The following is a 494812-nucleotide window of genomic DNA, read 5'->3' on the forward strand; positions in this document are numbered from 1 at the left end:
AGATAATGAAGTGGAACATTTGAAACATATCGTCGTTAAAACCCGAAAAATGTGTAACTCCCAATTTAATCAAAAAAGAGATTTTGATGCCATCCCTTAGCGGTTTTCAACATCTACATGCTCAGAAATTTGTGTAGTTTCATCGAACAGTTAAATATTTTTCCCGCGCAAAATAGGATAATGTGTATCTCCGAGCTTGAAATAGTTTAAAAGAAATACGTGTACCTCCCTTACACTAGCACGGCGTCAGTGCATATATCCACATCACATCAGTGGATAACATAAGAAGTAGTGGAAAAATAGCGCTGCTTTGCTGTGAAAACAAAGGTAAATATTAAGGGAGTACGGGTCATAATAAAAAGTTTTTTGCCTCTCCTGTCAAATCAGCTAAAATGGAGTTACACATTTTTCGGGTTTTAACGACGATATTGAAATTGTATTGAAGGAATTAGAAGAGGCAGGATTAAAAATTAATTTGGAAAAATGTAAATTTTATCAAGAGCAAATCACATATTTAGGATATAAAGTAGATCAAGAGGGTCTGGAAATGGACGATGACAAGATAAAAGCAATTCAAGAATATAAGACACCCAAGAATTTGAAAACGTTAAGGGGATTTTTAGGAATGATTAATTATTTCAAAAGATTGGTTCCAGATTTAAGTCAGAAGGAAATAAAATTGATAGAACTTTTAAAGAAAGGTGTAAAATGGAAATGGAATGATGAAAGAAACATGGCATTTGAAGAATTAAAAAAAACATTAACTCAAAAATTGAAAGTATTTCATCCAAATTATGACTATCCTTTTATATTGAAAACGGATGCATCAAAAGAAAAATTTGCAGGTGTGTTATTTCAAAAATATCAAGATAAGGAGGTTCCAATATGTTTTATTTCAAGAATCACAAAACCATATGAGAAAAATTATAGTGTATTCGAATTAGAATTAGCAAGTATCATATTTTGTATAAAAAAATTGAGATTTTATTTACTGGGTGATAAATTCTATATAGAAACAGATCATTCAGCACTCACAAACATATTGAAGAATAGATTTGGAAATAGCAGAATACATAGATGGGCTCTTTTACTACAAGAGTATGATTTTGAAATTCAACATATACCAGGAAAATCAAATGTGATTCCAGATATATTATCAATAGAAGGAAACCAGAAAAAGGTTAATCAAAAATATATAGGGATTAATGTAATGAAAGATGCAGATGGAATTGTTTCTTCAGATATAATTATTGAGTCTGTAGGAATATTTTAGTTGGCGATTGCCTTTATGTTGGCAACTCTGTCACCCTCTTCGATGTGTCTATGTTCCGCTCTTCAAGCGAGAATGACAGTCCAAGTTTAGTCATTCACGTCATGTCGTTGTCACTATTACTGTATGATAAATTATAATGAATAAACTACCATCTTGATAAAAACTCGTGTTAAATCATTAAATCCATCAGGTTATGGGCCCAGTTCTATCGCCTCCGTAGTGTACGCGAGTTTATAAGTGAAAATCCGTGATCGAGTTCGCGAAGCTAACCAAACCCGTCCGCCATGTCCTTTCAGAATCCGCCGGTGGAACGGTTGAAAGGCCGGGAAAATTTTGACTCATGGCAGTTTGGTATGAAGGCTTTTTTGGAAGATCTCGAGTTGTGGGATTGTGTACTGGGAACCGAAGAGGACCCCAAGAAGGACATAAAGTGCAAATCAAAAATAACACTGAACCGCTCAACTACGTCCATATTCAGTCCGCTAAAACAGCGAAGGAAGCATGGAACAACCTCAGGGCAGCGTTTGAGGATTCTGGATTGACGCGAGGTGTAGGCCTTCTCCGAGTTTTAATTTCAACAACCCTTGAAAAAAGTGGTTCAGTGGAAAATTACGTGAACACTATCGTCACAACTGCGCATAAATTGAACGGAATCGGTCTCGTCGTGAGTGATGAATGGATTGGAACTATTCTCCTAGCTGGTTTACCGGTCAAATATGAACCTATGATTATGGGAATAGAGAGCTCTGGCATCAAAGTTACCGCGGACTCTATCAAAACAAAGTTACTGCAGGACATTTCGATCGCCGGATCGTCAAACTCGGTCGAAAACATAGCGATGTATGGAACGGGCTCCGGTAACAGTTCATCTCGACGTTCCAAGAACGGGAACAAGAACTTTGAAAAAGTGCGTTGTTACGAGTGTAACGGCTACGGTCATATTTCGAAAAGTCTGTGACTAGAGTCCCGACTCGGGATCTGTGTCCAGTCCCGACTGACGAACTCAAATGACTCAAACAAGTCTCTTGGACTTACTGGGGATCCTTGTCCAGTCCCGACATTGTAAAAGAGTTTTGAGGTTATGTTCGGGAATCGTATAATATTATTTATGAATAGTGGCGACAAAATTCAAGGATTGGTTCTTTATCAAAAAATAGTGTGGGCGTTTTCTGAATTAAGATAGAAAAGACAGGAGAAAATACTATCTTGGAATTTGAGAATGGAAGGAGCAGCGAAGTATGCAATTCCAACTGGTGAGAAAGTTGGGAATTGCTTAGTGTTAATTGATCCAGAGGAATTGTCAGACGTAATTTCTGATTCAGAAGTGAACCTCTACTTTATATCCATTCTTGACTAAAAAATTGTGATCGAGAAAGGAAGCTGACAAATATATTTGTGAAATGTATGATATTTTATACGAAATAACGATACAATGCTGCGGCGTCTCAATAAAATGTATTTTTATTTGAAGTGAAAATTTAGCTAAAAAGGTAAAGAGGTAGTGGTTCTGTTCAAAATGTTCGCCATAGATGTTTCATTTCAAGATTTTGCTCTTGTTCCTCTTTATAAATGTGATGACTTGAAAATAAAATATACTTATAACGACATATTTATCTTTAACAAATCATATCTACATGCACGATAGAAATATGAATCATTGTTTCTATTGGAATGGGTATAGGCTTATGATTTGAACTGAAAATTAAGTTTTTCGCTACTCTTTTCACTGCTTAATAATTTCAAAGTATCAGTGCAGTGCAACGTTGAATTCGGGACCGAATATCAGTCCCTAATTTAATGACGGCACTCGGGACTGGACACGAGTCCCGAGTCGGGACTCTAGTCATGGCCTTTCGAAAAACTGTCCGAAGAAAAAGAACCGTAATCAAGGTAACACTGATAAAACGTCGAATCAGAGTGCAGACAAAAACAAACATTCGCTTTTCACCGCGTATTCCGTACTAAATAATACCGACGAATGGTTTATTGACTCGGGTGCATCGGAACATTTGACAAATTGTGAAGTGATGAACAGTACTCAGAAATCATCGCCGATTATCATTTCTACTGCTAACGATGGAAAGATGAGTACGACGACTGTGGGCACAGTTGACCTTTCGATTGCCATGGATGGTCATAAGTCCGATATTGAAGTTAAAAACGTCTATTACGTTCCAGATTTGAAAGTAAATTTACTGTCTGTGAGTCAAATCGTCCGTAAAGGAAATACAGTGATATTTACAAATGATAGTGGAAAAATCATCGATGAGAATGGGACTCTTGTTGCTACAGCCAGTCATATGAACAATCTATTCAGGTTAGATGTATCTCCTAAAAATGGCTCCGTGTTTTCAACTCAATGTGATCAAAATCTCTGGCATAGTAGAATGGCACACCTGAATTTCAACAGCTTATCTGAATTGAAAAATGGACTTGTTCATGGAATTGAGTTTTCATCATCTAGACAACCCAATGTCTGTGAAGTATGTGTTGTTGGAAAAAGCCACCGTGCACCATTTGAGTTAAGTACATCTATCTCAAACAATATTTTGGAATTAGTACATTCAGATTTAATCGGTCCTGTGGAAGTGGATTCTATGGCTGGATCCCGATATATTCTCACTTTTTTGGATGATTTTAGCCGAAAATGTTTTGTGTATTTCCTGAAATCAAAAAGTGAAGTAGCTGAAACATTTGAGTTCTTCAAACAATTTGCTGAAACACAAACAGGAAAGAAACTCAAAGTCATCCGTACTGATAATGGAAAAGAATTTTGCAACCACAGATTTGATAATTTTTGCAAAAAGGACGGAATCATCCACCAAACAAGTTGTCCATACACCCCCCAGCAAAACGGACGTGCAGAGCGTTTAGGACGAACCATTATGGACCGTGCTCGTTGCCTACTTATACAGGCTGAGCTTCCAAAAATTTTTTGGGCAGAAGCTGTATACGCAGCTGTCTACATTATGAATCGTTCTCCGGTGAAATCGCAGAAAAAGACACCTGAAGAGATGTGGAGTGGAATCAAGCCAACTGTTGCTCATTTACGAATTTTTGGATGTAAAGCATTCGGCCATGTTCCTGTCGAAAAGCGCAAAAAGCTTGACCGTCGAGCCATTCCATGTATCTTTGTAGGGTACAGCCTTGAATCTAAGGCATACAGACTATATGATCCGTGTAAGAAGAGTATTTTAGTTTCCAGAGATGTCACATTTGCAGAGGACGAAAAGGGATGCTCATTGTTGAAGAAACGTCGTGAGCCGCAAGAAGGATCTTTTTATCAGTGCGATGATCTGGCAGAAATTGAAGACCCAGCTCATGATGATCCTGCGCCGTCTACTCCAGAGAGTATACAAGCTGAAACTACTGAACCAGATTCAGATCAAGAGGTCTCTGGAAGTCTCCAATCTTCAACCATATCGATTGACAATAGTGATTTCATCGAGGATGATTCACCAGGCATGGATCAAGCGGATGACCCTAATTTTGTGCCACCAATCCACATTGAAAATCCAGCTCCAGATGATTTATCTCGACCGCAACGGAATCGAAACCCTCCAACATATCTGAAAGACTTTGAAACCTACAGCTGTATCAGTGGAGAACCTGACGACCCAACCACTGTTCATGAAGCAATGGAACGTGCAGACTGGACTCAGTGGAAGAAAGCCATGGACCAGGAGTATCAAAGCCAAATGGAAAATCACACTTGGACTCTGACCGACTTACCTCCTGGAAAGAAGGCATTGAACTGTAAATGGGTTTTTCGGACCAAAAGAGATGCTTCAGGAAGAATAGTGAAACAGAAGGCACGCCTTGTTGTCAAAGGTTGCGCTCAGAAAAAGGGTGTAAATTATGATGAAACCTTTTTACCTGTCGTCCGCTACAGCTCTATTAGATATCTTTTAGCTCTAGCAGTTGAACGTGATCTTGACATAGATCAAATGGATGCAGTCAGCGCATTCCTGCAAGGCGATCTAAAAGACGAAGTGTACATGCTTCAACCTGAAGGATACAATTCTGGCAATAAAGTTTGCAAATTGCTGAAAAGCATTTATGGTCTGAAACAGGCTAGTAGAATTTGGAACCAAAAACTGGATGAAGTTCTGAAAAACATTGGACTGAAGCAGTCAAGTTTTGACCCTTGTGTTTACTACAAAATAACCAAGAGCAGTACATTGATTGTGGCCATATCGGTGGATGACATTCTGATATTCTCTGATAAAAACAGAGATAAATGCCATCTAAAGCATCAGCTGTCAAATAAATTCAAAATGGTCGATCTAGGTGAAGCTAGAAATGTACTTGGCTTCCAAATCACTAGAAACAGGGAGGACAAAAAATTGTGGATTTCTCAGGAGTCATATTTGAACCAAATTTTAGAAAAATTTAATATGAACACCTGCTGCCCGGTTGCAACTCCGTCAACTCCAGGAGAAAAAGTGCAGAAATCACCACCAGGAAATGAAGAAATTACAAGAAATTGGCCTTATCAGGAAGTTGTGGGAAGCCTGCTGTTTGCCTCTCAAGTTTCACGTCCTGATATTGCCCATGCCGTCAGCAATGTGAGCCGCTTCAATTCAAACCCAGCCCCTGAACATTGGACTGCCGTCAAGAGAATTCTGCGTTACATCAAGGGAACCACATCTGCCAAATTGGAATATGATGGAAAGAAACCTTCTCCAATTCTAGGCTACTGCGATGCTGATTGGGCAAATGATCTTGAAGACAGGAGGTCCACTACAGGATACATCTTCATGAAATGTGGACCAATATCTTGGGCAACAAAGAAGCAACCAACTGTTGCATTGTCGACGACAGAGGCAGAATACATGTCTGCATCAGCTGCCACTCAAGAGGCATTATGGCTCAGAGGACTTGCTCAAGAAATGCAGTCATCAGATGCCAATGGTCCGACAACAATTTTCATGGACAACCAAGGAGCCTTGAATCTAGCTCTGAATGGTGCTTATCAAGCCCGAACCAAGCACATCGATATCCGCCACCACTTTCTGCGTGAGAAAGTCCGACTTAACCAGTTGATTTTCAGGTACATACCCACTAAGGATATGGTTGCCGACTCTCTAACGAAGGCCCTGGACCGCGAGAAATTTCATCGCTGTATAAGTCAGCAAGGACTGAAGGAAATCGCCAAATAGGGAGGATGTAGGAATATTTTAGTTGGCGATTGCCTTTATGTTGGCAACTCTGTCACCCTCTTCGATGTGTCTATGTTCCGCTCTTCAAGCGAGAATGACAGTCCAAGTTTAGTCATTCACGTCATGTCGTTGTCACTATTACTGTATGATAAATTATAATGAATAAACTACCATCTTGATAAAAACTCGTGTTAAATCATTAAATCCATCAGAGTCACAGCAACAATTAGAAGATAAAGAAAAACAAAAATGCCAATTGAAAAATGAAATATATTTGAAAAAAGCACAAAATAAATTTTATGTTATTACAGAAGATTTATGCAGAAGAATTTTAAAATATCTACATGAGGAATATGGACATATTGGATCAAGGAAGTTATGGTTGTTATTCAGAGAAAATTACATCACAAAGCATGACCAAAGATTAGCAAAGGAAATAACATCTACATGTAGAATATGTCAATTAAGCAAGAATAAAAATAGAACAAATACTAATCAAACAAAAACAATAACAGCAAATAATCCATTAGATTTAGTAGCAATTGATTTTCTGAGTGATCTGATACCAAGCAAAAGTGGAAATAGACATATTTTAGTGATTTTGGATATTTTTTCAAAGTACGTTAAATTGTATCCATGTAAAAGAACAAATTGTGAAGAAATAAAAAGAAAATTCAGACAATATATGGACGAGTTGGGAGCAGTTAAGGCTTGTATACTTGATAATGCCACATATTTCAGAAATGAAAGATTTGAAAGGTTTTGCAGTGAAAATGAAATACAATTAAGATTTACAAGTATTCGACATCCAGCTGCTAATCCAGCAGAGAGATATATACGAGAAGTAATAAAATTTTTGAGAATTATAAATCCTGATGACCACACAGAATGGGAAAATAATTTACATGAAGTGGAGAAACTCATGAATTGTGTGCCGAATACGAATACTGAAGAATGCCCAATAGTATTGATGAAAAATGAATTACCTGAAAGGAAATGGGAATTTGAAAACAACAGACAATATCAAGAGATTGTGAATGAAGTCAATAGAAGAATGGAAATGAATGCAACTAAATTTTTGAAGAAAATGAAAAAAAGAAATAAAAAGAAAACAAAATTCAAAAAAGGAGATTTAGTAATAGTTAAAACATTGAGGGTATCGAACAGAAGAGAAGATAGATGTACTAAATTCTTATTTCCATTTGATGGACCATATAGAGTTGAAACAGAACATCCTGTGAACAGTTATCTATTGAAAGATTTGAATACTGGAGCAATTAAAGGAATATATAATATAGAAAGCATTTTTGAATATAAAAGGATATGAATCAGGAAGGTTCATAAAATTAGTTTCTATTTGCATAATTTTAATTTATTCAAATATCAGCAAATTTTAGGGGAATTGTTATGGTTCAAAGTATTACGTTCAATATAAAATTCCAAATCACATTTGAAAAGGATACATTATGATATATTACTTATATATTCAAGTTGAAGTACATATTTTTATACTGATATTCAAAATTCATATCCAATATCTATTGAGGCCAATAACTGAAAATGAAAAATTTAGATTATAAAATTTGTGAATAGTGTCTATGAATAGATAAGTTGAAAATTAGGAAATCAAGAGTGTAGGAAAGTGAGGGGAGGGAAACCAGGAAACGAGAAAAAAAAGAAGGGAGATATGAAGATCGAGACTAGAAAGAAGCATTGCAGAAATTGTAAAAGGTACAAATCGTTTGAATAATTGAAAATTGAAGCCAAAAACTCAGTTGAAGTAGAAACAGAAGGTATTACCATATCAAGACGATAATATTTATAAATTTGGAAGCATACTACTGGCTGTTGAATTACTTTCATAAAAGTAACATTCATTGTGATCCTGAGCAACCAATTCAACGGTGGAAGGACCTAGGAATAATAGCTGAACGCAACATATCCAAACAACAAGAAGCCAAGGAGCATTTTGGTGTGAAATAAACTTGAAAGACAAACATAACCTACATTCGAATTCGTGGATATTGGACCATAGATCAGTCAGTAACATAGATGTAAGTGTAGTTTTCCTTTTCATATAGAATTAGATTCAATTAATTATAGGAATTTAATTAGAATATTTCGAGATTTTGAATTGAGATTATTTTTAATGGCATTAAATGTTATATTAATATATATAAATTTTTCATTTTTCTTGAATCCTCAATAGTGATAGAGCCTACCGGGAATTTCAAAATTTAATTTTATCATTTATTTGATTCTAAAATTCATTCTCATTTCTAACGAAAGAACAAATAAAAGGAATCATAACAATTTATATATACAGTCCCTGGCCAGTTTATTAGACGCACTGAGAATTTTTTTTATATTTACTGGTATTGCCCGAGGAAAAAGCAGAATATTTAAATTTCATGTCCACAGAATGTCAGTTTTATCTACGACTCTCATTAAATTGTTCTATTTGGCATTTATTTTTGATGTTGTAGTATTAATACTTAAGTATGAATCAGTACTATGTCTTCCAGTGGACGTCTTGCATTCTTCAGGTTCCTACGTTATTTCGATAATCCACATATGAAATCATTATCTTCGAATGCAGCAAACCGAACAATTCTGCTTTGATAGTATGAAGCTCTCATAGCTACACAGGGTGGCTCAGCAAAATATTAGAATTTCATGTTTAATCATCAATAAATCAATATTTTTTATCCAATATGATATATTATATGTGAAAATCATTTACAGATGAAGTATATGTAACATATACATTCAATTTAATAATTCAATATTGAGATTTTGCATCGAATCAGTGCGTCTAATAATATGGCCAGGGACTGTATGTATATGTATCCTACATTTCGGGGACGAAAAAATCCGAGGATATATATATATATAATTTATTATATAAATTATATTATTTAAATAATATAATTATTTAAAATGAATTGAGACTCAATTGCGTTTCTCTGCAAAAATAGAGGGCATCTTTATTAACAATAACAAAACTCACAATATTATATTCTAATTCAACCTTCTTCAATATAATTGTTAAACTGAAACTTTTTATTATGACACTTGGAAAAAACTTCAGAATTTATTATTAAGTGTCAGTTCGGCCATTCCAGGTAACGCGAATATAATATTTAAGAAAAGCTCTGCGATTTTAATGCTTTTCTTTACATCTCCCCCCCTCAAACTAGAAAGGACGTACTCGTTCATTCACTAACAAACACTGGACACAATTTCGTTATGTGAAAAAGATTTGATTCTGCTCTTCTGTGTCCAGTATCAACTTGATAGATTGAATCGGAGATCTTCTTCAGAATTTCGAATGGTCCAATCCTCAATTCTTCCATTTTCTTCCTATTGAGCCGATTTCCATTTTCTACATAGACTAGGTTTCCCTCTTTGAATTTATAATCTTTCCTGTGTGAGTCGAATAATTTTTCATTATATTCATGTGATCTCACTGAATTTTGAAATGCTATTTTCCTATCTCTATCTAAAATTTCTCTGGTACATCATACAAACTGGAGGGGTCGACCTGGGGAGCTGACGCCTCCACACTACGCACGTCCGCACTCAGCCTGGTCTTTTCTACTGCCGAATATTGCGCGTCGGTTTGGCTAAACAGCCCTTACGGTAGTAAAGTGGATACCGTTCTCAATCAAACAATGAGAATTATTTCGGGGTCTATTAAGTCCACACCTATCGAATGGCTACCCGTATTGTGTCATATCGAACCACCGAAAATCCGTAGACAGCAGATATTGGTTCGTGAGTTTAAGAAGGTCAGCGAAAACCTAGACCTACCGATCCATCAAGACATCATTAGATTCAACCGACTAAAATCAAGAAATCCAACTGTTAAAACAGCCCAACAGCTTGTAACCAACAACTTTAACGGATATGAAGAGTGGATAGCAAGCTGGCAGAGCAGGGTTGATCCAGCCTGGCACCCCTTACTAGATCCAAAAAATCCACCACAGGGTTTCAATCTGCCCCGTAAAATTTGGGTTCGATTAAACAGGATCCGGACTGGCCATGGAATAAGTGGATCGGCCTTGTTCAAATGGGGGATGAGAATGAGTCCGGAATGCGATTGCGGTGCTACTTCTCAAACAATGCATCACATTGCCTATGAATGTCCGACTAGGAGATTTTCTGGCACAACTTCTGACTTTTTGCATGCAACAGCGCGGTCCATCCAATGGCTTAACCAACTTGATATCGAGCTGTGATGCTACACATAATTTTGTCTGTACACTGTATTTTTTTTTTCTTACAATATTTCTATATTTTCTTGTGTTTGTGCATTCAACTTCTGTGGATGTTTGTATACGCCATAAGCTAAATAAATAAATAAAATCTGGTACATCTTGATTTTAATTCATTTGGTAGAATGTTAATATTTTCGCCTTCCAAAAGATATTTTGGAGCAAACTTCGTGACTGTGTGTGTTCCGTTTCATTATATTTTTCTACACATTTCTGTGCAATAGAAGACCATGCAGTTTTTTCATCACTTTCATTAATTTTACATCTAATTTTATTTACCAAAGTTTGATTTAGTCTTTCATTAAGACCATTTGAAAATGGTGCATCCACAGCAGTGGAAACCAATTTTATATTCTCTATCATGACGAATTGTTTGAATTCTTTCGAATTTATACCAGGATATTGGTCCGTCAATACCATATCAATATTGTAAGCTGATGTCACTTTTTTCAACAGTTTTATGAAATCACCAGAGCTTTGATTTCTCAATGTTGATATGTGGGCGTATCTCGTAAAATGATCCACAAGAAGATGTAAGTATTTTTTTGTAGACCGCAATCCTCCAAATCCTCCAATGGTATCAATAGACACAATTTCAAAGGGTCGTGTTGCTGGACCTAATTGTGACATTAACCCAAATTTTGGTTTTCTCCTTGATTTATTCCTAATGCAAATTTCACATTCATCACAAATTTTTTCAATGTTTCTGTTGATATTTTCTGCCATATAAAACGGTGTTATTTTATTTTTCATCTGGGTCTGTCCAATGTGGCAGTAGAGATCATGGACATTTTTAATTAAAGTTTTGCTGAATTTTTCCGACAGCATAATTTTTTTCCTGTCTTATTCCGTTTGTAATAGATTCCATTTTCTAATATAAGTCTTCCATTTTCTAAGTTTAAATTGTTGTTTTGGTCATTTTTAATATCTTCAAGGTTTATCAAATTAACTACTTTTAAAAAATCGTCATTATTTTCATAAGATTCTAAAACTGGATTCCTACTCAGACAGTCAGCTTCTTGATTTGATTTTCCTGGGTTATATTTTATTTTTAAATTGTATTGGGATAAATAATATATTAAATCTCCTAGTTCCTCGTCAGTTCTAGCCTTAATATTCATATTTTCTAATGGTTTATGATCTGAGTAGATTACGAATTATTTTCCCATCAGCCAATGTTGCCAATATTTCACAGCTTCTTTTATTGCTAGACATTCTAGATATATTGCCTTCTTCTTTTTTTGCGCTTCATTTAATTTTTTTGAAAAATAAGCTACCGGTCTGCTGTCCCCGTTTTCATCTTCTTGTTTCAGCACCGCCCCCACTCCTTTGATACTAGCATCTGTATAAATGCTTATTGGTAATTCAGGATCGAAAATTTTCAGGAATGGTTCAGAACATAGCAATGATTTAATTTTATTGAAAGATTCTTGACATTCTCTAGACCATATGAATTTAACATCTTTCCGCAATAAATTATGTAATGGATCCAGAATGACTACTTTTTGGAACAAACTAATGGTAAAAATTTATTTTTCCTAAGAATTGACGTATATTTTTTTTGTAACAGGTATTGGAAATTTTTTTACAGCTGTTAAATTATCTTTCAGAGGTCTAATTGAATTGTTTTCTATTATATGACCTAAATATTTGGCATGATTATTCGCAAAATTACATTTCGAAAATTTTAATCTAAAACCTTCTCTATGAATTGCTTCCAACAATCTCGATAGATGTGATAAATGTTCTTCAAAACTTTTCGAAAAAATCAATATGTCGTCTATAAAATTAACTGCAAAATCACATAGTTTGTATTTTCTTAAAATGTTACTCAATATCCTTTGAAAAATAGCTGGAGCAGTCCTCAATCCAAATGGCAGACATGTCCATTGAAAATGACCTTCTTGTGTTACAAATGCAGTTTTATATCTATCTAGAATTTTTAAAGGAATTGACCAGAATGCGGTATTAACGTCAAAAGTAGAGAAATATTTACAATTCACTGTTTTAATCATTAAATCCTCAATCAAAGGAAAGGGTTGTGATTGAGGGACGACAATTTTGTTCAGTTCTCTGAAATTTATACATAACCTTGTTTTTCTGCCGTCTTCTTTTTTATAAGCCAGAGTTACAGGAGCAGCAAATGGACTATAAGATTCTTCAATCAAATTTTTTTCTAATAATTGTGATACTTGATTCTCTATTTCTTTTCTGTCTTCATTTGAACATCTATATGGACGTTTGTAACAGTATTTATCTACCATTAAGTCGATATGAGCTTCATAATATCTTACAGCTCCAACATCATATTTATCTTTCGCAAATACTGATTTATATTTTTCTATCAATTTATTTATTTCAGATTCTTTGTATATATCTAAATGATTCACAACTATCTCAAATTCATCTGTATTTATATGCTCATTGAAATTTATCTCATATCTATTCACATTTTCATGTTCATCAGAATTTGAAAAATAATTCTCTTCATTCTTTTCACCTTGTACATTAGGAATATCTAAAATTTTTGAATTCAGAGAATTGTTTTCAACAAAGTTTCTTAAGATCATATTCTTTTGTTCCAGATCATCAAATTGTGTGATCTTCAAGTCTTGATCTTGTACTAATTTGAAATTTTTAATGCAATCCAAACCAATTAAAAAATCATAACTGAAATTTTCATTGTCTACTACATAAATGTCCATAATTTTTTCTATATTGAAGATTTTGATTTTAAGGGTTACCATACCTTTTGTTTTTCCATCACCATTAATAGTCCTCAAGTTCACTATCTGTATGTTACTAGCAATTTTTGTTGACTGTATCTTCAATAATTTTGCATTAATCAACGATACATTCGAACCTGAATCATATACTCCAAAAACTTCTAGAATATCATTCAATAGTAACCTGACCTTTATTAATGGTGGTACATCTAGTTTTTTGGATTTTTTTCATTCAATTCAATCTCCAATGCAGTGTTATTCACGGTCTTCAAAACTCCCCCATGGTTTTCCTTTTTGAACCAGCAATTCTTCTCAGGATGATAACGTTTACCTTTTTCTTCACTAATACAAATTTGGCATGGTTTTTTTTCATCATTTCGTTTAGGTTTTTCCTCAGGATTCATAGTTTTTCTTTTGTCGTATTTATTACTATTATTCTTTGCAACCAAATGTTCAAGTTTTCCAATTTCATTATAAAGATCTTCAGTTTCTCGTAAAATTTCTCTATCAATTTTATCTGCAACATAATTAGGTAGACCAAACGCTATTAGGTCTATAAGTGTCCCAGTATCGATTGACTTCCTCACTTCTAATAATAATTTCTCTTTTTTCAAAGCATACTCAAGCAATGAACCTGCTTGATATTTGAAGGCTAAAGCATGTCTGGCTGGTGACCATCCTTTGTTCGCGAAGGTATCACAAAAATTTCTCTCCCATATATTCCATTCTGCTTCTATCGAATATTTAATCATCATACAGCTGTACCACTCTGCTCCGGAAAATTGCAAGAAATGTTTTAAAATTTCAATTTTCTTTTTGTCCTCATTTACTTGGAAACGTTCACATTCTTTATTAAAATTTTCAATCCATTGGTTTGATTTCAAATTTCTGCCAGTGAATTTCTCTATCATGAAATCATTCGCAACTTGTCCTAAATTCTGTGATTGGAATTGTGTTGGCTTATAGTTAATTAACTTCTCTAAAAAATTTTCCAAGATTTTTTCTGAGTCAGTTGGGATAGATTTATCAGTATTTGTTTCTGCCTTGATTTCTTCCAAGTAAATATCATCAAACTGTACATTTTTCTCTTCGTCCAAATAAGTTTTCGGTATATCTTCCGTAAGTTTTATCCATATTCTTCTTTTTTGATATCTTTTTGTTAATGATTTTTTTACTTTCACATAGTTTGGAGTGTTAATAAGTTGTTGGTGCAAATTAACTGGTTGGTATTCATCTGGTAATTCAAAAACCTCTCCATCAGTTGTTGCTATTGAAGTTACACATATAATGTTTGATTTTCCATCCGCTGTTGGTTTTACGGTGAAATCAAATCTCAGTTTATCCATGATTTGTGGAATAGATGCAGAAAATGTTGTTTTATAATGAATAGAGACTCAATTGCGTTTCTCCGAAACAATAGAGGGAATCTTTATTAACAATATCAAAACTCACAATATAACAAACCTGAAACAATAGAGGGAAACAACATTTAAAGCCTCTAATTCAATCTTCTGAAAGTATTTATTATGACGCTTCGAAAAACTTCAAAATTTATTTTAAAGTGTCAGTTCGGCCATTCCAGGTAACACGAATATAATATTTAAGAAAAGCTTCACGATTATAACGCTTTTCTTTACATATATTTGTCAGCTTCCTTTCTCTATAACATTTTTTTAGTCAAGAATGGCCTTAAGGAAGAGGTTCACTTCTGAATCAAAAATTACGTCTGGCAATTCCTTTGGATCAATTTACACTAACCAATTCCCAACTTTCTCACTATTTGGAATTGCATACTTGCTCCTTCCATTCTCGAATTAAAAGATAGTATTTTTTCCTGCCTTTTCAATCTTGAGTTAGTAAAAGCCCACATTATTTTTTGATAAGGTATCACTCCTTGAATTTTGTCGCAACTATTCATAAATAACATTATAAGATTCGCGAACATAACCTCAAAACCCTTACAATGTCGGGACTGGACAAGGGTCCCGAGTAAGGACAAGCGACCTGTTTGGTAATTGAGTCATTTGATTTCGTCAGTCGGGATTGGACACGGATCCCGAGTCGGGACTCTAGTCACAGCCTAAAAGAAAATGTAAAGGTATCATTCGAAAACTAGGGATAGCCCATATATATCTTCTTCTTGTCCCTTTAACTATGTCCATGGCTGCTTAGGCCATTCAGACAAATTTCCAGATCAACCGAAAGGGCCTGCTGCTAAGCAGATATGCTAATCCCAATATACTCAATCGGATTTTATATATAAATTTTATAAAGAGAACTGGAAGGACAGAATCATAGGAAAAAAAAATTTCAAGAAAGGAATTAAGTCAACTTGCTATATCAATTTCTTAATTCGATGTTTGAAATTGAAATAAAAACATTGAAAACTTTAATATTGGAAATTTCATTACGAATATATCAATTTAACTCCCAATATATCGTACAATTAGAATATATATATATATATATATATATATATATATATTTGTCCAATAGACGTTTCCAGTCCCGATACGTTTCTAAGGCGACCTGAGACCCACATGATCCGAATGTTTTCTTCGAGTATATATGATGAAATAACGTTAATGAGAATTATAACTCCTTAGGCACACTTAGAGGGGAAAAGAATTCCTTCATTTAAAAAAGTAGCATAATCGATAATATTTTCCAAACCCGAGACATTGCACCAACTTTACAATCCCACATATACTCCAGCGGTAAATATGGCCAACGTTCACGATCCCGGCGCTGTTGCCAGTCTGACGGGACTGGAGCCGACAATTTCGATGTATAAAATGACGTGAAAAAGTAGGTGTTACGGTAGAAATTCATATATGTGTGAGTTTGTTGAGAAAGAAGTATTGTCTCAATATTCTCATGAAGCAAATTCCTTTTTAACAGATTCTTCCCAAATTTTGATCCATTAATAACATAACCTTGAGAGGCTGTATACATAAAATGATTGTAATAAAATATGAAAAATTAATTTTTAGCTTCCTTCTGAAATCTATAAGGGGGTTCCTGAAATTCGTGCAAGTACTCCAACTATCATAAAAATGAGACAAAAATCAACAAAATTTATTGAAACACTATTTACAAAAATTGAGATCTAGAGAGCGAAATATGAATTATTTTAATATTCCAGAGCCAGACTCATCACACCTAATTCAACGTGTTCAGTTTCATCATATCATCCTGTATGTCGAATTGAAAATAATTGTTTCACTTTCCAAGAAGTCCGTGCCAAGCCCAGAATTCCTCCTCTAATGTATTTTCCAAATTGAAATAAAAAACAGAAAAGTCTAATTCATTCCTATAAATATCGCGTCAATGAATAGGTATGAGATGTGAAATATTCCAAAACAAACTTTAAAACCAGAATAATCGTAATAGCTTTCCTCGATAGGTACAATCATTCATTAATGCGAAAGACTGAAATGAAATAACACAAACAAAAATGAGAAAATTGTTATAGATTACATACATGCATACATAAACTGTGTGGATAAACGAAAATGAAAGCGAAAAATACAAAACTGAAATATCATATACAAAAAAGAAAACAAAATTAGATATAACACCACAGTTCCTCACAGAGAGGACTTCTACCTGTCATAACTGTTTTTGAAACCGTTTACCGAGGTCGATCGCACTACGCATTCAGGGAGACGGTTCCAGTTGTGAAATATACGGTTAACATATGAATATAATGGCTAACAAGATAACAACGAAAAACTCGACACATTCCAAACCTTAATTTGATTGAATGATTGAATATTAAAATTATTCACATGGAAATCATGAATTTATCTGCAAAATCAAATAACCCAAATGAATAAACTAAATTTTAATTATATAGATTTTATGAAAACATGTAAAGAAAACAAATTACTACTAGTACTTATACTCGAAATAATTGCTCGAAATGCCACCGCCTTGTTCAATACATTTTATACATCATTTTTGTAGTGAATCTGCAACCCTGCGAAGTTTCTGACGCATTTCAGCATAACACAATGTTATTCTTTCGATCAGGACCTCTCGAGTCTGAACGCTAAGTTAATAAACTTTTCCTTTCAAGGTGTTCCAGGCATAAAAATCCAAAGGCGTAAGGTCGGAGCCTCTTTGTGGCCATCTTATGTTGACCCTCAACTCATGTTGAAAATGAGAAACCATGGTCGCATGGGAGTTTTCTCTTTTCCATACATGAGTTGAGGGTCAACGTGTGGTTGGCAGTCATGAGAAATGAACTTTTCGGACGAGTAATATTTCCCGATCCGATTGATCCAAAGCATCTTGACAGACATATTGGAGAAAATGTCTGGTTTCAAATAAATGGCTGCCCAGCTCATAATAGCCGGAATGTACGGGAATGAATATTTTGGGGTGCAATGGATAGGAAGGTACAGTCCGGTAAGATGGCCAACAAGAAGCCCCGACCTTACGCTTTTGGATTTTTATGTCTGAAACACCTTGAAAGAAAAAGTTATCACAATATTTTGAATAGAATATGAGTGGTGTTATTGAATTCTTTTCGTATGCAAATTAGATTATCACACGTCCGCAAAACTATAAATGTCCGATGAAGTCAGGATCTTCGCCAAAAAAAAAAAAAATAATTTTAACTTTACCCTACTCTACCCTCTGCCGTCAATAGTCAAACGTTCCTCGCAAATTCCTTTTAAATCGTCTCAGTCGTCACTGAAGGTATTTGATTTCAGTTTATCGCAACAGTTGCGAAATAATTTACTAGTTACGAGAAGTAAAAATTTCAAGACATAGATGAGTTCCAGAAAATGTCAATTCAAATGTCAAAATTTGAAAAATCACTATGGTCTTTTCCAGAATTATTGACATCCCAGTAGGTTTTTAAAGTCCAGAGGCTCATAACAGCGTTTCTGGTATTGGAACCTGAAGATGGAATGCGATTAGTCATACCGAAACCGGTAGTTCTTGTAGAATAAACTGGTGAGAGACAGTTTTTAGGTGTTTTTATTTATTTTGGTATATTATATCATCTGTTCATTTCAGCTCAAGCTAATTCAAATATCTATATTAAACTTATATTACGTATCACATCACTCTGTAAATTAACTTGTACCTATAGGCGAAAACCAATCGTGTAACTGAAAGTACTCTGAATTGATAATAATTATTATGTGTATTTTTATAAATGATTAAATGGAAAGTTTGACTGAGGAATACCCTTCCACCTCCTGAACTGAAAATTTCCAATTGTTAGTTCGGGATACTCGAGTAATTTCCAATATTTCATCTCTATGATTCAAACAAAAATGAAGTTGCTGAAGAATACCAGAGATAGAGTTTTCAAGAATATAAGGACTTCATACTGAAAAAAACCTTTTTATCACTGTGGTAGGAGTACAAAATCTCCATTGCTTTTGTATATTGATCTTCTGAAAAATTTCTGCAAAAGAGCTCCTGTCAAGTCAACCAAATATAACTACAATGATGTTCAGGAAATTCGTAAATTCGTAAACACGACAGAGGGTCAAGTAGGGTGTGGTGAAAATACAATTTTTGTGCATAGGATCCTAAACGTGCCAGTGCTCCTGAAATTAGGTCGCCTCACTTCACTTAATCGGGCTTGTATAAGTTTCCATACGTGTGCTATTATAGTTCGTATACGAAAAGAATCCAATAACACCACTTCAATTCAATTCAAAATATCGTCATTGAATATTTCTCATGACGACAGTTCATCATACCGGGATCGTATAAGTTTTCTTATAGTACATTTGAGGTGTATAAATCGAAAAGATGACAAAATAAATTCTCAAGCTCTTCAACTGCAGCGTTGCCAAATTTTCGGACTAGATGCGTCGGTCAACTATGCGGATTATATACATCAAGTTCATGTCGCTCGAAGCGCCCTCGCACTGGCCAAACCCTGAAGTTTTCTGTATATAATAACGAGTATAACCGACTTTTCAGACCCACCTGAAAATTCACCCCTAGCATCCCCTAACCCCCCTTATAACGATTCTATGGTCGAACGTTACCAGACCCGGAGCCGGGTCTGACAACGTCACTTTTGGACTGAAAAGTCGGTCGAGTATACCGTTTTGGGTCTGTATATGCGGTCGAACAAATCTATATATATATATATATATATATATATATATATATATATATATATATATATATATATATATATATATATATATATATATATATATATATATATATATATATATATATATATATATATATATATATTGCCCAAAGGAGCCGAATCAGAAGATCCAAAAAACTACAGACCAGTTACATGCTTGCCCACCATTTACAAACTTCTCACAGGAGTACTTACCCGGCACATCAACAACCACGTGAGAAGCCACAACATCTTGGCAACTGAACAAAACGGATGCAAATCCAAAGCCATGGGTGCCAAGGAACTGTTGATAACAGATGTTATCATCACAAAACACGCAAGAAAAAAGCTACGTAACATCTCGGTAGCGTGGGTGGACTACAAAAAGGCGTTTGACTCGGTACCCCACACTTGGCTGCTCAAGGTTCTAAGTATGTACTGAGTATGTGGCTCAGTAATAAATCTGTTAAAACACCTAATGAGCGAATGGCGAACCTCGCTGATTCTGAGAACTGGAGCTACTATTATTAAAACTGCTGACATCGCAATCAGACGAGGTCTATTTCAGGGGGACACACTTAGCCCCTTATGGTTTTGCCTGGCACTGAATCCCCTCAGCATGCTCGTCAATAAACAGAAATACGGATACATCCTAGACAAAAACAGAAAGGTCAAAATAACCCATCAACTATTTATTGATGATCTCAAGTTATATGCGTCCAATGAAGAACAACTTGAAAAAATGTTAGAGATCGTGGCAACATTTAGTGAGACCATAAAAATGGAGATGGGGCTGGACAAGTGCGCAAGGCTAACAGTCAGAAGGGGAAAAATAATTGAGAATAATTCCAATATCTTGAATCCAAATGCCATTCAGAACCTCGGCCGGGATGAAACCTATAAGTATCTAGGTATACAGCAAGCTCTAGAAATTAAAAACGCTGAAATGAAGGAAGCCTTTAGTAGGAAACTTTTTTATCGGGTGAACCAAGTGCTCAAGTCCAAATTAAATTCAAAATCTTTGTTTCTAGCCTTGAACACATGGGCATTGCCCATAATGACGTACACCTTCGGGATACTTACATGGTCGGCTACAGAACTGCAGGATTGGACACGAAGATCCGCACCATTTTGACGAAATACGGAGTACATCACCCTCACTCATCCGTGGCAAGACTCTATCTCCAAAGACATCTAGGGGGAAGAGGAATGCTTAACCTAGAAACAACACATGACAAATCCGTATTAAAAAGTCAGGACACGAATACCAGTGATGAATTAAAACTAAGGGAATACTTCATGAAGCAGAACTTACCTTTTGTCAGGACCCTTCGTTCAGTTGATGTAGGATGCTCCCCATTGCGGCTATCGGATTCCGAATTCACACAACCGATTCGCACTCAGCAAAACCTGCAGGAGGAATGGAAAGCTAAGGTATTGCATGGTAGATACCCTAATAATTTAGAAAACAACAATGTGAATAAAAAAGAATCCTTAACTTACCTTAAGGCGGGCTACCTGTTTCCTGAAACCGAAGGCCGGCTGCTTGCAATACAGGATCAGGTGGTTCCTACCAGGTCTTACCTCAAAAACATAGCGGGACAACAACTTACCTCTGATCTATGTAGAAAATGCAAGCAGGGACGTGAACACATCCAACATGTTACGTCTGGTTGCTCAATCCTTGCGCCGAGAGAATACACGGATAGACACAACCAAATGGCAAAAGTTTACCATCAGGCCATGGCACTGAAGTTAAAATTAATTAAAACAAAGAGAAAAAATCATCTTTACTTACCTGAGAATGTCCTCGAGAACAAAGAATTTAAACTGTATTGGGACACCACGATGGTGACAGACAGACCAGTTGCAAATAACCGACCGGATATCGTCTTACTAAATAAAAGAGAAAAAAGCTGTGTGATCATCGATATAACGGTTCCTTCAGACGACAATATTTCAAAGGCCTACACTGAAAAACTAACAAAATACTTCGATCTGTCGTTCGAACTAAAGGAGATGTATAAGCTCAAGAAAATATCTATTATCCCACTGGTGATGTCGGTCAACGGACTCGTAGAAGTACATCTTGTTGATAATACAAAGCTGTTGGAACTTGACAGCTATGTTGTCTCGAGTGCCCAGAAGGAAGTCATACTGGGCACTACACGTATCGTAAGACGCTTCCTTCATAGCTCTTGATTCCACTTTGGCTCCCAGAGCCCGGTGGTATTTCGTAATTCCCTGAAAGGTGATTGACAAAAAAAAAAAAAAATATATATATATCTCAACGTGTTTGACTTTATTTGTTGGGTGTCTAGGTTATAGTTGAAAAACGTGAAATAATTTATTCGTACAAACGTTTCGGCGCATCCGTTTGTACGAATAAATTATTTCACGTTTTTCAACTATAACCTAGACACCCAACAAATAAAGTCAAACACGTTGATATATAAATAACTAGGTAAAAATGAATTCAAATATATATATATATATATATATATATATATATATAGTAATTGATCGTTTGCCAGAGAAAACAGGGAAAAATAGCTAATTTGGGTATTCAGCAATTATTGGCTGGGCAATTATCAACAATCAGGTGTCATAACATCTATATTTCGAACCTCTATATATTGGCCTATATATTGGCCTATATATTGGCCAAACTTCTCAATGCCTAAAAAAGCGTATTGCCATCCACAAAAGTGATGCCAAGCTACGACCAGACAGATGCGCATTGGCTAACCACGCATCATCATTGGGCCACAAATTCAAATTCGATGAAGCCGAAATATTGTGTCTCAACTCAGACTACAATAAAAGAACATTTTTGGAAATGTGTTTTATCAATGAAAACGAAAACAACATCAACAGGAAGACTGATCTCGGAAACCTCAGCGCGATATATAGTTACATATTATCCTTGGACAAACGTCCAGCCGATGACCATACTGTCGATGTCATTACTTGATTGTTTATGTTCTGTGTTTTACTGTGTTCTGTGATATTAACCTACAATTGCAATTTTGCTTCAAACCAACTTGCTTTATTATTTTATTCAAACAACCTGCTTTATAAATTTAAGCTTAAATTAATCATATATATAATGTTTCTCCAAAAATCTCTCTGTAAATTTAAACAATAATCTTGTCGGACGTAAGTAATTGTTAGAAGTTTGTTTTTATGTGTATCCACTTATTATATTATTTTAGCATCCTGAAGAAGAACCACAAGAGGTTCGAAATATAGATGTTATGACACCTGATTGTTGATAATTGCCCAGCCAATAATTGCTGAATACCCAAATTAGCTATTTTTCCCTATATATATATATATATTTTTTTTTTTTTTTCACACTAGTAGTGGTGTTTACATCTATGATGGCCCGAGCTGTATCAACTAAGAGCCAGCAGAGTTTTCACTGCGGAAAGACAATTTGCCTAATAATTGCCACAGTTCCCAACACTACAGCCTTCTGCATCCATTGTAATGTGTTGTCTGGAAGTTGGAGCTCGGCCAGGTGTTTCGTGGTGTTAACGTGCACGAGTCCATTACCGCTGATGACCAGAGGAAGTATCCTCACCTGCCTCTCAAGTTTCCACAATGTTTTGAGTTCTCTTGCTAATTCTGTGTATTTGACGATTTTGCTGTCATAAGCTTGTGCTATGTTGTGGTCGAGTGGCACTGAGAAGTCTACTATAACAGCCATCCCCTCCCGTTTCATCCATAGTACAAGATCTGGACGGTTGTGTTTTAGAGGTCTGTCCGTCACGAAGGGAAAGTCCCAGAAGATTTTGGCCTGTTCATTTTCTGCTACCGCTACCGGTGTGTATTTATACTGGGGTGTGAAGTTCCCAATTAATCCCCATCGCAATCCGAGCAACTGGTGGACCACCTTGCCCATATTGTTGTGCCTCCCTAAGTATTTGGTGGATGCAAGTGGTGTACAACCCCCCGACAAGTGCTGTACGGTTTCCTCCACTTGGTTGCAGATCCTACATTTCGTGTTTTCTACTTGCTGTTTCATAATGTATTTTGAGTAGTTCCTAGTTGTAACTACTTTATCTTGAATGGCGTGTAGTGCTGCTTCAGTGCTTGCGTATAGGTAACCAGCAACGAGGTAAGTATGAGACCGTGTTTTATCCACTTCTGGCTGATTAATGCTAGCGTGAAATCTCCCATGAAGTACTTTGCTACGCCATCTTTCTCTCATATTTCCTAGTGGATCTACATCTGTTTCAGGTTCTGCTGGGCTGGCTAAATTGAGGGCAGTATATTTTTTGTCCCATAACACCACTCTTTTGTGAACCGGTAAGTTGCTCGAGAGGAAGTAGTTTCTTAGGGATTTAATTTCTTTCTCGGTTGCAGCTTCCAAGCTGGACAATCCACGACCTCCCTCCGATCGAGGGAGATATAATCGCTCGATTGCTGAATTGGGATGCAGTATGCCATGCCTCGTGAAACTGACGCGAACCCACTGATCCAATCGGCGCAGTTCCGTAGCTGACCAGGTAAGTATTCCGGAGGTGTATGTTAAAACCGGTATTGCCCACATGTTTATGGCAGTAATCTTGTTCTTAGCATTGAGCTCAGTTTTGAGAACTTTGTTGATTCGTTTTTTGAATTCCTCTTCAGCTACCTCCATACTGCGTTTCTGTCTGATCTCAAATGACTGTTGAATTCCTAGGTATTTGTAGGTGTTCTCCAGACCCAGACTACGTATGCTTGTACCGTTAATCAGTTCCATGTCACCCTCCTCCGCCATTTTCCCTCTCTTCACGTGCACAACCGAGCATTTCTCGAGGCCAAACTTCATTTTTATATCCGCGCTGAAATTTCTCACCAGTTCAAGTTCACCTTGTAGTTGTGCAGTTCCTCTAGCATAGAGCTTCAAGTCGTCCACATAAAACAGGTGAGTGAGCTTAGCATAATCGTCTATTCTGTATCCATAATTGCTGCGATTGAGTATGTTACTTAGTGGGTTTAGTGCAAGACAAAACCACTCCGTGCTCCAGTTGTCTCCCTGGAAGATGCCTCGTTTTATACTTATCTCCTTCGTTCGATATGACTTCGTTCCTTTTACTGACAGGGTGGTTCGCCAGGTTCCCATGAGATGTTCCCAAAGGTGTATTATGTCAGGACTGATTTTGTATATGCGAAGAATCTCAACAAGCCAGGAGTGCGGCACGGAGTCATAAGCTTTCTGGTAGTCAATCCAGCACATCGATATATTTTTGAGTCTTCTTCTGGCCTGCTTCGTGACAACATTATCAATCACCAATAGTTCTTTACAACCTCGGGCTTTCTTCTTGCAGCCATTCTGCTCCCAGGCTAAAATTCTGTTATTACGAATATGAGTGCTTATTTTAAACCCGATTACGGAGGTCAGGATCTTGTATACAGACGGCAGGCACGTGATAGGTCTATAATTCTGTGGTTGAGTTAAATCACCTTTCTTGGGCAGCATGTAAGTTATGCCCATTGTAAAATATTTTGGTGCTTTTTCAGGATTTTGGATGATTTCCTGTATATGTAGTGCCAATTGATTATGAGCTGTTGACATAGCCTTCCACCAGTAATTGCAAATTCCATCAACGCCAGGGGCAGTCCAGTTTCTAAGGCGTTTAACCGTTTCGTCTATGTCTCCTCTTGTGATGGACACATCGGGCATCTGTGTTCTATTTTCAAAACTTTCTTTTTCAGTGTTTATCCAGTAGGCTTGGCTATTATGTTGTACCTCCTGAGACCATATGTTTGACCAAAATTCCGTCATCTGCTGTTCTGTTGGTGGTTGTTTGGGTGTTTCTCTGTCGCTTCCGATATTGCTATAGAATAGTCTTTGGTTGGTGGAAAAGAGTCGATTTTGTTGGAATCTAAGTATTCTCTTATGATATCTGCGGAGTCGGTTGCCAAGGGCTGCAATTTTTTGTTTTAAAATTTCGACATGTTTTTTGAGGTCCTGTTTATTAGTTGTCTCTGAAATTATGATCTTTGCTTTTCTGGCGTAGGCTTTTGCTTTCTTTTCTGCCTTTTTACTAAGTGTTCCACCATTTAGGTAATTCTCAAGTACTCCAATTTCTTTTCTGAAACTTGTTATTTTAGCTTGCCAGTCTTGTTTCCCATGGGGGCTTTCCTTCGTGCATTTTGGGTTCTGAGGGTGTTCTCCTACAATAAATGCTGCTGATCAAGGTCGCTGCGCAGTATATCTTATGACAGAGGTCTTCTAAATCTTCAGAACATTCAAATTCTGTTGCCAGAGTGCTGTTGACAACTTCTACAGTGTCTCTTACCTCTTTGAACAGCCTTATTCTGGATATCATAGGCCTTGCATACATTGCTGTTCCCTTATATTGGAAGTCCAGTTCTCGAAACGATGCTTTTATTTCCTCTTTTAGTTCTTGCTGTTCGGTATCTTCTTGAGATGCTTCTGGATGTGGAATGCTGTTTCTAGTATTTATCGATCTACGAATTGCGGTTAACCTTCTTGAATTACTTGTTCGTGTATATATATATATATATATATATATATATATATATATATATATATATATATATATATATATATATATATATAGATTTGTTCGACCGCATATACAGACCCAAAACGGTATACTCGACCGACTTTTCAGTCCAAAAGTGACGTTGTCAGACCCGGCTCCGGGTCTGGTAACGTTCGACCATAGAATCGTTATAAGGGGGGTTAGGGGATGCTAGGGGTGAATTTTCAGGTGGGTCTGAAAAGTCGGTTATACTCGTTATTATATACAGAAAACTTCAGGGTTTGGCCAGTGCGAGGGCGCTTCGAGCGACATGAACTTGATGTATATAATCCGAATAGTTGACCGACGCATCTAGTCCGAAAATTTGGCAACGCTGCAGTTGAAGAGCTTGAGAATTTATTTTGTCATCTTTTCGATTTATACACCTCAAATGTACTATAAGATAGCTTATACGATCCCTGTATGATGAACAGTCGTCATGAGAAATATTCAATGACAATATTTTGAATTGAATTGAAGTGGTGTTATTGGATTCTTTTCGTATACGAACTATAATAGCACACGTATGGAAACTTATACAAGCCCGATTAAGTGAAGTGAGTCGACCTAATTTCAGGAGCACTGGTACGTTTAGGATCTTATGCACAAAAATTGTATTTTCACCACACCCTACTTGACCCTCTGTCGTGTTTACGAATTTACGAATTTCCTGAACATCATATAGTTATATTTGGTTGACTTGACAGGAGCTCTTTTCCAGAAATTTTTCAGAAGATCAATATACAAAAGCAATGAAGATTTTTTACTCCTACCACAGTGATAAAAAGTTTTTTTCAATATGAAGTCCTTATATTCTTGAAAACTCTATCTCTGGTACAAGTATTCTTCAGCAACTTCATTTTTGTTTGAATCATAGAGATGAAATATTGGAAATTACCCGAGTATACCGAACTAACAATTGGAAATTTTCAGTTCAGGAGGTGGAAGGGTATTCCTCAGTCAAACTTTCAATTTAATCATTTATAAAAATACACATAAAAATCATTATCAAATCAGAGGACTTTCAGTTACACGATTGGTTTTCGCCTATAGGTACAAGTTAATTTACAGAGTGATGTGCATGATACCTAATATAAGTTTAATATAGATATTTGAATTAGCTTGAGCTGAAATGAACAGATGATATAATATACCAAAATAAATAAAAACACCTAAAAACTGTCTCTCACCAATTTATTCTACAAGAACTACCGGTTTCGGGATGATTACTCGCATCTCATCTTCAGGTTCCAACACCAGAAACGCTGTTATGAGCCTCTGGACTTTAAAAACCTACTGGGATGTCAATAATTCTGGAAAAGACCATAGGGATTTTTCAAATTTTGACATTCAAATTGACATTTTCTGGAACTCATCTATGTCTTGAAATTTTTACTTCTCGTAACTAGTAAATTATTTCGCAACTGTTGCGATAAACTGAAATTAAATACCTTCAGTGACGACTGAGACGATTTACAAGGAATCTTCGAGGAACGTTTGACTATTGACGGCAGAGGGTAGAGTAGGGTAAAGTTAAAATTAATTTTTTTTTTGGCGAAGATCCTGACTTCATCGGACGTTTATAGTTTTGCGGACGTGTGATAATCTAGTTTGCATACGAAAAGAATTCAATAACACCACTCAGATTCTATTCAAATATTGTGATAACTTTTTCTTTCAAGGTGTTCCAGACATAAAAATCCAAAAGCGTAAGGTCGGCCATCTTACCGGACTGTACCTTCCAATCCATTGCACCCTTAAATATTGATTTATTTAGTCCCGTACATTCTGGCTATTATGAGCTGGGCAGCCATTCATTTGAAACCAGACATTTTCTCCAATATGTCTGTCAAGATGCTTTGGATTAATCGCATCGGGAAATATTACTCGTCCGAAAAGTTCACCTCTCATGACTGCCAACCACACGTTGACCCTCAACCCATGTATGGAAAAGAGAAAACTCCCATGCGACCATGGTTTCTCATTTTCAACATGAGTTGAGGGTCAACGTAAGATGGCCACAAAGAGGTTCCGACCTTACGCCTTTGGATTTTTATGCCTGGAACACCTTGAAAGAAAAAGTTTATTAAATTAGCGTTCAGACTCGAGAGGTCCTGATCGAAAGAATAACATTGTGTTATGCTGAAATGCGTCAGAAACTTCGCAGGGTTGCAGATTCACTACAAAAACGATCTATAAAATGTATTGAACAAGGCGGTGGCATTTCGAGCAATTATTACGAGTATAAGTACTAGTAGTAATTTGTTTCCTTTACATGTTTTCATAAAATCTATATCAGTAAAATTTAGTTTATTCATTTGGGTTATTTGATTTTGCAGATAAATTCATGATTTCCACGTGATAAATTTTAATATTCAATCATTCAATCAAATTAAGGTTTAGAATGTGTCGAGTTTTCAGTTGTTATCTTGTTAGCCATTATATTCATATGTTAACACTTTCTCGTTAACCGTATATTTCACAACTGGAACCGTCTCCCTGAATGCGTAAAGCGATCGACCTCGGTAAACGGTTTCAAAAACGGTCATGACAGGTAGAAGTCCGCTCTGTGAGGAACTGTGGTGTTATATCTAATTTTTTTCCTTTTTTGTATATGATATTTCAGTTTTGTATTTTTCGCTTTTATTTTCGTTTATCCACACAGTTTATGTATGCATGTATGTAATCTATAACCTTCGAGTTTATAGGCTTGTCCTCTACTGGAAACAATTATGTAATAAATAAATATAATGGAAGAAGACTAGCAGCAAGAATAAAAGCTTATATGTGATTCGGAAGCAATCTAAATGGGGTCTTTTTTGTTGAAAAGAAAACATATCCATAATTAATAATTTTTCGTTGATAAAACCATTGGAAAAATAGGCTTAGTTTTGTTCACTTCAGAATCGTGATATTCATCCCACCCCCTTACCAAGCCCGCAATAAGAAATTTTTTTGTACACACAAATTCTCATAATGTAGCAGATTTATTGCTGTTTCCAGATATGTGGTCAAATTTAATTAGGCTACGAGATAACTGTAGTGTGATTGACACCATTAGAAAAACTTTGAATATTTCGTGAAATCAACGAAAGGTTATATTAAAGAATAACCGATAACATTTCAATTATGTGTTCTATGACATTTTTCGTTCCAAATCACTTGTATGATCTCATCATGAAGTTTGGCCCTTTTGAAAGTGGACACGCTGTATAAACCAATAATCAATTAGATTTCAACCTTGACAGTCGAAAATTAATTTTTCAACAGTATTCAATTGCAAAGCGCAGTATACAAGAGTTTCCTCTCCACATGCAGTATGTAGAATGTTTAGAACTTGGAGATAATATTCAACCTTGAATTTTTCAAATTGTATGGCCAATCACAAACCTTTTTTTGTATATGAGAATCTGCGGTGATGATGATGCTCAGTTCACCGAATATCATGCGTTTAATACTCCGGAGATCGAATAGTATCATCGTGTGAAACCATAAGAAATACTACCGGGTTATTCGAAAGAATACGAAAGTCTACGAGACAGAGAGTTGATACATATATTTCAGCGAGAGGTACTCATTTTGAACATTTATTATAGTTTTGCGTTATTGTATCTGAAATAAAATGAAAAGTACTGTTGTCAATTATGCTTATTAATCGAAAGAAATTTTGATTTTTTAAATTAAAATATTACGGATATAATTTTCTTCCGGAAATTAGTAATTTAACCTTCAGAAAGATTCATAGAACATCTTTATCTCCCGTCATAGACATACAATATCTCAGAATATTCATTCTATGGAACACTTTTACGACGAAATGGAATGAACAGTAATCAGAACTGATTGAAACATTATATCTTCCGAGAAAGTATCGACTGTATCGAAACTTTGCAGGCGATTTTTTTCTCCCGAATCGAATAGAAATCCATAAGAGAATTTTGGTTTTTGAATATCTATCCCACGAAAACAATTTTTGAAGGAAAATCATAAAGGGTTGTTATATTCAACCCTTTATAATGAAGTTTTGAAATCTAAAAAATTGTGTGAGTAATAATATATACTTAGTGCTTCATATTATGTATAGTTTATGACTCAGTGTTTTTTAGAACCCGTATAAAAATCAAAAACTATAAACTCGGCATCGCCTTCCAAAGGCTGTATCTTTGATGGGAGGTCCATTTCCAAAAAAATTTATAGGAACTACCCCTGCTTATTTTCATCGAGGAATCATCTCCCCTAGTCCTTCGCAATTGTATAATATTAACATCCCACAAAATATTTCTCCTGGCATGCCACAGGGCATAAAAATCGGAGAAATACATTTTCAAAGTAAGGAATGGCCTGGACAATACCTATCCAATTTAATGAATTGGTCCAGGATGCCCAACTGGGAACCATGACCTTATAGATTACCAGATCTGAACCTTCTATACAATACTTTGTGGGTAAAATTGAAGGAGGTTTATGAGGAGGATATCCAGACGACGAGAAACCAATTGAATGATGAATTTTTGTGATCTATTAAGAAACAATGGCAAAATGGATCGGAAGGCTTTATCTCATCGTAGAATTCAACGTGACAGATGTGTTTCGGTTCTCATTTCGCAAAACTTTCAAAATAATATTAACGGAATTTGAACGTCAGTAATCAATTTTCTCATTTTTGTTTGTGTTATTTCATTTCAGTCTTTCGCATTAATGAATGATTGTACCTATCGAGGAAAGCTATTACGGTTATTCTGGTCGTTTTAAAGTTTGTTTTGGAATATTTCACATCTCATACCTATTCATTGACGCGATATTCATAGGAATGAATTAGATTTTTCTGTTTTTTATTGCAATTTGGAAAATACATTAGAGGAGGAATTCTGGGCTTGTCACGGACTTCTTGGAAAGTGAAACAATTATTTTCAATTCGACATACAGGATGATATGATGAAACTGAACACGTTGAATTAGGTGTGATGAGTCTGGCTCTGGAATATTAAAATAATTCATATTTCGCTCTTTAGATCTCAATTTTTGTTAACAGTGTTTCAATAAATTTTGTTGATTTTTGTTCCATTTTTATGATAGTTGGAGTACTTGAAAGAATTTCAGGAACCCCCTTGTAGATTTCAGAAGGAAGCTAAAAATTAATTTTTCATATTTTATTAAAATCATTTTATGTATACAGCCTCTCAAGGTGATGTTATTAATGGATCAAAATTTGAAAAGAATCTGTTAAAAAGGAATTTGCTTCATGAGAATATTGAGACAATACTTCTTTCTGAACAAAATCACACATATATGAATTTCTACCGTAACACCTACTTTTTCGCGTCATTGTATACATCGAAATTGTCGGCTCCAGTCCCGTCAAACTGGCAACAGCGCCGGGATCGTGAACGTTGGCCATATTTACCGCTGGAGTATATGTGGGATTGTAAAGTTGGTGCAATGTCTCGGGTTTGAAAAATATTATCGATTATGCTACTTTTTTAAATGAAGGAATTCTTTTCCCCTCTAAGTGTGCCTAAGGAGTTATAATTCTCATTAACGTTATTTCATCATATATACTCGAAGAAAACATTCGGATCATGTGGGTCTCAGGTCGCCTTAGAAACGTATCGGGACTGGAAACGTCTAGTGGACAAATATATATATATATATATATATATATATATATATATATATGAACCCGTAGTGCGCTGCTACCTCCGTTAAGTTCATTGGGCGACCTGACCTCCGGGTGAAGCAGTTATATAATTGGAATAATTTTTGTTTATATATGTAGAGGGGAAGGTAAATAACAGGGGTACCTAAAGAGGGGAAAAGATTTTTATCGACAAATTTTTCTTCAAACGAATCAGACCTTACTACCTCCGCATATATTTCTTATTAGTAGTGCGCTCTCACCTCCCGCTACGTTGCCAGATTTTAGGAGGACAGAAAGTAAGACAGCTCGAATTCTACTCATATACAGGGTGTGGCGTAATGAATGGATAATATTGAGCCTGGGGGTAGAGGACTCTATGGCGGTTCAGAAAAATATATTTTACGTTTAGTAAAAGTGCCTTGGTTTTCGAGATATTGGAGATTTTCGAAAATTCAAGCGAATTACACCCTTCGCCACTCGTTTTGCAGGCAAGACTCCAAATGAAGGAATTTTTTCAAACTGTTTTTTGGATAGTATTCCTGGATAGATGACCTATCGAATGTAATTCATTATTTTTGAGGCGCATGAATGGTTCTTCATGAAAAAAAGATCTAACTCAACTTTTCCGTTTTGCTAATTTTTTTTCATAAGTTCAACCTAGCGCGGTGTAAAAAATAATATGGTTACCTGAGAGCCAATGCAAGAAAAAACATGCCAGTTTCATTGAGATTCCGAAATGGTATAACTCTCTGAATTCTCAGCATTTAATACAAAATAAATTCCTATTGCAATCAGTTGAGGCCTAGTTTAATGTAAACAGTGTTTCTGAAATTTTTATCAGCTAAAATGAGAAATGCAAGCAGAATGAAACAATCGTCCATGAGAAGGTATAGAGCATTTACTGAAGCTCATGGTGGCCTCTTAGAGAATCTTATGTAATATTTAATTCAATGAAACGATACTCATTTTAAAATGATATCTATGCAATAAAGCTATGATTCATTAGAAAGTGTAGACTATAGAGCATGTATCAGAACTCATGGTGGCCAATTTAAGCATCATTTGTGATTTGTGAAACTTTATTTAATGAAACGATATTTTAAAATTGATATTTTTTCTCGTTTTCTTTTATTATTGAACCCCAACGTTGTGAAATCAATATTTTCAAGTTAATTTCAAGTTATGCATTAAATTTCAGGATTTTTGTAACAAGGGTCTGGACTCAATGTAATAAAAATAACCTTATTTTCAGCTTTTTTTCTCAATTAACAAAAGTGCTAAAATTCACTTCGTTACTTGAAATTCGCTTAACAACTATTAACTTTATAACTATAGGGCTTAATAATGAAAGAATACGGGGGAAAAAACCAATTTTAAAATATTGTTTAATTGAATCGAGTTTTACAAAAAGTGTTCAAAGTGTGCATCAGGAGCTGTACTAGATGCTCTACAACTTCTTATGAATAATTGCTTTATTCTGCTTGCAAGTCTCATTTCAGTTGCTAAAAATTAAAGAAAAAGGCTTACGTCAAACTCTGCCTTGACTCATTGTAATAGAAATTTATTTTGTATTTAATGCTGAAAATAGAGTGAGTTATACCATTTCAGAATCTCAGTGAAACAGGCATGTTTTCTCTTGCTTTGGCACTCAGGTAACCATATTATTTTTCACACCACGCTGGGTTGAACTTGGGAAAAAAAAATAAGCAAAACGGAAAATTTGAGTTAATTCTTTTATTCATGAAAAACTATTCATGCGCCTCAAAAATAATAATTTACATTCGATAGCGCATCTATCCAGGAATACTATCCAAAAAACAGTTTGAAAAAATTCCTTCATTTGGAGTCTCGCCTGCAAAAAGAGTGGCGAAGGGTGTGATTTTCTTGAATTTTCGAAAATCTCGAATATCTCGAAAACCAAGGCACTTTTACAAAACGTAAAATATATTTTTCTGAACCGCCATAGAGTCCTCTACCTGCAGGCTCCATATTATCCATTCATTACGCCACACCCTGTATAGAATACAGCTGCTCTTCCGATTCATTCACACATATTGAAACCTGTAAATAGTTCGAGAACGATACTAATATTGATAAACTTCATACGCTGATAATTGATTGATAAGGTTCGTGATCTCGGTGTGAATGAATTTGGACAGTTTTGAATAAATATGCTTATGTCTACGATACTTCGTCCGATAGGGGAGTTTATTACCATATAGGTCCCAAAATGAATGATGCATGAAAATGAAATTTTTCGTGACATATAAGATTAATTCAAAAGACAATTTTACCGAATTTGTTCTGGTATGAAATAGTAGTCTAATTTTTGGGCATTATATTCACGACATCAGGAACTCCATATAAATGTTTTTCCCGAATGAATCGATAAAGATATACGTTTTACTTTCAGCTTCTATACTTCATTCCCTTTCATTTTAGCACTGGATTGGTCATGAAAATTGGATACCTTTCACTCTGTATGATACGAAAATGTTGGGTTAAGACGCTTGTCGAAACATATTTGAGTTTTAAATCAGTGCTACGTAGTCCGTTCTACGTGAGTCTCTCAGTAATTACGTATTTCATCACAATGTCAAATCACTTCGGAAAATATGGAGTCGAAAATATGTAACGAACATAATTGACGTTCATACAAACTGATTGAAGACATACCAAATCTATTTATTTATATGGAAAATACAAGTGATCAGTAGCTTGAGGAGAGTTACTGTTGTTTATCTTCTTTGGCTGGAGGTTGAAGACGTTACATCAGTTGTAGAATTCAAAAAAATCAACCCGAAGATGAAATGCATTTGATGCAGTGTTAGCATTAAGTTGAATAATCAAAGGTGGTAGGGAATGGGTATCTCTTGAAGAAATGAACGGATAATTACAAGAATGTTGAATTCTTCAACAAAAATCATCTTGCGTGAATGGTAGTCAAAATAATTAGAAGAAGTTTGAAGCAAGAGGAGCTTCACCTCACAAAACAACTGGCTCGTATTCATGTCTGTTTATTTTCAATACATTGATATAATGATAATAATTATACAGGGTGTGGCGTAATGAATGGATAATATGGATCCTGGGGGTAGAGGACTCTATGGCGCTTCAGATAAATATATTTTTCGTTTGGTAAAAGTGCCTTGGTTTTCGAGATATAATTATATAAATAATAATAATAACTGGATATTGACATTTTTCATCATAGCGCATCAAAAGAAACTCCTTGATTTAATGGCATTTCTTAATTGCTCGAGGAGTCTTTTGCGATTTTTCAGTACACAGGGTGTTTCACAAGTAAACGGACAAACGAAAACCGTGAATAGAGGGCATTGAGCTGAGTTCAAAAACACCTCATATGTGTGTCTTGGGCATTCCGTTTCCGATATACAGAGGAGTTTATTCAAATTTCCCGAATTTTCGTTCAGCTATAACTCCAAATAATTTAGTTGTATTCGGCTAAAAACTCATTATCCGCTTAAGCTTGTAAGTTTCAATAAAACAGAACATTAAAAGTTGACGAACACAGCACCGGACTCATTGAGGCTATATTCAAACTTAAACTCATGCAAAACACTCTGTTTGTAGTTTTTTTCGTCATAATTTTCAATTTTTCAGGTATCTGCATTTATTTTCTCAAAATCAATGAAAGTTTGGTATGCTTTATCAGTGGATAATTTTTAATGAATAATTGTTTGGTGGTGAAATGCCTCTAGAAAAAACCAGCGCAGCATATTGACTTTTACTTCACAATAATTAATGGTATGAATATGATCGCCAATCAGATGTGGAAATCTAAAAATGGAATTGGAAATGTTCAACTGAATTTTTTCGTTTTTGATATTTTAGCATATCTGGTTATTCAGATAAATCATTCACAGTGATAATAAGCTTTATTATTGATAATGAACAAAAATAGCAATAAAAAACTACGCTATCATGAAAATAATAATTATAACTTGATATCTTCCGAATGAATCGCTTTTTATGGACAACGTGGACCTGAAGTAATTTTCCGAATTGATTTTCACCTCATTTGGTCTTTTAGTGAAGGTAATGATTGGCACTTCGAATAAGTATGATAAATGCACTTTCGAGTTCTTCATTTATTCCGTTATATTCATTATTGGATCTATGGAAATCTATGGATTGGTCTGGTCTTATTACAATTTGTTATTGAAACATTGATGATATTCATGCACTAGCAAAAGTATTTATCAGTATTTCAGGTCATTTCATTAGAAGGGTAGGACCCCAACATTGGACTGCTAGATCTCCAGATCTGACACCCCGCGATTTCTTTCTTTGTTTTCATTCACACAACTAGTTGTCCAAAGAAAAATAGATTAATTCTGAAGATCAAGTTTTAATATTTAGTTTGAAGATAGCGTAGTTTTTCCATCCATATTTGTGCATTATCAATTTTGAAACATTTTATCATTGTGAATGACTATTTTGAAGACCGAATATGGTATAATTGTTGAACACATTCATTTCATTTCTTTGAAAAAAAAATCAATTAAGAATTTCTATTTTTCATGAAGTGCTCTATTCCTTGAAGGCGTCTGACCAAAACAATTACTTCTAAAACATGATCAACAGGTGGCGCAACCCAAAAATCAATTCATTTTGAGACAATAATAATGCAGATAACAAAAAAGTTTAAATTATGATTAAAAAACTACATACACGTTGTTTTTATGAGTTTGAAGTTAAGTAAAGCCTCACTGAGCCCGGTCCTGATTTTTGTCGAATTTAAATGCTCTGTTTCAATGAAATTAACAACTCAAGGCTAAATATAAATTTTCAGTCGACTTGATAGAGAATTTCAGCCCAGCAAACATTTTTAACTCGGCCCAACGTTGGGTTAGTGCTGCGATGTTAGAGTCGGTATACTGCAAATAGTGTCACATCGGCCGACAGCCGCCCGACGGACTATGAGCCGACATGTAGCAGAGTCTGCACACCGCAGATCCGGTGACGATTCGACTGTGCAAAAACACATCGGTTTAGCGTCTAGACTATGCTTCAAATACGCTCCTCAAATTAATCGTTACGACGTCGGTTCAGCTTCTACAAAATTTTGGAAGAATGCTTTTACAATTGATCGGCACCACGTCGGCTTAACGTCTAGACAATGCTGGGAATACGCTGTTCCAATTGATCGGTACAACGTCGGTATAATATATACATACCTGCAATACTAATGCTCGTTCTCTCCAACGATCCCTAAATTTTAAGGGACACCTAAGCATATTTAAGTGACATTTCTTACTACTCATGTACGATTTCTGTCTCATCAACTTTTAGGAGACACTTAATACCAACTTAAAATTGCTGAAATTGAATTCGTACTAGAGTTAGAAAGAAATGCCAAGTAAATATGCTAAGGTGTCCCTGAAAATTTGAGAATCGTTGGTAGAAATTGGCAAATCCAAAAAAAATTAAATATGAATTATTTGATCAATAATTTTTGATCTTTGAACGTTTCTTATGAAATCACGGAATCATTTCTCATGTTGAAGGAGATCTATTTTTTCTTCAAATATTTTTTGAAACCGTGCAACACTTATATTGTGATTAGGGCAAGACAATTTATACAGCCAATTGAAAAGAACCTTCATATATTCAAACAACTAAAATATAACGCTCATATAATAATATACATATATAAATACTTTGCAGGTTGAAAAAACACATGAAAACGACTAGCTTACTTGAAAAAAAAAGTATATATTTATTCACTGCTCATTTTTGCCTGCTTCTTTTTCCTCCGCTCTTTTCAATCTGCCCCCTGCTCTGTCACGGCATTGCGAAGCCAATTCATTACATGATTCATTTCCACATCAGTGGCACTTTTTGTAATAGGATTTATCCTTACAGATCCTGGATAATAGAATTTCATAATTTGTATAAAATAAATTATTGAATTTCATATAGAATATTATCTTATATGTGTTTAAATTAATTAAATATATGTCAACATGCAAAATATGTATTCAATTTAAGTAACTTCCTTACATTCAAAAATGTCAACATTTTCGACCAATACAACATGAAAACTCACCATGATTAAGCTCAACAATATTCGCCATCGCTTCTAATCCATTTTTATTATTAATTCCTACCCGACCAATTCAGGGAGATTCCTGATTCATGGCTTATTATGAGTTAGATTATTTTGCGTGTTGTCTCTGCTACGTCCTTACCCCCGTTTAGGCCAAATTTGAACAACTGAAAAATATTTGTATATATAGATTTTTCTGTCTTTCAAATTGTAGAATTTTTTCTCTAGAATAAAAAAGACCAAAACCAAATAATGAAAGCATATTCCAAAAGAGTAGATACATAATATTCTAGATCATATATAAGTATATCAGCATCGAATTTCTTCAATTCTTCGTACCTTTTTATTTTGATGGTGTTCTTATCCATTTCTATCTCTGCATTTTTTTTTATCTCTATGCAATCTCAAAAGATCGTTGAAGTACTCGGTTCTAATGATGGTGATGATGTATTACTTGGACCTAATTTTTCGAGAACTCTCTGTTTCACGTGATGATATTCCTGACGCCTACTCCGACGTTTATTAGAAATAGAAATACCATTTTATTTTGATTTCTTGTACTCACCTGCCCTGGGACATCACTGTTACTATGTTAATACAACACAACACAACAAGGAAGTTTTCAGAAAGAAAAATTTCGTCAAATAGCCTAATCTTGAAAACTCTTTCATCTTCGAAACACGTGCACGCGTACGCCGTCTGAATGGAATAAAGCTTCGATACGGAATTACGGAAATTAGATTGTCTGGAAGCTCTTATGCAAAATCCCGCGAAAATTAAATAGTATAGCTTGACCTTATGTTAAGGATAAAACGCGCTGAAGATGCATCTAACCGCAACCGATCCGATGAATATAAACCGCCAAGAAGTTGCTCATCTAACAGCAGCGTTTTGCCGACGCTGGCTAGATGCTCATGTTTCGACACATCTTCAGCAGCGTAAACCATGTCCTCGGATCTTCAAAGGTCCGATGATGTGTAACAGCAGTACGCACTTCGCCAGCAGTAACAGCACACAGCCGACGATTTACCGACGATAAATGTTTGTTGGGAGGACTTATAGCCGAACGGAAATTCGAGAAATTTCAAAAAACACTGAAGAAACCTATATATAGGGTGCCCCAAAACTATTGAAACAAACGTCACACCACGATAGAGTAGATCAAATACTATCGAATGACACCAACATTAGTTGAGCGAAAATGTACGGTTTCTGAGAAAACCTAACCTAACGTTGCCGATTTTCGAACTATTTTTTCAATCACAAGGCAAATTTGTGATTAAGGATAGCGTTTTTACCCCATATTATCACCCCTGTTTAATCTGAGTATTGAAAATCATGTAGAAAAAACAATTGTTTCAATTAACATCAACTTAGGTCGAGACTTAGGTTATGGTTATGAAATAAAACACCCCTTACCTGGAATCAATGGAAGAGCGGCTTTCCACTGAACAAGGGGTGATTATTTTTAAGATGTTAACTACACAAAATTGAAGGCCCCCTTAAGGGCAAAAATGGTGGATTCGGCCCGTCGCGCGAAGGACAGGTCTTTGATGTTTTTCCATATTTTCTGGGGAGAAAATTTAAATGAAAATCTGTTAAATTTAACGAATAAATCTATTGCAGAAATTTGAATACAAGCACGTATTTGGTCGATAACGACCACAATAAAAATCTCAATTTCTTTCACACATGCAAAGTGCGCAAAGCAATAATCATTAAAATTTCATCGATAAAAATCTTGGATTAAAAAATTCTCTTTTCTCAATTTCACAACAACAATAAAAATATGATCAAAAATCAGATGAATTTTAGAGGAGCTTTCAGGACTCTGGACAAACAAAAATTGGAACCTTCTACCTTTTTCTGCGACCAGCGACCGTCGTTCGCCTGGGGTTGCTGGTGAACTTTTCGATCACCAGACTTTCCTCGCACAGTACGGCGAATTCTTTACACTCAACCGCACTTCCCGCACTTTTCCGTCGTCAACGATTAACGCTATTCGTTTCGACTCTATCCAAAATTCCTAAAATCCTATATCCGATCTATATCACAAATAAAAGCAATTATTACGCCCTGACTGACTTTAACCACGGTACTAAATCTCTTACACTATTCCCCGAATAGCTTGTACCCGTCTCCCTTTTTGAGACCTAACTCCGAAAAAAAAATACTTCTAAATTTCTCGGACTGCCGAACTTACTTTCGGACTTCCAAATCTACTCTATTAGAATCCCGGATTCTACTTCCGTCTTCCCGACGTATATTTTCTTCGACCAACTTCCCACTGACTCCCTTCCCTATTTTGGTTCCTTTTTATCATTCCCCTTCTTAGACCAAAAACCCAAATTTCCTCTCCACCTCTCGTGGGTGTATCCAGAATTATTCTACGACGCGCTAACCTTGCATTTTTCTGAACTAATTGAATTAGCCGGTTAAAACTCAAGAGCCTGCTAATTCTTACAACGCCGAATCAATTATCTTCGAATATTGAATTGATATATAAGCTCTTATGGGCGAGTTATTATCTAAACTAAACCGTTTTCCTTTTAACTTAAAATCAGCCTCAAGTCCGACATGAAACTCTACTTCTTCGATACTTATCTTCTTACTGGAAAAATATCATTCATACGCTTGTCATCGAAACCTTTATTTTCAATTATCTTGAACGTTGAGAGCCCGAGAAAGAATTTCCTAGCCCAATATTCTACCAGCATATATATCTCTTCAATATTCCTATTTATTACAGTTATCGATTAACTACTTAAAATAATTTCAATTAGGGGAGATAAAACAATAATCTTAATTCAATATAATTTAGAATCGATATCCTTCTTCACAAACTGGCCCTGTTATTAAGAAAAATAGTTCGAAAATCGGGAACTTTAGGTGTTTTAATAAAATTCTGATTATTTTGGAAACGGTACGTTTTCGTTGAACTAATGTTGGTGTCATTCGATAATATTTGGTTTACTCTATCGTGGTGTGACGTTTGATTCACTAGTTTTGGGACACCCTGTATATGGGGTGATTTTGAACTCCGCGCAATGCCCTCAATTCACGGTTTTCATTTGTCTGTTTACTCGTGAAACACCCTGTATACTCCTTGTACTCTGAAAATTTTGAAACAAATGCCTCACCCTCATATGAAAATTCAAATTCTTCTTGTTGTGAGAAACGTTCATCCAGAGACTCTGGTTCATCCCCCCGACCCTGGTTACATTGCCCGTTGAAAATGAAATCGGCATCTGTTTACTGCAAAACACGTGTTAATGCTGATACGAAGGGTTCAAACTTCTCTACCTGATTCGAGCTTTTTAGGAACGAATTGCTCAAGATGAGTTCGAGTAACATTTCGTTTTGCGTGTTATATTGGATAAAATTGAATTTATGCCATGGACGATTCGAGAATTATTGATGTCCAGAATGCTCTAGAATGATGAAAATTTTCAGATTTCATTGAAACTCTTGCGAAAACTGTCTCGTATATTGTCAAGTTTAGATTTTAATTCATTCAGAACTTTGAAGTTCGACAAATAACGATGTAAATAATTCAATATTATATTTGCCTCAAGACTCGAAACTTTTCGAGAAACGATTTATTTAATTATTTGATGACGAATAAATCAATTATGTGTGTTGATATTATATTTTCATTCATTGAAGAATATTTAGAATAATGAAGTTCAACAAATGATACGAACAAGATACTTATTCAATTAACCTCATGATCCGAAACATTTCAGAATTTATTTCGTGTTTAGATAATCCGCTGCATATCGTTGTTCACAATACGACTGTCAATTTAAGACCAATTATAGAACGATTTAATTAATAGATCAATAGCTTTCGAAAATTTTGGTCAGTCTATGACTGACAACTCATTTTGTCAAATGACGGATTTCAGTATCAGACTGCTATATTAGTATGATGAGAGTTCAAAAAAATTTGTATGGACTACAGAATTCAGATGGTTGATATTCCGTGTCGCTAACAGTCAATCACATTTCCTTCAGCGTAGTTGTTGTTTTGAAGAAAAAGTAGTAGATTCTCGCAAAATCCGAAACTCTACATGTATAGCAGTTGTTCAGTTCGGGATTAAAGTTTGTCCTAGATTGATTTTGACATTTCAGTTCAGTTCTGTCAGATCAATCTAGGATCATCTTAAATCTCGGCCTAATCCTGAAGTGATCAACCGGGCCTTATAGTAATAGCAACGTAGCATTCATTAAGTCGGTATATTATTGGAATAATACTAATTTTTTATAGTGGAGAATAGTGGATTCTCCTCGGTAGTTATTCACGAAATTCATTTTATTATGTTTTTTTAAGGTGAATCGGCCCGAAATCTTGGATCCCCCCGACCTGCTAGTTTCGTATACTTCTATTACAATAGCATAAAAACTCAAATTTCAACATTTTCACAGAAATTTTTGAATTTAAGGGAGAGACACATTGAAAAAATCGATAGCAATTTACCGCCTAAACTACGAGCTTGCCGAAGTTGAAACTGGTAACAATCTACTCAGTGCTTCTGTAAAAAAAATTAAAACCTGTGAACTCGTCATCGCCTTCCAAAGGCTGTATTTTAGAAGGGCTGTCGATTTGGAAAAAAATTTATAGGAACTACCCCCGCTTATTTTCATTAAGGAATCATCTCCCTTAGTTCTTCGCATTTGTTCACAGATATCCTGTATATAGATATATTTTATCTATGTACCTACTTATTTTGGATAGTAGAAGTTTAGTTTCGAAGACCAAAACAAAAATGTCAATTGCACCTGATTTGTTGATTATAAGAATCATTTATTTTGAATAATAAAACAGCATGCGAAAATACTTAAATTAACTTTTGTCTTTCTCCTTTCATCATGCCTCCATCATAGTGTCCGCTGTTCATCATAGCTTTTGGGAATTTACCAACCAATCATCTGTATATCAATCATATGTATCCGAGTATGTATTTATATTATTAACTTCATTTTGTAGATTCATCATGTCTTGACAAAAACATGGTTGCAATTTCAAAATATGTTGACTCGAGGCCTTCTAAAGACTTCAATTTTGTTTAATTTTTCCCTTACATCCTTTATGATCTATCGAAAAATGAAATCTGTTTTGAATAATTCTTCATAAAATCTCACTTGTTTCGATATAATTGGTAATTTTCTTTATGATACATCACTAAAAAATTCAAACCAGAGAGATGGTACAAGTTCTTTAAATTTTCGGGAAAATCCAATATTTAAACATAATCTATAATAAAATAGATGCTTCTGAGCAAAGGATTCCTCAAAATCATTTAGCAATCCGATTCAAGAAAAATATATAGAGCGTTCCATTTGAAATAATACACAATGGTCCAACATTGGGTTCAGCCGACGTTCATTTCTTTTATATTGTAAAATTTATCGCATTTTTTCTCTCGATTCTGAAATAATTTGAATTAATCTGAAAATGTTCGGAATCGCTTATTCTCATTGAATATTCATCACTATCTATTACGGTAGTGCCGATCCTAGCAGGTATGCAGCGCTTGTCCGGCACGCGGTCGCCCAAATAAAAGGGATGGCCTCAGACAGCCACCTTCATTTGTCAGTCAGTGTCAATTATTGAGTATTACTTTCTAACTCCAATTATCCAAATTTTGAATGAGACGACGAAAAATATTAAATGAAACTGAATTTTTCAATCTTGTCAAATCGAATATTCCTTGTTCCCTTTCACCGAAAAAAAGAAAAACAAAAGAATGCTTGCTTCAGAAGAACGTGATGTAAAGATCGAACAAACCACCATCTGAGAGCAATTATCGTTATCGATAGGGACTCGAGATAGGAATGTCTAGGGTTTGTAAAAATTACCAGATTTTGAAATAGAATCGCGTGGTCGTAAAAACAAAAACGGCTAGGGTTCAATTATGATGCTTCCTACAGTTACTGCATGCGTGTACTTAAAAATGTAAATTGCATTTTTATTGTGTAGATTAGATAACATAAAAATCTGTAGAGAAGATGTCGGAGGGCAGGGACATCATCATCCAAATGGGAGATTATAGATTCTCATTTACAGGGTGTTTTTAAAGTTTGAGTGGAGTGGAAATTAAAACAACTCTATCTCCTGAACGGAATCGCCTATTCATCCGAAATTTGGAATGGAGATAGTTTCCATGAGGTTCCAGAAAACTGCAATCAATATCATTCTATTTGCAGGACAGTAAATTTGGACAGTCGTTGTCGTTAAAATTTCGCGAAATCACCCAATGAATTTCATGATTTCTCGATATCTGCGTAAACTATAAAATTTATTTATTCAATTTCTTGATAGTGACAATAAGTTTTTTCTCGTGTTGATATTTAACATTCTATTCTTCTCATACCGAAATGAATTTTGAATCTTTACGAATTTAATCAATTAAATATACATTATTGATTGTTTATTCCAATTTTCATTTGATCCAATACAAAAAAAAATCAAAGGTGCGGTGCGTTCTATAAAATAACATCAAATAAAATCATCTCTGCAACCAAAGATGTAGGAACAATTAATTCTTTAATGCAATTCATTAAGATATAAAATTCACTTCATCATGGGATGAAAACGATCACTTTATATTTTATTTTCACCAATTAAATTACTTAAAAATAAATAATTGTTGAAGAACCATCCTCGAGTTACTCTTCAGAAAACTGATCTAAGTAGTCGATCAAATGAAAACTAAAATTAACATTCAATAGTGATTCAATTGATTAAATCCATAAAAATTCAAAATTCACTTCGTTATGAGATCAATAGGATGTTGAATATCGACACGATAGAAAAAATTATTGTCGCTATCAAGACGAAAAATCTGTTTCTGGAACCTCATAGAAGCTATCTTCATATCAAATTTCGGATGAATATCTCCGTTCAGGAGATAGAGTGGTTTCAATTTCCATTTAAATTTGAAAAACACCCTGTAAATCAGAATCTAGAACTCTTAGATACTACATGTGGGGGTTCTTCGTAATCCTCGAGGTGTTCTCTATCTCACATTAAAATGTTTTTCATCTTATCTGGGACACCGTATATATGTAAAAAAAAGTATATTTTTTGTCTTTGGAGCGGGCGGAGCGGCACATAAGGAATTCGGCACGCCTTAGGATCGGCCTGTACTTCTGAATATTCTTTTCCAAAAAGTATTCTCCTTTCTCTGAACAGCTCATTTTTTTATATGCAATGTAACATTTCTGATTATTCGTTATTCTAATAGGAAGTATTATCTATATAAATAATTTTCATAGAAAGAATCAATATTATTATGGTTTTATTTCAGGTAGGTAATGAATTATTTCGCCAAATTCAGAATTATAGAGATATATTGAATTGATGTGACTGATACTGGATGAAGATCCACAATTGAACTCAAAATAGATAATACGATTTGACAAAATTAGTTTTGAACCACGACACAATAACATCTTCAGGTGGGTGAAGGTAAGCTCAGTTTACCCAGTAGTGGAATTAATAGTATTCCAAATCTTGCTTATGACCATGAAGGTCTTTCGACTAGGTTCGGCCTTCCAAGTGAAGATTCTTCTGTTCTTCAGTTGTTTGAGGAACCCTCATGTTGGGGAATCATCTCCCATAGATATATCAGTGGTTATTCATTAGAAAATAGGAAAAAGAAATTCAAAAATTTCTCACACTTCATTGAAAATTCGTCAATATTTCCTATCAGTGGTTATCAAACCGGCCGAAACAAGGCAACATTTGGCCCGATAAAATCATGCAGAAACCAGAGACGGAATAGCTTGAAATATCTCAATTGTACAAATTCGTGATTCGTGTTGGCGTAGATTCAGGGTTTTTAGCCCAATAAGTATTTTAACAAGTGTTTGAAACAATGAATAATTTTTCTCCTGTTGTGTTATCTTGCAGGTAGTTGTACATTCTTAACAAAAACCTATCTGGTATCATCCATTTAAGCCGTTTCCCTACATAGAGCATTACGCTCTTGTGAGTGATACACTTTTTGTAGTGCTATCGATGTTGATATAAATGAATATCGAAAGTTCGAGCTGAAAGAAAGTTCTTCATAGTATATATAGATATATTTTACCTCTAGGTGTACGTAGAAAAGCTCCTTCCTGTTATTCTATGTTCTAAGAACATTACTGATTTATTCGTTATTCTAATGAGTGGTATTATCTATATAGATCATTTTCATAAAAAGAATCACTATTATGTACGAGATTCAAATCGATTTGTTTTCAAGTAAGTAATTAAATCGCCAAATTCAGAATTATGGTGTTAGCTTGAGATGAAAGAAGTTCAACGGATGCATAGATACACACGATGAAATGTATACAGTCATAATCCCATTCGAGAGAGCTAAGATTGGTTTTCTTTCACGTGATTCTTTCCCCTACAAAAGAATGCGATAACAATTGTTGAGATATGCCGCCTGGATTGCAATTATGGAGGAGATAGCGCGCTGCGCCTCTATTTACTTAATTCCTCCGTATACTGATATTCCGCCTGTCTACATCTGCTTGTACGGTACAACGTTGCCATTTTCGGAGGTGCTAACCAGCAAAGAGTCCCGCAGAGCAATTCTTCTATATACAGCTCGGCACACTAGCGCCAGTGATATACACTCGAACTAAAAGATTGTTCAGTACATAAACGGGGTGCGTTGTGACCTCAAAACGATTTTTTGATATGTTGATCCCTGAAGCCTCCTGAATCTAACAAGTTAAAAAACAAGGCAAAACGATGTCACCTCCGAAATCGGAGGTGACATCGATATATATGAGGTGAGAGCGTTAAACGAGTTACTATTTTGGAGGTGGTATTAACACTTTATAACTATATATATATATATATATATATATATATATATATATATATATATATATATATATATATATATATATATAGTTATAAAGTGTTAATACCACCTCCAAAATAGTAACTCGTTTAACGCTCTTACCTCATATATATCGATGTCACCTCCGAAATCGGAGGTGACATCGTTTTGCCTTGTTTTTTAGCTTGTTAGATTCAGGAGGCTTCAGGGATCAACATATCAAAAAATCGTTTTGAGGTCACATCGCACCCCGTTTATGTACTGAACAATCTTTTAGTTCGAGTGTATATCACTGGCGCTAGTGTGCCGAGCTGTATATAGAAGAATTGCTCTGCGGGACTCTTTGCTGGTTAGCACCTCCGAAAATGGCAACGTTGTACCGTACAAGCAGATGTAGACAGGCGGAATATCAGTATACGGAGGAATTAAGTAAACAGAGGCGCAGCGCGCTATCTCCTCCATAATTGCAATCCAGGCGGCATATCTCAACAATTTTTATCGCATTCTTTTGTAGGGGAAAGAATCACGTGAAAGAAAACCAATCTTAGCTCTCTCGAATGGGATTATGACTGTATACATTTCATCGTGTGTATCTATGCATCCGTTGAACTTCTTTCATCTCATGCTAACACCATAATTCTGAATTTGGCGATTTAATTACTTACTTGAAAACAAATCGATTTGAATCTTGTACATAATAGTGATTCTTTCTATGAAAATGATCTATATAGATAAGACCACTCATTAGAATAACGAATAAATCAGTAATGTTCTTAGAACATAGAATAACAGGAAGGAGCTTTTCTAGGTACACCTAGAGGTAAAATATATCTATATATACTATGAAGAACTTTCTTTCAGCTCGAACTTTCGATATTCATTTATATCAACATCGATAGCACTACAAAAAGTGTATCACTCACAAGAGCGTAATGCTCTATGTAGGGAAACGGCTTAAATGGATGATACCAGATAGTTTTTTGTTAAGAATGTACAACTACCTGCAAGATAACACAACAGGAGAAAAATTATTCATTGTTTCAAACACTTGTTAAAATACATATCGGGCTAAAAACCCTGAATCTACGCCAACACGAATCACGAATTTGTACAATTGGAGATATTTCAAGCTATTCCGTCTCTGGTTTCTGCATGATTTTATCGGGCCAAATGTTGCCTTGTTTCGGCCGGTTTGATAACCACTGATAGGAAATATTGACGAATTTTCAATGAAGTGTGAGAAATTTTTGAATTTCTTTTTCCTATTTTCTAATGAATAACCACTGATATATCTATGGGAGATGATTCCCCAACATGAGGGTTTCTCAAACAACTGAAGAACAGAAGAATCTTCACTTGGAAGGCCGAACCTAGTCGAAAGACCTTCATGGTCATAAGATTTGGAATACTATTAATTCCACTACTGGGTAAACTGAGCTTACCTTCACCCACCTGAAGATGTTATTGTGTCGTGGTTCAAAACTAATTTTGTAAGATCGTATTATCTATTTTGAGTTCAATTGTGGATCTTCATCCAGTATCAGTCACATCAATTCAATATATCTCTATAATTCTGAATTTGGCGAAATAATTCATTACCTACCTGGGCCTTCAGCTGAGCTATGTTATTTTTGTTGTTTCATTATTGTGCATTATTTCTCGTTATCATGTAAAATGGTTGTACCGTTTAAATAAATAAATTCTTTCTATGAAAATTATTTATATAGATAATACTTCCTATTAGAATAACGAATAATCAGAAATGTTACATTGCATATAAAAAAATGAGCTGTTCAGAGAAAGGAGAATACTTTTTGGAAAAGAATATTCAGAAGTACAGGCCGATCCTTAGGCGTGCCGAATTCCTTATGTGCCGCTCCGCCCGCTCCAAAGACAAAAAATATACTTTTTTTTACATATATACGGTGTCCCAGATAAGATGAAAAACATTTTAATGTGAGATAGAGAACACCTCGAGGATTACGAAGAACCCCCACATGTAGTATCTAAGAGTTCTAGATTCTGATTTACAGGGTGTTTTTCAAATTTAAATGGAAATTGAAACCACTCTATCTCCTGAACGGAGATATTCATCCGAAATTTGATATGAAGATAGCTTCTATGAGGTTCCAGAAACTGATTTTTCGTCTTGATAGCGACAATAATTTTTTCTATCGTGTCGATATTCAACATCCTATTGATCTCATAACGAAGTGAATTTTGAATTTTTATGGATTTAATCAATTGAATCACTATTGAATGTTAATTTTAGTTTTCATTTGATCGACTACTTAGATCAGTTTTCTGAAGAGTAACTCGAGGATGGTTCTTCAACAATTATTTATTTTTAAGTAATTTAATTGGTAAAAATAAAATATAAAGTGATCGTTTTCATCCCATGATGAAGTGAATTTTATATCTTAATGAATTGCATTAAAGAATTAATTGTTCCTACATCTTTGGTTGCAGAGATGATTTTATTTGATGTTATTTTATAGAACGCACCGCACCTTTGATTTTTTCTTGTATTGGATCAAATGAAAATTGGAATAAACATTCAATAATGTATATTTAATTGATTAAATTCGTAAAGATTCAAAATTCACTTCGGTATGAGAAGAATAGAATGTTAAATATCAACACGAGAAAAAACTTATTGTCACTATCAAGAAATTGAATAAATAAAATTTACAGTTTACGCAGATATCGAGAAATCATGAAATTCATTGGGTGATTTCGCGAAATTTTAACGACAACGACTGTCCAAATTTACTGTCCTGCAAATAGAATGATATTGATTGCAGTTTTCTGGAACCTCATGGAAACTATCTCCATTCCAAATTTCGGATGAATAGGCGATTCCGTTCAGGAGATAGAGTTGTTTTAATTTCCACTCCACTCAAACTTTAAAAACACCCTGTAAATGAGAATCTATAATCTCCCATTTGGATGATGATGTCCCTGCCCTCCGACATCTTCTCTACAGATTTTTATGTTATCTAATCTACACAATAAAAATGCAATTTACATTTTTAAGTACACGCATGCAGTAACTTTAGGAAGCATCATAATTGAACCCTAGCCGTTTTTGTTTTTACGACCACGCGATTCTATTTCAAAATCTGGTAATTTTTACAAACCCTAGACATTCCTATTTCGAGTCCCTATCGATAACGATAATTGCTCTCAGATGGTGGTTTGTTCGATCTTTACATCACGTTCTTCTGAAGCAAGCATTCTTTTGTTTTTCTTTTTTTCGGTGAAAGGGAACAAGGAATATTCGATTTGACAAGATTGAAAAATTCAGTTTCATTTAATATTTTTCGTCGTCTCATTCAAAATTTGGATAATTGGAGTTAGAAAGTAATACTCAATAATTGACACTGACTGACAAATGAAGGTGGCTGTCTGAGGCCATCCCTTTTATTTGGGCGACCGCGTGCCGGACAAGCGCTGCATACCTGCTAGGATCGGCACTACCGTAATAGATAGTGATGAATATTCAATGAGAATAAGCGATTCCGAACATTTTCAGATTAATTCAAATTATTTCAGAATCGAGAGAAAAAATGCGATAAATTTTACAATATAAAAGAAATGAACGTCGGCTGAACCCAATGTTGGTCATTGATGTGTTATTCCAGATCGAACGCTCTGTATATTTTCTTTGAATCGGATTGCTCAATGATTTTGAGGAATACTTTGCTCGGAAACATCTCTCATATTATCGATTATGTTTGAAATATTGGATTTTCCCGAAAATTTAAAAAACCCGTACCATCTCTCTGGTTTGAATTTTTTAGTGATGTATCATAAAGAAAATTACCAATTATATCGAAACAAGTGAGATTTTATGAAGAATTATTCAAAACAGATTTCATTTTTCGATAGATCATAAAGGATGTAAGGGAAAAATTAAACAAAATTGAAGTCTTTAGAAGGCCTCGAGTCAACATATTTTGAAATTGCAACCATGTTCTTGTCAAGACATGATGAATCTACAAAATGAATTTAATAATATAGATACATACTCGGATACATATGATTGATTGGTAAATTCCCAAAAGCTATGATGAACAGCGGACACTATGATGGAGGCATGATGAAAGGAGAAAGACAAAAGTTAATTTAAGTATTTTCGCATGCTGTTTTATTATTCAAAATAAATGATTCTTATAATCAACAAATCAGGTGCAATTGACATTTTTGTTTTGGTCTTCGAAACTAAACTTCTACTATCCAAAATAAGTAGGTACATAGATAAAATATATCTATATACAGGATATCTATGAACAAATGCGAAGAACTAAGGGAGATGATTCCTTAATGAAAATAAGCGGGGGTAGTTCCTATAAATTTTCTTCCAAATCGACAGCCCTTCCAAAATACAGCCTTTGGAAGGCGATGACGAGTTCACAGGTTTTAATTTTTTTTACAGAAGCACTGAGTAGATTGTTACCAGTTTCAACTTCGGCAAGCTCGTAGTTTAGGCGGTAAATTGCTATCGATTTTTTCAATGTGTCTCTCCCTTAAATTCAAAAATTTCTGTGAAAATGTTGAAATTTGAGTTTTTATGCTATTGTCATAGAAGTATACGAAACTAGAAGGTCGGGGGGATCCAAGATTTCGGGCCGATTCACCCTAAAAAAACATAATAAAATGAATTTCGTGAATAACTACCGAGGAGAATCCACTATTCTCCACTATAAAAAATTAGTATTATAACAATAATGTACCGACTTAATTAATGCTACGTTGCTATTACTATAAGGCCCGGTTGATCACTTCAGGATTAGGCCGAGATTTAAGATGATCCTAGATTGATCTGACAGAACTGAACTGAAATGTCAAAATCAATCTAGGACAAACTTTAATCCCGAACTGAACAACTGCTATACATGTAGAGTTTCGGATTTTGCGAGAATCTACTACTTTTTCTTCAAAACAACAACTACGCTGAAGGAAATGTGATTGACTGTTAGCGACACGGAATATCAACCATCTGAATTCTGTAGTCCATACAAATTTTTTTGAACTCTCATCATACTAATATAGCAGTCTGATACTGAAATCCGTCATTTGACAAAATGAGTTGTCAGTCATAGACTGACCAACATTTTCGAAAGCTATTGATCTATTAATTAAATCGTTCTATAATTGGTCCTAAATTGACAGTCGTATTGTGAACAACGATATGCAGCGGATTATCTAAACACGAAATAAATTCTAAAATGTTTCGGATCATGAGGTTAATTGAATAAGTATCTTGTTCGTATCATTTGTTGAACTTCATTATTCTAAATATTCTTCAATGAATGAAAATATAATATCAACACACATAATTGATTTATTCGTCATCAAATAATTAAATAAATCGTTTCTCGAAAAGTTTCGAGTCTTGAGGCAAATATAATATTGAATTATTTACATCATTATTTGTCGAACTTCAAAGTTCTGAATGAATTAAAATCTAAACTTGACAATATACGAGACAGTTTCCGCAAGAGTTTCAATGAAATCTGAAAATTTTCATCATTCTAGAGCATTCTGGACATCAATAATTCTCGAATCGTCCATGGCATAAATTCAATTTTATCCAATATAACACGCAAAACGAAATGTTACTCGAACTCATCTTGAGCCATTCGTTCCTAAAAAGCTCGAATCAGGTAGAGAAGTTTGAACCCTTCGTATCAGCATTAACACGTGTTTTGCAGTAAACAGATGCCGATTTCATTTTCAACGGGCAATGTAACCAGGGTCGGGGGGATGAACCAGAGTCTCTCGATGAACGTTTCTCACAACAAGAAGAATTTGAATTTTCATATGAGGGTGAGGCATTTGTTTCAAAATTTTCAGAGTACAAGGAGTATACAGGGTGTTTCACGAGTAAACAGACAAATGAAAACCGTGAATTGAGGGCATTGCGCGGAGTTCAAAATCACCCCATATACAGGGTGTCCCAAAACTAGTGAATCAAACGTCACACCACGATAGAGTAAACCAAATATTATCGAATGACACCAACATAAGTTCAACGAAAACGTACCGTTTCAAAATAATCAGAATTTTATTAAAACACCTAAAGTTCCCGATTTTCGAACTATTTTTCTTAATAACAGGGCCAGTTTGTGAAGAAGGATATCGATTCTAAATTATATTGAACTAAGATTATTGTTTTATCTCCCCTAATTGAAATTATTTTAAGTAGTTAATCGATAACCATAACCTAAGTCTCGACCTAAGTTGATGTTAATTGAAACAATTGTTTTTTCTACATGATTTTCAATACTCAGATTAAACAGGGGTGATAATATGGGGTAAAAACGCTATCCTTAATCACAAATTTGCCTTGTGATTGAAAAAATAGTTCGAAAATCGGCAACTTTAGGTTAGGTTTTCTCAGAAACCGTACATTTTCGCTCAACTAATGTTGGTGTCATTCGATAGTATTTGATCTACTCTATCGTGGTATGACGTTTGTTTCAATAGTTTTGGGGCACCCTATATATAGGTTTCTTCAGTGTTTTTTGAAATTTCTCGAATTTCCGTTCGGCTATAAGTCCTGAAATTCTCTATCAAGTCGACTGAAAATTTATATTTAGCCTTGAGTTGTTAATTTCATTGAAACAGAGCATTTAAATTCGACAAAAATCAGGACCGGGCTCAGTGAGGCTTTACTTAACTTCAAACTCATAAAAACAACGTGTATGTAGTTTTTTAATCATAATTTAAACTTTTTTGTTATCTGCATCATTATTGTCTCAAAATGAATTGATTTTTGGGTTGCGCCACCTGTTGATCATGTTTTAGAAGTAATTGTTTTGGTCAGACGCTTTCAAGGAATAGAGCACTTCATGAAAAATAGAAATTCTTAATTTTTTTTTCAAAGAAATGAAATGAATGTGTTCAACAATTATACCATTTTCGGTCTTCAAAATAGTCATTCACAATGATAAAATGTTTCAAAATTGATAATGCACAAATATGGATGGAAAAACTACGCTATCTTCAAACTAAATATTAAAACTTGATCTTCAGAATTAATCTATTTTTCTTTGGACAACTAGTTGTGTGAATGAAAACAAAGAATGAAATCGCGGGGTGTCAGATCTGGAGATCTAGCAGTCCAATGTTGGGGTCCTACCCTTCTAATGAAATGACCTGAAATACTGATAAATACTTTTGCTAGTGCATGAATATCATCAATGTTTCAATAACAAATTGTAATAAGACCAGACCAATCCATAGATTTCCATAGATCCAATAATGAATATAACGGAATAAGTGAAGAACTCGAAAGTGCATTTATCATACTTATTCGAAGTGCCAATCATTACCTTCACTAAAAGACCAAATGAGGTGAAAATCAATTCGGAAAATTACTTCAGGTCCACGTTGTCCATAAAAAGCGATTCATTCGGAAGATATCAAGTTATAATTATTATTTTCATGATAGCGTAGTTTTTTATTGCTATTTTTGTTCATTATCAATAATAAAGCTTATTATCACTGTGAATGATTTATCTGAATAACCAGATATGCTATAAATATCAAAAACAAATGCAAGACATATTTTGAGAAAGAAAGAATTCATTTGAACATTTCCAATTCCATTTTTAGATTTCCACATTTGATTGGCGATCATATTCATCAATGATGTGAAAATCAATTCGAAAAATTACTTCAGGTCCACGTTGTCCATAAAAAGCGATTCATTCGGAAGATATCAAGTTATTTCCACTTCTGATTGGCGATCATATTCATACCAATAATTATTATGAAGTAAAAGTCAATATGCTGCGCTGGTTTTTTCTAGAGGCATTTCACCACCAAACAATTATTCATTAAAAATTATCCACTGATAAAGCATACCAAACTGTCATTGATTTGGAGAAAATAAATGCAGATACCTGAAAAATTGAAAATTATGACGAAAAAAACTACAAACAGAGTGTTTTGCATGAGTTTAAGTTCGAATATGGCCTCAATGAGTCCGGTGCTGTGTTCGTCAACTTTTAATGTTCTGTTTTATTGAAACTTACAAGCTTAAGCGGATAATGAGTTTTTAGCCGAATACAACTAAATTATTTGGAGTTATAGCTGAACGAAAATTCGGGAAATTTGAATAAACTCCTCTGTATATCGGAAACGGAATGCCCAAGACACACATATGAGGTGTTTTTGAACTCAGCTCAATGCCCTCTATTCACGGTTTTCGTTTGTCCGTTTACTTGTGAAACACCCTGTGTACTGAAAAATCGCAAAAGACTCCTCGAGCAATTAAGAAATGCCATTAAATCAAGGAGTTTCTTTTGATGCGCTATGATGAAAAATGTCAATATCCAGTTATTATTATTATTTATATAATTATATCTCGAAAACCAAGGCACTTTTACCAAACGTAAAATATATTTATCTGAAGCGCCATAGAGTCCTCTACCCGCAGGATCCATATTATCCATTCATTACGCCACACCCTGTATAATTATTATCATTATATCAATGTATTGAAAATAAACAGACATGAATACGAGCCAGTTGTTTTGTGAGGTGAAGCTCCTCTTGCTTCAAACTTCTTCTAATTATTTTGACTACCATTCACGCAAGATGATTTTTGTTGAAGAATTCAACATTCTTGTAATTATCCGTTCATTTCTTCAAGAGATACCCATTCCCTACCACCTTTGATTATTCAACTCAATGCTAACACTGCATCAAATGCATTTCATCTTCGGGTTGATTTTTTTGAATTCTACAACTGATGTAACGTCTTCAACCTCCAGCCAAAGAAGATAAACAACAGTAACTCTCCTCAAGCTACTGATCACTTGTATTTTCCATATAAATAAATAGATTTGGTATGTCTTCAATCAGTTTGTATAAACGTCAATTATGTTCGTTACATATTTTCGACTTGATATTTTCCGAAGTGATTTAACATTGTCATGAAATACGTAATTACTGAGAGTCTCACGTAGAACGGACTACGTAGCACTGATTTAAAACTCAAGAATGTTTTGACAAGCGTCTTAACCCAACATTTTCGTATCATACAGAGTGAAAGGTATCCAATTTTCATGGCCAATCCAGTGCTAAAATGAAAGTGAATGAAGTATAGAAGCTGAAAGTAAAACGTATATCTTTATCGATTCATTCGGGAAAAACATTTATATGGAGTTCCTGATGTCGTTAATATAATGCCCAAAAATTAGACTACTATTTCATACCAGAACAAATTCGGTAAAATTGTCTTTTGAATTAATCTTATATGTCACGAAAAATTTCATTTTCATGCATCATTCATTTTGGGACCTATATGGTATTAAACTCCCCTATCGGACGAAGTATCGTAGACATAAGCATATTTATTCAAAACTGTCCAAATTCATTCACACCGAGATCACGAACCTTATCAATCAATTATCAGCGTATGAAGTTTATTAATATTAGTATCGTTCTCGAACTATTTACAGGTTTCAATATGTGTGAATGAATCGGAAGAGCAGCTGTATTCTATATATGAGTAGAATTCGAGCTGTCTTACTTTCTGTCCTCCTAAAATCTGGCAACGTTGCGGGAGGTGAGAGCGCACTACTAATAAGAAATATATGCGGAGGTAGTAAGGTCTGATTCGTTTGAAGAAAAATTTGTCGATGAAAATCTTTTCCCCTCTTTAGGTACCCCTGTTATTTACCTTCCCCTCTACATATATAAACAAAAATTATTCCAATTATATAACTGCTTCACCCGGAGGTCAGGTCGCCCAATGAACTTAACGGAGGTAGCAGCGCACTACGGGTTCATATATATATATATATATATATATATATATTCTTTTGAAAAAGAGTGTTACAAACTTTTACAATCTGAAAATAACAATGAAGCGGGTGTAAAGAAATGGAACAAGAGACAGATCCTAAAAACCTGTTCCTCGTTCCAGATCTCAGTGTAAGCAGAGGAAAAATGTCAACGGGGTACCATACATATCTTCGTATGATACATGAAAAAAACAGAGATAAAAACCTCAGAAAAAACTCTCTGTTTGCCCGTATAAGTGTAATGATGATGTATTTGTGTAAAGAATAAGCTGAAAATAATTGAAATTGAAGGACATCTTCTTCATATGACAAAATCCAAAAACTTCTTCCCATTCTTTCTACTATGATGGTTGACGAAGAATAATCTGAAAACAAAAAAGAAAGAAAAAAACGAGAGGGGTGTATTGAATTTTATATTACTCATTAAATAATTTTGAAATTAGTAACCCAACTCAAAAAAGAATCGGTAACCGAATGAATCCCTTCGAAACCACCCTGAAAACGATATATTCTACAACTCTTTACCAAGTGGTCTATAGTTTCTTCTTCTGCACCACACTCACATCTTGGACTATCAACAGCATTCCACCTAAAGAGCATGCTATTACATCGAATTAACATGACTGAAAAGCCACAGTCGCAAATTGAACGCAAGGGGGTGGTGAGGAACAAGAATTAATGGTCAATATCAGAGGGTTTCTACAAAAATTTACCGGAATTGCGTCGCTTGAGCTCAGGCATAGCGCATAGTAACTATATTTTAATGGACCCGGTATAGGTAGTTCTAGAAAAATATTCAATTCAACTTAACATGCATCTTGAATCGTCAACGTCTGGGAACGGTCGTTTTTCGACTCTCTGATGCATTTTTGATATCTCGAATGTGTCAGTCCATTTTTGCATAGTGATAATTCTTCATTTGCGGAGTTTTCAACGTATTATCTGACCTACCATAGTCATTTTCATATTTGTGACGTTGTTTTGTGGAATTTTCATCTGAAAAGAACCAAGAAAAAGTGTAAACACCGAAAGCAAGTAAGTGTTCATCGGATATTGCCCATTCACAATAAACCACTCACAAGTAGCATCCTAAACTACTAACTGTTCATCGGATATAACCTCCGTGATATGGATTTGGTGGCACAATTTCGTAAACTTGAGGAGCATTTTAATAACTCTATCGAGAGTTTCAATTCAAGGCTGCTGGCGGCTATGAACACCTCCGATAGATCAGCATCATTGGATTTTTTGCTGAATGAGTTCGCCACATTTAAGAGCACAGTGTCGTCCTCACTCTCCCATATTAAAGATCTATTCACTAATATCGACCATCGTATTGATTCGATGGAAAATGAATCGAGAAAAAGCTCCATCCTCATCCACGGAATCAAGGAGAGGGACGGTGAGGATTCAGCATTGTTGGTGAACGAGGTCCTGGATATGTTGGATCTTGATATAAGACTTCCATCTGAGGAATACATTGAGGACGTATATCGTTTGGGTAGGCTGAAGGATGATAATGGAAGTAAACCAAGGCCACTTCTAGTAAAATTCACTAGATTCAAATATAAAAACTCAGTCTGGCTTGCTAAGAAAAAGCTCAAGGGCAAGAAAATATTAATAACTGAGTTCCTCACCAGAAATAGACAGGAAATATATCAGAAATGTAGGCTGGCTTTCGGAGCCGGAAAGACTTGGACATCCAATGGTGACATATACGTTTTACTCAGAAACAAAAAAGTTCTTGTTTCATCATTATCACAAATCCCAGCTCTAAAACTATCCCCGGAGAATACCTCGGCATCCCAGAGCACTCAACAATCACGCTACATCCAAACTAGAAGCAAAGTCGCAGGCAGATAATAATCAATGTGGAAACATCACAGCACTGTTCTGCAAATTGAAGTCCGTATCTTTTTCAATATTCTCTTGTTTTTTGTTTTGCTTTCATTCGTTGTTGTTGTTTGAATTTAATGTTTAGTTCTGGTGTTTCTGCTCCCCCTGTTCATCCTTCCTCTCCTCTGTCATCATACCTTCCCTTTGAAGATCTCGAGGATGAGATTATTAACTTGATCAATACGGACGATACTTCCTATGCTTTTGAGGACATCGAGAATGATAATTTTGAGAGCCTATCGCCCCACTGCTTACTCATGTGCCATATTAATGCTCAGAGCCTAATTGCCCACTACGATGATCTGATTCAAACTTTCTCCCATAACAAATATCACGTCATACTAATAAGTGAGTCGTGGCTCAAGAAATCCATCAGGTCATCTTTTGTCAGGCTACCCGGGTATAAGCTCCTAAGAAATGATAGAGACTGTCGTCGTGGGGGTGGGGTTGCAATGTATGTCAGAGACAATATCCCATGTAAGATAGTTAAACAATCTATAACGAGTGAAACTCAAAAACTTGAATATCTTTTCGTTGAAATCAATTTCCACAAAAAATTTCTGTGTGGTGTTCTATATTCTCCACCTGCTTACAGTTATTTCGAGGAGTTTGGTTCGGTCCTAGAGGACGTGGTCTCAAATTATTCTGAGGTCGTTATGATGGGAGATCTGAACAATTGCATGATTAAGATAAACCCTCGCTCCAAGATGATGAATGAACTGTTGGACTCTTTCAATCTTAAACTAATTAATAAGAAGCCTACCCATCATCTTCCTGCATCTAATTCCCTGCTGGACCTTCTAATTACCTCTATTCCGAATAAAATAATTCTTAGTGGACAACAAAATGCCTTTCAGTTTTCTCATCACGATCTCATTTACGCTGCATTCAAGTTCAAATGCCCCAAACCTAAGCCACGTGTTATAAAACATAGAAATTTAAAAAATGTGGATGGCACATTGTTAATTGATGCATGCAAGAACATGAGCTGGGAATCGGTATACCATGCAGTTTCTGTGGATGATAAAGTTGCCCATTTTAATGATAAAATCATGGAGATATACGACAAAATCGCCCCGGTGAAATCTATCAGAGTAAAAAATCCCCCGAGTCCCTGGATCAACAATGAAACCAAAGAATTGATGAAAGAGCGTGATAGAATGAAGGCTAGATATGTAAAGAATCCGACGGAGGATAATAGAGAGGCATACAGATCAATGAGAAACAGATGCAATCATTTATGCAGGAGGGAGAAGAGGAGGTACTTCGACAAGAATTTGACCGACGTCCCGCCCAAAAGAGTTTGGCAAACCTTGAGATCTGTAGGTGTAGGAAGGGAGTTAAATTCGCAATCTATAAGTTTGGATCCCACCCCTCTTGCTCGGTATTTTTCTGCCCCACACTCTGTCGTGGATGACAACATCAAGAAAACAATATTGGAATCATCCAGATCAGCTCCGCAACTGGAAAGACCTAGATTTGATTTCGGGCACATTACTGAGGAGGAAATTAAAACGGTATTGAGTGGTATAACTTCCAAGTCCATTGGGTGTGATGGAATAGGCATAGAATTGTTGAAACCTATAATTGATGAGATTCTGCCTATTTTAGCGCATATCTTCAATTCTTCACTGCAGGCTGGTGATTTTCCAAAAGTTTGGAAACGTGCTACAATTATTCCTATCGCGAAAAAAGAACAAGCTGACCTTCCCCAAGATTTCAGACCTATATCTATACTTCCCACATTATCAAAAATCTTCGAGAAAATCATTCACTCTCAAATCTTGAGCTACTTCAACAGCCACTCTTTACATGACAGTTTTCAGTCCGGGTTCCGTCAGGGACATAGCACTACCACCGCTCTTACTAAAATTACGGATGATATAGGCCAAGCTATGGACAAAAAAATGCTCACAGTACTTGTACTTTTAGACTTTAGTAAGGCATTTGATTCCATTGATTTTGACATACTTTTGGGCAGGTTGCGTGTGTTGGGTTTTTCTGAGCATTCCGTAGGTTTTTTCAACTCTTATCTCAGGGGACGCGAAATCTCGGTAACTGTGAACGGGAACTGCTCTGAGTGGATGGGAACGGTGGCTGGGGTTCCTCAGGGCAGCGTTCTGGGCCCACTACTGTTCTCCCTTTATATCTCCTCCCTAACTCATCATATAAAATGTAACTATCACCTATTCGCGGACGATCTTCAAGTATATATTCATGCCAGGGTTGAGGAATTTGCTCAGTGCGTTCGACTTCTAAACGAGAATCTTTCAACCATTGCGACGGCTGCCTCCTGTATGGGTCTCGTGTTAAACACATCCAAAACACAATCCATCATCATTGGTACTAAAAGACATCTGAACATGGTTAATAGAAACGACAACGAGATTATTCTCTGTGGAGAGAAGATTCCATACTCTTCGGAGGTTAGGAGTCTGGGTTTGATTATTGATGAGACGCTTTCTTGGGATCCTCAAATCACCAGTATGAGTAAACGGTTTTATCAGTGCCTCCATCAGCTTCGACTTTTGAGGAACTTCCTACCTTTCCAGACGAGAAAGACCCTTTTCTTCTCTCTGTTGCTCCCCATACTGGACTATGCTGATGTGGCCTTCATGGGTCTTACTGTGGGCCAGTTGGGCAAACTCGATCGCTTGCAGAACGCTGGTATAAAATTTGTTTATAACTTGAGAAAATTTGACCACGTTAGCCGGTCCAGAGATGCTCTTAATCTGCTGCCCATTAGTCAGCGTCGTATCTGGCATATGCTGCTTCTTGGCCATAGGGTGTTAAAAAGTCGTATACCATCTTATTTACACAACAATATCCGGCCCCTCGGAGGTGAAGATCATCATACGAGAGCCATTCCAAATCTCACCTTGAGAATAAACGCCCATTCCACCAATTTTGCTCGTAACTGTTTTTCTGTCAGATTTCCTCAGCATTGGAATCGTGTACCTGTGGAGATATCACGTAAGCCCACTTTCAGGTCATTCAAGTTGAGTCTCAAAAGACACTTGTTGCAGTCCGTTTCTTCTTCTTAGGTATGTCGTTCCTTCGGATACCTTTTCCCATTTCTCCTTCCTCGACCCTTCCGTCCTATGTCCCAGCAGGAGCACCATTGTATTATTGTATTATTGAATTATTGTGTTCATTTTCTCAAATCACGAACTCCTACATGTAGTCTTGAGTTAGGAGGGTTGGCAGGAAGACATCGCACTTGGCGATATGTCCACCCATTGCACATGTTTATTTACACACTTTTGTAAATATTATTACAGCAATAAAGAGTTCATAATAATAATAATAATAATAATAACATGAAAAGATAGCGCCCGAGCGACGTTCTACAGATGATTGTACGATATGCACTTAAAACGAGTGAACAAAACGAAATATCGCAACATGAAATATAAGATAGGAGATTTTCTCGACTCTCCTCAACGTAGATGTCTCCTCCAAGAAGACGGCCTCCACCAGTTCTAGGACTTCCACAAAGTCAAGGGCTTCCAGGGCCTCAAAAATTTCGAAAAATTGTAAATAAAGAAAAGAATTGGTTTAAACGAACATTCAAAGAAATGGTTTTTATCAAGATAATAAAAGATTCTGTGAATACACGAACCGATATTGGTAGTTTAAGTTCGGTGTATTTTAACTTAATTAGTAAGTTTAATGTAGATAATTTTATTGCGCGGTAGTTCGTATTTCGTTTTGAATCGGGTGTTTAATATGTCTCACACATTTTAACGCAGTCTGTCTTGCCGAATGCTTTTGTTTATACTGATACGTCTTGTTTGATGTGTTTTTAATGCTATCCTGAGAATACCATTTTATTGTATGAACATTTATTTGATGATTTCGATGTATTCGAATGATTTATAACCATTATTCATGGGGTGAGATCGCTTTTTCTTGTAGTAATCTTATTGTTTCCTTGGCCGACCTGGCGTGAATTGTTTATGTTGTTTTGCTTTTTATTTGTATTCATTGTTTTTTTGTCATCTAGTTCATATTTCATATTTATTATTGTATAGTGACGTCATTTTATCTATTTTTTATCTTTATTGCTACACCAATTGTATGATCCATGCCGTTCTTTATAAATTGGTTTCTGTTTTTAGCCTGAAGAAGGAGCTTGATGCTCAGAAACGTTGCCATTGAATAAATTGTATACAACTGTTCCTTGTGACTGATATTCCTTACCATCGAAAAAAAAATCTCGAAAGCTTCTATGGCCTTCACAAACTCGAGGGGCTTCAACAAGGGCTCCAAAGGGCCTCCACGAGTTCAAGAGCTCGAAAGAGCCTCCACAAGTTCCCTAACGATAAAAAGTGTTTATCAGGTTTCAATCTTCCACCCATAAGAAAGAATTTTTTTCTTCTCTTTCTAACAAAGGCACAACATAAGACGAGAGCTGATATTATACATACCCATTTGTTCGGGGGACTTCTGACAACTATTCCTTCAGTACTCCAATGATCCTTCTAGACCTCGTAATTCTCAGGTGCAATCAGATCAGGACAGTTTCCACCCTAATAGCACACAACGTCCATGGGACATACAATTCATGTCCATTTAATGTCGGAACGTCCATGGACTTGATTTGTATGTCCTTTGGACGTCCGTTTCCGGACAGTTTTAGGACGTCCACGATAGATATCCATTGTTAGTCCGATTTATGTACAATGTCCGTATCGGATATCTATCGGATGCCCGTGTTGGACATAATACGGACTATATGACATACGTCCGTATCATATAGCTCCAAAATAGTCCCTGACCGACTTAATACAGGCAATGTCAAAAATATGTCCTCACTGGATATCCATTCCATTGTCATTCCGTTGCGAGATGGCAATCGAGTAAGACACATGTTCGCTGTCTCCCTGATAAATATACCTAATTATTCAAATATTAAAACTTGGGATATATTTGGAGGCCAGATCTAATTACAAGTATTGTTGCAAGTTTTTGAATAGAGGGTGTTCTTTACTGTGCATAATGGGACTAACAAAGACAGATTTGGAAGAAATAGCCACTATAGTTGAAATGAAGACAAGAACCCTTTTCAGAGAAGAATTCCTGCAACTCTTCGTGGATAAAGCAACCAGTGCAATATCAAAAAAGTATGACGGCATCTTGGAGCAACAGAAGAGTGAAATTTTGAATCTCCAAAGTGGGATTAATGTACTCAAATCAAGTCTAATATCATCAATTGACAAAATTGATTCAATGGAACAATCTTCCAGAAATAAAAATATTCGTATTTTCGGCATTCCTGAGGATGATGGAGAAAATTTGGAGAAAACTATTCTGGAGTTATTTAAAGGAACTCTTAGAATGCCCTTCATAAAAAATAATAGTATAAAAAGATGTCACAGAATCCCACAAAAAATCGCTACGGATAATTCCCATCCTCCAGCTGTTTTGATTAGATTCAATGACCTTTCAGTGAGAGATTCCGTGTTGAAAAACAGAAAATATCTGAAGTCAACAGGTATTTCCGTGCAAGAAGATTTAACACAATTGAGACCCAATCTTATTAAGAGTGCAATCAAGGAATTTGATAAGAAATCAGTGTGGTCTTTTCGTGGTAATGTTTATATAAAGTGTAATAACAAGGTGCACCGAATACGAAATAATGAGGATATTAACATGATCAAAGCGAATGAGTGAGGTGAAAATAACTGTCTTCATTTTGTAAATTTCCATTTAGTTTATATTCTGAGTACTGATGATGCTGCTGCATTGTTGTATTTCAGGTTTTCTTTTCACACAATTGATTTATTTTGAGCTGAAATGAGGGGTCTTTTTAGGAGTTAAGAGTATATTATAACTTCTGTCTACATTGTGCATATATTTAACTAGTAGATTATACTTGCTGCTAATTTTTCTATGATACTGTTTTTGTATGAGTTTACTACACTTCGACTTACAGGGTGTTCCTAAATTGAACGTACAAACGAAAAGGGGAGATTCCTTAAGTGAGTTTAAGAAAAAAAAGTCCCATAAACATGGGGTCGCAAACGTTTCGTTTTCGAGATACAGAGTGTTGAAGTTTGAATTTTTTTCAAGTTTTTTTCTCATAGTATCTACACTTCACAAGATATTCAACTGAAATTTGGCATAGATATTACAGTAGTATTAGAGTAGGAAGCAGTGCTCTCCTTGGATCACTGACAATATTAAATACCTACTTACAGAAATTGCGGGATAATGCTTTCCGTAAATGTTAATCTAGGGACACTCCAGAAAAATGGGCATATAACAGGAAACTACGAAATTATACGAACACAGCTATAAAAGCAGAAAAGAAAACCTATTTGAGGAGTAAATTCGTCACTTGTTCGGTCAAGGAGAAGTGGAATGAGTTGAGAAAATTGAATGTGTCAAAGTCGAGACCCACCGCACTGCCTACAACTTTAGCTAATGTTGATGGAATCAATACATATTTTACGAGTTTCTCTGAGTCTCAGATTCATCCTAGGGATGACATACTCAATTTTTACCAAAATAATACATATAAAACCTTTAACGAACCCTTTTCATTTTCCGTTGTTACTGACGAAGTTGTTTCTAATATTGTTCTCAAAATAAAATCCAACGCAACTGGATCCGACAATGTGAACATAAAAATAATTCATCTTTTTTGTCCATTCATAATACCGTTTATAACACATATGTTGTATAAAGAGTGTATTCAGAAATCATATTTTCCAAAATCCTGGAAGTTTGCTGACGTTATTCCTCTTCCTAAAATCAGTCATCCAAATGAGCTGAGTCATTTGAGATCTATTAGTATCTTACCTACTTTTTCAAAGGTTCTTGAAAAAATGATGGAGACACAGATTAGAAGGCACTTGTCTGAATATAATTTATTTCCATCAAAGCAATCGGGATTTCGGCAGGGTTACAGTTGCACATCAGTTCTCTCAGATATTGTTGATGATTTGTTGAAGGCACGTGAAGAGGGTGAGATAGCTGTGTTGATTTTGCTGGATTATACCAAGGCCTTTGATATGATCGATCATGAAATACTAGTAGCAATTTCTCATTTTGTGGGTTTTGCGGTGGATGCGTCTGCGTTCCTGAAGTCATATCTTTCAGATAGGTTTCAGCGGGTTCGACTGGATGGGGAGGTTTCATCTAGAAGAAGAATATATTCTGGTGTTCCTCAGAGAGTATCCTGGGCCCACTTCTTTATATAATATATACGATGAGATTTCGGAATTCCCTCAGATTTTGCGACTATCACTTTTACGCTGATGATACACAGCTGTACTTCTCCTTCAAGCTCGAAGAACTTGTGCATATAATCCGTTTAGTCAACAATGATTTACTGCGCCTATTGGCAACCTCTAGCGACCATCTCTTAGAAATGAACCCTAGTAAATCCAAAGCCCTGCTATTTTGCGAGGAGTCACTACGCCAGACTTGCTTAGATTCGATCGCACTTAAAGTAGGTGAAGATCTTATACCCTTTGTGGATGAAGGCAAAAGTCTTGGCTTGACTATAGATTACAGTTTGAGGTTCAAGAGTCATGTTACGAAAAAATTACAATCAGCATATTCTGCCATAAAGGTGATTTATGCACATAGACACTCATTAGATATTAAAACTAAAATAATGTTATGCGATTCCCTTGTACTGTCCCAGTTTGATCATTGTGATAGTGTTTATGGTCCCTGTTTGGGCAATTTAGATAAAGGGTGGATACAGAGAGTGCAGAACTCTTGCTTACGTATGATTTATGGCATCAAAAGGGGCCTGAGAGTGTCTTACAAGCTTAAGGACTGTAACTGGCTTAACATGTACAATCGCCGACAATTGCATATGGCTTGTTTCTATTTTGAAATAATCAAATTTAAATCTCCGGCTTATTTACATGATAGGTTAAGGTATCGAACTGATATACACACTTTGAATATCCGCAGAAAGGTTTTACTTACCATTCCGTCCCATAAGAGAGAGGTCTACAAGAGATCTTTCTCTTACAATATTGCGATTGTAATGAATGATGTTGGAGCTGAGACTGTTGGATATTGGTGCAAGTCCGAGTGCGTTCAAGAGAATATTGAAAAGACATTGATTAAGGACGAGTATAAAATCATGTCATATTCCTTTCAACCCTTCCTCTATCCCATCCCTTCCCGTTCTCTCTTTTTTTTTCTCTTCCGTTTTGATTTGTGGTTCACTATAACTTGAGATTTTCGCCGGATCGCTCAAATTCTTCAAGTAATTTTGTGGCATTGGTGGTAGAGCAGACCCGTAGTCTCCAAGGTGTCTGAACCAAGTGCCAATTGTTCATCTGTTACTTTCCAAAATGTTATTTTTACAAATGTATTCTTGATGAACAATAAACTGATTTATGACTTTAGCCTTGCGGCTTCCACACTCCTCTCCAGAGGAAAATTCACTTATCCCAGATATCTCAGATATCAAAAGGATTGAGCTCTGTTGGAGCCCTTTCCAGGTTTTCGGGCTCGTGGTGGTGGTCGGGTCCGGGTCGCTCCTAGCCTCCCTGCTGTAGGTTGGATTCCTGCTCCACCCGTACTTCCTGTCGGCGCAGACGGTGATCCTCTGCATTCCCCATGTACTTGCGTACAGTTCTCGCCGTTCCCAGCAGTACCGCCTTCTGCATGACTCTATAGATATTTTCGTCCAATTGAAGTTTCCTCAAGTTCTCCAGTAGTTTCTTCGGTATCACGCCTGTAGATGAAATGACAATATAGGGATGGTCTTCATATCTTTCAGCTTCCACTGTCTTCTGGTTTGTTCCTCGAGATCTCTGTATTTTGAAATTTTTTCAGTGTGCCTATCTAGAAGATTGTTATTATTTGGAATCGCCACATCGATGAATAGTGCTCTGTCCTCATCCTTATTGAGCAATATGAGGTCTGGTCTATTGTGGGTTATTTTCCGGTCTGTCAGAACCGTGCTATCCCAGTAGAGCTTGTGATGTTCATTTTCCAACACAGCATCCGGATGGTAATTGTAAGAAGGAACCTTTCTCGAACTTAGAAGTTGGTGTTTTAGTGCCAATTCTTGGTGAAGAATCTTGGCAACAGCATCATGTCTATTTTTGTACTCCGGACAGTATTGATAGTTTGATTTCAATTGCTAATGAAGTAGCCGATGAGCAGCTGATGAACAGAATCACGGAGTTTAACATGAAAAATCAAATCATACTCTACCATAAAATCTGCAAATTGAATGTAAGTAATGCACATATTTCCCAGAAAACATTGCAATCTGAAAAGACCGAATGGCATCGGATTCGAGAGATCCATAAATTAGCGTTCGAAGATGTATGCAGCTTCATTACTGACAATATTATTAAAAAAAAGAATTCTTACTTTTTGAGATATTTACATGATCTTTTTGCTGAGTCCATTGCTAATATCGTTTCCACTAAAACAACGCAAAAAGAGGCATATGATTTAGAAAACAGGTTATTGAAAAAATTTCCAAAAATGATAGCCGTGGTTACAATAAATTCAAAAAAAATAGTTAAACCCTATGTTGGAGTTATAATCAAAGAAGATATGAATGCTTTGGAAGAAGAAGATGTTTTGGACCGAGCTGTGTTAATTTTGAGGAAATGTATTCGTAACATCAAACCTAAACGATTGCCGAACGATTTAACAACTGATAGTTTGATTAATGGAGAATGCGATGTCCCAGAACAACTCATCAACTTTTATAGTCGAATTATACCTTCGAAAGATCCTGCAAAACGTACTAGAATCGCTAAATCATTTTCCGAGGATTTAATATATGCTGTCAGTAGTGTAAATATCAAAACTCTCGGAATGGCTATGAAAAGTTTGACTAATAGCACGAAAATAGTCAATATTCTTAATGAATACGGACACTGTTGCAGCTACACTGTTTTGGAGGAATTAGAAACTGAAGCAACATTCGCTGCTACTCGTCGTTCAATGCTTTGTCCAGACGATATAATGCCATATCGTAATTTAGGCACTGGATTAGCATTTAATAATTTTGATCGATTCGTAGATACTGCGACAGGTAAAGATACATTGCATGACACCGTGGGAATTATGTACCAGAATATTGTCTCTTGTCTACCGAGTGTCCCAAGACCCATTTCGGAGAATCCAGATGAGAATGAACCATCAACCAGTGCAAAGAAGAGACGTCGAACTTTTGATGAGGTAACGTTTGACCTGCAGTCGTATAATAAAAAACCAAAAATACGTGAAACACTAACATCCACTGACAGTCCTTTAAACGCATGTGATGTTGATATTATTCAATTTGAATATATTGATCTTGCTTGGGCAGTGTCCCATTATTTGAAACTATCCAATATACCAGCTTGGATTGGATATAATAGTAGAATACATGAAGACAACAGTGTCAAACAAAAAATATCTTACCTCACCACCATTAATGCTTCTCCCACAAATATATCTGTTATTTTGGAAACAATGCGGCAAGCTCAACAAATAGCTGAGGAATGTGATGAAGATTACATGGAGGTGACTTATGATGTCGCTATCGCGAAAGTTGCTCTTCAACTGCAAAGCACAGAAAAACCGAAATTCGACAATTTATTCGTTCACCTTGGATCATTTCACATTATGATGGCGTATTTTAAAGCAGTGGGAAAATTCGTTGATAATTGTGGACTGACAAACATTATGGAAAACGCCGATATATTAGCAAGTGGTTCTGTAAATTGTTTTATTAATGGTAAACATTTCAACAGATGCAAGCGCCTTCATCCTCTCTTGTACTTAGCACTTGAGAATTTACATTTTGAAAGTTTTGTTGAGCGATGTAACATACAAGTGACCGATGATATCAAAAATTATTTATTTGAATTCAGTAATGAAAAATCTACGAATCCAACAATTGCACATGATGATATGATAGCATTTTTCGAAAAATATGCCGAATATAAAAGACAAACATTAATTGGCGAACATGGCAAAACTCCTCAATTCTATATGATCTATATGAATTTAATTAGCCATTATTTCATGCTATGACGAAGTATACGCACTAGGAACGTCGAACTCTTCAAACTCATATTACCTAATATTGCAAATGTCTTCTTCGCATTTAATCAGCCTAATTATGCACGTTATACCGTAATATACAATGACAAATTAATGAAAGTACATGAAACACATCCAGGATTATATTTGCGATTAAGTAGTGGATCAATGGGAATCAAACGCACTGACAAACCATTCTCTCGACAGCCCATAGACTTGACATTGGAACAAACCATAAATGCAGATGCTGCCAATAAATTGACAGGAATCAGTCACACTACCAATTCAATCAAGGCTCGCCAGCGATGGTGTAAAAGTCACAGCATACGTTCAAAAATTATTGCCCACGTTATGGAGGAAACCGACCTTCGGCCTGACCAAGACATAACAGCTGATCTTGAGAAGAGCAGAATAAAGAGACATTCCTTACAGTTGGAGAATTGTATAAATCATATAAAACAAAATATGAACCCTTTTTCGAAAGACGTAGACAAAAATTCATTATACAATATTTCAACAGGGCAAGCCGTTACAAAGGACATCGAAAATTTTTTGCTGAATGTGGAGACACTTGGGAATGAACAACGGAAACAATTTATATCAGAATGTTCGGCAGATCAGGAAAGATTTGAGAAAGTCATCAAGAGAAATAAGATCCTGAATTTCGCAGCGGCTGCACCGAAGCAAAAAATGTTAGTTGCTGGAAGATCCCATTCCATTCAAATGCAACGTGATTTATTTGGACAACTATTTGCACTGTCCTTGAAACAAACTCTAAATATCGATAAAGTTCTAGCATATCCCTTAACACCTGTCCCCCTAGCTTTGTGTCACCTAGATGGGACGATTTGCAAAACCGATAAATCGCTATTGTTGAAAACTCTTCAGAAGGATCTCGGCAGCATCCCACCAAATCAGTGCGACGTAATTATTTATGACGGTTTTTTCATTATGCATTCAATCAGAGATGTGCCATCATCATTTAGTAAGATATCACAAAAGCTGATGCAAGTATTTACATCAAATAGTGCCGATACAGTGATAATTGCTTTTGACCGATACGTATTTCCATCTATTAAGGACAACGAGCATGCATTAAGAAATAGGGTCAGAGGGCAGCGGTTTCAAATAAATGGACCCGATCAAATACGTCCATCAAATTTCTCAGATGCATTGAAAAATATTTATTTCAAAGAAGCGCTCGTTGAATTTTTAATAGACGACTGGTCAAATGATCACATGGCATCGTGGATTGGTAATAAAACAGTTTTTGTGAACTATATAGAATGCCACAAATATGAAGTTGAAGAAGGTAAAGTTCAACGATCATCCGATCCATCGTTAAAGTGTCCAGGTCACGAAGAAGCAGACACAAAGATGGTTTTCCATGTCTGTCACTTAAAGTCTGATGTTCATGTAACAATGCGATGTTCTGATACAGATATCTTGATCATCATGTTGGGAAATATGAATTTCATCGAGAAGAACGTGCAAATCTCGATGCATGTTGGGACCGGCAATAATCAGACATTTATTGATGTCAACAAATTGTTTGTATCATTGGGGCCAAATTTGTGCTGTGCATTGCCAGGATATCATGCCTTTACTGGATGCGATTTCAATTCAGCATTTTACTGTAAAGGAAAAAAAACCGTTTGAAATTCTCCGGAAGTCTCCAACGTATATCCAGGCACTGAGTGGCATTTCACAAATCCCCAATTGTGACATCGATCAATTGTTCACATACTTGGAAAGCTATGTTTGCAGAATATATGGATTTGCAGGAGTTGATGATGTTAACACTGCTCGTGTGTTAACATTCAACAGAGCATACGGCAATAAAGATGACTGCAATCCAATAAATTTGGAAAAAAAGATTGACGGATCTTTATTCCCGCCCTGTAAGGCTGAACTGAACCAGCATTTCATCCGGACGGCATACATCGCCCACCTTTGGAGCAATGCACATCTCCCTGTCCCTACTAACTTATTACCATCCGACTATGGATGGGAGAAAATTGAAGACAAATATTTTTTTAAATGGTTTGTGGGAGACCAACTGCCACCATCTATTACTAGCATCAGTAATATGGACTTGAACATTGAAGGTATGAAAAAATTTTTTCGTTTATTTATATATGCCAAAAAAAGCATAAAACAACATGATTTTATTAATTGATTGGTTTTTTTATTTCAGAAGAAAACGACACAGAAACGGATGGAGTGTGCGATATAACAATCGATAATTCGGACGAAAGTGAAGGTTCGGATGAAGAGGAAAATTTGTAAATACTAAATTAAAATTTCTGTCATGTAAATAAATGAATAAATAAATAAATCGATATTTGAATGTTGATAACTAGTTAATAAAAATATGAATTACCTATTGCATATAATTAAGTATATCATATGATGTTGCTGCTTTACCTACATGTATCATGGATAAATCGTAACGAAGCGGTCTGATATCAATAAAAATCATATTTTTGATAAATATAAATGTTAAAATATTCGTAGACTGATCAACTAATGAGAAAAAAGTCATCAGTCAGACCACTGAAAATTTCGCGCGCCGTATAAATGCATGAGCGCGCTCATACATTTTTGCTCTGACTGACGGTCTTTCCCCCGCTAGACACGCAGCTGACGGTCATTTTTATATTTCCATATATGTAAGAAATCATATACCTCAAATTGACTCTATCTTAGACAAACTCGGTAACAAAAAATATTTCACAACCTTAGATTTAGCATCCGGATTTCATCAAATAGAGTTGGATGAAAATTCGATTGAAAAAACTCCTTTTACTGTCGAAAACGGACATTATGAGTTTTTAAGAATGCCTTTCGGTCTTAAGAATGCGCCAGCAACTTTTCAGAGATTAATGAACGAAGTTTTGAAAAATTTTATTGGAAAAATATGCTATATTTATATGGATGATATAATTATATTTTCAGAAACTATTGAACAGCATTTAGCTGATATCCATAATATTCTAGAAACACTTGCATCAGAAAATCTGAAAACTCAGTTAGATAAATGTCATTTCTTTAAAACAGAAATTGAATTTCTTGGTCATGTGATTACTCCTGAAGGAATCAAACCAAATCCAAATAAATTAGAAGCTATTCAAAATTATCCTATTCCTAAAACACAGAAGGAAATTAAATCTTTCCTTGGTCTTATAGGATACTACAGAAAATTCATTCCCAATTTTGCAAAAATTACCAAACCATTGACAATGTGTTTGAAGAAGAATGCAAAAATTAATATTGATAATTCTGATTACATTGAATCCTTTGAATTATGCAAAAATAATTTATTGAATCATCCAATACTCCGATATCCCGATTTTAATGCGCCCTTTGTTTTGACAACTGATGCGTCAGGTTTCGCGATAGGTTCAGTTTTATCTCAAGGAGAACCACCTGATGATTTTCCGATCGCCTACGCAAGTCGTACTCTAAATCCCGCTGAAACTCGATATATCACAATAGAAAAAGAATTATTATCAATTGTAATGTAAGCATGTAAGCATTTTCGACCATACCTCTACGGAAGGAAATTCACGATCTACACAGATCATAAACCATTAATTTGGCTATTTTCGTTAAAAGAACCGAATTCAAGATTAATGCGCTGGAGAATCAAGTTAGAAGAATACGATTATGAAATCAAGTATAGAAAAGGATCGATGAATAATGCCGATGCATTGAGTAGAATTATATGGAAATCTGACAATGAGAAAACGTATGAAAACTTTTTGAAATTAAATGAAAATAATGATATTCCAGAACCAAATAATGTTAAAGTAAAAAAAGGTAATTTATTTGAAGCTCCAAAAAAGTATTCATTCGCACACTGTGTATCTAGAGATCTAGAAATGAGTAAAGGAATCGCGTCAATTTTTAAAAATAAATACGGAAATGTAGATGAATTAAAGCTTCAAAATAAGGGTATTGGTGAAGTCGCGTCTATCAGAAAAGACAACAAGAATATTTATTATTTAATAACAAAATAATTTTATTTTAATAAACCTAATTATGAAAATGTTTTTGAATGTTTAATCAAGCTTAAAGAATTGTGTGAATATAATAATGACAAATATTTAGCATTACCGCGATTAGCAAGTGGTCTAGATAGATTGGAATGGTCATGCATTTTCAATATGATCAAATATATTTTCAACGAATCAAAAATCAATGTAGTTATTTATTATTTATCAAGATCAAAAAATGAGTATATTGAAGAGTTTAATGGAATCGAAGATGACGAAATTTCTCTGATTAATCACATATCAGATGATGAACTAGACGAATGCGTTGATCTTTTAACTAACCCTAACGAGGAATTACCAGTTTTAGAAAATGAAGATTTAAGTGAATTACAAACAGGAAATCTTATTATACACAGCGATGTCACAGTTCACAATGGTATTGAAAACCCCATTTTAGAAATTCCTTACACTGAAAGAAGCGTAAATGCCTATCCGTTACAAATTATTTTCAAAGCAGCATCGAATTTCAATGTTACAAAAATTAAATTATTTGGAGATAAACTCAGATTTAGAGTGTCCATTAATTCAATTGATAAAGATATTTTTCAGTTCATTAAAGAATTAGTACAACCTAAAAAGTCATACACAATATATTTTGCGTCTCAGGAATTAGAAAAACCTTTTATAAACATTTTACAGAATAAATTCGATTATAAAACCTTCAAATATTTTACTAGAAGATATAGAAGATAAAGAAGAACAACTTTTAAGAATTCAGCAATATCATGAAACCAAGACTATTCATCGTGGCTTAAGAGAAAATTTGATAAGTTTGAGAAAAAAGTATTATTGGCCGAATATGAATAGAGATGTTCAAAATTATATTAATGCATGTGAAATTTGTCAAAAGAATAAGTACGAAAGAACACCCATTGAATTACAGTTTAAACCAAACCCTGTAATAAATAGGAATATTGACGAGATATATATGCTTATTGAATTTTGGGAAGCGAAATTCTTTCTCGGGATCTCAGCATACTAGATGATTAATTGCATGAGAATAAAGGTTTTGATGACGAGTGTATGAATGATATTTTTCCAGTTAGAAGATAAGTGTCGAAGAAGTAGAGTTTCATGTTGGACATGAGGCCAATTTTAAGTTAAAAGGAAAACGGTTTAGTTTAGATAATAACTCGCCCATAAGAGCTTATATATCAATTCAATATTCGAAGATAATTGATTCGGCGTTGTAAGAATTAGCAGGCTCTTGAGTTTTAACCGGCTAATTCAATTAGTTCAGAAAAATGCAAGGTTAGAGCGTCGTGGAATAATCGGGGAAACACCCACGAGAGGTGGAGAAGGAATTTGGGTTTTTGATCTAAGAAGGGGAATAATAAAAGGAACCAAAAAAGGGAAGGGAGGCTGTTGGTCGAAGAAAATACACGTCGGGAAAGCGGAAGTAGAATCCGGGATTCTAATAGAGTAGATTTGGAAGTCCGAAAGTAAGTTCGGCAGTCCGAGAAATTTAGAAGTATTTTTTTCGGAGTTAGGTCTCAAAAAGGGAGACGGGTACAAGCTATTCGGGGAATAGTGTAAGAGATTTAGTACCGTGGTTAAAGTCAGTCAGCGCGTAATAATTGCTTTTATTTGTGATATAGATCGGATATAGGATTTTAGGAATTTTGGATAGAGTCGAAACGAATAGCGTTAATCGTTGACGACGGAAAAGTGCGGGAAGTGCGGTTGAGTGTAAAGAATTCGCCGTACTGTGCGAGGAAAGTCTGGTGATCGAAAAGTTCACCAGCAACCCCAGGCGAACGACGGTCGCTGGTCGCAGAAAAAGGTAGAAGGTTCCAATTTTTGTTTGTCCAGAGTCCTGAAAGCTCCTCTAAAATTCATCTGATTTTTGATCATATTCTTATTGTTGTTGTGAAATTGAGAAAAGAGAATTTTTAATCCAAGATTTTTATTGATGAAATTTTAATGATTATTGCTTTGCGCACTTTGCATGTGTGAAAGAAATTGAGATTATATTGTGGTCGTTATCGACCAAATACGTGCTTGTATTCGAATTTCTGCAATAGATTTATTCGTTAAATTTAACAGATTTTCATTTAAATTTTCTCCCCAGAAAATATAGAAAAACATCAAAGACCTGTCCTTCGCGCGACGGGCCGAATCCACCATTTTTGCCCTTAAAAGGGCCTTCAATTTTGTGTAGTTATAGCTATTATTACAACTAGGGAAATATGAACAGTATATTTCCTGAGGTTGTCAAAGTTACATCCCGAGGGCGGAGCCCGAGGGATGTATAGACAACCGAGGGAAATATATTCATATTTCCCGTGGTGTAATCAATAGTTTTTTTCTGATTGAAATAATCTGTTATGGAGAAATCATTGTTAGATTGTATATTTTTGTAATAATTAAATTTTTAACGTTGCTATGGGCCATGTTTCTGAAAATCATGGTTGACTGGTTTCATTTTGACGTCTTGTCAGAAATAAAATTATTGAAATAATGTCGAACTACGTCGAAACTCAATCGGCAAAAGCCCGTGAATCTTTGGTTCCGGCCAAATCTCAAGCTGCCTACAGTAGAGAGTACGATTGCTTTCAGGAGTGGAAAAGAAAAAATTTGGTGGACGGTGTGAGCGATAATATTTTGTTAGCATATTTCCAAGATTTGGTATGTTGCTCTGATTCTTGTTATTCTTGATGTATGATTAATTCATTCGATCCCCAGTCGCAGAAATATTCACCAAACACGTTATGGTCGAAACTATCGATGTTAAGATCAATGCTACATTTGAAGGAAAAAACTGATGTCAAATTATTCGATGAAGTCGAAGCATTTGTTAAGAACAAAAATAAAGGATACGTTCCTAAAAAATCAGCAGTGTTGTCCCGGGAGCAGCTCAAGACATTCTTGAGTGAAGCTCCTAATGACGTTTTTTTGATGTATAAGGTAAAAGTTTCATTTTGATTTCCTCTGTTGATAAGATTTTTACATTCACAATTTTGAAGGTTGTTTTAATAATGAAAAAAAGATGTTTTTTTCTGATCGAACCAATATTGAGCTATATCGCCTTAGTTACCATGTGTCATAACACACTCATATTTCCCTAGGGAAATATGGAATGTCAGTTCATATTTCCCTAGGGAAATATGAAACGTCAAATCATATTTCTTTCAAAACGTCAAATCATATTTAATTTCTTTATTTAGTAACAAAATGGAAACTGCAATTGTTGAAATTTCCACTGAAAGTTTTTCCACCAGATACAAAGGAAGAAGAAATATCTTGTTCATAATTATTCGTCGACGAGACTACAGTTTTCTTGAGAACATTCCGTGCAGCAGCAGTCTCGGACGATTCTCCCAAAACGGTCTTCAAAGACTGTGATGCTGCAGATGGCTCTCCCTCCACACCTGCTATCATCTTCGCTACCTTATTTTTCTGCAGCATACTGTCAGCCAGATAGCCTTCTGCAACAGATGAACTTTTCCAACCACCATGTCTCTTGAGTGTTGTCATTGAGGCTCCCGCATCGGCAACCAAAGTCGCGGATGTTCGTCTTCCACAATGGCCTGTATACATTTTCGGATTATCTAATCCCAACCATTCAGCAACCTTACTCGGAATTTTTTCGAAGGTATTTTTGCCGACAGGCTGAAGAGTACACTTCTTATCTCTATAAGCTACGAAGAACCTAAGAACGCCTTGCGGACGCAACGCCGAATACTCCCGCACCAAACGAGCAGCACTCAGATCTTCTTCATCAATTAGAGTGAATATTCTGTTTATATCATTCTTAGTTTTTGAGACTTTAATTATGATTACCGACCCACGATCTTCGATATCTGAAGATAGCATATTCACCAGCTCTTGTGTTCTGCAGGCGCCAAAGATTTCCATTATTAAAACAACCTTCAAAATTGTGAATGTAAAAATCTTATCAACAGAGGAAATCAAAATGAAACTTTTACCTTATACATCAAAAAAACGTCATTAGGAGCTTCACTCAAGAATGTCTTGAGCTGCTCCCGGGACAACACTGCTGATTTTTTAGGAACGTATCCTTTATTTTTGTTCTTAACAAATGCTTCGACTTCATCGAATAATTTGACATCAGTTTTTTCCTTCAAATGTAGCATTGATCTTAACATCGATAGTTTCGGCCATAACGTGTTTGGTGAATATTTCTGCGACTGGGGATCGAATGAATTAATCATACATCAAGAATAACAAGAATCAGAGCAACATACCAAATCTTGGAAATATGCTAACAAAATATTATCGCTCACACCGTCCACCAAATTTTTTCTTTTCCACTCCTGAAAGCAATCGTACTCTCTACTGTAGGCAGCTTGAGACTTGGCCGGAACCAAAGATTCACGGGCTTTTGCCGATTGAGTTTCGACGTAGTTCGACATTATTTCAATAATTTTATTTCTGACAAGACGTCAAAATGAAACCAGTCAACCATGATTTTCAGAAACATGGCCCATAGCAACGTTAAAAATTTAATTATTACAAAAATATACAATCTAACAATGATTTCTCCATAACAGATTATTTCAATCAGAAAAAAACTATTGATTACACCACGGGAAATATGAATATATTTCCCTCGGTTGTCTATACATCCCTCGGGCTCCGCCCTCGGGATGTAACTTTGACAACCTCAGGAAATATACTGTTCATATTTCCCTAGTTGTAATAATAGCTATTTTTTCTGATCGAACCAATATTGAGCTATATCGCCTTAGTTACCATGTGTCATAACACACTCATATTTCCCTAGGGAAATATGGAATGTCAGTTCATATTTCCCTAGGGAAATATGAAACGTCAAATCATATTTCTTTCAAAACGTCAAATCATATTTAATTTCTTTATTTAGTAACAAAATGGAAACTGCAATTGTTGAAATTTCCACTGAAAGTTTTTCCACCAGATACAAAGGAAGAAGAAATATCTTGTTCATAATTATTCGTCGACGAGACTACAGTTTTCTTGAGAACATTCCGTGCAGCAGCAGTCTCGGACGATTCTCCCAAAACGGTCTTCAAAGACTGTGATGCTGCAGATGGCTCTCCCTCCACACCTGCTATCATCTTCGCTACCTTATTTTTCTGCAGCATACTGTCAGCCAGATAGCCTTCTGCAACAGATGAACTTTTCCAACCACCATGTCTCTTGAGTGTTGTCATTGAGGCTCCCGCATCGGCAACCAAAGTCGCGGATGTTCGTCTTCCACAATGGCCTGTATACATTTTCGGATTATCTAATCCCAACCATTCAGCAACCTTACTCGGAATTTTTTCGAAGGTATTTTTGCCGACAGGCTGAAGAGTACACTTCTTATCTCTATAAGCTACGAAGAACCTAAGAACGCCTTGCGGACGCAACGCCGAATACTCCCGCACCAAACGAGCAGCACTCAGATCTTCTTCATCAATTAGAGTGAATATTCTGTTTATATCATTCTTAGTTTTTGAGACTTTAATTATGATTACCGACCCACGATCTTCGATATCTGAAGATAGCATATTCACCAGCTCTTGTGTTCTGCAGGCGCCAAAGATTTCCATTATTAAAACAACCTTCAAAATTGTGAATGTAAAAATCTTATCAACAGAGGAAATCAAAATGAAACTTTTACCTTATACATCAAAAAAACGTCATTAGGAGCTTCACTCAAGAATGTCTTGAGCTGCTCCCGGGACAACACTGCTGATTTTTTAGGAACGTATCCTTTATTTTTGTTCTTAACAAATGCTTCGACTTCATCGAATAATTTGACATCAGTTTTTTCCTTCAAATGTAGCATTGATCTTAACATCGATAGTTTCGACCATAACGTGTTTGGTGAATATTTCTGCGACTGGGGATCGAATGAATTAATCATACATCAAGAATAACAAGAATCAGAGCAACATACCAAATCTTGGAAATATGCTAACAAAATATTATCGCTCACACCGTCCACCAAATTTTTTCTTTTCCACTCCTGAAAGCAATCGTACTCTCTACTGTAGGCAGCTTGAGATTTGGCCGGAACCAAAGATTCACGGGCTTTTGCCGATTGAGTTTCGACGTAGTTCGACATTATTTCAATAATTTTATTTCTGACAAGACGTCAAAATGAAACCAGTCAACCATGATTTTCAGAAACATGGCCCATAGCAACGTTAAAAATTTAATTATTACAAAAATATACAATCTAACAATGATTTCTCCATAACAGATTATTTCAATCAGAAAAAAACTATTGATTACACCACGGGAAATATGAATATATTTCCCTCGGTTGTCTATACATCCCTCGGGCTCCGCCCTCGGGATGTAACTTTGACAACCTCAGGAAATATACTGTTCATATTTCCCTAGTTGTAATAATAGCTATTTTTTCTGATCGAACCAATATTGAGCTATATCGCCTTAGTTACCATGTGTCATAACACACTCATATTTCCCTAGGGAAATATGGAATGTCAGTTCATATTTCCCTAGGGAAATATGAAACGTCAAATCATATTTCTTTCAATACGTCAAATCATATTTAATTTCTTTATTTAGTAACAAAATGGAAACTGCAATTGTTGAAATTTCCACTGAAAGTTTTTCCACCAGATACAAAGGAAGAAGAAATATCTTGTTCATAATTATTCGTCGACGAGACTACAGTTTTCTTGAGAACATTCCGTGCAGCAGCAGTCTCGGACGATTCTCCCAAAACGGTCTTCAAAGACTGTGATGCTGCAGATGGCTCTCCCTCCACACCTGCTATCATCTTCGCTACCTTATTTTTCTGCAGCATACTGTCAGCCAGATAGCCTTCTGCAACAGATGAACTTTTCCAACCACCATGTCTCTTGAGTGTTGTCATTGAGGCTCCCGCATCGGCAACCAAAGTCGCGGATGTTCGTCTTCCACAATGGCCTGTATACATTTTCGGATTATCTAATCCCAACCATTCAGCAACCTTACTCGGAATTTTTTCGAAGGTATTTTTGCCGACAGGCTGAAGAGTACACTTCTTATCTCTATAAGCTACGAAGAACCTAAGAACGCCTTGCGGACGCAACGCCGAATACTCCCGCACCAAACGAGCAGCACTCAGATCTTCTTCATCAATTAGAGTGAATATTCTGTTTATATCATTCTTAGTTTTTGAGACTTTAATTATGATTACCGACCCACGATCTTCGATATCTGAAGATAGCATATTCACCAGCTCTTGTGTTCTGCAGGCGCCAAAGATTTCCATTATTAAAACAACCTTCAAAATTGTGAATGTAAAAATCTTATCAACAGAGGAAATCAAAATGAAACTTTTACCTTATACATCAAAAAAACGTCATTAGGAGCTTCACTCAAGAATGTCTTGAGCTGCTCCCGGGACAACACTGCTGATTTTTTAGGAACGTATCCTTTATTTTTGTTCTTAACAAATGCTTCGACTTCATCGAATAATTTGACATCAGTTTTTTCCTTCAAATGTAGCATTGATCTTAACATCGATAGTTTCGGCCATAACGTGATTGGTGAATATTTCTGCGACTGGGGATCGAATGAATTAATCATACATCAAGAATAACAAGAATCAGAGCAACATACCAAATCTTGGAAATATGCTAACAAAATATTATCGCTCACACCGTCCACCAAATTTTTTCTTTTCCACTCCTGAAAGCAATCGTACTCTCTACTGTAGGCAGCTTGAGACTTGGCCGGAACCAAAGATTCACGGGCTTTTGCCGATTGAGTTTCGACGTAGTTCGACATTATTTCAATAATTTTATTTCTGACAAGACGTCAAAATGAAACCAGTCAACCATGATTTTCAGAAACATGGCCCATAGCAACGTTAAAAATTTAATTATTACAAAAATATACAATCTAACAATGATTTCTCCATAACAGATTATTTCAATCAGAAAAAAACTATTGATTACACCACGGGAAATATGAATATATTTCCCTCGGTTGTCTATACATCCCTCGGGCTCCGCCCTCGGGATGTAACTTTGACAACCTCAGGAAATATACTGTTCATATTTCCCTAGTTGTAATAATAGCTATAAAAATAATCACCCCTTGTTCAGTGGAAAGCCGCTCTTCCATTGACTCCAGGTAAGGGGTGTTTTATTTCAACCCGATAGGATCAAAACCCTTCACACATATTTATTGTGATACTATAAGATTTGGACAAAATTATTTTTTGAGCATTGTAGACTCATTTTCAAGGTTGGGTCAGTGTTACTCTTTACTTCAGAAAACGGGAACAGAAATTGTGGATAAATTAATAATGTTTTTCAGTCATTATGGCATTCCTATAAAAATAACCTGTGACAATGGACTTGAATTTAAAAATAGCGTAGTACAAGATTTTTGCAGAGTCCATCAAATAGAAATTCATTATATTACTAATTATAATCCTAATTCAAATGCTTTAGTAGAAAGATTCCATTCAACCCTGATCGAACAAATGAGAACTATTGAATCTAACAACTCCACATTCCAAAGTAAATTGGCACAAGCTTTGTTAAGTTATAATAATTCAAATCATTCCAGCCTAGAATTAACACCCATGCAAATAATAAAAGCAGATCTAAATTATTCTTTACCAATCGAACAAACTCACAATGAGAAAATTCAAAATTACGTTGAGAATTATATTGAGAATTTAAATGATATAACGAAACACTTGGAGAAAAATCAAAAGAGGGCAACCGAAAAGTTAGATAAATTAAATAAAAAACGTTCAGCAAAAAGTACTCATGAATTAAATGAAAACCCCACTTTTATCAAAAATCCAATAACGCGTAAACTTGATCCCGTATACAAAAAAGTAGACGTTCGCGAAATCGATACACATAGAATTCAGGATAATAAAAACAAACACATTTACCATAAGAAAATTTTAAAACAAAGAAAAAAGTAGTTAAATATTTTGTTTCAGATCAAGATGAAATACGTCACATTTATTTTCATAATACTCGAGGCAGTAGAATTAATAACGAACCTCACAATTATTCCCTTAGAAAATAATATTCTTCCAATTTTATTAGGAAAAGCCTACATTACAAAAATCCTCTTCAAGGATGAAGAGATTCCAGATATCCAGCTAGAAGAAATTGAAAATTGGAAATGGAATTCATCGATATCAACATTTATGATTATTTTGATTCTTATAATAATTTTAACAATTATTTGGGTAATTTGTAAAGTTTTTCATAATTTTAAAGCTACACCTTAAAGAGGTGATACCTTTATCCAAAGGGGGGAGGAATTATGTAATCGCACCCCATATTAATTCAATGTTACTTATCCAGATTAACCATAAGTATTGTATATGACTATGTTGCAGCCTGCAAAGTCAGCAGTGAACACCTGCAGTGCTGAGTCACATCCTATAGATAAGATATTTGTATAAAAGCATCTTCTTCCTTGCCTTCAATGAAGAAATAGATCTAGAGCCTTAGTCGATAGTCATAGTTTACACAGAATATTCAAATATTCTCTATTGTAAATAAAGTGTTTTTTAAAAACCAAGTCTTCATCCCAAAATTCATAATTATATATATATACTTCATTCAAATTTATTTTAGCAGTCGGTTGGCCATGAAATAATTTTCTCAAGTTTTTGTAACTAGAACAATGTTAGGTTGGCACTCATAAAATGTCGTTAATGTCATAACGCCGTTGCCACAACTAATATAAATTTTTATTACGAAAATGCCGAAAGTGATTGAAAAAAGAGACAGGGTTTCAGGAAGTGCTATTTAGAATTCAGGTCCGCTCATTCAAATAGTTATACCCTGATATTCTAAAATCCACAATACGTCAGACGGTAGCGAACATATTCAATGTAAGAGAATTTATATAATTATTATTATAACATCAATGTATTAAGATGAATAGCCACAAATACGCGCAAGTTGCCCTGTTACTTGTTTATTCATGTGAAATTTTTGTTCAAAGGTGAAGTTCATCTTAACTTGAAACTTCCTTCAATTCCTTTTACTTATATTGATGCAAGATGATTTTTGTTGAAGAATTTAACATTCTTGTAATTATCTGTTAATTCCTTCGGGAGAAACCCATTCCCAACCACTGCATCATATGCTTTTCATCTTCGGGTTAATATTTTTGAAATCTACAAATGATGTAAGCCAAAGAAGATAACGAACATTAACTCTCCTCAAGTTAGTGCATATTATGATATTATACTGATCTCTTGTATTTTCCATGCAAATAACTGGATTTGGTATGCCTTCAATCAGTTTGTATAAACTTCAATTATGTTCGTCACATATTTTCCGAAGAGATTTGACATTTTGATAAAGTACGTGATAACAGAAACTTTTACGTAGAACGGGCAACATAGCGTTGATTTAAAACCCAAAAATGTTTTGACAAGCTTCATAACCCCACATTTTCGTACTATACAGAGTGAAATGTGTCAAATTTCCATGGCCAACCGACTGCTAAAATAAAAGTGAATGTAGTATATATATTTGATTAACATGCTTTTTCAAAGTTATCTTGAATTTGGGAAATGTCAAAATTTTATCGCCTCAAGACTAACTTGCTATGGAATCTTTTTCAGTAAAAAAGAAATGAATGGTATAGTTATAGATCTTCCAATAGTCCTGATCTGAGTTTGGAGCTCGGGGTTCGCATGATAAGATGTTATGTTACATAGGTCACATTATGAGAGGCAACAAGTATGAACCGCTGAGACTAATAATTGAAGGAAAGATTCAGGAAAAAAGATATGTTGATAGGCGTCAGAACTCCTGGTTGAAAGACCTCAAAAGCTGGTTTGGCATCACTCCCATTGAAATCTTCCGAGCTGCTGTATCCAGAACAGTGGTAGCCATGTGGATCGCCAACTTTCGAAATGAGAGCGAGTAGTAAAAAGAAGAAGAATATTGAAATCAGATATGGTAAATCCTACACAGTGCTGAAATTTTTCAGCACTTTCTTAGTACCTGACTTTTAACCTAACTTAGTACCTAGCTAAGTACTTGCCTAAGGCTATGTCCTAGTTGGTAAACGATCGCGTTGGTCGGTCGTATCGCATCTTGATCGCTCGATGAAAAATGGGTGTTCTAATTCATTCGAGCGAATAGATGTGGTCGGTCTGATCAACTCACTATCGCGCGATCACCTCACACTGTGCAGTTACTGTTTTTCAAGTTAAAATGCTGAATTTTTGCTAGGAAATATGTACTTTTCGCTACTTCTCGCAAAAGCGGCTCCTCCAAATAAAAGGAAGAAAACTAATGAAATTAGCCCTTTACCGCATGAATTTTTATTTTGCGATGAAAAAATTGATTTGCGAAGAACTTGATCTTTGTTTGCACGTAAAAATATTTAAAAAAATCTATACTGAAAATTTTAAAATTTATTTCGAAAAAACAGGTTTGTGTCCCATTTGGGCATCATTCAGCATAAAAATAATAAAGCATATCGAAAACATTTATTCGGTATGAAAACGTAAAAGCAGTTCTTGTCTTTGTTAAGACATTGAATTTAATATATTATTTCAAGCAAATTATATCAGATAGTTTCGTATCTAGAAGGGGCATGTTGAATTTCCCATCTCTTCTAGCTAGCAACCAGCTATTCACCACAGTCATATCGGTGAAATGATTGTGTTTCTTTCTTTATGTTGTTCTGTTAGTAGAATAGAGAGTCGAATTTCATCATCTGAGGAGTCAAAATTATACTATAATGTCTTCACCATAATTTTTGACTACTTTAGGCTCCTCAAGTTCGTGAGATTCCTATGCGATTGTTGCTTCTGGAAGTGTGTCATCCTCATCCGATAAATCAGATTCTTCAATGTCAAAATCAGGAATCCTTACGGCGTTCATTTTTGCATAAAATAGCTTTGGATCCATATCTAAAACAAATATGCTATATTAGATACTTAGATTCAGATGCTAACACTGCATGATATTCCTTATATGGGACAATCTGTCTTGTGATGAAATTGCTGAAGGAAAAGTATTCTTTGTTTTTGTTCCTTGACCGACACCATCAATTTCATCATAGTTTTTTGGAACGATACTAAAGGTTATCTATCATCTTGGTTTTTGGTCTAGTTTTTGGATATGGGTTTCTACAGGGATGTATTGATGCTATTTGGTCTCAGTGTGGTTATGCACATAAAGAGGTGGGCAACTGATAGGTTGGCAAGAGCAGTTAATAATAGAATTTTCTATCTGAGATGTAGAAGAAATGGAGTTTTCCTTAAGCATATTGTGACGGAAGTAAAATGTGTACACTCGCTGTTTCAACGTCGACATCCGTTCAGTCATAAGCCTGAAGAAAGCCTGATAATGGAGCAGAAACGTTGCTGAAGGAAAAGTATTCTTTGTTTTTGTTCCTTGACCTATACCATCAATTTCATCATAGTTTTTTGAAACGATACTAAAGGTTATCATCTTGGTTTTTGGTCTATATTTTGGATATGGGTTTCTACCGGGATGTATTGATGCAATTTGGTCTCTGTGTGGTTATGCACTTCAAGAGGTGGACAGCTGACAATGATAGGTTGGCGAGAGTAGTTAATAATAGAATTTTCCTTCTGAGATGTAGAAGAAATGGGGTTGTCCCTAAGCATATTCTGAATGAAGTAAAATGTGTACAGGGTGGGGAAAACTACAACTTTTTAACCCAACGAGATAGAGGAAAATGAATTTACGATGCATGTCGTCTTTTCTTGAGAAACTAATAATGCCATCAACTGCATTCCTTTATCTTCTTTTGTTTTCTGAGTTAGAAGCCGAAATTTAAATTTGGGCGATTTCAACTTTGGTCATTATCTCCGTTGTGTGTGTTTGTGCTAGGGTATTGAAATGAAAACATTAAACATTATATAGGCACTTTTTTGATAGCAATCCAGTGGCGTACTATGATTTTTTCCTACAGGTTTATTTGCGGAGCTATAACATGGCTTAAAAGAATCGCCTTTTTTTTACCGTTTCAGAAATATATCATACATCGGCCTAAGTCTTTCTACGTCATTTTAAACAACTCTTTTCATAAGAAAAATACATCTCTATGTTATAGCTCAGCAAATATACCTGTTGGAAAAAATCATGGTACGCCACTAGATTGCTATTAAAAAAGTGTCTCTATAATGTTTTCATTTCATTATCCCAGCTCAAACAGAAACGGAGATAATGACCAAAGTTGAAGTTTTAATTTTGAGCTATAACTCGAAAATAAAAGAAGATAGAGGAATGCAGTTGATGGCCTTATTAGTTTCTAGAAAAAAGACGACCGTAATGTGCCATGCGTTTTTCTTTTCATGAGAAGTTGGCGCCGACTTTTTCGAAAACTACAATTTTTTTTGGAGTTCTGGGTAGATTTGAAAGAGTTCTGCAGTTCCTGATAAAAATTTTGAATAGTTCCGGCTAATAGTGGATTCTAATGATAAAAAAACAAATTGGTGGCGCTAACTTCACGCGGCGCCGTCTTTTTAGAAAACATGAGTTCTGATGCGGTTTTTCGTTGAAGAAGAAAGAGTTCTAGAGTTCTTGATTGTTTTTAGAAAGAGTTCTGCGACAATCAAAAAAAAAATTAGAACACAGGTTTTGACTCTCGAACAAAATCATTTTGAGAAAAAAAATTGGAGATATTTCAGTTCTGATCAGAGTTCTGAATTTCGCTCAAAGAGTTCTACAAAATATGTCAAGTGACTTTTATCGAAAAAACAAATCTTTTCAATTTATCAGCAAAAATAAGGTCCGAAAATTGAAAACCAATATTTCCTATGTTGGCAATAATTGATTGCAGAAGAGTTCTGATGACAGTTCTGAATAGCGCTCGAAGATTTCTACAAAATGTGTCAAGTGACTTATCATTCATCTTCTTGGATGTTGAGATCCAGGATTCACGCCATCTTTTAGGTGGTCTACCCATTGGTCTCCTGGTTTCCGGGATTCCATTCCGTGCGATTCTCGCTATCCTGTTCGGTGCCATTCTTCCCACGTGCTCGTTCAATGTTCAAAGCTCTTCTACGCTTTCGTCCCCATCTCACTATATCGCTTACTCCGTGTTCCCTGCGTATTGTCGAATTACGAATACGATCTCTCAGTGTATATCCCGATATTCTTCTGAGTACTCTCATTTAAATAAATAAATAAATAATAACTTTATTTCAAGGAATCTTCGTACAAAGATCAAATGAAATCGATGTCACAAAAATACATCTACCAACGCTTTGCAGCTAAAAAGTATTCGCTCAGTGAATATGACTCAATATCAATAAGACAGTTTTTCAGTCTTTTTTTGAAAACATTTATGTTATTTAAAATTCTTATATTATTTGGAAGTGCATTGAATAATTTTATGCACATGTACGAAGGATGTTTTTCCGTTATGGATAATCTGTGAATGGGATAGTGTAGGTTTTCTGATCTTCCCAGGTGACCATATCTCATAACAGTTATGAAGCAGAAATGTATCCCACGCTCCTTGTTTTATAACAGATATATCACACTAAGAGTACAAATACAGAGCGCTTATGTAGCAGCTATGCTCCTATGTCCGCCTCAAACAAGGAACACATCTCCTTTCTGAAAGGAGCATAAATGGTTCAAACATGAATCATGCAAATATTTGTTTCATGGGAGATCTATATATATTACGTTCATGTGCTATGTTTATTATGTTTCATTTGTTATTGAAGATGCTTTCAAAAAAAGCATTAAAAATTATGGAAATTAATATAAACTATTGCAATATTGCGTATTTTGATTTTTCAAATAGTGTGTATTTATCGATCATTTTTGAAAATGAAATTGATTATTGTTCTCCAAGAAAAATTAGGGCATGTCTTTCTGGTCTTTGCACTTTCCTGCATTCCATAAAAAAAATAATCAACAGTTCATTAATGCAGGAAAGTGCAAAGACCAGAAAGACATGCCCTAATTTTTCTTGGAGAACAATAATCAAGTTTATTTTCAAAAATGATCGATAAATACACACTATTTGAAAAATAAAAATACGAGTTCAATATTGCAATAGTTTATATTAATTTCCATAATTTTTCATGCTTGAAAAGAATACTATACGCATATTTCATATCTTTCTGAAGAAAATTTTTAATATAAGTATATGATTTATTCATTTGTGCAACACGTGAGGAAATAACTTATATCGAAATTTACACCAAACAGGACATTATTTATTCAAATATAATTTTTATATGCTGGATATAATAAAAACATAGACTATTATGTGTTATAGGACTGCTATGAAAATACGAGAAATGATTTATTGACCTACAGTTCGATATCCATATCACTTTAATTCTTTTCAGTAATTCACCATTTCACTGGAAAATCACTATGATACACAAATAACTTATCAAACGTTCAATATCTGCACTTATTAACTTTGAGTAATCCACTATTCAACTGACAAAACGTCTAAATGATAATAAATACATATCGAAACGACAGCAGTATCAATAGCATTTCTCACAATCCTCCATATTTGTTTACGTTTTACAGCGCCCTCGACGGTAGTTAAAACGCTTATGGTGTCATGCTATGTTCATGATCTCAAAATGATACATGGCAAATAAAGAACAATGTTACAAATATGTTACGTGGATATCAGGGAGCGGGAACATGAAATTTACAAAATGTGGATATAATTTCGATACAGCACAGGTACATCTCAAATATCGCATCAGACACGTAATGGTTACAGAAAAATAACACATAACAAAGTTCCCCATTCGATATCCCAAGAAAACATAACAGATATGTTACTGGTCACTTGGGTTGTGTTATAATCATGCTGAGTAGTATATACCTCAAACTTTTCTCTGTGCTTGAAAAAAAAATATCAAACAATCAAATATATATAAGGCATACAGAGTTAAAATTCTATTATTCCTGAAAACTCCTCTACAAAACTCTCTAAAGGATAAATGACACATAATTCTTACAATTTTTTTTAACTTTGAAAATTACATCTCCCGCTGAACTACTTCCCCAGAAAATTATACCATACCTCATAATTGACTCAGCGTTCGCGAAATAGACTATCCTCAATGCTTTCTCACTTATGTATAATACTTTGACAATGTTCTTATGCCAAAACTGATTTTACTTAGTTTAATAGATAAGTATTCAATGTGATCGTACCATTTCAAAAATCTATCAACATATGGACCCAGAAACTTTACAGAATCTTTCACTGGTACACTTCTATTTCCGAGCTGCAAGATGTCATTCAGATCTCGGCGCGATTTATCAGTACTGAAAATTAATGCTGCAGTTTTGTCCTCATTTATTATAAGTTTATTGGAGTATAGCCAATTTTTGATTATTGTGAAAGTTTCATCAGCTTTATCACCGAGTTTAATAGATAAGTATTCAATGTGGTCGTACCATTTCAAAAATCTATCAACATATAGACCCAGAAACTTTACAGAATCTTTCACTGGTACACTTCTATTTCCGAGCTGCAAGATGTCATTCAGATCTCGGTGCGATTTATCAGTACTGAAAATTAATGCTGCAGTTTTGTCCCCATTTATTATGAGTTTATTGGAGTATAGCCAATTTTTGATTATTGTGAAAGTTTCATCAGCTTTATCACCGAGAATTGAAAAATTTTGACCTTCTAATAATATGTTTGTATCATCTACAAAACAAGTAATAGTAATTAAAAGGCATTTGATTAATATACACAGATCATTTACATACAGAATGAATAATATCGGGCCTAGTACACTACCCTGAGGTACTCCTGTTTCAATCTTTTTAAACTCTGATTCAGACAACACATCCTCTACTCTAACTCTAACCATCAGAAAGTTGCTGTTGGAGTCTAACAGCAACTTTCTGATGGCGACCTCCGAGGTAGGACTCAAACCACCCTTTTACCTCATTACGAACGCCCATTTTTTCAAGTTTTTTGAGTAGATAACCATGATTGAGGCAATCATATGCTCTTGTTTGATCAATAAATAAGCCTAAACCGCGTCCATCTCTTTCCAGTATTTTTATTATTTCATGAGTGAATTGAAAAATGGCTGTGATCGGAGACCTACCCCCAAGGTATCCATGTTGTGAGTCACTAAATATTTTATTTCTCATGCAAAATTCTACAAGCCTTGAAGACATCGCTTTTTCAAATATCCGTGAAAAACTAGGAAGAAGACTTATAGGCCTATAGTTTTCAAGTGCATTTTTATTTCCTCTTCTGTAAATAGGTTTTATTAATGAATATTTCAGCTGATTAGGGAATATTCCAAATTTGAAAGAATTATTGACAATATATGAAATCACAGTACTCAGTTCATCGCTACATGATTTGATTAGTGATAGAGGTATCTCATCATATCCACTGCAATGTTTATTTTTGAAACTTTTAATTATTTGAACAATTTCTTCGGGTGAAACTTGTGAGAGGGTGAATGTTTCCTTTATATCTGGAGAATAATCAACAAAGGGAAGATCAATAATGTCTTTAGACAACTTCTGAATGAGTGATTCAAAAAACGTGGAAAAACTGTTTGACATCTCGGATGGTGACCCTTCAACATAACATTCATTGTTAAGAGTTTTCCCTGTTATATCATTTACTATAGACCACATCATTTTTGATTTGTTATCTGAACCTTGAATTTTTTTTTCATAGTATTATATGAAGCTTTTGATTTCAATAGAAGAGACTCATAGTTTTTCTTCTCAATTTTATAAAGATCGTCATATACTTTGTGGTGAGTTCTGAGTAACAAAAGATTATCTATTTATTTTTACATTCTAGAATTTCCTGAGTCACAAACCTCTTTGTGGAATCCACTTTTTTAACATGAACCAGTTTTTTAGGGAATTTCTCAAAAAAGATCAATAAAAATATTTCAACAAAGTTTTCCCATTGAGAATTCACGTCATATTCTGCTGCTTCAAATACAGACGCCCAGTCCTGTTCCCTCAGATCACTCCTGAAAGCCTCGATAGCCTCAGAAGTGAAAAATCTTCTGAATATTGGTTTGTTGGTGTTTATTTTATGGAATTTAAAAGAAATCTTTTGACCAAAGTGATCTGATATTACAGTTCTGAGCACCTGAGATTCACATTCAGAGCTATGAAAAGTGGTGAAAATATTATCTAAGCAACTACTACTGTTAGGTGTTATTCTGGTAGCTTCATGAATTGTTTGAGATAGTTCAAATGAACTCATCAGGGATAGAAATTCAATTTTTTCACCAACATTCGTTGACTGCAAAAGGTTAATATTGAAATCACCAGATACGATAATATCTGGGCCCACGCCAATGGAAGCAAGCACCATTTCCATCCTCTCAAAAAAAAACAGCTACATCACCACCACTGGGTCTGTAGACCGATAGAACTATCAACTTGGCTTCATTGATACAGCACTCCACAGCCGCACACTCAAACTGGCCAATGACCGAGAAAACACTCAAGTTTTTCTTTCTTTGCACTTCACTGATTTTCTTGTGTAGATTGCTGCTCCTCCATGTTTTCCACTTTCGCGTCAAACAGAGGAAATCAATATAAAGTCGTCAAAATAACTGTTCAGTTCCTCTTTGGCCTTCCAGTGCTCAGTAATGCACAGTATTTGGCAATCTTTATGGTATAAGAGGAGATCTTAGAATGTCGGCAGTTCTAAGAATTGACTTCGTTTTACTATGATCAGCTCTCGTCTCAATGGCATACGTCATGATCGGTCGAATACAGGTCTTGTAAACTCTTATTATGATACGTCCGTGAATTAAGTTCTTCCAAGGTTGGTAACTTCACAGGACGCAGCAAACTGATGTTTCTTTTCGTTTTCCATTCTTCTTCCAAAGGGATTAGTTGGATTGAAGAGAATTCTTCGTAGTTTTGGACCGGATAGATTTTCTTCAAACCATTAGAAATTACACAGTTCGATCGTAGTCAGTTGTGATGTGGGGATTGAATGTCGTACACTTCCATCATCATATTTTTCTTCCACTATTGGGTTTTGGATAGACAAAATTGTACCTGGTTTAGTATGTTGGTATTTTGGTGAGGAAAATTATGAAGGTGGGATATTTCATAGCTCAATTTTCGAAAGATAAGAATAGTTGCGACGAATGATAATTATAGTAGGGGAGGTAGCGTACTATTTTTTTTAGTGATTTGATACCGCATGAAATTCATTTTGAGGGTAGATTGATCTTCAAGTATCATGAAAGTGAACGTCAGTCGCCGCGCCAATGGTAGGGCTAATGGTAGCGACGTGTTAATGTTGCCGAAAAAGAAAATTTTCAAGTGATTTGCTACCGCACCAAAATCCGTAATATGATTGTTAGGAGCATTCTGAATGGGAAAATAACAGTCATCTGCATAAACGATGGAGGATTATACGTCAGCCGCGTGTATAAACTAGACCAAATTTAAGAAAAAAAAAGTCATTTGATACCGCATGAATTTGACAGAACTGACTGTTTATACCTCAAAACGAATGAAAATCATTGTCAGCTGCATCTTCAACTGTGGAAAGGCCGTCAGCCAGCGTCCTAAACATGCGCGCGTTGTGCAACGCGTCTTATAATTGATACTGAATATGAACTCACATTTGTCAGTGTTCATAGGAGACACACAAAAACTGATTGGGTATTCCTTTTATAATTGATAAAGAATTTTTGTAATAATTCCTTTTTCCACATACATTAAAATATACTTCAGTATTTGTATGATGCATTTATTGAATAATATCACGGAGAGACCATAGATTAACAAAACTAAATAAATAAAATGTCGAAGGCTGCTTTCTTCAGAAATGGAAAAAAAGTCTTTCAATATTATAAGTTGATGAGAATCTTATGAAGGAGCCTTTACAGACTTCTAAAAGGTTCGAAAGTGGAATATTAGGCAACTTAAGTAAATAATAATTGCAGAAATTGTGCGAAGAATATACGGCGGGTCCCGGATAAGATGGAAAACATTTTAATGGGAGAATCCTAGAGGGACATGAAAAAACCTCATATGTAGTATCTATTTGGCGTTTTTGCTTAAATATACTTGAGGTTCAAGAAAACTATAGCAAATAAGCGCACCACTTTTGATAGCTACCGGAGAGAGAATGGACCCTTTTCGCATAGGCGTTCGAAATAGGAGAAAGTATCACAGTGGTTGGCAATAAATTTAGGATAAACTCAACTGGGCTAAGAAATGTCCTTATCTTTAGCTCTATCAACTCCTTCGTAGCTGAGAGACCTTTGACGATGACGTGGAGGGCCCTCCGAATATAGAAGACTCGAACTGGCGTTGCACTGTACTCCCCAAGAAGGCACAGGTTGTTCAAATTCACAATTCAAAATCGGCGATTTTTGAATTCACAAAAATAATCAAAATTATGGCGTGGTAAACAATAGATATCTCTCTTGCAGAGCGTTAAACGTGAATGTTCCAGGTGTGGAACATATGTGGTTGGGCGTTTCTTTTCATTGCCCACTTCTTCATTCAATAATGGAAATAAATTTTTTTTATAATTTCTCCTCAATAAACAAAATATTTTATGAATTTTGAACATATTCCCCCCCCCAAGGCACGCTAGGGCGTGGCTTTAATAAAAAAGCAGAAAAATAAACAAAAATAAATGTACCTATCTGAAAACAATCGAAAAAAAATTAAAAAATTATCAATTACAAAAAAATTCCACCACTTATATTCTCAAGCTAGTCCAATGGTAGGGGACATAATTTATTGAGAAACCTTTTAAAAACACCTGTTTTAACCTTCACCGTTGCAACCCGTGTAACCTTATCATAACCAGGGTGAACCTCTACAATGCGACCATTGCGACCCATTTGCTCTTGCAAGCGGGGATGTTTGTCGTTCTTGAGGAGAACTAAAGTACCAATCGTAGGATTGGCAGACGAAATCATCCACTTATTGCGCTGTTGCAGCGTATGTGAATATTCATTTTTTTGATTCCGTCTGTGAAGTTTGGGTAGGTTGTATACGTGTATGTGTTATCGGAATTTTAATTCGTTAAAAAAGTTGGTGTTCATCTGCGGAGTCCAGGTTCGATCGATGGTTCTGCAGAAAACATCAGGTGAGCTTATTTTTCGTATATTTTTCCTGATTTTTCTCATAGCGCAGAAAATTTTTGATGAGTCGTTTTGTTTTTATGCATGAGATATATTTTTCTTCTTGTTCTTGAAAAATTTCATTTCAAATTGCTTTGAAAAGTATAGTAATGGATTCCGTAATAGAAGGAGACGCGTTAGAAATCGCTAATGTCGTGTCCGAACACGATATTTTGAGAGAAGAGAAGGCAAGTTTAAAAGCGGGGGTGAATGAGCTAGATAGATGCGTATCTTGTTTAGTGGCTGAGATAAAAATCTCAGGGAGAGGCTCGAGTTGCAGGAGGGAAATAAGGAATGTCCTTTCTATAAAGCACTCAAACAGAACATTGTTTCGAGAAGTGACCTTACCGGTTCAAAAACAGAAGATGGAGGTGGTCAAAACCACTCAAAACAAAATTTCCCCACCCGCCAAAAGAGTGAGAAAGGATAGCTCCTCGTCCAATGAAGACTAGAACAAAAAAAGAGTCTTGGAAACCCCAGCCCCACAGAAACCCACTCCAGTGGAGGAGAGGAAAGAAAAAATCCTCCTAGTCACCCTGAGAGGTACGTCAGAATGGACGTCAATTTCAAACGCGTTAATGCGAAACGGCATTAACTATAGCGGAGCGACAACTGTGAAGGACGGAATTAGGTTCGTCCCACAAACTCCACAAGATTACCGAAGGATGAATGAATTCCTCCAAAAATCAACAGAGAGTTTTACACTCTCCAACAAGAGGAGGAGAAGAAAATTTACCCGGTAGTGAGATACCTACCGATAGATTCAAATATTTCTACGATCCTTGAGGAACTCAAGGACCAAGGATTCGTTGATGCCGAGGTCATAAGGATGACCTCGAACATTACTAAGAAGCCAATGCCCTTACTACTGGTGAAAACCCAGAATAAGGGCATCTTCGAAATCAAAAGGCTGTACAACATGAATTGTGTTGTCGAACCAAAAAGAAGGACAGCAGGTCCTGGACAGTACTATCGTTGTCAACGGTATGGACATGCCCAGAGCAAATGCACATTCCCATGGAGGTGCGTGAAATGCTCCGGTAATCACAGCTCCAAGGAGTGTACGCTTATAACGGAGAATGACGAACGTAATGCTTCTTGCGTCCTTTGTGGAAAACAAGGTCATCCAGCCAGCTACAAGGGATGTAGCGAATGGAAATTGGTCACAAAAAAGAACAAGAGATCGCCAAGATCGAACCAAACCAGCTCGAGGCCAACACAAAATACTCCGAAGCCAGCCCAAAACTCTTCGGAAGTGAAGAAACATCAGGAAACTGCAACCAAAGCAGTCAACGAGACGAAGAAACCAGAGAAAAAGACGGAAAAGGCAAAAACCGACAAAAAAACCGAAACCAGGAAAGGAATTTCTGGAATCACTGAGGAACTGGATGAGTTCACGAAAAGCCTCCTCAGCACGATGATGCAGATTCTGGAGAGAGAGATTGGAAAGAAGATGCAGCAAATTATTAAGAATATTTAATGGCTGATACGACGATGAAGAACAATCTCATAATCGTCTCTTGGAACGTCGAAGGATTGAGAGCCCGCAGATCAGAATTCGAAGAACTGATTGAAAAGAAGAGACTAGATGTCATAGCTCTCCAAGAAACTAGACAACCCCAACGTTCGGATAGCATTTCCCAATTACGATATCTACAGAAATGATAGACCTAACAGCACAGGTGGCGTCGTTATACTAGCTAGAAGGAATATGGATCACCAATTCGACCAAATATTCAATGGTCAAGAAGTAGAAGCAATATCGATTATTGTGAATAACAATCGAGGACAAGTGAAGATTATTTCGAATTATAAATCACCGGATAAGGACATGCTGGAAGAGGATCTAAAAATGCTACTAGTAGGAATACACCCGAAAATCGTAATTTGTGATCTTAACTGCAAATCGCAGGAATGGAACAGTAGGGTGGAAAATACCAACGGGAGAAGACTGTAGATATATGCTGAAAAACTTTATGCAATTGTGATAGGACCTGATATACCAACCTACATACCACGAGTAAATGGACTACCCGATGTACTGGACATTGTCGTAATGAAAGACATCATTGAATAAATCAGCATCGATACAATAGAAGACGGAACTTCAGACCACAATCCCATAGAATTCATAGTGGGACATGGCCCAAGAAACGAAGAAGAGACACAAACCAAGGATCGCACAGACTGGGAGAAATATAAGAATTTACTTCAGGAGAAAATCACGGAAATTCCCCAAATAAACACCCGGGATGAATTAGATGAAGCAGTTGGAAAATTGGAAAATCAAATAAAAGAAGCCTATGAAGAAAGCACCAAGAGAATAAGGAAACCAATTCCGAAACATTCACATGGAGATACGCCAAGGGATATAAAGGAACTTATAAAAAAGAATAGAAGACTCAGAAAAATCTGCAAAACAACAAAAAGAGAAGACAAGAAGAAACTGAATAAGCACAGTCAGATATTGAAAAATGCTTTAACAGAACTGCGTAATAACAGATGGCACCAGAGATTAAGTGAACTGAATACAATAGATCACTCGGCTTGGAAAATGCAAAAACGCTTACGACGAGAACGGACAGTTATACCTCCACTGCATGGAGCAAACGGAATGGTATATACGAGACTTGAAAAAGCCGAAGCACTTGCCTACTCAATTGAGAGAGAAGCCAGAATAAACTACAGAAATAATGTTGACAATGGAGATCTAGAAGAAGAAGTGGAGGAAAACGAAGAACTGATGATGGAACCAACGGAAACCGAAATCATTCCAAAACCGGCTTCACCAACAGAGATCAAAGAGATCATAATGAAATTGAAAAACAGGAAAGCGCCGGGAGAAGATAGGATAACGAATTATATGTTGAAGAAATTGCCTAGAAAAGGAATAGCAGCCTTGACGAATATTACAAACGGAGTGATGAGGACCGAATACTACCCAAAGAGATGGACAGATGCACAAATGATAGTTTTCAACAAGCCTGGAAAAGAACGGGAATTTCCTCAAAATTATAGACCAATCAGCCTACTATCAGCATTAGGGAAAGTCGTCGAGAGGGTTATCGCTAATAGGCTGAATAAGGAAACAGAAATGTTGAAGATAATTCCACCCGAACAATTTGGATTTCGACGAGAACATTCGACTGAACTCCAATTGCTACGGCTCATAGAATACGTCACCGAAGGAATGCAGACCAATGCAGGCCACATGATTAGTTCTGATGGATATCGAGAGAGCTCTTGATAGAGTATGGCACGAAGGCCTAATCTGCAAGATGAAAAAAGCAGGATATTTGACCAAGCTATGCAAGAATATAAGGAACTATCTGAGGAACAGAAACTTTTATTTGAAGATAGATGGAGCAACCTCTCAAACCAGAATTGGAAGCGGGAGTGCCTCAAGGATCGGTACTTGGACCTCTGCTCTACGTAATATACGTTTATGATATCCCGAAGAATGCTAGAAATATGCTCACCTTGTACGCAGATGACACAGGAATAGCGTTCAGACATCGACGCACAGAGATCATACACCAGAGACTGCAGGAAGCCATAGATGAATTACTCAAATGGTGCATCAAATGGAAAATCCAAATCAATGGAAGAAAGACTCAAGCAATATTACTGCAAAAGAGAAGATTGAGGATGGAAGAAAACCTTGAAGTTGACGGAGAAGAGGTTGAATGGAAAAATGAAGCAACATACCTAGGAGTGAAGCTTGACAGAGGACTTACATGGAAAAACCACATCAAATGTGCAGTGGATAAAACAAAAGCCGCAATGAATAGACTTTATCCACTCATAGGCAGAAGTAGTCATATGAATAAGAACATCAAGTTGACGATGATTAAAACTATCGCGCGACCACAACTCACTTATGGATCGGCGGCATGGGGCTTCGCAGCCAAGACCCACATCAAAGAATACAGGCCACTGAGAATTAACTCCTTAGAATGGCGATGGATGTACCCTGGTTTGTTAGGAACAAACAAATCTACAAGGACTTGGAATGGGAACCAGTTACAGAATTTATGAAGGGAAAGGCGGAAAGGATATTCGACAAAGCCAAACAACATCCAAATGAGGAACTATGAAGATTAGTCGACTTCGATCCAACGGAAGAAGCTAGAAGGTCAAGAACCTACCACCGAAGACCGAGAGATCAGTTGAGGATTTTAAGTAACCAAAGAAGAGCTTAACCTATAAAAGCTTTAGGCAGTATACAACTATTAACACGACTATGATCGTGTGAGAGTCCAGAAACCATAAGAGTCAACTGGTTAATAGGCAAAATGCCCGGAACCTATGAAGAAGCAGTTAAGGGTTTTTAGTGGGTCTCGAGCTCAAGAGAGTGAGAATCCCCACACTGTTCCCCCTCAGGAGAGGGTGTGTTCGTCTGTCTTGCAGATTTTCCCCCTGCTACACCAAAAAAAAAATGCGCCAAAAATCCTGTTGAAGGCGCTGAACTATTTGCCATCGGGAAAGTCGTGATAAGGGAATGTCAGTTAGATCGAAATCTGGAACGGCGTTGAGTGGCTCGAGCGTCAAAGCATCAGGACTTAGTGGAGTTAAGGGGCGTGAATTTAAAAGGGCTTCAATTTGCGTTTTTTTTTATAGCAGGGGAAATCTGCGACCGTGAAAAACACGGGGCTCTATCTCTCGCCCAGAGGAACCCATTTCTAGGGAACACTGTGGGGTTACTCACTCTTCCGAGTTTGCGACCCACTAAACCTAACCTGCTTTTTTTGGTTCCGGGCATTTGCCTATAAACCATTTATCCCTTGATCGGTTAATTTCTTCTTGCACATTGTCGTGCTAGGGTTTTCATGTTCGTCCATTTCGGATATCTCTTCTTAGTATAGTTTCAATAAGTTTCCGTTTTCATTTTAATCTCTCCTCAATTGATCTCGCGGTCTCCTTTTGTAAATTCCCATTCTTCCTCCGGATCGTAGTCCACTAGTCTCCTGAGTTCTTCGTTTGGATGTTCCTTCGCTGTTTCGAATAACTTTTCAGCTTTCCTCTTCATAAACTCGGTGATGGTTTCCCACTTCATATCTCCATCTCGGAGTCGTGGCTTCACCCTGGTGTCGCTGATGCATCCGTGTCAATTCCTGGTTACTCCATCTTTCGTAGAGACAGCGTAACAACGATTGGTCGTGCAGGAGTTTGTATCTACTGCAGCGATGATATAAGCGGAGATTTCACTCTGAATTCTTTCTCTTTTTGTTACCCTAGTATAGACAATGTTTTCATTAAAATTTCCGATAAAAACTCCGCTGTGTTGACAATTGGTTGCATTTATGAATTCTCTTGCTGAACTCTCCTCACCGGAGGCGAATGTCTTTTTTTGTGGTGATTTCAACTTACCCTACGTACAGTGGCCATTATCAGGTGGAAGACAGTGTAACTCGTCCTCAAGGCCCTACGTTGATTTGATACGCGACGCCAATTTCACTCAGTTAGTCACCGAGCCCACCAGATTTCGGACAAATCAAAATCCATCGCTCCTCGATCTCGTTCTCGTCAACAGTAAAGACCTGGTATCCCAGCTTCACTACTTGCCTCCGTTCGGTAGGTCAGATCATGTCACCCTCTCATCAAAGATTCACCTGTCACTGGGTTCATCAAGTACTAGACATACAAAAACGATCAAGTCAATAAACTTTGACCTCCTTGCTGAGGCTCTTGATGTGGATTGGGGGAGGATTCTCTCGCCTTGTGCCAACGTTGATGAAATGTGGAACATCTTTCTGGACACAACTAAGGCCTTGATTGATAGTTGCTCCGAGTCCAAGACAGTTGTTTGTGTTCCTACCAAACCCTGGATCAATAACACCATCCTCAAGATGATCAGACATAAGAAAGCGAGACTATTCCAAACATCTCTCAGACGTAATTAAAAGAGCTAAGTCTGCATTTGAATCTAAATTGGTCTCTTCGAGGGATCGTAAGAGAATGTTCAGATACCTGAGGTCATCCTTGAAAACAAAAGTCACCATTCCACTAGTCAGAGATAAACATGGCAATGTCACCTCTTCACCTATGCAGTCCGCAGAGAAGTTGGCGGACGTCTTCGAGTCTGTCTTTTCTTTGGAGCCTCCTAGCTTGCCGAAGCTGTCGACTGGGGACCCGGGTGCCGTATTAAATGATGTTGAATTTACTCCTGACATCGTATTGAAGCATCTCCAACAGTTGAACATCTCTTCTTCTCCTGGGGCGGATGGAATTTCTGCGAAGGTTCTCAAGTGCTGCGCATCTTTCCTGGCTGAACCTTTATCCATTTTATTCAACAAATCTTTTTCCTCCCACTCACTACCTGCCTGTTGGAAGGGGGCGCTTATAACACCTATATTCAAATCAGGTGATAAATTGGATGCTGAAAACTACCGTCCCATCAGCTTGGTTCCCATAGCTGCAAAGGTATGTGAAAGGATAATACTGGAGAGAGTCGTTCAGTTCGCGCTCGACAACAACTTGATTCCAGAGGAACAGCATGGTTTCTTACCTGGCCGTTCTGTGTTGACCAATCTCTTGATGGGTGTGGATGAATGGACGAGGATGCTGGACAACAGTTTTCCTGTAGATGTAGTCTACCTCGATTATTCTCGTGCATTCGATCGCGTTCCACACAATCGCTTACTTTCTAAACTTGAGGGTTTGGGCATTCAGGGTGCCCTCCTTCAGTGGATCAGGGTGTCAATTCTCGGGATCACTCGTTCGTTGAACGTATATGTGACGTCATGAGCGTAGATTTTTGGAAATTGCAATTCTCGGGGAACTAGTCTATGAACTATTCGTTTAAAATCATCGTTCAAACATTAGTTCGACAACGAGTGATTTTTATCATACGCTCGATGACTTAAGCACATATATTTTGACGTTCGTGTATTAGTTATTCATTGATATTTGTGATTTCTTGAAAAATGAATTTAGAGGATCTTGTTTTAGAAAATATTCATAATATTATGAGTGAAGCCGAAAGATTTGTGCAAGAAGGTCGGGAGAGACATTATTATGACCAATCTAGAAAAAATCCATTCGATCATTTATCGGATAATATGTTTATACGTTTATTCCGTTTGAACAAACAATTAGTTCGAGAGTTGCTAGAAAAGTTGAATCCTTTTCTTACACCTCCTAGGAGAATTCATGATTTGGATAAGGAAACGAAGGTGAGAGTTCTTTTTTCATGAGCGATATTATATAGGTATTTTTATCGATATCATAGGTACTAGTGGCACTGAAATTTTTTGCGTCTGGAAGCTATCAAATGGATATTGGAGCAAATGTTTGGGTAGGAGTCAGTCAATCTTCTGTTAGCAGATCGATTGAAGAGGTTTCTGCTGCTCTCAATTCCAATGAAATTTTCAATGAATATGTCAAATTTCCTTCTACAATCAGAGAGTGTGAAATTCTTCGTGAAAAGTAAGTTCATCGTAAGTTGATACAAAGCATTCTATTTTCATACATATATATATATTATAGTTTCACCATATCATTTTGTAGATTCCCGAAAAAATTTATCGATAATTATTATTTTACAGTTTCAATCAAAAATTTGAGTTTCCTGGGGTGATAGGAGTAATTGATTGTACCCATGTAGCTATAGTACCCCCGTCTGGGGATAGAGAAGAATACCTGTATGTGAACAGGAAAAAATACCATTCCTTGAACGTACAACTGGTAAATATTTTCATCCTGTGTGATATTATTTTTAGAGAATTATTTCCGTTTTCAGATATGCAGCAGTAATTTAAGGATATTGAACGTGATTGCCCGTTATCCCGGGGCAACTCATGATTCATTCATTTGGAATCAATCTAGGTGTCAGTATATCCTTCGTAATCTTTATTTGCGAACAAGAAGATCTTTCTACTTACTAGGTGAAACAGAAAACACCACCGTCATGAGTTTTTTTTTATAATTGTGTTTGTTTACTTCATTCAAAATTATTTTTAAGGTGACTCTGGATATCCATTGAGACCCTGGCTTTTGACTCCATTTGATGGTAATCCTGAACCAGGTACTCCCCAATATGAATTTAATCAACACCTGAAGAAAACTCGCTGTTTGATTGAGAGGTGTAATGGGGTACTAAAGATGCGCTTCAGATGCTTATTGAAACACAGGGTGCTGCATTATACACCGGAAAAGGCAGGAAAACTAATCAATGCCTGTGTTGTACTACACAACATATGTGTTGAAAACAATATGCCAGAACCAGATCCAGAAATAGAGGATGATCTTTTAGATCTAGATTATGGAATATATGCTATTGGCAATGAAAATGACACGGGGGGAGCAGGCGGCATGGCAAGAGTCAACCCTGAATTAGTAGAGGGGAGAAGAATTAGGAATATAGTTATGAATTATTTTCAAAATGTGAATTAACAAGAATAAATACCTTATTATAATTTTGATATTTTCATTTAAACGAAAACTAAGAGTAAGTAACATATATTAATAATGAAATATAGAACAACATTCAAGGACACAGATGAAAAACTATTCTGGGGTTATTTATTGGACATTTTTTCCAAAAGTATCCCTTTCATTTCACTTAGTTCAGCTGCTATTTTTTCTTTTGCTGCGACATCTCGTTCCATAATCAGAAGTTTTTTTTTGAAATATTCTTCTTTAATTCGAATTTTTTGTTTCAGTAGATCTATTGTTTGAGTATTCTGTTCCACAGCTTTATCCAAACGCTGCGAAGCAAAATTTCTCTTTTTTCAATTTTTTTTCCAGCGTGAGCTTCAACATTTCCTAGATTATCACTAGAAAGAATGTCTTTCTTCAGAGGTGCATTATGAGGGTTGGTGTCCTTTTGTTTTTGTTCACTCTCCACTTTTTCATCATGTTCCAACACAAGTTCCTGCGCCTGTGGTTCTACTACTCCCAATAAGCCTCTTATGGCAGTATCCCCAATGATGCTTACAATTCTTTCATCTGCCTCTGAAAGATCTACCATTGCAGGTCCACCACCCGTTTTCGAGGAATGGGCATTAATCTGCGCCTTTTTAGTTTTCGCCCTTGACTGAATGTCGTGCCAACTCTAAAAGAATTGCATTAAGATTATATAAAAATAGTCAGCAAGGATGTATCTTATATACCTTCCTCCACTCTTTCCAGTCTTTTTTTGCACCTGGAGTTCCATTCAATATATTTGTAAGTTCTTTCCACAAAGCTATGGAGTCTTGTCTAGAGAAAGTGGATGAGAATTTCTGCTTCATTTCAGGATGGGAGCATATAAACTCTATTAATATATCTTTTTGTTCGACCGACATTGGTTTGTTTCTCTTTTCCATATTCAAACAAGAAAAGAAAATCTTTATTCACTACAAAACTGATGTTCTAATCAAACAAAACCAACTCTGAAGAGTTTGATTTGACGTATTTTCAAAATTCAAATTCTGTGAATTCGACCATAAATAAGTACAGAATTATCAAAAGCATAGACTTATTAATATGAGTTTATGATTAAACGCTGATTATTCGATGAATTTTGCTACGATGCCAAGTTTATTCTCCGTTCGTAATGAACGTACACTTTCGTCGGAACGAGTAGTTGGAGATATGCTCGAGAATTGACTCGGTTCGAACGATACGTTCGATTTCACTCGTTCATGGACGTATTCGTTCAACGAACGAGTGATCCCGAGAATTGACCCCCAGGTCATTCCTCTCTGATCGTAGTTTTCGCGTTCGCGTGGGAGATTCTCTATCGACCTCTAGACCAGTTCTTAGTGGGGTCCCCCAGGGATCAGTGCTGGATCCAATTCTTTTTCTCCTCTATACGTCGGATTTGTCAAGAACCATTCGATCCCATTGTGCACTTTTTGCCGACGATGCTAAGATCTTTGGTAATCCCCTCGGTAATCCTGGTGTCATTCAGCAGGATCTTGACACCCTCTACAACTGGTCTGTGAAATGGTCTTCACCCTTAAATCTGCTTAAATGTTGTGTGGTCCACATGGAAAAGAATAATCCTGGTTTCCAATATCTTCTTGGTGGCCACGCCATTACTCCCGTGAGCTCTCATCGTGACCTTGGAGTGGTGATTTCACACGACCTCTCCTGGTCTGATCACATCTTGCAGACAGTTAACAGGGCGAAAAGAGTCCTCTATCTGCTGGGTAGATCATTTTTCCCGTTGCGACCCGGCCACCTGCAGAATTCTATACACAACTTATGTGTGCAGCGGCCTAGCTATCCTGTACGGCTTTCTATTATGAATATTCCCCTGTTCTCTGAAAGACGGACTAGAGGGGACCTCATTATCACATATAGAGCCCTCAACGGCCTTTTTAATGTAGATCTCGGTGGAATTTTCTCTCTTAACAACGATGAACGTTTGCGTGGCCACAGATATAAATTGCGGAGGGAAAATTTCAAGACATCTCAGAGGGAACATTTCCTTCCCAACAGAGTGTTTCATTTTTGGAATCAATTACCATCTGCCGTCGTGGATGCCACCTCTGTGAACAATTTTAATAACAGATACGATGGATGGATGCAGGGTCGCCAATCTTGAGGATGTTACATTGTCTCATCTGTTTTATTCATAATTTTTCAATATTTATAATTTTTCAATCTTCAAATTGTAACTCATTCAAGTTTTGTTTTTTCTTTTTCTCTCGGGATATGCATTACTTTTATTTTGTATTCTTTGAGTTTATAGAATTGTTTCTTAACACTTATCAAATAAATAATAATAATAATAATAGTATCTGTTTGTTCCTGACAAACCAAGGCGCATCTATGGCACATCGTACTAGCTTGTTTTCTGTTGACTGAATTCTTTGTATATGGCTATTTGCCGCGAATCCCCAAGCACCTGATCCATAAGTCAGTTGCGGTCTAGCAACGGCTTTGATTATTTTCAATTTTATCTCATTTGACATGTGGCTCTTTCTACCTATCAGCGGGTAGAGCATATTTATCGCTGCCTTGGTTTTGTCAACGGCTTGTTTGATATGGCTTCTCCAAGTTAGACCTTTGTCTAGGGTGATACCTGAATATTTCGTTTTTCCATTCGATTTCTTCTCCATCTACCTCTAGATTTGTTGTAGTTCTCAGTCTCCTCTTTTGCAGTAATATCGCTTGGCTCTTTTGTCCGTTGAGCTTTATTTTCCATTAAATACACCAGTCATTTATTTCATCTATAGCTTCTTGTAGTATTCCTTCTATGATTTCTGGCTTGCGATGTCGCATTCCGATTCCCGTGTCGTCGGCGTATAGTGTCAGCATAGTCCTTGGAGATTTTGATATATCGTGAATATATATGTTATACAGTAACGGCCCAAGTACGGACCCTTGAGGCACCCCTGCTTCAATATATCTGGTTGTGGAGTTTTCTCCTTCCACTTTCACGTAGAATCTTCTGTACCTAAAATAATTCCTAATCAACTTGCACAGTTTGATTGAATATCCAGCATATCTCATTTTGTAAATCAATCCTTCATGCCATACTCTGTCGAATGCTCTGGCGACATCTAGTAGTACAAGACCAGTTGCTTGTTTATTTGGAATCCTTCTGTTATGTATTCTGTGTGTCTCAGTAATTGTTGTTCTGTTGAGTGATCTCTTCTGAGTCCGAATTGCTCTGCTGGAATGAGATTCAGATTTTCAGTTTCTTCTGCAAGCCTCCTAGCGATTACTCTTTCTACTACTTTTCCTAGGGTGGACAATAAACTTATTGGCCTGTAGTTTTGGGGGAATTTTTTATCTTTGCCTGGTTTGTTGAACACTATGATTTCTGCAGTTTTCCACTTTTTCGGATAGTGTTCAGTCCTCATTATACCGTTTGCAATATTTGTGAGAGCAGCTATACCTTTTCTAGGTAATTTCTTCAACATAACATTCGTTATTTTATCACTTCCGGCAGCTTTTCTATTTTTCAAGCTTCTGATTATCTCCTTTATTTCGAATGGAGATGTTGGTTTTTCTATTTTGTCGTCTACTGGTGGTTCGTCCATTTCTTCTTCGTTGTTCTCAACTAGTTCTTCCAGATCATCATCATCGTCATCAGGTCTGTAATTTATTCTCGATTCTCTTTCGATCGAGTCCGCCAGTCCTTCTGCTTTATCGATATTAGTATATGCCATTCCTCTTTCTCCGTGGAGAGGTGGTATTTTAGTATTTTCTCCTCTCAGACATTTTTGCATTTTCCATGCAGAATGATCGATAGTATTTAGTTCTTGAACTCTTTTGTTCCATCTATTTGTTCTCATGTCCTTCAGGGCCTTTTTTAGAACTTGGCTGTGTCGATTTAGATTTCTCTTATTTATATCTGTTTTGTTGAGCCTGTATATTTTTCTTAGTCTCCGATTTTCCCTGATGAAATCTTTGATTTCTCTGGGTGTATCACCGTGTGGATGTATCGGTGCTGGTCTCGTTATTTTCTTTGTGTTTTTTTTGTAGGCATCTAGTATTAGTCCAAGAGCCAGAGCCAAAAAAACTCTCTGAGTTTCTTAAGCCTGGTTTTTTCTCAGGTGATTACAATCATAATATACAATAAAATGCCGCGGTCAGTCAAGTGGATGTTAGAACATGTGCCTCTGGTGCGCGGTCAAACATGTCGTGATTACCGACGTAATAAAATCAGTTTCTTAAGGCTGAAACTTTATAAACTTTTGTCTTTTGGTATCTAAATCAAAATTATGTTAGTCAGTCAACGTCCAATCGGGACATAGCTGGTCAGTCAGCATTAATGTGCGTAGATAGAAATTGGGACTAGGAATCATCAAAGGATGATTAATATCCGTAGAATGCATCAAAAATTGTGAAATTCTGTTTGCAATGCTCTTCCTGGACTGCATGCTCTAATTGAAAGAGATTTTAATCCAGCTTTTTATGAGAAAGGTAAAAAAAAACCTCTGCAGATAATGAAGCAGAGCGAAGATTTTCAAAAAACATTCGTTGACCTTGGACTTGCAGATGAAAGCAACCAGAATAATATGTTAAATAGGGTTCAAGGATTTGTTTTCCATTTGTATGTCTTGAAAAAAATTAAATCAATTGACGAGGCAAGATTCGTTTTATTTTAGAAGACGTATAAATGTCTTAGTACGACAAACGATCGTTTTAAAATCAAAATAATCAATGTAGATGCGTCGAGTATGCCACCATGCCAATCAGAATTGATGCAGCAGTTCTTAAGAGCGAGATTAATTACAAATATTTGGCGTAATGCTCACCGTCAAATTCCAACGGAGCTATCTTCTACTGATTACGGCTGGAAATTGGTGGATGAGAAATATGAGTGTCATTGGTTCAAAGGCGATCAATTACCAGAACTTGTACAGGATGATATTATTCAACCTTTACAAGAAAATACAGGTATAGAAATATCTTTATTTGAATTAAACAATCACAAATTTATTTACTTTTTAGATTCTGCAACACCTGAGCTTGACGTGTCAGATCACGATAGTGAGAATAATGATATTTATGAAAGATTCAGATGATGAATTATGTGATGATTATTTATAGCTTGTTATCTCTAATGAATTAAATGAATATTAGTTAAAAATGTTTGAAAATCAAGGAGTTCTTACCTGTGCGTATACCTGCGTTAGTTGAGTACACTGTTGATTTCGAACGAATTTTATTTCTGAGATTTTAAGGCACAATTGCGACATGGAAGTGCCTTATTAAAATAAATGTGTTACTTTGAATGATTATGATGTAATATCTATAGAGAGCGAAAAAAATTTAATTTTTTATCCACTGACTGACGGGCGTTGTTCTACGGAATGGCTGACTGACCATTTTATTCATTAATAATATAGTCAGTAGTAGTTACAAAAAATTTTCACGCTTGATAAACGAATTGCACCCTTCTAAACGACGCTACGCCTCGCGCTACGCACATTAAAGCTGACTGACCAGCTGTGTCCCGATTGGACGTTGACTGACTATCATAATTTTGATTTACATACCAAAATACAAAAGTTTATAAAGTTTCAGCCTTAAGAAATTGATTTTATTATGTCGGTGATCACGACTTGTTTGATCGCGCACCAGAGGCACATGTTCTAACATCCACTTGACTGACCGCAGCATTTTATTGTATATTATGATTGTAATCACCTGAGAAAAAACCAGGCTTAAGAAACTCAGAGACTTTTTTTGGCTCTGGCTCTCCGTCTATATATTCTTTCTAGTTTATCAACTGCTCTTTCTAGGTCTTCTGGTGTGTTGATTGTTGGTATTTCTGTAACCTCCGATTGTATCAGATGGCTATATTTAGTCCAATCGGTGTATTCTCTTGTTTGCATTAGTTCTCTTCTTGGCCCTTCTCCTATTGTTAATTCGATGGGGTTATGGTTAGAGGTTCCGTCCCACAAGGTCTCTATCGAGAATTCTCTAGTGATATTTTTCATAATTGCGATATCAATTATATCTGGTAATCCATTTCCGAATGCTAGGTATGTTGGTTCTTCAGGTCCAATAACGATAGCTCCATGTTCTTAAGCGAGATCTTTCAGTTTTCTTCCATTTCTGTTTTCCATCCTGCTGTTCCATTCTGGAGATTTGCAATTAAAATCTCCGATGCAGATTTTCGGGTTTGTTCCATCTAGTAAGTTGTTGATTTCTTCTTCCAATAAGTTATTTGGGGGTCTTTTATATGACGATGTGACTTCCACTCTTTGTCGATTTATTTCAGCAACAATCGTCACTGTTTCTATTTGTGACTCGTCAGATCTTCCTTTAAACTAGGGTTTCAGATCTCGTCTAACCAGTAAGGCAACACCTCCTCCAGTGTTTGTGATTCTGTCACATCTATATATCTCATAATTCATGATGTTCAATCGCGTATTTGGTTTTATTCTTGTTTCCTGTAAGGCTATAATATCAGGTTTTCTCTCCGATATTATTTCTTCTATATCGGATTTTCGAGTTCTGACCCCGTTTATGTTCCTGGAGACTATTTTAAGGGAATTTTTCCTAGTTGCATGTTCCATTATTTCAGTTTACTGAACATTCCTTGGAGTTTTTTCTCCATCTCTCTTTCAATTTTCAACATGATTTTGTTGAAAATATTTTCAGTTAAAGTGTCTAAATCGTCGGCGGATTCAGAGACTTTTCTGTTATCTTTTGTTTTGTTGATCGTAGGTTTAGCTTGGGGTATTTTCTGTTGCTCCTTCTTCTGTATTGGTTTAGGTACTTCTTTTTTCTTGTCGTCTACTTTGGAGAGGGTGGGCTTCTTTTTCTCCTGGACTTTTTGCGGAATCGTGCTCTGCTGAGCCGATTTCTGGCCTGTTTTCCTCTTCCTTGTCACTAATTTGAATTCGCTACATCCTTTGTAGCTTGCAGGATGGCCTTCTTCGCCGCACGGAACGCAAGTGGCATTTCTCTCCTCACCTTTTCTGGTAAGTTCGCAATCTATTGTGCAATGATTGCCCAAACATTTAACGCATCTGTATGGAAAATAGCACTTGTTTTGGACATGTCCATACTTCTGGCATCTGAAGCGTTGACTTAGATTTTCTGCCTTCTTTTTGATTCCACTACAATGCAGAGATTGTAGAGGCGTCTTATTTCGAAAATCTCTTTTCTCTGAGTTTTGACCAGGTATAAGGGTATAAACTTTTTGGTTTTATTGGATGTCATTCTGGACACCTCGGCGTCATGGATTCCTTGGACTTTTAGATCATTTTATTATATCTAGGTCAGCATCTATTAGGAGATGCCTTATGACTGCGTAGATCTTTTTCTGTTCCTCCATCTGGTAGGTGAAGTACTCCTTACCAATCTGGTCAAAATATTTCGTAATGTTTCTGTAGTCGTCCACAGTCGAGGCTACGATCCTAATTCCGTCTTTTACGACGGTTGCTCTGTTGTAGCTGAATTTCTTCATGTAGAGAGCTTGTGAGATCTCTACCCAATCGGCGGTACCTATCGTCGTGATGGGTGGAATTTTATCTTTTTTAGGTAACTCACTTGCTTTTTTTGCGGTCTCTTCGTCTGAAGATGAACTTTCTTTACGCGCGCGTTTTGTGGGCGGCGGCTTGTAGGTTTTTGCAACTTGAGTTGCAAAATTTTTCTTCTTTTCTGGTTCTAGAGCTACTTCCTGTTTGGAGGAATTTTTGGAGACCGCTACCGGCTTTGCAATTTCTGCAAATGTGGGGGATTTCTGTGCCATAATATGTTTTGCAATTTCAGCAAAACTAGGGGATTGAGTTGCTTTATTCTCATTAACTTCCTCTCTCAAGAGGCGTATCTCCCCGACCAACTGACCCACGGTTTCAGTTAGTTTATTTTCAAGAGTTCTATAGTATTTATACTCAACTCGGTATCTTTTATAATAGTAATAGTAATTTATTTGAGCCTACAACTGCCCATTCCCTTCTTTGAGCCTTACAAGCTCCTCGTGTTCGCCGTCGCTGAATTCTTCCGCATCGGTCGCTTCCATATAGGAACCCTCATTATCTGAGGTTTCCGACATGGTTTTATACTCAGATTTCTCAAAATATCAAACAATTTGAAAATAATATAATATTCAGGAATCTTCACTGAAATAGTCTTATATAAAACTATGGTATAAAGCCGAAAAATTTCTATGAGAAAAATCAGAAAAAAGATACGAAAAATAAGCTCACCTGATGTTTGCTGCAGTACCAACGATAAAAAAAAATCTGGAAACTGGGGATGAACATCAACTTTGAAAATTTTAACGAATTAAAATTCCGATAACAAATATAGAACCTACACAAACTCCACAGACGGAATCAAATATTCCGTAGCTTTGTTAGTGAGCACTTTCACTTTGACTTTCTCTTCCGCTTTCTCTTTTATAGCACTAGGAGCACTATAGCACGTCTTCTTTTGTCGAGATTCCACTCGAGACTGATAATTTTTTTTTTTGCGTCAATACGGTAATGAACTCCTCATAAGTGAGGATTTGCTCGCCAATTACCCTTCTTAAATGCGTTTTTACCGATTTAATACCCGATTCCCATAATCCCCCCATATGTGGTGCGTTTCCAGGAAGAAAATGATACTCTATGCTTTCTGTATTCGCTGTGGCTTCCAACATATTTCTAATTTCGTTAGAGGAGCCTTCGAAATTTGTACCTCGATCGGAATAGAGATGAGTGCATCTGCCCCGACGTGAGACGAACCTCCGTAAGTAGGCAAGAAAAGCGTCACTACTTAAATCTGATGCCAATTCTAAATGAATGGCCTTCGTGGCCATGCAGACAAATAGACATATGTAGGCCTTACATGTTTTAGCGCCTCGGTAGCTACTCATAAATATCGAAAAAGGACCCCCATAATCTACTCCCGAGCGGAGAAAAGGTTTTACCTGAGAAATGCGTGGTAAAGGCAGATTACCCATCATAGGTTGAAAGGGAGTAGGATTTACCTTCCAACATTTGAGGCATTTCGAAAGTACGGATCTTACAGCCCGACGTGCCGATAGAATCCAGAATTTCTGCGAAATAGTGAATTGAGTCATTTGCATGAAGCATTTTTTTATGATAATGTTCTATAAAAAGTTCAACGAGACGACCTTTTCTTGTGAGCAAGATAAGGTGTTTTCTATCGTAATTCAGAATAAGTTAACCTACCACCGACTCGTAGGATCTGATCGTGATCAAAGAAAGCGTTAAGTTTACGAAGAGGCTTTGAAAATCTTTTAGACGAAATTTCCGACTGAAATTAACTAGTTTGCGTGTGCTTTACGAGCAAATTCAAGGAATTATTCAATTCAAGCGAGGTTATGAACCCGGAACGTTTCTTATCTGTATTTCTACTGTTGTGAATGAATCGTAAGATGAAGCCCAAAACCCGCTTCAAATCATCTAACAAGTTCGATTCGGCCGTAACTAATAGAACGTTTTTGCGATCCTCTTCATCGGTATCAAACTCAACTTCCTCCGGTTTTCAGACTGGACTTAAAATCAAAAATTCAGGACCGTGAAACCAAACATTATTATTATCTAAGAACTCGGATGGGAACAAACCGCAAGAAGCCGCGTCGGCAGGATTCGAAGTCGATCGCACATATCTCCAATGTTATGCATCGAGACTCTCTTGAACAAATGCTACTCGATTTGCCACAAAAGTCTTCCAACGATTTGGATTAGCGTTCAGCCATGCTAAAACTATCTGTGAATCGGTATAAGCATAAATATCCCTTATTGACATTTTCTTCACCAAAATCACATGAACCCATTTGACCACCTTTGTCAATAAAACCGCTGCTAAAGTTCCATTCTAGCTATGGAAATTCTTTTAGAACAAGAAGCTACCTTAGATTTGGCGCATATGAGATTGGATTGTACGTATTCCCCTCTTACAGTTCTCAAATATATACCTAGCCGTACCATAACCCCGTTCAGACGCGTCAGAAAATGCGTGAATCTCTATGATATCATTAATATCCCAATCAAAATAACGAGGTATACGGACTGTTGACAATAGGTTAAATTCATTATTATATTTCAACCAAACTCTTAAGATTTCCTGATTGAGTGCATTATCCCAGCCTAAGCCCAAGAGCCACCATTTCTGAATAAGACATTTACAAAGAAATGATACTGGCGTTAAGAATCCCAAAGGATCAAAAATTCTAGCTAATTCCGAAAGTAGATTTCTTTTCGTTATGGGGCGTTCTACAGGATTGACCTTGAAGAAAAAGCAATCTGTGCTCGAATCCCAAAAGAGACCCAAAATCTTAATGGTAGTATATGTACCTGATTCGAATGACAGGGGATCAGGAGAAATGTATTCTCGAGGAAGATCCTCCAAAAATTCTGGCTTATTGCTAGCCCATTTGCGTAGCTCGAAACCACCTCTAGACAAAATTTGAATGATTTCATTACGCAGATTCTTTACTTCAGATAACGAATCACCTCCGCTACACACATCATCAATATATGTATGGTCTTACAACACCGCCGATGCTTTCGGAAAAGCTTCTTTCTCGTCGATAGAAAGTGGACGCATAGTCCGCAAAGCAAGGAAAGGTGCGCAATTAAAACCGAACGTTAAAGTCAGCAAACGAAGATCCATCAAAGGATCAAGAGGAGAAGATTGGAATACTAGGCGCTGATAATCTCTAAATTCCGGTGATATTAAAATTTGGCGATACATCTGTTTAATATCGGCAGTGAAACAAACTTTGTTGAGTCGAAAATTTACCAGAATGGTGGAAATATCCTTCTGCAATTTAGGATGTGTAAACAATCATTCAAAGTCCGGATTTTTCAGTGAACGACGTTCAAGTGAATAAAAACGTTGAATGGCTAAATCACGGCTCTGCGGAAATAAAGGACACGATTCCTTGAATGGAAGTGGTACAATGTAACGTCCCTCAGCGGTTCTATAAAAGTTCTTCACAAAAATATCCTCACAAACAATTTCAAGTTGAGACGTCGAAGCGAGTAGACGTGTTGAATGATACTAGTGCTATACGTCATTTTTCAAAGAGAAAGTGGAAGAGGAAGTCGAAGTGACAGTTTACACTAGCGAAGCTACGGAATTTTTGATTCCGTCTGTGAAGTTTGTGTAGGTTGTATACGCGTGTGTGTGTTATCGAAATTTTAATTCGTTAAAATTTTCGAAGTTGGTGTTCATCTCCAGAGTCCAGATCGGTCTAGATCGTTGGTTGTGCAGAAAGTATCAGGTGAGCTTATTTTTCGTATCTTTTTCCTGATTTTTCTCTTCGTAGAAAATTTTTGATGAGTCGTTTTTTTTTTATGCATGAGATATATTTTTTTTGTCTTGTCTTTATTTCAAATCGCTTTGAGTAGCATAGTAATTATTAATTAGATTTTAAAATGTCTGACCATTCGGACTGTGATTCCGTAATGGAAGAAGAAGCTCTAGGAATCGCTAATGTCGTGTCCGAACACGATATTTTGAGAGAGGAGAACGCAAGTTTGAAAGCGAGGGTGAATGAGCTAGATATATGCGTATCTAGCTTAGTGGCTGAGATTAAAAATCTCAGGGAGAGGCTCGAGTTACAGGAGGGAAATAAGGAAAGTCCTTACTCCAAAGCACTCAAACAGAACATTGTTTTGAAAAATGTCCAAGAAGTGACCTTACCGGTTCAAAAACAGAAGATATAGGTGGTCAAAACCCCTCAAAACAAAATTTCCCCACCAGCCAAAAGAGTGAGAAAGGATAGCTCCTCGTCCAATGAAGACTCGAACAGAAAATAGTCTTGGAAACCCCACCCCAACAGAAAATCAGGAGGAGAGGAAAGAAAAAATCCCCCCAGTCACCCTGAGAGGTACGTCAGAATGGACGTCAATTTCCAACGCGTTAATGCGAAACGGCATTAACTATAGCAGAGCGACAACTGTGAAGCACGGAATTAGGGTCGTCGCACAAACCGCTGAAGACCACAGAAGGATGACGGACTTGCTTCATAAAATAAATAGGGAGTTTTACACTCTTCAACAGGAGGAAGAGAAGAAAATCTACGCGGTAGTAAGATATCTACCGCTGGATGCAGATATTTCGACGATCCTTGACGACCTCAAGGATCAAGGGATCGTCAATGCTAAGGTCATAAGGATATATAACAGAGAGGCTGATGCCTTTATTGCTGTTTAAAACCCAGAAAAAGGGTATCTTCGAGGTAAGAAGGCTCTACAACATGAACTGTGTTGTTGAACCTAAGAGAAGGACGACTGGGCCTGGACAATGTTATCGCTGTCAGCGATATGGACATGCCCAAAGTAAGTGCACTTTTCCATGGAGGTGCATGAAATGCTCCGGTAATCACAGCTCCAAGGAGTGTACGCTTACCAGGGAGAACGAGGAACGAAATGCTTTTTGTGTTCTCTGTGGAGAGCAAGGACATCCGGCCAGCTACAAGGGATATAGCGAATGCAAATTGGTCACTAAAAAGACCAAGAGATCGCCAAGATCGAACCAAACCAGCTCGAGGCCAACACAAAATACTCCGAAGCCAGCCCAAAACTCTTCGGAAGTGAAGAAACCCCAGGAAACTGCTAACAAAGCAGTCAAAAAGACGAAGAAACCAGAGAAAAAGACGGAAAAGGCAAAAACCGCCAAAAAAGCCGAAATCAGGAAAGGAATTTCTGAAATCACTGAGGAACTGGATAAGTTCACGAAAAACCACCTCAGCACGATGATGCAGAATCTGGAGAAAAAGATTGAGAAGAAGATGCAGCAAATTATTAAGAATATTTAATGGCTGATACGACGATAAAGAACAATCTCATAATCGTCTCTTGGAACGTCGAAGGATTGAGAGCCCGCAGACCCGAATTCGAAGAACTGATTGAAGACAAGAGACCGGATGTCATAGCTCTCCAAGAAACAACACTTAACCCCAACGTTCGGATAGCATTTCCCAATTACGATATCTACAGAAATGATAGACCTAACAGCACAGGTGGCATTGCTAAACTGGCTAGAAGGAATATGGATCACTATTTCGTCCAAATATTCAATGGTCAAGAAGAAGAAGAAGCAATATCGATTATTGTGAATACCAATCGAGGACAAGTGAAGAATATTTCAACTTATAAATCACCGGATAAGGACATGCTGGAAGAGGATCTAAAAATGCCACTAGAAGGATGACACCCTAAAATCATAATTGGTGATCTTAACTGCAAATCGCAGGAATGGAATAGTAGAGTGGAAAATACCAACGGGAGAAGACTGAAGATTTATGCTGAAAAACTTAATGCAGTTGTGATAGGACCTGATATACCGACCTACATACCAAGAGTAAATGAACTACCCGATGTACTGGACATTGTCGTAATGAAAGACATCACTGAAGAAATCAGCATTGATACAATAGAAGACGGAACTTCAGACCTCAATCCCATAGAATTTATAGTGGGACATGGCCCAAGAAACGAAGAAGAGACACACACCAAGGATAGCACAGACTGGGAGAAATATAAGAATTAACTTCAGGAGAAAATCAAATAAAAGAAGCCTATGAAGAACGCACCAAGAGAATAAGGAAACCAATTTCGAAACATTCACATGGATATACGCCAAGGGATATAAAGGAACTTATAAAAAGGAACAGAAGACTCAGAAAAATCTACAGAACAACAAAAAGAGAAGAAGACAAGAAGAAACTGAATAAGCATAGTCAGATATTGAAAAATGCTTCAACAGAACTGCGTAATAACAGATGGCACCAGAGATTAAGTGAACTGAATACAATAGATCACTCGGCTTGGAAAATGCAAAAACGCTTACGATGAGAACGGACAATTATACCTCCAATGCATGGAGCAAACGGAATGGTATTTACGAGACTTGAAAAAGCCGAAGCACTTGCCGACTCAATTGAGAGAGAAGCCAGAATAAGCTACAGAAATGATGATGACAATGAAGATCTAGAAGAAGAAGTGGAGGAAAACGAAGAACTGATGATGGAACCACCGGAAACCGAAATCATTCCAAAACCGGCTTCACCAACAGAGATCAAAGAGATCATAATGAAATTGAAAAACAGGAAAGCGCCGGAAGAAGATAGGATAACGAATTATATGTTGAAGAAATTGCCTAGAAAAGGAATAGCAGCCTTGACGAATATTACAAACGCAGTGATGAGGACCGAATACTACCCAAAGAGATGGAAAACTGCAGAAATGATAGTTTTCAACAAGCCTGGAAAGGAACGGAAATTTCCTCAAAATTATAGACCAATCAGCCTACTATCTACTATCAGCGCGGCTATCTATCGGATGTATGTCCGACCCATCCTCGAGTTTGGCGGCCCCGTTTGGAGTCCGGTTCTGGGCCGTGACTTGGCGCTGCTCGAGGGTCTACAGCGTCGCGCGACTCGTATTCCTTAAGCTACATTCACAATCAATTCACGGGCCGAAGTGCACTTCGGCACGGAAGCTTAGCAGATGGCGTTCTCCGTTACCATTCACAATGAAATTCAAGACAAAATTTCTTGCAAGTTGCAAACTATCACTTCGGCAAGGAATTTCGTACCGGCTATAGATGATGCTGATGCTTATGTTTTGATCAGTTACATTTTTGATTCATTTGAGAATTTGGTTCCAAGATTATTGCGAATGGTAAATTTCGTGCCGAAGTGCACTTCGGCCCGCGAATTGATTGTGAATTCAGCTTTCCGGTGTTTCGCGTCCTTCCTACAGTGAGAGACTGGAAATAATGAACTTACCTACGTTCGCAGACCGAAGGACTCGTGGCGACCTTATAGTTACCTTTCGCGCTCTACATGACTTTTTTGGTGTTAATCTGTGTAGCTTGTTCATGATCAATTCAGACGATCGTTTGCGTGGTCATTCCCTTAAACTCAAGAAGGAAAACTTTAAAACTGTGCAAAGACAACATTTTCTTTTCAACCGTGTGTTCAGTGCGTGGAATGCTTTACCTTCTACCGTAGTGGATTCAGTGTCGGTTAACGCCTTCAAGAACAGCTACGACAACTGGCTTCGCCGTGGGTGAAAGAATGTTATTTTAGTTTATTTCTGTTCTTCGAGCTCCTTTTATTTCTTTAACGTTCTTTTCGATTGAATTTGGTTTTTTTTTTTTGAGTTTATAGGCACTGCCTAAACTCTCATCTTTTTTATAATGATAATAATAATAATACTATCAGCACTAGGGAAAATCGTCGAGAAGGTTATCGCTAAAAGGCTGAATGAGGAAACAGAAATGTTGAAGATAATTCCACCCGAACAATTTGGATTTCGACGAGAACATTCGACTGAACTCCAATTGCTACGGCTCATAGAATACGTCACCGAAGGAATGCAGTCCAAACAGGCCACGAGATTAGTTCTGATGGATATCGAGAGAGCTTTTGATAGAGTTACCCAAATATCCACTACAGTTGTATGTAGGATGAGCCGCATTACAAAACGCACATTTCGGATGTTTGGATTTACTTTGTGCTATGAAAGTATTCCTTTTACGGTTTTCGATCGCGTGCGTAGATTTAGATGGCGAAGCTTTAGCGTGAATACTAGTGTTTGAATTGATCAGTCCGTTGCAATGTTCTTCAAAAAAATCGAAAACGGTTTGATAAGAGGGTATAGCAGTCGATCCATGTTCTCTTTCAAAAGCACGAGACGTATCTGGATCCAACCGGGAAAGCAACATATGCGTTGAAACGAAATCACAACCAACAGCGACATTCATATTCTTCAGGCTTTCCAAATTTATAGCAAAAGTATCTAACAATTTTCCTAATTGTAAAGGATTTTCTGTTTTGATAACAGGACAATTTTTGATTTCTAACCAATGGGCTCGAGCCTGAGCGCGAGGTTTAGTATATCGCTTCACAAGCGTATCGTAGGCAATTTAATAATTTTCAGCCGTAGCATTCAATCTCTTAATTATATCTAAGGGGGTACTTTCAAGCGATGAGCGCAAATAGTTGAATTTTTCAACGGGTTGAAGACTATTATTGTTATGAACAACCGCATCGAACATTTTTTTTTATTATTTTTTTTATTTTTTTTTATTTTTTTTTTAATATTTCACACTGAATCGTGGTTTCCATGTTACCCGGGCGCGAACGCCAAGAGCAATTCCGTGTGCTAGTAGGGATAAATTATTTTCCGTATGATGTTGACGGTTCCCAAAATAACAGCTTTCTGCATCCACATGATAGTATTCCTTGGTAGGTCTAGTTCTTGCAGGTGTTGGATGGTCTTTTTATGAACGAGACCATTAACGCTTATTATCAAGGGCATTATAGTGACAGTTTTTACTCTCCACATGTCTTTCATTTGCTGTGCCAGCGCCTCGTACTTTGTTATTTTCTCGGCATAGCTTTTGGCTAGGTTGTTATCGTGAGGCACAGCGAAGTCAACAATCAAGGCAGTCTTTCGCTGCTTGTCCCACACTACCATGTCCGGTCTATTGTGTTCCACACCTCTATCGGTCACGATTGTGAGGTCCCAGTAGATTTTGTAATAAGTATGTAGTTAATGACCTCTGTTGATTAATAGAATTGATGATGGGCTTAAAGGTCTAGAAGGATTTAAAGAAAACCAACTCAATAAAATGCCGACAGTTTCGGTCTATATTTATACCATCTTCAGGGCTCTGGAACGAACAATACAGAATATCACAAACATAGAGCGTGACTTAAAATTACGTGACATACAGTACGTACATAAAAACAATTTTCTAGAACTTACATTATTTTCTGGTTTTCCGTGTTTTCACTTTCAAATTCGAAGAAGAACACAGTGCGGTGGAATTGAACATACCAGCAGTAGGAGAGCATCGATCACGACTGAAAACATGTAAATAAACGGTCGGTGATAGGAATTCCCCATGTGTTGGGAATAAAAAGGTTAAAGAAGATTGGTGGCATGTCACAGTGTGGAAATAATATAAACTCCTCCGTGATGACTATGAAACTAACAAAGCTGTCTGAATTTCCATATTTCAATGTCCCAACTTTTGCATTTTGTCGATCAGGCCGAAGTAGCATGAATTGAGATTGTCGATGTCGGACCTTTTGTTGATGGAGTTTTTGTTTCCTTTGATGCATATCATCTCGTGTAGTCTTTTCTTAAGGATTTTTTGATATCCTGTTATCGTGGGGTTTTCGAAATCGAACCGGTGTAGTTTTTCGAGTACGTGGTCGGCCAGAGCTGTGTTGTTCTCTTTTCGTTTTAGGGTATTCAAAATATTTTTTGCATCTCTCATGTGTTCGGAGATTCTCGTTTTAAGATATCTTCCTGTCTGGCCAATGTAAATGCCATTACAATCTGGACAAGATATCTTGTAAATTATATTAGACAATTGATCCTTGGGGGTGGACGATTTAAGTTTGGAAAAAAACGCCTTATTTGTATTTTCCGGTCTCATTGCGATGGATATGTTATCTTTGTTCTTTTTCAGAACCTGACTTACTCTCTCGGAGAGAGAATTGATGTAGGTAATCTTATAGTGTTTTATTTCTTCAGTGTAAGGTTTATATTCCGTTGTTGGGTTTGGTTCGAAAATTCTCTTGATCATCGATTTTGGGTAGTTATTTTCCATTAGAATATTGTTGATCTTTTTTAGTACCTACGTTGCTGTGGAAACTTTCGTGAGAGAGTTGAAGGGCTCTACTTTTCATATTGTTTATAATGTTCACTTTGTGGGAGAAAGGATGGTGAGAGTAAAAGTTAAGTACTCTTCCGGAGAAAGTTGGTTTGTTATACCATCGGGTTATAAGAGAGACCCCGTCCCTAATTACTTCCACGTCCAGGAAAGCCAAGCTCCCATTAGATTCTATTTCCACGGTGAATTGCAATCTTGGATGGAAGTTATTGAATACTCCCACGGTATCATTTATTTTGTCATGGGGTAAAATTGTAAATATATCATCGACATATCTTTTAAAGAGAGGGACACGGAAAGATAACCCACTTAGTGCTTGTTCTTGTAATTCGGACATAACGATTTCAGCTACTATTGATGCCAGGCAGTTGCCCATGCCTAAACCAAAGATCTGCTTAAAATACTCATTTTTAAAATGATTTTGTAATGTTCGTTCTCCACTATTGTCTGTGGTGAGTAAATGTGGTGAGGCACGAAATGTTGAGCAAGTTGTTTTTGAAGGCACAGCAGTTGATGGACGACCTTAACCATATTGTTATGCCTGATGAGATATCTGGTTCCCGCTATTGCCGAACATCCTGAGGAAAGGTGCTGGATTGTTTCCTCGGCGGCATGGCACATCCTACATTCGGTAGTATCAACTTGTTGTTGCATTATGTGTTTCACATATGTTCTGGTTGGAATAACTTGGTCCTGGATTGCCAGGACTGTTCCTTCGATTTCGGGGAAGAGATAGCCTTGTACCAGGTAAGCATGAGAGCTCTGGTGATCTACCTCTGGCTGATTTAAGCTGGTGAAAAACCTGCCATGTAAGGGTGTGGATCTCCATCTTTGTTTTAATTTTTCAGGTAGATCTTCTCCTGTGTCGTTCTCATCGATTATTTCGTTGTACTGGGCAGAAATCCATTGGTGTACAGGTAAGTTATTTTTCCTGAAGTATTCTTTCATTTTTCTGTCTTCTCTTTGGCAGATCTGCTTCAGGTTACCGAGTCCACGTCCGCCATCTTTACGTGGTAAGTATAGCCTTTCTATTGCCGATTTCGGGTGCAGCATACCGCGTTGAGTAAATGATGTTCGTATTCTTCTATCGAGTTTTTCTAAATCCGTTTTGGACCAATTGAGAATTCCAGCAGTGTAAGCGAACGTGAGGATCGCCCAGATGTTTATGGCTGTGATTTTATTTTTCGCTGACAGTTGCGAAATGATTATTTTCTTAACTCTCCTGATGAGTTCCTGTTCCGCATTATTTTTGTTTTCTTTCTGCTTTATCTCGTATGTTTGTTGTATCCCCAAATATTTATACCGTATACTGTATACTGTATACTGTATATATTTATATACAGGAAACTGAAGACATTAAATTTGCGGATGGAAGAGATATAGCAGGGCTGAGGAGAGAAGAATCGTATAAATATTTGGGGATACAACAAACATACGAGATAAAGCAGAAAGAAAACAAAAATAATGTGGAACAGGAACTCATCAGGAGAAAAATTATCAGTATCAGAAGAACGATAGGCACGATACATACTTACCTGAATAACAGCCAACCGACAAAGAAAATATGCAAGAAAGTATTGCGCATAGCCTCAGAACATCACATAAAGGGCCGCAAGGAGAATCTATGGCAGCATCTTGTAATACTAAGCGATACTCTGAAACAGAAAATTAAGGCATTAGGAAATCGCATAAGGCGATATGACGAACGGGTTAGGAGATACCGAAATAACCAACTCTACTACAAGAATACCAAGCAATTGTACCGCACACTGGATGGGACAACAACGGACAATAAAACTAACCCAACGCCAGAAAGAATGCATGCAACATGGAAAGAGATATGGGGCCATGCAGGAGATCACGATGACGAGGCCTTTTGGATCAGGGAAGCGGAAACTGAATCGCATAAATATACCATGGAACAAGTTATCATAACTAAGGAAGACATAAAAACAGTACTCAAAAAAACAAACAACTGGTCTGCACCAGGAACAGATGGTATACATAACTACTGGTGGAAGTATTTTAACTCGACACACGACAGCCTGGCGAAGCTTTTTCAGGAAGCCCTAAAGAACCCATCAATTATACCTGATTCCTGCACACTTGGCGTCACCTACATGCTCCCCAAAGGAACTGATAATGGAGACCCTAGAAACTACCGACCAATAACGTGCCGACGATATACAAAATACTAACAGGAGTTCTCACTCAAAAACTGTGGCAGCATGTGGGAAAATACAACATCATGGCACGAGAACAAAACGGATGTCGACGAGATGCAAAAGGGTGTAAAGACCTATTAATCGCTGACACAATTATAACAAAGCAGGCGAGAAAAAAACAGCGTAACTTGTCCATGGCGTGGATTGATTACAAGAAAGCATACGACTCCATACCACACTCGTGGCTTAAAAAAGTTCTAAAATTATATGGCGTATCGGAAACAGTAATCAATCTACTCGAACATCTGATGCAATCATGGAGAACTAAACTAATTGTGGATACGAACAAAGGGAACTATACAGCGGAAGAAATCAGGATCCAAAGAGGAATATTCCAGGGGGACAAATTGAGCACCTTATGGTTCTGCCTCTCTATAAATCTCCTAAGTAAGCTGCTGAACCAATCCAAATATGGCTACGTAATAGAGAGAAGAAACAACACCAAAATCAACCACCATCTATACATCGACGATCTCAAACTGTATGCTGCCAACGAAGATCAACTGACAAGAGAACTGAAAATAGTGGCATCCTTCACTGACGCCATTAAAATGGAGATGGGACTAGATAAGTGCGCTGTGGTACACATGAGGCAGTCTTTTCTTTAGGATTTTTTGATATCCTGTTATCGTGGGGTTTTCGAAATCGAACCGGTGGAGTTTTTCGAGTACGTGGTTGGCCAGAGCTGTGTTGTTCTGTTTTCGTTTTAGGGGATTCAAAATATTTAATTGAATTGATGATGGGCTTAAAGGTCTAGAAGGATTTAAAGAAAACCAACTCAATAAAATGCCGACAGTTTCGGTCTATATTTAGACCATCTTCAGGGCTCTGGAACGAACGCCCTGAAGATGGTCTAAATATAGACAAGTCGGCATTTTATTGAGTTGGATTTCTTTAAATCCTTCTAGACCTTTAAGCCCATCATCAATTCAATTAATACATTTTTAGTTATCAAACAATATAGTATATGTATGAGTTTTAGCAAAGGTTAGTGTAACGGGGTACCATACAATTTGGAGTATGATACAAGAGCTTGGGGAAAAACCTCAGTAAAAGAACCCTGTCTCCCTGTGAGTAGTGTAGTGATGTCAAATTTGTTTACAGAATAAGCTTTTAATACTGAAGGGCTTCTTTTCCATTGATATGAAAACTTCTTTATCCTCTTCCTATTTCGAAATAATATCTGAAACAAAGAAACAGGGCAGAAAACGAGAAAAGAGTGAATAATAGAGCTTTCATCAAGACTTATTGTTAAATGTGTTCAATAACTCAAAATTTAATTAATTATATGACCGGAGAGAAAATATGGACTCGGGCCACTCGTCCTACAAACAACGAGGAAATGTCAGCGACACCTTTCACAGAGTGAAAAATAAAGGGAAAAATGTGAATTAATAACCCGAATTTAAAGCAAGCCACCAACGCATTGCACCTTACCTTATGGATTGAGATGATGGAGTCTGGAAGGGCCCTTCTTATCTGCATCCGCAGCTTACTCTTGAAGAACACACAAACCAAAACCGCACCAACACCTTCTGCGCGTTTCAATCTATCAAAACTATAGTTATTTAGCGTTCACAGCGAAATATTTGTGATTTTATCACGTATTTTATCCACTTTCGGAAAATTGCGTATCATGCGGAACACAGCGATTGAAAATTGTTAGTACATCTGTTCGACCGTTCAATTTCGTCTTCAAAAAAAACGTCACAGGCGAGCACCGCGCATATACGTGCACGCTTCCCTCCGGCGCAAGACGTTGGCCAGCAGAAAAGTGAAAACAACAAAAAGGAAACTCGAAAAGAAACAAAACAACTGTGAAAGGTCTCTAAAGCCAAATTTTAAATTAAGAATTCCGTGGTTACGGAACACTTATTCTCTTATTCTCAAGACTTGATGATGACTGAAGAAAAAAATAAATAATCATAGGTACATAACATGTCCTTCAATTGCACTGGGAGGAATATCATATCTGCGAAAAGAATCTTCTGCTGATCTTGATGGAGGATCACCCTCGTCGTCAGAAATGCCTTCAGTACTCAAATTAATAATAGTCACATCTTGCTTTTCACTGGGAGGGTCTTTCGACCAGGTCCAATCTTCCAAGTTATGATTCTTCTGTTCTTCAGTTGTTCGAGGAACGCTACAGGACCCTTATATTGGGGAATCATCTCCCATGGATACACCAGTGGTTATTCAGTAGAAAAATTGAAAAAACGAGAAAGAAATTCAAAAAACTTCTGACACTTCATTGACAATTCGTCAATGTGGGTGGCTTGAGAAAAGAAGTGTGATAAGGATGCCTTTCACCCAGACTGGAAGTGAATAATAAATTCGATTGTTTGAATTTTAAAAATTTTTGTCCGCCGACCTCTTAAGAATAGCAGTGTTTAACGTACACGAAATTTGCTTATAATGAACCTTTTTATTGGTTAATTTTCTATTAATGCATTATTGTCATGGAAAATCGAACATAGAAGTATTCAGCAGCTTCCCAAATAATTATTTTATTTTTATGTCGCATTGATTTTCGTAGTACCTAGCAGGTGAATTGAGAGGAGATGAATTGTGGAGGTTGCAGAAAAATTCTGATGGTTAGAGAGTAATCAATATATCTATGTGCTACAATTCCAGCTTCCAACAGCTCCGCACATTCTTTAACAGATATTATAGGGAACGATATCAATGTGATTTATTCAAAATGTCACAACTCGAATATGCCCTCTATGGACTTCTCAATTTGTCCGATCGGCCGCATAAAATATCAGCATTCCGATATGAACATAGAAAATTTATAACGTGTCAAATTTGACTAGGTATCGATAGAAAATTTTTGCAATCAAGAATTCACATTCAATTCAAAATGTGGTCGACGGAAAAATCTTGTAATCAACTCGTTTATTAATTGAGCGATTAATGATCTCGAACATTAACGTGCTCGCTTCGCTCGCACGTTAAAATATCTCAATCATTGATCGCTTTCATTAATAACCATCATAGCATACATGTTCCGGTTACTTACATATGTAGGTATTATTTAAAGAATTTTCAGAACCACGCTTAAAAAAAAACCTTACAGACATATGCAAGACCTGTATGTCAGTATAGTTTCTTGGTGCTTTTTTTATGATTTCCTTATGATATGGTCTCTTCATGACACAATATACAAATTGAATGAACAAAACACTCACAGCAGGTTTCATAAAACTTTGACTTCCTAAACAACAATTTGACAGTCACTCGGTTCCCAAATGGAAATCAATAAAACCTCTGCATTTCTGAATATATTGAAAGAGTAGCCATAGAGAATCATTGAATGGACCTATAAAGATCATCATTTCCCCTTAATAGGCCGTTCATGCCAGGGATGCTTTCTGCATACAACAATTTACGTCGATGAACAGTTCTCAATTGACCTGCAGTAAAATGTTCATTGCACATGGTGTAGTCAGTAGTGTTTGCTGAATTAATTGTCTTCCAGCTCTGAGAATTTAATCCACTTCGGAGCACTGAAAATTAGAATCAATGAATGACCTATTCACATATGTTACGAGATTTAATACTTACGCTTCCATTTTCCTTAGTTGAGTGAAAAACTTGATGTCGGAAAATCCATTTTATTATTTGATGCACAGTTCTTCATCATTCAATCATTTTCGAACAATATTTTGGTGTTTTCACCAAGAAATAAGACAAAACAATTCATTGATCAGCAACTAGAACGAGCTAGATAAACAAAATGCGGAACGAGAATCAAAACATTCAAAACCTCTTTGATCAAAATGGACGTCTGAAATCTTAGAAAATTTCATATGTTTCTGCAAATGGCACTCAAATTAATATTTTCACCAGTCCTAGCGTCTTAAAAACACGCGTGACACACAGATGGCTCTCAAATCGCTTTAGTCGCTTCGTTTCCCATCTTTCTACTCTATAATCTTTGGTTAGGAGCATTATGAATGGGAAAATAACCGTCAGCTGCATAAACGATGGTGGATTACAAGGAGATATAGGAAAGGAGGCGCAGGTCACCAGTTCGTTGGGAAAATTATGACGTCATTGGACGCTTATGTCAAGCTAAATTGACAGAACTGGTGTCTTTAGCAGTGGCGTAGCTTAATGACGTAAATTATTCAGAATAATCGTTAGGAAAGATTAACTTCGTCATTAGTGAGTGCTGAGAAGACTTTTAAAAGTTATTGGTACACTATAAATAAGTTTGTTTAGAAAATGCTGCACATTTGAAATGCGAGTGCGTTACTTCGAAAACTTAAATTTGAATGTTCAGTCTATAATTAATAATTATTCAATTCATTTTGCAGATCCTTATTCGAAATTCGCTTGATAGAATTCAAAATCACGTGCAATATTTTTCAGGTCTACAATATTCATCTGAGTGAGAATCCCATTTTGACAGTCGTGAAAACATAGAAGTTATTGAAAAAAATATTCGCGCTTCCTAGCGCAAATTCGGTGTTTTATAAGGAAAGGGTCGAAATAGGATAGTCTGCAAGCGTTGCAAAAAAAGTTTTTCACGGATTATGAATCCTGAATGGTCAACCATCATCTGAGTGGAAATCTCGTTTTGACAGTCGTAAAAACATAGGAATTATGGGGAAAAATATTCGCGCTTCCTAGCGCAAATTCGGTGTTTTATACGGAAAAGGGTCGAAAAAGGATAGTCTGCAAGCGGTGCAAAAAAAGTTTTCACGGATTATGAATCCTGAATAGTCAGCCATGATCTGAGTGAAAATCTCGTTTTGACAGTCGTGAAAACGTAGAAGGTGTGAAGAAAAATATTCGCGCTTCATAGCGGCAAATCGGTATTTCATAAGGAAAAGGGTCAAAAAAGGGTAGTCTGCAAGGGGTGCGAGAAAAGTTTTTTACGGAATATTAATCCTGAATAGTGAACCATAATCTAAGTGGAAATTTCATTTTGACAGTCGTAAAAACATAGAAGGTGTGAAGAAAAATATTCGCGCTTCTTAGCGCAAATTCGGTGTTTTATACGGAAAAGGGTCGAAAACTAGTAGTCTGCAAGGGGTGCAAGAAAAGTTTTTCACGGATTATGATCCTGAATAGTCAACCATCATCTGAGTGAAAATCTCGTTTCAACAGTCGTAAAAACGTACAAGATGTGAAGAAATATATTCGCGCTTCATAGCGGCAAATCGGTGTTTTATACGGATAAGGGTCAAAAAAGGGTAGTCTTCAAAGGGTTCAAGAAAAGTTTTTCACGGATTATGAATCCTGAATAGTCAGCCATGATCTGAGTGAAAATCTCGTTTTGACAGTCGTAAAAACATAGAAGTTGTGAAGAAAAGTATTCGCGCTTTATAGCGGCAAAACGGTGTTTTATACGGAAAAGGGTCAAAAATAGCAACCTGCACAGGGTGCAAGAAAAGTTTTTCACGAATTATGAATCCTGAATAGTCAGCAATCATCTGAGTGGAAATCTCGTTTTGACAGTCGTAAAAACATAGAAGTTGTGAAGAAAAGTATTCGCACTTCATAGCGGCAAAACGGTGTTTTATACGGAAAAGGGTCAAAAAAGGTTAGTCTGCACGGGATTCAAGAAAAGTTGTTCACGGATTATGATCCTGAATAGTCAACCATCATCTGCGTGAAAATCGCATTTTGACAGTCGTGAAAACATAGAAGTTATAAGGAAAAATATTCGCGCTTCCTAGCGCAAATTCGGTGTTTTATACGGAATAGGGTCAAAAAAGGGTCGTCTGCAAGGGGTGCAAGAAAAGTTTTTTGCGGAATATCAATACTGAATAGTCAACCATCATCTGAGTGAAAATCTCATACTGACAGTCGTGAAACCATTGAAGTAATTGAGAAAAATATTCGCGCTTCCTAGCGCTAATTCGGTGTAATATACGGAATAGGGTCAAAAAAGGGTCGTCTGCAAGGGGTGCAAGAAAAGTTTTTCACGGATTATGAATCTTGAATAGTCAACCATCATCTGAGTGAAAATCTCATTCTGACAGTCGTAAAAACATTAAAGTAATTGAGAAAAATATTCGCGCTTCCTAGCGCTAATTCGGTGTTTTATACGGAATAGGGTCAAAACAGGGTCGTCTGCAAGGGGTGCGAGAAAAGTTTTTTGAGAATATCAATCCTGAATAGTTAGCCATCATCTGAGTGAAAATCTCATTCTGACAGTCGTAAAAACATTGAAATAATTGAGAAAAATATTCGCGCATCCTAGCGCAAATTCGGTGTTTTATACGGAAAAGGGTCGAAAAAGGGTAGTCTGCAAGGGGTGCAAGAAAAGTTTTTCACGGATTATGAATCCTGAATAGTCAATCATCATCTGAGTGAAAATCTCATTTTGACAGTCGTGAAAACATAAAAGTTATAAGGAAAAATATTCGCGCTTCCTAGCGCAAATTCGGTGTTTTTTACGGAAAAGGGTCGAAAAATAGTAGTCTGCAAGGGGTGCAAGAAAAGTTTTTTACGGATTATGAATCCTTAATGGTCCATCATCATCTGAGTGAAAATCTCATTTTGACAGTCGTAAAAACGTAGAAGATGTGAAGAAAAATATTCGCGCTTCATAGCGGCAAATCGGTGTTTTTTACGGAAAAAGGTCAAAAAATAGTAGTCTGCAAGGGGTGCAAGAAAAGTTTTTTGAGGAATATCTATCCTGAATAGTGAACCATCATCTGAGTGGGAATCCCATTTTGACAGTCGTGAAAACATAGAAGTTATTGAGAAAAATATTCGTGCTTCCTAGCGCAAATTCGGTGTTTTATATGGAAAGGGTCGAAATAGGATAGTCTGCAAGCGTTGCAAAAAAAGTTTTTCACGGATTATGAATCCTGAATGGTCAACCATCATCTGAGTGGAAATCTCGTTTTGACAGTCGTAAAAACATAGGAATTATGGAGAAAAATATTCGCGCTTCCTAACGCAAATTCGGTGTTTTATACGGAAAAGGGTCGAAAAAGAATATTCTGCAAGCGGTGCAAAAAAAGTTTTTCACGGATTATGAATCCTGAATAGTCAGCCATGATCTGAGTGAAAATCTCGTTTTGACAGTCGTAAAAACGTAGAAGGTGTGAAGAAAAATATTCGCGCTTCTTAGCGGCAAAACGGTGTTTTATACGGAAAAGGGTCAAAAAAGGGTAGTCTGCACGGGGTTCAAAAAACGTTGTTTACGGATTATGATCCTGAATAGTCAACCATCATCTGAGTGAAAATCTCGTTTTGACAGACGTGAAAACATAGAAGTAATGGAGAAAAATATTCGCGCTTCCTAGCGAAAATTCGGTGTTTTATACGGAAAAGGGTCGAAAAAGGATAGTCTGCAAGCGGTGCAAGAAGAGTTTTTCACGGATTATGAATCCTGAATAGATAACCATCATCTTAGTGAAAATCTCATTTTGACAGTCGTGAAAACGTAGAAGGTGTGAAGAAAAATATTCGCGCTTCCTAGCGCAAATTCGGTGTTTTATACGGAAAAGGGTCGAAAAAGGATAGTCTGCAAGCGGTGCAAAAAAAGTTTCTCACGGATTATGAATCCTGAATAAACAACCATCATCTGAGTTAAAATCTCTTTTTGACAGTCCCAAAAATATAGAAGTTATGGAGGAAATCATTCGCGCTTCCTAGCTCAAATTCGGTGTTTTATACGCAAAAGGGTCAAAAAAGGGTCGTCTGCAAGGAGTGCAAGAAAAGTTTTTTACGGATTATATATCCTGAATGGTGAGCTATCATCTGAGTGAAAATCTCATATTGACAGTCGTAAAAACATAGAAGGTGTGAAGAAAAGTATTCGCGCTTCATAGCGGCAAATCGGTATTTTATAAGGAAAAGGGTCAAAAAAGGGTAGTCTGCAAGGGGTAGGAGAAAAGTTTTCTACGGAATATCAATCCTGAATAGTGAACCATAATCTAAGTGAAAAATCTCATTTTGACAGTCGTGAAAACATAGAAGGTGTGAAGAAAAATATTCGCGCTTCTAAGCGCAAATTCGGTGTTTATACGGAAAAGTGTCGAAAAATATCAACCTGCAAAGGGTGCAAGAAAAGTTTTTCACGGATTATGATCCTGAATAGTCAACCATCATCTGAGTGAAAATCTCGTTTCAACAGTCGTAAAAACGTACAAGATGTGAAGAAATATATTCGCGCTTCAAAGCGGCAAATCGGTGTTTTATACGCAAAAAGTTCAAAAAAGGGTAGTGTGCAAGGAGTGCAAGAAAAGTTTTTAACGGATTATGAATCCTGAATGGTGAGCTATCATCTGAGTGAAAATCTCGTTTTGACAGTCGTAAAAACGTAGAAGGTGTGAAGAAAAATATTCGCGCTTCCTAGCGCAAATTCGGTGTTTTATACGGAAAAGGGTCGAAAAAGTGTATCTTGATCAATGGAAGAGCGATTTTCCACTGGTCATGGGGGTGATTATTTTTAAGATGATAAACACACAATTGAATGCCCTCGAAAGGGGAAAAATGTGGATTCGGCCCGTCGCACGAAGGACAGGTCTTGAAGTTGATATTAATTCTGGGGAGAAAGTTTAAATGAAACTCATGAAAAACTTTAACAAATAAATCTATTGGAAAATAAAATTAGAACTTCTCTACAAACACGTTCTCGGTCGAAGACGACCAACAAAAAAAAATCTTCAGTTTCTAAACACATGCAAAGGAGCACGAAACAATAAACCATATTTTTCATAACAAAATCTTGGATTAAAATTCAACTCCCCAACTTAGCGCGCAATAATAATACTTAATCAATGAACTATAGAGGAGCTTTCAGGACTCTGGACAAACAAAAATTGGAACTTTCTACCTTTTTCTGCGACTGCTATTTGTATGACGCTGCCGATGAAGAACTTTTCGACACCAGACTTTACCCGCACAAATCGGCGGTCAGATAAAACTGACTTTAGCTCCAAATTATTTCCGTTCTCTTTAACTACCTATTTCCCGATATTCCGTTTCTACTTGAACAAAACCAACAAAAACAAAGGAATGGACTTTTCTTTATACGCAACTTTTCCAAATTTATGAGCCGACCGAGTCTCCGATTCTACTCCGTGATCTACCTATACTTTTCTCTTACTTTGTGCAAACCTATTTATTCTAAGTCCCTTTTCTCTTTCTTTAATGACTGACTCTACAAAATACTTATAATTTTTCTACTATTCTGTACCAACTCGAAGGGGTATATTTTTTCGATATTTTACAGATCACGTCCCCGGACCGAATTAAAGGGGTGTTCTTTATTGATCACTTTCCTCGGACCGACTGACTAACTTTTCCGAGGTACTTTTGCCCCCGGTCTTTCTCTCCCACGCTATGGGTGTTACCAATACAACCCAAAATCGAAATCATTGAACGATCATTTTTGCTGAGTTGAAAAATCAGCGTTCCCAAGCTCGGCGGTTACAAGAAAATTTCGGCTACTTCGAATTCTGCGAACTGATTTCCTCTCAGGGTCTCCAGACTAATAAATCTCCTTAATCAACATTGCTGACCATTTTCGCTTGTTCCGAAGTCCCTATCACCGGATATTGAAATCAATTACAGATCTCCTTACTGAGTGTCATGAAAAACATTTTCAACTCTTATCGGTCAGGTTATTATTTGAATTCCCGCTACTTAATACTGTCTGATCTTAAGCGCCTCAAAGTATCATATTTCCGGATAATAAACGCCTTTGCAACTCTGCTGCAACAATGTATGAAAGTTCTAGCTATACAACCTTGTTTTAAACTGATTTAATATCAACCCTTTGTTTTTCTTTTTAATTCCCGCTTCTTCGTCTGGCGATGCTCCGCCCAAATCTTCCCGAAGTAATTCTGCGCCTAAAATCCGCAGCCTAGTACAAAATGATGAAACATATTCATCATGTCGCCGGATGAGTACGGAAACATATTAAAACTATACTAAGAAGAGATATCCGAAATGAACGAACATGAAAACCCTAGCACGACAATGTGCAAGAAAAAAAACCGATCAAGGGATAAATGGTTTATAGGCAATGCCCGGAACCAATGTAAAGCAAGTTAGGTTTAGTGGGTCGCGAACTCAGGAGAGTGAGTAACCCCACAGTGCTCCCTAGAAATGGGTTCCTCTGGGCGAGAGATAGAGCCCCCCTGCTATACAAAAAAAAAAAATCATGTCGCTGGAAACAACGACTTAAATACCACTGATTCTCCCCTGGAATTTTTATGGTGTAAATTTTGAAATTAATCGCTGTTTCAATTCAGAATATTTCAATTTATCATACACCTCATCAGACTTAAAATATTCGTACGCCGCGCCTATCAGTTTTAATTTCAATAGAGTAAGGGTTTCTTCCTCACTCCATCCGTCCAATTTCGACCTCAACTCTAATTTGTCGAAGTACCGCTTCGCGTCTTTTCCCGAAAAACTATCAAGGGTTGTCGCAATGATCCCCAACGAATACATAAACGGAAACCTCATAACATCTTTTCCCGCCACAGCAGGGGTGGTAGTACTAGCACTAGCCGCCGGCAACATTTTCAAAACTTTCTGAATAACCTCAATAACAATTAAATCCGAAAACTATCTTCAATCTCCGAAAATAAGACGAGAAAAACAAAACAAGGGTTTACGATATTTCAAAGTATGAATCAAGTATCCCTATTTCAAAAATCCAAAATACGCTGCGCACACACGATAGATTTAATCAAACTATAAACGCCGAATACTCTCCCTATTCAAATTATATCAACCTTATATGGAAACGTCCTGAAAGAAAAATTATATCACAAAAAAAAATACTATTCTGAACGCAACTGTTATTCCAAAAATAAATAACGCTCTGAAAAAAAGTATATATCTCAACAGCAAAAATAAAATTCAATAAACAATGCCCTGAAAAAAAAACCTGCAACTTTATCTTGACCTAACTTTCCGAATTATTCAGTAAATCAAACCAATCCAAAAATTACATCCAACTGACTTAAAATTCCGAAATATTCTGACGTTCACTTGATCAAAACACTTAACTTGAAATTACCAAAATTCCAAATTTTACTTAATTGAAACAATTAAATTCAAATGACCGAAATTCAAAATTATTTTATCCTCCAAATTGATAAAAAAAATAATTCAAATGATTTCACCCTTAAATCCGTGTTCAAATTCTGATAAAACAACATTAACAAACGTCTTAGTTTTCCTTATCTGCTTTCCCTAAATTGATTTCAATTTCGCAAAAAAAAAATACTTGAATGAAACTAACTAATTCATAAATCCACTTTTTTTTGTAACGAAATAGCCGGCCATTCAACTAGTCATCAATAAACACAAAATGAATTACTATCCTCGCAAGAACTAATACTTCATTGGCGACTTTTCTTCTGAAATTTTCGATAAACTGCAAGTCCAAATTCAATAATCCGCGCACTCAACATTGCGTTCAAAATCCTACGTAATTGATACTCAACAAAAAAAATTTCAAAAATGATTCACTTCTAAACCATCAAATTCCTACAAGGTCAAAATTTTCAAAAACACACAGTAATATACACTTAAAAAAAAATAATTCACCTGAAAACAATAAAAGAAAAAAAAAATATTTCACCAGCAGCCAAGAATGCACCCTCAAAACAATAAAATTATCGCGAAAAATTAAATTCAAATCTTCAATACTGACCAACTACTTTATTAATTTTTCTTAACGTTTCCATCAATCGATTAATTAAATCAATATATTGAACACCAATATTCTTCACAAATAAAATTTTTCAACTATCTCCCGATTAAAACTTGATAACTTATCCGATATTCCAATTCTACTCAGCTTTCTCTAATATCACGGCAGCTAGACTTTAACGAAAACAAAAATTTCTGTTCACAACTCTACTTACCACTTTTCACAAAATAACTCGATTATTCTCTTGAAATAAACAAAAATCGACTCAAAATGAAATTATTCTTGGCAATAGAAATAACTCAAGAGTTCCTTCATCCGAAAGTCCTCAAATTCATTGATATAATCTCAACTGAATCCATCAATGAACCCTTAATCAACCACAAAATTCTTAAACACAATTCTCTCAATACTTTTCACTTCTACAATGATGCCTGTTAAATTATTGGATTTCTTATCTCAACTCGCTCCAGAAACAACTAAAACTTTAAAAATCAAACTTCTCAAATAAAACAATTTAGTATTCTACCCCAGAAAAATCAACCCCGTATCTTGATCAATGGAAGAGCGGCTTTCCACTGGTCATGGGGTGATTATTTTTAAGATGTTAAATACACAAAAATTGAAGGCCCTCGAAAGGGAAAAAAAAGTGTATCCGGGCCGTCGCACGAAGGACAGGTCTTGAAGTTGATATTAATTCTGGGGAGAAAGTTTGAATGAAACTCATGAAAAACTTTAACAAATAAATTTTTATTTATTTATTTATTTATTTATTCAAATTATAACTAGGATTGAGGTAAAACCTATAAATCCAAAAAATTTAAAACTACAATTCTGTAACAAACAATCGTGAGAGAAGAATTCTAACTTATAAAACAACACAAAATCAGAGCAAAATGCGCATTTCATCCAACCTGTTTTTGAAGGCGTTCACCGAGGCAGCCTCCACAACTGTAGTCGGCAGACGATTCCATTGATTGAACACTCTGTTGAAAAGGATCCTCTGTCTAATCGATGTTTTGAATGGTTCCTTCTGTAGCTTGAAGCGATGACCTCTCAAACTATTAGTGTTAAGGTGATACATGTTTTCGAGTTCCTCTCCAAAGTGGCCATGTACAGCACGAAATGTGAAAATGAAATCACCAGGTCTATGTCTCCAGCCCCCCCAAATTTGAGTTTTTGAATTTTTTGACACTAAAGTTTTGTACTAGTTTTGTACCGAAATGTACCGTTGAAAAAAAGTTTTGTACCCCTAATTAAAATGATGAAAATACGGTTTTAAGTTTGGGGGAGTCGTAGACATGCTCACCCCCCACTTCCGAAATTGCAAATTTTTTTTATCTCAAAGTTTTGTACTAGTTTTGTACCGAAATGTACTGTCAAGAAAAAGTTTTGTACCCTAAGTTTAAGGGGTCTTAGGAGGGTTTCAAATTGGGGGGGCTGGAGACATGTTTTCGAAATAATGAGATTTCGGTTTCTGAAATAAGCTAAAACATGTGTACTAGTTTTGTACCGAAATGTACCGTCACAAAAACGGCACAATTCTCTACCCCGGGGGTGTACCTGTGCTCCATATAAAGTACTGAGGCTTCAGGGGTGTTTTTTTTTACACCAAGGAATATGGGATATTGGTTTTGTACTTTTTCGATACTGAAATGTACCTTCGATAAAAAAATTTGTAGCCCCAAATAGAATGAGTGAATTATCATTTTCAACAAGGGGCTATAGGCAAGTACACCCCACCTTTGAAAAAGCAAATTTTCTCTATGTAAAAATTTCGTACTGGTTTTGTATCGTCAATAAAAGTTTTGTACTCTAAGATTTGTGGGTCTTAGGAGAATTCCAGGGATGGAGACATCTTTTCGAAGTTATAAGATTTTGGTTTTCGAAACAAACTGAAACATGTGTACTAGTTTGGTACCGACATGTACCTTTCTGAAAACGAAATTAATTGTGAGACTAATTCAATTTTTTTCTCAACATCCTCCGCCCTTGATTTATCTCCCTTTTGCACACATCATAAAGTTCTTCTTGATAAAGTCAAATTTGATTAACCTAATTGGGAACTTCTGCGTAGATGCCAGCGCCACGGTGGTAAAAGTTTGAACTAGTCTAAGTTAGTACAACAAACAGCTGTTTATCATTGATTAATCTTTCCTCAGTGTTTATTTGTGTTAATTCGTGCAAATACCAGTGAAAGCTTTTAAAGATCCTACAGATTCGTGTATTTCTTAGTTATAATAAATTATTTAAAAAATACTTTGAAACATCTTATATCAGATCAGATCAGGTACGTAGAAACTTTTAGTTTAGATCCTTCCTGAGCAATAATTTTTATATTATTTTCAGTTCTTGTGTTAAAATGAACAATAGGTTGAGTTTGCTTGAGCTTTGGTAAAACTTTGTGTGGTAAAACGAGTAGCAGCCTCAACACTTTAGACATATGTGCCCTTTGTCTGCAATCAAGTGCGCTCAACCCAGAACCCCACCAAATTTCAGGATCTTTCATGCTTGAAAATGATGCGGTTAAAATTAAAAAAATGATTTGTTCCTGTAAAGCAGGAGCAGGAGGGAAATGCAAACATATTACTGCAGTTTTAATAAAACTATCTAGGTGTATAATGTTTCTATTTCTAGAAGGCGGAATCGTGCCAAATTAATTGAACTGAATATAATCAACAAAACTTATAGTCCCTTTCTTTTTTCTGCTTGGTTTTTTCTTTTTTTAGGGAACAGCTGTCTGAACTTGAGGTCGTTTCAAAAACCGATTTGAAGTGTGTATGGAACACTCAGAGACCCAGCATCAGAGAACGGTACAAAGCAGTTCCTATAAAGGATATGCCTTGCTTAAAGGAAAAAATTATATCATCTCCTCTGTCCGTAGATGAAATGGAAGTATTAAACTACTTCATTCAAGCTTTACCAGATTCAGCTATAGCTAAACATAGGTTTGTTCAATAATATCGATTTCATGTTGATATACATTTATATCATTTGAATTGTAGGAAAGGCAGAAATTCAAATATTATTCCAGTAGACAGTGGAAAAAACTGTAGTACATCTGAAATATTGGATAATATTTTAGTAAATTGTGCGCAATCGGTTGTGATGATGGAATTAGCATCGGTGAATAATGCTAACTCCCTTGATTGTTGTTCAAAAATTTTAGAGAATTTTTCCAATGACAATCTATATGAAGCGATAGAATTACAACAGAACTCTAGCAGCTGGCACAATTTACGTAAATATAGGATAACAGGTTCTAGATGTTACGAAATATATACATATGGAGGGGGAGATTGGTCAAACAAATCTACCAAATATTTTTGGCCAAAATCATTGACCAACAAATATGTAAGACATGGCCTTAAATTTGAGGAGAATGCCATCAGTGCATTCAAATTAAAGACAAATTTGAATGTGCAAAGGTGTGGTATTATTATACCTCATAATAATCCATGGCTGGCATATTCTCCAGACGGAATTATAGTAGATCATAATCAGAAACCGACGGCATTGTTGGAAGTTAAATGTTTGTATGATGGCATGAGAGTAAACTATAACCGGAAGTAGAAATCGTGTATTTTATCTTTTGATATTTCAGGTGCGTCCAGTTCTATTGAAGACATTTTGAATCAATGCAAATTCATATCAAGGGAAGAAGGTCAATATGCATTGAAAAAAAGGCATAAATATTATGGCCAAATCCAGATGGGAATGGCAGTTCTCAATCTGGAGAAATGTTTTTTTGTGCTCTACGCATCTTATGATGATAGCATGAAAATAATAGAAGTTTCCTACGACTATGTGTTTGTTAAAGAAATGTTGGAAAAAATTAAATTTAACTTTATTAATAAAATGGTTCATGTAATATGCGAGAATAATATAGAGTAATATATGTGTTTAGATCTCATTTATTTATTTGTATACCTACCTGCTACCTATCTTAAGCATTTAGCAATAAACGAGTTCAAATATAAAATGGAGCAATTAATGAATATTAATATTTATTTACTCAGAGACTACAAAAGTCATTATATTTACATATTATGAGAAGATAATTACAAAAGGATTTGTAATATACAAGAACTTTATTTTGTAAATCAAAATAAAACAATAAATTCAGATGACAATGATTCAAATTCTTATTTTATTCAGAAAAGGATGGCGTGGCAATTATAAATGGAAAATGATATCTTATAAATGTCCACCACAACCATGGTTACAGCGGTGTTGAATTGCATGATCTAGCTAGCCATTTAACGGCTGAATTTCGTGAAATTATGCGATCAGGAAATTTGATTTGCAATAAATCCATTGTTTTGGTAGATGTGTGACTCGTGGCACCGTATGTTGAAACCACATATTTGTGATATCCATTTCTTCAACAATAGGCCGAAATTTAGTTGTTAACATCTCTCGATTATGTTGACTGATCACAATCTGTAAAACTTTTACAGATCCACCATTTTCATAGTGAATTTTAATTATTTTAAAACAATTTTTGAGTGAAATGGAATTCATTGTAACAATTGCCCAAGTTTCTACTATAGATATGTCAAAAACCAAATGTCAAAACTTTCATGTAGTTCCGGTGGGGCCATAGTGAAAAACAATGTTCTTGTTGAAAAACCCTATACATTAAAATCTTTCATCTGACAGAATGGGATTCGATAAGTTTGTAATTGCACAGGCAATTGTAAATATTCCATGGACTTTAGGTATCAACCTCCATTCAATTTTTCCACTCAATATTTTGAAAATTTTTAATCTTTGATTCGCTCTCTCAATATGAACGCGAGCCGATGCAATTTTCTGATTTTTCAGAGATTCTTCTGGTGATAATTGATTTTTCTTCTTCAAAAATGGAGGTCGAATGATTTCTATACCATGCATTCTACAAAAATCCTCTATGAGAAAGCCTTTATCAACCATTACAGCATCTCTGTTTGGTATTAGTTTGTCAATGAGACCACTTTCTTCAAATATGGTTTTGTCAGAGGCTCTACCACCATATGGCTCGCTGATAAAAGTTATAATTCCACCTGGAGATACACCAGTCATAAATTTAACGGTGGTACTACTTTTATACTGAGAATAGAATTTTATTCTACAGCATAAGCAAGAAGGTTTCTGGGTGTATATCTCAGTACAGTCAAGTACAACCCTTGTATTTTCAAAGCCAGTGAAACATATTGGCATATTTCTCTGTATTTCTTCTACAGATGGAAAATACACTGTTGGTTTCAAAATCACATACAAAACAGTCAATGTTTCATAAAAATATGTTTTGCAGACCTGTTGGGAAATACCGAAGAGTATTGACAAAGTAACATATGCCAAATCCAATTTCATTTTTGTGAATGTCAAAATTATTCTTTGTCGGATATTCAACCGATGCTGCCTTGTATCCTTGGACACTTTACTGAATAATTTCTCTATAGAATCGAGGATTTGGAAATTAATACCGGTGAAGCATTTCAGAGACTTGTCATCCTTCAGAAGATCCGTCAATGTTGAAATGCTAGAGGTGTCTACCTGTACATTAAAATCACGGGTATGTTGGGGTACAATCACTTCATATGCCAGGTCTTCACTCATTTCAGTTCCTGAGTTCAAAAGATCCAACAATGCCGTGGCAGCTTGCATATCCTCTTCAGATCGAACATCTGCACAACAGGAATCACCAACACAGTCTTTTCTTTCTACCCTAGAATTGTACCTCTTTGTCCGACTGGACAAACCGGCTTCAGGATGAGTAGTTTCTTGGGAAGAGGAGCAAGAAGCTGGACAATCATAATCCACTGAAGTAGTTGCTAAGTTCTTTGAAGGAACTGAAGTGGTTGGTAGGTTCCTTGAAGGAACTGCAGTTTGCTTTAATTTTGACCTTTTCTTTTCACCTAAAAAGATCAATACAAACATGAAGTATATATTCTCTAATGAATTATCCATTGATATTTACCTTTATTAAAATAATCATCTTCTGAAAAATGTAGAGAACAGACTTTCATGTATTCTGTGACTCGTTTTCCAATCTTCAATTTCAAGATCCAGGCCTTCGTTCTATCAACGAGTTCCCTACCAAATGCTGTTTCCAAGTAAACTTTGCTTTTATTTTCCTTCGGAAACAGGTGAAAACTCAAAGCAGTTTGTAATCCTTTCTTCCTTGACCATGAGTTACATTGAGGGACACAACAATAGTCATTACGTGAGGACGCCATTTGATAACAGCAAATATTATTATCTTCGAATAAAGTTAAATATAATTCGAAATGAGCCGAAGGAGCGTTCAAACTCTAAAGCACTGAACCAAAAATGAATAATGAATATCACCAAAACTTAACTCAAAAGACAGCACAAAACTCCGCGAATAAACTTACAAACAAATTTACTTTCACAGTCCACGTTTATAACGGAAAACTACTAACTTAGACTAGTTCACATTTCGATCACCAGAGGGCGCATCGCTTATCAGAAGTTCCGAATATCAGAAAGAAATACATGATGACGCGACGTTGAAAAAAGTCATCAATTTTGCACTTGTTTAACGCTAAAGTTCTGTACCGAAATGTACCTTTGAAAAAAGTAATTGAAATGACGAAAATACGTATTTCAGTTCGGAGGGGATGTTCACATACTCACCCCCCACTATGGAAAATTAAAATTTTTTCTCTTTCGAAGTTTTGTACCGAAATGTACAAAAGCAAAAAGCTTTTATAATTGAATCCTACTCCAGAAATGGTCAAATGACAGAAGGGAAATCTGAAACATTCTGTTGATAAATTTAGTACCCCAATATTGCTGAAGATTATCAATCTTTCGAAAGAACCTATATACTGTTTCGCCATGTGTTAGCGTTTTCTGTGAATCAGAAAGTCTTAAAAGACAAAGAGTTTGTGAGTTTACCAAAGAAGAGCATACCATAGTATCAACAATGTTGATAGTATGTTGATTGTTCGTGTTTTATCTCTAGTGGTTGGAGTCTGTGTAAGAATATGCTACACAATTTTGAAAAAAAAAGACGTCAATGTGTTTTCATATTATTAGTATAGATTCAACTGTTATCAGAAAATTTAAGATTTTCAGTTTTCTCGTAGAATGGCCTATGACCTCTCAATCTTAGATTACAAAACTTTTTCTTGACGGTACATTTCGGTACAAAACTTTGAAATGAAAAAAATTGGGGGTGAGCATGTCTACAGTTTCCCCAAACTGAATTCCGTATTTTCCTCATTTTAATAAAGGTACACAATTTTTTTCAACGGTACATTTCGGTACAAAACTTTGAAATGAAAAAAATTGGGGGTGAGCATGTCTACAGTTTCCCCAAACTGAATTCCGTATTTTCCTCATTTTAATAAGGCTACAAAATTTTATTCAACGGTACATTTCGGTACAAAACTAATACACATGTTTCAGGTTGTTTAGGAAACCAAAATCTCATTATTTCGAAATTATGTCTCCAGGCCCCCAATTTGAAACCCTCCTAAGACCCCTTAATCTTAGGGAACAAAAATTTTTCTTTTGGGTACATTTCGGTACAAAACTAGTCGTTGGAAGAAAAAAAAATTGCAATTTCGAAAGGGGGAGGGGGTGAGCATGTCAATTGTTACCGCGAACTGAACTCCGTATTTTCTTCATTTTAATTACGGAACAAAACTTTTTTCAACGGTACATTTCGGTACAGAACTAGTACACATGTTTCAACTTGTTTCCGAAACCGAAACTTCATTATTTCAAAAAACATGTCTTCAGACCCCCTAATTTGAAACCCTCCTAAGACCTCTTAATCTTAGGGAACAAAACTTTTTCTCCACGGTACATTTCGGTACAAAACTAGTACAAAACTTTAGCATCAAAAAAAGGTGAAAATTCAAATTTGGGGGGGCTGGAGACATGGACCTGAGATCACCCCTGGCCCGACGCTCTGCAAAACTGGACAGACCAAATATAAGGAGGCGATCCTCATAGGACGGTCACTGATATATCTATTGGAAAATAAAATTAGAACTTCTCTACAAACACGTACTCGGTCGAAGACGATCAACAAAAAACATCTTCAGTTTCTTAAACACATGCAAAGGAGCACGAAACAATAAACCATATTTTTCATAACAAAATCTTGGATTAAAATTCAACTCCCCAACTTAGCGAGCGAAAATAATACTCAATCAATGAATTATAGAGGAGCTTTCAGGACTCTGGACAAACAAAAATTGGAACTTTCTACCTTTTTCTGCGACTGCTATTTGTATGACGCTGCCGATGAAGAACTTTTCGACACCAGACTTTACCCGCACAAATCGGCGAATTCTTTAAGCAGGCCCTTCATATACAGTTTTTCTTGAATCCCGATGCGACGCTCCTTCGCTCCATTCCAAAATTCGAACGTGAAGGGTATGTTCACTCCTGGATCGTCTCGCATCTGACTCGGCGCGAGACGTTCCAACCAGTCTAAATTCCTGGAGCGAATGGACTCCAGGAGCCATTAAAAACCGAACGTGAAGGGACGACTCTAGCGCCGCTCCAATTCGAGCGAGGATAGTCATATCGTAAAACATCGAAAGAAACAAGGATAGAATTGCTTTCGTGGTTTTTTCAATACAACCCAAAATCGAAATCATTGAACGATCATTTTTGCTGAGTTGAAAAATCAGCCTTCTCAAGCTCGGCGGTTACAAGAAAATTTCGGCTACTTCGAATTCTGCGAACTGATTACCTCTCAGGGTCTCCAGACTAATGAATCTCCTTAATCAACATTGCTGACCATTTTCGCTTGTTCCGAAGTCCCTATCACCGGATATTGAAATCCATTACAGATCTCCTTACTGAGTGTCATGAAAAACATTTTCAACTCTAATCGGTCAGGATATTATTTAAATTCTCGCGACTTAATACTGTCTGATCTCAAGCGTCTCAAAGTATCATATTTCCGGATAATAAACGCCTTTGCAGCTTTGCTGCAACAATGTATGAAGCTTCTAGCTATACACCGTTAAAATTATCTCAAATTAATTCGGAATCTCGTATTCCGATTTATTACAAAAGGATAGTCTGCAAGGGGTGCAAGAGAAGTTTTTTACGGATTATGAATCCATCAGCTGAGTGAAAATCTTGACAGTCGTAAAAACATAGAAGGTGTGAAGAAAAATATTCGCGCTTCTTAGCGCACTCGGTGTTTTATACGGAAAAGGGTCGAAAGTTGATAGTCTGCAAGGGGTGCAAAAAAAGTTTTTTACAGATTATGAATCTTGAATAGTCAACCATCATCTGAGTGAAAATCTCGTTTTGACAGTCGTGAAAACATAGAAGTTATGGAGGAAAATATTCGCGCTTCCTAGCGCAAATTCTGTGTTTTATACGGAAAGGGTTCGAAAAAGGATAGTCTGCAAGGGGTGCAAGAAAAGTTTATATATATATACATGTATATATATATTTAGAGGGAAATATTTGTCGGCTATGTAAGTAGAGTCTTGGTATTTATTGGGAAAGCGACAATGGTAAGTAAAACTCTTTTTCCTTCAGCTTACTTACTTACCATTGTCGCTTTCCCAATAAATACCAAGACTCTACTTACATAGCCGACAAATATTTCCCTCTAAATCTAACTACAGAATGGGTTTCTTTGAAGACATGAGGAATATCCACGGCCAACAGCCAGTAGTGAACCTAAAGGAATATAACAACAACCTACACAAAATTTCTAATTTGAAAAACAGGAGGATCTTTCTTTTACGCTGCAGAGAACAGATGATCACCCCCACACACCTACAAGGTTGCATCAAAAGACTGGACTCTATGATAGAATTCAAGGATGCCCGAACCGGACAACAGGTCAAAGAATTCAACAACAAGTTAGGACGTAAAATACTCACATTTCAGATCGATATTACTATAAAAAACTTGAGATTCTTGGATAGTAGACAATCTATACTGGATAATTCAATTTCAGACATTTTATCTGAGCATACTTGGAACGAATTCAAGAGAAAAACCACTAGTAAAGTTAATAGAGCATTCCACCGCAAAAAGGAAGCCAACAGGAGAAAATTTGAAAGCCTAGAAAGTACACAGAGAAAGACCATTGTGACACAAGATAAATGGCTGAAGAATCTCACCGGACTCCAACTACCCAGTGAAGTAAAAACCTTTTTGTCTTTGGGTCCGAAGTTCTCACTTGTACCAGAAATCAGGGACATACCAATTATCGAACTTTTAGCAACAGTAGAAACCTACAACACCAGCAGGAACAATAACGAGTGCAACATCATAAGAGCCAAGGTAACCAACGTTATCACAAACCACCTACAACAATCGAAATCCACAGGATTACCCTACATTACTCGATTGGAAAATTCAACAAAACGCTTTCTTAGAGAACACCCAGACATCATAGTCACTCAATCAGACAAGGGTGGAGTTACCGTACTGATGGAGAAAGAAAAATACATAAACCTAGCAAACCAACAACTCGGAGACCAAGAGTACTACCAGCAAATTTCTAAAGATCCTACGAGTACAATCGAACAAAAATTAAACAAGAAAGTCAGCGAGTTGAAACAAAAGAACTACATCACCCCTGAAGAAGCAAAAGAGTTGATGACCTACGACGGCTTATGCCCGAAATATTATGGCTTAGTCAAAATTCACAAACCTGAGCTATCCCTGAGACCAATTATTTCATCGATTGGCAGCCCAACAACCAGGATATCACAATTCCTGAAAGATATTCTCTATAGAGCATACAATTTCAACAATACATACTACATTAAGGACTCATTCGACTTCACACAGTCTATTAACAATTTCAAAGTACCACCAGGTTATAGGATTGTAAGCCTAGACGTCGTATCACTTTTCACCAATATTACTATCGAAACAACAAAAAAAGCCATCGAATATAACTGGCAAAGAATAGAACAACAGTGTCAAATTCCAAAGAAAGAATTTATGGAGCTGATCGAGTTGGTGTTTAGTTCAATATATTTTGCATTTGATGGAAAATTCTACAGGCAGTGCATAGGTACACCAATGGGCTCAAAGTTATCACAAATAATAGCTGACTATGTCATAGATGAACTTCCAGATGAGTGTATACCCCAGTTGACGTTCATAATACCTTTTTGCAAAAAATACGTCGACGACCTCATCCTCATGATACCCGAAGGAAAACAAGATGAGATCCTTAATGTTTTCAACAGTTTCCATCCAAAGATTCAATTTACCATTGAAGAAGAATCCAATAACTGTGTTCCATTCTTGGACACAAAAGTGATCAGAGAAGATGAAACAATTAAAACTGATTGGCACAGAAAGACAACAGCTTCAGGCAGATATATACATTACACCTCATACCACCCGATGAAAATGAAGATTAACCTTATCCTAAACCTGAAGACCAGGATCACAACGATCTCACACCCGACATACCTTGACAAAAACCTGAAGACCTTAGCAGAGTTGATGAAACAGAATGGTTACCCCAGATCCTTGGTAAGAAGATTAGACTTCAACACCCCCAACCATCATATGCATGAACAACAAATGGAAAATACAAATAACGAGCGACCACCAAGAGAACCACCAAGAGAAGAAAATCAAAACAGAAAAAAGATAATAATACTACCCCATATAGAAGGATTAACACACAAGATAACAAAGCTATTGAGTGACGACAATACCTTCATAGCAAAATACAATGTGAAAACATCTAAATACCTGTACAGTAAACTCAAAGATACAACACCCAAAGAGAGAAGACCCAACGTTGTATACACCGTTGTATACCGTGCAACAATTGTAGCGGAGTATACATCGGAGAAACGAAGAGAACGATGAATAAAAGGATCACATCACACAAGAGTGATTCTAGAAGGAACATCCAAGCCTGCGCACTAGCTCAACACGAAAACACGACTGGACACCACATGAAATTTTCGGACTTAGAGATCCTAGATACAGAAACTAACAGTTGGAAGAGAAAATTTATAGAGATGATCAGGATAACCCAAGAACCTAACGCAATCAACCACAAAAAAGACATTGATAACCTCAGCGCAATTTATGCGAACCTAGTCGAGATAGACAAAATGTCTAGAAACAGAAACCCCATACAGATAGATACAGATACAGATACGGATAGAAGACCCTAGTAGTTTCCCCACGGCCTTTTAATATACCTGTTGTCACCTAAAAATAAAAAATAAAAATAAAATCAAAAAATGCTCTGAACTAATTCTAACAAAAAGAGAACAAAAAATCCACTCAGATTGTTATTTGCCATTGTTTAATGTAAGACATTTCTAACAACTACCTAACACAAAGAAGAAGAGTCGACTTGTCATCAAGTCACCAATGATTTCTCTGTACGTCTGTGGTCTCATGTCACTCATAACCTATCGAATCTAAGATCTAACCTCTAATGAAACACCGACGTTCAAGGATTTCTTACCTGAATTCTATCAATTTTAAGATATAACATGCAATTATGATCATCCTGATTTGTAATTATAATGAAAACAACCCAGGTACAACCTCAAATCCTGTAAGTAATTACATTTTTCAAATACTATAGCCTACAAATACTAACTCCTCTATGTTTTATAGTGCTTCTGAAGAAGAGATAAATAAAGTCTCGAAAGCTTAAGCTGAAGGAAAAAGAGTTTTACTTACCAGAAGCCAGAAAAAATACAATAAATATTTTATCTTATACAGCTAGTTGCCGTCTGCTCAATCCCTTCCTCCAAGCGTTTCTGTCCTGTGTGATTCCCTCATCTAGGCCTCGTTCCTCCATAGCTTTCCTGACGCCCTCATGCCATGATCTTCTCGGCCTTCCTCGTTTTCTCTTTCCTGGTGGTTTCCAGTTGAAAAGTGTCTTAGGCCATCTCTCTTCAGGCATTCTCATAAGATGTCCACACCAGCGTAGACTTCGTTCTTCGATTCTTTCCACAATTGTTTTTTCGGCATTCATTTGTCTTCGGATGACATCATTGGGAATATGCTGTAGCTTAGATATTCTGGCTCCACGTCTTACATAATCCATTTCTACCGCCAGCACCCTACGCCTCATTTCAGCATTGAGTGTCCACACTTCACTTCCATAACAGAGAACAGATTCCACCATTGTTTCGCCAATTCTCTTTTTGACGCGTTTAGAGATGTTCTTATCCCGCCATAACGAATTGTGGCATCCAATAATTCTCCTGCTTTTCTGGATTCTGTTCTTTATTTCCTTCTCTCCTATTCCACTCTGATCCACAATAACTCCAAGATATTTGAACTCTTTTACTTGATTTATTGTTATTTCTTCAGTGAGAAGCACTTCAAACTGTGCGTCAGTATTAACCGCTAGGTATTCAGTTTTCTGTAAACTTACTTGTAGCCCCCATTTTTGATATTCTTTATACAGTCTTCTCAACATAAATTCCAGGTCGTACGAGTCTTGTGCCAACACTACTTGGTCATCTGCGAAGTTAAGTGTGATGAGGTAAGTTTCAAATACTGGTATGCCCATCCCGATACAGCTCTTTTTCCATTCCCGCAAAACTACTTCCAGATACAAATTGAATAGAATGGGCGACAAACTGCATCCCTGGCGAAGCCCTTTTGTTACCTTGGCGATGTACTTCATGTAATTTCTTGTTGGAATCACCTGATCCTGGATGGCGAGCATGAAGCCCTCTGTCTCAGGAGAAAACCTTCCGGAAGACAACCAGTAGTTCGACGCAGATATGTCGACGTAATCATGGTTGACCTCGTTCTGGTGCCTCCCATGCAAAGGTTTGCCAATCAGTTTCTGCATTTTACTTTCTGCAGAGTGTTCGACGGTTTCCAAGTGATCCTGTTGTAGCTTTAATGGTGTAGAAGTATCAGCAACACAAACTACTCGATGGAGTTCTGACGAAGCTGCCTTACTCAAGAAATATTTCCGAAGTCCTTCAATTTCCTGGGACATAGGGTTGGACAAATCAACAATTCCTCTACCCCCAAGATGTCGTGGCAGCTCTGTCCGTTCTATTGAGCTCTTGGGGTGATGTTTATTGTGTTTAATCAGCATCGTCCTCATTTTTCTCTGTAAAGCTGCTAAATCGGTTGTCGTCCAAGAGATAATACCAAATGAATAGCTCAGCGCCGAGCAAGCGTAGGTGTTAATCGCTTTTATCAGATTCTTGCTGTTAAGACCAGTTCTCATCATCCTCCTCAATCTTCGAGTGAACTCCTCCGTTAATTCTTTCTTCATCTGGGTCTGATTAATTTTTCTTGCTTGTTTTATGCCTAGATACTTGTATGTGTCTCCTTCCTTTAATGCTTCAATTTCTGCACCTTCCCTGAGTTTCAACGTACCATCTTCTATTTTCCCTCTCGTTATGTTAAGCAGTCGACATTTTTCTAGTCCAAACTTCATTTTGATGTCTTCCGAGAATCCTTCCACCATTTTCAGCATCAGTTGCATTTGTTTTTTGGTAGATGCGAAAAGTTTCAAGTCGTCCATGTAAAGGAGATGATTCAGTTTCATCATAGTTCTACTGCCGCTCTTGATGGAAAATCCGTAGTCCGTTGAATTCAATCTATGAGACAAGGGATTCAGGGCCATGCAGAACCACAAAGGGCTCAGCGAGTCTCCTTGGAAAATTCCGCGTCTTATTGGAATAGGTCCTGTTGTAATGGAGCAATCTGCTGCTTTCATTTGAAGACTAGTACGCCAGGTTGACATGGCGTTTTTCAGGAACTTAACAATATTGGGATCCACCTTGTAAATCTTCAAGATCGTCAAGAGCCATTCGTGAGGTATAGAATTTGAAATGCACGATGTGATTAATTTGTACATCGTTGGAAGACATGTGATCGGTCGGTACTTGGATGGGTCTTCTGTATTCTTTTGGTCTTTAGGTAACAAGTATGTTGTGCCATGTGTAAGGAATACTGGCATTCTTTCAGGATTTTAAATGACATCATTTATTGCGGAGGTCAATTTGTCATCCATGATCCAAAGTTTCTTGATCCAGAAGTTCTGTAATCCATCAGGCCCAGGTGGTTTCCAGTTGTGCAGTCCTCTGATAGCTGATTTTACTTCTTCAATTGTGATCATGTCATGCTGCATCGGCTCATATTTTATAGCTTCAGATTTTTCATCTTCAATCCATCCGGTATCTCCATTGAAGTGAGGTTTCGTTGATAATTGTTCGGTCCAGAATTGTTCAATGGCTTCCTTTGGTGGTAACTTTCCATTTTCTCCATCCGACGATGTGAGTGACCGGTAGAAAGATTCTTCCGACTTTTCGAATGAACTATTGTCTCTTTTCCAGCTATAATTGCTTTTATATCTCCTCAGGCGTTCTGCATACAGACTTAATTTTTGCTTCAGAGTGTCGAGGCAATGGTGAGCTGTAGCATTCTCCGTCTCTCGTTCTGTGTGTATCCTGTTTCTATCCATGATCTCTTTGGCAGCTTTCACGACCTTTCTTCCTCGATTCCCGTTCAAGTACTCCGTCAGTCGTCCAATGTCTCTTCTTAGCCTTTCTGTTTTGTGTTGAAGACGTTTCTGCCATGCTGGCGCGTGTAATTTGTGTAATTTTGGACTATCATTGTTCGTTTGGCGAATTTTTGCCCCCATGGTTTTCGCTGTCGTTAGCGCTGCACAGTGAAAAATTAGATGCAGATATTCCAATGAACTTCCGTTCTGTAGGTATTCAGGTAATTCAGGTATTATTATTATTATTATTATTAGCGCAAATTCGGTGTTTTATACGGAAAAGGGTCGAAAAATAGTAGTCTGCAAGGAGTGCAAGAAAAGTTTTTTACGGATTATGAATCCTGAATAGTCAGCCATCATCTGTGTGAAAACTTCATTTTGACAGTCGTAAAAACATAGAAGGTGTGAAGAAAAGTATTCGCGTTTCATAGCTGCAAATCGGTGTTTTATAAGGAAAAGGGTCGAATGATAGTAGTCTGCAAGGGGTGCAAGAAAAGTTTTTCACAGATTATGATCCTGAATATTCAGACCTCATCTGAGTGAATATCTCGTTTTGACAGTCGTAAAAACGTAGAAGATGTGAAGGAAATTATTCGCGCTTCATAGCGGCAAATCGGTGTTTTATACGGAAAAGGGTCGAAAAATGGTAGTCTGCAATGGGTGCAAGAAAAGTGTTTCGCGTATGATGATTCTGAATAGTCAAACATCATCTGAGTGGAAATCTCGTTTTGACAGTCGAAAAACGTAGAAGATGTGAAGAAAAATATTCGCGCTTCATAGCGGCAAATCGGTGTTTTTTACGGAAAAGGGTCGAAAAATAGTAGTCTGCAAGGGGTGCAAGAAAATTTTTTTACGGATTATGATCCTGAATAGTCAAACATCATCTGAATTACTGCAAGGTGTGCAAGAAAAGTTTTTCACGGATTATGATCCTGAATAGTCAAAAATCATCTGAGTGAAAATCTCGTTTTGACAGTCGTGAAAACGTAGAAGATGTGAAGAAAAATATTCGCGCTTGTTAGCGCAAATTCGGTGTTTTATACGGAAAAGGGTCGAAAAATAGTAGTCTGCAAGGGGTGCAAGAAAAGTTTTTTACGGATTATGAATCCTGAATAGTCAACCATCATCTGGGTGAAAATCTCATTTCGACAGTCGTGAAAACATATGAGGTTTGAAGAAAAATATTCGCGCTTCTTAGCGCAAATTCGGTGTTTTATACGGAAAAGGGTCGAAAAATAGTAGTCTGCAAGGGGTGCAAGAAAAGTTTTTTACGGATTATGATCCTGAATAGTCAAACATCATCTGAGTGAAAATCTCATTTTGACAGTCGTAAAAACGTAGAAGATGTGAAGAAAAATATTCGCGCTTCATAGCGGCAAATCGGTGTTTTGTACGGAAAAGGGTCGAAAAATAGTATTCTGCAAGGGGTGCAAGAAAAGTTTTTTACGGATTATGAATCCTGAATAGTCAAACATCATCTGGTGAAAATCTCATTTCGACAGTCGTGAAAACATATGAGGTTTGAAGAAAAATATTCGCGCTTCTTAGCGGCAAATTCGGTGTTTTTTACGGAAAAGGGTCGAAAAATAGTAGTCTGCAAGGGGTGCAAGAAAAGTTTTTTACGGATTATGATCCTGAATAGTCAAACATCATCTGCATTACTGCAAGGTGTGCAAGAAAAGTTTTTCACGGATTATGATCCTGAATAGTCAAAAATCATCTGAGTGAAAATCTCGTTTTGACAGTCGTGAAAACGTAGAAGATGTGAAGAAAAATATTCGCGCTTCATAGCGGCAAATCGGTGTTTTGTACGGAAAAGGGTCGAAAAATAGTATTCTGCAAGGGGTGCAAGAGAAGTTTTTTACGGATTATGATCCTGAATAGTCAAAAATCATCTGAGTGAAAATCTCGTTTTGACAGTCGTGAAAACGTAGAAGATGTGAAGAAAAATATTCGCGCTTCATAGCGGCAAATCGGTGTTTTGTACGGAAAAGGGTCGAAAAATAGTATTCTGCAAGGGGTGCAAGAAAAGTTTTTTACGGATTATGAATCCTGAATAGTCAACCATCATCTGGGTGAAAATCTCATTTCGACAGTCGTGAAAACATATGAGGTTTGAAGAAAAATATTCGCGCTTCTTAGCGCAAATTCGGTGTTTTATACGGAAAAGGGTCGAAAAATAGTAGTCTGCAAGGGGTGCAAGAAAAGTTTTTTACGGATTATGATCCTGAATAGTCAAACATCATCTGAGTGAAAATCTCGTTTTGACAGTCGTGAAAACGTAGAAGATGTGAAGAAAAATATTCGCGCTTGTTAGCGCAAATTCGGTGTTTTATACGGAAAAGGGTCGAAAAATAGTAGTCTGCAAGGGGTGCAAGAAAAGTTTTTTACGGATTATGATCCTGAATAGTCAAACATCATCTGCATTACTGCAAGGTGTGCAAGAAAAGTTTTTCACGGATTATGATCCTGAATAGTCAAAAATCATCTGAGTGAAAATCTCGTTTTGACAGTCGTGAAAACGTAGAAGATGTGAAGAAAAATATTCGCGCTTGTTAGCGCAAATTCGGTGTTTTATACGGAAAAGGGTCGAAAAATAGTAGTCTGCAAGGGGTGCAAGAAAAGTTTTTTACGGATTATGAATCCTGAATAGTCAACCATCATCTGGGTGAAAATCTCATTTCGACAGTCGTGAAAACATATGAGGTTTGAAGAAAAATATTCGCGCTTCTTAGCGCAAATTCGGTGTTTTATACGGAAAAGGGTCGAAAAATAGTAGTCTGCAAGGGGTGCAAGAAGTGTTTTTTACGGATTATGATCCTGAATAGTCAAACATCATCTGCATTACTGCAAGGTGTGCAAGAAAAGTTTTTCACGGATTATGATCCTGAATAGTCAAAAATCATCTGAGTGAAAATCTCGTTTTGACAGTCGTGAAAACGTAGAAGATGTGAAGAAAAATATTCGCGCTTGTTAGCGCAAATTCGGTGTTTTATACGGAAAAGGGTCGAAAAATAGTAGTCTGCAAGGGGTGCAAGAAAAGTTTTTTACGGATTATGAATCCTGAATAGTCAGCCATCATCTGGGTGAAAATCTCATTTCGACAGTCGTGAAAACATATGAGGTTTGAAGAAAAATATTCGCGCTTCTTAGCGCAAATTCGGTGTTTTATACGGAAAAGGGTCGAAAAATAGTAGTCTGCAAGGGGTGCAAGAAAAGTTTTTTACGGATTATGATCCTGAATAGTCAAACATCATCTGAGTGAAAATCTCGTTTTGACAGTCGTGAAAACGTAGAAGATGTGAAGAAAAATATTCGCGCTTCATAGCGGCAAATCGGTGTTTTGTACGGAAAAGGGTCGAAAAATAGTATTCTGCAAGGGGTGCAAGAAAAGTTTTTTACGGATTATGAATCCTGAATGGTCCATCATCATCTGAGTGAAAATCTCGTTTCGACAGTCGTAAAAACGTAGAAGATGTGAAGAAAAATATTCGCGCTTGTTAGCGCAAATTCGGTGTTTTATACGGAAAAGGGTCGAAAAATAGTTGTAAAGACCGTCTGTTATTTAGATTTTTTATAATTTCAGGAGGAAAAGTTTTCGTGTCTGGACAAGAGTTTTATTTTTTGACAATTAATCTTTTTTTTAATATACACACTCGATTCTAACATAAATCATAGCAACAAATAACTTATTTACAATGAAATTGAAAGTTCGTAGTAACACTCCCTCCCAGTGATGAGCTATCATTACTTCTTTTCATAATTTCCTTCCAGATCAAGTAAACATAATTTGGTGAGAGGTCGTCTGTAGGTTCCAATAGTTGTTTTAACATCGACCACTCTAATGTTTCCATCTGCACCGGGATATACTGCAGTGACAATACCTTTAGGCCATGTGTTTCTCGAAAATTGCGAGTCGATAATGATGACTACATCGCCAATACCAATTTTTCTTTTAGAAGATGAGAACCACTTCGTTCTTTTTGTCAGGACAGGAAGATATTCCTTGATCCAGCGTCGCCAAAAATGATCAGCCAAAAGTTGTGATTTTCTCCACTGTTTTCTTGTGACTAAATCATTCTCGTCAAATTTTCCTGGGATCTGAGCTGCGCTGGAAGTACCTATCAAAAAATGGTTCGGTGTGAGTGCTTCACTATCTGCATTGTCCAGTGAAACGTGAACTAAAGGCCGACTATTCACTAAACTTTCCGCTTCAATCAATAAAGTTTGTAAAACTTCTTCTTGTGGAGATTTATCTTTTAAGATAATACTCAGTGTTATCTTTATCGATTTAACTAAACGCTCCCAGCTGCCACCCATGTGAGGAGCAGAAGGAGGTATGAAGTTAAATTCAATATTATTTGTTGTCATGCTTGATGTCATTCTGTTTTGGTCAAAATTTTCTATTGCATTTTTCAGCTCTCTTTCTGCTCCTCGTAGATTTGTGCCATTATCTGAAAATATTCTCTTGGGGCATCCTCTTCGACCGATTAATCTTCTGATTGCCATTATCGCCGAATCTGTGGTCAAAGAATGAGCTATTTCCAGATGAACTGCACGGGTGCTCATGCAAGTGAAGAGTACCCCATATCTCTTTTCACGTCTACGGCCAATTGAAACTTGCATAGGTCCAAAATAGTCCATACCGGTCGTAGTGAAAGGTCTTACGAACGAACCTAGTCGGGATTCTGGCAGTGGGGCCATCTCTGGAATTTCAGGTTTTGCTCTTCTGTTTTTGCAAAACTGACATTCTGTCCAAGAATTTCTGACCGCTGACCTCATATTCAGAATCCAATATCGTTGGCGTAGTTCGTTGGCGACAAATTCTTGTCCACTATGTGCTGATTTGTTGTGATAATAACGAATTAGTAATTTTGTGAAATAATTTTTTGGCTCGAGTATGATGGGAAATTTTGCATCATCCGTTAAATCGTTGGAATATATTATTCTGCTCCGGACCCGTATAATATCTTCGTGATCTAAAATTGGAGACAATTTGGACAATTTGCTGTATGATTCAACCATTCCACTTGACTTAAGAGACTGGAATTCTTCTGAAAAATCTTCACTCTGAACACATCTTATCCATAGTTTTTCGGCTATTTCCACTTTGCTCATCGTCAGTTCTCCATCTATGGGTGATTTCTTCTTGACTTGTTGTAAAAATCTCAACATCCAAGCTGTTGTACGAATGAGTTTTAACCACCTTGAGAATCTGGTAATTTTTGGCAATGCTTCTGTTATATTCACCTTAACGGTTACACCTACAAAACATTTTTTATTTTCCGAAGTATCAAAATCGGGAATCTGATATTGGGGCCATTCTTCAGTTTTATTCTTAAGGAAAGGAGGCCCTTCCAACCATCTGCCACCAGTTTTCCATTCATTTTGATAATTTTCCCTCGTGGCATCATCGGCAACATTTTCTTTTGTCGATATCCAATTCCATTCTCTAGCATCGGTATTTTCTACAATTTCAGACACTCGATGGGCAACAAATGGCTTGAAAATAGTTGGATTAGCTTTTATCCATCCAGCTACTGTTTTGGAATCAGTCCAATAGAAACATTTGTGGATATTCAAACTATGGTTCTCTTTTATAGTCACTGCTAATCTGCTACCCAAAACTGCAGCCTGAAGTTCAAGTCTAGGAATCGAAACGATGTTCTTGATAGGTGAAACTCTTGATTTTGCCATTACGAAAGAAGTTTCTATCGAATTTTTTTTTGTGATTCGAAAGTATGCAACTGCGGCATAAGCCTGGGCACTCGCATCGCAAAAAATGTGGAGTTGAATTTCTTGTGCTTCAAATAAATTCAGAACGTAGCACCTTGGAATACTCAGATTAGTCAGTCTTTCGATATTTCGTACCCATTTTTTCCATTTAAGTTCCAACTCTGAAGTTAACTCGTCATCCCAGCCAATTTTCGAGAGCCAAATTTGTTGCAGTAAGATTCTAGCTGTGATGGTAAAATTACTCAAAAATCCGAATGGATCAAAAATACTCATAACTGCCTTCAAAACTTCTCTTTTTGTGACACTCTTCTGTGTCAAAGTCCTAATCTCCTCGTTGCTCCATTTAATTGAAAAGGAGAATGTATCTTCGTTAGGGTTCCAGAAAAGACCTAAAATTCTTTCGGTTGGTAGAACTGCTTCTTTTTCGAGATTCATATTTTATTGATGGTTACTTCTGTATTCCTCCGGAATATTTCTCAGAACTTCTTTGGAATTACTCGCCCAGTTTCTGATTGTGAAGCCACCTCGTCTTTGAACCTCGATTACATCCGATGTCACCTCCTTTGCCTCCTCGATGGTATCGAAGCTATCCAGGTAATCATCAACATAATGTCTTTCAGTAATGGCTTTGAATGCTTTCGGATAGGATTGTTTAAATTCTGCAGCGTTCTTCCTCATGACGAATTGAGCTGAGGTTGGTGATGAAACCGCACCGAATATCATGGCCACCATTTCGTACACATCAGGATTTCTTTCATACGTTCCTCTACCTTTCCAAAGGAAAAGTTGTGCATTTCTGTCTTCTGGTCTGATAAAAACTCTATGAAACATTTCTTGAATATCTGCTGTTACTGCAATGTTTCTTTGTCTGAATTTAAAAATTACTCCAAGCAGGGAGTTCAACAGATCGGGACCTTTCAGAAGAACGTCGTTTAGACTAACACCATTTGTTTTCGCCGCAGCATCGAAAACGAATCGTATTTTGCCTGGTTTGTTTTTATTTGTCACGGCAAAATGTGGTAGAAACCACCTACGTCCGCTTCTTTGTTGGACTTCACTATAGGACAATTTTCTAGCATAACCTTTCTCAACATACTCTTCAATTTTCTTTTCATATTCGATTCCAAATGCTTCATTTATAACCATCTTTCTTTCGATAGACTTGAGCCTAGTCAAAGCAGTGAATTTATTGTTCGGTAATTCGACATCATCGTTTTTCCACAAAAGGCCAGTTTCCCATTTGTTTGGACCAATTCTTCTCGTGGTTTTTTCTAGAATTGCTTCAGCTCGAAGTACGTCCGGATTTTGTTCTTTATTATAATATTTCACTCCTAAACAGTCAATTTTGAATGAATTTTTCACAAGTTCTTCCAATTCTTCATATTGATGCATAACAAAGAAGGAAAATTCTTCGTCTACTCGCCCCAAATAATTTTTGCCGATATTTCCGTGTAAAACCCATCCTAATTTTGACTTTGATAGAACTGGATCATTTTTTCCTCCTTCGTGAACTTCTCTGGCAATAATTAGGTCTATATTATCCTGTCCAATAAGAATTCTTGGTTGTGCATTGACTAAAGATGATAATTTCCAGTTCTGCAGGTATCGGAATTTTTGTGACATACTTTTCATATCAACTGACTGAACCGGAAGACATAGATTTTTGACTGTTCTGACATTGTTCAGAAGATAATTAGTTTCTTCATTTTTTCCGCGTATCTGCATATTGACCCTTTTCGAATCTGTCTCCTCAGAGGTCATACTGTTTGTCCATTTTATCTTCAGTGCTTCACAAGGTCCGGTCGCACCAATTTCATCTGCTAACTTGGCGTCGATCATAGTAATGGTGGAAGCTTCGTCGAAAAGTGCATATGTTAGAACTTTTCCTTTAGGACCAGTGAGTTCAACGGGGGCTATCCTTAAAAGAACTTCGTTCTTCTCTCTTCCCTTGATGTGGTGATTGACTCGCTCTTCCAAATAAGAATTTCTTTCTGGTTCTTTATGAAGTAAAGGATTGTGTTTGAACAGACAACCATTCACGTCGCACTTCTTTTTACTTTTACAGAATTTTGTATGATGGGAGGACGAAAGGCAGGTAAAACATACTTTGTTTTCTCTGGCCCAATTCCAACGATTATCGATTTCAATTTTCCTGAAGGAATTGCATTTTTCAACCTTATGTCCGTCTTTCTTGCAATATTTACATTTATAAACTGTTTTCTCCTGTTGGATAGATGTAGAACACACATATTTCTTCCTTTTCTCTTGATCATGTTCTGGTACAACATACATGACAGCTTCGCTAGTTTCAGCTAACCATTGAGAGAACTCCATTATAGAAACCTTCTTGAGTTCTTTTTTTAGCTCCACAACTTTCCTCCCCCATTCCAATTTCAGGTTCGGACTTAGTTTTCTCACGACATCGCACAGTAACTGGGGATTTGAGGAGTACTCCTCGCAGTTGAGGCTTTGGATAGTTACTGTTAAATTTTGAACTTTATTTGAGAAATCCAAAACAGTGTCTAATTTTTCTTCTTTCATATCAGGAATTTTTCTAACAGAGTCAATGAGATCTTGAATAATAACTTCTGGTCTACCATATCTCATCTCAAGGGTCTCAATTATTCTGTCTACTTCTTGTGTGAATGTTAGTAAAGCACTTACAAATTCTTTAGCCTTACCTTTGAGGCTTTTTTGTAACCGTACCATGTTTTCTGCTGTTGAAAATCCGCAAATCTTAGTAGTTTCTCTGAATTGATGAATGAAGTTCATCCACTCCCCTGGTTCTCCGGAAAATACTGGAAGTTCTTTGCTGAAAGATTGTCGAGCCATAAATTGTTTTATCGTCAGCTCTTCCGCCATATTTTCAGGATTATTAGAATATTTAGGTTCTTGAGAATTAACTACATATTTGTATTCTGGATTGGGATCGTACGTATTCACCCATTTTTCTACAAAAGACGACTTGCTGACCACAGATTTTATTTCTTCGTCGTATGAGAGATGGCTAGAATTTCCATATTTCAGTTGTGCCATTTTGAATTCAGTTTCTTTATCCAATAATTTCTTTTCGATTTCTGCCAATTTCCGTTCTCTTTCGAGTTCTATTTCTAATAGCTGACATCTTTGGGATTTGCTACTCGAAACTTTGCTGCTTTTCCGGGTTGTGACTGACTTGTTTTGGGAGGTCTCATCCATTTCTTTTTCGGACCTTATGAAAACTCCTTGTTCATTTTCATTTCTCCTGACGTTGTCAAAGTCAGATTTTTCATATCCATATCTACTTGGAGGTCTACCTTTATTATTTCGTTGGCTTCTTCTTACAGGTAAGGACTTTGCAGATTTGTTCTCCATAAAGCCGTTCTTTTTGCTCGAAGGACCACTAATGTAAAGACCGTCTGTTATTTAGATTTTTTATAATTTCAGGAGGAAAAGTTTTCGTGTCTGGACAAGAGTTTTATTTTTTGACAATTAATCTTTTTTTTAATATACACACTCGATTCTAACATAAATCATAGCAACAAATAACTTATTTACAATGAAATTGAAAGTTCGTAGTAACAATAGTAGTCTGCAAGGGGTGCAAGAAGTGTTTTTTACGGATTATGATCCTGAATAGTCAAACATCATCTGCATTACTGCAAGGTGTGCAAGAAAAGTTTTTCACGGATTATGATCCTGAATAGTCAAAAATCATCTGAGTGAAAATCTCGTTTTGACAGTCGTGAAAACGTAGAAGATGTGAAGAAAAATATTCGCGCTTGTTAGCGCAAATTCGGTGTTTTATACGGAAAAGGGTCGAAAAATAGTAGTCTGCAAGGGGTGCAAGAAAAGTTTTTTACGGATTATGAATCCTGAATAGTCAGCCATCATCTGGGTGAAAATCTCATTTCGACAGTCGTGAAAACATATGAGGTTTGAAGAAAAATATTCGCGCTTCTTAGCGCAAATTCGGTGTTTTATACGGAAAAGGGTCGAAAAATAGTAGTCTGCAAGGGGTGCAAGAAAAGTTTTTTACGGATTATGATCCTGAATAGTCAAACATCATCTGAGTGAAAATCTCGTTTTGACAGTCGTGAAAACGTAGAAGATGTGAAGAAAAATATTCGCGCTTGTTAGCGCAAATTCGGTGTTTTATACGGAAAAGGGTCGAAAAATAGTAGTCTGCAAGGGGTGCAAGAAAAGTTTTTTACGGATTATGATCCTGAATAGTCAAACATCATCTGCATTACTGCAAGGTGTGCAAGAAAAATTTTTCACGGATTATGATCCTGAATAGTCAAAAATCATCTGAGTGAAAATCTCGTTTTGACAGTCGTGAAAACGTAGAAGATGTGAAGAAAAATATTCGCGCTTGTTAGCGCAAATTCGGTGTTTTATACGGAAAAGGGTCGAAAAATAGTAGTCTGCAAGGGGTGCAAGAAAAGTTTTTTACGGATTATGAATCCTGAATAGTCAACCATCATCTGGGTGAAAATCTCATTTCGACAGTCGTGAAAACATATGAGGTTTGAAGAAAAATATTCGCGCTTCTTAGCGCAAATTCGGTGTTTTATACGGAAAAGGGTCGAAAAATAGTAGTCTGCAAGGGGTGCAAGAAGTGTTTTTTACGGATTATGATCCTGAATAGTCAAACATCATCTGCATTACTGCAAGGTGTGCAAGAAAAGTTTTTCACGAATTATGATCCTGAATAGTCAAAAATCATCTGAGTGAAAATCTCGTTTTGACAGTCGTGAAAACGTAGAAGATGTGAAGAAAAATATTCGCGCTTGTTAGCGCAAATTCGGTGTTTTATACGGAAAAGGGTCGAAAAATAGTAGTCTGCAAGGGGTGCAAGAAAAGTTTTTTACGGATTATGAATCCTGAATAGTCAGCCATCATCTGGGTGAAAATCTCATTTCGACAGTCGTGAAAACATATGAGGTTTGAAGAAAAATATTCGCGCTTCTTAGCGCAAATTCGGTGTTTTATACGGAAAAGGGTCGAAAAATAGTAGTCTGCAAGGGGTGCAAGAAGTGTTTTTTACGGATTATGATCCTGAATAGTCAAACATCATCTGCATTACTGCAAGGTGTGCAAGAAAAGTTTTTCACGGATTATGATCCTGAATAGTCAAAAATCATCTGAGTGAAAATCTCGTTTTGACAGTCGTGAAAACGTAGAAGATGTGAAGAAAAATATTCGCGCTTGTTAGCGCAAATTCGGTGTTTTATACGGAAAAGGGTCGAAAAATAGTAGTCTGCAAGGGGTGCAAGAAAAGTTTTTTACGGATTATGAATCCTGAATAGTCAGCCATCATCTGGGTGAAAATCTCATTTCGACAGTCGTGAAAACATATGAGGTTTGAAGAAAAATATTCGCGCTTCTTAGCGCAAATTCGGTGTTTTATACGGAAAAGGGTCGAAAAATAGTAGTCTGCAAGGGGTGCAAGAAGTGTTTTTTACGGATTATGATCCTGAATAGTCAAACATCATCTGCATTACTGCAAGGTGTGCAAGAAAAGTTTTTCACGGATTATGATCCTGAATAGTCAAAAATCATCTGAGTGAAAATCTCGTTTTGACAGTCGTGAAAACGTAGAAGATGTGAAGAAAAATATTCGCGCTTGTTAGCGCAAATTCGGTGTTTTATACGGAAAAGGGTCGAAAAATAGTAGTCTGCAAGGGGTGCAAGAAAAGTTTTTTACGGATTATGAATCCTGAATAGTCAGCCATCATCTGGGTGAAAATCTCATTTCGACAGTCGTGAAAACATATGAGGTTTGAAGAAAAATATTCGCGCTTCTTAGCGCAAATTCGGTGTTTTATACGGAAAAGGGTCGAAAAATAGTAGTCTGCAAGGGGTGCAAGAAGTGTTTTTTACGGATTATGATCCTGAATAGTCAAACATCATCTGCATTACTGCAAGGTGTGCAAGAAAAGTTTTTCACGGATTATGATCCTGAATAGTCAAAAATCATCTGAGTGAAAATCTCGTTTTGACAGTCGTGAAAACGTAGAAGATGTGAAGAAAAATATTCGCGCTTGTTAGCGCAAATTCGGTGTTTTATACGGAAAAGGGTCGAAAAATAGTAGTCTGCAAGGGGTGCAAGAAAAGTTTTTTACGGATTATGAATCCTGAATAGTCAGCCATCATCTGGGTGAAAATCTCATTTCGACAGTCGTGAAAACATATGAGGTTTGAAGAAAAATATTCGCGCTTCTTAGCGCAAATTCGGTGTTTTATACGGAAAAGGGTCGAAAAATAGTAGTCTGCAAGGGGTGCAAGAAAAGTTTTTTACGGATTATGATCCTGAATAGTCAAACATCATCTGCATTACTGCAAGGTGTGCAAGAAAAGTTTTTCACGGATTATGATCCTGAATAGTCAAAAATCATCTGAGTGAAAATTTCGTTTTGACAGTCGTGAAAACGTAGAAGATGTGAAGAAAAATATTCGCGCTTCATAGCGGCAAATCGGTGTTTTGTACGGAAAAGGGTCGAAAAATAGTATTCTGCAAGGGGTGCAAGAAAAGTTTTTTACGGATTATGAATCCTGAATGGTCCATCATCATCTGAGTGAAAATCTCGTTTCGACAGTCGTAAAAACGTAGAAGATGTGAAGAAAAATATTCGCGCTTGTTAGCGCAAATTCGGTGTTTTATACGGAAAAGGGTCGAAAAATGGTAGTCTGCAAGGGGTGCAAGAAAAGTTTTTTACGGATTATGATCCTGAATAGTCAAACATCATCTGAGTGAAAATCTCGTTTCGACAGTCGTAAAAACGTAGAAGATGTGAAGAAAAATATTCGCGCTTGTTAGCGCAAATTCGGTGTTTTATACGGAAAAGGGTCGAAAAATAGTAGTCTGCAAGGGGTGCAAGAAAAGTTTTTTACGGATTATGAATCCTGAATAGTCAACCATCATCTGGTGAAAATCTCATTTCGACAGTCGTGAAAACATATGAGGTTTGAAGAAAAATATTCGCGCTTCTTAGCGCAAATTCGGTGTTTTATACGGAAAAGGGTCGAAAAATGGGAGTCTATTTAATAGAAAAGTTTTTCACGGATTATGATCCTGAATATTCAAACATAATCTGAGTGAAAATCTCGTTTTGACACTCGTGAAAACGTAGAAGATGTGAAGAAAAATATTCGCGCTTCATAGCGGCAAATCGGTGTTTCATACGGAAAAGGGTCAAAAAAGGGTAGTCTGCAAGGGGTGCTAGAAAAGTTTTTTACGGGTTATGAATCCTGAATGGTCCATCATCATCTGAGTGAAAATCTCTTTTTGACAGTCGTAAAAACGTAGAAGGTATGAAGAAAAATATTCGCGCTTCTTAGCGCAAATTCGGTGTTTTATACGGAAAAGGGTCGAAAAATAGTAGTCTTCAAGGGGTGCAAGAAAAGTTTTTCACGGATTATGAATCCTGAAGAGTCAACCATCATCTGAGTGAAAATCTCATTTTGTCGTCGTCGTAAAAAAATAGAAGTTATGGACAAAAACATTCGCGCTTCCTAGCGCAAATTCTGTGTTTTATACGGAAAAGGGTCGAAAAAGGATAGTCTGCAAGGGGTGCAAGAAAAGTTTTTCAGGGATTATATATCCTGAATAGTCAACCATCATCTGAGTGAAAATCCCATTTTGACAGTCGTGAAAACATAGAAGTTATATAAAAAAAAATTCGCGCCTAGACGATTTCAGTTCAATTTATCGAAAAATTATATCGAACAAATTTATTTTTCCAACGAATTGTTCGAATTATCAAATTTATATATGCCGAACATCAAATATTTATATTCTTTCAACTGCTAATCTCATTCCGTATTGCAGAAGCGATTTTTTGGCGAAAATATGAGTAGGGTACGCCACTGGCGGCCATCGCCGCTTCGGGTATCTTCGGGACTCTGTCAGCTGGATATTGTCAGCCAACTTCCCACCGCTGAAGTTGAGTAGAATAGCTATTATCACTTCATGTGTTTTGTTCACTTTTGCACTTGCAAGTAGATATACATAGTTTAAACTTCTGCTTCCAAAGACGCCAATTGTCAGCAACATTACCACTAGTGAAGTTAAATGCTTCAGGTGCTCTTCCGTTTTCTGCCATGTTTTTTTTTTTTGGATAACAACGAAGTCTAACAGACACAACTAGAATGTCCTAGTTCTTGTTTTTCACTATAGTACTAAAAAATACCAATGGTTTCTTCCTACTAGCTTTTATACGCAGTCGTTCAGAATTAGGTCAATTCTTCAACTTCAAGCGCACATTTACCAAACTGCCACCACGTTATGTATGGATCTTAATATGAAGGTAGTATTTAATAAGAGGCTGATTAACTTGAAGCTTTTTAATTACGTTCCACATTAGATGATTATTTATTGACAACTGTAATTTCTGATCTTAACAGCAAAGATTATAGAGTAGAAAGATGGGAAACGAGCGACGAAAGCGATTTGAGCGCCATGTGTGTGTCAAGCGTGTTTTTAAGACGCTAGGACTGGTTAAAATATTAATTTGAGTGCCATTTGCAGAAACATGAAATTTTTTAAGTTTTCAGACGTCAATTTTGATCAAAGAGGTTTTGAATGTTTGGATTCTCGTACCGCTTTTTGTTTATCTAGCTGGTTCTAGTTGCGCTTATTATTGAATTTTTTGTCTTATTTCTTGATGAAAACACCAAAATATTGTTCGAATGGTTAAGAACTGTGGATCAAATAATAAAATGAATTTTTCGAGATTAAGTTTTTCACTCAACTAAAGAAAATGGAAGTGTAAGTATTAAAACTCGTAACAAGTGAATCGGTCATTCATTGATTCCAATTTTCAGTGCTCCGTCATTGTATAAAGACCAGTGGTCTTTATACAATGGCTCCGTTGTGGATAAAATTCTCAAGGCGTTAAGACAATGACTTCAGCAAACACTACTGACTACACCATGTGCAGTGAACATTTTACTGAACTGTTCCTCCACGTAAATTGTTGTATGCAGAAAACATCCCTTGCATGGAAGGCCTAATGAAGGGAAATTATGACCTTTATAGATCCCTTCAATGATTCTCAATTGCTACTCTTTCAATATATTCAGAAATGCAGAGGTTTTATTGATTTCAATTTGGAAACCGAGTGACTGTCAAATTGTGCTGTGAGTGTTTTGTTCATTCATTAATCAGTTTGTATATTGTTTCATAAAGAGATCATATCATAAGGAAATCATAAAAAAAGCATCAAGAAACTATACTGACAAACAGGTCTTGTATATCTCTGTAAGGTTTTTTTTTTTAAGTGTGGTTCTGAAAAATCTGTAAATAATACCTACATATGTAAGTAACTGGAATGTGTATGCTATGATGGTATATTGAATATTGGTTCATATTAATTTTTGATATATGTATATTTTACCAATTCAACTAAGTTTATTAATTCAAAACAATCTATTCCAAAGAAATAATACCTTCGACGTATAGCAGATCACCATATACTTTTGTGTCCTAGTAAAAGCTTCATTTATTGTCCATAATTTCAATTTTTGTAAATTTTTATAAATTACAATTGGAAATATAAGACATCCAACAGCGTTTTTCATTGATATCAATTATTTCCAAACAATATTGAGATGAAAACTAACATCCTGATCACAAAACAAAACCATACTTTTGTAAATTGAAATTTAATACAAGGAATAGAATTCGAATTTCCCCCCCCCCCCAATTAAAAAACAGAAAACTTCATTAAAAAGTTTTTCTGTATTGACAGTGCGTTTTCAGCGCCATCTCATTGTCAAGCGTGTTTTCACTGACCAAAATTTAGTCGGTTTTTAGTACTAGAGATATGAGGGCGGTTCCTATTTTTCTACTCTATAATCTTTGCTTAACAGGTTTGATCCAAATATGAATACGTTACAATTACCTTTTGGAATTCTTTGATTTTGAGACACTTAGCACATTTAGGCAGATGATCATAGAGTTTGATACACTGATAAGTAGGCGAATATTCAAATTTAATCGTATTGTGTTTGGGGATATATGAAGTGTATCCTCATTTCTTGTACTATATCTATGAAAACTTGAGAGTTTAGTGAATTTGCTTTCGTCCTCATTAACATATATCAAGCACTTGAAGATATAAATGGAAGCCACTATTAAAATACCATTTTCTTTGAAAGTGAGACGACAAGAGGACATTGAAGCAATATTGAAGATCATCCGCAAGATTCTCTTCTAAAACAAAAACTCTCTGGCAACATAAGACGAATTCCCCCAGAGCATGATAGGATAGGTGACTATAGACTGGACTATGGTATATATTAATAATAGATCTTGAAGATAGTGAGTTCTTGACTCTACTTATTGCATAGTGTTAGGGTTGGCAACACTGATATTTCTAATGCGTTGACCAACGACATAGGTTTAGGACAAGGGAAGTCATAGAATAGGTATAAAATTTTCTATGCTAGAGTTGGACACGTGTAATAAAAAGTGAAGGTCTTAAATAAACGAGTAATATTCAGATATATCGGCCTACATCTATTAAATCAGTAGAACCTAGCATAACATGGCGAAGTCGGTATTGTATTAAATTAATATACAGTACAAATAACTACATATTTTTGGGAAGATATAACTCCAAACTAAAATGGGCGATAGTCGGGGTATCACACCGCTATCTACCAGAGGAAATCTCGCAGAAAACTGGAAACTGTGGAGAGCAAGGTTCGAAAATTATTTAATTGCAACTGAAATTAATAAGAAGTCCCAAGCAACACAGTGTGCACAATTACTACACTACATTGGAGAGGATGAGTTCAAAATATACTCCACATTCAAATTCACAGAGGACGAAAAAGACAACGTGAAAATATTAATGAATAAATTCGAAGAACACTTCATAGGTAAGGAAAATATTGCCTATGAGAGATAAAAATTCTTTTCTTATCGTCAAGAAGATGGCCAATCTACAGACCAGTTCATAGTTGAATTGAAAAAGAGGGCCAGTAGATGCAAATTAGAAACACTACAGGATAGTTTAGTCGTCACAATGATTACATGTGGAATCAAGAATTCCATAGTGCGAGAGAGATTATTGCAGGACGAACAGTCTATCACTCGACAAAGCAGAAAATTTGAGAGAAGTCTGTAAATAGGAGAAATTAATGAACCTGTGCCCATAAATGCTCTCCGGCGAACAGCTGCCGTACGCTTAGTGTCAAGTTTGAATTCACCATAAAAAAAAATACCATTTTTGTGAATTTTACGTGACACAAATTTGGCGCCCAACGTGGGGCAGCCTGAATTGAATTTTTAGATTTTTCTTAGATTGGTTGAAACAGTTTATTTTCTTGTTTTTTTTTTGAAACATTTTCTGATGACTTATGAATAAACTATTAAGATTGTGATTTTCTTAAATTTGTAATTCAACTCAGTATTCAGGTTGTATTTTCTCAGCGAAAACATGTTCTTGAGATTGTCGGGTTTAGCGTATCACATTTTTTATGTAGTACCTCAGTGTTATTATCGAAACCGATAACACATGTATTGAACTTTTTATCATCATTTCTTTGATTCGCTTATTGTTTATAGTATGTTCTGTGTTTGAAATCATGAATCCCACACATCTTTTAACTAACGAATTAGATTATGAACTAAGAATAAGAGGAATCAAATCCAATAGATCAATAGACGATAGAAGGAAAATTTTAAGGGGGTTGTTGGCAAGAGAAAGCATTGAAGATTTTTCAGAATTACGTGATCCGGAATTCAATTTTGATGTTGAGGTGAGGGAAGTAAACACAACCCTTGAATCGATTACTTTACTTATAATTGATTTTGAAGGATCTAGTTCCGATTCAGTATTTAAGAGAGTAAAATCACGCCTTGCTCATATAACGGATCGTATAAACCGTTTGCCTTTGCTTGAGGATGATAAAGAAAAGGATTATGCACCTCGTAAAGAATTCAAGAACGAGTCTTATGCAACATGCTTAACTTTAGAGGCAGATATTTATGATAAAATTAAGGAACCTATTGATCCATCCATTTCTGGTAATTTTCAATCCACGAGCAGTGCACCAAATAATAATTTTGTGAACCACAACAGTGCTTCTCAGTTTATCTCAAATCATTCCGGTACTAAATCTGTTCCTGTTTATAAATGGGGAGAAACTTTTGATGGTGATAAAAATAAATTAATGATATTGCTCGAAAATGTTGAAGAACTCAGAAAGGCACGGCACGTCACGAAAACCGAATTATTTGAATCGGCTAGGGACTTATTTGTAGGTGATGCTCTTTGTTGGTTCCGCCAGGTAGTTAACGAAACTAAAGATTGGGACTCTTTGGTAGAATTGTTAAAGAAAAATTTTCAATCACCGTATCATGACGACGAACTATGGGAAACTATTATATAAGAAGTCGACAACAATTAGAAACGGAAAGCGTTACAGTTTATTTTGCTAAAATTAACGAGTTGTTTAATCGCTTGACACGACCTCCTGCGGAACAGACGAAATTAAAATATTTGCGAAAAAATTTACTACCACCTTACCGAAAAGCAATTGCAACTATTGAGACTTCTACAATTTCTGAACTTCATGGGTTAATAAAACGTTTGGAGGATGATGATTTTCTGGATATCGAAGTCAATGACAGAAATCGCGATCAGACGGGTTCAAATCTCAAATCGGTTTCCGGTGGGAATGTCGGGAACCGAAACCTCCCACCCAGAAGGTTTACGGTTAATTCATTTCAAGTTTCTTCAGGATCTCCGAAACGTGTCGATACCGAAATTAAAGGTAATAAAAGTGTTCAAGAATGTTGGAACTGCCATAAAGCGGGTCATTTTTACAGTCAATGTAGATCGAAGCGATCCAAGTTTTGCTACCGTTGTGGTTCGCCGAATGTTACAGTTCATACATGTAATCATTGTTCAAAAAACTGAGTAAAGGGATGCTCTCTCAGGCCCGTCGCCCATCCCACTCAAACTTATCAAGGGCCCATAAAATAAATTTTGACAATCGCGAAGAGCTCGATTTTGACAGATGTAAACTAAAAACTGAAAATTCACCGGATGTCTCATGTCAAAACTATTGCACCTCCGAGCTGTTCAGTGAACGCGAATTCGATAATAGACCTTTTATAAAAGTTAATATATTGGATTATCCTGTAATTGGTTTGCTAGATTCTGGCTCTAATGCTACTATCGTGGGTAAAGGTGGTATGAAACTATTGTCCCGTTTAAATTTGAAAATTTTTCCGGCTCACGTGAATTTTGTACATACAGCGAATGATCAAAGACAGCGAATAACCGGTCTCGTGCATTTACCTATCGTCATCGACGATGAATGTCATTTCCTGGAAGCCCTAGTAGTTTCAAGTCTTGCTCACGACGTAATTTTCGGAAGTGATTTTTGTAGAAAATTTGCTCTTAGGATAGACTATCTTGAAGGTAGCTGGAACGTTCAGAAAAATAATATTTCCTTACTAACCTCGGATTCAAATAAAAATTTACAATGCGAAACGTGCGAATTAGATTGTTTAAATTCAAAACAACGTCTTATTGTTGATGACTTTTTGCGATCTTTCGAGGGGATTAGCAGTGAAAGTCGATTAGGTAGAACAGATAAAATTCATCTTACTATCGACACCGGGGATGCAAAACCCATTCGTGTGAGACAATATCCGTTGTCGCCGTATATGATGAAACTCCTTAATGATGAATTGGATGAAATGTTGAGGTTGGGAGTTGTAGAACCGTCGAACTCTCCGTGGTGTAGTCAGTCCTTTTGATCAAGAAAAAAAACGGCGAATATAGGTTTTGTTTTGACGGGCGTAAATTGAACGAAGTCACTAAACACGATTCCTACCCATTGCCTCGTATCGATCGTATTCTTAGCGGACTTACTGGGGCAAAATTCATAAGCAGCATTGACTTGGGGAAATCATTTTGGGAGATTCCACTGGATCCGGCTTCTAAGGAAAAAACCGCTTTTAGCATTCCTGGAAGGGGTTTAAATCAGTTCGTTGTTGTACCTTTTGGATTGAGAAATAGCGCCCAGACTCAACAACGGTTCGTTGATAGTCTTTTCGGCCCTGAATTCGACGGTAAAATTTTTGTCTACATTGATGATATCATAATAATTTCGTCCACTTTCGAAGAACATGTTGCCCTACTTACGGAAGTCCTCCAACGGTTAAAACTAGCTAACGTGACTGTCAACCTGAAAAAGTGCGAATTTTTTCGGAGCTGCCTTAAATACCTAGGTTATGTTGTTGACGGAAACGGTTTGAAAACGGATCCAGAGAAGGTTTCCTGTATGGTAAATTTTCCACGCCCGAATACAACTACACAAATGAAGAGGTTCGTGGGGATGTGCTCTTCGAACCGAGCTTTTATTAAAGATTTTTCAACTTTACTGTCGCCCATTAATGACTTACTGAAAGGTAAAAAAGGCATCAAAGCATCGTTTGGACTCCTCAAGCTGAGGAGGCATTCTTAAAAGTTAAAGAAGCCTTGGTGGCCTCTCCCATACTCACCTCTCCCAATTTTGACTTGCCGTTCACTATACAGAGTGATGCATCCGCTACTGGCATAGGTGGGGTTCTCACACAATGTCATGATGGCACAGAGAAGGTAATTGCATATGCAAGCCGATCTCTATCTCGCGCGGAAAGGAATTATACGGTGACGGAGCGAGAACTTTTGGCATTACTATTTTGTTTGGAAAAATTCAGAGCTTACGTAGAAGGTGTTAAATTTAAAGTCATATTAGACCATTACTCCCTCCTATGGCTGAACAAACTATCGAATCCAACAGGTAGACTAGCGCGTTGGTCAGTACGATTAAGGCAATTTGATTTCGATTTAATACATCGAAAAGGCAAAGATAATGTTGTGCCAGATTTTCTTTCGCGTATTTATGAAATGAATGAGGTTAGCGTTTTGACCATTGTGGAAGATGACTTGGATGGATGGTACCGTGATATGCGAGATAAAGTTCGTAACAACCCTGGTATGTATCCACAGTGGAAACTAGAAAATGAAACTCTTTATAAGCTCATTCCGTCGAACAATCCAATCCAAACAAATACTTCCGAGTGGAAGATTCTTGTGCCGAAAAGAAAACGCAATCAAATCATTAGAGATTTACACGAACCTCCGACTTGCGGTCACCTTGGTTGTTTTAAAACAATTGCACGAGTGAGTGAATTATACTATTGGCCTAAAATGAGGGCAGATGTTGTCAAGTTCATCCGTCGGTGTAAAACTTGTGGGGCACAGAAAATTTTTAATAAACCAGGTTTGGGTTTAATGGGAAAGGAGAAGAATGTCGCTTTTCCTTGGCAAATAATTGCCTTAGACTCAATGGGACCTTTTCCCAGATCTAAGCGTGGAAATAATTTTCTCTTAGTCGTATCAGACTGGTTTACGAAATACGTTGTGCTACAGCCTCTGAGAAAAGCCACGGCGGAATATATTGTCAAATTTTTAGAAACTGACATATTCTTGAAATTTGGAGTTCCGCAGTTCATCATTGCTGACAACGGTGCCCAATTTGCAGGTCGCGCCATGAAGAAATTGGCCGAATCATACAAAGTTCAGAAAATTTGGTTCACAGCAGTATATTCACCACAATGTGATTTTGTAGAGAGGACAAACCAAACGGTAGGGACAACTATCCGATGCTACATTGAGGGGCTAAATCATTGTGACTGAGATAAGGAATTACAAAAAATTGCGTTTGCATTGAACACGGCTAAACACGAGGTGACGGGCTATTCGCCAGTTTTTTTTTTAATTTCGGTAGAAATGTACCAATTAGTGGCGATTATTATGGTGAAGTAGAATCTACCGACGGTATTCAGTTACTGCCTGAAAAAAGGGATACTCACGTGGAAAAGATTGAACCGTTGGTGACTATTTTTCATGATGTTCGGAAGAAACATAGAGCATACGAAAAGAACTCTCGAACTTACAATTTACGTAGGAGAAACTACAATTTTGATGTGGGTGAGAGGTGTGGCGTCGATATAAGGTACTTTCCGATTCCGTTAAGAAATTTTCGTCAAAGCTTGCGCCAAAATATGTTTTGCGCAAAGTACGTCAGAAATCTTCTGGATTGTGTTACCATCTAGATTTAATCTAGATGGTAACACATGTGTTACCATCTAGAAGATTTGGATGGATCTGTAGACGGAAAGTGGCATGTTAAAGATTTAAAACCGTACTTTGGTTCCAACTCTGATATTTCCGTATCGTAATAATATAATTTGCTGTTCATTTCTCGTTTCTGTTGACATCAAATTGTAAATTTCGTCGATTTGGTGAAGTTTCTGGTCACAACCAGGATTTGCTCATTTTCGTGTTCATTTAATGTTTATACAGTAGAACGAGGTTAAAATAGGAGTAGGTTGAAATAGAAATAGGTTAAAATAGAAATAGGTCAAAATAGGAATAGGTTAAAATAGGAATAGGTCAAAATAGGAATAGGTTAAAATAGGAATAGGTTAAAATAGGAATAGGTTAAAATAGGAATAGGTTAAAATAGGAATAGATTAAGATAGAAATAGGGTGTGTTAGAAAAAGGTTGCATAGAGTATGTGGGCAGTGGCCTCAATTGGATTAGTAAGATAGAGTTAGATTAAGGTTTAGACGTCAGAATAGGTTAAGCGCAAGAATCAAGGGAACAGTTTTTTTACTGTCGAATTCAGAGCTTCAAGTTAATCCTTTTGACATATTGTGGATTCTCACATTACTTCATCAGTTTTTTCTTAATGTTTCTCATTACCTTTGGGGAAATTCCATTCTTTTGTTCGGAGGGGGGTGGTGTAAAGTTCGGAGAATACTTCAAGAGAATAAATTAGTATAAATGCTACCGTCTCTTGATCTGTTGGAAAATTATGAATTAATAAATTATCAATTCGATAAATGTACCATCTATTGTTGGACTTTGTAATTTCATGAACGTTATGCACCTTTGTTAATAGATATCTGTTTAAAATAATTTTCGGTGGTGGTGTCTTGAAGTGGGTGTCGCGCACATTCGACGCGTTGGACAATATGTTTGTCGCGAGGGAAATCATTCCGACTCTGAGATTGATTGAATGCAAAACTAAGCCGATTTCTTCTCGATAGAGGATTTGATAAATTCGACATAAACGTGTTATCAACGGAATTTCATACTTTTTTTTATCAAGAATCCCTTTCTAGAAGGTGAGTTCAAACTAATCATTCGGATTTTTGCTAATAATTCGTATACACTTACAGGGATTCATTCAGTCATTATAAATTAGTCGATTACATTTGGAATTTTCTCGTTCCCGTGAGGGGAATTATCGTTCGACATTGACTTCTCGTCGTCCACATCGATTGCCGATACCATATCTTCCAAGACAACCACTCTGGCCATCATCACCGAACTACTCTAAGAACTAACCCCTTTGAAAAGTGAGTACGTAGCTGCTGAAGCTGAGAAAGTGTCCTGAATAAAGTGTTTTTGTACCCTGAAGTGAAATTACTGCTCGAATTTTGTACACCATTTTCCCATATATTACATTCGTATATTTATTAGTTTGGTTTACGAATAGCACTTTTATGTTTATTTTTCCCAAACTACTTGGCGCCCAAATTTTTAAATTTAAATTCAGAGAATTTGAGAGAAGTCTGTAAATAGGAGAAATTAATGAACCTGTGCCCATAAATGCTCTCCGGCGAACAGCTGCCGTACGCTTAGTGTCAAGTTTGAATTCACCATAAAAAAAAAATACCATTTTTGTGAATTTTACGTGACAATATGTCTAGATCCTCGCGATTTAAATCAGGTAATTAAGAGAGAATTCTATAAAATTCCAATCCTTGATCAGATCACGAGTAAATTAGCAAATGCAAAATTTTTCAGCACATTAGATGCTGCCCAAGGGTTCTATCAAATACAGCTTGACGAAGAAAGCCCAAAATTGTGTACATTTGGTACTCCTTATGGAAGATACAGATTTCTTCGTCTTCCATATGGAATCAACTCAGCACCCGAGGTTTTCCAAAAAAGGTTCAGAGAAATTTTCGATATAGACGGTGTAGAAACATATATTGATGATTTACTAATATGAGGCCGTACAAAAGAGGAACACGATGAAATGTTAATGAAAATTTTAGAATCGGCTAAAATAAATAATGTTAAATTCAATTTGTAAAAATGTAAATTTGGACAGAGACAAATCAAATACATGGGACATATGATAAGTAGCTCAGGTGTCAGTCCAGACACATCGAAAATAAAAGCCATTGAAGAAATGCCCAGACCTGAGAATAAAGAAGGTGTTCAAAGGCTGCTTGGTGTTCTGACATATGTCAGTAAATTTATAAACATTTTTTCAGATAAAACACTCCCTCTGAGACAATTGTTGCGTAGGGAAAATGAATTTGTATGGGAGTCAGAGCATCAGCAGGCATTTGACCAAGTGAAGAAAATACTACTGAGCAAACCAGTGTTACATTATTATGATGTAAACTTGGAAACTGTAGTTTCGGTGGATGCATCGAAAAGTGGATGTGGGGCAGTGCTTTTGCAAAATAATTTACCATGTGCTTATGCATCCTTAGCATTCACTGAAACACAGACAAGATATGCACAAATAGAGAAAGAACTTCTGGCAATTGTGGTGGGTTTAGATAAATTTCATCAATTTGTTTTTTGGAAAAAGAGTAATAGTTGAAACTGATCATTCACCACTGATTAATATTTTCAAGAAACCTTTAAACAAATGCCCAGCCCGATTGCAGAGGATGCTTCTGCAAATTCAGAAATATGATATTGATGTGCGGTATAAAAAAGGCAAAGAATTGATAATAGCTGATGCCCTGTCACGTGCTTACATTCAAGACAAAGAAAATGTGGCATATGACAGAGACATCACAGATCATGTTTGTATGATCATATCAGAAATAAATATAACTAAAGAGAAATTGAAAATTTTCCAACCGCATACAGATGCTGACACAGAACTTCAGTTGTTAAAAAAGATAATCTTTGAAGGGTGGTCAAAATATGATAAGAATCTTCCAGACTTAATTAAAAAATATTCGAAGTTTAAACATGATCTAACAGTTATGAATGATCTGATATTTAAAGAAAATGCACTCGTAGTTCCAAAAACTTTACAAAAGGAAGTATACAATAGAATACACTACAACCATTTAGGCATTAACAAATGTTAATCATTTGCTAAAGGATCTGTTTTTTGGATTGGTATGAGTAATGATATAAAACAAAAAATTTCGAATTGCCCTATCTGTGTAAAATATTCAAAATCTCAACAAGCAGAACCCATAATTCAACATACCATACCTAAGTTACCTTGGAACAAGGTAGGCTGTGATTTATTTGATTTAAACGGTAAAAAATATTTACTGGTTGTTGATTATTATTCAAAATATATTGAGTTGGCAGATATAACTAAAGACAGCACAAGCCTCAATATAATTGACTGTTTGAAGAATATTTTTGCTAGACACGGTATACCATTGACTGTTGTGTCGGATGGAGGACCTCAATTCAGCTCATGCGAGTTTGCTAAGTTTGCTAAAGAGTGGGAGTTTGACCATGTAATAAGCTCTCCAACTTACGCATAGTCTAATGGTATGGCCGAAAGAAGTGTGCAGACTGCGAAAAACATTATGAAGAAAACCATAGAACAAAATAAGGAGATTAACATGTCAATGTTGATATATAATAATATGAAAATAGATGGTAAATTATCACCCGCTGAAATTTTGATGTCACGAAAATTAAGAACACTGCTACCAGAGCACAGCAGCAACCTCAGACCTTTTAAAGTCAATTTATCAGATTACAATGAGTTTCTGAATAGGAGGGAACAAAAAACGGAAGGGTATTATAATAGAAATGTCAAATTTCTGAAACCTTTGAAAAAGGGGAGGAAGGTGTATGTACAATTGAAACCCAAAGGGTTGTGGTTGCCAGCTGTTGTTCTGGAAGAATTTAGAAATAGAGCATACAAAATTAAACTGACTGATGGTAGAATTTTTGTAAGAAACAGAAGATTCTTGAAAGCTGTTAGTCAATCAAATATTGTAAACACTAAGAACAATGTACCTACTGAACAAAAAAATAATGTTAACACTAAGAACAATGTACCTATTAAACAAGAAAATAATGTTAAGTACTATTTAGACATAAGTGATACTGAAGATACAGACACGTTTAATGAGGATAGTGTAGGTGATAGTGAAGTGTTAAGTGAAACAGAAACACGTCCGGTAGAAACTTCAAAAGAAGTGGATGTAGAAACCCACTTCATTAATAAGCACAAGATAAATTCATCGGGAAGATACTGTAAACCTCCGAAAAGGCTAGATCTTTAAGAAAGGGGATGTTAGGGTTGGCAACACTGATATTTGTGTAATGGGTGTAAGGCTAGTTCGCGTCCGTAGTAGAATACTACACGTGCACCCTGGGTAACGCTAAATGAACTAGCAAAACTGGGAGTCAGATAATCTTAGGATCTCCTGACCATAAGACACATTTTACATTTTACATCTTTAACATTTTACTGTACATTCTACATTACCTTCAAAAGCAAATATGCTATCAGACAAAACTAACGGCCCTTCTCAGGACCTGTTGACTAGAAAACTCGGACGTTCCGTTCGAATTTGTCACTTAAATGTAGAAAGTATAAGTTATTCAAAAAGCCAGTACCTGTCAAAACTCTTAAAAGATAACAACATCGACCTAGTCGCTGTACAGGAAACTCATTGTGAAACAGAAAAGCAACTACAAAAAAGAGGAAAAATACCGGGTTATGATCTGTTGGGAGCTACGTACAGCCCATCATATGGCGTAGCAACCTACGTTAAACAAGATATAGAAAACGCTTCTCTTATTTCCACGTCCACTGACGACGAAATCCATAACGTTGTCATAAAAATAGGAAGCATCACCGTCTCCAACATTTACAAGCCGCCAGCTGTATCCTGGCCAGCCCAAGTCATCCAAACACACCCCCATCCTGCTATATACGTGGGGGATTAGAATAGTCATCACGAGCAATGGAAGTACATAAAATGCGACCCAAATGGCAACACAATAGTAAAATGGGCAGAAGATGAACATCTCACCCTTGTGTTTGATGCTAAAGACCGATTGACATTTAGATCAGCAGCGTGGCAACGTGAATACAATCCTGATCTATGTTTTGTCTCGACTGACAACAGAGGCCAACCAATAGAGACCACACGGAGCCAGCATCCTCCAGTCATAATAGAGGTAGGAATACAAATCCCCCTAATTACCTCTTTCCCTCGCCCAAGGTGGAATTTCAAAAAGGCCAACTGGACAAAGTCCACCACGGAACTAGACAAATGTTTGGGTTGGATTCCCCCTACCAGCAGAAACTACAACAGATTTGTTGGTGCCGTAATAAGTAGTGCCAAAAAGTGTATTCCAAGAGGATACCGCAAAGAATACATTCCCGTATGGTCCCAAAACAGTGACGAGCTGTACCAAAATTTTTTTGAAACCGGTGATCAAGAGATAGCAGACGAGCTACTTCATAGTCTAGATGCGGCGAGGCGAGAAAGGTGGACGGAAACTGTGGAAAGCTTGAACTTACAGACATCGAGCAGACAAGCGTGGGCACTACTAAGGAAACTAGGAAGCGGAACCACCACACGAAGACAAAATACAACTGTCAGCTCAAACGCTGTTGCTTCACACATAGTAGCGACATCAAGAGCACCCAAGTATAAAGAACACACAGTTAAGATCAAACGAGAACTTAAAGCCTTAAAAGCTGAAGCCACAGAATCAGAACATTCTCACCCTTACACATGCGAAGAAGTTTCGAACGCTCTCAAAGATGTCAAGCTATGAAAGTCTCCAGGGTTTGACAATATCCACCCTGAATTCTTAGTAAACTGTGGCAAGTACGCAAAAGTCTGGATGGCTCATCTCTTTACGGATATTATACAAACCGGCAATATTCCGAGAGAATTTAAGCGATCAAAAATAATTGCCATATTTAAACCAGGCAAACCAGCTGACAACCCCAAGAGTTACAGACCAATAGCTCTACTGTCTGTGACCTATAAGCTACTAGAACGGCTAATTTATAACAGAATCAGCGAAAGAATACTTGAAGCGATTCCGGTCGAACAGGCAGGCTTTCGGCCTAAACGAAGCTGCGCAGATCAAGTCCTGTCACTCACCACCTATATTGAGGCAGGATTTCAAAGAAAACTCAACACTGCAGCTGTATTTATCGACCTATCGGCGGCTTACGACACAGTGTGGAGAGAGGGCTTAATACACAAGCTCCTACGCGTAATTCCCTGCAAACTAACAGCCCGACTGATAGACAGCATGCTAAACGACCGAGTGTTTCAAGTGGTTATGGGATCCGACATCAGCTCCCCAAGGAAACTGAAGAACGGGCTACCACAGGGCTCAGTCCTTGCGCCGCTCCTCTTTAGCCTGTATATTGCCGATATGCCAGAAACAAGATCTAGAAAGTTTGGCTACGCTGATGACTGGGTACTTGCGACAAGGTGCAGTTCTATTGAACAGTCAGAGGAGACCCTAACAACAGATCTGGAAGTAGTGGGAAAGTACCTTCGCAAGTGGAGGCTTCAACCTAATGCCACCAGAACAGAAGTCACCTGCTTCCATCTAAATAACAAACTTGCCAGAAGAGAACTCAACATACAATTTGAAAACACCTTACTTACCCACAATAAAACACCTAAATTTCTAGGCATAACCCTTGATAGAACACTATCTTTCGGAGAGCATCTATCGAGAACTGCTGAGAAGTTGAAGACAAGAAACAACATAATTCAAAAACTATGTGGCACAACTTGGAGAGCATCGGCTTCCACTCTGCGTTCCTCTGCGCTGGGTCTTGTCTTTTCAACTGCTGAATACTGCGCTCCAGTCTGGTTAAACAGCCCACATGTACATAAAATAGACGCGCAGCTAAATAACACTATGAGAATGATCGCTGGTGTCATTAAATCAACTCCCACTCAATGGCTTCCAGTCCTAAGCCACATTCCGCCCCCCCAACTACGACGAATAAACGCTCTTGCGAACGAGTATAAAAAGATCGTGGATAACACGAACTTACAGTCGATTCCAAGTCATTCGCTTGACAAAAGAAGACGTGCTACAGTGCTCCTAGTGCTATAAAAGAGAAAGCGGAAGAGAAAGTCGAAGTGAAAGTTTACACTAGCGAAGCTACGGAATTTTTGATTCCGTCTGTGAAGTTTGTGTAGGTTGTATACGTGTGTGTGTTATCGAAATTTTAATTCGTTAAAATTTTCGAAGTTGGTGTTCATCTTCAGAGTCCAGATCGGTCCAGATCGTTGGTTCTGCAGAAAGCATCAGGTGAGCTTATTTTTCGTTATTTTTCTTGATTTTTCTCATAGCGTAGAGAATTTTTGATGAGTCGTTTTGTTTTTATGCATGAGATATATTTTTCTTTTTTGTCTTGAAAAATTTTTATTTCAAATTGCTTTGAGTAGCAAAGTAATTATTAATTAGATTTTAAAATGTCTGACCATTCGGACTGCGATTCCGTAATGGAAGAAGACGCGCTAGGAATCGCTAATGTCGTGTCCGAACACGTTATTTTTAGAGAGGAGAACGCAAGTTTGAAAGCGAGGATGAATGAGCTAGATAGATGCGTATCTAGCTTAGTTGCTGAGATTAAAAATCTCAGGGAGAGGCTCGAGTTGCAGGAGGGAAATAAGGAAAGTTCTTACTCCAAAGCACTCAAAAAGAACATTGTTTTGAAAAATGTCCAAGAAGTGACCTAACCGGTTCAAAAACAGAAGATGGAGGTGGTCAAAACCCCTCAAAACAAAATTTCCTCACCCGCCAAAAGAGTGAGGAAGGATAGCTCCTCGTCCAATGAAGACTCGAACAGAAGAAGAGTCTTGGAAACCCCAGCCCAACAGAAAACCACTCCAGTGGAGGAGAGGAAAGAAACAATCGCCCCAGTCACCCTGAGAGGTACGTCCGAATGGACTTCAATTTCAAACGCCTCGATGCGGAACGGTATTAAATACCAAAGAGCGACGACAGTAAAGGACGGTATAAGGATCGTCCCACAAACCGCCGATGATCACAGAAGGATGATGGACTTCCTTCATAAAATAAATAGGGAGTTTTACACTCTTCAACGGGAGGAGGAAAAGAAAATCTACGCGGTAGTGAGATATCTACCGCTGGATGCAGATATCCCGACGATCCTTGACGACCTCAAGGATCAAGGGATCGTCGATGCTGAGGTCATAAGGATGACCTCAAATATAACAAAGAGGCCGATGCCCTTATTGCTGGTTGAAACCCAGAATAAGGGTATCTTCGAGGTGAGAAGACTCTACAACATGAACTGTGTTGTTGTACCTAAGAGAAGGATGACCGGGCCTGGACAATGTTATCGCTGACAGCGATATGGACACTCCCAAAGTAAGTGCACTTTTCCATGGAGGTGCGTGAAATGCTCCGGTAATCACAGCTCCAAGGAGTGTACGCTTACCAGGGAGAACGAGGAACGAAATGCTTCTTGTGTTCTCTGTGGAGAGCAAGGACATCCAGCCAACTACAAGGGATGTAGCGAATGGAAATTGGTCACTAAAAAGACCAAGAGATCGCCAAGATCGAACCAAACCAGCTCGAGGCCAACACAAAATACTCCGAAGCCAGCCCAAAACTTTTCGGAAGTGAAGAAACCCCAGGAAACTGCAACCAAAGTAGTCAAAGAGACGAAGAAACCAGAGAAAAAGACCGAAAAGGCAAAAACCGTCAAAAAAGCCGAAACCAGGAAAGGAATTTCTGGAATCACTGAGGAACTGGATAAGTTCACGAAAAACCTCCTCAGCACGATGATGCAGAATCTTGAGAAAGAGATTGAGAAGAAGATGCAGCAAATTATTAAGAATATTTAATGGCTGATACGACGATAAAGAACAATCTCATATTCGTCTCTTGGAACGTCGAAGGATTGAGAGCCCGCAGACCAGAATTCGAAGAACTGATTGAAGAGAAGAGACCGGATGTCATAGCTCTCCAAGAAACAAGACTTAACCCCAACGTTCGGATAGCATTTCCCAATTACGATATCTACAGAAATGATAGACCTAACAGCACAGGTGGCGTTGCTATACTGGCTAGAAGGAATATGGATCACCATTTCGACCAAATATTCAATGGTCATGAAGTAAAAGCAATATCGATTATTGTGAATACCAATCGAGGATAAGTGAAGATTATTTCAACTTATAAATCACCGGATAAGGACATGCTGGAAAAGGATCTAAAAATGCTACTAGAAGGAAGACACCCTAAAATCATAATTGGTGATCTTAACTGCAAATCGCAGGAATGGAATAGTAGAGTGGAAAATACCAACGGGAGAAGACTGAAGATTTATGCTGAAAAACTTAATGCAGTTGTGATAGGACCTGATACCACGAGTAAATGGACTACCCGATGTACTGGACATTGTCGTAATGAAAGACATCACTGAAGAAATCAGCATTGATACAATAGAAGACGGAACTTCAGACCACAATCCCATAGAATTCGTAGTGGGACATGGCCCAAGAAACGAAGAAGAGACACAAACCAAGGATCGCACAGACTGGGAGAAATATAAGAATTTACTTCAGGAGAAAATCACGGAAATTCCCCAAATAAACACCCGGGATGAATTAGATAAAGCAGTTGAAAAATTGGAAAATCAAATAAAAGAAGCCTATGAAGAAAGCACCAAGACAATAAGGAAACCAATTCCGAAACATTCACATGGAGATACGCCAAGAGATATAAAGGAACTTATAAAAAAGAACAGAAGACTCAGAAAAATCTACAGAACAACAAAAACAGAAGAAGACAAGAAGAAACTGAATAAGCATAGTCAGATATTGAAAAATGCTTTAACAGAACTGCGTAATAACAGATGGCACCAGAGATTAAGGGAACTGAATACAATAGATCACTCGGCTTGGAAAATGCAAAAACGCTCACGACGAGAACAGACAGTTATACCTCCACTGCATGGAGCAAACGGAATGGTATATACGAGACTTGAAAAAGCCGAAGCACTTGCCGACTCAATTGAGAGAGAAGCCAGAATAAATTACAGAAATGGTGATGACAATGAAGATCTAGAGGAAGAAGTGGAGGCAAACGAAGAACTGATGATAGAACCACCGGAAACCGAAATCATTCCAAAACCGGCTTCACCAACAGAAATCAAAGAGATCATAATGAAACTGAAAAACCGGAAAGCACCGGGAGAAGATAGGATAACGAATTATATGTTGAAGAAATCGCCTAGAAAGGAATAGCAGCCTTGACGAATATAACAAACGGAGTGATGAGGACCGAATACTACCCAAAGAGATGGAAAACTGCAGAAATGATAGTTTTCAACAAGCCTGGAAAGGAACGGAAATTTCCTCAAAATTATAGACCAATCAGCCTACTATCAGCACAAGGAAAAATCGTCGAGAGGGTTATCGCCAAAAGGCTGAATGAGGAAACAGAAATGTTGAAGACAATTCCACCCGAACAATTTGGATTTCGACGAGAACATTCGACTGAACTCCAATTATTACGGCTCATAGAATACGTCACCGAAGGAATGCAGACCAAACAGGCCACAGGAAGTTCTGATGTATATCGAGAGAGCTTTTGATAGAGTATGGCACGAAGGCCTAATCTACAAGACGAAAAAAGCAGGATATTCGACCAAGCTATGCAAGATTATAAGGAACTATCTGAGGAATAGAAACTTTTATGTGAAGATAGATGGAGCAACCTCTCAAACCAGACAATTGGAAGCGGGAGTGCCTCAAGGATCGGTACTTGGACCTCTGCTTTACGTAATATACGTTTATGATATCCCGAAAAATGCTAGAAATATGCTCACCTTGTACGCAGATGACACAGGAATAGCGTTCAGGCATCGACGCCCAGAGATCATACACCGGAGACTGCAGGAAGCCATAGATGAATTACTCAAATGGTGCATCAAATGGAAAATCCAAATCAATGGAAGAAAGACTCAAGCAATATTACTGCAAAAGAGAAGATTGAGGATGGAAGAAAACCTTGAAGTTGATGGAGAAGAGGTTGAATGGAAAAATGAAGCAACATACCTAGGAGTGACGCTTGACAGAAGACTTACATGGAAAAACCACATCAAATGTGCTGTTGATAAAACAAAAGCCGCAATGAGTAAACTTTATCCACTCATAGGCAGAAGAAGTCATATATGAATAAGAACATCAAGTTGACGATGATTAAAACTATTGCGCGACCACAACTCACATATGGATCGGCGGCATGGGGCTTCGCAGCCAAGACCCACATCAAGAGAATACAGGCCACTGAGAATAAATTCCTTAGAATGGCGATGGACGTACCCTGGTTTGTTAGGAACAAACAAATCTACAAGGACTTGGAATGGGAACCAGTTACAGAATTTATGAAGAGAAAGGCGGAAAGGATATTCGACAAATCCAAACAACATCCAAATGAGGAACTACGAAGATTAGTCGACTACGATCCAACGGAAGAAGCTAGAAGGTCAAGGACCTACCACCGAAGACCGAGAGATCAGTTAAGGATTTAAATGTAACCAAAGAAGAGCTTAACCTATAAAAGCTATAGGCAGCAAACAACTATCAACACGACTATGATCGTGTGAGAGTCCAGAAACCATAAGAGTCAACTGGTTAATAGGCAAAATGCCCGGAACCTATGAAGAAGCAGTTAAGGGTTTTTAGTGGGTCTCGAGCTCAGAGAGTGAGAATCCCCACACTGTTTCCCCTCAGGAGAGGGTGTGTTCGTCTGTTTTGCAGATTTTCCCCCTGCTACACCAAAAAAAAAAAGAACTTACCCATCCACCAAGATATCGAAGATCATACCCGACTTCGGTCTAGACGACCACCAACAAGAACGGCAAGGACTCAAGAATGGACCGCACAAGAAAACAATAACATGCCGTGTATCAACCAAAAGCCACCTGGTTTTGATTTACCACGTAAAACATGGTCCATTCTTAACAGAATCAGAACCCAACATGGCAGATGTGCATACTCTCTACACAAATGGGGCAAGCAACCATCACCTCTCTGTGACTGCGGAGAAATCCAAACGATCAGAGATATTACAGAAGAATGACAGACCTGAGGACTTCCTGATAGCGACCCCAGAGTCGATAGATTACGTAAATAGTCTAGATGTTCGTTTGTAACCTCCTAAAGTATGTTTTATACTATAATATATCCTGTTTTGTATTGTACCTTGTATTCTATACTTCATTCAAATTTATTTTAGCAGTCGGTTGGCCATGAAATAATTTTCTCAAGTTTTTGTAACTAGAACGAAGTAAGGTTGGCACTAATGAAATGTCGTTAATGTCATAAGGCCGTTGCCACAACTAATATCAATTTTTATTACAAAAATGCCATAAGTGCTATTTAGAATTCAGGTCCGCTCATTCAAATAGTAACCCTGATATTCTAAAATCCACAATAAGTCAATGTAAGAATTTATATAATATTTCATCTGAATCTAAACGACTTACATTTCACCTGAATATTTCCACAATCAGAGAGATTGTGAATGAAGAGGATTACAAAGAATTTCCTTCTATTGGGAGACCCAAAAAAGTGGTGGCATTTGAGAATTTTATTTGAGTGAATTAATGCGAAAAGTTTACTACAGGATTTTCGATGAATGTCATCGGAGAATGAGTTCCCGAAAATTGATTTTTCTATTTTACATTTGACTTGTCCTATACATTGTAAATGTCGTGAGGTACCAATAAAAACCTATTTATTATTATTATATCAATAATATATTAAGATGAACAGCAACAAATACGCGCAAGTTGCCCTGTTACTTCTTTATTCATGTGAAATTTTTGTTCAAAGGTGAAGTTCATCTTGACTTGAAACTTTAATTCCTGTTACTTATTGATGCAAGATGATTTTTGTTGAAAAATTTAACATCCTTGTAATTATATGTTAATTTCTTCGGGAGATACCCATTCCCAACCATTGCATCATATGCATTTCATCTTCGGGTTAATATTTTTGAAATCTACAAATGATGTAAGCCAAAGAAGATAACGAACATTATCTCTCCTCAAGCTAGTGCATATTATGATATTATACTGATCTCTCGTATTATCCATGCGAAGAACTGGATTTGGTATGCCTTCAATCAGTTTGTGTAAACTTCAATTATGTTCGTCACATATTTTCCGAAGAGATTCGACATTGTGATAAAATACGTAATAACAGAAGCTTTTAAGTAGAACGGGCAACATAGCGTTGATTTAAAACCCAAAAATGTTTTGACAAGCTTCATAACCCCACATTTTCGTACTATACAGAGTGAAATGTGTCAAATTTCCATGGCCAACCGACTGCTAAAATAAAAGTGAAGGAAGTTGTAATGAAGTCCAGTTTTCTGAGGAAAATTGGAGTTCATCTTAGTGCATTTCTTTCGTTTTAAATTTCCGTCTTTGAAAATATTCTAATTCTCGAATATTCCGTACGTTCATTCCGATAGGCAGAGTAAATGTAAAAAACCGCTTATCTGTATTTCACGTTGTTTTTCTTACATGCCGCTGAAGATTTCGACGTTTTTCATCTGTTGATATGCGATAAACCGGAGCTGACGACGTTTTTCATTCTTGTCGCATTCTGGAATTTTCAGATTTTTACCGTGAGAGGGGATATGCCTATAAAAGCAAATTTTCCCCCCGCGACGGTCACTTTTCGACTGTTACTTCAGTTCTTCGGCTGACTTTTGACTTTCACTTCAGTTCTTTCACTTCGCTTCAGTATTTTCGATTTTTCGCTTTCTAACGTGGTGACTTCTGTTATAGATTCAGTTAACTTTCGGTATTTCTTTCGCCGTTGAAGAATAATCATTTTGTGTTTGCATCAGTGCTTAAAGTTAATTTTTTAGTTTTTCTTTTAAATCCTTTGAGTTTCGAGTGCTTGAAACAAAGGAGGTAGGTCCCCGTCTGTACCGTTCAGTTTCTTTGTTAGACCTACGCCGTTACTTCCTTAACTTTGACACTGCTGTACTGTATCGGTTTCTGTTGTATTTTTATCGTTCTTTACCCTGTTTCGCGAGTCTGACTTTTCCCTTCGCTATCAGTCATGGCGTGTTAACCCTTGGGGTACTGAAGGGAAAGTTTCGTCAACCCCCCTGTCCGCGTTCCGCGTCATAAGTGTTAAATACGAAATCTCTTCTTTTCTGTCAGTCATGGCGTGTTAACCCTTGGGGCAGAGAATAAGAGATACCGCACGTAGTCAGTGAAATCCCGTAGTTGCACTAAAAATAGACATTTTCTTCGCTGTCAGTCATGGCGTGAGTTACATATCCCACATATTCCAGCACGTGGCAAGGATGCTGACCAAGCACCTACGGAGCATCCGTCCATGGAATCTTTCCGTTATCGAATTATTTTTCATTGTCATTATAAATAAGATTCAGGGCCACTAATTGATCAGTCTTGACTTAGTCTTCGCGATTTATTGTACGAATCATTCGTCACAATTATCATACATTGTAATATTTGAAATAAAATAATTTTTTCTAATTACAGTCTCTTCCACAAAACTTAACTGGCGCAGTCGACGGAGTTTTTGTGACGTTCTATCCAGAAACCTGCAAAAATTCGAACCTATCATCCATTGGGTCCATCCAGGAAACCGCATGGAATTAGCATTGTTTACTAAGTGGTGAGTTATACTGATATAGTGATTCTTTTGCATTTTATGTCAGACTCCTCTAAAACACGGTCCGATTCAATCATTGAAGACGATTCTGATTTAGAGCAAGATTTATTAAACTCTTTCAAAAATCTTAGTATAAAACCAATTTCTATTAATTTAAATACAAAGAAGATGGCTACTGTTCCGAATTTTGATTCGAAAGATTTGAGCATTATTCCCGATTTCGATGGAAATCCTAACAAACTTCATAGATTTATTGCGGCCTCGGAAGCTTTATTAGGTCATTATTTTGATGTAAATAACACCAATAACTTTCAAAATTTGCTTTTATTAAATGGCATTCTTAATAAATTGCATGGTCGAGCTGAAGAAATAGTAGCTATTTATGGGGCTACCAACAACTGGATTGAAATTAAAAACGCTCTTATTCAAAATTTTAGTGATCAAAGAGATGAGAACAGCTTAAACCAAGATTTAGTTAATTCTAGGCAAAATTTCAATGAATCCCCTCAAGAATTTTATGAAAGAATTTTACATTTATTGAACACTATTTGCAATTATATTGACCTTCGGTGCAGAGCCGAAGATCAAGAAAGTAAAAGAGTATTTTTCAAAAATCAAGCTTTAAAGACCTTCCTGGCAGGATTAAGAGATCCTTTAGGCCCTATTATAAGAGCTATGCGGCCAGATTCATTAGCACAGGCACTTCAATTCATCCTTGAGGAAGACAATATCAAACACCTTCAAAAATTTAATAATTTTACTGTTCCTAAACGACCAAACCAAAATAGAGCTAACTTTAAAACATCTTTCAACATGAATTCACGATTTCCCTCTCCCCATTTTTCGTCACCTCATTTTCCAAGACCTAATCAATTTTCCAGTACACAAAATGCACAAAGATTTCCAAGTAGACCAATAAATTTACAACGAAACCCAAATTATACTCCTTCCAGATTTCCAACCCATTCTCAAGTATTCAAAAGACCGGCCCAAAACTTTCCGACTCCAATGAGTATTTCTACGAATAATACTGCTTCCAAGTTCCGTCAAAATTACTCTACTTCACGCGATTTTCCAAACAGATCTCGTAATCCAGATTTTATCAGCGAGGAATTATTCAACACAGAAAATTTGAATTACGAAAGTATCGAATCGGAACATACCAACAAAAAACCCATCGAGTTGATAGAGTATCATGTTTCCAATAAACGAGAACTGCCTTTCATATCTATTCAAAATCCTCCTTTGAAACTACTTATAGATACAGGTTCCACCAAATCTTTTATTAATCCTAATCTCGCAAAGCAGTTTTATTCCCACTTCATTTTCCGGAAACCATTCATTGTATCCACTGTCCATCAAACTTCACACCATGAATTTTGTGCTAATATACCAATTTTTCCTGAATTTAACCAACGTGGCGATTTCGAATTTTACTTTTTCAAATTTCACACCTTTTATGATGGCCTTATAGGTTTAGATAACATAAAACTTTTAAATGCAACTCTGGATTTTCAAAATTCTAAGTTAATTACACCATCTTCTCTCGTAGCGATTCATTATCATGAAACCGCTGCGAAACTTCCTTTCAAAATTAAAGTTGATTCCAATTCAACAATTATCACTAAATTCCCTGTGAAACCATTATCAGGTGAAACCATGGTTCCCAACCAAATTATACAAAATTGTGAAATACCTGAAATTTTAACTTTTTCATGCAATGGATTGGCCAACGTAGAAATTTCGAATAAAACTGATGAAGATATAATATTAATTTTGAATAATCCAATAGACTCTTTTCCTTTTATTACTGATGATTTCGAAATATATCAAATAGATACCAACATTTGCTCAGATAATAGTGACATAGAAAAACTTATTAGAACTGAACATATGAACGAGGAAGAAAAATTTCATATTCTTAAATTATGCAAGAAATATTCCGATATTTTCCACAGAGAAAATCCAACACTTTCATTTTCGAATAAAATTAAACATTGCATCAGAACCAAAGATGATATCCCTGCTTATACGAAATCTTACAGATACCCGTACGTTCATAAAGAAGAAGTAAAGAACCAGATAAATTTGATGTTGAAACAAGGAATCATTAGGCCTAGTCAGTCTTCGTGGTCATCTCCTATTTGGGTAGTCCCTAAAAAGACAGATGCTTCTGGAAAGAAAAAATGGAGAATTGTTGTCGATTTTCGGAAAGTCAATGAAAAAACGATAGACGACAAATATCCTATCCCTAATATTAATGACGTTTTAGATAAACTTGGAAAGTGTCAATATTTCACTACATTAGATTTGGCAAGTGGTTTTCACCAAATAGAAATGAATCCGGAAGATATTTCCAAAACAGCTTTCAATGTGGAAAATGGACATTACGAATTCTTGCGAATGCCCTTTGGCTTAAAAAATGCTCCTTCCACTTTTCAACGTGTTATGGACCACGTTCTTAGAGGTTTAGACAATTGTTTGGTCTATGTTGATGATATAATAATATTCTCAACTTCTTTACAAGAACACCTTGTCAATCTTAATAATGTTTTTCAACGACTTAAAGAGGCAAATTTCAAAATCCAATTAGATAAATCCGAATTTTTAAAGAGGGAGGTAGCATATCTAGGGCACATAGTCACCCCGGAGGGAGTGAAACCGAATCCCGACAAAATTATTGCTATTCAAAAGTATCCCCTACCGTGTACAACTAAAGAAATTAAAGGTTTTTTAGGTTTAGTTGGTTATTACAGGAAATTCATTCGAGATTTTGCTAAAATTACCAAACCGTTAACCTCATGTCTGAAAAAGGGTGCCAAAATTGAGCATACTCCTGAATTCATCAACTGTTTTGAATATTGTAAGAAACTTTTAACGAATGAACCTATTCTTCAATATCCTGATTTTTCCAAAGAATTTATTTTAACTACAGACGCGAGTAATTTTGCTCTTGGTGCCGTTTTATCTCAAGGTAGTATAGGATCCGACAAACCAATTGCTTACGCCTCTCGAACATTGAATGATAATGAACAAAATTATAGCACTATTGAAAAAGAATTATTATCCATCGTTTGGGCAACCAAGTATTTCAGACCCTATCTTTTTGGCAGGAAATTTAAGATTATTACTGATCATAAACCTCTTCAATGGTTAATGTCGCTGAAAGAACCAAATAGTAAACTTTTACGATGGAGATTGAAATTGGAAGAATTTGATTTTGAAATCATTTACAAAAAAGGTAGTTGTAATACTAATGCAGACGCACTTTCTAGAATTGAAATTCACAACAAAGATTTTTTTGAATATATGGAAAAATTTAACGAGGAATTTTCCAAATTGAATCCAAGTACTGATAATGAATCTATGATTGTAAATTCCGACGACTCGGAAATTCATGAACAGGATGAATATCAAAGTTTATCATTTGAAAATTTTCTGAAACTCCTTGATTCCAATAACATTATACTTTCACCTCACATAGTGGAAAGAGAGGGTGATTTATTTACGGCACCAGAAGCTTATTCGTTGGCTCATTGTGTATCCCAAGATTTTCATATGAGTAGGGGTATTGCACTTTCATTCAAAGAAAAGTTTGGTAAAGTGGAGGAACTGAAATCCCAAAATAAAAGAATTGGCGAAGTAGCCCAAATTGAAAGCAATAATCGTCGAATTTATTACCTTGTAACAAAGGAATGTTATCATCACAAACCCAGGTATGAAGATGTTTTTCGAGCTCTTTTGAATCTTAAAATATTATGTGAACAAAATAGCGAAATATATCTTGCTTTACCAAGAATTTCCTGTGGATTAGATAAATTGGAATGGACAAAAATTTTTAAGATGATACCTTATGTTTTCATGAATTCAGAAATCCAAATTGTTATTTATCAGTTTTCTCCGGAAGAAACAATCATTGTTGAAGAACCCATTAACCAATCTGAAAGTAATACGATACACTCAAATTGTGAAAATCCAATTCAAGAAATTCCTATTTCCGAAAAGGTATTGAACATATTTGACAATCAGGTAGTTTTAGATTTTGTTTTGCATTCCCCAGCTGAGGTGAAACTAGAAAGAATTTTTCCAAACAAGCAAAGAATTTTTGTCCAGCTTGCAACTGATGATTTAAGTAAAGCTGTTATTGAATTTTTCAAGAAATACATACGACCAAAAATTCTCTATGCCCTTCATTTCAAAAAAGAAAATTATTATTCCGAAGTTTGTGAAATCCTAAGAAAAACATTTAACCATTCTGCTTTTAAGCTAGTGAAATGCAATGATATATTAGAAGATGTAACGGAAAAAGATCTACAAATTCAAACTATCCAACTAATGCATGAGGGCAAAACCAGTCACAGAGGAATAACCTAAACAGTTACTAGAATCAGAAGGACATATTATTGGCCTAGCATTCAAAATGACGTTACTGAATATATTAATAATTGTGAAATATGTCAGATTAACAAATACGATCGAGATCCTCCTTGTCAAAAGCTTATGCTCACACCAACACCTTCAAAGCCATTCGAAATAATTCATATCGATACCTTCCAGGCTCAAAATAAAAAGTTTCTCACAATTGTTGATGCTTTTTCCAAATATGCTCAGGCTTATCCATTGATTTCTTTAACAGGTATTGAGATCGTTCGCTCACTTTTAATATTTATGACCCATCATGGTTCACCTACAACAATAATTATGGATAACGGAACAGAACTTAAAAATGGTGTAGTTACGGAATTCTTGAAAGTCCATCGGATCACTCCACATTACATAACTCCTAATAATCCTCAATCGAATGGATTGATCGAAAGATTTCATTCGACATTAATAGAACACTTGAGAATAGTGAAAATCCAAGAAAAAGAAATTACTAACATTGAAAATTTAATGCCTTATGCTATTTTCGGTTACAATAATTCCATCCATTCTTCCACTAAACAGAAGCCCATTGATGTTATAAACGGCCATCTTGATACTAAAGATCCCCTCGATATAGATATTAATGAAAAATTGATAAATAATTATATTGAAAATCATAGAGAAAGGACTAAGGAGATTTATAAAAAATTAAATGAAGACTTGAAAAATAGAAAACAACACATCAAAGACAAACATAACGAAAAAAGGCAAGAACCCCTCAATTATGAGCCAGATTCTGTTGTATATCGTAAAGTTAAGTCAAATATTAGAAACAAGCTTACTCCCAAATTCGCGAAGGAAAAGGTCTTGAGTAGCAGTAAGATTAAAATACAAAGTGATTCTAAAATAATTCACAAGCAAAATTTGAAAAAACCAAGAATTAAAACCAAAATAATTTTACAGGATGCTCCTAGTGCATCTAGTAGCAGCTCAGGAGATAGAAATAGTGAACCTCCAAGAGAATCCAGGGATTCTTCCGATATACCTGGGCCAAGCTACAATTAAGGCAAAATTTCACGATTTCATACATTATTACGATATCAAACCTATCCTCGAGGAACTTAATTACCTTCCAAATCAATATTTGGCTGTGAAAGATGTCCTTCTTAATCAACCCAAAAGTATATTTTACACCGAATTGGAAAATGAAGGAAATATTTTCGAATATCAATTTAATGTTGCTAAACAAAAATTGGATAGCTTAATACCAAAGGGAAGAAGGAAGAGAGGTCTTGTTAATGGATTAGGTACAATCATTAAAAGTATAACTGGAAATTTGGACGCTGACGATGCAGTTTATTATGAAAATGCTCTCAGAAATCTCCAAGATAAACAGAAAGAAGTTATAACTAAATTAAATTCTGATATTTCTTTATCGGGAGAAATAATTGAGAATTTTAATAAAACTTTTTCGATACTTCAACAGAATCAAAAAATTATCACTTCTCAGTTCGAAAAAATCTCTATAAAATTCAAAAATCTTGAAGATAATTTTTCTGGATTCATGAGAATCAAAGATATTATGGATCAAATTGGAACATCAGTCAATATCGTTATGACAATGATCGATGAAATTGAAAACGCTATTAGTTTCTCTAAATTAGGAGTTTTACATCATAGCATCATCAAATTTTCTGAATTGAAATCGATCATTGCGAAAATAACGAAAAAATACTCTCAGGATAGTTTAATCTTCAAGAATGAAGATGAATATCATAGTTTTTATGAACTGATCAAAGTAGATGCATACCATGCCCAATTCAGAATTGTTTTCATTCTGCACTTTCCAATTATCCTCCCTCAATTATTCTCCCACTATCATCTTTATTCTATTCCGACAATCAATAATACCATAATTCTACCTAAAAACACTTATCTGACAATGAATGAAAAGTTTTATCAGTATACCTCTTCATTTTGTGTAAAATTGCAAAAACAATTCTATTGCGATGAGAACCACCTGGTTAAGGGTTCCAAAGTGGAAGACTGTATTTTTCAACTGATGCAGTTGAAGAAACCAATTGTAAACTGCCAACATCATTCAGTAACAGCCAATCAAAATTTCATTCAGAGGATAGACAATTCAAAATTCATCGCAATAATCCCTGAAGAAACCAAAATTCAAACGTCGTGCAAAAATCAAGACTTTACCACTCTCAAGGGAAACTATCTGATTTCAATTCCAAAAGGATGCTACTTCGAAACTGAAGAAAGAAAATACTTCAACGACAAGGAAGTAACTGCCACACAACCGATGCTACTCCCAAAAATAACAACCAATTGGACTTCGCCAAAAATGAATGATCTCAAAATTCAATTGAAAAATGTTCCATTAGACCGAATCCATAAACTTAAGAAAAAACAAGAGGAAATTCAGCCACTGGTATTTAACCACGAGACCTCACGATCATCCCATGGAACATTCATCACAATACTCTATTTTATTCTGATATTAATTATTCTCTCTTTCTGTTCCAAAAAAATGAGACAATGGCTGAAGGACCGAAATCCAGTAAACCAGGTCGAAGCCCAAACAATACGTTCAGAAAACCAGGCAGAAGCCCCAACATCTCAACCAAGAGTTCCATTCTTCACCCCATAATGGAAGTACTGAGGAGGGAGGAGTTACATATCCCACATATTCCAGCACGTGGCAAGGATGCTGACCAAGCACCTACGGAGCATCCGTCCATGGAATCTTTCCGTTATCGAATTATTTTTCATTGTCATTATAAATAAGATTCAGGGCCACTAATTGATTAGTCTTGACTTAGTCTTCGCGATTTATTGTACGAATCATTCGTCACAATTATCATACATTGTAATATTTGAAATAAAATAATTTTTTCTAATTACAGTCTCTTCCACAAAACTTAACTCGTGTTAACCCTTGGGGCAGCGAATAAAAGTCTCGAACAGATCCGCCCTAGCCCTTGGGGTACTGAAGGGAAAGTTCCGTCAACCCCCCTGTCCGCGTTCCGCGTCATAAGTGTTAAATCCGAAATCTTCTTCTCTGTCAGTCATGGCGTGTTATAACCCTTGGGGCAGAGAATAAGAGATACCGCACGTAGTCAGTGAAATCCCGTAGTTGCGCTAAAAATAGACATTTTCTTCGCTGTCAGTCATGGCGTGTTATAACCCTTGGGGCAGCGAATAAAAGTCTCGAACAGATCCGCCCTTATTGTGTTTCATTTCCGGAGAAATACAACTACATACCGATACCGTATAGCAAGTCCTTAGCATTCGTTCCGTCAGTTCTGGTTGGCGCATTTTTTATTGAACCGTTAATTTTTCACTACCCCCGGTATAAATTTCATAAAGTGCTCGTGACCGGATAGGATTTCCCGAATGTATTTTCACTTATAGAATCACTCATATTTTATATCACACATATCTCCCTTGTACATATAATTAGTTTCCGAAGGTGTGAATAAACTTTTACATGGTTCGATTTTGACTTCTTCGTTGTCGCTACCACCCTAGACAACATCGAGCTCTGTCTCCGGCTAGTAGCTACTCTGGTAGGTTTGCTATTCTTCCTATTGAAAAGAATAGCTGGCGCTCGAGATTAGGTTTCTCCGAGTAACCCACGTTACAAAAATGTAATTGTTAAAATTTCTATTTTTAATGTGTCAAGGCCGATAAATAAATACTGATATTTGTAATGCGTTGACCAACGACATAGGTTTAGGTTGAGTGAAGTCATAGAATAGGTATAAAATATTCTAGGCTAGAGTTAGACACGTGTAATAAAAAGTGAAGGTCTTAAATAAACGAATAATATTCAGATATATCGGCATACATCTATTAAATCAGTAGAACCTAACATAACACATAGTAAGAACTATTAAGTTTCTTACATATGGAGTCTATATGTGTGGTCCATCGTAAAATGGAATCCACGTAGATTCCGAGAAATCTAGAGTGGTCTACCGACGAAATTATGTCACTCCCATGGCGAATTACCAGTCCCCTATCGTCACTTCTCAAAGTGAAGTAAACACACTGGGTCTTCTCGATGTTTATCATGAGAGAATTTGCACCACACCAATCTACGAAACACAGCACCAACTGCTGACATAGCTCCTGCAACTCTTCAAGAGTCCGAGCAGTAATATAGAGGTATCACCCGAAAACAGAAGTATCCTTATTAACTTGATTAAAAACAAGGGATCAAGAAAATTTGCCAAATTAGCCATCTTCCTTCTCAAATTAACCGGTAAGTCATTGATGAAGAGCAGGAACAGAAGAGGTCCAAGAACAAAGCCCTGATGGGGGACTCCAAGGTTCAAATCGCGTTCATCAGATATAAAGTCATCTATTCTGACTGACATTGTTCTACCCCCAAGATAGCTAGAGAGCCAACTTAAAAACACACCCCTGAAACCCAAATTATAACATTTGTCAATAAGAAATTGAAAAGAGAAGCTGTCAAATGCTCGTGATAGGTCGAAGAACAATCTCGCAACGAATTGACCATTATGAAGACACTCATACACGATATTTTTTTATAGATCGGAAGAACGAGAGCCTTCTTTAGGATATGAGGAAAAACACCAGAACTTACTGAAAAATCAATAACATGTGCAAAGTGAGAAGCGATATCAACACTAATCAGTTTCAAGATGCTGGAAGAAATAGAATCCATTCCACTACTCTTTGTATTCTCAAGTGATCTTATTGTATTTAATACTTCATACTCTAAAACAGGACAGAAAAAAAATTTGAGCTCAGTATACCTAATGAGGTACATGAGGAAGAGAATAAATTTCCATAATAAGCACTGAGTTTTCTTTCAGCGATCGTTGAAAAATAGTCTGCAAAAATCGTGGCCATATCTTTGGCCTCAGTATACACAATATCACCAACAAGTAGCTCAACAGGTCGATCAACCTTTCTTTCCCGGCCAGTGAGAGCATTGACCAAAGTCCATACAGTTTCATTTTTATTGTCTGAATTTTGTATCAGTTGACTATTATGTTTCAATCTCGAGTTCTTAATCAATAAACTGTATGAGCTTTTGGCTCGCTTATACAAATGATAGGTCGACTGACGACGAATATGAGAAGATCGCCGTTTGGGAACCACACTAAGTGTAGTATCCGTTGTCAATGTTCCAACTGGAGGCTTGTTGCTTCTTTTAGGCAATAATAGTGCTTTCGGAGGTGGAATAGTCGATACCTTGGAGTTTACGGGTATCTTGTTTATTTTATTGTGTTTTATGTTATTAGAAACAACTTTCCAAGAATAGGATTCCCGGTCATCCGAAGGTAGATCTCTTTCTGATTTGCCGGTCTGATTCGGAGAATCCATACAAGAATCACCTGGGGTATCGGAAACATGCAATAACATTGATGCGGGCGGTGCGGCAGATGGAGATGAATCACCGGGATTTCCTCTTTTTTTAGATTTCTTGTCGTGCTTATCGACTGGTTCCATGTCAAGGTTTTTAACATTCTTCATGGAACGCATTTCTTTAGTGAGTTCTTCAATGAGTTATTCATTCTGTGAAATAATGATAGCATTAGACAGGTCACAGTGGAGGTCTTTGGTACACAGTTACAAAGGAGAATCGAGAAGGATACAGCGGCGGCCAGATCTGGTTGGTGACTATCCATGCCTTGAGTGTGGAAGGATCTGCAGGTCACGGTTGGGTCTCTTTAGTCACAAGAGGGCGCACAGTCGCAACTAGCCCTAAGAAATTGCAATTTTTTTTCTTCTTTTTGTAGATTTATTCTTTTGTAGATTTATTCCCGGTAACGGGATACAGCAATGGAATGGAATGGAATGGATAGTTCTCATGTAGTTGTTGTATAATGTAAAAAATTAATTATTAGAAAACAAAAGTAAATTGTTTACAAGGAAGAGATATAGTGTATGACTAATAGTTGTATAATATCACGATGATAAATGAACACGTAATCGTCGTTATCACACTGCGTCGGGAGTCTGGAGAGAGATCTCTTGGTGGACGAGTGTGGATACGAACACGGCTGCTATTCTCGAGCGTTCGCAATATATGAGATCGTACGCATCGAAAACTTTGTGATTGTTTTTAACATTAAATAGCAGAGTTGCTATTGTATGTTACATGTATATCAGAGTTTCACCAAAGTATTGTGTGCTTTCATAAGGACTAAGCACAATGCTTTGGCGAAACTCTGAGCAACTCTGCCATTTACTGTTAAAAACAATCACAACGTTTTTCGATGCGCACGATCGCATATATTGCGAATGCTCGGGAATAGCAGACCATATTGTTTCATTACTCCTTTCCTTATCAGTAGTGGATAGTAAATACTACAATTCCCTGTATATTTATATATATATATATATATAAAATATTCTTCAAAAAGATTGATAAGGGGTGTGGGTAATTGATAGGTGTTATAAAATAACTCTTCTTTATTTCATCTAGTCGACGTTTCAATGCCGATGGAGACCTTCTTCAGGACTCTAAAAAACATATAAAATCAACAGTAGGAAACAGCGTGACAGATGTAGCATGCTTCGAACAAGAGTGCTAACCGAAATACAGAGTTTCAAGTTATAACTGCAAAACACCAAACCAATAAGCAGGTAAATTAATGATGGCATTTAAGACAGGAAGGCATACATAAAAATCGTTATCTCAACAAGAAAAGACAAGTCAATTCCACAGTCCTTAAAGTTCTTAAAATACGACACAAGGTTATAATCAGGGAGACACAGAAAAGAACTGTCATGTAAACCACAGAGCTAAATTGTTTCACTTTGGTCTCAGCAATTCACTCTCACTGAATTATTTCGACATTTTAGAAACAACAATATATATAAAGGTGAACCATGACACATCAAAATCTTAAAATTAAATTTATTTATTCATTTCAATTCAGTCAATTTCACTCTCACCAAAATCGACACATCTCCAAAACTGTACCGGAGGCTTCCCCACGCAATCCAACCAGTTCTCTCTCAGTGAACTGATCATAATGAATTAGGAAGGAATATATTGAACTTAAGTTATTGACGTCTCTCCTGTGATTCATGGAGTTCGATAGGCGTTTGATGTGGAACATCTCCATGAAACATCTTTTGTTGGTATTCCTCTCCAATTCAAGAACCCTGGTGGAACCGTAGTCAACAGGATGATCGGTCTTCCGGAAATGTTCAGCCAGGGCACAAGTCTTGCTTGGAATTCTAGCATCACTTCTGTGTTGTGCAATTCTTCGTTCGAGAAGCTGGGAAGTCTGGCCCACCTCCGAGCAACCACCACAAGGTATGCTATACACAACTCCACTCATATTTTCAACCGTCAATTTGTCCTTTGTAAGGCTGTACAATTTATCAATTTTAAATTCAGATCTGGGGATCATCCTTATTGTTGAGGTACTCAAGATATTAACCAGGGCATTCGTCCCACTCTTTATTTGAGGAATAGAGGCATAGATGATCCTACCTGTATGTTCGGCCTCTACTATGGTGGATGCGGCAATCCCTCCATCTGTCGGTCGTACCAAGGAAGCAGCACAATGCAACAAACTCGACAACAATCTTCTGGGGTAACCATTTGTCTCCATCAAACCCGCCAACAACCTTAGATTCTGCAATCTAAGACTTGGATGAGCGATCCTCTCAATGCGACTCTTCAAACCCAAAATCATATTCACCTTCTGTCTGTATGGAAACTTTTTTTTTTTTGATGGCGGTTTTTTCATGCAGATACTTGGTTTCCCCATGGGTTCCAATGTCAGTCCACCCATTGCAGAGGCAGTAATGGATTTCTTGCTTGATTGCATTCTTGCACACATCCCGTTTTACATCCCATTAATTAAGAATTATGTGGATGATATTATATGTGTTGTCCCTAGAGACCAGGTTAATTTTGTATTGGACATTTTCAACCAAGAACACCACAGTATCCAGTTCACGTTGGAGGAAGAAACGAACAACAGTGTCCCGTTTTTCGACACAAGAGTTATTCGAACACCTGAAAACAAATTGATGGTGGATTGGTACCGAAAGCCCTCCAGCTCAGGGAGATACCTTCATTATCTCTCTAATCATCCATACAGACAGAAGGTGAATATGATTTTGGGTTTGGTTTGGAGCTCGGAGATGTACGTGGGCCAGACTTCCCAGCTTCTCAAATGAAGAATTGCACAACACAGAAGTGATGCTAGAATTCCAAGCAAGACTTGCGCCCTGGCTGAACATTTCCGGAAGACCGATCATCCTGTTGACTACGGTTCCACCAGGGTTCTTGAATTAGAGAAGAATACCAACAAAAGATGTTTCATGGAGATGTTCCATATCAAACGCCTATCGAACTCCATGAATCACAGGAGAGACGTCAATAACTTAAGTTCAATATATTCCTATCTAATTCATTATGATCAGTTCACTGAGAGAGAACTGGTTGGATTGCGTGGGGAAGGCTCCGGTACAGTTTAGGAGATGTGTCGATTTTGGTGAGAGTGAAATTGACTGAATAGAAATGAATAAATAAATTTAATTTTAAGATTTTGATGTGTCATGGTTCACCTTTATATATATTGTTGTTTCTAAAATGTCGAAATAATTCAGTGAGAGTGAATTGCTGAGACCAAAGTGAAACAATTTAGCTCTGTGGTTTACATGACAGTTCTTTTCTGTGTCTCCCTGATTATAACTATTATATATGTACATTGTATATTCATATTGGGAGTCATTTCATAGAAAATTGAAGTACACAAATTGATTTATTGCGCACATGCTTATCTGCAGTTTCTGCATATGTTAATACCGATTGTACATTCAGTCTTAAATAAATCATCAGCTAGAGCATTTGTCTATTTCCTTCGAATTCTATTTCAATTTCAAGTCGAGAAATCTAACAATTGGCGACGAGCATTTAACAAGTTGTGTTAATATCGCGTATTTTGTTGTGACGATCAATTGATCAAGAATATGACAGAAACAGACGCGAAGAATCCACGAATGACCACGTTGATCGGACATCTGCGAGAATTCGACGTTCACAACAACGAATGGTCCATTTTCAAGCCACGTTTGCATAATTTTTTCGAGGCGAACACAATTGTGGACGAAGGAAAGAAGAGATCAGTTTTTCTGAACATATTATCAGAAGATTCATACAGACTTCTCTTCAACCTGTGCCTACCGAAAAAACCAGAATCCCTGTCATTCAAGGACCTTATTGAAATTTTCAATAAACATTTCGGAAGTCAAATATGTGTTTTCGCAGAAAGATTCAAATTCTACAATGCTGTGAAATCACCGCAAGAACGTTTGAAAGATTGGGCAGCTCGCATTCGCAGTTTAGCCGTCCATTGCAATTTCTCCGAGGAACTTCAAATGGTGCTACGCGATCGATTCATTATGGGTTTAGAAAAAGGACCAATCCGAGATCGTCTCTTCGAGGAAGCAGAATCCATAACTTTCGAAGATGCCATAAGGATTGCAGTCAGTAAGGAAGCTTCAAGTATGAAGAAAGAAGGTTCAAATCCGCCATTTTCACCCAAGCAGGAAGGTCAAATTTTCCAACTGCGCAAAGGAAATGGGCAGAAATTTCCGACGTCATCGAAGAAGCCGACGTCACGAGACCAGCGTACTCCTTGCGAAGTATGTGGAAGGAAGAACCATTCAACTGCGCAATGCCGCTACATTAATTGTAATTGTCACGTATGTAACAAAAAGGGCCATATAGCACCAATGTGTCCATCAAAAAAGAATAAGAATAGTAAGAAGTATAATCAACAAAATTTTCTCGACGATAATTTTGATACTATATTTGCACTCAACGAACGGACTAGCGTCAAACCATTTACTGTTGATATTTGCATTGAAGGAAAACATTTTTCATTTGTATTAGATACTGGTGCGAGTATTTCAGCAATTTCAAAAATTTATTATAAAAAAAATTTTTCACATTACCAATTGATTGACTGTGATATAGTTTTACATGTTTATAACGGCGATAAAGTGAAACCTTTAGGTTATATTGAACCTGTAATTTCATTCAAAAATTTGAAGAAAAAGGTCAAACTAGTTGTAGTTGACAATGGTGGTCCTCCAATTTTGGGAAGGAATTTTCTTGCAATTTTGAACATTGACGTAAACAACTTCATATTTAACATTGACAATATTGAATCTCACCTAATTGAATTATATCCAAAATTATTTGAACCAGGCTTAGGCACTTTCAATAAGTCTAAGGCAAAGCTCACTTTGAAAGATCCAGAAAATGTACAACCTAAGTATTTCAGACCATGGCCAGTACCATATGCACTCAGAGAAAAAGTTGAATCTGAATTAGAGCGTTTACAAAATCTAGGAATAATTGCTCCTGTTGATTATTCTGACTGGGCAACTCCAATTGTCCCAATCATAAAAAAAGATGGAAATATTAGGTTATGTGGAAATTTCAAAATAACTATCAATCCATTCTTAGAAAAGGATGAATATCCTTTGCCAATCGCTCAAGAACTTTTCGATAAGCTCGGTGGAGGTCAGGAATTTTCAAAAATTGATCTTTCTAATGCATACTTGCAACTTCTATTAGATGAAGAATCAACTAAGTTAGTAGTCGTTTCTACTCATAAAGGTTTATTCAAATTTCTCAGGCTACCATTCGGTGTATCACCAGCATCTAAAATTTTTCAGAGGAAGATCGAATCTTTATTGACCGGTATCGAAGGTGTTGTCGTTTTGCAGGATGATATAGCGATAACGGGTAAAAATAAAGGAGAACACTTATATCGATTGAAACAAGTTCTTTCAATTCTTGAAATTTCAGGTCTGAAAATTGCTAAAGAAAAATGTAAGTTTTTTGAAAAATCTATCGAATATTTAGGTCATATTATTGACGGCAACGGAATTCGACCATGTCGTTCGAAAATTGAAGCAATTGAAAGATTTACAGTTCCAGATAATATAACGAAACTGAAATCATTTTTGGGTTTAGTGAATTATTATTGTAGATTCGTTCGAAATTTGTCTTCAATTTTATTTCCCCTCTATTCACTTTTAAAAAAACAGGTGAAATTCAAATGGAGTAAAGAATGTCAGATCGTATTCGACAAAGTTAAAACACTTCTCACCACTGATGAAGTATTAATTGCTTATAATCCTTCATTACCTCTTAAATTAGCTGTCGATGCATCAGAATACGGAATAGGTGCTGTTTTGAGTCACATTATTGAAGACAAAAGTGAAAAACCAATTGCATACGCTTCACGTTTACTAATGCAATCAGAAAGAAAATATTCACAATTCGAAAAAGAAGGATTAGCTATTATATTCGGACTCAGCAAATTTAATCAATATCTCAATGGTAATAAATTTACATTAGTTAGTGACCATAAGCCACTTGTTCATATTTTTAGTCCACAAAGAAATTTACCTCAATACGCTGCAAATAGAATACGCAGATGGGCAGCAATTTTATCGAATTACGATTATAAAATAGAATATGTCAAAACTAATAAAAATCCAGCTGATTGTTTGTCACGTTTACCTATACCAGATGAAATAGTTCATACAAATTCAGACTTTGACGTTATCGGATTTGTAGAAAATTCTAATTCAAGTATAAGTTTCAATAAAATTAGAGATTGCATCAAACGCGATAAGTTTCTACAAGAAATTAAAAAATTTGTCGAAACCAATCGGTGGCCAACCAGAGTCCATAAAGATAAAAGATACAAACCATTTTTATGTAAAAGATTTGAAATATCTATCGAGTCAGGATGTTTAATATGGAATAATCGTGTGATCATACCTGAAGAATTACAAAGAGAGATTTTAAATCAAATACATTCGACACATTTAGGAATAGCGAAATTGAAGGGAATAGCGAGATCATATTTTTGGTTCCCGAACATAGACAAAGAAATAGAACGTTTAGTCAAGACATGCGAAAGTTGTAAAATCAATAGTCAAAATCCACAAAAATCCGAGTTAAATCCTTGGCCTTACCCAGAAAAGGCATGGGAACGTTTACACATAGATTTTTTCGGTCCATTTAAAAATAAATATTTTCTTATAATTGTAGATGCGTATACAAAATGGTTAGAGGTATTTCCGATAAATAATATTACGGCAGAAACAACAATAAAAATCTTGAGATCAACATTTGCACGATTTGGATTACCAAGATTAATTGTTACAGATCAAGGTAGACAATTAGAATCAATAAAATTTAAAGAATTCATGACTAAAAATAACATAGAACATATAGATTCTCCGGCTTACCATCAATCTTCAAATGGTCAAGCAGAGTCATCCGTCAAAATTGTAAAAAATTATTTAAAAAAGGTTTTAGATTCTCCTTATAACGATTTGGAAACAGTATTGTCTAGATTTTTATTTGATTATAGAAATTCAATCCACACAACAACGGGTATGAAGCCATCAGAATTAATGTTCAGACATAAAATCAATGACAGATTCAGTTCAATATTACCATCCACTAGTTTACAAGATAAGGTCGAAAGAAATCAACTTAAACAAATAAAATACTATAAAGGTAATCGAAAATTAGAATTTGTCAATGGCGACAAGGTTTTAGTAAAGTCTTATAAGGATAACAAAGAATACTGGGAAAAGGGTGTGATTAAAAGAAAATTTGGTAAAGTTGTTTATTTAGTTTATTTAGATCGAAATAAATGTCTTGTAAAGAAACATTTGGATCAGTTAAAACTTGATCACTCATCTAATATCTCAATACCCTTATCAGACGAAAAAGAACAATCACCAGACAAAAATAAACGATTAAGTTTACCTTTAGCTTTAAGAAGAGAGAAAAGATATGTAAAACCTATTGATAGATTAAATTATGAATGAATAATGTTCGTTAGTTCTTAGTAAAGTTGTAAGTAGTGGCATTTTGAAAACTTTGAATTGTAAATAGATACTATGTATTTAGTTATATAAGATTTTTTTTTAAGGGTGAAGATATTATATATGTACATTGTATATTCATATTGGGAGTCATTTCATAGAAAATTGAAGTACACAAATTGATTTATTGCGCACATGCTTATCTGCAGTTTCTGCATATGTTAATACCGATTGTACATTCAGTCTTAAATAAATCATCAGCTAGAGCATTTGTCTATTTCCTTCGAATTCTATTTCAATTTCAAGTCGAGAAATCTAACAATAACCTTGTGTCGTATTTTAAGAACTTTAAGGACTGTGGAATTGACTTGTCTTTTCTTGTTGAGATAACGATTTTTATGTATGCCTTCCTGTCTTAAATGCCATCATTAATTTACCTGCTTATTGGTTTGGTGTTTTGCAGTTATAACTTGAAACTCTGTATTTCGGTTAGCACTCTTGTTCGAAGCATGCTACATCTGTCACGCTGTTTCCTACTGTTGATTTCATATGTTTTTTAGAGTCCTGAAGAAGGTCCCCATCGGCATTGAAACGTCGACTAGATGAAATAAAGAAGAGTTATTTTATAACACCTATCAATTACCCACACCCCTTATCAATCTTTTTGTTTAATACACTTTGGGAATTAAAAGCGACTATCTATAATATTCTTTATTCTCACTTGAAACTTTTAACAGATTTTAACCTAAAGTAAAGAAGAACATGTCATTAGAAACATTAAAAATTATGGAAAATCATATTGAATACATACCTAAAGTAAAATCGGTTGTGAAAGTCAGAAACCCAAGTGAAATAAGATTAGCAATATGACAATATTCTCAATAGGTTATTATGAATAATTATTATGAAAAACAAAACTTAAAACTAGAACTATGGTAACGATACTGCCTAAAATGCCTGAAAATGTGCCAAATTTCCTAATAGCCAACACCAACACATCAGTATCATCTCCACTCGCGCCAGGCAGATTGTAGAAAATATCTCGTAGCGCGGTACCATCCACAACTTATAATGTTGCCCTCTTTTTAGATGCATTCGTGATATAGGCAGCTTCAAAATAAATTAGCGAAGATCTTTTCCAGCTTTCCCATGATAAAGCGACTGACTAATTGTCCCCTTCAAGATTAAGTTTTTCTGGCGGAGGTAGGTTGTATGCCATAATGAGTTGAAGTTGAGTTACCTGAAAAGACATCCAATTGAATAGAATACAACAGCCCCTTTATTAATAACAGTCGAATCATATCCATTACAATTTGATAAGACCACCGTTCATTAACTAGCAACATCTGCAATATAACGGAAATCAATATTGTTGATCTATTGAACAGTCAATATACAAGATGGGCCAAAAGAAGTCATCCGATGTTGTTTGGCTGAATGAATTCTGTTTCTGTTTTTGGATTATGTTGATTTGAACCTTTAGAATTTTATTGCCCAAAACGAGAAGATGATATCTGCCAAATTGGCGCCGTCACAATTGATTGCATTGCAGGCTCGTTTTATTTAGGTATTTATTTTTCATCACTTCGGCGAGAACTTCAGGCGGCAGATTCTCGCACTCGTGTTGAATGTTGTCCTTAAGGGTTTCCGGATCTCGGGCTTGTTCACGTAAACACGAGACTTCAAAAAACTACGTAAAACATGTCTGGAACGGTTAAATCGGGCGATCTTGCGGAACAGTGCAAATCGCCAAAACGAGAGATGGCGCGCCATGATTGAGTTTTTTCTGCCGCAATTGGATGAATTAGAACTGGAGGACTTGTGGTTCCAACAGGACGGAGCAACGGCAACTACGCGAGCCACAACCGATATTCTGAAGGCGGCGTTCCCCGGTCGCTTCATCTCTCGTTTAGGCGATTTGCACTGTCCCGCAAGATCGCCCGATTTAACCGTTCCAGATATATTTTATGGGGTTTTTTGAAGTCCCGTGTTTACGTGAACAAGCCCGAGACCCTGGAAGCCCTCAAGGACAACATTCCACGCGAGTGCGAGAATCTGTCGCCCGAAGTTCTCGCCGAAGTGATGAAAAGTGCCATAAAACGAGCCTGTAATGCTATCAATTGTGACGGCGCTCATTTGGCCGATATCATATTCTCAATTTGATCAATGAAATTCTAAAGGTTCACATAAACATAATCGAAAAACAAAATCTTTTCAATCAGAAAAAAAATAAGAGCCAAAAAACATCGGATGACTTCTTTTGGCCCAACTTGTAGTTACCGCCAAGTTAATGACAACCACCTTCAATTTAATGAAAGTCAATTTATTTATCGTTATTTTAGGCCCGGTACTTTCACGTGCGAATAAATAAATTTATTCGATAGATAAGTCTAATTCATGGAATAAGTAAAAATGCTGTCTTTTCAGTTCCAGATAGTGTTATTCATCGACTAAATCTGTCATTGAAACTTAATAATTTATTTATTTATTTATTTATTTATTGAATATAAACGGCAAAGCCAATTTACAATTACTATAAAATTTTTCAAGCTCAAAGAAAGAACAAACAAAAATAATCTAAACTTAACAGAATTATTGCTTTTCAAATAGAAACGAGATTGTAATAACACCTTTATGTATCTTCAAAATATCTCTTTAGGCTGAAAATAGATATCTGAAACAAATCAACCTCTATTGAATTTGCCTCCTTTATGGCTCGTTCAATAGGATTGTTCATTCCATAATTTGTCAGGGAGAAATCTATAACAAACACCTCTCTCCATCTTAAAATTACATTAGTGGTTTTTAACCTTATCTTCGACAATAAATATTTACAGTCAATGAAATTATGAAGCAATTTGTAAGCAAACATTACATCAAAATTTTTTCTTCTAATGGCCAGTGTTCTCATTGATAGGGAATTATATAAAAAATCATAATTTATGGATTCTTTACAGATGCCCATTTTGTAGGCAATCCATTTTAAAAACTTACTCTGAACACGTTCAATAGTGTTCTCGTGTACTTCATAATGGGGTGACCAAACTATAGATGAATATTCCAAAATGCTCCGGACATTTGTGAAATAAACTGTTCTAATAGCTGAGATACTGTGAAAATCTTCAAGTTTTCTTTTAATAAATCCTAACATTTTTAGAGCTTTCTGGGTAATAATAAAGATATGTTGAGTAAAATCCAACTTATGATCAATGTGTATACCTAAATCTTTTACTAGTAAACTTGAACTTAATTTGACGTCAAATAATGAATAATTATATTGTATGGGAGAATTTATCCTGAAAAATCTCATCACATTGCATTTATCGATATTAAAATTCATTTCATAGTCAGTACACCATCTAGCAATATTGTTGAGATCCTCTTGCAATAAGAAACAATCATTTATGGTCTTTATAATCTTAAACAACTTCAGATCGTCTGCAAACAATAAAAAGTAGCAATTCCTAATGCATTTTCCTATATCATTTATGAAACATAAAAACAGTAGAATTGATAGTGGAGAGTCCTGACCAACCCCGGAAAGGACCGTAGTCAACCCGGAGATAATATTATCTCCAAGTTTGACCCTAAAATTACACTCAAGCAATCGATCCGCTAGCCAATCCAATAACGGAGGGCCTACACCTAAGCCTTTTAATTTTTCAATTAATAGCCAGTGAGGTACTACATCAAAAGCTTTTTTGAAATCAGTATAGATGCTATCGACTTGAAATTTTTCCAACATTGCTTTTGATATTATATCAATGTATGAAACCAAGTTTGTTGTAACAGATCTCTTGCTGATGAAACCATGCTGCTCTGCTATGAAGACAATCGAAAAATGAGGCGAAATCTTGAGATATAATAACCTGTCAAATAATTTCGGAATATAGGAGCACTTCAAAATAGGCCTATAATTTTTCACATTTTTCACATCGCCAGATTTATGTATGGGGATGACAAAATTGTTCTTCCAGACTTTTGGATAAATTCCTTTACGCAGCGAAATATTGAACAAGTTGCATAAAGGTTCAGACAATACACCAGCACAACGTTTTAAAAATATTGAAGCTTTATTGTCCATGCCTGAGTCATTTGACTCCCGCAATGTCATTAACTCAAGTAATACTTCGCCCTGTGAAAATAAAATATTGCCTATGTCGACTTGATGATCTGGAGTTATATTAACAAAGTTTCTTGGCTTGCTTACCCTGTATACTTCAGAGAAGAAAGATCCAAAAAATTCAGCTATTTTTTTTTGGATCATCTTAAATTTCACTTTCAAAATACATAGTATTGGAAAAACCCTTGTTTACCTTAGAATCATTGACAAATCTCCAAAAGAACTTAGGATCGCTCTCAATAGAATCTTCGATTGAACTTATGTACTCACGATAACAACTCTCAGATTCAATCTTACATTGGTTTCTTAGTTCAGCGAATTCAAGGTAATCAATTCTGCTATTAGACTTCTTGAATAATTTGTGTGCAGCTTTTTTGTAATAAATGAGACCTTTTAGACGTGGCGAGAACCAATTTGGGAAGTTTTATTTCTTTGTTATTCTTCTAGGAACATATAATTCAATTCCTGAATTTAGAACCGAGTAGAAGTTTGAAACGGATTTCTGAACATCATCATCGAGAATAATTTCGTTCCAATTTACTCTCGACAAATAATCCAACAGATCATTATAATTGGCTTTTTTAAAGTCTAGAAATGAGTAACTTTGATCGATCATTTTCAAGTTACCGGAGTCGATGTGAAAACATAGTGCGGGATGGTGTCCATCGCATGGAACTAATATGTCAGTCGCTAATGAAACAACCATGTTCTGATGTGAGGAAAATACAAGATCCAGTAACACATTGTTCATATTTGGAATTTCGTTAAATTGTACCATATTCAGTAAAGCGGTAGATTGCGCGATAATCGTTTGAGTTTTTGTTATTTTCATCGGGTTTTATCTGGCTCACTTTTCCAACACATTTCCGGCAAATTAAAGTCTCCATAGCATACCAGATCTGCATGAGAATAACGATCGGATAGATCTTCTAAGTTTTCACAGTATTTCTCATAACATGATATGTCCCTTTTTGGAGGAAAATATACATTAGATAATATGATATGTTTGGTACCAATATGAAGCAACACAAAAACAGCCTCTATATCATCGCATGCGGTCAAAAGAAGTCTTGAAGACAAAGTACTCCTTACTGCTATCAGCACGCCCCCGCCTCTGGATGCGAAACTTGTTGATGCATCTCTGTCCTTACGGTATATATCAAAATCATTCATACCCAATTCTAAATTTAAGATATCCGCAGATAGCCAAGTTTCAGTGAAAAATAAAATATCATAATCTGAACTCATTATAGCCAATGAAAGACTCGTCAACTTCGTACGCAAGCCTCTTACATTTTGGTAATAGCAATTTAAATGATTGTTGAGCAGTGAGGTCGAATCAGTATCATCGCAAGTATACAAACCGTCATAAAGGCAAACATCACACTCAACGTCACAGTCCAGATCCAAGTCAACACCACTCGAGGAATCCCCAGAACTTCCTCTAATATGAGACCCGAAATGGTCTCAGTAATATCCTCTCAGGCCGAGCTTCTGGATCAAGTAACCTTTCCTTTTCTATGTTTCTGCTTCCCACCTTGAAAGATCTCTTGCTGCCTCTCGACTTCAAATCGAAACAAAGAAGGTCACTGTTTGGCCATCTCTGCTCCGCATATGAGAGAACATTGGATGTCAAGTCTCCCCAGAAAGTCCTCCGATCCAAATCCAATTTCTTGCTGATGGTGCAGGTTTGATGTGGAGATCAGGTTTTCCCCTACCATGAATTGCCGGAACCTGTACAGTTGTCCTCCTCGGATGGGTTCAGACCGCTTCATCACTTCCACGGTTTGAGCTGAGTTGACCACCCTGAATTTCTCGGATTGCTCAGAACGACCAGCATCTTGAGCTGAGTCGACCACCCTTAATTTCTCAGATGGACCAGGCTGGCCAGCGTCTCGTTTCTCATCACATGTTTTAGACTTAGTTTTTCTGCAAATTGGTGGAGGAAGTTTGGTTTCATTATTCGGAATTCCCTTTGATCTTTGAAACTCCGGTTTACTAAATTCGTCAGATGACATTAAACGAATAAGATCTTTATTGCTGTCCTTTAATGTGGTAACTTCATTTTTGAGAACGTTGAACTTAACTTGCAAATCATCTATTAAACGTTCGGTATGTTTCTTTATTAACGCCTCAAGGAAATCGTTATCAGGTCTTGCGTTTTCCTACTCCTCAGGTTTGCTATTCAATTTGGCCTTCACTCCATCCAAACATCCATCACAGTAGAAGCAAAAATTTCTACACTCAGAGAAGACCTTTAATGCTGAATCCTTTACTTGAACGCACCTCGTATGGAAATCACGAGTACAGGCACTGCATTTTATTAATTTCGTGTTGACAATTAAGTTATCACTACATACTTCACAGATACTTGACATAGTTAGTCGGATGTGTATGTTTTCCCTTAGGTCAAATTTATTAACAGTTCTTGAAACGAACTATCTCAACTCGTAACTGCAATAGATCAACTCAACTAACATATAATAATGTTATATCAAATATAATCTACTTATTTTTCTAATTTTTGACAAAATTCTGGGAGATCTAAACGCGTGTGTCTACGCCACAGCAGACAGATGAATGAGAGTTAATATAAAAAAATAAGAGGTTATTTGTCATAGATCCAATGTCGGTAGGTACGTCATTATTGGTTGACTTTTTTAGATTCGTGATATATGGTTATTTTTTGTGTGATTTCAACGAAATATTTGCTTTCTAGTTGGAATTATGACAATTCTTACAATGCGGTGTCTTATTCTACATTAATCAGTGAAAAGTGGTATACCGTGTTTTCATAGAATTGTTATTCGTCAAATAATTTCATCTGAAAGCATCGAAATAATGTATCCTTCAGATAGGAAATTTATTGACCGATACTTATTGACAGTGAAAGTACCGGGCCTAAGTGACAATCAACACATTCAATTTAATGAGAGTCAATTTAGTTATCGTCAATTTGATGATAATCAACACATTCAACTTGATATGAATTCAGTCATCGTCAATTTAATGACAATCAACACATTGAATTCAATGAAAGTCAATTCAGTTATCGTCATTTTACTGACAAACAAGACATTCATTTTAATGGAAGTCAATTCAGTTATCGTCAATTCAATGATAATCGACACATCCACATAAATATACCACAACATTAATGACATTGCAAATGAAGATTTTAAATGTAAGTATATTGTTTCATGCATTGAAATGACAATAAAATAAACGTAAGATAAGAATGTAAGGCGAAGCATATCCACAGTTCGTTATATTTATGCTATCACCATTTGTAGAAACTTAGGTCTATCAAGTTAGCCCGGAAGTTGTGGCATTTCGAAAAGAAAATTTTTCCAATGAAAATGCTAGCAAAGTGCTGGCTAATGCTGAAGAAAAAATTGAAAAATCTCATATAGATTTGAAAAAATTGGAAATTTAATTTTCCGGGCCAACTTATGTGCAGCCCCGAAAACCCAGCATTTTTAATCGATATTTCGAAAATAGAAAATGCTAGCGAAATGCTGGCGAATACTGAAGAAAAAACTGAAAAATCTCATTTAGATTTGGAAAAATTGACGTTTGAATTTTCCGGGCCAACTTATGTGCAGCCCGGAAAACCCAGCATTTCTCATCGATATTTCGAATATAGTAAATGCTAGCCAAATACTGGCAAATGCTGGAGAAAAAACTGAAAAATCTCATATAGATTTGTGAAAAATGGACATTGAATTTTCCGGTCCAACCAATATATGTAGCCCAGAAAAGCCAGCATTTTCCATCGATATTTTGAAAAAATGAAATGCTAGCGAAGAAAAAAAGTGAGTCAAGTGCTGAAGAAAAAACTGTAAAATTTCATAAAGGTTTGGAAAAATTGGAAATTGAATTTTCTTGGCCCCCTTATGTGCACCACGTGAAACTCAGCCTTTTTCATTTCAGTACCACTAGAAAAATAGGGTGATTAAATCGGTCAGGGCACTTTGTTCGAAAAAAAAAACCATTTTGATGAACAGCTTTATTCTTCCAGCAGTAAGACCATCCCTCCTTTAGTTATTAGTTGGCCGTGACTAAACGAAATGATTTATTCATTCTTCCGCTATTGATGTTAACTCCAAAATATGACATTTTTAGTCATCGAACAAAATATAGCATATGTATGAGTTCTAACAGATGTTAGTGTAACAGGGTACCATACAATTGGGCGTATGATACAAGAGCTTAGGGAACAACCTCCGTAAAAAACCCTTTCTCCCCGTGAATAGTGTAGTGTAGTAATTTCAATACTCTTTTTCATATTAAGCTAAACATGTTACTTATTTTAGAATAATATTTGTGACGTTTGTAGAAAAAATTTTGTTTGCATCTCATGCGCGAAATACTTTGGTGATCTCGACTATTTTTTTAACGAGGCGCAGCCGACCAAAGTAGCATTTCGCGCACTAGATACAAAAATAACTATTTTCTAACATAGGTAGGTCCACTACAAAACCTTTTTTACGTTCAAATTAAAAAAACAAATGAACTGAATAAACGAAGCAGAAAATGATTATGACAAATCATAATCTTTCTGCCAAACTGGTTTATGCTTATTGCGAACTGGACGTGACGAAGCTGCTGCAGGTGGTGAACCTTGTCCACTTTTGATCGCTTCAGGTAATGTATCCTCTCTTAACTTCTCAGTTGGACGATGATCATACCATTCCACTTGATTCTTATGACGTTGAATTGAACGCGTTGGTGTATTAACCGAGACCAATGGACCATCGACTGATGTAACTGTTCCTGTATCCCCTTCAAACTTGGAATCGGATTTAAGATGACTAAAAGGTCTTTTCACCAAAACTTCGTCTCCAACTTCAAATGCTTTGTCAGGAACTGAGTCATATTTGAATCTTTCTGATGACAACGCCTTTTGGTATGCATCACGTTCTCGAACACCTGGAACTTCGATCCGTTCTCTCGTCGTTGGAATTTTGTCTCGAAGTTTGCGATTGAACATGAGTTCTGCCGGACTAATACCAGTTACAGAATGAGGAGTTGAATGATACATCAGAAGATAATTGTTTAACTCCCGCTTGTAGTTTTTATCTTTCAGCATAGCAATTTTGATAATCTTGTTAATACTGCGATTTTGCCTTTCTACCTCTCCATTGGCTTGAGCCCAATAAGGTGGAGTGGTGTAATGAATGATACCTAACTCTTTACAGAAATTTGAAAACTCTTCTGAATTGAAAGGAGGACCATTGTCGGATGTTATTGAATAGCAATAGCCAAACCTCGCAAAAACTTCTTGCAGGAATGCCGTCGTAGCTTCAGCTGTGGTCTTCTTCATGACCTTGCACTCGATGAATTTGCTGAAGTAATCTACTACAACACATAAGTGTTTGTTTGATGGCAATCATTTAAAATCAATGGCTAAGTCCTGCCAAGGTCCATCAGGGAGAGTACGACGAGACATCTCTTGCAAAGTGATTGTTTTACCAACCTTCTGACACTCGTCGCAGGTGCGAACAAATGTAATTGCTTCCCTATCAATCCCAGGCCACCACACCTTGCTTCTGAGGCGTTCCTTCTTCTTTATAGTACCTGGATGACCTTCATGTGTATTCTCTAATACCTGTCTCCGTAGTAATGCTGGAATGACAATGCGGGAACCCCGTAGAAGAATGTTGTTGACAATGCATAATTCTTCGACTAATGCAGAATATGGCTTCTCAGTGACTCGTCGATTTGAACGAAGGCTTTCACAATCAGACTTTAAAGTTTCATCTGCTCCTAATGCAGTACGAATCTCTTTCAAGGTAATAGCTCTTGGAACTAAACTGTGTACAACCATTACTAAATTCTTCTCGTACATATCATTTTATGTTACGATATTTGTAGGTGGATCTAAGCGTTACAATGGATCCGCAATATTGTTCTTGCCTGGTACATGTATAATTCTGTATTTGTAACCTTGAATTCGCAAAAGCCACCGTTCTAGTCTTGCACACGATTTTGACCTCGAACCAAAAATGGTTTGTAACGGTTTATGATCCGTAACCAGGTCGAATTCACGACCAACTAAATACATTTTTAACCTTTCCACTGCAAATACCAGAGCTAAAGCTTCTTTCTCCGTTTGGGAGTACCGTCGTTCAATTGGAGAAAGAGAACGGCTGACATAACATATCACTCGAAATTGATCATTCTTTCTTTGTAGCAGCACTGCGCCAAGACCTACTGGACTTGCATCCGCCATAACAATTGTTGGCAATTCAGGATAGAACAAACTGAGATAAGTAACTTCAGAAAGCAAAGATTGTACGTGAATGAATGTTTGATCCGCTTCTGCTGTCCACTTGAACGGATTATGACGAGCTACTTTCTGTAGTACATCAAATTCTGTGGAGAAGTGAGGAATAAAACGGCCCAGGTAGGACACCATCCCTATGAAACTTCGCAGTTTGTCTGCTGTTCGTGGTGCACGGAACTCCTTAATTGCAAGTACCTTGTCAAGCATTGGACGAATAGAATTATTGCTGATGATGTGTCCAAGGAAAATTACTTCATTTCTTCGAAACTGGCATTTTCCAGGGTTGATTACGAAACCAACATCTGATAAGCGTTGAAGGACTGCTTTCAGATTAGTATCGTGTTCTTCCAGTGTGCGTCCAAAAATGAGAAGATCGTCTAAGTAATTGAAGACACCTTTCAGGCCTGATAAGATAGTCTCTAAAAAGCGTTGAAACATCTCGGGAGCACATTTTTAACCAAACATTAGTCGCTTATAACGAAACAGCCCCAAATGTGTACCAAAAGTTGTAATTTTTCTTGATTCGGGTGCTAACTCGATCTGATGATACGCTTGCTTAAGATCAACCTTACTGAAGACAGTAGCATCCTTCAACAACGGTGCAACATCATCGATTACTGGAATTGGATGTTTTTCATGTAGTACAGCTTCATTTGCACGACGCATATCAACGCAAAGACGAATTTCATTTGGTCCTCTTGGAACCGGAACAATAGGAGAAACCCAAGGATATGCACCTTCGACGCGCTCAATGATATTCAATCGAAGCAACTCATTAATTTGCTCTTCTATACGGGTGCGTAATGCGAAAGGCATCCTTCGAAAGGGCTGGATAACTGGAGGAACGGATTTGTCGATTGGAATCTGGAGCTGAAACTCCTTCAATTTGGATAAGGGCTCTTTTATTGGTGTCGAAACTACTCGAACGTAAAGGTCCTTGGTTGCATTCAGACCAACTCGAAGAACTCCGAGGGCCTTAGCATCGACACGGCCAAAAAGTGTTTGGATATGTTCTTTGACAACGATTATTTCTGCTGTCTGGATATTTTCACCAATCTGCAGTTCTATATGGACCGTTTGAAGCACTGCATATTTCACTCGATCAGAAGCATCGAAGAAATTGACATCTGGGTTTGGGACGTAACTCAAGAATCGAACACCCTTACGATACAACATGTTCCATGTTTTTTTTGACATCATTGTCCACTTTGTTCCAGAGTCAATGAAGGTTTCAGTAGGAACTCCACCGAAGTGACAAGTAACCAATTCGTCATTTGGCTCAATAAGATTTCGTACGCAAAAAACGTTTTCATCACAAACTACTTTGACGGAGGATGAAGATGGCTGTGCCTCCTTTGCTTTCGACTAATTAAGCTGGGAACGAGACTTGCAAACTTTTGCGAAGTGACCTTTCTTCTTGCACTTGTTGCAGATCACACTTCGAGCCGGGCATTGAGGATCCCGTGACCGATGTCCTTCATTTCCACAATAAAAACAAGTAAACCTTGTGGACGAACCGAAAGACTGCGAATTATCAGACTCCGTCTTACCCCTCTTCTTTTGTGAATTTGTATGAGGAGAGCGGCAAACTGAGGAAGAATTTTTAGATGGAGAGACAGAATGTCCTGTTATAGCATTGGACTGCTGAGTAACACTTTCCAAGGTTCTGGCTAGCTTTTCGACTTGATCTAGCGTCATATCCTCCTTTTCTAGTAAACGGTTACGAAGTTCCATAGAAAGGCAACCTTCAATAATCTGCATGTGAATGGCTTCATCGAGAGCCGAGGAATATCGGAACGAACAATTCTTTGCTTGCTTACGAACCCGTGTTACGAGGGTAGTAATGGACTCGCCATTTTCTTGACGAATATGGTTCAATATGTGGCGTTCATACCATTTGGTACTCTTTGGCTTAATCTTGGCTTCAAGTCATTCCACTGTGTAAGAATATGCATCATAGTTTTCTGGATATTCAGTCACCGTTGGCAACGAAAAAAATAAATCCTGAATTTCTGGACCACCTAGCAACAGTAATTTTGCTTGTTTTACTTTGGCATCAGTAATTTTCTCGGCCGTGAAGTAGAACTCCAGAGTTTGCCTCCAACGATCCCAGTCATTTACAGAAGTTGCATTTCGCACGGATAATGGAGAAAACGGAGACTTATAACTCTCCATGGCTTGAAAACTCTTGTGCGTTCTCAGTACAATCTATTGGAAGAAACTGCCACCTTTCCACAATTTAACACCACGTTTTTTTCACCTCGTCGCCATTTGTAATGTTCTCTACTCTTCGAAGGAAAACTCTTATCTATTTTTTATCAAACTTTATTCCGTCCGTCACAATCGACGCTAAATTAATATATTATCATCTCCATGGAAAATAGAACAATCACCATAATATCTACATGCATTAGTGCTCTGTGATAATAGCTCAATAATATTCTTTTTCTAACATAGGTAGGTCCACTACACCATCTTTTTCTGAAACAAGGCGGGTGCGCTTGATATTCCAAAAGCTAATCTATTAAAAACATAAAGCCCTTTATGGGTACTAGTCGTTGTCAACAACTTAGATTCCTCATCTAATTCTATTTGTTTATTGTTTATTGTTGTTTATTGTTTATTGTTGTTAATCAGGACACATACAGGTAATTAAATACCCAAAAAATGGTCACGATTTAGATTTAAAAAAAAAACGATAGAAGTACCTTACAAAAAATGCTGGAGAATTAAAATTACGTATTCAATATAAAAAAAAACACCACAGCTGTACACATCATTTATGTGGGCCGAAAGTCAGAATACCGCGATAAGTGGTAAGATGTGATGAAATAACTCTTAAGTCTTGACTTGGCAGAAATTGTGCTAAGAAAAAATGGGTCAATTACTTCTTTAAAGCTGTTACATTAACTGAGCATTCTATGAACAAGAAAGTTCATAGCGCTATTGGTTTGTCTCTTCGTTATGTGAAAGATGTCAAATTGCCTAATCCTCCTTATTGGAGCGTAAATATTCAGTCTGGAGGTGATGAAAATGCTTTCCAGGTACCCATTCATCAATTTCCGAAGAAATATGATGTCACCAATACATCTGCGATCCTCAAGTTTGATCATATTAAAATATCGCAATCTTCTATTGTCATTTTCAGGATCCCCCCGGCTCAAATTCATATTACACTTAAATCCTAAAAATCTCAAGAATCTACGTTGAACCTTTTCAAGACGATTAATATACACCAAATAACATGGATTCCATACAATAGATGCAAAGTTCAATTTATTGAAAACATAAGCAAAATAAAGACAGATTATTGCTCTACAGTTAGAGAAGCATCTACTCTGCCTCAGTATAAATCCTAGCATTCTATTGCATGAAGTGACAACACAATCAACATGTATATCAAATTTCAACTTTGAGTCAAATGTTACTCCCAGATCCCTCACGTGTGATGACCGCTTCAAGATGACATCATGCAACATGTACTGATAAGAAAAGGTATTTAAATTCCTAGTATAGGAAATTACCTGACATTTTGCTAGGTTCAAATAGAGACCCCCTGTCTCACAAAAACGCATGAAAGCATTTAAATCATCCTGCAGAACTGGCAGTCGTGCTCACTTCTGATTCGGAAGAATATTTTTAGATCGTCAGCAAAAAGTAAGATTTGACAGGTTTTAAAACAGTTAATTATGTTATTAATGTAAATGACGAAGAGTAGGGGACCTAATTGGGAACCCTGAGGAACACCAGAAGTTGACATGAAATACCTGGATTTAAAACCTTCTATAGAGACGTACTGTGACCGATTAAGTAAATATGATTCAAACCATCGAAGAAGCGGGCCGCAAACCCCAACCGCCAACAGTCTGGAAAACAATTTTTGAGTACTTATCCTATCAAAGGCTTTGCTTAAATCAGTATAGGTATATGCAGTCCACCTGAATTCCACAATCCAGGTTTTCCTGCAAATACTCAACGAAAGATACTAAATTTGTTTCTATTGAACGACCCTTAACAAAACCATGCTGTTCAGGAATGATCTGAGTTTTACCAAATGAAACAAATGGGGATAAATCAATGTTTCGAATATCTTCTCGAAGATACACAGCTTGCTAATTGGTCTGTAGTTCTCAATCTGATCTCTACTGCCGGATTTAAATATGGGGGTAATGGAGGCTACCTTCCATCGGTTCGGGAAAATTCCACTTTCCAGCGATTTGTTAAAAATGATTGTCAAAGGATACGATAATTGTACACTGCAAGCTTGAACAAAGCAACCAGGAATTAAATCCGGCCCTGAACCTTTCTGAACATTCAATCCTCTGAGCGCAGCCTCCACATCATCTCTTGCTAAAGTAATATGACTTAGATTACATGTACTGAATTGACTGTACCTGTCGTTATCATCATCAATATTGCTGTTCGTTTGTACATAAACACTTTCGAAAAATTTAGCAAAGAGATTACTTACTTCCTGAGCTCCAGTTGCGGTTTCATCATTCAACGACATACAGTTAGGATAGGTGGAAAAGGAAAACTTATTCTTAGAAGAGACAAAATCAAAGAATTTTTTTGGATTATTCAACAAATCAGACTCAATTGAATCTTTATAGTTTTCGAAATCTTGTTTGATTGAATATTTGCATCTATAGCGTAGAGTCCCAAATTCAAGCTGATCGGATATATTATGATATATTTTCCACTTTTTATGGAATTTCCTCTCACGTTTTTTCAATTCAATAGTCTCATAGGAGAAGTATGATGGAAATCTTCTATTCTTTCTGACCTTCGGCACACAAAGCTGAACAACATCATAAAGAATTTCGTAAAGAATATCAACATCAATATTTACATCTTCATTACACAACAAATGTTTCCACGCAATATCACCAAGAGAGTGCCTTATGAGGCATAGTCTGCGCGTCTATAGTTATGAACATAGAAAACCCCAACATTTTTTACGCATGTTAAATTTTTAATGTCGAATGAAAATTCAATTGATGGATGAAATCTATCTTCAGGAATCAGAGGAACGTTGATATGCTTGTGACAAATCAATCTTTGAATATTCCTCTCCCCCTTGCAATTTGAAAAATAAATCTTCAATACGTGGCAGAGGGTATTTATCAACTTTCGATTATTGGTGACGTCCATATTATAAACATTAAAATAATTTTCGCAGGAATTTGGACAAATTTTTATTCATTATCCTTTTAATACATCGCCAACGTTTCGAATCGGTTGTGATTCTTTCTCAAGGCTGGAATGTCAAAATAAAACCAGAAACAGATAAAAAGGACCTAGAGACGATCTGCCACTCACCTCGTATTTCATCGGATTGAATATCGTCAATTTTATTAAAATAATTGTCTAATAAGTATCTCGTATTAATTTTCATTTAATCTTCAAGTGGTTCATGTGTTGTTAAAACGACATGGGTAAACAGAATCGCCTCCCGGTACGTTCCACAAATCACAATGAGTAACATGGAGATGACATTCAACTCTCCCATAAAACATTATATATGTTTGTTACAATATCACATCTCGGGTAAAATACAACAAGGTAAAAACAACAATGGTAATACACAACTTAACAAACTAAATCAAAACATTTTGTTTTTGGTGGATGCACCTTAGATACATTCAAATGACTTTCACCATAAAACACCAAAATGAACAAACAACACAAACATCGAGGCTCCGAAAGCTCTCAGTTATATCCATCATTAAGGGCCTGTTCCGATATTGCTGGTTTTACTGGCCCGCAATCGAATAACAATAGAACTCGAACGACTGGGCCAATAGGCATCGTCTCTGAAATACTGACAATACTGTTCAGGAATATCGGAACAGACGGTATGAACCACCATTTTGAGTCACTGAAACCCCAGCATTGCCCAATATAAGACTATCATACACCAAACTGAGATGTTGGACGTCTTCCCTATAGTTTACTGTGTTGTTGGGCCTTATGTGAACCATTTCACTAATTAGCCGTCTACTGTAGATAGGTTCGTAATCCAGAACTGTGACCTCCGAGAAGTTGAATCTATGTCCTTCAGCATGAACGTGTGCAGCGAGAGCAGTTCCCTGTGTTATGTGAGATTTTTCTGCATCATTTTTATGTTGTCTTATCCTCTCCTGTAGTAGTTGCTTTGTCTGGCCTATGTAGCATTTTGTGCAGTTATTGCATTCTATTTTATAAACAATTTCTGATTGCTGTAAAATTGGTGTTCTTTCTTTTAGTTTCGTGTAAAATTTCATCTTATTATTGAGAACATTATAGAATGCTGCAGCACCATTGTATTCGCGGAAAATTTTTTCAATCTTATATGACAATGTAGGATAAAATACTAGTTTGAAATATTTTTTTGTTGTTATATGTTGTGATGTTAATGTGCTTTGTGTGCTTAATGTGCTTGTTGTATTTTACCCGAGATGTGATATTGTAACGAACATATATAATGTTTTATGGGAGAGTTGAATGTCATCTCCATGTTACTCATTGTGATTTGTGGAACGTACCGGGAGGCGATTCTGTTTACCCATGTCGTTTTAACAACACATGAACCACTTGAATATTAAATGAAAATTAATACGAGATACTTAGACAATTATTTTAATAAAATTGACGATATTCAATCCGATGAAATACGAGGTGAGTGGCAGATCGTCTCTAGGTCCTTTATATCTGTTTCTGGTTTTATTTTGACATTCCAGCCCTGAGAAAGAATCACAACCGATTCGAAACGTTGGAGATGTATTAAAAGGATAATGAATAAAAATTTGTCCAAATTCCTGCGAAAATTATTTTAATGTTTATAATATGGACGTCACCAATAATCGAAAGTTGATAAATACCCTCTGCCACGTATTGAAGATTTATTTTTCAAATTGCAAGGGGGAGAGGAATATTCAAAGATTGATTTGTCACAAGCATATCAACGTTCCTCTGATTCCTGAAGATAGATTTTATCCATCAATTGAATTTTCATTCGACATTAAAAATTCAACATGCGTAAAAAATGTTGGGGTTTTCTATGTTCATAACTATAGACGCGCAGACTATGCCTCATAAGGAACTCTCTTGGTTATGGAGAGTAGAGAGAAGGAGAACGATCGCTGCTTTGAGACCACAGATTTTTTGTCCCCTAAAATATGTACCAATAGTAGTAGTTCATGCTTTTGCCAACAGTCGCGCTGGCCATCACGAGAGTGCGAAATTTTGTTTACACAAATCAAATTGTAGTTGGCTCGTTGGCTGAGTGAACTGTTTCCCTGGTGACAGATGATAGGAATATTATTATTGTCGATTTTTGATAAGAGAACAACATATGACCATGGTGAAATGTTGAAGCGTGCGCTAGTATAAGAGTGTTTTGTCATCGGAAAGAAAAGGAGAAGAGATAAAATTTCCGAGAGCATTTTTGAGAGAAAATTGGAAAAAACCTTATCTCAAGAATCAACTCCCAATCAATTTGTGTGTCAAGAGCACTTCTGCAATGAAGATATCAAAAAGATGATGGATTCATTATAAACGAAATCGAAATTATCATCCCTCGTGAGAAGTTGACTCTTCTGAATAAGAATATTTAACCAATAAAACTACATGGTTCAGAAGTAAATATTCTTGAAGATTTTTGTTGGCATAACATAATATATGGTTTATATCGGTTCTCAGCTGAGTATTGGCAAAAGAATCTACTCTAATACCTAAGTGATAAATCTGAGACTGCTACCTTTTGTTGTCTTGATGTGTACTACTCCTCACTACGGATTTATATAATTTTGAAGATTAGTAAACCAACTAACATAGCTGCTTTCAATAAACAATGATAAACAAAAGTAGGTACAATTTTTTTGATCAGTGATTTCTTTTGAATTTCATTGATTTCGACTTGCATTTTATTGCATATAATTCAGAGAACTCATATTCAATATAGATTTGAAGAAAGTTATTTGAAAAATCATCAGAAAAACCACGATGACACATAACCTTAAATAAAATGAAGGCTGTTCATTTCAAATTGACGCTTGAATCCCCACTCCTTATCGATACCCGCTGTAATCGCAGCGACACCTATTTTCCCCGTTTTTGGAGACACATTTTTAGTACGGCGATCGTTCTCCTTCTCTCTACTCTCCATACTCTTGGTGATATTGCGTGAAAACATTTGTTGTGTAATGAAGATGTAAATATTGATGTTGATATTCTTTACGAAATTCTTTATGATGTTATTCAGCTTTGTGTGCCGAAGGTCAGAAAGAATAGAAGATTTCCATCATACTTCTCCTATGAGACTATTGAATTGATAAAACGTAAGAGGAAATTCCATAAAAAGTGGAAAATATATCATAATATATCCGATCAGCTTGAATTTAGGACTCTACGCTCTAGATGCAAATATTCAATCAAACAAGATTTCGAAAACTATAAAGATTCAATTGAGTCTGATTTGTTGAATAATCCAAAAAAATTCTTTGATTTTGTCTCTTCTAAGAATAAGTTTTCCACCTATCCTAACTGTATGTCGTTGAATGATGAAACCGCAACTGGAGCTCAGGAAGTAAGTAATCTCTTTGCTAAATTTTTCGAAAGTGTTTATGTACAAACGAACAGCAATATTGATGATGATAACGACAGGTACAGTCAATTCAGTACATGTAATCTAAGTCATATTACTTTAGCAAGAGATGATGTGGAGGCTGCGCTCAGAGGATTGAATGTTCAGAAAGGTTCAGGGCCGGATTTAATTCCTGGTTGCTTTGTTCAAGCTTGCAGTGTACAATTATCGTATCCTTTGACAATCATTTTTAACAAATCGCTGGAAAGTGGAATTTTCCCGAACCGATGGAAGGTAGCCTCCATTACCCCCATATTTAAATCCGGCAGTAGAGATCAGATTGAGAACTACAGACCAATTAGCAAGCTGTGTATCTTCGAGAAGATATTCGAAACATTGATTTATCCCCATTTGTTTCATTTGGTAAAACTCAGATCATTCCTGAACAGCATGGTTTTGTTAAGGGTCGTTCAATAGAAACAAATTTAGTATCTTTCGTTGAGTATTTGCAGGAAAACCTGGATTGTGGAATTCAGGTGGACTGCATATACCTATACTGATTTGAGCAAAGCCTTTGATAGGATAAGTACTCAAAAATTGTTTTCCAGACTGTTGGCGGTTGGGGTTTGCGGCCCGCTTCTTCGATGGTTTGAATCATATTTACTTAATCGGTCACAGTACGTCTCTATAGAAGGTTTTAAATCCAGGTATTTCATGTCAACTTCTGGTGTTCCTCAGGGTTCCCAATTAGGTCCCCTACTCTTCGTCATTTACATTAATAACATAATTAACTGTTTTAAAACCTGTCAAATCTTACTTTTTGCTGACGATCTAAAAATATTCTTCCGAATCAGAAGTGAGCACGACTGCCAGTTCTGCAGGATGATTTAAATGCTTTCATGCGTTTTTGTGAGACAGGGGGTCTCTATTTGAACCTAGCAAAATGTCAGGTAATTTCCTATACTAGGAATTTAAATACCTTTTCTTATCAGTACATGTTGCATGATGTCATCTTGAAGCGGTCATCACACGTGAGGGATCTGGGAGTAACATTTGACTCAAAGTTGAAATTTGATATACATGTTGATTGTGTTGTCACTTCATGCAATAGAATGCTAGGATTTATACTGAGGCAGAGTAGATGCTTCTCTAACTGTAGAGCAATAATCTGTCTTTATTTTGCTTATGTTTTCAATAAATTGAACTTTGCATCTATTGTATGGAATCCATGTTATTTGGTGTATATTAATCGTCTTGAAAAGGTTCAACGTAGATTCTTGAGATTTTTAGGATTTAAGTGTAATATGAATTTGAGCCGGGGGGGTCCTGAAAATGACAATAGAAGATTGCGATATTTTAATATGATCAAACTTGAGGATCGCAGATGTATTGGTGACATCATATTTCTTCAAAAATTGATGAATGGGTACCTGGAAAGCATTTTCATCACCTCCAGACTGAATATTTACGCTCCAATAAGGAAGATTAGGCAATTTGACATCTTTCACATAACGAAGAGACAAACCAATAGCGCTATGAACTTTCTTGTTCATAGAATGCTCAGTTAATGTAGCAGCTTTAAAGAAGTAATTGACCCATTTTTTCCTAGCACAATTTCTGCCAAGTCAAGACTTAAGAGTTATTTCATCACATCTTACCACTTATCGCGGTATTCTGACTTTCGGCCCACATAAATGATGTGTACAGCTGTGGTGTTTTTTTTTATATTGAATACGTAATTTTAATTCTCCAGCATTTTTTGTAAGGTACTTCTATCGTTTTTTTTTTAAATCTAAATCGTGACCATTTTTTGGGTATTTAATTACCTGTATGTGTCCTGATTAACAACAATAAACAATAAACAACAATAAACAATAAACAAATAGAATTAGATGAGGAATCTAAGTTGTTGACAACGACTAGTACCCATAAAGGGCTTTATGTTTTTAATAGATTAGCTTTTGGAATATCAAGCGCACCCGCCTTGTTTCAGAAAAAGATGGTGTAGTGGACCTACCTATGTTAGACAAAGAATATTATTGAGCTATTATCACAGAGCACTAATGCATGTAGATATTATGGTGATTGTTCTATTTTCCATGGAGATGATAATATATTAATTTAGCGTCGATTGTGACGGACGGAATAAAGTTTGATAAAAAATAGATAAGAGTTTTCCTTCGAAGAGTAGAGAACATTACAAATGGCGACGAGGTGAAAAAAACGTGGTGTTAAATTGTGGAAAGGTGGCAGTTTCTTCCAATAGATTGTACTGAGAACGCACAAGAGTTTTCAAGCCATGGAGAGTTATAAGTCTCCGTTTTCTCCATTATCCGTGCGAAATGCAACTTCTGTAAATGACTGGGATCGTTGGAGGCAAACTCTGGAGTTCTACTTCACGGCCGAGAAAATTACTGATGCCAAAGTAAAACAAGCAAAATTACTGTTGCTAGGTGGTCCAGAAATTCAGGATTTATTTTTTTCGTTGCCAACGGTGACTGAATATCCAGAAAACTATGATGCATATTCTTACACAGTGGAATGACTTGAAGCCAAGATTAAGCCAAACAGTACCAAATGGTATGAACGCCACATATTGAACCATATTCGTCAAGAAAATGGCGAGTCCATTACTACCCTCGTAACACGGATTCGTAAGCAAGCAAAGAATTGTTCGTTCCGATATTCCTCGGCTCTCGATGAAGCCATTCACATGCAGATTATTGAAGGTTGCCTTTCTATGGAACTTCGTAACCGTTTACTAGAAAAGGAGGATATGACGCTAGATCAAGTCGAAAAGCTAGCCAGAACCTTGGAAAGTGTTACTCAGCAGTCCAATGCTATAACAGGACATTCTGTCTCTCCATCTCAAAATTCTTCCTCAGTTTGCCGCTCTCCTCATACAAATTCACAAAAGAAGAGGGGTAAGACGGAGTCTGATAATTCGCAGTCTTTCGGTTCGTCCACAAGGTTTACTTGTTTTTATTGTGGAAATGAAGGACATCGGTCACGGGATCCTCAATGCCCGGCTCGAAGTGTGATCTGCAACAAGTGCAAGAAGAAAGGTCACTTCGCAAAAGTTTGCAAGTCTCGTTCCCAGCTTAATTAGTCGAAAGCAAAGGAGGCACAGCCATCTTCATCCTCCGTCAAAGTAGTTTGTGATGAAAACGTTTTTTGCGTACGAAATCTTATTGAGCCAAATGACGAATTGGTTACTTGTCACTTCGGTGGAGTTCCTACTGAAACCTTCATTGACTCTGGAACAAAGTGGACAATGATGTCAAAAAAAACATGGAACATGTTGTATCGTAAGGGTGTTCGATTCTTGAGTTACGTCCCAAACCCAGATGTCAATTTCTTCGATGCTTCTGATCGAGTGAAATATGCAGTGCTTCAAACGGTCCATATAGAACTGCAGATTGGTGAAAATATCCAGACAGCAGAAATAATCGTTGTCAAAGAACATATCCAAACACTTTTTGGCCGTGTCGATGCTAAGGCCCTCGGAGTTCTTCGAGTTGGTCTGAATGCAACCAAGGACCTTTACGTTCGAGTAGTTTCGACACCAATAAAAGAGCCCTTATCCAAATTGAAGGAGTTTCAGCTCCAGATTCCAATCGACAAATCCGTTCCTCCAGTTATCCAGCCCTTTCGAAGGATGCCTTTCGCATTACGCACCCGTATAGAAGAGCAAATTAATGAGTTGCTTCGATTGAATATCATTGAGCGCGTCGAAGGTGCATATCCTTGGGTTTCTCCTATTGTTCCGGTTCCAAGAGGACCAAATGAAATTCGTCTTTGCGTTGACATGCGTCGTGCAAATGAAGCTGTACTACATGAAAAACATCCAATTCCAGTAATCGATGATGTTGCACCGTTGTTGAAGGATGCTACTGTCTTCAGTAAGGTTGATCTTAAGCAAGCGTATCATCAGATCGAGTTAGCACCCGAATCAAGAAAAATTACAACTTTTGGTACACATTTGGGGCTGTTTCGTTATAAGCGACTAATGTTTGGTTAAAAATGTGCTCGCGAGATGTTTCAACGCTTTTTAGAGACTATCTTATCAGGCCTGAAAGGTGTCTTTAATTACTTAGACGATCTTCTCATTTTTGGACGCACACTGGAAGAACACGATACTAATCTGAAAGCAGTCCTTCAACGCTTATCAGATGTTGGTTTCGTAATCAACCCTGGAAAATGCCAGTTTCGAAGAAATGAAGTAATTTTCCTTGGACACATCATCAGCAATAATTCTATTCGTCCAATGCTTGACAAGGTACTTGCAATTAAGGAGTTCCGTCCCAGTCAACCAGTTTCAGTCACAGGGAAGTTGTTGGGAATTACCACTGTGGAAATGCGACTTCACAATGTTGATTTAAAAAAAAGGCCACCAGTACTTACTGGAGAGTGCTTAATGTCCGCAACATCGCATATCGCGGGTAATTACCCAGTACATCACATAGTAGGTGTAAAAAAAGCACCCTAGACAGCAACTTTGCGACTTCTCATTTTGGAGGTTTTTGGAACGATTATTTTGACAGAATAAACTACCAAAGTGTATCCTCTATTGAAGTTATATTCATGTTCAATTTGATAATTACCATCGTGGCAATCAATTTGCACTCTATATTCGAGGCGTTCCGAGGAAAAGTGACCCAAGCTACAATTTTTCTGAAATTGAATTAACAGTAAGAACTGCCTGAAAATGAATCAAAATTTTATATACTCGTAAACTCAATTTCAGAAAAAATGTAGCTTGGGCCTCTTCAGCTCTGAACGCCTCATTTGTACCCTGTGTTTACTCTTTACTCTTACCTACATATATTTCGCATTCTGCTCTCATCCTCAAAAGGGAAATTGAACAACTATATGAATTACTGATATCTTTTTATTCAAGATTAATATGTTTCATACAAATCCAAATATATAAAATAAAGAACATATATCTTGTTATAAATCTTCATTCCACTTCAGGAACGGCATGGTCCAGCTGAAGAAGAAAAACTCTGAGCTGTATTGATAGTAATAAATTGAGTGTCATGAAAAATCTAACAACAGTAGAAGGTGATTTTTTCCAGCACAGTATCTTAAATAATAATTTGAAGTTCTCTCGATGATTCAAATCAATTCCAAGTTTGATTTTGAAGGTTGTGAATGTTACTTATCACCTAAATTCATATATGAGGTATGCTGAAAGTTGAACGTTACAAAGGTGCAAAAATGGGGAGGATAAGAGGGCCAAGAAGTGATCATGATGTAGTCATTATTTCAATAGGTTATAACTACTCACCTTTTACTGCACGTTTATTAATCAATCAACGTCAAGTAACACTTAACTAAAACGAAATTTAATAATAGAACAGCTCGGTTAACAAAATTATTCTAAAAATTCATTCATGAAGATTTTGTTTGTTCATTCTCTCAACACAAAGCAGTCACAGAACGAAACACGTCACACCACGTTTTGCATAGCGGGATTTAGGTTATGAGTTAACCTCGAGACCACGTGATAAATAGAACATTTCAGACAGTTACTGAAGGTTTTTCTTAGAGAAGTCGCTGGGTAGAGTTCATCGAAATTTATTCACAACACATCATTTCATGTTCTAAAAATATCACAGATTCAATATTTCAAAAATATCAACAGAGAGAAGTCGCATAATAGTAGCTATGTTCACTTCATCGGAACATCTCGATATGATGTTACATGCAACCACTAGGGATCTAAAGTTGAGGAATTCGCAAACTTAACAATATGCGGACGTTAATGTCCTCAATGTGAAATCTTAAGTACATCCATGAAACTTCTCAAAGAAGCGCTTCAATGCGATATTTTTGGGTACTCCCTGCGACTTACTGTTACATTTCTGGTTGACTGGGGTGCACCACGAACAGCAGACAAACTGCGAAGTTTCATAGGGATGGTGTTCTACCTGGGCCGTTTTATTCCTCACTTCTCCACAGAATTTGATGTACTTCAGAAAGTAGCTCGTCATAATCCGTTCAAGTGGACAGCAGAAGCGGATCAAACATTCATTCACGTACAATCTTTGCTTTCTGAAGATACTTATCTCAGTTTGTTCTATCCTGAATTGCCAACAATTGTTATGGCGGATGCAAGTCTTGGCGCAGTGCTGCTACAAAGAAAGAATGATCAATTTCGAGTGATATGTTATGTCAGCCGTTCTCTTTCTCCAATTGAACGACGGTACTCCCAAACGGAGAAAGAAGCTTTAGCTCTGGTATTTGCAGTGGAAAGGTTAAAAATGTATTTAGTTGGTCGTGAATTCGACCTGGTTACGGATCATAAACCGTTACAAACCATTTTTGGTTCGAGGTCAAAATCGTGTGCAAGACTAGAACGGTGGCTTTTGCGAATTCAAGGTTACAAATACAGAATTATACATGTACCAGGCAAGAACAATATTGCGGATCCATTGTAACGCTTAGATCCACCTACAAATATCGTAACAGAAAATGATATGTACGAGAAGAATTTAGTAATGGTTGTACACAGTTTAGTTCCAAGAGCTATTACCTTGAAAGAGATTCGTACTGCATTAGGAGCAGATGAAACTTTAAAAGTCTGTTTGTGAAAGCCTTTCTTCTTCTTCTACGGGGTTCCCGCATTACTACGGAGACAGGTATTAGAGAATGCACATGAAGGTCATCCAGGTACTATAAAGATGAAGGAACGCCTCAGAAGCAAGGTGTGGTGGCCTGGGATTGATAGGGAAGCAATTACATTTATTCGCACCTGCGACGAGTGTCAGAAGGTTGGTAAGTCAATCACTTTGCAAGAGATGTCTCGTCGTACTCTCCCTGATGGACCTTGGCAGGACTTAGCCATTGATTTTAAATCATTGCCATCAAACAAACACTTATGTGTTGTAGTAGATTACTTCAGCAAATTCATCGAGTGCAAGGTCATGAAGAAGACCACAGCTGAAGCTACGACGGCATTCCTGCAAGAAGTTTTTGCGAGGTTTGGCTATTGCTATTCAATAACATCCGACAATGGTCCTCCTTTCAATTCTGAAGAGTTTTCAAATTTCTGTAAAGAGGTAGGTATCATTCATTACACCACTTCACCTTATTGGGCTCAAGCCAATGGAGAGGTAGAAAGGCAAAATCGCAGTATTAACAAGATTATCAAAATTGCTATACTGAAAGATAAAAACTACAAGCGGGAGTTAAACAATTATCTTCTGATGTATCATTCAACTCCTCATTCTGTAACTGGTATTAGTCCGGCAGAACTCATGTTCAATCGCAAACTTCGAGACAAAATTCCAACGACGAGAGAACGGATCGAAGTTCCAGGTGTTCGAGAACGTGATGCATACCAAAAGGCGTTGTCATCAGAAAGATTCAAATATGACTCAGTTCCTGACAAAGCATTTGAAGTTGGAGACGAAGTTTTGGTGAAAAGACCTTTTAGTCATCTTAAATCCGATTCCAAGTTTGAAGGGGATACAGGAACAGTTACATAAGTCGATGGTCCATTGGTCTCGGTTAATACACCAACGCGTTCAATTCAACGTCATAAGAATCAAGTGGAATAGTATGATCATCGTCCAACTGAGAAGTTGAGAGAGGATACATTACCTGAAGCGATCAAAAGTGGACAAGGTTCACCACCTGCAGCAGCTTCGTCACGTCCAGTTCGCAATAAGCATAAACCAGTTTGGCAGAAAGATTATGATTTGTCATAATCATTTTCTGCTTCGTTTATTCAGTTCATTTGTTTTTTTTAATTTGAACGTAAAAAAGGTTTTGTAGTGGACCTACCTATGTTAGAAAATAGTTATTTTTGTATCTAGTGCGCGAAATGCTACTTTGGTCGGCTGCGCCTCGTTAAAAAAATAGTCGAGATCACCAAAGTATTTCGTGCATGAGATGCAAACAAAATTTTTTCTACATACGTCAAAAATATTATTCTAAAATAAGTAACATGTTTAGCTTAATATGAAAAAGAGTATTGAAATTTCAGGATCAAGTGCTGTCACCTCTACGGCAGTTGCTTGCAAATCAAAAATGGATAGTCTTATCGAACTCCCGAATATACGATATCACGACCTGAATCTGAGTTATCTGGTTTAGGAATACCTAATTTTTGGTTCGGGCACTGGCTGCACCATTAATGTTAACATTGTGAATAATAAATAAAATTAGGTAGTGTTAAATTTTCTCACAATTTGAAAGCCTTAATTATTGTTATACATTAATAAATGAATGATTTCTTGGATTTTTGCTTGATTGAGGAACATAAAGGTTATGATATAAAAATCCCATATAGTTTACATGCAGTGTGCGAAGTAAGTATTTCGCACACTACTTCGGGCACGGTGTCATGGTAACGAAGGAAAATGAAAAAAAAGGGTCACTTCGCATATTGTTGTCAGTGCGCGAACCTTGTCATTTTCTGACGTTTATAGAAAAAGAATATTATTGAGCTATTATTTATCACAGAGCACTAATACATGTAGATATTATGGTGATTGTTCTATTTTCCATGGAGATGATAATATATTAATTTAGCGTCGATTGTGACGGACGGAATAAAGTTTGATAAAAAATAGATAAGAGTTTTCCTTCGAAGAGTAGAGAACATTACAGATGGAACAAGTTTTAGTGAATTTAGAAGGGGTGGCTGTATTTCTTGACGAGATTTTAATAACTGGTAAAGATAAGGCGGAACATATGAATAGAGTTGACATGGTATTAGAAAGATTAGAAACTTGTGGTTTAACGATTTCCTTGAATAAATGTCAGTTTTTTGAAAAATCAGTTACATATTTGGGTTATTTTATCAATAGGGAAGGCATGCAGACTTGTGCCGATAAAGTAAAGGCTATTGAAAATGCACCAGCTCCAGAAAATTGTACACAACTAAAATCTTTCCTAGGGTTAGTTAATTTTTACAATAGATTCATTCCTAATGCTGCAACTGTACTTCAACCATTATACAATTTATTACGCAAAAATGTAAAGTTTGTATGGTCAGATTCCTGTGCACAAGCATTTAAAAATATTAAACAAATTCTGAGTTCGAATGATGTTTTGGCTCACTACAATCAAGATCTACCATTAATATTGACAGTTGATGGTTCTTTTTATGGTATTGGTGCAGTTATATCACATCAGTACAAAGACAAATCTGAACGTCGTATGCTTCGCAAATATTAACAAAGGCTCAACAAAATTATTCACAAGTGGAGAAGGAGGCATTAGCCATTATGTTTGGAATAAGAAAACTTTATTAATATAAATACGGTAGAAAATTCATTTTGAGAACTGAAAATGTTTAGTGGCCTTGTTTGGCCCAAAAAATGCAGTTCCTGTGTTAACTGCTCATAGATTGCAAAGATGGGCCTTAATTTTATCAAATTACTCATATGATATCGAATATGTTAATACCAAAGAAAATGTTGCTGATTGCTTGTCTCGGTTGCCCATAAATGAAGTGGTAGAAGATTTAGAATTGTCAACTTCTTATTTCAATTTTATCGCGGGAAACCAAGATTTCACAATAGATTGTGATATTATCAAATTAGAGACAGATAATGATAAAATCCTACTAGAATTGAAAACATATATACAGAGTGGTTGGCCTAACAAAATTCCTAGTTATATGAAAGGTTATTCTATGTATAAAATTCAATTTTCGATTGAAAATGGGTGTATTTTGTCAGGGCACAAAGTTGTCATTCCTAAAGTGCTAAAAAATAAGGTTCTGTCTGTTAGAGAATATGACCAAATCCTGTGATTATTGTTTACTGACACGTAGTACTCCACCAAAATCTGAATTAACTCCTTGGGAATTTCCAAAATGCCCATGGGAATAGAATAGAATAGAAAACATCTTTATTCCTAATCACTACATACAAAGAGCAAAGAGAATATAGTGTCAAAACAGAAATGAATTACAACTTACTATAAAATTCATCTAAATCATAAGGCTCCAATGATATTAACATTTCATATATTGTCTTTTTAAATTTTTTTACATTTGTTTCCCTTCTAATGTAATTCGGCAATCGGTTAAACAAATTCAAGCAAGAATAGTGACAACCTTTCTCAGTCATTGTGAGGTGATGCTTAGAATATATTTAGTGTGGGTCTCTTCTCTCATAATTGCTTTGGCCCAAATCATTTTCGAAAAGGTGCTTATTCTGAAGAACAAAATTTAGGCATTCTTGGATGTAAACTGCATAGACTGTGAGAATCTTATTCTCCCTGAATAGACCTCTACAAGATTCTCTATACTTGAGCCCAAAAATAATCCTCAGAACCTTTTTCTGTATTACAAAGATATTATTGATATTTCTATTCGATCCATAAAAAATTGTTCCGTACCTCATCTTTGATTCAAAGTTAGAGAATGCAAATATGTGTACTTTCTCCTCCAGTGCTTCCAAAACTTTCTCAATGATCTGATATATGGCAGTTTTTGTAGACCTGCCCATGATGAATCCATGTTGGCTGTTACTTAGTATATTGCTACTTATCAAAAAGTTTATTAATCTTGACCCCATCACTAATTCGAACATTTTTGAAAAGGATGACAGGAGACTTATTGGCCTATAATTTCCAAGAACGCCTCTGTCCCCTTTCTTGAAAATAGGTTTAACTAAAAAAAGATTTAGGCTTTCAGGGAATATACCATGCTTTATTGAATTATTTATTATTTTATATGTCATAGGTTCTGCTATTTCATCCATCGAGGCGTTCACTATGCTTATTGGGACATCATCACCGCTGGTATTCTTATTTTTGAGCTTTTTCATCAATTCTTTAAGTTCGCTAGGGTTTATTGGGTTGCTGAACATGGATTTGCTGTTGCGTATTGTGGACAATGATTCTCCAGTTAGAGGGGCACCCTGAGTATTCTGTACTGCATTTATGAAATATTCATTGAAATCATTCGCTAGTTTGAATGGATTTCCTGATGTTGGTGGTTCTTTTGGGGTTTTTCCTTTGATAGAATTTATAATACCCCAAACAGTTCTGTTCTTGTTATCAGAGTTAGAAATCATTGTTTCAAATTTATTTCTTTTATGTTTATTCAGAATTTCATCATATTGTTTTTTTGTTTGATTATACTGTATTTTGAATTTATTATCTTTCAGACTTGAAAGATTGAGAAGGTCCAATTTGGATTTTATACGCACAATTTCAGTGTGATCTTTATTGATGAAGGTTTTCCTTTTTCTTCTTGATTTTTTCCTTGGAAATGTCTCATCAAACAAATGAAGGAACTTACAGTAAAACTCCATCCACTGACTGTTGACGTCTTCCTCTTCTACCTCATATATTGAACTCCAACAGCAGTCTTCTAATTTTTCTCTGAATAGTTGCTTGTTTTCCGGTGTGTATGATCTTCTGTACGTATAGTGTTGGCATTCTTCATTTTTCCATATATCAACTTTTGAGCAGTGTGGTCTGAAAGTTTCGTATCAATAACCCGTACTTTATAATTATGATTATTACAATTTGTGAAGATATTTTCGATACATGACTGGGTTGTAGATGTTATTCTAGTGTTTTGGAAAGTTGTTTGATGGAGGTTATAGGATATTAGTAAATTTGTAAATTCTGCTTGATTCTTATTAGGTGTTAAAAGGTCGATATTAAAATCTCCAAGAAGAAATACCGTTTCTCTTTCAGGTAGATTACTGGGAACTTTGTCAATTTTCTCGAGAAAAATATCACCTTTTGGAGGCCTATATACTGTGACTATGATGATCTTATTATTATCTACCCTACATTGAACTGCAGCATTCTATATGGCCTGACTCCGATATTTTCCCTAAGTTTTTCTTATTATGGAAATTGTTCGAGGGTTCAGCTACATATATAGCGTTTATTTTCACCTCTACAATGCTTAAAAGGTTGAAATTGGGTATTGAGTAATTATTCAGTTGGTCTTCAGTTTTCCAATGTTCACTCAAACAAAGTATCTTGCAGTCCTTATGGTCTTGAAGAAGAATTTCTAACTGATCAACTGCATTGCCTATAGATTGAATATTTTGGTGGATGATTCCAAATGATGTTTTTGATGGTTTCTGAGTTGTTGTTACCTTATATCATATCATGTTGTAACTCCTATATCATATTTATGTTGGTTTCCTATAAAAAAGTATTGTTCGGACATCTTTTTTTATATAGTTGTATATTGAATCTTCCTATACCCACATTCTCAGGTCAGAAATTTGGATTGTACAGTTCATTTTTTCTTTCATCAAAGCGACGCGTCATTTTTAGAGTTTCTAGAATGTCACTTATGTACTTTTCATAATCTGGAAAACCTTCTATTACGGTTGCATACATTCTTTGCTCGCATATGGGTTATTGTGTTGGGGGAATAGTTCAGGGGTGAATAGAGTGTTCATAATGCAAAAGAGAATCTTGAGGAGTATGCTTAATCGGTACATCATGTAGAGAATACTTTAAACAACATAGGATACTAACACTTCATTCGATGTATATTCTGGAGGCTGTGACTAAATTTATCCAAATATAGAAGATTTGGTGATGTAAATGCTTATCAAACTAGAAATAAAAACATATTATATGTGCCCTTATATAGGCTCACACAAACAAAAAATGGACCGGATGTTAATTTCATTAAACTTTATAATAGCTTGCCCCAAGCATATAAAAATATTGTGAACCTAAAGAAGTTCAAGAGTTCTGTCAGAGTGATGTTAGTGAATAATTGTTTTTATACGTACAAAGAGTATAATGATTTTTGTTTGTCTGTACTCTGATTGTTGTATGATGATAATGATATATTTAGGATTTTCACCAAAAAACTTTTGAGATTTCCTTTTTTTCTTCAAACCATAATTCTTTCACTTCTACTCTCACCTTTTCAAATCTAGGTTTTTGTTTGATGTAGTGCTCAATACAATTTGCAGTTACATGTTTCTTGACTCGATCTATGAAAAACCATGCGTTCCTCTCTTGACCACTAAAGTTTTTGTCATGATTGGTAACTTTGCAAGTTCCTCAAAGAGTTTCTTTCGGTTTTCTAGGTCTTTTTTTTTGTATAAGGTTCCATCCTTCATTTTCCGCTTTCATTGGTTTCCCACTTTTATTTGTATTTATTCCAATTTCTTCACCCATGTTAACTTCATCAAGTTTTCCGAGATCTATAATTTCTGCCATTTTCTTCTTTGGATTTGCTCATATTCCTTGTATTTGCTTAACATCGTTTCTTTGGGATGGTTAGTTACAGTATTTTCAATGGAAATTCCCATTTCTTTCCTTTGTTTATTTAATTCGACTTGATTCCCTGCTGCCGCAGTCACGTATTTCATCTGTTTACTAGATGTTTTTTCAGTGTGTTTTCTGTTATTTTCATTCTCTGATATGCCTTTCTCCAGAAAGATTGCATCTGGATTATTTAGGTCCAATTTTTGGAAAATACTATGTTTTAATTATAGTGGATTCTTATTCTAAGTGGATCAAAGCTGTAGTAACTAATAATGTAAAATCTAAAACTACTATTGAAATTCTTAGAGATATATTTTCCAGATTTGGTCTACATGATGTGGTTGTAACGGATAATGCAACTAAATTTGTGTCAGATGAATTTCGTACATTTTTGAGTAAAAATAAAATTAGATTTAAAACATCCCCTCCATTTTTCCCTGCCACTCGTGCTCGTCAAAAGTTGAAACCATAGAAATATTGAGAAAAAGGGTTTTTGACCGTTTTCTATTATTTATATTGATACAAACCATATGATGTTATATATTTTTGAAATCAGTAAAAATTAAGCTTTCAAAAAATTGCACAGAGAACTAGTGTTCCCATTTAAAAAAACATAACTTTGGGTAATAGCTTCGTAATTAAAAATCCTACTAAAAAGGCGATCACGCCACTGGATTCTACGTAAAAAAGTGCCTGTATAATGTTTCAATTTCAGAGTTCTATCATCAGTATTAGCGGAGATATAAATTTATTTCGATATCGCCATTTTTCCAATTTTTGCTTATAACTCGAAAACAAAAGAAAGTGGCCAAAAATCACTACTACTATTGTAAGTTTCTCAGAAAAAGAGAACGAGAATGGGGTATCAGATTTTGTCTATCTCCTCTGGTTTAAAAGCTGTAGTGCTAAAACATCGAAATTTGCCCACCCTGTACATTCATATATGACTACAAAGTTGAATTTCTTTAAAAAAATCTAAAGTTGCTTCGGCTGTTTCATGAGAGTTTAGGTTGTTCTTGAGATTATCCTTTAGACCATATTTGAGGCGAGCATCTCTGTAACGAGTACAGTCGAGTATTATGTGCTGTACTGTTAGGCGTGTAGAACAGTACTCGCAATTTGGGGGATCATTATTTGTCATCAGATGAGAGTGGGTCAGTTTCGTATTTCCTATTCTGAGCCTTCGATTTATGGTTTTTCTTTTCTTTCAAGTCTATTCATTTTTGGCGGGTCGTCTACTCTGGGCTGGATGTCGCGTAGTTTCTGGTTGCATGCGTCCCATCGTGTTTGCCATTATCGAACAGATTGCTTCTTGAAGGTGGCTTTGAGGTCTCTATGTGAAAGGATGTCAGATGTAGGGAGTTCGGAGACTCTTGCTGAATTCGCAGCTCGGTCAGCTTGTTCGTTACCGCTTATGCCCAAGTGGGACGGAGTCCAGATTATGGTGATGGAAATGTTTTTGTGGGCCTTCAGTTCATGAGATCTCTCTAGAATTCGTTGGGAAAATGCATTTTGTGTGTAGATGTTAGCTAAAGTCTGGATAGCAGAAAGAGAGTCAGTAACAATTGCAATCTTCTGACCTAGGGACATTTCGATGTGGAGGGACTTATATATAGCGAACAGTTCCCCTGTATATATACTGCAAATAGGGGAAAGTTTATATGATATTGGAGAATTTGGGTTGCCGATGATTGAACATGCCAGTCTTTGTGAATCCTTTGAAGCGTCTGTATAGATTTGTTTGTCATATTTTTCTTCGTCCAGCACCAGCTCTACGTGCAAACTCCTACAAAACAGCCTTGATGACATCATCGAATATGCGAAATGTTCACGCCAAGTGAACACGAGAGAAATCTAAATTGAATTTCTACAATTTTCAGTCAATTATTTTAAAATCTCAAATTTATTTCAGTTGAATAGCAACCGAATAAATATTGGTAACAGCTGTGATACTTGTTGCCCCCCTTGCCTCTCCTAATGAAGATTAAAACCGCACGCATGTTTTAATTTCGATATAATTCAGTATCAATCTTTGCGTAAAGAACGAAAGATATCTGTTTCCATTATAGATTACTTTTTACGAAATCGTCAATTCCTCGACTTCGAAAAATTTGCTTTTTGCTTCCATTCGTAATTCCATTTCAAAGTGAAATTGAATTAGTCAAAGAACATTATTTTAATTTGTTATTAAACATTGAACTTGAGTCAAACCATTGTGTGGAGTTTTTTTTTCGCCTTCGTCAGTGACGTGAAGGGTGAATACCACAAGGACAATTGAAGTTTCATTAACTAGTTGCAGCATCATTTCAACCGAAGGATCTTGCACCTCCGTTCAGTTTGTTGAGCTCGATAAATCTGCTTCTGGAGCGTGAGTACAGTTAAAAGGTCCATTTCTTCAAGTTCATCCACCTAAAGGTAAGAAAATCATTATAGTTAATGATAATCTCATTTGTCCTCTATTCGTGAAATGTTGGGATTCTTTTGTTTCCTTTAAGTTTAGAATACAGTCCATTATTTCCACTAATTTGAAAGAAAATCGTAACAGTAGTTTTTCAATAAGGTTGAACCACTTCAGTTCTTCCAACTGAATTTTCCCCAACATAATTTTGGTCCTTCGAGCCGGATATTTAGTGCCCTTTGTGCATTTCATTAAAAATTTTCGGTTTTTTTTTTACAGGATATTTGTGTCCACCATTTTGATTCGAATCATAGAGTTTCAGCGCAGGCCGGTAATATTTATCACAGCTGATATCAAGTCATATGTTTCCATAAAACAAACATATTTTTATTGGTTATTGTCGTTACTTCATTTAGTGTTGAATTCGTACAATCCGATCTTATAAATGCCTCCCAAAACCGATACAGGCAGTAATATAATGAATAAATTGATCGATAAAAGATCTAATGTCTTCTCCATTGTAACTGGAATTTGGAATAGAGTAAAGACTTATGATGTTTCCAAGTTATTTGAATTACAAGCTTATCAAGAAAAGATTCCTGAGTATGAATCCAAATTTCAAGCTATACAGGAGCAAATAATGGATCTAAACTCTGAACTGCCAAAGGAAGAACGCTTAGATACGGCGCGAGCAGAGTTAGCATTTACGGAAGTAGTAACAAATATAAGAGCCCTATTCTTACTTTTGGAAAGACAAGAAGTAAATTCTAATAATCAACAGAACTCAAATTCACAATTTGATTCACCTATGCTGCTTCCTAAAATAAATATACGTAACTTTTCTGGTGATAGTGCCGAATGGCCGGAGTTTTTCCAATTATATAATTCATTGGTTCATGAAAACAATAATTTAGCTCCCGTTCAAAAGTTTCAATTACTGAAATCATATACCTACGAAATGACGCTCTTGCTGTTATATCAGGTTTTCAATTATCAAGTGATAATTATTTTCTAGCATATGATGCTCTCAAATCTCGTTTCCAAAATCCGCGACTTTTAGCTACTATGTACTTGAATAATATTTTCCATTACAAAGCTCTCCCGAATAATTCAGCCTCCAACCTCAAAGAATTTTTGAATTGTCATCAAGTCTCTATTAATGCAATAAAGGCTTTGAAAATAGATAATTTGGAAGATTTCTTATTTTTCTCACTCGCACTTCGTAATCTTGATTCTTATACAAGAGAGGCCTTCGAAAGCCAGTTGGGATCATCGGAAATTCCAGAATACAAAACATTAATAGATTTTGTAACTCAACAATTAAAAGCGCAAGAATATTGTGAACAGAACTCGTCAAAAGCGGCCGTTTCAAATCGCCCAGTAAGTTCTAATAAAAATAAGAGTCAAAATATACTGATCGCCAATAATGCATTCAGTTCAAAAATCCAAAATCTCAATGCTCAAGCAAAGTTCAGGAATTTTCGCTGTCCAAAGTGCCATGATTCACACCCCTTGTTCGTTTGTCCTTCCTATACGGCACTGTCTAGAAAGGATAAATTTGAGTTTTTGAGAAGTTCCAAACGGTGCTTCAATTGCCTTGGTCTTCATGAATTCAAAGATTGCGCTTCCAAAAAGTTATGCAAAATGTGTAAGTCAAATCGACATCACACCAGTCTACATCCAGAAAACGAATCTCATAATAATAATTCCGGCTCTGAAAACATTCAGAATGGTAATGAGTCGAATAGTTCTGAAGCCCAGGAAAATAACAATCCTGTTAACAATCCCCAATTAACCCTTCACAATGGTACTTTGAGTTCCTATCACGTCAATAAGAAATTTGAATCCATTGGTCAGGTACTATTGGGTACGGTACAAGCGAGAATAAAAGGTGCTGATGGTTCCATGATTTCCATCAGAGCTGTGCTGGACCCAGGGTCACAGATTTCAGTAGTCAGTCTTCACTTAGTTAAATGGTTAGGATTGAAAATTGATCCAGTCAATGTCTCAATTTCTGGCATTGGTCAAACAAATGCTAAACCATTAGGGCTAGTCACCTGTAGGTTATACCCAAAATCAGGACAAAATTCTTTTCAAGTGCAATGCACAGTGCTACCACACATCACCAATAATTTACCCTCTGTTTCCTTATCTGAAGAAATTCTCAAATCCTATAAAGAGTTAAACTTAGCCGATGAAACTTTTCATATTTCACAACCAATAGATGTGCTGCTGGGGGCAGACACTTATTCAGTCGTTTTCGACCGTGAAGGCCGTAGAAGCTACTCTGGATCTCCCGTTGCCGTTAATACCTTTTTTGGTTGGACAATCATTGGTCCCATCAATGATGCATTTTCTTTGAACAAATCAATCTTATTCACGCAGTCGGCTTTGAGTGATCAGATACAAAACTTTTGGGCGTTGGAGGAGATTTCGGATACTCCTATTCTCAATCCGGTGGATGAATATGTAGAGAGTCATTTTTTGTCCACTCATTCACGTGACAGAAGCGGTCGTTACATTGTTTCCTTGCCATTCAAAGTGGAAAATACTTCTCCAGAGCTATTTCACAATTCAAGTCGCGCTCTAAAATCATTTTTGTCCTTAGAAAAACGATTATTAAAAGATTGTGATTCATACAATTCATATCTTAAATTCATGTCCGAATATTTAGAGTTGGGACATATGTCTCCTTCCAAAATTTCAAATAAATACGTAATTCCGCATCATGTAGTGCGTAAGGAGTCCAGTTCATCAACTAAACTTCGTGTTGTCTTCAACGCATCTGATACGGATTTATCGGGTCAATCACTTAATGATAGATTACTCAGTGGTCCTAAATTACAAAATGACATTACAATCATTATCCTGCGTTTCCGAATGTATCCCATAGCTATTTGCGCCGATATAGAAAAAATGTATAGGCAAATCCTTCTAAGTAAAAGTGATCGCATACATCAACACATATTCTGGCGTTCATCTCCCAATGAACCTGTAATAGAATACGAGCTAAATACGGTTACATATGGTTTGAAACCTTCGGCTTATTTGGCTATCCGTGTATTGAAACAACTTGTGTATGATGAGGGTAGCAACTACTCCAGAGCATCTCAGGTTGTTTTGAACGATATTTATGTCGATGACATTATCACAGGGGCGTTTGAGTTGGACAAAGCAAAGGAATTGCGAGGTGAACTTCAGGAGTTGTTAAAGCAAGGATGCTTCTCATTGAAAAAGTGGTCTAGCAACCGCTCGGAGGTTTTAACGGGGTTGCCTGTCGACCATATTGAATCACAGGTTACTTTCAATGACGATTCCGTGGGAATCAAAATTTTAGGATTGGGGTGGACACCCAAAACTGACTCATTTTTCTTCAGTGTTGATAAATTTGGTGATACGTCCACCAAAAGATCGGTTCTGTCTTATATAGCCCGCATTTTTGATCCGGTTGGTTTTTTGGCTCCCGTTGTAGTTTCTATGAAACTTGTGATGCAAAAAATGTGGATGGAAAAACTAGGTTGGGATGAATCTATGTCCATTACTTGTAGTGGTGAGTGGTCGAGAATAGTGGATAGCATTCACTTATTGTCGAATCTAACAATTCCTCGTTGCATTATTTCCTCAGCTCATTGTGAAGTAGTTTTAGCTGGTTTTTGCGATGCATCAGAGAAAGCTTACGCAGCCACTGTGTATCTTTCAGTATTTATAGATGGTTGCATCTCATCACACTTATGGGCTGCTAAAACTAAGGTAGCTCCACTGAAAACGATGTCCGTTCCTCGCTTGGAATTGGCAAGTGCAGTTTTATTGTCGAAACTGGTCAAAAATATTTTGTTTCACAAATTTCCGTCGCAATCAATGAGGTTCGGTTGTTTTCCGATTCACGGGTTGTTCTTTCATGGATATCCACGCCTTCACATCAACTTAAAACTTTTGTCGCGAATCGTGTTGTCACGATAAACGATTCTGTTCCCAATGCTTCCTGGTGCCATATTCCAACAAAGTCAAATCCTGCTGATTTACCTTCACGGGGTCTAACACCTCAACAATTTTCAGTCCGTGAAACTCAAGAATTTTGGATGAATGGTCCTGAATTCCTGAGTACCCCTCTTACTAATTGGCCTGCTTCCTTTTCTAATTTTAACAAAATTACGCCCCTACCCGAACTTAAATCTCATATTAACATTACAACAACAAAACAACAAACTGAAAATCCTTTATTGGAGTTAATAGAAGGTTTTTCCAGTTTGACCAAAATGAAACGAGTATTTGCTCATTTTCAGAGATTCATTTTCAATTGTCGTTCCAAATTTAAATCGCGGTTGCGTTTATCTGGTCCCATTTCACAGGATGAATTAACCAATGCTCTTCACGCAATCACACTAATCACTCAAAATCATTACTTTTCAGAGTTGCGCAAAAACTTGAAAAACCATGGCTCTATCGAAAAGGGTTTGAGAACTTTAAATCCTTTCGTTGATAACCTAGGATTAATCAGGGTGGGCGGGAGATTACAGTTTTCTTCTTTGCCGCAATCAGCTAAGCATCCAATTTTACTGCCGAAAAAAGCTCATCTATCTCGATTAATTTGTAGTCACTTTCATTTGGTTGCACTTCATTCTGGGCCCAACACCACAATGAGTTTAATCCGGCAAAGCTTCTGGATACTTTCTCTCAGAAGTTTGGTTAGGGCAAATATTAGAAAATGTCTAACCTGTATCAGATTTAGAGGTAGAACATTTCAGCCTCTGATGGCGCCGATGCCTGCTTCCAGGGTGAATATTTCACGTCCTTTCAGTAAAGTAGGCGTGGACTTTGCAGGGCCATTTTTATATCGTTCCAATAACTCTCGGAAACCGACAATTTTGAAAGCATACCTTGCATTATTCATTTGCCTGGCCACCAAAGCAGTACACTTGGAAGTAGTTTCCTCTCTTACCGTTCAGGCTTTTATATCAACCTTAGAACGCTTTATTTCTAGAAGAGGTCTGCCAAAGGAAATTTGGTCAGACAATGGCCGTAACTTTGTCGGTGCTGCACGATATTTCACTGAGGTTTCTCAATTTTTGGAGAAAAATAATCATGAAATCTACCAAACTTTATCGAACAAACTCATTACATGGAAATTTATTCCCCCATATTCACCACATTTCGGAGGCATATGGGAAGCAGGCGTTAAATCTGCTAAACGATTACTCAACAAAATGTTGTGCTCGACCGCTTGCACTTTCGAGGAGCTTTCCACTCTTTTTGCTCGAATTGAGGCAGTATTGAACAGCCGACCCATGTGCCCACTATCTTCAGATCCCTCTGAATCCGTGGACTGTCTAACACCCGGACATTTTTTGATAGGTGCACCTCTAATATCTATAACGGAAATTGTATATGGGGATGAGAAAACACATCTTAAACGGTGGGAGCATCATCGCAGAATGTTCCAACAATTTTGGACAAGGTGGTCCAGAGAATATTTACATACTCTCATGCAACGTGGAAAATGGCAAAATGACAAGCCATGTCCGACAGTGGGAGATGAAGTCTTAATAAAAGATTTGAATTCAAACCCTGCCACTTGGCCTATCGGGCGAATTGATAAATTATTTCCCGGACCTGATGGTATTGTTCGAGTTGCTTCCGTCAGGACTTCAACAGGTCAATATACCAGATCATTAACAAAGTTGGTGCCTCTCAACGATTAATATAATCAAATTTTAGATTTTAAGGTTTAGTCTTAAGCGTTTATAGTTAGATTTCCATAAAATTACATTAATTTTAGGTGGGCGGTTTTGTTCACGCCAAGTGAACACGAGAGAAATCTAAATTGAATTTCTACAATTTTCAGTCAATTATTTCAAAATCTCAAATTTATTTCAGTTGAATAGCAACCGAATAAATATTGGTAACAGCTGTGATACTTGTTGCCCCCCTTGCCTCTCCTAATGAAGATTAAAACCGCACGCATGTTTTAATTTCGATATAATTCAGTATCAATCTTTGCGTAAAGAACGAAAGATATCTGTTTCCATTATCGATTACTTTTTACGAAATCGTCAATTCCTCGACTTCGAAAAATTTGCTTTTTGCTTCCATTCGTAATTCCATTTCAAAGTGAAATTGAATTAGTCAAAGAACATTATTTTAATTTGTTATTAAACATTGAACTTGAGTCAAACCATTGTGTGGAGTTTTTTTTTCGCCTTCGTCAGTGACGTGAAGGGTGAATACCACAAGGACAATTGAAGTTTCATTAACTAGTTGCACCATCATTTCAACCGAAGGATCTTGCACCTCCGTTCAGTTTGTTGAGCTCGATAAATCTGCTTCTGGAGCGTGAGTACAGTTAAAAGGTCCATTTCTTCAAGTTCATCCACCTAAAGGTAAGAAAATCATTATAGTTAATGATAATCTCATTTGTCCTTTATTCGTGAAATGTTGGGATTCTTTTGTTTCCTTTAAGTTTAGAATACAGTCCATTATTTCCACTAATTTGAAAGAAAATCGTAACAGTAGTTTTTCAATAAGGTTGAACCACTTCAGTTCTTCCAACTGAATTTTCCCCAACACGAAACATATCGGATTTCTATTCTCACACAGAAATTCAAAAGTCATACGTTTCACCAGATGACGTATGCTAATCCTATTTAACCTTGAACACCTACCCCTTACAAATAGTTGATAACCTAGAATATCTTGGTGTGACCCTTGATCAGCGACTCACTTGGACTCCTTGTATAAGAAGACTCAAAGGAGAATGCCTAAAGAACATGAATATCCTCAGAACGATATCACACCACCACTGGGGTTGCGATGAAGAAATCTTGTTGAAACTGTACAGATCCCTCATTCGCTCCAAATTAGATTACGCTAGCATAATCTAGTCCACGTCGAGCAGAACCAACCTTGAGTCTTTGAACACTGTACCGAACATAGCCCTTCGAATCATCTTGGCGCTTTCCGATCCAGTCCATCTGAGAGTTTCACGAAGAAGCTCATGAACTCCCCCTGTGCTTTGGCAGACAACAAAACATACTATCGTATGCTTGTAAAATATCTGCCATCCCAAACCACCCATCACACAACATCATCATGGAACCCGCGAGATCAGCTACTATTATACAAACTCTAGGATTCTACCTTCAGTGCCTGAAATTCTTCAGCAATTTCCAGAATCGACAAAATTGAGGTCTGTTACGCCAATTACCCTGCCCAAACACGCTCCCTGGACAAGATTTCAGCCTACAATCAACACCACTTTGAATAAATACGACAAAAGAACAACTACCACTATATTAAAAAACTGCTTCCTCGAATTACTGGACGAAGATTTCATAGTTGAATTCGGTGAATTTCTAATTTCTTCAAAAGGGTCAAAATTCTTATAGAGTATCCCTACAAGTGTGTTAACCCTCAATAATTCGGTCCTTCGTGATGAAACATAGCCCGTTCCCGGACCTCGAAAAGGTTCCGTTCGTTCGGAGAGTTTCAGAACGTTAGGCACATCTCGCCGTCGACGACAAAAATCGTCAAAATTGAACTTTTTAGGAAATTATTTTAGACATTTTTAGACGACGTCCCAGGCTTCGATCTCGACGTTTTATACCTTGATGGAAAGGGCGTTTCATGGACTCGGAGCCCTTCGGTCTCATTTAGAGCGTTTTACTACCTCTTATTTTCACCATCTATGTTCCATTTCTATTATATTTAGTATATTGACTATGGATTTGTAATGGGTTATAGGTTATAGGTAAAAGGGAACCCGTAAAAAGAAGAATCTCCTCATGGTTGCCAAACCTGAGAACTTGGTTTGGGAAATGCTCATCAGAACTATTTAGAAATGCTACCGACAAAATCATGATTGCCAATATGATTAACAGCATGCGAAGCGGATACATGAATAATAATTTCAGCGTTCACGTGTTCAAAATAAGAGACAACCCTGATGTTTTTGAAAGGTTTCGGTAATACATGAGGAGAAGACTCTTGTATCCTTTCTGAGTAAAGCCATGTTCAACGATGGTCGTAATCTGATAAGGTTTTTGACGTTATAAAATTTATTGTTTGATTGCTCTACTCGATATTTTTAATGACTAACAAACGGTTTTGAATTTTTCGTGGAAAACCATGTTCGAAATTGAATAAGAATTGTAAAAATGAATTCAATTCTGGAAGAAGGAACTGACTTACCAATTTTTTTCCTTCCAAAATATGGGGGTCAGTATACCTACATTCTGAAATCAACTTAATGATGCTTCTATTTTCAACAAAGCTCGTTCGAATATTTCAAGCCGTTTAAAAAATACAAATACACACCGGCAGCAGTAACAGAGAATGAACTAGCCAAGATCTTCTGGGATTTTCCCTTTGTAACGGATAGGTCCCTAGAACAAGACTGCCCAGATTTGGTACTGTGGATGAAACGGGAGAAAACAGCTGTCATAATAGACTTTTCAGTGCCGCTTGATCACAACATCGCACACGCTTTAAACAGCAAGATCGTTAAATACGCAGGTGAGGATATTTCCGCTTATCATCAGCAGTAATGGACTCGTACACGTAAATACCACGAAACACTTGGCCGAGCTCCAACTGGCAGACAATACATTATTAAGGATGCAGAAGGCTGTGGTGTTGGGAACGGTGGCCAACAAAGTCATCTTAGCTGAACAGACCGTTTTAAGAAATAATCCTGAAACACGTCGATTTTTGATTCAAATTTACCGTATTTTTAACCAATTGCCGCTAGACAATAAGTATTTTTGATAATATTGTTAATTGACTAATAAAGAATGTTACACGTTACTTTATGAGCACACACAAAACTATTGTATTGTATTGTCCACCCTGTACCAATTCGAATCAGCATGTGATACATTTTTGCAATCAGCTCAGCTAGAGTAATCCGAAAATTGACACAAAATAGGGGTGTTCGATTTAAAAAATTACGCAATAATTATGCGAAATAGCCTTATGAAGAAAACTCACCTAAAATTATATCATTTTCAATCTCCATCAAATCTGGCATCGACAAGAGCACTTCCTTCTCTTCGATTTCACTGGTGGAACATTTTCCCATTTTGTTGGGTTTCGTAAGAGGATTTGATGTGGTATCATTAGAGTTTAAAATGTAATTATTAAGCCCCAGACCCATTTCTTCACTTTTTCTGAGTAAAATATTATCGATTACTTGAATATGTTTCCTTCCTAATTCATCCATGTCTTCATCAGTAATCAAATCGATATTATCCTGTGTGTCTGTCGTTAGATCCAAGCCACCACCTAAGAACTGAAGAGCATCTTTTCCTGATGCCCCTTTTTCCACCATTTCTTGTGAAACACTGTTTACTAACGAATGTTTATTACGTATATGTCTCAAAAGAGAACTACTCAATTTCATTCGTTTTCCACAATATTTACATTGATGTAATAATTTACCATCAGGAACGCTTCCATTTTTCTGATGAATTTTACTATGTCTCGTTAGATTTGATTTCGTCTGAAAGGAGGATCTGCAATTGTTGCAGTTGTGTTTGATTTTCTTATGAGTCTTCTTGTGATGCAATAAATATTTCTTACACTTGAAATTTTTGCTACATAAATCACATTTGAATACCTGAAAATTCAGAAAATTACTTTTCAAGATTTCCACCGTTATTCGAAAAGTTTGGTGGATTCAAATTGGTAGTTAGGCTGGTTTCGAAAAACTTTCATAAGGAGAAAAAAGTCCCATCGAATCTATTAGACTAGGATTAGTGGTACTATCAATGAAAACAGAATGCCACAAATTCAGTAAGTCAGATTTATGTTATCATTGGAAAGCTTGCAACAAAAATCGGTAAGAGTTTTGTAATGGCTTATAATTCAATATTATTTAGTATCGAGGGTGTTGTAATAATGCACCCCGTATCTTGATCAATGGAAGAGCGGCTTTCCACTGGTCATGGGGTGATTATTTTTAAGATGTTAAATACACACAGAATTGAAGGCCCTCGAAACGGGAAAAAATGTGGATTCGGCCCGTCGCGCGAAGGACAGGTCTTGAAGTTGATATTATTTCTTGGGGAGAAAGTTTAAATGAAACTCATGAAAAACTTCAACAAATAAATCTATTGGCAAAATAAAATTAGAACTTTTCTACAAACACGTACTCGGTCGAAGACGACCAACAAAAAAAAGTCTTCAATTTATTAAACACATGCAAAGGAGTGCAAAACTATAAACCATATTTTTCGTGACAAAATCTTGGGTTAAAATTCAACTTCCCAACTTAGCGCACAATAACAATCAATACTTAATCAATGAATTATAGAGGAGCTTTCAGGACTCCGGACAAACAAGAATTGGAACCTTTTTCTGCGACTGCTGTTTGTCTGACGCTGCCGATGAAGCACTTTTCGACACCAGACTTTACCCGCACAAATCGGCGAATTCGTTACACTCAACAAAACTTCCCGCACTTTTCCGTCGCAAACGTTTAACGCTTTACGTTTACCTATCCAAAATTCCAACACAATTTTATATCTGGTCTTACTCCAAATCAAAATAAACGATCACTTCTCGTACAGTACTTTACTGATTCCGGATAAAACTGACTTTAACGTCTTTAACTCCAATTTACTTACTTCCGTTCAATTCGACTACCTATTTCCCGATACGCCGTTTCTACTTGAACAAAACCAACAAAAACAAAGGACTGGACTTTTCTGCATTCGCAACTTTTCCAATATTTATGAGCTGACCGAGTTTCCTATCCTATTCCTCGATCTACCTATATTTTTCTCTAACTTCGGAAAAACCTATTTATTCTACTTTCCTATATTCTTTCTTTACTGACGACTGACTACAAAAACTCATATTTTTTCTACTGTTCTGTACCGACTCGAAGGGTATATTTTTTCAGATATTTTACAGATCACTTCCCCGGACCGACTGCCTTTTCCGAGGTACTTCTTCCCCGGGTCTTTCTCTCCCACGCTATGGGTAGTACCAAAACGTCCCGAAATCGAAGTCATTGGACGATCATTTTTGCTGAGTTGAAAAATCAGCCTTCCCAAGCTCGGTGGTTACAAGAAAATTTCGGCTACTTCGAATTCTGAGAACTGTTTTCCTCTCAGGGTCTCCAGACTAATCAATCTTCCTTAATCTACATGACTGACCGTTTTCACCCGTTCTGAAGTCTTTATCACCGTATATTGGAATCAATTACATAGGCCGGCGATCGTCGGTTTCTCGCCGATACGTACATTGTATCAATATCTGCATATTATCTGACTGAGTGACACTAACTCTTTCAACTCTTAGGGAGATCGGCCACCGAATGCGAAGTTGCGCGAAGCTGAGCATTTTCAGTACTAATATAACTGACACGAATATAATGACTACGAATCGAGTGACGTAGCTCGTGATTTAGCATTGAAAAAGCTCAGCTTCGCTCAACTTCGCATTCGGTGGCCGGTCCGCCTTAGGGTAATGTCAGACGCGGCGGTTTTGCCCGAGACGTTTCTCGAGAGTAGAACCGTATCGGAGAGTCGTCAATGGGTTTCAAATGGACCATGTCAGACGTAGCGGTATGAATCGCCAGGCGATTTTAAAACCGACTCGAAGGGTCGTCGGGACCACTATCCGTCTCGGTTTTTATGAGCCTTTCGTACAGTCATCAGTGGTATGCATATGGAACATGTCAGACGCGGCGGTTTTATCGTTCTATTCACGACCTCACATCGCCTTGTATTTTGGATATAAACCGACGCGATTAAATCGACGCGTGTGACATCGAACAGGCGATCGCTAGCGGGAACCGTCTCGGTCAAAACCGCCGCGTCTGACATTACCCTTATCGAGCTGGTCATTATTTAAATTCCCGCGACTTGATATCGCCTGATCAAACGCCTCAAAGTATCATATTTCCACCTAATAATCGCCTCTACAGCACGGCTGCAACAATGTATAAAAATTCTAGCGATACATCTTTCGAATTATGCCAAATTCATTCGGAATATCGTATTTCGATTTATTACAGTGAACAGGGTGTCCGCCAGAAAAAGTACATATAATTTATAAGCGAATCTATAAGAGCTACCGAGAAAACTTCCAAATAAAATTTATTCTGCATAAATCAGTCTTCAATAATTCGCTAATAAAATACGACCAACTAATTTGTGTACAGAGTGCCAATACTAAGTTGCCCTTTGAATAGAACACCCTATATTTCATCCGACATTTGAATAGAACTAGAAGGCGACATCAAATGCATATATGTAAAGAATTTTATGGGTCTCGGATTGCCCGTTTCGGATTTACTAATAATTTTCAGCAAAACTGCTCCAGTATTCGAAATACTATAAGAAAATTATCTGTATAACTAACGAATTAAGAGTTTTAGCCAAAAAAAAAAAAATGGAGAATATTTAACTTCACAGATTATAACTCAGATTAAGGATTCAGATCGAATCGGCAATTGCATGATACAATTCAATAATGAATGAATACTGAATGAATTCCCTTAGCCAAATGATGTAACTGATTTGAAAAAAAAATCTCTCACTGGCAATAAATGGCTACAAAGTAAATGATCAGTTCTTTATTTCGCCTAAATTAAATTATATACAAGAAGAATAATAGTATACTCTGATCGGAACTGGTCGGTAGGGCGGTCGAGGAAATAAAGCTACTTGAATACGGTTAATAAAAATAAAGTTAGGAAAAATATAAACCAAATGAAAATGAACGGAATTAAGTCAAGTCAAAATTTAAAAGCCTGGCAAGCAACTTCACCTCTCGGCGGAAATGGGTAAGGTAGTACACCAGTCCAGCTGCAGTACGTCCTCTATATCTGTTTGTTTCCATTCCGTCTCTCTCTCGGTGGTTTCAAGATGGCTGACTGTCGAACAGCGACCACAATGTCCGGCGTTGACGGTGGTTGACGGCTACAGAATCACAACTTTATGGTCGGCTAACCTAACCTATAATTCAAACGATTGGAAATCGGGACAAAATAATGAAATAGACAAGTATCGCTAAGAGGGGCCCAACGACTTCCTGGAACACAAATACCACCCTACGGTAACAAAAATCAGCAATCTACACATCAGAGAAAGACTAGAGTAGGTTTAAACGGTTAGTTAAGATTTTCAGCCAACCAAAAAGTCTAGAGGGAATATTACTTCAAAAGGGTGCAATACAGAAGAAATAAATGTCACAAGTTACTTGCCTTGTACTTTCAAAATTCGTAAAATGGAAAAAACTATTTTGAACGGTAATCGCTCACTTACTTCGATCTCTATTCCCTTCGCTCTTGACCTTCAGCGCCGGGCCGGGCCGGATAAACTCAAATTGTTAGGTTAATTAATTGGCTCAGAAAGAGACAGAAATAAATGAATAGAAGAAAAAACGGAAAGACCTTTTTCGAGTCAGAAAAGGTACGGTTGAACGGAAAGAATTATAAAATATGTATATGAATTATGAAAACATAAGCGATATACGGTTTCTGCTACAAACATGGGCCTGTTCGGTGAAAAACAATGACACGATATAAATTGGTAAAGCCCTCCTATGCAAAGATTATAGAGTAGAAAGCTAGGAAACGCCCTCATATCGCTAGTACTAAAAACCGACTACATTTTGGCCAGTGAAAACACGCGTGACAATGAGATGGCGCTGAAAACGTATTCTGTTTTATAAGCACTATCAATACAGGAAAACTTTTTGATAACAGTTTTCTGTTTTTTGATTGAGGGGCGCGAAATTCGAATTCTCTTTCTCGTATTGCATTCCAATATTGACTTTGTTTCTATCAGAAAACAAACATCCTGAGCGACAAAACAAAAGTATGGTTTTGCTTTGTGATCAGGATGTTAGTTTTCATCTAAACATTGTTTGGAATCAATTGAAATCAACGAAAAACGCTGTTAGATGTGCTATATGTTTATTTGCAATTCATAAAAAATTTACAAAAATTGAAATAGTGGGCAATAAATGAAGCTTTAACTAGGACACTAAAGTATATGGTGATCTGCTATACGTCGAAGGTGTTGTTTCTGTACAATAGGTTGTTCTGAATTCATGAACTTAGTTGAATTTGTAAAATATACATACAAATATCAAAAATTAATATGAACCAATATTCAATATACCATCATAGCATACTTCCAGTTACTTACATATGTAGGTATTATTTAAAGAATTTTCAGAACAACACTCAAAAAAAAACTTACAGACATATGCAAGACCTGTATGTCAATATAGTTTCTTGGTGTTTTTTTTATGATTTCCTTATGATATGTTCTCTTCATGACACAATATACAAATTGATTAATGAATGAATAAAACACTCACAGCAGGATTCATAAAACTTTGACTTTCCAAACAACTATTTGACAGTCACTCGGTTCCCAAATGAAAATCAATAAAACCTCTGCATTTCTGATTATATTGAAAGAATAGCAATTGAGAATCATTGAATGGACCTATAAAGATCATAATTTCCCCTTAATAGGCCGTTCATGCAAGGGATGCTTTCTGCATACAACAATTTACGTCAATGAACAGTTCTCAATTGACCTACAGTAAAATGTTCATTGCACATGGTGTAGTTATTAGTAGTGTTTGCCGAAGTAATTGTCTTCAAGCCCTGAGAATTTTATCCACTTCGGAGCACTGAAAATTAGAATCAATGAATGACCGATTCACATGTTACGACTTTCAATACTTACGCTTCCATTTTCCTTGGTTGAGTGAAAAATTTAATCACGTAAAATGTTTTCACCAAGAAATAAGGCAAAAAAATTCAAAAATCAGCAACTAGAACGAGCTAGATAAACAAAAAGCGGTACGAGAATCAAAACATTCAAAACCTCTTTGATCGAAATTGACGTCTGAAATCTTAAAAAATTTCATATATTTCTGCAAATGGCACTCAAATTAATATTTTAACCAGTCCTAGCGTCTTAAAAACACGCGTGACACACAGATGGCGCTCAAATCGCTTTAGTCGCCTCGTTTCCCATCTTTCTACTCTATAATCTTTGCTCCTATGGTTTTCTTCGAAAATATTTCGGTTGTCAGGTATTATTATGCAAGTATCGGTGAGAGAATTTCTTTTCAAACGAAGCAAAAATTTGTCTCGTTACAAAGGATACTCTCGCAACTTTTTTTGTCGAACCGGATATTCGGTTGTGGTTTAGTCGGTGCCAGTGAACTCATTTAAAAACAATTATGTTAGTTGGCATTCAAGTGATTTGAACATGTTTATGTAATTTTTTTTTGGCTTTGTTTTTTTTTGTTCCTCAGATAATCTTTGTTTTTATTTTCTTCCGCTCTTTACGCTATTGTTTTGGTTTTTTTTTCTGAATTTTGTATTTTTTTCTTTTTTTTTCTGTGAGTTCATAGGCAATGCCTAAACTCTGAAAAAAATTGATAATAATAATAACTTTTATTCGAAATAAGATAAGTATTGCCCATGATATGAGAGAACTAGGCACTGTTATTTTATTTTTATTTTTTATTTTACAAAGAAAAACGCTAATAGGTGTGAACACCCAAAAGAAGCGCCCACTAATAATATAAAATAGACAATGCTAACAATCAGAAATAAATGAAACAATGCTCACGAACAATGTAAAGAACTACCCAAATATCCTCTTAACAGTTTTTTTGAGAGAACTTAAACTACCCCCCGAAAATAAATCAACGCTATGTACATAAGAATTGCATAGATCTAACATTCTCGATATAGGTGAATACTTTGCACTGTTGGTTCTATAGGTGGTCAAGTAAAATACAGGAGGTCTCCTCAGATGTCTAACAGGAACATAAAAATCAATTGAATCTGAATTTGAGGACAATCAATTTTATTCGATAGTATTTTATAGATGAAAATTAAATCATTCATTATTCTTCTGTCCTTGAAGCTATTAATTCGAAAATGTTCTACCAAAACATATATGTCTAATATATGTTTTGGTAGAACAGTGCCAGGAGTCGAATTAGTTCGAAAATTATATAACCAATATCAACTTATGTAAATTCTTGAAACAAATAATAAGCGAAATAACGCTCTAAAATGATAACTTCGTAACGTCTATGTCAGACTCCTTCATCAGACGAAACGTTACGAAGTTATCATTTTATAGTTCCATTTTTCGTTCATTGTCAGGCAACAATTTTTCTATCTGATTTGCTTCTGACAAATTAGTGCAAGAATTCATGCAGGAGAAAATTAATAATTTCAATTTTTTAATTGATTTTGTTTCAGATACTGGTATTGAAAACCCTAAAGAGTTTCATATGCATAAGTCGGCCTTATCACAAAAGTTGTTAACAGCTGAAACTGTCATAGAGCTAAGGTCAAAAATGTGGAAATGCGTAGTCCCTTTGTCAGTTGTATCTATGTCAAAACTCTACGTGGCAGCCATAGAAATTATAACTTACAATGGAAGCGGTAAAGGAAAGAGAAACGTGTTTCCTAGAGAAAGATAGAGCTAGTAGTAGAGAAAGATAGAGCTAGTAGTGGCAAAAAGCTCGCTAAAAGCGTTGTTTACGAGTGTTTAGTTTGCTGTTGTAGTGCTTTTTGTGCGATTTTCCCGAGTGTTTTGAAATGAAAGTGTTTAAATAACATTAATACATAATGGTTAAATCTTGTGCAGCCATAAACTTTACAAACTGGCGGTATAAAGAAAAATTTCATTACCATTGAGGAGGACTATTTTCTGTTCATGGCAATAAAAATTTAAAAGTAGGATCAGTGCCGTCAGTATTTAACTTCCCTGGTAAAACCCAAAACAAAACTTTTAAAACCGCACAGCTCACGTTTGAGGTCCTATGTTTATATGAACTTTTTGCCTAAAAATTCACAAGGGAATAAACCCCTAAACTTATTGTATTGAATTTTGAAACACTCTGTATTCATTTAAATTCATTGAATAAACCATTACTGCGATCGCAATAGGATTCATATTTCTCTTTCCGCGAAGTTCCTTGAATTTTCATATTCATGAATTTTTGTAGCTATAAAAACAAATAATCATTCAGGCAATGCATGCGCCCAATATTTTCATGTTTGCTCCTAGTATTGTCATGAAAAACGCACAAATAACAGAATTTCCATACTCAGTCAATGCTTTTTAAATGGAAATTGCGGGCTTTTTGCCACTACTAGCTCTATCTCTCTCGGCAACACATTCTTCCATAGCTCGAATATGGGAGGGCTCATCCATGTTAGGTTAGTATATCTATGGTGCCAACTGATAGCCCTAACCTCGCTCCCTTTCATCCTCAAACCACGTGTAAACAACAAACTTTTGTAAGATTATCATATTATCATAACAGCCCAAGCAATCAGTGAAGTGTATAAATAAAGCAAGAGAACACACTGGTGTAGTTTTTGTTATCTACAACTGGGGACAACCGCAACATATGGTCCTTCGAACCCGACGAGAAAATCAGCAGCAAACAGTGCCATTTTCATCTCGCAGAAGTAACATAATCAACGTAGACGTAGACGAACAATTCAAAGGCGTACACGTGGAACACATAAGAGGATTCATAATCTAAGAGGAGGAGCAGGTCCAGACTCCACGAGATCGAACTTCAAAAAATTCAATGGATTCCAAACAATTTGTAATTTAAAAGTCAGGTTAGTCTTGAAACGAGTAAGCTTCATTTTGATTTGTGCGAAACAATAAATTTTTTTCAAAAAACATCACGAGTGATTTTGAGAATTTCGTTATAGCCAAAGAAACCCTGACAGGTGAATTAGACAGATTCAAACAGTTTTTAGAAGAATTATTCAAGGACCACACTTTAATCAATCAACAAACAACAAATGAGGTCAGACAAAATTAAAAGCCTCTTGAATGATTACAATAAGGTTCATATCAAATTAGTTGCATCAAATACAGACAATAAGGAAGTTTAGAATACAGAGTTAGTGGAATTTGAAGGATTATATTTCCGAGTCTGTGTTCTACAGCATGTGAGTTGATAGAAAGAGCAACTCGAACTCAAGTACCAGAAGAACAAGTTATGTATGAAAATTCATTATCTTATGCCATTAATTTGCCTCAAATTGATCTGATTTGCAGGAGATACCAATCAGTGGTTGGAATTTAACGATATATTTACTTCATTTGATTAATTGATAACAATGAAAGCCTGAGTAATGTACAAAAATTTTATTATTTAAAATCGTGTCTCAAAAAGGACACTGAAGCAGTAATCCATTCCTCGAAAGTGTCCAACGATAATTATTCAATTTCATGGAAACTACTTGAGGAAAGGTATCAAAATGACAAATTAATCATTAACAGCCATATTAGGGCACTTTTTGATCTGCCAACAATTCCGAAAGAATCTTTTGCAGCTTTAAGAATGTTACTAGACGATGTTTAGCGATTTTGAGTGTTCTAGAAAGTTTCAAACAACCAGTTGAGAAATGAGATTTGTTGCTCATATATTTGATAGGCGGTAAATTAGATTTTCAAACACGCAAGGCATGGGAATCGGCAAACATAACGTCTAAGTTGCCAACTATGCCAGAATTCTTTAATTTTTTAAAAGAAAAGTGTTCATTACTAGAAACACTGAGTGAAACCTCAAATAATAAAACGGACAAGTCCAACAGTAAGACCAATTATAACAAACAAAAACAACAAGAATTGTCAATTTCACAATGAAAGAGCATTTATTATTTTACTGTAAAAAGTTTCTAGATGTATCGGTGAACTCTAGAAGACATGAGGTGAAACGTTTAGGGTTATATTTCACCTGTTTGAGGCCTAACTTTAGATTCTTGCACTTCAGTGAATTGCAAAAATTGCGGTCTAAAGCACAAAACTCTTCTTCATATAAATCAGCAAGAGCAAAAGAAGAAAGATACACAAGAGAGGGATGTCCAAAGCAGCTTGAAACGCTGCTGTGGAGACTAGTCAGTGATGGCCTCATCAACATCCAATGATGTGATTTTGGCAACAGCAATCGTTGATGTTGTCAATTTCAGAGGAAATTGCATTCAAGCCAGAGCATTGCTGGATTCAGAATTACAAAGCAATGTAATCACCAAAGGATTTGATTAACAAGCTAGGATTACAAACCCAAAAGGCCCAAAAGGTAAATGTGCCAGTAGTAGGCATCAATCAAGAATGCAAGGTTGATATGCTGTTGGGAGCTTCAATATTCTACGAACTCATGTGCATCGGTCAAATAAAAGGTGAGAAGAATCGTCCAACCTTGCAAAAAACCAAATTAGGTTGGATTTTAGCAGGCAACACAACCTCGAATACAATTCATGTCAATAGAAGGTGCAATTTGGTAAGGGACGTAAACTTCCACTAAGAAAGGTTTTGGGAAATGGAGGAATGTTCAAAGGAGAATTCCATAAATCGAGAACCTGACGAGCAAGAGTGCGAAAGAGAATTCAATGAAAACACAAAAGGGATGAGTCAGGCAGTTTCATTGTCCCTCTTCTATTCAAAGGAGATATTGAAGACATAAGGGACACATTTGAGACAGCCTTGAAGAGGCTCGAACACATGGAGAAAAAATTCATTAAAAACTATGAGCTGAAGGTTCATTACAGAAACTTAATGGAGGGATATGAACACCTGGGTCATATGACCTTGGTTAAGGAACAAACATCAGTGGAAAAACAAGTCAATTATTTACCCCATCACGGAATTTGGAAGGAAGACAGTTCAACGAGTAAGTTGAGAGTTGTCTTTGATGGTTCATGTGCTTCCAGCACAGGAATGTCATTGAATGACCGGTTGAAGGTCGGTCCAACCATTCAGCAGGATTTGTTTTCTATTCTAATCAGGTTCAGGCAACACAATGTTGTGTTAACCGCTGACAAGTTCTTGTTCCAGAAGAGCATCAACACTTACAAAGAATCCTCTGGAGGTCAAATCCTGAAGATGAGGTCAACCATTATAGATTGGGGACTGTAACATATGGCACATCGATAGCTTCATATCTGGCAATACATTGTCTACATCTAGTTGGAATAGAAGCAATGGAAGTAGACCCAGTAGCTGCAGATTTCTATATCGATGATTTATTGAATGGGGCCAACTCAGTCGAAGAAGCAAGAAAGATCCAGGTGAGACTGAAGGAAGTATTAGGGAAGGCTCACTTCAACCTCCGTAAGTGGTCATCAAATGTCCCTAAAATAATAAACAACACTAATGATGATCCAAGCAAGTACTTGATTCCAGTTGATGGTCTAAAAAAAACATTGGGCTTGTCGTGGAATTCAACATTTTAAATTTTGTTATTGAAACATCCCTAATCGAGAGAAGAGTCACCTTGTCAACCTTATAGAAAACATTTGATCCTCTTGGATTGGTGGGGCCTTGCACAATTAGGGCCAAATTGATCGTGCAGGTATTGTGGAAATTGAATCTATCCTAGGATGAGTCAGTTCCAGCTGATGTTCATTCAGAATGGCTGAAATTCCACGGAAATTTTCTTCAATTGAAAAACATAAGACTTCCACGACAGATAATTATAATTATAATAAATAATAATAATAATCAGTCCAGCATCAGTGGAGGTACAAAGCCATGGATACTCGGATGCATCAGAACAAGCCTATGGTGCTTGTGTCTATGCACGTTCCACTGCCTCAGACCGACCTCATGCTATACAATTAATATGTGCAAAATCAAGGGATTCTCCTCTCAAATCCATTTCACTACCCAAATTAGAATTGTGTGGTGCCTTACTATTGGCTCGGTTAGTCCATTCAACAGTGAGAGCATTGGAACTCAAGATCAGCCACATAACCTATTGGTGTGATTCCGAGATAGCATGGATAGCAGGAGAGCCATACAGAATGAAAACCTTCGTTGCCAACAGGGTATCGGAGATACAAGAACTGACAAAGCAGATATCCAGCAGATATCATCTCAAGAGGACTTGAACCTGATGAGTTGGAAAATTCAGATCTGTGGTGGAAAGCTTCATCATGGCTATCCAAAGATGAAGAATTTTGGTCAGAAGGTTCATCGATAGCACCCAATGAAATCCCTGAGGTGAAACAAATTATAGTTAATTTAGTGAAGTCCGATCAAAATTTAGACACCTTCAATAAATGTTGTTGAAACTGCAAATAATTATCGCATACATTTTTAGATTCACCGAAAACTGCAAGGTTAAAGTCGAAGAGCTCAACAGAGCTATGAAGTATTTAGTCAAAACCGCTCAAATGGAATTATTCCCTGAAGAGATAAATACCTTATTGAAAGGAAATCACATTTCCAATCAAAACAAAATATTAGCTCTCAATCCATTTATAGATGATGATAAGATTCTAAGGGTTGATGGCAGATTAAAGAATACCACTGATATGCAATTTGCTCAGAAGTTTCCCATCATTCTGCCACAAAATCATAGACTAACAGAAATGATCATCAGTCTTTTCACTATAAAAATTTGCATGCTGGTCCATTGGCACTTTTATCTATAATGCGACAAAAATATTGGCCAATATCAGGCAAAAGTAAAATAAAATCGGTGTTGAGAAAATGCATAATTTGTTTTAGGGTTGAACCTTTCACAATGCAACAATTAATGGGAAATCGACCAAAGGAACGAATAACTGCGTCTCGTCCTTTTCTTTTCTGCGGAACAGATTTTGCTGGTCCATTCAACATCAAGGCCAACAAATTGAGAAACACTAAAATTATAGAAGTGTACACACTTATGCATTTTTGTGTGCTTCACCACCAAGGCTACTCGTCTAGAATTAGTCAGCGATATGAGCTCAGATGCTCTCCTCAATTGTTTAAAAAGATTTATCGGTAGAAGAGGTAAACCTGTCAAAATATTTTCTGATAATGGTTCAAATTTCATTGGCGCAAACTCTGCATTGAAAGATTTCTTAAAAATCTTGAGTATAGAACAGCATACAATTGGAAATTATTTAGCATCAGAGTCAATAAAAAGGAGTTTAATTCCAAGCAGGTCACCTCATCAAGGTGGCATATGGGAATCCGCTGTGAAGGAAGCGAAATTTCATCTTTATAGTGTCCTTAATGTAAATTTTACACCAACATTTTAAATGTTGCACACATTAGTTTTTCAAATAGAAGCTTGCCTCAATTCGAGACCTTTGACTCCCCTTTCTTCCGACCCACAAGATTTGCAAGCTCTCACACCAGGGCACTTTCTTATTGGAGCACCCTTATCAGCGATACCAGAGCCTGATTTGGAACAAACCAAGGCCTGTCGTTTAACGCAATACCAACAGGTAACTGAAGCGCAACGATTTTGGTCCAGATGGTCAGTGGAGTACATTTCTATACTACAGCAACGAAATAAATGGAAAACAGCAAACAAGGATGTGCTTAAACTCGGATCACTGGTCATACTAAAAGAAGAAAACCTCCTCCCGATGAAGTGGAAATTGGACAGAGTGTTGAAAATATTTCCATTTTCTCATACGAGTGGTAGCGGTGAAGACACATAGTTATCGATTGAAATTTATTCTGGGAGGATTCTGCATCTCTTCATAAACTTTTTAGGGTTTTCACTCCCAATCTCTGAAATAAGAAAACGCGAACATAAAAATAATATTAAAAATAGAGAAATTAATCGATCACAAATCGCAGATCACATTTGTTCTAATACGGGAGACCACATGATGGATTGGGACAACACTAAAATTTTAATGACGGAACCAGACCATTTTAAACGAAAAATTAAAGAGTCTACGTGTACTCTATTAGGTCAAGATAATATTTTGGCAAATTGTTCGGTAGGAATAGATCATATTTGGATCAATTTACTAAAGAAGGAACTGTCATCCGGTAATTTCAAAATTAAAACCATATTTTGGCGATTAACGTCCGGTTTCATAATCAAATTTAAAGTCACTTTAAGCTTAAAGTTTCCTTTAGTGTCATTTTTAGTAGGGTTAAAGGAAGCTTTAAAATTAAAGCCACTTTAGGTTTGATTATGAAATCGGCCGTAAGCGTCTTAATCGATGTCTTAAAGCGTCTTTAAGCGTGACGTCATTAATTTTGTTGTCGCAAAAATAGAATATCGCTGATGATTGAGTCATCTGTCGTTGTCATTAGACAGCGAATCGAATTGTGAATTTTTCAATTTCTGTTCTTTGGCTATTATTTGAAAAATATTTATTTATTCTAAATGAGAATGCAGAAACTGCATTATTGGCAATAAAAGCACTCTTCCCTAGTAGGAATTCAAATCAAATTCGATATAAACAACATATTCTCTTTCCGCTCAAGACGACACAGGCCAGAGACAAGATGACTCTATGACACAGGCGCTCTCCACAGACCGCCAGGTTCCGCTTAAAGCGTCTTAAAGACTGACGTCATGACTTATTTGCTAGAATAGCACCGCTTAAAGACGCTTCACGCGTCTTAATCGCGAAAATATGGCTTAAATGAATCAACGTTTCTATGCAGTCTCTGTTTCTGTGTGTTGACAATTAATGTCAAACAAAAGCCACAATTCAGAAGATTTTCAAAAAGAGATTTTTCGTCTGATGAAGGAGTCTGATATAGACTCCGAAACGTTACAACTTAGAATTATTTCACCGTTATTTATTTCGAGTTCATTGTCAGGCAACAATTTTTTCTAGTTAATTTGCTCCTGACAAATTAGTGCAAGAATTTACGCAGGAGCAAATCGTTGATTTCATTTTTAATTGATTTTGTTTCAGAGATTGGGAGTGAAAACCCTAAAAAGTTTATGAAAAGACACATAGTGGTCAAGTTACTCACTCGTTCTGCGCAGAAGATTTGTGTGCTTCCAATTGAAGACAATTTGTAGTAATAGTTAATTACTAGTTAACCGACTTGCTCATTTGTATATATGTATTTCAATTTCTTAATTTATTGAAACCATGAGGTTTCAAGGTGGGCGGAATGTTAATAGCTGAAACTGTCTTAGAGGTAAGGCCAAAAATGTGGAAAAGAGTATTTCTTTTGTCAGTTGTACTTAATGTCAAAACTCTACGTGCCAACTGACAGCCCTAACCTCGCTCTTTTTCATCCTCAAACCTTCACGTGTAAACAGCAAACTTTTGTACGATTATCATATTATCATAACAGCCCAAGCAATCAGTGAAGTGTATAAATAAAGCAAGAAAACACACCAGTGTAGTTTTTGTTATATGAAACTGGGGACAACCCCAACAAAGGTATCGATATAACACACCTCCTCAATGAGATATTCATTCAACTTTGAGAAAGGCAACAATCGTAATAATTACATATACAATATATTTACTGGATAATGCTTCTTGTTGCCAGGAAAACTCCGAAAACTAAATTCAAAATGTAACAAAGCAAATTTTCAATTAGTTTTGTTTCCGAATTATTTATTTTCATATTTCCGTAACATGAATTGATTAAGTCGACCGGTTTCAGGCCGCGCGGATCCATGTGTTCCTGGATCGCGATGTCTTCAACGTGAGGTCAAGGGGGGATATCGTATACCGAATTTGTTTAATTGCGCATTTGACAATTGTACAAAAAAGGGCCGTGCCGGGTATAAATTCGAGCGATTTCGTAAATTCAGTCAATGAAGCCAGAGTGTTCCGACCGTCCGAGAAGTATACCAGATACTAAGTACATTCAAGGGCTACACATGGGCAAGGTCTCAGGTATGATTATTTTAATTACTCTTTTGGTTAATTTGCCGGTTTATTTCTTTTCCCACATACCCTTCTTTCCGCCGTGGAGTTGTGTAGTAGCTTCAAATGGCCTACACTACTCCATGGACAAATGGCGCGTACATGCTTTCGTGTCATCCTTCCACCGTACCGCCCGGGTCCTGGAGGCCATGCATTAGCTTGAAACGGCCTGCACATCTCCTGGTATCCGAAAAGTACAGGGGTGTACGATGTTAGCTTCAAACGGCCCATCCTACACTCTTGTCAGGTACGTTCCGCCGTCTCTCTAGCTCAGCCCACCCTTACCGTACCGCCTGAGTTCCTAGAGGTGATGTATTAGCTTCAAACGGCCTGCATCTCTCTTGGGATTCCGAGTGTGCGGGAGTGTACGATGTTAGCTTCAAACGGCCCATCCTACACACCTGCCAGGTATGTTCCTTTGTTACCCCTTTTTTTTACCCCGCCTTTCCCTAACCGTACCGCCCGAGTTCTTGAAGATTATGCATTAGCTTCAAACGGCCTGCATCGCTCCTGGAATTCCGAGTGTACAGAGGTGTACGATGTCCTACACAACTGTCCGGTATGATCCCCTTCGAACTAGGCCACCCACCGGGGTTACGGGGGTGGGTACAGCCCCCGTGATTTCGGAACACCTTGGATTCCGAGGGCACCCTTGCGGGTGTGTTCGTCGTCCTTGTTCCGTGGTTTAGTTTTTCCCTCGGTTCACCAAAGTATACCGGCAAACCGCCGTCCGTCTTAACATCAGTCTCGCTTATAATAACCGACTTTGCCCATGTTACTACCCGCCGCTTGTACGCAACGTAGAGTTAACTTGCACTATTTCACTTACGCTCTTGCTTCATTCTAACTCCGACCGCTTCATCCCGCATTCTTACTTTGCTCACTCATCATGCTTCGACATTAAAAGCACGTTACATCCCGCTTCTGCTTCTGCACCGCTTATTCACCCTATACCCTGTACGACATCATTATGTATATAGAAGATATTGAATAGAAGTTTCATGGTTATTGTGTGTTTTATTTTTCTCCCGAATAAAGTTTCTAAGATATTTCAGAGATAGGGGACTGTCCGAACTTCATGAACATCTGACCCCTGGACATAACTTTCTCTGACTGTAGCTCCTGGTCACCTGTGGGATACCGCCTACAGGTTCCGAGTGTCCTCAACACTTTAAACTAGAGGTGGCGCCCGAGGTTTCTATCTTCGGAGAAGAAGACGGCAACAGATGGAGACAGGAGGTCGTCACAAGGCATTTAAAATAATAAATAATCAAACGAACAAAAAACCTAGCTTTATGACTGTGATAGTAATAATATATAAACGCGGATTGGACGAAACCATCTATAGAGTCATGCCGAAAACGGTACTGCTGGGGACGGCGAGAGCAGTACGCAAGTTCCTGGGAAATTTAGAACATGAAGGAGAACACCATTCAATTCGACAAGAGATGCGAAGAGATCAGGAACCCAACGAACACCAGGGACAAAAAGAGGCAGAAGTCCCCGATCGACATCAGGAGACTGAGAAGCTGCCCGGACCCGATCACCACCATGAGCCCGAAAACCGAGAAAGGGCTCCAACAGAGCTTAATCCTTTAGATGTCAGAGATAACTAGGATAAGTGAATGTTCCTCTGGAGAGGAGTGTGGAAACCGAGGCTAAAGTCATAATAATATAATAGTCTGGATTGCCTGGCAACTATCTGGTGGATGGTTTGCCAGGTAGCCACCGTAACGACGTAGACGGTGCAGCCAGCCACGCCTGTTTTCCGCAGCCCATTCTTTTTTCTCTTTCTGCTCTCATTTCTCTACTCCTCGCCTAAACCGAGAAAGGGGAGTACAAAATCCTAATAATAGTGTCGCTCTTCAGCGATTCCATCGGTATGAGTTTTGGGTGGACCCAAGTGTGCGACCCTGGAAGTGAGACGAGGAAAGAGTTAAAACAAAACACAAGCCTTGGAACTACATTAATGAATCAGACTACCATAACATCCCTGCATGTGGATGATTTGCACAAATATCTCGGATTAAAACAGGCTATATATATTAAAACATCAGAGATAAAAGAACTGTATCGTGAGAAATTACTTAGAAGAGTCAACATGATGATGATCATATCGGTGAATGACTCGGTGGAGACCCACCTACTGGAGAACACTAAGAGCAAGGAGATATGAGAAAGGAGGCGCAAGTGGAGATCGGTAATACTTGGCTGCGCCCAATGACATCACACTAGCGCGCATTGGCGTAGATTAGAAATTTCACGTCACTGAACTGAGGTGTAAACAAACAGACGAGGTTAGATGTACATTTTTAAGCAGAATGATGTGTCCCGCAGGGAAAACGTTGGTTTTTAACATATTGGATCAGAAACTTCTAGATCCAGAGTTATGAAATCGAATTTATCACAATAATATGAATGATATCCCTTATAGCACACAACGTCCATGGGACGTACAATTCATATACATTTAACGTCGGAACGTCCATGGACTTCATTTGTATGTCCTTTGGACGTCCGTTTCCGGACACTTTTAGGACGTCCACGATATATATCCATTGTTAGTCCGATTTATGTACAATGTCCGCCTAGTGGATATCCGGTAGGGACATCTTTTGAATGTCCTCACCGGATATTCACTAGGAGTCTGTAATGGACGTAATATGGACCAAATAACATGTATATATTACATGGTCCGTATAACGTCCATCACGGACACCTAGTGGATATCCGGTAGGGACATCTTTTGAATCTCCATACCGGATATTCACAAGGAGTCCGTAATGGACGTAATATGGACCAAATTACATACACACATTACATGGTCCGTATAACGTCCATCTCGGATACCTAGTGGATATCCGGTTGGGACATCTTTTGAATGTCCATACAGGATATTCACTAGGAGTCCGTAATATGGACCAAATAATACATACATGTATATCAATGAACACCAAAATTTAATATTATTTTTCACTAAACTCCATTTTTTCGCTTTGCAGTATATGAATATCTTATGAATATTATATAACGTTATGATGAACGAAGACTAAATACTTGAGTAATTACTATTATAAAATAATCTATGTTTAAGTTTTGAGACTTTAGTTTTTATTATATGGTATTTCTGTATTAATCGACTACTATTCCATAAATCAGTTAACAATATAATGAATATGTTCCTACAAGCATATCGTTAGTCTCGGTAGCTAGGACGGTTGCAGCGAAGACTCAGTAATGCGAAGTCCCCAGGTACTCGCGAGTTCTAATCCGGGCCAAGTGTAAAAACTTTCCAGTAAGTATGGATGGAAATAAGAACAACACAGAAAATAACATCTGCGTCTGAGTGTAAGACATTGGGTTCTAGGACATTAAAATTCTAATGGATAAGATAGATAACGTCGTGTTAAATTTTTGTACCGTTGAGATAGCTAATGATGGTCCCAACGGGATATCCATTGGACGTCTGCGATGGACGTCCGAATTCGGTTCAAAGTTGTGACATTTGTGCGTCTCTCCGATGTCCATAGAACGTCCATTGTACCAGAAATGGACGTCCCATGGATGTCCGAAGAAAACGTCCTATGGATGTCTATAGGACTACTTTGTGCTATTAGGGATACAAGTATACGAGAACAGTTAGTGCAGACGTTTAGAATTTGAAGTACACCAACAGCAATATAGTTCTGAAGTACAGTACTGAAGGCATATGAGCTAAATGAAAAGAAGAAAAAATGTCGCTATATGATTATCTGACCTAAATATACCTGTGGAAATGAATGAAGCATGACAACGGAAACTGCCTGATAATATAAAAGTTGACTTGAGTATCATGATTTAGGAAAGACAATGACTAAAGATGAACTTTTAGGAAATATATGAGAAAACCGTATAAGTATAAACTATGTCTAATTGATGAACAAATACGATAGTGGAAAGCAATTCAGTTTATCGTGATACATTCAGCAAGAATAATATTTCAAAAAGTACCTACAAATTTGTCGGAAATGTACTGAAAACCAATCTATTATTTCAATTTTCAACTCAGAAAGGCTGGGTATATAAAATAATTTTCCATTATTACATGTACTTCCCATTGAAATGTTAAACACACATACCGAGGAAAATTTAGCAAAAGAAAATACGTAGTTGGTGTATATGTCAACAATTAACTTGAGGCACATCAAATACCTTCATGTACTTTGTAAAAAAAGGAGACTATAGGAAAGGAGACAATCCTAGTATGCAAGGTTCATCAACATAAGTCCAGTCTTTCCTCTTGTTAAAGTTTTTCAAGGATGTTTTCTCATTGTTAAAATAACGCAGTCATATTGGTCCTTGGTTTTTAGGTATTTTGTTTCCGGATAAGGGGTTTAATTCCAGGTACTGCAGGAAAAAACTATCCTATAATAGCTAACTGCTATCGGAACTTCCAAAAGAAGTGTCTCGACTAGAAGTTTAGTAGAAAAGTACCATTAATGAACTTGGTGAAAGAAATAAAATAGTGCAGTCATCATTTGAATCAATATGGATATGTTGAGTAGTAAAAAATTATCATATGGCTCAAGGACGATCTTTCACAGTTCTATAAGTTGGTCTGGTAGAGTGAAACCAATGTCGTAATGAGCACCTAAAGAAAAAAACTGTAGTAGCTTAGATAATGATTTCTGACAACACAGAAGCTTATCATTAAATGGGTTAATTAAGAAAGATAACTGAAATGAATGTGAACCAATGTAACCATAATATCCCAATTGTAGCTTCTCATTAATGATCTATAACTGTATCTTTTCATACATGTTCTGTGAGTAATCAGCAGTCCCGTGTTTCAATATTGCCTTAAAATGTGCTGTCATAATATAGGCCAAAATATTTAAAATGTAGTATTATTTTTTGGTATATACCTTAAACTAATATATAAAATATTATATCTTGTACCGAGGTGAATGAGAAATACTCAACAATCATCCCATATCATTCAAATAGGAATGATTAGCTCACTAATAAAAAATGTTTTGATATAGGTAATGAAATTGAATACGGAATGTATAGCCTAAGCAGATAGGACAAACTTCAATATTTGAGAATAGATAATCGTTATAAATCAAAATGAAAAATATGCGTATATGCGTATGTGGGATCCATAGGAAAAATTTATTTTTGTATGGAAGCAAAAACAGGAAATTAATTATTTTGTGCGTATTGTTGCCAATTTGTAGGTGCAAAGAGAGATCCCTTTTATGCTTCTCTCCCTTTGACTTTTTAAGTAGCATATTAAAGTATTTGACACGAATAACTTTTCTCAGATTCACAAAACAACTCGGTAAATCTTTCGGACAGTCAATATTATTGTAAATTTTTGTCACTAGGCCTTTTTGATATTTTTCACCTTGTCGATACTACTATCAATAGGGATTTTTTTTTCAAAATATCTAAATCATCCTTCGAATCCTGGCATTTTCTTGTATTGTAGACCTGGAAAATATTGCACATCATTTTGAATTGCATCGAGCGAATTTCGAATAAGGATCTGCAAAATTAATTGAATAATTATTAACCCTCTAATACCCAAGTCCGCCTTGAGACTGGTTGCATATAAGTGGATACAAAATTATTCTGCCCATGTCCGCCTTCAGTATAGGTTCATTTTGTGAGTATACAGGTGTTAATGTAAATTAGTTAACTATTTGCGAAAAAAAGATGTAGATTACATAAGCTAATTTGAAACTATACGGAAATAATTTTAAAAAAGAAAAAAAAACTTGGGCATTAGAGGGTTAATTATAGACTGAACATTCAAATTTCAGTTTTCGAAATAAAGCACTCGCGTTTCAATTATGCAACATTTTCTACATTGATAAACTTATTTATAAAGTACCAATAACTTTTAAAAGTCTTCTCAGCACACACTAACGACGAAGTTTCTTTCGTAACGATTAATCTAAACAATTTACGTCCAGATAATCTACGCCACTGCTAACGACACCAGTTCTGTCAATTTAGCTTGACATATGCGTCCAATGACGTCATCATTTTCCCGAAGATCTGGTGACCTGCGCCTACTTTCCTATATCTCCTTGACTAAGAGATGTGCTTCGGCGTCACACGCTAGCAGCCCTGATCATCCCTTCGATTTTGAAAATTGTGAAATACTGAATACATGCTCACTAGAGCATGTTTTTTATTAAAAAACAAACGTTTGTTTCTGGAAATGTGCCGAATAGTGAACACGGACAACAGCATTAACAAAAGGACGGACATTAGTGGTATTAGTAGTATATATAAGGTGTACCAAGTTCGAGGGTCTTTTAGACGTTTCTGGAGAACTGGACTTCTTGAAATCTGAAAATTTGGATCATATTGTTCGACATTATCAACTGAGCTGAAATCGAGGCTAAAATATTCTTGAAGCCTAAGCCCTTTCAGTTATACAGGGAATGAACGTAAATTTTTCAAAAAAAGTTTTTTTTTATTTTATCTTTCCTGATATGATTTGAACAGAAATATATTCGAAATTGAATACTCTATCATATCTTCGTCGAGTTCATCATTGATAAATGTTATAACATTGGTTTCAGTGGCATATGTCTAACATGGCTTCGAAGTTATCTAGTAAGTAGAATCATACTTGTCAAGGTTAACAAATCTTTTTCGCAAGAAGAGAATATTAATTTAGGTGTACCACAGGGATCAGTACTCGGACCACTTCTTTTTTTGTTATTTATTAATGATTTACCTGTAAATTTGAAGAACATGCTATTTTTGTTATCAGGTTATACAGATTTTAATTCATTCCTGAACAAGATTGGTCTTGTTTGCCGATGACAGCTCAGTTGTGATCAGTGCCAAGACGTTCGAAGAATTACAGACTTTATGTCAACTGTGGCTGCAGTGTTTTGTAGACTGGTGCCGTAAAAATAATATAATAATTAATAATAAGGATAAATTCAGATGCATACCACCCGACGATATGAATATCGACAAGTGTTACGAACGCCATTTAGGCGTTATCATTCTTTCATTATAATAATTAATATCAGCAAAACTGAATGCATCCACTTCCAAAATAGAACTGATGGTCCCCAAGTGACCAGTAACATATCTGTTATGTTTTCTTGGGAGATCGAATGGGGAACTTTGTTATGTGTTATTTTTCTGTAACCATTACGTGTCTGATGCGATATTTGAGATGTACCTGTGCTGTATCGAAATTATATCCACATTTTGTAAATTTCATGTTCCCGCTCCCTGATATCCACGTAACATATTTGTAATATTGTTCTTTATTTGCCATGTATCATTTTGAGATCATGAACATAGCATGACACCATAAGCGTTTTAACTACCGTCGAGGGCGCTGTAAAACGTAAACAAATATGGAGGATTGTGAGAAATGCTATTGATACTGATGTCGTTTCGATATGTATTTATTATCAATTAGACGTTTTGTCAGTTGTATAGTGGATTACTCAAAGTTAATAAGTGCAGATATTGAACATTTGATAAGTTATTTGTGTATCATAGTGATTTTTCAGTGAAATGGTGAATTACTGAAAAGAATTAAAGTGATATGGATATCGAACTGTAGGTCAATAAATCATTTCTCGTATTTTCATAGCAGTCCTATAACACATAATAGGCTATGTTTTTATTATATCCAGCATATAAAAATTATATTTGAATAAATAATGTCCTGTTTGGTGTAAATTTCGATTTAAGTTATTTCCTCACGTGTTGCATGTACCTCATACGTAGAAATAAATGAAGGAGATGTGTTCCTTGTTTGAGGCGGACATAGGAGCATAGCTGCTACATAAGCGCTCTGTATTTGTACTCTTAGTGTGATATATCTGTTATAAAACAAGGAGCGTGGGATACATTTCTGCTTCATAACTGTTATGAGATATGGTCACCTGGGTCTCAATAAATTAACTTTACGGTTTTCGGATTATGTGATAGAAGCTAAACAAAGTGCAAGATTTCTGGGAGTCTATCGTGATCAGAACTTGAAGTGGTGCTCGCATGTACATTCTGTTTGCAAAAAAACTGAATAGCTCCTTTTATGCTGTGAGTAGAGTTAGAAACTGAATTCCCCTACAGTCTTTGATGAATGTATACTACAGCCTTGTGTACAGTCACATTTCTTACAATATAATGTTATGAGGCAACTCATCTGATGTTTGTAGAGTGTTCATAGCCCAAAAACGGATTCTGCGCATGATGATTAATATTCCACCTCGAACTTCATGCAGACCTTACTTTAAGGATAACAATATTTTGACTGTTGCATCTATAAATAACAATCTTATTATAAGCATTAATAAATGCTTAGTAGATCCGATTTTATGCAACTTAACTTTCTTTCATAATATGATATATGTATGACCTCGAAATTTTCATAAAGATTAGAATTGAATTTATGTTGTCCATATATTGCAAAATCCACGAGCGGATTTCCATGTGGATTTATATTGTTTGTTCAGAATTTGAGCAGAAAATTTATATTGACTTGTTTTTTGTATTTTGTTACATTCTCTGAATAAATATTATGACTTTAGCCTTGCGGCTTTCACACTCCTCTCCAGAGGAAAATTCACTTATCCCAGATATCTCAGATATCAAAAGGATTAAGCTCTGTTGGAGCCCTTTCCAGGTTTTAGGGCTCGTGGTGGTGGTCGAGTCCGGGTCGCTCCCTGGTGTAGGTTGGATTCCTGCTTCACCCGCACTCCCTGTCGGAGCAGACGGTGTTCCTCTGCATTCCCCATATACTTGCGTACAGTTCTCGCCGTTCCGAGAAGTACCGCCTTCTGCATGACTTTATAAATATTTTCGTCCAACTGAAGTTTTCTCAAGTTCTCTAGTAGTTTCTTCGGTATCAGGCCTGTAGATGAAATGACAATAGGGATGGTCTTTATATCTTTCAGCTTCCACCGTCTTCTGGTTTGTTCCTCGAGATCTCTGTATTTTGAAATTTTTTCAGTGTGTCTATCTAGAAGATTGTTATTATTTGGAATTGCCACGTCGATGAATAGTGCTGTGTCCTCATCCTTATTGAGCAATATGAGGTCTGGTCTATTGTGGGTTATTTTCCGGTCTGTGAGAACAGTGCGATATGACTTGAGCCTTGCGGCTTTCACACTCCTCTCCAGAGGAAAATTCACTTATCCCAGATATCTCAGATATCAAAAGGATTAAGCTCTGTTGGAGCCCTTTCCAGGTTGTCGGGCTCGTGGTGGTGGTCGGGTCCGGGTCGCTCCTCGCCTCCCTGCTGTAGGCTGGATTCCTGCTCCACCCGCACTTCCTGTCGGAGCAGACGGTGTTCCTCTGCATTCCCCATGTACTTGCGTACAGTTCTCGCCGTTCCGAGCAGTACCGCCTTCTGCATGACTCTATAGATATTTTCGTCCAACTGAAGTTTCCTCAAGTTCTCTAGTAGTTTCTTCGGTATCAGGCCTGTAGATGAAATTCATCACTGGTATTCGTGTCCTGACTTTTTAAATAATCAACCATGTAGTGGCAAAGAGGACAGGGGAAAATAAAAATCCTCAATGAGATGCCGACGTTTCGACCTTTATTTCTGGTCTTTTTCAAGGCTGGAAACAGAACGACATTGAAAATATGGGGCGCAACATAGTGCCATAATATAAAAACAGTTTAATCTAGTAGGTGTAGAAATAAAATACAATATACAATACCACACAATACAATATACAATAGAGTAATATAAAAAAAATACTTAAAAACACATACCTATTCATATGGATTATCCCTCATAATATTCTGAGGTGGACATAAAACTGTGTCGTCAATTCTTTTAAAAAATCAATATAAAGGTCCATTTGTCAATAGATAAAAATTATTCAAAATCTTTCATTTCCTACAATAAACAACTGAACCAGACTCCGTATTATCTGACATATACAGAGCATCGAGCGTCATATGGTAATCTAATATCACAGTAGCAGGTATGTTCCTGAAATTCTTCAAGAACGAATCATCCGTTTATACCTCTCTAAAATATTGTGATATATTGTGCTCAAATTCTGTACATCAGTCCTCAAATTCACCGTCTCGTTCAAAGAAATATGAATCATCTCACCGATACATCTCCTTTTATAATTTTTTTCCTTTTCTAAGATGGTGACGTTCTCGAAATCGAAATTGTGGTTTTCGTTGAAGTGATGGGCAGCTAGAGCGGTTTTTTTATTTTTATCTTTGTTAATGGGTATACAATCATATCTGTGCTGGTAGACTCTATTTTTAAGATACTGTTTGGTCATACCTATGTAGCATCTGCTGCAGTCTTTACAAGGGATTTTGTATATTAATTCCGACTGTAAATCATCTGGAGTCTTATCTTTGATTTTCGAGAAGAGGGAGCTGACGCATTTCAGTGGATAGAAAGCCAGTCTTGTAGAAGGGTTAGTTTGTTGTAATGCTCTACTCATGTTTTCAGATAAACCCTGTATATAAGGAAAACGGTAATATCTGGTTCGTTCATCACCTCTCGAGCCTGCATTGTCAGTGAGCACTTTCCTTTTATATTGATTAAGAACACGTTTGACCAAGGTTGTTGGGTAATTATTTTTTGTTAGTAATTCAGTTATTTTTAGTTCATTTTCTCTGTGGAATCTTTCATCACTCAAATGAATAGCACGGAACATCAAGTTTGTTATCGTTGCTATCTTTTGGGATGTGGGGTGTTGTGATCGGTAGTTCAACATTCTACCAGACGAGGTGGGTTTGGTATACCAATTGGTGCTTATAGTTCCATCTTCGTTCCGAATCAACAGTATATCCAAAAATGGTATTGTTGCCTCGGACTCCCGTTCAATGATGAATTGCAATTTATGATGAACGTTATTGAATTTGAGGAGTAATTCGTCAGATTTCCCTTTCGGTATTGAGAAAATAGTGTCATCTACATATAATTTAATTATATAATTAATTAATTATATAATTTCAACGAAAACCACAATTTCGATTTCGAGAACGTCACCATCTTAGAAAAGGAAAAAAATTATAAAAGGAGATGTATCGGTGAGATGATTCATATTTCTTTGAACGAGACGGTGAATTTGAGGACTGATGTACAGAATTTGAGCACAATATATCACAATATTTTAGAGAGGTATAAACGGATGATTCGTTCTTGAAGAATTTCAGGAACATACCTGCTACTGTGATATTAGATTACCATATGACGCTCGATGCTCTGTATATGTCAGATAATACGGAGTCTGGTTCAGTTGTTTATTGTAGGAAATGAAAGATTTTGAATAATTTTTATCTATTGACAAATGGACCTTTATATTGATTTTTTAAAAGAATTGACGACACAGTTTTATGTCCACCTCAGAATATTATGAGGGATAATCCATATGAATAGGTATGTGTTTTTAAGTATGTTTTTTATATTACTCTATTGTATATTGTATTGTGTGGTATTGTATATTGTATTTTATTTCTACACCTACTAGATTAAACTGTTTTTATATTATGGCACTATGTTGCGCCCCATATTTTCAATGTCGTTCTGTTTCCAGCCTTGAAAAAGACCAGAAATAAAGGTCGAAACGTCGGCATCTCATTAAGGATTTTTATTTTCCCCTGTCCTCTTTGCCACTACATGGTTGTAGATGAAATGACAATAGGGATGGTCTTGATATCTTTCAGCTTCCACTGTCTTCTGGTCTGTTCCTCGAGATCTCTGTATTTTGAAATTTTTTCAATGTGCCTATCTAGAAGATTGTTATTATTTGGAATTGTCACGTCGATGAATAGTGCTCTGTCCTCATCCTTATTGAGCAATATGAGGTCTGGTCTATTGTGGGTTATTTTTCGGTCTGTGAGAACCGTGCGATCCCAGTAGAGCTTGTGATGGTCGTTTTCCAGCACAGCATCTGAATGGTAATTGTAATAAGGAACCTTTTTCGAAGTTAGAAGTTGGTGTTTTAGTGCCAATTCTTGGTGAAGAATCTTGGCAACAGCATCATGTCTATTTTTGTACTCCGTGCCCGCGAACTTCTGACATCCCCCGGTGATGTGCTGGATAGTTTCATGTGTCTCACAGCCATAACGACAGCTATCGTCCGCCACTGAGGCATCCTTGGCGATGTACTTCATGTAATTCCTTGTTGGAATCACCTGATCCTGGATGGCGAGCATGAAGCCCTCTGTTTCAGGAAACAACCTTCCGGAAGTCAACCAGTAGTTCGACGCAGATATGTCGACGTAATCATGGTTGACCTCGTTCTGGTGCCTCCCATGCAAAGGTTTGCCAATCAGTTTCTGCATTTTACTTTCTGCAGAGTGTTCGACGGTTTCCAAGTGATCCTGTTGTAGCTTTAATGGTGTAGAACTATCAGCAACACAAACTACTCGATGGAGTTCTGACGAAGCTACCTTGCTCAAGAAATAGTTTCGAAGTCCTTCAATTTCCTGGGACATACGGTTGGACAAATCAACAATTCCTCTACCCCCAAGATGTCGTGGCAGCTCGGTCCGTTCTATTGAGCTTTTGGGGTGATGTTTATTGTGTTGAGTCAGCATCGTCCTTATTCTTCTCTGTAAAGCTGCTAAATCGGTGGTCGTCCAAGAGATAATACCAAATGAATAGCTCAGCGCCGAGCAAGCGTAGGTGTTAATCGCTTTTATCAGGTTCTTGCTGTTAAGACCAGTTCTCATTATCCTCCTCAATCTTCGGGTGAACTCCTCCGCTAATTCTTTCTTCATCTGGGTGTGATTGATTTTTCTTGCCTGTTTTATGCCTAGATACTTGTATGTGTCTCCTTCCTTTAATGCTTCAATTTCTGCACCTTCCTTGAGTTTGAACGAACCATCTTCTATTTTCCCTCTCGTTATGTTAAGCAGTCGACATTTTTCAAGTCCAAACTTCATTTTGATGTCTTCCGAGAATCCTTCCACCATTTTCAGCATCAGTTGCATTTGTTTTTTGGTAGATGCGAAGAGTTTCAAGTCGTCCATGTAAAGGAGATGATTCAGTTTCATCATAGTTCTACTGCCGCTCTTGATGGAAAATCCGTAGTCCGTAGAATTCAATCTATGAGACAAGGGATTCAGGGCCATGCAGAACCACAGAGGTCACAGCGAGTCTCCTTGGAAAATTCCGCGTCTTATTGGAATAGGTCCTGTTGTAATGGAGCAATCTGCTGCTTTCATTTGAAGACTAGTACGCCAGGTTGACATGGCGTTTTTCAGGAACTTAACAATATTGGGATCCACCTTGTAAATCTTCAAGATCGTCAAGAGCCATTCGTGAGGTATAGAATCGAATGCTTTTTCGTAGTCTATGTACGCAGCGTAAAGATTCCTTCGCTTGGAGAACGCTTGATTGCAGATAACTGAATCTATTATTAGTTGTTCTTTGCATCCTCGGCTGTCTTTGGTGCATCCTTTCTGTTGCATGGCGATGATGTTATTCCTTTCGCAGTGGTTGTGAATTCGGTTTGAAATGCACGGTGTGATTAATTTGTACATCGTTGGAAGACATGGTCGGTACTTGGATGGGTCTTCTGTATTCCTTTGGTCTTTAGGTAACAAGTATGTTGTGCCATGTGTAAAGAATACTGGCATTCTTGCAGGATTTTCAATGACATCATTTATTGCGGAGGTCAATTTGTCATGCATGATCCATAGTTTCTTGATCCAGAAGTTCTGTAATCCATCAGGCCCAGGTGCTTTCCAGTTGTGCAGTCCTCTGATAGCTGATTTTACTTCTTCAATTGTGATCATGTCATGCTGCATCGGCTCATATTTTATAGCATCCATCCGGTATCTCCATTGAAGTGAAGTTTCGTTGATAATTGTTCGGTCCAGAATTGTTCAATGGCTTCCTTTGGTGGTAACTTTCCATTTTCTCCATCCGACGATGTGAGTGACCTGTAGAAAGATTCTTCCGACTTTTCGAATGAATTATTGTCTCTTTTCCGGCTATAGGGGAGACTGGGGAGGGTTGATACGTTTTTTGGAATTTTTATTCTGGAAACGGAATTATATGAAGAAGCAGGACTTTTCTTATATTATATAATTCTTCAATTAATCGTTCAACAAAATAAATATAGAAGTCGCAAAACATAAACATCTTATTCTGTACAGAACGTTGAACACAAAAAACATGCAAACTGTCTCAAGCCTCCCCACATATGGGAGGATTGATACGATGTACTGGGAGAGTAATCGAGAGGATTATTCAGCTCAGTAGGTAGGTCAGCAATGATACTGGCTTGCTTTGGTCCTATAGGTGTAGAAAAATCAGGAAATTGTCAGTTAGTCACTTCCACACAGAAAAAGTCGGCCTCGTTAAATACATGGGGATTGTACGGTTTTTAAAAATCCCTTTGATATGTTGGATGGTGAAGACGCCTTCATGTAGGCCTATCCAACTAGCTACGGAATATCTTTTGAAGATTATACATGTATCAGGCCTCCCCACGACAAATGTCTCAAACCTCCCTGAAAGCAATTTTTAAAGTGATTTATGTTTTCATCTTATACCCATATATTTTGAAAAGCGAATAAAACTGTAAATTGAGTAGTTTTATGCATATTTCCCAGTGAAATGTTTGTTTATGCCGAAGAATTAATGCATGATCATAAAACCCTTAGGTAACTTGAGTAAAAACTTACAATTTCTCACCTTGAAACACTCTTCGTTGAATATTTCACAAACAAACTACTGTTAGCCTTACATATTAACGTCACGCAATGCCCTCTGCCAAAGAATAGTGTTCACTAGTATAATACTTTTGAAAACGGCTACAGATCGCGGATATAAGCCTGTATCAAGCCTCCCCATGTATCAATGCTCCCTAGTCTCCCCTAATTGCTTTTATATCTCCTCAGGCGTTCTGCATACAGACTTAATTTTTGCTTCAGAGTGTCGAGGCAATGGTGAGCTGTAGCATTCTCCGTCTCTCGTTCTGTGTGTGTCCTGTTTCCATCCATGATCTCTTTGGCAGCTTTCACAACCTTTCTTCCTCGATTCCCGTTCAAGTACTCCGTCAGTCGTCCAATGTCTCTTCTTAGCCTTTTTGTTTTATGACTTTAGCCTTGCGGCTTTCACACTCCTCTCCAGAGGAAAATTCACTTATCCCAGATATCTCAGATATCAAAAGGATTAAGCTCTGTTGGAGCCCTTTCCAGGTTTTCGGGCTCGTGGTGGTGGTCGGGTCCGGGTCGCTCCTCGTGTAATAAATCGGAATACGAGATTCCGAATAAATTTGGCATAATTCGAAAAAGGTATCGCTAGAATTTTTTATACATTGTTGCAGCCGTGCTGCAGAGGCGATTTTTAGTTGGAAATACGATACTTCGAGGTGCTTGAGATCAGACGGTATTAAATCTTGGGAATTTCAATAATAACCAGCTCGATAATAGTTGAAAGAGTTAGTGTCGCTCAGTCAGAAAATCAGCAGTTATTAATACCCTACGTTTTCAGAGAGCAACCGGTGATCGGCGGCCTATGTAATTGATCCCAATATCCGGTGATAGGGACTTCGGAACAAGCGAAAATGGTTAGTCATGTAGATTAAGAAAGATTTATTAGTCTGGAGACCCTGAGAAGAAAACAATTCTCAGAATGCGGAGTAGTCGAAATTTTCTTGTAACCGTCCAGCTTGGGAACGCTGATTTTTCAACTCAGCAATAATGATCGTCCAATGATTTCGATTTTGGGACGTTTTGGTACCACCCATAGCGTGGGAGAGAAAGACCGGGGAAAAATTACATCGGAAAAAGTTAGTCAGTCGGTCCGGGGACGTGATCTGAAAAATATCGAAAATATACCCCTTCGAGTCGGTACGGATAAGTAGAGAATTATAAGTCTTTGTAGAGTCAGTCATTCAAGATAGAGAAAAGGGACTTAGAATAAATAGGTTTTCACGAAGTAAGAGAAAAGTATAGGTAGATCACGGAATAGAATCGGAGACTCGGTCGGCTCATAAATATTTGGAAAAGTTCAGTATAAAGAAAAGTCCAGTCCTTTGTTTTTGTTGATTTTGTTCAAGTAGAACCGGAATATCAGGAATTAGGTAGTTTAAGAAATTTGGAAATAATTTGAAGTTAAAGTTTATCGGAAGTCAGTAAAGTAACATTCGAGGAGTGATCGTTAATTTTCTTGATTCGTAGTAAGACCAGATATAAACTTGTGTTAGAATTTTAGATAGGGAAACTTAAAGCGAAAAACGTTTGCGACGGAAAAGTGCGGGAAGTTCGGTTGAGTGTAAAGAATTCGCCGATAAGTGCGGGTAAAGTCTGGTGTCGAAAAGTTTTCATCGGCAGCGTCAGACAAACAGCAGTCGCAGAAAAAGGTAGAAAGTTCCAATTTTTTTTATTCGTCCAGAGTCTTGAAAGCTCCTCTAAAATTCATTGATAAAATATTGATTTATTATTGAGCGCTAAGTTGGGAAGTTGAATTTTAACCCAAGATTTTGGTTATGAAAGTATGTTTTATTGTTTTGCGCTTATTTGCATGTGTTTAAGAAATTGAAGATTTTTGTTGGTCGTCTTCGACCGAGTACGTATTTGTAGAGGAGTTCCAATTTTATTTTGCCAATAGATTCATTTGTTAAAGTTTTTCATGAGTTTCATTTAAACATCTCCCCAGAAATAATAATATTCAACTTCAAGACCTGTCCTTCGTGCGACGGGCCGGATCCTCATTATTTTTCCCCTTTCGAAGGCCTTCAATTTTTGTGTATTTAACATCTAAAAAATAATCACCCCATGATCAGTGGAAAGCCGCTCTTCTACTGATCGAGATACCGGGGTGAATTATTACACTCGCCTCCCTGCTGTAGGTTGGATTCCTGCTCCACCCGCACTTCCTGTCGGAGCAGACGGTGTTCCTCTGAATTTTCCATGTACTTGCGTACAGTTCTCGCCGTTCCCAGCAGTACCGCCTTCTGCATGACTTTATAGATATTTTCGTCCAACTGAAGCTTCCTCAAGTTCTCTAGCAGTTTCTTCGGTATCAGGCCTGTAGATGATATGACAATAGGGATGGTCTTGATATCTTTCAGCTTCCACTGTCTCCTGGTTTGTTCCTCGAGATCTCTGTACTTTGAAATTTTTTCAGTGTGCCTATCTAGAAGATTGTTATTATTTGGAATCGCCACATCGATGAATAGTGCTCTGTCCTCATCCTTATTGAGCAATATGAGGTCTGGTCTATTGTGGGTTATTTTCCGGTCTGTGAGAACCGTGCGATCCCAGTAGAGCTTGTGATGTTCATTTTCTAATACAGCATCTGGATGGTAATTGTAATAAGGAACCTTTTTCGAACTCAGAAGTTGGTGTTTCAGTGCCAATTCTTGGTGAAGAATCTTGGCAACGGCATCATGTCTATTTTTGTACTCCGTGCCCGCGAACTTCTGACATCCCCCGGTGATGTGCTGGATAGTTTCATGTGTCGCACAGCCATAACGACAGCTATCGTCCGCCACTGAGGCATCCTTGGCGATGTATTTCATGTAATTTCTTGTTGGAATCACCTGATCCTGGATGGCGAGCATGAAGCCCTCTGTCTCAGGAAACAACCTTCCGGAAGTCAACCAGTAGTTCGACGCAGATATGTCGACGTAATCATGGTTGACTTCATTCTGGTGCCTCCCATGCAGAGGTTTGCCAATCAGTTTCTGCATTTTACTTTCTGCAGAGTGTTCGACGGTTTCCAAGTGATCCTGGTGTAGCTTTAACGGTGTGGAACTATCAGCAACACAAACTACTCGATGGAGTTCTGACGAAGCTGCCTTGCTCAAGAAATAGTTTCGAAGTCCTTCAATTTCCTGGGACATACGGTTGGACAAATCAACAATTCCTCCACCCCCAAGATGTCGTGGCAGCTCTGTCCGTTCTATTGAGCTTTTGGGGTGATGTTTATTGTGTTTAGTCAGCATCGTCCGTATTTTTCTCTGTAAAGCTGCTAAATCGGTGGTCGTCCAAGAGATTATACCAAATGAATAGCTCAGCGCCGAGCAAGCGTAGGTGTTAATCGCTTTTATCAGGTTCTTGCTGTTAAGACCAGTTCTCATTATCCTCCTCAATCTTCGGGTGAACTCCTCCGTTAATTCTTTCTTCATCTGAGTCTGATTGATTTTTCTTGCCTGTTTTATGCCTAGATACTTGTATGTGTCTCCTTCCTTTAATGCTTCAATTTCTGCACCTTCCTTGAGTTTGAACGTACCATCTTCTATTTTCCCTCTCGTTATGTTTAGCAGTCGACATTTTTCTAGTCCAAACTTCATTTTGATGTCTTCCGAGAATCCTTCCACCATTTTCAGCATCAGTTGCATTTGTTTTTTGGTAGATGCGAAGAGTTTCAAATCGTCCATGTAAAGGAGATGATTCAGTTTCATCATAGTTCTACTGCCGCTCTTGATGGAGAATCCGTAGTCCGTAGAATTCAATCTATGAGACAAGGGATTCAGGGCCATGCAGAACCACAGAGGGCTCAGCGAGTCTCCTTGGAAAATTCCGCGTCTAATTGGAATAGGTCCTGTTGTAATGGAGCAATCTGCTGCTTTCATTTGAAGACTAGTACGCCAGGTTGACATGGCGTTTTTAAGGAACTTAACAATATTGGGATCCACCTTGTAAATCTTCAAGATCGTCAAGAGCCATTCGTGAGGTATAGAATCGAATGCTTTTTTGTAGTCTATGTACGCAGCGTAAAGATTCCTTCGCTTGGAGAACGCTTGATTGCAGATAACTGAATCTATTATTAGTTGTTCTTTGCACTCTCGGCTGTCTTTGGTGCATCCTTTCTGTTGCATGGCGATGATGTTATTCCTTTCGCAATGGTTGTAAATTCGGTTCGAAATGCACGATGTGATTAATTTGTACATCGTTGGAAGACATGTGATTGGTCGGTACTTGGATGGGTCTTCTGTATTCCTTTGGTCTTTAGGTAACAGGTATGTTGTGCCATATGTAAGAAATACTGGCATTCTTTCAGGATTTTCAATGACATCATTTATTGCGGAGGTCAATTTGTCATGCATGATCCAAAGTTTCTTGATCCAGAAGTTCTGTAATCCATCAGGCCCAGGTGCTTTCCAGTTGTGCAGTTATTATTATTATTATTATTATTAACATTTGAATAAGAGGGGAGGCAAGGGCCAATAATCCCTCAAGAAAAAAAAAATCATGCACCCACATGTGATACAACAGTAAAAAAAAACATCAAAAACAATTAACAGAAATTACAATCAACACCTCAGTCCATCCAGGCGGTTCTTGAAGGCATTCACACTTGGCGCACTAACGACGCGACTCGGAAGGGAATTCCACCTGTCAAAGATCCTGTTACAGAGGAAATGCTGTCTCTGCGAAGTCCGATACTTCTCATGTTACAACTTCAACGAATTGCCTCGCAAATTGCCGGTGTTGAAAGTGAAAAGATGTTGCAAGTCGCATCCGAAGAGGCCGTGCAAGGCCCTATAAGTTATGATAAGGTCACCTCGCTCACGACGGTCCATAAAAGACCGGAGACCAAATAGACGGAGCCTATCATCATAACAGGGACGCACCCTACCGTACGGCAAACGCGTCGCACTTCTCTGAACCAACTTAAGTCGCTCCCGATCTCTCACCAACGAAGGCGTCCATACCGGACCAGCAAACTCCATAAGAGGGCGAACGTAAGTGGTGTAAAGGATTTTAGCCATCTCAACGGTACATCGAGGAAACGACCTCCGGATCAAATAGACCAAACGTCGAGCTCTTCCCACGACACTATCTATATGCGCCGACCACGATAAATCAGACGTCATAATCACGCCCAGGTCACTATGTTGATCGACCGACCGGAGCGGAACACCACCGATATTATAACATCGCCGAGGGTTATTTTTACCAAGATGAAGCACAGCACATTTTTCGACATTCAGAGGAAGTAACCATTGTTCACACCATTCGCATATACTGTCCAAATCACTCTGAAGTGTAGATGTAAAAGCATCAGAAAATAATTTGAAGTCATCCGCGTACGCAGCGCACCTGTTATTATTATTATTATTATTATTATATCAATATACCAATTTTCAGATTTCAAATAGGTCCAGTTCTCCAGAAACGAAAATGAAACGAAAACGAAATAGGCACAGGTACCTCCTGTATTTAGATATAATATATAATTTAATTGGCCAGCACAATTGAAGTAATTAACCAACTCTATATTTTGTTGATGTCACTGTTTTTTCTGTGCTTCATAACCTGGAGATTCGGCTGGCTTTCTTTTGATTGTGTGTTTTTTTTTTTAATGTAATAATGATCAATTTGTTATGTCATGGTTGAATTGGATTTTCTGTTACGTCATTATTGTCCTCTTAGATCAATGATCGGTTTATGTACCTTGCTCTTGCAATTCTGAAATGTCAACTGAGATATATATTTATATTTTTTTTTACCACCGTTGTAGGGTATGGATCGTCCTGAGCATGCCGGGTCAGGCAGACCAAGGCATGCTCATTTACTGGTTAAGAACCCTCGTACTATTCGTTGTCCATAAGATGACCTCCCGTTGCGCGTCTCTGATCAATCGTTCTTCCAGTCCAAGGCGGGCAGTATTCTCAATTAAGTGCTCCTCGACACGTCCGTTTGTAGTGATCACAAGTGGAAGTATCAACGTACTGGTGAGTTTATGTATCTCTTTCAGTTCAAATGCTAGGTCGTGATATTTTGTTATTTTTCCAGTGTATATATGTTAGCAAATGTTAATTTTGACCCCCTTTATAATATAATGATAATGTCCGATGATGAATGTCAAAGGAAGAATAAGAGTATAGAACCCATGCTCTGTGCACCCTGTGCTTCTATGCAACCTGCTTTCTCTATGCATAGGTCTAAGACAGAATTACCCGACCTTCCTTGCCGAGTGTAGTGTTACGCTTTTTTACCTGATCCTTGGTTAGAGCACCGCCACGTGCGAGATAACCGTCCGCCATTTTACTTTGTAAATAAAAGATTCCGCCCACGATACAAATTGAGTTTTTATTTCTTACATCAGAAGTGCGATTAAATTTCTTCTTTCGAAAGAAGAAATTGAGGACCCTATTGTCAAAATCTCAACAACGCTCCCCAAGAAAGTGAAGCCATTTCGGTAATGCGGATAATGGAGAACCAGGCCCAACTTCAAATGAAGATGATGGAGCTGCTAGCCAACATGTCTAGTTCAAGGAACGACACTGACCACGTGGTGACCGCACAATTGTCGTTAGCCCAGTTTGACCCCGACGATACACCCTTTTCTACCAAGGAGTGGATTGAGGAAGTAGATCGAATTAAACTCGAAACAGGTATGTCTGATACTGTTGTAGTATTGAAAGCTGGACAAGCCCTGAAAGGCCGTGCAGCAAAATTTTATCAAAATTGGAAACCGATTCTTAGAAATTGGTCAACATTTTCTAGGGATTTAGAGATAGCGTTCCCTGAGAAAGGAACTCCGGCTACGAGGCTTACAGAGAGCATGTTGATAAGTAGCGCAAATTTCAGTTCATTAGTAGAGTATGCTCATGTCAAGTTGAATTCGATCAGGAAATTTTATAATAAGTTTCCGTGGGAAATAGTGTTGAGCTTGATAGCACATGATATCACTAATGTAGAAGTTAAGAATAGAGTATTATTGCAAGAACCTAAGAATAAAAGGCAGCAGCTGAAATTGCCTTCTTCATAGGATTCCGACGCTCCATATTAGTCTCAGATAATAGTAGAAAACTAGTAAAATGAAGCAGCTACTGAAACCAGAATCAGACAAAACCTTTCATGGGAATTGTAGGAACTGTGGAAAATTTGGGCATAAAAAGTTTGGTTGTGAGGAAACGTTGTTTTAATTCTGATCCAGAAAAAAAACAGTTTTGAATGTAATTTCTGTAATAGAAAGAGACAAACAGAAGATTTTTATTTTGTTAAGAGAAAGAAAGAAACAAATTCAGTCAAACTTTAGTTACCCAGTGTTCGTAAAAATCAATTAGCACATTGGATCTGAATCTAGACTTGTCAGGATTGGACGAGCGATTAGTAAAGTATTGAATAAATCGAATATTGTGAAATAACAAAAATTTTCAAGCATGTCGACTAACTTAGTCGGAACATACCTAGTGAAAATAAGATACTGGCGCTTTGTTATGTTTCAGGAAAATCAAAACCAATTGCAAATGTTTGATGTGTTTTGTACGTAAATTCTTATGAATATTCACACAAGACAAGCGCTGTCAAGAATGTGAAATGTTCCCGTTGAGCAATCCAGGAGTAGAGTATAACGTTGGCAGGTCTCGAACATCAGGCTAGGTTAACGATTGATGTTAATCAGAAAATTTCCATGGAGGTGACATCTATCGAATGAAGGAAAATTGAAGCAAAAATTTATTGGACCTTTTGAAATCAAGGCTGTCTTACCGAATGATCGATATGTACTGAAAAGGATAGGCGGCCAGAATAGAACGACCACGGCAGGCCAGGAACAATTAAGAATTTGGCCTGAAGATCCTTGTGAATTGTGAAATTTTCAATGTGACAGTGTATCTAACAGAAACTGTGAAAATGTTAATGTTTGTATCTATCATTGCACTACAAAATCTAATACTGTTTTATACGATTTAAGTTGAATTAATATGCTCCGAACTTGATAGCCTTGAGATATTAGCTTCTTTGAATGGTTTTAATGTCATTGCGAAGACCAGGGAGGTTCGCTTATTTTTGTTTTCTGGTGTAACAGGTGTTACAGTTTATTGTTTTTAGTTTTGCTTTTATTTTATCTGAACCGTAGTATTGACACGCATGCCCGTGACTTAGGCGAAGTCCTGTGTGGTATACCTCTGAGCAATGCTATGGTAGATCATGATTATTTACACTTTATTGTTTTTGGTTTCGCTTTTATTTTATCTGAACTGTAGTATTGACACGCATGCCCGTGACTTAGGCGAAGTCCTGTGTGGTATACCTCTGAGCAATGCTATAGTCTGATAAGAGTTTCTTTTGGTTAGCAAGGTTTGATTTTCTTTCATTCTTGGCTATTCAGTTCTAATTTACATTCAACTTATGAGCATGTAAGCGGTGGTGGTTTTTTTCTCGCTTGGCTCTTTTTTCCACCTATAATAATGCCGCAGCGCGAGCCAGCGCATCAAACAGAGCCATGTACACAAGATTAAACTGTTTTATGTTTACAAGTTCTCTTTAACAGTGTTGTTTGTTATTAAGATAAGTGAAACGAGGACGTTTCAATGGTCAGTATGGCCGTGTTAGCAAATGTTAATTTTGACCCCCTTTATAATATAATGATAATGTCCGATGATGAATGTCAAAGGAAGAATAAGAGTATAGAACCCATGCTCTGTGCACCCTGTGCTTCTATGCAACCTGCTTTCTCTATGCATAGGTCTAAGACAGAATTACCCGACCTTCCTTGCCGAGTGTAGTGTTACGCTTTTTTACCTGATCCTTGGTTAGAGCACCGCCACGTGCGAGATAACCGTCCGCCATTTTACTTTGTAAATAAAAGCTTTCGCCCACGATACAAATTGAGTTTTTATTTCTTACATATATGTTAGCAAATGTTAATTTTGACCCCCTTTATAATATAATGATAATGTCCGATGATGAATGTCAAAGGAAGAATAAGAGTATAGAACCCATGCTCTGTGCACCCTGTGCTTCTATGTAACCTGCTTTCTCTACGCATAGGTCTAAGACAGAATTACCCGAGCTTCCTTGCCAAGTGGTAAGCTTTCTACCTGATCCTTTGTTAGAGCACCGCCACGTGCGAGATAACCGTCCGCCATTTTACTTTGTAAATAAAAGCTTTCGCCCACGATACAAATTGAGTTTTTATTTCTTACATCAGAAGTGCGATTAAATTTCTTCTTTCGAAAGAAGAAATTGAGGACCCTATTGTGTGAGTGAAAATCGTTTGGGTTTTGTGAGAATCTACAAGAGTAAGCCAAAATGGATTAGCAAAATCTCAACAACGCTCCCCAAGAAAGTGAAGCCATTTCGGTAATGCGGATAATGGAGAACCAGGCCCAACTTCAAATGAAGATGATGGAGCTGCTAGCCAACATGTCTAGTTCAAGGAACGACACTGACCACGTGGTGACCGCACAATTGTCGTTAGCCCAGTTTGACCCCGACGATACACCCTTTTCTACCAGAAGTGGATTGAGGAAGTAGATCGAATTAAACTCGAAACAGGTATGTCTGATACTGTTGTAGTATTGAAAGCTGGGCAAGCCCTGAAAGGCCGTGCAGCCAAATTTTATCAAAATTGGAAACCGATTCTTAGAAATTGGTCAACATTTTCTAGGGATTTAGAGATAGCGTTCCCTGAGAAAGGAACTCCGGCTTCGAGGCTTAAAGAGAGCATGTTGATAAGTAGCGCAAATTTTAGTTCATTAGTAGAGTATGCTCATGTCAAGTTGAATTCGATCAGGAAATTTTATAATAAGTTTCCCTGGGAAATATTATAGTTTTGAGCTTGGTAACACATGATATTACTAATACCGAAGTAAAGAATAGAGTAGTATTACAAGAACCTAAGGACGAGATGGAGCTGCTGAAATTGCTTTCTTCATATGATTCCGACGCTCCACTAGTCTCAGATAATAGTAGAAAAAGATCAAATCAAATGAAAGTAGAGACAGAAAGTAGATTCAATGGTCAATGTAGAAAATGTGGTTATTTAGGACACAAAGCAGTTGACTGCAGATCGACAAAAAGACGTGCACAAAACCCTCCTTATGAGAGACAAGTTTTACTTTGTAATTTTTGCAAAAGAAAAGGACATCTTGAAAAATTTTGTTTCGCTAAACGAGAAAATGCGAATTCGCCTAACAAAACGTTGATCGCTAAAAGTTCTTCAAAGATTTGCCAATATCCAGAAGGGGAACTCAAACATAACGATAATTTCGTACAAATCTCATATTTAATAGATACTGGCTCAGATATAAGTCTGGTCAAAGAAAGTATTGCTAAGAAATTGAATTGCGACATCGTTCTCAAACAGAAATTCATCTCAGGAATAGGAAATGTTTTATGTAAAACTATAGGAACAACTTACATTCTATTTTACAAACGCGGACTTGCCATAGAAATTGAATTTAATGTTGTTAGTGATCACATAATCCCTCACACAAATATTGATGCGTTAATAGGAATGGATATTCTCAGAGAAAAAGATATTCAACTAAAGGTTGATAAAAACTGCGTCGACTTTGAAACTACATTCAGACCCTTCAAAGTCCTCTCAATCGATAGTAAAGCCGAGTCAAGAATAGATTTGTCAGGATTGGACGAACAACTTAAGATTAAAATCATGAAAATTATAAACGAGTCAGTTCAATCAAAACCTGAAGCAGTCACCACAGGTAGATTGAAAATTCAATTGAAGGATGATAATCCTATTGCTTTTCGTGCTAGAAATTTATCCTATCAGGAACGACTGAAAGTTAAAGAAATAATCAAAAAACAACTAGAATCTGGCATCATTAGGCCTAGCGAATCAAATTATGCAAGTCCCATTGTTCTAGTTAGGAAACGTAATGGTGAGATACGATTGTGCGTAGACTATAGAGAATTGAACAAAAAGGTCCTTCGAATTAATTATCCTTTGCCGAGAATTCAAAATCAAATAGACCTATTAGCAAACGCCAAATATTATTCGAAGCTCGATATGAAGTCAGGTTTCCACCAAATTGAAATCGAAGAAAGTTCAAAACACATCACAGCCTTCATAACCCCTGATGGACTTTATGAGTATAATAGAATGCCCTTTGGTTTTATTAATTCGCCACCATGTTACCAATCAGCTATTGATAAAGCTCTAGGGGACTATAAAGACATAATTGCTTTAGTTTATGTCGATGATGTTCTTTGCCCCTGTGAAAATATTGAAGAAGGTCTCGACAATCTGAAGAAAATTATAACTCGATTATCTCAATGCGGATTTACTTTAAATTATGAAAAATGTGAATTCTTCAAAACATCGATAGAATTTCTAGGCGTAGTAAAGGAACTGTAAAACCTAGTCCGAGTAAAATAGAATCTCTCAAAAATACCCCTCAACCAGTAGATGTGAAAGGTGTACGACAATTTTTGGGTCTTGCTAGTTATTTTAGAAGGTTTATAAAAAATTTTGCCACACTCACCGCTCCAATTTCTTCTCTACTAAGAAAAAGCTCTGAGTTTAAATGGACTGAGCAATGTGAAAATATCCGCTCAGAAGTTATAACACGACTCACGCAAAAACCAATACTTAGGATCTTCAATCCCGATTGGGAAACTGAACTTCATACAGATGCTAGCGCCGTTGGAATTGGAGGAATTTTAATGCAAACAGATTCGGAGAAAAAAACACATCCAGTAGCCTATTTTAGTCGAAAAACCACTCTTGTAGAATCTAAGTATCACTCGTATGATCTTGAAACGCTGGCCATTGTAGAGGCCACTAGCTATTTTCGAAATTACTTGTATGGCATTAAATTTAAAATTTTTACCGATTGTAATTCCGTAAGAGCCACAGCCTTAAAGAAGGAATTGCTTCCAAGAGTAGCTCGTTGGTGGATTCGGTTGCAGGACTTTGATTTTGAGATAGAATATCGTCCTGGTGAAAAAATGAAGCATGTTGATTATCTTAGTAGAAATCTTCCCTATGAGAACAACATACTGGCGCTCTGTAATGTTACAGGTTCTCCGCAATCTATCAGAGAATGGCAAAAGGCAGACCCCTTCTGCATAGGACTACTAGATGGAAGTTTACATGAAGAGGGATTCTCAGTACAAGACGGAACCGTTTATTGGAGGGCAAGGAGAACTGATCCAGCTAGATGTTTTGTTCCAAAGTTGGCGAGACTGGAGATCATGAAGCTGTACCATGACGAGTCTTCCCATATAGGATTTGAGAAGATGATTGCCAAAATGAAAGAAGATTTGATTTGGCCAGGACTGAGTAAGACCGTTCGCAAATATGTACAAAGCTGCCGGTCCTGCACAGTTGGCAAATCTCATACTGGCAAAAGAGCTGCCTTTTGTCAACTTACTGATGTCCCAATTGAAAGATTGGATACGTGGCACATAGATCACGCAGGACCATTAGTGAAATCTTTTGGATGCACCCAGATCTTAGTGATTGTCGATGGTTTCACACGATTCATCAAACTATGCCCGTTGAAGCAGAGAACTACAGAAGAAAGTATAAAAGGTCTACAGAAGGCATTTGCAGAATTGGGAAAACCGAAGAGAATAATAGCAGACAGAGGAACTGCATTCATATCATCCAAATTCAAGCAATTTCTTGAGACAGAAGGTGTAAAATTGCATTTCATCGCCACAGGACTACCACGAGGAAACGGAAAAGTCGAACGAGTTATGAGAACTGTTTTCAATGCATTGAGGTGCATTCTTAACGAAAAGGAAGAGAAATTATGGTTCCAAGCCCTACCGAAAGTCGAAGATGACTTGAATAATACAGTTAATAAATCGACAGGGTATGCCCCAGCTGTTTTGATGAAAAACGCGAATAAACGATTAACAGCTACCATAAACCTATTAAGCGATATAGTAGTAAAGCCAATAGAAGTCAATAAAGGAGCTCTTAGGGAGAAGCTCAATGTTGCAACCAAGCATACAAAGAAGAAATTCGATGAAACCCGAAAAGCTAGTTACCCGTTTGAAGTTAACCAAAAAGTTGTAATGGAAGTGACACAACTATCTAATGGAGGAAAGTTGAAGCCAAAATTCATTGGCCCTTTTGAAATCAAGGCTGTCTTACCGAATGATCGATATGTACTGAAAAGGATAGGCGGCCAGAATAGAACGACCACGGCAGGCCAGGAACAATTAAGAATTTGGCCTGAAGATCCTTGTGAATTGTGAAATTTTCAATGTGACAGTGTATCTAACAGAAACTGTGAAAATGTTAACTGTTTAATGTTTGTATCTATCATTGCACTACAAAATCTAATACTGTTTTATACGATTTGAGTTGAATTAATATGCTCCGAACTTGATAGCCTTGAAATATTAGCTTCTTTGAATGGTTCTAATGTCATTGCGAAGACCAGGGAGGTTCGCTTATTTTTGTTTTCTGGTGTAACAGGTGTTACAGTTTATTGTTTTTAGTTTTGCTTTTATTTTATCTGAACCGTAGTATTGACACGCATGCCCGTGACTTAGGCGAAGTCCTGTGTGGTATACCTCTGAGCAATGCTATGGTAGATCATGATAATTTACACTTTATTGTTTTTGGTTTCGCTTTTATTTTATCTGAACTGTAGTATTGACACGCATGCCCGTGACTTAGGCGAAGTCCTGTGTGGTATACCTCTGAGCAATGCTATAGTCTGATAATAGTTTCTTTTGGTTAGCAAGGTTTGATTTTCTTTTATTCTTGGCTATTCAGTTCTAATTTACATTCAACTTATGAGCATGTAAGCGGTGGTGGTTTTTTTCTCGCTTGGCTCTTTTTTCCACCTATAATAATGCCGCAGCGCGAGCCAGCGCATCAAACAGAGCCATGTACACAAGATTAAACTGTTTTATGTTTACAAGTTCTCTTTAACAATGTTGTTTGTTATTAAGATAAGTGAAACGAGGACGTTTCAATGGTCAGTATGGCCGTGTTAGCAAATGTTAATTTTGACCCCCTTTATAATATAATGATAATGTCCGATGATGAATGTCAAAGGAAGAATAAGAGTATAGAACCCATGCTCTGTGCACCCTGTGCTTCTATGTAACCTGCTTTCTCTACGCATAGGTCTAAGACAGAATTACCCGAGCTTCCTTGCCAAGTGGTAAGCTTTCTACCTGATCCTTTGTTAGAGCACCGCCACGTGCGAGATAACCGTCCGCCATTTTACTATATAAATAAAAGCTTTCGCCCACGATACAAATTGAGTTTTTATTTCTTACATATATATATTTTTTTTTTCTCCCACCACTCAGGGTTCCTTCAAAGGGACCGGGTCCATTCGACCAAGGTCACTCTAGCCTGCTGTCAAGAACATTCTAACGATCCTTGTGGTCCAGAGTATCACCAAAGAGGAACAAGAGATTTCACTCTACTATTATGACGCTGCGTGTTACTGTGACCTTGAGCAGAAATGGGCGGAGTCCCTTACGTCAAATTCGAAATTTTCAAACATAACCTAGCAGACGGAACAGATTATTATTTTCTGAATTTTAAATTATCACGAAATATCCTCTGGAAACATTGATATTGTCAATATGATTGTCTGTTGAATTATGAAGAAAATGATTGAAACTCTTACGAATCGAAGCCATTCCAACCTTCTAACCTCACAAAAATTGTGGACGACAAAAAACGCGCCATTGCAAGTGAAATTCCTCACTCGAAGAATTTAATGCTAATTCAATGTACGTATATTAACTAAAAGTACAATAATATTCCTAATTATATGATTTATATGTTTTATTTACGTACACAACACCTGTTAATCCTCCACAATTCTATTTTGATATCTATCTGACAGCGGGTTGGGGTGGCCTATTTATCGATATTATTCATAAAAAGATGACTTATTCTTTATTCTAATGAAAAAATTGGATTACGAAAACACTTTTAACCAAGGATTATTTGCTTTCAATTTGACAATCAAAACACGAGACCAGCTGATTCTGTTCGACTGAATCTTCAATCTGATTGGCCATTCGAAATTCCTGCGATCTGATTGGCTCCCTCGCAACTAGAAGACAAGTGGGAAATTGGTTAGAGGCAAAGCATTGCGGAGGTCGCCCCACCATTGACGTAGACTCGGGAACTAAATTAGAGGAGTGAAATCTCTTGTTCCTCTTTGGTATCACCTCCTTCTGGGCCTCGCTGATCAAGTTCTCCTCCAACTCAAGCAGTCTGGTGTTTTCTGCCAGGTGGCTCTCAACTAATCCATTAGTAGTGATTATCCGTGGCAAGATCGTGATCATATTGAGCTTATAGATCTCTTTCATCTCGAAGCCAAGTCGTGGTACTTGGTTAGTTTTTCAGCGTACGCCCGACTTATATTGTCATCTGCCGGAACAGTTACGTCAATGATGGTGACCCTGTTCTTGGTTTTATCAAAGACCACGATGTCCGGTCTGTTGTGTGGTACTGTGCGATCCGTAATGATCGGGATATCCCAGTAAAGTTTGAAGCTGGTGTTTTCGAGTAAAGGCTTTGGTAAGTATTCGTGTACTCTTCTCGAGGTAAGTATAAGACCTGTTTTAATCGCAATAGCCTGATGGTACACTTTTGCCATAGCATTATGCCGCTGAGTGTACTCTCTGGGTGCCAAGATGGAGCATGAGGACGTCACGTGTTGTATGGTTTCAAGGGCTTGCGAGCACTTTCGGCATTTGTCTGTTGCAATGTTCTTCTTTGCAATATGCTTCATATAAGCTCGTGTTGGGACAACCTGGTCTTGAACAGCTATAAGTCGTCCTTCGGTCTCAGGAAATAGATATCCGGATTTAAGGTAAGTGAGTGATAATTCCTTATTAACCTTCTAGTTTTTCAGTGCCTCTGGATATCTTCCATGAAGAGCTTTTCTATACCATTCTTCCAGAAGCCTATCATCTGATTGTGCCTGAGGTATGTCATCTCTGCAGGCCAAGTTAAGTGCCGTGATGTTCTGGTCCTGTTGGCATATTGCCCGGATGAATGGTGAGTTCTTAGAATTAAAATATTCTCTCAATACTTTTACCGCCTTGAAGTGGGTATTCTCAACACTTTGTAGCCCCCTGCCTCCATGATTTCTGGGTATATATAGTCTATTCACAGATGGTGCATTCCATATTTCGAGAGAAGTACTCGCACCTGTGTGTCAATTGCTTTAAGGTCGGTGTTTGACCATTTTATCACGCCAAAGGAGTAGGCTATGCTCGGTATCGCCCATGTGTTGACTGCCGTGAACAATGCTTTCGAGTTAAGCTTACTTCTGAGGATTTTTCTTATTCGGCTGAAGAACTTGGTCTTGAAAGCTTCTTTTTGATCTGAGGTTTTTATCTCTAATGCTTGTTGTGTACCCAAGTATTTGTAGGTTTCCTCAGAGCATAGCTGTTTTAGTGGCATCTCATCTTGAATAAGCATTTCTCCTCCCCGAGTCAACTTTCCTCTCTTGACATGTATCACGGCGCATTTGTCCAGACCCATTTCCATTCGAATAGTCTGTGTAAAGGATTCTACGATCTTCAATAGTCTTCTTAGTTGTTCTTCGTTTTAGATCGTAGAGATTATGGTTCAATCTGATATTCGATCTCGAGTCTACAAGATATCCATAACTATTGTTGTTCAAAAGACTACTCAGGAAGTTCAAAGCTAAACAGAACCACAGGGTACTGAGCCTATCACCCTGAAAAATGCCTGTCAATATCCTAATTTCAGGTGTTGAGTTGTCGCCGAATACTAAGTTTGTTCTCCAAGTCATCATCATATCCTTAAGTAGTTTGATAATGTTCTCAGACACACCATAGAGCTTCAGTACTTTGAGGAGCCAGGAGTGCGGGACCGAGTCAAAGGCTTTTTTGTAATCGATCCACGCGACCGAGATGTTTCTCATTTTCTTTCTTGCGAGTGTTGTTATAAGATGGTCTATGCTAAGTATCTCTTTGCAGCCTTGGGCATCCTTTCTGCAGCCATTCTGTTGTCTTGCAAGGATATTGTAATTGCTCACATGATTCCATAGATGTTTTGTTATTATTCCAGTCAAAGATTATAGAGTAGAAAGATAGGAAACGCCCTCATATCGCTAGTACTAAAAACCGACTACATTTTGGCCAGTGAAAACACGCGTGACAATGAGATGGCGCTAAAAACGCACTGTCAAAACAGGAAAACTTTTTGATAACAGTTTTCTGTTTTTTAATTGAGGGGCGCGAAATTCGAATTCTATTTCTCGTATTGCACTCCAATATTGACTTTGTTTCTATCAGAAAACAAACATCCTGAGCGACAAAACAAAAGTATGGTTTGTGATCAGGATGTTAGTTTTCATCTAAACATTGTTTGGAATCAATTGATAGCAACGAAAAACGCTGTTGGATGTGCTATATGTTTATTTGCAATTTACAAAAATTGAAATAGTGGGCAGTAAATGAAGCTTTAACTAGGTCACTAAAGTATATGGTGATCTGCTATAGGTCGAAGGTGTTGTTTCTGTACAATAGGTTGTTCTGAATTAATGAACTTAGTTGAATTTGTAAAATATACATACATATATCAGAAATTAATATGAACCAATATTCAACATACCATCATAGCATACATATTCCAGTTACTTACAGAATTTTCAGAACAACACTTAAAAAAAATCTTACAGACATATGCAAGACCTGTATGTCAGTATAGTTTCTTGGTGCTTTTTTTATGATTTCCTTATGATATGGTCTCTTCATGACACAATATACAAATTGATTAATAAATGAAAAAATCACTCAAGGCAGGTTTCATAAAACTTTGACTTTCTAAACAACAATTTGACAGTCACTCGGTTCCCAAATGGAAATCAATAAAACCTCTGCATTTCTGAATATATTGAAAGAGTAGCAATTGAGAATCATTGAATGGACCTATAAAGATCATCATTTCCCTAATAGGCCGTTCATGCAAGGGATGCTTTCTGCATACAACAATTTACGTCGATGAACAGTTCTCAATTGACCTGCAGTAAAATGTTCATTGCACATGGTGTAGTGAGTAGTGTTTGCTGAATTAATTGTCTTCAAGCTCTGAGAATTTTATCCACTCCGGAGCACTGAAAATTAGATTCAATGAATGACCGATTCACATGTTACGACTTTTAATACTTACGCTTCCATTTTCCTTAGTTGAGTGGAAAACTTAATAACGTAAAATACATTTTATTATTTGATCCACCGTTCTTTACCATTCAATGATTTTCGAACAATATTTTGATGTTTTCACCAATAAATAAGACAAAAAAATTCAAAAATCAGCAACTAGAACGAGCCAGATAAACAAAAAGCGGAATGAGAATCAAAACATTCAAAACCTCTTCGATCAAAATTGACGTCTGAAATCTTGAAAAATTTCATATATTTCTGCAAATGGCACTCAAATTAATATTTTAACCAGTCCTAGCGTCTTAAAAACACGCGTGACACACAGATGGCGCTCAAATCGCTTTAGTCGCCTCGTTTCCCATCTTTCTACTCTATAATCTTTGATTCCAGTGAGTATCTTATATATAGTCGGAAGGCAAGTGATAGGTCTGTATGACCTTGGGTCAGGACAGATATCTCCTTTGGGCAGCATATGAGTGACACCCAGGGTTAAAAATTCCGGTATGGTGGAGGGCTCAGATAACGATTCCTGGAAAAATTTGGCCAGTTGTTGATGTGAGGACTGAAAGTTCTTCCACCAATAATGGGGTATTTTCCTAAATTTCAAAACATATGTCATTAAAATCCTTATAACTCAAATATATCGAAATATATTTTTTTCGAATTTTCACATATTGCATTTTGTCTGTATTCACTTTCGAAAATTCTGATTTCAGAAGTGCTCTTTTATGAATATTCTACGTCATTTTCACAATCCGGCAACGCCCATCGAGTCAATAATGGTCATGAAAGTTTTCTGATCAACATAGACGTAATAAATATCAAGTTTTGTGATCACATTTGACAAGAAAAACAAACAATGACACAAAATGTCATCGGTTTTGAGAAAGTATAGACACTGATTACAGAAACAATTTTATGTAATCTGTGGATATCTTCTTGATCGGTTCCACTGTTGTCGAATTAACAAAAATTACTAGACTTTAGTAAAGGCTTTCTACGTCACAAGATTTCACATATTCGAATGTTTACAAGTTTCGAAGGGTGTATTTCTGAAATTTCTGAATTTTGAAGCGAATCTGTCAGGTGTTGGATAACTAATGGAAAAGGGTTTCCATAAATAATCTCAAATTCGTTTTTGGAGTTTTAGGAAACTTGCCCATTGTGGAGCCCGTCTGAGCCCGGAGCAGCCCAGTTGTTTGTATTTTTCAGAGCAGATTTTATGTCCTCAGGTGTGATCTCTAGGCTTTCCATCGTGTATTTGGTGGATTCTTTTTCCGCGTCTTTTATCCAGAAGGCCTCATCGTCATGAGTCACATTGCGCTCCCAGATCTCCTTCCATACCCCATACATCTCCCTTTCACCAGGATACGCTCCTCTTTTGATCTCCGTATATTCAAGGGTTCGGAAAAATTCTTTTTGGTTTTTGTAATAGAGCTGGTTATTTCTATACCTCTTTACTCTTTCATTAAAGCGTTTTAGACGGTTCCCTAACGCTTTTATTTTTTGTTTCAGCATAACGGATACCACAGTGAGCTTCTCTCTCAGATGTAGGTTCGAACCGCTTGTTCTTATATGTGACTCCGATGCGATCTGCTTTATGCTCTTCATTATTTTTCTGTTGTGGGATTCTTCATTGAGGTAAGTATGTAAGATGCCAATTCTTTTCCTGATTAGTTTGATTTTTTTTTCCAGCCTCAATTTCCATGGTGGTGCTGATTTTGGATGCTGAGTCATATAAGTATCACCAATCTTAATGCCCAGCTCTTCACAAACCGTAACTGCTCCAGCAAACACACAATCGACCACATCTCTTAGTGTTACAGATGCTTCAAGATATCTCTTCATGGTCTTTCATCCATTTTATCCATTAACTTAACCTTAATCGAATATGTAAAATTCCACCGATGAAGACAATCTAGACCCGATGAAGAGAAATACCACCGATAATGACATAGAAAATAATAATTATGTTTTTTGGATTAGGATTAAGAGTAGATAAGATCGATTGTTTAGTTTAGTTTTATAAATTGAAGTTTTTCTAGAGTTTATTTGTACTTTTGAACCAATAAACTTCATTATATTATATATATATTAACCTTTAACTCTGGTCAATAAATATTATAATACCCACTATAAAAATCTTTTATGAGGTATCATTAGAAACAGAAGAGATCTAACCTATAGTTACTAGTTATTATTATCGCTCAACGGTATATATCGGCAAACACGACGATTTACTCGAAAACCCACACAGGAATACCAAAAAGGCTTTGCTACTGACAGAATAAGTTTAAAAGAGTCAGGGCATAATCTCAGTAATAACTACCAGATCCGTAGTTTCAGACTAAATCTTTTGGAATCGCTCTAAAGTAATAACAGGTATTACTCAAACAAAATTCTTTCGAATGAACGAACTAATGTTCATCAGATCATCAGATTTTCCTTGTTGAACCTCTTTATGAAAGTTTTTGGAAATTCCAGCGGCTTGCTCCATTATACATATTTTACATTGCCAATGTCCGATGTTATTTAAGAACTACATATTTCTTTTTTGGAAAAACAAAAAGAATTGAACCTAAAAAAACTGCAATGTCATGCAGCATCTTCAGATTCATATTGTTGTGCACTTTCAAAAAATGAAATGTTTCATTCTAGATATCAGGTAATAGGTAATGGGCAAGAAGACTGGGGAAATGAAATATTTTATGAGATGCCGACGTTCCGACCTTTATCACTGGTCTTTATCAAGGCTAAAAATAGAATATACAGTTTTAAAACATAGGACGTAACACAATGCCATAATATACCTTACAATAAAGAACAATATAACACAATACAGAAAGTAAATGACAAACGACAAATTTTAGACAGCAGGCGATATACCTAAGAACACGTACATATTCATATGGAGTATCCCTTATACTCTCCAGAAACATACATGAAACTGTGTCGTCAAGTTTTGGAATCTTAACATGGTCATTTGTCATTAAATAAAATCACCACGGAATCCCTCATCAGAGCTGTTCACCCAGTAAAAAGATATCTCTCACAATCTCTCACAATGGCATCAAGTCGATGCCATATATACTGACTTCAGTAAGGCATTTGATAAAATTAGTATTGAAAGGCTCGTATCGGCTCTTGCTGGTGTCGGTGTGTGTGGTGTCGTGTTGCGATGGTTCAAATCCTATCTGACGAAGAGACGACAGTTTGTGTCAGTTAGTGGTTATTCCTCTGGAGTTTTCGAAACCAATTCTGGGGTTCCTCAAGGTTCCCATCTTGGGCCACTTCTTTTTTTGATTTATATAAACAATATATCAAAATGCTTCGATAGTTGCAAAATTTTTACTTTTTGCTGACGACCTTAAGTTGTTTATGAGGGTGAGGAGCCTTGAGGACTGTGTTCAGCTCCAGCGTGAGCTTAATAACCTAATACGTTTTTGTCGTGAAAATTATCTGGTCTTAAATATTTCAAAATGTCAGGTTATTACATTTACAAGAAATAAGTACCCTATAAAATACCCGTACTGTCTTGGTGGTGAAGAACTGTGTAGAGTTAGCCAAGTTAGAGATCTTGGAGTAATTTTCGACTCTAAACTGATTTTTGACGCTCAGGTGGAGGCAGTAGTCAATTCCTCTAATAGACTGCTTGGGTGCTTGATTCGTCAATGTCGCCCATTTAGTGATTTGACTACTCTAAGAACTCTTTACTACTCCTTCATTTTCTCCAAATTAAACTCCGCTTCAACTGTATGGTGCCCCCAGTATTTGACATACATTAATCGCATTGAAAATGTTCAGAAAAGGTTTCTCAGATTTCTAAGCTTTAAATGTACTTTTCGCCTTGTTCCTGGAAATACTGAAAATTATAATATCAGGCTCAAATTTTTCAACATGATCAGTCTTGAGGATCGCAGGAAGGTTAATGACATCTTATTCTTCGTCAAACTCCTTAACTTCGAGCTTCATGATAGTAACCTTTTGCGTCAAATTGATATTAATGTACCCGATAGGAGACTCAGACGTTCAGATATTTTCCATCTCAAGTTTCGAAATACCAGATGCGCACAGAATTCGCCACTTCAGAGAATGACTCATTTGTGTAACGGTGTGAATGATCATTTCAATTTATTTTCCAATAAATCTAAACAGTTAAAGAAATCCTTGAAAAATCATTATTCATTATAATAGTTCGATGAATGTATCGTTTCTTGTTTTCTTTAATTATATATATGTTTTTTTTGTACTATGCTATTTTTTTTTCTTCTCTCTCTTTCTTGATGTTTCATTTTTGGATTGAGTTCAATTGAGTTGTTTTTCTTTTATTCACTATTATATGATGTTATATATATATATATTCTTTTGAAAAAGAGTGTTACAAACTTTTACAATCTGAAAATAACAATGAAGCGGGTGTAAAGGAATGGAACAAGAAACAGATCCTAAAAACCTGTTCCAGGTTCCAGATCTCAGTGTAAGCAGAGGAAAAATGTCAACGGGGTACCATACATATCTTCGTATGATACATGAAAAAACAGAGATAAAAACCTCAGAAAAAACTCTCTGTTTGCCCCAATTTATGTACATGTGGATACAGTAGTGGACTTTAAATAGTCCGTTGTATTCCTTATTTCTAATAAATAAATAAATAAATAAATAAACAATGAAACTCGTTTCTGCACCAATTGACACATATGAGTCGCAGTCATATGGCGATCTAATATCACCGAAAACAGGTATGTTCCTGTAATTTCATCAAGAACGAAGAACGTTTATGTCTCTCCAAAATTGTAATGAAGGGGTATTTTTCTGGCAAAAATACGACCTCATTTTAAAATAATCTTTTAGTTTCATTTCAGCAATTTTATTTTTCCGCGCCGTTTTTATTCCGTTTTCAGTTCTGAAAAACGATGTCGCACCGTATAAATCATCCTGAATTGGAAGATAACCGAGTTTTTTGTTCACTAGCACAGATAAGTCCAAATTGAGACGTCTTCATCGACGCAAATTTTACCGAATTTCGACAGCCGGGGCACATTTGATTTCCCCTTCTCCCCCTGTGGGTATATAACCAGGTGTCCCCCCGCAGGTCACTTCACTTACGATTAACTGCCCCGAATACGAACGTGTTCCATTTGCTTTTACCGCCGATTAAAAAAGTTTGAGTTTTCGTTTCATTTATTTTTACAATCCAGAATATAATTTGCTTTTTTTTTCTTTTGTTATTTGGGTAATTTTTAAATTTCCGAGTGCAAGTGCCCGTACCGAAACCATAGGTAAGATTACACTCCGTTTTCTTACGTTGTTGGAACTTCAGCCTCCCTTTCCACCCTTCCTATACCACAGTTTAAGCTCCACTCCTACTGCTAGTGAAGCACCCCGCTGGAGTGGATACTTAGGGGGTGCAGAACACACCTAGGGGTGAGCTGTCGTGAATCTATGCTGTTTTATTTCATCCCCTAACCTGGCTGAGGTCCAATACTTGTCCGTTAAGTGTGGGTCTTAGGTTCTGGCTGGCGAACAGGTCTGTGAATCCCGTATCACGTTTGAGATCGTATCCCCTGTTTCATTCCGTCCGTTTTGCGTTGTAAATTCACTAATATTGTCATTTGTATCTGATTCCGAGATAAACCTGTTTCAAGTGTATAAAGTAGACTGTTTCCGTTCAACCCATTATATCGAGTCTTCCACTGTGCGGATTTTGTATTAGTGCCATTTGTGTTTCCTCTTACGAATCGACAAATATAATTTGTATACGTTGATTTTGACTTTCACTGGTTGTCGCTAACACCCCAGACACCGCGGAACCTTGTCTTCGGCTCGTAGCTACCAGTGTAGGTCTACCATTTTCCCTCAAAGAATAGCTGGCGCTCAGTGGCGGCTTGTCCTATGAGGCAGGTGAGGTAGTGCCTCACCAAATAAATGCTGGAGATTACACGTATTAATCGAATATTTTATTAATCCATTTCATCATATTTTCAGTCCAATTTTCGAATTTTCCCATCATACCGTACGGCACTCTGTTTTCAATAATAATCCTGCTCAATCTTACGATTCTTCTATATTCATCCCACTTCCTCTTTGAGAAGTAAGAGGTTTGAGGCATGCCTACGCGCATCCTTGTCTAGCGCGTGATCTACATCGATGCGACGCGAATATATCCACACGCCTTTGAAAGCGGCTTCTGCTTCTAATGATCATTTTGAGGCATGCCTCGGCTCTCGTACAGCGTACTTTCCATGTCCTCGGCAAACTGTAATTATTCTGCACTGTTCGGGAAGCGGGAGATAGCGCTTGGATATACCAAGAATACGTGAAGTTTAAAAGAATTATCAGGCAAAGAATTATATTCCTCTGTGTAGATATGTATACAGGGTGTTTCCGAAGGTGAGTTTTTTTTTTCAACGGAATAGAAGTGGTTAAAATGAAGCGTTTCACCAAGAATAAAATATCCGAAACTCTTAAAATGAAAAAGTTGAAAAAAAAATCGAAAATTATTACTGAAATAGATCCTAATACACCTTAGACCGTTTGTTAGGTGAATTATCGCAAAGCAGTGAGAAAATACTTATCTCCTGATTCGACCATGTGTTTTCGTTTAGGATGTTGGCTCGTTCGATATTTACGTGGTAATGAAAATGGAAACTTAGGATTGCCGAATTGTTCTCATTATTTTTTACTAACTTTAGCCCGTTTGCAACAGCCGAGAATTCTCTAGAGAATTTACTCGAGAATTCATGCGCCGTGAATTCTTTACCGTTACATACCCACTTTCGGTAGAATTCACTGTTCAGTTGCATACAAAATAATCTCTGCTCTTTTCATACCAAAATTTGGTAGAGAATTCTCCAGAGAATACTCAAAATCTCACCAATAAAATTGGTTTCAATTATTCACGATTTTTTCCACAATGGGCATCACAATCTTCTTGTTCGAACATTCCAACAATCGTCCTGAAAATGAGATGAAATGGGAAAATATCATAGCACTTTTTCAACATAACTACCATAGCACTTTCAAGAAACTGCCTCGATTTTCTAATTTTTTTTTTTCATCCTGAATTGAACGATATACCAATTATGATTATCTCAAAAGTGACCTGATGCATCTAATCCGATGAACTTGGTACTGAACCATTCATTGTCCAGCCATATGTTTATATGTTGTGTTTCGTTTTTGCGATGACGGAGTCATCTTCCACAGTACCGTACTTGAAATTTAATGAAATTTCGTCGAACTTCTAGGAGTTGTATCTCAGCCATCTTGGATATTTTATGTAGACAATTTTTGGTGAAACGACTTATTTGATGAGTTCCAAAAAAAAGCCTTACCTTTGAAGACACCCTGTATACAGTAGTGTTCGCTTACAACGGCTCCGTTTTCAGCGAACTTTCGCATATAACGAACCAATTTTTAGAGAATAAAAATAATAGTTAATTCCTGATAGCTATTTACATTTATCCTTTATTGCGAACTTTGCTTTTAGCAAACCGTTTTTGGCGATCCCTTGAGGTTCGTGTTTTTTTCTGATATGCCTCACCATCTCATAGTGTCACGGGCCGCCACTGCTGGCGCTCGAGTACCCCGAGAAAAAGGCGTAACAAAATGTGGTATGTTGAGCTTAAATTGTGTACATTGTGAACGTACCAGATATTACCGTTTTCCTTATATACAGGATTTATCCGAAAATATGGATAGAGCTTTACAACAAGCCAACCCTTCCACAAGATTGGCTTTTTATCTACCTAAGTGCGTCAGTTCCCTTTTCTCTAAACTCAAGGATAAAATTCCAGACTGTTTGCAGTCCGAACTAATATACAAAATCCCTTGTTTAGACTGTAGCAAATGTTACATAGGAATGACAAGACAATATCTTAAAAATAGAATATACCAACATAAATATCAAATATGATTGCAGAAGCATCAACAGAGATATGAATGAAAAAATCGCCCTAGCTGCTCACCACTTCGATGAGGACCATAATTTCGATTGAGAGAACGTGTCTATTTCAGAATAGGAAAAAACTAATAAAAAGAGATGTATCGATGAGATGGTGCATATTTCTCTAAATGAGACAGTGAATTTGAGAACTGATGTACACGATTTAAGCTCAATATACCACAACATTTTGGAGAGATATAAACGAATTATTCGTTCTTGATGAAATTTCAGGAACATACCTGTTTCCGGTGATATTAGATCGCCATATGATTCTCGACCCTCTGTATGTGTCAATTGGTACGGAAACGAGTTTCTATAGGGACTTTCCAGTCATTAGCGTACCGCTCCGAATTTTAACCGTTCCAGTACGCAGGGCGTGTTTATTTTGACAGTCACGGCCTTGACACTTCCTTACCCCCACCCCAAATACGGTTTTTAGTTCTGCAATCAAACGCTATGTGGCACTGCATACGAAAATATATATCATATTCTCCACAGATTACTGTATTCTGACATATTGGATTTGTGAACGCCAACAGTGTCAATGTCAATATGTTTTAATGCAAATTCTTGTTTACAAACGAGATCTTATACGAGAGTAAATTAAAAATACCCATTTATTGAACTCGACAGTTTTATCAGGAAATCGATTTTCTTGTAAGAAATGTTTGATTTAAAGAACCACGTAATTATAACATTAATCGTTTATACTTAAACCAATCCAACCAAACCCTTTAGAAATTGTGTTAATGGAAATGAAAGTCAAACTGTGTAGTCAGGTATTAAGCCACTCCGTGGGGTCAATGATGAAGCTCATTTCTCAATGGGGTAAGTATTTTTTTCAAACATAATAATACAAAAATTTACTATTTTCCTTTTTAGAAATCAAGCATCCGCTTCAGCTTTCCAGAGAGGCTATCGACACTGCTGACTTTATACTATTCTTGGATGAGTTATTTGATTCGTTAAATGTATCCAGAGCTTGGACATCCACTGCGAAACTCTTAAAGAAGACGGTTAGTATTCAAACAGAACACAATGTTTGTTAGTGACAACATTGAAAGCATTCCTTTACCTTAGGCAAAAACTGTTCAATGATTATCACTTTAAGGACCGGTACTTTCAGGTGCGAATAACTAAATTTATTCGATAAATAAGTCTTATTCTTAGGATAAGTAAAAATGCAGTCTTTTCACTTTCAGATAATGTTATTCATCGAATAAATCTGTCATTGAAACTCGTTAATAAAATTTTATTTGTCATAGATCGAATGTCGGTACGTCATTATTGGTTGAATTTTTAAGATTCTGGATGTATGGTTATTTTTTGTGTGATTTTCACGGAATATTTGCTTTCTAGTTGGAATTATGACACTTTCTACAATGCGGTCTCTTATTTTACATTAATCAGTGAAAAGTAGTATACCGTGTTTTCACAGAATTGTTATTCGTCAAATAATTTCATCTGAAAGCACCGAAATAAGGTATCCTTCAGATAGGAAATTATTCGACAGATACTTATTGACAGTGAATAAAATTTATTCGAAGGTGAAAGTACCGGGCCTAAATATATTCTCAATGGGGCTTTCAATCAAGATTGTTTAGAAAACCTTTTTGGGTACATTAGAGCACATGGAGTAAGTAATACTAGCCCAAATGTTGAACACTTTATTTCATCATTCAAAACTTTAGTTATTAATAATTTCATGTCGGTGCACTCCTGGGGATCTAACTGTGAGGAAGATAAAACAGGGAGTCGTTGTTTAGAGACTTTGAAATCTTTCCCGCAGGAAAATATAAAATCCACATAGGTCTTTGGGCAACTAATTTTTTCTTTTCCAAATTATTCATGCATTCTAAGCTTTGGCATGCTGTTTTTGATTTCTATTGCCGACTCCCAACAAACATTGTGTCCTTTTTGGGTAATGTTGAAGATTTCTGAACATATAATAATTTCAACCTCATTTGCTATGAACAATATTATTTCTGTTTATTATAATTATTGTCTTACGAAGATATGTGACCTTATTGATATTTTACCTCTGCTCATATATTCATTGCCATAATTATAGCTTATGTATTTCCATATTTTTTTTTCCTGTGCTGGAAATATCAATATATGTATATTTTTCATGAGAAGTTTTATTTCTCCTTAAAATTCGCCCTAATAATCCATATTATTCTATCGACATCTAAAACACCAGTGAATGGGCTAATTTAAATTTTGCGCCTTGCAATTGCAGTTTCCTGTTATACCGACATTACTCCCGGTTAGTTGGGTGGCAACCGCATGGGGGCGCTGAGGGCGGGATAAACTGTATTTTTCACCGTAGAACGTGAGTGTCAGATCTACTCTACTCTGTAATCTGTGTTGACAGTTAATATTAGTTTGAGTTCCTGTCAAAGCAAGAGCATGAAGTTCCAGTGCGTCAAGCCCCGGGGTTTCGCGCACCTTACTGGAAAGCAGCCATTGTTTATTGTGGGAAACTTGACGACACAGTTTCATGTATGTTTCTGGAGATTATAAGGGATACTCCATATTAATAGGTACATGTTCTTAGGTATATCGCCTCCTGCCTAAAATTTGTCGTTCGTCATTTACTTTCTGTATTGTGTTATATTGTTCTTTATTGTAAAGTCTTTTATGGCATTGTGTTACGCCCTATGTTTTAAAACTGTATATTTTATTTTTAGCCTTGATAAAAGTCGAAACGTCGGCATCTCATAAAGGATTTTATTTTCCCAGTCCTCTTAGCCACTACCTATTACTGGATATCTTGAAAAGTTAGGACACGCATAAGAGTGATGATTTTTCATTCTATTGTACACCACCAAATAATGAAATTTTTTATTTTGATGAATTGACAATCAATTTCCATCAAGTAAGGACCAACTCAATCGAATATTTGGAACGGATTATACAGTATGAAGAAGAAAATCACGTACCTGATTAATGTGAACATTCACTTTATGTTCCTTGAAAATATCCTTACGATGACATTCCTTTTGGCATATTTCACATTTGAACTGCGGTTTTTTATGAGTTTGGGCATGTAGTTCATAGGACACTTTTGTAGTATACTGTTTTGAACAGACCTCACAGATAAAAATTCTGTTATTCTCATGTTTTCTTGAAACATGTTTTCTCAAGTATCGTTGCTGTGAGAATACTTTTTTGCAGATTCCACAAGAGTACATTTGACATTGATTTAATCGCAGCTTGCAGTTGTGTAAGTCCAATTCAAATTTGTTGGCATAGTTCTTATGACAATTGTGACATTTGAATTTATAATTATGTACTGTGTCTATGTGCCTCTGATAATATTTTTTCTGTGAAAAAGAACGGGAACAAGATTCACAGTGGAAGATCAAATTCACATTGCAAGAATGATGGGTTAAATTCTCTTTTCTGCTGAAAACCTGAAACAGAAGTAATTTGTTAGTACAAGTAAAGAAATTCTTTCCAATTCAGTTCAGTTACAGCTTCTAAAATTTCATTCCTTTGCATCGTCCCGTTTCAAATCATCGGTGTCGAGTCTAATCGTCAAAATGTTTTGCCCGCACCGACCCAGCAGTTATTATGGAGTCTTTCTCAGATTCGAAGGTCATGAAGACAAAACTTCTATTGGCGGAGGAGGCTGCGGTTGTTGTAAGAAACGCAGTTATTGCAAGAGTATAATATAAACCCTTTTGTTATAAAGTGGGCGTAACTTCAAACTGCGTCAATGAAAAACAACTGCCGATTCTGAATGGGGGGATTTACCCCCACCAGTACACAACTCAAACAACGATTTTTTAAATTGTTACTTAAAATGTTTTTCATTTCTGGGGAAGTCACGTCCCCAATAATCCCCCTTCCGTTACGCATAGGCTCTCGGCTCGGAACAACAGCCGAACCGTCACGTCGTTTCACAAAACAAGCCTTGACAGATATTTTAACCCATGGTTCGACACGACTGTTCACATTTCATTCTCACATTTTTTTGACACAGCATAACGAACAGTTTATTTGACGAAGTAGTAGGTAATCAATAGAAATTCTATAATTCAATAAATTTTTTAAGAAGCTATGGCAATAATTGCGACAAAATTTAAGGGGTAATTCCTTGTCAAAAAATAGTGTGGATTTTCTATACAAAACTTTTGCTTCGGATTTAAAAGTTAGTTGGGGTCGCAGTCAAAATAAAAAATAGCTATTATTACAACTGGGGAAATATGAATAGTTTATTTTCCGAGAAAATGTATTCGTATTTGTTGTTCAGTTGTGTTGGAATCAGTAGTTTTTTTCTGATTGAAACAATAATGTTCTGAAAATGGGAAAATTAATATAGGATTGTAAATTTTTTAATTCAGTGGGTTTTTAACGTTGCTATGAATGGGTCGTGTTTGTGAGAATCGTGGTTGACTGGTTTGATTTCCGAGTCTTGTCAGAATTTTTTTTTATTTTATTGAATTTATAGAGATTTACAATCTACTTCCAAAAGTATTAAGTAAATGTGTTGTGTGTAGAGACTAAGAGAATGTATTGAACATCAATTCACAGTTAAGATTACCCAGTTAGGTCGTTTGGCCAGGTTCTTTTCAACCTTCGTGAGTTGAACGGATTTTCTGTCAGTTGGTCGATCAGTTGGTTGGCATGTCCTTCTAGCTTCTGATGGTATTTTCTCGAGTAATTTTCTATTTCTGTGGTGACGTATGGGACTCTTAAATCCTCATGGATGGTGTGGTTGGAGATATACCAAGGGGCATTAACCACTGAACGTAGTATTTTAGATTGGAGTCTTTGGATGATTTGAATATTTGATGGTTTAGCGTAACCCCAGAATTGGATGCCGTACGTCCATATTGGCTTGATGATTGCCTTGTAAATAAGTAATTTATTTTGAAGGTTCAATTTGGACGTCCTGCTTATAAGCCAATACATTTTTCGGATTTTTAAATTTATTTCATTTTTCTTAGCATTGATGTGTTGTCTCCAGTTGAGGCGCTGGTCTAGATGTATGCCGAGGTACTTTGCTTTGGTGTCGACTGGTATTTCCTTTTCGAATATTTTGACAGGGGGACATGTATTTCTTCTTGTTGTAAATGTTACATGTACTGATTTAGCCTCATTGATGTTGAGTCGCCATTTTCGATGCCACTGTCCAAGGTTATCCAAGTGTTCTTGTAGATGTTTAGAAGCTGTTTCGGCGTCTTCATGAGATGAATTTCTTGTCAGAAATAAAATTGATAAAATGTCAAACTACATGGAAACTCAAGTCGCAAAAGCCAGTGAATCTTTGGTTCCGGCGGAATCTAAAGTTGCTTATAGTAAAGCCTATGAAGATTTTCAGGATTGGAGAATACAAAATTTGGTGAATGGTGTCGTTGTATTTTGTTGGCATATTTTGAAGATTTGGTATGTTGCTGTGATTGTTATTTTTGATGTAAGACTAATTTATTCGATCCCCAGTCTCAGAAATATTCACCAAATACACTATGGTCAAAATTATCAATGCTAAGATCAATGTTGTATCTGAAGGAAAAGACTGAAGTCAAAATTTTCGATGAAGTGAAAGCATTCATAAAGAACAAAAATAAAGGATACGTTCCTAAAAAATCAGAAATTTTGTCCCGAGAGCAGATCAAAAAATTCTTGAGAGAAGCTCCAAATGACTACACTTTAGCCGAAGTCGATTTTTTGTACAGGACGATTCCTATCTTATGTATTTTGATGAGACGAGTTCAATAAAAGCTGTTTCAACGTTAGGAAGCCGTTGCGTTGGTTCAAAAGTTGTGCCATTTTGAAGTTCCAATGTTAAGTCTATTCTAGTGGCTGTTTTATGTTCAGGAGGTTTCCTATCTTGTGTGATTTGACGAGACGAGTAAAAGTGATTTCAACATCAGGAAACCATTTGTTCAAAAGTTACGCCACTTTGAAGTTTCAATTTTAAGAGTATTCTGGTTCATCTGTTTATTATACTCTAATTTTATGTTTGTCAGTAAGCATAGAATGAAAAATATTAGTTGACTAAGACCCGGTACTTTCACCTTCGAATAAATTTTATTCAATGTCAATAAGTATCTGTCAAATAATTTCCTATCTGAAGGATACCTTATTTCGGTGCTTTCAGATGAAATTACGAGTGAAATTATTTAACGAATAACAATTCTATGAAAACACGGTATACTACTTTTCACTGATCAATGTAAAATAAGACACCGCATTGTAGAAATTGTCATAATTCCAACTTAAAAGCAAATATTTCGTGAAAATCACACAAAGAATAATCATACATCCAGAATCTAAAGAATTCAACCAATAATGACGTACCGACATTCGATCTATGAAAAATAAAATCTTATTAACGAGTTTCAATGACAGATTTATTCGATGAATAACACTATCTGAAAGTGAAAAGACTGCATTTTTACGTATCCTAAGAATAATACTATCGAATAAATTTAGTTATTCTGCTTTCATCTGTAAGCCAATCTGTAACTTTTCATAAGCTTACAGGAAAATTGCAATTCTGGACGGTTTTTAGTGGTCAGTAGCTTACAGGAATCCGTAACTATTTACGATAAGTAGTTCAAAAGTGACACTGTCAATGAGATAGTGACAGAAACATTTCCAGAATTCGATTTTTTACGAATCTGTCAATCTGAAACTTACAGATCGATCGTACGCATAGACCTAATAAAATATGGACAGGCCCTGAGAGAGAGAGAGGTCACGAGTAGTACGTTAGAAAGAGATGGACATATGGTAGAAAACGTCAAAATCATATGTTTATTGTTTACTGTTCAGCTACTGTGTTTTCAATCGATATTTCATTCTCCTCACAAGCAATTTAGCAGAAAACTAGGTTTTTAGAATCGACTGCTACATGCTAATAAAGCGAAAGAGATTTATTTTTGGAAATAATAGACCAATAAAGGAGTTCCTTTGATATTTCATGTACATATAAGACATAATTTACAAACAATCACAAGGAATATACCTAATCTACTTCCTATATTTCATAAGACCACAGCAAGAATTTGTAGAGGTGACTTGAATTTCAAGATAGTATATATTATTGAATATTATAAAGAATGTTGTTCTAAACGAAGTAGTTACATATCTACCATCACATTCTATTTCAAAGCATGTCCAAAGAAAATACTAAACTCCAATCTGGATTTAATATTAGAAAGAGAAGAGATGTGAATCATGTTGATATTCAGTAAGCCCTGTGACATCGGCAAACTCAAAACTCAATATTTTCGGTTGATCAGTGTCACAGAAATCTAACACTGTAAAGCCACACGATAAAGAAACAGGAGCAGTAAAATATTAATGCCAGGAGTGCCAGAGAAGAGCAACTAAACCACCTGATGGAGAATCTATCAAAATAATTAAAAAAAAAATTGTAAATGATTAATCGTCATATAAATATTTCCCCAGCAGGAAATTTTATATTATTTGTGAAAGTATCAATAAACATACTTAAAATTATTGCCCTTTTCTCTATACCACACATGTTTTTGCTCAAGGAAGGTGAAATGCTTAAAAAAATTCACTTTAACGATTAATTTTTCTGTGTAGCCAGAACCCAAAGCAGGGGTCCTTTTATCTTCCCAAATCACGAGTAATTTCAGTGTATATAAAATCAGACCCTGGCGAATGAGATAATATTGTTGTTTTATACAACTTTCAAGTTTTTCTACATTAATAAAAATCAGAAAAAAAAATTTTCAGGTAGTATTTTTTTTCAATAAACTTTTTAGGGTTTTCACTCCCAATCTCTGAAACTATTATTTTATCAGCACTTGAAAGTTTCAATACGAGAAATATAGTTGATTTGATAACATTTTCGAAGTTGATTTCAGTACAAAAATTGCTACAAATTAATAGAAAATCTATAAATCTACCGACAACCACCCAAAAATGCAACGTGCAGGATCAGCGGACTGGCAGAATTCCCGAGATTACTCGATAACTTGGTTGAAGCGGCAACGTTGATTTATTCTCTACCAGCTACCAGCTTGACGTTTACTACCAGGGACTGCTGTTATCTCTCTTTTCTACCACCCCCCTCTCTCTCGTGGGTATTCCTCGATGCGGTGAACGGGAAAACCACGTGAAGGCCTGTCCATGTATTATTAGGGGCCTGTTCCGATATTGCTGGTTTTACTGGCCAGCAATCGAATAACAATAGAACTCGAACGACTGGGCCAATAGGCATCGTCTCTGAAATACTGACAGGAATATCGAAACAGACGGTATGTCTATGATCGTACGCTACAGATTCGTAACTTACGAATGAAAAGCAGAATACAACCATAAGTAATATATGGAAATTAACAACTTTCATTCATTGTAATTCTATTCTTCGTTCTTATAATTCTTCGTTTATTTTAGGTTAGTTTAGGTTAGGTTAGCTTAGGTAAGCCATGATATGTAGGAGCAAAAAACCAATTCTTTTGTTACGATTAGGAAAAGTTGTCCTTTTTTAGGTTTAGGTTTATAGCAAGGTATACGAGTACGGAGGCTCGTGTACATTCGATTCTAACATGAATCATAGCAACAAATAACTTATTTACAATAAAATTGAAAGTTCGTAGTAACACTCCCTTCCAGTGATGAGCTATCATTACTTCTTTTCATAATTTCCTTCCAGATCAAGTAAACATGATTTGGTGAGAGGTCGTCTGTAGGTTCCAATAGTTGCTTTAACATCGACCACTCTAATGTTTCCATCTGCACCGGGATATACTGCAGTGACAATACCTTTAGGCCACGTGTTTCTCGAAAATTATGAGTCGATAATGATGACTACGCGCCAATACCAATTTTTCTTTTAGAAGATGAAAACCACTTCGTTTTTTTTTGTAAGGGCAGGAAGATATTCCTTGATCCAGCGTCGCCAAAAATGATCAGCCCAGAGTTGTGATTTTCCCCACTGTTTTCTTGTGACTAAATCATTCTCGTCAAATTTTCCTGGGATCTGAGCTGCGCTGGAAGTACCTATCAAAAAATGGTTCGGTGTGAGTGCTTCACTATCTGCATTGTCCAGTGAAACGTGAACTAAAGGCCGACTATTCACTAAACTTTCCGCTTCAATCAATAAAGTTTGTAAAACTTCTTCTTGTGGAGATTTATCTTTTAAGATGATACTCAGTGTTATCTTTATCGATTTAACTAAACGCTCCCAGCTGCCACCCATGTGAGGAGCAGAAGGAGGTATGAAATTAAATTCAATATTATTTGTTGTCATGCTTGATGTCATTCTGTTTTGGTCAAAATTTTCTATTGCATTTTTCAGCTCTCTTTCTGCTCGTCGTAAATTTGTGCCATTATCTGAAAATATTCTCTTGGGGCATCCTCTTCGATCGATTCATCTTCTGATTGCCATTATCGCCGGATCTTTGGTCAAAGAATGAGCTTTTTCCAGATGAACTGCACGGGTGCTCATGCAAGTGAAGAGTACCCCATATCTCTTTTCACGTCTACGGCCAATTGAAACTTGCATAGGTCCAAAATAGTCCATACCGGTCGTAGTGAAAGGTCTTACGAATGAACCTAGTCGGGATTCTGGCAGCGGGGCCATCTCTGGAATTTCAGGTTTTGCTCTTCTGTTTTTGCAGAACTGACATTCTGTCCAAGAATTCCTGACCGCTGACCTCATATTCAGAATCCAATATTGTTGGCGTAGTTCGTTGGCGACAAATTCTTGTCCACTTTGTGCTGCTTTGTTGTGATAATAGCGAATTAGTAATTTTGTGAAATAATTTTTTGGCTCGAGTATGATGGGAAATTTTGCATCATCCGTTAAATCGTTGGAATATATTATTCTGCTCCGGACCCGTATAATATCTTCGTGATCTAAAATTGGAGACAATTTGGACAATTTGCTATATGATTCAACCAATCCACTTGACATAAGAGACTGGAATTCTTCTGAAAAATCTTCACTTTGAACACATCTTATCCATAGTTTTTCGTCGTCAGTTCTCCATCTATGGGTGATTTCTTCTTGACTTGTTGTAAAAATCTCAACATCCAAGCTGTTGCACGAATGAGTTTTAACCACCTTGAGAATCTGGTAATTTTTGGCAAGGCTTCTATTATATCCACCTTAACGGTTACACCTACAAAACATTTTTCATTTTCCGAAGTATCGAAATCGGGAATCTGATATTGGGGCCATTCTTCAGTTTTATTCTTAAGGAAAGGAGGCCCTTCCAACCATCTGACACCAGTTTTCCATTCATTTTGATAATTTTCCCTCGTGGCATCATCGGCAACATTTTCTTATCATTATTATCATTAAAATAAGTTTTTGTATGCCTTTGAGATACCATTTCTTGTCAGTCATCTTTTGATCGAAGTAGTTAAGACTCATAGCTAGAATTGTTAACTTTCAGTAGATTCTATTTGAACTTGGCCAAGTATACATGAATGTGAATTGTGAATAAAGAAATGTGGGGAAACGTTGTTTCACTAGTGTCTAAGGTGTCATGGCGCCCTCTTCTATCTTATATTAATATTATTCAGTCACGAGCTAGTCAGGGACCATATTGTGAACTCTGTTACTACCCGATTCCGAATCTGGGATAAGGAACGGTACAAGCTCCAGAAATTCTTAGTTGGACATTTTCCTGAAGTGAAATGTGAGAAACTCCAATCACGCAACCCAGACTCCTATGCTTCATTCAAAGTAGATATTTCCAGCAGCAATTATGACTCAGCATTAAACCCTGCCAACTGGCCCAAGAAAGCCTGTATAAGAAAAATTTTTCGAAAACGAATGACCACCTCAAGTGTTCCGTGAAAATGATGGATGTCAAACTCTTACATCTAAATCCTCAATGTTTGTCCAACAAAATGAATGACTTGGAGGTTCTGGTGTCTGAGGAGGAGCCTGATGTTGTTAGTGTGGTTGAACACTGGTGCGACGACTCAAAACTGCAATTCTTGACACAGTTATAACCGGGCAGTCGAGAGCGAGACGTCGAAGCGAGTAGACGTGTTGAGTGATTTTTCGATTACACGAGTTTTGTGAATGAGTTTTGTTGTGTTGTGTTGCATTCAGTCCAGATCAAATCGATCGTTGGTTGTGCAAATCACATCACGTGAGACTTTTTCTATATAATAATTGGTGATTTACGTTCTTTTCTCTTTCATTGATATTTACCACCTTTGTTAAAAAAAAAAACTAAAAACGTTTAGCCATGTCCGAGACCTCAGATAATGAGGGTTCCTACATGGAAGCTTCCGAAGAAGTCGACGACTTCAGCGAGAATGAGTCTGAAGGACAGACTACTTTACGAGAGGATAACGAGCAAATGAAAACTCAAATCGCGAAACTGAATGAAACAGTCCACCAATTATTTAATGAACTCCGCCTAGCGAAAGAAGAAATGAATAAGCTTTCAGCGCCGAAACCCCCTACATTTGCCGAAATTGAGAGCTCGGCAGCGAGAAATAATGTCACTTCTGACATTAAGAGGAATCAAGCAACGCTGATTGCTAAACCTCAAAACGCGCCCCCATCTAAATGTGCGCGTAGAGACAGCTGCTCGCTCGTCAGACGAGGAAAATACCAAAAAAGCACCTGAAGTGCCTAGAAAAGAAAAAATCCCATCCATCACGATGATGGGCACCTCAGATTGGGTAGAGATTTCTAAAGCACTCTACACCAAGTTCAATTACAGCCGCGCAACCGTAGTTAAAGACGGTATTAGAATCATCGCGTCAACCGTAGATTATTATAGAAAAATAACCAAATTTTTCGAATAGCATAGTAAAGAATTTTTCACCTACCAAATGAAGGAAGAGAAGAAGATATATGCCGTCATCAGGCATTTACCAATAGACTCTGATCTTGCGTTGATTAAGGACGACCTGATATTCCAGGGAATATCAGCCGCTGAGGTGTCCAGAATGACATCGAACAAGACGAATGAGCCCATACCTCTCTACCTGGTTAAAACCCAGAAAAAAGGAATCTTCGAAGTTAAGCGACTCTACGATCCACAGAGGAGTGAAGTTAGTATCTAGCCGGCCAAAAATCAGTTTCCAAAAATGCATCAGAAATGGGAAAATTGCACCGAATGGTCAATTAGAATTGTGGGTGATTCGAATCAATGGCGTAAATCGTTTTTCCCTGATCATCAATTAGCGAAAAAATTTGTTTGATCTTGTCGGTTGCATTACATTAGTTTTTAACGCATCATAAATATCTCTTTCTTATTGTGACGTATCGATCATTGCATGGGCTTTTTGGCGTGAATCTCGATCACATCTATAGAAGAAGTAGCACACAGCTCCGCGGCCATGCCTTCAAACTGGCCAAGGAGAATTTTAGGACTACACAGCGTCAAGTGTTTCTCTCCAATAGAGTTTTCGATGGATGGAATCGTCTTCCACATAGTGTGGTTGGTGCCAACTCGGTGAACACGTTCAAAAACCGACTCGATCTGCTCATTCAGAACCAGAATTGACTTTTCAAGTGATTTTTCAAATGACTTTTCAAGTGACTGTGAACATACGTGCGAGTTATCTAGTTTATGTATTGGAGCATTCCATTTTTATTTTGTATTTTTGAGTTTATGGGTATAACCCCTACTCTTTTTGGAAATTAATAATAATAATAATAATAATGCATAGTTCAGTGCTTCCTGTGTTACCTCTCAAACATTTATAAGACCATCTCATTATGGATTATGAGAGACCAGATATGCATCTATGTAATAGCGTTATGTTATTCATTAAAAAAGAGGATGCAGCAATAAAAAAAAATAATATATGGTTCTCTTTATTTTATGCTTCCTGTTATTGGGAATTTCAACATTCGATGAGACATTTGTTATACTTCCTGATGACTCCCGATAACTATTTTAACATGATTGGTTGTTCAAGTTATGTAGTAGATAGATTTTCAATCAATAGCCGCCAATAACCGCCACTTTGGAAAATATTGATTTTTCTTCTTCGGTTAATCTAAATGAGGAATTAAGGAATTTCAAAATGAGGTCGGAAAATAGATTCTATATATGGAGCTATTTTCATTAGTCAAAGACAAAACGTCATTTTAGGATCATCTGGAGTGACCACCATTATGAAACAAAACCTCTTCAACCTTAGGGATAGCCAGCAGTTGACCAGTTTCGACAAGAATTTGGAATTTTTGGAAAATTGTCTAGTAAATCGAGATAATTATTCCGAAGAGCAGCAGAAGAATATTAAACATTATGTAAAACATTTCAGTCTTTATCGAATAAATTTTGCTCGAAAATTTTCAAGAGAATCTTGTAACATCGATATCTTACTTCCAATCCGCTTCTATCTGGCATGAAGCCAATACCGACGAAAAAAAGCAAGCCATTTTTGGTAAAATCATCCAATCAAATAACTCCTCAGAGTCTTCTCTATTCGGACAGTTATGCGAGTTGTGAATAATCAGACGACTAAGAAAAATAAATCAATTTCACATCAGGTGATTGATTGAGTTAGCCATTTTCTTATTATAAATCGTAAATAAATTATTATTGAGGTGAATTATCGTATCTATTATCTCACTCATTGTTTATTATTCGCAAGATTGATACCAGAGGTCCTAGTTTTTTTATGATATTTTTTTCGTAATCAACAGACTTGAACCAACAGAAAATGGTTTTCAAATATTTTTGGCCGACTAGACTTGTCATTTACCCCTCTGTGCGATCTCTGTATTGTGGTTGAACACAAAAAGAGGCCTGAAAGTCCAAGCCAGTGCTTTAGGTGCCAAAGGTACGGACATGCACAGAACAAATGCTCCTTCCCGTGGAGATGCGTGAAGTGCTCAGGAAGCCATAGCAGCAATGACTGCACACTCACCAGAAAAGGTGAAGAGAGAAATGCCATATGCGTCTTATGTGGAGAAGAGGGCCATCCAGCTAGCTACAAAGGATGTAGCGGGTTCAAGCAATTATCGCCACGAGGCTAAATGAGGAAACCGAAAATCTGAAACTAATTCCACCAGAACAGTTCGGATTCAGAAGAGAGCATTCAACAGAGCAACAATTATTAAGGCTCACAAAATACATTACAGAGGAATTCCAAAATAAACAAGCTACAGGTCTTGTTTTACTAGACGTCGCCAGAGCATTTGATAGAGTATGGCATGAAGGATTAATATATAAGATGAGATGTGCTGGATATTCGATCAAAATATGCAAGTTGATCAGGAATCATCTCAAAAATAGAAGATTTTACGTGAAAGTGGGAGGAGAATGCTCCTCAACAAGAGATATAGAGGCTGGAGTACCCCAAGGGTCAGTGCTTGGGCCACTTCTGTACAACATGTACATTCACGATATTCCGAAAAATCCAAGAACCATGCTAACGTTATATGCTGACGACACAGGCATAGCAACTCGACACCGCAACCCAGAAGTAATAGACCGAGTTCTACAAGAAACGATTGACGAAACAAATGACTGGTGCATAAAGTGGAAAATCAAGCTCAATGGACAAAAGAGCCAAGCAATATTACTACAGAAGAGAAGACTACGACCCACAACGAAACTGGAAGCTGACGGCGAAGAAATCGACTGGAAAAATGAAGCCAAATATTTAGGAATAACGCTTGACAAAGGACTTACTTGGAAAAGTCATATGAAACAAGCAATCGACAAAACGAAAGCAGCGTTGAATAGACTTTACCCTCTGATAGGAAGAAGAAGCCACGTGTCGAAAGAGACAAAATTGAAGATAATAAAAGCCGTTGCTAGGCCTCAACTGACTTATGGATCAGTTGCCTGGGGTTTCGCGGCAAAGAGCCATATCAAAAGAATTCAGGCCACTGAAAACAAGCTGCTTCGATGTGCAATAGATGCGCCTTGGTTTGTCAGGAATAGACAGATTTATAGGGACCTAAAATGGGAAACCATAACGGAATTCATGAACAGAAAAGCAGAGAAATTATTCGAAACAGCGAAAAACCATCCGAATCAAGAACTCAGGAGACTAGTGGACTCCAACTCAGAGGAAGACAAAAGGAGAATGCGAATTTACCGAAGGAGACCAAGAGATCAATTAAAAAGAGATTAAAATGACAACAGAAACTTATCGAAAAATTCAATAAACTGTTAATCCAATAGAGGATAAACACATAAATCCTAGCACGATAGTGTGCGAGAAGAAAACCGACTAAGAGATGAACGGTTTATAGGCAAATGCCCGGAACCAAAATTCAAGAAGCAGTTGAGGGTTTTTAGTGGGTCTCGAGCTCAGGAGAGTGAGAAACCCCACACTTGTTCCCCCTCAGGAGAGGGTGGTTCGTCTGACTTGCAGATTTTCCCCCTGCTACACCAAAAAAAAAATGCAATCCTTGAATCTGCCTGGTTTTTTTAAGCGCATTGCTTCGCATTGCCGAAGTGATCATAGCCATGGGGGTTCCGTCATATATGTAAAGTGTTCAAATTATGTTCAAGAACTGGACTTGAGTGAGTTATCTGTTGAAATGAACTTCGAGTGTTGTGGTGTCGCGACTACTTTATAAGGTAGAAAAATCTATATCTTGAGCATATATCGCCCTCCTAGTGGCGATTTTAGATTATTCTTCTTGTTTTATGTACTTGAGTATGTGTGTAGATTCCATTCTGAGGATGCAAGACACAAGACTCCCCAAAATAGCTCTATACGGCGAACTCACTGAGGGAGCCCGGAAACCAGGAGGCCAGTATAAGCGGTTTAAGGATACACTACATCAATCCCTAAAATCAGTTAATGCTAATCATAACTGGGAACAACTAGCGTTAGACAGGTCACAATGGAGGTCTTTGGTCCACAGTTATAATGGAGAATCGAGAAGGATACAGCGGCGGCCAGATCTGGTTGGAGACTATCCATGCCCTGAGTGTGGAAGGATCTGCAGGTCACGGTTGGGTCTCTTTAGTCACAGGAGGGCACACAGTCGCAACTAGCACTAAGAAGTTACAAGTCTGTTCGAATTTTTTTTTTTTTTTTTCTTCTTCTTTTTGTAGATTTATTCCCGGTAACGGGATACAGCAATGAATGAATGAATGGAGAGATTCCATTCAGATGTTTTCGTGTGTGGCGATCTCAATATTAACTTTCTAGATCATAATTGCACAAATAGACGTATGCTAAATCTATTAACTTGCTTTAATCTGTCTATAACATCATCAGTTCCAACCAGAGTTTATACAAATAAAAACCTTCGACCAAAATCCACTATATTCTTACTAAGTAGACACCAACGATTCTAAGTCTAGAGTATTCGAAGCGAATTTTGGTGACCATAGGCGTTCTCCCTACAATACACTTTTTATTGCAGTAGAGAGAAAATGTCTACTCTCTCTCTAATGCCACATAGAATAGTGTCCGCTGAAAATTTAAATGAGTGCATATAATATATCTACGAACAATTTTATAGATGTTTATATAGGTGACGATGCAGATGTATCTTTTGATGCTTTTTTGTCTGAATTACTCTTTGAATTCAATGTATGCTGTCCGCACCGATATTCCCACAAAAATATAAATTCTAAAAATTCATAGATAAATCGAGATATAAAAGAAGCTAGTCAGAGACTGAAAAATTTGTATTGGTTGTGCAAAAATGTGAACACTGTCATTACTTACCTATGGAGGGAGAAGACGAAATACAGGAGGCTACTCTGTTCTACCAAACGGAATCATTACGGAGGGGTCGGAAAACTTTCTTCGAGAGGTTTGGAGGCTCGTAAATGTTGAAACAGTGCCAGAAATTTGACACTTTCTGTGGAAGGCAGAATTATATCAGAGCCACTGAAATTGGCTCATGTATTTGGCGAGCACTTTTCCAATGTAACTTCGGAAAAACTGAAAGTCTATTACGGTGACTCTCTGTCCGAGAGCTGCACACTGCCGGCCAATGTTAATAAAACCGTCTTCTTTTATTCGGTCTCACCTGAAGAAGAATGTATCACTACTCGACAACTCAAAAACAGTAAAAGTATGGGCACTGATGGAATATCTTTCAGGGTTCTGAAGGCCATCACTGATCAGATCTCGAATCATTTGGCTTATTTGATTAATCTCATAATGTATCTCGTCTCGTCTCGTTTTCGAGACGAGACTTTTCTCGGTCTCGTCTCGAGTGGTCTCGTGAGTAATTCGGACGATAGAAGGCTCGGAGGAGTATTGCTTTCGAATTAGAAAACTTTGGAATCATTTCGGGTGCAGAAGCTTCAATAACAAGCAAATCGAGATCGGGAATGGTTGATTGAAATTCAAAACCATCAATCGTAGTAGAATTTATCGAAACATTTGACATCTGACAATACGAATATTACGTTCTAATATCACCACATTATTGGAACATAATTGTATTTGTAATTTATATAAATGACTAGCTGACCCGGCAAACGTTGTTTTGCCATATAAATAATTTCCATGTTGTATCATAAAAAAATAGAAATTAAAAATTTTGTCTAAAAAATAAAAAAAAAATTTAGGGGTGGACTACCCCTAACGTTTAGGGGGATGAAAAATAGAAGTTGGCCGATTCTCATAGATAGCTGACCCGGCAAACGTTGTTTTGCCATATAAATAATTTCCTAATGATTAAATTACTAAAATGGCTATTAAAAAATAAGGGTTGATCGTAGAAGGGTGAAAATTGAGGATTGTATGTATTTTTGTATGTTGTATCATAAAAAAATAGAAATCAAAAATTTTGTCTAAAAAATACACAAAAAAAATTAGGGGTGGACTACCCCTAACATTTAGGGGGATGAAAAATAGATGTGGGCCGATTCTCATAGATAGCTGACCCGGCAAACGTTGTTTTGCCATATAAATAATTTCCTAATGATTAAATTACTAAAATGGCAATTAAAAAATAAGGGTTGATCGTAGAAGGGTGAAAATTGGGGATTGTATGTATTTTTGTATGTTGTATCATAAAAAAATAGAAATTAAAAATTTTGTCTAAAAAATACAAAAAAAAATTTAGGGGTGGACTACCCCTAACATTTAGGGGGATGAAAAATAGATGTTGGCCGATTCTCATAGACATCTGACCCGGCAAACGTTGTTTTGCCATATAAATAATTTCCTAATGATTAAATTACTAAAATGGCTATTAAAAGATAAGGGTTGATCGTAGAAGGGTGAAAATTGGGGATTGTATGTATTTTTGTATGTTGTATCATAAAAAAATAGAAATTAAAAATTTTGTCTAAAAAATACAAAAAAAAATTTAGGGGTGGACTACCCCTAACATTTAGGGGGATGAAAAATAGATGTCGGCCGATTCTCATAGATACCGGAGAAGCACAAAAAATTTCATCAAAATCGGTCAAGCCGTTTCGGAGGAGTATGGTAACGAAAACTATGACACGAGAATTTTATATATTAGATAGATATTGGTATTTCCACACCCTTGGTCTTTTCTGTCTCATCATTCCTGATAATGGAAAATGAGCTCGATATACAGGGTGTTTTCTAATTGAATGTAAATTTATGGGGCTGATTTTTAGGCCCATTTTAAGAAGAAAACTTCATATTAACATATGTCCTAAACGTCTTACCTTTCGAGATACAGGGTGGTAAAGTTTTCAAAAATGAATAAATTATTATCAATATCTACAATACCACTTCAAATATTTCGATGAAATTTGTCATACGTTGTGTTGGCGATGTGCGGAAAGGTTACGTTTCGCTTCGTGCTCTTAGAAATTCAAGGAGATTGTTGATCTGAATACAGAACAATCGTAATTTTTGTGCTACACATAGGTTAAACTGCTACAGTTGATCCTATTGCATAGGGACTAGTGTTCTTCATCTCTGATAATAGTAAATATAGGAACAATGGAATGCAAGACCTGTGGAGAAAACATAAACAAGAAAACACCAGGCCTAACATGTGTGGAATATGCGGGGGCTACGGAAATGGTATCTGTTGTGATGTTTCAAAATCGCAATTGACCTTGATCAAGAAGACGGCGAGAGCAGGTTGGAAGGCCGATTGCCGATCATTGCGCACGGACGGGAATGGTACTATACTATCGAATGGGTCCCCTCCTGCGTCATTGAACAGGCGGTTTTCCACTACACCTGCGGTTATTTCCCGGGGTGAGGATGGACTTTCGGAATCAGTTTCTCATCTCACTCTCGAAATAAGAAATCTTCAGGCAACTGTGGAGTTTTGCTCCGAAAAGATCAGCGATTTCGAGTCGAAACTCGGTCAATTCACCGAGGTTGTTGCAAGGATGGCCAAGTTGGAGAGATAAAATGTTGGAAAGTCACCGAGTTGAATTCTAGGATAACCAGCCTTGAACAGCATAGCCGTTCAAATAATGTTGAGATTCAGAATGTACCCGAGAAGTCTGGGGAGAATATTCTCAACATAATCGAAAAGATTGGAAGCTTCATTAATATGCCTATTAACGCAGAATCTCTGGACTATGTAACCAGAGTTCCTACGAAACTAAAAGAAAATCCCAAGAATATCATTGTTCGCTTCCATTCAAAGATTAAGAGGGATAACTTCCTTGCAGCTTATAGGACAAAGCGTATGGACAGCGGTGATAGGAGGGCTGGTTTGGAAGTTGGGGAATTGGACTGTAGACTTTATGTAGGTGAACATCTAACTAATAAAAATAAAATTCTCTTCAAAAAAGTTGGAGGAGTTGCTAAACAGAAACATTATAAATTCGTCTGGGTACAAAACAGAAACATCCTTGTGCGAAAGGATGATTCTTCTAGGATCATCCATATATCGGAAGATTCTGGGTTGGACAGAATGTAGAACTTTGATAATATTTTTGTTTTCCTTATTGTATCGTTGTTTTCTCAAAATGGCTTTGGATGTGTATTACCAAAATGTTCGTGGTCTGAGGGGCAAATTGTTGGATTTCAGGCTTAATTATACGGTAAATTTCCATGACCTCATATTTGTGACTGAAAGCTGGTTGAACACGAGTGTAAGTGACTGTGAATTGGTTGACACTAGTCAGTACAGTGTTTTCCGTCGGGATCGACGGGGTTAAAAGTGGGAAGAAGGAAAGTGGTGGAGTGTTTATACCCGTGCGAAACTGTTTTAACCCTGTTCACCTGCCGAACTTTCAGTGTGATGCTGAGGATGTTTGGGTAAAAATAACTGTGGGTAAACAGCTGATATGAATAATGAGACAGAAAAGACCAAGGGTGTGGGAATACCAATATCTATCATTTATATAAATTACAAATACAATTATGTTCCAATAATTAGGCGAAAAATTGAGGAACGTATACAGGCTGCTATTCTTGATAAAAAAAGTAAAATAAAATTTTTGGATATTGTCTTGTTTCCGAGATATGAGTGTTCAAAATTTCTGCTTGTCATCAATTTTAGACTCTAATAGCTGATAAAAATACAGAAATTTTTTTATCAAATGTTCAAAAATGCCTCCATTAGCATCGATACATGCTTGGCAACACAGAATAAGGGAATTGTACACTAATCGCTTGTTTTGCCTATTCTTAGTGGATTCGACTGCATTAATATTTCGTTCCATTAATTGTTCTTTATCATTAATTTTCACTACGCAAACTTGTTGTTTCAAATGTCCCCATACAAAATAATCCAAAGGATTCGAATCATGTGATCTCGCTGGCCATAGCACCTGACCACGCCGACCAATCCATCCACCATTGAAATTTTGGTTTAACCAGGCGACAACATTTCGTCCATTTTCGTAATTAATGAAATTTAATTGATTGCATACAGAAATATTATTGTCCAAAAAATAGGAAACGAAGCCTCGGACAAAAAATTTTTTTACGTGCAATCAAGAATATCATTCTCTATATGTCCCTTAATTTTTCGCCTCTAGTTTTGAATCACCCTGTATACCGTTAAAAGATCATAATTGTGTTGACAGCGCAACGTCTGAGAACTGTCTACATACTTCACAGAAGGTTCTTATCTTCAGTTCTCTGAATCTGAAGTGGAGAAAGCTCTGAAAATGTTGAATAAAAGGGATGGCCCTGCCATGTTGAATTCTTTTTTCGTGCAATCCTGTAGTTCTTCTCTTAAAACACCTTTGACGTTAATTTATAGTTAAGAACAGGAATTTTTCCAAAGTTATGGAAAGTGGCATGCGTCATTCCTGTCTTCAAAAATGGAGACAAAACCGTTGTTAATAACTACCGACCTATAAGTAAACTCTCGGCTTTGAGAAGATCTTTGAATCACTTGTTTTTCCACGGTTGGTTTATCTAGTAAAAGGTCAAATTATTAATGAACAACATGGTTTTGTTGAAGGAAGATCTGGGTAAACGAATTTAACCGGTTTGGTCGAGTACTTGCATTATTGTTTGGAGAACGGCTCACAAGTGGATATGGTTTACACAAATTTCGCCAAAGCATTTGACAGGGTTCACAGGGATTTGCTACTAAATAAGCTTCGTCAAATTGGTGTTTCGGGAGTCATGATGTCGTGGTTCAGATCTTATCTAACAGACAGGCAGCAGTACGTCGAAATTGGTGGTATTTACTCTGACAGCATTTTTGTATCATCTGGTGTGCCTCGGGGTTCACATTTAGGCCCATTGCTATTTCCAATTCATATTAATGATATTTTTAAATGCTTTAAATGCTGTAAATTTTTGTTATTCGCTGATGACCTGAAAATTTTTAGAATTATAAGTTCATTGAGGGATTGTTCGGAATTGCAGATGGAGTTACAGATTTTCGCTGCTTATTGAAGAACTAATGGCCTGTACATTAATATCCCTAAATGCTCAGTTATGACGTTTTCGCGCAGCCTTACTCTTACACATTGAAAAACATCCAATTATCTAGAGTCACCAGTGTTAGAGATCTTGGTGTAGTTTTTGATACTAAACTATGTTTTGATCAACACATAGATTCCCTTATAGCTTCTTGCAACCGTATGCTTGGATTCATAATGCGACAATGTGAGCCTCTCAAAAATCAGTTGGCTTTGAAGATGTTGTACTTTTCATTCATTAATAGTAAGTTAAATTTCGCATCAATTGTCTGGAACCCATTTTACATAACATATAAAACTAGAATTGAATCAGTTCAAAAGAAATTTCTCAAATTTTTGAGTTTCAAATGTAACTTTTATTTGAAGTCCAGGGATCCAGATAACTATGAATTAAGGCTCAAACATTTCAATTTCAACAGCCTAGACAATCAAAGAAAAATAAATGATATACTCTTTGTGCATAAACATCACAAACAAATTGAGCTGTGATAGCCTTGAAATGATTAATTTCTATGCTCCTCATAGACAACTAAGGTATAAGGATCTTTTTTATATTCCTTTAAGGAGGACAAGCAGTGGCCTAAATTCACAACTATGTAGGGCTATGGCAACGGTGAATAATTGCTCAGTTGATTTTGATTTGTTCGCCGATGGTATTATTAAAATTAAAAGAACACTTAAAAGACATCTTATGTCATGATTTTCAATTGATTGAATTGTTTTTTTTTTCTCCTCAAAAATTTAAAAATGTAATATAATATTATGGTTTAGGTTAACACTTTGTTGTACTTTATTTGTGAATACTTTTAATGGGATTTATCCTGTTATTTCATTGAGATGATGCATTAATTCCATTTTCGTCACATTTGTATCGATCTTGCATATATGAACAGGCCCAAGCAGTTATACTGCTCTGATTGAGAATTTGTTCGCGGCTAATACTAGGTTCATGTTGAGATCTTGTTTGTTGTGGAGCGCCTCCATCCACTACTCGAACCTTTTGAGATGATTTCTGTACAATGTTAACTTTAGCTTTACTAGTACGTTGTTCTCCAGTTTTATCATTTACTATTTCGGATGCATTTTTTTCAGAAGCAAGGATGGCTAGGAGCTTCTTTATGTCGATCAGTTCTTCTTTTATAGAGGCGAATTCTTCATTCACATCTTCTGATCTAGCATTTAGATCTTTTATTATTCTTATTCATTCTTGTGAACACATATGTGGTGCACAGGTTGCTTTTCCATTCAATTGGTTAGTTAAACTTTCATTCAATTTTTTTAACATCTCAATATCATTAATTTGTTTCTTTAGTTTTAAACTGTTTTGATTCATTTTATCCTGAAGTAATTTATTCGTTTCATTAAGTTTCAAATTTGTGTATGTATCTGTATCTTTTTCGTGTATTCTACCTGCTGCATTAAGGTATCTTGAAGCGATTCTCTGTTTTTGAATTTTCTTTGTTTCCATTTCTTCCCGAGATGCATCATCATTTCTCAGCTTATTTATTTCTTCCCGAAGTTTATCGATTTCCTTCTTTAATTTTCTGTTTGTGTTCATTATTGCATTTGTATCGGCCATACATTTAGTACAAAAAAATTTTAATTTCCTTTCTCTCTGACAAGCTTCTTTCCTCAGTAGCTGTCAATTTTGTGCAATTCGTGCAATCTATTGTACCGCATACATCGCATGCAAAGTGAGTTTTATTATCACCCACCACATCGAAACACTTGCACCGCATTTTCCGAAATCTACCAATATAAGACTCGATCTGACCATGACCATATTTTACTCACAAGCTGGCAACACAGCCCGCGCGAGGACATCCCAACCTCAGACAGAGGTCCGTATGTGCTATAAAGTTTTTTGTTCTATGTTTTTATTCACCGTTCCGCCGGATACCGGATAATAACAGATGTTTAATGAATATTTCACCAACAGGAACACTGAAATTTTTGCACTACATAGTGTGTCAAGTTTCAGAGATTTGAGCATACCACTTTCCACTATTTAACATCCGATTCCTCAAACAGAAATACGAAACTTAGTCGAGCGATCTTACGCGCTGCAATCGATAATCGAATATTGCCGGGCTAGTGATCCTGAATAAGAGCATATAAATGGAAAAAACTTGTAAAATTTTTCGAGTATAATAACATCAAGGAAATGAAAAACAACCCAATGTTAAGCTACAATAAAAGACTCACTCCTACATTAAAAACTTGCCTACCTATTCTGCAGAAACTACTAGGGCTGTGGTCCGTATATACACTTTGGTTTCTTCTGGTTAGTAAGTGGGCGGTCCGTATATGTCGAATTTCTGACAATTCGGTTCAATATCTGTCACCAGACTAACCGCTCTGGTAACTTTCGGTTACCAAATGTGTATATACGGACCATACGCTAGGTGCTATCAATATACGAATATACGAGTACCTCTTCTATACTCCATGATTAAACTTCCTAAACCAGATAAGAATATACGTCCGATTACTTCAGCTGGTGACTGACCGGCAAATAAAATCTCCAAAATTCAAAATCATGCTCTTGTTGATAAATCGAAATTCAGGTCAAAGTACTCCATTAGAAATTCAGTAGAACTCATAGAACAGCTAAAATCCATCAACCTGAATAAGGACACCACATACCACTTATTTATCTTTCGATGTAGTGAACCTCTACAATAATGTCCCAGAGAAACAAACTTTATCTAGACTTAATGACCATTTACACCATCTTTTATCCCAAGAAAACTACTTCCAGCTGGAAGAACAAGATGTCGAGAATATAATATCCCTAATAAAATTTGCAACTAAACAAAACTTTTTCGCATTTTGGGACAAACTCTACATCATGGCTGTAAAGTATAAATGTGAACGTGCACTGTTGAACAGAAGAATACTAGATATGATTCTATGATTGTTGTTAAGGACATTGTGACAATGACAGTTATGCTGTACTCAAGTCAGTCAATAAAAATTGCATTTACCGCTCACTTATTTTCTACGCTAGTTTTATTATAATCAATATATATAATTACGAACCCAACATTACATGGTGTCAGAAGTGGGATAAGTGAGAAAGTTGTAAAATGGCCACAAACGACGCAGTATCCGGTATAAAGCCGCCATCCAACCTACAAATCGATTCGGACAAACCAACGTGCTGGAAAAAATGGTTGCAACAATTTGAATGGTATGCAACTGCGATTCAATTGAACACAAAACCAGCCATTGTCCAAGCAGCAACATTCATGGCTGTGATAGGCCCAGACGCCATCGAAATCTATAATAGTTTCAACTTGAATGATGCAGAAAAAAATAATCTACAAATAATTAAAGATAGGTTCAAAGATTACTTTGCTCCAAAAACAAACATATCGTTTGAAAGATACATATTTTTCAAGATAGAACAAAACGAAGACGAGCAATTCAACGAGTTCCTGACAAGGATCAAAACACAAGCAAGTAAATGTGAATTTGACAATTTACAGGATGAAATGCTAAAAGATAAAATTGTATTCGGAATCAGATCTAATCAAGTTAGAGAGAAACTATTAACAGAAGATAAATTAGATCTGAATAAAGCAATATCGATCTGTAAAACAAGCGAACAAGCTTCAAAACAACTAGACGAGTTTGAAGGTAAAAGCAAAACAGATAAAGTACTTGTTGTGAAAAATTCAAAAGTCAAGAAGGAACAAAACAAAAAATTCGACTGTACAAGATGTGGTACGAATCATAAACGCAGAGAATGCCCAGCTTTCAACAAACCATGCACAAAGTGCAATAAAAATGGACATTTCGCTAAAATGTGCAGAACGAAGAAGAAAAACGAAGCCAAAGAGAAAGATAGAGTGAATATATTGGAAGAAAGCACAAATTCTGAAGATGAAGTGTATATTTCTGCAATAAGTGCTGGAGAAAAAAAGAACTGGACCGAAAAGATACAAGTGGGTAAAGTGAAGTTCACAGTTAAATTAGATACGGGAGCAGAATGCAATGTGTTACCAAGGCACTTGTTAAACAAAACAAAGGCAAATCTGAAATCAAGTCGTACAAGGAAATTAATAAGTTACACAAATGACAAAATGGCAGTTCTTGGAGAAGCAGAATTACCATGTCAACTGAAAAATGAAAAAACCAACATCGTATTCAAAGTAGTTCAAGAAAATGTTACACCGATCTTAGGACTTGATACCTGTGAGAAATTAGGACTTATCGCCAGAGTCAAGACTGTGAAAGAAAATCGTGGAGAAGATATATTTGAGGGATTAGGCTGTTATAAAGACTATGAATATGATATCGACCTGATCGACAACCCAAAACTGGAGATCAAACCGTCAAGAAAAATTCCACATGCTATAAGAGACGAAGTGAAGCAAGAACTCGACAGAATGGTTAAGTTAGATGTCATAAAACCTGAAACAGAGCCTACTCCAGCTGTCAGCCCGATGGTAATCGTCAGACAAAAAGGTAAGATAAGGATTTGCATTGACCCATCAGATGTGAATAGAAACATATTAAGACGACATTTTCCACTCACTACCATAGAAGAGATCTCAGCTGATATCAAAAAGTCTAAATTCTTTGCATTGTTAGATTGCACGAAAGGATTCTGGCAAATTAAACTGTCAGAAAGAACACAAAAGATATTAACATTTGCTACCCCATGGGGAAGATATTCTTTCAAAAGACTTCCTTTTGGAGTATCATCAGCACCAGAAATATTCCAAGAGATTCTGACAAACCTCCTCAAAAATTTCAGAAACGTAAGAGTATCAATAGACGACATTTTTATACATGCAGAGACTGTAGAAGAACTCCGCAAAACCGTTGGTGAAGTCATTGAATTACTAAAAAAATCAGGCTTCAAACTTAATAAAGATAAATGCATTCTAGAAGCTAAAAGAATTAAATTTTTAGGACACATTATTTCAGCTAACGGATTAGAAGCAGATCCCGACAAAGTGGAGGCAATTCAAGCCATGAAAACGCCAACAAATAAAACAGAACTACAGAGACTGCTAGGTATGATCACCTATCTGAATAAATTCATTCCAAACATGTCGGACCTAACCAATCCTCTAAGAGATTTGTTACATAAAAATGCAAGCTTCACATGGGAAAGTTATCACGAGGAAGCACTCGACAAAATAAAACAAATACTTCAGAGTCCACCAGTGTTGAGACTATATGATGTGAACAAACCTGTAACCCTATCTGTAGATGCAAGCTCAAAAAATTTGGGAGCAGCACTTCTTCAAGAAGGACAACCAGTCGCATATGGAGAAAGAGCATTGACCAAATCTGAACAGAATTATCCACAAATAGAAAAAGAAGCACTCGCTATACTGTTTGGATGTAAGAAGTTCCACGAATATGTATATGGTAAAGAACTGACAGTGGAATCCGACCATAAACCACTTGAGACAATTTTCAAGAAAAACATACAATCTGCCCCAGCCAGGTTGCAACGCATTATGTTCAACCTTGCACCATACGCACCAAAAGTCATATTCAAAAAAGGTACTGAAATACCTTTAGCAGACTTTCTTAGTCGAGATTGTGATGCGTCCAATTTGAAATATGAACCAGAAGAAAACCTTAAAGTTGCAGTCATACTACCCATGTCATTAGATGCCAAAGAAGAACTAATCAATGCTACAAAGGAAGATCCACATCTACAGCTACTCCTTAGAACAATAATGCAAGGATTTCCAGAAGACATGAAACAACTGCCAAAGGAGATACAACATTATTTCAATTTCAAAGAAGAGTTAAGCTATTTCAGAGGACTTATTTTCAAAGCTGACAAAATTGTAGTGCCAAAATCACAGATCCCTAAAATGTTGAAAAACATTCATCTAGGACATCTAGGGATACAAAGCTGCCTGAAAAGAGCCAGACAGTTACTATACTGGAAAGGCCAATACGACGATATTGTTAATCTAGTTAAAGGATGCTCTGTCTGTGAACAAACGCAACGAGACAATATCAAAGATACAGTACTAGTCAACAAAATTCCTACACTTCCATGGCAAATAGTTGCTTCAGATTTATTTGAGTTGAAAGGAAAAACCTACCTAGTAATCTGTGACAGTTACTCTGGATATATAGATTTCCAACAACTAAAAGGCCAGTCATCATATGAAGTAATCGAACAACTCAAAAAATGGTTTTCCATACATGGAGTACCAGAAGAGTTTCAAACTGACAATGGAACACAATATATGTCAAGAGAATTCAAGATCTTTCAAAAAGAGTGGGGATTCAACCACGTCACATCCAGTCCACATCACCATCAAGGAAATGGACTTGCTGAAAAAGCAGTTCAGACAGCCAAAAACATAATAAGAAAATGCAACATGGACAAATCAGATGTTCAACTCGCTTTGTTAAATTGGAGGAATACACCTCGAAATGATCAACTAGGCTCACCTAGCCAACGTCTTCTCAGCAGAATTACCAGATCTCCCATACCTACAAGCAACAAACATTTAACACCAAAAGTAATCAAAGGAGTTCCAGCTGAACTACGACGATTAAGAGAGAAACAAGCTAACTACAGTAATAAACACACCACAAGACCAGTTGATTATAACATTAATGACAAAATAAGACATAAGGTAGCTCATCGACATTGGGAAGGAGCAAGAGTAGTAGAAAAACCTGAAGGTCTACCAAGATCTGTAATCATCCAAACAGATCAGGGCCAAATCTTTCGAAGAAACTTCAGTCATCTGCACAAGACACAAGCAGACATAACCAGCAACAGAGTTGCGGTACCTGAAACTAAATTCATGGATGAACCTGCAGCACAACCTCAATCACCAGCTGTTCCGAAGTCGACTACAAGAAATTCACCAACACACATTTCTAACAGTGTGCCAAAGTCCAACCCAGACCAGCCAGTGACACGAACATCAAGGTTCGGTAGAACCATAAAGCCAGTAGAAAAACTTGATCTTTAAATTTACATACTATCAGATAAACTACACCTAAGTCTATCATCTCAGTTATTTACAAAGAAGGGGAGATGTAAAGTATAAATGTGAACGTGCACTGTTGAACAGAAGAATACTAGATATGATTCTATGATTGTTGTTAAGGACATTGTGACAATGACAGTTATGCTGTACTCAAGTCAGTCAATAAAAATTGCATTTACCGCTCACTTATTTTCTACGCTAGTTTTATTATAATCAATATATATAATTACGAACCCAACATTACAATGGCTAACAGACTAACAATGGGTTCTTTACTTAGCGACTCTCTCGCAGAGGCTTACATGTAATTCGTAGAAAAACAAATTATGATTCTACCCCTAAGTGAATTTATAGTATTCTGGAAAAGGTATGTGGACGATGTTTTTGTGTTTGGTCCGGCACTGAAAGAGACCTAGTTTCCTTCTTAGAACTTTTGAACAGTCAGTTCAATATAAAATTCACCTTAGAAAAAGCCACTGACAACATCATGAATTTTTTGGACTTAAAAATTGAACTTAAACTGGACAAAACATACAACTTCGAGTTTGATATTTACAGAAAATCTACAAGCACTGACGTTATTATTCCTTATGACTCACATCATCTTCCAAACAAGCAGCATTTAACTTCCTGATATATAGACTGAATACTATTCCTTTATCAGTATCAAATTATAAGAAAGAACTTGAAGCTATTTACGAAATAGGCCTAAACAATAAATATCCAAAATTAATGTAAAAAAAAAGAATTAATTGATAAGAAGATCTTCCCACATCATAGCATAACTACAATCCTACAGAAATATAATTACTATGTTACTAATAAAGGAGGTAATACTCTGGGAAATATTCTAGTCACCAAGAAACCAAAAATAAAAACAACAAAAAAGTGTAGTCTATAAGATCGAATGTGAAGATCATTACGTTGGTTGGTATGACTACACGAGCTGCTAATGTAAGGGTGACCGGCCACCGAATGCGAAGTTGTTCGAAGCTGAGTGTTTTCAATGCTAAATATGACGAGCTGCGTCACTCGATTCGTAGCTTGTCAATTATATTAGCATTGAAAACGCTCAGCTTCGCACAACTTCGCATTTGGTGGCCGGTCACCCTAAGATTCTCCAAATTCTCGTTATCGATCTGTTCGCTAAAGGTGGCCACCCATTGCAAGCAGTAGCGTACCGTAGGGGGGGGCGGTGGGGCGGTCCGCCCCAGGCCCCGCACCAGCATAGGCCCCCAAATGATGGGCAAAAAAAAACCAAACATATTTTAAAAAAAAATTTAAATAACTTATCAGGCCCCATGACGGCAAAGACCTCCACATTATACAAATGGTTAGTTAGTTATTGTTCCGTCAACATTCAAAATACAGTCCACTGGGCAGCTTGATAGTAATTTATATTTGTTATCGAAACTGTTTGAGTGACAGTGAAAAGACTTATTAGTGTTACTATGTGGGGTGTTCATCACGATGCATTAAAACTAACCTTCAAAAAATTTTGAGGAAAAGTTTCATCTTTAAATATATTCTATAGGGCCCCCTCATCAAAAGCCGCCCCAGGCCCCGAACTATGTCGGTACGCCACTGATTGCAAGACCGTCTAGAATAAACGAGATAATATAGCGACATGCTGTATTTGTACTGGTTGATTAAGCTCTGAATTTCCTGGTTTGAGATGTGAACTATGTGAGAAATTTCACCATGGTAAATGTGTTAATCTTTCGAGACAACTCGTGGAGCGTTTTCGACTTCCTGGTGTGCAGTGGACATGCCCAAGCGTAGAGGCGGAAATGGATCCCCAAAAGGGTGCTCCTGATGAGGTTGAGCAGGAGTCTTTTTTGACTTTGAAGATCGTCCAGAACATTCAGAATGAGATGATAAACCTTAACTAAACATAAAATGAAGTTATGAATTTCGTAAATTTTTGTAGCGACCAATTTACTAACTTCGAAGCTAAAATAAAAAAACTTGGATGTGATCGAGAAACTATCTAAGGAGAACGAACAGTTGAAGACCAATATGAAGCTTATGAATGATAGAGTGAAATATTGGAACAACAACATTGAGATGCAGGGTATTCCAACCAAGCCAAATGAAAATATTCCGCATATAATGGAGAAATTGCAGAATACATCGATTGTTCGATTACCATAAATGATATTGACACTGCCTATCGCGTAAACGCCACCGACAATAAACCTATTGTTGTAAAGTTTTCATCGCAGAATATGAAAGAAGCTTTTTTTGCAGCTGCAAAGAATAAATACAAACACAACAGTAATGCTGGAAATTTGGGTCTTGTCATTGAGGATATTTCTGACAATATGTTTTATAAATGAACATTTTACAAATAATACTAAGACTATACTCCGACATGCTAAAGAAGCCGCTAAAGTCAATAATTATAAATTTGTATGGCTTAGAGGTGGAAGCGTGTATGCCAGGAAGAACGAGACGTCCTCACGATGTGAGCTTAATAACTAAAGAGTTATTAAGCTCACATCGATTGAGGACGCCAAGAAGTTCCATTAGTTTTACCGATAGTGTGCGGGAACCTTTTGTTGTTGTTTGTGTTTGCAATGAACTCATCTGTTTCATTTCTTTATCAGGATGTTCGTGGAATAATATAAAAAATAAATAAGTTCTTCAGAAATTCCTTATCCTATAATCAACAATGATTTTTGAGCCTCGAGAAATTCTGAAAATACAGACGAAACGTGGGCGAATTTTTAGTCTTCTGTTTTTCACCTTGGTTCTCAGTCCCTGTTAGAATAATTCACCAAATCGAGTTTTGAGTTGTCAATTTCATTTTTATGATTGTTTTGAAATTAAGTACTGTCAGAATTAATTAATAACAGTCAGTGATAATATACGAATAGAAAGATGGAACATATTTCCGACTTTAATTTGAATTAGAATACGACTGAACATTTGGTGACCCCGACGAAAAAGAATCGATTATGAGTAAAAGCGAAAGAATAAGAAGGAATTGCACCGGACAAAATAGAAGTTTGTCGAAGGAAGTCATTTGGCCTGAAAATTTTGGACGTCATCAATTTTCCAAGCCTGAAGAAGAATCCAGGATGATATCGACAAATTTAGATCAAGGACGCAATGAGACCACTTCAAAATTGAACCTTTCTGAACAAAAGAAGAAGTCATCAAAAACAACTGGAAGTTCATCCCACAGTGTTGCAAGGAGAAGAATAGCTTTAGAAGCTGAAAAGAAGCGCCACGATCTCGAGATGAAATTAATCGCTTTAGAAAAACAAGAGATCCCAAAAGCAACGGAAATTGTGAATAAGGTAGAAGATTTGAGGAAAGATGAGATTTCAACTTCTTCACATAAATCGGAAATATCGGAAACGTTATATATACCTAACAATAAATTGAGGAAGGAGGAAACTTCTAAATGGGTTAATAATTTACCAGATGTATACACTGAAATTAATGAAAATCATAAAATAATGTAAACGACTCAGACTGCTAATGAAATCAGATTACTGTGTGATACAATTCAAGAAGCGAACTAAATTCCAGAAACACGTGTATTGAATTTCCTTATTTCGACGCTAATCCCAAAGACTGGCCATAATTTATTCAACTATTTAATCATACAATTTCTTCATATGATTATTCTGATAAAGAAATTACTTTAAAAAAGGGGACCTTTCCAACTTTATGGAAGGAAGCTTTGGTGATACTCATCTTCAAATGCTGCCAGAGAACGAATGTAGGGAATTACAGGCCAATCAACAAATTATCGTTGATACCGAAGCTGTTCGGAAAACTCGTCCATAAATATCTTTTGTCTCATGTTGCTCAGCTCATAATACCAGAACAACACATTTTCCTTCCTGGGAGATCTGTGGAAACTGATTTGAGAATGCTCAATGAAGCTGAATAACTCGCTTATTTGAACTCATATTCGAAATCCGTTGTTACATTCTACAGGCACTTTTTTATGAGGAATTCGAATATGATAATATTGAATTTTTTGATAGAGTCATTTTCGAGAAACGATAGCGATTTCTGATTCTTCAAATGTGAACTATAGTTGAAAGTTCTTGCTGCAATTTTTTTGCTGATTTCAAAAATGTATCATATGCTATTCACATGAATGTTACACGAGAAAAAAAATTCAATACTTTTTCCTACTTTACAACTCTCTTTTGAATTATAAGTAGGCTGGCTCACCATAGTGACCGTTGAATATGTATATTTTGTGGACATGAGCCTCTATGATTGGAATCACGGATTGCTGAATAAATATTTCGATGAGGAAGTATCTAAAGCTGTGTACTTGGAAAATTCTAAGATGAAGTCAAGGAGTTTGTATCTCAGCAAGTATATTTATTTTTTGGTAGAACGTTTTCGGCTACAATAGGGTAACCATCTTCAGTACCACTGAAACACATAAACATTAAAGGTCCCAAGAACGTCTGGGTCAGTCTATAACTTACATGTCAAATTAATAATAAAGAGTATCTAAATGATTACAATTGACGTTAAGGATGGTAACATTTTCGGTTTTTGCCATCAGCACAATAATTCATAATTCATGTGGACCTAACCTTACAAAATCATGAAACGAAACAACCGGAACATCGAAACAGGTGAAACAACACTAATCAGTCAATAACACAGATACACGCAAAACAGGTAGAGCAGGAAGTCGAACATTTTATACAATTTTTTTTTTTTTTTTTTTAAATTTTCTTGAATAATGGGATATAAGATTTATTTAGGTTCAAGTTCGTTTGAATATTCAAGCATTTGTCATTTTTCATAATTTCGTCTTCTATATGAATATTCTCTAAAAAGTCAAGTCTTGTTAGGTTTTTGGTGTCTGTCCTCAGGATAATCTTGGAGTTTCCCTGTGGACTGAATGCGTGATTATTGAACTTGACATGATGTCCAAAAACTGACTTGTCGGGATATCTCAGATGTTCGGATATTCTCGTCTTTAACTGCCTAAAGGTTCTACCGATGTAGGTAGCTTCACAGTCGCCACAGCCCAATCTATATATTCCACTCCTTTCCAGGTCATGGGTTTTGTCCTTTGTATTAATCAAGTGGAGGCCCAGAGTGTTAGTTGTTTTTGCGGATATTTCAATGTCTGGGAAAGCGCGTTTGAGGATTTTAACTGAACCCTCATAAGTTCTTGTGTTGATAAAAGGGAGGGAGAAGAATTTTCTGGCGGGTGCGCTGTCGGGAACAGGCGGATAGGCGATCCTCATTAGATTCCTTCTCTTGATCTTCTCGATTAGAGAAGTGATTATGGAGGGGTTGTAACCGTTGTTCTGAGCCAACTGCTGTATGATGTTCAGTTCGGTTTCATAGTCAAATTCGGTCATGGGAACTGACAGGAGTCTATTGGCGAAAGAGTGAAAAGCGGCCATTTTATGCGACCTCGGATGGTTGGAGTCTGCATGTATAAGTACATCGGTCTGTGTGGGTTTATGGAAGATCTTATAAGAGAAACTCTCCTCGCTTCTACTGATGGTCAAGTCAAGGAAGTCGATTGATCCCTGGGTTTCAACTTCTAAGGTAAATTTGATATTTGGGTGTATTTTGTTAATCTCATGGAGAAGTTCAGTTGGAGACATCAAAGATTCTCTGATGAGGACGAAGACGTCATCGACGTATCTCGACCAGTGTAAAATAACATGGCTAAACCGTGTGAGGATTATCTTTTCTACAAAATCCATAAATGCGTCTGCGATGAAAGGTGAAAGTGGATTTCCCATCCCCAGTCCGTCTAGTTGTTGGAAGAACTTTTTGTTGAACAAGAAATAGTCTTGTGAAAGGCAGAAATTGAGGAGAGTGATGACATCAATGCGGGTTTGTTCGGGAATTTGCTGACTTATAAGAAACTGGTTCACGATTTTCACGCTCTCGTCTTTGGGGGTACAAGTGAAAAGGTTGGTCACGTCAAAGGAAACCATGAGGCAATCGGTGCCCGGCCTAAGATCCCTAAGTTTTTCAACCAGACAAAGTGAGTTCTTGACGGTAAACTCTGGCTCGAAATTGCACAATCTTTTTAAGACAGATAATATGAACTTAGAGAGCGTATAGACTGGTGTGTTGACAAAACTTACGACAGGTCTAATTGGGACGTTCAACTTATGAATTTTAGGAAGACCGTATAGCTTTGGTACGCTTGGATTGCTAGGAATGAGGTTTTTTGGAGCGTTAAATTCGGACAAAAACTCGTCGCATGCCTTCAAGTATGTTTTAAACTTCTTCATTAAAGTTGGCTGGGGAGAGTGTTCCAGTGTTTTAAAGTTCTCCGAGTCAAGGAAATTTTCAGTTTTTTCAATGTAGACGTGTTTGTCCAAAATGACCAAGCAATTGCCTTTGTCGGCTTTTGTAATTATCAGGTTGTGAGTTTCTATTTTTTCTTTAACGGATTTTAGAACAGATGGGAATGGTCTGTTGGGACAGAAGGGAAATGAAGTTTTCCAAGGTAAGCAGGAAGTTGAACAATCTAATTTCTCGTAAGAACTTCAAAACTAACAACGTCAACCGACGTCCCAGTCAAAATTTCTCGGACTTCAAGTTCCACGAAAGAATCAAAAATATGACACAAGTTAGATTCGACGAGGATGAACTCAACTTACTAAAGCTTGGCCTGAAATTCTCCTTTGAAAGAACGAACGCTCCTCCACAGCGCCGATTACAGCTGAAAGAATTTTCCGTGGAGTTAGACGTTATCTTGGAAAACATATGTAAAGATGATCAACATCGGAATGATGTAAGAAACGAGCTTCTCAAGCACATCCAACCTCTCCCAGCTAGACCTGCTAAAATTCATAACAACACCCCCCACAGCTCCGGTCCCAACAGACCATTCCCATCTGTTCTAAAATCCGTTAAAGAAAAAATAGAAACTCACAACCTGATAATTACAAAAGCCGACAAAGGCAATTGCTTGGTCATTTTGGACAAACACGTCTACATTGAAAAAACTGAAAATTTCCTTGACTCGGAGAACTTTAAAACACTGGAACACTCTCCCCAGCCAACTTTAATGAAGAAGTTTAAAACATACTTGAAGGCATGCGACGAGTTTTTGTCCGAATTTAACGCTCCAAAAAACCTCATTCCTAGCAATCCAAGCGTACCAAAGCTATACGGTCTTCCTAAAATTCATAAGTTGAACGTCCCAATTAGACCTGTCGTAAGTTTTGTCAACACACCAGTCTATACGCTCTCTAAGTTCATATTATCTGTCTTAAAAAGATTGTGCAATTTCGAGCCAGAGTTTACCGTCAAGAACTCACTTTGTCTGGTTGAAAAACTTAGGGATCTTAGGCCGGGCACCGATTGCCTCATGGTTTCCTTTGACGTGACCAACCTTTTCACTTGTACCCCCAAAGACGAGAGCGTGAAAATCGTGAACCAGTTTCTTATAAGTCAGCAAATTCCCGAACAAACCCGCATTGATGTCATCACTCTCCTCAATTTCTGCCTTTCACAAGACTATTTCTTGTTCAACAAAAAGTTCTTCCAACAACTAGACGGACTGGGGATGGGAAATCCACTTTCACCTTTCATCGCAGACGCATTTATGGATTTTGTAGAAAAGATAATCCTCACACGGTTTAGCCATGTTATTTTACACTGGTCGAGATACGTCGATGACGTCTTCGTCCTCATCAGAGAATCTTTGATGTCTCCAACTGAACTTCTCCATGAGATTAACAAAATACACCCAAATATCAAATTTACCTTAGAAGTTGAAACCCAGGGATCAATCGACTTCCTTGACTTGACCATCAGTAGAAGCGAGGAGAGTTTCTCTTATAAGATCTTCCATAAACCCACACAGACCGATGTACTTATACATGCAGACTCCAACCATCCGAGGTCGCATAAAATGGCCGCTTTTCACTCTTTCGCCAATAGACTCCTGTCAGTTCCCATGACCGAATTTGACTATGAAACCGAACTGAACATCATACAGCAGTTGGCTCAGAACAACGGTTACAACCCCTCCATAATCACTTCTCTAATCGAGAAGATCAAGAGAAGGAATCTAATGAGGATCGCCTATCCGCCTGTTCCCGACAGCGCACCCGCCAGAAAATTCTTCTCCCTCCCTTTTATCAACACAAGAACTTATGAGGGTTCAGTTAAAATCCTCAAACGCGCTTTCCCAGACATTGAAATATCCGCAAAAACAACTAACACTCTGGGCCTCCACTTGATTAATACAAAGGACAAAACCCATGACCTGGAAAGGAGTGGAATATATAGATTGGGCTGTGGCGACTGTGAAGCTACCTACATCGGTAGAACCTTTAGGCAGTTAAAGACGAGAATATCCGAACATCTGAGATATCCCGACAAGTCAGTTTTTGGACATCATGTCAAGTTCAATAATCACGCATTCAGTCCACAGGGAAACTCCAAGATTATCCTGAGGACAGACACCAAAAACCTAACAAGACTTGACTTTTTAGAGAATATTCATATAGAAGACGAAATTATGAAAAATGACAAATGCTTGAATATTCAAACGAACTTGAACCTAAATAAATCTTATATCCCATTATTCAAGAAAATTTAAAAAAAAAAAAAAAAAATTGTATAAAATGTTCGACTTCCTGCTCTACCTGTTTTGCGTGTATCTGTGTTATTGACTGATTAGTGTTGTTTCACCTGTTTCGATGTTCCGGTTGTTTCGTTTCATGATTTTGTAAGGTTAGGTCCACATGAATTATGAATTATTGTGCTGATGGCAAAAACCGAAAATGTTACCATCCTTAACGTCAATTGTAATCATTTAGATACTCTTTATTATTAATTTGACATGTAAGTTATAGACTGACCCAGACGTTCTTGGGACCTTTAATGTTTATGTGTTTCAGTGGTACTGAAGATGGTTACCCTATTGTAGCCGAAAACGTTCTACCAAAAAATAAATATACTTGCTGAGATACAAACTCCTTGACTTCATCTTAAATATTTCGATGATTAATTTGCCATCGTTTGTTCTCGCAATGTTTGTCATGCTCATCTTACGATGGTTCACAATTCGAATACTACCGTTGACAGAAGTGCCTACTTTTCATAATCTTACTTTTGCAAAGATTATAGATAGCTATCGTATTTTGTTTATATTACTGACTCTTTAAGTTTTTTTCATAAATAGAAAAACGATAATTGAATAAATTTTCTTCTCTAATAATCAGACGAGCCTTTTACTCTCTTTCAAAGGATATCTATCTCGATATCGATATATAAAAGAAATAATTATTCGATAGTCGGTGATTCCTATCACAGAAGGTTGAGTTCAATAGGATTAGGTGGAGTTCACGAACCATAATGCATTTTCAATGGTCGCTATGTTTACGCCAGCCTACTGAAAATTCAACAGTGAATCGAAAACCAGGAAAAAGCTATATATTCAGGTGAATAGCGACATATCGATACATTTTTGAAATCAGCAAAAAAATTGCAGCAAGATGAAAGAACTTTCAACTATAGTTTACATTTGAAAAATCAGAAATCTCCGTCGTATGTCGAAAATTACTGGATCAAAAAATTCACTAATATCATATTCGAATCCCTCATAAAAGAGTGCCTGTAGAATGTAACAACGGATTTCGAATACGAATTCAAATAAGTGAGTTATTCAGCTTCATTGAAAGTGACAATTTCTAAATTTTCGTTCATAACTCAAAATCTATGAACGTTAGGCTGGATCTGTTTTGAGTTTTGGATTAGTCAAGAAAAAAGAGCTCGAGAATGTGTCGTCCGTTTTCTTCTAGCTGCTATTGTTCTCGAGATCCCTTCAGTAGACAACGAATTTTGCCCACCCTGTACTCTGACCTGTGTAAGTCATTTGATAAAACAAGCCATAATATACAACTTAATAGGCTTTCGGAGGTTGGTGTGAAAGGCGATCTCCTGCGCTGGTTTGTGTCCTATCTTAAGGGTAGATTACAGTTTGTTCTGGTCCAGGGATTCAAATCGTTTAAATACACTTCTTCGTCGGGTGTCCCTTAGGGATCTCACCTGGGACCACTTCTCTTTCTGATTTATATCAACCCTATAAAAAAATGTTTTAAGTATGGCAGATTCCTGTTGTTTGCTGAAGACCTCAAGGTATATATGCGAGTACGAGAGCTCCGCGATTGTTTATTACTCCAATCTGACTTAAATAGATTCGTCCATTCTGCCAGGAAAATGGTTTATTTTTAAATATTGAGATGTGTTCGTAGATGATATTTACCCGCAAAAAATCCTATATTCACTTTTCCTACCAACTTAATGGTGAGATTTTTCGGGTTTCAGAACAGATAAGGGACCTTGGGGTTATTCTCGACTGTAAATTGTTGATGAACCAGCATATCGACTTCATAGCCGCGAGTGCTTGGCGAATGCTGGGCTTCGTGATGAGGAGGACAAAATAATTTCGAAGTCCCTCGAATATACTCGTATTATATTATGCATCAATCGGATGAGGGAAGTAAAAACACACTTGTAATAATTATATACTCTTGACTACTAGTTTCGGCCAGTGACCATCTTCAGGCCAGCTGAAAAGTTAACATGGGTCACATCTCAAATATATAAAACAATAATGAGTGGAGATGTACTCAATCTGAACTTGAAAACAACAAACTTCATAAAGAAAATGATTATCTTGGAGTGCATAACCTCACAACAAGAAATCGAGCAACGTCAAAAGATAAAACAAAAAGGGAGGTTCTCATCACAAATATCCTGACTTACCGACAATGAAAAAATGAACCCCCCTTTTTGTTTTATCTTTTTGACATTTTCTTTATGAAATTTGTTGTTTTCAAGTTCAGATTGAGTACATCTCCACTCATTATTGTTTTATATATTTGGGATGTGACCCATGTTAACTTTTCAGCTTACCTGAAGATGTCCATTGGCCGAAACTAGTAGTGTCAAGAGTATATCATTATTACAAGTGTGTTGTTACTTCCCTTATCCGATTGATAATTCAAGCAAACTCACGGAGGAATTCATCAACAAGATCTGAATTAATTTATCAAATCGAAAAATCGATGTTTAGAGGTAGCAAATCGCAAGGTATCTCTGTGAAATGTTGTATTGTAGTAGACTGTGAGAGTTCTACCGATTCCATATGTCATCTAGGACTATGTTGTATTAGTTATAAACTGTAAATGTTTTCAGAGTCCCGAAGAAGGCCGTAATCTCGGCCGAAATGTCGATGTAAGAATATTAGTAGTAGTTTACAATACATAATCAATGTTCGAGTACAAATTTATATTCACCTTATTACATCCAGAGCAATGATAGTCTCCTCTATGTCCTTTCAAGTGTTGAATCAGGTTGGGTAATGTGGAGAAATTTTTGAAACAAACGTCACAAACAATTTCTTCCTTCACCTCCTCGATATCGAAATTGAAATAATCCATTGTTCTGAAATTTTCAGTCACCAATAAGTTTTCAGTATTAAAGTTTTCTACGACCATCATCTGTGTATCTTCACTTGAAGGTGTTTGAATAATGAGATCAGAATTCTCTAGATTCTCGGGTGATACAGTGCTGTTCAAAAGAGGGCCTCCAATTGATGCTTCTTTGCACACATCTGATGATGTTTCCGCTGTTTCGTATGTTGTCAGTTTTTTCTTATTACTGTATGTACTCTTCACGAGGAGTTGACACAGGCACTACAAAATTAAAAGATTTTAAAATAGAGGAGTTCTCAATAAATTATTTGAGGGAAGAACTTTTCCACAATATAACAGCATCAAATTTTGTCTATTACCATTAACAATATATTGACATGTGTGCATGCGAAGAATTGAAAAATACCATTGTGGAAATACATTTTAATGGTAAACAAATCGTTGTAAATTTTCAATCAGGCCCTATTCTATTATATGATTTTGCTCAAGATGATGGGTATTCTTGATGCAGAACAACTTGGGTACTCAGAATTTGAATATGAAATGGTTGAGGAATTTTTATTACATACAGGTTGTCCGTTGCCCCTAAGGATGTTGTCGGTTTTATCAACATCATTGACGACCTCCTTGGGTTCCTATGAATGAATAGGGTGGAGAACATAAGATCTACATAGTCGCAGTTCCTGAAAGGCTAATCGAGCCACAACGACACCGGTTTAAATAACAATAGGAAGGTGGGACTTTCGATTTCACCGGAAGTGACTCAAACTTGATTGATTTATATGGGTAGCCCTTTATTTTATTAGGAAAAATAATTTCTCTGCGTAGTTTGAATGTCAAATTAGTTGGATTTTTCTTCAACTACTTTGAACCGATTCTGAACTATTTTGAGTGCGAACCAAAATAAAACTTTTTCAGTGCAATGCAAGAAAATTGCCATAGAACTAAAGATTTCAGGTCTATCAAGTTAGCCCGGAAGTTGTGGCATTTCGAAAAGAAAATTTTTCCAATGAAAATGCTAGCAAAGTGCTGGCGAATGCTGAAGAAAAAACTGAAAACTCTCATATAGATTTGGAAAAATTGAAGTTTGAATTTTCCGGGCCAACTTATGTGCAGTTCGGAAAACCCAGCATTCTTCATCGATACATATTTCGAAAATAGTAAATGCTAGCGAAATGCTGGCGAATGCTGAAGGAAAAACTGAAAAATCTCATATAAATTAGTATAAAATGGAAATTGAATTTTCCGGTCCAACTTATAAGTAGCCCAGGAAAGCCAGCATTTCCCATCGATATTTTGAAAAAATGAAATGCTAGCGAAGAAAAGTGCTGTCAAGTGCTGAAGAAAAAACTAAAAAATCTCTTATAGGTTTGGAAAAATTGGAAATTGAAATTTCTTGGCCCCCTTATATGAACCACGTAAAAGTCAGCAATTTTCATTGATATCTAGCTATGTGCGGGCGAATGACCAGTACCACTAGAAAAATGGGTGATTCAATTTGCCGGGGCACTTTGTTCGAAAAAAAAAACCATTCTGATGAACAGCTTTATTATTCCAGCAGTAAGACAATCCGTCCCTTAGTTATTAGTTGGCCATGACTAAACGAAATGATTCATTTTTCCGCTATTGCTGTTGTCTCTGTTAACTCCGAAATAGGCCATTTTTAGTCAGCGAACAATATAACATATGTATGAGTTCTAACAGAGGTTAGTTTAACGGGGTACCATACATACAATTGGGCATATGATACAAGAGCTCAGGGAACAACCTCCGTAAAAAACCCTGTCTCTCCGTGAATAGTGTAGTGATGACAGATTTGTTCACAGAATAAGCTTTTAATACTGAAGGGGTTCTTTTCCATTGACATAAAAATTTCTCATTTCTACGACTGTCACAAAATACCTCCATGATGATTTCTAAATATAGTACATTGTCATACACCTTTTCACTATGCACTAGTTGCTTTACTATATTCATAATACAGCCTTCATCAAACTGATTCGAAGACTTGATCATAACTGAGGAAAAAATAATCAATCATAGGTACATAACTTGCTCTCCAATTGCCCTGTGAAGAATATCATCTCTGCGTCAAAAATCTTCTGTTGTCGTCTTTAGAAATCCCTTCAGTACTACTATTAATAATATTCCAAATGTAACATATTCATAATGATGATTAAAATATATCCAAGAATTTTTTTGTAGTTCTTCAATATAGGTAGGTACCTACATACCTATATTAATTCTTGGATTATTATATGCCCCATAACTTGTGTGAACTCAACAGTTTATCAGTTATTCGCATTCGCATGAAAAAAGTAATTTTTCTGATATTTTAACAGGGGAGGTTTCTATCCGAAAAAATCATTTCGATGTCGACCAATATGTATTTATGAAAACTCTGCTTATTGACTGAACTGGGCATCCACTTTGTTCGTGATAACATCATCAAGTTGGACAAATCGAATTCATCACAAGTCAATATTTTGAAATGCCAATTTCATTTTTGATTTTTCGAACGGAGGAAATTTTTCTCAGAAGAATCCTTCACTTTGAATGAAAATGAACTTCAAGAGGCATCGAGGCAGAATTTAATATACGAGAACAATGGAATTTCGGACTCAGAAGTCCGGAAACTTCCGGAAATCACAGCTATGGTCTGAAATTAGGTAGGCGTTTTCTTATAACATTTTCTACGGTTTCCGGATATCACACAGTCTCACATAATATATCGAATATATGGTATTTTTATTTTAAGGCGCAGGTCTCAATTAAGAAACCCTCTTCTCTTCTGTAGAATTGACAGTAAGAATGAAAAATATTCCGATTTGAAAAGCTTGAGTTCAGATTAATTTATTAATTATTCCACTCTGATGATCTGTTCATGAACATTCGGTACAAGCAAGCAGTGTTATTATATTTATTACTATCCTAATATTTACCTTTGTCACCACTGTTTCCATAAGTCTGGAAAAATTACTGCCCTGGTTTATGAATTAAGATGTGAACTTATGAAAGCAGTTCAAGAAGAACAAAATTTACCCAATAATTTGAAGGTGATATCGTGTGTCACAATCCTTACAAAACTGCTAACAAAACTAATGAAAACCAATTTTTTACCTTGGTGTTAAACTGCTAGGGTTTTCTGTCATGGTTGTAACTATGAAGAAATAATTCGTACAGCTTACAGAGATAATATTCTTCACAGGGCAATTGGAGAACAAGTTATGTACTCATGATTAATTATTTTTTCCTCAGTTATGATCAAGTCTCCGAATCAGTTTGATGAAGGCTGTATTATTAACTTTTTCTTTCTGCTCTAGTTTTTTGCTTCAGACATAATTTCGAGATGGAGAGAGAATATAGTAAAGCAACTAGTGCATAGTGAAAAGGTGTATGACAATGTACTATATTTAGAAATCATCATTGAATATACAATGGAGGTATTTTGTGACTTGTATCATACGCCCAATTTTATGGTACCCCGTTACACTAACCTCTGTTAGAACTCATATATATGCTATATTGTTCGATGACTTAAAATGTCATATTTTGGAGTCAACAGAAACAACATAAATAGCGGAAAAATGAAACATTTCGTTCAGTCACGGCCAACTAATAACTAGAGGACGGATTGTCTTACTGCTGGAATAAAAAAGCTGTTCAGCAGAATGGTTTTTTTTCGAACAAAGTGCCCTGGCAAATTTAATCACCCATTTTTCTAGTTGGACTGTTGATTCCGCACATAGCTAGATATCAATGAAAATTGCTGACTTCTACGTGGTGCACATAAGGGGGCCAAGAAAATTCAATCTTCAATTTTTCCAAACCCATATGAGATTTTTCAGTTTTCTTTACAGAACTTGACAGCAGCATTTTTTCAAAATATCGATGGAAAATGCTTGCTTGCCTGGGCTACATATAAGTTGGAACGGAAAATTCAATTTCCAATTTTAATCTATATGAGATTTTTCAGTTTTTTCTTTAGCATTCGCCAGCATTTCGCTAGCATTTTTGATTTTGAAAATATCGATGAAAAATTCTGGGTAGTCCGGGCTGCACATAAGTTGGCCCGGAAAATTCAATTTCCAATTTTTTCAAATCTATATGAGATTTTTCAGTTTTTTCTTCAGCATTCGCCAGCATCCGTATTTCAACTTAAATATGAATTAATCGATCGATAATTTCAGGAGTTATAGCCAAACGAAAATTCTAACTCTATATGTAATCCAAGGTAGGTGTGCACATTTTTTTGTTTGATCTTTATTTCGTTAAGTTTTATGTTAAGTGGTTTCGTGGGTTTATTTTTCTGACTGAAAAGAAGAGCAACCGTTTTATCCACATTCAAGATGAGCCTGTTTTTGATTAGCCAGTCCTGGAATCTTTGAGATCAGCCTCAATTTTCTGCTGCAAAACGTCTAGATCCCTACCCTCGTAGAACAACGCTGTGTCGTCAGCAAACATGTAGTACAGTGCCTCCAATCCCGCAGCTTCAAGATCTACCACATACAAGAGATACAAAAGTGGACCTATCACTGATCCCTGCGGTACTCCCTTCAACACCCTTTCCTCTTTTTGAGCTTCTTGTATTTCCTATAACTGTGTGATGTCTTCTGTTCTTCAAAAATGTTTTTATAAGTGTGTGAGCTTTTCTGTTAATTCCCATTTTTTTAAGTTGATTTAAGTGTAAATCATGGTCAACCATTTCAAAAGCTTTTCTTAAATCTATAAACACTACTATCACATAATTTTTTAATTCCATGCTAACACTTATTCTTTGTACTAGGTTTGTTGTTGCCCCTAATTTTAAGCTATTACTCTGAAAGCCATACTGATAGTTAGAGAAACTTGAAACTAAAGTAAGAGCAAATTCTATTTTTAATTACCGTTTGCAGAATTTTTGAAAATATTGACGTGACTGCTATTGGACGGTAGTTGTTGGGATTAGTTCTATCTCCCTTTTTGAATAGTGGGCTTATTTTGCTTTCTAGGCACTGTGTCGGTATTTTCCCTGATCGTAAAGCATTGTTTATGAAATATAATAGGTGTTCGCTTATTACTGGATATAGAAGTTTCAAATCATTCGCAGTAATTTGATCGCTTCCTGGAGAGGCATTTGACGAGATTTTGTATAATTTCCTTCAGTTCAACTTTTGTGCATTTTTTCAAATATGTGGACCTATCAGCACCGTTCCATTCAGTCTCATCTTTTTTTTTTTGAACTCCATTTAGTGTCTGAATCAGCCTGTATAAAGAATTGATTCAATCTATCGGAAATTTCCTCAGGGTCTTTGTATTCTTTTCCAATAATAGTAATTGATTACTAACTTTTGGATGCTATTTTGAGTTATATTCCTTGTGTAATTAACTAAAAATAGCGTCCAAAAGTTAGTAATCAATTACTAAGGAAAAATTCATAGAACTCAAAGAGGAAGTATTCAAAGTCATTAGAAGATCAAAACAGAAATATTTCGGTAAAAAATTCATGAATGCTAGCTCGAACACAAATATTTCTGTTTTGATCTTCTAATGACTTTGAATACTGCCGTTTTGAGTTCTATGAATTTTTCCTTTAATTTCATGTTTGTAGGTTTTTTTTGTGTTTTATGTAAGCTTTATCCCTTTTCCTTGCAATCTTTGCTATTTTTCTATTGTACCATTCTTTATTTTCATTTTTTTTAAACATTTTGAGTGTTTTTGCCCCAATTTTTGCTTGTTTAATTATATTAACAAAATCTTCACCATCAAATTCAGTATCCAGTTTAAGGCCCGTATTAATAGTCAGATCTCAAGTATTGAGAATGTCTTCTTCTTTTACTATTCTGTTGTTCTCCTTCTCCAATGTGATTGTCATGTCTCGTTTAATTTGTTTATATGTTGCATTGTCATCTAATAAATTGTGCATTTTCTCGTTGTATTCATTTTTTGTTATAATAACTATTTTGTTTCCTTTGTCTGCTCTGATGACTTGTAAGTCATTATGGTTTTTCAGAAATGTTTTAGTTTTTTTAAAATTGGACTTGATGATGTTTTGTCTTTGTTTTTTCCCCTTCAGTTGTTTCTGATGAGTATTTAGAGCTTGTGTGATATTAGTTCGAATATTATCTTGGTCTTCCCTTGGTAGTTCATTAATTGAATGTTCAATTTGTGTGATTATATTATATATAGGGATTTGTTCTTCACTGTCTATTTCCAGCTTAAACTTCTTGGACATGACACTGATAAGGAAAAATGATGAACTATTGACCCGATGGCACAGAAAGGAACAGAACACAAGTCACATCTTAGATTACAACTCCCAACACCATCACTCACAAAAGAAGAGCACAGCCATTGGATACATAGACAGAGCGTTAAAACTTACATCACCGATACTCCGGAAGACAACATTAATAGAAGTGAGGGAACTCTTCATAAAAAAACTCATAAAACAAAGGACACACCGACTCTACAACACACAATATACAAAGAAATCAACAACGGAGACCACAGTGCGAATACAATTACCATTTATACAGATGAACAATATAATTAAACCGTACAACCGTGAAATTGTATATGCCATGTAATCAAATCAGTAGTGTGTTTAGCAAATTGAAAGCACCAACAACCAAAACCAAAAAATCACAAGTCGTGTATAGTATACCATGCAAGGACTGTGACAAACAGTACATAGGACAGACTTCACAAAGACTAAAAGACAGACTTAACGCACATAAATACAAGAAACATATAAAATACGAAGAACGCTACTACAGCTCTTAATAAACATAAGAACACAAGCAAACATGAGTTCAATTACGAAGACACAAAAATTTTGGGAATCGAACCTCAACAAAAACGTAGAGAAATATTAGAAATGATCCATATTCAGATAAATAGCGAAAATGTAGTAAACGACAAACAAGACACGAAAAACCTAAGTCATATATATATATGCCATTGTTGCGAAGACCATCAAATGAAAGAAGAAGACAAGACTCTGCTGACATACAAAACAATGACATAGTTGACAAGACAATACACAACAGACGAAATCAAAACGATGATGAAAACATAAAGTAGGATATTTACACAATCATGATTTTATTATATTAATTTTTTGTTGTTTTTAGATGTAATGTATACTGAAGAAGGCATACGCCGAAACGTTTATACGAAATAAATAAACAATACAAAAGTTATCCTAACCTAGATACCCAACATAATGAATGAATGATACATATAAAATACTAGGTAAAAAACAAAACGTTATACTTCAAAATTAAAACAAGAATACTTGACCTAACTTAAATTCAGTTCAACTTGCTCCAGAAGAGGGAAAAAGGGAAATGGGAGGGAGAAGGATAGATGTCGCCGAAGAAAGGGACCATGTTAAACATGGGTATCAAGTAAGTGTGATAGGTGAAGCACTCAAATATCTCCTGAGGGAAAACCTAAATGAAAGGTAAGTTACCTTCCGAACGATATCCGGAGGGAGCAGTGGCGGCTCGTGATCTAGTTCACTAGGGGGCTACTTTGAGAATAATAATAAAAATATGAAATTTTAAAACCAGTTTTCCGCAAAATTTGATGCAATTTATAATTCCTCTTAAAACATACCTGTTCTTATTTACTTGCTCGTTGTGCTTAATAATATTATTCCGGTAAGCTGAATCTAATTGAGCAGCGATATTAGTCGTAACCAGAAAAGCTAATTCTGTCGAGCAATTCTTGGCAGATAGCTAATGCTTCTTAATTTTTTCATTAAGGTGCTTCATATCTCTGAATCCTGCCCTTGCCCATACGTTATCACTTGTTATACACTTGTCTTGAGAATCGTCTTGCGTAAGAAGTTTTTGGAGTTTTATCTGCCTGGGTTAAATTTAAATCGGGAGTCGGTCTACCCAGTGGTTTAATACGGCTCTTTTCCGACAGCGAAGCCTCGCGAAATCAGTTTTTGAAATATACTGAACACTATTGTCCGCCATGATTTCAAAACGTAAACAAATACGAACACACGCTAGGTTGTCTATACGCTAGCGGGCAGCGGCTAGACTGAAGCGAATAGGGGCGACTTTTATCGTAGCCCTTTCACTCCTTAAAACGACCGACACGAAGAGTTGCGGCTGGAGCCGAATGACTATCCGAATGCAAGAATTCGGGGCTATACGACTCATCGCCAATGCAGGGACGAACTGCTAGGTTATGATAGAAATAAACAAAACCGCAGGAGTCGCATGAAAGTTTTACATTAATAAATTATATAAATAACCGTGGAATGTAATATTTTCATTAAAAATCGTATGGGAAGGTAAATAGCATAAAAGGATTGATTTCTTGTGATTTCCTGTATGGGGGGCTGTAGCCCTATAGCCCTCACAGATCAGCCGCCACTGGGATGGAGGCGATTCCAGAACCGGGGAAACACAACTGTGAAGCTATTCGAGCAAACACTAGTCGAGTGGAGTGGAATCCTCAAGGTGAAGTTATAGAGTGCCCTTGTCTGACGGACCCCATCGCCCAGAAGACTAAGACCATCATATCATATCGAGACCAACTTGCTGACATTTTTGGATTACCTCCACGAGGGGATCGAATGTCGATACCAGATAGACGCCATTCATACCGATTTAAAAAAAGCGTTCGATAAAATAAATCATTCGGTACTTCTCAGACGACTTGCTGAGGTGGGTATCTGTGGAGTTTTGTTGAGATCGTATGTTTTGAACAGATCACAGTTTGTTTGCGTCAATGGGAGAAGGTCGGGTATTTTCTCGAATCCGTCTGGAGTTCCTCAGGGTTCCCACTTGGGTCCGCTGCTCTTCATTGTTTATTTGAATGACATTTCCTCCTGTTTCCACCATGCTAGGTTTCTCATTTATGCTGATGATCTCAAGATATATTTGAGGATAAAGACAATCCAGGACTGTTTTCTGTTGCAGGAGGATGTAAATAGGTTTTCCGATTTTTGCAAGAATAATTTTCTCTTTATTAATTTGGATAAATGCCTGCAGATCACCTTCACTCGGAACATAAAGACAATGAATTTCCATTATTCAATTGAACAGTTTCATCTTCGCCAGGTTTCCTCGGTGCGCGATTTGGGGGTTATTCTAGACTCAAAACTGAATTTTAACGAGCATATCGATAGTATTCTTTCGTCGTCAAATAAGATGCTCGGATTTGCTCTTCGACATTGTAAATTATTCAAAAGAAATAAGACCATACTGACGATATACTACTCATTTGTATTTTCAAAATTAAATTTTGCATCACCAATTTGGAACCCTTATTATAAGTGTCACGTGAAGCGCTTGGAGAGTGTACAACATAAATTGCTGAGGTTTTTGGCTTTCCGGAACAATTTCGAAATTTTAAATCATGATTATTCAAAGGCCAATTTGATTAGTTTGAAAAATCGTAGGAAAATAAACGACATGTGTCTGCTATATAAAATTTTGAATAATATTTTTTCGGTTCCATCTATTCTTGGCTCAATTGGGTTGAGGGTCCCTGAGAGAAGGCTCAGATCAAGGAAAATGTTTGCCGTGTCTTTTCGCAGATTAAATGTCACGCAGAATTCGCCTCTATGTAGATTGATGAATGGTTTCAACACTGAGTCCCTCGATGTCGATGTTTTCAACGTATCTTTCATTCGTTTCAAGCGCTGTTTGAGGCATGGGTTAGCTGCGCGTTCCATTTCTTAGTTGCATTTTTTTTTATTTGGTTACATATGTTCATACATGTATTTATGCGTGTGTATTTAGTTTTTAAGTAAAAAATTAATTAGAATATATATATTTACCGCATAAATTTGGATTGATTTTGTTGTTGAACTTTGTTCTCTTTTTAGGTTCTTATATTGTAATGTATATATATTGAATCGTTTTCTTGTTTGATGTGCTATGCATTGTATGAATACTTTTTTTTTGACTTGTGAGTACTCTTGTTGGGTTGAAATAGCCGTTAGTATTAGTAAAAAAATAAATAAATAAATATAGGTATTCAGGCTCGCGGGAGCTCAACACCTTAAACCCCAGTAAAAAATGATGCCAAATTCGACGTTGTTTGATGGCTAGCAATCCCATATTATGCCTGTATTGACTTATATCAAATTTCCTCAAGTTGTAAACAAATAGTACACCTGCATTTTGTAAACGCTGCAGTTTCATCAGCTGTATGGTTGTGAGACCCATATAGGCTACGTCAGCATAATCGAGTATAGGAAGTACGAGAGAGAAGAATAATGTTTTCCTGGTTTCGAAAGGCAAGAAGTTCTTTAAAAATCGGAGTTGATGCAAGATACGGAAAACTCTTGAGCTGATAGAAGCAATCTGATTATTCCAGGATAGAGTTTCGTCCAATAAGATACCAAGGTTTCTAACCCCATTGGAGTAGGTAACAACAGAATCGTTGAGGACAATTTTATTATTTACTTTGTCGATCAAACCCAAGTTTCTTTTAGTACCGATAATGATCGACTTAGTTTTGGTAGTATTTAGAGTCAGACCTATGCTCTCTCTCAGCGACGACAGAGAGTCGTAAGAGATTCCTGTTTAAGTTTTCGATAGTAGCCGAGAAATCTTCAACGGAAGTGTGGACATATATTCGTAGGTCATATGCGAAAAGGTGAAATTTAATGTCCAAGGAATCAGTCAATGAAGAGACGTAAACAGAGAATAAAAGAGGACCCAACACGCTCCCCTGCGGAACACCTGAAAACGTGGTTACCCAATAAGAGGAGCTGCCATCTATCTCAACAGATATTTCGCTATCCTTCAGATAAGAGTAGAAGAAGGCTATGGTATGCTCAGCAAAACCCAGCAGACGCAGCCTGGCTAAAAGTATATCGAAGTCGAGAGAGTCGAAGGCCTTACTAAAGTCTAAGAGAACTAAAACAGTGAGTAGTTTTTTATCCATAGCCACGCTGATATCATCAGTTATTTTAGTAAGGGCAGTATTTTCAACATCAATGCATTTTAGATTTCAGGATACATAATGTATCATACCATTGAATAATCTTCCTTGAACAGATTTTTTTCAGATAGATACCTGAAAACTCCTACCTGAGAGCGCATAAGCCCTTTACCTATTCAAGATGTTTCTAAATCTTCCTTCATAAACTAAGTCAATTCAATTGTTTACGAAACTGAACATAACCTCTGAATGCAGTAATTTTGAAAGATCCTCATTTTGAACTTTCTGTACATAACTGGCATGGGGAAAAATTGTTGGGCAGTGAAAATAAGACTCGAAGTTGATATTATTGCAGTTTAAGGTCTAACTGAAATATAAAGGCACAAATCTGGGTCTGCTGATGACTGAAGTTAGGTACATAGGTTACGTTAATGTCAGCTGATGTGCTGATCTGCCTTGGCTGTTGTGCGAAAATGGTCCTTATTGACTCGAGTGATAAAAAACGGCAACAGGCCCCGGGTGAAACACATTCGTGTTGAAAAATCTCGAATTTCTGAAGCTTTTTTCTCGTATTTTCCGAGTCGAGAGTAGCACGTGCCTATATGGTCCGGTTATTCGTCTTTCGTTCTGCATTTTTTGCGGACATAAACGTGCGGCGGTTTTCGAAGAAACAGAAAATTCCCAAAACTCTAAATCAGCTGATTTTCCCCTCTTACCTCTCCCACTCGGTGCTTACGAAATTAGTAGTACGAGATTATAGAACTTCTTAATAGACCCGAAATATTTCGAAGATACGTTTCATTTCCTGAAAATATCGAAGATCTCAATGATCTGAGCAGAAGGTTTTTATGACTTCATAATCAACTGAAGATTTAATGATTTCGATAGATATTTATTCCACTTGAGTCTAGTATGCCTTATTTTATTGTATTCAAATGGAAATCATTTCAGATTCTATTAAAAATACAAGGTGCCAGGGTTGTATTGACTGTACACATGTAGCCATATTTCCCTAAAGGAAATAACTTGTAAGCGCCAGAAAATAAATATGTTAAGAGGGGTCTACACCGTCAAAGTGTTCAGTTAAAAAAATGAATATCTTACGTCAGAAGCCACTAATTTATAAGGGGGTTTCATTATAATTCATTTCAATCAGTTCGTCACCTCGGAAAGTCGAAAATTTTTTTATTCGTTCGTTCGGTGAATTTCAGAACGTTTTGCACCTTTCGCGAAAACGATAAAAATCGTCGAAATTGAACTTTTTCGGAAATTATTTTAGACGACTTCCCGGGCTTCGATCTGAAGATTTTATACCTTAATCTTAATGGAAATGGCGTTTTATAGACTCGGAAACTCGGGCTCCGCCCTCCTTCCCTCGGAGCCCTTCGGGCTCATTTAAAGCGTTTTACCACCTCCTATTTTTATCACTTCTATGTTCCAATTCCGTTCAGTATATGGAATATAGAAATATATAGACTTATTTATTGAGAAGAGTCGAAGCATACACCCATAAATTTAAATAAAAACAATGACAAAAATTATGAGGGCCCTCCTGAACAAAGAATCAAGGAAACGCCATGAAACGAAACACACTGGCAGTCCACAGTCGTGATCCCATCCATTTATCATAAGTTGAAACAAATTATACCGTTTGTTATTCCAAAAAGTACTGAAGTAGATCAATCGAACAATGAATTTTAAAGCAGCAAAAAGTTTTTCAAATTTAAAGAATTGCTGAGAATGGCCGCCCCCAGCTAGGATACAAGAGTCCAGTCTTCACCTCATGGTTTGTCGAATATCGAAGAATTTGAAAGGCCTACTCCAAACAATCCAGATTTTAATATCCTGAATTTGTTCGTAATATTTATAAAAAACTCTGTGTATATAATCTGTAATAATAACCACTTGCAGTCATGTGAAAAAAGGGCTCTTTGAAACAAACTCACAGTCGGTCCACGTCGTGAGGCTTTGAGTCGGTGAACATTTTTCCCTCTTACCACAGAGACTAGGGAATCTAGGAGTTACCAATATTTTATGCCGCCTTTTTGAGACGGTCAAGTGGGTCTCGAATTTGGCAGTTTTTGGTAATGGGTCGGAGCCGAATCAAGTTTGGCAACCACTGGTATAAAATATATTCGCAGCCTTATTGATCACTTTAACAAAATTAATTCATATACAAAACATTCAGTGATATAAAAATCAACAAATATGTAATGTTTGTGCAGAAACCATTTTCATGAAATATTTTGAGAAATAAAAGAAAACTTTGTGGCGTGATTTTCTTTTCAAGTCTGTAACTGATGAATCTTTAAATTGTATCATGGGTTGCCTATGATACTACATGTACTCTGTTTTATTTTGAATATTTGAATTCGAGTTAATCGGTTACATATGTTACCTGCGTCTTATCTTCACCGTTCATTTTCATTCCTGAATTAATCGACTGTGAAACCACACTGCTAAGTGCTTGTATTTCATTGAAAATTGAACTTTAAGAAGTACCTAATTTTTCGAGATTCCTCGTAGAGGCTTTAAGAAGAAGACTTGGTCATTCTCAGGTAAAAATTATGATTGTATCAAATTGTTTTTCTGGTACTAATTTCGTGAATTGTTGTCATTCTCAGTGGAATATTACGCCACATTCAGACTATCAGTCCACCCACCCCTGAACTCTGTCTCAGCACATGTTCATCTACATCGAACAAGGGAGTCATCACCACCCGGAATAGCCTAATGTCTAGATAGTTTGCATAATAGGTAGATTATTTACTTCAGTTGATTTATATGATATTGAGTCATTGAAAACTGTTAGTTGAAGGGTCATATCAGGTTAATAATGCCTTAATACTTTTTTTACAATAATTGGTAAAAATGAAATGTCCAATATTATGAGTTGAAAATATTTCACAACTGAGAATCCATCTGTGGTGTAATAGCGAGATACTTAATTTGACACTGCAAAATCTATGCCATCGGAAAAACCGAGGACTAAACACGTATGTTTAGGGCATATTATAACGCCTCGCATATAAGATAATATTTTAAAGCTGCAATATCTTTCCACTAATACCAGTAGAAACAGAAAGGTCAACATAATTCTATACGAATCAAAACTGAACATGAGTCAAAACATGCAATAGTTAATTAGTAGAAAATTACCTTTCTTGATCTGAAGGTAGCCTTACACCCTCTACATTTTTTTTTTATTTGTGTTTTATAATGCTCTACGATCAAATGATTTGCAAATTTCGTTATTTCAGTAATAATCGCATTGCAAAACTTGCATGTCCAACTGTCCACATCAGGAATATTTTGTTGTAATCTCACAAGTTGATCGAGCTCTGGAAAAAATCACATAATATAAATGAAGTGGCACAGTACACGGAAACGGTTAGTAACATGGTTACGAGTACTTTCTAGTAGATTATTTCAAGTAAAAAAGTTCGTATTGAAATAACAATGATGATTAATTATGGTGATCATATTAGATATCTTGAGGAAGTGTGTACAGGTTGGGCAAAATTCCATGGCATTGAATGAGAATGAGAGAATGAGCTCTGTAACCGTAAGAGCTAGGGGGAAATGGATCGAGATTCCCATCTCGATTTTACGAAGATGGTTTATGGCTAAAACCGCATTTCTTTATCTTCTTTTGTTTTCAAGTAATAAGTGAAAACTCATTTTTCGGCTCTTTGAATTGATGTCTCAGGTCCTTTCGTTTGCATAAAAAGTGTAGCACTTTTCTACACTCGATTTGATTTACACCAGTGTAGAAGTGTAGTTTATCTACACATAGTCAAAAGGAGATGTAGATAAACTACACCTCCTTTACACTGGTGTAAATTCAATCAGCAAACGAATACTAAAATCGAGTGTAGAAAAGTGCAACACTTTTTATGCAAACGAAAGCACCTTCTATTTCGTGAAGTTCATTGATGTCAAAAAATAAATGTAACATTCAACAGACACTTTTTTAAGTAGAATGCGGTGGCGTAGTGAAAAAATTTTTCAGTCCGCTACTGCAGTGATATGAATATGACCGAACATGAGTGGTATAACTCTGTTTCACACTATTACCTAGCCTTAACATTGGCTTGAGCAGGAAATGGCTCTCTGCATTGTTTAAGTTACGTCTTAGAGCTTGTCATTTCAGGATACCTGCGTCACAAGATAATCTAGTCGAAACTGCGATCTGTTGGTGGTAAATTTTCCCCATCGCATTATGCCTATCAAGGTAGTCCCTGGGAGCCAGAATCGAACATGACGAGGTTATGTGCTGGATAGATTCCGGAGCCCGCGAGCACTTTCGGCATTTATCGGATGGAATGTTCTGCCCGGCGATGTGCTTGTTGTACATCCTGGTTGGTACTACCTGGTCTTGAATCGCCAGAAGTGTACCCTCAGTTTCAGGAAAGAGGTACCCCGCACGCAGGTAAGTGAGAGACTCGGTTTTATCTATCTCCACTCCTCCATGCGGTCGTCCACAGTACGCCTTGGTGCACGATAATCCGGCTCATAGAGCGGATATTCCGGTACCAGCCTCGCGAATTGCCCGTAGAACAGGTAAGCTGTTCTTCAGAAAGTGTTCTTTTAAGTCATTCACTTTCCTCGCATGTAAGTCCTCCAAGCTCACCAACTCTCTTCCCCATGGTTTCTCGGGAGGTACAGTCGCATAATTGAAGAGTGGGGGTGGCGTACTCCATATCTCGTTAATATGGATCGCACATCTCGATCCAGAGCACGGATCCCAGTTGTGGACCAGCTGAGGACACCGAATGAGTAGGCCACGCTTGGGATCGCCCAGATGTTGATGGCAAGCGAACCCTGGACTTGAGTTTCTCTCGAAATGGTTCTTTCATCTCAGGTGTTTTTACTTCAAGTGCCTGCTTTATCCCTAAATATCTATATGGGTCATCCTTTTCCAAGGCAAGTATCGTAACGTTATTCCTCAATGTGGCACCCTCTGCTCCATCCTGGATTTTTCCCCTTCGGACATCAAGCACTGCACATTTTTCGACTCCCATCTCCATCCCTATCGACTCACTGAAAGCTGACACTATTTCTAGCATTCTTGCGGTGGGTGATCACAACCTGTCTATTTTTACTGATGACGTATCCATGTTTAGTGTTCTTAAGAATGAGAGGGTTGAGCGCCAAACAGAAAAATATCGGGCTCAGTGTATCACCTTGAAATATCCTTTGGTTATTTGCTCAGATCTAATCTCAGTACTCCCCGATCGCATAGAAGGTGTGGTTCTAAAGGTCTTCATCAGGTGTCTCAGCAGTTCTATTACTCTCCCGGATATTCCGTCCATCTCGAGCGCTTTCGGGGGCCACGTGTAGGGGACGGAGTCGAATGCTTTCTTATAGTTCACCCAGGCTACGGAGATGTTTCTAAGCTTCTTTCGAGTTTGTTAAGTAACAATGTGATCTATCACAAGAAGTTCCTCGCAGCCCTTAGTTTTGACCCGACATCCTCCCTGCTCCTCAGACATCATATTGTGCTCTCTAAGGTGTTTACTGATATACTTCGCAAGCACTCCTGTTAGTATTTTATATACAGATGGTAGACACGTTATCGGCCTGTAATCTTCGGGGTCTTTTCTATCTTTACCCTTCGGAATAAGGTATGTGACCCCCATCGTGAAGAATTCCGGTACCGTGGAGGGATTGTTCAAGGCTCCCTGCAAAAGTGCTGCCAATTTCTCATGCACGCTAGTGAAGTACTTCCACCAGTAATTGTGGAGTTTATCGGGCCCCGGAGATGACCAGTTATCACAGCTCCGAAGTGTATCACCAATATCTGTCTGTTGTACCTCAATGTCGCTCTTCACTTGATTGGGTATACTTGACTGTGCCTCCTCAATCCAGTATGCCTTGTCATCATGCACACTTTCTCTAGACCATACATCAGACCAAAAACCATGCGCAATCTCTGGTCTTAGATAGTCCTCGTTTGTCCTTTCTCCTCTCTCCAGCTCCCATGCTTTTTTATTTTTCAGGTGAGTCCGGACCTTGTGACCGATCGTCGAGGTGAGTATTTTATAAGCAGATGAAAGGCATGTGATCGGCCTGTAGTTTTCAAGTTTGATAGGATCTCCTTTTTTAAAAATCATGTACGTCATGCCTTGTGTGAAGAATTTTGGGATCTTTCTCGGGTTCTCCAAAACTGCATTTAGAAGCCGTGCCAAAACTCCATGAGTGGACGGTAAGTGTTTCCACAATAATTATGGATACTGTCTATTCCGGCCGTCGTCCAATTTTTCATTCTCTTGACGGTCGCCACGATATCTTTCGCCGTGATGACGACAGAATGCATTTCGGATAGATTTGTATGTATTTTTTTTTTCTGTTTCTATCCATGTGGCTTCGGTGTTGTGGCTTTTACTTTCTGACCATATGTTAGTCTAGTATTTTTCGAATTCTTTCGGTTCAGAAGCTGTTGCTCTCGGACATTCTTTCTGGGGTCTATGCTCGTCCGGAGAGAGTAGCTTGCGGGTTCTTATGTTTCGAATTTGGGCTATTAAGTGTTTCCCGGTGAACTTCTTGTCGGGATAGATCTCCTCCCATCGTTCCGCAAGTTTTGCGGCGTATTTCTTCGTGTTCCTTCCACCTTCAGTAACCAAATAATAAGCATTTATCAGACTGCGATTTCCCTTGTCCAATGCTGCCTTTTTTGTTCCAGGGTTCCAGCGGGACCGCCCGATTCAGACGTGTCCAAGCTATTAACCCGAGAGTTCCTGAACAAGCTTGGTGGCCTTGTGGTGCCAGTTCATAGAGGAGTGCCACTTGCTCCACTCGTATCCACTAGGGACCGTGACGATCTTCCCCTAGGCGCGATCCCAACACCAGGGGGGTTCCGAGGCTTCTTGCGTATCGAGATCATATTACTCACAGTAGAAGGGGTGCTAACCCTCTCACTACCCGTCACTCGGGTACGCGGGGTCGTCACTCCCCGAGAGCCGAAGCCCCCCTGCTTATATATATATATATATATATATATATATATATATATATATATATATATATATATAAGCAGGGGGGCTTCGGCTCTCGGGGAGTGACGACCCCGCGTACCCGAGTGACGGGTAGTGAGAGGGTTAGCACCCCTTCTACTGTGAGTAATATGATCTCGATACGCAAGAAGCCTCGGAACCCCCCTGGTGTTGGGATCGCGCCTAGGGGAAGATCGTCACGGTCCCTAGTGGATACGAGTGGAGCAAGTGGCACTCCTCTATGAACTGCTGCGTCCGGTATACGGACGCAGTATTATTCAGGACGCAATAGTGTATGGCCCAAAGACAATGTATGGACGCAACATAGTATGCTGGATAAATATATATATATATATATATATATATATATATATATATATATATATATATATATATATATATATATATATATATATATATATATATATATATATATTTTTTTTTTTTTTTTTTGAATATAAGGTAAGGATTATTGACTCAATTAAGGAGAATATTGATGTTTTTTCTCTTTATTCTTCGCCGAGCTTTCGCATTTGTTTAATGCTTCTTCGGGGCTTCTAAAAAGTATAATCATGGTTAAAATGGGATGACATAAAAGATCACACAAGTATGGATATGGAACTGTTTATGGAAATAACCACTTTTATACTGGAAAATAATTATTGTATGTTCCGGGGAAAATTCTATCTACAGGTTTTTGGGTGTGCAATGGGCTCGAAGTTATCACCAATACTAGCACAATACGTCATGGACCATTCAATATATTCAATCATAGTCAAGTTGCCATATAAAGTAGAGATTTTGAAGAAATTTGTCGACGATATCTTCATGATAGTTCCATTGTTACATATAGAAACCACTGTGAAATGTTTCAACACTTATAGAAAAAATCTTCAATTAACCCTAGAAGAAGAGGATTATGAACAATCAGTACCATTCTTGGACACAAAAGTCGTAAGACAAAACAACAAAGTTAAATTGAAGTGGCATAAAAAAGAAACACACTCTAACAAAATCATTCATATATATATATATATATATATATATATATATATATATATATATATATATATATATATATATATATATATATATATATATATATATATATATATATATATATATATATATATATATATATATATATATATATATATATATATATATATATATATATATATATATATATATATATATATATATATATATATATGCGAATCGGTCTTTTTGAGGACATTTCATATATTTCTCATATATCAAATATAATGACATAGTTAGGTTCGCATTGTAATTCTGGGTCATATAATTCGATCCGTTTGCCCATATGTGAATTTTTTTGCTATCTATAGGGAAAAATGCATGTATGTGACCATTTGGGGACGCTCGAAAAAAATTTTTTTTTGTGTTTTTTTGGATAAAGGTGGTGTATTCTTCTTCAGCTTTGTACTTAATTGCAATACACACCACTTTTCATACTTTTCGAAGAAATTTTACATTAGCACACCAGGATTCAGGCGCGGATACACTGGAACCAGTCCCGACTTTTTACGGGAGAACTTTTAGATATTTTTGCTGATCTTGTAATTATTTTAGTCTTAGTATGTTTCAAATTCAGGGAAACCAGCAAAATTAGGGGTGTCCTGAGCTATTGGGGGGGGGAAGCTCACAAGGAGGGCATTATCTTGGGAATTCATTTTGGAATGAGACTTTTTTGGGGTGATCTTCCTTAGAAATGGTAAAGCGCAACGCTCAATAGATTCAGAGAAAATGATCTTTAAAAGTTAAACTTTAGCTTTTCAATTAGAATTGATATACCCAAAATTTGAAAGGGGCGCACGTAGCCGAACAGCTAGTTCTGGGTTTCGCCTGGAATATCATGGTTTGTACCTTGTTGCAGTAGACTCACTTTTTATATTTTTGCAATAAAATGAGTTGATTCACTAATAGTATTGACCACTTGACGAACAAAAATGATATTTAGCAACCGAAAAAAAAATTTAAATCATTATTTAATTTCATATATTGAAGCTGGATTTTACAATGGTGAATCACTTCTTTGAACGATTTTATGCTCAATATGCTGTGAATTTAAAGGAATAAAAGTCAAGAAATGAATTCATGTAAAAATTCAGTCCTGTACATCATCATAACCAATATTTCATAAAATGATTGGATTCGCTTTCAGGATATAATGATAATTAAATTGAACTTCTTAATAGGCCATCGCAGTTTATCACCCTATGTAGAGCATGTATTTATTGAGCGAAGAACTGTATTATTCAAATCATCCATTGATATACTGAGTAGCAGTTATTTGATAACAAATAATTGGCATGTATTCATTAATAATTTTATAATATGTATCATCGTTTCGAGGAATGCAACACTATGTCCCATAATCATTTCATGTAATAATGTAACAAAAATTCATTTGAATTAAGGTGAGCAGTCACAATGCCCCCAAGGAAAATCGCCATAATATTCTGTAATGAAATTTATCTGGCAACGCTGCTCAGACCAGCCCCTCTAGCTAGGGGATGAGTTTAAAGACGGAAGACGGAACCGAGATGCGAATTCCCAAAGCAGGTAGAATGGTCCAGTAAAGGAAGGGCTGAAATCACTTTTTCTCGAAAAGAGCTGCATTTTTGATATGTTAATTGTTATGAAAAGAGAAACATATGGACAAAAATGCAGGTGTCAAAATTTTCAAAAATTCGTGAAAATATACGGTTTATCTGAAATTTTCGAGAATGAGAAGGTTTATAAAAAAAAAAAATTTAGTAAGAGTTGTGAAGCGGAAAAATCTAGTCGAAATTGTTTGCTTTCCCGTGGAAAGTGATTTTGTATACTGTTTAGCAAGGTATTTCTCTAACGCGGCAATAGCAGTGAATTCGAAATTTGGCGCCTATTGTTCAAAGCTTAGACTAATAAGAAAGTTAGTATGTTTACATTTTACTGGGAACACACCTTAAATTTGTTCACTTGCGCTGTTGCCAACTCTATGCGAGGGTCAGCCGTAACGAGCATGTTTTTTAACTAAAAAATGTAAAAACTAAAGAAATTGGGCTAGAAAATTGCTGAGACAGAGATCGAAACTCATAAAGCAAACCTTTTCATTTCTGATTTGGTAAAAGGAATACTTTTCATTCAAAAATGAGTAAATATATTTTTCCTGAAATTGCACTAGAAAAGATAAACATCAGAGATTCAGCCCAATTTGGCAACTCCGTACTATCGGAATGTTTACCTTCGGAATCTGTATGAATTTGTAATTATTTTCGAAATTAGCGTTACAGGCAGTGTTTCACAGTCTAAAACTTCTGAAATTTATTCGAAGAAAGTTTTCATAATGGTAAGATACGGATAATTTCATGAATTAAATCCGAAGGATTCTGTAAATGGAACACATTCGTAAGTATAGGTTAACTTTATGTTTGTTTTGGTTTTCAGTGTCGACTCATACCACTGGTTTCAATTATATGGTTTCAATGGATAAATATTTTTTTTGTTATAGCCTTCCCAATCGAGATTCGAAATGATGGGTTTTCTCTTTGAGGTTTGGAAATTGATCGGAAAAATCCTAGATTCATTTATATATGCCCGAATCACTTCAACTGGATATAATTTGTGATAAGATTAGTAAACGTTAGCCCATTGCCCTTCCAACTCCATACATTTGAGAGCAAAGAGACTAAGACTTCAAGGTGAGAATTTTCATTGTTGTTCAAAATACTTCTTGAGACTGTATTCATATTTTAGCACTTCTCTGATTAAAAGTATGAGTACTTTATCAGTGGACACTTTTCCGAAGAGGAAACCTAGGGCAAAATTAGTTACCAATTATTTTGTTGTTATGATACCTACATACAATATACATGAGTAAAACCTCCAGACCCTCCCCAACCTTTTGAAAAGAAGCATCAGAAGAAATTGTTCAATCAGAGAAAATATTTACAGAGAAAACATTGAACCTAAAGTTTCTGCAATCAAACGAAGTAGGTAAGCTAGGTGTGGCATTTAAAGATTCATTATTGAAATATGTTTTTGTTATTTTAGAAAAACCTATGTTTGGGACATGGCTGAAGAAGAATTCAGTTCGGATAAAACAAGGCCAAACTTCATATTCATGAGGAGAACTATTTTTCTCTTCGGAGTAATGTTCATTCTGTAGTCGAAGCTATGGAACTTGAATAATCTGCTATATTTCAGAGTAAATCCTTTCATCACAGTCATCTATAAGTGCTTCTAAGGTGTAGTATTCACAAAATCCAACATAAAATATTTTAATTTTCCTCATGAATAAACATTATTCTGTATAAGAATCAATTATGTTCTCTTTGTAGGCTCCTCTTTCTGGTAAAGGAATAAATGTTTGAGAGGAAGTTGAAAGACCTATCAACACAGATATACAGTCCTGCATTGAGATCATTTTCTTTGACATTCTAATCCCCAAGAGCTAATTATTTTGCACGCATTCCATTCAACAAAAATGTTTGAAATATAAATTGATTGTGAGTGTTTTGGCCAGGGAGTTAAAGAATATTTGTGTATGCTATTTCTTTTCATTATCTTTCAAATTTTGGTAATTATTAACTGACAATGAGACATTGGTGTTTTTTTTTATCATATAACATCATTTTTGTTCTTAATAAAGATTTTTATATATAAGTGTTTATTAATAAGAAAATATCATGCCTATTTAGGCAAGTACATATGTACAAAGAAATGGACTGGTAAGAGCGAAACCGGTCTGTCACTACTCAACCTTGATGATGGCTCGTTTCCAATGGTCATTCATATGATGGTCTTTACCAGTCCATTTCTTTGTTCATAAGTGTTTATTTATACATAAGTTGAATACAAATTCTTGGGCTGAGTTTTTGAAAATTGTGTTACTCAAAATTGTCCACTTGTATAATTTATGTGATTAGGTATATGGAATCAAATATCGAAAGTTTGAATTATAGAATACTGTGTATAGAAATAATAGAAATAATAATATTCATCGATTACGATGGCCTCTACACATGAAACTCGCAGGGAACGTTTATTATGTGCTTATGAAGTACAGTTATTAATTTCATGATCTTCGGAAGAGGCTGAGGGGTGGAATCTCACCTCATAGTTATGTACGAAGCAACGATTCTTACAAACTATTGTCAACGAATGTTTTAAGGACTACCTATGCTATCAAGGGGTTGGTGGTACTTGATGAGTAATAAAAAACAGTTACAATATGGTATCAACCTAAGCATAGAAAAACGTCGTGAAATTATTGTAAAAATTTGTTACGGTCATGAACCAGCTTTATCTGAAATACCTCAATTTGCTCATTTTCGCAATCGGTAGCATTTGGAATGAAGCACAAACCAGATGAGTTTATGACCGCTCAGGCCCTTATTGAACCTTTGTCGGAAGCTGGGAATTCTAACAAAGCATTTTTACGAACAACCATCTGTGTAGATGCCATCATCATCGATAAATTTTGATAGCGAAAAGGAATACGGCGTTGCAGGCGGTGAGATTTCCACCCCTCAGCCCCCCCCGAAGATCACGAAATTAATAATAGTAATTCATTAGCACATAATCAACGTTCCTTGCGAGTTTCATGTGAAGAAGATAACGTCATCGATGCATTTTGATAGCGAATAGGTCATAAAATTAACAACTGTACTTCATTGATACCTAATAAACGTTCCCTGAAAATTTCATGTATAGAGGCCGTCGTGTTCGATGAATTTCGATGTTAAATATGGAACACTGCGAGCTGTTCATATTCGATTTCACCTTGTTTTGACCCTTTCAGGTGAAAAAAACAATTGATATCAGGGTAAACCATCCGAAATGACTTCCCGAAGAATCTCTATAAATTTCTAATAGCTGCTGTTCGCGAAACGGGAGTTACGATATTATTAATTTCACATCCGACGCAACTGGCCAATAGGCCGCTAACTCCAAGAAACGTGTACGCCAGGTTCACACCGGTGAATAGATGGATACAATTTTTTTCCTATTCGTATTCCTAAGTTATATGAGTTATTGGTAGCGATTCATCTATAGGTTTTCCCATCACGATTCAGAGAACAATATCCATTTGGAATTTTTTGATCCCAGAACTATACAGGGCGTCCCAAGTTCGAGTGCCTATTAGACATTTCTGGAGAACTGGACATATTCGAACTTTGAAAATATTGTTCAAAGTTCTCTACTGAGCTAGAATTTTTTTGAAGCCTGAGCGAAAATAAATTCGTTCAAAAAAAAATTTTTTTTATTTTTTCCTTTCTGATATGATTGGGTATTCAATTCTAAATAGGGACAGTTCTATTAGAACTATTGTATCCATTCCAAAGACTTTTCAAAATATCGAGAAAAAACTGGAGAATAAGTCAAATATTCGTAGTCGCTATTATGTTCATTCTTACTATTTTCAACATCCTGAGCGTTAACCATTCTCATAACATCGGAGTAGAAGAATGTGGAAAGGTCATGCATCTTTTGAATTCCAGGAATATCATCACGGCGATTCAAATTTTGTGTCGAAAACTGTTATCGAATATTGGTTATAATTTCTGTTTTTCAAATTAGAATCCTATTTTTTATGATTACGTTGAATTCTGCAAAGAAAAATAAAGATCGTACTCTAAAAAAAGAATTAAGAACAAAATATAAAAAAAATGGAAAAAAAATCAGAAATCATTATCATTATTCTTCCTTGCAGAATCCAACGCAATCATAAAAAATAGGGTTCTAATTTGAAAAACGGGAAGTTATGACATATTTTAAATCTTAGTTTTCGACACAAAATTTGAAACACCCTGTGATGATATTTCTGAAATTCTAAAAACGCATGACCTTTCCACATTCTTCTACTTGAATGTTATGAGAACGGTTTACGCTCAGGATGTTGAGCCTAATACTGACTAGGAATATTTGACTTTTTTATCAGTTTATTCTCGTTATTTTGAAAACTATTTGAATGAATACAATGGTTTTAACATAAATGTATTCAAAATTGAATATAATATTCAATCATATCAGAATGGAAAAAATTGAAACATATTTTTGAACAAATTTATTTTCACTAGCTAGGGCTCCAAAAATATTTCAGCTCATTAGAGAATTTCGAACAATATCATAATCCCAATTTTAAGATTTCAATTATATTCAGTTCTACAGCCACGTCTAATAGGCACTCGAAATTGGGACACCTGTGTAGTTCTGGGACCACAAAATTCCAAATGGATATTTCTCTCTAAATCGTGATGGGAATGATGGGATACTCTATAGATGAAGCACCAATTATTCCTAATAATCAGGGATACGAATAGGAAAAGATTGTACCCATCTGTTCAATGGATGAAAAAAAAAATACATACCTACATATCAAATTTGGGATGTAGAAGAATATACAGCGATTGGGTTGCCTAAAAATAAACTGTCAAGATTATGATTATGGTCAAATTTTATCAGACTGTACATTTTTAAAGCTTTCAATTCTTATATCCAATCTGAGTGGAGGGGCGTCATCATGAATTTTTGCCCGGTCAGAAGAAATCGTAGATCCGGGCCTGATGATTAAAGGTAAGCGTCCATTAGGCCGATCAGGCCGGGTCGCATCGGGACGGAAAAATACCTTAACAGCGTATTCCATATCGATACCATATACTTATTCGATATTTGACGCTGCGGTTTCGATATCAATTGAATACTGAAATTCAAAGTATCGATACTGAATTAAGTAAGCATGTCATCCTAATTTTTATTTTCCTTTTAAATTTGCAACTTATCTCAAATAAGTCAACAATCCAACAACTAACCTGATTTTAACCTATGATATCCAAAAATATTTCAATCCCACCTAATAATGAATGTTGCAATTCTAAGTGCTACTACACTACGGAGCACGTCCGTACCATAAAAAAACCATCTGTTATCAATGTGCGCCCTTTCTACATTGGAATTTCTACCGAATTTAATACGTAGGTACCTACACCTGTAAATACGCTATTTTTTAAGAGAAGATGGTTGAACTTCGTGAAACATGATTTTGTTGTTTTTTGCATCCCTAGTAAAGTAGCGCAATGGCAACAAATTTGAAATTCGACGCTCGATGAAATGACTACCTGAATCTAAACGCTGAACCAAACATCTGGCAGATATTCGCCAGAGTTGGACTCTCGTCTCGTTTTGTATTGCATTTATTACATGGAACCCTAGGTGTTCACAAGGGGCGGATGGGCAAAAAGTCAAGAATAACAAGTACGTATAATAAAGGTTCATCAAAGTGTCAATACAATAGAAATATTGAATGTTTGATAAAGACAGTTTTCTTTTAAGCTTTTTGCTAAAGATGTCCAAGAAGATATACTGTGATGAAATCTCCAGAGTACACAAATATATAATCTGGGGGGCACGTGCCATCTCACGTGCCCCTAAATCCGCCTATGTAGAAGGCGACATAGATTCTTCAAGGGAGGCTAAAAGTAAAATGAAAAATGTCAGAAATTCTTGATTTGGATAAATTTTGAAGAGGAATTTCAGGAAAAAATATCGACCAACTGATGATAATTAACGTAGAGATTATCGGGTTATTTGGTCAAATTTATACGACTGATGTTGAAACCTTTTTATGGTCATATGACCTAGCTTTCGGCAAATAACTATGCCTTCTGCAGAGTCCTACAAAACGGTAACAATAAGTAAAAAAAGGAATTTTAAAAGGAAATTTCTTAATTTGACCAAATTGAAATGCAAATTCAATTCATTCAGAAACTAATATTCTTTTCAGCCGCAATTTTGAACGAATTCGAATTCCTGGCTGAATTTTCTTAAGATGCATACGAGAATAATAATTTAGACGTAGGTATGTTTCTGATAGTGAAATAAAAGGTAAGGAAAGGAATTTATTCCGAGTAATGGGACAAAAGTTGAATTGAATAGATGTATGTAGTTACTATTTGAAGAGCAATGACAATATTGAATAAAAATTAAAGTTTTTGCATCGAATAATATCAGGAAAAACAGTTTTTTATTTTTACTAATAATTCTTCAAATAAATAGCTTCCATTTTGATTGAGTGCATAATAAAGATAAAATCGCAATGTAGCTATTACACTTCGGTAGATATTTCTATCCATTAAATTAATACCTGTTGAACTAAATACAGTGAAAGTGTAAGAATTTGAATATCATCTCCTGAGGTGTTCACAAAGATGAATAGGATCATAAGGACCTTCATTATATTGTTATTATGAAAAGATACTAATGCTAATTTCAGATGGAACAGAAAAATATTTATACAATAATCTATTATTGTAAGTATTCAGAATCTCGTCAACGATTTACTTGAGAATATGAAAATGAAATTTTGTTGGGGCAATTATTCATTTCAATTCGTCACTGAAATACCGATTTCAAACTTAGTGTTATTGATAGCCCAAACGAGCTGTTATTCATTCTTTAAAATAGACCGGGAATTTCAAATAACACTCTCCAGATAATTCATCTCGAATCCTACCCTGTTCAAGAGGTTCAGACGTTTACGGCCGCTCGCTTTGCAGTTTGCAGTAGGCGCCAAATTGCGAATTCACTGTTATCACCGTGTTAGAGAAATACCTTAATAATCAGTATACAAAATCGCGAAAACAGGAAAGTAAGTAATTTCGGCTAAAATTTTCCGCTGTACAACTTTTGTTTGAAACTTTTTTTCATAAACCTTCTCATTCGCGAAAATTTCAGGAAAACCGTATTTTTTTCTATATTTTCACGAATTTTTCAATAATCCTGAAAATTTTGACACCTGCGTTTTTGACCATATGTTTCTCTCTTCATAACAAACAACATATCAAAAATGCAGCTCTTTCCGCAAAAAAGTGATTTCATCCCTTCCTTTACTGGACTAATTAACAAAAAACCACCCAGAGAAGAAAAACAACTTTGATGTTAAGAGGAAGGTTCACGCTATGGTTGTTGAGAATAAGAAAAATGAACCTAATACTGACTACGAATATGTGGCTTTTATTTTCAGTTTTTTCTCGATATTTTGAAAAGTATTCGAAAAGATACAATGATTTTAAGGGAATTTTATTCAAAATTGAATACTCAATCATATGAGAAACGAAGATATCGAAAAAAAAATTTCAACAAATTTATTTTCGCTCCCTGTATAACCTGAAGTGGTCTCTTAAAATATTTAAGCTTAGTTAAGAATTTCGAACAATATCATAATGCCAATTTTCAGATTTCAAAATATATGTTCAGTTCTCCAGAAAAGTTTAATAGACACTCGAACTTGGGACACCATGTATAAGAGATTGAAATTTTCAAATCATTTTTTAGGTGTTCAATTGAAAAATATGAAGAATATCAGAACAAGAGTTAAATTCGTTCCATTTGAAATTTTTCTGATATCCAAAACTACCGCTTTTGATAACCAAATTGGACAATTTTTTTTCAATTCATTTATTCTAGAAAATACAAAATAATATAGAAAAATTATATTCTTCATAGAAACTGCCAATTAAACCTAAGGTATATGCCTGATAGTTCAAGGAGGTAGTAAAAATTCAATTTACATAAAATGAAACTAAATTTTTTCAATTCAACATTGGAATTGTTTATTTTCAATTATATCCATTACGACTAGATTTGGGCTGGAACTAATATTCTGGCATTAGTTTTATTTCTTGAATAAGATCCAGTTTGTGAATTAATGTTTTCTATGGACAATTTCCTGTTCATTTGAAACTTCAAACGGGTATTTTGAAATGCTAAAAAATATCTTCAATGAATTCAACATTTTTCGTTTTGCTTGAAGCACAAGATTTATGTATCTGAACATGACTATCTATAGCAAAGGTTAACTATAAAATTCCAATTGTTTATCTAAGGTTTTCCTCTTGAAACATACAAAATTGTTGAAATTTCAATTAACTTAAAGTAGGTTCATTTCATGACTTCGAGTCGTTTTTTAATGAATTTTGATACTAGCAGTTTGGATGACGATAATTCATATGATTGATAAAAAAATGTTCATTAGTGGAAAAATAATTTCTTAGTCTTATCGACTGTTATAGGTATGATTCACCCAAAAAACACCCATTTCTTATAACTTCATGATAGAAGATTGAAATCTAGACAAGTTCCATTTCATTCATGCCTATATAAATTCAGAATTCATTTTCAACCTGATAAGAATAAATCCAATGTCTTGTTCATGACGTCGAATAGGAAACATAATAATATTGTTCCAATAAGTATCGGGTCAACTTCAAAGAAGCGAGCGTTCGCTTTTTCTACCTGCTACTGGAATTCAGATCTCGGTTCCTTCTTGCATCAATTACTCATCCCTTTGCTGGTGCGCTTTGTTCAGTGTTGCCAGAACAAAATATTACCGCATTTTTAGGCTTACTGTGAATGCATACCCAAGTTTGAATAGATTTGTGTAACATAATTTTATGAAATGATTATGAGAGTGTTGCTTCTTAATTCATATAGAACTACTAATGTCTTTGATTTTTCTGCTTTATTTTTTTCAAACTGCAATGTGTCTAAAATATATAGGACTATAATTAAAAACAGCAGTAAGCCCAAAATGAAAAACGTACTAACGTACTTTTCTACAAACTAACTGATATGAATGATTCGAGGAATTGAAAATTTGATTTTCGAAAAAAAATTGTGTTGAATTTTGATAGGTTAGTTTGCGCTGATTTGCGCCCTTGAAACTTTGCGTAGAATTCAAGGAGTAATCTGATTATGAATGAAAAAACTGGGCACTGCATTCAATGAACGAAAGTTGAAATCATTTCCGGCAAACGAATCTGAAGTTTTTTTCTAACGTTCCCGACATATTGAATTTTGAAAATTAGGGGATGGAACTGCACCGCTTGGATCCTCAAGTTAAAGAAATTTCCAACGAATGTTCACAACCATATAACAATTTTACATGCCCAGTCTCATTATGCGAAGTTGATTAATTCGAAGATATCAATTTTTGAAAATTGGGTGATGGAAATTCATCCCCTGGATCCCATTACATTCAGCGAACGTTCACATCAATATAATTTTTTTACTAGCCCAATCTCATTGTAGTGTTCTAGAGATATTGAATTTTGAAAATTAAAGGTTGGAAACTTATCCCGCATTCTAGGGAAAGTTAATGAAATTCTCTTCAATCAATCAATTTGATATAAATGTTCTGCATAGAAAGTTTGTTATTGTGATTACTTTTAAAAATCATTCCTATAATTAACCCTCGTTTTCATTGTTTAATAGAAATCCAAGCGAATCTGAGAACTCTTTGTTCATTATTAATGAGAACCTAGGCTGGTTCTCATTAATAATGAACAAATTTCAGTGAGCCACTGGAAACCTCGAAAAGGTATGCTAAGTTCACACTCGTCAAGAATCACTCAGAAAAACATAGGTCCATATTATAGAAAAACAAATTATATCTTTCCATTTTTTCGAAAGTCCTCGAAAAGACGTCCCATTTGAGGACCGTCCCCAAAAGAGCCAATCCTTGCATCGGCGATTTGAGGACCGTCCTCAAATGGGCCAAATGTCCCCGAATAGACCAATTCATGCTCTGAAATGTCCCCGAAAAGACCGATTCATATATATATATATATATATATATATATATATATATATATATATATATATATATATATATATATATATATATATATATATATATATTATATAGTATTATATAGTATTTATCCAGCATACTATGTTGCGTCCATACATTGTCTTTGGGCCATACACTATTGCGTCCTGAATGATACTGCGTCCGTATACCGGACGCAGCATTGTTTTTCAAAGTTTTCTCCGGTATTTCGGGGGATTCAACGACAGGGGTGGTCGCAAATCGTGAAGGACGTCGAGAGCTATCTTTGGAACAACTATAGATTTCATTCATCTTTTGATAAAAGAGTTATTCTATGTTGAAAAACATATCTCCAGACGCAGTAAAGTGCTTCTCATGAAACCTAAAGTATATTTTTAGTTCACGCAAATTCCGCTTCGGGGGCGCTTCAAATGGTGAAAACTGATATACAGTCAATATACATCTTTCACACGACGCATAATGTTGCGTCCTAAATCTGGCAACTGTGTATACAAGTAAACCAAGTTGTATTTGCACAACTGAAATGATTTAGCTTCCTAGGCGCCAAGGTCATCCCAAAAGTCTGTTAGGTGAAGAATTGGATTCTGTCTCTAGAGCAATAGCAGGTCCGATTGAAGTGCCCTTATGGTGTTCTTTCAACTGATATTGTCATTATTATTTTTTCGAATGAAAATAAATTAAAACTCACGTGAATTTTATTCCACTTCAATTAGAAATCAAACGATAACACTTTCCAGAGAATTATCGGATTTATAAATTGACATGAAAGCTATCGCTTTATCCGCTTATGCTTATGTCATCTCATTTCACTTGTGAATTAAAAATTTTTTATTCCACTGGATGAATAAACGTCAACTTCCCTTGTTGCTAGAGGCAAGTGTATTTGCCTCTTCATTTCCTTTAGTTCCCGAGGGACCAGGAACCTAGCTATAGAGTCATACGGTCATACAGAGCAGTTTTTGTTGATCGGTCGTCCTGTAGGCCATCTGGCATTTGTGAATTGGTGTATTCTCCAGATTCTATGTTCTTATGTTGTTATCTACTACTTTCTTCATCGTCTTCAATAGAAACGATGTTGAATTAATTGTTCTTGAAGATTGTGGGTCCCCATTTTGATGTGAAGGAAACTTTTGTCCTTCTCCATTTCCTGTGTATATGACTCATTCTAAGCAGCTTCTGGTTATCTTCAGAAGATGAAGACGAATCTCTTCTTGGATTTTTCTTTACAATTCTGGTAATCTATATAGATTGAAGGTGTTCATTGCCCACTCCAAACATCGTCTTTTAAATATCCCAATCTTCCTTACGAGGATTCTAGGTCTATATTGCTGTATCGATTCTAGTTATGGGTTTACTTCCTGTGAAGGTTGTTTTGGGAAAACTGAAAAATCGTTCCTGTTCTCTTTCGGTGAATTATCCGTCTGGCTTATTGAGCGATATTGTAGGGTTGATGACTCCTTTTGCCCTGACCTTTTGTATTCTGAGTGCTGTGGGATTAGAAGTGACATTACCACAAAAATTAAAAAGTTGGTTCTACAAATTATGTAAACTCTTGTATATATGTAGTGTCCTTGTAATATATTAATTAATAAGGACTGTCTGTCAAAGTGTATATCACAGAGATGCGAGATCTGATTGAATTTAGAACAAATCATATTGTACACAGATGACTGAAACAATATATTTGTTCTGTGCGTAGTAAGGTTGAACAAGCGTACGGGTCTAGAACTTGGGCGTCCTACATGAAATCCTACTCTAGCGAGTAGATGTGCCATTCAAGGGTCCATGAAGGAACCTCAAACAAACAACGCCCTTCCTGACATCAAGCTTAACTGCACCGAATTTATTCAACAAAACAGCATGATCTTTCTCGAAAAAACTTCTCTGAACAGCCTCCATTAGTCCGAGAACTGGCAACGAAATTCGGCAAAAGTTTTGTACTGGCGCATAATTCAATATGATTTAGTATTCAGGGTGTACATAAGTCAGCACCCACTCTCAAAGTCAGGTAGTGGAACACCTAGCGGCGACGCGCTTTGATGTAGGTATGTGAAATTACAACACACTCTACAAATATTTTGTAATGATTAAAAATTGTCACTAGTTTATAGAACAGAAAACTTGAAAAAGTGGTCAGATCTCATTTTAGTGAAACGCGGTGTGTCAGTACACCACATAAGTTGCTGCCTTGACGATGTTGTTTTAAAAGAATTGTATTGGCTGAAACTGCATTTACTGCTCAAATATTATATATTATTTGTGAATAAAATATTCAGACCACATATCAATAGAAGAGAGGCAGTCAGCAGTCACCCCAAAGTACGGATATTGTAATTTTATATAAATCAAAGAGCGTCGCCGTCAGATGTTCCACTACCTGATCTTTTAGCGTGGGTGCTGATTCATATACACCATCAAAACTAACTCATATTTAATTATGATCCATTACAAATCTTTTGCCGATTTTCGTCGCCAGCTCTCGGAATATATGTCATTGTGATGTGTATGGCAATCGTATATTGGGTTCCAAGCAACGCATCCAAACTCCAGTTTGCTCGTCACAAATGTATTGAACAACAAAATCATGGTTTCCGGATCAGAAAATATCTGCTATTACGCACGATGAATTCATACATTCTTGGCCTCGTACCAAGTAAATGATTAACATGAGGAACAAATGTAAAACTTTGATCAAAACAACGCCAAGATCTTTTATCTCCGTTTTTTTGCTCAGGACGCTGCCATCAAGACTATAACTATACAATAAATAGTTCTTCTTCCTGGTGTACGTGTCGACATTGCACTCAAAAATGCTCAATGGTAGTTGATGAGTCCACAAAGCACGCTGCAGGAGACGCAGTCTTCAATAGAGCCTATATCACCAAAGATTTTAAAATCGTCGGCATGAGCCCATGCACGATTAGGATTAATTAGATACATCCTCACTTATTCAAACTTCCGAGAGTGGATAACTGGAGTGGAAGGCCTCTAAAATTCCCTGATCGACTTTTTGTTCCAGATCGTAATGCGAGAGGTTTGGCCAATTAGTTTCGAACTGTTGTAAGTTTTGCTTCAGATGGATCTTAATGGTGGATCAGTTCCTCATCTGTAATTTTATATTCGATTATCCTATGGTCAGAGATTGATGGTTTGGTCACCATTTCCCAAGCTTTAACACTTCTTCTGGAAGCTGCGTTGACCATTGTCACGTCCAGAACCCCTTTTCTTGCCCTAGTGACAGAACCAGGTGTTGTCCCCTCGTTCTTGAGATAGTTCTTCATTCTGCCAGAGTTCTGCAGGCCAGAATAATCTCCAATTCAGTAACGTTATTAGTTCTCAGATGTAAAAATTCTTCAATCAGATTTACCATTCAAACTTTATGCCCTGGGTATAAAGCCATTGATCCTTTGTATTTTTCACTTTTCTGTTCTTCGTTCACTACCACATTATTTTTGGCAGCGAAGGGAATACAACACAAGAAATTCTTTGAGCTCTTTTTCTGGCAGAACTTTATCGAGCTTTATTGTGTGTATATACACGCTTTTTCAACAACTTGGCATATGCCAAGTTGTTGAAAAAGCCTAATTGCAATATATGCGAGCTTATCATTCTCAAAAACTACTTTGGTCTTTGGAGGTACAAATGAGAGCTTTGGTTATTTGTCTATGCCACAAACTTCTCTCAGATGGAAGTAAGGAATTCGCATTGTGTCTCTCTATATACCCTGATAAAGTATGAATTCTGCGAGCGGACAAGATGTGCATTAGAGTTTTCGTCGATCACGGCTAGCTTTGCAAGATGTTGAGGTGACCACTTGCATTATATTCTTCTTATACTACCTAGTATTCTAGTATCTAGTATCGCTCCATCTTGATGAAAAAATCCTCCCGTTTCCGACATCAGCTCAGCCGACTCCAGAAAAGCAGAAGATGATTTTTACAGCAAGTCATGGTCTTTCAATCTCTTGAAATATATAAAGTATATGTTTACTCATATGATATTCGAATGAAAACTTCAGTTTTGCTTGTCTAATCTGGCTTTCTAATATCTTTTGTTCTGCTGGCGTGATAGATTTTCCTACTAGATTAAGATCGATTCATATGTCGGATTCTCCAAAGCACTCCAGCTCTTTGACTTTGATTTTATGATGAGCTACTATTCCCTTGAGTGGGTCTTGACCTCTCAATAATCTTATTCCAATTCCAACTTTTGTGTATAATGTTGGTATTGCAAACTTTGAAACCCCTGTCTTCCTGCATTCGAGGAAGTATATCCTTTGTATCGAAGAGTTACAGTTACAATTTGTTCGGCGCATCTGTCGAATCCCCCAGACCTGCTACCGCGACCAAAGCGGTCTATTGTGGCACACAAACAAGCTCAAAGAGCTAAACTTCTACCTCAAGTGCCATCTTCCAAAGGGAAGAGATGATAACAGAGGAGGAGTAGTTCATGAGTTCCCCTAGAACCAGCCTGAGCGAACCTTGTCTGCAGCTGGGCAGTCACTGAGGATATGCTCAATGGTTTCGTCCTCCTACAAGCAAAGAGAGTCCTTGTATATCGAAGAGCTAGGATGCAGGCTACGATTCATATTCAAACTCTTCTATCGAACTCGAGAATTTCATTCGCCGTCCATTTAACTACCCTGAGAGAGTAGTTGGCTCTCCAGACTGCCAAATTGTTCGTAGGATAAACTAACAACTGTGCAGTTAATGCATTCCTTATTTAAGTTATCTCCAGAGCACCACTCTCTCACATTCATTTGTCATAAAAAAAAGAAAATGAAAAATATAACGTTTTTAAAATTATTACATAATCACTAAAGCTCTTCTTGACAAAAAGACACTTAAAGAGTGTTTGAAACATTCTGAAATACGATTCCCCAAGTGAGCAGTCTACAAACTAAGGATGATAGCCATCATAAATGTAGAGGTGTTTTGAAAGATAAAAGTTGTAATAACTGGAGCCAATGTTATAATACGATCACGTCATCGAGTTCGAATAATCCTACTGTACCAGATTCTAAACCATATGTGGCAACTACGCTGGACGCAACATCATGCTAATGGTGAAAGATTGAATAAAATTCGGACGCAGCATTGTGCTACATATGAAAACAAAATATACGCCGGACGCACTAATGGTAGGACCATGAAAGGACGCAATAATGTGCGTATATCAACTTCTTTATTAATAAAGATATTTGAGATCTGAAACGACCAAACTACGTAATTTTTTGCGTAGATTAATATACTTCGATCAGATTCCACCTAGGTAGCGTATTTCTGGGAGACGCAATAAGGTTGCTTTTTGAAAGGACGCAATAAAGTATGCCAGATGTAAATATATATATATATATATATATATATATATATATATATATATATATATATATATATATATATATATATATGAATGATTTTGTTAGAGTGTGTTTCTTTTTTATGCCACTTTAATTTAACTTTGTTGTTTTGTCTTACGACTTTTGTGTCCAAGAATGGTACTGATTGTTCATAATCCTCTTCTTCTAGGGTTAATTGAAGATTTTTTCTATAAGTGTTGAAACATTTCACAGTGGTTTCTATATGTAACAATGGAACTATCATGAAGATATCGTCGACAAATTTCTTCAAAATCTCTACTTTATATGGCAACTTGACTATGATTGAATATATTGAATGGTCCATGACGTATTGTGCTAGTATTGGTGATAACTTCGAGCCCATTGCACACCCAAAAACCTGTAGATAGAATTTTCCCCGGAACATACAATAATTATTTTCCAGTATAAAAGTGGTTATTTCCATAAACAGTTCCATATCCATACTTGTGTGATCTTTTATGTCATCCCATTTTAACCATGATTATACTTTTTAGAAGCCCCGAAGAAGCATTAAACAAATGCGAAAGCTCGGCGAAGAATAAAGAGAAAAAACATCAATATTCTCCTTAATTGAGTCAATAATCCTTACCTTATATTCAAAAAAAAAAAAAAAATATATATATATATATATATATATATATATATATATATAGATTTGTTCGACCGCATATACAGACCCAAAATGGTATACTCGACCGACTTTTCAGTCCAAAAGTGACGTTGTCAGACCCGGCTCCGGGTCTGGTAACGTTCGACCATAGAATCGTTATAAGGGGGGTTAGGGGATGCTAGGGGTGAATTTTCAGGTGGGTCTGAAAAGTCGGTTATACTCGTTATTATATACAGAAAACTTCAGAGTTTGGCCAGTGCGAGGGCGCTTCGAGCGACATGAACTTGATGTATATAATCCGCATAGTTGACCGACGCATCTAGTCCGAAAATTTGGCAACGCTGCAGTTGAAGAGCTTGAGAATTTATTTTGTCATCTTTTCGATTTATACACCTCAAATGTACAATAAGAAAACTTATACGATCCCGGTATGATGAACAGTCGTCATGAGAAATATTCAATGACAATATTTTGAATTGAATTGAAGTGGTGTTATTGGATTCTTTTCATATACGAACTATAATAGCACACGTATGGAAACTTATACAAGCCCGATTAAGTGAAGTGAGTCGAGCTAATTTCAGGAGCACTGGCACGTTTAGGATCCTATGCACAAAAATTGTATTTTCACCACACCCTACTTGACCCTCTGTCGTGTTTTCGAATTTACGAATTTCCTGAACATCATTGTAGTTATATTTGGTTGACTTGACAGGAGCTCTTTTTCAGAAGATCATTGTACAAAAGCAATGGAGATTTTTCACTCCTACCACAGTGATAAAAAGGTTTTTTCAGTATGAAGTCCTTATATTCTTGAAAAACTATTCTTGAAACCTCTATCTCTGGTACAAGTATTCTTCATTTTTGTTTGAATCATAGAGATGAAATATTGGAAATTACTTGAGTATCCCGAACTAACAATTGGAAATTTTCAGTTCAGGAGGTGGAAGGGTATTCCTCAGTTAAACTTTCAATTTAATCATTTATAAAAATACACATAAAAATCATTATCAATTCTGAGGACTTTCAGTTACACGATTAGTTTTCGCCTATAGGTACAAGTTAATTTACAAAGTGATGTGATACCTAATATAAGTTTAATATAGATATTTGAATTAGCTTGAGCTGAAATGAACAGATGATATAATATACCGAAATAAATAAAAACACCTAAAAACTGTCTCTCACCAATTTATTCTACAAGAACTACCGGTTTCGGGATGACTAATCGCATCCCATCTTCAGGTTCCAACACCAGAAATGTAGTTATGAGCCTCTGGACTTTAAAAACCTTTTGGGATGTCAATAATTCTGGAAAAGACCATAGTGATTTTTCAAATTTTGACATTTAAATTGACATTTTCTGGAACTCATCTATGTCTTGAAATTTTTACTTCTCGTAACTAGTAAATTATTTCGCAACTGTTGCGATAAACTAAAATTAAATACCTTCAGTGACGACTGAGACGATTTAAAAGGAATCTGCGAGGAACGTTTGACTATTGACGGCAGAGAGTAGAGTAGGGTACAGTTAAAATTAATTTTTTTTTGGCGAAGATCCTGACTTCATCATACGTTTATAGTTTTGCGGACGTGTGATAATATAGTTTGCATACGAAAAGAATTCAATAACACCACTCAGATTCTATTCAAAATATCGTGATAACTTTTTTTTTCAAGGTGTTCCAGACATAAAAATTCAAAAGCGTAAGGTCGGGGCTTCTTGCTGGCCATCTGACCGGACTGTACCTTCCAATCCATTGCACCCCAAAATATTGATTTATTTAGTCCCGTACATTCCGGCTATTATGAGCTGGGCAGCCATTCATTTGAAACCAGACATTTTCTCCAATATGTCTGTCAAGATGCTTTGGATCAATCGGATCGGGAAATATTACTCGTCCGAAAAGTCCACCTCTCATGACTGCCAACCACACGTTGACCCTCAACCCATGTATGGAAAAGAGAAAACTCCCATGCGACCATGGTTTCTCATTTTCAACATGAGTTGAGGGTCAACGTAAGATGGCCACAAAGAGGCTCCGACCTTACGCCTTTGGATTTTTATGTCTGGAGCACCTTGAAAGAAAAAGTTTATTAAATTAGCTTTCAGACTCGAGAGGTCCTGATCGAAAGAATAACATTTTGTTATACTGAAATGCGTAAGAAACTTCGCAGGGTTGCAGATTCACTACAAAAACGATGTATAAAATGTATTGAACAAGGCGGTGGACATTTCGAGCAATTATTACGAGTATAAGTACTAGTAGTAATTTGTTTTCTTTACAAGTTTTCATAAAATCTATAATATATCATTAAAATTTATGTTATTCATTTAGGTTATTTGATTTTGCAGATAAATTCATGATTTCCATGTGAATAATTTCAATATTCAATCATTCAATCAAATTAAGGTTTGGAATGTGTCGAGTTTTGCGTTGTTATCTTGTTAGCCATTATATTCATATGTTAACACTTTCTCCTTAAACGTATATTTCACAACTGGAACCGTCTCCCTGAATGCGTAGTGCGATCGACCTCGGTAAACGGTTTCAAAAACAGTTATGACAGGTAGAAGTCCTCTCTGTGGGGAACTGTGGTGTTATATCTGATTTTTTTTCTTTTTTGTATATGATATTTCAGTATTGTATTTTTCGCTTTCATTTTCGTTTATCCACACAGTTTATGTATGCATGTATGTAATCTATAACCTTCGAGTTTATAGGCTTCTCCTCTACTGAAAACAATTATGTAATAAATAAATATAATGGAAGAAGACTAGCAGCAAGAATAAAAGCTTATATGTGATCTGGAAGCAATCTAAATGGGGTATTTTTTGTTGAAAAGAAAACATATCCATAATCAATAATTTTTCATCGATAAAACCATTAGAAAAATAGGCTTAATTTTGTTCACTTCAGAATCGTGATATTCATCCCATCCCCTTAACAAGCCCGCAATAAGAAATTTTTTCGTACACACGAATTCTCATCATGTAGCAGATTTATTGCTGTTTCCAGATATGTGGTCAAATTTAATTAGGCTACGAGATAACTGTAGTGTGATTGATACTATTAGAAAAACTGGGAATATCGTGAAATCAAAAAATTTTATATTAAAGAATAACCGATAATATTTCGATTATGTGTTATATGACATTTTTCGTTCCAAATCACTTGTATTATCTCATCATGAAGTTTGGCCCTTTTAAAAGTGGACACGCTGTATAAACCAATAATCAATTAGATTTCAACCTTGACAGTCGAAAATTAATTTTTCAGCAGTATTCAATTGCAAAGCGCAGTATACAAGAGTTTCCTCTCCACATGCATTATGTAGAATGTTTAGAACTTGGAGATAATATTCAACCTTGAATTTTTCAAATTGTAAGGCCAATCACAAACCTTCTTTGTATATGAGAAACTGCAGTGATGATGATGATGCTCAGTTCACTGAAGATCATGCGTTTAATACTCCAGAGATCGAATAAGATCATCGTGTGAAACCATAAGAAATACTACCGGGATATTCGAAAGAATACGAGAAAGAGAGTTGATGCATATATTTTAGCGAGAGGTAGTCATTTTGCGTTATTGTATCTGAAATAAAATGAAAAGTACTGTTGTCAATTATGCTCATTAATCGAAAGAAATTTCAATTTGTTAAATTAAAATATAAGGGATATAATTTTCTTTAGTAATTTAACCTTCACAAAAATTCATAGAACATCTTTATCTCCCGTCATAGACATACAATATCTCAGAATATTCATTCTATGGAACACTTTTACGACGAAATGGAATGAACAGTAATCAGAACTGATTGCAAGTTTATATTTCTTCGGAGAAAGTATCGAAAGTATCGAAACTTTGCAGGCGATTTTTTCTCCCGAACGAATCGAATAGGAATCCATAAGAGAATTTTGTTTTTTGAATATCTATCCCACGAAAACAATTTTTGAAGGAAAATCATAAAGGGTTGTTATGTTCAACCCTTAATAATGAAATTATGCGATCTAAAAAATTGTGTGAGTAATAATATATACTTAGTGCTTCATATTATGTTTAGTTTTATGACTCAGTGTTTTTTAGAACCCGTAAAAAAATCAACTACTATAAACTTGTCATCGCCTTCCAAAGGCTGTATCTTGGATGGGAGGTCCATTTCGAAAAAAATTCATAGGAACTACACCTGCCTATTTTCATCGAGGAATCATCTCCCTTAGTTCTTTGCATTTGTATAATATTAACTTTCCACAAAATATTTCTCCTGGCATGCCACAGGGCATAAAAATCGGAGGAACACATTTTCAAAGTAAGGAATGGCCTGGACAATACCTATCCAATTAAATGAATTGGTCCAGGAGGCCCAACTGGGAACCATGACCTTATAGATTACCAGATCTGAACCTTCTATACAATTCTTTGTGGGTAAAATTGAAGGAGGTTTATGAGGAGGATATCCAGACGACGAGAAACCAATTGAATGCATTCAATTGAATGATGAATTTTTGTGATCTATTAAGAAACAATGGCAAAATGGATCGAAAGGCTTTATCTCATAGGAGAATTCAACGTGACAGATGTGTACAAACAAACGGTTCTCATTTCGCAAAACTTTCAAAATAATATTGACGGAGTTTGAAGGTCAGTAATCATTAATGAATGATTGTACCTATCGAGGAAAGCTTTTACGATTATTCTGGTCGTTTTAAAGCTTGTTATGGAATATTTCACATCTCATACCTATTCATTCACGCGATATTTATAGGAATAAATTAGATTCTGCTTCTTTTTTTAATTTCAATTTGGAAAATACATTAGAGGAGGAATTCTGGGCTTGGCATGGACTTCTTGGAATGTGAAACAATTATTTTCAATTCGACATACAGGATGATATGAAAAAACTGAACACATTGAATTAGGTGTGATGAGTCTAGCTCTGGAATATTAAAACAATTCATATTTCGCTCTCTAGATCTCAATTTTTTTCAACAGTGTTCTAATAAATTTTGTTGATTTTTGTCTCATTTTTATGATAGTTGGAGTACTTGCACGAATTTCAGGAACCACCTTGTAGATTTCAGAAGGAAGCTAAAAATTAATTTTTCATATTTAATAGAATCATTTTATGTATACAGGCCTCTCAAGGTTATGTTATTAATGGATCAAAATTCGAGAAGAATCTGTTAAAAAAGAATTTGCTTAATGAGAATATTGAGAAAATACTTCTTTCTCAACAAACTCACACATATATGAATTTCTACCGTAACACCTACTTTTTCGCGTCATTTTATACATCGAAATTGTCGGCTCCAGTCCCGTCAAACTGGCAACAGCGCCGGGATCGTGAACGTTGGCCATATTTACCGCTGGAGTATATGTGGGATTGTAAAGTTGGTGCAATGTCTCGGGTTTGGAAAATATTATCGATTATGCTACTTTTTCAAATGAAGGAATTCTTTTCCCCTCTAAGTGTGCCTAAAGAGTTATAATTCTCATTAACGTTATTTCATCATATATACTCGAAGAAAACATTCGGATCATGTGGGTCTCAGGTCGCCTTAGAAACGTATCGGGGCTGGAAACGTCTATTGGACAAATATATATATATATATATATATATATATATATATATATATATATATATATATATATATATATATATATACATACAATAACCCGTTATTGATATAGATTCATTTATATATATATATATATATATAATGATGTAATCTGACTAACGGGATTGTTGGAAATGAAAGGGCTGATTCTGAATACTACATTTATTCTTAGTTTGGAGTGAATTTTGATATTTATATATATATATATATATATATATATATATATATATATATATATATATATATATATATATATATATATATATATATATATATATATATATATATATATATATATATATATATATATATATATATATATATATATATATATATATATATATATATATATATATATATATATATATATATATATATATATATATATATATATATATATATATATATATATATATATATATTTTTTTTTTTTTTTTTTTTTAATATAAGGTAAGGGTTATTGACTCAATTAAGGAGAATATTGATGTTTTTTCTCTTTATTCTTCGCCGAGCTTTCGCATTTGTTTAATGCTTCTTCGGGGCTTCTAAAAAGTATAATCATGGTTAAAATGGGATGACATAAAAGATCACACAAGTATGGATATGGAACTGTTTATGGAAATAACCACTTTTATACTGGAAAATAATTATTGTATGTTCCGGGGAAAATTCTATCTACAGGTTTTTGGGTGTGCAATGGGCTCGAAGTTATCACCAATACTAGCACAATACGTCATGGACCATTCAATATATTCAATCATAGTCAAGTTGCCATATAAAGTAGAGATTTTGAAGAAATTTGTCGACGATATCTTCATGATAGTTCCATTGTTACATATAGAAACCACTGTGAAATGTTTCAACACTTATAGAAAAAATCTTCAATTAACCCTAGAAGAAGAGGATTATGAACAATCAGTACCATTCTTGGACACAAAAGTCGTAAGACAAAACAACAAAGTTAAATTAAAGTGGCATAAAAAAGAAACACACTCTAACAAAATCATTCACTTCAAATCTGGACACAACATAAATATAAAAATAAATATCATAAAACAAATGAAAAACAGAATTAATAAAATATGCCATGAATCATTCAAACAAGAATGTGAGAGAAAATTATCGGAACTTCTCAGACAAAATGGATATCCAGCCGGAATGGTAAATAAACTTTTATATGCAACACAAGAAACATCGAACACAGATACAGGAGCAAGAGAGAATGTTATATCTGATGGACCTCATTTAACATCGTACCCAAATATTTATGGCCTCACGAACAAGTTAAGGAATGTATTTAAACATGAAAATGTAAAAATTGCAGTTTATAATACCAAAACTGTTGGAAATCTTTATAGTGAAATAAAGGACCCCATCCCTATACCCGTAAAGAGTAATGTCGTATACCAAGTGGAGTGTGGAACATGCAATAAAAAATATATTGGACAAACATCCCAATGGGTCAAGAGTAGAATGGCATTGCACAAATCGGACATAAAAAAACAACATGAAAGATGTGCACTGGCAACACATGCACATAATTTAGACCATTGTATAGACTTTGAAAACGTAAAAATATTGAAATCAGAGAAAAATTATCATAAAAGAATAATACATGAAATGATACAGATACATAAAAACGAAAATGCAATAAACAAGAAAACGGATACTAATAAATTGAGCAATATATACAGTTATTTATTGAAAATGTCTATGCATGAAAAAAAAAAATTTTATGATGGCCCTCTAGATGAATAAGGAACCAGAAAACAGGAGACTGCAATGGAAACAATATTCAGTGGTGAACAACGGACCACAAAACAACAAAAAGTAACATAACCTTATTAACAAAAACTGAAATGAATCAAAACAAACTCTTTTGTGTGTTTTTATTGTACTTTAAATTATTTTATTCCTTGTGACTAGATTTATGTTTATGTTTTTTAAAATCAAAATGACGAATGTTGAAGCTTTGATGAAAGTTTACAAATAAACCTCACATTCGGTAAGTGAAAATTTAAGAAAAACAAATATGTAAGATTGATATTAACCATGATTATACTTTTTAGAAGCCCCGAAGAAGCATTAAACAAATGCGAAAGCTCGGCGAAGAATAAAGAGAAAAAACACCAATATTCTCCTTAATTGAGTCAATAACCCTTACCTTATATTCAAAATACTTGAAAGTAGACTCTGATTTCCGTAGAAAAATCTTATATATATATATATATATATATATATGCAGGGGAGACTTGTGCTCTCTCTCTCTCTCTATATATATATATATATATATATATATATATATATATATATATATATATATATATATATATATATATATATCGGTTCTATAGCGTTCTACGCCTTCCGATTCCCAGCTTCCATCCTCTTCTATCTTCCCAGTCTCCCGGCTGTAAGTTCCGTTCAGACATCGCTCTGTGCACTCCGCCAATCCATGTTTGTTTAGGTCGCCCTCTGTTGGCTTCCATTTTAGAACCATTTTGGGAATACGATCTTCCTGCATCCTCTCTACATGGCCGTACCATACTAACTGCCTTCTCTGTACCTCTTCCACTATTGTGCTTTCTACACCCATGATCTTCCTTATTTCCTCGTTTCTCACTCGTTCCAATCTCGACCTACCAGCTGATCTACGCCAGTAATCCATCTCCAGGGCCATCAGACGACGTTCTAGATTTTTATTCATCTGCCATGTCTGGCAGCCATAGAGCACTATACTTTTGAATACGGCATCAAATATCGGGTGCTTTCGCTGTCTAGATATTTGTTTAGCCCACAGTATAGAATTCAGACATCCGATGACCTGCCTTCCTTTCACGATACGATTTTCGATCTCTTTTTCTGTTCGACCCCCTTTATCTATTTTTGCTACAAGGTAGGTGTATTCTTTGCATGAGTTGATAAGAGTTTGTTGGTCGACTTCAAGATCTTCTACACTATCGCCGCCAACACACAGATACTGCGTCTTCTTTCTGTTGACCGACAAACCCCACCTCTCATATTCTGCAAATAATCTTCTGGCCATAAAGCCCAGATCCTCTGCCTCCTGAGCAGAGGCGTAGTGAGGGGGTGGCAAGGGGGGGCATCATGCACCGGGCGCTACTCACAAAGGGGCGCCAAATGGTTCACAAAACTAAACAATTGCTGGATAATTTCAAAATTGGAAGGGTATTGTGCCCCGGGCGCGAGTTAAGCTCGCTACGCCACTGGTCCTGAGCCACTACTACCTGGTCGTCTGCGAAATGCAATGTATAAAGAGTCGTATCATCGGTCAGTGGTATTCCCATTCCATTGCATGCTCTCCTCCAATTCTTCAGGACTTCGTTCAGGTATATTTTGAACAATGTTGGGGAAAGACAACATCCCTGTCTAAGTAGTTTAGTTGTTCTAAACTTCTCTGACTGCCTATCTCCCACCTAAGATGTCTAAAACACTGGTGTGTGCACTTGTCACTTTTTGCAAGCATCAACATTTCAGAAAATCGGGGATATGGGATCAGTTTCGTGGCGGCGCCACCATGTCATTTGCTTCGTTCTACCAAAGGAAGTCCAATGATACTCTCTAGTTTTATTTTGTTTTGCGTTGATATCGAATGTCTATCAACGAGTTCAAAATATGAACTGGTCTATTTTGCAAGCTGTTAAGGAATATTTGTGCATTACAGTTCAATTTTCGTTGTAAAAACAAATCTGTCAATATTTCAACACTATCGAATAAGGGTTCGTTGGTGTGAGAGCTTAAGTAAACTGTGATGATTCTTGGAGCGATGTCGACGGAACACTGTTCCGGTAGGGTCTCCCATGTCGATAAGGTCCAAGTTGAGCGGTGAAAACTAAGACTGACCCCCAAGCCGTGGTGTAAGAAATCGTGCCCAGGGCTGAATGGCACCGGGTGGAGTGTGTCGCGAACGATTCCCTGGGGAAACCGGGTCGCATCCCCTTGTAAATAGACCTTCCCTCGGTATCGAAGCTCTGCCGATATATATATATATATATATATATATATATATATATATATATATATATATATATATATATATATATATATATATATATATATATATATATATATATATATATATTAGACTGATTCAAAAAAATCGACTTTCTTTTTTTTCGAGAAACACACCCGTTATTATCTTCAGGGCACTGAAAAATGACGTCTGTGAAAATATTAGTCAAAAATCTCATTATTTAGAGGTCGCTCATCGAGGATTTCTATTTTCCCTACTAATAGCAGGGGAAAAAAATTTATTTCTAGTTAAAAAATTCCAGTTCGCAAACCAATGGACGGATTCCATTGAGCGATATATTTTTATGTAGGGAGTTAGGTGCTCTACAAAAACTGCCACTTACAATTTTTCCATAAAACGGCTTTTCGAAAAGTTATTAGAGCTTGAAATTAAATTTTTGTCGAAGTAGCTCTTTTTACTCGGATATCGGGGAGAAATTATTGGAATTTACTTTGAAAATCAGGAAATCGTTCTCGAAAGTTACAATTGATATGATTTTATTTAGATTTAAATCATTTATGACATCCCCAAATTGTCAACCTCAACAATTGTTAGGGTGTTAGTGTTTCATACTCTTCAGAATCAAATTATTTAGCATCTCTTATTTCTCATTCACTTGGGTCAGAAAGAATGATTGGTTTTGTGCCCTCTTTTAGATTAGTGTTTGATCTTAAACTCGGTACTTGTCTTCAGTTTCATCCATAATACAATTTTGTGTATTCATTATTTTTGCAAACCCAAAATGGCCGCATTCACAAAATTCTCGCTATATGATTTCATTGGAGAAGACATTATGTAGTGAAAGTAACATATAGATGATAGGATCTTTCTGTTGTTAACAATTCAGCGGAGCGAGTTATTGGTTTAATTGAAGAATGCAATAACTACTAAAAGAAGAATGAAGAATAAACAGTTACAGTTTCTTTTACAATTGATAAACGAACATCGTCATCGTTTTCCGGATTGCAACAAAAAAAAATGAAATTATCTGTTTAGAACATATTATGTATTATAGATGTTGAATATACCAACACCAATATTATTTTTCACAACCCAATGAATGCTTTCTATATGCGACTTATTTCTAATATCATTAAACCTACCAATCCCACAAATATCGAGACATTTGTTGAAAAATTGATAGTTCACTACCTATTTTGTGACAGCGGCTATTTTGGATTTATAAAAATAATGAATACACAAAATTGTATTATGACTGAAACTGAAGACAAGTACTGGGTTTAAGAACAAACACTAATCTGAAAGAGGGCACAAAACCAATCATTCTTTCTGACCCAAGTGAATGAGAAATAATAGATGCTGAATAATTTGATTCTGAAGAGTATAAATTTCTAACTCTCTATTGTTGAGGTTGACTATTTTAGGATGTCATAAATTATTTGAATCTACATAGAATCATATTAATTGTATCTTTCCAGAACTATATTCTGATTTTCAAAGTAAATTCCAATAATTTCTCCCCAATATACGAGTAAAAACAGCTACTTCGACAAAAATTTCATTTCAAGCTCTAATAACTTTTCGAAAAGCCGTTTTATGGAAAAATTATATGAGACAGTTTTTGTAGAGCACCTAACTCCCTACATAAAAATATATCGCTCAATGGAATCCGTCCATTGGTTTGCGAACTGGAATTTTTTAACCAGAAATACATTTTTTTTCCCTGCTATTAGTAGGGAAAATAGAAATCCTCGATGAGCGACCTCTAAATAATAAGATTTTTGACTAATATTTCCACAGACGTCATTTTTCAGTGCCTTGAAGATAATAAAGGGTGTGTTCCTCGAAAAAAAAGAAAGTCGATTTTTTTGAATCAGTCTAATATATATATATATATATATAAGATTTTTCTAAGGAAATCAGAGATTATTAAGAGATATATATATATATATATATATATAATATATATTTTTTTTCTTCACCTTTTCAAGGGTATGAGCTCAGTCGCTTGCCGGACAAAACCTGTCAAGGCAAGCGCTGCAGCTATGGTCCTTGCAGAACCTTTCTCACTATCCTCACAGTTCCAAGGATAACCTGTTTTTGGGCACTGGATATGATATCGCGACCCAACTGCAATCTTTCAGTGTTTTCTAATAGGTGGTTTTCAACCAGTCCATTAACAGAAATAATCATGGGAAGGATGCTGATGGACTTCAGTCGGTACATTTCGCGGATCTGGTAGGCCAGATCACCGTACTTGGATATCTTCTCGGAGTAAGCCCTGGCCAAGTTCTCGTCAGCTGGTATGGTGAAGTCCAGCAGCAGACATGTTTCTCTTTCTGCGTCGAACAGCGTGATATCAGGCCTATTGTGGGCTGACCCTCTATCCGTGATGATTGTTGTGTCCCAATAGAGTTTGAAGCGCTGATTTTGCAGGATTGGCTTTGGCTGGTACAGATGCTGCTGGACCTCCTTCCGGATCAACCCCAGTTTGAGAGCTATTTATTGATGGTAAATTTTACCAACGGCATTGTGCCTGTCCAAGTAGTCTTTTGGCGCCAGTATAGAACAAGAGGAAGTTATGTGCTGTATAGACTCGCGGGCCTGCGAGCACCTTCTGCAGAGGTCGGATGGAATATCTTGTTTGGTTATGTGTTTTATGTTTATGTTTATGTTATATATATATATATATATATATATATATATATATATATATATATATATATATATATATATATATATATATATATATATATATATATATATATATATATATATATATATATATATATATATATATATATATATATATATATATATATATATATATGTATGTAAATCGTCAAGTTTGGGGACATTTTTAAGGTGGCTTTTTTTTGTATACATTACTATACATTCGTATATATGACCTATTGGACCGGAGAAAACCAGAAAAAAACATTTTTTCAAGTTTGGGGTCATTCTTATATTTGATTTTTTTTCTGATATTGTGGTATACATATGTGTTATTTCGTGAATGGAGTCAGAAAAATCACAAACAATGAAAAATCAATCGTTATTAAACGTCAATATTTGCTTTAATTCAGTTGATTCATTATTTCAGGATCTTCACGGTCCGTTTGCACAAAGTGTTCAACTCACTCGTGTAATTATATGTGTTCAATTTATTGAAATGGAAATTTCATAGATTTTTTTTGTATCTGAAAACACTCAGGTGAGTAAAAAACAGACACTATTGAGTCTGATTGTATGGGCTATTACATATATACAGGTTGAATGTATGTTATGAATTTTCATTGAACTGATTTAAATCAAGAATGATATGGAATAGTCATTTCAATTATAACTGAAAAAAAAAATAACTGAACATATTTTTTAGAGAATTTTCTAATGGAATCACTGAATCTGTGAAAATTATATAAAGCATCAAGAAGTTTAGACGCAGAATATTCAAAATATCACATGATATTTCATTTCGCCGAATAACTCAAAATACAAGATGATAGTTGGTCAGTGGGCGTACGTTATCTACTGAGTAAAGAACAGTAAATCCCGGATAGCATGCTTGCCACCGGATTACAGCACTTCAACTCATCTATCTACTATGACTGAAATCTATGGCAGAAATATTGATTGAGATCATTTCAATTCGTGAGAATTTGAATATTCGAACCGACAAACTGGTTATTATATGCAGCAAGTTGAATGAATATTTCAGTGGTTCATTGCTGAAAAAAGTCCATAGTACAAATGTTGCATCTATAAAAAAAAGATTGAAAGGAAAAAAACCAACATCTATAATATCCACACTCAATGAGTCCACAATAATCTATTCATGTAAAGTTATATCGTTTCTTCAAATTACAATATAACTCATACGTACAAACTGACCTGTCAAGTATATTGAAAAAATGAATTGAACAATGAAATCACAGTATCAATATGTCAAATCATAAACACTAATAAAAGAAAACTTCTAATAATAATATCAATTCGATGCTGATTGATTAATATTTTTCATCCTTCAGTAGTAATAGAAGACTGCAGCAAAACGAAAGCAAATAAACCGGGTTCTCGATAGAGCTTCCCGCTGCGATACCTAATAATTTCCAAAAAGTTCCTGTCGAAAAAACCTTCAGTCGGGCTAATTATGGAAAACTGAAATATCAAATTATTCAATAAAATTTACTGCAGCCAATCGTTCTGTTGTTGAAATACTGTATTTTTAAAGGTAACAATATTTTTGTTGTCATCATAACAAAAAATTTTCAAAACATTACGATTCTCATAAGTAGGTTCTCATAAATATAGGAAGATTGAAGGGCCGCTACTGCCGCCCGATATAAATTAATTCATTTTGGACGGAATATATCAAATGAGTCGATAAAATTCGTTGTACCTTTTTTTTCCATCGTTGAGGAACACTTGGAATATTACTGACCCCAAACTTACCATACCATAACAAAAAGGGTTCCAAACTTCACGATTTTCATGAGTATATATATCTAATGTGAAGATCATAGACGTAAGATATAATATAAATTTTTTATATTCAACTGCTCAAAGGCAGGAAATCCAAATTGAACCTTCAAAATAAATTACATATTTACAAGGCAATCATCAAGCCAATATGGACTAACGGCATCCAATTCTGGGGTTGCGTTAAAACCATCAAATATTCAAATCATCCAAAGACTTCAATCTAAAATACTACGTTTAGTGGTTAATGCCCCTTGGTATGTCTCCAACCACACCAACCATGAGGATTTAAGAGTCCCATATCCCATATGTCACAGAAATAGAAAATTACTCGAGAAAATATCATCAGAAGCTAGAAGGACATGTCAACCAACTGATCGACCGACTGACAGAAGATCCGTTCAACTCACGGAGGTTGAAGAGAACCTAACCTAACTGGATAATCTTAACTGTGAATTGATGTTCAATTCTTTCTCTTAGTCTCTACATACAACACATTCACTTAATACCTTTGAAAGTAGATTGTAAATCCCTTTAAATTCAATAAAAAAAACTAATTATATGGACATATTTCAATAAAACTCATTGAATCCACCCGTTCTATTGTTGAGATACCTACTCTGAAGATAATACTGTCCTTATGATCATCATACTATAACATAAAGCATAAAGGTTTCAAACTTCACGAGGGGCATATGTATATAACATTAACAACGATATATTTTAACTGGCAGAATCATTGAAATTTTCTACATCTCCTCCACCGGTTAGAAAAGTGTTGCTACGTAAAAGATCTCAACCGTAATTAGCCATTTTTTTCATTAATTACGTGTTTCAAACGATTTGAATATAAATCCAATCCATAGGGTGCGATATCCATCCATCTAAAGCGATCAGGAATTTTTGATGACAATTATTGACTCAATATGTATTACCAGATTGCGGAAAGGTTGTAGAATATTTGTGGAAGAAAACTTCTGAAATCAGAATTTCCGTACTGAATACAGACAAAGTATTCCCCCCTTTTCATGAACTGACCCCGAACTGAACAAATTTCGGATATACAAGCTCATCAACTCCCGAAAATTCTAGAATATTCTTCCCCGTTCGCTGCTGTCTATGAAATTAACGAATGAAATATATTCACATAGCAACAGCCGTAGGAATTCCCTGATGACGAAATTCGCTAACTTTTACCTATTCAAAATATCCCAATATTGAGCAAGAAATCTTCTATAACAATGGTATGAAACTCAAATGAGACTTTGAAACTCAATAGCAAGAAAGGAATATTTCGTACTTTTGATATTCCTATAGACGCAAAACTTCGGTGGGTATATACAGGGTGATTTCTGACCAATGACCCATTGAAAGGGGATAATAGAGGACAATATGAGGAGTCAGAAATGAGCACTCAATCATATTTTATGCCTACTAGTTTCTGAGATACTGGGTGTTTCCTGAAAATCATTATATTGAAACCCCGACAGTTTCGAAACTGCTGATTTTGATATTTGGTGAAATTTTATCTTTGAGACAATCAAAAGCAGAAATCAATAAAAAAAACAGGACCGTACAAGATCATAAACTTTTTACGTTCTAGTAGTAAAACATCCCTCTGTATATGATTCAAAAAATTTTAATTATCAATTTCGTAGACATGAAAAAATGTTATGGAAATCAATGATCAATCTGAATAGCACAAATTTTCTGTTTATAGTAGAGCCATCTGAAGAACAAAATATCTCGATTTTTTTCACAAATTCCGAAATAATCGACTGATTTCAATAATATTTGAAACTATGTTTTCGAAGTATTTCGATATTAAAGACTGATTTTGTGCCCTAGTTTTGATGATCAGATATCAAAAACACCACTCCGTATGATTCACAGTTTTATCATCAACATATTCGTAAAATATTTCTGAAAGAATTATTTCCCATCATTCAGAGTATCCAAATCGGTGGATAAGTGGGGGAGGTACTAGAAGAAGGCCAGCACCATCTCCTGATTTTATCCCTTTGGATAATTTTTATAGGGTCATCAGAAAAAATTTATCTATCCGAAAAATATCAATACTAGAGCTGAATTATTTCAGAGATTTGATGAAGTATGTGCTGATCCTCGGTATAACCCTCGAATGTTACGAAAATCAGTTTTATATATATAGAAAAAAGTTGAAAAATGCATGGTTATTCAAAGCAGCTTACTGATGAAATTTTATAAATAAGTTATCATATGTTATCAGTGTTCGTTAGAAGTTCAATTCAAATATGAATTGTTGTTGAATTGTGCTAATTGAATACATTGTTGCCGAATCATTTCTTCTCGTCTTCACGAATATGTTAGTTTCGAATTCATCATTGATTTCTATAGCATTTTTTCTTGTCTTCACGAAACTGACAGAAAAAATTCTTCGCGTACAGAGTTATGTTTTGATACATGGGCGTAAAATGTTTATAATAGAGTACGGTCCTTCTTCAGAGAATTTTGGCAAGAAAATTGCAGAAAGTATGCAGCTGAATAGTGAATTCTACTGAAAGTACGTATGTAACTGCAGAGAATTCACGGTGCATGAATTCACTAGTAATTATCTAGAGAATTTTCGACTGTTGTAAACGGGCTTTAAAGACAAAAATATTCAATAGTTTGAAAATTATAGAGGTTTGAATATACTGTGATGGTCAGAAAACACCAAGTATCTCAGGAATTGGATTTTTGAGTGCCTATTTCTGACTCCTCATATGATTCCCTATTACCACCTGCCCGATGGGTCATTGCTCAGAAATTACCCTGTATACTTAGATACATTGGATCTTTTCGTATTTTATACAGAGAGGTTAAAAAGATTCACCTTCTTTTCCGAAATATTTGTGTCGACTTGATTCTTTCGATCGTACCGGAAGTGTATATCAAATGAAGTCAAAGTTCCTGAAAAGAACTGCTTTTAATATTTTTCATAACTGATCCATGAAAAGTGATTGAAAACTTATAAATCGTTCAGATTTTTCAGAAATAAATTTGGTAATTCAATGACTGGTAATACAGCAGGGAAGTGATTGCTCTATATTTTTGGGGACACCTTCGGCGAATGACAAATCTTGTGAAAGGTCTACAACAGAAGGAAAATTTTAGACTCAAGTATATACTATAAATGAACCATTTTCGGGTAGAATACATTTCACAAATGAATTTTATTTCTGGACGTAAGACATGAAGTTTATTTTTGAAGAAAAAGAAAGAATTTTTTCACGATGAGGCCTAATTAATATATATCATTGAACTAATGAGTTCAATGAAATATACAGGGTGTTTCAGAATGAGGTTCCGTGAATTCGAGATCCTATTCCTCAGATGATTTGATGCTACAAAGACGCTATGGATATTGTTTCTGAAATACAGGGTGTTCAAATATAAAAAATTGTAAAATCAGAAGTTATCTCCAATGTCGGAGTACATGAGATAAGTAATTGCAGAATTTCGTAGCGATCTGACGAAATTGCTTTTATTTTTATCTCAGAAAGTATTTATTTCAGGTGAAAAACTCAAGAAACCATTCTGACTGTGGATTATTGAATAATTACGAGAATAATTTCAAATTTGAAAAAAAGCATTGTCGTACCATTTTTTACTGAATTTATTCGGAAAGAAGTCTGTACGGACGCCTCTGGGGAATATAAGAAATAGTTTGAAATTTGAAAAAATGTGTTTTTATGCGTACTCATAACCTACCAAAACTCAAATGAACAGTGTACGGTTTTGAAAATATTTCCGAAAAACCAATTTTTGTTTTGAATTTCAACAGCCTGTATTTCAGGAACAATGCGCAAGAAACCCATAGTCCATGGTATCTTTGTATCATAAAATCATCTAAAGAATAAGATACCCAATTTACAGAACCTTATTCTCATCTTGAAAATTCATTTAATGAATTGAGTGTTTGGGCCCTATAATCATGGACTCCAAATGCATATGTTTAAAATGAGTTTCTATTTAGTGAGGATGAATCAAAGTCTCAAATGCGTTTCTCTGCTGCATATCAAACTTTAATTTACAAAAATACAAAGCAGTACCTATTGTCGATATAGCCGTCAAATATCAAAGAAACAACATTTTTAGCCTTCAATCCAGATTTCTTAGATCGATAACGGAATTCTATGAATTGAATTTGATTTGCACAATTATGACAAAAAACGCGGAATTCAAACATAAAAACTCTCAGATCACGTAATAGGACAAATTATACCAGAGAAACGCTGAAACATGCGATATTTTCTTTACATGTGTTTAAATCATAATATTTGAGGACGTTTTTCGTTATGGTATGGCCAGTTTTGGACAAAAATATTTCAGTCAGAAACAGGTTTTATTTCTGGAGAATAAGAGCATTCACAATGAAGCCGCCATGTTAATCTCTACGTCGTGTTATGACTATAATTATTCGAAATATATTAGTGTTTTTCAATATATTATAAAATATGTTGCTAAATACGGTGAAAGTATTTATTATATTCAATTAATTCATTGTGGAAACCTTGAATCTTGGTCTACAAATTTATATGTGTGTGAATCGTAAAGTTTGGGAAGTTTTTCGTTTCGGCCAGTTTGGGGATTTTATTTATTAAATGATGGAAATACCTCTGGTAAATTCTGCACCAATTCGTCAGGAGCAAATCAATTGGAACAATTGTTGCCTGGCAATGAGAGAACAATGAAACATACATACATATTTCAGATAGTAATTAGATGTGTCATGTACCCTGATTCTAGTATATTTCACCCTCAATTGTCGATAACTGACCAATCAGCAAAATGTTCAGAGAACAAATAATTTTTGTTATGGTAATATCAAGTTAACCATGTAAACCTATAACATATTCTTGAAGTGGATATAGGATAAATTTCTTCACGAACCCTATCACTCTGATTTCGTGCATTATTTTTGATCATTAAATCATTATTGGTCATTGAACTTTACTGCACTTCATAACTTTTTCTGTTGTGTAAGTTGTGAGGTTTGAGCTTGTTTTTAGTTATTTTATGAACAGTTTGGGGATAAAAACATTTCGAAGACTCTTTCAGTTTGGTCGTTCAAGAAAGTCATTTAACTGTACAAAATTGTTCAACAGATTCACTTTGTAGAATAATTCGAAAGAATACGGTAACAATACTCTCAGGGGAGGTGCTTCCACTTGTCTCGGAACGAATTTATTATCGAAAATTCATTTTATACACATTTTTCAAAGAAGTTTGGAGTCACGTCCCCAAACTAACCATCTAAAGAATTTCTGAAAAAGTTTGGGGTCAGGTCTCCAAACTAACCAACTCCCAGGAGAAAAGTTTGAGGGCCGACCCCAAAGTTGACAAATGTCTCAAAACTGACCATTTAGCGACTGAAACCCCCTTGACTTGACGATTTACATATATTACGGCCTTCTGCATCCAAGTTATGGTGTTTGAAGGTAGATCCATCTCTCTCAAGTGCTCAACGGTTTTCTTATGTACCAGACCATTGCAGCTAATCACCAATGGCTTTATTTCTACTTTTTCCAGCTCAAAAGTTCGCTTCATCTGTCTTGATAGCAATTCGTATTTGGCAATCTTCTCTCCGTAGGCTTTAGCGAGGTTTTGGTCTAACGGCACCGCGAAGTCTATGATGATCGCCGACTTCTTATCTTTGTTCCATACAACCATGTCTGGTCGGTTATGTTTAGCACCCGGATCTGTTTGCACTGTCAAGTCCCAATAGATCTTGATATCTTGGTTTTCCCGGACAGCCGTCGGTTCGTAGATGTGATGAGGGACGAACTCTTGGAGAAGCCGTTCTCTGAGACACATAAACTGGTGTACAACTTTGCCCATGTTGTTATGGCGAGACAAGTATTTGGTGTTAGCTATAGTCGAGCATCCAGATGACAAATGTTGCACAGTTTCCTCAACGTTGTTGCAGAGCCTGCATTTTGTGTTTTCGATGTTTTGCTTCATTATGTGTTTCGCGTAGGCTCGTGTAGGAACAACTTGATCCTGTATTGCCATCAGGGTTCCCTCAGTTTGAGGATAGAGGTAACCCTGAGTGAGGTAGGTGTTCGTGCTGGGCAAGTCGACTTCTGGCTGCTGCAGGCTGGCATAGAACCGTCCATGTAAGGGCTTTGATCTCCATTTTTCTTTCCATTTTTCAACCATGTTCTCTGTTTCAGGTTCCTGCTCATCGTCGTTTCCTGCCGGTGTGGACACATAGCGTTGGCTAGTTACCCACTGGTGCACCAGTAAGTTGCTCTGCAGAAAAAAGGTTTTAATTCTGCTTTCTTCTTTCAGATAGACGTTCTCCAGTGAGCTCAGTCCTCGCCCCGACTCTCTACGTGGAATATACAGCCTTTCAATAGCTGAATTTGGGTGCAGCAAACCATACTGTGTCAAGGTGGTCCTAGTTCTCCTGTCTAGTCTTTCCAGATCCGTCCGAGACCAGGTGAGTACTCCAGCAGTATATATGAAAGCCGGTATTGCCCAGGTATTGATAGCGGTCATCTTGTTCTTGGCTGACAGTTGTGTGTTTAAGACTTTCTTAATCCTTGTAAACAGCTCTCTTTCGACTTCTTCCTTATTCTCCCTTTGTCTAATTTCATATGTCTCCTGGACACCAAGATATTTATACCTCTCTTCTGCCCCTAAAGCTGGTATCACTTGTTCGTCTATCAACACCATATTTTCTTCACGTTCCAGTTTCCCTCTCATCACAGCGACCGTCGCACATTTATCCAGCCCGAATTTCATCCCAATGTCTCCGCTGAACTCTCTCACCAGCTCTATTTCCCCCTCCAACTGCTGTCTGCCTCTGGCGAATAATTTAAGATCGTCCACATAGAAAAGATGAGTGAGCTTTCTACTCTGGTCTAATGAGTATCCGTAGGACGATCTATTTAACATGCCGCTTAACGGATTTAAGGCGAGACAGAACCAAAATGGACTGAAGCTATCACCTTGGAATATACCTTTTCTGATATTTATTGAGGTTGTTTTGGACGAAGTTGATGTTCCTTCAAGTATAAGTGAGGTACGCCACGTTGACATTAGGGAGCGGAACAATGAAATCACCTGTGGGTTTACCTTGTATATCTTCAAGATTTCTAACAGCCAAGTGTGGGGTACAGAGTCAAATGCCTTCCGGTAATCTATCCATGCCATGGCGATGTTTTTCTTCTTCCTTTCAGCCTGTTTTGTGATTGTATTATCTATTACCAGAAGTTCCTTACTGCCTCTGCCACCTCTCCTGCAGCCATTTTGTTCCCAGGCTAATATTTTATTATTTTTCAGGTGAATCCGGATCTTGTGACCGACCGTCGAGGTAAGTATTTTATAAGCGGAACAAAGGCATGTGATCGGCCTGTAGTTTTCAGGTTTGGTAGGATCTCCTTTTTTGAAGATCATGTACGTCATGCCTTGTGTGAAGAATTTTGGTATCTTATTCGGGTTCTCCAAAGCTGAATTTAGGAGCCGTGCCAAAACCCCATGAGTGGATGGTAAGTACTTCCACCAATAATTATGAATGTTGTCTATTCCAGCCGTTGTCCAATTTTTCATTCTTTTGACGGTCATCGCTATATCTTCCTCCGTGATGACGACAGAGTGCATTTCGGATAGATTTGCATGCATTTCTTTTTCAGTATCTATCCATGTGGCTTTGGTGTTGTGGCTTTCCCTTTCTGTCCACATGTTAGACCAGTATTTTTCGAATTCCTTCAGTTCAGAATCAGCTACTCTCGAGTATTCTTGCTGGGATCTATGTTGTTCTCCCAGATCTCTGAAGAAACCTTTTTGGTTGGTGTTGAATTGATTATTTTGACGGTATCTCTTAGTTCTTTTGTGGTACCTTCTTAATCTGCTGCCCAGGGTTGCCAGTTTCTGCTTTAAGGTCTCCATATGTATCGCTAGCTGTTGTTTGTACTGAGCATCTTTTCTACTCAGCTTTAATTTCCTTGAGTAGCATTGCACTTATCTGTTTACTTTTTTGCCAACTTTTGTCTCTGTCAGAAAAGAATGAAGGACTCCAATTTCTTTCCGTAAGATGTTAATTTTCTTTTCCAATCTTTCCTCCCACGGGGGTTTTTTCTGTGGGTGTGCCCCTTGTGCTTTAGTTACTGTCGGTGTCTGCAGAATTCTGTTAGTAACCATTGCAGCGCAGTAGACCTTGTGGCACAGTTCTTCTAGGTTTTTGGAGCTATTCAATATTTCACCCAGAGCAGTGTTTACGGTGGCCACTGTTGTTTTGGAATGCTTACTTCTCCTCATCTTGGGAATTCGCTGTCTATCTGCCATTTGGATTCCCTCCCACCTTAGAGATTCCTCCTGGAAGATTTCGCGTATCTCACGTATCGTCTCGTCCGGCTCCGTCTCCACCGTTGGCTGTAGTCCATCAACCCCATCACCTGTATTGTTCCGATCCGGGAGTAAGCTTAATCGATGTATGCTCCTTCGGATGTTATCTGTCCTCGTCGTTGGAGAATTTCGAGCAGCGGTCTTCATTGCCTCAAGCTCATCCGGAGAGAGTAGCTTGCGGGTTCTTATGTTCCGAATTTGGGCTATCAAGTGTTTTCCGGTGAACTTCTTGTCGGGATAGATCTCCTCCCATCGTTCAGCCAGTTTTGCGGCATATTTCTTCGTGTTCCTTCCACCTTCAGTAACCAAATAATAAGCATTAATCAGACTGCGGTTCATTTCTCTTGTCCAATGCTGCCTTTTCTGTTCCAGGGTTCCAGCGAGACCGCCCGAATCAGACGTGTCCAAGCCATTGAACCGGGAGTTTCTGAACAATCTTCTTGGCCTTGTGGTACCAGTTCGTAGAGGAGTGCCACTTGCTCCACTCGTATCTACTAGGGACCGTGACGATCTTCCCCTAGGCGCGATCCCAACACCAGGGGCGGGTTCCGAGGCTCTTTGAGTATCGAGAGCATATTATACATAGTAGGAGGGGTGCTAACCCTCTCACTGGTTGACTCGGGTACGCGGGGACGTCACTCCCCGAGGGCCGGAGCCCCCCTGCGCATATATATATATTTTTAATTTCACACAGAATGTGGTGCCTTTCGGATTGCTCGGGAAAAAGCGCCAAGAGCAATTCGACTGATTAGTGTGGGAATATCACTTGTCGTATGATGCTGACATTTGCGATTATTACGGCCTTCTGCATCCAAGTTATGGTGTTTGAAGGCAGATCCATCTCTCTCAAGTGCTCAACGGTTTTCTTATGTATGTTTTATTATGTATATATATATATATATATATATATATATATATATATATATATATATATATATATATTTTATATATAAATATATATATTTTTTTTATTTATTTATATATATACTCCACACTTCATCGTGGCTTCCGTGATACCCGGGCGCACGGTATATCTCTTGGTATAAACGTGTCCGAGATGCTCTGTAGGATTTGCCATTTACGTGTGAAATTAAAAAAAAAATATATATATATATATATTTACATCTGGCATACCTTATTGCGTCCTTTCAAAAAGCAACCTTATTGCGTCTCCCAGAAATACGCTACCTAGGTGGAATCTGATCGAAGTATATTAATCTACGCAAAAAATTACGTAGTTTGGTCGTTTCAGATCTCAAATATCTTTATTAATAAAGAAGTGGATATACGCACATTATTGCGTCCTTTCATGGTCCTACCATTAGTGCGTCCGGCGTATATTTTGTTTTCATATGTAGCACAATGCTGCGTCCGCATTTTATTCAATCTTTCACCATTAGCATGTTGTTCCGTCCAGCGTAGTTGCCACATATGTTTTAGAATCTGGTACAGTAGGATTATTCGAACTCGATGACGTGATCGTATTATAACATTGGCTCCAGTTATTACAACTTTCATCTTTCAAAACACCTCTATATTTATGATGGCTATCATCCTTAATTTGTGGACTGCGCACTTGGGGAATCGTATTTCAGAATGTTTCAAACACTCTTTAAGTGTGTTTTTGTCAAGAAGAGCTTTAGTGATTATGTAATAATTTTAAAAACGTTATATATTTTATTTTCGTTTTTTTTTATAACAAATGAATGTGAGAGAGTGGTGCTCTGGAGATAACTTAAATTAGGAATGCATTAACTGCACAGTTGTTAGTTTATCCTACATTTATCCTACGAACAATTTGGCAGTCTGGAGAGTCAACTACTCTCTCAGGGTAGTTAAATGGACGGCGAATGAAATTCTCGAGTTCGATAGAAGAGTTTGAATATGAATCGTAGCCTGCATCCTAGCTCTTCGATATACAAGGATTCTCTTTGCTTATAGGAGGACGAAACCATTGAGCATATCCTCAGTGACTGCCCAGCGACTGACAAGGTTCGCTCCGGCTGGTTCTAGGGGAACTCATGAACTACTCCTCCTCTGTTATCACCTCTTCCCTTTGGAAGATGGCATTGGAGGTAGAAGTTTAGCTCTTTGAGCTTGTTTGTGTGCCACAATAGACGCTTCGGTCGCGGTAGCAGGTCTGGGGGATTCGACAGATGCGCCGAACAAACTGTAACTGTAACTCTTCGATACAAAGGATATACTTTCCTCGAATGCAGGAAGACAGGGGTTTCAAAGTTTGCAATACCAACATTATACACAAAAGTTGGAAATGGAATAAGATTATTGAGAGGTCAAGACCCACTCAAGGGAATAGTAGCTCATCATAAAATCAAAGTCAAAGAGCTGGAGTGCTTTGGAGAAGCTAATATCCGACATATGAATCGATCTTAAGTTAGTAGGAAAATCTATCTCGCCAGCAGAACAAAAGATATTAGGAAGCCAGATTAGACAAGCAAAACTGAAGTTTTCATTCGAATATCATATGAGTAAACATATACTTTATATATTTCAAGAGATTGAAAGACCATGACTTGGTGTAAAAATCATCTTCTGCTTTTCTGGAGTCGGCTGAGCTGATGTTGGAAACGGGAGGATATGTTCATCAAGATGGAGTGATACTAGATACTAGAATACTAGGTAGTATAAGAAGAATATAATGCAAGTGGTCACCTCAACATCTTGCAGGGCTAGATGTGATTGACGAAAACTCTTATGCACATCTTGTCCGCTTGCAGAATTCATACTTTATCAGGTTATATAGGCATAGACAAATAACCAAAGCTCTCATTTGTACCTTCAAAGACCAAAGCAGTTTTTGAGAACGATAAAGCTCGCATATATTGCAATAGCGTGTATATACACGCAATAAAGCTCGATCAAGCTCTGCCAGAAAAAGAGCTCAAAGAATTTCTTGTGTTGTATTCCCTTCGCTGCCAAAAATAATGTGGTGGTGAACGAAGAACAGAAAAGTGAAAAATACAAAGGATCAATGTTCGAACAGGGGGCTTCATACCCAGGGCATAAAGTTTGAATGGTAAATCTGATTGAAGAATTTTTAGATCTGAGAAATAATAACGTTACTGAATTGGAGATTATTCTGGCCTGCAAAACTCTGGCAGAATGAAGAACTATCTCAAGAACGTGGGGACAACACCTGGTTCTGTCACTAGGGCAAGAAAAGGGGTTCTGGACGTGACAATGGTCAACGCAGCTTCCAGAAGAAGTGTTAAAGCTTGGGAAATGGTGACCAAACCATCAATCTCTGTCCATAGGATAATCGAATATAAAATAACAGAAGAGGAACTGATCCACCATTAAGGTCCATCTGAAGCAAAACAACAGTTCGAAACTAATTGGCCAAACCTCTCGCATTACGATCTGGAACAAAAAGTCGATCGGGGAATTTTAGAGGCCTTCCACTCCAGTTATCCACTCCCGGAAGTTTGAACAAGTGAGGATGCATCTAATTAATCCTATTCGTGCATGAGCTCATGCCGACGATTTTAAAATCTTTGGTGATATAGGCTCTATTGAAGACTGCGTTTCCTGCAGCGTGCTTTGTGGACTCATTCTTGATTTGGTGTGGCAGAAATCAACTACCATTGAGCATTTTTGAGTGCAATGTCGCCACGCACACCAGGAAAAAGAACTATTTACTGTATAGTTATAGTCTTGATGGCAGCGTCCTGAGCAAAAAAACGGAGATAAAAGATCTTGGCGTTGTTTTGATCGAAGTTTTACATTTGTTCCTCATGTTAATCATTTACTTGGTACGAGGCCAAGACTGTATGAATTCATCGTGCGTAATAGCAGATATTTTCTGATCCGGAAACCATGATTTTGCTGTTCAATACATTTGTGACGAGCAAACTGGAGTTTGGATGCATTGCTTGGAACCCAATATACGATTGCCATACACATCACAATGACATATATTCCGAGAGCTGGCGACGAAAATCGGCAAAAGATTTGTAATGGATCATAATTAAATATGAGTTAGTTTTGATGGTGTATATGAATCAGCACCCACGCTAAAAGGTCAGGTAATGGAATATCTGACGGCGACGCTCTTTGATTTATATAAAATTACAATATCCGTACTTTGGGGGATTGCTGACTGCCTCTCTTCTATTGATATGTGGTCTGAATATTTTATTCACAAATAATATATATGATATTTGAGCAGTAAATGCAGTTTCAGCCAATACAATTCTTTTGAAACAACATCGTCAAGGCAGCAACTTATGTGGTGTACTGACACACCGCGTTTCACTAAAATGAGATCTGACCACTTTTTCAAGTTTTCTGTTCTATGAACTAGTGACAATTTCCAATCATTACAAAATACTTGTAGAGTGTGTTGTAATTTCATATACCTACATCAAAGCGCGTCGCCGCTAGGTGTTCCACTACCTGACCTTGAGAGTGGGTGCTGACTTATGTACACCCTCAATACTAAATCATATCAAATTATGCGCCAGTACAAAACTTTTGCCGAATTTCGTTGCCAGCTCTCGGACTAATGGAGGCTGTTCAGAGAAGTTTTTTCGAGTAAGATCATGCTGTTTTGTTGAATAAACTCGGTGCAGTTAAGCTTGATGTCAGGAAGGGCGTTGTTTGTTTCAGGTTCCTTCATGGACCCTTGAATGGCACATCTACTCGCTAGAGTAGGATTTCATGTAGGACGCCCAAGTTCTAGACCCGTACGCTTGTTCAACCTTACTACGCCCAGAACAAATATATTTTTTCAGTCATCTGTGTACAATATGATTTGTTCTAAATTCAATCAGATCTCGCATCTCTGTGATATAAACTTTGGCAGACAGTCCTTATTAATTAATATATTACAAGGACACTACATATATACAAGAGTTCACTTAATTTGTAGAACTTTTTAATTTTTGTGGTAATGTCACTTCTAATCCCACAGCACTCAGAATACAAAAGGTCATGGCAAAAGGAGTAATCAGCCCCACAATATCGCTCAATAAGCCAGACGGATCATTCACCGGAAGAGAACAGGAACGATCTTTCAGTTTTCCCAAAACAACCTTCACAGGTAGTAAACCCATAACTAGAATCGATACAGCAATATAGACCAAGAATCCTCGTAAGGAAGATTAGGATATTTGAAAGACGATGTTTGGAGTGGTCAATGAACACCTTCAATCTATATAGATCACCAGAAGTGTAAAGAAAAATCCTAGAAGAGATTCGTCTTCATCTTCTGAAGATAACCAGAAGCTGCTTAGAATTAGTCATATAAACAGAAAATGGAGAAGGACAAAAGTTCCCTTAACACCAAAATGGGGACCCACAATCTTCAAGAACAATTAATTCAACATCGTTTCTATCGAAGACGATGAAGAAAGTAGTAGATAACAACATAAGAACATAGAATCTGGAGAATACACCAATTCACAAATGCCAGATGGCCTACAGGACGACCGATCAACAAAAACTGCTCTGTATGACCGTATGACTCTATAGCTGGTCCCTTGGGAACTAAAGGAAATGAAGAGGCAAATACACTTGCCTCTAGCAACAAGGGAAGTTGACATTTATTCATCCAGTGGAATAAAAAATTTTCAATTCACAAGTGAAATGATGACATAAGCATAAGCGGATAAAGCGATACCTTTCATGTCAATTTATAAATCCGATAATTCTCTGGAAAGTGTTATCGTTTGATTTCTAATTGAAGTGGAATAAAATTCACGTGAGTTATAATTTTTTTTCATTCGAAAAAATAATAATGACAATATTAGTCAAAAGAACACCATAAGGGCACTTCAATCGGACCTGCTATTGCTCTAGAGACAGAATCCAATTCTTCACCTAACAGACTTTCGGGATGACCTTGGAGCCTAGGAAGCTAAATCATTTCAGTTGTGCAAATACAACTTGGTTTACTTGTATACACAGTTGCCGACTTAGGACGCAACACTATGCGTCGTGTGAAAGATGTATATTGACTGTATATCAGTTTACATCATTTGAAGCGCCCCCGAAGCGGAATTTGCGTGAACTAAAAATATATAATACTCACGATTTGCGACCACCCCTGTCGTTGAATCCCTCGAAATACCAGAGAAAACTTTGAAAAACAATGCTGCGTCCGGTATACGGACGCAGTATTATTCAGGACGCAATAGTGTATGGTATGCAGGATGTGCAACGCTGACGAAGAAACTATCCAGCACCTGTCCTCAGGATGTTCCACACTAGCAGGTACGAAATATCTCAGCAGACATAACAATATGGGTAAAGTCGTTCATCAAGTACTATGCCTCCAAAAACAACTGGTCCAACACTTCACACCACACCACATATATAAACCACAAACTATAGTAGAGAACGAACAGCACAAAATCTACTGGGATCTGGCAGTCACAACAGACAGAGGTGTGGAACACAATAGACCGGACATGGTGGTATGGGATAACAAAAAGAAGACCGTCATTATTATTGATTTTGCTGTGCCGCAAGATTACAACCTAGCGAAAAGCTATGCAGAGAAAATATCCAAATATGAGGCACTGGCACAGCAAATGAAGGACATGTGGAGGCTTAACACAGTGACTATAATGCCTCTAATAATAAGTGTAAATGGCCTCGTACATCGAAAGACCACCCAACATCTACATGAACTGGATCTACCGCAGAACACCATCACTTGGATGCAGAAAGCAGTAATCCTGGGAACCGTCAACATAGTGCGAAAAATTATATATCCCCATTAGCACACGGAGGTACTCTTGGCGCGTGCGCCCGGGTATCACGGAAACCACGATGAAGTGTGGAGAAAAAAAAATATATATATATATGTTCCTTGGTTAAAAGTCGTATGGTTAATAGGGTATTTTAAGGATATATTTCGACTATTTATTTTGTACCAGTGTACTCTACTTTATTTTGTTTAGACTGCATGCTAAAAAAAACATCTTTTCTGTAACAAACCTCATATTTATTAAGTCCTAAAGATGAACCTGACAGGGTTCGAAAGCTTGACAAAATAAAGTAGAGTACACTGGTGATCGTCAAAGTGCAACTATTCACATAGACTAATTTCATCGAACATCACATCAAATTTCTTTTTTCTGATCAGTATTTGAGAGATGCTACCTCAAAGATTCTATAATGGCTCTACTTATTCCGGGAAAAACTTTTTTACTGCAGTTTACCAAGTCAATGTCTTGACATTGTACGAGTTTCAATGCTAACGTTTCCATTTTTATGGTAAATTCAAAAAACTTATATTCGGAGAATCTGTTGTACTATAGTTTCCACAGTTCCTCACCATACAATAGTTTCCATACATTTTGAGCAAATATATTTTTCTTTGATTTTGAAGTTTTCACTAAGAAAATACACAAAAAACTTTAATAATAAACGACTACAATGAACTAGATAAACGACGAGCGCAAAGATTATAGAGTTAGGAAGATGGGAAACGCAGCGACTACACTTGCATGGGCGCCGCCTGGTAATTCAGTTGTGTATTAAAATACTAAGACTAGCTAAAATATTTATTCGAGGGCCATTTGCCATTTCATGGAGATATTTGCACATGGCCGTTTTGTGTATGTTTTGATTTTCCTACCGCTCGTTTACCTCGATCTTTCTAGTCACCTAATTTTGAAGTTATTTGTGTATTTTACTTAGGGAAATCTTCAAAATCAAAGACTTTGCTCAAAATGTCGTACGGAAAATATTGTATGGTGAAGAACTGTGGAAACTGCTGTTTGGGATTCTACGAATATAAGTTTTTTTGAAGGCCCTAGGGGTGTAAGCATGGTGATTTGGCCCTTGGAAGATATTTGAACGATATTGATAGGATTTATAGGGACCAATGATGTTATCAAATCCTGAAAGTTTCAGATCCCTAACTCACTTGTTTTTTGAGAAAGAACCAATTATGTGAAAATGACGAAAAAATTTTTCTCCCAGAAACTCGTGAATCGATTTCTCCCAATTTTGGATGTGTTCCTATGGCTGACACTGGCTTCTAAAAAAAAATCATGATCTTCATCGGCTCGAAGGATTCGCTAAAAATGAAATTTTTATTTTTCATTTCAATTTTTAACCATGATACAGTTCTGGCACAGTTATGAAACAATTTTTTTCGGAAACCTTATCCCTTTTTCTATAAAATCGTTATATTTTCGAATCTCAAAAGAAGGTACGCCATAGTAAAAAAAAAAATGAAAATCAAGTTTTCTTTCGCCAAAGAACAGAAGCGCGCGACCTAAACGCCACATGTGTCATGAGCATGTTTAATTTTTTATGAGATGAGGTATATTATACCAAATTTATTCAGTGAATAAAATGTCTTCATCTAAGACTGTTCATGAAAAGTGTAGTGTTTGCTCCAAATTATTGGAGAAAGCTCGTAGTACACTCCTAAACGTTTATTATCATATGAAGATAGTTGCGAGCTTTCTAAAGTATTCGATTGCAATTTTTCTGTGATATTGTCTGTGTCAATTGTCGGTTAGGGTTGTATAAAAAAAAAAAAATTGATTGTGGATTGAGTCTACCGTTTTCTGTGTTCGACACGTGTTTCGCTATCACAATAGCATCTTCAGGTGGGTGGAGGTGAACTGGTCGTGGTCATTTTGTGAAAATCGTATAATCTGTTTCAAGTGCAATTATGGAATTTCATCAAGTATTGACCACATCAATTAAACATTTCTTCAATTGAATTCTGATATTCCTTTTTCGAAGCGAAATCTCGTAAACAGGTGAAGAGTATATTGTTCCGATAAAAAGAACTATTTCAACCAATGGATACTGTTGTCTTTGTTGTTGATTTTGCAAGAGTTCCACAAAATGCTCGAATGCAAACATTTATAAAAAGGAGAGTTTTTATTTCAGATTGAAATCGATTATGTCGAAATCATTCAATAAATCAACGCTTTTATGGTCTAGAACTTATAAAAGTTTATTGTAACTGGACTACAATTACCCCAACCAGTAGAAAAATCACAATCGAATACGACAGAAATCTCGCAAATATCTTCATATGATAATAACTGTTCAGGAGTACCTGGAGCTTTTTTCAATAATTTGGAGCAAACACTACGCTTTTCATTAACGGTCTTGAATGAAGACATCTTATGCGCCCAATGAACTTGGGATATACCTATATCTCATCAAAAATTAACTACGCTTATGACAGTTTGCGCTTGAAATCACATGTGGCGTATAGGTAGCGCTTATGTTCTTTGGCGAGAGAAAACTTGGTTTTCATTTTTTTTTACTATGGCGCACCTTAGTTTGAGATTCGAAAATAACACGGTTTCATAGAAAAAAGGATGAGGTTTCCGGAAAAAATTGTTTCATAATTGTGCCAGAATTGTATTATGGTTAAAAATTGAAATTAAAAATAAAAATTTCATTTTCAGCGAATCCTTTGAGCCGATGAAGATCATAATTTTTTCTTTAGAAGCCACTGTCAGTCCTAAGAACATATCCAAAATTGGGAAAAATCAATTCACGATTTTCTGATAGGAAAATTTTTAGGTCATTTTCACAAAATTTGTTCTTTCTCAAAAAACTAATGAGTTAGAGATCTGAATCTTTCAGTATTTGATAACATCATTGGTACCTAAAAATCCTATCAATTTTGTTCAAATATCTTCCAAGGGCCAAATCACCATGCTTAAACCCCTAGGGCCTTTACCAAAGAAATTGGAAACGTAAGTATTGAAACTCGCACCATGTGACTCTGATGTTGATTGATTTTCATTTTCAGTGCTCTGAAGTGGATAGAACTTTCTGGATGTCAAGACATGACTATGTACGGCTACACCATACACCATGTGCAGTGAACATTTTACTTCAAGTCAATTTGAAGCTTTGCATCCACGTAAGTTGCTGTATGCAGAAAGCATCCCATGCATTAAAGGGCCATCAAAGGAACCACATGCGATGGAGGGCGAGCAATTTGAAACTGATACATCGAATACTGATGGTAAGTCTTCCTAGATATCTGCAATGTATTACTGAATGCACTGCAATGCATTACTCATTTATCATATATTGATGCATATCTTTTTCGTATGCAGGAAGCATTCCTTTCATGGAGGGGCCACATGAGATGGAAAGCGAGCAGATTGAAAGTGTTACGACGAATACTGATGGTTAGTCATCCTAGATATCTGTGACAAAAATAATTGAATGAATTACTCATTTATCTTATACAGGGTGATTCCGGAGGAGACCGTCAGATTTTAGGTGAAGTATACACTAGTTAAGGCAGTTTCGAAACAATGTTTGGTTTATGGTTGGGGGCCTTTAATGAGAGTCTACAGGGTGATTTGTCCGATTCGACCGATTTTTCTTTTATTCATAACTTTGGTGTGGCTTGATCAATCTTGATGAAATTTTCAGTGTAGAACAATATGATTGTCTTCTTTCAATAATTCCAACACTTTCTCAAAAATACAGGGTGGCAATTATGATAAGTTCAGATTAAGTTTGCAGGTTGAAAAAACACCCTGTACATTCCGTTTTCAAAAATTTTCTACGTGCTTCAGATTTTATCATAAGTTTACATTACTGGAGCGTTTTTAATTTTTTTGGCACACATCCAGTTCTCCTAGAAAAGGATGAACAATATCGTTATTTCGCTCCAAGGCATTGAGAATATTCTGAACTGGAATGTAAACCGGTGTCGTCCAATGATACAAAGCTCTTCCTGAGTCCTAAAGTAGTTCTTTCAAATTCGAAATTCATATTTAATCACTCATATTCTGATGTATAAAATCATTTAATCCAGAATTAACCTACTACCTACCTACCTACCTACTTAAACCAAAAAATCTACAACTTATACAAAATAAACATTCGAAACATATCATGAACGGCAAAACTAAGGATTAACACAAAATTTACATAGAATGTTCGAAATGATTTCCCCTTTTTTGAATACATATTCGAGACCTTTTTATTAAATTTCCAATTGACCTTCTAATGAGGGATTGATTTTGCTTCAAGATATTACATTCCTCGAAAATCCTTTCAACTAGGTGTTCTCTACTTCTAATTTCAACCTTATAAACTCTTGTTTTCAGATATCCCCACACAAAATAGTCTAAAGGGTTCAAATCAGGCGATCTTTGTGGCCAAGCAATAGGGCCTCCACGACCAATCCATCTGTTCGGATAATTTACATCCAGGTGATTTCTCACATTCAATGCAAAGTGAGGTGGTGCTCCGTCATGCTGAAAGTACATAGAGCGGATATGTACATTTTCCCATAAATTTGGTAAAATATTTTCCAAAAAATCTAGGTAAATTTCACCATTTAATCTTTCCGCAAAAATGTGAGGGCCAACTAAATTTCCGTCTATTGTTCCAAGCCAAATATTGGCAGAAAATCTGTGTTGTGTATTATGACTCTTCTTCAAATGCGGGTTGTCTCTTGCCCATTCGTGGGAATTGTGGATATTAAAAATTCCATTCTTAGTGAACATAGCCTCGTCGCTGAATAGAATACGAAAAATAGTTCGTTGGTGACTAATAACCCAGCGACAAAATTGTAATCGTTGGGGCAGATCTTGTGGCAACAGTTCTTGCACCTTTTGGTAGTGGTATGGGTGGAATTGTTCTTTCTTCAAAGTCTTGCTCACTTTGCTCTGCGAAATTCCTAATTCGGTACTAATTTGACGAGTACTAATAGACGGTTCCTCCTCCACCCGTTCAACAATTTGAATCGAAATTTCATTTTGAGTAGGCCTATCAATGTGCTCTGCCTTACTAGGATATTGCCCATATTCTTTAGAATAATGGAATACTCGTCCGAAAGTACATTTATTTGGTTGACGTCGGTTGGGAAATCGTCTATGGTATTCCATTTTGGCTTCATTTCCATTTCCGTTACAAAAACCATAAACAAAAATTATATCCGCATATTCCGCCTGAGTAAATAATTGAGGCATGTTGAAATACACTTCTTGTGACAGATTATTTATTAAATATTCTCATTCTGTGGTTCACTGTGATGGTAACCATGGATCTTAAGGAACTTGATTTAAATAGAGATTTAATTTTCATGGAGAATTTTCCATTTCATTAAAACTATTTATCACACATTCGTGATTCAATATTTTACATACCATAAGGCCATAAGTGAGTACATTTTTGAACGAAACTACTATGTTTTAGGAATATTCGCTCCATAGAAAACCGAAAGTGTGCCGAAAATCACCTGAATAATGACTCAATTTTATGATAATCCATAATTTTGCCTTTCATATGTTTCGAATGTTTATTCTGTATTTGTAATAGTAGTAGGTAGATTTTTTTGGTTCACGTACGTATAAAGAAATTTTTTGAATTGAATGACTTTATACATCTGAATATGAGCGATCAAAAATGAATTTCGAATTTGAAAAATTTATTTTAGGACTCAGGAAGAGCTTTGTATTATTGGACGATACAGCTTTACCATCTAGTTCAGAATATTCTCAATGCCTTGGAGCGAAAAAACGATATTGTTCATCTTTGAAAAATTTTTCTAGGAAAAATGGACGTGTGCCAAAAAAAATAAAAACGCTCCAGTAATGTAAACTTATGGTAGAATCTGATGCAAGTAGAAAATTTCTGAAAACGGAATGTACAGGGTGTTTTTTCAACCTGCATACTTAATCTGAAGTTATCATTATTCCCACCCTGTATTTTTGAACAAGTGTTGGAATTATTGAAAGAAGATAATCATATTGTTCTACACTGAAAATTTCATCATGATTGATCAAGCCATACCAAAGTTATGAATAAAAGAAAAATCGGTCGAATCGGACAAATCACCCTGTAGACTCTCAATGAAGGCCCCGAACCATAAACCCAACATTGTTCCGAAACTATATTGACTAGTGTATACTTCACCTAAAATCTGACGGTCTCCTCCGGAATCACCCTGTATATAGGATAATTTATTCATTATATCGAATTAATTGTTTTGTTATGAAATTAAATTACAAGTACTTCCACTTTTTCAGATATTCTTTCGAGTGTACCTGAAAGAAGTTTTCACACTCGGCAGAGTACTTCCAAGTCTTTCCCCAGAAGTGATAGGAAGATCCGAAAACTGTAAACAATCAACTCCTTGCGATGCAAAATATATGGTATATCGAATATTTGTTCATATAGATTTCTGATGAAAATTGTACAAATTCAACAAATTCTATTGATTCAAAAAAAATTATGACATGGTAATAACAACTTAGATATACATGCAGGGTTAGAACTATTTAGAGGGGGACTACAGGGATATCGAAAACCGTTAGAAATACAGGGTGACTTAAATTTTAAAAAAAAGTTGCGTTTTTTAAGGATGAGTGTGTTGGCGTGAACAGTTCCAAAATATCTCTGATGGTTCCCGAGATATCTCGAAAAAACTGAAAATCAAGATTTTCTTTTTCTTTACAACTCATTTGTTTTTCGAGATAACTACACGAAATTCGATTTGTACTCATTATGCAATATAGCGATTCTACTGGTCTCATCAGATTCTTATAATTTTTCATTGTTTCAGGGACGCGATAGTCAACTTTTTTTTTCTAAATAACTAATTCAACAGTGTATCACACCTTACAAAAATATGAATCGTCACAGCTAAAATTAATTTTTTGTTCAAACTTTGTGAAATGTATAGTAGGCTAATGATTCACTCGTCGTTTTTTCAGACGTAAAACATAATTCCTGTGTTATTATGTTTCATGCTAAAAATAAAAATTTTAATCCAAATATCAAAATTTTTTATCCAATATATACAACAAATCAAACACAAGCAAAAAATTCATAATAAAAAAGTTAATTTTCAAATATGTTCAAAATGGTTTCCATCGTTAATAATGCAGATCCTAGCTCTTTCAGCAATGCCTTGAACAGTCGCTCGAATTTGTTCGGGAGATATGGATCTCAGTCCTTCTATAATTCAGTTGCGAATTTCATCAGTATTATGTATGGGGACTTGATAAACTCACCCCGGGTTTCATAAAGCTTGATCGGGGAATAAACGCTTGATTGATGAATAGACGTCAATTTCTTTTCAATCGATAATTCAGTTATCATTCAGAATATCATTGTCGAATCAAATTATGATGTTCATACGTCCATTTCTCAATTGGTACTTCTTCAATATATTCAGAAATTAAAAGGTTTCAGTGATTTCGTTTTAAGAATCGAGTGACTGTCAAATCGTTGATCGGACAATCAGAGTTTTATGAAACCCGCTGATAGTCCTTTAAGACTCCCCAAAAAAAGTTATCCATGTCCGGAGATCTAGCCGGCCAATTAATGGGTCCGTTCCTCCCAATCCACTGTTCACAATCTAGTATTTAAAAATTCCCTGATTTCCAAGTTATTATGCGAATATTTCATTATTTATGTATTTATAATAGGACGTTACTTATCAAACAAGTTTCAGGTTTTCACAAAACTCAAGTGATGGTTTCACATAACGACTGTCATCAACAAAGTAAAAAGTTATTTGACAATTCTGGCACCAGCGTACTACTTACTACAAAAAAATTTGAAAAAGTTCAAATTTGCGTAGCTAGGCTCCATATTTTTGTGGAATGTGATACATTGTTGAATTCGTAATTTTTCTCTTCATTACCCCATAAGGAGAATCAATATAATAATAATAATAATAATAAGACTTTATTTCCAACAGGTCAAACAACCCAATTACAGGAAAGTATACATAAAATATTGAGAGCAATGAAAAAAAAAAAAAACTTATTCTAATAATTGGTTGACATTACCAATCCCCTCCATAAATGCAGCCACTATAGAGCGGGGAGAGTCATTATATAAATCACATTTGCCAGCTATGGAATTGAATAGGTTACACATAAAATTAATTGGTGATCTGAGACTGGCGTTTGTTCTACCCGCCCTACAGTAAAATACAGCATCACTCCTAGAGCCCAATCGTGGCACCAAAAAGGGAAGATGCTCAATCAAATCACTACAATCTATTAGGTTATTCACAATCTTAAAAATAAACAATAGTGCTTTTACTTTGACCCTTTGTTCTATGGGCTCAGCTCCAAATCTACCAAGTAACATATCATTGCAACAACCTATATTTGGATAGACACCATCTTCTCTCCAAACTAGATACTTATAGAACTTTCTCTGTACTGATTCAATTCGTTTTTCATGACAACTATATATGGGTCTCCAAATGATGCTGCAATATTCTAATTTGCTACGAATAAAACTATTAAATAAAATTATCAACGTGTTCGAGTTGTTGAAGCGCCTACCATTACGAATAATGTATCCATATGTTTTACTGACAGAAGAAATAAGTTGATTCAAGTGTGGTACAAAAGAGCACTGACTGTTACACAGCACCCCCAAATCTCTATACTCAGTTAAACGAGATAATTCATGATTATCGACTCGATAATTATAAAGAATTTTATTACTTTTTTTCGTGTAAGACATTACATGGCACTTGGAAACATTCAACGACAGCCTATTCCTTTCACACCATCTCAAGAGAGTATCGAGCGCCCTCTGCAATCGAACACAATCAGTAATCGAGAATATTCTGGTGAATAGCTTTAAATCATCAGCGAACATCAAAATAAAAATGTCAGTGTCATTTAGAATATCATTAATAAAGAGAAGAAACAGCAAAGGTCCCAAGTTAGAGCCCTGAGGAACACCAGATGTTGCACAGAACTCAATATGGCGTCCATAAGAAAAAAAAGTTGACTATATCGCATTTATGAAATAATGGAAATTAGAAAACATCTGACTACAAAATTAGAATCTTCATATTTGATAATGGCTACAAACCGAGTTTCGTGAAGTTATCTCCAGAAAAAATGAGTTATAAAGAAAAAAAGAAAATCACGATTTTTGTTTTTTAGAGATATCGCGGGAACCATTGGAGATATTTTGTATCTGTTTACACCATCACACTCATCCCCAAATAATGCAACTTTTGTGCAATTTAAGCCAACCTGTATTTCCAACAGTTTTCGATATTCCTGTAGTCCCCCTCTAAATAGTTCTAACCCTATATAATAGTTCAATATGTACTTTTGTATCCCCTATTCAAAGCTGTATTATACAAATATATAGGTGTTTTCAAAGGTGAGAATTTCGACAAAATTATTCCCACCAGTTGTACCTATCAAAATAAAACCTCACCTTTAAATATACACACCTTGTAAAATCTTCAATTCCGTCATATTTTTTTATAAATTTCGAATAAAAATATTATTATTATTATTAATACAAAAGATAAGAGTTTAGGCAGTGCCTATAAACTCAAAGAAAAAATACATATATGCAATTGAAACAAACAACAAAAAGTAAAAAAAAGTGCATTGGAAGATAAAGAATAAAAACTCAACAGGAATTCACACAACGCGTTGACAGTCACTGAACCAACCACTGATGAAGGCAAACTGTTCCAAGTATCAAACACCCGATTCACCAAAAAATGCCGCCTCTGCACGGTCCTAAAATTCTCCTTCATCAGCTTATAAGCGTGTCCACGTAGTCTCTGGTCAGTATTCATATCGAATAGATGGTTCAAATTAACACCCAAAAAGTTATGTAGTGCTCGGTGAAGATAAGGTCACCTCGAGCTCTCCTATCGGCGAAAGTTGGCAGATCCATCATAGCAAGCCTCTCGGAATACGATGGACGTGCGGGACCATAGGGCAGTATAGAATATAGGAAATCTAACAAAGTCTTTCATTAATATCAATTGATTCAAAACAATGTGATTTCAGCACCATCTAATTTCTCAGTGCGTGAAACACTGAACCAAAATGTAGTCGGTTTTTTGTACTAGAGATACTAGAGAGGGGCGTTTCCTTCCTATCTTCCTAACACTATAAAATTTGGACGAGTGGTAAGAGAATCAAAACAAAACGGCCATGTTTCTTCAAATCTTACAAAAGTCAAATTATGTTTCTGGAAATGGCCCTCGAATGAATATTTTAACCATTCTTAGCATCTAAGTAACACAATTGAACCACCAGGTGGCGCTCACGTAAGTGTAGTCGCTTCATTTCCTATCTTCCTAACTCTATAATCTTTGAATGCTGCAAATATGGCAGGTAAATACAAAGGTGTCAAAACTAGAATTTTAGAGAAAAACAAGTACGCAAGATTTATTCCTTGTTCATCACATAGTTTAAACTTGATTGGAGTTCATGCTGCTCAAGTTTCATCTAGCATGAAGAATTTTTTTGGAACAGTCCAGAAACTTTTCAATTTCTTTGTGAGTCCGACTATGAGATGGGACGCACTAAAAAAAATCTCAAAACAAGTATAAAGGGGTCTAGTGACACTAGATGGTCCACTAAATATAATTCCGTTCATACTTCAACTCAATTCAAGGATGTGATTGATATTCTTGAAAAAATGTCGAATGGCAACTCCTGGAATAGAGATACCTCAGAAGGTGCAAGAGTTTTGCTGAAACCTACGAAAAAATTTATTTTCATTGTTTTCCTGTCGTTCTCCAAAAAAACAACAGAATTACTCTGGCACTAGAAGACCGTCAACTGAGTATTGCGGATGGTGCAAGAATGATTAAAGGACTGTCGAATGAAATTCGTAATTACAGATACGATTTTTTCGAGACTCTTCTGGAGTCTTCAAAATCTCTAGCAGAGAAAATCAATATTCCACCAAGTTTCGAAGAGGAAAGGAGAAGGAAAATAAAGAAAATGCCTGGAGAAGAAGCTGATGATGAAGCGTTCAATTTCGATCAAAAAAGTATGCTGAAGAAAGAGCTCGTTCAAGTTTTGGACTCTATATCAGTGCAACTAGAAGAAAGATTCGGTGCTTTGTCAGAAGTTGATGCAGACTTTAGCTTCCTCAATGGAATATGTTTAAATGAATTTCCACTTGAGGAACAAAAGAAGAAAGCAGCGGATTTGGCATTGAAGTATAGTTCTGATTTAGATCCGTATTGTCAAGGAATTGGAGAGCTTCAAATTCCAAGCCAGTTCGATATTTGACAAACTGAAGAACATGAATGCTTTGGATCTTCTTCGGAAAATACGGGAATCACTTCAAATGATATATCCGAATATTGGTACGGCACTCGGAATTTTTTTTAACATTACCAGTAACCACAGCCACATGTGAACGTTCCTTCAGCCAGCTGAAGTTAGTGAAAACCTATACTCCATTCACTTTTATTTTAGCTTGGTTGGCCATGGAATTCTGACACATTTCACTCTGTATAGTACGAAAATGTGGGGTTATGAAGCTTGTCAAAACATTTTTGGTTTTTAAATCAACGCTATGTTGCCCGTTCTACGTAAAAGTTTCTGTTATTACGTATTTTATCACAATGTCGAATCTCTTCGGAAAATATGTGACGAACATTATTGAAGTTCATACAAACTGATTGAAGGCATACCAAATGCAGTTATTTGCATGGAAAATACAAGAGATCAGTATAATATCATAATATGCACTAGCTTGAGGAGAGTTAATGTCCGTTATCTTCTCAGGCTAAAGTTTGAATACGTTACATCAGTTGTAGATTTCAAAAATATTAAGCCGAAGATGAAATGCATATGATGCAGTGGTTGGGAATGGGTATCTCCCGAAGGAATTAACAGATAGTTACAAGAATGGTAAATTCTTCATCAAAAATCATCTTGCATCAATATAAGTAAAAGGAATTAAAGGAAGTTACAAGTCAAGATGAACTTCACCTTTGAACAAAAATATCACATGAATAAACAATTAACAGGACAACTGGCGCGTATTTGTGGCTGTTCATCTTAATACATTGATATAATAATAACAATTAGGTACCTAAAGACATTTACAAGGTATAGGACAAGTAAAATGAACAATAAATTTTCGGGAACTTATTCTACGATGACATTCTTCGAAAATCCTGTAGTAAACTTTTCGCATCAATTCACTCAAACATAAAATTCTCAAATGCCACCACTTTTTTGGGTCTCCCAATGGAAGGAAATTCTTTGTCATCCTCTCCATTCACAATCTTTCTAATTGTGAAAATATTCCGCTGAAATATAAGTCGTTTAGATTCAGATGAAACATTTTATAAATTCTCTTACTTTGAATATGTTTGCTACAGTCTGACGTATTGTGGATTTCAGAATATCAGGGTATAACTTTTTGAATGAGCGGACCTGAATTCTAAATAGCACTTCCTGAAGCCTTGTCTCTTTTTTCAATCACTTTCGGCATTTTCGTAATAAGAATTGATATTAGTTGTGGCAACGGCGTTATGACATTAACGACATTTCATGAGTGCCAACCTTACTCCGTTCTAGTAACAAAAACTTGAGAAAATTATTTCATGGCCTGCCGATTGCTAGAATAAATGTGAATGTATACCTAAGGTCGTCAATCGGACAGGAAAGGCTAGCTAATTTAGCAATCATATCAATAGAAAGGAATCGATTTGATAGTAATTCAGAATTTTATAACGAGATCATTGATATGTTTGCTGAAGCTGAAAGCAAGGCGAGAAAAGTCCAATTAAAGATTGCTTATTATTATTTTGAATGACTCATTTTAGTACAATATCAATATTATTAATCTTATTCATTTGTTAATCGATTTTTCCTGTTTTTGTTATGTTTATAATACTAGATACCTTCCTCATCAAACTTAAGAATATTACATGTGTGTTTTCATTGAATTTAAAAAAATATTGGTGAAATACATGTTATAACACATCAGGCCAAAAAAATTACATGGTAGGTATATCAAATTCAGTTCAGAAAGTGCAGAAATATGTTTTTAAATTTTTTTTCATTTGTTCTTAAATTCAGTTCAATTGATTTTATTTTTATTAATTTATTGAGGCTTGTTATATTTCACTATCCCTGGTCCCATCCACAAATGTCTGGATTGATAGCTGTTCCAGGAAGCTATCTAGAGCAGATGGATAAGCCAGCGTGACTAATCTCGCCACATCAGCTTCAAACTCCTGGAGATTTTCCCCTTTTTTCTGCACTCTCTATTTGTACTAGGTAAACTTGTTGTAGATGAGCATCGCCATATCTCATCTGAAGTTTCGATGTAAGAACTTCGTAACAGGCTTGTTGACTCTCTGGAATCGTTTGCAGAATGTCGAGTGCCTCTCCTCGTAGAGCTATTATTAATGCCGTGGCTTTGTCGTTGTCGTTCCCATTGTTCGCCAGCGCAGCAGCTTCAAACTGTTTTTGATATGTTGACCAGGGTATTTTTCCATCAAAAGTTGAAGGCTGGATCTATCTTCATTCTACTATCTTCGCCGTCATTTTCCGCTTTCGATGTGATGTGAGGTGATGAAGCCAGAATATCTGTTCTATTCGACATTCTTTTCGAGGAATCTATCAATTTGGAATGATCTTCAATTATTCCTGCCATTTTTTCAAACTTTCCGTAAACCTTGTCAAACTTTTCATCAACTTCGTCAAATTTTTCACTCACTATATCGAATATCTCGTCCACTTTATCGAATTTTTCATTTATGGTTTCCAGTTTCTCATCCACATCGTTACAATTTTCCCTAATCTGGCATTTTCTCATTCAATTTCTAAGTCAATTTTCTCATTCAATCTTCTAGAATTTTCTTCCATTTGTTCATTTAACTTGCAAGAGTTTTCGTCCATTTTCTCATTCAATTTTCGAGAATTTTCTTCCATTCTTTCGTTCATCTTACTCAAAAAGTCTATTACCGCCTGAGTATCCATCGCGTTCTGTAGTTTTGTGGTCACTGGCATGAACTCCTAAAATATTTATTTAATTCGAGCGATGTTGAACCTCAAACCTGACACCAATGTAACGTTTTCTACGCTTTATTAGAACGTCCGACTGATTAAGATTATTTATTTACACTCAATACTAACACTTATAACTAACAAACTAACGATGTCACTACTATTTATTTTCACTCATATTTATTTCCACTAGTTCGTCGCTTGCACTGTGCACTATACTGTAGTGTACTGTACTATTACCTGCTCCTCCGCTGAGCTTATATAGGAGCCGGAAACATTCCCGTGCCTTCGCGATCGTTCTAGAAGGAAGCGGCCGCGGTCCTCCGGCAGCCAGGGCCGGACTGGTTACATTATTATTATTACATATTTGTTGAAAGTTTGTGTAAGCAGTTATGAAACTACGGGCAAATTATAATTTTTCCAACCTAATGTGAATACAACATTCCTATAGTAATCGGCTCAATTCATCACCTGTAATTTTTTTTTAATAATTATTCTTTTTACTCGGCAGAGACCCCCTGAGAGGCTACAAACCAGAAATTATGCTACAATAAATAGGAAAATGTGCAGCAGCACCCAGAACAAGGATTCTGGGTACTTGTGTGCAAACAATAATTTAGCAAACAAACAGGTGTTTATCCCAATAAGCAATGAAAACATATAGATGGCCAGATAGATGATAGCCTTGTATGAGGATGTTTATTGGCACCTAATTTCAAAAATAAAGGACCTTGATTGAAAGTTCTCAATGACATAATCTTCATATATTACAACACTTTCAGTTTATCCATTGAATGTAAAGGAGTTACTGTTGAAGCTGATACATACAAGAGAAGCCAACCAAATCCTTGATGCCAATCATGTCAAGTCTTCCTAAATCAACAGAAAAGTAGTGAGAGCAAAGTTGCTGATCTGATATTGAATGTTAACCCTCTAATACCCAAGTCCGCCTTGAGACTGGTTGCATATAAGTGGATAAAAAATTATTCCGCCCAGGTCCGCCTTCATTATAGGTTCATTTTGTGAGTACAGGTGTTAATGTAAATCAGTTAACTATTTGCGAAAAAAAGATGTAGATTATACATAAGCTAATTTGAAACTATACGGAAATAATTTTAAAAAAGAAAAAAACTTGGGCACTAGAGGGTTAAGAATAAAATATTTGTTTCAGAAAATTTAGTTCTACACTCCTTTCCGTATAAATCAAACACTTTTTATTATAAATCCACAAGCTTCACTGATTGTATTCATTGAAAACAATGACTTCCTAAACAATTTTCCTTTCTTCAAAATTTGAATTACGATGCATGTTAGAATGTATTTTTGGAAAACATACATTGTATTTGTTCTTTCTCCCCATACTGAATTGGGAACTGAGTTGAGAACAGAAACACTACACTATTCAAGAAAGTTTGGTAATGTTATAGTTTGCGCTCTTCGATTTCTTATGACGTCAATACTTTTTCGGTTATAGAACTTACACTGACTTGTTAATTATAGATTGAGGGATAATTTGGAGGAGCATGTATTTATCTTGAAATTTGTATAAAAAAAAAATTGAAAATTATTGAATTCATAATTATCATAATGTATATCATTCGATATTATTTGTTACAAAATATCGTTTTAAATAAAAATTGTTTTAATAAATGTTTTATAACTTCTAGAAAGGAATGCTTTTATCCAACAACAATTTTTTATTCTTTTTGTTTCATATGTTGGGGAAGAAATTCTATCAAAAGTTATACATCATATTCGTTTTTGATATATTGTTTTTATAAGATTGGTCACCAAAATCGTCAAATTTACCTTTGTTGAAAATAACTTAAGTTGCATCAATTAATTCACCATGAATTAATTAATGAAATATAAATTATATTCATCAAGATGTTCCATTATCATCTCTTCGAAAAAGGCGCCAACACAATTTATCACTGTCAATTTTTTTAGTACTTCACAGCGCCACCTGGCCTATTTCCACTTTTTTCGCGGACACTTTTCGTTACACTAGTTTGTTCTCCTTCTCTCTACCCTCCATATTCCTGTCTTAGCAGGGCAGTATTATTATACCATAATTTTCAGAATGGCTTCAGCAGAAAAAAGAACAGTAAATTTCACTTTGAAAGAAATTCTACATGTGTAGAAGCCTGGCTGTGGCTTTATAGTCCCCACAAAAATCACCAATTTCCTGTAAGATGCACCATGTCAATGATACCATTTCCCTATTCCTGGAAAAATATTATTGAAATTTGTGAAAATAAAACAACCACACCGTTTACCCTTGACTTTGGGAGCTCATGACTGGAGAGATACTTTCAGTGTAATATGATACCATAGTTTTCACTAGATGGAATCTTTCCGAAAATTATTGTTCAAATGAAATTTTAATCTGAGTATCACCACTTCCATCAAGCGCGCCGAACTAAATCACAAAACAAAACAAAGTTGAACTCTGGTTCTAGGTCTTGAACAGGCGATTTCGGGAGTTCAGCTGAACAATTAATTTGAACTATAGTTCAGTGCCATGCAACAGAATTTATTGTTGTGAACTATTGAACTACAGTTCACTGTTGAACTACAGATCAAGAGGTATATGCAAATGGCCCTTAGGGTACTTGTCACTGCCAATACTCTGTAGTTAGAGCAATTCTCTCTATTTCCTCTCTTAAATGGTCGATGTATACGATGTTCTCCAATCGCAGTATGGTAGACCCACCTATGCACATCTGAAATAGTGATGTCAAATGGCGATATAGTTTTTCCGTTCTGTACTTTATAAGCTCTCATGGTATTTCTCCAGGTTTTTCTGTTTTTTGGACATATTTCTTTCATCGTTATCCTTAATAGAGATGTGATAACTGTTATCATCTGTTCATTTTCATTATTGGTTTCAAACTCTGCTCTATTTTCTTTGAGCAGTGTGTCTCCCATCTGTTCATCATTATTGTTGAAATTATGTCTTTCTTTCGGTTTTGTCCAAGCTGTTTTATCAACCTCCAGCTGTCGGTACTCTTCGTGCCACCCACATAAGTGTTGATTTTTGAGCAGTTCCTTTCCCAGGATTTATTTTTCATTTTGGTTGTTTTCTTTCAAACTGAATTTTGTGCTCTTTTATATTCCGCTTAATCGTTCTCATTTTTTGTGTTTAGAAATCTCTGATATCTGTCCCGCTTGTCCTTTATATGTTTATATTTCCTTTATAACTACACTGTTCTAGTTAAAAAAAAAACTATAATTCCATGGCCACCCGACTGCTCTTATAAAAGCAATCAACTATACAGACTTTCATGAAAAACTTCACAGTGATGTAAGACCTACTGTATGTTTTGAAAACTTATGATTTAATCTAGATAATTGCTATATCTGTTTTTAAGCAGCCTTGAAATGTGATTTATATAAAGATTTTGATAGTATATTTACATAATAACTTGTTTAATAGTGAATGAGAAATCAATGATTCAGATCCCTGAAGAAGATTGTGAACCACAATCAAAGCTTGGAATGTGAATAAACAGTGGTAAACAATATCACCTAATCAATCGCGTCATTACCTGATAGCTGTGTATACATATTCATTCAAGAGCCAAACAATTACTGAACTTAGCTTACCTGGGGTATCTGATGAAATAGTTTGAACTGATTTTTCTTCCAATAATGGTTTACACATTTTTTTTGCATAATGGGGGCCATACCAAACTTTAAGTGTTTCACTTGCGTTAATATTTTTTATTGATAAAAAAAATATATACTGATCCTCCTAAAATTCACCAAATAATAATAACAACAAAAACATCTTCAATTTCCAACATAATCTTACTTGATAACATATCAAATTCTGTTCTTCATAGTTTTCTGCTGGTTCAACAAATATCATCCAAGTTGAAGTGTCCTGATCTTCTGTATCCAAGTAATACTCTAGGAAATTGTCATCTCCAAATGGAAAAATTTTTAGTGGAAAATGAATAGTTGGGTTCAATGTAAAACTTTTTGCAGCCTCTAAAGGGCCAAAACGAGTTCCTCTTTGAATGAATTTATTTGTTACAACCTTGTATCTCCCATCAGCCAAAGTATATAATGAGAAATCTTTGGGTAAAGATAAACGTGCCCTAGTTGGAGATGTTTGATTGAAAATCTGCAAAGTACTATAGGTAATACTTGAGAATTCAAAAAACTGATATTCCTTATTACATGATTAGTAAAGTTTGCATATTCACAAGACACGGTAGAATGAGCTGCACCACATATTGCACAAATTAGTTCACTTTTATATCTCTCCTCGCCATCTACGTTCATTTTCGCTGAAAAAGGCTAATCTCAATAATCTTTGGGTAATATTTATATATTTTCACGATTAACCTCACAGCACAGATTACAGAGTAGTTGTTTGTAAACAAGAATTTGCATGAAAACATATTGACATTGACACTGTTCGCGTTGACAAATCCCATATGTCAGAATCATTGAACTAACTCTTTCTTTAGTTCAATGGTCAGAATACAGTAATCTGTGGAGAACATGACAAATATTTTCGTATGCAGGGCCACCTAGCGATTGATTGCAGAACTAAAAACCGTATTTGGGGTGGGAGTAAGGGTACGTTCAAAAATTATAGAGTTAGGAAGATAGGAAACAGCCTCATATCGCTAGTACTGAAAAGCGTATACGTTTTGGCCTGTGTTGCACACAATTGACAATCAGATGGCGCTGAAATCGTACTGTCAAACTGTTAAATAACAGTTTTCTATTTTATAATTGAAGGGCGCGAAATTCGAATTCTGTTCCTCAATAAAAGGGCGCGAAATTAGAATTCTATTCCTTTTACTGAATTCGAGTGTAGACTTGGTCAAAACCATAGAAATCATATTATATATTATTACTCTAGAATGCTAATCCAGTAGTAAGAAATGCGGCGAAAAATTGACAGTGGTCGTTAATACGAATGCGCATCATTAGTTTATTTTCTAGTAGAACGTTGCCGAATTTCTGAATATTCTGTCGATCAAATCTTATGAAGAGGGGCCAATTCATGTAACGAAGGTATGTCGGACAACAACGCGTTTTCTTTCAGTCATTTGATTTTTCACTGTTGCACGATCTGCTCAGAGATAAGAAGTTTTAAGTCACATTTTCTGAAATGTACTTGTGTACTTGTCTATCATATTAAAAATAATAAATGCAAAAAAAATTCAAAACTTGAATGAATTATCGAGTTCCACTGATAGCGAATTCCATTGATGGTATATAGTAGTATTGCACTAGATCAGGATATTTCAAAATTGTTGCACGGAGTTTATAATATGCACTCAATGCTTAGGTACCTGTTCATCTAATCGAATCTGCGATAATATCGAATTGCATTGGTGATATTAAGTTTAGATCTTCTGGAATTTTTGTTGTGAGTTCCAAATATTTAGTAAGCACCAGTTGTTACCATGGAATTCGCTATAAAACTCCAATCTTCAGCCAATTCACGGTTTGGTCAAACAATCAATGAATACTCAATAATACCTCTATCGACAAAATTAGATTTGGACTTATAACACGTCACCTCCGAGATCCCGATATATTTTCATTGAAACCTGCAACATCATTGTACTGATTTTCGAAAACAAAGCATATTTAAACACAATTAGTCATCCATGCATGTGTTTAATACCGAAAAAAAGTCCTGTATGAATCGAAAAATAAGTTTTTTCACCGAATGAAATATGTTTATTTCTCATTTATACCAAATAAACAATTCGACTGACATAAGGTAGGAAAGTCTAGGCAACGTTCGAGTTGAAATAAACTAATGTCGCGCATTCGCTTTAACGACAACTGTCAATGTTTCGCCACATTTTTTACTACTGGATTAGCAATCTAGAGTAATGGCTCGTTCCAGAATCGCATCTTTTTAATCTGTTACGTCATACCGTCCAATCAGAGTGCAGATCTACGTCTATCTACGAATCAGAGCAAAGTCTGCTCGCTCTCTTTCCTCCGAGATGTAATTCTGGAACTCTACATAAGTATCTATATTATGATTTTTATGGTCAAAACCAGAAAAAACATCCCGAGCGACAAAACAAAAATAGGCCTTTGTTTTGTGATCAAGATGTTTTTTTCATCTAAACATTGTTGTGAATCAATTAATATTAATGAAATACTGTGTTAGATTTGCTATACTTTTTATTTGAAATATATAGAAAAACTTGACAAAATTGAAGATTGTACAGGGTGTATTCAAAGGTCAGGCTTTTTTTTTAACGGAAGGTACAATTGGTGAAAATAATTCACCTTTGAAAACACCCTGTACACAAATAATTGAGCTCTGAATATGGGACACTACAGAACATGGTGAAATGTTATATGTGTGTTGTATAGGTGTTATTTCTACACAATACATTTTTTTCCAATTAATAGAATCAGTTGAATTTGTACAACTTTTATCAGAAATTAATATGAACAAATATTTGATACAACATATTTCAAGAATTCTTTCACATATTAGTTACAGAATTTTCAGAACCACAATTAAAAACAAATTTACATAGGTGTAACCTGTATGTCGTTAAAGATATGTAAGAATAACAAGTCATCTCCAAAATGCAAATAACTTCACTAATAACATGAATTGCATATCAACATAATAAAACATATATCCAGCTATAAATGATAAAATTCAGTGATAAATTGAAATACATGTATCTATTCCCATGTTTAAAATTGTAGTGTGAGAGTGTGTAAGAGCCTAAAAGTACGAGTGCATTTTATTTGGTTTTGAGAAAATCAGATTTAAAGTTAAAAATTATTCCCAAATTCGACCTGTTGGTTTCTCAAGTACTTTATATTGCTCTGTCTTTTTCAATTGAAGTTTTGGACTTACTGTTTTATACCATCCTCAGCTTGTCCCACGTCTTATACTCATAGACAACGTGGTGATCGTTAAAGTGCAACTCTTCACATAGACTAATTTCATGGAACATCAGAGAACAAGTTTCTTTGGTATAAGTTTAGATTAGTGCCCACCTCCAATTTTGTCGGCGATTTTTTCTTAGATAAAGCATTGTATGAAAAATCGATTGGTACATGTCTCAACTTTAGGAGTTTTGTAGTTTGGGAGATATGATTTTTCGAAATTCTTATGAAAATTGCGAATATTCGGTATAAATCAGTCGAATTGTAACATTTTCCCTGTTTAGCGCTTTAAATAACTAGGTGCAATCGTTTATGCGTTTAATTAATATCTTAAAATGGTATTTTCATGTACAAATATGATTTTTCACTGTCCCAACCTAAACTAACCTAACCTAACCTCAAAACCATTATTTATATTTTCATCGAAAAATGAAAAATTTCCCACATTTTTCGGAATAAACTAACTGAAAACGTTAACTCATCGGGTTATCTTAAGGCTAACATTCGAATTCATTGAAATTGATGAAAAAATCGAAGACAAAAATCCAAGGTGGGCGCTAAAGTAAACAGGAATACTGCTCAGTATTTGGGAGATGCAACCTCAAAGAATCTATAATGACTCTACGTATTTCAGGAGAAACTTTTTTACTGCAGTTCACCAAGTCAATGTCTTGACATAATGAAAATCCTATTCACTTCAGAGTACTGAAAATAAAAATCAATCAATATCACATTGTACGAGTTTCAATACTTACGTTCCCATTTTTATGGTAAATTCAAAAAACTTATATTCAGAGAATCTTTTGTACTAGTTTCCACAGTTCCTCACCATACAATAGTTTCCATACGACATTTTGAGCAAAGATATTTTTCTTTGATTTTGAAGTTAAGGAAATACACAAAAAACTTAAATAGAAATGAGTTTATTCAAATATTACATGTTTAAACTCTAGAAAAAACTGTGAGTTATTTATAGGTTTGTTCGTAGAGTAGTCCCAAACTGTCCCGAACTGTACAGAGCAGGCGCAATTCAATATTTGCGTTCGTAGTGTCGTAATTTCTGATTCAGAACTGACAGTCGACTGTTCGCAGAGGCCGTTCTGTATCAAACCACGACCGTTTGAAAAATTCACGACTCAAGCTGTGAACTAAAAATCCTGAACTGTCGGGCATGTGCAGAGGATCAGAATCAGAACAGTTTCGAAAGTTATAACTTTCGAAAATGTTATAACAGGTGAAGTCATTTGATTTTGGATATATTCGGACTTAATTGCTTTGTTGAATATGAGGTATTTAGATTTTCTTCAAGAAATAAATTGTGTACTCATCAAGTAGTGATGAAGAGATTTTTGTCTTACTAACTCAAGGAGAACCCAGTCGCAGAAATGAAAATTATATTCAGACAGTGCGATCCTACCAGTGATATAGAGTTTTGGAAACATTTTAGAGTATCACGTGGACTGTTGAATAATTGTGAATTGTGGAAAGATTTGAACATTCTGAGTACTATTCGTACCAGGTGGGAGAGTTTGGCAAAATAACGACTTTTGAGTATGTCGTGGTATTTTTGTGGTTTTCTGGCCATGAGAGTGCCTCCTTCAGGGATGTGGCGGATATGTATGACATTTCGTTAAGCACCCTGAGAAAAATCATAAATAAAATGATTTTTTTTTTCAAACCTTTCGGCCGAAGGTATAAAGTGGCCAAACAGCCAGGAAAAAAATTAAATTGAGGCCTATTATCGAAGCAGAGGTTTCCCAGGGGTGATTGGTGCCATCGATGGTTCTTATATTAGAATTGATACGCCATCCGCAACTACCAATATGCAAACAAACTAGGTATAATTTCCGTTTTGGAATAATCCGAAACGACCAAAACGAAAGGATCATACTCATAAAACACCTTTTTTTTATTGCGCTCCAGCCCTTAAATAAAATTCAAAATTTGGCGGCAAAACGCGTTGAATTGTCGTTCGTAGACAGAGATCTCTGTTCGTAGAGCGCCCGAATCCAGGACTGATCTCGGATTCTCAGTGGTGGGGGAACGCCAGTTGTGGATTAGTTGGGAATTGCCACTACGAACAAACCTTATAATAACTAATAATAAACGACTAGAACACAGATTACAGAGTAGACTAGAATGAGCTAAATAAACGACGAGCGGAAAGATAATAGAGAGTTGAAGTGCAGCCATGAACGTAAACGTTAACGTTATAATTGACATCTACGCATGCTCATTCGTCAGTTTTTAACGTTAACGTTAGCGTCAGCTTTACGGCCTACGTAAACTAGCGGTCTCCCACGTATACCTTAAACATCGACGTACGTTAACCGAACGTTAAACGAGTAGCACCGATGACTTGCGAATGGCCGAATTTTGATTGTTAAATGCAATTCTCGATAACCTCAAACTGTCATTGTTTACATTTCCTGTGTATTTTCTCATAATGAACGAAAATTATAGGAAATCAGCAGTGATTTGAAAGTTATCAAAAGGATTAAGTTAAATTACTGTGTTATCAGATTACATTCAGTACATAAGGAAATAGCTGAAACTACACTGCAATTCTGATGTCTCTAACACTTGAACATTTCATTGATAATAAAATACTTTCAAGCTAAAAATTCTCTTTATTAGGCATATAAATCATTAGAACATCAATATTCCAAATGTTATTTAAGCTGTCGGAGCTCAATATTAGATAAAAGAGAGTTCACGCGAAACGAAAGCAAAATCAAATTGATAGGTTATGTTTAACGTCTGACGTTTCATGATGACAGCACTTCAACTCAAATTTCATTACAACACGTAAACGTTATATCTGACGTTATTTCTCACGTTAACGTTTACGTTCAGGCTAACGTTCTGTGCGCACTTCAACTCTCTAATAGAGAGTTGAAGTGCGCACAGAACGTTATCCTGAACGTAAACGTTAACGTGACAAATAATGTCGAATATAACGTTTACGTTATCGATTGAAATTTATTCTGGGAGGATTTTGCATCTCTTCATGAACTTTTTAGGGTTTTCACTCCCAATCTCTGAAACAAAATCAATTAAAAATGAAATCAACGATTTGCTCCTGCGTAAATTCTTGCACTAATTTGTCAGGAGCAAATTAACTAGAAAAAATTGTTGCCTGACAATGAACTGAAAACAAACAACGTTGAAATTATAATTCTAAGTTGTAACGTTTCGAAGTCCATATCAGACTCCTTCATCAGACGAAAAATCTACTTTTGAAAATCTTCTGAATTGTGTTTTTTTTTTCTTTTTTTTTTTTTTCAGAAGATTTTCAAAAGTAGATTTTTCGTCTGATGAAGGAGTCTGATATAGACTCCGAAACGTTACAACTTAGAATTATAATTTCAACGTTGTTTGTTTTCAGTTCATTGTCAGGCAACAATTTTTTCTAGTTAATTTGCTCCTGACAAATTAGTGCACGAGTTTACGCAGGTGCAAATCGTTGATTTCATTTTTAATTGATTTTGTTTCAGAGATTGGGAGTGAAAACCCTAAAAAGTTTATGAAGAGATAACGTTTACGTGTTGTAATGAAATTTGAGTAGAAGTGCTGCCATCATGAAACGTCAGACGTTAAACATAACCTATCAATTTGGATTTTGATTTTATTTTGCTGGAACTTTCTTTATCTGATATCTAATATTGAACCTCGACAGCTGGAATAATGTTTGAAATATTGATGTTCTAATGATTATATGCATAATAAAGAGAATTTTCAACTAGAAAGTATTTTATTATCAATGAAATGTTTGAGTGTTAGAGAAAAGAGAATCGCAGTTGAGTCTCAGCCATTTCCTTACTGAATGTAATCTGATAACGAAGTTTCATAACTAAATTCTTTTGATAACTTTAAAATCAATGCTGATTTCCTATAACTTTCATTCATTATGAGAAAATACATGGGAAATATAAACAATGACTGTCTGAGATTATTGAGAATTGCATTCAACAGTCAAAATTCGGCCATTCGCAAGTCATCGGTGCTACTCGTTTAACGTTCGGTTAACGTACGTCGATGTTTAAGGTATACGTGGGAGACCGCTAGTTTACGTACTCTCAAATAGAGAGTTGAAGTGCAGCCATGAACGTAAACGTTATTGTTATACATTGAACTCTATGGGGGTTCAATGTTGTTATAATTGACATCTACGCATGCTCATTCGTCCGTTTTTAACGTTAACGTTAGCGTCAGCTTTATGGCCTGCGTAAACTAGCGGTCTCCCACGTATACCTTAAACATCGACGTACGTTAACAGAACGTTAAACGAGTAGCACCGATGACTTGCGAATGGCCGAATTTTGATTGTTAAATGCAATTCTCGATAACCTCAAACTGTCATTGTTTACATTTCGTGTGTATTTTCTCATTGTAGTGGACTGTATTTATTTATCGGGTCTTGGAATCAAAGAACGGTTTCTTATTCACAATATATTTACATTACACTTGGGCGAACGATGACTTTTTTTTTATAGCAGGGGGAATCTGCGACCGTGAAAACACGGGGCTCTATCTCTCGCCCAGAGGAACCCATTTCTAGGGAACACTGTGGGGTTACTCACTCTACCGAGTTCGCGACCCACTAAACCTAACCTGCTTTTTTTGGTTCCGGGCATTTGCCTATAAACCATTTATCCCTTAATCGGTTAATTTCTTCTTGCACAATGTCGTGCTAGGGTTTTCATGTTCGTCCATTTCGGATATCTCTTCTTAGTATAGTTTTAATAAGTTTCCGAACTCATTTCAATCTCTCCTCAATTGATCTCTCGGTCTCCTTTTGTAAATTCTCATTCTTCCTCTGTCTTCCTCCGGATCGTAGTCCACTAGTCTCCTGAGTTCTTCGTTTGGATGTTCCTTCGCTGTTTCGAATAACTTTTCAGCTTTCCTCTTCATAAATTCGGTGATGGTTTCCCACTTCAAATCTCGATATATCTGTTTGTTCCTGACAAACCAAGGCGCATCTATGACACATCGTAGTAGCTTGTTTTCTGTTGCCTGAATTCTTTGTATATGGCTCTTTGCTGCGAATTCCCAAGCACCTGATCCATAAGTCAGTTGCGGTCTAGCAACGGCTTTGATTATTTTCAATTTTGTCTCATTTGACATGTGGCTCTTTCTACCTATCAGCGGGTAGAGCATATTCATCGCTGCCTTGGTTTTGTCAACGGCTTGTTTGATATGGCTTCTCCAAGTTAGTCCTTTGTCTAGGGTGATACCTAAATATTTTGCTTCGTTTTTCCATTCGATTTCCTCTCCATCTACCTCTAAATTTGTTGTAGTTCTTAGTCTCCTCTTCTGCAGTAATATCGCTTGGCTCTTCTATCCGTTGAGCTTTATTTTCCATTTAATACACCAGTCATTTATTTCATCTATAGCTTCTTGTAATATTCCTTCTATGATTTCTGGCTTGCGATGTCGCATTGCGATTCCCGTGTCGTCGGCACGGCATAGTCCTTGGAGATTTTGGTATATCGTGAATATATATGTTATACAGTAACGGCCCAAGTACTGACCCTTGAGGCACCCCTGCTTCCATATATCTGGTTGTGGAGTTTTCTCCTTCCACTTTCACGTAGAATCTTCTGTTCCTCAAATAATTCCTAATCAACTTGCACAGTTTCATTGAATATCCACCATATCTCATTTTATAAATCAATCCTTCATGCCATACTCTGTCGAATGCTCTGGCGACATCTAGTAGTACAAGACCTGTTGCTTGTTTATTTTGGAATCCTTCTGTTATGTATTCTGTGAGTCTCAGTAATTGCTGTTCAGTTGAGTGATCTCTTCTGAATCCGAATTGCTCTGCTGGAATGAGATTCAGATTTTCAGTTTCTTCTGTAAGCCTCCTAGCGATTACTCTTTCTACAACTTTTCCTAGGGCGGACAATAAACTTATCGGCCTGTAGTTTTGGGGGAATTTTTTATCTTTGCCTGGATTGTTGAACACTATGACTTCTGCAGTTTGCCACTTTTCCGGATAGTGTTCAGTCCTCATTATACCGTTTGCAATATTTGTGAGAGCAGCTATACCTTTTCTAGGTAATTTCTTCAACATAGCATTCGTTATTTTATCACTTCCGGGAGCTTTTCTATTTTTCAAGCTTCTGATTATCTCTTTTATTTCAAATGGAGAAGTTGGTTTTTCTATTTTGTCGTCTACTGGTGGTTCGTCCATTTCTTCTTCGTTGTTCACTACTAGTTCTTCCAGATCGTCATTATCGTCATCAGGTCTGTAATTTATTCTCGATTCTCTTTCGATCGAGTCCGCCAGTGCTTCTGCTTTATCGATATTCGTATATGCCATTCCTCTTTCTCCGTGGAGAGGTGGTATTTTCGTCTTTTCTCTTCTCAGACATTTTTGCATTTTCCCTGCAGAATGATCGATAGTATTTAGTTCTTGAACTCTTTTGTTCCATTTATTTGTTCTCATGTCCTTCAGGGCATTTTTTAGAACTTGGCTGTGTCGGTTTAGATTTCTTTTATTTATATCTGTTTTGTTGAGCCTGTATGTTTTTCGTAGTCTCCGATTTTCCCTGATGAGATTTTTGATTTCTCTGGTTGTATCACCGTGTGGATGTATCGGTGCTGGTCTCGTTATTTTCTTTGTGCTCTTTTTGTAGGCATCTAGTATATTCTTTTCTAGTTTATCAACTGCTCTTTCTAGGTTTTCCGGTGTGTTGATTGTCGGTATTTCTGTTACCTCCGATTGTATCAGATGGCTATATTTAGTCCAATCGGTGTATTCTCTTGTTTGCATTAGTTCTCTTCTTGGCCCTTCTCCTATTGCTAATTCGATGGGGTTGTGGTTAGAGGTTCCGTCCCACAAGGTCTCTATCGAGAATTCTCTAGTGATATTTTTCATAATTGCGATATCAATTATATCTGGTAATCCATTTCCGAATGCTAGGTACGTTGGTTCTTCAGGTCCAATAACGATAGCTTCATGTTTTTCAGCGAGATCTTTCAGTTTTCTGCCATTTCTGTTTTCCATCCTGCTGTTCCATTCTGGAGATTTGCAATTAAAATCTCCGATGCAGATTTTCGGGTTTGTTCCATCTAGTAAGTTGTTGATTTCTTCTTCCAATAAGTTATTTGGGGGTCTTTTATATGCCGATGTGACTCTTTTTCGATTTATTTCAGCAACAATCGTCACTGTTTCTATTTGTGACTCGTCAGATCTTCCTTTAAAATAGTGTTTCAGATCTCGTCTAACCAGTAAGGCAACACCTCCCCCAGTGTTTGCGATTCTGTCATATGTATATATCTCATAATTCATGATGTTCAATCGCGTATTTGGTTTTATTCTTGTTTCCTGTAAGGCTATAATATCAGGTTTTCTCTCTGATAATATTTCTTCTATCTCGGATTTTCGAGTTCTGACCCCGTTTATGTTCCAGGAGACTATTTTAAGGGAATTTTTCTTAGTTGTATGTTCCATTATTTCAGTTTACTGAACATTCCTTGGAGTTTTTTCTCCATCTCTCTTTCAATTTTCAACATGATTTTGTTAAAAAATTTTTCAGTGAAAGTGTCTAAATCGTCGGCGGATTCAGAGACTTTTCTGTTTTCTTTTGTTTAGTTGATCGTAGGTTTAGCTTGGGGCATTTTCGGTTGCTCCTTCTTCTGTACTGGTTTGGGTACTTCTTTTTTCTTGTCGTCTACTTTGGAGGGGGTGGGCTTCTTTTTCTCCTGGACTTTTTGAGGAATTGTGCTCTGCTGAGCCGATTTCTGGCCTGTTTTCCTCTTCCTTGTAACTAATTTGAATTCGCTACATCCTTTGTAGCTTGCTGGATGGCCTTCTTCACCCCACAGAACGCATGTGGCATTTCTCTCCTCACCTTTTCTGGTAAGTTCGCAATCTTTTGTGCAATGATTGCCCAAACATTTGACGCATCTGTATGGAAAAGAGCACTTGTTTTGGGCATGTCCGTACCTCTGGCATCTGAAGCATTGGCTCGGATTTTCTGCCCTTCTTTTTGATTCCACCACAATGCAGAGATTGTAGAGGCGTCTTATTTCGAAAATCTCTTTTCTCTCAGTTTTGACCAGGTATAAGGGTATAAACTTTTTGGTTTTATTGGATGTCATTCTGGACACCTCGGCGTCATGGATTCCTTGGACCTTTAGATCATTTTTGATTATATCTAGGTCAGCATCTATTGGGAGATGTCTAATAACTGCGTAGATCTTTTTCTCTTCCTCCATCTGGTACGTGAAGTACTCCTTACCAATCTGGTCAAAATATGTTGTTATGTTCCTGTAGTCGTCCACAGTCAAGGCTACGATCCTGATTCCGTCTTTTACGACGGTTGCTGAATTTCTTCAAGTAGAGAGCTTTTGAGATCTCTACCCAATCGGCTGTACCCATCGTCGTGATGGGTGGAATTTTATCTTTTTTAGGTAACTCCGTTGCTTTTTTTGCGGTCTCTTCGTCTGAAGATGAACTTTCTTTACGCGCGCGTTTTGTGGGCGGCGCGTTCTGGGTTTCTGCAACTTGAGTTGCGAAAATTTTCTTCTTTTCCGGTTCTGGAGCTACTTCCTGTTTGGAGGAATTTTTGGGGACCGCTACCGGCTTTGCAATTTCTGCAAATGTGGGGGATTTCTGTGCCGTAATCTGTTTTGCAATTTCAGCAAAACTAGGGGATTGTGGCGCTTTATTCTTGTTAACTTCCTCTCTCAAGAGGCGTATCTCCCCGACCAACTGAGACACGGTCTCAGTCAGTTTATTTATTTGAGCCTTCAACTGCCCATTCTCTTCTTTGAGCCTTACAAGCTCCTCTGCTTCTCCCTCGCTGAATTCTTCGGTGTCCGTAGCTTCCATGTAGGAGCTCTCATTGTCTGAGACCTCCGACATGGCTTTCTGCCCGTATTGAACTATATGAGGTATTTCGGAATAATAAAAAATATTGGAAATCCTTACTACTATGTTACTATTGAGCTATGTGGCTAAGTTATATATTTTCTATACTATCAGAAAAATAAATCGACTCACCAGTGATATCCGTGGAACCAGCGATCTTATGATCTGGACTCGACACTGAATACACTGAATTTGAACGAATTTCCGCTCAATAACACATACACTTATAAAACTTACAAAAAACTTCGGAAGTTTCGTAGACGGAATCACAAATTCCGCGGCTTCGCCAGTGTACACTTTCACCTCGACTTTCTCCTCCGCTTTCACTTTTGCTGCAGACTGTCTCAAACCCTCGCCTTATATACAATATGCGCCTCTTCTTAGGGTCTCAGAGGCACCGTATTGGTGGGGGCGGCTGACCTATAGGTTTACAGTTCTAATATTACATGGGTATAAATATTTATATTTTACATTTTTGATCCTTTCGTTCGCCGTCCATCTCGGTAGGTAAGTTGGTATTCCTTTTCACTCGCCGTCCGTAACAGTCCTCCCCCCGGCGCAGCTTGCGTAGTCTTCTTCCTTCAAAACGACGGCGAGCTTACTCACTGGTCGTCGGAAAACGCCGGTTCTCGTTCGTACTTCGGCGACCCTGATGCCACCATCTGGTCCGGGATATGTACTTTTCACTAACCCCATCGGCCATGTGTTTCTTGACAGTGTGCTGTCAACGATCAGGACCACATCTCCGATGCGCAGGGGACGCGCCTTGTTACGTGAGTCTCCTCGAGGTACTAAAGGGGGTAGGTACTCCCGTACCCAGCGCTTCCAAAAGTGGTCTGCGAGAGCCATACTTGCTCGCTATGTTCGTCGATCGGCCTCATCACAGGGCCCCGTGGCTGGCATGCTGGTCGATGATCCTGTAGGAAATGTAATAATTTCCTCGAAAATAAATTCACATGCCGAATTCCTACAACAAATTCGACGAGAAAATCAAAACGGAGAAACATAGGAAACCACTCCTCCTTCGTCGTACAATTTCATTGGTGCAGAGAAAATGTTCCGAAAATGGTATAAAAAGAACCCATATGGAAAGCAAAATTCATTCACATTCACACTCAGCGATCGAGACAGACGACCACCAGCCAAGAAAATTACGCATATCGCTTCCGCATTCCAAGCCTGCACATAAAAGGTTTTTCTTAAAACCACTCCAGCTACTCGAAGACCTGCGGTCCCAACACATCTGGCAACAATTATCAGGGCGACACTTGACCTGCATCCCGAGCCTGCATTCCGGACGTCAACAGTGACCGCACATTAGGGCGAAACAAATTCGTTTTTGTTAAAACGACATTGCATATATTTTACTCTTCAGGGCAACCCTCATAAAATTGGGTTGAATAAAAACTGTGATATTCTGTTGGAATATTTTATTTCACTTCCCTTTTCCCTAGAAAAACTAACGATAGTTCCAGCTCAACAGACTATTCAACCCACAATCCTATCAGAAAGTGGTTGGGTGTGAGTGCTTCGGGATCTGCTGGATTCACGCTCACGTGGGTCAGTAGTCGGGCATTTATCGAAAATTCTGCCTCCGTAAGGAGCGTCCGCAGTACTTCTTCTGTCGGTGCCTTCTCTCGCACCCTGAGTGCCGTCTTCACTGATCTTACCATCCTCTCCCACGCGCCGCCTTGGTTTGGCGCGCCAGGGGATGCAGCAACCCTTCGTCTTGTAGTTTTGGGAGCCATTCTTTATATGCCAGACGGAGTTCTTGGTCTGCCCCGCGGAAGTTGGTGCCGTTGTCTGAGTACATGAGTCGCGGCCAACCCCTGCGTGCTGCCATCCTTCTCAATGCCATGATTGTTGAGTCCGTTGAGAGTGACGCGACGATCTCGATGTGTACGGCGCGTGACGTGAGGCAAGTGAAAAGTGCACCCCACCTCTTCTCTCGCCGGCGCCCTATCTTGATCATCATTGGCTCGAAGTAGTCCACCCCACAGTTGGTAAAGGGACGGTGAAAAGGGTTCATGCGAGCAAGTGGAAGGTCTCCTGTTGCTGGGGTTGTCGGCATTGCTCGCCTTCTTCGACAAAAGGCGCAGTTCTTTTCTATGGCTCGTACCGTGAGTCGAAGGTGAATGATCCAATAGTGTTGGCGTAGGTCGTTGGTCACTCGTTCTCTATTGGCATGTCCCGCAGAGCAATGCTCCCGTAGAACAAGCAGTTTTGTGATTGGGTGACGACCATCAAGTATCACAGGTCTCTTCGTGTCACTTGGTGCGGCGGATGCTCCAATACGGCCTCTTACTCGCAGAATTCCATTCTCCATTACGGGATCTAGTCGGTAGAGCCGGCTCGCCTTTGATATGGTTCGGCCTGACCGGATTCGCTCTACCTCGTCTTGAAAGCTGTCTTCTTGAACACGTCGTATCAGCTCCTTTTCTGCGCGCTCGATGTGTCGATGTTCCAGGTTAATCGCTCGTCGTCGACAGATATCCACGAAGGCTAGAACTCTTGCTGTAGTTCTCACCAGAATTTCATATTTGGAGAAGCGGGCAGGATCAGGTACAAAGCTGGATCTTCTGGGATTCTCACTCACATGTAGGACTTCCTCTATGTGTCTTCATACGCCGTCTTCCCGGGCCACTGGTCTTCAGGTAGATAGAGGAAATCTGGTCCCTGGAACAACCGGTCCGTCGAGCTGATGGGCCCATTGGTCATACGTGTGGCATCGTCAGCCACGTTGTGGTCGGTCGGCAGCCATCTCCATTCTTCCTTTTGGGTGAGCTCAGCAATCTCACCGAGTCTATGTGCGACGAAAGGTGTATACCGTCGCATGTCGTTCCTGACCCAATGGACCACCGTCGACGAGTCCGTCCAGTACGTCGTCTGGTCTACTTCAATGCGATGCTCCCTCTTGATGGTTTCGGCGAGACGAGCACCTATCACCGCTGCCTGGAGCTCCAACCGAGGAATCGTCAGCGCTTTCTTTGGCGCTACCTTCGCCTTTGCCGCTATTAAGACGACTTCGATGGTCTTGTCGTTTCTCGTGATGCGCCAGTATGCCGTTGTCGCAAATGCCTGCTCACTTGCGTCTACCAGTATATGATATATCAATCCGTTTATACCCGTTCGACGTGTAGCAGCGTGGCAGTCGTATCATCGCGATCTCGGGAAGTTGCGCCAGCCAGGATGTGAAAAGCTCGTTTTTTTCTGCCGGGATCGGTGCGTCCCATGTCATCTGAAGTCACCATAAGCTCTGTAGGATGATCTTAGAGCGGATGGTGTAATGGCTCAATAGCCCCAGCGGGTCGTACACAGACATGACAGCGCTGAGTGCTTCTCTCTTGGTCGATGCTCGCTTCCCCGTTTTGACATCTTCAGGAACTCGGCTCATGCAGGTATTGAATCCCAACTCGTCTCGTTGAGCATTCCAATACAACCCAAGTATCTTGCTTCCGGGATGTTCTCCCCCCAGTTGCGTAGGGGCCGTTGCATGCAGCTCTGAGGGAATTCCTTTCAAAATGGGTCACTAGACGTCCATCCCTTCAAATTGAAACTAGCACGAGCATGCACTTCTCTCGTTTCTTCGACAGCCTTTCGTGCTTCCTCCGCATCTTTAAAACTCGCAACCCAGTCATCCATGTAGTGAGCGTTCTTTATGTTTCCAGTGCACGCGGGAACTCCTTTCCGTGTATGTCTGCATTGTGATTGCGGACATGCTGAGCTATGTACGGAGAGCTAGTTGCGCCGAAGAAAACACTGTTCATCTTGTACTTCTTCGGAGGCCTTTCTCGGTCTTCTCCTCTCCACAGGAACTGTTGAGCTGGTTGGTCCTCGGGTCGTACTTTGATTCGCAGGAACATCTCTTGGATATCCGCCGTGATAGCGACGGCCCCTTCTCGAAATCTGAATAATATGCCCGGCAACGACAACAGCATATCAGGTCCTTCTAGTAACTCGTCGTTTAGGCTCACCCCATTGTTTCTCGCCGCCGCGTCGAACACCAATCGATAACCCGGTTTGTTTGGATTCGTCACGGCAAAGTGGAGCAGAAACCACTTCACTGGGCTATCGTCTTCCGAACCGTCACATGGCGTCGCGTAACCCTTTTTCAATAGATTTTCAATCTGCTGGGAGTATTCCATCTTGAAAACCGGGTCCGCGTCCATCTGTATTTCCTTCCTTTTGAGACGACGCAGGCCTGATTATAACTTGCCGGCATTGTCATCTTGTCCCTACGCCATGGTAGCCCCACCTCGTAGCCGACGTCAGTCTTCTTGATGGTCCGTTCGACTATAGTGACAGCTCGCTGGTGTGCCTCGCTCATTCTAGGCTTCCCTTGTACGCCCAGTGCTTCGATCTTTAAGTGTGCTTCTACGAGATCGTGCAGTTCCTTCTCGCCTGGGTTAACACTATTGGCCCGTTCGTAAATGTGCAGTACGTCCTCTCCTTCGTAGATAGCGCGGCGAGGCGCAGTCCCATGCACCACCCATCCTAACCGGGTCTTCGATGACGCCGGCTGGTCAGATTCACCGATCCGTAGATCTCTTGAGACGATGCACTCCCAGTGATCTGTTCCAACCAATATGCCAGGGCGCGCTGAGTCGAAGCACACTTCTTCCTCATCAAGGTCCTTGAGGTGATCGAAGCTCGACAGAGTGTTCGGAATGCCTTGCTGGTGTAGCTTCAAGTCCTTCATCGTTCTTGCCCGGATCTGGTATTCCTCGCTTTCTTTGATGCCTCTAATCTTGACCGTTACCAGCTGGCTTTCTGATTCTTTCTGGCTCATGTTCACTCCCCCCAAATGAAGTGGGTGTGACGGTCCTTCTGCCCCTATGCTGGCTGCCAGTTCCTGGTCGATCAGTGTTATTGTGGCTCCCTCGTCCAACAAGGCGAAAGTCTCTCGCCTTTGGGCCCTGATATGACGACCGGACATATCTTCAATAACACCGTCTTTGGTTCAGTATGGAGTATGCGTCCCGATGCAACTGACAACACGGTTTCCTTCTTATCAGCTGGCATGACTTGTTCGGGCTCTGCTTCGTCTTGATGTAGCGACGAATGATGTGGGCGGCGACACTAGTTGACGCCGCATGGATTCGCTCGGCACTGAAAGCGTCGATGCTTCTTTTGCCCGCACTTGAAGCAGATCCGTTTCTCACGCACAAGATTCCACCGTTGATCCACCGTAAGCGCCTTGTACTTCGGGCACTCTGGCAGTACATGATTCCTCTCGCACTCGGCGCACGTCGCAGGAGCGTATGTATACCGCAGCTCTCGATCCGCTTCCCTCATCAAGAATCGAGACATAACGACGATTTCCGGGTCTGCCGAACCTTCTTGATCGAACGCGTAGTCGCACCACCGTGAACGTAAGTGGGGGCTAAGCTTGTCCAACACTTCCCGTGTTAGCATCGGATTAAAAAGGTATCCCCTTCGGTCAATCGTCTTCAATACGCAGATGATGTTTTGGATCTTGACTGCGAAACTGTTCAGGTCTGCCGCCGTCGAGTTGGGTTTCGGCAATTTTTTCAACTCTTCAAGCGCCCGGTCGATGATCACCTCCGGTCGTCCAAAGCACTGCTCTAGGGTTTTCATCACTAAATCTGGATCTGCGGCGGTGTAGAGTAGGGCAGAAACCCTGTCCCTTGCTTCTCCTTTCAAACAAGTTCGCAACCGTTGGAGATTTTCAGCAGCAGTGAGCTCGTACATCTGGCTCGAGTCCCGGTACGCCGCGTAAAAGGGTATCCCACTCGTTGACCGCTCCAGAAAACGTCGGCAAGTCGATATGACGCGACCTTGGTCGTGCCATCTTTTCCAATGTAGCTGCCAGATGTTCGATGCTACTTCTCGTTCTTGTTGGAGTTGGTGACCTTGCTCGTACTGTTTCGAAACGCGTCTGCCTTGGTTCCTCTCGTTGTAGCCCCTCCCCCCGTTGGCTGACTGGATTTTGTATCAGCCACTCGTTTACTTTCTGAAGTGGTTCTTCTTTGAAAAGGGGCTCCGCCTGCTGCTCTTCTTCGACACTTTCATCGTCTTGGATTGCCGCTACTTCTGCGGCCAACCGCATCTTCACGAGATCGGCTTCCATCTTAAGCTCGAGTCTTTTAATTTCGGCCAGTTTCTCCGCTGCCTCTGATTCTGCGAGCCGCCTTCTTGTAGTCACACTGACATTCGATCGATGTGACCTGTTTGTCGATCGATGTGACCTGTTTGATTTTGCCGGCGACCTCTCACGTCTTTTGTCACTAGCCATACTAGGTTCTAACAACCCAGACAATGGTGACGCCGGCTGATCTAGGGGGATGTTCCTCAACCGATCCAGGGAGTCGTTCCTCAGTTGTTCCCTCTCGATTGCTTGGAGACGACGTTTTTCTTCCATCTCTGCTGCGTCCACATCCTTCTTGTTATAACCATTTCGCAGCGTGTTTACGAGTTCCAGCCAATGACCGATGCCTCTTCGTGTTGCGTAGATCTGAAAAAATCCGAGTGTTTCTTCAGATCTGAAAAGATCTGTTCGCTTCTTCAGATCTGAAAAGATCTTTTCGTTACTTCAGATCTGAGAAGATCTTTTCGTTACTTCAGATCTGAAAAGATCTTTTTCGTTACTTCAGAGTGAATTGATCCGCTCGCGCTCAGACCTGAAAAGATCTTTTCGTTCTTCAAATCTTCGATCTTTTCGTTCTTAAAATCTTCGATGGTTTTCTTGATGCGGCTGAAGGACCAGACTGTAGAGGACTGTATTTATTTATCGGGTCAAAGAACGGTTTCTTATTTACAATATATTTACAACACACTTGGGCGAACGATGACTGGAGACTGCAGACATTATTTTTTTTTTATAGCAGGGGGAATCTGCGACCGTGAAAACACGGGGCTCTATCACTCGCCCAGAGGAACCCATTTCTAGGGAACACTGTGCGGTTACTCACTCTTCCGACCCACTAAACCTAACCTGCTTTTTATTGGCTCCGGGCATTTGCCTATAAACCATTTATCCCTTAATCGGTTAATTTCTTCTTGCACATTGTCGTGCTAGGGTTTTCATGTTCGTCCATTTCGGATATCTCTTCTTGGTATAGTTTTAATAAGTTTCCGTACTCATTTTAATCTCTCCTCAATTGATCTCGCGGTTTCCTTTTGTAAATTCTCATTCTTCTTCTGTTTTCCTCCGTATCGTAGTCCACTAGTCTCCTGAGTTCTTCGTAACGGCACGAACTACGCTGCTTCGGCGATTGTCGTAGGTAGCTGCAAAGAGTTAATCTTTGGTAGCTGCTAGGGTTCATTAACCTACCTGATGAGTCCGACCCTAGCAGTGGGACTATGGAGGGTAGTGGGACTACCCTCCATAAGTGGGATGAAACAATCACCCCAAGAGCACGCCATTCTTCAAATAGCGTGAACTCACCCCAGCACATACCGCCACATTATATTGTTTAATGTCTTTTTGTCAGTATTTTAGTAAAAATCGTGGTGAAAAATTGTTTAGAAGCCATATATTTCCGATTTACATTCCTAAGAAACTCGAAAAATGTCTATATATCAAGTCAAGTTAGCTGTTGAACAGAATTTCTTGTGCTTTTTCAAAGCTTAAATATAGTTTTTTTGGTGAGTGTGTTTTAAGTCTTTGTGTTTCCCAGAGTGACAAAAGTGGTTTTTGCAGTAACAAAAAACATTTTGAATAAGAAGAATTTCATAACAACAATGGTCCAGTATTGTGTTGGAAACGGATGCCATAATGCAGGGAACATAAATAACGTGCGTTCAAAAAAATTCGTCGTCAAGTAGGCTATGAAATTTCGAACGTCGATATTTCGTGTCTTAACGTAATTCTTAGCTTTTGCTGTACTATTTTCCAGGTGAACTGTCAAGATAGAAGTTAGCATTTTCGATTGTTGTTGAATTAAAATCATCAGGAAATTATAAAGATGGTTTTTACTTTTTACGGACGTGCAAAAAGCATTTATTATTGAATCCTACTTCCAAATTGGGGAGAAAATAGAAGGAGAGTGGAAATATTCTTTAATATTCCAGCGACATTCCCAATGTTGCTGAAAGAATCAATCTTTTAAAAGTATACTATTTTGCGATGCGTTGAAGGAACAGGTATGTTCAGGCCAAAAGAAGTAGTCGACTGAAGAAGAAAATCTCAGAGTTATTCAGCAATAATGAAAATATGATGACAGAAGACAGAAACTCCACGAACCTCGGTTAAAATTTTTACCAAGAATTTTTCTAGCCGCCTCAGATTGGTTGGATTCTTGATCTGACTCAATGGAAAAAATGCTTTTCTCACTTTGGGCGAATTTAACTTTTCCTCAAAAGTGCCTTTCCACTTTCCATACAAAATTATGATGTACAGGTTAATGTCATCATTGTTTACATTTTGGGAAGATGAAGTAATTCAAGAAAATACCTACGTTCAGACACCGAATATCAACGTTTGAAATTCCATAGCCTACTTGACGACGAATTTTTTTGAACGCACGTTATAATATAAGTTTTACTCCGTGTTCGTTGATAATTTTTTCTCTTATGAGTGTTTAATTGAATTCTTTATCGATTACATTTCTCAAATGAATTTGGGACGCTGTCAGGACTTGAGGAATTGGAATTTTTGGGCCACCAACGGTTTTCTCATTTCGTAAAAAATCTATATATCTCCGAAAATGCTCCGTGTTCGTTGATAATTTTTTCTCTTATGAGTGTGTAATTGAATTCTTTATCGATTACATTTCTCAAATGAATTTGGGACGCTGTCAGGACATGAGGAATTGGGATTTTTGGGCCACCAACGGTTTTCTCATTTCGTAAAAAATCTATATATTTCCGAAAATACTCCGTGTTGGTTGATAATTTTTTCTCTAATGAGTATGTAATTGAATTCTTCATCGATTACATTTCTCAAATGAATTCGGGAAGCCGTCAGGACATGAGGAATTGGGATTTTTGGGCCACCAACGGTTTTCTCATTTCGTAAAAAATCTATATATCTCCGAAAATACTCCGTGTTCGTTGATAATTTTTTCTCTTATGAGTGTGTAATTGAATTCTTTATCGATTACATTTCTCAAATGAATTTGGGAAGCCGTCAGGACATGAGGAATTGGGATTTTTGGGCCACCAACGGTTTTCTCATTTCGTAAAAAATCTATATACATATCTCCGAAAATACTCCGTGTTCGTTGATAATTTTTTCTCTTATGAGTGTGTAATTGAATTCTTTATCGATTACATTTCTCAAATGAATTTGGGACGCTGTTAGGACTTGAGGAATTGGGATTTTTGGGCCACCAACGGTTTTCTCATTTCGTAAAAAATCTGTATATCTCCGAAAATGCTCCGTGTTCGTTGATAATTTTTTCTCTTATGAGTGTGTAATTGAATTCTTTATCGATTACATTTCTCAAATGAATTTGGGACGCTGTCAGGACTTGAGGAATTGGGATTTTTGGGCCACCAACGGTTTTCTCATTTCGTAAAAAATCTATATATCTCCGAAAATGCTCCGTGTTCGTTGATAATTTTTTCTCTTATGAGTGTGTAATTGAATTCTTTATCGATTACATTTCTCAAATGAATTTGGGACGCTGTCAGGACTTGAGGAATTGGGATTTTTGGGCCACCAACGGTTTTCTCATTTCGTAAAAAATCTATATATCTCCGAAAATACTCCGTGTTCGTTGATAATTTTTTCTCTTATGAGTGTGTAATTGAATTCTTTATCGATTACATTTCTCAAATGAATTTGGGACGCTGTCAGGACATGAGGAATTGGGATTTTTGGGCCACCAACGGTTTTCTCATTTCGTAAAAAATCTATATATTTCCGAAAATACTCCGTGTTGGTTGATAATTTTTTCTCTAATGAGTATGTAATTGAATTCTTCATCGATTACATTTCTCAAATGAATTCGGGAAGCCGTCAGGACATGAGGAATTGGGATTTTTGGGCCACCAACGGTTTTCTCATTTCGTAAAAAATCTATATATCTCCGAAAATACTCCGTGTTCGTTGATAATTTTTTCTCTTATGAGTGTGTAATTGAATTCTTTATCGATTACATTTCTCAAATGAATTTGGGACGCTGTCAGGACATGAGGAATTGGGATTTTTGGGCCACCAACGGTTTTCTCATTTCGTAAAAAATCTATATATTTCCGAAAATACTCCGTGTTGGTTGATAATTTTTTCTCTAATGAGTATGTAATTGAATTCTTCATCGATTACATTTCTCAAATGAATTCGGGAAGCCGTCAGGACATGAGGAATTGGGATTTTTGGGCCACCAACGGTTTTCTCATTTCGTAAAAAATCTATATATCTCCGAAAATACTCCGTGTTCGTTGATAATTTTTTCTCTTATGAGTGTGTAATTGAATTCTTTATCGATTACATTTCTCAAATGAATTTGGGAAGCCGTCAGGACATGAGGAATTGGGATTTTTGGGCCACCAACGGTTTTCTCATTTCGTAAAAAATCTATATACATATCTCCGAAAATACTCCGTGTTCGTTGATAATTTTTTCTCTTATGAGTGTGTAATTGAATTCTTTATCGATTACATTTCTCAAATGAATTTGGGACGCTGTTAGGACTTGAGGAATTGGGATTTTTGGGCCACCAACGGTTTTCTCATTTCGTAAAAAATCTATATATCTCCGAAAATGCTCCGTGTTCGTTGATAATTTTTTCTCTTATGAGTGTGTAATTGAATTCTTTATCGATTACATTTCTCAAATGAATTTGGGACGCTGTCAGGACATGAGGAATTGGGATTTTTGGGCCACCAACGGATTTCTCATTTCGTGAAAAATCTATATATTTCCGAAAATACTCCGTGTTGGTTGATAATTTTTTCTCTAATGAGTATGTAATTGAATTCTTCATAGATTACATTTCTCAAATGAATTCGGGAAGCCGTCAGGACTTGAGGAATTGGGATTTTTGGGCCACCAACGGTTTTCTCATTTCGTAAAAAATCTATATATCTCCGAAAATACTCCGTGTTCGTTGATAATTTTTTCTCTTATGAGTGTGTAATTGAATTCTTTATCGATTACATTTCTCAAATGAATTTGGGACGCTGTCAGGACTTGAGGAATTGGTATTTTTGGGCCACCAACGGTTTTCTCATTTCGTAAAAAATCTATATATCTCCGAAAATGCTCCGTGTTCGTTGATAATTTTTTCTCTTATGAGTGTGTAATTGAATTCTTTATCGATTACATTTCTCAAATGAATTTGGGACGCTGTCAGGACATGAGGAATTGGGATTTTTGGGCCACCAACGGTTTTCTCATTTCGTAAAAAATCTATATATCTCCGAAAATGCTCCGTGTTCGTTGATAATTTTTTCTCTTATGAGTGTGTAATTGAATTCTTTATCGATTACATTTCTCAAATGAATTTGGGACGCTGTCAGGACTTGAGGAATTGGTATTTTTGGGCCACCAACGGTTTTCTCATTTCGTAAAAAATCTATATATCTCCGAAAATGCTCCGTGTTCGTTGATAATTTTTTCTCTTATGAGTGTGTAATTGAATTCTTTATCGATTACATTTCTCAAATGAATTTGGGACGCTGTCAGGACATGAGGAATTGGGATTTTTGGGCCACCAACGGTTTTCTCATTTCGTAAAAAATCTATATATTTCCGAAAATACTCCGTGTTGGTTGATAATTTTTTCTCTAATGAGTATGTAATTGAATTCTTCATCGATTACATTTCTCAAATGAATTCGGGAAGCCGTCAGGACATGAGGAATTGGGATTTTTGGGCCACCAACGGTTTTCTCATTTCGTAAAAAATCTATATATCTCCGAAAATACTCCGTGTTCGTTGATAATTTTTTCTCTTATGAGTGTGTAATTGAATTCTTTATCGATTACATTTCTCAAATGAATTCGGGAAGCCGTCAGGACATGAGGAATTGGGATTTTTGGGCCACCAACGGTTTTCTCATTTCGTAAAAAATCTATATACATATCTCCGAAAATACTCCGTGTTCGTTGATAATTTTTTCTCTTATGAGTGTGTATTTGAATTCTTTATCGATTACATTTCTCAAATGACTTTGGGACGCTGTCAGGACATGAGGAATTGGGATTTTTGGGCCAGCAACGGTTTTCTCATTTCGTAAAAAATCTATATATCTCCGAAAATACTCCGTGTTGGTTGATAATTTTTTCTCTAATGAATGTGTAATTGAATTCTTTATCGATTACATTTCTCAAATGAATTCGGGAAGCCGTCAGGACATGAGGAATTGGGATTTTTGGGCCACCAACGGTTTTCTCATTTCGTAAAAAATCTATATATCTCCGAAAATGCTCCGTGTTCGTTGATAATTTTTTCTCTTATGAGTGTGTAATTGAATTCTTTATCGATTACATTTCTCAAATGAATTTGGGAAGCCGTCAGGACATGAGGAATTGGGATTTTTGGGCCACCAACGGTTTTCTCATTTCGTAAAAAATCTATATACATATCTCCGAAAATACTCCGTGTTCGTTGATAATTTTTTCCCTTATGAGTGTGTAATTGAATTCTTTATCGATTACATTTCTCAAATGAATTTGGGAAGCCGTCAGGACATGAGGAATTGGGATTTTTGGGCCACCAACGGTTTTCTCATTTCGTAAAAAATCTATATACATATCTCCGAAAATACTCCGTGTTCGTTGATAATTTTTTCTCTTATGAGTGTGTAATTGAATTCTTTATCGATTACATTTCTCAAATGAATTTGGGACGCTGTCAGGACTTGAGGAATTGGGATTTTTGGGCCACCAACGGTTCTCTCATTTCGTAAAAAATCTATATATCTCCGGAAATGCTCCGTGTTCGTTGATAATTTTTTCTCTTATGAGTGTGTAATTGAATTCTTTATCGATTACATTTCTCAAATGAATTTGGGACGCTGTCAGGACTTGAGGAATTGGGATTTTTGGGCCACCAACGGTTTTCTCATTTCGTAAAAAATCTATATACATATCTCCGAAAATACTCCGTGTTCGTTGATAATTTTTTCTCTTATGAGTGTGTAATTGAATTCTTTATCGATTACATTTCTCAAATGAATTTGGGACGCTGTCAGGACTTGAGGAATTGGGATTTTTGGGCCACCAACGGTTTTCTCATTTCGTAAAAAATCTATATACATATCTCCGAAAATACTCCGTGTTCGTTGATAATTTTTTCTCTTATGAGTGTGTAATTGAATTCTTTATCGATTACATTTCTCAAATGAATTTGGGACTCTGTCAGGACTTGAGGAATTGGGATTTTTGGGCCACCAACGGTTCTCTCATTTCGTAAAAAATCTATATATCTCCGAAAATACTCCGTGTTCGTTGATAATTTTTTCTCTTATGAGTGTGTAATTGAATTCTTTATCGATTACATTTCTCAAATGAATTTGGGAAGCCGTCAGGACATGAGGAATTGGGATTTTTGGGCCACCAACGGTTTTCTCATTTCGTAAAAAATCTATATACATATCTCCGAAAATACTCCGTGTTCGTTGATAATTTTTTCTCTTATGAGTGTGTATTTGAATTCTTTATCGATTACATTTCTCAAATGACTTTGGGACGCTGTCAGGACATGAGGAATTGGGATTTTTGGGCCAGCAACGGTTTTCTCATTTCGTAAAAAATCTATATATCTCCGAAAATACTCCGTGTTGGTTGATAATTTTTTCTCTAATGAATGTGTAATTGAATTCTTTATCGATTACATTTCTCAAATGAATTCGGGAAGCCGTCAGGACATGAGGAATTGGGATTTTTGGGCCACCAACGGTTTTCTCATTTCGTGAAAAATCTATATATCTCCGAAAATACTCCGTGTTCGTTGATAATTTTTTCCCTTATGAGTGTGTAATTGAATTCTTTATCGATTACATTTCTCAAATGAATTTGGGAAGCCGTCAGGACATGAGGAATTGGGATTTTTGGGCCACCAACGGTTTTCTCATTTCGTAAAAAATCTATATACATATCTCCGAAAATACTCCGTGTTCGTTGATAATTTTTTCTCTTATGAGTGTGTAATTGAATTCTTTATCGATTACATTTCTCAAATGAATTTGGGACGCTGTCAGGACTTGAGGAATTGGGATTTTTGGGCCACCAACGGTTCTCTCATTTCGTAAAAAATCTATATATCTCCGAAAATGCTCCGTGTTCGTTGATAATTTTTTCTCTTATGAGTGTGTAATTGAATTCTTTATCGATTACATTTCTCAAATGAATTTGGGACGCTGTCAGGACTTGAGGAATTGGGATTTTTGGGCCACCAACGGTTTTCTCATTTCGTAAAAAATCTATATATCTCCGAAAATGCTCCGTGTTCGTTGATAATTTTTTCTCTTATGAGTGTGTAATTGAATTCTTTATCGATTACATTTCTCAAATGAATTTGGGACGCTGTCAGGACATGAGGAATTGGGATTTTTGGGCCACCAACGGATTTCTCATTTCGTGAAAAATCTATATATTTCCGAAAATACTCCGTGATGGTTGATAATTTTTTCTCTAATGAGTATGTAATTGAATTCTTCATAGATTACATTTCTCAAATGAATTCGGGAAGCCGTCAGGACATGAGGAATTGGGATTTTTGGGCCACCAACGGTTTTCTCATTTCGTAAAAAATCTATATATCTCCGAAAATACTCCGTGTTTGTTGATAATTTTTTCCCTTATGAGTGTGTAATTGAATTCTCGATCGATTACATTTCTCAAATGAATTTGGGAAGCCGTCAGGACATGAGGAATTGGGATTTTTGGGCCACCAACGGTTTTCTCATTTCGTAAAAAATCTATATATCTCCGAAAATACTCCGTGTTCGTTGATAATTTTTTCTCTTATGAGTGTGTAATTGAATTCTTTATCGATTACATTTCTCAAATGAATTTGGGACGCTGTCAGGACTTGAGGAATTGGGATTTTTGGGCCAGCAACGGTTTTCTCATTTCGTAAAAAATCTATATATTTCCGAAAATACTCCGTGTTGGTTGATAATTTTTTCTCTTATGAGTGTGTAATTGAATTCTTTATCGATTACATTTCTCAAATGAATTTGGGACGCTGTCAGGACTTGAGGAATTGGGATTTTTGGGACACCAACGGTTTTCTCATTTCGTAAAAAATCTATATATCTCCGAAAATACTCCGTGTTCGTTGATAATTTTTTCTCTTATGAGTGTGTAATTGAATTCTTTATCGATTACATTTCTCAAATGAATTTGGGACGCTGTCAGGACTTGAGGAATTGGGATTTTTGGGCCACCAACGGTTTTCTCATTTCGTAAAAAATCTATATATCTCCGAAAATACTCCGTGTTCGTTGATAATTTTTTCTCTTATGAGTGTGTAATTGAATTCTTTATCGATTACATTTCTCAAATGAATTTGGGAAGCCGTCAGGACATGAGGAATTGGGATTTTTGGGCCACCAACGGTTTTCTCATTTCGTAAAAAATCTATATACATATCTCCGAAAATACTCCGTGTTCGTTGATAATTTTTTCTCTTATGAGTGTGTAATTGAATTCTTTATCGATTACATTTCTCAAATGACTTTGGGACGCTGTCAGGACTTGAGGAATTGGGATTTTTGGGCCACCAACGGTTTTCTCATTTCGTAAAAAATCTATATATCTCCGAAAATACTCCGTGTTCGTTGATAATTTTTTCTCTTATGAGTGTGTAATTGAATTCTTTATCGATTACATTTCTCAAATGAATTTGGGAAGCCGTCAGGACATGAGGAATTGGGATTTTTGGGCCACCAACGGTTTTCTCATTTCGTAAAAAATCTATATACATATCTCCGAAAATACTCCGTGTTCGTTGATAATTTTTTCTCTTATGAGTGTGTAATTGAATTCTTTATCGATTACATTTCTCAAATGAATTTGGGACGCTGTCAGGACTTGAGGAATTGGGATTTTTGGGCCACCAACGGTTTTCTCATTTCGTAAAAAATCTATATATCTCCGAAAATACTCCGTGTTGGTTGATAATTTTTTCTCTTATGAGTGTGTAATTGAATTCTTTATCGATTACATTTCTCAAATGAATTTGGGAAGCCGTCAGGACATGAGGAATTGGGATTTTTGGGCCACCAACGGTTTTCTCATTTCGTAAAAAATCTATATACATATCTCCGAAAATACTCCGTGTTCGTTGATAATTTTTTCTCTTATGAGTGTGTAATTGAATTCTTTATCGATTACATTTCTCAAATGAATTTGGAAAGCCGTCAGGACATGAGGAATTGGGATTTTTGGGCCACCAACGGTTTTCTCATTTCGTAAAAAATCTATATATCTCCGAAAATACTCCGTGTTCGTTGATAATTTTTTCTCTTATGAGTGTGTAATTGAATTCTTTATCGATTACATTTCTCAAATGAATTTGGGAAGCCGTCAGGACATGAAGAATTGGGATTTTTGGGCCACCAACGGTTTTCTCATTTCGTAAAAAATCTATATATCTCCGAAAATACTCCGTGTTCGTTGATAATTTTTTCTCTTATAAGTGTGTAATTGAATTCTTTATCGATTACATTTCTCAAATGAATTTGGGAAGCCGTCAGGACATGAGGAATTGGGATTTTTGGGCCACCAACGGTTTTCTCATTTCGTAAAAAATCTATATGCATATCTCCGAAAATACTCCGTGTTCGTTGATAATTTTTTCTCTTATGAGTGTGTAATTGAATTCTTTATCGATTACATTTCTCAAATGAATTTGGGACGCTGTCAGGACTTGAGGAATTGGGATTTTTGGGCCAGCAACGGTTTTCTCATTTCGTAAAAAATCTATATATCTCCGAAAATGCTCCGTGTTCGTTGATAATTTTTTCTCTAATGAGTGTGTAATTGAATTCTTTATCGATTACATTTTTCAAATGACTTTGGGACGCTGTCAGGACTTGAGGAATTGGGATTTTTGGGCCACCAACGGTTTTCTCATTTCGTAAAAAATCTATATATCTCCGAAAATACTCCGTGTTCGTTGATAATTTTTTCTCTTATGAGTTTGTAATTGAATTCTTTATCGATTACATTTCTCAAATGAATTTGGGAAGCCGTCAGGACATGAGGAATTGGGATTTTTGGGCCACCAACGGTTTTCTCATTTCGTAAAAAATCTATATACATATCTCCGAAAATACTCCGTGTTCGTTGATAATTTTTTCTCTTATGAGTGTGTAATTGAATTCTTTATCGATTACATTTCTCGAATGAATTCGGGAAGCCGTCAGGACATGAGGAATTGGGATTTTTGGGCCACCAACGGTTTTCTCATTTCGTAAAAAATCTATATATCTCCGAAAATGCTCCGTGTTCGTTGATCATTTTTTTTCTTATCAGTGTGTAATTGAATTCTTTATCGATTACATTTCTCAAATGACTTTGGGACGCTGTCAGGACTTGAGGAATTGGGATTTTTGGGCCAGCAACGGTTTTCTCATTTCGTAAAAAATCTATATATCTCCGAAAATACTCTGTGTTCGTTGATAATTTTTTCTCTTATGACTGTGTAATTGAATTCTTTATCGATTACATTTCTCAAATGAATTTGGGAAGCCGTCAGAACATGAGGAATTGGGATTTTTGGGCCATCAACGGTTTTCTCATTTCGTAAAAAATCTATATACATATCTCCGAAAATACTCCGTGTTCGTTGATAATTTTTTCTCTTATGAGTGTGTATTTGAATTCTTTATCGATTACATTTCTCAAATGACTTTGGGACGCTGTCAGGACATGAGGAATTGGGATTTTTGGGCCAGCAACGGTTTTCTCATTTCGTAAAAAATCTATATATCTCCGAAAATACTCCGTGTTGGTTGATAATTTTTTCTCTAATGAATGTGTAATTGAATTCTTTATCGATTACATTTCTCAAATGAATTCGGGAAGCCGTCAGGACATGAGGAATTGGGATTTTTGGGCCACCAACGGTTTTCTCATTTCGTAAAAAATCTATATATCTCCGAAAATACTCCGTGTTGGTTGATAATTTTTTCTCTAATGAATGTGTAATTGAATTCTTTATCGATTACATTTCTCAAATGAATTTGGGACGCTGTCAGGACTTGAGGAATTGGGATTTTTGGGCCACCAACGGTTTTCTCATTTCGTAAAAAATCTATATATCTCCGAAAATACTCCGTGTTCGTTGATAATTTTTTCTCTTATGAGTGTGTAATTGAAATCTTTATCGATTACATTTCTCAAATGAATTTGGGAAGCCGTCAGGACATGAGGAATTGGGATTTTTGGGCCACCAACGGTTTTCTCATTTCGTAAAAAATCTATATACATATCTCCGAAAATACTCCGTGTTCGTTGATAATTTTTTCTCTTATGAGTGTGTAATTGAATTCTTTATCGATTACATTTCTCAAATGAATTTGGGACGCTGTCAGGACTTGAGGAATTGGGATTTTTGGGCCACCAACGGTTTTCTCATTTCGTAAAAAATCTATATATCTCCGAAAATACTCCGTGTTCGTTGATAATTTTTTCTCTTATGAGTGTGTAATTGAATTCTTTATCGATTACATTTCTCAAATGAATTTGGGAAGCCGTCAGGACATGAGGAATTGGGATTTTTGGGCCACCAACGGTTTTCTCATTTCGTAAAAAATCTATATACATATCTCCGAAAATACTCCGTGTTCGTTGATAATTTTTTCTCTTATGAGTGTGTAATTGAATTCTTTATCGATTACATTTCTCAAATGAATTTGGGACGCTGTCAGGACTTGAGGAATTGGGATTTTTGGGCCACCAACGGTTTTCTCATTTCGTAAAAAATCTATATATCTCCGAAAATACTCCGTGTTCGTTGATAATTTTTTCTCTTATGAGTGTGTAATTGAATTCTTTATCGATTACATTTCTCAAATGAATTTGGGAAGCCGTCAGGACATGAGGAATTGGGATTTTTGGGCCACCAACGGTTTTCTCATTTCGTAAAAAATCTATATACATATCTCCGAAAATACTCCGTGTTCGTTGATAATTTTTTCTCTTATGAGTGTGTAATTGAATTATTTATCGATTACATTTCTCAAATGAATTTGGAAAGCCGTCAGGACATGAGGAATTGGGATTTTTGGGCCACCAACGGTTTTCTCATTTCGTAAAAAATCTATATATCTCCGAAAATACTCCGTGTTCGTTGATAATTTTTTCTCTTATGAGTGTGTAATTGAATTCTTTATCGATTACATTTCTCAAATGAATTTGGGAAGCCGTCAGGACATGAAGAATTGGGATTTTTGGGCCACCAACGGTTTTCTCATTTCGTAAAAAATCTATATATCTCCGAAAATACTCCGTGTTCGTTGATAATTTTTTCTCTTATAAGTGTGTAATTGAATTCTTTATCGATTACATTTCTCAAATGAATTTGGGAAGCCGTCAGGACATGAGGAATTGGGATTTTTGGGCCACCAACGGTTTTCTCATTTCGTAAAAAATCTATATGCATATCTCCGAAAATAATCCGTGTTCGTTGATAATTTTTTCTCTTATGAGTGTGTAATTGAATTCTTTATCGATTACATTTCTCAAATGAATTTGGGACGCTGTCAGGACTTGAGGAATTGGGATTTTTGGGCCAGCAACGGTTTTCTCATTTCGTAAAAAATCTATATATCTCCGAAAATGCTCCGTGTTCGTTGATAATTTTTTCTCTAATGAGTGTGTAATTGAATTCTTTATCGATTACATTTTTCAAATGACTTTGGGACGCTGTCAGGACTTGAGGAATTGGGATTTTTGGGCCACCAACGGTTTTCTCATTTCGTAAAAAATCTATAAATCTCCGAAAATACTCCGTGTTCGTTGATAATTTTTTCTCTTATGAGTTTGTAATTGAATTCTTTATCGATTACATTTCTCAAATGAATTTGGGAAGCCGTCAGGACATGAGGAATTGGGATTTTTGGGCCACCAACGGTTTTCTCATTTCGTAAAAAATCTATATACATATCTCCGAAAATACTCCGTGTTCGTTGATAATTTTTTCTCTTATGAGTGTGTAATTGAATTCTTTATCGATTACATTTCTCGAATGAATTCGGGAAGCCGTCAGGACATGAGGAATTGGGATTTTTGGGCCACCAACGGTTTTCTCATTTCGTAAAAAATCTATATATCTCCGAAAATGCTCCGTGTTCGTTGATAATTTTTTTTCTTATCAGTGTGTAATTGAATTCTTTATCGATTACATTTCTCAAATGACTTTGGGACGCTGTCAGGACTTGAGGAATTGGGATTTTTGGGCCAGCAACGGTTTTCTCATTTCGTAAAAAATCTATATATCTCCGAAAATACTCTGTGTTCGTTGATAATTTTTTCTCTTATGACTGTGTAATTGAATTCTTTATCGATTACATTTCTCAAATGAATTTGGGAAGCCGTCAGAACATGAGGAATTGGGATTTTTGGGCCATCAACGGTTTTCTCATTTCGTAAAAAATCTATATACATATCTCCGAAAATACTCCGTGTTCGTTGATAATTTTTTCTCTTATGAGTGTGTATTTGAATTCTTTATCGATTACATTTCTCAAATGACTTTGGGACGCTGTCAGGACATGAGGAATTGGGATTTTTGGGCCAGCAACGGTTTTCTCATTTCGTAAAAAATCTATATATCTCCGAAAATACTCCGTGTTGGTTGATAATTTTTTCTCTAATGAATGTGTAATTGAATTCTTTATCGATTACATTTCTCAAATGAATTCGGGAAGCCGTCAGGACATGAGGAATTGGGATTTTTGGGCCACCAACGGTTTTCTCATTTCGTAAAAAATCTATATATCTCCGAAAATACTCCGTGTTGGTTGATAATTTTTTCTCTAATGAATGTGTAATTGAATTCTTTATCGATTACATTTCTCAAATGAATTTGGGACGCTGTCAGGACTTGAGGAATTGGGATTTTTGGGCCACCAACGGTTTTCTCATTTCGTAAAAAATCTATATATCTCCGAAAATACTCCGTGTTCGTTGATAATTTTTTCTCTTATGAGTGTGTAATTGAAATCTTTATCGATTACATTTCTCAAATGAATTTGGGAAGCCGTCAGGACATGAGGAATTGGGATTTTTGGGCCACCAACGGTTTTCTCATTTCGTAAAAAATCTATATACATATCTCCGAAAATACTCCGTGTTCGTTGATAATTTTTTCTCTTATGAGTGTGTATTTGAATTCTTTATCGATTACATTTCTCAAATGACTTTGGGACGCTGTCAGGACATGAGGAATTGGGATTTTTGGGCCAGCAACGGTTTTCTCATTTCGTAAAAAATCTATATATCTCCGAAAATACTCCGTGTTGGTTGATAATTTTTTCTCTAATGAATGTGTAATTGAATTCTTTATCGATTACATTTCTCAAATGAATTTGGGACGCTGTCAGGACTTGAGGAATTGGGATTTTTGGGCCACCAACGGTTTTCTCATTTCGTAAAAAATCTATATATCTCCGAAAATACTCCGTGTTCGTTGATAATTTTTTCTCTTATGACTGTGTAATTGAATTCTTTATCGATTACATTTCTCAAATGAATTTGGAAAGCCGTCAGGACATGAGGAATTGGGATTTTTGGGCCACCAACGGTTTTCTCATTTCGTAAAAAATCTATATACATATCTCCGAAAATACTCCGTGTTCGTTGATAATTTTTTCTCTTATGAGTGTGTATTTGAATTCTTTATCGATTACATTTCTCAAATGACTTTGGGACGCTGTCAGGACATGAGGAATTGGGATTTTTGGGCCAGCAACGGTTTTCTCATTTCGTAAAAAATCTATATATCTCCGAAAATACTCCGTGTTGGTTGATAATTTTTTCTCTAATGAATGTGTAATTGAATTCTTTATCGATTACATTTCTCAAATGAATTCGGGAAGCCGTCAGGACATGAGGAATTGGGATTTTTGGGCCACCAACGGTTTTCTCATTTCGTAAAAAATCTATATATCTCCGAAAATACTCCGTGTTCGTTGATAATTTTTTCTCTTATGAGTGTGTATTTGAATTCTTTATCGATTACATTTCTCAAATGACTTTGGGACGCTGTCAGGACATGAGGAATTGGGATTTTTGGGCCAGCAACGGTTTTCTCATTTCGTAAAAAATCTATATATCTCCGAAAATACTCCGTGTTGGTTGATAATTTTTTCTCTAATGAATGTGTAATTGAATTCTTTATCGATTACATTTCTCAAATGAATTTGGAAAGCCGTCAGGACATGAGGAATTGGGATTTTTGGGCCACCAACGGTTTTCTCATTTCGTAAAAAATCTATATACATATCTCCGAAAATACTCCGTGTTCGTTGATAATTTTTTCTCTTATGAGTGTGTATTTGAATTCTTTATCGATTACATTTCTCAAATGACTTTGGGACGCTGTCAGGACATGAGGAATTGGGATTTTTGGGCCAGCAACGGTTTTCTCATTTCGTAAAAAATCTATATATCTCCGAAAATACTCCGTGTTGGTTGATAATTTTTTCTCTAATGAATGTGTAATTGAATTCTTTATCGATTACATTTCTCAAATGAATTCGGGAAGCCGTCAGGACATGAGGAATTGGGATTTTTGGGCCACCAACGGTTTTCTCATTTCGTAAAAAATCTATATATCTCCGAAAATACTCCGTGTTGGTTGATAATTTTTTCTCTAATGAATGTGTAATTGAATTCTTTATCGATTACATTTCTCAAATGAATTTAGGACGCTGTCAGGACTTGAGGAATTGGGATTTTTGGGCCACCAACGGTTTTCTCATTTCGTAAAAAATCTATATATCTCCGAAAATACTCCGTGTTCGTTGATAATTTTTTCTCTTATGAGTGTGTAATTGAAATCTTTATCGATTACATTTCTCAAATGAATTTGGGAAGCCGTCAGGACATGAGGAATTGGGATTTTTGGGCCACCAACGGTTTTCTCATTTCGTAAAAAATCTATATACATATCTCCGAAAATACTCCGTGTTCGTTGATAATTTTTTCTCTTATGACTGTGTAATTGAATTCTTTATCGATTACATTTCTCAAATGAATTTGGGAAGCCGTCAGGACATGAGGAATTGGGATTTTTGGGCCACCAACGGTTTTCTCATTTCGTAAAAAATCTATATACATATCTCCGAAAATACTCCGTGTTCGTTGATAATTTTTTCTCTTATGAGTGTGTATTTGAATTCTTTATCGATTACATTTCTCAAATGACTTTGCGACGCTGTCAGGACATGAGGAATTGGGATTTTTGGGCCAGCAACGGTTTTCTCATTTCGTAAAAAATCTATATATCTCCGAAAATACTCCGTGTTGGTTGATAATTTTTTCTCTAATGAATGTGTAATTGAATTCTTTATCGATTACATTTCTCAAATGAATTCGGGAAGCCGTCAGGACATGAGGAATTGGGATTTTTGGGCCACCAACGGTTTTCTCATTTCGTAAAAAATCTATATATCTCCGAAAATACTCCGTGTTGGTTGATAATTTTTTCTCTAATGAATGTGTAATTGAATTCTTTATCGATTACATTTCTCAAATGAATTCGGGAAGCCGTCAGGACATGAGGAATTGGGATTTTTGGGCCACCAACGGTTTTCTCATTTCGTAAAAAATCTATATACATATCTCCGAAAATACTCCGTGTTCGTTGATAATTTTTTCTCTTATGACTGTGTAATTGAATTCTTTATCGATTACATTTCTCAAATGACTTTGGGACGCTGTCAGGACATGAGGAATTGGGATTTTTGGGCCAGCAACGGTTTTCTCATTTCGTAAAAAATCTATATATCTCCGAAAATACTCCGTGTTGGTTGATAATTTTTTCTCTAATGAATGTGTAATTGAATTCTTTATCGATTACATTTCTCAAATGAATTCGGGAAGCCGTCAGGACATGAGGAATTGGGATTTTTGGGCCACCAACGGTTTTCTCATTTCGTAAAAAATCTATATATCTCCGAAAATACTCCGTGTTGGTTGATAATTTTTTCTCTTATGAGTTTGTAATTGAATTCTTTATCGATTACATTTCTCAAATGAATTCGGGAAGCCGTCAGGACATGAGGAATTGGGATTTTTGGGCCACCAACGGTTTTCTCATTTCGTAAAAAATCTATATATCTCCGAAAATACTCCGTGTTGGTTGATAATTTTTTCTCTAATGAATGTGTAATTGAATTCTTTATCGATTACATTTCTCAAATGAATTTGGGACGCTGTCAGGACTTGAGGAATTGGGATTTTTGGGCAACCAACGGTTTTCTCATTTCGTAAAAAATCTATATATCTCCGAAAATACTCCGTGTTCGTTGATAATTTTTTCTCTTATGAGTGTGTAATTGAAATCTTTATCGATTACATTTCTCAAATGAATTTGGGAAGCCGTCAGGACATGAGGAATTGGGATTTTTGGGCCACCAACGGTTTTCTCATTTCGTAAAAAATCTATATACATATCTCCGAAAATACTCCGTGTTCGTTGATAATTTTTTGTCTTATGACTGTGTAATTGAATTCTTTATCGATTACATTTCTCAAATGAATTTGGGAAGCCGTCAGGACATGAGGAATTGGGATTTTTGGGCCACCAACGGTTTTCTCATTTCGTAAAAAATCTATATACATATCTCCGAAAATACTCCGTGTTCGTTGATAATTTTTTCTCTTATGAGTGTGTATTTGAATTCTTTATCGATTACATTTCTCAAATGACTTTGGGACGCTGTCAGGACATGAGGAATTGGGATTTTTGGGCCAGCAACGGTTTTCTTATTTCGTAAAAAATCTATATACATATCTCCGAAAATACTCCGTGTTCGTTGATAATTTTTTCTCTTATGAGTGTGTATTTGAATTCTTTATCGATTACATTTCTCAAATGACTTTGGGACGCTGTCAGGACATGAGGAATTGGGATTTTTGGGCCAGCAACGGTTTTCTCATTTCGTAAAAAATCTATATATCTCCGAAAATACTCCGTGTTGGTTGATAATTTTTTCTCTAATGAATGTGTAATTGAATTCTTTATCGAATACATTTCTCAAATGAATTTGGGAAGCCGTCAGGACATGAGGAATTGGGATTTTTGGGCCACCAACGGTTTTCTCATTTCGTAAAAAATCTATATACATATCTCCGAAAATACTCCGTGTTCGTTGATAATTTTTTCTCTTATGAGTGTGTATTTGAATTCTTTATCGATTACATTTCTCAAATGACTTTGGGACGCTGTCAGGACATGAGGAATTGGGATTTTTGGGCCACCAACGGTTTTCTCATTTCGTAAAAAATCTATATATCTCCGAAAATACTCCGTGTTGGTTGATAATTTTTTCTCTAATGAATGTGTAATTGAATTCTTTATCGATTACATTTCTCAAATGAATTCGGGAAGCCGTCAGGACATGAGGAATTGGGATTTTTGGGCCACCAACGGTTTTCTCATTTCGTAAAAAATCTATATACATATCTCCGAAAATACTCCGTATTCGTTGATAATTTTTTCTCTTATGAGTGTGTATTTGAATTCTTTATCGATTACATTTCTCAAATGAATTTGGGAAGCCGTCAGGACATGAGGAATTGGGATTTTTGGGCCACCAACGGTTTTCTCATTTCGTAAAAAATCTATACACATATCTCCGAAAATACTCCGTGTTCGTTGATAATTTTTTCTCTTATGAGTGTGTATTTGAATTCTTTATCGATTACATTTCTCAAATGACTTTGGGACGCTGTCAGGACATGAGGAATTGGGATTTTTGGGCCAGCAACGGTTTTCTCATTTCGTAAAAAATCTATATATCTCCGAAAATACTCCGTGTTGGTTGATAATTTTTTCTCTAATGAATGTGTAATTGAATTCTTTATCGATTACATTTCTCAAATGAATTTGGGAAGCCGTCAGGACATGAGGAATTGGGATTTTTGGGCCACCAACGGTTTTCTCATTTCGTAAAAAATCTATATACATATCTCCGAAAATACTCCGTGTTCGTTGATAATTTTTTCTCTTATGAGTGTGTATTTGAATTCTTTATCGATTACATTTCTCAAATGACTTTGGGACGCTGTCAGGACATGAGGAATTGGGATTTTTGGGCCAGCAACGGTTTTCTCATTTCGTAAAAAATCTATATATCTCCGAAAATACTCCGTGTTGGTTGATAATTTTTTCTCTAATGAATGTGTAATTGAATTCTTTATCGATTACATTTCTCAAATGAATTTGGGAAGCCGTCAGGACATGAGGAATTGGGATTTTTGGGCCACCAACGGTTTTCTCATTTCGTAAAAAATCTATATACATATCTCCGAAAATACTCCGTGTTCGTTGATAATTTTTTCTCTTATGAGTGTGTATTTGAATTCTTAATCGATTACATTTCTCAAATGAATTCGGGAAGCCGTCAGGACATGAGGAATTGGGATTTTTGGGCCAGCAACGGTTTTCTCATTTCGTAAAAAATCTATATATCTCCGAAAATACTCCGTGTTGGTTGATAATTTTTTCTCTAATGAATGCGTAATTGAATTCTTTATCGATTACATTTCTCAAATGAATTCGGGAAGCCGTCAGGACATGAGGAATTGGGATTTTTGGGCCACCAACGGTTTTCTCATTTCGTAAAAAATCTATATACATATCTCCGAAAATACTCCGTATTCGTTGATAATTTTTTCTCTTATGAGTGTGTATTTGAATTCTTTATCGATTACATTTCTCAAATGAATTTGGGACGCTGTCAGGACTTGAGGAATTGGGATTTTTGGGCCACCAACGGTTTTCTCATTTCGTAAAAAATCTATATATCTCCGAAAATACTCCGTGTTCGTTGATAATTTTTTCTCTTATGAGTGTGTAATTGAATTCTTTATCGATTACATTTCTCAAATGAATTTGGGAAGCCGTCAGGACATGAGGAATTGGGATTTTTGGGCCACCAACGGTTTTCTCATTTCGTAAAAAATCTATATATCTCCGAAAATACTCCGTGTTGGTTGATAATTTTTTCTCTAATGAATGTGTAATTGAATTCTTTATCGATTACATTTCTCAAATGAGTTTGGGAAGCCGTCAGGACATGAGGAATTGGGATTTTTGGGCCACCAACGGTTTTCTCATTTCGTAAAAAATCTATATACATATCTCCGAAAATACTCCGTATTCGTTGATAATTTTTTCTCTTATGAGTGTGTATTTGAATTCTTTATCGATTACATTTCTCAAATGAATTTGGGACGCTGTCAGGACTTGAGGAATTGGGATTTTTGGGCCACCAACGGTTTTCTCATTTCGTAAAAAATCTATATATCTCCGAAAATACTCCGTGTTCGTTGATAATTTTTTCTCTTATGAGTGTGTAATTGAATTCTTTATCGATTACATTTCTCAAATGAATTTGGGAAGCCGTCAGGACATGAGGAATTGGGATTTTTGGGCCACCAACGGTTTTCTCATTTCGTAAAAAATCTATATACATATCTCCGAAAATACTCCGTGTTCGTTGATAATTTTTTCTCTTATGAGTGTGTAATTGAATTCTTTATCGATTACATTTCTCAAATGAATTTGGGACGCTGTCAGGACTTGAGGAATTGGGATTTTTGGGCCACCAACGGTTTTCTCATTTCGTAAAAAATCTATATATCTCCGAAAATACTCCGTGTTCGTTGATAATTTTTTCTCTTATGAGTGTGTAATTGAATTCTTTATCGATTACATTTCTCAAATGAATTTGGGACGCTGTCAGGACTTGAGGAATTGGGATTTTTGGGCCACCAACGGTTTTCTCATTTCGTAAAAAATCTATATACATATCTCCGAAAATACTCCGTGTTCGTTGATAATTTTTTCTCTTATGAGTGTGTAATTGAATTCTTTATCGATTACATTTCTCAAATGAATTCGGGAAGCCGTCAGGACATGAGGAATTGGGATTTTTGGGCCACCAACGGTTTTCTCATTTCGTAAAAAATCTATATATCTCCGAAAATACTCCGTGTTCGTTGATAATTTTTTCTCTTATGGGTGTGTAATTGAATTCTTTATCGATTACATTTCTCAAATGAATTTGGGAAGCCGTCAGGACATGAGGAATTGGGATTTTTGGGCCACCAACGGTTTTCTCATTTCGTAAAAAATCTATATATCTCCGAAAATACTCCGTGTTCGTTGATAATTTTTCCTCTTATGACTGTGTAATTGAATTCTTTATCGATTACATTTCTCAAATGAATTTGGAAAGCCGTCAGGACATGAGGAATTGGGATTTTTGGGCCACCAACGGTTTTCTCATTTCGTAAAAAATCTATATATCTCCGAAAATACTCCGTGTTGGTTGATAATTTTTTCTCTAATGAATGTGTAATTGAATTCTTTATCGATTACATTTCTCAAATGAATTTGGGACGCTGTCAGGACTTGAGGAATTGGGATTTTTGGGCCACCAACGGTTTTCTCATTTCGTAAAAAATCTATATATCTCCGAAAATACTCCGTGTTCGTTGATAATTTTTTCTCTTATGAGTGTGTAATTGAATTCTTTATCGATTACATTTCTCAAATGAATTTGGGAAGCCGTCAGGACATGAGGAATTGGGATTTTTGGGCCACCAACGGTTTTCTCATTTCGTAAAAAATCTATATACATATCTCCGAAAATACTCCGTGTTCGTTGATAATTTTTTCTCTTATGACTGTGTAATTGAATTCTTTATCGATTACATTTCTCAAATGAATTTGGGAAGCCGTCAGGACATGAGGAATTGGGATTTTTGGGCCACCAACGGTTTTCTCATTTCGTAAAAAATCTATATACATATCTCCGAAAATACTCCGTGTTCGTTGATAATTTTTTCTCTTATGAGTGTGTATTTGAATTCTTTATCGATTACATTTCTCAAATGACTTTGGGACGCTGTCAGGACATGAGGAATTGGGATTTTTGGGCCAGCAACGGTTTTCTCATTTCGTAAAAAATCTATATATCTCCGAAAATACTCCGTGTTGGTTGATAATTTTTTCTCTAATGAATGTGTAATTGAATTCTTTATCGATTACATTTCTCAAATGAATTTGGGAAGCCGTCAGGACATGAGGAATTGGGATTTTTGGGCCACCAACGGTTTTCTCATTTCGTAAAAAATCTATATACATATCTCCGAAAATACTCCGTGTTCGTTGATAATTTTTTCTCTTATGAGTGTGTATTTGAATTCTTAATCGATTACATTTCTCAAATGAATTCGGGAAGCCGTCAGGACATGAGGAATTGGGATTTTTGGGCCAGCAACGGTTTTCTCATTTCGTAAAAAATCTATATATCTCCGAAAATACTCCGTGTTGGTTGATAATTTTTTCTCTAATGAATGTGTAATTGAATTCTTTATCGATTACATTTCTCAAATGAATTCGGGAAGCCGTCAGGACATGAGGAATTGGGATTTTTGGGCCAGCAACGGTTTTCTCATTTCGTAAAAAATCTATATATCTCCGAAAATACTCCGTGTTGGTTGATAATTTTTTCTCTAATGAATGCGTAATTGAATTCTTTATCGATTACATTTCTCAAATGAATTCGGGAAGCCGTCAGGACATGAGGAATTGGGATTTTTGGGCCACCAACGGTTTTCTCATTTCGTAAAAAATCTATATACATATCTCCGAAAATACTCCGTGTCCGTTGATAATTTTTTCTCTTATGAGTGTGTAATTGAATTCTTTATCGATTACATTTCTCAAATGAATTTGGGAAGCCGTCAGGACATGAGGAATTGGGATTTTTGGGCCACCAACGGTTTTCTCATTTCGTAAAAAATCTATATACATATCTCCGAAAATACTCCGTATTCGTTGATAATTTTTTCTCTTATGCGTGTGTATTTGAATTCTTTATCGATTACATTTCTCAAATGAATTTGGGACGCTGTCAGGACTTGAGGAATTGGGATTTTTGGGCCACCAACGGTTTTCTCATTTCGTAAAAAATCTATATATCTCCGAAAATACTCCGTGTTCGTTGATAATTTTTTCTCTTATGAGTGTGTAATTGAATTCTTTATCGATTACATTTCTCAAATGAATTCGGGAAGCCGTCAGGACATGAGGAATTGGGATTTTTGGGCCACCAACGGTTTTCTCATTTCGTAAAAAATCTATATACATATCTCCGAAAATACTCCGTATTCGTTGATAATTTTTTCTCTTATGAGTGTGTATTTGAATTCTTTATCGATTACATTTCTCAAATGAATTTGGGACGCTGTCAGGACTTGAGGAATTGGGATTTTTGGGCCACCAACGGTTTTCTCATTTCGTAAAAAATCTATATATCTCCGAAAATACTCCGTGTTCGTTGATAATTTTTTCTCTTATGAGTGTGTAATTGAATTCTTTATCGATTACATTTCTCAAATGAATTTGGGAAGCCGTCAGGACATGAGGAATTGGGATTTTTGGGCCACCAACGGTTTTCTCATTTCGTAAAAAATCTATATATCTCCGAAAATACTCCGTGTTGGTTGATAATTTTTTCTCTAATGAATGTGTAATTGAATTCTTTATCGATTACATTTCTCAAATGAGTTTGGGAAGCCGTCAGGACATGAGGAATTGGGATTTTTGGGCCACCAACGGTTTTCTCATTTCGTAAAAAATCTATATACATATCTCCGAAAATACTCCGTATTCGTTGAAAATTTTTTGTCTTATGAGTGTGTAATTGAATTCTTTATCGATTACATTTCTCAAATGAATTTGGGAAGCCGTCAGGACATGAGGAATTGGGATTTTTGGGCCACCAACGGTTTTCTCATTTCGTAAAAAATCTATATATCTCCGAAAATACTCCGTGTTGGTTGATAATTTTTTCTCTAATGAATGTGTAATTGAATTCTTTATCGATTACATTTCTCAAATGAATTTGGGAAGCCGTCAGGACATGAGGAATTGGGATTTTTGGGCCACCAACGGTTTTCTCATTTCGTAAAAAATCTATATATCTCCGAAAATACTCCGTGTTCGTTGATAATTTTTTCTCTTATGAGTGTGTAATTGAATTCTTTATCGATTACATTTCTCAAATGAATTTGGGAAGCCGTCAGGACATGAGGAATTGGGATTTTTGGGCCACCAACGGTTTTCTCATTTCGTAAAAAATCTATATATCTCCGAAAATACTCCGTGTTGGTTGATAATTTTTTCTCTAATGAATGTGTAATTGAATTCTTTATCGATTACATTTCTCAAATGAATTTGGGAAGCCGTCAGGACATGAGGAATTGGGATTTTTGGGCCACCAACGGTTTTCTCATTTCGTAAAAAATCTATATATCTCCGAAAATACTCCGTGTTCGTTGATAATTTTTTCTCTTATGAGTGTGTAATTGAATTCTTTATCGATTACATTTCTCAAATGAATTTGGGAAGCCGTCAGGACATGAGGAATTGGGATTTTTGGGCCACCAACGGTTTTCTCATTTCGTAAAAAATCTATATATCTCCGAAAATACTCCGTGTTGGTTGATAATTTTTTCTCTAATGAATGTGTAATTGAATTCTTTATCGATTACATTTCTCAAATGAATTTGGGAAGCCGTCAGGACATGAGGAATTGGGATTTTTGGGCCACCAACGGTTTTCTCATTTCGTAAAAAATCTATATACATATCTCCGAAAATACTCCGTATTCGTTGATAATTTTTTCTCTTATGAGTGTGTATTTGAATTCTTTATCGATTACATTTCTCAAATGAATTTGGGACGCTGTCAGGACTTGAGGAATTGGGATTTTTGGGCCACCAACGGTTTTCTCATTTCGTAAAAAATCTATATATCTCCGAAAATACTCCGTGTTCGTTGATAATTTTTTCTCTTATGAGTGTGTAATTGAATTCTTTATCGATTACATTTCTCAAATGAATTTGGGAAGCCGTCAGGACATGAGGAATTGGGATTTTTGGGCCACCAACGGTTTTCTCATTTCGTAAAAAATCTATATACATATCTCCGAAAATACTCCGTGTTCGTTGATAATTTTTTCTCTTATGAGTGTGTAATTGAATTCTTTATCGATTACATTTCTCAAATGAATTTGGGACGCTGTCAGGACTTGAGGAATTGGGATTTTTGGGCCACCAACGGTTTTCTCATTTCGTAAAAAATCTATATATCTCCGAAAATACTCCGTGTTCGTTGATAATTTTTTCTCTTATGAGTGTGTAATTGAATTCTTTATCGATTACATTTCTCAAATGAATTTGGGACGCTGTCAGGACTTGAGGAATTGGGATTTTTGGGCCACCAACGGTTTTCTCATTTCGTAAAAAATCTATATACATATCTCCGAAAATACTCCGTGTTCGTTGATAATTTTTTCTCTTATGAGTGTGTAATTGAATTCTTTATCGATTACATTTCTCAAATGAATTTGGGACGCTGTCAGGACTTGAGGAATTGGGATTTTTGGGCCACCAACGGTTTTCTCATTTCGTAAAAAATCTATATATCTCCGAAAATACTCCGTGTTGGTTGATAATTTTTTCTCTAATGAATGTGTAATTGAATTCTTTATCGATTACATTTCTCAAATGAATTCGGGAAGCCGTCAGGACATGAGGAATTGGGATTTTTGGGCCAGCAACGGTTTTCTCATTTCGTAAAAAATCTATATATCTCCGAAAATACTCCGTGTTGGTTGATAATTTTTTCTCTAATGAATGCGTAATTGAATTCTTTATCGATTACATTTCTCAAATGAATTCGGGAAGCCGTCAGGACATGAGGAATTGGGATTTTTGGGCCACCAACGGTTTTCTCATTTCGTAAAAAATCTATATACATATCTCCGAAAATACTCCGTGTCCGTTGATAATTTTTTCTCTTATGAGTGTGTAATTGAATTCTTTATCGATTACATTTCTCAAATGAATTTGGGAAGCCGTCAGGACATGAGGAATTGGGATTTTTGGGCCACCAACGGTTTTCTCATTTCGTAAAAAATCTATATACATATCTCCGAAAATACTCCGTGTTCGTTGATAATTTTTTCTCTTATCAGTGTGTAATTGAATTCTTTATCGATTACATTTCTCAAATGACTTTGGGACGCTGTCAGGACATGAGGAATTGGGATTTTTGGGCCAGCAACGGTTTTCTCATTTCGTAAAAAATCTATATATCTCCGAAAATACTCCGTGTTGGTTGATAATTTTTTCTCTAATGAATGCGTAATTGAATTCTTTATCGATTACATTTCTCAAATGAATTCGGGAAGCCGTCAGGACATGAGGAATTGGGATTTTTGGGCCACCAACGGTTTTCTCATTTCGTAAAAAATCTATATACATATCTCCGAAAATACTCCGTATTCGTTGATAATTTTTTCTCTTATGAGTGTGTATTTGAATTCTTTATCGATTACATTTCTCAAATGAATTTGGGACGCTGTCAGGACTTGAGGAATTGGGATTTTTGGGCCACCAACGGTTTTCTCATTTCGTAAAAAATCTATATATCTCCGAAAATACTCCGTGTTCGTTGATAATTTTTTCTCTTATGAGTGTGTAATTGAATTCTTTATCGATTACATTTCTCAAATGAATTTGGGAAGCCGTCAGGACATGAGGAATTGGGATTTTTGGGCCACCAACGGTTTTCTCATTTCGTAAAAAATCTATATACATATCTCCGAAAATACTCCGTGTTCGTTGATAATTTTTTCTCTTATCAGTGTGTAATTGAATTCTTTATCGATTACATTTCTCAAATGACTTTGGGACGCTGTCAGGACTTGAGGAATTGGGATTTTTGGGCCAGCAACGGTTTTCTCATTTCGTAAAAAATCTATATATCTCCGAAAATACTCCGTGTTCGTTGATAATTTTTTCTCTTATGAGTGTGTAATTGAATTCTTTATCGATTACATTTCTCAAATGAATTTGGGAAGCCGTCAGGACATGAGGAATTGGGATTTTTGGGCCACCAACGGTTTTCTCATTTCGTAAAAAATCTATATATCTCCGAAAATGCTCCGTGTTCGTTGATAATTTTTTCTCTTATCAGTGTGTAATTGAATTCTTTATCGATTACATTTCTCAAATGACTTTGGGACGCTGTCAGGACTTGAGGAATTGGGATTTTTGGGCCAGCAACGGTTTTCTCATTCCGTAAAAAATCTATATATCTCCGAAAATACTCCGTGTTCGTTGATAATTTTTTCTCTTATGACTGTGTAATTGAATTCTTTATCGATTACATTTCTCAAATGAATTTGGGAAGCCGTCAGGACATGAGGAATTGGGATTTTTGGGCCACCAACGGTTTTCTCATTTCGTAAAAAATCTATATACATATCTCCGAAAATACTCCGTGTTCGTTGATAATTTTTTCTCTTATGAGTGTGTATTTGAATTCTTTATCGATTACATTTCTCAAATGACTTTGGGACGCTGTCAGGACATGAGGAATTGGGATTTTTGGGCCAGCAACGGTTTTCTCATTTCGTAAAAAATCTATATATCTCCGAAAATACTCCGTGTTGGTTGATAATTTTTTCTCTACTGAATGTGTAATTGAATTCTTTATCGATTACATTTCTCAAATGAATTCGGGAAGCCGTCAGGACATGAGGAATTGGGATTTTTGGGCCACCAACGGTTTTCTCATTTCGTAAAAAATCTATATATCTCCGAAAATACTCCGTGTTGGTTGATAATTTTTTCTCTAATGAATGTGTAATTGAATTCTTTATCGATTACATTTCTCAAATGAATTTGAGACGCTGTCAGGACTTGAGGAATTGGGATTTTTGGGCCACCAACGGTTTTCTCATTTCGTAAAAAATCTATATATCTCCGAAAATACTCCGTGTTCGTTGATAATTTTTTCTCTTATGAGTGTGTAATTGAAATCTTTATCGATTTCATTTCTCAAATGAATTTGGGAAGCCGTCAGGACATGAGGAATTGGGATTTTTGGGCCACCAACGGTTTTCTCATTTCGTAAAAAATCTATATATCTCCGAAAACACTCCGTGTTGGTTGATAATTTTTTCTCTAATGAATGTGTAATTGAATTCTTTATCGATTACATTTCTCAAATGAATTCGGGAAGCCGTCAGGACATGAGGAATTGGGATTTTTGGGACACCAACGGTTTTCTCATTTCGTAAAAAATCTATATATCTCCGAAAATACTCCGTGTTCGTTGATAATTTTTTCTCTTATGAGTGTGTAATTGAATTCTTTATCGATTACATTTCTCAAATGAATTTGGGAAGCCGTCAGGACATGAGGAATTGGGATTTTTGGGCCACCAACGGTTTTCTCATTTCGTAAAAAATCTATATACATATCTCCGAAAATACTCCGTATTCGTTGATAATTTTTTCTCTACTGAATGTGTAATTGAATTCTTTATCGATTACATTTCTCAAATGAATTCGGGAAGCCGTCAGGACATGAGGAATTGGGATTTTTGGGCCACCAACGGTTTTCTCATTTCGTAAAAAATCTATATATCTCCGAAAATACTCCGTGTTGGTTGATAATTTTTTCTCTAATGAATGTGTAATTGAATTCTTTATCGATTACATTTCTCAAATGAATTCGGGAAGCCGTCAGGACATGAGGAATTGGGATTTTTGGGCCACCAACGGTTTTCTCATTTCGTAAAAAATCTATATATCTCCGAAAATACTCCGTGTTGGTTGATAATTTTTTCTCTAATGAATGTGTAATTGAATTCTTTATCGATTACATTTCTCAAATGAATTCGGGAAGCCGTCAGGACATGAGGAATTGGGATTTTTGGGACACCAACGGTTTTCTCATTTCGTAAAAAATCTATATATCTCCGAAAATACTCCGTGTTCGTTGATAATTTTTTCTCTTATGAGTGTGTAATTGAATTCTTTATCGATTACATTTCTCAAATGAATTTGGAAAGCCGTCAGGACATGAGGAATTGGGATTTTTGGGCCACCAACGGTTTTCTCATTTCGTAAAAAATCTATATACATATCTCCGAAAATACTCCGTATTCGTTGATAATTTTTTCTCTACTGAATGTGTAATTGAATTCTTTATCGATTACATTTCTCAAATGAATTCGGGAAGCCGTCAGGACATGAGGAATTGGGATTTTTGGGCCACCAACGGTTTTCTCATTTCGTAAAAAATCTATATATCTCCGAAAATACTCCGTGTTGGTTGATAATTTTTTCTCTACTGAATGTGTAATTGAATTCTTTATCGATTACATTTCTCAAATGAATTCGGGAAGCCGTCAGGACATGAGGAATTGGGATTTTTGGGCCACCAACGGTTTTCTCATTTCGTAAAAAATCTATATATCTCCGAAAATACTCCGTGTTGGTTGATAATTTTTTCTCTAATGAATGTGTAATTGAATTCTTTATCGATTACATTTCTCAAATGAATTCGGGAAGCCGTCAGGACATGAGGAATTGGGATTTTTGGGACACCAACGGTTTTCTCATTTCGTAAAAAATCTATATATCTCCGAAAATACTCCGTGTTCGTTGATAATTTTTTCTCTTATGAGTGTGTAATTGAATTCTTTATCGATTACATTTCTCAAATGAATTTGGGAAGCCGTCAGGACATGAGGAATTGGGATTTTTGGGCCAGCAACGGTTTTCTCATTTCGTAAAAAATCTTTATATCTCCGAAAATACTCCGTGTTGGTTGATAATTTTTTCTCTTATGAGTGTGTAATTGAATTCTTTATCGATTACATTTCTCAAATGAATTTGGGAAGCCGTCAGGACATGAGGAATTGGGATTTTTGGGCCACCAACGGTTTTCTCATTTCGTAAAAAATCTATATACATATCTCCGAAAATACTCCGTGTTGGTTGATAATTTTTTCTCTAATGAATGTGTAATTGAATTCTTAATCGATTACATTTCTCAAATGAATTCGGGAAGCCGTCAGGACATGAGGAATTGGGATTTTTGGGCCACCAACGGTTTTCTCATTTCGTAAAAAATCTATATATCTCCGAAAATACTCCGTGTTCGTTGATAATTTTTTCTCTTATGAGTGTGTAATTGAATTCTTTATCGATTACATTTCTCAAATGAATTTGGGAAGCCGTCAGGACATGAGGAATTGGGATTTTTGGGCCACCAACGGTTTTCTCATTTCGTAAAAAATCTATATACATATCTCCGAAAATACTCCGTGTTCGTTGATAATTTTTTCTCTTATGACTGTGTAATTGAATTCTTTATCGATTACATTTCTCAAATGAATTTGGGAAGCCGTCAGGACATGAGGAATTGGGATTTTTGGGCCACCAACGGTTTTCTCATTTCGTAAAAAATCTATATACATATCTCCGAAAATACTCCGTGTTCGTTGATAATTTTTTCTCTTATGAGTGTGTAATTGAATTCTTTATCGATTACATTTCTCAAATGAATTTGGGAAGGCGTCAGGACATGAGGAATTGGGATTTTTGGGCCACCAACGGTTTTCTCATTTCGTAAAAAATCTATATACATATCTCCGAAAATACTCCGTGTTCGTTGATAATTTTTTCTCTTATCAGTGTGTAATTGAATTCTTTATCGATTACATTTCTCAAATGACTTTGGGACGCTGTCAGGACTTGAGGAATTGGGATTTTTGGGCCAGCAACGGTTTTCTCATTTCGTAAAAAATCTATATATCTCCGAAAATACTCCGTGTTGGTTGATAATTTTTTCTCTAATGGATGTGTAATTGAATTCTTTATCGATTACATTTCTCAAATGAATTCGGGAAGCCGTCAGGACATGAGGAATTGGGATTTTTGGGCCACCAACGGTTTTCTCATTTCGTAAAAAATCTATATATCTCCGAAAATACTCCGTGTTGGTTGATAATTTTTTCTCTAATGAATGTGTAATTGAATTCTTTATCGATTACATTTCTCAAATGAATTCGGGAAGCCGTCAGGACATGAGGAATTGGGATTTTTGGGCCACCAACGGTTTTCTCATTTCGTAAAAAATCTATATATCTCCGAAAATACCCCGTGTTCGTTGATAATTTTTTCTCTTATGAGTGTGTAATTGAATTCTTTATCGATTACATTTTTCAAATGAATTTGGGAAGCCGTCAGGACATGAGGAATTGGGATTTTTGGGCCACCAACGGTTTTCTCATTTCGTAAAAAATCTATATACATATCTCCGAAAATACTCCGTGTTCGTTGATAATTTTTTCTCTTATGAGTGTGTATTTGAATTCTTTATCGATTACATTTCTCAAATGACTTTGGGAAGCTGTCAGGACATGAGGAATTGGGATTTTTGGGCCAGCAACGGTTTTCTCATTTCGTAAAAAATCTATATATCTCCGAAAATACTCCGTGTTCGTTGATAATTTTTTCTCTTATGAGTGTGTAATTGAATTCTTTATCGATTACATTTCTCAAATGAATTTGGGAAGCCGTCAGGACATAAGGAATTGGGATTTTTGGGCCACCAACGGTTTTCTCATTTCGTAAAAAATCTATATATCTCCGAAAATACTCCGTGTTCGTTGATAATTTTTTCTCTTATGAGTGTGTAATTGAATTCTTTATCGATTACATTTCACAAATGAATTTGGGACGCTGTCAGGACTTGAGGAATTGGGATTTTTGGGCCACTAACGGTTTTCTCATTTCGTAAAAAATCTATATATCTCCGAAAATACTCCGTGTTCGTTGATAATTTTTTCTCTTATGAGTGTGTAATTGAATTCTTTATCGATTACATTTCTCAAATGAATTTGGGAAGCCGTCAGGACATGAGGAATTGGGATTTTTGGGCCACCAAAGGTTTTCTCATTTCGTAAAAAATCTATATACATATCTCCGAAAATACTCCGTGTTCGTTGATAATTTTTTCTCTTATGACTGTGTAATTGAATTCTTTATCGATTACATTTCTCAAATGAATTTGGGAAGCCGTCAGGACATGAGGAATTGGGATTTTTGGGCCACCAAAGGTTTTCTCATTTCGTAAAAAATCTATATACATATCTCCGAAAATACTCCGTGTTCGTTGATAACATCGAGATAGAATAATAGAGAGAAGTCATCATTCGACTAAAATGGTATCAGATCCGCCATATTGGTACGAGACTCTGACATTCATGAATTTTCTGTCAGTTTTGCGTTTTTTAGAGTTCAATTCTGGTCACATTACAAAATTGCGTTCATTTTCCCGATTTATATTGGACAATAAAATGTTGTCATGTGCTCTACGCAGTTGTTCCAGCAGAAACGAGGTAGATAAAAAGAAAATCACAGGAATCACATTTCATAGGTGAGAATGAGTAATAAACAGATCCGTATTCGTAATTCTTCCATTTCTATCTTGATAATCTGATAGTAAGGTATATTATTATCGTCTGAAGAAAATATTTGATATTCGATTAACTTCATTTTAACAGATTTCCTAAAGACCCACTAAGACGTGTATATCTTGGGTGAAATTTGTTAACCGAGGAATCTGGCAATCTTCGCATTATGAGGTTTTGTTCCAAACATTTTGCAGCAGAATGTTTTGATCATCACAAAGCTTAGTTCGTTTGCAACGAAATGCGGTTCCCAGAATGAGGTAGGTAAAAAAAATACCTACACGTTTATATGATGATTGATTTCGAGAAAGTAATTTGTTGTTGTTAAATTTTAATTTTTCCTGAAGCCTGAAAGCAAGGAAAATGAGGAATTTTACCTTATTTTGTAAAGACTAGATATAATAGCTTTTGTATAGGAATATACTTAAATTTCTTTCCATTATAGGAGGAAGCAGTTCAACCACCAAAAATAAGAATTCTTTCTGATATTGTGATTTCACACCAAACGGAGATTATTGACAAATTGTCAATAAAGTGTCAGAAGTTTTTTTAATTTCTTCCCCGTTTTTTCAATTTTCTACTGAATAACCACTGGTATATCTATGGGAGATGATTCCCCAATATAAGGGCCCTGTAGCGTTCCTCGAACAACTGAAGAATAGAAGAATCATCACTTGGAAGACTGGACCTGGTCGAAAGGCCCTCCTAGTCAAAAGCAAGATTTGGCTATTATTAATTTGAGTACTGAAGGCATTTCTAACGACGAGGGTGATCCTCCACCAAGATCAGCAGAAGATTTTTGACGCAGAGATGATATTCCTCCCAATGCAATTGAAAAACAAGTTATGTACCTATGATTATTAATTTTTTTCTTCAGTCATCATCAAGTCTTGAAATAAGTTTGGATGAAGGCATTATTATTCGCCTTTTTTCTCGTTTTCTGCTCTGTTTCTTTGTTTCAGATATTATTTCGAAATGGAAAGAGGATAAAGAAATTTTTATGTCAATGGAAAGGAAGCCCTTCAGTATTTAAAGCTTATTCTGTAAACAAATTTGTCATCACTACACTTCTCACGGGGAGACAGGGTTTTTTTACTGAGGTTTTTCCCTAAGCTCTTGTATCATACTCTAAATTGTATGGTACCCCGTTACACTAACCTTTGCTGAAACTCATACATATGCTATATTGTTTGATAACTAAAAATGTATTGCTGACATTCAAAAGAATATATATATATAGTAAATAAATCTGCTCTACCAACTTCTGAAACTAGTCCACAAAAGACTGACGATTTACCAATAATTTCAAATCAGATGGGCTCTCTTATAGAGAATTCTCCCAGGAAAAGAAAATTACCTACAATATCCATCTAAAGATGTTATTTGGATGTTTTGACCAATATAATACTCAGAGAATTCACCAATACAAATGAATTCTTAGATTTAGTTGTACATAGTTTGAACCAATCTGTACTTGATGGGCACAGATATTTATTAATTAAAAGCGCTGTTTATAAATATATTAATTTAAGAATGACATATTTAATGAAAAGAAAGCGAAAAGAAAAAATTTGTATGAGGCACTATAATAAAAAAATTATTTTGTTTAAAGGCCAATAAATCATTTACTTTTACAAATCTATATTATTTCCCTTTTGTTCATCTGGGTATAAACTAGTAAAAATTGTCACATTTTATTCAGATTTCTCAAAAACCGAGTAAAAACTTTGTTTGGGTGCTCACTTTCAAGAATATACCTATACATCTCCTTGAAAGTTTACTTAATCCAACCCTGTTCTATCCGCCATATTGGTCCCAGACTTAGCCACGCCTAGTGGTACCGTTTTTTTCTAGCACTATTGAATCTCATAGCGTCTCCTCTCTATTCTATCTCGATGGTTGATAATTTTTTCTCTTATGACTGTGTAATTGAATTCTTTATCGATTACATTTCTCAAATGAATTTGGGAAGCCGTCAGGACATGAGGAATTGGGATTTTTGGGCCACCAACGGTTTTCTCATTTCGTAAAAAATCTATATACATATCTCCGAAAATACTCCGTGTTCGTTGATAATTTTTTCTCTTATGAGTGTGTATTTGAATTCTTTATCGATTACATTTCTCAAATGACTTTGGGACGCTGTCAGGACATGAGGAATTGGGATTTTTGGGCCAGCAACGGTTTTCTCATTTCGTAAAAAATCTATATATCTCCGAAAATACTCCGTGTTGGTTGATAATTTTTTCTCTAATGAATGTGTAATTGAATTCTTTATCGATTACATTTCTCAAATGAATTCGGGAAGCCGTCAGGACATGAGGAATTGGGATTTTTGGGCCACCAACGGTTTTCTCATTTCGTAAAAAATCTATATATCTCCGAAAATATTCCGTGTTGGTTGATAATTTTTTCTCTAATGAATGTGTTATTGAATTCTTAATCGATTACATTTCTCAAATGAATTCGGGAAGCCGTCAGGACATGAGGAATTGGGATTTTTGGGCCACCAACGGTTTTCTCATTTCGTAAAAAATCTATATATCTCCGAAAATACTCCGTGTTCGTTGATAATTTTTTCTCTTATGAGTGTGTAATTGAATTCTTTATCGATTACATTTCTCAAATGAATTTGGGAAGCCGTCAGGACATGAGGAATTGGGATTTTTGGGCCACCAACGGTTTTCTCATTTCGTAAAAAATCTATATACATATCTCCGAAAATACTCCGTGTTCGTTGATAATTTTTTCTCTTATGAGTGTGTATTTGAATTCTTTATCGATTACATTTCTCAAATGACTTTGGGACGCTGTCAGGACATGAGGAATTGGGATTTTTGGGCCAGCAACGGTTTTCTCATTTCGTAAAAAATCTATATATCTCCGAAAATACTCCGTGTTGGTTGATAATTTTTTCTCTAATGAATGTGTAATTGAATTCTTTATCGATTACATTTCTCAAATGAATTCGGGAAGCCGTCAGGACATGAGGAATTGGGATTTTTGGGCCACCAACGGTTTTCTCATTTCGTAAAAAATCTATATATCTCCGAAAATACTCCGTGTTGGTTGATAATTTTTTCTCTAATGAATGTGTAATTGAATTCTTTATCGATTACATTTCTCAAATGAATTTGGGAAGCCGTCAGGACATGAGGAATTGGGATTTTTGGGCCACCAACGGTTTTCTCATTTCGTAAAAAATCTATATATCTCCGAAAATACTCCGTGTTCGTTGATAATTTTTTCTCTTATGAGTGTGTAATTGAATTCTTTATCGATTACATTTCTCAAATGAATTTGGGAAGCCGTCAGGACATGAGGAATTGGGATTTTTGGGCCACCAACGGTTTTCTCATTTCGTAAAAAATCTATATACATATCTCCGAAAATACTCCGTGTTCGTTGATAATTTTTTCTCTTATGAGTGTGTATTTGAATTCTTTATCGATTACATTTCTCAAATGACTTTGGGACGCTGTCAGGACATGAGGAATTGGGATTTTTGGGCCAGCAACGGTTTTCTCATTTCGTAAAAAATCTATATATCTCCGAAAATACTCCGTGTTCGTTGATAATTTTTTCTCTTATGAGTGTGTAATTGAATTCTTTATCGATTACTTTTCTCAAATGAATTTGGGAAGCCGTCAGGACATGAGGAATTGGGATTTTTGGGCCACCAACGGTTTTCTCATTTCGTAAAAATCTATATATCTCCGAAAATACTCCGTGTTCGTTGATAATTTTTTCTCTTATGGGTGTGTAATTGAATTCTTTATCGATTACATTTCTCAAATGAATTTGGGAAGCCGTCAGGACATGAGGAATTGGGATTTTTGGGCCACCAACGGTTTTCTCATTTCGTAAAAAATCTATATATCTCCGAAAATACTCCGTGTTCGTTGATAATTTTTTCTCTTATGAGTGTGTAATTGAATTCTTTATCGATTACTTTTCTCAAATGAATTTGGGAAGCCGTCAGGACATGAGGAATTGGGATTTTTGGGCCACCAACGGTTTTCTCATTTCGTAAAAAATCTATATATCTCCGAAAATACTCCGTGTTCGTTGATAATTTTTTCTCTTATGAGTGTGTAATTGAATTCTTTATCGATTACATTTCTCAAATGAATTCGGGAAGCCGTCAGGAGATGAGGAATTGGGATTTTTGGGCCACCAACGGTTTTCTCATTTCGTAAAAAATCTATATATCTCCGAAAATGCTCCGTGTTCGTTGATAATTTTTTCTCTTATGAGTGTTTAGTTGAATTCTTTATCGATTACATTTCTCAAATGACTTTGGGACGCTGTCAGGACTTGAGGAATTGGGATTTTTGGGCCAGCAACGGTTTTCTCATTTCGTAAAAAATCTATAAATCTCCGAAAATACTCCGTGTTCGTTAATAATTTTTTCTCTTATGAGTGTGTAATTGAATTCTTTATCGATTACATTTCTCAAATGAATTTGGGACGCTGTCAGGACTTGAGGTATTGGGATTTTTGAGCCAGCAAAATTTTTCTGTTTTCGTAAAGAATCTAGATCTCCGAAAATACTCCTCGTTGATAAGTCTTTCGCTAAAATGTGTAATTGAATTCTTTATCGATTACAATTCTCAAATGAATTTGGGAAGCCGTCAGGACATGAGGAATTGGGATTTTTGGGCCAGCAACGGTTTTCTCTTTTCGTAAAAAATCTATATATCTCCGAAAATACTCCGTTGTAATAAATCGGAATAAGAGAATTCGAATTAAATTTGGCATAATTCGAAAGAGGTATCGCTAGAATTTTTTTACACATTGTTGCAGCCGTGCTGCAGAGGCATTTATTAAGCGGAAATATGATACTTTGAGGCGCTTGAGATCAGACGGTATTAAGTCGCGGGAATTTAAATAATAACCTGACCGATAAGAGTAGAAAATGTTTTTCATGACACTCAGTAAGAGGATCTTTAATTGATTTCAATATCCGGTGATAGGGACTTCGGAACAAGCGAAAATGGTTAGTCATGTAGATTAAGAAAGATTTATTAGTCTGGAGACCCTGAGAGGAAAACAGTTCTCAGAATTAGCCGAAATTTTCTTGTAACCGCCGAGCTTGGGAACGCTGATTTTTCAACTCAGCAAGAATGATCGTCCAATGATTTTGATTTTGGGACGTTTTGGTACCACCCATAGGGTGGGAGAGAAAGACCGGGGAGAAAGTACCTCGGAAAAAGTTAGTTAGTCGGTCCGGGGAGCGTGATCAAAAATAATACCCCTTTAAGTCAGTCCGGGGACGTGATCTGAAAAATATCGAAAATATACCCCTTCGAGTCGGTACGGATAAGTAGAGAAGTTATAAATCTTTTGTAGAGTCAGTCAGTAAGGAAAAAGTATAGGGACTTAGAATAATCAGGTTCTCACGAAGTAAAAGAAAAGTCTAGGTAGATCACGGAATAGAATCGGAGACTCGGTCGGCTCATAAATATTTGGAAAAGTTCACTATAAAGAAAAGTTTTGTTTTGTTGGTTTTGTTCAAGTAGAAACGAATTATCGGGAAATAGGTAGTTAAAGAGAACGGAAATAATTTGAAGTTAAAGTCAGTTTATCGGAAGTCAGTAAAGTAACATTCGAGGAGTGATCGTTAATTTTCTTGATTCGTAGTAAGACCAGATATAAAATTGTGTTGGAATTTTTGGATAGGGAATCTTAAAGCGAAAAACGTTTGCGACGGAAAGGTGCGGGAAGTTCGGTTGAGTGTAAAGAATTCGCCGATTAGTGCGGGTAAAGTCTGGTGTCGAAAAGTTTTCATCGGCAGCGTCAGACAAACAGCAGTCGCAGAAAAGGTAGAAAGTTCCAATTTGATTCGTCCAGAGTCTTGAAAGCTCCTCTAAAATTCATTGATAAAGTATTGATTTATTATTGAGCGCTAAGTTGGGAAGTTGAATTTTAACCCAAGATTTTGGTTATGAAAGTATGTTTTATTGTTTTGCGCTTATTTGCATGTGTTTAAGAAATTGAAGTTGTGTTGGTCGTCTTCGACCGAGCACGTATTTGTAGAGAAGTTCCAATTTTTAATTTTATTTTTCCAATAGATTTAATTGTTAAAGTTTTCATGAGTTTCATTTAAACATCTCCCAGAAATAATAATATTCAACTTCAAGACCTGTCCTTCGTGCGACGGGCCGGATCCACATTATTTCCCCTTCGAGGGCCTTCAATTTTTGTGTATTTAACATCCAAAAATAATCACCCCATGATCAGTGGAAAGCCGCTCTTCTACTGATCGAGATACGCAGTTATTACACTGGTGACAGCGGTGGGATTTAAGTTGATTTTTCTGGGGTAGAATACCAAAATTGTTTTATTTGAGAAGTTGATTTTTGAAGTTTTAGTTGTTTCTGGAGTGAGTCGAGATAAAATCCAATAATTCAGTCGGCGCCATTGTAAAAGTATTGAGAGAATTGTGTTTAAGTATTTTGTGGTTGATTAAGGGTTGATTGATGAATTTAGTTGAGAGTATATCAATGAATTTGAGGACTTTCGGATGAAGGAACTCTGAGTTATTTCTATTGCCAAGAATAATTTCATTTTGCGTCGATTTTTGTTTAATTCAAGAGGATAATCGAGTTAATTTGTGAAAAGTGTTAAGTAGAGTCGGGAACAGAAATTTTTTGTTTTCGTTCAAGTCTAGCTGCCGTGATATTAGAAAAATTGAGTAGAGCTAGAAAAAGTTTGTTATTTACTCTCCGTTGTGGTGGATCTGAATTTAATTTCAAAATCGGATAAGTTATCAAGTTTTTAATCGGGAAATAGTTGGAAAAACTTTTTGTGAAGAACATTGGTGCTCAATAATTTGTGGAAGATTTAATTAATCTATTGATGGAAACGTTGAGAAAAATTGATAAAGTAGTTGATCAGTATTGAAGATTTGAATTAAAATTTTTCGCTATAATTTTATTGTTTTGAGGGTGCATTCTTGGCTGATGGTGAAAGATATATTTTTTTTTCTTTTATTGTTTTCAGGTGACTTATTTTTTTAAGTGTATTTCACTGTGTGTTATTGGAAATTTTGATTTTGTAGGAATTTTATGGTTTTGAAGTGAATAATTTTTAAAATTTTTTTTTGTTGAGTATCAATTACGTAGGATTTTGAACGCAAAGTTGAGTGCGCGGATTTATTGAATTTGGACTTGCAGTTTATCGAAAATTTTAGAAGAAAAGTCGTCAATCAAGTTTTATTTTTGCGAGCATAGTAATTCATTTTGTGGTTATTGGTGACTAGTTGAATGATCGGTAATTTTGTTACAAAAGGTGGGTTTGAGAATTAGTTACTTTATTCAAATATTTTTTTCTTGCGAAATTAAAAAATCAATTCAGAAAAAGCAGATAAGAAAAATTGAGACGTATTTTAATGCTGTTTTATTAGAATTTGAACACGGATTTAAGGGTGAAATCATTTGAATTATTTTTTTTGTTTTTTTTTCAATTTGGAGGATAAAATAATTTTGAATTTCGGTCATTTGAATTTAATTGGTTTCAATTAAGTGAAATTTTGAATTTTGGTAATTTCAAGTTAAGTGTCTTGATCAAATAAACGTCAGAATATTTCGGAATTTTAAGTCAGTTGGATGTAATATTTGGATCGGTTTGATTTACAGAATAATTCGGAAGGTTAGGACAAGATAGGGTGGCAGGTTTTTTTTTCAGGACATTTTACTTTTGCTGTTGAGATATAATTTTTTTTTCAGGGCGTTAATTATTATTGGGATCACAGTTGCGTTCAGGATAATATTTTTTTTTTGGTGATATAATTTTTTTTTCAGGGCGTTAATTATTTTTGGGATCACATTTGCGTTCAGGATAATATTTTTTTTGGTGATATAATTTTTCTTTCAGGACGTTAATTATTTTGGGATCACAGTTGCGTTCAGGATAATATTTTTTTTTGGTTATATAATTTGTCTTTTAGGGCGTTTCCATATAAGGTTGATATATTTTGAATATAGAGAGTATTTGGCGTTTATAGTTTGATTAATTCTATCGTGTGTGCGCAGCGTATTTTGGGATTTTTTTTTTGAATAGGAATACTTGATTCATACTTTGAAATATCGTGAATCTGATATAATTGTTTTGATTTCCTCGTTTAATTTGCGGAGTTTAAAGATAGTTTTCGGATTAAATTGTTATTGAGGTTATTCACAAGGTTTTGAAAAATGTTGCCGGCGGCTAGTGCTAGTGCTACCACCCCTGCGGTGGCTGAGAAAGATGTTATGAGATTTCCGTTTATGTATTCGTTGGGGATGATTGCGACAACCCTTGATAGTTTTTCGGGAAAAGACGCGAAGCGGTACTTCGACAAATTAGAGTTGAGGTCGAAATTGGACGGATGGAGTGAGGAAGAAACCCTTACTCTATTGAAATTAAAACTGATAGGCGCGGCGTACGAATATTTTAAGTCTGATGAGGCGTATGATAAATTGAAATACTCGGAATTGAAACAGCGGCTAATTTTAAAATTTACACCATCAAAATTGCCAGGGGAGAGTCAGTGGAATTTAAGTCGTTGTTTCCAGCGACATGATGAAGATGTTTCATTTTTTGTACTAGGCTGCGGATTTTAGGCGCGGAATTACTCCGGGAAGATTTGGGCGGAGCATCGCTAGACGAACAAGCGGGAATCAAAAAGAAAAATAAAGAGTTGATATTAAATCAGTTTAAAACAGGGTTGCGCAAAGACTTGATGAAAGATATGGGGGTAGCTTTATTAAGAGAAGAAAATCTAGATTTAGAAAAAGCGGAAGGACTGGTCAAATTACAAGAGACCGCAACAAGGATGATACAAGGAAGGACATCAAATATGAGGGTATCGGCGGTAGATGCAACGGAGGGATGTCAACATTGCGGGAAAAAGGGGCACGACTCGAAGGATGAAAGGGGGAATATTAGAAAATTTGCAGAGACAAAGAAGAATACAGCGCAATGTTATTCTTGTGGTAGACCGGGTCATTTTGCGAGAGAGTGTAGGAATAATAACAGATCAGGGCAAAGGACGCAGGGAGGTTGTTATAGTTGCGGACAAAAGGGTCATTGGGCTAGGGATTGCCCAAGACAAAATCGTCAGGGACGAGAGAATTTTTCGAAAAATAGAATACGGAGAAGAGCAAATATGGCCTGGGGTCAACGTGAAAGCAAGGAGATAGGAAGAAATGCTGATAAGGAAGGGGGGCGAAGTACGGGAGCTATTCCTAAACGATCGCCTCCATTTTCGAGGGGGTCTCAGTCGAGGAGACAAGAAGATTTAAACGGGGAGGGCCAAAATCCAACTGCCGGGATAGTGGCCGGAAATTTTTAAAAGGGCAGGTTTATTCGGGGATGCCAGGGGGGCATGTATATAAGGGGGAAAGTAAGAATCGTTCGGTAATGGTGATCCCGGAAGTGAATTCCGGAGGGTTATTTGATGCACCTCACATGATTAACTTAAACATAAATGGAAGGACGAGGCGTTGTTTGGTAGATACGGGAGCCGCGGTGACTCTTGTAAATAGGAGTATAATTCCAGAAGATGGAATAAATAGAGAGGAGGTCGACTATCGGTTGACGAGCGTAACAGGTCATAGTTTACGTACCTGGGGTACGGCCAATATTTTGGTGGGACCTGTGGGAGGAAAGTTAGGTACAACTTGGACGGCTATTTTGTGTGATGACGATATGTTAGGAAACGTCCAAGTTATTTTAGGGAGAGATTTTCTCAGTGCAAATGAGGCACATATTAGTTATGAGGGGGAGCCGTCCGTTATGATGTGGGGTAGGAGATTCGAATTTTTGAATAAAAGGGATATAGAAAGCGAATTATGTGCGGAAGATGAATATAGTAAGGGATTTACCGGAACGATTCAGGTCAACGGAAACTTCAGGGAAGTTGTTCGTTGGAAAACCGGGTTTGAGAGGAACGCCGGGAAAACTGTACTGGAGGATAAGTCGTACGCGGAAGATAATGTCAAAAGTGACACAAATGGGGAACGGTTAAGGAAACCAAAGGAAAATGTGGAAATTAGGACACAGTTTAAGGAGTCCGGTACGCAGACGGAAAATGTCGAGGGTATAAAGCCAAAGGTAAAATTATTTAAGGATGCTAGTGTCCAAGTGGGAGCTAAGGGTAAAATGGAAAGTGAACAGAATAACAAGGGAATCGTTGACGGAATTGATAGGACAGTCGGTACAGGAACAGGTGGTTGGGTCCTGCCAGCTAGTTCCGCGGTAGGACTTGCGGAAGGAATTCAAGAGGATTTAGGAATTCGTAATGAAAAATTCAAGGGGAGACCGGAACAGGACTTGGAAATAATACTTCCAAATAAAAATAATTTTGGAAATGGACCGAGAAATACGGAAATGGCTGGGAATAACATTGTGTACCAACGTGAAAAGTGGTCAGGGAATAGCGAACGCGTGCCAAGGACGGTCGCGACGGAGGAATGCCAGTTGGCAGAATCGAATATGGGAATAATCTAGGGGCCTGTTCCGATATTGCTGTTAGTACTGGCCCGCAATCGAATAACAATAGAACTCGAACGACTGGGCCAATAGGCATCGTTTCTGAAATACTGACAGTACTATTCAGGAATATCGGAACAGACGGGATAACGTAGAGCAGATGATCGACGTAGATCAGGGGCCATGAACAAAGGAGTTGCATGGAAGGAACTGGGAAGGAAATTCGGAAGAATTTAAAAATTAGTACCGGTTATACTAGGAAGAAACGAGGGGAAGAGGATGATAACAGGGAACAAGGAAAAAGGTACAAAGAGAAGTTTACTGAAATAGTAGTGGATAGGAACAAAGTGGAGTATCAAGAGGAAAATAGACCCAGGGGGTCGAAATCAAGTAAACGAGTATCATGGGACGTCAATACAGAGGAATTTCAGATGGTGGAATTTAGGGTAGGAGACTTGGTATATTTCAAGGAGGTATCTGAAAAATTGGAAAAGAAATGGTTAGGACCATACAGGATCAAGGAAGTGTTTGATTCGGTAACCTGTAGGATACGGAAATGTGGAGGATGGGAGGACAGAATTGTCAAGATAAACAGGCTGAAACCTTATGTCGCTAAGGTTCGGAAAAAGCGCCCTGACGAACATCTGTCAGGAAGGGAGGAAAGATTTGAGGACTTTAGTGAGACAGATTCGGAAATAGAGAAACCTCGGAGGTTTCATCCGATAATGGTTCCACAGGGGTATGGGAGACATACACGGAATTCAGACAAGGGATTAGAGAGCAATGATGAGGAGGAGGTAATGGAGACCGATCAAGAGGAAGCAGAAAGGGTGGTAAGGAGGTCTACCAGGATTAGGCGTCCCCCAGATAGATGGAGCCCAACCTAATCAGATAGGAGATCAGGGTAGCGGCAGGAAAATCTGTGGGATTGACCTGTCAGGAGAAGTGAATCGACTCCTGCCCTTTCGCAGATTCCAGGGACTCTCACTGACCCGGAGAGTCACAACCTGAAAAGGGTCTTCTTCTTCTTTTTCCTGGGTAGTGGCAGGACATTTTGGCTGATAGTCCTGAAAAAGGAATAATCGACCTTTCCCATTCCACAGATTATAAGTAGAATAATAAGGAGGTCCGGTAATAATGACTTATAGTAAGGGAAATGAATGGTATAAAGATGGGTTTCTTTAATTTTTTTGGGTCAGATGGGCGCCAGGGTTGAGTATCATAACGAATTGATCTCCCGAGAAACCCTTGATCATTATGTAGCAATTGGTTCATTTTCGTTTAGATTGAAATCGTTGAAGTTAAAGGTTGTTAGCTGTATTCAATATGAGAAGTTTTGAAAAAGACACTGTAGAGTTGAAGTATTTTGAGTTAAGCTGGACCTAGAGTCATTATAAGGTGATAGATTTCATAGAAGAAATTTCATATTCGGTTGTGTTAGGAGCTTCATGTTGGAAGTTAGATTAACGATATAGGGGTTAATTTTGATTTGCTGATGGATGATTTTAAATATCATCCATAAAGAATATCGGGAACAGATGGGATGATAGAAATAATCCTTGTCGGGAAAGGATTATGAAGAAGCGTTTTGGTCACCCTTTAATGTGAGCACAACGTTCTGCATGCTATTTCATAAGATTTGAGTTTTATTTAGGTATATGATAGGTATTTTTATGATTATTGTTTTCTCCATGATTAAATTGCATGCTCATGGGAGATGAATTGTTTTGTACGATTTTGCATGTGTTGTTTTATTTTGTTGTTCTTGTATTTAGTCGATAAGTTGGTTTTGGTCAATCAATATCCAAAAGGAGGTATCTTTGAAAGACAATCCACGGCAGATTTTCAACCAGAAGGAAGGTATAATCATCAGGTCATCATCAGTGGGATAACCTCTGAATGGTGATTAACCTTAGTTACCAGGTGGCGACGGCGATAGTATACCACAGTGCGGAAAACCGAATATTGCGGCTATTTCATCAGAAATGTTGAGAATTTTCATGAACTCGAAAAGTTGTGCGTCAAAGAATTAGAAAGAAGAAATGAGAGACATTCAACTCAATATGTGAACGTGTGCGTACGAGGGTATTCTGAACTGATCAAGTGTGGTTTATGGAACAATGTCGGTCCGCATATAAGGCTCGAAATTCATCATCCAGAGGTAGACGTAATGGTCATCAGTAGAACGACGATGGTTCAGCTTGAAAAGGTTCTTCGAGAGATGCGAGTGGAAGGTAACCAGAAGAGAATTAGATTAGAGACGGCGGGACATAGACTGTTCACTACATATTTTGACGATGAAGAAGGAATAGACCATATTAGTGAGGTTAGAATCACTCAATTGGCGGGAGATCCATATTCAAATTTTTTTACATAGGAATCGACTTTAAGATGGAATATCGCTAGCTAGAAGTAAATGTTAATATAAAGACATGCAAAATTGGGTGCCGCAATTATTAGAGGTTGTTTCCAAGTACATTTTACATCACAAAATACTTTTATATGTCCTAAAATCAAAATTGAACACATTATTATACGGAATATATCCGTATGTCCTAGATCATTTCTGCTATACGTCAATCATGAACCGTAACAAAGAAAATGACATGCTACGCTTGCGCGTTAGAATGATGTCAGCTTCAGAGGTTAGAAACCAAACACAAATCGAGCAATAATCAGGATTACACCCAATTTTACTAATAGTGATACCACACTGGACCGAGAGACATAGCCGGTAAACGATGCGCCGAATAATGTGCCGCGTCAACAAGGTCGAATTGAGTTTGTGTTTTCGTAACCCAGATGATCATACGATATGGATATTAGCACGGGTTAAACAGTGGCGTTCCGTGTAAAGGAACTTTTCCACCTGAGGTAACTTTTGGTTTTTCACCTGAAGAGTTATTCCACATGATTCCGAGAATATCTAAGGTTGTGTGAGACTGATGCGGGAGGATGGCAGGAAGCGTAGCAACAATGGGACTAGGCGAAAAGTGTGCGCGAAAGTGAAATAGCAATTCCGAAAAGTGAAAAGGACTCCATGCTGGAGGGTGGGGTGATTTAGGGGAAGTGCTAGAAGGGATGAAAAGACTGCTTGATTGAATAATTGTAGCGCAGCATTTTTGTTTTTGTTTATTTTTTTTGTTTGGGGGTACCTCGGCTCTTTTAATTTTGTTAACACAGTTAAGAGGTACCGGAAGAGTTCTGAAATTTGTTTATATTTTGTGCGAAGAACATACCACCTTAGTCGTTTAGAACAGTAGTAGGTTAAGTAATAAGGAAAGAACTATGAATTGTGAGATAAATTCGTTTATGAAACTTAAGTTTGTGAATGTTAGTTTTAGGAAAGAGTAAGATGATGGACTTTGGACGAATATGTGATGATTTAGGAAAAGTTGTGGCATCCAATGCCAAAACTTTTTAAAAGGGGGGAGTATTGTAATAAATCGGAATAAGAGAATTCGAATTAAATTTGGCATAATTCGAAAGAGGTATCGCTAGAATTTTTTTACACATTGTTGCAGCCGTGCTGCAGAGGCATTTATTAAGCGGAAATATGATACTTTGAGGCGCTTGAGATCAGACGGTATTAAGTCGCGGGAATTTAAATAATAACCTGACCGATAAGAGTAGAAAATGTTTTTCATGACACTCAGTAAGAGGATCTTTAATTGATTTCAATATCCGGTGATAGGGACTTCGGAACAAGCGAAAATGGTTAGTCATGTAGATTAAGAAAGATTTATTAGTCTGGAGACCCTGAGAGGAAAACAGTTCTCAGAATTAGCCGAAATTTTCTTGTAACCGCCGAGCTTGGGAACGCTGATTTTTCAACTCAGCAAGAATGATCGTCCAATGATTTTGATTTTGGGACGTTTTGGTACCACCCATAGGGTGGGAGAGAAAGACCGGGGAGAAAGTACCTCGGAAAAAGTTAGTTAGTCGGTCCGGGGAGCGTGATCAAAAATAATACCCCTTTAAGTCGGTCCGGGGACGTGATCTGAAAAATATCGAAAATATACCCCTTCGAGTCGGTACGGATAAGTAGAGAAGTTATAAATCTTTTGTAGAGTATAGGAAAAAGTATAGGGACTTAGAATAATCAGGTTCTCACGAAGTAAAAGAAAAGTCTAGGTAGATCACGGAATAGAATCGGAGACTCGGTCGGCTCATAAATATTTGGAAAAGTTCACTATAAAGAAAAGTCCAGTTCTTTGTTTTGTTGGTTTTGTTCAAGTAGAAACGGAATATCGGGAAATAGGTAGTTAAAGAGAACGGAAATAATTTGAAGTTAAAGTCAGTTTATCGGAAGTCAGTAAAGTAACATTCGAGGAGTGATCGTTAATTTTCTTGATTCGTAGTAAGACCAGATATAAAATTGTGTTGGAATTTTTGGATAGGGAATCTTAAAGCGAAAAACGTTTGCGACGGAAAGGTGCGGGAAGTTCGGTTGAGTGTAAAGAATTCGCCGATTAGTGCGGGTAAAGTCTGGTGTCGAAAAGTTTTCATCGGCAGCGTCAGACAAACAGCAGTCGCAGAAAAGGTAGAAAGTTCCAATTTGATTCGTCCAGAGTCTTGAAAGCTCCTCTAAAATTCATTGATAAAGTATTGATTTATTATTGAGCGCTAAGTTGGGAAGTTGAATTTTAACCCAAGATTTTGGTTATGAAAGTATGTTTTATTGTTTTGCGCTTATTTGCATGTGTTTAAGAAATTGAAGTTGTGTTGGTCGTCTTCGACCGAGCACGTATTTGTAGAGAAGTTCCAATTTTTAATTTTATTTTTCCAATAGATTTAATTGTTAAAGTTTTCATGAGTTTCATTTAAACATCTCCCCAGAAATAATAATATTCAACTTCAAGACCTGACCTTCGTGCGACGGGCCGGATCCACATTATTTCCCCTTCGAGGGCCTTCAATTTTTGTGTATTTAACATCCAAAAATAATGACCCCATGATCAGTGGAAAGCCGCTCTTCTACTGATCGAGATACGGGGTGCAGTTATTACACCGTGTTCGTTGTTAATTTTTGTTTCTTATGAGTGTGTAATTGAATTCTTTATCGGTTACATTTCTCAGATGAATTTGGGACGCCGTCAGCACTAGAGGATACGGGATTTTTGAGCCAGCAACGGTTTTCCGTTTTCGTGAAAAAAAATATCTCCGAAAATACTCCTCGTTGATGATTCTTTCGCTAAAATGTGTATAACTGAATGCTTTATAAATTTCAATTCTCAAATGAAATTGCAACTCCGTCAGGACTTGAGATTTTTGGGCCAGCAACGGTTTTCTCTTTTCGTAAAAAATCTATACATCCGAAAATACTCCTCCCCATTTTTCGGTCCTGCGCCCATAAACATCCAGCATAACAATCATACAATCAACATCCACCGGCCGCATCGAATGTGAATATTTCCTAGCCTAGGCTAGGGGCCTTCTGCTTCCGTTGATAGTGTAACTCACGCTTATGTTCTCTAGACTCACATACTAGCCGAATAAGAATTCAGCTGACTCACTGTACCATATTCGCCCGTAAAATGTATCAGAGG

The 494812-nt window shown here is 36.6% G+C and overlaps 12 protein-coding genes and 2 long non-coding RNA genes across 17 annotated transcripts; 6 read left to right on the plus strand and 8 right to left on the minus strand.

Moving 5' to 3' along the window:
• Window positions 1–7879: 7879 nt before the first annotated feature.
• On the minus strand, window positions 7880–8349 carry LOC123312246. The gene is made up of 2 exons (XR_006537596.1): window positions 8236–8349; window positions 7880–7989 (listed from the first exon to the last, which is right to left on the minus strand). It is a non-coding gene; the product is annotated as an uncharacterized LOC123312246 (long non-coding RNA).
• A 14625-nt stretch (window positions 8350–22974) lies between these two features.
• LOC123311728 lies at window positions 22975–38753 on the minus strand. The gene is made up of 3 exons (XM_044895799.1): window positions 38641–38753; window positions 25847–26018; window positions 22975–25707 (listed from the first exon to the last, which is right to left on the minus strand). Exons 1-3 carry the CDS (start codon window positions 38751–38753, stop codon window positions 22975–22977), a joined length of 3018 nt encoding a protein of 1005 aa, XP_044751734.1.
• A 62635-nt stretch (window positions 38754–101388) lies between these two features.
• Window positions 101389–102950, plus strand: LOC123311472 (putative nuclease HARBI1). The gene is made up of 5 exons (XM_044895485.1): window positions 101389–101708; window positions 101765–101961; window positions 102081–102219; window positions 102275–102419; window positions 102497–102950. The coding sequence occupies exons 1-5, from the start codon at window positions 101460–101462 to the stop codon at window positions 102925–102927; spliced, it is 1161 nt and encodes a 386-aa protein (XP_044751420.1). The 5' UTR covers window positions 101389–101459; the 3' UTR covers window positions 102928–102950.
• Window positions 102951–104111, minus strand: LOC123311473. The gene is made up of 2 exons (XM_044895486.1): window positions 103647–104111; window positions 102951–103588 (listed from the first exon to the last, which is right to left on the minus strand). Exons 1-2 carry the CDS (start codon window positions 103839–103841, stop codon window positions 103202–103204), a joined length of 582 nt encoding a protein of 193 aa, XP_044751421.1. The 5' UTR covers window positions 103842–104111; the 3' UTR covers window positions 102951–103201.
• A 16403-nt stretch (window positions 104112–120514) lies between these two features.
• Window positions 120515–120964, minus strand: LOC123311729. The gene has a single exon (XM_044895800.1). The coding sequence runs from the start codon at window positions 120962–120964 to the stop codon at window positions 120515–120517; it is 450 nt and encodes a 149-aa protein (XP_044751735.1).
• An 898-nt stretch (window positions 120965–121862) lies between these two features.
• Window positions 121863–122786, plus strand: LOC123311730. The gene has a single exon (XM_044895801.1). The coding sequence runs from the start codon at window positions 121863–121865 to the stop codon at window positions 122784–122786; it is 924 nt and encodes a 307-aa protein (XP_044751736.1).
• A 14085-nt stretch (window positions 122787–136871) lies between these two features.
• Window positions 136872–138348, plus strand: LOC123311731. Its single transcript, XM_044895802.1, has 3 exons — window positions 136872–137402; window positions 137460–137998; window positions 138059–138348. The coding sequence occupies exons 1-3, from the start codon at window positions 137293–137295 to the stop codon at window positions 138346–138348; spliced, it is 939 nt and encodes a 312-aa protein (XP_044751737.1). The 5' UTR covers window positions 136872–137292.
• Window positions 138349–144069: 5721 nt separating this feature from the next.
• On the plus strand, window positions 144070–146292 carry LOC123311732. The gene has a single exon (XM_044895803.1). The coding sequence runs from the start codon at window positions 144070–144072 to the stop codon at window positions 146290–146292; it is 2223 nt and encodes a 740-aa protein (XP_044751738.1).
• Window positions 146293–153673: 7381 nt separating this feature from the next.
• LOC123311733 lies at window positions 153674–155623 on the minus strand. Its single transcript, XM_044895804.1, has one exon. It carries the CDS (start codon window positions 155621–155623, stop codon window positions 153674–153676), a length of 1950 nt encoding a protein of 649 aa, XP_044751739.1.
• A 477-nt stretch (window positions 155624–156100) lies between these two features.
• LOC123311734 lies at window positions 156101–159016 on the minus strand. Its single transcript, XM_044895805.1, has one exon. It carries the CDS (start codon window positions 159014–159016, stop codon window positions 156101–156103), a length of 2916 nt encoding a protein of 971 aa, XP_044751740.1.
• Window positions 159017–204369: 45353 nt separating this feature from the next.
• Window positions 204370–428000, minus strand: LOC123312336 (PR domain zinc finger protein 5-like). 3 transcript variants are annotated; one of them, XM_044896709.1, is made up of 8 exons: window positions 427750–428000; window positions 427379–427693; window positions 427171–427318; window positions 357883–358064; window positions 343687–344085; window positions 306630–307103; window positions 247256–247883; window positions 204370–204913 (listed from the first exon to the last, which is right to left on the minus strand). In XM_044896709.1, the coding sequence occupies exons 1-8, from the start codon at window positions 427852–427854 to the stop codon at window positions 204858–204860; spliced, it is 2307 nt and encodes a 768-aa protein (XP_044752644.1). In that variant the 5' UTR covers window positions 427855–428000; the 3' UTR covers window positions 204370–204857. The 3 variants fall into 3 exon arrangements, with proteins under 3 accessions (XP_044752644.1, XP_044752645.1, XP_044752646.1); XM_044896710.1 differs by lacking the exon at window positions 343687–344085; XM_044896711.1 differs by lacking the exon at window positions 306630–307103.
• LOC123312337 lies at window positions 364976–366321 on the plus strand. 2 transcript variants are annotated; one of them, XR_006537611.1, is made up of 5 exons: window positions 364976–365129; window positions 365233–365422; window positions 365478–365717; window positions 365775–365968; window positions 366062–366321. It is a non-coding gene; the product is annotated as an uncharacterized LOC123312337 (long non-coding RNA). The 2 variants fall into 2 exon arrangements; XR_006537610.1 differs by having other exon boundaries at window positions 365478–365713.
• Window positions 428001–441011: 13011 nt separating the features above from the next.
• Window positions 441012–441671, minus strand: LOC123311735. The gene has a single exon (XM_044895806.1). It carries the CDS (start codon window positions 441669–441671, stop codon window positions 441012–441014), a length of 660 nt encoding a protein of 219 aa, XP_044751741.1.
• A 45850-nt stretch (window positions 441672–487521) lies between these two features.
• On the plus strand, window positions 487522–488124 carry LOC123311736 (serine/arginine-rich splicing factor RS2Z32-like). The gene has a single exon (XM_044895807.1). It carries the CDS (start codon window positions 487522–487524, stop codon window positions 488122–488124), a length of 603 nt encoding a protein of 200 aa, XP_044751742.1.
• Window positions 488125–494812: the final 6688 nt, after the last annotated feature.

The sequence above is a fragment of the Coccinella septempunctata genome, chromosome 4 (genome assembly GCF_907165205.1).
Source record: "Coccinella septempunctata chromosome 4, icCocSept1.1, whole genome shotgun sequence".
In the NCBI taxonomy this organism is placed as follows: domain Eukaryota; kingdom Metazoa; phylum Arthropoda; class Insecta; order Coleoptera; family Coccinellidae; genus Coccinella; species Coccinella septempunctata.

What these genes read in the sequence shown, in the direction of transcription:
- LOC123311728 (XM_044895799.1), bottom strand. Translation starts at nt 38,753, where the DNA reads ATGGTTTACGCTGCTGAAGATGTGTCGAAACATGAGCATCTAGCCAGC. An exon ending in TATTCATCGGATCGGTTGCG is followed by an intron (nt 26,019 to 38,640) that starts GTTAGATGCATC and finishes CGCAATTCGTAG; the next exon opens with ATCGATAAATACTAGAAACA. An exon ending in GAATAAGGCTGTTCAAAGAG is followed by an intron (nt 25,708 to 25,846) that starts GTAAGAGACACT and finishes GAACACCCTCAG; the next exon opens with AACCCAAAATGCACGAAGGA.
- LOC123311472 (XM_044895485.1), top strand. Translation starts at nt 101,460, where the DNA reads ATGAATTTAGAGGATCTTGTTTTAGAAAATATTCATAATATTATGAGT. An exon ending in ATTTGGATAAGGAAACGAAG is followed by an intron (nt 101,709 to 101,764) that starts GTGAGAGTTCTT and finishes TCGATATCATAG; the next exon opens with GTACTAGTGGCACTGAAATT. An exon ending in ATTCCTTGAACGTACAACTG is followed by an intron (nt 102,220 to 102,274) that starts GTAAATATTTTC and finishes TTCCGTTTTCAG; the next exon opens with ATATGCAGCAGTAATTTAAG.
- LOC123311473 (XM_044895486.1), bottom strand. Translation starts at nt 103,841, where the DNA reads ATGGAAAAGAGAAACAAACCAATGTCGGTCGAACAAAAAGATATATTA. An exon ending in ACTGGAAAGAGTGGAGGAAG is followed by an intron (nt 103,589 to 103,646) that starts GTATATAAGATA and finishes CAATTCTTTTAG; the next exon opens with AGTTGGCACGACATTCAGTC.
- LOC123311729 (XM_044895800.1), bottom strand. Translation starts at nt 120,964, where the DNA reads ATGGGCAACTGCCTGGCATCAATAGTAGCTGAAATCGTTATGTCCGAA.
- LOC123311730 (XM_044895801.1), top strand. Translation starts at nt 121,863, where the DNA reads ATGTTTGTTGTATCCCCAAATATTTATACCGTATACTGTATACTGTAT.
- LOC123311731 (XM_044895802.1), top strand. Translation starts at nt 137,293, where the DNA reads ATGCCTTGCTTAAAGGAAAAAATTATATCATCTCCTCTGTCCGTAGAT. An exon ending in TCAGCTATAGCTAAACATAG is followed by an intron (nt 137,403 to 137,459) that starts GTTTGTTCAATA and finishes TTTGAATTGTAG; the next exon opens with GAAAGGCAGAAATTCAAATA. An exon ending in AGTTAAATGTTTGTATGATG is followed by an intron (nt 137,999 to 138,058) that starts GCATGAGAGTAA and finishes TTGATATTTCAG; the next exon opens with GTGCGTCCAGTTCTATTGAA.
- LOC123311732 (XM_044895803.1), top strand. Translation starts at nt 144,070, where the DNA reads ATGGGTTTCTTTGAAGACATGAGGAATATCCACGGCCAACAGCCAGTA.
- LOC123311733 (XM_044895804.1), bottom strand. Translation starts at nt 155,623, where the DNA reads ATGGCAAAATCAAGAGTTTCACCTATCAAGAACATCGTTTCGATTCCT.
- LOC123311734 (XM_044895805.1), bottom strand. Translation starts at nt 159,016, where the DNA reads ATGGAGAACAAATCTGCAAAGTCCTTACCTGTAAGAAGAAGCCAACGA.
- LOC123312336 (XM_044896709.1), bottom strand. Translation starts at nt 427,854, where the DNA reads ATGAACGTAGATGGCGAGGAGAGATATAAAAGTGAACTAATTTGTGCA. An exon ending in CTACCTTCAGATCAAGAAAG is followed by an intron (nt 344,086 to 357,882) that starts GTAATTTTCTAC and finishes TTAATTTTGTAG; the next exon opens with TGCCTGTGTCAACTCCTCGT. An exon ending in TGAAAATGATATAATTTTAG is followed by an intron (nt 204,914 to 247,255) that starts GTGAGTTTTCTT and finishes ATGTCTTTTCAG; the next exon opens with GTAACTCAACTTCAACTCAT.
- LOC123311735 (XM_044895806.1), bottom strand. Translation starts at nt 441,671, where the DNA reads ATGGAGAATGGAATTCTGCGAGTAAGAGGCCGTATTGGAGCATCCGCC.
- LOC123311736 (XM_044895807.1), top strand. Translation starts at nt 487,522, where the DNA reads ATGGGGGTAGCTTTATTAAGAGAAGAAAATCTAGATTTAGAAAAAGCG.